Source organism: Homo sapiens, chromosome 8, assembly GCF_000001405.40.
Source record: "Homo sapiens chromosome 8, GRCh38.p14 Primary Assembly".
Taxonomy (NCBI): domain Eukaryota; kingdom Metazoa; phylum Chordata; class Mammalia; order Primates; family Hominidae; genus Homo; species Homo sapiens.
This window is the reverse complement of record NC_000008.11, coordinates 16,935,320-17,490,398: the sequence shown is the minus strand read 5'-3', so window position 1 is coordinate 17,490,398 and position 555,079 is coordinate 16,935,320. Positions and strand designations below refer to the sequence as shown.

The 555,079-nt window shown below is 38.5% G+C and overlaps 6 protein-coding genes, 2 long non-coding RNA genes and 2 pseudogenes across 88 annotated transcripts, besides 13 other annotated features; 4 read left to right on the top strand and 6 right to left on the bottom strand.

Annotated features, from left to right (window-relative positions):
• On the bottom strand, nucleotides 18,727–20,881 carry ADAM24P (ADAM metallopeptidase domain 24, pseudogene; annotated as a pseudogene).
• On the top strand, nucleotides 77,048–193,605 carry MTMR7 (myotubularin related protein 7). Of its 5 annotated transcripts, XM_047422407.1 has the most exons (15): nucleotides 77,048–77,130; nucleotides 83,346–83,454; nucleotides 117,159–117,281; nucleotides 119,200–119,362; nucleotides 129,125–129,282; nucleotides 141,318–141,446; nucleotides 148,902–149,036; nucleotides 159,117–159,249; nucleotides 176,998–177,107; nucleotides 178,763–178,888; nucleotides 181,073–181,122; nucleotides 184,442–184,642; nucleotides 185,880–186,020; nucleotides 188,119–188,245; nucleotides 190,175–193,605. In XM_047422407.1, exons 5-15 carry the CDS (start codon nucleotides 129,163–129,165, stop codon nucleotides 190,535–190,537), a joined length of 1,635 nt encoding a protein of 544 aa, XP_047278363.1. In that variant the 5' UTR covers nucleotides 77,048–77,130; nucleotides 83,346–83,454; nucleotides 117,159–117,281; nucleotides 119,200–119,362; nucleotides 129,125–129,162; the 3' UTR covers nucleotides 190,538–193,605. The 5 variants fall into 5 exon arrangements, with proteins under 5 accessions (XP_047278363.1, NP_004677.3, XP_047278364.1 ...); NM_004686.5 differs by lacking the exon at nucleotides 83,346–83,454; XM_047422408.1 differs by lacking the exons at nucleotides 83,346–83,454; nucleotides 185,880–186,020; nucleotides 188,119–188,245; nucleotides 190,175–193,605 and having other exon boundaries at nucleotides 184,442–184,651.
• On the bottom strand, nucleotides 108,240–145,354 carry LOC102724838 (uncharacterized). Its single transcript, XR_428318.4, has 4 exons — nucleotides 145,154–145,354; nucleotides 110,231–110,582; nucleotides 108,876–108,931; nucleotides 108,240–108,403 (listed from the first exon to the last, which is right to left on the bottom strand). It is a non-coding gene; the product is annotated as an uncharacterized LOC102724838 (long non-coding RNA).
• Nucleotides 140,505–140,799: a silencer, noted in NCBI's record as "tiled region #14094; HepG2 Repressive non-DNase unmatched - State 23:Low". NCBI's record gives its function as "represses a minimal TATA promoter and a strong SV40 promoter by Sharpr-MPRA in HepG2 cells {active_cell/tissue: HepG2}" and the evidence as "EXISTENCE:reporter gene assay evidence [ECO:0000049][PMID:27701403]".
• Nucleotides 153,357–154,556: an enhancer, noted in NCBI's record as "CDK7 strongly-dependent group 2 enhancer chr8:17193352-17194551 (GRCh37/hg19 assembly coordinates)". NCBI's record gives its function as "activates an origin of replication core promoter dependent on BRD2, BRD4, P300/CBP, MED14 and CDK7 cofactors, with strong dependence on CDK7, by STARR-seq in HCT116 cells {active_cell/tissue: HCT116}" and the evidence as "EXISTENCE:reporter gene assay evidence [ECO:0000049][PMID:35650434]".
• Nucleotides 155,625–155,919: a silencer, noted in NCBI's record as "tiled region #2048; HepG2 Repressive DNase matched - State 1:Tss". NCBI's record gives its function as "represses a minimal TATA promoter and a strong SV40 promoter by Sharpr-MPRA in HepG2 cells {active_cell/tissue: HepG2}" and the evidence as "EXISTENCE:reporter gene assay evidence [ECO:0000049][PMID:27701403]".
• VPS37A (VPS37A subunit of ESCRT-I) lies at nucleotides 156,944–243,441 on the bottom strand. Of its 18 annotated transcripts, none has more exons than XR_007060695.1 (15): nucleotides 243,030–243,441; nucleotides 224,418–224,492; nucleotides 222,027–222,141; nucleotides 221,443–221,543; nucleotides 215,441–215,666; nucleotides 213,932–214,002; nucleotides 210,244–210,371; nucleotides 210,102–210,160; nucleotides 209,956–210,024; nucleotides 205,783–205,926; nucleotides 203,972–204,052; nucleotides 193,987–195,412; nucleotides 192,241–192,332; nucleotides 187,976–188,236; nucleotides 156,944–160,129 (listed from the first exon to the last, which is right to left on the bottom strand). XR_007060695.1 is itself a non-coding variant. In NM_001363172.2 (13 exons), the coding sequence occupies exons 4-12, from the start codon at nucleotides 222,069–222,071 to the stop codon at nucleotides 203,972–203,974; spliced, it is 906 nt and encodes a 301-aa protein (NP_001350101.1). In that variant the 5' UTR covers nucleotides 222,072–222,141; nucleotides 224,418–224,492; nucleotides 224,584–224,628; nucleotides 243,030–243,441; the 3' UTR covers nucleotides 156,944–160,129. The 18 variants fall into 18 exon arrangements, 12 of the variants coding, with proteins under 12 accessions (NP_001350101.1, NP_001350102.1, XP_047277310.1 ...); XR_007060696.1 differs by having other exon boundaries at nucleotides 187,976–188,185; XR_007060697.1 differs by lacking the exon at nucleotides 187,976–188,236.
• Nucleotides 163,735–163,904: an enhancer, noted in NCBI's record as "experimental_102346 CRE fragment used in MPRA reporter constructs". NCBI's record gives its function as "activates a minimal promoter by MPRAs in K562 erythroleukemia cells, with activity observed for the introgressed 8:17184089 variant allele {active_cell/tissue: K562}" and the evidence as "EXISTENCE:reporter gene assay evidence [ECO:0000049][PMID:34662402]".
• Nucleotides 242,945–243,793: an enhancer, noted in NCBI's record as "H3K27ac hESC enhancer chr8:17104115-17104963 (GRCh37/hg19 assembly coordinates)". NCBI's record gives its function as "activates a minimal SCP1, AML or CMV promoter by ChIP-STARR-seq in naive and primed H9 embryonic stem cells {active_cell/tissue: H9 hESC(naive and primed)}" and the evidence as "EXISTENCE:reporter gene assay evidence [ECO:0000049][PMID:30033119]".
• On the top strand, nucleotides 243,542–265,433 carry CNOT7 (CCR4-NOT transcription complex subunit 7). 20 transcript variants are annotated; one of them, NM_001322093.2, is made up of 8 exons: nucleotides 243,542–243,724; nucleotides 245,152–245,363; nucleotides 247,214–247,407; nucleotides 250,608–250,673; nucleotides 253,026–253,187; nucleotides 255,539–255,683; nucleotides 257,862–257,972; nucleotides 259,551–265,433. In NM_001322093.2, the coding sequence occupies exons 2-8, from the start codon at nucleotides 245,247–245,249 to the stop codon at nucleotides 259,677–259,679; spliced, it is 924 nt and encodes a 307-aa protein (NP_001309022.1). In that variant the 5' UTR covers nucleotides 243,542–243,724; nucleotides 245,152–245,246; the 3' UTR covers nucleotides 259,680–265,433. The 20 variants fall into 20 exon arrangements, with proteins under 20 accessions (NP_001309022.1, NP_001309024.1, NP_001309025.1 ...); NM_001322095.2 differs by lacking the exon at nucleotides 250,608–250,673 and adding an exon at nucleotides 246,854–246,957; NM_001322096.2 differs by lacking the exon at nucleotides 250,608–250,673 and adding an exon at nucleotides 246,777–246,957.
• Nucleotides 256,764–257,266: an enhancer, noted in NCBI's record as "NANOG hESC enhancer chr8:17090642-17091144 (GRCh37/hg19 assembly coordinates)". NCBI's record gives its function as "activates a minimal SCP1, AML or CMV promoter by ChIP-STARR-seq in naive H9 embryonic stem cells {active_cell/tissue: H9 hESC(naive)}" and the evidence as "EXISTENCE:reporter gene assay evidence [ECO:0000049][PMID:30033119]".
• A 166-nt stretch (nucleotides 265,434–265,599) lies between the features above and the next one.
• On the bottom strand, nucleotides 265,600–333,917 carry ZDHHC2 (zDHHC palmitoyltransferase 2). 9 transcript variants are annotated; one of them, XM_011544544.4, is made up of 15 exons: nucleotides 333,546–333,917; nucleotides 305,584–305,610; nucleotides 305,354–305,440; nucleotides 303,974–304,068; nucleotides 300,485–300,519; nucleotides 294,775–294,895; nucleotides 292,748–292,817; nucleotides 291,986–292,018; nucleotides 284,624–284,744; nucleotides 282,307–282,439; nucleotides 280,341–280,467; nucleotides 279,919–280,011; nucleotides 275,050–275,162; nucleotides 273,153–273,227; nucleotides 265,600–270,143 (listed from the first exon to the last, which is right to left on the bottom strand). In XM_011544544.4, exons 1-14 carry the CDS (start codon nucleotides 333,686–333,688, stop codon nucleotides 273,187–273,189), a joined length of 1,239 nt encoding a protein of 412 aa, XP_011542846.1. In that variant the 5' UTR covers nucleotides 333,689–333,917; the 3' UTR covers nucleotides 265,600–270,143; nucleotides 273,153–273,186. The 9 variants fall into 9 exon arrangements, with proteins under 9 accessions (XP_011542846.1, XP_011542848.1, XP_011542847.1 ...); XM_011544546.4 differs by lacking the exon at nucleotides 333,546–333,917 and adding an exon at nucleotides 332,983–333,235; XM_011544545.4 differs by lacking the exon at nucleotides 305,354–305,440.
• Nucleotides 325,552–327,623, bottom strand: LOC107986918 (uncharacterized). The gene is made up of 2 exons (XR_001745818.3): nucleotides 327,534–327,623; nucleotides 325,552–327,335 (listed from the first exon to the last, which is right to left on the bottom strand). It is a non-coding gene; the product is annotated as an uncharacterized LOC107986918 (long non-coding RNA).
• Nucleotides 333,099–334,458: a silencer, noted in NCBI's record as "silent region_18960". NCBI's record gives its function as "represses an Ori minimal core promoter by ATAC-STARR-seq in GM12878 lymphoblastoid cells {active_cell/tissue: GM12878}" and the evidence as "EXISTENCE:reporter gene assay evidence [ECO:0000049][PMID:35858748]".
• Nucleotides 339,490–340,196, top strand: RPL9P20 (ribosomal protein L9 pseudogene 20; annotated as a pseudogene).
• On the bottom strand, nucleotides 351,759–463,161 carry MICU3 (mitochondrial calcium uptake family member 3). Of its 33 annotated transcripts, NR_182123.1 has the most exons (19): nucleotides 462,739–463,161; nucleotides 426,162–426,315; nucleotides 412,538–412,616; nucleotides 408,659–408,706; nucleotides 405,081–405,163; nucleotides 403,364–403,435; nucleotides 399,815–399,853; nucleotides 399,468–399,525; nucleotides 391,846–391,941; nucleotides 385,908–386,008; nucleotides 384,815–384,986; nucleotides 376,198–376,306; nucleotides 373,799–373,956; nucleotides 371,624–371,692; nucleotides 369,998–370,111; nucleotides 364,155–364,210; nucleotides 357,330–357,426; nucleotides 356,138–356,255; nucleotides 351,759–352,065 (listed from the first exon to the last, which is right to left on the bottom strand). NR_182123.1 is itself a non-coding variant. In NM_181723.3 (15 exons), the coding sequence occupies exons 1-14, from the start codon at nucleotides 463,117–463,119 to the stop codon at nucleotides 371,624–371,626; spliced, it is 1,593 nt and encodes a 530-aa protein (NP_859074.1). In that variant the 5' UTR covers nucleotides 463,120–463,161; the 3' UTR covers nucleotides 367,757–370,111. The 33 variants fall into 33 exon arrangements, 24 of the variants coding, with proteins under 24 accessions (NP_859074.1, NP_001336739.1, NP_001400147.1 ...); XR_007060729.1 differs by lacking the exons at nucleotides 364,155–364,210; nucleotides 399,468–399,525 and adding an exon at nucleotides 420,680–420,711; XR_001745514.2 differs by lacking the exons at nucleotides 351,759–352,065; nucleotides 356,138–356,255; nucleotides 399,468–399,525 and adding an exon at nucleotides 420,680–420,711.
• Nucleotides 428,952–429,453: an enhancer, noted in NCBI's record as "NANOG hESC enhancer chr8:16918455-16918956 (GRCh37/hg19 assembly coordinates)". NCBI's record gives its function as "activates a minimal SCP1, AML or CMV promoter by ChIP-STARR-seq in primed H9 embryonic stem cells {active_cell/tissue: H9 hESC(primed)}" and the evidence as "EXISTENCE:reporter gene assay evidence [ECO:0000049][PMID:30033119]".
• Nucleotides 462,534–462,623: an enhancer, noted in NCBI's record as "active region_27046". NCBI's record gives its function as "activates an Ori minimal core promoter by ATAC-STARR-seq in GM12878 lymphoblastoid cells {active_cell/tissue: GM12878}" and the evidence as "EXISTENCE:reporter gene assay evidence [ECO:0000049][PMID:35858748]".
• Nucleotides 462,774–463,183: a silencer, noted in NCBI's record as "silent region_18959". NCBI's record gives its function as "represses an Ori minimal core promoter by ATAC-STARR-seq in GM12878 lymphoblastoid cells {active_cell/tissue: GM12878}" and the evidence as "EXISTENCE:reporter gene assay evidence [ECO:0000049][PMID:35858748]".
• On the top strand, nucleotides 488,054–498,218 carry FGF20 (fibroblast growth factor 20). Its single transcript, NM_019851.3, has 3 exons — nucleotides 488,054–488,652; nucleotides 494,641–494,744; nucleotides 497,082–498,218. The coding sequence occupies exons 1-3, from the start codon at nucleotides 488,367–488,369 to the stop codon at nucleotides 497,325–497,327; spliced, it is 636 nt and encodes a 211-aa protein (NP_062825.1). The 5' UTR covers nucleotides 488,054–488,366; the 3' UTR covers nucleotides 497,328–498,218.
• Nucleotides 488,468–488,537: a silencer, noted in NCBI's record as "silent region_18958". NCBI's record gives its function as "represses an Ori minimal core promoter by ATAC-STARR-seq in GM12878 lymphoblastoid cells {active_cell/tissue: GM12878}" and the evidence as "EXISTENCE:reporter gene assay evidence [ECO:0000049][PMID:35858748]".
• Nucleotides 545,574–546,157: an enhancer, noted in NCBI's record as "NANOG-H3K27ac-H3K4me1 hESC enhancer chr8:16801751-16802334 (GRCh37/hg19 assembly coordinates)". NCBI's record gives its function as "activates a minimal SCP1, AML or CMV promoter by ChIP-STARR-seq in naive and primed H9 embryonic stem cells {active_cell/tissue: H9 hESC(naive and primed)}" and the evidence as "EXISTENCE:reporter gene assay evidence [ECO:0000049][PMID:30033119]".
• Nucleotides 546,158–546,743: an enhancer, noted in NCBI's record as "NANOG-H3K27ac-H3K4me1 hESC enhancer chr8:16801165-16801750 (GRCh37/hg19 assembly coordinates)". NCBI's record gives its function as "activates a minimal SCP1, AML or CMV promoter by ChIP-STARR-seq in primed H9 embryonic stem cells {active_cell/tissue: H9 hESC(primed)}" and the evidence as "EXISTENCE:reporter gene assay evidence [ECO:0000049][PMID:30033119]".

Sequence of the window (555,079 nt, the reverse complement as noted above, 5' to 3'; positions counted from 1 at the left end):
TCCTCACTTCCATATTTTTAAGTTTCTTTTTCCTGTGAACTGGGGCAATAATAGTTAATTTCTACAGAAGATTGTAAGGAGTTACACAAGGGAATGAAAACACTGTGAGGAAGTTAAATCACTAAATTTTTACTCTTATATCCGTTTATACCTTCATCAGTCTAAAATTTGGTTCCAAATACAATTTAAAGTTAAAAATCTAACTCTTCTCAGGTCATAGATGTAAATCATGTAATGAGGGATTATCTTTATCCATTACATTAAGACAAATAAACTAATGCTTTAAAAAACCTGACATTTTTAAACCAGATTGCTCTATCCAAGGAGTTGTTCAACACTAGTTCCATCTATGAGGCCACCTTTGTGTGTCAACAGCAGTGATTGCCAGAGCGTGACCTATGAGCGTTAACTGGCAGAAAGGTCGTCAGCATGCTGCTCTTGCTGTTTCCCCTCCTGCCCTGCTGACCTTGTGTCTACCTGCTTCCCGGCATACTTGGAGATCAGAGACTATTGGTACAAAAAAATAACAAGAAGAAGAAAAATAGGAGAGGGGAGAAACATCATGAAATTATAATGTTTTAATTTTAAATGCTCAATCATGTCACAGCCTATGTAGGTGTTAGAGGCATTTGAACCAGAGCAACCTCATCTTAAATAGGAGCTGGGTAAAATGAAACTGAGATCTACTGGGCTGCATTCCCAGATGGGTAAGGCATTCTAAGACACAGGATGACATAGGAGGTCAGCATAAGATACAGATCACAAAGACCTTGCTGATAAACAGGTTGCAGTAACGAAGCATGCCAAAACCTAGTAGGCAAAATGACGATAAGAGTGATCTCTGGTTGTCCTCACTGCTACACTCCCACCAGCACTATGACAGTTTACAAATACCATGGCAATGACAGGAAGTTACCCTATATCGTCTAAAAAGGGGAGGCATGAATAATCCACCCCTTGTTTAGCATATAATCAAGAAATAACCTTAAAAATGGGCAACCAGCAGCCCTCGGGGCTGCTCTTTGGAGTACTCTTTCTTTTATTCCTTTACTTTCTTGGTAAACTTGCTTTTGCTTTGCACTATGTGGACCTGCCCTGAATTCTTTCTTGTGAGAGATTCAGGAATCCTCTCTTGAGGTCTGGATCAGGACCCCTTTCCCCCAATTTAGGCATGTGATCATTATAAAAGTATATAAAAATATGTTCAAATATATTATTAAATGCATCTAAGTATGGGTCTTAGAAAAATCCACTGGATCCCTTGTTTTAATGCAGAGGTAAAAATCTCAGCCTCCCTGCGCGACCTGGCAGGTAACACCGAAGTTTGAATTTAGTTGAGTACCAGACAATAGCGAGGTACTGAGAGAGTGGCTACGGAACTGGGAAAGCATTTGAAATGCAAACCTTGAAAAAAACCAGGCAGACAGGTAATATGCAATGCAGGCTGAAAATGTTTAACATGTTCTCTAAAGTTTACTCATATCATCATGTGGTCAATGGAAATCACTTATGAAAATGATTTTTAAAACCTCAAAAGGTGACTTACTCATTTGCAAAAGGCTTCGTAGAGATTTAATTTTCTGTAATATTCCAGTAGTGTATTCCCTTTAAGGTACTGTTTTGTTGATTTTTAAAACAAATAGAAAGCTTAGTGTATATTTCTTTCAAAAAAAACTGCAAAAGCTTATTTCCCATGAGAAACTCTACTTGTTTGTGTGGGAAACTATACAAAGGAGTTTATTAGCAATAAGACTGTGCATGATCATCAGAATGGCAAAGTAATCTTTTTTAACTGAGTGCATATTCTAATCCTCCTGTATGATTTATGTGAATAAAATGTTTGAAGTATTGTTGAGGAGGTAATCTTGACTAAATTGAACTTGACAGTAGCCCTTTATCCAGTTCCAATGTGCTTAGACTTTGAGGCGCATATAGAATCGGAGAGAATACTGGTTTAAAATATGATTCAGTGAGTACATTCCAGCAGTAGATAAAGTGCCTCAGGGCAATGAAAACTGCGTTGAATAAAATTAGCTTCAATATCCACAGTCTAACATTTCTTTTCGGGCAGGGGAGCGCTTGAGTTCGATGGGCTGGCTCACTTCATTTTGTGTTGTATTGTGGTGGTAATATCTAAGGAGATAGATAACCATTCATTTTGCATTGTGGTGATAATATCTAAGGAGATAGATAACCATTTGCAAAGGCATGCTGTAAATCCAGTTGTGCCAGAATTCCAGAAGGTTCCAGAAGATGTGGGCTACAGGTTGCAAGTCACCCTTGAGTTATGCAGAATACAACTTAGACAGCCTTATAAGCAGCCTCATCGAGGATCTAAGACTTAGATGAGCTGTTCCACGTAGGGAAGTTTCTCAAAGAAAAGAAATTTGTCCTTCTAAGTATCCAAATTTAAAATGGCTGTGTGTGTGTGTGTGTATATATATATATATATGCAAATGTTTTTTGCATGCATTTTAAAATTTAGTGTATAATTTGAGCCCTCTCAAAGAACATTTTCTTGCATCTTTCATTCATGACTATGAGCATGTAAGCAATTAGATCATTGCTTTGTAGGATGTTATCCCAGCAATTATTGAAGCGTGTATGCTGGCTGGGCACTACAACAGTGTTTTTAAAATGGTAACATGCTTTTTAAAGAGAAAACAAAATTTCAAGGACCCTGCCTTATTTGGAGTACTCCTAGAGACACTGAAACAAGGATTAGAGTGCAAGAACTTTATTTGGAAGGCGTAAGGGAGTAGGGAATGAAGACAGAGAAGGGAGAGAAGCTCACTCACAAGTAGAAGAGTGTGTTTTCAAGAAAAGTACTGCAAGGACTACTGTAGCTTAACCCTTCTCAGGAACTTTGGAAAACAGTGTAGATCATGTGTCTTGGAGTTAAGTAAGGGTGAGAAAAATGAGATGTTTATACAACAAATTCCATCAGCTTTGGAACAGAGCTTCTCCTGGGAGGTGTTAACTTCTCCAGAACATGGACAAGCATGCTTTAGTAGCCAGAGAAACCCCTAGCAAAGGGTCACAGGACATAGTCTTCCCTGCCCTTATAATATCATAGCAACCATGTATCCTCATTAATGAGGGCTTCTTTATTGCATCTTGGTCAACTGGAATAAAAAGCTGAAAATGCCAAGGGAGAAGATATAACTTTAAATTTAGTGGAAACTTTATTCTAGCTCCTTGTAGAAGGATCCCTCTCCCTACCAGGAACCAGAACCTCTGGCCCGGCATGGCGAAAAGTTGTGGAAATGAGAAGCACAAGTTCTCCAGGTGGTTCCTTGACCCATGCCTTTACAACACGGACACTGTGGTGGGCTAACTTGTTAAATTAAATCAAGATGGGGTACGAAGGGGACCATAGCCCTTGCTTCTGACCATCCTGCCCAAGATGTGATATTACTTTTGTTATTGTGGAGGGCATTTTTAGGTGGCTTCCATTTGGCCTTTCAAACTATACAGACCAGGGACTAGTGTGATGGTTGACAGCTATAAATACAGCCATTTTGATTATGTATTTGGGCAACAGAGAAATTTCTACTTGGCAGTTCCAGAGATCTGCTGGATCTACTGTGAGATGAACTTGGGTCAGGACTTCAGACTTCATTTTTCCTCTAGCTGCTGTGTACCCCCTCTTTAAAAAGGGGCCCTGAGGTTGCCTTAGGTCCACTGCATAAGTGTCCTGCATCCAACAACTGGAGCTGCATTCTGCTGAGAAAATGTAGGCAACAGCGTAAATGTGTGCCTCAGAATTATTTCAGTCACGGGGAGGAAGAGCTGAGGTATTTATACTCCAATTCCCTTCAGTCATAGATTGAGGGCTGCTGCCAGGAGGGTTAATTCTTTTCAGCTTATCTGGCCTGCTATGTGCGTGGTGGCAAAGAAAAAAAGGCCTCAGTTGCAGGCATTGGTAGTTGGAAGTGAGTACTGCATGCACTACTAAAACTGTAAGAGCCAGGGAGATATACATGGAACAGTGTCATTACCTGCTATTTTTTAATCAATTTAAAAAAAATTGTATTTGAATTTTATTCATTGCATTTAAAAAATACCTTATAAACATAAAACTAATTATTAGCTCTTCTGTTTATATCTGTTAGAAAACTGTAAAACCTACCTACATCATAAATTAAGAGCAAATAAAATTGCAAACCAACAAATAGCCCAGCTATTTGGGAGGCTAAGGCAGGAGAATGGTGTGAACCTGAGAGGCAGAGCTTGCAGTGAGCCGAGATCACACCACTGCACTCCAGCCTGGGCAAGAGTGAGACTCTGCCTCAAAAAAAAAAAAAATTTAATTTAATATGAAATGATGGTGTGCTAAAACTAAAATGCCACATAAAATTATGGATATGATACTGACTACTAAGACTTTTCTTAGTTTGTGTGCTTTTATTATATATGAAGACTCAACTTTGTCTGCCATTTTTGTTTGCTTTTTTTCCTTAACAACTAAAGAACTCTCATTCTATATTGAACCATAAAATCATTTACTTTCACTTGGCTTGAATGCATTATTTATACATTAGGCCCTTCTCTGTTCTTTTCTTCTCCAACAATTAAGGTATTAGGATAACATAAATGTAAATGCAAACACTGGAAGAGAACTTTAATAAAAATATGGGCCAAGCGCAGTTGCTCACGCCTGTAATCCCAGCATTTTGGGAGGCTGAGGCGAGTGGGTCAAGAGGTCAGGAGATCGAGACTTTCTTGGCTAACACGGTGAAACCCCATTTCTACTAAAAATACAAAAAATTAGCCAGGTGCGGTGGTGGGTGCCTGTAGTCCCAGCTACTGGGGAGGCTGAGGCAGGAGAATGACGTGAACCCGGCAGGCGGAGCTTGCAGTGAGCCAAGATTGCGCCACTGCACTCCATCCTGGGTGACAGAGCAAGACTCTGTCTAAAAAAAAATAAAAATAAAAACAAAAATATGGAAGTTTTACATTTTCATAGATAACTTGTATACTGTAATATGAGAAACAGTGTTGACGTGAATTGTTAGTGAGTATTATATCCGTTCTAAGAAATCTAAGTTGGTCAATATGGAAATTATGGTTACAGAATAGAATATGAATGGTATACTTCTTGACTATATATATAACGTATATATTATATAATACATATACAAATTTATTTTAAAATATGTAAAGCTCAAAACCGTTTTTCATATTAAGAGTCTAAAGTTATCTTTAGGTATCTGCAAGTATCTAAATATTGATAAATTAATAATAAGTTATAAATATCTAGAGATTCCAAGAATATCATAATAATACCATAAAGTTGAATATTACTCAAACCTCTTAAAGATTTTATTGGTGGCCACGTGCAGTGGCTCATGCCTGTAATCCCAGCACTTTGGGAGGCCAAGGCAGGCAGATCACGGGATCCAGAGATCGAGACCATTCTGGCCAACATGGTGAAACCCCGTCTGTACTAAAAATACAAAAATTAGCTGAGCCTGGTGGCTCATGCCTGTAGTCCCAGCTACTCAGGAGGCTGAGGCAGGAGAATTGCTTGAACCCAGGAGGTGGAGGTTGCAGTGAGCCAAGATAGAGCTACTGCACTCCAGCCTGGCGACAGAACGAGACTCCATCTAAAAAAAGAAAAGAAAAGAAAAGAAAAAAGATTTTATTGTTTTTCTTAATTTTAGACTTATTTTTAAAGAGACATATTTTACAATAAAGAAATATTAATCTCAAATTTGTCAATCCCTTCTGTTTTACTTCAATATCTTTTTCTTTGGTGGAATTAAAATTAAATCGAATAATATTAAATTTGAAATAACAGGTACACCACGATCCCTGGTTTTTGAAACGCTTTTTGTCTTCCTTCCTTCCTTCCTTCCTTTACTCTTTCCTTTTGGCTGAAATTATATTTACTTTAGGCTATTACTGTTTTGTAATGATGAGAATTGGAGAAATTTTAAATTTTCTTCAGTTTTTATTATTAAAGGATATTTTTACAAAAATTGGAAAAAGTGTTAGAAAATACAGTGCAATTAAACTTAATTTTCATCATTTTAAAAAATACTTCACAGCCTCTGTATTAATCTAAAGATCTAGACATAGTTTTAAATGAATCCACATTATCACCCAATCTGATTTCTAGAAACCAGCTGTTCCAGACACAGGTGATATTGCAAAATACATGTCTATTTTATGTATTATGTATATATTTTACATATTTAAAAAGTATATATGTATATATATGTATTTTGCAAGGGTCAGGAAGGAGGTGTTTAATTAATTGAGAGTTTCTCTCTTCAACCTGAATAAATGGAGGAGGTTCTTTATTATTCTCTACCCATTTATGTTTAAAATCTATCACTCTTTTTGGTTAAACCCATGGTTTAGCTCCCTGAAATTTAGGGTTATTATTAGTGCATTTAGAATTAACAAACAAGAGCCAGTGTGACCACATGACAGGGTGGTTATATTAGAAGGCACAGGAAACTAAGAAGTTAATCCTCCGTGTAGTTCTTGAAGTGAAATGGGATGAAAATCAAAACCATAAGGAGAAAAAAGAAACTTTTAGAAAAAATATGACCTAAAACCTTAGATACTAATGATTTCTACCCCATGGGCAATTAACTGCCTTTGAAGTAAGGTTGATGTAAAAGTAATTGCGGTTTTGCATAATAGCAAAACCGCAATTACTTTTGCACCAACCTAATATAATGTCCTAATTCTTCGCTAATAAATAGGCAACAAGGATCAAGAAACTTCAACTCACCAATACCTAAAAAGTCCATATAACTGAAAGATCATTTTACTCAAAATCTAACGCCAACCTCAGCAACAACTGCAATTCCACCCCTTGGGTCAGCTGATTATGCTAGGTTATATTTAGCCACTGAAGTTCACATGTGAGAGCTTACTAAGTTTCAGGCCTATTAAAAACAGGCTAGACAGGATGGCTTCAGTCCAGGAGTTCAAGACCAGCCTTGGCAACACAGAGAGACACTATCTCAAAATGGAATCTTTTTTTTTTTTTTTTTCTGAGCAGTAGATCTCGACACTGGGCTTAAAATATTCAGTAAACCATACTGTAAGCAGATGAGTTTCACTTAGGCTTAAAATATTCAGTAAACCATACTGTAAGCAGATGAGTTTCACTTAGGCTTTATTATTCCACGAAGAGCACAGGCAGAGTAGATTTAAGCATAATTCTTAAGGGCCCTAGAATTTTTGAAAGAGTCAATGAGCACTGGCTTCAACTTAAAATCACCAGCCACTTTAGCCCCTAACAAGACAACCTGTCCTTTCAAGCTTTGAAGCTAGGCATTGATTTCTATCCTTGAAAGTTCTAGATGGCATCGTTTTCCAATAGAAGGCTGTTTCATCTACCTTAAAAATCTGTTGTTTAGTGTAGCCACCTTCATCAATGATCATAGCTAGATCTTCTGGATGACTTACTGTAGCTTCTATATCAGCACTTGCTCTTCACCTTGCACTTTCATGTTATGGCAATGACTTCTTTCCTTAAACCTCACGAACCAGCCTCTGCTAGCTTCCAACTTTTCTTGTGTAGCTTTCTCACCTCTCTCAGCCTTCATACAACTAAGGAGAGTTAGGGTGCTGCTGTGGCTTAAGAGAAAGTTGTAGCTGGTTTGATCTATCCAGACTGCTACAACTTTCTCCGTTTCAGCAATAAGGCTGTTTTGCTTTCTTATCCTTTGTGTGTTCACAGGAGTAGCACTTTTAATTTCGTTCAAGAACTTTTCCTTTACATTCCCAATTTGGCTAGCTGACACAAGAGGCCTACTTTTGGCCTATCTTGCCTTTCGACATGCTTTCCTCACTAAGTTTAATCATTTCTAGCTTTTGATTTAAAATGGAAGATGTGTGACTCTTCCTTTCACCTGAACACTTAGAGGCCGATGTAGGGTTATTAACTGGCCTAATTCCAGTATTGTTGTATATCAGGGAATAGGGAGGCCAAGGAGAGGGAGAAAGATGGGGGAATGGATGGTTGGCGGAGCAGTCAGAACATACATGTATTGATTATATTCTCCACTTTACATGGGTGGGGCTCATGGTTGCCCAAAACAACTACAAGAGTAACATCAAAGATCCCTGATTACAGACCACCATAACATGTATATTAATAATGAAAATGTTTGAAATATTGAGAGAATTACCAAAATGTGACACAGAGAGCAAATGTTGGAAAAATGGTGCAGATTGACTTGTTCAATGCAGAGTTGCCAAAACCCTTCAATTTGTAAAATGTAGTGCCTGTGAAGCACAATAAATCAAAGTGTAATAATACAAGATATGCCTGTACTGATACACACATCATCATGGACAAATCTCAGATATACGCTTTGTGAAAAAAGCCAGATCAAAAAAGTGCCTGCATGCTGTACATGGAAAGGAGGGTGTGGGTAGGGGTAGGAGTAAGGAACTACAAGGGGCAAGAGGAAATCTTTTTTCTTTAATTTTTGAGACAGAGCCTCACTCTGTGGTTCAGGCTGAAGTGCAGTGGTGTGATCATGGCTCACTGCAGCCTCAATCTCCTGGGCTCAAGTGTAGGTTGAGCCTCCCACCTCAGCCTCCAGAGTAGCTGGGTCTATAGGCACGTGCCACCATGCCTGGATTTTTTTTTTTTTAAATTTTTATAGAGGTGAGATCACACTATGTGGCCCAGGCTGGTCTCTAACTCCTGAGCTCAAGCAATCTTCTCCCCTCGGCCTCCCAAAGTTTTGGGATTACAGGCATGAGCCACCACACTCGACCTAAGAAAAAACTTTTGAGGGTGATGAATCTATGAAACTATCACCCCAATGAACGTAACGAACACCACTCTCTTCAATGTGGTCAGAATATCATGGATGTTTGCATGTGTCAAAGTGTATCAAACCACACACTTTAAACATAAGCAGTACATCATACGCCAGTAATACCTCAATAAGATGAACCAGACTGAGGCTATAAGGAATGAAATGAAACTGATCTAATAAGCAAAGTTATTGAAATGTTATGGGATTAAATTGAGAGAGAATTAGGAAAGTCCTTCTTTGGGCATTAATGTAGTGAATTAAGGAACACAGTAGGAAGAATCATTATTCCTTGTGCTCTAGTGAGTTGAGACTTCACAATGTATCCATTACAAAAGTAGCCGCTCACTTCCCGTCAACAAATGCTGTTGCCAACCCAAGAGTTTCATTATCCTTATATACTATCTTGATCAACAAGTGTGAGTTCCACTAGTGCATTTTAAAGTCTCTTGACCAAAGCATCATGTGCTGGGGCTTAAGAATTAATCTCATTTCTTTTCCCTCAGAATTCTGAGCCGATTGAGAAACAGACACAAACGTCGGGTTAAGTATTAGCTTTGATTTATTGTAACAGATTGGCAGACTTATAGTCCAACACCCTCTCTTATGATATAAATGTATCCTACCAACACCTGGATAACTGCAGTCCTTCCCACAGCTCTCCAACGCAGGGACAGTTGTAGCAAACTCACATTTTAAAAGCAGGTTCAGAGGGAGAGTGACAGATTCTGTCTGTTCAAGCAGCTAAAATGTCACTGAGAGAGCTACTTGAAAAAATGTTTGGAATTGTAGAAGGAGTTTACTATTGTTATATACAGTAAGCTAATGAAGAACTACAAATACTTAGAAAGCACCACTGTAGGAAGCGTACTCTAGTGAAAAGAGTTTTACCTTGATTGCTTTTCCTTCACACAGACTGAAAAGTCACACAGTGAGTGACCACTTCAATACTGAACCAAGATTAGGAGGCATAGTTTTGAATCACCAACTGTTCTCTGTAAATAAATCGGTGAATTAGTATTCAGGAGCAAGTTCTTTTTTTTTTTTTTTTCCTACACTGGGATCAACACTAATCTCAGTAGTTTTCTTCATGTGATACCTGTTCATAAAATAGTCTTTAACAAACTGAAATATATCTCCTCCTGTATTTGCAGGAGAAATAAAGATGACAAAACTAATTAAACACATATTACGTATTTCCTTTTTTTTTTTTTTTTTTTTGAGACAGAGTCTCACTCTGTCACCGGGGCTGGAGAGCAATGGCACGATCTTGGCTCACTGCAACCTGCACCTCCCAGGTTCAAGCAGTTCTCGTGCCTCAGCCTCCTGAGTAGCTGAGACTACAGGCATGCACCACCATGCGCAGCTGATTTTTGTATTTCTAAGACAGACGGGGTTTCACAAGGTTAACCAAGCTGGTGTTGAACTCCTGACCTCAAGTCATCCGCTCGCCTTGGCCTCCCAAAGCGCTGGCATTACAGACATGATCCACTGCTCCCAGTCCTCACAAACTATGTACTTCAATTTAAAAATGAGTGCTACATTTCTGTTTCATAATACAGTGGGATATTTTGCTTGTCTGCTTATTTTTCCTTAATAATACTATTCTGATGATAATCATACTCAATGCATCTAAAAAAGCAGGAAAAATAACAGGAAAAAATAAGGCTGGGCGTCGTTGCTCATGCCTGTAATCCCAGCATTCTGAGAGGCTGAGGTGGGTGGATCACCTGAGGCCAGGAGTTTGGGACCAGCCTGGCCAACATGGCAAAACCCCGTCTCTGCTAAAAACCCAAAAATTAGCTGGGTGTGGTGGCACTACAGCCTGGGCAACAGAGCAAGACTCTGCCTCAAAAACAAAAGCAACAAGAAAAAGAACAGACGAAAAATATTGAAAACATTAAACAAGACGGAAAGTTGTTTAAATGATCCAAATAAAAGGCAGAGATTATAAATTAGATTAAAATTAAGTCCCAACTATGTGCTGTCTACAAAAAAAAACTACTTTAAATGTGAAAATTCATATATGCTGAAAGTAAGAATATGAAAAATAATATAGTACATAAACACAAATGACCAAAATATCTAGAATGGCTATAGTAATATCAGATAGGATAGAGAGAACAAAAAATTTAGCAGCCATAAAAAGACACATTCCATAATGAAAGCGATGACAGGTTATAAAGAGAGCATAAAACTCTTATATGTCCATGAACATAAGAAAGAGTGTCAAAATACTCAAAGCATAAAACCAAGGAGCTGAAAAGTAAAGTAGGTTAGTCCACAGTTATAGCTGGATATTTCAGCCCTCATTATCTTAAACAGCAAATAGACAACAAAATCAATAAAGACATAAAAAATTTGAACGAAGCTATAACCTGACCTTAACAACTTTTATGGAATACTCTACCCACAAATTGCAAAGTACACATTCTTTTCCAAGGTACCCAGATATTTTCAAAGACGTGCCATACTGAAACCATACACATTACATTCTCCATTAGCAGTATAATTAAATTAGTAATAAAGATAAAACTCTAGAAAATTTTCAAATGTGAAAATTAAAGAGCACAATCATAACTGTAGGTTGAAGAAAAATGTCACACAAGAAATTAGAAAGTATTTTTGAATAGTATGAAAATGAAAATACTTGTTAAAAATCATGTGACACAGTTCAGAAAATGCTCAGAGATAAATTCATAGAATTAAATTCTTATATCAGAAAAGATCTCATACCAAAATTCTATACCTCTACAACAATAAACCAGAAAATGAAGAAATTAAATTCAAATAATAAAAAGGAGTATAATAAAGATAATAGAAGATACCAATAAAAGGAAATTTAGAAAAGAGCAAAAAAATAAGAAATAAAACCGAAACTGGTTCTTTGAAAACACACAAAAAAATCATTAGTTATAATTATTAGAGTAGAGAAGATGGAGAGGGAAAGCATTTGGAAGACAGAAACTGAATACACAAATTGCAAATATTTGAAATGAACAAGAGGTCATTTCCTACAAATTATAAATGTTAAAATGATAAGGGACTATTATGAGCAACCATATGCCAATAAATTTGTCAATTTAGCTGTAATAGAATATTTCATATGAAGATTCAAAGTACTGCACGTAAGCAAGATGGCAGACTAGGAGGTCCCAGCCCTTGTACCCTCCAACCCAAAAACAACTTTACAACCATCCACAGATAAAAATCAGTCTGTGAGAGCTCTGGAGTCCAGTTAAGAAGCTGCAGCAACAAGTGAAGCAGAAAAAATTGAGGATAACTGCAAAGAAAGGAGTAGAAAGAAGGGTCTAATTTTACTTGCATTACTCCATTCTTCAGACTAGCAAAGCTCAGCACTGAGAGGAACCCATCAGCTGCAAGTTCCCCAGTGGGAGAAAAGCAGAGCAAGAAAACCACTGAGGACCTCATCTGGCTTAACCAATGCCCCTGTGTCCGGAGTTGGTTCCTTCCAGTGAGTTCGCAGTCTTGTTGACTTCAAGAATGAAGCCACAGACCTTTGCGGTTGAGTGTTACAGCTGTTAAAGGTGGCACGGGCTCGAGGAGTGAGCAGCAGCAACATTTACTGTGAAAAGCAAAAGAACTAAACCCCCACAACACAGAAGGGGGCCCCAGCCGGTTGCCACTGCTAGCTTGGGTGGCCAGCTTTTATTCCCTTATTTGTCCCCACCCATGTCTTGCTGATTGGTCCATTTTACAAAGTGCTGATCGGTCCACTTCACAGAATGCTGATTGGTCTATTTTACAAACCTCTAGCTAGCCACAGAGCACTGATTTGTGTGTTTTTACAGAGTACTGATTGGCGCATTTTACAAACCTCTAGCTAGCCAGAGAGTACTGATTAGTGCGTTTTTACAGAGCACTGTTTGGTGCATGTTACAAACCTCTTTCTAGCTACAGAGCGCTGATTGGTGCATTTTACAATCCCCTTGCTAGACAGAAAAGTTCTCCAAGTCCCCACTCGACCCAGGAAGTCCAGCTGGCTTCTCCTCTCACCATGGTCCCGGATCCCTGCAGCCTTCACTGCTGAGGATGCAGTCTTTGCTGATGTGAGCTTCAGCTGCTGGAGCCACTCAAAACCCATGTTGCTGCACTTCCCTGACGCTGGGGCTCTTGACCTCTCCGTAATTTTGACAGCTGGCACCACTGTACAAACCCAGAACTATTGACCTTGTGCACCCACTGAACTAGCATTGCCATGCGTCTCTGAACCTGCCATCACCACGAAACTTATATAGCCAGTGCCCTCAAGTCTGTCACTGGTTAAGGTCTTTCTCTACTGAAGCTATCTGTAAAGTCTGAAAGAAATGCTTGCTTCTTCAAATGTGCAGACACCAACACAAGGCTATAGGTAACACTAAAAATCAGGGAAATATGAAACCACTGAAGGAACATAATACATTTTCAGTAACCAACCTCAAAGAAATGGAGATCTACGAATGGCCTGACAAATAATTCAAAACAATTGTTTTGAAGTTCACCAAGCTGCAATGGAACACAAATAGATGAATCAGCTATTTTAGGGAAACAATACATGAACAAAATGATAATTCCAACAAGAGATAAAAGTCATAAAAAAGTTCCAAACAGAATTTCTGGAACTAAAAAATACAATGACTGAAATGAAAAATGCAATGGAGCTTCTAAAGCAAACAAGCAGAATAAAGAAGTAGTAAACTCAAAGGCAGGTCATTTGAAATTATTCAGAGAAGAAACAAAAAAATAAAAAAGAGGGAAGAAAGCCCATGGGACTTACGTGACGTGATAAATAAAATCAGAATACGCATAATGGACTTCCCAAAGGAGAAGAGAGAGAAAGGAGCAGAAAGCTTACTGAAAGAAATAGTGACTGAGAACTTCTCAAATCTGGAGAAAGAAATAGACATTCAGATTCAAGAAGCCTGAAGGACCCCACACAGGGTTTTTGAATTTTGAAAGCAACAAGAGAAAAGCAACTCCTCATATAGAAAGGAACCTCCATAAGATTATCAGTGGATTTCTCCTGAGAAAGTGGGAGAGAGTCCAAGAGAGAGTGGGATGATATATTCAAAGTACTGAATGAAAAAAAAAAATGCCAATCAAAAATACTATACCTGGAAAAGCTATCCTTTTAAAATTAAAGAGAGATAAAATATTTCCCAGACAACAAAAACTGATGGAATTCATCACCACTAAACCTTCCTTACAAGCAAAGCTGAAGAGAGTTATTAAAATTGAAATAAAAACATGCTAAATATCATATACATAGGCATATGAAACCATACATCTCGCAGGTAAAGGTAAATATATAGACAAATATGTAGTAACATAACACTGTAATAATGGTGCATAAACTAATGTTAACTCTAATATAAAAGTTAAAAGACAAAAGTATTATGAATAACTATAACTATACGATTTGTTCATGGATATGCAATATAAAAGGAAGTGAACTCTAACTGCAATAACATAGACTGGGTGGGTGAAGCAGAAATGTAGAGTTTTTTAAATGTGATTGAAGTTGTTATAAATTTATGTAGGTGGTTATAACACAATTACAAGATATTTATGCAAACCTCATGATAGCCACAAAAAACTGTGACATATAAACAAATGATAATGAGAAAAAAGGAAAATCATTACATAAATCATCAAATACAAAAGGAAGACAACAAGAGAGGAGAGAAACAAAACAGCTGCAAAACAACTGAATGACACTAGTAAGTCCTTATATATTAATAATTAATTTAAATGTAAATACATTAAACTGCCCAGTCAAAAAGTAGAGAGTCTCTAAATGGATAAAATACAAGATCAAGAGATACACTTTCTATGAGACTCACTTTAGGTGTAGGCACAGATAAACTGACAGAGAAAAAATGGAAAAAAATATCCCACGCCATTGGTAACCAAAATAAAGCAGGAGTGGTTATATTTTTGTATCATAGAAAATAGACTTTTCTTCAAAAACTGTTACTAGGGTCAAAAAAATTGTATGGTGATAAAAGGGTCAAATCAGCAGGAAGATATAATAATGTATATACAGCGAATATCAGAACACCTAAAAATAAAAAGCAAATATTGATAGATCTGTCTATCTATCTATAGATAGACAGAAAAATGATAATATGAGACTACTTCAATACTCCACTTATAATAATGGATAGTCTATCTGGACTCAAAAAAATCAGAAATGAAAGAAAAGACATTACAATGGCTACCTCAGAAATTAAAAAGATCATAAGGAGCTATTACGAACTATACATCAACAATTTAGATAACCTAGAAAAAATGGATAAATTGCAAGAAATATGAAACATATCAAGACTGAATCAAGAGAATTGGAAAGTTGGAAGATACTGATAACAAATAAGGAGATTGAATGAGTATTCAAAAAGTTTTCATAACAAAGAAAAGCCTAGGACCAGGTGGCTTCACTGATAAATTCCATGAAACATTTAAAATATTAACAGCAATCCTTCTCAAACTCTTCCAAAACGTGAAAAAAGAAGGAACACTTCCAAACTCATTTTATGAGACCAGCATTACCCTTATATCAAAGACAAACAAAGCCACCACAAGAAAAGAATGCTACAGGCTAGTATCTCTGATGAACTTACATGCAAAAATCCTCAATAAAATACTACCAATTCTAATTCATCACCACTTAAAAATGATCATACACTCTGATCAAGTGTGATTCATTGCTAAGATGCAAGGATGGTTCAACGTATGCAAATCAATCAATGTGATGTATCAGATTAACAGAGTGAAAGATAAAAACCACCTGATCATCTTGATGGATACAGAAAAAGCTTTTGACAAAATTCAACACCCTTTCATGATAAAACCTCTCAACACATTATATATAGAAGGAATTTACCTTCTATAATAAAGGCCATATATGAAAAAACTGGAACTTAACATTACACTTAATGATGAAACATGGCAGCTTGTTTTCTAAAATTAGAAATGAGAAAAGGATGTTCGCACTATTCATTTTTATTCAACATAGTACTGGAAGTCCTTGCCAGTGCAATTAGATGAGAAAAAGAAATAAAAGCCTTCTGAATTGTAAAGGAAGAATTAAAATAATCTCTCTTTGCAGACAACATGATCATATATGTACAAAACTCAAAAATTAAATACACATACACACACAAGTTAGAACTAATGAATAAATTCCTCACTGACTCAAGACGTTCAAACACAGCTTCTTATCAAAGGTATGCTATACAAAAAGCCACCTTCAATATCAATGAAGAGACAGAAATTGTATGTATCAAAGAACTAAATGGAAATTCCTAAAATTAAAACTGTAATAACCAAAGTAAAAAGTTTCATAGAGGAGAATAGAAGATTTGAACAGACAGAACAAAGAACAAACAGACTAGAAGATAGGTTATTAGAGAGGACACAATCTGGAGAAAGGAAAGAAACAAGAAAAAGAAAAATTCAAAGAGCCTCTGAGAAATATGTGGCCCATTATCAAGCAGTGGAAGGCAATATTTTCTCCTTTTTGAAACAATTACCAACAAAGAGCTGTTTGAATATTATTTCTATTCAATTATCTCTTTTTGCTTTCTCTGGAACACCAATATTAGGGTTCTTAGAACTGTTCATGTATTCCATAAACTTCTTGCTTTCTTATTTCTATGCTTTTTTTCTGTGTGCTTTGGGGTGGGGATTTTTTCATTGGCCTGTCTTCCGCTTAATTCTGTAATCTGACTGGTACAATCTACTGTTCAATTCATCTACTGAGTTCTTATAATAAATTGTAATTTCTAGTTCCAAAATACCCATTTGATAATTTCCAATTCACTGAGGAAACTCTACATTCTCTCTTACATTTTGTACATTTTTCTCTTTTTTTGAAATGTATTTATCATAGTCATTTTTTCATGTACTTTTGCTCCCCTGTCTGGATTATCTTGATGCTATTAAAAATTTCTCCTTCTTCTTTTTTTCCTTTTTCTCTAATAACAGGTAATAATTATTTTACTGTTAGCGTAAATAGAAATGTTTTATTATATGCAGGAAGTTGTGTAGAAAAAAACTGCAGAAGCTCTAGGTGTCTTCACTAGAGATTTTCTCCTCTTTCTCCTGTTAGGAAGATAGCATGAGGAGATGATTACCTAAACCAGTCATGGACTGAACCAGGTCACCGGTAAATGAGTTTTTTATTAACGCTTGGACTAATTCTCTTTTTTTAATACTGCTCAGACGTGGGTCTGCTAGATCCTCAACTAGGAGTCTACCTGACTGTATTTCCTCAGCTTTGAAAGATGTTGGGGACGAATCACTATCACTCAAAGTTTCCACCCCAGCTGTCCAGCCTTTTGCTAAAGAAAGTTCAAAATCAGAGAAGCATCTTAAAGAGACAGTACATATGCTGGAGACAAACCTATGTCTTGTGTCCAAAATATAACATGATTTTAGCTAACTAGTCTTTTTGAGAAAATGCAAGCTAGCTCACCAGCATCCCACAACGCCCTCAAATTCAGCAAATGTGAGTTGGGGGGAAATGGTTACAAATTGAAGGTTCCAAAATGTCTAATGTTTGAATTTAATCCTGTGTAGCAATTAAGAGGATTGGTGGGTTTTTCTCTCGGCAGAGGTCCTCGGACTGGGCTAAGCCTAATCCTTACTTCATATCCCACATCAGCAAGCAAACCAGAGGAAGAAACAGCTGGCAATACTCAACTCGTTTCACAATTGCTTTCCATGCCTGAAATTTAGTTCCTCTAGTCCTCCTTGTTGCTACAGCTCTCTGATGGCTTTAAAATATGATTTTTAAAGTTTAATTGGGATTTCCCCATTTTTTTTAACCTAGGGGAAACATGATTTGCTAAAATTTATTACATCCTACATAGAATTGTAAGCATCTTCTTTATCGTATTTTATAATCAAAGTTCCAAAGGAGTTGAGTGGCAAGTGTTAATAAGCTCTTTTTAGATTTTGAAGAAATTGAAGGGGATAGTGAGAAAAATTCCAAGCTTTCTGAGATCTGACTCCTTCCTCTGTTCTCTGCTTTACCAAGGTAGGCACTGTATCACGTAGACTTCAGACAGAAAATGGGAAACCACACCACTGAGATAGCCACGAATTACTAACAAGATGTAGCTCTCATGACTAGAGTGGAGATCAAATGGAAAAGATTGGAGTTATTGGAACCTAAAGCTTTGGAAAAGGTCCCCTGGTTCTAGGACTCCAACCTTGGAGGAGTGGGTCCAGCCAACTTGGGGTTGTAACCTCTGAAATTTGGTGTAGGGCTCAAAGACCGGGGACTCAGAACTGTGAGTGTAAGCTGTTTGTAGCTGTGCTAGTATCTCTGGGGCTGGCAATACTGTTGGTTCTGGGAGTTCCTAAATATATACAAAAAATAATGCAGAGACTGAAAGCTACTGTTGCTGCCAAGGTGAAAGCTGTTACTGTGGCAGCACTGACATAAACAGGAATCAAACTGTTCGCTTAGGTTTCCAGTCTCTCTCGTTCCTCTATTGACAGAAATGAATACGGAGAGGACTGGCAAAGAATTGCGATTTGTGGGTTCCCATTTTCCATGGGCACAGTAGGGACAGGAAGAGGGCTTGGAATTGAGACCGAGCAAGCTCACACACACACACACCCCCACCCCATCCACAAGTCGTGTCTTTGCTCAGAAAAAAAAACAAAGAGAAAAGTTCCACGAAAATTGCTTAAAGTGATGAAAACTAGAAATACACTGGGAATTACCTTTCTTTAATGGTGATTGTTAATCCTGAAACATGATAGATCTCTGGGTTTTTCTGTCAGTGGTCTCTGACACCGGCAATAACATTTCTACTGCCAGGAACTAAAAATTAATACACAGGATATTTCATTAAGGATTGAGTTTCTTTTCTGAAATTGTAAAAATTTCCTATTCTGTCTCAGATGGAGTCTGAACGTTTTGCTTTTCTTTCTCAGGTGAAGTTTGAACATTTTGCTCTTCTTTCTGATGTGGTTTTTGGCTCTTACTAAGCAAAATTAACAAATGTAAACAGAGACACACAGGAATTAATAAAAGTAGTATCAACAAAATTTTCTTGTGCAATCATAGTTTTGTTTTTTTCCTAGGGGATGGGCCACTGTCAACACTTCCTCCTGTGCCTTTTAACAGGCAGTAGGGTGGGGCCCACTTATAATTGCAATGACGATGTCTATTGTTGCAGATGCCTCTCATATTACAGGTCTCAGGTGAGCAAGTACTTTCCTCAAATGGCAGAGGGACACACTTCCTATGTGTACACACATGTTTTGAACCACACTCTGTGCCATCTTTCATTTCACCAATATCAGGTATGGTCATTCCAAAATGGTAGTCAGTACTCCAGCAGTTGATGCCGTTGAAGTGAGCCCAATGCATCATAGAATGATCTCTCGGAATGGGAATTTCTGTCACATTCTCACACTGAACTCTCCCACACAGGATATCTGAAATATTACATCTTACATATTTAGTGTTATTGAAACCACAGTGGCCAAACAGTCACCGTCGGTGTTCACCCTGTAGCAACTCTGATTTGCACTCTTGGCTACCTTCTCAAAAATGTGTTTACACTGTCCATCATGGTTTCTACATGCCTTTTGACAGCGGTAGCCACTGTCCATGCAACCAAGGCCATCCTGCACATACACATCTTCTGGACAATTATGCAAAGTTCCATCGCACCTCTCTGAAAGATCACATTCATTGTGCTTTTCTCTACACCAGTGTCCTGATGGAAGAAACTGTCAGTCTTTGCAACAAAGTCCAAAAGCGCAAGCAGCCCCAGGTTTCAGAGTACAGTTTGCCAAACAACACAGATCTTGAGTACACAAGAATAAAGATCCACAGTCACACTCCTCTCCTTCCTCAAACACACCGTTCCCACAGTACTTGTGTGTGAAGATGTTCTCTGGATTTGGCGAACCACGCAAACAGGTCGTTTTCACAGTGGTTGCGAACAACATCTCGTAACAGCAGTTGCTGAACCTATATGTGATGTTTACTGTCGGACACATTATGCATATTTTCTCCGCACATGTACATGGGATTCTATCATGTGGCGTACCCAAAGTATGGCCAAGCTCATGTGCCATAATGAATGCAAATCTAAGCATTTGGTCATCCAGGAAACTAACAACTCCACAATTACCAGCAAGACTACATCCTGTTCCGAGGTAGGATAAGCCAGCAAATCTACCATATCCTTTCTTCACAATAAGATGTACAGCATCATGTTTTATGTGGGAATTTAAGCTGACCTTCTTCCATTTGCAAAATTCTGGCAGGACTGCATATAGGTCATTTATTGCTATGGGGTTTCCTTCGATCGAAATCTCAATTCCAAGTAAAACCACAACAACTTCTACTGAAGAATAAAAGGCATCTACTTCATTGATAATAAGGCTTACATCCTTCTGCACATTTGAAATATTCCTTTTCTGATAAAGGAATCGTGTGCGGTCTACCACCACTGCCAGTTCAAGAAGCCATCTGTGGGTCCGCTAGCCCTCATAGGTGCTTTGCATCAGAGTGGAGTTATCACTGTCTTGAAACTTCAATTGTCGTGCTATTTCTTCTTCTGTTAATCCACATCCTAAGGGTGGGAATTGCGTCTCCTTGCTATCTAGCTTATACACCAGATGTTCAAATGTGGCAGAAAGCCTTTGGGCTTGATTTCATAAACAACATCATTTACTCGTGGTATTCCTTAAAAGACCCCAAAACAGGTGCTGAGAGCAACCAGGGACTCTGGGTCCCCTTCCATATAACCATGGTAGTAGCAATCACTTTGGACAAAAGGTTGGTTCTCAAGGAGAGCACCCTGATCAGTGTAACTGAACACAGAAAGGTATCTGGATATCAGATTCTTCTTGGCCTTCATGTGGACAATGTGTCTCTGTTCCCCAAAGCACAGGCTATATGAGAGCCAGCCTGGAAGCTTTATGTTTCTACCAATGCCAGTTATCCTGACAGGTATCACCACTTCTGGGGGGCTGTGGTATTGACAGTGTGCAATCTGGGGCCATCCAGAAAGGAATAGAAACACTCCCAGACAGAGCAGCAAGAGAGTGATCCTCGCCTGCACCGGGGGATCGCCTACAGCCGTTATGGAGCCACCATGATGGAGCTATATGGATGAGACCAAAGGAGGGCAGGGCAGGAGGAACTGTTGGTATCTCCCTCTCTTTGAGTCATTTGTATGCCACACTGACCTTCACAGTCTGTCTTCTGGCAGACTCGACCCATCAGAGCAGCAGAACTAAATAGAAAAACAAGAAGGAAAGGGACAAGGGTGATGCTATGAACAGGCCATGGTGGAGGACAAAAGCAGGGTATGGGTGAAAATGAATTAATGTTTCGCTCAAGACATGACTCGATATACTGTCTTGGATTTGCGCTTATATTTGGGGAGGCAGAGTCAGACTTGGTGTACAAAACAATGACAATTGGCCACAGGTTGATAATTTCTGAACCTAGACGAAGGGTACATGGATTCATTAGGTTGTTCTCTAAATCTATAAGTCTGTGTGTATGTGTGTGTGTGTACATTTCCACAATAAATATTTAAAGTAAAAGGATCTTAATGAAAAGAGAAACATTCATATGGGTTTGAATCTTGATTTATGGATTTATATATATTGACTTGGAATACATAGCAATAGTTCTTCCTTTTGATAATAAATTATGTAGTTACATTATGCAGGAGAGATATATTAAAAAATACATCTTTTTTTTTCTCATGGTCCCTAATACATACTTCCATGCAACAAACCATTACTTGTTCCATCTTCATCTAATTTTGTCAAACTGCAAAGTTTCAAAGTATCAATCGTCCTGCAAAAATAGTAGCATGACCATGAGCAGTGGGTCATGCCTGGAATCCCAGCACTTTGGGAGGCTGAAGTGGATGGATCACTTGAAGCCAGGAGTTCGAGACCAGCACGTGGCCCTGCCCAACTACAGGTCCCAAACTCAGAGACCAGCACGTGGCCCTGCCCAACTACATGTGCCAAACTGCATTCTGGCCAGCCAGGAAAGACAACCTCCACCACTGCCCAGTCAGAGGCAATCACAGCCCAGTCGGCAGATCTGCCTTGCTGCTGAGGTCAGCCTGTGGTCTCACCAAAGCACAGAGCTAAGCTGAGCAGGTCTCACTGCACCACAGAGCAGTTCCACTGAACCCCAGAGCATAATTAACATCCCAGCCAAACTAGAGAACATAATAGTAAAGTCTACCGTCTGAAGTTGCCACCAACTGGCCCCATCACAGTCTCTGACTGGATTAAATAACGAAGGTCTTCCACCATCAGAGAACACCAGCAAAAGCTGGAAAGGTTGGCCATTTCCTCAAATGCACAGGCACCAATGCAAGACATAAAGACTATGAAAAATCAGAGTGAAATGACAACACCAAAAGAAACTAATAAAGTTCCAATAATAGACCCTGAAAAAGCGGAGATCTATGAAATGACAAAGAATTCACAACAATCCTCTTAAGTTCAGAGAACTACAAGAAAATAAAGATAGAAAATTAAATAAAATTTGGAAAATAACTTATTGACAAAATGTTTGATAAAGTGGAAACAAAAAAAAACAGAAATCCTAGCTATAAAAAATACAGTAAACTAAAATTTTCAATAAAAAGTTTCAACAGCAGGCTTAATCAAAGAAGAAAGAATCAGTGCACTTGAAGATAAGACATTTGAAATTTTCTAGTCAGAGGAGTGAAAAAAAATGGAGAAGGCCTATGGGATTATGGAACCCTATCAAGAGAACTAACTTATGCACGATAAGAATTCCTGAAGGAGAAGTGAGAGAGAAAGCCCTAGAAAGCATATTTAAGAGAATAATGGCTTGAAAGTTTCCAAATCTGGGGAAAGATGACAACATCGAGGTATAGGAAACTCAGAAGTCTCCCTTTAAATTCAACCTAAAGAGGAATTCACCGAGACATATGATAATCAAATTATCAAAAATCAAAGACAAGGAAAGAATACTGAAAACAGCAAGACATAAGAAACATAAGGCCGGGTACAGTGGCTCACGCCTGTAATCCCAGCACTTTGGGAGGCCGAGGCAGGCAGATCACGAGGTCGGGAGTTCGAGACCAGCCTGACCAACATGGTGAAACCCCGTCTCTTCTAAATACACAAATTAGCAGGGTGTGGTGGCGCGTGCCTGTAATCCCAGCTACTCAGGAGGCTGAGGCAGGAGAATTGCTTGAACCGGGTAGGCAGAGGTTGCAGTAAGCTGAGATCACGCCATTGCACTCCAGTCTGGATGACAGAGTGAGACTCTGTCTCAGAAAAAAAAAAAAAAAGAAATAAACATAATGTATGCAAGGGAGTTCCTTGACGACATCACTACTCTCGTAATGAAGACGGCAGATATCCTGTGAGTCAAGGCTGAAGCAGTTGGCAGGAGATTAGTACCTGCCTCAAATATGCTTCCCGCTAGATAAATACACTATTTCAGTACTTAGGACAACTTGTCCTTAACTTTGTGATTTCAGAGATGTTAGTGGAAATGTAGCTGGAAAGACAGCAAGACAATCCTTAGGCATTTGTCAAAACTATCTGTCAATGAAATGAAATGTGTTACAAGCCTGTAAAAATACAGAAGGGAAAATGCTTGGGATACTTATTTAAAAGGCAAATTTTCTTTTAGTTTGTAAAATAAAGTAAATATTTTAAAAGACAAATTTTCTAACTTTCCTTTATCTATTTCTAACATGCTGCCTAATTTTTTCTCCTAAGGGATTAAAAAAACTTCCTTATGCTTAGTTTAAAAGAGAATATAATACAAAGGGGGCAAAGATTCAAACAAAATTTAAGAAAAAATAAAGTAAATTTGAACTGTTCATCCCATCTGGCAGCCCTGTGATTAGTGATACTAAGGGGCGTGTGGAGGGGTGTGACTGGTGAATTGCAATCATTGCTTTCTATCTGGTGTTGACGCAGGTGTCAAAAACCAGTTGACAAGTCATGTGTGTTGGGCAATTCTTTTGATAACTTAGTTCAAGTTTCTCCTCTTAGCAAACACCTAAGTGAAAAACACTGTAAATATCCACTAGCTGGAATGCCTGAAGGCTAATCAGTTTTTGCTCCATGTCCTGTATACACTGCATCTCAGCAGATGGTTGAGATAAAGGGTGCAGAATGGGATATGCTCTCTTATTCAGAGACCCACCCGTGACAAATTCTCTGCTATACACAGTTAAGAGTAGTTTGATGCCATCCTGCAAATAAATGTCAGGCTAATAATAAATAATGTCTCTAGGAAAATCTATAAGACCTAAACCACTTTCCTTAAAATAAATCTTAATCGTGGTAACTTGATTTTATGAGAGTGAAAGAAACGCTATTGGATTCTGAAAGAAGCTGACATATGGCTGGCGCTTAAAAATTAAACTTTGTAATAAAGGAATAATGAATTATTGGGGTTTTGAGGTTTTCAAAAATAAATGTAGGCTTATAATGCTTAGAAAATTCTTTTAATGTAATTGCATGGGTCATTACCCAATCCGTAGAGAACGATGGGCTTTCTAAACACCATACTGATGGATAAAACTTACACAGTCTCTGCTCTCCAAAAGTTTGCAGTTGAAAATTGTGGTCAATTAAATCAACATGTAGGACAACATTTGGATATGAAACTCTACAGCAAACACAGGAAAAATACGGCAAGATCCACACGCTTGAATCCCCTTTCAAACACGGTAGTTGATTTTATATAAATAAAATGTTTTATTCCCACCCATCCGCTTACCCCTAAAGAAAGCAAGCATAGTCAACCTCATTTCCATTTAAATTAATAAATCTGAACACAGAATTTTTTAAGTCTCATGTATTCAATAGAAAATAGTAAGCAATGCAATGGTCACCCATAAAGTGTCCATTTTAAAGTAACGGGTAATCCTCAAACGAAACTTTAAAATAGGGAAAAGTAAAATTCAATGCTGTGCCAAGTTATTACTGGAATTCACGAGGAAAAAATGAAAGTAATTTCATTGGGTTTGATTGAGAGAAACACTGTACCAGGCTTTTCCCAGAATATGTTTTGACAATCCCTGTTGCATTTGATTTTTAAGCTCATATGTATTGCAAAGAAAATGAAATCCGTATGTTTCTAATTCACTTACAGTCAACTCATCAAATGTGTGCTGTAGGAGTACTTGAAGTTGGGCAGCTTCTAAACCATATTTCATCCTTGCTAAATAGAGCTCAAAGACAGAATTGGCTTATGTTTAACTCTATAATTAATTTTTATGCTATTGGAGGAATGTCACTGAACTCACATGTTTTAATATGTGTTTTAACCTCCTCTTGGAAATAGGCAAGCAGTATAAAATTTTTAGCTAAATAAATCCTCACTGTCCTTTCTGCCTATTGCCTTTTTATTTCCATTGTTTTTCAAGACAAACAAAAGGAATTAGACTTGCAAAGAAAAATCTGTTCTCTCCTCAAGGAACATAATGTATGTGATTACTTCTCTCCCTAAGTCTTCATGTAAATAATAATGCTAGTCAGCAATGGAGCAGAGTCATTCTCATTTCTAGTTCTTGGTCAGACTTTTATTCAGAGGATTTTGGCGAGAGTTTGATTACTGTCTATAATCGCTCAGCTGCAATGTTAGCAGCATGAAAATAGTGACTGTGTTGTTCAGTTTTGCATTCTCACATCTGGCTTGACACCTAGCTGGTCCTTTCAAGGTGACTGGCACCCTGCCCAGTGTTCTTTGTTCCTCAGTGGAGTGCGAATGGGCTTTACCATCCATTTGTTTTAAGCAGGCATGTTTGAGGATAAAATAAAGATGTAATGCTAAATCTGACACTCGGTTTTGCGGATTTAAAACATTTTAACTACTCCAGTCATTATAACATAAAAGTTCTTCAGTCTTTCAAAGCTGCTGTATTATAACCCCAATGGGATTCAGGAGAGTTACCGAATGAAAAATCCAGTGCACATCTTTACTGTGGCATCAGGAACGTTCCACACTGCCCCCTGAAATAAGTTTCTTTCTCAAAGACAGTGTTTCTAAGATCGGGGCTTTCTCTGTCCTTTCTTCAATCACTCAGTGGTGGCTGGAATTCAGCCCCAATACAGTCAGCTGTCTCCTAGTTTGTGAATCTTTGAGGTAAGGACTTTATAAAATATATATTTACCACATTAGGCTCTTTTCTCCATTATACTGATTCCACAGATGACCCCACAATTATTTTCCAGTCCATTGTAAAGGATACTTTATTATTAATTTTCTTCCAGTGGGGCTTAAATTGGCAGTAAGATATAGAAAAAAAAAATAAGTATTTAAGGTTAGACGCACCTGACTTACAAGATAAGCTATGCAGCCTTGGATAAATAGCTCAACGCCTCTGAACTTCGATTTAGTTACTTCAAAAGTGATCCAAATAGCTAGTTTAGCTGCCGTGCACGGTGGCTCATGCCTGTAATCTTAGCACTTTGGGAGCCTGAGGTGGGTGGATCACTTGCAGCAAGGAGTTCAAGACCAGCTTGGCCAACATGGCAAAACCCCTCTCTACTAAAAATACAAATGTTAGCCAGGCGTGGTGGCACATGCCTATAATCCCAGCTACACGGGAGGCTGAGGCACGAGAATTGCTTGAAATCTGGAGGCGAAAATTGCAGTGAGCCAAGATGATGCCACTGTACTCCAGCGTGGGCAACAAAGTGAGGCTCTGTCTCAAAAAAGAAAAGAAGAAGAAGAAGAAGAAGAAGAAGAAGAAGAAGAAGAAGAAGAAGAAGAAGAAGAAGAAGAAGAAGAAGAAGAAGAAGAAGAAGAGGAGGAAGAAGAAGAAGAAGAGGAAGAAGAAGAAGAAAAGCTAGTTTAAAGATTGTAACACAGGCTAGGGGCGTGGCTCACACCTGTAATCGCAGCACATTGGGAGGCCGAGGCAGGAGAATTTCCTGAGCCCAGGAGTTTGAGACCAGTCTGGGCAGCATACGGAGACCCTGTTTCTACAAAAAAATTTTTAAAAAAGCCAGGCATGGTGGTACACACCAGTGATCCAAGCTGCTTGGGAGGCTGAGGAGAGGGTAGCTTGGGCCCGAGAGGTCAAGGCTGCAGTGAGCTACGTTCACGCCATTGCACTCCTGCCGAGGTGACAAAGTAAGACTCTGTCTCAAAACAAACAAACACAAAAATTAAAAATAAATAAAGATTGTAGTACAAATTAAATGAGGAAAAAACCCACAGTGCCTAATACATAATTGATTCTCATAAATATTAATGTTTTCTCTCTACTCTGACAGCCTGAAGACTATCCCATCTACCTGTACTGTCATTTTTATTATTTCAGTGCATTTTTGTCAGGTATAAGCAGGGTAATATATTAGGCGACTCGAACGTTGCAGCGAAGAAAAGAGACGTGATCACCTTCTTTTGGGGCTTCAAACGGGGTGGAGGAGAGAGACATTAAACAACTGCACAATTAAATATACATGTACAAAGTATCACGTACTATAAAGGGAAAGTAGAGTACTATGAGCATTGTTACTCCCAGACACGTACCTCCTGCTTGGCCAGCTTTTTCCGGGGAAATATCAGGATTCATAACATCCAATAAATTTTCATCGTCCTGGCTACAGTCACATGGGATGCTTTGAAATCCAATTTGATTTTTATGAAGTGGGGAGGGATCAATACCCGTGTTTATCAAACATACATGCCACGTACAAAAGAGTGTGGGATCCACATTAAAAGGTCAGCATAAAGAGAGACTAACATTATCATTAGTATTTATTTATTAAGAAACTGATAAATTATTTAAAAGTTCACACCTAGAAGGCTGTATGATGCATCTGTTTTCACTAGGGATATCCTATGCGCAAGATTTTTGTTATCAATAGAAAGCAGACAGTAGCCTTCATATTTTGCTGCCAAGGAAAGATGGTGGTCTTGTCGATTTTGTTGACAATGATTTGGAATTCAGAAACAAGATCATGAGTGGTGATCAGAGACCCAGACCAGCACACACGGCACAGAGTTCCCTTCACATAGCTGAATCATGATTGTAAATAATGTGCTCAGCTGGGTTCTGGGCTATGTGAAGTAGAATGTAGAAGACAGAGAATACTCACCCTTTCTCCAATATAGGCGTGATCAAAAACAGGTAAGAATGATCTGTGTACTTTTCAGCTTGCCCTCTGTGTCTCTTCCCTAAGCCCCTGGAGCCAGGATATTATTTAAAGCTAAATACCTGAGTCTGCTCAAAGTGATAAATGTTCTCAAGCAAGTGAAGGAGGATTTTATTTTGTTATTTATAGTTCTAAAAATAAAATTGTATTTTAAAAATGTGGAACATACAAAAAAGAAAAAATCCCAGATTTTCATTATACCAACATACATGTCATTCTTACATATTTCCTTTTCCCTCTTCCCATATTACATAAAGGTAATACATACTATTTGGTCTCCTGATTTTCTACCATTTTACTAACCGAGGCATTTCTCCTCTTGCAATTTTGTATTTTTCAACATCACATTTAATGGCAGCTGGTATTTCCCTGGCTAGATGTGCATCTTGATGTCATTAATCCTTCCCCTTGTGCTGGAAAATTAAATTGCATCCAATATTTTTTGTTACTACAAATAACACCATAAAAATTCCTCTTGCATGTAGGTTGTTTTTCTTATTTAGGATAATATCCTTAGAGGTCCCAAAAGGGAGACTTCCAGGGGAAAAGTTTGGGCAAAAATATTATGCCACATTGTTTTCCAAAGATTGTGTCTCTTTCAACAGACTTCAGAAAGATTTGAGAGCATCAGCTGCACTTCTTTCTTTCTCATCTTGCTTATTACCTTGTTATTTTATTTTATTAACTTTCTACTTGGAAATAGTCACAGATTCGCAAGAAGTTGCAAAGAAATGGACAGGGAGATCCCATTCAACTTTCACCTAACCTCACCAGATGTTAACATCTTGTATAACTATAGCACAGTTTTGCTAGGAAATTGACATTGGTACAATCCACAGAGCTTTAGATTTCACCAAACATGTAACCCTTTGTGTGTGTGTGTGTGTGTGTGTGTGTGTGTGTGTTTGTGTGTACCCACATCTCTATGCAAATTTATCACGTGTGTAGCTTCACATATCCAATACCACAATCAAGATGCTTTACTGTCCCCAAAGGCTCCTTCCTATTACCCCTTAGTAGCCACATCCACACGTCTGTTCCCATCCCTAAACCTTGGCAACCATTAACCTGTTTTCCATCTCTATAATTATGTCATTTCAGAAATGTTGAGACTGGCAGGAAGCAGCCAAATGCCTAGGTAGATGGCGTAGGTCCCCAGTGAAACACCACATCCAAACTGGACAGTTTAAAGCCTGAAAGCCAAGCTACAGGCTAAATCCTCGGACCAGATTGAGAACTTGTCTTCCTGTTTGGTGCGCTTTCCTGATCAATCCCTACCCTTCACCTATTTTACATATACCTACCCTTTCCTAATTGGTTTTCTACTCTGTTGTGCCCACTTTTGAGTGGTGTCTTTGCTTCAACCTTTTTTCCATACTCACAAACCAATCAGCACACACTCCCCATTCAGAGTCCATAAAAGGCCCTAGACCCAGCCATACAGGGAAGTTTCCCACCGTCAGGTAGCGGAACCCCCCTCACTCCCTGTATCCTCTCTTTGCTGAGAGCTTTCCTTTCACTTAATAAATTCTGCTCCACTCATTCTCCTCCACTGTCTGCACATCTAATTCTTCCTGGTTGCGAGACAAGAGCTAGGACCTAGCTGAGCTAAGGAGCAGAAAGACCAAAACAATATTACATAATGGAATATAGCAATATATATCCTTTGAGTTGGCCTTTTCTTCACTCCACATAATTTCCTGGAAGTTCACCCAAATGGTTGCATGAATCAGTAGTTTGTACCTTTTATTGATGAATAGTGTTCTATGGCAGGTATGTACCACAGTTTTTTTAGCCATTCACCCTGTAAAGGACATTTGGTTAATTTCCAATTTCAGGCTATAATGAATAAAGCCTCTGTAAACATTTATTTACAAGTTCTTCCTGCAAATGAGTGTTCATTTCTGTGGGATGAATACTGAAGAGTGCAATTGCTGGGTCATAGGGTATATTGTGTGATTTGTTTTACAAAACACGGCCAAACTGGTGGTTGTGGCATTAAACATTTCTACCAGAAACCCATGAGTGATCCAGTTTTTCTGCATCCTTGCCAGCAGTTTGTGTTATCACTATTTTTTATTTTAGCCATTCTGATAGTTATATAGTGATATCTCATTATGATTTCAATTTGCAATTCTCTAATGACTACTGATGTTGAATGTACTTTCATGTGCTTATTTGGCATCTGTAGATGTTCTTTACGAAATATCTATTCATGCCTTTTCTCCATTTTCCAATGGATATTTTTAAATATTCAGTTTTGAGAGTTCTTTATATATTGTAATATAGGTCCTTTGTTGGACACGTGATATGCAAATATTTTCTCCTAGTTTTTATAATTTTTATTTTCATCTTTTTAACAGGGTCTTTCCCAGAAGAAAAGTTTTTAATTTTACTAGACTTCAATTTACATTTTTAAACTAATGAATTATGTTTTTATTGTCAAGCCTAAAAATCTTTGTGTAGTCCTAGTTCTCAGATTGTCTCCTATTTTTTCTAGAAGTTTTATAGTTGTTTTTTTTTTTTTTTTTCCTGAGACAGAGTGTTGTCCTGTCGCCCAGGCTGGAGCGCAATGGGGCATGATCTCAGCTCACTGCAACGTCTGCCTCCTGGGTTCAAGCAATTCTTCTACCTCAGCCTCCCGAGTAGCTGGGATTACAGGCACATGCCACCATGCCCAGCTAATTTTTGTATTCTTAGTAGAGACTTGGTTTCATCATGTCGGCCAGGGTGGTCTCGAACTCTTGACCTCATGATCCGCCCGCCTCGGCTTCCCAAAGTGGTGAGATTACAGGTGTGAGCCACTGCGCCCGGCCCCGTTTTATAGTTTTATATCTTACTTTTAACTCCATGACTTATACTGAGTTACATGTTGTATAAGGTGTGAAGTTTAGGTTATAGTTTTCTTTCTGTGAATGTCCAATTCTTCCAGTACCATTTATTTAAAATGCTATCTCTCTTCCATTGAATTGATTTTGATCCTTTGTCAAAAATAAATTTGATCCATATTTGTGTGGATCTGTTTCTGAATTTATATTCTGTTCCACCGATATGTGTTTATCCTTCTGCCAGAGTCACAGTCTTTGTCAGTTTAGCTATGTAGTAAGCTGTAGGTTCAGGAAAAGTGATTACTTTCAATTCATCCTTCTTTCTCAAAATTGTTTTGGCTATTCTAGGCCTTTCCCTTTTCTATATAAATTTTAGAATCATCTTGTCTTTGTGTACAAAAAGCCTTGCTAGATTTTGATAGGAGTTGTCTTAAACCTATGGATTCATTACTAGTTTGAGTTTCCTAATCCATAAACATAGTATGTCTCTCCAAGTATTGAGGTCTTCTTTGGTTTCTTTAATGAGCATTGGAATTGTATTATTTAGATCTAGTATATGTTTTGTTAAATTTCTACGCAAGTATTTTGTTTTCTTTGCAGTAATTGTAAGTGGTGTTGCATTTTTAATTTGGTTTGTATATAGAAATGTAATTGATTTTTATGGGTTGATGTTGTATTCTGTTACCCTACTTAACTATAAATTCTAAAATTTTTTGTAAATTCCCTGGTATCTCCTTTATAGACAATCCCCTCATCTGCAAATAGATACAGCTTAATTTCTTCCTTTTTAAGCTGCATGCCTTTTATTTCTCTTACCTTATTGTCACGGCTAGAACTTTTAGTAAAATGCTGAGTAAGAATGGTGAGAGCGTATATCCTTGCCTTGTTCCCAATCTTACAGAGAAAGCAATTAGTCTTTCACCAATAAGTATTATGTTAGCTGTAGATTTTTCAGAGATGCTATTTATAAGGTTGAGGACATTTTCCTATGTGACCATTGTATAGAAAGGTTTTTTTTTTTTTTTTGAGACGGAGTTTCACTCTGTCGCCCAGGCTGGAGTGCCACGGTGCGATCTTGGCTCACTGCAACCTCCACCTCCTAGGTTCAAGTGATTCTCCTGACTCAGCCTCCCAAGTAGCTGGGACTACAGGCGCCCACCACCACAACCAGCTAATTTTTGTATTTTTAGTACAGATGAGGTTTCTCCATGTTGTCCAGGCTTGTCTCAAACTCCTGACCTCAAGTGATCCACACTCCTGGGCCTCCCAAAGTGCTGGGATTACAGGTGTCAGCCATGGCACGTGGCCGAGAGGTTTTTTAAAATCATGAATTGTTGTTGAATTTTTCTTCAAATGCTTTTGTTGCATCAATTGATACAATCACGTAATTTTTCTTCTTTAGCCTGTTGATATGGTGGGTTACACTGACAGATTTTTGAATATTGAACCCACTTTGCATGTCTGATATAAATTCTATTTTGTCAAGGTGTTTTATTCTTTTTACATATTGTTGAATTGCTAAAATTTTGTTGAGCATTTTTGCATGTAAGTTCGTGAGAGTTATTGGTCTACAGTTTTCTTAGTCTGGTTTTGTTAGCAAGGTAATGATGGCCTTGTAAAAGGAATTAGGAAATATTCCTACCTCTTTCTGGAAGAGATTGTGCAAAATTGAAGTTAATTATTTAAACATCTGATAAAATTCTCCAGTGAAAGATTTTAAAATACAAATTCAATGTCTTTATAGTTATAGGACCATTTGTGTTATCTATTTCAGCTTTTTTGAGTATTGGTAGTTTTCGGAGTGTGGGAAAGCCGGGAAGGAAAAGCTTTTGGGTGAAGGTAATATTACTACAGTGGTAGGCATATTACACTTGAAAGTCAGCTCCAGGTTAAACACTCAGGACCAGATCCCACTTGTTACTTTTTTTCACCAATAGAGTTTCCAAACTCACTGATTTTCTGAAGGATCTGTTTTTTTTTGAGACGGAGTCTCGCTCTGTCGCCTAGGCTGGAGTTCAGTGGCACGATCTCGGCTCACTGCAAGCTCCGCCTCCTGGGTTCACGCCATCCTCCTACCTGGGTTCACACCATCCTCCTACCTCAGCCTCCCGAGTAGCTGGGACTACAGGCGCCAGCCATCACGCACAGCTATTTTTTTGTATTTTTAGTAGAGACAGGGTTTCACCATGTTAGCCAGGATGGTCTCAATCTCCTGACATTGTTACCCGCCTGACTCGGCCTCCCAAAGTGCTGGGATTACAGGCATGAGCCACCATGCCTGGCCCTGAAGGTTCTATTTTTATTCCTGTGTTTCTTTTTCAACAGTACACGTGACTACAGACAGCTGAGAGTGGGTAAGTGTGGCAGTAGCTATCAGTCTATATACGTAGTTTGGAAGTCAGTATCTGGTTTTATAATTTTAATGTGTGCTGATACAGGCGCCCCACCAATGGGAATCTGACACACTGCAAAACTCCCAGTTTTATTGCACGACCCCCTCCAAGGTGCACATAAACTGAGTCATGTACAGATACTGGACAGTGACAGAGTAGCCAAGCATCTGCCACACAATAGACTAAGGAGGAAAAATTCAACATCCCTTAAAACCCAATAAGCACTTCAAAAGACAACTCTAGGAAATTTGCTCTTCATTTTAATTTAAGAATACTGATTCCAGGCTGGATGCAATGTCTCACGCCTCTAATCCCTACACTTTGGGAAGCTGAGGCAGGAAGATCACTTGAGCCAGTTTGAGGCCAGCCTGGGAAACATGGTGAGAACCCGTATCTATAAAAAATAAACAAAATTAACTGGGTGTGATGGCATGTGCTTGTACTTCCAGCTACTCTGGAGGCTGAGGTGGGAGGATCGCTTGAGTCCAGGAAGTCAAGGCTGCAGTGAGCCATAATCACACTACTGAACTTCAGCCTGGGTGACAGAAGAAGACCTTGTTTCAAAAAAAAAAAAAAAAAATACTGATTACAAAAAGAAAAAAAAAAGGCTGAAATTTCTTTCTCAGGAACCTGATGTAAATGTTGAGAAAACTGTTGCTGGATTTTGGGAGGGGCAGGTCCCTGTTCCGTGTCCCTCTTTCAGCAGCATCAGAATGTTTTGGCCAAGAGTTTCTCAGTGCCACACCCTTGGAACCACGGTCACAGGCTTTTCCAATGTTTCCAGCCTCTGTGGCACCCGTATCCCAGACACAGATTTTAGTCACTCAAACCTTTGGCTTTTTAATCAGATCGTTGGCAAAGTTGCTATTTGCTGCTCACAAAGAATCCTGTCTTTGTGAAAAGCACACCTATAGATTTAGAAAGGTCTTTTCCCATTGTGGTTTCATGTGTAACGTGTCTTAGCAAATATTCACAGCATAGGTGCTACCCTCCAGAAGTAAATATGACCATCTACATTCATGAGGAATCAATTTTGTTAAGCCTGCTGGAAGAACACAGGACCCAAGGCTGTCAACCATGCTCAAGCCTGGTTGTGAGTAGTCATTAGACCATCAAGTGATCAAGGACCCTAGCTGGTCATAAATACCAGCCAGGAGTATCCAAAATCATCCTGTCTCATTTTACAATCACTTACACATTACTAAGTCAGTTCTTGGCCAGAATACTTTTAAAAATAGAATCCAGCTTTTATAGGTCACCATATTGGAGATTTTATTTTTAGTTTCAGAAGAATAAGACACTGGTGACTGTTGCAATTCCAAACATCACACATTGTAGGGGTTTGATCCTATAATGTTATAAACATTATAGAAATTTGATCACCATAATGCCACATAATTACCAGACTCTAGAGCTTGTATTTTATTCACCCTTTTGTTGTTGTGTTTAAGACATTTACAAAATAAGAATATTTGAATATTTAAATGAGGGATCCACTTCTAACTTTTTTTTTTTTTTTTTTTGAGACAGGGTCTCACTCTGTTGCCCAGGCTGGAGTGCAGTGGCTTGATCCTGGCTCACTGCAACCTTCACTTCCTGGGTTCAAGTGATCCTTCCACCTCAGCTTCCCCAGTAGCTGGGACTACAGGCATGCATCACCATTGTGGCTAATTTTTGTATTTTTTGGTAGATACAGTTTCACCATGTTGGCCAGGCTGGTGTCAAACTCCTGACATCATGCAATCCATCCACCTCAGCCTCCCAAAGTGCTGGGATTACAGGCATGAGCCACTGTGCCAGGCCCTCTAACATTTTTATTCAGACTTACTTTTGCTCTTTCCTGGTAGATCTTTTTGGTATTATTTTATAAAATGAAAGGCAAAACGGTGAGACACCTATTCTTTAATTAATAAGTTTATTAGCAGATAAGCTTACAGCAAAAATAATAGCAGATAAGCTGAAAGTGTTCAACATCCGTAGGTATGGTGACATGAAAAAGTTTGAATTTATTTCATCTATCACCTTGCACAGTGTGGCAAGTGGAAAGAGGCACTGTAGGTGCCAATCCAGCAATTACAGCTGGTTAAGCCTAAAACTACAAGAAAATATTCCCAATTTCTTCTTCCATGAACACATGTATCTTGTTTTGGATTATATTTTTCCACTGCATTTTGACCTTCATAAATATTTTTCAAGTCTGCTCTTTCTGTCCATATTATTATGTCTTTCTATTCCATTCTGGGAAGGAATGGGATCTGGAGTAGAAAGATGCCTCTGATTTCCCCAGGCAGAGAGAACACACCAAGGAGAAAGGTTGCGTTAGTGTTTTACCACCCTTTAAAATCGGTGCTTCCCAAGGGTCTGACCGAGACACTTATTAAAATTACTAATTCTCAATCTGGGCCTTTGAAGAGTCTTATTTGATAGGCTTAAAGTGGTACCCAGGGACTTCTCTCTCTCTCTCTCTTTTTTTTTTTTTTGAGATGGGGTCAAGCTCTGTCACCCAGGCGGGAGTGCAGTGGCACAATCATAACGCCCCGCAGCCTTGGCCTCACCGGCTCAAGCAATCCTCCGGCCTCAGCTTCCTGAGTAGCTGGGACTGCAGGTGTGAGCCACTGAATCGAGCTAATTTATTTTTTATTTTTTATTTTTATTTTTAGAGATGCAGTCTCGCTATATTGCCCAGGTTGGTCTTGAACTCCTGGTCTCAAGCAACCCTCTCACCTCGGCTCCCCGAAGTACTGAAATTGCATGCATAGGCCACTGCGCCCAGCCGGTCCTCTCATTCCTTAAGCTACTGGGACACTGTTGTCATCAGGGCAGTTTAGGATGAATTAAAGTAGGTTCAAAGAACACCTTTAAAGGATCAGGACCACCGAGGGAGGCTGTAGAGGTTGTAGTCTGCCCAGCCAAGTAGGGAGGAGTGGGACTGAAATTTTACCAGCCCTGATGGCCAAAAGGTTCTCATTGGCAAGACTGTGGGGAAACCTGAGAAATAAGGGCTCTTAAATTGGTCCACCCACCGGAGGCACCTTTTTCTCATTGGCACCACGCTGCGTGTGTGTCAGCTACTGGCCCGATCAGAATGGCCTACAGCTCTGATTATGTGCACAGATTCCTGGGTTCTTACCCCAGATCTGTTGAAACAGCATCTCTGGATTGGTTGTATTTTAAACTATCTCCTGCCACTCCCCACCACTGTGACTCTCATACACATAAAAGTTGGAGAACCACCAAGTGCTTAGATACAAAGCCTTTTTTTCTAATTTTTTTATTTTTTTTATTTTGTGAGAGTCTTGCTCCTTCACCCAGGCTGCAGTGCAGTGTCACAATCTCAGCTCGCTGCAACATCTGCCTCCCAAATTCAAGCAATTATCCTGCCTGAGCCTCCTGAGTAGCTGGGATTACAGGCACCCACCACCATACCCAGTTAATTTTTTTGTATTTTTGGTAGAGACAGGGTTTCACCATGTTGACCAGGCTGTTCTCGAACTCCTGACCTCAGGTGATATGCCCACCTCTGCTTCCTGAAGTCCTGGGATTACAGGCATGAGACACCGTGAGATCCAAAGCCCTTAAATAGCAAACTCTTTGACAGACATGACGTCATATTCTTTTCCTCCCTAATCTTTGTGGACTTTTCAACCCTCTTCAGAAGTTGCAAGCCTGAACCTGGAGGTGGAGGTTGCCATGAGTTGAGATCATGCCATCGCACTCCAGCTTGGGTGACAGATGAGGCTCTGTCTCAAAAAAAAAAAAAAGAAAAAAAGAAAAAGGAAAAAAAGAAGTTGCAGGTGGCACTGAACAGAAATTAGAAAGGACCCTAGTGCTCTAATAGTACGACCTGAAAAAGCAAAGTCCATAGGTCCTCAGTCCCTTGGGCCAAAAGGCATTCTACCAATTCCTAATACCTTTGGACCTGGAGTCTACTTATAATAAACATACAGACCCCAACTGTGACTGTCATTACTGGAGGTCAATAACCACTGCTCCTACCTGCACTGCTATGTCCATACAGAACCTATGTCTCCCTCAGTTTCCTCTTAGTTTCCACACTTTCCTGGATTCTGTTCCTTATGCTCCAGTCCTACTGCAACTCATTTCAAAGTTTGTCTCTATTCTCTGTAGATTTTGCAAGGTCCCTGAACCTCATCTTCTTTGATATTTCAACTTTTACCTGCTGCGTTGCTTTCCAACCATTGATTCTCTTTGTAGCTTTTCCTCCCCACCTCCCTGACTTCCCACCACCTGATTAACCTTTATCCACCCACAGTGTTCAGCTTTGTTCAACCTAAGTGCCAGGGACATGCCCTCAGGACATGCCCTCAGGACACACTGGCTTCCTTCCTGTGGGACAGAACAAACACCTCTGGATACCTACAGCCAGTGAGACTTCATGGGGGCTGCTCAGGTTCAGCTCTCCAGGAACAGATTTTGTTGAATTGTTTTCAATTTATTTATTTAGGTCTCTGACTTGGATGTTATTGTGTGTGAGTCCAGCACATTACACAAAGTGGTCACTGATTTAAAGCTTAGAGAAATGAGACACAAGACAAAGGTAAAAATTGAGACTCAAAGCAAAACTAAATGAACATCACTTCAGGTTTGCCTCTGGGTCTTCCGTTGTGATTTAAACTCCGCTGCCCCCTTTCTTAGAGCATTTTGATAGACTTTCCTTTTGAATCTACATCGCATGTTCCCCCTCAATCCCTGCCTTCTGAAACAGGGAATGCCTAGAAGTGCTTGTAGTTTTACCGACTTTGAGATGCCGGGAGAGATTTCTTTCCTATTTTCAGACTCCTTTTTTCATATTACTTCAGCTTGCTGCTGATTCTGCTAGGTAACCAGGTTTCTCCTACTCCAGAGTTTAGATGATTTTACTAGACATGTCTAGAAAGTAAGTTACTTCACTTATGGAATATATTGGTCTTTAATGAGTTTCTGCTTGGCTTCATCTAACAAGAGCCATAACGCAGTAGGAGATCAAAAATAATTCCTTAATGTTTTTAAATAGCTTTCCAGAGGTTAAAAAAACCCTAGATTTTGCGGAAATCATTGGTTGGGGGAAAAAAACACCACTGCAATCTACTGATTCTTCCTAGAAACAACTATCTTGTCACGAAGACTGGACAGAATGACTTGTTATTAGAAAAGGATAGTTAGAAAATGGCCATTTCTGAACATGAAAGACTACATATTATCTATTAAATGTTATTAATAAAGTGCACTATTTTCTTCTGTAATACAAGTTTTACTCTTATTAAGCAATTATTTTCCCCCTAACACTTCCCCCTAGAAAACTGGATAATGGGTGGGTAACTGTGCTGATTTTCCATATAACTGGACTCCAATAATCATTGCCAACTCTCCCTAACAGAGTTAAACGTCCTGTGACACAAATTTCCTGAAAAGCTTTGCTACGTGATGCTCTTTCAGTGGCCCTGCGTACGGAGATCAATGAGTGAAAACGAGCCCTTAGACTGAAAGTGAACCTCACAATGGAACAGAACCACCCGCCACCAGACAAGGTTCTACACGTGGTTAAGGGACCAACTGCAGTCACAGGGATGACATACCAGTGCAAGGAGTAACATTTCAAAGGAAGAGAAAGCTCAGGCCACATGCAGTCACCATGCATCACCAGCCTCAGAAGAAGGGTGGACTGGCTTATGCAAATTATCAAATTTGCTTCTGTTTCCCAGCATTGTTTTCCTTACCTGCGACTGTTTGCCTTTCATTATAGAACTAATACCACATGTTCTCACTTACAGGTGGGAGCTAAATGATGAGAATTCATGGACATATACAAGGGAACAACAGCCCCTGGGGCCTTCTTGAGGGTGGAGGGTGGGAGGAGGGAAAGGAGCAGGAAAAAATAACTCTTAGGGCCTATGCTTAGTACCAGGGTGCCGAAATAATCTGTATAGCAAACCCGCATGACATGAGTTATATATAAGAAAACTGCACGTGTACCCCTGAATCTAAAATAAAAGTTAAAAAAATGTACCCAGAGAATATGTCAAGGAAAGGGAGTTTCTCTTTGATTTGCAATACAGAAGAAAAGAAAAGCCCTTCTCTTACTCGGATAATGTGGAAAATATTTCACTGCTGTCCACGCTGTGATAGGTTGGGTTGAGAGAGCGGAGAGGCAGGAGGCTGGGAAGCCGGGAGGACTCCATGGAGCATGGCTCCTCCTCCTGGGGTGTCTTCCAGCCTCGTGTTCTGTCTTGGGGAGAAAGTACATCCATGCTCAAATATTAACGTGGGCTTCTGAGCAGAATAAGATTTGAAAACTAGAATTGATATTTCGAAAGCTTTGGAAAAGTGATCTCTTACCTTTCTTTGTTGGTTGAAGGAGAAAGCTAGGAAATCGATGGGAGTGTTTTGATTAAAAGTTTTGCCAGAGTAATGGGTGGGCTTAGGTTTTTCTTTTCTTCTTTCAGTCTCTGGTATAAAGACACAGCAAGTCAAATCTAGCGGGGAGTAAGGAGTGAAGCAACGGGGAGACAGTGCTTAGTGTCAGGGTCGTCGTTCAGATAACAATTCAAAGTTTCTAACAAGCCCATAAACATCTGGAATCCATGCAAATGGCCTGGCGGGGTTGCAAGAAAGGCTCTCCTGAGATTTGTCAGTTACTTCCTGCCCTAATCAGGACATGCATGTGTGAATATCTTTTCCCAGTATATCTCTACTTTCATTTCCAGGGGAAATGATATATGTAGGAATAATTGGAATGTGGAATGAGAAAACACATTTCGTACATTATTATTAGATGATTATTTCCATAAGCCTCCAGTAGCCAATAATGTTTGTCTGGTGATTTACTTAAAGTATAATTTTAATACAGCTCTATTTTTCATATGTTTGTACATATGTATGTGTATATATTGCACACAAATGTCATATATATGTACTACATATTATACGTGTGTTTAATATATGTGTATTATATATCATATATAATATTTATGTGTAATATATGCACTTATATTTAAAAAAAATAAGGAAGAGGCCAGGCTGGATGACTCACACCTGTAATCCCAGCACTTTGGGAGGCCGAGGTGGGCAGATTACCTGAGGTCAGGAGTTCGAGATCAGTTTGGCCAACATGGTGAAACTCCAACTCTACTAAAAATACAAAAATTACCTAGGCATGGTGGCATGCGCCTGTAATCCCAGTACTCGGGAGGCTGAGGGAGGAGAATCACTTGAACCCGGGAGGCAGAGATTGCAGTGAGCCGAGATTGCGCTACTGCGCTCCAGCCTGGGCAAACAGAGTGAGACTCTGTTTCAAAAAAAAAAAAAAAAAGGAAGACAGCAAAACACTCATGTGCACGGAAACACAGATATAGAAATGCTAGAATCTTTTTGTGTTTCAGGAAAAAGAATGGCAGCCCCATATATGAAGAGACATGATTTTAACTCAAGTCAAACTCTTTATAGGAAAGTATACGGTAAGATTTAAAGACTTTTTTCTGTATATCTAAAAATCAATTACAGCAACTGGCTTAATGAAGAAAAAAATAGATAAGAATAACACTTAGAATTTCTGTACTTTTCTCCAGGGAGCAACTGCTTATTACTATAAAGAATTGCAAATATTAATGTTTTCTGTTTACAGGGAAAGCTTGAAAGTCATACCAGAAGTTTCAAAGACTATCTTCTGAGCCTTGAGCCTTTGCCAATATACTACATTTATTTTTGTCTCCGTGCGTGCTTACAGTTTGCTTATACCCCAAGTTCTATGCAGGCTTTGATTTTTTTCCCAAAAGATCTGTCCAACACTCCTAACGAATTCCCCTCTCTGAAACGTTAGTGACCTTTCCGTAGGGGCTGAATGCACCAGTTTGGCTCATCTGAAACAAACATATAAAACCAGTGATGGCAATGGAGAGAACACCCAGAAACCCAGTGCTGGGGCCTCATGTCACAGCAGAAATGATTCGTCAGCAATATGGTCAGCATTCGCAGGGCAAATAACTTCCATTTCACCACTGGACTGGAAGACAAAGATAGAGATGATTTTTTTAAAATTTTGACGTCTTGTACTTGGTAGTGCCTTTGACAGGATGTATATATACACGTGTCTGTGTGTGTGTGTGTGTGTGTGTGTATACAATGTTAGCCTCTATCCTTCCTAGTCCCTAAAATATGTGATGAGAGATTTTATAAGTGAAGGAGTACTCCTCTGGGCCAAATATGTGGATAAGAGAATTACAAAAAGCAATACCCCAATTATGAAGCCTAATTATATCTACTTAATAAAGGACAAACAAACTTCTTACAAAAAGGCAAAAGTAATTAAACTCTAATTTTATTTTATTTTAAATGTGGTGAGTCCAGTGATTAAATTTTTCAAAGGTGAAGTCTGGATGGCCCTATATGCCTTGAATTTAGTGAATAGTAGGTTGCGGTGAATAATTTGTGCAACAAAGATATTAAAGAGGCTTGGAAATGAGAAAATAAGCTAATATTTAGTTTACTTTTCAAAAGGTGTGAGGCTGAGAATGATTATTCAGGTAATGATTTTAATTTAGAGAGGATCTGAGAACACGTAACCAATCTTTTGGAGGCCAGGAGAGCTACAGGCAAGTTCTGGCCGATCATTCAATTATCAGTTCTTAATGATCTATTTATGTGGCAAGTACTGTGCTAGGCAATGGATATATACAGATAAAGAACTGAAACACTCATGAGCTAGTGAGTAGACATGGAACACATTATTGTAAGGCACCATGCCAAGTGCCACAGTAGAGATGGCAACTAAGTACTCTAGGGGAACACAGAGTCAGAAGATACTGCTGGCCTCAGAGAACTGGGACAGCTTTCTTTAAGTGATGGGATCCTGCTCTGTTTCCCAGGCTGGAATGCAGTGGCACCATCACTGCAGTCTCAAACTCCTAGGCTCAAGTGTTCTTCCCACGTTCGCCTCCCCATAGCACTGGGATTACAGGCGCGAGCCACTGCACCTGACCAGATGAGATGATCTTTGAACTGGATCTTGAAGGAAGAGCAGGCATGTTCCCAATGACAGAAGAGCCAGTCCTTCCAGGCAAGAGGAGCTCTCAGTGCCAAGATATGGAGTCCTAAAATCACCCAATCTTTTAGAGAAGCTTAATGCTGCTGGAGTGTAGTTTGCTTGTAGGTAAGTACAGGGTAAGAGTTGAGCTCTGTGGATAGATTTTCCCACTGTTTTCCTGCAGTATCCTTGGCTGCTTACTTAGTTTATAAAGTTAGACAAAAGGATCTCTAAGCTTCAAAATTTTATGATCCTATGAAATTTTGGGTAAAAAAATCTGTTCCTAGTTGGACGAAAAGGACTCTTTGGGGTGAAGAAGGGTGTGGGATTGTTTCCATGAAAATGAAGGGTTGCAGCTGCCTCACACAGCTACATTAAACAAAACAAAGAACAAGACTTTTTTTTTTATTCTTAGCACATCTTCTTGACATGTGCTTCTAGCACTATTCAGAAGGCAAATAATTTTTCCTCCTATAATAGATAAGTTTCTTTTTTATTTCTTTAATTAGACTCCCTCAGCAAATGGAAAGTTTTTGTCCTGGTGTCATTAGATGAAAAACTGTGTGTTTTAAAAACAGCCAACCTACTTCTAAGAGCAAGATGAATACCTATTTATTGTCATTTAACTATACATATGTACAAATGCAGGAAACTGAGGGTCCGAGTCTGGGTGGAACGGTCTGATCACAAGTTCTTAGCAGACTTCAGAAACCACAGTGGACCTCAAGTTATTGGGATGAAAGGAATGACTTGTAAAATGGATACACTGCTAATTAACGAAAGAGAAATAAACAGAAAACATCTATTCGGCACAAAACGTATAATCTCAATTAAAAACATAAAAGTTGAAAAAAAATAAGGTAGGCTTATAAAAGACAGGCAGACATTTGGGATTTTTTTTTCAATACATAATATTGAAAATTATTATGACTTGATTATTTAAGTAATGTCACTTTAACTCATAAATACAGAGACTGTAGCTAAATTTTAAATTTTAACTCATAGACAAAACTCCAGGAAAAGATAATTGCTAGTTTTACAAAGTCATTTTTTAAAAATCAGAAAAAAGCAATTATCTGCTGTTAAAAACTTGAATTTTAATATCTTATTTTTGTTCTTTTTTTTTTTTTTTTTGACAGGGTCTCGCTCTGTTGCCCAAGCTGGAGTGCAGTAGCACGATCTTGGCTCACTGCAACCCCACCTCCTAGGTTCAAGTGTTTTTTTGTGCCTCCCCCTCCCAAGTGGCATGTGCCACCATCCCTGGCTAATTTTTTTTTTTTTTTTTAGTAGGGATGGGGTTTCGACATGTTGCCCAGGCTGGTCTCAATCTCATGAATGCAAGTGATCTGCCCGCCTCAGCCTCCCGAAGAGCTAGGATTACAGGAATGAGCCACTGCACCTGGCCATAATTTGTTTTATTTTCATCTCCAAGGTTTTAAAGAGTACTTGAGACATTTTGCTTCTCTGAGATCTGTGGTTAAAGACCACTGATTGCTCTGACATAAGCAACTTCACCCCAAACACCTTTTTACACTCTCTGAAATGGAAAAACGTGTGACATATAAGAAACCTTTGTGTTTCCCTCTTCTGATGCTCTGATAGCAACTGGCCCACCTGCCCAAAGCATACCCATGCTTTTTCATCAGATTCGCACTATCTCCCTCCTGTAAAACATCTGCTTGGTCATCTCTGCTTGAATAACTACTTTCTGCTCAGAAATTCTTCATTACCTATTCCCCATCACTTAACTGGTAATTAGCTCCATGCTGGCTTTTTAATAATTATCCTCAGCTCTTTCATTGGTGACTCTAAGTAGGTTCTGGTGTTAATGCCTCAATCTACTCAATAAGGTCATTGATGCTTGGGGACACAGACCTTTTCTTGTTGGCACTTCCACAGAGTTTAGCTCAGTAAATATTTGTTGATTTTGAATAACTGGTTAATTCAACAAACATTTACCAGGCAGCTACCGTGTGAAACTAGCATAGGCCCTGTATCTTTTTCCAGGTTTGTCATTAAAAGCTGCCAGCAAACTCAAAGTAATTTAAATGTAAAAATCTGTATCCCTTATAGATGAGTTATTTATAGAAGTTAATGATTTGAAATTTTTTATTTGGCAAAAAAGAGGAAGAAGGAGAAGGAGGAAGAAGAGAAGGAGGAGGAGGAGAAAGAGAAGGAAAAGAAATGGAAATGTTTATGGGGCTTTTACAAATCCAAATGTTTATTTTCTGTATGTTTATTTCACAGCATTACTATTTATGTCATAGGTTTATGGCTAATGGTGTGAAGACAAAAGGAATATGTGCTATCTCTCTGAACTCAGGAACCTCCCATGGCTGTCTTGAAAAAGATGTGAGCCTCCTTCCAAAAAGGGCTAATAACCTATGTGATGTCAATATGTCAGCATCCTCAGTGACATGATGACTATCTTTGTTCATTTAGTGTTGCTGTAACAGAATATCTGAGACTGGGTAGTTTATAAAGAAAAGAGGTTTATTTGGCCTACAGTTCTGGTGACTGGAAAATTCAAGATTAAGCATCTGCAACTGGCGAGGGTCTCGGGCTGTTTCAACTCACTGCAGAAAGTGGAAGAGGAGCCAGCCATGTGCAGAGATCACATGGTGAGAGAGGAAGCAAGAGAGAAGGGAGAGCCGTGGCAGGCTGTTTTACACAAGCAGCTCTGGAAGGAAGTAATAGACTGAGAATTCACTCCTTGACCTAAGGATGGTGTTAATTTATTCATGAAGGATCCACCCCCGCTAGGACCCAAACAGATTTCACTGGGCCCTAAGTCCAATATGGGGGATCAAATTTCAACATGAAGTTTGGAGGGAAAAAAACATCCAAACCATTACCAATAACCTAGTGGAAATGACAGGGCATGGGAATTTGAGTTCAATAACTCAATTTTTAATCTAGCTGTATTGCTTAGTTTAGCTGCTCAGCTTCACCTCTTGGAAAATCAGGGAAAATTTTTATCATGATAATTACAATAAAGTTGTCTTCATAGGGTTGATATAGAAAAAAAGAACATGAGTATGCATGAAAAGGTGTTTGAAAGCCTTTGAAAAATTGGTTAGGAAGACAAATTTCACATTGGCCCATCAGTCCTCCACAATCATTCAACAAATACTATCTTCCCATATTACGATCCAGCCACCATGGATTTTGAAACTTGCTTAATTGTGGCACTCAATAACAATATCACCACATAATCTTGTTTTGTTCCTTGTAGATGAACTTTTTTTCTTAGATGAACTTTTTTTATATGGAGGAGAGCTCTGGCTCTTTCATTTCCCTGTATTTTAGGTAAGTTCCAAGGACTTAATAATAGACATAGATTCCTTATAATTGATGTCAAATCACAGCATTAAATATATTGCAAAAATTATAAAACAGAAGGTAGTACATTAAAAAAAACAAGGAGTTTTAATGCATGTAAGCTATGCCGTAAGAGATAAAGGTGTTGGATCATGCAATTCAAATCTGCAAAACCCCAAAAAGGAATTTATTTATCTGGTAATGGAAGGCTATGAACAAAAAGAATTGCAACTAAATACTGTACCCAAGTTGGTAAATTTCTTTCTGACAGGGGGTGGAAATTAGCACTTCTGAAACTGCTCTGCATGTGGAGTGAACAAATGAGTACATATGAGGAACCAGATTTCTCACAGTCAGATATGAAGTTAAAAATACGGAAGACGTGAAGCTCAGAGTGAACCCTGTGGCTCTAGATTAGAGTCCGAGGCATCTATATAAACTCCTGTTTATGTTCATATATATGCAAATAGATAGAAAAGGAAATAATCTTAGAAGTGCGTATATATGAGTTAGTATGCATACATACGTTGACTCAGCAGCAGTAACACCCCAAAGGCAATAAGCACATTCAGTGTCCAGATTTTGGTTTCCACATATCATTCTCCAGTAAAAGGAAGCAGGGCTCCTTGGAGAAATGGCTGATTCTAGAGCTGGGGCAAGGAAAATACAAGACAGTCATGGAGCATTTTGTAGTGCCAGAAAGTAAGGAAGTACTAATAAGAAGGAGGAGGAGAAGGAGGAGTGGAGGGGCGGGAGGAAGAGGAGGAAGGGGGAAAACGAGGGATGGAAGGATCAGAAGGAGGAGGAGGAGGGGAAGAATCAGGAGGAAGAGGAGGAGAAGGAGGAGGAAGAAGGGTAAAGAGGGAAAGGAGGAGGAGTGAGGGGCAGGAACATGAGGGGAAGTATTAAGAGGAGGAGGACTAGAAGGACTAGAAGGAAGAAGAAGAGGAGGAAGAGGAAGAGGAGAAAGAGGAAAAGAAAGAGCCATATTAAAAGGACCAAAAAGCCAACCTGAAAGGGCTCCCTATTGACAAACCTGGAACAATTTGAGCAACCAAATAAATAATGATAGCATTGGATTATAACACAAAGAATAAAATAAGTACTGATGAGTCCATACTGGTATAAATGAATGAATGAATGAATGAATGAATGAATGAGAAGGGCCATCTCTTTCTTACAGAGGAAAGCCAAGCAATATATGTAGATACTTCCCGCTCCAGGAGGTAGAGTTTAATTTCCTTACTCTTGAGCGTGGGATGAACTTTGGGACTCAATGCCAAAACACAGAGAATGGAAAGGAAAAACACTAACTTTACAGAGAAGAAACTTAGAAGATACCATCTTAACCAAGTGGTAAGTCATGTGAATATCACCTACCCACTAATATGATGTGAAGAGAGCTGCGAACCTCATCTCTGAGGTATTCTTATGAAAAAGAAACCCTGGGAGCAATCTTTGTGTTTTTTTTTTTTTTTTTTTTTGAGACAGTCTCATTCTGTCTCCCAGGCTGGAGTACAGTGATGAAATCACGGCTCACTGCAACCTCCACCTCTCGGGTTCAAGCGATTCTCCTGCCTCAGCCTCCTGAGTAGCTGGGACTGCAGGCTCATACCACCATGCCCAACTAATTTTTGTATTTTTAGGAGAGACGGGGTTTCGCCATGTTCGCGAGGCTGGTCTCGAGCTCCTGACCTCAGGTGATCTGCCCGCCTCGGCCTCCCCAAGCACTGGGATTACAGGTGTGAGCCACCGCACCTGGCCCCCTGGGGGCAATAGTGAAGAAAAACATGCAACTAATGCAAATTGGGGGAAATTCTATAAAATACCTGGCCTATACCCTTCAAAATTTCTGGATCATGAAAAACAAGAAAAATAAGAAAATGTTATACACCAGAAGAGAAACTAAGGAGACATGACTACTAAATGCAGTATGGTTTCCTGGATTACATCCTGAAACAGAAAAAAATATATTTTATTTAAAAAAAACTGAAATCCAAATAATGTCTATAGTTTAGTTAAACGGTACTATTTCTTAGTTTTGTCAAATGTACCATGGTCATTTAAGATGTTAACCTTAGGAGAAACTGGGTGAAGAGTATGGGTATTATATTTGCAACCTGAAAGTATTACAAAATAAAAAGTTCATTTCAAAATTTTTTTGGTTTTGGCAGTAAAAAAATGAGGTACTGATACATGCTACAATTTGGATAAATCTTGAAAACATTATGTTAAGTGAAAAAAGCCAGTCAGAAATGACCCTATATTATAAGGTTCCATTCATATGAAATGGAATCATCCATTTGTCTGGAACAGGCAAATCTCTAGAGACAGAAAATAGATTAGTGGTTGCCTAGGGCTAGAGGGAGAAGAGGAAGGGGAGTCACCACTAATGGGTACAGGTGTTTCAGAGAGTGGTGAAAATGTCCTGAAACTGATGGTGGTTTTGGTTAAATATGAATATTCTAAAAACCATTGAACTGTAAAGTTTAAAGAGGTGAATGATATGATGTGCGAGTTATATCTCAATAAAGCTGTTTTTAGAACAAATTCTCCTGGGCAGATTTTTCCTGTCACTGGATGTTGAAGTTCAAACATCATCATTAGACTTAAACTTGATTTTTCTGCATTTCTTGGTTCTACCTTCCTTTATGTTGGTGACCCCTCAGCTCCACATGGCCCCTTCAGGCTCAAATTGTACTCACTATTCAACACTCTGGTAGCATGAGCATGTCTTCCTACCTACGGTCCCAACAAAAATCTCATTTCACTTTATTTTTTATTTTTTGAGGTGGGGGATCTTGTTATGTTGCTCAGGCTGGTCTCAAACTCCTGGACTCCAGCGATCCTCCCACCTCAGTCTCTGGAGGAGCTGGCCTACAGGTGCAAGTTCTGATGGGATGATTAGAAAGTTTCTAAACCAAACTCCTCCCAAGTGTGTGTAATAGGACAGGGGTGGGAGGGGTGGATAGATTTGTGTGGCATTGATAGTTACTCAGACAACAAACAAAACCCATCGTTCTGTTAACAGAAAAAATGTGAGTGAATGCTGAGTAGCAAAATAACATATCTACCCTTTCTCCGTCAGTATGTGGAACTCGAAGGAAATGAATCTTTTTTTTTTTTTTTTTTTGAGACAGAGTCTCGCTCTGTCGCCCAGGCTGGAGTGCAGTGGCACAATCTCGGCTCACTGCAAGCTCCGCCTCCCGGGTTCATGCCATTCTCCTGCCTCAGCCTCCCGAGTAGCTGGGACTACAGGCACCCACCACCGCACCTGGCTAATTTTTTGTATTTTTAGTAGAAACGGGGTTTCACCGTGTTAGGCAAGATGGTCTCGATTTCCTGACCTCGTGATCTGCCCGCCTCGGCCTCCCAAAGTGCTGGGATTACAGGCGTGAGCCACCACGCCCGGCCAGTGAATCTTCATGAAATGAATGAGTTTTCCTTAAAAAAAAAAAAAAAAAAAAAAGCGAATAAATATTTATGCTGTATTTCTAAATTTTTCTCTTTGTATTCAACAGAAAAAAAAAGAAAAACCAACAGGAATAGAAAAAAAATTGTACCAGTTTTGAGTATACAAAAGTATACAGTATACAAAAGTATTGGCGCTTTTTCTTTGTAGCAATTTAATTGGTTTCTAACTTTCACTCAGGCGGGGAAACATGATATACCACCAACTAAAATGCAGACTGTTTCATGACAGGATAAAACTGTTCACTATTGTAGCCATTGGCCACAGGTCACTATTCAAATACAAATTGAAATTAGTTACAGTTAAATGCAATTTAAAATTCAGTAACTTAGTTGTATTAGTCACGGTTTTGAGTGTTCAGTGGTCACATGTGACTAGTGGCTAATGTGTAACAAAGAATATTTCCATCATGGAAAAAAAATTCCACTATTGAACAACAATAGTTTAAACTATTTTATTTTTTATTTACTCATTCATTCATTCATTCATTCTTTTTTTAGAGATAAGGCTGGAGGGCAGTGGCACAATAATAGCTCTTGGCAGCTAATTTATTCTATTTTATTTTATTTTTTGTGGATACAGGGTCTCACTTTGTTGCCCAGGCTGGTCTCAAACTCTTGGCTTCAAGCAATCGACCCACCTCAGCCTTTCTCTGGGATTACAGGTGTGAACTACCATGCCAGACCCTGTTATATTTCTTTCTAGAGTTTTATCAGACATCAGATTCTTGAAAGCATCTCACATAAGACAATTTAATTAGGCAGACAAAAACAAAGAAAGACGCACACTTAGTTACCTTCATTTCCTGAATATTTGAATGAGTCCATTCTTATGAGGTTAGCTGGATGCCCTTCAGTGGTTACTGTTAACTGTCCATCCCAACGTGGCGTTGGAGTCCTTCGTGGCTAGACCCCAGAGTGTCTCTGTCTAGCAAGCAGTGAGTATTGTTAGTTTCCTTTCTTAACTCATAGTGTGTCCCTTGGTGACTTCATTTGCGAGGGCATTGCTCACTGTAGGCAGAGCCCCAGTGTGCTCCCTAACGTGGAGCCAAAGACATTTGCTCCTGGTCACAGCTGCTGTCACCACAGATACACAGTGGCCCTTTGCATGCCAACATTGCCAGTTCAACCATCACATTGAATCTGTTATTGAAATTGGCAGAAACACAAAAATCAATCCCACAACACACACTTGGATCACCTTGAACCCTTTTGCTCTTGTCAGCTTCTCAAGCAGACAGAGGACACCAGGGGTCTCTGAGTTGTGATCTTTGCATGCTCTAGCACAGGGCTTTGTGGTTGTCTTTTCACAAATTAGAAGAGCCAAGCAAACATGCCCTTGGTAAGACAGTGCCCCTCGCTCTGTGCAAGTGGGTGGGTGAGGACAGTCAACTCCAAGAAGACTTGTAACGAATACTGCCAAGGCACTATTTCCGCTCCAATATTCCAAGCTACCAGCACCATGTTCTCCTATCTGGGTTTTCCTTGAGATCCCATCCTCTCTGGAATGTGTAAATCTCCTGAGCCCCTAAAGACAAAGCCTTTGAACATTTCACCCATGGAACGCTACATAGCACCAGGTTTCACTGAATGATATCAGACCCTTGTTGACACAGATTTGCCATCTAAAGACTTTACTGTACAGTTTTACTTCTTCAGTCAGACCATTAAAATGTGTAAACAATCCTCATGCCTGTAATCCTAGCACTTTGGGAGGCCAAGGCGGGGGGATTGCCTGAGCTCAAGAGTTAGAGACCAGCCTGGGCAACATGGTGAAACCCGGTGTCTACTAAAATACAAAAGAAATTAGCTGAGCGTGGTGGCGTACGCCTGTAGTCCCAGCTACTCTGGAGGCTGAGGCACGAGAATTGCTTTAACCCAGGAGGTGGAACTTGCAGTGAGCCGAGATCACACCACTGCACTCCAGCCTGGGCGAGAGAGTGAGACTCCATCTCTACAAAATAATAATAATAATAAATAAATAAATAAATAAATAAATAAATAGTGTGTAAATGTTCTTTTAAAATTGCTGCTTAAAGAACTTCCAAAAGTAACTCAGTTTTGGATTTTAAAATACAGGATATAGAAATAGGCTGGGTGTGGTGGCTCACGCCTGTAATTGTAGCACTTTGGGAGAACTAGGCAGGTGGATCACCTGAGGTCAGGAGTTCAAGACCAGCCTGACCAACATGGTGAAACCCTGTCTCTACTAAAAATACAAAAAAAAAAAAAAAAAAAAATTAACTGGGCGTCGCGGCGGGCGCCTGTAATCCTAGCTACTCAGGAGGCTGAGGCACGAGAAACGCTTGAACCCAGGAGGCGGAAAGTGCAGTAAGCTGAGATGACGCAACTTCACTCCAGCCTACGCAAGAGAGTGAGACTCCATCTCAATAAATAAATAAATAAATAAAAATTAAAAAAAAAAGAAATAATCCAGATCTTTCTCAAGTGAATAAATTAAAATAACAAAAAGGTTTTTGCATAACAGCTTTACTGAAGTATAATTGACATACACTAACGCCGTGTTCAAAGTGTGAATTTGATAGGTTTTGACATACAGGAAATCTTTGCCACAGTCAAGATAATGAATCACCAGGCTGGAGTGCAATGGTACAATCACGGCTCGCTGCAGCCTCAAACTTCTGGGTTCAAGGGATCCTCCCACCTCAGCCTCCCATGTAGGTGGGATTACAGGCATGTGCCACCATGCCTGGCCATTTTTTTTTTTTTTTTCATTTTTAGTAGAGATGGGGTCTTGCTGTGTTCCTCAGGCTGGTCTTGAGCTCCTGGGCTATAGCGATCCTCCCACCTCAGCCTGTCAAAGTGCTGGGATAACAGGCATGAGACACTGCAAGCTAGCTTATACGAATTTTGGTGAAGTTTCTGTTCAGGTATTTTGCCCATCTTTAAAACTGGGGTTTGTTTTCCTATTATTGAGTTTTGAGAGTACTTTATATACAAGTTCTGGACATGAGTCTTTTAACAGATGTGTGATTTGTAAATATTTTCTTCCAGTCAGTGGCTTGTCTTTTTAATCTGTTAAGATGTTTTTGAAAGAGTAGAATTTCTTGACTTTGATGAAGCCCAATATATGATGTTTTAGTGCATTGTGCTTTTGGTGTTACAGACAAGAAAATTTCACTTAGTCCAAGGTCACATAGATTTTCTCCTATGTTTACTTCTGGAAGCTTTATAGTTTTAGGTTTCACATTTACATCTATAATCTGAGTTAATTTTTGATTGGTGTGAAGTACAGATCATGGTTGTTTGGTTTTTTTGCATTCAAAAATTAACTTTTCTAACACTGTAGTTGAAATGACTCTCCTGTTACCACTGAATTGTTCTTGTACTTTTGTTGAAAACCAATTGACCATACATGCGCAGGTCTGTTTCTAGCCTCCGTTTTATTTAGTTACTCTCATATAACTGGTCTGAAGTCAAAACTACGTTGTCTAGGTTACTGCAACTTTGTAAGTCTTGCAGTTTGGTAGTATATTGTGCAGTATATTAAAGTGAAATTTGATCATGAATATTTCCTGTCTGTCTCTCTTTGGACAGTATATTGGTTAGTATAAAGTGGTTCTTATTTTTCAAAATTATTTTGGGTATTCTAGGTTCTTTGCATTTCCATATTGTCAAATCAGTTTGTCAGTTCTACAAAAACAGCCTGCTAGAATTTTGACTAGGATTGCACTGTATGTCCTATATGTGGAGTACATCATAATAATATTGAATCCTTCAATCCATGAAGATAATACAACTCCATTTATTTTGGGTTTCTTTAATTTATCTCAGCAATGTTTATAGTTTGCTGTGTACAAGGGTTATACTTTTTTGTTAGATTTATCCTTATTTCATATTTTTAATGTTATTAATGGCATTTAAAAAATTTCCAATTTCCAGTTGTTATTTGCTAACATATAGAAACATAACTTATTTTTTTGTGTTGATCTTGTATCCTACATCCTTGCTAAGCTTACTTATTAGTTCTAATAGCTTTTGTAGAGTCCATCAGATTTTCTGTGTATGGAGCCATGTCTTTTGGAAGTAAAGATAGATTTACTCCTTCCTTTTCAGTTTGGATGTCTTCAAATTCTTATACTTGCTACGGCATTGGCTAGACCATCCAGTACAATGTCAAATAGTAGTAGTGGCATTGGACGTCCTTGACTTGTTTCTGATATTGGGAAAGCTTTCAGTCTTTCATCATTGTGTATGTTAACTGTAGTTTTCTTGTGGATTACTTTATCAGATAGAGGAAGTTCCCTTCTATTCATAATTAGCTGAGAGTTAGTTTATTTATTTATTTATTTTTATTTTTAAATCAGGAATGAATGCCGAATGTTGTCAAACAATTTTTCTATATCTATTGAGATGACAATATGGAGGTTTCATTAGTTGGACAATATGATGAATTAAATCGATTTGTTATTTTTAAACCAACCTGCATTTCTGGGATAAACAAAATGTTTTCAAAAACAGAGAAATTCATCAGGTTGGATTTAAGTTAAAGGAATGTGACTGCTTGGTTATTATTGCAGCACAATTTATCAAATCATGGAAGATAAGTTATTTTTCTAGTTATGACTGTTTTCAATAAATCTCAAAAAATTTCTTAACTTTTCAGTGAAACTATATTAAAGTATGTGAAATTTGTAGTGATCATTAGTTTATCAAGGTAAAATGCAATATATTCTTCTCTTCAGTCTATTTAGAAATTAGAAAATATCTGAAGTGTCTACTTTTCATGAGATCTTAGGCATTTCCAAACACATAATTTTTTAGTCTAGGGCAAAGTATTTTGTGTGGTTCTACCTGTCTACACAATCCTCTCTTTTCCCTCCATTTTATGAGACTATTAGTTGAGAACTAGTCTAAACTCCCTTTTTGAGGCATTTTCTCAAAGGAGGTTGCAGTATTACTGCCTTGGGTGATCCTGGTAGCCCATGGAGGGAGGTGAACATAAATGCTTAAACACTAATACCACCCGTTAGCTACTGCTCCTGAGAGAGACGGACAGGAAATATTCATGATCAAATTTCACTTTAAACTCAGGGCGGGAAGTGACTATCCTCATCAAAAGGTAATTAAAAGATTCCCTCGGGCCTCAGAAGACACGGAGGCTGTTTGTACTATTGAGAAAGTTGCCAAAGTGAGAAGGCAGATAATGAGCACTTCAGATGTGGGGACAGAGCCAAGCAGACATCAGCTCTTTCATTAACCAGTCAATCAGGTGAAGCAGATTGGAAGGAATTCAAGCCTTCAGAAGAAGTAAGATGATCAAGACTTAACCCTCAAGGTTGTTAAGCAAGTACATAAGCAAAGTCCAGGAATTTTTGCCATACGGTGGCTAGTGGTGCAGGATTTGGGGACAGGGAGACCAGGGTTGAGTGGGGACTGCACAATTTCTTACCTATCTCTTCTTTCATTTTCTTTCTGGGCCACCCCAGTTTTCTTATTTGTGGTGTTGTGAGATGAAGTAAGTAAAGCAACTAGCGCATTACTGGTACTTCATTGTAATAGAAGAAAGATGCCATTCATAACCCTGACTGGCTTCTAGAAAGGATTCTTTTCAGTGGAAGGCTCTTCATGCTGCTGGAGCCTTAACAGGTTTGTGTGAGAGCACGAGCTGGGAAGCGTTGACTTGCTCTGCACATTAAAGAAGCAGAACCCCGTCTCTAGTAAAAATACCAAAAATTAGCCGGGCGTGGTGGCAGGCGCCTGTAGTCCCAGCTACTTGGGAGGCTGAGGCAGGAGAATGGCGTGAACCCAGGAGGCGGAGCTTGCAGTGAGCTGAGATGGTGCCACTGCACTCCAGCCTGGGCAACAGAGCGCGACTCCGTGTCAAAAAATAATAATAATAATAAATAAATAAATAATAAGAAGCAGAATGTGGAGTTCCCAAGGCAGTCTTGGTGGGAAAGGAGCAGAGAAGTGAGTATCAGTAGAAAAAGCCAGTGAGGCTGGGCATGGTGGCTCACGCCTGTAATCCCAGCACTTTGGGAGGCTGAGGCAGGTGGATCACGAGGTCAGGAGTTTGAGACCAGCCTGGGCAACAAAGTGAAACCCCGTCTCTACTAAAATACAAAAAAATTAGCTGGTTGTGGTGGTGTGCACCTGTAATTCCAGCTACTCAGGAGGCTGAGGCAGGAGAATTGGGTGAACCTGGGAGGCAGAGGTTGCAGTGAGCCAACATCGCACCATTGCACTCCAGCCCAGACGACAGTGTGAGACTCCATCTCAAAAAAAAAAGAGAGAAAGGAAAGCCAGTGAGAGGGAAGGCCCAGTGAGGGCCAGTGAGAAACCCCCAAGGGTGAGTGCAAGAACACCTCCAACAGCTGAATGCCAGATGTTGGGGGTGAAAATGTCATAGATTTCCCCCTATGTTGCAGAGGTATGCAAAATGGAAACTCTTCGTTTCTCTGCAATTGAACTAGATTTCGAGTGACCCTTTCCGCTTGGTAGTGACAAAAGTAATCTGAGTAAAGGTCAGCTCAGACACTTAGGATTTAAAAGTCAGCGAATAATTGCTGTCTTCACAATCAAGTCCACTTCTTCCTCAGCTCTTTTCTCCCTCCTGCCCAGGAGGTGATGTAAGTACCAGAAGGAAAGGATTTTAACTGTCATCCATGTCAGGGAAGAGAATGGTTTATCCCCAGTCGTCTTTTATCTTTCTCTGGCTGCTACTGAGCTGAAACTTGTCCCCCCAGGCCTCTGGGTGCATGACCCACTGCTTATGCCAAAATGACCACTGTTCTCCCAAGGACTCTGATTACCTGTTCCATGCAAACCACCTGTGTCCTCCTCGCTGGGGCATAGAAATCAGACTCCTTCACATCTCTATTAGTCTGTTTTACATTGCTATAAAGGAATTCCTGAGGCTGGGTAATTTATAAAGAAAAGATGTTTATTTGGCTCATGGTTCTGCAAGCTGTACAGAAAGCATGGCACTGGCATTTGCTCAGCTTCTGGTGAGGCCTCAGGAAGCTTTTACTCAGGGCGCAAGGTGAAGGGGGAGCTGGCGTGTCATATAGCGAGAGAGGGAGCAATAGAGAGAGCAGGAGGTGACAGGCTCCTTTAAACAACCAGCTGTTGCGTGAGCTAAGAGAGCAAGAACTCATTCATGACCAGGGGGAGGCCATTCTTGAGGGATCCACCCTCATGGCCCACCTCTAACACTGGAAATCTCATTTCAACATGAGACTTGGAGGGAACACACATCCAAACCCTATCAATGTCCACTAGTCTAGGTGTCATCCCCATCCTCCTCTCAGGGTCCACAAGCAACATTCTGCCACTGTCCCCTTATCACCCTGGAGGTCCATGAGGCCAGCTGTCAGGGTGTCTCACTCAGAATTTGCTGGCCGGGATGGATGCTGAGTTTCTCCCTGAAACTCACAGTCTTCCCAGGTTTATCTACTGAGAAGGAAGGCCAAGTCCTTTTTTGTGTTGGCTTCCGTAAACCTGTATTAGATTTGCAGTTTTCTTCCCCACTTCAACATGGCCTGGGGGGAGGTGGAACCAGGGGTCACAGACACAGGCAAACTCACTCTTTTGTTCTCCTCTCCTCTTTCAAGTTCTTTCCCCAATTCAAGCAAAATATTTTATCTTCTTGTGTGGCTGGAAACGGGCTCTTCATCTTTCTCCTTCGCAGGGATTGTTTATGTGTAAACATTGTGTCTTCTGCCTTCAGGCATTGGCTCTTGATAATAAAAGCCATGTTTTTGGAATTCAGAAAATGTTTTCCTCTTCAGGTGCTGTGGCTCTCAGCTCAAGTCTCTGCTGTTCCAAGGCTTTTTGTCTGTAGCTTCTCTCTGACTACAGTGTAGATGAAAGATGTTACAGGTGCCGGACCAGTGAGAAGAAAGGGGACGATCAAAGGAAACATAAGGAAGGAAAACTTTAACTGGCATTTCAAACATTATTCACTACACTAATATGTGTTTTTAGGTTGGTATTACTGTGTGGGATGAAGTGACCCTTCTATGGAACCTAAACATCTTCAGTATAGTCTATATTTTTGCAAATATTTGGTTTGAATGGTCTTTTATTGGAAATCTAGAAAAAAGCTTGGGTGTAAGTCTGAGATGACATAGTACAGAAGAGCAGCAATGGAAACCTGGAGCCCACATTGACCTTGAGCATATAAGCTCCCCCACACACATCTAAAAATCTGCAGACATGTGGACTTACCTGTAGTATAGACTGTGCACTCAAGCTCATTCTGTCTCAGAGTGAAGATTTCCTTGGTGACATCTGGGTTAAATAAGAAATGGCCAAAAAATATTAGGTAATTATACTAGTCATAGCAGAAGTAGGAATTGTGGTGGTAGGAAAGTTCCTGAAGAATCCAGTGTGCCCTGGCTGGGGAAAGAACAACGTGAAACAGGACCAGGACAGGAGGCATCTCTTCAGCAATGCTGTCGTAGGGACCTAGACAAGAGAAATGGAAACTGATATCCTGACTCACCTAATACCACCTGTTACTCATTATCTACAATATAAATTAGTGCTCTCAAGGGCCTCAATTGGTAATCAATCAATGTCTGGTTTGCTGACCTTCCAGGCAAGTGGTATCACTGGACATCTGTGTAGATGCGTTGCTATGAATGAATACTTTGGCATTGTCTGAAAGAGGATAGGATAAGTGTATTAGACAGGGTTCTCCAGAGAAACAGAACCAATAGGATATATTAGTTTCATATATATCATATATATAAATGAAATTTATTTTAAGTAATTAGCACACGCGATTGTAGGGGCTGGCAAGTACAAAATCTATAAGGCAGGCTTGCTGCAATTCTGGCAAAAGTTGGTGTTGCGTTCTTTACTCCCAAGGCAGTTTTGAGGCTGAATTCTTTCCTTTTTGAGGGGTCCTCAGTCTTTTCTCTAAAGACTGTCAACTGATTGAAAGAGGCCCATCCATGTTATAGAGGGTAATCTGATTTTTTCACTGATTTAAATGTTAAATACGTTTATAAAAATACTTCACAGCAACAACTAGACTGGTGTTTGATCAACAACAGGGCACCACAGCCTACCCAAGTTGACACATAAAATTCACCACCACAATAAAGGTTTTTATTTTCTTTGGAGTAGAAACATGTGAGTAGGGCAGACTGGGAAGACGAGGACAGGGTTAACATGGCCTAGTGTTTGTCCCCCTCTGGTTACTCAGGTTTCAGCAGTAATGGAAACGTGGGTGAGCCCCAAACTAGGACAGCTTCCTGAGAAATTCTGTGGACTCTGGGCTCAAGCAGAGCTGCCCTGAGGCTGAGAGATTGCAGCGCTGCCCTGAGGCTGAGAGATTTAAGGTGTGACCCAGAGTTGGGAAGAGAGGCATCCTCCCCACTTCTGTAGAAAAGCCAGCATGGCGCTGGCCCTTCAAAATGGTCAGTCTGAAAGTTCCAGAAAACAACACTCTTGGCATGGATGTTAATCTTCTCACTGAAGGGCCCAGTGGCACTGGCAAGGATGCGGTCTCCCCAGCAGGAGTTTTCATATGGCAGAATCTGAAGTGGAGCGTGAGGTGAACAGGTGTTCCCGGCCCTATCTGAGCAAGCCTCTACGAACGCCTAGACATGCCTGCGAGGAGCTTTTCTGGAGACAGGAATTTGTGTGGTTTTTGGTTGTTTGTTTTTGTTTATTTTTTGTTTGTTGGTTTTTTTGAGACAGGGTTTCACTCTGTCACCTGGGCTGGAGTGCAGTGGTGCCATCTTGGCTCACTGCAATCTTCATCTCCTGAGCACAAGCCATCCTCCCACCTCAGCCTTGCTGAGTAGCTGGGACTACAGGCGCATGCTACTATGCCTGGCTAACTTTTTGTATTTTGGGTAGAAATGGGGTTTCACCATTTTGCCCAGGATTGTCTTGAACTCCTGAGCTCAAGCGATCTGCCCGCGCTGGCCTCGCAAAGTGCTGGGATTACAGGCTGAGCCACCTTGCCTGGCCAGAGACAGGAGTTTCTGAATGAGCAAGTGGAAACAACGGGCCTGTGGAAGCCATATCCACAGGTTAGAAAGACCTCTAAATTTTGGGTTATACTATCCTTTACAGACTGTGAATTCAACTGGTCTCAATAAAATTTTTGTGGATTTCATAAGAATTCTTACAAATCTTGTTATCTATATCCATCTAATATGCTTTGGTTCTGTGTCTGCACCCAAATCTCATCTCCAATTGTAATCCCCACGTGTCAAGGGAGGGAGGTGATTGGATCATCGGTGCCGTTTCCCCATGCTCTTCTTGTGATAGTGAGTTCTCATGAGATCTGAAGGTTTTGTTTGTTTGTTTGTTTGTTTGTTTTTGAGACGGAGTCTCTCGCTCTGTTGCCCAGGCTGGAATGCAGTGGCACCATCTCGGCTCACTGCAAGCTCCGCCTCCCGGGTTCACGCCATTCTCCTGCCTCAGCCTCCCAAGTAGCTGGTATTACAGGCGCCCGCCACCACGCCCGGCTAATTTTTTGTGTTTTTAGTAGAGACGGGGTTTCACCGTATTAGCAGGGATGGTCTCAGTCTCCTGCCGTCGTGATCTGCCCGCCTCGGCCTCCTGAAGTGTTGGGATTACAGGCGTGAGCCACCGTGCCCAGCCTGGATCTGACGGTTTTATAAGCTCCTGGCTCCCTTGCTCGCACTTTCTCCTGCTGCCATGTGAAGAAGATCCTTGCTTCCCCTTCACCCTCGGCCATGATTGTAAGAGGCCTCTCCAGCTATGTGGAACTGTGAGTCAATTAAACCTCTTTCCTTATAAATTACCCGGTCTCCGGTAGTATCTTTACAGCAGTGTAAAAACAGACTAATACACCATCTACAAATTGAACTCCACCTAATAACTAAAGTCAAGAGTCCAGGGTACAGGGTGAACAAAACCAGCTCTGTTCAGGTGTACTGCATAATTGTATCCATGAATGCATTAACTTTATACTTGCCCCAAATCTGTTCTTCGGTCAAACTGATGTAGCTGTGTTAGTTTAACTTAAAACAATAAGTGATTTAGTTTTTATGAGCAAGAGCATGTGACTTGGTGTAAGATAACCAGGAATTTGAATTCTTCTACCACCTTGACAACTTTGTGACTTGGATTAGTTAATTACTTTTTTCATCTCAGTTTCTTTCTCTACTTATGAGTCTATTAGGAGCCCTGGACTATAGTAAGGACTCAAAACATAGCAGTTGTTAATATTATTGCCTACTTCATCCACTACAATTTCCATTATTTTCCCTTAAACTTTAGTTGACATCAATGAAAGTGAGAGTTAAATATCTGCTGTGGTTCTTAACCTGGGTGGGCATTTGGAACCAAAGGACAGGGCAGGGGGTGGGGTGCTGTTTTTGGCTGTCAAAATGATTGGGGATTTCTGCTGGCAATAATATAATAATAATAATAGTGCCCAGAAATCAAGAATAAGAAACAGTCTGCAATTTGTCGGTCACCTTGCACAATGAATTAACTGTCTCACCCAAAATACCCCTAGGGTCCATTAATGAGAAATGCTGTGTTTTCATTTCTGCCTATTTTGAGCTAGAAAAGAGAAATGAAATGGAAGAGGAGCTGAGCCCAGCAAGAAGTGTTTGTGAGAGCTTACATGTGGGAGGTACTCTTCTATCTGCTTACAATTCATTACTCTTTGATTTCTCACAACTCAGTTATTAATTCCCATTTTACAAGTGAGAAAACTGAGGCACAGAAGTTAAGCACAGTGCAGGCCTGTACAGCTGAAATGGGGGAGCCAGTATTCAAGCCCAGGCAGTCTGGCTCCTGAGCCTCTGTGCTCTCAAGAGTTGCATTACAATGCTTCTCAAGTAGGTGAAATAAAGCATAACAAAAAGCAAAAATAATTAAATGACATAAAACACTCACTGTGGGTATTGGGTATAAATAGTTTTAGAGTTTCCAACGATAAATGAAAATTCTTTGTTTTTTTTTAAGCCTAAGAAGATTAAAATAAAATTATTTTCCTTGGTAATACCTCCCATTTCCGTTTGTGTGTGTGTGTGTGTGTGTGTGTGTGTGTGTGTGTGTGTGTATAAATTTAAGGTGCAATTTTATTACATGGATATTTTGTTTAGTGGTGAAGTCTGGGCTTTTATGGTGTCCATCTCCCGAATAATGTACATTGCATCCATTAATTTCTCATCATCCACTCGCCTCCCACCTCTCCTATGCTCCAGAGTCTCCAATGTTTATCATTTCACATACTATGGTATGTGCACACATTATTTAGCTCCTACTTATAAATGAGAACATGTGGTATTTGTTTTTCTGTTTCTGAGTTGTTTCATTTAAGATAATGGCCTCCAGTTCCATTCGTTTAGCTGCAAAAGACATTATTTCATTCTCTCTATGGCTGAATAGTATTCCACTGTGTATATACATCACATATTCTTTACCCATTCATCCATGAATGGACACTTAGGTTGATTCCATATTTTTCCTATTGTGAATAGTTTTGTGATAAACATACAGGTGCTTATTTTTAAAATAGTTTTGTGTTAAACATGCAGGTGTCTTTTTGTATAATAATTTCTTTTGCTTTGAACTATTATAGAGAAAGCAATTTGAGGAATTTATTAGTAATCTCAGTGGTAACATAGGCACTTTGTTACAATTTGCAAGAGGTGTCTCCTCCTCTCAGTGCAGTGAACACTCTGTGTGTGTGTGTGTGTGTGTGTGTGTGAACATGTATTTTTATATACTCTATTTATAAAAATAAATGTTTATTGAAGGAGTATTCATTCTCCATAGCATTCTAATGAAAACTTTGATATTAATTTTTTTAGAAAATAAAAATATACTTTATTGATTGAAGCAGAAAATAAAAGTACACTTTATTGATTGAAGGAGAAGACAAAAGAGTAAAGGTAATAATGGACTTAAAGCAATCTGCACTTTCATTACATTCTATGATGACCTCAATTTGCAGACTTTGAACTTTTACTTATCAACTAATGAACACACATTTAGAGTTGTTCCATGGTAATCTGGCTGGCCAACTGACATATTACTTTAAACTAAATTGCTTCCTTGGTTTGTCCAGAAGTGTTCATGCAATTACTTGAATATTGAATATATTCTTGCATTTTGCAAATATTTTTAATAATTGGTAACAGAAAAATGAGACTACTTTTATTAGTCTGTTTTCATGCTGCTAACAAAGACATATCTGAGACTGCACAATTTACAAAAGAAAGGGGTTTAAATGACTGATATGGTTTGGCTCTATGTCCCCACTCAGATCTCATCTTGTAGCTCCCATAATTTCCACGTGTTGTGGGAGGGACCTGGTGGGAGATAACTGAATCATGGGGGTGCCCCTTTCTCGTGCTGTTCTCATGATAGTGAATGGGTCTCACAAAATCTGATGGTTTTAAAAATGAGAGTTTCCCTGCACAAGCTCTCTCTGCCTGCTGCCATCCATGTAAGACATGACTGGCTCCTCCTTGCCTTCCACCATGATCGTGAGGCCTCCCCAGCCGTGTGGAACTGTAAGCCTCTGTCTTTCTTTTGTAAGAACGTCCTTCTTTTGGCTGGGCGCAGTGGCTCATGCGTGTAATCCCAGCACTTTGGGAGGCCGAGGCAGGTGGATCATAAGGTCAGGAGATTGAGACCATCCTGGCTAACATGGTGAAACCCCATCTCTAATAAAAATACCAAAAATTAGCTGGGCATGGTGGCAGGTGCCTGTAGTCCCAGCTACTCGGGAGGCTGAGGCAGGAGAATGCCATGAACCCGGGAGGTGGAGCTTTCAGTAAGCCAAGATTGCCCCACTGCCCTCCAGCCTGGGCGACAGGGCAAGGCTCCATCTCAAAAAAAAAAAAAAAAAGAACCTCCTTCTTTTGTAAACTGCCAGTCTCAGGTATGTCTTTATCAGCAATGCGAAAATGGACTAATACAATGACTTATAGTTCCATATGGCTGGAGAGGTCTCAGAATCATGGTGGAAGGCAAGGAGGAGCATGTCACATCCTACATGGATGGCAGCAGGCAGACAGAGAGAGAGATTAGGCAGGGAAACTCCCCCTTATGATATTGTCAGATCTCGTGAGACTTATTCGCTATCACAAGAAGAGCATGGGAAAGACCTGCCTCCATGATTCAGTTACCTTCCACCGGGTCCCTCCCACAACACATAGGTATTGAAGATGAGATTTGGGTGGGGACACAGCCAAACCATATCACTAGTGATACGACAATTGTGGCAGATATAAATAATTAAATTTAAGGCATTTAGTTTTAGTTTCAATCACAAACTTTTTGAATTTCCATTTTTCGACTGTGTATTAAATAGTGAGGAAAAAGAAAAAAATTAATAAAATGTGCACAATTCTAAAAATAGATTGTTGATGTTTATGAATCATAGTCAAAGTGTGCTGATGATGGAAATGGAAAAATATTTAAAATTAAGGATTGGGAACTAGCACCGAAGACACTCCAGAAATTGGATGCTGTAGGGATGCTCACAGACCCACTGCCAATAAGTTGGCTAGCAGAAGCTTCCTCTTTCAAAGCCCAAAGGAGTCAGGTGTTTGATGTCATTGATAAATACCTCAATACAGTCACCGAGCATTGTCACAGACTTCTGTTCAAACCTAGGTATTTTTTTCCCTAGCGAGCTACTCTTCCTAACATTAATGCAAATTTCTTTTGTTTCATGTCAGGGTCACTAGTAACCCAAGTGAATGAGAATCAGGGTAAGAAATTACTTTAGAAAACTATTTTTCTTTACGTATTTAACCTACTTTTTGGGATTTATAGGCATTATGTATCCTGCAAAGAGACAAATACTATTCATTATACCACTATTAAGGATATTGTAATTTAAAAACTTTTCTAGTAATGGAAGTTCTATTGCCCAGTTTATTATCCATTCCGTTATCCTACTTTGGTTTTCAGGGCTTCTGGACATACAAAGGTGAGTTACTAAATATAAGGTCATGGGGAAATCATTGTTGAGTGAGTCCCTTCTTGTTTCTCTTCTCCTTTATTCTTTAATTCAAAACTTTTAAAGTTTAAAACAATGATTTCAAAAGTGGACAAGAATACTGTCAGTTAAACTAGAGTAAGATCCATTTTTCTCAATATTCTAAAAAAGTTTATATAATTATCTCTATTTAATGTTTTGCTCTTGTAAATTTTCTTAAAAGCTTTTGTGTTCAACTTTTCCAAGACCAAAATGAATGAAAAAATGCTAACAAACATGACCATGAAATTCAGGAGCAGTAACCTAAGGAAATGGGTCCTTCATTGACACATTATTGTGTTGACATGATTATATCTATATATAACTATAAAACAGATATATGTATTTATATTTGATATATATATGGATATAGGATTACATGTGTGTGTGTATATATATGAATATGGATATACATATATGGATCTATATATGGATATAGGGTTACATACTTATGCATAAGAACTGGCTTGATCTTAAGTTTTAGAAACAGACCTTCTCCTTCTACCTTAGAAATAAGAGGAGCCACTTCTTATATATATATGTAACCCCATATCCTGGTAGGATATTGTTTCACAGTCTGCACAGACCATGTAATCTAAAGAGCTTTATGACTCTTTTAGCCTAACAATGTAAAGATAAAGAGTTGTTATTAGTCTTCAAGAGAAGCCACCTCTGATGGCACCCCTCCCACTTGAGAGCTGCCCAGTCCACCACCGCTCTGGAGTTTGTAGAAGTGCCTCCTCTTGTTTCTAAGGTAGAGGGGGGAGGTGTGTTCCTAAAATGCAAGGTCAAGCCAGTTCCTATGCATTTCGCTGTAGACATATTATAAATGGGAGTCAGATAAAGTGTAAGTAGTTGCAGGATTACTACCATTGTTTGCAGGAGGACCCAGGAACAGCCATTGTTTGTGAAGTTGGAGCAGTGAACAAGCTTTTTACAACTTGACTTTTGCAATATAATTCATTTATAAGTTGATTGTTTCTCCTTCTTACTGTTATAAGTCCATTTTGTGCTGCTATAATAGAATGCCTCAGACTGGGTAATTCATAAAGAACAGAAATTTATTCTCTCACAGTTCTGGAGGCTGGGAAGTCCAAGATCAAGGTGCCAGCAGGTTGGGACCTAGTCTCTCTGTTTCTGAGATATTGCCTTGAATGCTGTGTCCTCCGTAGGGGAGGAATGATGTGTCCTCACATGGCAGAAGACCAGGAGAGAGAGACAGCCCACTCCCAGAAGCCCTTTTCATAGCAGCATTGATCCATTCATGAGAGGGGAGCCCTCATGACCTAAGCACCATCATTAGGCCCCATCTGTCAACACTGTTGAATTGAGGATTATGTTTCTAACACCTGAATTTTGGGGATACATTCAAACCACAGTATCGATTATCCTTGCAAAATGGCTGAATGATTAGGAACGAAACACTGAAAATAAACGTGATCTACCCTACCAAAAAATAATGGGATTTGTGCCATGTTAAGTGCTTTAAGAATGTCTTTGCAGTGGCAACAGTCAGTAGCTACTGCCCAATCCAAATGCAAACATAGGTGGTTCTCAGCAAGTTAGATCCAGATCAAATGCTTATTTTATTTCACCATTTTGAACAAATCTTCTTCACTGCTTTTGTTTACAGAAATATTCTCTCTGCCAAAGAAGAGAAGAAAGAATAGTCTTGCAGAGCCAGCATTTGAAATTACTCATTATCTCCACAAGAAAACCCTAATATAACCCAAGAATAACTTTTAACATCTGTTTATTAAAAATCTGAGAGTGTCCTGCTGAAAAGATCCATATTCATATACATTTTCCCAATATTTAGAATCTATGTCAAAATTAAAAAGATGGTGGGATTAAGGTAAGGCTTTATTAATTATGTAAATTCTATTTTCTCAAATATCAAAGATATATTTGTTACCCAAATACCAAAGATGCATTTCAGATTTATTACGAAAAGTTAAATTGAGTAATTTTAATAGAATATTGTCTTTAAAGCACCATAAAACATTCCTTTAAATCCAATTGGACTCATAGAAAAATCTTTGGGGTTTTTGTTTTTTGGTGTTGTCATAAAAGCAGCCTTGCCAAGAACTTGACAACTCAGGAGGAAACACCCTCCTCTTTTCTTTTTCCAGCTATTGTTATACATTTGGGATATTTGCTTTTATTGTTTCCTCATGGCAAATATGCCTGATTTTGTTCTTGAAAAATAACTGCTCAGAAAGACTATTTTTGAGTTGAAATTTTAGGAGGGTCTTTCAACTAATCAGTGTCTAATTTGTGATTTGTTAAAAAAGGTATTCTCTACAAAAATTTTTCCTTTGACTCATGACACTATGATGCGATTACTGATTATGATTGGTTTTTATTTTGAAATGCCTTTTTAAATTTTTTTTTTGAGATGGAGTCTTGCCTCGCTCTGGCACCCAGGCTGGAGTGCAGTAGCAGTATCTTGGCTCACTGCAACCTCCGCCTCCCGGGTTCAAGCGATTCTCCTGCCTCAGCCTGCCTAGTGGCTGGGATTACAGGCACCTCACACCACCAGCTAATTTTTGTATTTTCAGTAGAGATGGGGTTTCACCATATTGCCTGAGCTGGTCTTGAACTCCTGAACTCAAACTATTCGCCCACCTCAGCCTTCCAAAATACTGGGATTACAGGCATGAGCCACTGTGCCCTGCTTGAAATGACTTTTTAAAAATACTTGTTCTTTATAATTATTAAAATATGTAACGTGAATATTTGTAAAATATTTTTTAAAACATAAAATTAAAATCAACCACAAACCCACCACTCAGATGTAAGTGTTGTATCTATTTATTCCTTTTTCTATTTTCTCTCTCTCTACACACACACACACACACACACACACAATTCTGAAACACAACTTAGGTCATACTATATATAACACTTTTGTACCCAGGTTTTTGGCTTAAAATTTTGCCATGAGCATTTTTCTAAGTCATTAAGTATTCTTTTTTTTTTTTTTTTTTTTTTTTTATGAGACAGAGTCTCGCTCTGTCGCCCAGGCTGGAGTGCAGTGGCGTGATCTTGGCTCACTGCAAGCCTCCCGGGTTCATGCCATTCTCCTGCCTCAGCCTCCTGAATAGCTGGGACTACAGGCGCCCACCACCACGCCCAGCTAATTTTTTGTACTTTTTGTAGAGACAGGGTTTCACCGTGTTAGCCAGGATGGTCTCGATCTCCTGACCTTGTGATCCGCCTGCCTCGGCCTCCCAAAGTGCTGGGATTACAGGCATGAGCCACCGCGCCCGGCCGGTCATTGAGTATTCTTTGAAACAATTTTAACGGCTATATCATATTGTATATATGGCCACACCATACTCTATGTAATAATTCAATTTATTTTTGCTATTGTTTGTAATTTTTCACTATTCAAAATGTGACAGGAAGTCCTAAATGGACTACAGCTGGGACTCAGGTGCTCCCATATTGTTAGGTTAGGAAAAATCCTGCCTCCCCCACCACCCCACCACGGGTCTATTGGAATACAATTATTTTCACAGGAGCTGAAGAACTTCCTGAATTTATAAAAACTTGAACCCTGAAGAGATATTTGCAATTATCTGAAGAACTAGACAGTCTGTAATGCAGGCTGCATATGATCTGCCCCACAAAGGTCCTGACTCCACCCAAAGAGTGAGATAAACCCATCACAACTGAAAATGGGAAAACCAAGAAAAGCAAATTCTAGCATCAGGTTTTCATGTCAGAGGGAGAGTGGTGGCTCTGGGTACAATGGGCTTACTGATCTTAGAATGCATCCCAGTGACGCACCTCGTGGGGAATGGCAATGTGCATGAATGGAAGGCGTATTGATTCTGACACTTTGGTGAGCCAGAAACTCTGCTGTGGGGCAAACCCTTACTTAAGAATGTCCTAACTTCTCAAGAATATCTGCAGTGGGCAGATCTCTGGCACTGGGGTACAGTGGCAGCTTTGCGATTTCACAGGCATTGAGGAGAGCATGTCTTCAGCACTGTTAGTGGCTATAACCACAGTGAAAGTAACAATATTGGCAATGGCAGTGACCAACCATAACGGAAGCTAAGTCCCAGTCAAGAATTTGCACAGAATGGAGCTGTCATGGTGGGCCCAGCTTGGATCACCATGATGGGAAAAGAAAAAACTCTTAAACTCTAGGAAGTGAACATCATTGGATGGGGAATTCTCCAAAATGAGTGTGAGTTTGATTCTTGAGTCATGAGCTGAGGCAGCCTTTTAGCTTCCCTGACATCACATGCTGCAAATTTCCTGCAGCTACAGTGGCAGTAGAGAGGAGTAGCATATTTTAGGTCTTTCTGTGCTTACTGCCATGGAATCCTGAGCCAGCTGACAAGACAGCAGGGACCCACCAGGATTGGCTTGTGTATACATGTTGGAAATATTTATTAGGGAATATTAGGAAGAACAGGACTTTATCATGAAGATGGAGGCTTCGGGCTGGTGAGATTTTAGATATTAATATTCATGTGACTGTCTTTATACTCATAAATTCATGAAATCTGAAGTATTTAGATTTCATAAAAGCTGTATTGCGATATGAATCTGTGTCAGGTCAGAATCAGTACAAGGAATAAAATCCACTCTAAGTACTTACATTAGTCAGCTAGGGCTGCCATAACAAAATGCCACAGACTGAGTGGCTTAAACGGCAACAGTTTACTTCTCACAGTTCTGGAGGCTGAGAAGTCCAAGATCAAGGTCCAGCAGGGTGCAGTTTCTGGCAAGGGCTCTCTTCCTGGCTTGCAGACAGCCACCTTCTTGCTGTCTGCTCACATGACTAAGAGACAGAGCGCTCTGTTGTCCCTTCCTCATCTTATAAGGGCACCAATTCTATGGGATTAGGACCTGACCCTTATGACATTATTTAACCTCTATCACCTCCAAGCAGGCCATATCTCCCAATACAGTCATATTGGAGGTTAAAGTTTCAACAGATGAATGTTATGGGAACACAAACGTTCCATCCATAACAGTATTTTAAACCGACAGAATTTAATGCAAGAGATTAGGTGCTTACAAAATTAATGAGAGGGCAAGAAGAAGAAGAAGAAAGCTTAATAATAAGAGGCGCCATAAAATGGATCATCCCGTCTGTATAGTTATTGAGAATGTCACTACATCACTGAAGCAATGCCCTATGGTGAGTATTTACATGGGACACAAGTATTTTCATACTCTGGGCTCTTTTGAAAGATCCATCCCTAAATATTTTCCTTGTTTCTCATTGCCAATCTCAAATTTTGTTCCTTCCAAGTCCCGGGCATTGAACAAATGCTGCTCACCCACCTTTAATTGGCATCAGTCTGTATATGTGGCCATCTATCCTTCAAGGCATTGAAGTTTCAAGAAAAACTGCACAGTTCTGCCCACCTGGAGAAGTTCCGTCCTCTCCATCCTTGGTGGCCACTCCTGAGCAGAGCTGTAGTGCTGCAGCATTCCACTTCCGGCCGCTTTGAGTTTATGGTGCAGAAACGTATATAAACCAGGCTGGAACTTTTTCTTCTTTTGTGAACTACGTGCATTAAATGCCCTATAACACTGTAAGTATGAATTGAGGGAGAGGTGGCATTGATCGACACTGGAAGAAGACATGGGAATCTGAACCACCTTCTCGTGAAACTCAGTTGGACCTTTAGCGTATGCTTCAGTGGGAGCTCTCTCTCTCTCTCTCTTTATTGTTTTTGAGACAGGGTCACCTCTGTCACCCAGGCTGAAGTGCAGTGGTGTGATCATGGCTCACTGCAGCCTCGACTTTCCAGGGAGATCTCTTATGTCCCACTTCCTTCTGATGTTTGAGTGCTTCTGGGCTATGCAGAGGATGCAGGCATCCTCTGCATCTTTTTAACATGAGCACAACAGACCACCTCATACCCATTAAGATGGCTGCTATAAAAAAAAAAAAAACTAAAACCAAAAATCCTCCAGAAAATAACATGTATTTGTGATGAAGCAGAGAAATTGGAACACTTCTGCACTGTTAGTGGGAAGGTAAAATGCTGCAACCACCATGAAAAACAGTGTAAGATTTCCTCAAAAAACTAAAAATGGAATTACCATATGACCCAGCAATTCCATGTCGGGGTGTATATTCAAAAGAATTGAAAGCAGGTGTCAGTGAGATTTCTGCACACCCATGTTCATAGCAGGATTATTCACAATAGCCAAAATGTACAAGCAACCCAACTGTCCACTGGAGAATGAATGGATAAACAAAATGTGCTCTATCCACACAATGGAATATTATTCAGCCTTCAAGAGGCAAACAATTCTGACATATGCTACAACATGGATGCATCTTAAGAAAATTGTGCCAAGTGAAATAAGCCATTCACAAAAGGACAAATACTATATGATCATACGGTATTTATGTGAGGTACCTAGAGTTGTCATATTCATAGTAATAGAAAGTAGAAGGATGATTGCCAGGGGCCAAGGGTAGGGAAAAATCAGGAGTTATCGTTGTGTGGGTACAGAGTTTCAGCTTCGCAAGATGAAAAGCGTTCTGGAGATGGATAGTGGTGATGATTGCACAACAATGTAAATACGGTTAACACCACTGAACAATACACTTAAAATGGTTAAAATGGTAAATTTTATGTATATTTTACCATATTTTGAAGTACCTTAAAAGTTAACACAAGGGCGCTGTATGGCTGTGGTGGGCCATGCAGTAACCAACCATGAGTCTTCAATTAGAGCTTGCAAGAGGCTCCATACCAACCTCTATCTGCTGCAGTCACCTTGAGTATATCTGGATCTGCTGAGGTCAAAAGGCCACTGTGGTAGATCCGTATCCACTACAACCCAAACCAGCTGGAGAGCCTTTTTGTGCTCTGGGCCCTGTGCAGAGCTGGTAGCCTTTCTGGATAGCTCAGGAATAGGTTACATCATATATTAGTAGGGGTGCAAAGTGAAGCAACTTGCCTTTCACTTTGGAGAGGCTATTTTAACATGCTCCAGACTACTGCAGATCTCTAGAAATTCACTGAGATGTCAGGACCCTGAACTTTCCCAGAGTGCATCTCCCACCCTCTGATATGCATGTGCCTTAGTTAGACATCTACCACTTTCAGTTCAACAGGTCCAATCAGCATGTTATTATCAATGTAGTGGACCGTGTAGTAGCCTTAGCATAATGTACTGATCAAGGTCCTCGTGGAAAAGTTGTGACAGATGAAAATAAACTGCTTATGATCATCTCTGCTCATTGAAATGAACAGACAAGAGTTACTTTGGAAGAACTGCATCTGGTGGGAATGTTCAAATGAATTTTGACATGAACCTCAAAGAATTTGATAGACGTGGAACAGCATGAGCGAAGACATAGAAATAATTTGCAAGTGCAGGATATAGAAAGGGATTGGTTGACTAATTGATACATTTAAAAGTATGTATCTAGGCTGCGTGCAGAGGCTCGCACCTGTAATCCCAGCACTTTGGGAGGCTGAGGGGGGAGGATCATGAGGTCAGGAGATCGAGACCATCCTGGCTAACACGGTGAAACCCTGTCTCTACTAAAAATACAAAAAAAAAAAAAAAAAAAAATTAGCCGGGCGTGGTGGCGGGCGCCTGTAGTCCGGCTACTGGGAAGGCTGAGGCAGGAGAATGGTGTGAACCCAGGAGGTGGAGCTTGCAGTGAGCTGAGATCGCACCACTGCACTCCAGCCTGGGCGACAGAGCGAGACTCCATCTCAAAAAAACAAAAAAACAAAAAAAACAGTATTGAGCACCTACTAAATGCCAGTGACTTACTTGGCTGAGTTTGTAAAAGACAGCAGTCTGAGCCTTAAAGGACAGAGTAAGGAAATAATTCACAAGGCAATTATAAACCACTTGAAGGTTTTTAAGCTGGAGAGTGATATGGTTAGGGTGGTTTTCATGAAGATTAATCTGGCAGCAGAGGCTAATATTCCAGCCAGGAAGAAGCAATATGTTATGACCTAGAGTCTGAACTAGAGCTGAACTAGAGGATCTGAACTAGAGTCATGACAGTGAAAAAGGAAGAGAAGGATGGGATGGAGAAATGCTGTAGAAGAGGAAAATGCATCTGCCCTGATATGGAGGCCAGTAGGAGAGATGAGCCAAAAACAACTCCAAGGCTTTGAGCTTGAGTAATTGAGATCAATGAAAGAAATAATGAAATCGAGAGGAGGAGTTGGTAGTAGGCAAGAGATAATAATAAGGCTGATATTATTACACTGAAACACCTTGAGGGCAGGGACTGTGATTGTTTTGATCATACTTTTGTCCGCAGTGCTTGGCATTAGATGAACACTCAATAAATATTTGTCATGTAAAATGTCTTATGCTCAATTTCAGTAAATTGACACGTCCACCCTTAACAAGGAAGTATAATGATCCCTCATTTTTGCTATTAATTCTATTTTCATTTTGACCTACCTAAGGCATGTATAAAAATATAGGAAATACTATGATGAATACCCATATATATGCCAACTACTCAACCTGAGGAACAGATTTTTTTTTTTTACAGATATTATCGCTACAGATATTATCTGTCTTAGTCCATTCAGGCTGCTGTAACAAAATACCATAAGCAGAATGGCTTATAAAGAATAGGAATTTATTTATCATGGTTCTGGAGGCTGGGAAGTCCAAAATCAAGGTGCTGGCCAATTCAGTGTCTGATGAGAGCCTGCTTCTGGATTCATAGACGGCTGTCTTTTCACTGTAGCTTCACATGGTGGAAGATGTAAGAGGTTTTTCTCAGGCCTCTTTTTAGAAGGGCACTCATCTCATTCATGAGGGCAGTTTAGTGAATCCCAAAGACCCCACCCCCCAAAGGTCTCATCTCTTAATATCATCATCTTGGCACTTAACATTTTAACATTTGCATTTTGGGGAAACACAAACACTCAGACCACGGCATTTTTATTGTCCGCATCCCTCCTGAAGGTTCCACTTCCCAAAGGTCCCATCTCCTGATACCATCCACTTGGTTGTTAGGATTTCAACATACGCATTTTGGGGAGACGCAAACATAGCATTATCATTATTCCATCTTATAGGCAAGAAGCTTAAAACTGAGAGTGGTTAAATAACTTGGTTCAGGTCACACAGCTAACACGTGCCAGAGTCGTGATTTGAATATAGGTCTTTCTGCCTTCAGAACCCATGTTTTTCACTTTATCTGGTTTGTGACATTAGGGTTATTGATGGGACATCCAAGTAGAGGTACTCAGCAGGTAGACAGAAATATAATATGGCTTGTAGGAAGAGAATCCAGGACTGGAAATACTGATACAGGAATTATCTGCATCCAAGTGATGGTTGAAAGGATAGAAGTGGGAAGGGAATAAGAAAATAAGTGTCCTGGGTGCATGTGGTGACTCACGCCTGCAATCCCAGCACTTTGAGAGGCCGAGGTGGGTGGATCACTTGAGGTCAGCAGTTCGAGACCAGCCTGGCCAACATGGTGTAAACCTGTCTCTACTAAAAAATACAAAGATTAGCTAGGCATGGTGGCAGATGCCTGTAATCCAGCTACTCGGGAAGCTGAGGCACAGAATTGCTTGAACCTGAGAGGCAGAGTTTGCAGTAAGATGACATTGTGCCCCTGCACTCTAGCCTGGGCAACAGTGAGATTCATCTCAAAAAAAAAAAAAAAAAAAAAAAAAAAAAAAAGGAAATGAAATAAGTGTTCTGAAGACACAGTCTTGAACTTGAGTTGTATGCCTTCCTGAAGGCAGAACAAAATACAGGAGACTACTTTGCTGTTTTAATTATTTTTAAATGTTAAAATATTTTATTATAAAAGGTTTTATTCTTATATGTAATCAACATATAATTGCACATATTTATGGGATACAGTGTGATATTTTGATACACATATACACTGTGTAATGAGCTAATCAGGGTAATTAGCATATCCATCACCTCAAACATTGATCATTTCTTTGTGGTGAGAACATTCAAAGTCCTCTTTTCTAGTTATTTTCAGATATACAATAAAATATTGTTAACTATAGTCACCATACTATGGAATAAAACACCAGAACTTATTCTTTCCATCTAACTGTAATTTTGTACTCACTGACCCATCTCTTCACATACCCACCTCTCCCCGATTTTCCCTAGCCTCTGGTAGCCAGTATTTTACTCTGGACGCCCATGAGATCAGCTTTTTAAGATTCCACAAATGAGTGGGATCACACGGTATGGGTCTTTCTGTGCCTTGCTTATTTCACTTATAATGTCCTCAAGGTTCATCCATATTGTCACAAATGACAGGGTTTCATTCTTTGTGGCTGGATAGTATTACACTATGTATCTCTACAAAATGTTCTTTATCTATTCATCCATTGATGGACAGTTAGGTTGATTTCATATTTGGCCATTGTGAATAGTGCTGCAATAAACATGGGAGTGCAGATATTTCTTCAACATAGTGATTTCATTTCCTTTGGATAAATACCCACTGGTGAGATTGCTGGATCGTACGGTAGCTCTATTTTTCATTTTTTGAGGAAGCTCTATACTGTTTTCTATAATGGCTGTACTAATTTACAGTCCTGCCAACAGTGCATAAGGGTTCCCATTTCTTTGCCTCCTTGCCAGCATTAGTTATTGTTAGTCTTTTTGATCATAGTCAGTCTAATTGGGGTGAGGTGATAGCTCACTGTGGTTTTGATTTGCATTTTCCTAATCATTAGTGATACTGAGTATTTTTTCATAGACCTGTTAGTCATTTGTAGGTCTCATATTGAGAAATCTCTGTTCAGTTTTTTTTGCCCATTTTTAAATCAGACTATTTGGTTTTTCTGCTGTTGAGTTGTTTGAATTCCTTTTATATTCTGGATATTAACCCCTTGGCAAATGCGTAGTTTGCAAATATTTTCTCCCCTTGTGTAGGCTGTCTCTTTACTCTGTCGTTTCCTTTATTGTATAGAAGCTTTTAAATTTAATGTAATCCCATTTGTCTCTTTCTGCCTTTGCTGCCTATGCTTTTGAGTTCTTATCCCAAAAATCCTCGCCAAGACCAATGTCTTGAAGAGTTTCCCCTATGTTTTATTCCAGCAGTTTCACAGTTTTGGGAGGAGGCTATTTTAAAGCCTTGACTGTTCACAGAGTAAACACTCTTTTCATGCTGCCCTAGAATTTCCCTTTTGGCTGCTAGAAAAAGGGCAGAGCTGACTGCAATCCACTGAGTGCTTTTCCTCCACATCTTTGTTATAGGGCAAGGCCAACAGAGACATTGATACATTGCATCATTGAGTTCATAAAAATCCTGAAGAGAGGCCGCTTTTACTTTTTGCCAGGCAGAACCCCAAATGCAGCTCTGACCCTATCATACTGAGTGACTCCAGATGAGGCTGAGTTTATTCAGAGATGTGTTCCCTCCTCCACTTATAATATGGTCCATTTGGGTTTAATTACGCTGAATAGGATCGTATTGAGTTTGTAATAATTAGCAATACCATCCCTAAGGAAACAGGGTTTGGTCTCACTGCCAAATCAGAAGTTTGCCTTGCCTCAAGAGAAATATAAGTATTCTGGAAAAAGTCTTGCAAGTGTTTTTGATAAGAATTCAAATCTCCTCAGGCCATTGAATATCACAGGATTTTGGGAAAATGCCCAGTTAAAATCAAGGTTGTATTTTAAAATTCTGTTAGCAAAAGTATTTGCAACTGAATTATCTATGTGATAAAAGTTGCATAAGAAGAATTCTCTAGAAGACGTTTGGTAACTTGCAATCAAGTAGTTTAGGTCTTGCTTATGGTTAGGTGTCCCTAGAGATCTTTAAAGGCATTACCAACTCCCTCTTTAAAAAAATCACAAACACAAAGGTAGAGACAGTGCATTATTTTGACTCTCAAATTCCCTTTCCACTTCAACATAGTATAGGCTAGGCTCAATTCAGCGTTAAAGTTCAGTGGCTTTATGTGACAACAACAACGAAAGTGTTCTTTTCACTTCCAAAAGAATCAGCTGTGGCTTTCCAGAGTAGTTCTTCTAATAATGTAAACTAATGGTAAACTTGTTCTAATTGCCTCCCAAAGCAGTAGGAGGATGAAATGGTAGAAGACCTGTGAAAGAGGGATCTGGAATTTTAAAAATAAATTCAACACCGTATTAATTATTTGCTGGAAGGCTGCAATGTGTCCAGGTATTAGATAAAAAAACGGTAAGCAGAGTCTCTACGGAAAAAAAAAAAAAATCACAATCCAGCCTGAAAGATGAGTAAGAGCGAGGAAAAAATTGAACAGAACTATGTAGAATTCTATAAAATTTCACTTATGGTGGAGCATTGTACTCTTAGGGCTGCAAGAAAAAAAAAATGGAGGGCGTTCTTCCTCTCTTTGGCTTTTCCCAAGAGGCCTAACGCTAACAATGGCACCAACTACTGTTAATACCATCAATAGGGAAATGGTACCGCATAATGGATGCTTTGTATCTCTATCTCTCAGTTCAGTTGGAGCTAAATAAAGAGGGCAAATGAGCACCCAACACTGTGCCAGGGGAAAAGTGTCGCCTGCAACAGTGAAGTCGCAGGTGGATGTGAGATGCCTGACTTAGGAGCGCGCTTACCAAGGCGCTAACACTGCTGCTATTATTTCCACCCGCACCCCGAGCGCTATGCCGGCCGCGCCTGGGATGAAACACACACATTGAGCCTACAAGACCGTCCTGGGTCTAGAGTGTCTGTGGCAGCCTTCTTTTCTGCCCCACCCTGAAATCCTAGCTATCCCAGGACGCCCTAGAAGGAAGCCCAGGGACGGTGTGGAGCAGCCTGTACTCCCCATCTCTCTTCCAGGAGGCCACACCCAAAACAAGGCCCTCTTTGTGTCTCGGAGAACAGTGGCCGTATAGTGCTCCGCCGGCTGCCCCTGTTAAGAGAGAGCGAGCAGCCCTCGCCCCGGCAACCCCAGGCAGAGGCGCGTCGCGGCGGCGGCGCAGGTGGGCGCAGGCGCGGAGGTGGGCTCTCTAGGGCCGCGCGGGAGCCCCGGGTCCGCACGCCGCGCGCGGAACACCTGGGGGCGGAGCCAAGACCGCGTCCCGCCCACTCCCGGGCGCGAAGCCCCCTCCCCGCGCCCCTCCCATCGCGCCGCAGAGGCGCGCAGGTGCGTGAGGCCGCGCCCGCCCGGGACCCTGCAGACGTGGGCCAGCCATGGAGCACATCCGTACGCCCAAGGTTGGTGACACCAGCGCGGGCGGAGGAGGGACGGGAGGAGATGGGGGAGGAGGAGGAGGGATGCTGAGCGCGCGGGAGGCCGACTGCTTTGAGGGGCACCGGCGGAGCCTGGACCGCGGGCGAGGGAGGAGCAGGCATTGCCTGAGCATCCCGGGGTGCCTGCGAGCCCGGTCGTTCTCTTGCTGCCTCCCAGGCCTAGCCTTAGCTGCTGCTGGGTCTGACCTCTTGGTTTTGGGGGAGCGCAGTGGACACAAGGGTGAACGGGAGGGAACCTCAGTTGTCTGCTAGTAACTGGGTGTAGATCAACCCTTCTTTCTCCTGGCACGAGGCTTTCTCTTTTAGCTGTTGGCCGCTCAGAGTAGTTGAAAGGGAAATAAGCCTTTCGGTGACAGGTGCAAGGAAAACGAGCTAAATGCAGAGGGACTCCTGCGCTTGGAAGCTTGTTAAATCTAGGGTGTCAGGCCCACCCGGCTCGGCCTTCCCAGTCAGCATCCTCATCCTGAGCGTAGCAGCTGCAAGGGGCCTTACACAGAACGGATAATCAATATTCATTGTAGGTTGAATGATGGTGTGTTCTTGCCTTTTCCAGTCCGTTTTGTTCGTTAGAGAAAAGGATGCAGCTTACGGATTCGTCACGCACTGTTGTGTTTTAACAACACCAGCTTTTGCTAATTAACAAAAGCAAATGGTCCCTGATCACTCCAGTAAATTAACATTGGAAACGTTGATCGCTGTACCAAATCTTCCTCCTCAGTTGTACTGATAATCTAATTTAGAATGAAAATGATGATCGACGTTACTGCATGATAAAAACCCTAAACGAGTGAAAGAATATGCTTAAAAACCCTATTGGCTGTCTGTTGTTACTACCACCACAGCTCCTTGCGTTTTTGCAGGATGAACTTCCATTCAAAATGTAGGCCCCTGACAGGTCAAAGCTAGGTCAGAGTGGCCATAGCTCAGGTGGTTCCAGGGATCCCACACATTTAAGAGGGGTGGGGGCAATTGCTTTATGGCCAGCAAGAATTGATTCCTAAATTTTGGAATAGTTCCTGAGTACCTTTTTGTAAAAGCAGATTAAAATGATCTCATGTCATTGGAAGAAGAAATCTTTTAGTTTGCTGGAGAATGTCAGTTCCGACAGTAAATTTAAATTGTATTGATTTTGCACTAGGGAATTAAGTTGTCGCTTCACAATCATGAAATTGTAAACTTAGAAGACAATGCTACAAACCACAGAATAGGTGGCTCAAAGCTTTCAGAGTTTAAGTGGTACTAAATAATTTATTCCAGAAGGGTGAATTTAACTCATGGACTCTGCCCTTGCCAAGGGCATTCTTCCTCCTTCCATGATGAAGGGAGCCGTTTGTAAAAGTGATAGCTGTTGTGGATATTGATAGCAAGAATGATACAGTGACATGGCAGTGGATGCCACTTTGTTAGAGAATATGAATTTGGGGGAGTCAAGGCCTTTTCTGTTCTATATACAAAGCCACCTGGTACAAAGTCACGTGTGAACCTGAGTTGCAAGCAGTGTTCTTACTCTTAAAATTGGTGTTTATGGATACCCTCTAAGCAGTGCAGTACTTGAAGTCAGAAATCCTTATTTATCTGGAAATGGAAACAAATTGGGGGAAAATGGAAAATTGTCTGAAGTGTTACTGAATTGGGTGAGTCATTAACATTTGGGATAAAGCTGGTGAAAAAAATAAGAAATTACAGAGGTTGGATGGATCGGATTCATTTATTCATTTATTTTATTCTACAAGCATTTAGAACCTTTCATGTGCCAGGCTCTGTGTTAAGTGCTGGAAGCGTCCAGGAACTCACAATCTCTAAGGGGAGGCAGTTGTAAATATGTCAGTGTATGATAGAGACATGTGCAAGGTGCAGTGGGTAGAGAGGGAGACTGAAGAGAGGATCAGCTCTGCCCTCAAGGTCAAGGGAAGCCTTCTTAGAAGAGCCGTCTTAACATGGAAGGACTTAAGGAGGACTAGGAGCATTTTCAACAGTGGTCATGTACTTGTATAAATATATATTGTAATAAATAATTACAACCCTAAAGAAACTGAAAACAATAACAATGGTCAAAGATAAATGATTCCTTGAGGTTAAATAACATCCTCCTTTTGTTTTACATTTTTAAGGGCAAAATTAATTTTCACAGTCTAAATGAAAAAGAGAACAACATTACTTACAGAGCTTGCAGAGTTAAATATATAATTGTTACTGGTCATATTCATCTTTATTATTTGCTTCCATTATACTTGGTGAAACTATAGGTAAATTTCCTTCGATTTCATGGTTTCATGTCTTGGGTTTGCAAGGAGTGTATACAAAGTTTGTTTTTCTGGCCCACTGTGGGTTTATAGCAATATTTACTGTGTGGGTAGTAGAGTTTTAAGAGGAAAAGAATTGTATGCATGTATAATGTACAGTTGCTTTTCTGTTACAATGGAAGTCATTCACTCGCTGTAGACTGTGTAATATCCATGACAGCCTCTGTGTTCTGCTTTAGTCTCTGGAGTGCAGTTTAAGGAGACAGATGCACGTGCATAATCTGGAATGCTTTGCACATATTTCTTTCTAGGGGTGCATGTATGTTTAACTGAAGCCTTTAACAGAGCATATGCTAAGCAGAGTGCTTCCCTTCCAGAATGGTTCCTCTAGAGGGGAAAAAAAAGTTCCAAGGACAGGCTGGTTTGCAGTTGGGTTAAAGGGGGGACACCAAGTATTACCTGTACTCATCCCAGTGAACTTCTAGGTTTCTACTTCACTGTCTGGGTTTCCTTACCACTCTGAAAACTTGCTGGAAGCTTAGGCATAATTTGGGTTCAAGTGCTGCTTAATTAAATGAAAAGACTTCAGGGCTCCTGGAAGTAGCTTGAAGTGTTTGTAGGATTTAGTTTGGTACTAGATTGAGGCAAATGTGTCCAGGATCCTGGTAAGTGATTTCTACTTTATATGCTTTGGTCTTTCTGGAAGGCATTTTTCCCACATGTGTAAATTTGAGTTATGAAATAGAATACGTGATAACCTCCAAAACAGACCTTGCAAATGTCTTCTCTTCCTTGGTACACCTACCCCCTAGTCTGACCCTGACTGGTCTCCTGATTTATTTTTTTTTGCTCTTTTCTAATCCCTTTCTCACAGAGGGGCCTGGATGATGCTTTTATGTCTCAAATTGATCATGCTACTTCCCTGCTAAGTTTCCTAGGTGGCTTCCCTTTGTACCCAGGATATAAAGTGAGAATCCTCAGAACTGCTCGTAAGGCCCTTTGTAGACTGAGCCCTTCCTACTTCTCCAGCCTCGTTTTGTGACAATCATCTTCTTATCCACAACCCTCTGATCACAACTTGTCTTCACAGAGTTCTCCAGTGGGACCAGTTCTTTTCTGCCTCGGGACTTTTGCACTGCTGTTCCATCTGGGGGACGTTAGTTCTCACTCTTCACCTGGCTAAATACCTCATCTTTCTAGTTTCAAATTGTGATTTCTCAGGCTGTTGTCCAACTCCCCCATCTAAATCAGATCTGCCTGTTGTATTTTATCATAACACCTTGTGTTTTCCCCTTAGGTTCCTCATTACAATTGTTAAATTTATTTGAGTTATGTTCATTTAATGTCAAGCTCCCCTGCTTGATGGAAGTCCTGTAATGGTAGGGATTATATTTTGTTCACCCTTTGTATCTATAGCACCTAACACAGTGCTTGGGACCAACTAAGCATGCAGTAAATAAATTCAGAATTGAATTAGTGAAGAATGCATAATTAATTCATTACTTTTTGTTTGTTTGTTTGTTTTTGAGGCCGAGTCTTGCTCTGTGGCCCAGGCTGGAGTGCACTGGTGTGATCTTGGCTCACTGAAACTTGACTCCATCTCCTGGGTTCAGGTGATTCTCCTGCCTCAGCCTCCCGAGTAGCTGGGGCTACAAGCACGTGCCGCTACACCTAGGTAATTTTTAGATTTTTAGTAGAGACAGGGGTTTCACTATGTTGGCCAGACTGGTCTTGAACTCCTGACCTCAGGTGATCCACTTGCCTTGGCCTCCCAAAGTGCTGGGATTGCAGGTTTGAGCCACTGTGCCCAGCCTCATTACTTTATTTTTAAGAATTTGCTTTATTAATCCAGGCCTCTTGTGCATTGTACAGTTGTATACAATACTACTTGACAGTGTTGTGGATCTTATAGTATTAGTGTGAAATATTTGTGGATGTCAGTGTATCTGACATAATATGTGAGATATATATGAAACATATTTTGCAATTATATATATTTAATGAGATAAAATTCAAATAATGTAAAATTCACCATTTTTATTAAAATGCACAATTCAGTGGTTTTAGTATATTTACATATTGTGCAGACATCACCACCATCTGGTTCTAGAACACTTTTGTCACCCCCAAAAGAAATCCATTAGTAGTTAGCCCATTAGTAGTTAAACTTGATGATGCCCATCAAGTTACCCATTAGTAGTTAGGCTTGATGATAATATCTTATACTTCTCTACGTTGAATATTATCTCATTGAATTTAGACTTTTGCTCATCTCTTACTCTTTTTTGGATGCTGATACACATCTGCTGTTCCTGTCAGTTTGGTACCATCCACTATTTAATCAGCTTGCTTTCTGTTACCTCATTCATTGTCTTATCCAAGAGCAGAAGTGACTTCTTAAGCCACTTGCCCCCATCTCTCAGGATCTTGATCCTAATAGCAGATTCAGTAGTTCTCTCAGTTTGATGTCATCTAGCAGTTGATAAGTTTGTCCTTCATCACGTCGCCAAAGAGCTCATCAAAGAAAGAAAGGAAGTCTTCTGAAATAATGACGGTGAATCCATGATGTTCTTTTTTTTTTTTTTTTTTTTTTTGAGACGGAGTCTCGCTCTGTCGCCCAGGCCGGACTGTGGACTGCAGTGGCGCAATCTCGGCTCACTGCAAGCTCCGCCTCCCGGGTTCACGCCATTCTCCTGCCTCAGCCTCCCAAGTAGGTGGGACTACAGGCGCCCGCCACTACGCCCGGCTAATTTTTGTATTTTTAGTAGAGACGGGGTTTCACCGTTTTAGCCGGGATGGTCTCGATCTCCTGACCTCGTGGTCCGCCCGCCTCGGCCTCCCAAAGTGCTGGGATTACAGGCGTGAGCCACCGCGCCCGGCCTCTCCATGATGTTCTTGCTGATTGATGGTTTCCACTTTTTAGGTTCATACAAAGGTCCATTAAATAACTCATTTTAGAACCCTGCCAGAATTAGTGTTGAACTCAACAACTTATAATTATACAATTCTGTTTTCACCGTGGGCAAATAGTGATCTCATTTTCAAGTTCTGTCTGTGATAGACGGACATCAGCAGATCCATGAGGTTTGCCTTCTCTTGATCATTCACTGTCAGTATACTGTCAGCTCCAAGGGTTATCTCTTCTTTTATCTTCCTTTAGCAAATAATAATTTTCTGGTTATAAAAGTAATATGGACTACATGTAGAAATTAGCCACTTTTAATATTTGGGTACATTTTCTTCTGGTGTTTTTTTTCTTTGCGTGCACTAAACATTGTTTGCTTAGAAATTTAGGATCACCCAGTTCAATTTTGTAGTTTGCTTCTTTAAACGTACCATATTTCAGTGTTCAAAACATACTTTTAGAAGGTTATGTGGGGCTTTTTTTTTTAATCCTATGGAAATGTCATTATATTTACCACTTCCCCATTTTAGGGCTATTATAATAATGTCCTGATGAACATCTCATTATTATCTGCATGTGATTTCTTCCCTAGAATAGAACCCTAGATGGAATTACTGTGTCAAAGAAGATGAATAGTTTTATAGTTGGTATATATTACCAAATGACTTTCCGAAAACGTTATGTCATTTAACACTTTCATTAATAGAATATAGACTATGTTTCTTACTATACCATTCCATTGCTTTCTTATTTAAGGTTATTTTTTGCTAATTTAAAGGGGAGAATAGCACTTCATTCTTTTAGTGTATTTTTTTTTACCAGCGAGGTTGAAGTTTTTCCAAAAATATGTTTACTGACCATTTTGTTACTTTTTGAATTATCTATTTATATTTTCCCCATTTTAATAATGGGTGATTTAGTGTGTGTGTATAGTGTGTGTATTTCAATAGCTTTATTGAAGTATAATTTACCTAGCATAAAATTTACCTTTCTAAAGTATGCAATTTTGTGATTTTTTGGTATATTCACAGAGTTGTACCACCATCATCATTATCTAATTTCAGAACATTTTCATTACTCCAAAGAGAAACACTATACCCATTGGCATTCAGTCTCCATTTCTCCCTCACCCCACCCAAGGTAACCACTAAATATACATTCTGTCTCTATATATGTTTGTTTTTCTGGACATTTTAAATTTAATCATACAATATGTGGCCTTTTGTGACCTCTTCTTTTCACTTAATGTTTTTAAGGTTTGTCTAAGTTGTAGCATGTATCAGTACTTCATTTCGTTTTATCTGTTCTGTGGCTAATCCTGCATTTTGTTTATACATTTATCAGTTGAGGGAGATTTTTTGGCAATTATGAATAATGCTGCTATAAACTTCGGTGATAAGTTTTTGTGTGGACGTATGTTTGTATTTCTCTTGGATAGAATTTCATTTCTCTGAGAACAGAATTTGGTGAATCGTATAGCAACTTTGTGGTTATCATTTTAAGGCACTGCCAAATTGTTTTCCAAAGTGGCTGCACTATTTCAGAACCCCGACAATAATGTGTAAGGGTTCCAGTTTTTCCATATCATCACTGACACTTGTCATTGTTTTTTATTTTAGCCATTCAGGTGGGTGTGAAGTGGTATCTCATCCTGGTTTTGATTTGTGTTTTTCTAATGACTAATGATATTGAGCATGTTTTCGTGTGCTTATCAACCATTTTCCTGTCTTTTTTGGAGAAATGCTTATTCAATTCCTTTGTTTCTTTCTTGAGTTATTTTTATTAAATTATTGGGTTGCAAAATTATGTAATCTGGATACAAATCCTTAGTCAGTTATATGACTTGTAAATGTTTCCTCCCGTTCTGTAGGTTTTCTTTTCACTGTTTTGATGTCTCTTGAAGCACAAGAAGTTTTGAATTTTGATGAAGTCCAACTTATTTTTTCTTTTGTCACTTGTGCTTTTTGTGTCATATCTATGTATATTTTCTAGAAAGCCTTTTTCTGATTATAAAAGTCATACATTACAGAAAATTTAGTTCAAAGGAGCAGAAAGAAAATAGTAATTTTGCATAATTTCAGATATTTGCATAAATCCAGAAATATTTGCATAAATCCAGAAAAAATGCTGTGTATATATTAACATTTTTCTTTACATATATAAAACAGTGTAATTTAAAAGAAAATCATGTCCATTTTCTCTGTGGTGTGTGTGTGTGTGTGTGTGTGTGTGTGTGTGTGTGTGTGTGTATAGTTTTGGGGAATGAGAACCTGTTTTTTAATATGTCAAAATATTTTTCTCATTTTATTAAACCTTCTGAAAAGTGATTTTTTTTTTAACCACATAGTCCACATTATGATGATGACCATACATTATTTAGTGTCTGGAGGCAATTCTCCATGGCCTTTTGCAGTTTTGCACTTTTGTTCTATACTATCTTTTCAAGGATGATTTTATAGTGAACAGCCTTGAAAGAGAGGAATAGCTTCTTCCTTAGTAGCAGAGGGCATATTTATTTGCTGTCCGGGGTAATAAAGATAATGTCATCCTCACAAAGGATTACTTGCATCCTGTTTATGTGATGGGCATTTCTTAAACTCTGAGTCTCTAAAGTTCCTCATCTAGGACTCAGAGCCCTGCTCTGTGCAGCATCCATATGGACTGCTCCATATTGCCCCTTAGACTTGGGAGGGGGAGCGTGGAGAGTCAATATGAAGATAAAGCTTCTCCCTCCTGGTGTACAGGAATACGAATGTCCTTTGTCTCTGACCCAGAAGTCTTGTGTCTTCTGCCAGCATATGAAACACTGGGAGGCTACTTGTTAGGTTGTAAGCAGGTTCAAATTTCAAACACTTCCTAGTTCTTGACAGTGAATCCCCTAGTATTTGATATTTAATTTATCTCTATATTGTCACTATAATAAATAACTGATAGGCTGGGCGCAGTGGCTCACGCCTGTAATCCCAACACTTTGGGAGGCCAAGGCGGACGGATCGTTTGAGGTCAGAAGTTCAGGGCCAGCCTGGCCAACATGGTGAAATCCTGTCTCTACTAATTTACAAACCTGTCTCTACTAATATAAAATACAAAAATTAGCCAGTCATAGCGGCCAGTGCTTGTAATCCTAGCTACTCTGGAGGCTGAGGCAGGAGAATCACTTAAACCTCGGAGGCAGAGGTTGCAGTGAGCTGAGATCGCGCCGCTGCACTCCAGCTTGGGCTACAGAGCAAGACTCCGTCTCAACAAAACAAAACAAAAACAAAACAACAACAAAACAAAACCAACCACCAACAAAAAAACCTGATAAACATCAATGTATTTAAATTGTTGGGTAAGTCTCTATTACCTGAGATTAAGTTTCTCAGGTATCTTTTCTGGTTTCATTTCTATATATATTTTAAAGATTTTTGATGCTGTTTGTATGTTTTCCTCTAGGATTGTGTCTGCTAGTATGGCAGAGGAATACCCTTTAAAAAATTCTTGAGAATTGTAGATGAAGTATGGTTTCTCATCAATTTATGTTTGTTTACTGTTGAGATTGAATTTATTTTTTGCAATTGTTTGTAACAAGAGCAATACAATAATAGTACTGATAGTACTGATAAGATCCATAATATCTATAAGATTCATAGTACCTGGATCTTATTAAGAAAATAATTTGTATATCTAATAGGTACCTCAATTTCACTATGTCCCAAACTGAACTAATTCCCTCTCGCTTCACACCCAATTTTCTCCTCTTGTACTCTTTCCAATCTCGGCGATCCACCGTTCCAGTGCTGGAGCCAATAACTTTGGAGTTATCCTTCAATCCTCTTTTTATCTCCTCCCATATCTATTCCAATAGTAAATCCTCACCTTATCCAGGTTATCCCACCTCCGTTCCTACCACCCTATTCTGAAATACTGTCAACTCTTGCCTGGTCCCCTTTCCATTTTTGCCACTCCCCCACCAGTTTATTTTTGCCAGAGATACTGTTAAATATAATTTGGAGCTTGGACTTCTTTCGTGGGTCTCCTCACACAGAAAGCATCTAAACTGGAAAGGAAACAGTCAAATTATCCTTGTTTGCAGATGATATGATCTTATATTTGGAAAAACCTAAAGACTCCACCAAAAAAAGATTGGAACTGACAAAGAATTCTGTCAAGTTGCAAGATACGAAATCAAAATACAAAAAGCAGTAGCGTTCATGTATGCCAACAGTGAACAATGTGAAAAAGAAATCAAGAGACCAATCCTATTTATAATAGCTACAAATAATATAAAATACCTAGGAAACAATTTAACCTAAGAAGTAAAAGATCTATAAAAGGCAAACTATAAAACGCTGATGAAAGAAATTGAAGAGGACACACAAAAACTGAAAAGATATTCCATGTTCATGGATTGGAAGAATAAATATTGTTAAAATGTCCATACAACCCAAAGCAATCTACAAATTTACAATCCTTATCAAAATGCCAATGCCATTCTTGACAGAAATAGAAAAAATCATAAAAGTTACATAGAGTAACAAAAGACCCAGAATAGCCAAATGTATTCTGTGCAAAAAGAACAAAACTGGAGGAATCACATACCTGACTTCAAATTATACTACAGAGCTACCGTAACCAAAACAGTATGGTATTGGCATAAAAACAGAGACATAGACCGCTGGAACAGAAAAAGAAACCCAGAAACAAATCCACACACCTACAGTGGACTTGTTTTCGAAAATAGTGCCAATGACATATATTGGGAAAAAGACAGTCTCTTCAATAAATGGTGCTTAGAAAACTGGATATCCATATGCAGAAGAATGAAACTAGACCCATATATCTTGCCCTACCAAGTTAAAAAGCTTCTTCACAGCAAAGGAAACAACCAACAAAGCAAAGAGACAACCCACAGAATGGGAGAAAATATTTGTAAACTATCCATCTGACAAGGGAGTAATAACCAGAATATATAAGGGGCTCAAACAACTCTATAGGAAAAAAAATCTAATAATCTGATTTAAAAATAGACAAAATTTCTAAATAGACATTTCTCAAAGGAAGACATACAAATGGCAGGCAGGTATATGAAAAGGTGCTCAACATCAGGAACCATCAGAGAAGTGAAAATCAAAAGTACAGTGAGATACTGTATCACCCCAGTTAAAATGGCTTTTATCCAGAAGACAGGCAATAACAAATGCTGGCAAGGATAAGAAGAAAAGGGAACTCTCATGCACTGTTGGTGGGAATGTAAATTAGTACAATCACTATGGAGAACTGTTTGGAGGTTCCTCAAAAAACTAAAAACAGAGCTAAAATACAATCCAGCAAGCCCACTACTGGTTATATATGAGTATGTCCAAGAGATACCTGTGCTCCCATGCTTATGGCAGCATTATTCACAGAAGTCGAGATTTGGAAGCAAACTAAGTGGCCATCAACAGACGAATGTATAAAGAAAACGTAGTACATATATACAATGGAGTACTATTCAGGCATAAAAAAGGAGGAGATCCCGTCATTTGCAGCAACATGGATGGGACTGAAGGTCATTGTGCTAAGTGAAAGAAGCCAGCTACAGAAAGACAAACTTCACATATTCTCGCTTATTTGTGGGAGCTAAAAATTAAAACAATTGAACACATGGAGACAGAGGGTAGAAGGATGGTTATCAGAGGCTGGGGAAGGTAGTGGGGTCTGGGGCAGGTGAGGGCGGATAGTGGCAATTGTTAACGGCTACAGAAAGTAGTTAGAAAGAATGAGTAAGACCTAGTATTTGATAGCACAACAGGGTGAATAATAATTTAATAAATAATAATAATTTAGCATTTTAAAGTAACTAAAAGAGTATAACTGGATTGTTTGTAACACAAAGAATAAACGTTTCAGGAGCTAGATACCCCATTTACCATGATGTGATTATTACACAACGCATGCCTGTATCAAAGTATCTCACATACTCCATAAATATATAGACCTACTATGTGCTCAGAAAAGTTAAAAAAATTTTTAAAAATAATTTTCCAGAATTTTATTGATAGACTGAATTTATTATGTCTTGTTTATATCAGACTACTTTCAAAAGAATTTGAGACCTTTGTAAAGTATACATGATTTAAAAAATAACCCTATAAAATATGTTTTGTATTGTCATTCCATAGTTCCTTAAGATAAGGTACTTATCCATAAGATCCATAATATGCATAAGATTCATAGTACCTGGATCTTATTAAAATAATTTGTATATCTAATAGGTACCTCAATTTCACTATGTCCCAAACTGAGCTGATTCCCTCTCGTCTCACACCCAATTTTCTCCTCTTGTGCTCTTTCCAATCTTGGCATTTCACCCTTCCAGTGCTGGAGCCAATAACTTTGGAGTTACCCTTCACTCCTCTTTTTCTCTCCTTCCATATCTATGCCAATAGTAAATCCTCAGCACTCTACTTTTAAAATATATCCAGGTTATCGCACCTCCATTCCTACCACCCTGTTCTGAAATACTATCAACTCTTTCCTGGTCCCCTTTTCATTTTTGCCGCTCCCCCACCAGTTTATTTTTGCCAGAGATACTGTTAAATATAATTTGGAGCTTGGACTTCTTTCGTGGGTCTCCTCACACCCAGAGGGAAATTCTATACCTTATCTGCCCCTTCTCCCTCTCAAATCTCATTTCCCACAACTACCCCACTCCCTGTTCTTGGACCTCACTGCTTGACCACTACTCCCTGGATACCCAGGCACACTCCTTTTTCAACACCTTTGCACGAGATGTTTCCTGTGCCTGGAACTTGCTTTCCTTAGATGTGCAGATGGTTTGCTCCCACACTTTTTTAGATCTTTGCTCAAATGTTATTTTATCAAGAAAGCCAATTTATCATCACATATAAAATAACAATCCTAACTCACCTCAACCAACATACTTTACCTCTTTATATTTTTCTCCATAGCATTTTTTCTGTAACATACATACACACCTACACACATACACATACCACACACATGCATACATTCCGTATCCCCCGAATTGCAAAGGTACCTGGCAGCTAGCTGCATTTATATACAACACTGAATGAATGAATATGGATTATTAGGTTCTATAACAGACCGTGTGTTCTGTACACCCAAGCCTCCATGCAAGACCACCAGACTTCAACTTTTGCTAGACCTGTTAAAAGTGAGGATTTCATGAAATGTGGGCGATTTTTGAGGAATGTTTAATCACAACTTCTGTGATTACTTGGCTTAGACAATCTATTCTTACTTGGAAAACTTAAAAAAGAAATACTGCCACATCTACACTTTTAAGTGGATTGCTTCATTCCAGCAAACTTATCTTATCAGCCTTGTCTTTTGAGTAAGAGCGTATTTGATTACAGTGACTACCTCCTCAACAGCTGTTAAATATTGTGCAATAAAAGTCTGACAATTAGATAAGAATCCATCTTTAAACCGGTCTAAATCAAAACAGTACTGAGGTTTGTTCTTTTGATAAAATCAAATTGCAACGACAAGAAAAACCAAGGGTAACGCTTGATAATGTAGAGGTAGCCCATTACTCTAGAGGCAGGGAAGCACACAGGACTCCAGAGGGCCTGGAGATAGCATTGTAAGGCCGCTGGGATCCTAAACTGCATTTTCTTTCCTGTTCTCAACATCAAAACGCAAAATGGTAGAGTTGTTAAGAACACACACTCTGGGGCCACAATGCCTGGTTTTGAATCCTCACTCTGCCTCTTACAGCTCACTAACTTATTTAACTTTAGTTTCCTCATCTGTGAAATGGGGATAACAACAGTACTCACCTCTTAGGGTGATTTTGAGGTCTAAGCGTCTTAATAAATGTGAATCTAGAATGGTGCCTAGCACAGTAGCTATAGTGTTATTTCAGAATTTTCTTTTATCAGTACTATCGGTACTATTGTTGTATTGCTCTTGTTATAAATAATTGCAAAAAATAAATTCAATCTCAACAGTAAACAAATAAACATAAATTGATGAGAAACCATACTTCATCTATAATTCTCAAGAATTTTTTAAAGGGTATTCCTCTGCCATAATAGCAGATACAATCCTAGAGAAAAGCATACAAACAGCATCAAAAATCTTTAAAATGTATATAGAAATGGAACCAGAAAAGATACCTGAGAAATTTAATCTCAGGTGATAGAGATTTACACAACAATTTAGATACATGGATGTTTATCAGTTTTTTGGTTTTTTTTTTTTTGAGACAGAGTCTTGCTCCATTGTATATATGTACTATGTTTTCTTTATACATTTGTCTGTTGATGGCCACTTAGTTTGCTTCCAAATCTCGACTACTGTGAATAATGCTGCCATAAGCATGGGAGTGCGGATATCTCTTGGCCATACTGATTTCCTTTCAGGTAATGTGATTCCTCCAGTTTTGTTCTTTTTGCACAGAATACATTTGGCTATTCTAGGTCTTTTGTTGTTCTATATAACTTTCAGGATTTTTTCTATTTCTGTCAAGAGTGGCATTGGCATTTTGATAGGGATTGTATTGAATTTGTAGATTACTTTGGGTTGTATGGGCATTTTAACAATATTTATTCTTCCAATCCTTGAACAGGGAATATCTTTCCATTTTTGTGTGTCCTCTTTAATTTCTTTCCTCAGCGTTTTATAGTTTGCCTTTTATAGATCTTTTACTTAAGTTAAATTGTTTCCTAGGTATTTTATATTATTTGTAGCTATTATAAATAGGATTGCTTTCTTGATTTCTTTTTCACATTGTTCACTGTTGGCATACATGAACGCTACTGTTTTTCGTATTTTGATTTCGTATCTTGCAACTTGACAGAATTCTTTGTCATTTTGAATCGTTTTTTGGTGGAGTCTTTAGGTTTTTCCAAATATAAGATCATATCATCTGCAAACAAGGATAATTTGACTTTTTCCTTTCCAGTTTGGATGCTCTTTATTTTTTTTTTCTCTTGTCTGATTGATCTAGCTTGGACTTCTAGTACTATGTTGAATAATTGTAGTGACAATGAGCATGCTTCCTGTGTTCCAGATCGTAGACAAAAGGCTTTCAGTTTTTCCCCATTCAGTATGATACTAGCTGTGAGTCTGTTGTATATGTCTTTTATTATGTTGAGGTATGTTCCTTCTATCCTCAACCCTCGGAAGTTACCAGAGGCTTGCAAATACTATCATCCATTATTTTAAATTGATGATGCCCTAGCTCTGATTGCTTGAGCAAACAGACGTGCAAAAGGAAAACTAATAAAAACTCTACACTTTCACTTCATATCCCCTTCTTTTTAACTTTTTTGTTGCATCTCTTGATGTCTTATTGTACTATGCCTTGAAAAGTTGTAGTTACCATTTTTTATTGGTTCATTTAATCTTTTATTGGTTATTTAATCTTTCTACTTAAGAGTAGTTCACACACCATAGTTCTTTAGGTTGGGACGTTCTTTGTGGTTATCGCTTTGAATACACTTTATATTCCCATTTCTTTCTCTACCTCCTCTTTAAGGCCAGTAACTCTTAGATTTGCCCGTTTGAGGCTTTCTGGATCTTGTAGGCATGCCTCATTGTTTTTTACTCCTTTGTGTTTTGTCCCCTCTGACTGTGTGTTTTCAAATAGCTTGTCTTCAAGCTCACTAATTTTTTTCTTCTACTTGGTCAATTCTGCTATTAAGAGATTCTGATGCATTCTTCAATATAGCAATTGCATTTTTCAACTCCAGAATTTCTGCTTGATGCTTTTTAATTATTTGAATCTATTTGTTAAATTCATCTGGTAGAATTTTGAGTTCCTTCCCTGTGTTAACTTGAATTTCTTTGAGTTTCCTCAACACTGCAATTTTGAATTGTCTGTCTGAAGGGTCACATACCTCTGTTTCTCCAGGATTGTTTCCTGGTGCCTTGGTTCATTTGGTAAAGTCATGTTTTCCTGGATGGTCTTGATGCTTGTGGATGTTTGTTGGTACCTGGGCATTGAAGAGTTAGGTATTTATTGTAGTCTTTGCAGTGTGGGCTTGTTTGTTGTCATATTTATTGGAACCTTCCAGGTATTCAAGAGCCCTCGGGCTTTAAGCGAACGTCGGTGGTGGCCTGCAGAAACCCCATGTTTTGCAGACTCACGGAGGTACTGCCTTGATGGTTTTATATAAGATCCTGAAGAATTATTTGGATTATCAGAGAGATAGTCTTTTTCTCTTCCTTTATTTTCTCCCAAACAAATGTATTCTCTCTTTGCTGAACTATCTGGAGCTGGGAGTGGGGTGACACAAGTACCCCTGTGGCCACCACCACTGGGACTACACTGGGTCAGACTTGAAGCCAGCACAGCACTGGGTCTTGCCCAGGATCCACTGTAACCACTACCTGGCTACTTCCAAAGTTCACTTAAGGCCCTAGGGCTCCACCATTAGCAGGTGGAGAAGCCAGTTAGGCATGTGTCCTTCCCTTCAGGGTGGCGAGTTCCCCCAGGCCCTGGGCAGGTCCAGAGATGTTGTCTGGGAGCCAAGGATTGGAGTCAACATCCTTAAAAACGTACCTCATGTTATATTCTACTGCAGGAAAGCTGGCCCTCAAAACACAAGACAAAGTCTGTCCTGCTCTTCCCTCTCCTTTCTGCAGGCAGAGGAGCCTCTTCCAGTAGCCACCACTACCACTGGTCCATGGGGTTTCTGCAGGCCACCACCGACGTTCGCTTAAAGCCCAAGGGCTCTTCAGTCAGCTTGTGGTGAATTCTGCGAGGCTTGGAGCCCACCCTTCAGGGCATTGAGCTCCCCTCTAGCCTAGGGCAGGTCCAGAAATGATGTCAAGAGCCTTGGCCTGGAATCAGGGACCCCAAGGGACCACGTGATACTCTATCCCGCTATGGCTGAGCTAGTACCTGAGGTGCAAGACAAAGTGCCCTTAACTTTTCCCTCTGTTTTTTTCAAGCACAAGGAGTCTCTCTCCATAGCCTCCACAGCTGCAAATGTGCTGGGCTCCCCTGAAGCCAGCACGCCTCAGTCTCACCCAAGGCCCACTGTGTACTACCTGGGTATCACTGCTCATTATTCAGGGCCCGAGCTCTTTTGTCAGCAGATGATGAATGCCGCTAGGACTGGGTTCTTCTCTTCCATTCGGCAGGTTTCCTTCTGTCCCAAGGTGTGTCTAGAAATGTCATCTGGGAGCTAAGGCCTGGAATGGGGGCCTCACAACTAACTCTGCCTGGTATCTGATCCTTTTGTAGCTGAGTTGTTAATGAAGGTGCAAGACAGTCCTTTTTACTCTTTGCTCTCCTCTCCTCAAGCAGAAGGAAGGAGTCACTTCCAGAGGCACTGCCTGGGGTTGTGAGAGGGGTGGCACAAGCATTCCCTTAGCCACCCCAGCTTGTGTCTCCCTAGGCCACACGCTACCCCAGTCCGCTGACTCTAAAGCCAGCCCAGCATTAGGACTTGACTAGGAGTTGCAGTCCTGTGTCCCGGATTGCCTTTCAGATTTACCGAGGACCTGGGAGCACTTTAGCCTGCAGTAGTGAGGCTTGCCAGAATTCAAGTTCTGACCACTGGGATAGGCAATTTCCCTCTAGCTAAGGCTGGTCCACATACTCCCTGAGCCCAACACATCTTTGCTTTGCTATGGTAGGGCAGCACTGAGTTGAATGCCAAGTCCTCAAGTAGCTATGCTCTCCTTCCCGCAAGTGCACAGATTCTTTTTCCACGTAGGAGAAAGAATCTGTGAACTTAGTCACTACCAGGGGATGGGGGACAGGTTGCCTCGGCAATTCAAGACTGTCTTTGTTACCCTTGTCAGTGCCTCTTTCAGCAATACAAAGTTAAAAGCAGGTACTTTAATAGCTCACCTGATTTTTGGTTCTTATGATGGTGCTTTTTTGTGTGTAGTTGTTAAAACTTGGTGTTCTTGCAGGCAGGATGATCTGTGGAGGCTTCTATTTGGTCATCTCTCTTTCCATCCCCATAGTTTGTCTGGAATTTTTTTTTTTTTATAAACCGTATGTTGGTATGATCAGCCATATCTCCTGATGGATATTATTATATTATTTAACATTGAATATTTTATTCTATATCATGTACATAAATATACTTATTTCCGGTAGTTTAATCTTTGTTCTTTGTCACCTTCCCCTATCATATCTGTTAAGATTGAGGTCATAGACTCTAAATACATTTCCCAGTATGAGAAGAATGTTGTATTTAAAAGTATACTGGATGGCTCCTTTGTAATGTGAAAGATTCTGCTTTGCTTTTTCTGGTTTCTATGCTTAGGTGTTTACATCTGTTTAAAAAAGCAAACAAATATACTTGTATACTTGGATACTTATGTGCAACACCACAGCCAACCCAGTTTAAACAGTGGGCAAAGGACTTGAATAGACATTTCTCCAAAGAAGATATACAAATGGCCAATAAGTACATCAAAAGATAGCCAACATCACCAGCCATTAGGGAAATACAGGTCAGAACCACAATAAGATACCACTTTATACCCATTAGGATGACTATTACTTAAAAAGAAAGAAAGAAAACAACAAGTGTTGGCAAAGGTTGTGGAGAAATTGGAACCCTTGTGCATTGTTGGTGATAATGTAAACTGGTACTGCTGCTGTGGAAAACCCTTTGGTAGTTTCTCAAAAAGTTAAATGTAGAATTATCATATGACTCAGCATTTCCACTCCTGGGTATATACCCCAAAGAATTAAAAACAGGGACACAAACAGATACTGGTATGCCCATGTTCATAGCTGCATTATTCACAATAGCCAAATGGTGGGAACAATCCAAGAGTCCATCAACAAATGAACAGATAAACAGAATATGATATGTACATGCAATGGAATATTATTCAGCCTTGAAAAGGAATGAAGTTCTGATACATGCTACAATATGGGTGAACCTTGAAGACATTGAAGACAAGTGAAATAAGCCAGACAAAAAAAGGACAGATAATGTATGATTCCACTTACATGAGGTATATAGAATTCTTAGAAATGAAAAGTAAAATAAAAGTTATGAGGAACTGAGGGTAGGGGAAAATAAGGGTTTTTGCTTAATAGTTAGAGAGTTTTTGTTTCAGGGGTTGAGAAAGTTTTGGAAATTGATAGTGGTGATGGTTACACAACAGTGAATGTACTTAACGCCACTGAATTATACGCTTAAAATGCTTTAAAGTATATCTTTTATGTGTATTTTGTGACATTTAAAAAAAATACATTTCCTGGCACATAACCACTGCTCAGTAAATACTTACTGACTGAATGAATTTGTCGAATGAACTAATACTTAATTTGGCAAATGTATATCAACTATTAGCATGACAGTGGGTGGCATTGTGGGTCTGATGTCAGACACTCAGTTAAAATTCTTACTCTGCCACGTATATATATTTTTGATTTTGGCATAATTAAAAAACTAACATATTTACATATTATAAAATTCATCATTTAAAAGTATACATTTAAGTAGTTTTTGATGTATTCACAACATTATGTAACCATCACTACTCTCTATGTAATTTCTGAACATTTTCACCACCCCAAAAAGAAACCTGGTATTTACTAGCAGTCATCCCTCCTTTCTCTCTCCCTACACCCTGGACAATCTCTAGAGATTTGCCTATCCAGGACATTTTATATAAATGGAATCATACAATTTATGGTCCGTTGTGACTGGCTTCTTTCAGTTAAGCGTAACTTAAGATTTTCAAGGTTCATCCGTGTTGTAGCATATATCAGTACTTCATTACTTTTTATTGCTGAATAATATTCCATTGCATGGATATACCCCACATTTGTTTATGCATTCATCAGTTGATGGATATTTGAGTTGTTTCTACTTTTTATTGGGAATAGTGCTGCTATGAACATTTATGTATAAATTTCTTTGTGTGTGAAAATATGTTATCAGTTCTCTTGGGTATATACTCAGGAGTGAAATTGTTACATCATATGTTAATGCATGCTTAATCTGTTGAGAGGCTAACAGTTTTCCAAAGAGGCTGCAGCATTTTATATTCCTAACAGTGATGTATGAGGGTTCCAGTATCTCCATATCCTCACCAACACTTGTTGTTATCTCTTGATTATAGCTATCCTAATGGGTGTGAAGCGGTATCTTGTGGTAGTTTGAGTTGCATGTACCTGGTAGCTAATTATGTTGAGCATCTTTTTATGTGCTTATTAGCTATTCATATGTCTTCTTTGGAGAAATATCTGTTAAGATTCTTTGTTCATTTTTTATTTTATTATCTTCAACGTTTGTGTTAAGTCCCAGGTTACATGTGCAAAATGTGCAGGTTTGTTACATTAATAAACGTGTCAGAGTGGTTTGTTGTACAGATCATCTCGTCATCTAGGTATGAAGTCCAGCATCCATTAGCTTTTATTTCTGATGTTCTCCCTCCCCTCGCAACCCCTCTGACAGGCCCCAGTGTGTGTTGTTCCCCATGATGTGTCCACGTGTTCTCATCGTTCAGCTTCCACTTACAAGTGAAAACATGCAATGTTTGGTTTTCTGTTCCTGCATTTGTTTGCTGAGGATGACAGCTTCTAGCTCCTGTTTGTTTTTTAAATTGGGTTATCTGTCTTTTTAATGTTGAGCTGTAAATGTTCTTTATGGATTTGGGGTACTAAATAATTCGATATGTGACTTGCAAATATTTTCTTTCATTCTGTAAGGTGTCTTTCTCATTGTTATCTTTGAAATACAGGTTTTTAATACTAATGAAGTACAATTTATCTATTTTCCTTTGGTTGCTCATACTTTAGGTGCCATATCTAAGAAATTACCTAATCCAAGGTCACAGAGATTTACACTGTTTAGGTCTTTGATCTATGTTGAGTTAATTTTTGTATATGGTGTGAGATAGAGGTCCAAATGCATTGTTTTGCATGTGGAAGTCCAGTTGTCGCAGCAGCATTTATTGAAAGTAATTTTCCTACTCCATTTAATTGTCTTCATACCCTTGTTGAAAATTGATTCTTTATAGATGCTTGGATTTATTTCTGGACTCTCAGTTCTATTCCTTTAATATCTTTGTCTATCCTTAGCCAATACCACACAATCTTGATTATTATAGCTAGGTATATGATCTTGAAAGCTTTGGTTTTCTCACGTATAGCTTGTTAGAGACTAAACAGAATACACTTAAAGCACTAAATAACATGGCACATAGTACATTTTAGCTGTTTTCAAGTTATTTTTATAATCATCCTCATTGCAAAAGGATGTGGCCACAAGTTTGTATGCTGAAAGAACTTCCATGAAATTTGAGAATAAAAAGAATTTTCTAAATCCAAACATTTCATTTGACCTACTCATTCACCTCCCTGCTGCACAATGAGTTTCAATATTTTTTCCTCTGGAGGAACTCTGCAAAGAATGCCTCCCTGTAACCCAACTCTAGTTCACACCCAGACTTTGGAGCATATTGTTCTTTAATAAAAACATTGATCTCGTCAAACACATGGATTTTAGGAAAGGTGTCAAGTTTCGCTCAGGAAGCCTCTGCAGTGGCCTATGAGGCAAAGCCTCAGTGACATCGCCCTAGATTCCTGAAAGAGAGTCTTTTTGGAATGAAAGTATGGAGAAGAAAGTGGGAAACACACTTTGGCTTTTTAGTGGAGGAAAGTAAGAGGGTTACATTTGTGCTGCCATGAAAGCTTTAAAAAGGGATGCAATTTTAAGGCACTGTACACCTTGAAACATTTATATGCTTGTGAGGAATGATAAAGACGTGAAACTGTAACCTCCTATGTAAGTCTACTTGAGCCATTATTTATTTATTTATTAGTAAATTTTGACATTTCCCTATTGAACTCACATTATTAACTGATTAGGTTTGGTTATCACTTCTGTCTTACATCTGGAGGAAAAACAGCATTTGGAATGCTTGTTTTCACAGATGTACATATATTTTCTCATCCTTATTTAAAGCTTATTTTTATTGCTTTTTTTCCCATTCTGAACAGGACAAGCTGTGAAGTACGCTTGAAATTAAACCTCTTGACCAGACACCCAAGATTCCGTGACTTTGTCCGTGTGATGGTTCAGTTTTATATTCTCATACTGCACTCAGAGGGAGTCCAAGAAGCTCATTTTGTACCATATTTCTTAGGCCAGGAAAAGTCTAAACTATTTTTCCTAGTGCCCTTTCCCCTGGTGGACAGCTAGTTGAAGCCTCTGGGAGTAAAAGTACTTCCCAGGACATAAACCCAACCCTTCCTCCCACAACCATTTAAAATGGTTTAAAAATAACCCCCACTTAATGTTTTGTGGCAGGCTATGACAACTTTATAAAAATTGTATGTTTACTTTTCTCCTCTTTTTCATTTATTAAAACACTGCTTATCATAGATTCCCGGAGAAATAAATTTATTGCCAAGCTGTGAAAGTAAATTTTACTCCTTAGGGCCTGTAGCAAAGCACACATTACTTAGAACAAGGTACAGTTGATCTGTGCAAGTTGCGGTGAACTGTTCACCCAGTTTGAGTAGTGGTAGTTTAAGGAAGGGATTCTGCCTTTTAAGCTAAACGGATACATTTAAAGACCCTATTGATGCATATATCCTTTCACTTGTACATTCTGGAAGTATTCCTTGAGTGCTTTCTCTATGCCAGTTTTAGGCCCTGGAGATCCAGTGGTAAATAAGACAGACAGTGGCCCTAGTTTCATGGAACTTACCGTGTAGTAAAGAATTTGTAAAAATTCTTTAGTAAAAAAATAATATTGCAGTTCTTTAAAACAATATATATGTCATCACTGTAAGCTAAGATTTTGGAAAATCTCCCATTTTTAAAAGATTTTTTCCCAGATCCTGCCACCCTCCCCCTGTAAACCTTCCAGTTGCTTCCTACCCTACTCAGAGTGAAAGTCAAAGTCATAACGTTGTCCCGGCAGGCCCTACAAGGTTTGTCCATCTACTGGGCACCTCATCTCCTACTTGTTTCCCCTCACAGATGCTGATCCAGAAGTCCTCACGTCCTCGTAGACCCTTGACCACATCTACCTGTTCCTGCCCAGGGTCTTGTCATTTGTTGTTCCCTCTGCCTGGAATGCTCTCCCCAGATACCCCCATGGCTGGCTTTCTCACTCATTCTGGTTCTCTACTGAAATATCTAATTATGTTATTAGAGAAGACTTCCCTGGGCACCTGATATGGTCTGGCTCTGTGCCCCCACCCAAATCCCATCTTGGATTGTAATCTGAATTGTAATCCCCACGTGTTGGGGGAGGGACCTCACGGGAGGTGACTGGATCACAGGGGTGGTTTCCCCTTACTACTCTGGTAAGCGGTAGTGAGTTCTCATGAGAGCTGATGATTTCATAAGGGGCTCTTCCCCTTTCATTCTGTACTTCTCTCTCCTGCTCCCTTGTGAAGAACGATGTGTTTGCTTCCTCGTCTGCCATGATTGTAAGTTTCCTGAGGCCTCCCCAGCCATGCAGAACTGTGAGTCAATTAAACCTCTTTCCTTTATAAATTACCCAGTCTTGGGTACTATCTTTATAGCAGTATGAGAAGGGACTAATACAGTATCCTGCTGGCCCTCCTCACTCAACTGCTTATCCTGCTTTAATTTCCTCTCTAGGAATCTTCTGGCACACATACGTGGTGATACAGTTCCACCATATCTTATGCCAAATTGTAATCCCCAATGTTAGCGGTTGGGCCTGGTGGGAGATGGTTGCATGATGGGGGTGGATTTCATATGAATGGTTTAGCACCATCGCCTTGGTGCTGCTCTTGTGATAGTGAGTTCTTTTGAGATCTGGTTGTCTAAAAGAGTGTGGCACCTCCTCCCTCACTCTTTCTTGTTCCTGCTCCCACCATGTGAGAAGCTTCACTCCCCCTTTGCCTTACACCATGATTGGAAGCTTCCTGAGGCCTCCCCAGAAGCAAAAGCCGCTCTGCTTCCTGTACAGCCTGCAGAACCACGAGCCGATTAAACCTCTTCTCTTTATAAATTACCCAGTGTCAGTTATTTCTTTATGGCAGTATAAGAACAGGCTAATACATGAGGGATTTCTTTTTTTTTTTTTTTAACATATTCCCTGTTTCCATGCTTTCCCACCTTCAAGCAGAAGGTACAAACTCCATGTGAGCAGTGACTTTATCTTCCCAATTCATGTGCCCCCAGCACTCAGAACACTCTATGTCTGGTACAGAGTAAAGGTGCACAATAAATATTTGTTGTATGAATGGATAAAGGAAACGGTTTAATGTGACTTGGTGTCGAAGCTTCAGTATCTTTCAATATCTTTCAACAAACATGTTTTTTTTTCTCCTCCAGTATTCTCCATTTTAGTTATATGGCCCTACTTTTCACATTTGCAGATGAAGTTTTGTTTTATTTTTTCCCCGTCTCTGCTCTGTTTCCTGTATGTGCAACATCTTCCACAGCTGAATCTTTCCTAACTTCCTGTCTGAAAAGTCAAATTCAATAATAAAGCATTCTGGGTTAATCATACTTAATTCTACCTATAAGCCATCACATAATTTATTTTTACCATAGTACTGTTAATTTTCATTCATTGAACAAATACTTAGCATCTGTGCTTGGCATCAGGCTACAAAGATAGGCAAAAACATTAGTGCCAATCTTCAAGGATCCTGCCACCGAGGGTTGCTGTGATGTTCTGAAGTGTGATCATTGTTGTTTCAGGAAGCCAGTAAGCCAAGGACCGTGTGTCTCTTTTCCTTTCTTCCCACAGTTCTAGTGTGAGTGTTTGCCTAGCATTGTTCATTGTGCTGCAGGGAATATTAGGAATAAAATAACTTGGGTTCCCATGAGAATATGATTGTGGTAATGGTTAGAGTGTACAGTAAAGATAGCGTGTAATGAAGTAGTGTAGGATAAGTAGAAACCAAGTAGTGATCAGAGAGGTCACAGCAATTCAGAGGACAGTGAATGATCCCAGTGGACTGGGGTAGTTGAGGAAAGGTGTTATTAAGGAGGTGGATCTTGGGTGTCAGGCTGGAGGTGAGTATGTTGCACTTGGTGAGTGGCAGTGTCCTTTTCTTACTGTTCTTGGTGACCTCAGAGTGCACTGTGGCAGGCAATCATGCAGCTTTGCTTATTGGGCCTCAGAAGAGGCCTCCACATCATTGGGTCTGCAAGGCATTCTGCTTTATACTCATTTCCCAGAGTGGGAATGATGGACACTTTAGGGCCGGACTGTAAGAGGAGAAAGAGAAAAATATGGTGCCAATTATGCAGTCTGTCCTTGGGGTCTTCGAAGCCGAGGAGTGAGGCATGGGAATGTGTAAATGAGCTGGAACCTGGCCTTGGCCTGGGTGGACAGAGTGTACCCCTTTGTCCTCTGGCACTGGTACTTGCCAGGGGTTGGTGGGAGGGAGAGCATGAGACTTGGGTCTCTCTGTGCCTGGGCTTTCTCCTCCCTTTGGTTAGTAAGTTCTATTTGGCACAACTTGCCCTTGGAAAAATATTTCCCCATAGTTCCCAAAGAGCTATATAAGTAGATGGTTTCGTCCTTTGCTGTTAGTGCCTTTGTCAAAAATAGGTCAAATTCAGAATCATTTTAGAATTTTAGAAATATCGTTAAAGGAAAATCATAATCAAATGAGCCTCTGACTTCCTGTATTGCTTCAAAGCAAGGTCTTGTTCTCCCTATACTAGTATATGTTTTTAAAATGACTTTATTGTTTTGAACCCAACTATCTTTAGTAGGTCATTCCATACATTTACTCTTTGGGATACAAAGCATCATGTATTCACTGAGTTACAAAGAACCAGCATCTGTCCTGAATTTATTTTTCTTTTAACCTCTTTTTTCTTCTTTTCCTCTTCTTTATGCTTGTTGAAAATGGTATTTTTGGTTGGGGTTATTTTAAGGTGGTGTTGAAATAAATCCTGGGACTTTGCTCTTGTTCAACAGTGCATGTTCTTTTAAGCCTACATATCCAGGGTCATCCTACCAAAATAAATTATATGGGCCCTTTGCAAAATTCTCAAGTGCCTGAATTTTTATTTATGAGCGTTGGCTGCTGGCATAATGTTTGTAATTTCTCCTGAGCAAAAATGGGCACTTTTTTCTTGTTCTGCCTTTTCTAAGAATTTCTATCACTCTTACTTCTTACGTAGCTTGGCTGTGTCACTATTTTAGCTTGTATATTCCCTTAGGAGAATTTTTAAAATTTCCTTAAACGTCAGTCAAATCTGCTGTTTTAACAAATGTATAGGTAGATGGAACTCAACAACCTGCCCATTTATAAACACTCAGGCTTATCCAAAATCATCAAGAATTTTTTTTACCTTGACCTAAACTAGATACAATAATCCTTATCTGAATAGGAAGTTTGGGTGATTTATTTTTCTCCTTTTAAATGGAAATTTCTCAAAGCATATTTTTCTCTGATCAGTATAATTTTACGTATAGGAATTAGAGATTTTAGGTGGCTCCAAAATCTGTAGAAATGTGTGTATCAAGTACCCCAAGTACCTCCCATGTGGAGGAAGGACTTAAATTTTCTGTCAAATTGGGAAATAGATACATTCTTCACTTGGGACACCGATATACTAACAATCCTTCTGACATGCTTAGAATTACAAGATCTTTATTCATTTTTAATGTCTTTCTCTGCAACCAACATAACAAAACAGTCTAGATATATTCATTTATCCTTTCCCCCTTACTTTACAAAGTTGTATCAAGATTACTGGGGTGAATTTTTCTACCAGTAGCTCCCCTGGGTCTGTCTAAACTTCTTGGATTGTGAGTCTATTTGAAACTGGGTCTTAGTCTTCAAATCTGTACCTCCGTACTTCACGTAACCTGGCTGAAACTGGCTCTGTCCAGAGTTTGAAGTATGATGATATGGGCTCTCCAGGCTAAATAGATATTGGTAGAGGAAGAAACAGATGCTGGTACATCAGAATACCTGGGATATCTGGGATATCGGAATACCTGGGATATCTTCACATGCATAGATGCTGGTACATCAGAATACCTGGGAAGAATGATCAGTGATATCTATCATATGAGACTGGTGACTGCTTTGGGAATGAAAGGAGGAACCTGTTTAGCCGGTAAGGTGGGGCTAGGTTGTGGAAGGCCCGGTTAGCAGCAGTGGGGAGATACTGTAGCTCTGAACAGAGAGTGACATGATCAGGGTGTATCTAGAGTGACTACTGTTTGAGTGCCATCCTGGGGACTAGACTGTGTGGCAGGATGTGCTGGGCTTTGGTCACCCATCATCCACTCTCCCAGGCTCCCTCTGAGGAGCCATGCCTGCTCTATGCTCAGTTTGTATGTTTTTTTGGTGTGTGGCGTACTGCCAATCCAGCTACCCAAATCATGTCATTTCATGACCACACTGAATGGTTTAGGGGTAAGCGTGTGACCAAGTGAGATGCAGTGATACTTGGCTTGGGCTCCAAGAAGGGCAGCTGGCGCTTTTCTTCATGGCCATGGATGTGGCAGGAGATGGGACAGGGGCAACTGGAGCCATCATGAGCAGAGCCTGCTGAGAGCCAGCAATGAGGGCCCAGCCAAGAGTTTGAGGGTGAGGAGCTGAGTGTTTTCAGCCCATCTCCCCTTCTGAAGCCAGCCCTATCACTGACCTTTGTAGACGTATGATCCAATAAAAGCCCTTTTGGCTCAAGCCATATGAGGTTGAGATTTCTGTCTCTTGCTCCTATAAGAGTCCTAGGAGATAGAGGTGGAATCAGATCATCTGTGGGCAGTATTACCAGTTAGGAACTTTTTGTTTTGTTTTTGAGACAAGGTCTCACTCTGCTGCCCAGCCTGCAATGCAGTGGCATGATCACGGCCCACTGCAGCCTTGACCTCCCTGGCTCAAGTGATCTGCCCTCTTTAGCCCTCTGATTAGCTGGGACTATAGGCATGTGCCACCATGCTTGGCTAATTTTTAAATTTTTTTGGTAGAGACAGGGTCTCACTGCATGATCTGGACTGGTCTCTAACTCCTGGGCTCAAGCAGTCCTCCTGCCTCAGGCTCCCAAAGTGCTGGGATTACAAGTGTGAGCCACTGCTCCTGGCCAGGAGAGTCTGATAAATAGTCTGGGTGCCTGGCACAGAGCAGGCACTCCACAATTTAGCAGATTTAATTAATTAAATTAAAAGGGCTTAAATTGATGGGCAGCAGCTGTCTAATTTTCACAAGGTTCTTTCACAAGTAGCTTGCTTTGTATTGTATTGACTATTAGGCCATTCTCACATTGGTATAAATAAATATCTGAGACCGGGTAATTTATGAAGAAAAGAGGTTTAATTGGCTCATGGTTCCAAAGTTTGTACTGGAGGCATGGTGGCATCTGCTGCCGGGAGGCCACAGGAAACACAATCATGGTGGAAGGTTAAGAGGGAGCAGATACTTCTTACATGGTAGGAGCAGGAGCAAGACAGAGACAGGGTAGGTGCTGTACCCTTTTAAACAACCACATCTCCTGAGAATGAACTCACCATCGTGAGGACAGTACTATATTAGTGTGTTCTCATGCTGCTAATTAAGACATACCCGCGATTGGGTAATTTATAAAGGGAAGAGGCTTAATGGACTCACAGTTCTACATGGCTGGGAAGGCCTCACAATCGTGGCGGAAGACGAAGGCAGAGCAAAGAGACTTCTTACGTGGTGGTGGGCAAGAGAGAAGGCTTATGCAGGGAAGCTCCCTTTATAAAACCATCAGATGTCATGAGGCGTATTCACTATCACGAGAACAGTCCAGGAATGACCCAGCCCCATGATTCAGTTACCTCCCACCAGGTCCCTCCCACGGCATGCGGGGATTGGGAGAGCTACAATTGAAGATGAGATTTGCGTGGGGACACAGCCAAACCATATCAAGTACCAAGAGGGATGGTGCCGAGCCATTCAGGAGAAACTGCCCCATGATCAAATCACCTCCCACCAGGCCCCACCTCCAACACTGGGGGTTACAATTTGACGTGAAATTTGGATGGGGACACAGATCCAAACGATATCAACTATATTAACTATGTTTTTGAAATAACTTAGTTTCACAGCAGAATGCAGTTTTTGAAGAATTAATTGTTTTAGGCAGCTTGAGAATAGGATTCTTTGCATGCCTCCCAGATATATCCCTGTGTGTGCATCCCACCAGCATTTTTTCTTCATTATACCAGAGGTATCTAAGGGATTTCGTGAAAGGTAGAGTCTCTGTTACTTCTGGTTATGTGTCATATATTTTCTTGGATTATGCTCAATTCTTCTCTAATCTCTGATGTTTGAATAAAATAGTCCTGGGAAAAGACTTTCAATGGTTTTTTAGCTGTAGAAAGATTAAATACTCCTTTTGGAAAAACAGTTGACGTTCTTTATTTCTCTGTCAAAAGGCTGAATTTAAAAACTCCTGAAGCTTCATGGTTGCCACCTTTTGTTTCAGTAACTTTATGTAAATAGGAAAAAAGTGCTTTCTTTTTAAATTGGAAAAACCAAATGCCCTTTTTCTGTAATTATAAGAGATCATGGCAATTCTACATTGTTTGGAGAATTTGCTATAGCTTCAGTTTTTCTTCTTGTATGTCAGAGTACTTTGCCAGCTATAATTGGGTAGTTTATATTTTTTGCATACTCTATTGTTTCTGTGAGTTTCACACAGGAGAAATGAAGTTGTGGACATGAGGTGGGAGCAAGAAGTAAAACTCTGAAGTCTGTGTTATGGATATGTTTGTTAATAATTATTTATTTATTTATTTTTTAGAGTTAGGGTCTCACTCTGTCATCCAGGCTGGAAGGCAGTGGCACGATCATGTCTGACTATAACCTCAAACTCCTGGGCTCAAACCATCTGCCCACTTCAGCCTCCTAAGTAGCTGGGCCTACAGGTGCCTGCCACTATGCCTAGATATTATTTTATTTTGTGTAGAGATGGGGATCTCATCTTGTTGCCCAGGCTGGTCTCGAACTGTCGGCCTCAAGTGATCTTCCTGCCTCAGCCTCCTAAAGTTCTGGGATTATGGGTATGAGCCACTATGCCCAGCCAATAACAATTATTTTTTAATAACTAGTGAGATGTATGCTTTTTTCCCCTCTCTCACACATGCAGTTAGTTACAGATGGGATCATTTGTCCAGGAACTCTGAACTCCAACTTGAAACATCTTTTTTTAGCAACCATTATACAGACAGTGACACCTGTCATAAATAAAAATGACTTGAGAATTTCTATATGGTAGATGTTTCTATAATTACTGCATTGCTGGTTAGAAGTGGGGCTTGGTTCCTGCATGGTTCCTCCAAAGCTGCAGGAGGCCTTTGAACCTTTCGATTTGAAACATGCTGGTGCACACTTCAGAGCTCCGCCCAGAGAATCCCTCGACCACCGGGAGAACCGAGTCTTTCGGGGATTTGCCCCTCCAGACAAGAGAAATGAGCAAGCAGGGAGGTCACATGGCCAGCCAAGCTGGTCTGTACCAGATACCAAATCTTTTAGCTGTAGCTAGAGCATTTAACTTGTTAAACATATTCCTCTCTAACTGAAATCTCAGGGACGATGGAGGAGAGACTGTTGAGCCAGGATGTTTTTCCTTCATTTGCAATATTAGACCCAGACTGAAGTGGTCAGGTATGGGAGAGATCCAGGGAAGTGGACACTTCTGGTTTGAAATCTGGCTCTGCCACTTTCTAGATGCGAGGCTTGGGCAGTTGATTGATTTTTCATGCTCTTCATGTCTTTGTCTCAGCTAAGGTTAGAAGTAGCATGTGGATAATACCTAGCACAGTATCTGATGCGCAGTAGTTGTGTGGTCAGTGGTAAAAGTATTTTCGTTGTTGTTATTACCCTTCCTCCTCTTGCTCCCTCTGCTTGAGGGAAGGGTTAAAAGGAACGCACCACAGTTACGCTGCCTCCTTTGCCATAAGCTTTTCTGAAAAATTCATCCTGGATTGCCTGGATTTGGCATCAGCACTTAGTTAAGTAGGGACTGAGAGGGTGGGCACTGTTTAAAGGTAAAACTGATGCCCAGAACCATCCTCCCAACCTTGGTATCTAAGAGCGGCTCCCTTCCCTGGGACCTTCCACACCCCCCAGGTGGTGGATGTGTCTTATCTGAGCTGCCAACAGGCCCTGGGATCCCGGCCCCCCCATATCTCGGAGGAACACCAGCCGCTCTCAAGACATTCTGTCCTGACAGTTTGGTGCCCTGTGAGTGCTTCTTACAGCCAATGCCCTGCACCCTCACTGCATTCTCCTAATCACTGTGCTAATTACTGCACAATGTAATAGAACTACATTAACTGTTGTGTATTTTAAAGTGCAATATTAATGTTCATTTTTGTGCTTGACACCTGCACATTTTGTGGCTCATATAACATTTCTACTCACAGTGGAAGAACATTGAGAAAAAAAGGACTCTGTCTGAATTTTTAGCTTCTCATTACTGTAGTGGTCTCAAATTTTGTTTCTGCACAAGGTCTCCTTATCACTCAGGCACTTTCTGACCAAGGGGTGGGTATTTCATTTGAGACACTAAGATTGTTCTGCATGCCGTGTAGCGTGAATATCAACATTAAAGATTGCAAAAAGAAAAGAAGATGGATGGACGGATGGATGTGCTAAATAGATTTTAAAATAAAGTCAAATGAAAGTCTTTATTTTTGAGTACAGCAAGACGCTTCATCAATTCAGTTTTAAATCCAAATGATACTTAATTATGAGAGACAGAAATAACTCAGGAAATGTTACCAAGTGCTCTAGGGTTTCTAGCCAGTGATTTCCTAACTCCCCAAGAGAAGCAAAAAAGAAGAAGAGCTCGAGATGGGGAAGGAATCTGGAAAATGAAAAAGAGCCACTGTGGCTGGGCAGCTTGTTCCTCCAGGCTGGTGGGCTTGGTGCCCTCGGCCTTGGGATGCTTATCACAGTCCTTTGGGACCAGAACACTGGATATCAGTGCAGCCTCTGGGCCAGCTTCAGAGGCTGTTAGAGCATCATTGCTGCTGTGGCTGATGCTTCCTTTCCTCAGTAAGTCACAAAAGTCGTGTTGGCCATCCAGGTTACCGAGTGACTTAATTTCCAGAAAATTTAATATTGAGTCATTATTGTATGCATTTTCACTGTTGCCATTTTGTATCCTCGTAGGTAGTCTATGAAGTACCACTGGGTCACAGCTGCAGTCTGCTAGAAAGGAGAGAGACATTAAAGACCCTTTAGATCCCTTATAGAAGTCAAAATGCAGGGATAATGTCTAAACTGCCTGCTCCCAGCAGTTCAATTTCAGAACCAGAACCAGAGCCCAGGCCTCTTGACTCACAAATACTTTTCTTTTCATGTTGGTAGAGTTAGAAAATGTCATGATACCAATTTTAGCACAACAAACTATTTATCTAGCTGCTTTTCTTAGATTAGAACATAAACTTGTCTTTGGTTTTGGCTGCTGCAGAGATTTTGATTTCTCTCTGTTAAACAGTCCCTGGATCTCTTCCCCCAGATGACTGACAGTGATCTGGAGCCTGATTTATATGGTTTTGAGGACTTGGTCTTTGGCCTGAGAAAAGCCGGTAGCCAGTGCCACTGCTTTCTGTCCTTTTCAATGACTGGCACCCCGGCCCTGCACTTTGGATTCCTCATCCTACGGAGCAACTTTACTTACCCAAATAGTCTGAGATGATTCTGGAACCCTGAATGTTCAGCACTTCAATATTTGACCTGCAGGATAGAAAGACCCACATTCTACTAAGATTGAAATTCGAAGGTGGCACAATAGAGGATCACTGAAGAAAGGCTCTGACTCTCGGTGATTTATGAGGTCTTCCTGACGCCCAGGCAGTGAAGGGAAGGCCAAGGAGGACCTATGTTGGGCCGCCAGTGTGGCCTCCTCAGACCTGGAAGTGCGGTGGTGGGGCCCAGGGTTTTGACTGAGCGTTTTCAGCCTTGGCCTAGAAAAGATGATGAAACCCTTTTTTCCCCTCAGTCTAACCCCAACAGAGGAAGAACAGGAATTCAAAAAAGCCATTAAACTGGGGCATAGTCTTTTCCATTGAATCTATAAGATTCTTGAAGATAGACAAAGATGCTACCTTGTTCACCCTTTTGCTTTTTTTTGCGGAACCTGACACAGTGCCACACATAGGCATCTTTTTGAATGGAATTAGATGTTTAGTGTTCTGTCTCTTTCATTAGTTCTGAGAATACCCGAAGTCTGCTAGTGTCAATCTTTGGGCTCTTGTATCCATTGCCAAGCTTTTTGTTTTTGGGTTTATCTAAAAGAATAATATTGTGATAGTGGTTTGTGAATATAGTTTTACAGTATAATTTTGTCTTAAAGCATTCTATTTTCAAGTACTAATTTCATGTATAAGATTTCTTACAATAATTATTAACTGTCTATGCTAAACATATTAATTTTGAATAACAATTCTACAATGACCTCAAAGGCATTTACAAGTGCTCACCACAGCCATGGTGAAGGATGAACGTGGCTTTGAAGTTAGACAGACCTTAGCTCTAGCACGGGTGTCCTGCCCTTTGAATTTGAGGATGTTTTTGCCTGTCTGTGGTGGTGGATATCATGAAAATTATGCATGGTCCTTTTTTTTTTTTTAAGCTCATCAGCTGTTGTTAGTGTATTTTACGTGTGTGGTATGGCCCAATACAGTTCGTCTTCTTCCAGTGTGGCTCAGGGAAGCCGAAAGGTTGGAGACCCATGCTGGCCGGGCCACGCCACCTGTTCCCTGCAGGATCTGGGAAAGTTTGTCAAGTCTCAAGTTCAACAGAACTATGAAATGGGGATTATGCAAGAACCTATAATTCAGGGGGTTACTGTGGGGATTAACTTGAGCTCAGGTATATAGAGTGATTGTGCAGTGCATGGATGTCGAATATCAAAAAATATTTGTTATTGTTTTTATTGTTATTTGGTGATTTTTCATAAACAAACTGACAACTGGGGTTGGCCTGATTCATGAGATATTGGTGGAGTTCTTTGAAATGCCCCAGTTCTCTTACCTTCAGAAGTCCAAAGCTTTCCACAGAATTTCTGCCAGTTCCCATGGAGGTTTGCATTTTCACAGTCCCTTCTGGCATAATCATTTGCTGCTGAATTAGTTCACGTTGCAGATCGACTCACCATCCGTTTATGTGTCATTGTCTTGTGGCACAGCTCTTCCTTAATTACCTAGCTCTTCCTTAATTACTCTCCCCTCCTCCAAACCCTCAGTGCGTTATGGTATATAGCCAACTGTTCTGAAGATTTTGGCAAAGGAAGGGTTGATACTGCAATGAAACGGTGCCTTCAGACAGTTTAGATTAGATTTGTTCACTCCATCCCTGGAGATTATTTCCTGTGGTGCTTCACTACCTAATTAAAAAAACAAAAACAAAAACAAACAATCAAAAAACCCCAAAAACACTTAACATGAGGTATAGGCATTTTTCCCAAAAGACTAACAGTGCTTGTGTTGGATTATGGTCCTAGGGGTGATTTTCTTCTCTTCCTGTTATATTTCCAAATCTTTAAACATTAAGTAAATAAGTACATGTTTCCTAGTTTTAAAAAGGCAAGTTCTAAAAGCTGGGGGCGAAAGTTTGTTAGGATTGGAGAAGCAATACAAGCAGGATAAACAAATCTTTGCTCAGCGATCCCCATCTCCTTCTAATCCTTTAAAATGTATTTCTCAATCCGGCCTAATGGAGTCATTTTATTTCCCGTGTGTATCACAAGTGCAGATGCCCCGGTTGGTAGCACTAACAGGCATCTTTCCTTCAAATGTCTTGACGTGCCAGTTGCTTCTGAAAAGCTAACGTGGCTCTTGCTGCTCCGGGGTGGAGTTCGCGTGGTCAGACTATCTGCTTCTGCCCGCTCAAACCCCACTTTGGCAAAGAGTGGTATCTACTTTCTCAGTGCCTGGGAGTTGACACCTCAAGCTGCTCTTTCATGGGTTATGATCCTCATGCTTCCAGGACCCCTCCTGCTAAGACCACCAGTGCCCCCATGTTCCTGAATGTAGTGGGCCACTTACAGTTCTTGCCTTACTCCATCTCAGCAGCATTTGACATAGACACTCCCTCTCTCTTAAAATATTATCTCTGCTATCCTCTTGATAGCAGAATCTCCTGATTGTCCTCCTGCCTGTCCATTTCTTTGTTTCTGTGCTTTTCTGATTCCTCTTCTTCATGTAGACCTTTAAACATTGGGCTTTCCTCAGATCTCTTCTCACTCTGCCTGCTCGCCCTGGGTAACCTTTTTTAGTCCCATGGCTTCAATTATTATCTTTTATGTGCTAAAGACTAAATTTATCACATTTCAACAAATCTAAGACATCAGTGATGCTAAGAGGCAGCAAGATTTTATGAACCACAAAAGAAGAAAGAAGCACTGCCAATGAAATGACACAATAGCTTTTTACACATCAGTCATCAGATGTGTCCCATTTTTAGAAATACCAGAATGTAAAAAATGTACATCCAAGAATTAATAATATAGTGTAATATCTTTTGCATAGATTTCCATAGCCTTTTTCAGAGTATGAATACCTCGTATGTCTTAAGCATAGTGCTCCTGGGAGCAGGCAAATGAGTTGCAACAATTTTGTTTTGAGAAGCTGGTTGTTTCCTTAGTCTTAGCTCTCCCTAAGTATAAAACTGGCCTTATTACTTTGTAGTATGTACAGCATATATGTATAGATGAGACAGAATTAAGTTAGCCCAACAGTAAGGCTGAATTACTGAGTCAGTGGGTCTTCAAGATGGTGCCCAAACTCTGAAATTTATTTCATTTTAGATCGTTTTCAACGTCTTAGTATAAACTGTGAGGTGGTCCCTGAACAGTGCTTTCTGACTTCATAACGTTTCTAAGACAACTGAATTTTAATTTTTATAATTCATTTTTAATTGTTAGTATCTCTGGGAAATCATACTGTTGGTGTTCCCCTCCTTATTTCTTTTTTCCCTCTCTGTATCTTCAAAATTACTTTTGACAGCTCTGGGACCTGTAGGAACTATTGCCAAATTTTGGAATGTGACTTTCCTGCAGCAGCATCCAAAGTTAACAAAAAGACATGGAAAAATCCCATCTCAATGGTAGTATTCTAATCTCTCAACATCTGCATACCTTATTCTGCTCCACTGAGCTTTTCTAAAAATAATTTAAGTGATACAGCTTCCTCTACTTCTGTAGGGAGAATAATCCATATCAAATATTTTTGCCTCAAAGTATTATCTTATGCTCAATATGATTATCTCAATAAAGTTTCTATCCCCTTATTTTTCTCCTCCCATACTTTCATAATATCTTTATCGTAGTTACTTTAAAATAGAATGTTTAATGACAAAAGTTTAAGTAAAATATCCCAACCATATGAGAATTTGGAAAATGCTTCCCTTAAAAACTTTCAGGTCAAAGAAGAAATAAAAAGTGCAATTATAGACCATCTAGAAAGAAGAATGAGGATACTATGAATAATATTCACAGGATAAAACCTGAGATATACTTGGAGGAAAATGATTGAATTTAAAAACTTTTGTTATTAAACAAAAAGAATGACAGTTAACAAACTGACTGTGAAATCTGAAAATTTAGAAACAGACAGACAAAAACCACATGGCATGCCCAAGCAAAGCAAGTTAAAACATTTATTAAGGAACCAGAAATTAACAAAGTAGAAAAGAAAAATAAAGTTGATATATCCAACACCTGTTACTTTAAAGAAAAACCTTTGCCTGTCTAATCACAAAGAGGTAAAAAGAAAACAATTCACAGTATTAGGAATGAGGGAAGGGATAAGAAGAGAGGGGTTTACCCACAGATAAGAATTAAAAGATTGTAAAAATTTGAAAATCTGCAGTAAGATAATTTGTAAAGGTATTATAATATTAAAATGGGATTTAGTAAAAATTGGAAACAGTGAACGGATCTGTAACCACATAAGAAGTTGAAACCATTACTAAAGATTTCTGTGTAAAGAAGTACTATACTTGTTTCAACTAATAAATACTTTGTATGTTGAAAGCTTCCTGATTAATTGATGTAATCATAACCATGGTTAATTCACTTGATAACAGCAGCATGAATAGGCTAGGGCATGGAGGTTCTCTCTTAAAAGTATAGATGCAAAAGAAAAAAAACAAATCAAAATAACAATTATGGCGGGAAAAATACAAGGAATTAAAATATCAATATATAATGACTGTGTATGAATTACGTAGTCGTGATTTCAAGTTGGCCATATAGCAGGAACACAAGACTCCTTTAAAGATTAGGAAATCTATTACTATTATTGATAATTTAGGGCTAGAGTTAAAAAAACAAATATTTATCCAAATACATATCAAAAAGGCATAACTTTCACTTCTGATTTTAAAAAATCAAAACTCTTAGTAAACTAGGATTAGGTCACTTTCACGATGCGATAATAAATATCAGCATGAAACTCAATGGTAAAAGATAATAAGTGTTCCATTAAAAATGGGTGCACATAAAGAGATGCTCAATATTGTTAGCTATCAGGGAAGTGCAAATCAAAACCACAATGAGATCGCATATTAGGATGACTATAATCAAAAAAAGAGATTATAATAAGTGTTATCAAGGATGTGGAGAAGTTGGAACCCTTGTATATTGGTGGTAGGAATATTAAATGGCACAGCTGCTTTGGAAAATAGTCCAGAAGCTCTTCAAAAGCCTTACTATATGACTTACCAAATGACCCAGCAATTCTGCTCCTAAGTATAGCCAAGATAAATGAAAGCATATGTCCATACAAAAACTTATGCTCAAAAGTACATAGCAGCATTATTCCTGGTAGTCAAAAGGTAGATGCAACTGAAATGTCTATCAACTGATGAATTGGTAAATGAAATATGATATGTCCCTATAATGGTATATCATGGGGCAACAAAAAGTAAAGCACTGGTACATTCTATGAATAGATGAACTTGGATTGAAACGTAGATTGAGAACATGATTGCTAAGTGAAAGAAACCACTATCAAAGTATGACATGTTGTATGATTCTGTTTATACAAAATGTTCAGAATAGGCAAATCTATAGAGACAGAGGGTAAATTGATTTTTTTAGGGCCGGAGTGGTTGGGGGAATAACTGGGATGTGACTGGTAGTGGGTGCAGGATTTCTTTTTGCGGTGATGAAAATGTTTTAAAATAGTGCGTTAATGTTTGCACAGTGGCAGTGTATACAGTGTTGTGAATGTGCTAAAAACCATTGAATAGTACATTTAAATGGGTGAACCGTATGGTATATGAGTTATATCTCAACAGAGCTGTCATTCAACAAAGGAAAAACAATGCAAGAGTGACTGTAGTCTCCATGCTATTTATAGTTACTCTGAAGTTTCTAATTAATGCTATTATACAAGGAAAAAAGATAAATATTGGAAAGGAAGCAACACATTATTACAGAAAATATTTGGCTACTCAGAACATTCAAGAGATTCATACTAGAATTAATTTTTAAAAGTTTGGTAAGGACGCAGTTATAAAAACTCATTGGGCCTTGGGCTACTAGCCTTACTGTATAAACAGGTCTTATAAATATGTAAGAAATGCTGATCACCCAGTAGCAAAGTAAACCAGTGATATGAAGACCATTCACAAAAAATACACCATGATGGATAACCATACAAAAGAATGTGCAGCATATCAGTAACAAAAGAATTCTTGTAAAAAAAAAAAAAAAACATAAGCTAGTAGGTGAAGGGCACTGTTGTCGAATGTATGCCTTTAACATACATAGACTTTCACAAGTCCTCAGGAATTTCACAATGCTCCAGAGTAAATTGTATAAGTACAGATATTTATAATACCTAATTCTTTATTGACCTCAGTAGATCTCTGAAAACTGGGAGGAAGTGAGATGGGACCCTCTAGAGCTACTCCTAGAGGGCTGGCTTGGCTCTAAGGGCTTAGAGGAGACTGAGGCAATGGGAGGTCTTGGGTCCTGTTTGCTCTTGGTGTTTTGAGGAATGTTCACGAGGTCTGCTACTCCCCTGGCTCTCCCTTGGAGTAGATGGGAAGTCTGAGACTCCCAAACTAGATCAGGACCACACCTCCTATTATTTATTCATTTTTGAGAAGGAGTTTTGCTCTTGTTGCCCAGACTGGGGTGCAGTGGTGCGATCTCGGCTCACTGCAACCTCTGCCTTCCAGTTGTAAGCAGTTATCCTGCCGCAGCCTTCCGAGTGGATGGGATTATAGGTGCCGGGCACCACGCCTGGCTAATTTTTGTATTTTTAGTAGAGACGGGGTTTCACCATGTTGGCCAGGCTGGTCTTGAACTCCCGACCTCATGATCAAAGTGCTGGGATTACAGGCGTGAGCCACCGTGCCTGGCCTATTTATTTTTTTTGAGATGGAGTCTCACTCTGTCACCCAGGCTGGAGTTCAGTGGCACGATCTTGGCTCACTGCAACCTCTGCCTCCAGGGTTCAAGTGATTTTCCTGCCTCAGCCTCCCGAGTAGCTGGGATTGCAGGCACCTGCTACCACCCCAGGCTAGTTTTTATGCTTTTATTTTATTTTATTTATTTATTTATTTATTTTGAGATGGAGTCTCACTCTGTCGCCAGGCTACGGTACGGTGGCGCAATCTCAGCGCACTGCAACCTCCGCCTCCTGGGTTCAAGCGATTCTCCTGCCTCATACTCCTGAGTAGCTGGGACTACAGGCACCCACCAACACACCCGGCTAATTTCTGTATTTTTAGTAGATACAGGGTTTCACCATGTTGGCCAGGATGGTCTCGATCTCTTTACCTCGTGATCCACCTGCCTCGGCCTCCCAAAGTGCTGGGATTACAGGCGTGAGCCACCGCTCCCGGCCAATTTTTGTATTTTTAGTAGAGACGTGGGATTTCACCACGTTGGCCAGGCTGGTCTTGAACTCCTCACCTCAGGTGATCCACTCGCCTCGGCTTCCCAAAGTGCTGGGATTACAGATGTGAGGCACTGCACCGGCCCACAGCTTCTATTTAAACTGAAGAATGGAGCGAATACAATGCGTTAGTTCCTAAGCTGCATGGAAGCAAATACCATTTTGGCTTGAGGGATGAGTCAGTGTTTCTCTGCAGGTGGTTGATCCTTGGCAGTGGTAGGATTGCTGTGCGCTGTGGTCATTACAGGAATGTTCCTCTGGTGGTTATGGTGGCTGTGTCTTACTAGAATTACCATTGCTTCAGTTTTCTCTCGCTCTGTAGAGATTGTCTTGTCATTTCCATTACATTTCATGTTAGGATGATCTCAGTGCACATGTCCTTAAAATTGGTCTGCATATGAGAGAGGTATGCTTTGTAAAAATTGTTTCCAGAAATCTCTTCTAGCAGTTTGGATTTTAGCTGAGTGGTGATAATGCCATTCATTAGGAAGATTTTGTTATAAATGAATGTAAGGATCTTGAGATGGTATGTTTTCCACATTTCTCTGATACTTTTTTCTCCCGTATGTATGTTTATACTTGCTACTAGTTTGTATGGAAGCAAAGAGCCTTAAGGCCATTTCTACAAGCTAGAAACACATAGGAAAATGTGCTTTTTTCTTTTTCATAGAATGTAATTGATACATAGTGTAAACTCAGAACATTAACACATACACTTTCTGCTTTAAATTAGAAATGTAATATAATTATAATGAAATGAAAGCGTTGACCATTGTAAAACCCAGAGAGGGTATTCTTAATAGGATCTACACATCTTTTGTGGTACCTTTAAACTCATATTTTCGTAACTGGTGAATGTTCATCTTTTAATATACACAATCCTACTCTGAGATCCGATTAACTTAAGGGGAAGTTTTTGGTTTTTATTATTGGGGGAATTCTCAAAAAATTGTATTTTGGAGTAAGTGTGAGTTTACCCTGTTATCATTTATTTCGTGAATTGCTCTTCTGCTTTACGGTAACTCTTTTCATCATGCCGATTTCTCTAGGTTGAAAATGTCCGCTTGGTAGATCGAGTGTCTCCTAAAAAAGCAGCTCTAGGTACTTTGTATTTGACGGCTACCCATGTCATATTCGTGGAAAATTCACCTGACCCAAGAAAAGAAACATGGGTATGCTTTCTTTATTTTTAGCTTTCCTTGTTTTGCGTTGTTTGAAGCAAAAAGTGTTTGCCCTCCATTCATTTTTCCTCAGGGTGAGATGGGTGGGCTTTTGTGCCTGGATGTTGGGGAACTGTTTCTGGAATGTGTGTTTGGACTTTTTCTGTGCAGTCGTATCTACTTGATCGACTATTCATTTTAAACATGAATTATTTGAACATCAGTGAAGAGAGACTTAGAACTAGCCAGAAGATACAAGTGCTTCCTGTCACAGCTGTCAAGGAGAGATTCAATAATGTCAGTAGGCCAGATTCAGCATTGTCATCCTCCAGTGCTCCATTTGCAATAGTCTCTATTTGCAGGGTCCTGTAATGCAGCCATTTGGTCATTTTATTACATTGCCTCTACTTTTCTGATAATTTTAAAAAGAAAGAAAATCTAGAGGAGCTTCATCATCAGGTATTTCTCCTACTTATTAATGAAACCATTAGATATTTGAACATCACTAAATAATAATAATTATTATTATTAATATTATTTTTGAGATGGAGTCTTACTCTGTTGCCCAGGCTGGAGTGCAGTGATGCGATCTCAGCTCACTGCAGCCTCTGCCTCCTGGGTTCAAGTGATTCTCCTGCCTCAGCCTCCTGAGTAGCTGGGACTACAGTCACGCGCCACCACGCCTGGCTGACTTTTTTGTGTTTTTAGTAGAGGCAGGGTTTCACTATGTTGTCCAGGCTGGCCTCAAACTCCTGACCTGACCTCAAGTGATCTGCCCACCTTGGCCTTCCAAAGTACTGGGATTACAGGCATGAGCCACCGTGTGTGGCCTTATTATTCTTTCAGCAACCCAATCATGACATCCCTGAATTGTAGATTTCCCTTTGCTGTATTTCGTGCACAGTGGTACATTTTTAGCAGAAGGTGGCAGGCACTTCTTAGTGGAGGGGAAACTTAAAGATTAAAATGCTGCTATTGAAGACTGAGCATAGACCCTCCTGTAACACCAGAGATGCACTTCAGTATGATTTCCTTTAAAGTTAATCTCCTCTTTAGAGAGTAGAATGATGGTTTTACCAGAGGCTGGGAGTGCAGAGGAGGGGGAGGGAATGAGGAGATATTGATTGAAGGGCACAAAGTTTCCAAAAGACAGGAGGAAAAGTCTGGAAATCTATTGCACAGCAAGGTGACCATACTCAATAGTAATGTATATTTCAAAATAATTATGAGAGTAAATTTCAAGGGTCTCACTGTAAAAAAAAAAAAAAAAAAAAAAAACTATAGGTAAGTGATGGCCATGCTCATTAGCTTGATTTAATCATTCCGTATGATGTACATATATCACAGCATCACACTGTAGCCCATAAATGTGTACAACTATGATTTGCAATAAAAATATTAATTTAAAAAATAAAAAGATAAAATAAATCCCTTCTTTTGCAGCCTGCCCGACCACCAACAGCTTAGAAAACAACAATCCCATGTTGATACAGAACTCGAACATTCCATGTGGAATTAAGGAGCATGGTGGCACCTCCCAGCGGAGCCATCTCTAACTTGTGTTGACTGCAGAAGTTTATTTTACTAACTTCTCATGACCTTATTTAATTTTAGCTATTAAGCGCATTCAATATTTGACTACCAAAATGTTTCCATACCTGGACTTGTGCAAATTTATATGCTGAATGGTTTACTTCAAAATAACTGTCCTGGATATCAGGAAGCTTGGTATTGAAAAATAAAATTATAAATTTAGGAAGTTGGTTCTTACCTGGAACATCTCAGTGCTTGTCATCTGAACGCAAGGGTTGAGCTAGCTGGAGGTTGGGGAGCGTTTCTTGTCTTTCTTTGAGCCACAAAGAAATGTTAGTCCTTGTCGTATTCATTAGTTATTTGTGCTTAGCTTATGCACATTAACATTTGGTTCTAGATTCTTCACAGTCAGATTTCCACCATTGAGAAACAGGCAACAACCGCTACCGGATGCCCTCTGCTGATTCGCTGCAAGAACTTTCAGATAATACAGCTCATCATACCTCAGGAAAGAGATTGCCACGACGTGTACATCTCCCTGATACGCCTTGCAAGGCCAGGTAGGGCAGAGGAACTCGGCATTTAATATGGAACCTCTCTTAAAAATTTGCAAATCAGATTCAAGAATTTGTATGGTGCTTAGGAATGATAGGGGTTCAGGGATTATGTGTCAGTCTCGTTCTCAGGAGAGGATAAGCCCGAATGATCATCTGATACAGAGTTTCTTGTTTTTTTAGAGTCTCCCCCGAGTTATTTATTATGTGAGTCTCTTTCATGAATCTTAGTATTAACTTAATCTTGGTGGGGTTATAGGATGCTTTCCTTTTGGGGTGAAATTGCCTTTAAGTTATGCACTTCTTATATTGTGGTAATCGAGCCACCTTGAATGGGGCCAGTGACAGAACTAATCAGTTGTTTTGTGTGGAAAATGTTATCAGACAGTTCTAGCGCAGTTTTCTCCCTCTTGATGCTTTTAAGGTTTGGTCTCCATTGCTTTTTTGTTTCTTGGGGTTTTGGTTTTTTTTTTTTTTTTTTTTTTTTTTGAGGCACTTTTTCTCCGTCGCCCAGGCTGGAAGTGCAGTGGTGCAATCTCAGCTCACTGCAACCTCTGCCTCCTGGTGCAATCTCAGCTCACTGCAACCTCTGCCTCCTGGGTTCAAGCGATTCTCATGCCTTAGCCTCCCAAGTAGCTGGACTACAGGTGCCCACCACCACACCCTGCTAATTTTTGTATTTTTAGTAGAGGTGGGGTTTTGCCATGTTGGCCAGGCTGGTCTTGAACTCGTGGCCTCAAGTAATCTACCTGCCTCGGCCTCAAGTGCTCGGATTACAGGAGTGAACTACCATGCCTGCACCTCCATTGCTTTTTGATAATAATTTATTTTTTCCAAGGTTGATACAACTAGACTAGCATCAGTGACTATTCAGGGTATGGATCTGCTGATTCTCCTGGAAAAAAAAAAAAAAACTTAATGTGGTAGGAAGAACATTTGGATTTGAAAAATATGTTCTTGCCATTGCTATCTTGTTCCAGCCGTCATCTTGGGCTCTTCGGATTTATAGCTTACTGTTCGCTTCTACAGAAGTGTTTCTTGCCTCTCTGTGTGGCTTGTGTGAGTTGTGGTGTTGTTTTCCTTAAAAGAAATATACTCGGCCTGACGCGGTGGCTCACATCTGTAATCCCAGCACTTTGGGAGGCCGAGGCAGGCGGATTGCAAAGTCAGGAGACTGAGACCATCCTGGCTAAGACGGCGAAACCCCGTCTCTACTAAAAATACAAAAAATTAGCTGGGCGTGGCAGTGTGCGCCTGTAGTCCCAGCTACTTGGGAGGCTGAGGCAGGAGGATGGCGTGAACCTGGGAGGTGAAGGTTGCAGAGAGCTGAGATCTTGCCACTGCACTCCAGCCTGGGTGACAGAACGAGACTCTGTTTCAAAAAAAAAAAAAAAAAAAAAAGAAAAAAAGAAATATACTCTACTATACTCTAAGTTTCTTGGAAGAATACAGTGAAAAGAGATCATTTATATAGAAGTTGTGCTACACAGAAGTAGTTAATAAAGGAAATAAGATATGTGCTGATAATTACTTTGCCAAATGCTTTTTGATTCAGGACAAGAAGTTCAATTATGAACTTTTCAAGGCATTTGGTTGGATCCTAAGTTTCTTATGATTTGTCCATATTCTTTGTAGGTAGCTAAGAGCTAAAGTTACTAAATGGAAATGACGCCAGGGAGCTGTCAAAATCTGGTAGTTTTTACTTTGCACTGTTACTCTTTAAAGGCAGTTGGTTGAGGCTTTTTCATCCAAGTGTGTTAAAAGAAAGGCAGAGTAAGGCAGAAAAGCAGTTGAACTTTTTGGAGGGTGCACTAAAATTGGAACAGAAGTTCTGGGAAGATGTACATTAGGTTGCACGCAGCAGATAATGTGAGGAGAATTCTGTGCTAACAGTTTCTGTGTCACTGATTAATGGAAGTACTAGGCGATAAATGTGCTCTGAGCGGATTAATGGGATTTAGGAATAGCCCAGCGAACTGGGAAAGGGCTGAGCAGCTGGTGATGAGTGAATCACAGGGACCAGGAGGGTCATGGCCCAGAGATAGCGAGTGCCAGGACTCTCGCCGTGAGGATCCCTGAGGGGGAAATTACTGTGTTCCCTCATTTTCGAAAAGAGATACTTTTTCCTTAAAAGATGAAGGGAGTTAGGTATTAGATGTAGACAGAGATCTGACTGGCTACCTTTTCTAAAAGAAATCATAGTCATTCACTGAATCAAAGCCATCACCTAAGAGGAGTTAAAAAGAATCACCAGCATTTTGAAACATGGGCATTAGAAATGCCAGTTTGCCTAAAATGTAGTGCTTTAATAAGTGTGGAAGGTGAAACAGATCACAAGCAGTTCACAGTGTAATGTTAAAGGCATTGCTAACATTAGGGCATATTATAGGCTGTAACTTTGGAAGCAGGACTTTGACTCTGGAGGGAGATGGGGAAATGTGGAAGGGGTTAGACATGAAACAGTTGCCTTCAACTGGGGGATGGGGTGGTCTTTCAGAACCATCTGAAGATATTTTATAAAAGACACCGTCCACTGCCTTTAAGGGCATGAGAATAAGGGTGTGTGTGTAGTTGGTGAGGGAGGTGTACTTTGAATTCTAGTAGTAAAATGTAGCTCTCTCGATATTCTGGTTAGTCACCAACAAAGTTCACATATTTTCAGTTTATTTATGGACACCCAGCTAACTGTAAGGTTCTGTAGAGCAGGGGTCCCCAACCCCTGGGCCGCAGACAGGTACCAGTCTATGGCGGGTTAGGAAGCGGGCGGCACAGCACAGCAGGAGGTGAGTGGCGGGCGTGCAAGCGTGAGCTCTACCTCCTGTGAGATCACTCGTGGCATTAATTCTCTTAGGAGCATGAACTCTATTGTGAACCGTACATGCGAGGGATCTAGGTTGTGTGCTCCTGATGATCTGAGGTGGAAGAGTTTCATCCTGAAACTATCCCCCAACCCCACACCCCCATCCACAGAAAAATTGTCTTCCACAAAGCTGGTCCCTGGTACCGAAAAGGTTGTGGACCGCTGCTACAGAGGACAAAACAGTTGTTTTTTACATAAGAAGAAATGTTTGGGAATTCATTTAAGTCAAGGTCTCTGAAGGAGATATTTTCAAAGCTGTCGTAATTTAATATTAAAATCAAAAGTACTTTAAAAATAGAAAAAAAAAAAAAAAACCCCAAACCTTAGCATCAGCAGAATGCGAAGGGTGGGGAAGGGAAGAGAAAAGTTTCCAGCTGTTAGCAGAGGGACACAGAGGTGTGAGGTGTTTTAGAACCGGTGTAACTATTGAAAGGGAAATTGCTTCAGACATTCTGCTGAATTCAGGCAACTTAAAATAAATGTCGAGATTATCTCTTTACTGAGTTAGGATTTCTGGTATAAGGTAAATCAAATTATTAAAAAATTAGAGACTTTATTGGTTTGCTTTTTGTGTGAATAAAGATTGATAACAATTTGGTCACAGACTGTAGAAGATCTCAGGCAAAACATAACATGCCCAAATGCAGGAAGCTGTTTCATTCTTGGTAAAGAACTAAGTTAGGTTAAAATAAGGGTTGTGGGTCAAATGAGATCAGTTAACCTTGTAGATCTAATGTATTAATAAGGATTGAACTTTTCTGATGAAAAGACCCGTTTCTCAGAGGCCTTCAGCTTTTCCCATGTCCTCTCTCCTCTCTTCCCTCCAATTTGCCTCCTGCTGTTTATTTTTGTATCAATTATCTTCCCCTCCTTAGTGTTTGTGGGTACTTCAACACTTAAATAATTTCTTTTGTTTGTTTTCCCCCTTTTCCTAAACTAGTTTCTTTTTAGTATTTTAGTCCCCAGTTCTTTTGGATATTTTTTATTTTAGAAAAAATCTCATGATTGAAGTAGTCTCATTTGCTTTATTGGTAACTTTTTATATTCCTTATATAAGTCATTGATGTTTAAGCAATCTTTGCAGTGGTAATTTCTTTTTTATCAGAGCGTAGCAGCCCTTTTCCACTGTGTTAGCTTTAACAGTCCTAATATTTAATTTCAACACTTGTTTGCTTAAAACAAGACAGATAAGGTGAGGCACCCTCATTTTTATTTTAAATATGCAAAATCCAGTAATAGCTGTATTATCTTCTCACCCCACTCTAAATGGTTTTTCAGCTACAGTTTTTTTTTTTTTGAGATGGAGTCTCGCTCTGTCATCCAGGCTGGAGTGCAGTGGCTCGATCTCGGCTCACTGCAAGCTCCACCTCTCAGGTTCATGCCATTCTTCTGCCTCAACCTCCCGAGTAGCTGGGACTACAGGCACCCGCCACCACGCCCGGTTAATTTTTTGTATTTTTAGTAGAGACAGGGTTTCACCGTGTTCACTAGGATGGTCTCGACCTCCTGACCTCATGATCCGCCCGCCTCGGCCTCCCAAAGTGCTGGGATTACAGGCGTGAGCCACCGCGCCCGGCCTCAACTACAGTTATTTTAAGTTGCCTGAATTCAGCATAATGTTTGATGCAATTTAGCTTTCAGTAGTTACTTTGGTTATTAAAAAAAATGCTCACATCTCTGTGTCCTGATGACTGTTGGTAAGTTTTCCCTTCCCTTTCCCACCCTTCCCATTCTGCTGATGCTGATTCATGTTTGTTTTTTCTTTTCATTTTTAAAATACTTTTGATTTTAATATTACATTATTTATTGCTTCTCCCAGTTAGTCTGTAATGAGAGGCAATTACTCCATATATTTATCCTAAATATTCTGTTTTTATAACCTTTAACTTGATACCTAGGGAACAAGCTAGGTTATTTTCCTTCCTTCCCTAATGTTTTGTTGTACCCTCATCTCTCCCTTATTTGGCAGAAGGAGCACCCTTTCCTTTATATGGGAGAGAAGGAGCAAAGGTTGTATACGGATGCAGCCCCATTTATTCACCTGGTGGTTCCAAGTTGAGAGTTTGTACCTGATGTCTTGCATTTTCTATGGGAAGTAGGAAGTGGGGTTATCTGAGAGTGAAGGAGCCGAGGAGAGCAATAGAGACTGAGCTGCACTGTAGTGCCCTAGGCTTCCCTAGGTTAAGGGGAGCACAATGAACACCGGTGCTAGAATAAGATCAGCCAAAACATGGATCTCTGTGTTTGGGTTGAGCTCATGCTTTCAACTGAAACACTGATTTGGTCTTCCTAGAAACAGCCAAACTGTTACTCATCCTTAATTTCGTGTAGTATTTTAGAAATTATCATTTTGCTTTCTGGGTAGAAAAACATTAAAGCTGGACTCCTGTTTCATTAGTTATATGATTTAATTAGATAATATATGATACTGTAAATACCAAGATTTCCACTTAACTTTTTCTGAATGTTTTTTAAAAATTAAAGGTGCACATTCAGTTTACTCCCACAGTCCAAAGGCATTTTGAGTATTTGCTTCTTATTGGAGGAGCTCTTGTGTAATGGGGCCCCTTAGGGTGAGGCCTTCGTTGCACTTCCTGCTGAAAGCTGCTGGTCACTAACAGCAAAAGATGTTTTAGTTGGATATGCTGGCTTAGACTGTGATGGGAAAAGCCAGAGGAGCTTTTAACATGCCTGTTTTAAGAGTGGGTAGAAAATCAGGTGAGGGATATGACCTTCCTAGAGTGGGCAAATATTTTCTCTCTGTTCAGATTCTGTAAATATTAAAGATTTGTCTAAAATATAAGAAGCTTCTGCATAACAAAGGAAATTGAAGAAAAGACTTGGAAGCCATATACCTGATAAAGGATTAATACCCAAAATATGTCAGGAACTCAAACAACTCTATAGGAAAAAAAACAAGTACTCTGATTAAGAAAAGGACAAGGGACCTCAAGAGACATTACTCAAAAGAAGACATAGATGGCTAACAGATACATGAACAAACGCTCAACCTCAATAATCATTAGGGAGATGCAAATTAAAACCACAGTGAGGTATCGCCTCACAACTGTTAGAATGACCTTTACCAAAAAGATGGAAGACAACAAAGCTTTGGCAAGGGTGGGGAGGAAAGAGAATGCTTATGCACTGTTGGTGGGAATGTAAATTAGTACAAGCCATTATGGAAAACAGATGGAGGTTCCACAACAAACAAAAAATAGAATTATCGTATGATTCCACAATCCCACTTTTGAGTGCTTACTGGAAAGATTGAAATCGGTAAGTTAAAGAAACGTCTGCTCTCACATTTTCGTTGCAGCACTATTCACAGTAGCCACGTTGTGGAATCAACTTAAGTATCCATCATTGGATGAAGAGATAAAGAAAACATGGTATATACAAATAATGGAATGCTATTCAGCCTTAAAAAGGAAGACATTGTGTTATTTGTGACAACATGGATGGAATTAGAGAGCATTATGCTGAGTGAAAAAAGCCAAACATAACAAATACCATATGTTCTCACTTACATGTGGGATCTATGACAGTTAAACTCATAGAAGCAGAGAGTAGAATGGTGGTTACCAGAGGCTGGGGGTGGGGGACGTGGGGAGATGATGGTCAAAGGCTGCAAAGCCTCAGGCAGGAGGAATAAGTCTCATTATTTTGAAATCTGTTGCACAGTGTGTTGAGTATAGGTAATAGTTCAGTAGTGTACATTTCGAAACGCTAAGAGTAAATTTCAGATGTTCTCGTTACAAAAAATGTTAAATACTTGAGGCAATGTATATGTTAATTAGCTTGAATTAATCATTCCACATTGTAGTCAAAAATCATAACATCACTTTTTGACCGGGCGCGGTGGCTCACGCCTGTGATCCCAGCACTTTGGGAAGCCGAGGCGGGCAGATCACAAGGTCAGGAGATCGAGACCATCTTGGCTAACACAGTGAAAACCCGTCTCTACTAAAAAAAAATGCAAAAAATTAGCCGGGCGTGGTGGCGGGCTCCTGTAGTCCCAGCTACTCCGGAGGCTGAGGCAGGAGAATGGCGTGAACCCGGGAGGCGGAGCTTGCAGTGAGCCGAGATCGCGCCACTGCACTCCAGCCTGGGCGACAGAGCGAGACTCCGTCTGAAAAAAAAAAAAAAAAAAAAAAAAAATAATAGCAACACTTTTTACCCCAGAAATATATGAAACTGTAATTCATCAATATATTATTAAAAAGTCTGTAAGCAAAAAAAAAAAAGGATTGTCAAGCCCTAGGTTTTTTTTTTTTAAGCTTGCCTCCCAGCTAATTGCTAAACATTCTGCTAAATATTTGGTAAAAGTAGAGAACGAAAAGAACAGAAAATTATGACATGGGAACAATTCAGTAAAACTTTCATCTGTGCTAGTGGCGCTTTTCGATTTCTTAGAGTAGGCAGAGTCTGCAGGCTGTATCTGGGCTTGCCTGTGGGTAAGAAGCTTGCCCATATTGACATGACTGTTGGCTGACAAAAATGGGCTTTTCCTGGCCCTCGTGTACAATTTTCCTTAAATTGGGCATAAGGATTGGTTGATCACCCTTTTCCTTAAAAAAGGGAAAATTTCATAATTTCAGTGTCAACCCATCCTAAGGTCTCCTAGTTCAACAGTGATCTGCTTAATGTCTGTTATAAATTATTCTTGCTGTAATTTATGGATAATTTCGTTGCCTCTTCCCAGTGGAAACAGGTATCAGCCCACACGCAGAAAACTGTCAGTAGTCATAGGATGTTTTTCTTCTTCTACCTTTAAAGCTATTTGTAAATATTTAACAAAGAGAACTTAACTGCCATTATTACCCCATATTCAGTAGCTCTTCTTTCACTCAGGGAACTGAGGCTTTCTCAAGAGATTCCTTTGGCATCCTAAACAACTTGCATTTGTGGTTAACATTATGGTAGCAGAAGCCTGAGTCATGAAAATGGTACTTAGAGATGGAAAAGATGTGTCAATGTTGAGCCAACTGTTCCCAGAACAGGATCTGAGGTTTCACATGCTGTCAGCAACATTAGCTAAGATGATAAGAAATTGATTTTACGGAACGCGTCTGCTCTGGTTTGTGTGTGAGCACGCCTGGATGTGCGTATTTTGTTATTTGTCCAAATAGTCCGTACTCTAAGTTTTGAAGTTTAGAAACATGACATGGAGAAAGACTGAAATAGAATATAATTTATCTCACTGACATACAGCAGTTGCTTCTTACTCTCAAGAAAAATGAAGAAATCTGGTGCTTAAAATATGACCCTTATCTTTCCTCTTCCATGCAGATGAGTCATCTCAAGTTTGAAACCTGAGTTTTCATGTCAGGCTGCCTGTGTGTTGCTGCAGCCTCTTGCTGGTGGCAAGATTCTATAAAGGGCTACACATACATGTATTTAGGAAACTTAAATTGTTCACACTGAATACTATCACTATGCTAAGGACATAGGAGGACCTAGGAAAGCTATGAGAAAGAAGTATATTGGAGAAAAACAGGAAGATTAGGGGCCTGGAACGAGGAAGGAAGAAGAAGAGAGAAGGATCTGCGTTTGGGGAGGGTGTGTTACAATTAGGAGCAGGCCTTCTGCAGCCAGATGTCTCATTTAAACCTGGACTCTCCGGTAACTGGCTGTGTGACTCTGAGGGAGGGAGTGTGCCTCCCGTTTGCGTCAGATTTCTCGTCGGTAAAATGAGGACCATCAATGTTGCCTACTAACTGGATTAATGCACTTAATTGCGACAGAATCTGGAACAAAACAAGGTCTGAGTATCAGTTATCCTTTATTATCATCAGAAATGCTTAGATCTGCACTGTCCAAGGTGGTAGCCACTGGCCACAGATAGCTGTTCAGCGCTACTGCAAACTGAGGTATGCGGTTAAGTGCCAAATACATGTGAAATTTCAAAGACAGCACAAAACAAAATGTATCAAATATTAGTAAGTTTTATATCATGCACATGTTGAAGTGATAATGATTTTGGATATATTGGGCTAAATAAAATAGATTGTTAAATTAATTTAACTTTTTTTTAATGTGGCTACAAGGACATTTAAAATGACATACATAGCTCACATTATATTTCTGTTGGATAGCGCTGGTCTCTACACTTCCCTTAAATGGCAAGAGCAGAGCAAGAAAATCAAATCCTAGATTTTAGTGGAGAGAGGGAAACAGTGGGGCTATTGGGCTTCACAAGCATCAAAGGCAGTATATAAAGACAGAGATAACACGACAGGATTGAAAGAAACCACATCATGATGCAGCCTTCAATTCGCATCCCACGAGCACAGCGCTGTGCAGTATGAATTGATTTTTTTTATGAATCTTATGCAAATGAGCAGCACAATTACGATATTTATGTAGTTGTTTAAAGTTCAGATGTTTCCAATGCAAACGTTTAGTATATTCCAGAGTTTTTTCAACTTTATTATTTTTTTCTTTTTTAACCCTGTGAGCATCAAAATGTGCAATTGGCCTGGGCCTTGTGTCTGCCTCTGAGAGGCCATCCCAAATCCAAGCTTGATAGGCATTAAAAAAATGGAATCTTCATGCCTAATGAATGCATATGTTCTTAATTTTTATGTTCCATATTTGATGTGGTCTGGAAAATATATTTGCTTTTAAAGCAACAACAAAAAAAGCACAAAATGGAGATGTCCCTGTGTTCTAAAAGGAAAGAAGGTACTGCCAAGTTGAGTTCAGGTACCCCAAGGTCATCTTGTCATTGGTGGGAGGAAGTGGGGGACCCTATCCACTGCACACAGGTTACTCCCAAGAGTGTGCTGGGGGTGGGGGTTGGGATGGCCTCTCTGGGCACTCCAGGTGGGACAGAATGTTTTCGGGGAGATTTGGCTCTGGTTTTGACTAAGCTTGATTTAACTTTATCCTACCTTTTCTTGCAGTGAAATATGAGGAGTTATACTGCTTTTCATTCAACCCCATGCTGGATAAAGAAGAAAGAGAGCAAGGCTGGGTGCTGATCGATCTTAGTGAAGAATACACGCGGATGGGCCTCCCTAATCATTACTGGCAGCTCAGCGATGTGAATAGAGACTACAGAGTGAGTGCGTGAAACCCAAACACTGAAGCCGCATGAAATTAGGGTTTCAGCCAGCTTAGCATCCCTTTATTTTTATCTCCTTCAGGTTTTATAGCTCTTTGTAGATATCCATATGTGGATTTCCAGGTCTCTCTTGGTTAGTGCCAGCTGTATTTACAACCTGGACCTAGAATCAAAACGTTTGAACCTGCTATACAGATCACCCCTTCCAGACCCTTCATCTCACGGTTGCAGAACTTGAAACCCAGAGAGGCCGGGTGGCAGGCCTTGTGGACAGGCAGTTGGTGGGAGAGCTGGCCTGGATCTCATTCTCCCATCAGGTCTTTTTATAGTGTAGTGAGTGATTAGTGGGCAAGTCAGGGAGACTCTGAAGGCAGTTTGGCACCGGCTCCTCTATGTACTCACTGAGTCCTTGCTTGGTACACAAGGTCACCAAGAGGCTTCCCTAGAGAAACATGTCTACACTCACAGGAAGGAATATGGAGAGGCAGGGAAGCTAGAGTGGCAGAATTAATCCCATCTTCTCCTTAATGACAGGCTTACAGATCAGGGGTGGTTTCACTATAATTTTAAAAATATTTGAGTAACAAAAGTAATGTGAGAACATCCTAGATAGTTTACAAAAGGAAAAAAAAAAACCCCAAACCCACCATCCCATTTTTAAAACATTCTTCTGTTTTAAAATTTTCCTTCAGTTGTTTTCTCATCTGTATAGTTTGATAACTTTTTTCATATGTAAGTAATGCATATTCATTATTGAAAATTGGAAAACATAGAGCAAAAGGGTATTAAATCACCTAAAACTGCCATCATTCAGAGATAGCCACTGTTATTATATCTGGCCAATAGTCTTCTGGGATTTTAATGTGTATATTAATTTTTTATGTTTGCACACACAAACCTATTTAAACATATATAACAAAAATGGAATCATTACATGTGCCTTATATTCTGCTTTTCTTCACATACATATTGTGACATTTTTCTGTCAATAATTATATTTGTAAAACACTGCATAGTATTACCTAAGTATGGCTGTATCAAATAATATCTACCTGCTCTCTAATTTTTAGACATTTAGATCGTCATTACTCATCACTATTTTAAATAATGGAGAACATCCTGGTAACTATACCTTTGCCCATATTTTAATTTTTTTAAAAGATAGCATTTTAATATAATTTTTATGTCAAAACACCTACACAAAGTTTTGTACATGTTGTCAAAAATAATTGTGGAAAGGTTGTACCAATGTCTATGAATTCTCAATTGTGAATGCTTGATTCCTTATACCCTCACCAGTAAAGAGTTAGTTTTTAAAAATCTTTTGATACCTTGATGGTATAATGAGTGATTTCTTATTTTAATTTAATCTTCATATCTTGATTTCTTGAGTTGTAGCTTTTTCTATATTGATTGACCATTTGTATTTTATCTCCTGATAAATGACCATTTCCAGTTGCATATTTTGAATTCTGGGTATTTTCTTGACCTTGTCACAGGGATTTTCTTTCAGGTTTTTTTTTTTTTTTAAGGAAACAGGGTTTCACTCTGTTACCCAGGCTAGAGTACAGTGCAGTATAGCTCACTGCAGTCTCAAACTCCAGATCCAAAGCAATCCACCTGAGTAGCTAAGATTACAGGCACATGCTACCATAATTGCTTAATTTTTCAAAGTTTTTGTAGGAATAAGTTCTCCCCATGTTGCTCAGGCTGGTCTCGAATTCCTGGGCTCAAGCAGTCCTCCTCCCTTGGCCTCCCAAATTGCTATAATTATGTGTGAGTCATCTCGCCCAGTTTCACGAGGATTTGCTACATTGCTATATGGTACTTAAACAATCAATGAAATGATTGTACAGTAGTCCGTCAAATGAATGTACTGTAAAGTACTAAAGTATTTCTTTATTAATACGCATTTAAGCCAGGCATGGTGGCTCATGCCTGTAATCCCAACAGTTCGTGAAGCCATGGCGAGGGGACTGCTTGAGCCCTGGAGTTTGAGACCAGCCTGGGCAACATAGGGAGAACCCCATTCCCACAAAAGCAATTTAAAAAATTAGCTGGACATGGAGGTGTGCACCTGTAGTCCCAGCTGCTTGGGAGGTCGAGGCTGGAGGATTGCTTGAGCCTGCGAGGTTGAGGCAGCAGTGAGCCATGATCGCGCCATGCACTCTAGCTTGGGCAACAAAATGAAACCTTGTCTCAAATTTTTTAAAAAGGGCTTTTAGATTATTTAGACTTTTTTTTGCCATATGAATAATTCTTGATATAGTATCCTTATGTGTATAATTTCCCCCAACTTAAAATTATTTTATAAGAAAAATCTTTCCTGAATCTACCAAAAGGCATAAAGGGCCTAATTGTTTTAAAAATTACAGACAGGTAGGATACTGATGTTTTTGTTTTTGATCAGTATTTGTTAGTTTCTAGTCCCTTATATTGCATTCAGTGCACATGGCCTATAGAATTCATATTTGGGGAATGTTTTGAAGACGTATGTCATCATAAAACACAGTATTCTATTTTTAATAAGTATTTTGAGTCTGGAAAAATGTGTATTCTCTATTATTTAGGTGTGAAATTTCGCATTTATCTAAATTGAATTTCTTATTATTTTGGTCTCTTTGCTCAATTGATTCTGACAGAGGTATGTGAAAATATTCCTGTTATGATTGTGATTGGACATTTTCTCCTTAAGTCCTAACATGTTTGCATTATATATTTTAAAGTTACTCTGCTTAGCACGTAATGATTAAGGACATCTGCTTGGTGTATTCTTTTTGTCAGTTTCACATATCCCTTTTCCTGTGAATTATTTAAACTTTGAATTCTATTTTATATGATTATATTTCCACTGTTTCTTTCTCTTTGTCAGAGTTTGCTTGGTGGAGCTCTGTTTAACCCCTTCTTTTTAACCTTCTTATGTAAATGTTTTGTCTTTTTAAGCTGAGTTTGGTTAGATTTTTTTACTCAATCTGAAAATCTTTTTTGCGGTAAAATACTATCTGTGATATTGTTCTAGATATCTTGTATTGTATGTTTTGTCAATTATGCTTTTTCCTTTTTCATGTCTATGACTGGATGGTTTTTCCCTGTATTTGCTTGTAATTATTTCAGAAGTATATACCCTATTGCTTTTCCTCCACTGAGTATCTTTCATTTAGAATAAAAGTTACTTAAATCATCCTACAAAGTAGAGAAGGAAAAAAAGAAAAAAAGTTATTTATTTCTTATGGCACACTTATGGCATACACAGGACTTTGAAGAATAACGGAATGAATGCCAGGGATCCATGTGCTGTATAAGAATGAACATCACCAGTGCTAGTTAATTTCCCAGATGTTCCTTCCAAATTGTCTCTTGCTCCAGCATCAATGTCTGCAGTTTGGCATTGCTATTCCTTTGCCTTTATTATAGCATGTCTACATTTCTAAATATAGGAAGGCCTCACTTAATGTCAGTAGGTTCTTGGAAACTGCGACTTTGAGTGAAACGATGTACAGGATATTCTCAAATAACATCATTTTGCTCGACATCATTTTGTGATAGCTATGAGGGAAAAAAAGGTGTTTTATGTTCTTTTGCTTAAAGTTGCAATTGCCTACAACCTGAGGGCATTGTTGAGCAAGGACTTACTGTAGTAGTATGTGGTATTGTTTTGCATGTTTTTATACTGTCTGTACTTGGTCTGCATATGCTGTATATAGTTTTCTGAAGTTTGACTTTTCACTCAACATGGTAACATTTGTATTTGTCATCCATTTCGTTTAAGAAACATGTATATAGTTACTACATGCCAGGTACTGTTCTAAAAACTTGATAAATGTTAGCAAATATTAGTTCTGTGTATAGTAGTATTATTATTTCTACTTTACAAATGGAGAAAGTATGACAGAGAGATTAAGTAATTGTCTAAGGCATAGAGAGATTAGTAACTGTTGATACTGATAGCTCTGATTCCTTCATTTTTCACTACTGTGTTGTATTCCATTTCACAAATATAACATAGTTTTAAAAATTACTCATCCTTCCCTCTTTCTTTCTTTTTTTCTTTTGTTGGTTGTGTTTTGTTGTCATGAATAAAGCTGTTAAGTGGGCTGTATATGTCTTGTAGTATATTGTGTTTCTACTTAGGAGTAGAGTTTATGAGCTAGAGAGTATATAGATTTGAGCTTTACTAAATTCTGGAAAATTCTTTTCTAAAGTGTTTGCGTGGACATATTGGCCTGCTTGCAAGATATGAGTTCTCATTACGGCACAGACTCCCCGACGGTTGGTATTGATGTGATATTCGCTGGTATTCTTCTTTGTTGATCCCACAGTGCCACTTCTGAGAATTTATTCTGTGGATTTAATAGCATACACACACACTGATACCCAAGGTTATTTTATTTTATTTTATTGAGACAGGGCCTCACTCTGTTGCCCAAGCTAGAGTACAGTGGGGCGATCTCAGCTCACTGTAACCTCTGCCTCCTGGGTTCAAGCAATTTTCCTGCCTCAGCCTCCCAAGTAGCTGGGATTACAGACACCCACCACCACAACCAGATAATGTTTGTATTATTATTATTAGTAGTAGTAGTAGAGATGGTATTTCACCATGTTGGCCAGGCTGGTCTTGAACTCCTGACCTCAAGTGATCTGCCCGCCTCTGCCTCCCAAAATGTTGGGATTACAGGCAAGCCACCATGCCTGGACCCCAAGGTTATTTTTTTGAAGCGTTTTTCATAATAGTAAATATTAGAAGAAACCCAAATATCTTTAATTAGTTTCTTGGAAACTGTGACTTTCCAAGAACCTAATTCTTGGAATGGGGGCCAGCTAAATAATTTTTGCTCTATCCGTATGATTAAGTTAGTTTGTAACCATTAAAGGAAATGTGGAAGGTTCCTATGTACTGATAAAAATTGCTAAAATATATTGTTAGGTTAGAAAAAGCAAGACACAATATGGTGAATATAGTATAATACCTTTTGGCTTAACAAAGGAGGGAGAATAATAACACGTTTGCCCAAAAGTGATAACCTAGAGTGGTGTTGGTAATGGGGTGGATAGGACACAAGGATGAAAGTGGGATTTCTTCTCCTGCTCCAGCACCACTGGATGCAGTTTAGCATTGTTGTTCCTTTGCTTTTATTTGTAGCATTTTATGCACCTTTTGGTATTGTTTCATTTATATAACCATGTGGATTTATTAACTGGTCTTAACTTTGAGCCAAACTGATTGGTATGAATTGGATCTCGATGTGGTTTTTGCATTGACCTGATTGACTAGTGAGGTTAAGCTTGTGTTTCTTGGCTGTTCATGTTGACTCTTCTGTGAATTATCTACTCACATTTTTGCTCTTTTTTCTATAAGATTATTTGTTGTTTTCTTGTTGTAGTTCTTTATATAATGTAGCCAATAATTTGTTATAATTTATAGCTCTTGCAGATATCTTGTCTCAGGAGATTCTGATACACTGTTCCAAGTTTCTTCAGAAGTTTTGAGTTGTCAATCTTTCTTACCATGTTTTGTCTTTTAGCATACTGTTTTTTTTTTTAATTTTTTAATCCTGGTCTGTTTGCTAAACTTTGTCCCAATTTGACGCTGTATAAATCCCACAATTATATTTTTACCAGTTATGATTATTATGGCTTTATAATCTTGATACTTAAAAGTCAGTTCTTTGACATAATTCATCAGGATATCTTGAATTTATGGATTATTTGGGCTAGAATGGACACTTCCATGACACTGAATCTTCCTCTTAATTACACTTAAATTTAACAACCATAAAGTTAATTATTATAAAGTATCTGACTCATGTAATCAGACTAATTTGTTCTCATACTAAAGCTAACTTTTGCAGTGAATTTTTAGCCTTGAAAGAAAGGAAAATCCAAGTTTAGTAAAGAAAATTGGATACTCTTTTTGTTAATATGACACATCCTTGGGCAAGGAAGAAAATGAGACTGAACCACATCTTGTGGAATAACGTCTCCTTGGAAATACAGGTTCTTCTGTTTTTGATGAGATTTCCTTCTAGAATTAGCGCATAAACATGACTCATATATAGTCACTTAAGTCCTACGTTGCACAGCCTGCAAAACATGAGTTACTCAGCATTTCTTTTCAGAAGCAACACACAGCAAAACAAAACTAACAGCAAAACAAAACTAACAAGGAACAAACTGTTTTGAAGCAGAAAAGGTAAAAACCTAGGGGATTTTCTGATTTTGCAAATATCACCGAAATGGGAGGAAGATGATGTATCCTGATTTGTCACTAACTTAGCAAGAGAACACAAGTTGTCTTATTTCAGAAAATTTTTGACTAATAATCCATGGAGAGAGAGATATCCAAATCCATTCCTTTTGCTTTTGACCCCATGGCTGAGAAAACGTTTACTTTTTCCTCTCTTGTTTGACAACTTATCTTATTTCTTCTCACAAATCCTTTGAGGTCGGTGGGTCAGGAAGTGTCATTTGATGGAAAAGAAACAATTGTCGATGGTGGAAATAACAGCAGACGTAGAATACAAAACTTAGATTCTAGAACCAATTCTGCTATTTTCTTTGGCCTTGGGCAGGCTAATTATTACTATTATCTGTATCATCTTACCACCATCGCTATTTATAAGACACTTGCTTATGGTAGTCTAAGTCTCTAAGCTCAGATTTCTTTTTTTACCTAACCCTTGAAATTGTCTTTATTTAAATAAAGTAATTTGTATTCATTGCTAGGTTAAAGTTTTAATCTAACTCTCTTGGAATAAAATATAAAATACAACCCAAACCAGTCAGTTTATTAAAGCTCATTTATTTCAGTTCTCCACAGCTATATTTTATGTATCATGCATTATTTTGTTTTATTCACATATATGTCATTTTATCCTGTTCATAACCTCCTCCTTCTCCCTGTTCATCATAAATTCCTTGAAATAAATTTTAGCACTGAAATGTTTAAGAAGATTGTCTGTATAGATATCTCTCAGTTTCTGACAACTCTTACCCTACAGTGCTCAGATGAATGATTGGTCCTTGGAGGGCTGAGTGACACTTTTGGATTGCATCTTAGATGGCTAGTAGCCTGCAGTGATAAATATATTTACTGGAAGATTCTAACTTGGTTAACAAAGATCAGCTGTCCTGGGAGTGTGAAATCTTCAAGGCCAAAAACTCTTACTCATTTCTGCTCTTGCAGCTGAGAGTAATGCCTGGCGTATAGTAAGTACTCAGTAAAAGCTTGTTGAATGAGTGAAAGAGTTACCAAAAGATTCCCCTTGCCAGGACAGCACCAAGGGATGTGGGCACTCCAGGAAGGTCAATTAATTTAGTGGAGCACAAAGAAAATCGGTTTCCTTATTCATTTTAAAAAATGGCAAAGTGATTAACTGACTAATCCACTTTCATTAACTAAGGCAGAGTGCATGTAAAGAAAATTCAGGAGAAAAACATTTTCCATTCCTCTGAACTTCTCATATTCTCTCTGAATTTTGTCAGGTGGTTTTCCAAACCAGACAAAATCCTGAGAGGCATACTGAGGTGTTTGAAAATTAGCGACATATGTTGCATCATTGTGCGCATTATGTATTGTCAGAGTTTTGACTACAACTCTGTGAGCTTGTTGCAAAAATGGCAGCAGTCAATGCTAAGATTGTTTTCCCTTTTCTTTTTTCATTGTGATTTAAAAAATGCATAACGTAAAGTTTGCCATCTTAGTCATTTTTAAGGTATAGTTTAGGAGTGTTAAGTAGATTGACATTCTTGTACTATAATAGATCTCTGGAACTTTTCAACTCCAGAACTGATACTCTATACCCATTAAACAACTCCCCATTCCCACCTACCACAGCCCCTGGCAACCATCATTCTACTTTTTGTTTCTATGAATTTGACTACTTTAGATACCTCATATAAGTGGAATCATACAGTATTTTCTTTTTGTGACAGGCTTATGTCATTTAATGTCCTCAAGGTTCATCTGTGTTATAGCATGTAACAGGATTTCCTTCCTTTTTAGGGCTGAATAATATTTCATTGTAATGATATACCACATTTTGCTTATCCATTCATCACTTGATGGACATCTGGGTTGCTTCCACCTCTTGGCTGTGAATAATGCTCTGCGGATATGGTTGTGCAAGTATCTCTTGGAGATTCTGCTTTCAAGTCCTTTGGGCATACATCCAGAAGTGAGATTGCTGGATCATGTAGGAATTCTATTTTTAAATTCCTGAAGAGCCTCCATGCTGTTGTCCATAGTGGTTACATAATTTTATATCCCCATCCACAGTGCACTAGGGTTTCAATTTATCTGAGTGCTCACCAGTACTAGTTTTATTATGTTTTCATTCTTTCATTTTGTAATAGTGGCCATCCTAACAATTGTGAGTTAGCATCTCATTGTGGTTTTGATTTTGATTTCCCTAAGATACGCAATTTACTAATAGCTTCTCACATTCTGTAGGTTGCTTTTTCACTTTTGATTGTGTCCTTTGATGTATAAAAGTTTTTAAGTTTGATATGGTTCCATTTGTCTAGTATTTTCTTTTGTTGTCTCTGCTTTTGCTGTCATACATAATAAATCAGTGCCAACTCCAATGTCATAAAGCTTGTCCCTTATGTTCTTTTCTAGGAGTTTAATACTTTTGGGTCTTATGTTTAGGTCTTTAGTCCATTTTGAGTTAATTTTTTTATATAGTACAAGATATGACCCATCGTTATTTTATTTTACTTTTGCATGTGGGTATCTAGTTTTCCCAGTACCATCTGTTGAAGAGACTAATCTTACCCCATTGAGTAGTCTTGGCACCCATGCTATGGATCATATGACCATATACATGAGGGTTTACTTCTGGGTTCTCTATTCCATTGGCCTATTTGTCTGTCTTTATTCCAGTACCACACTGTTTGATTGCTGCAAAATAGATATGGCTTTGTACTATATTTTGAAATTATGAAGTGTAAGTCCTCTTTGTTCTTTTTCAAAATCGTTTTTTGCTATTTGGGGTCCCTGGAGAATCCATGTAAATTTTAGGATGAATTTTTCTACTTCTGCACAAAATGCCCTTGAGATTTTGATAGGGATTGCCTTGTGGTTGCTTTGTGTAGGATGGACATCTTCACAATATTAAGTCTTCCAGTGCATGAACACAGGTATCTTACCATTTACTTGTGTCTTTAATTCCTTTCAGTGGTGTTTTATATTTTCAAGGTAGGATTGTTATTTTAATTTCCACTTGAGAGTGCTGTCTACTTTGATGAAAGCAGGACAAATATCCATGCTTCTAGCTTGGTAAGAGGTTGTATCTTCCCGTGTTAACTGACACCCTAAATCTGCTTTTCTCAAATGCATTCTAGCTTCTTAGAGTTCCCCGAGCAAGTACTCATCAGAATGCCTTATAACTTAAGCTGTGACCCATGGAGCTTTTTCCCCTAGACCCAGTGCTCTGGGGAAGGCAGAAATCCTCATAACTGGTATTGTGTTCATAGAGGGGAGGCCTCCACATCTGATGCAAGCCTGGCCATTGGTGACTGGGCGCAGGTTGTTGAGCTCTTTGTCCTGGCACATGCCAAGCCATCAAAATCTACATACCTCTACTCTGCAGAGTGAGAGCTCTGGTGCTCTTAGAGGGCAGGAGGTGGTCTTCTTGCTCCTTTGTGAATCAAGAGGGCCCTGAGTTGGGGCCAAGGAGAGTGGGCCTCTGGGTGTTGATTTTCTCTGTTTGGTCTCATTCCAGCTATGGTGCACACAGGGCCTTGATGCCAGTGAACCTAGGTGTTTATTTAGCCTTAGAAGACCATAAAAGGGCCTAGCAGGAGCTTATCTCTTGCTCTTCAAAGAGGCTGTCTGAAATAAGCATGTTGACAAATCTTGCATGTTACTGTTATTTAATCATGAAACTTTGCAGTTCCTTAGTGTTGTTACAAGGAAGAATGTAGGTAATTCCCAACTTGCTGAAAACCTACTCATTTCCTTTTAAAAACTGTTATTTTAGGAAAATGTTGTTGGTCTGGTGCAATGACTACATGTCTCTTGAACCTCAAACAAACAGGTGTGGTCCACGTCATAGTCTTCTAGCTGGCTGACTTCATGGAGGTTCAGACACCAGATTGGCAAGGGGGAGGGAGTGCCGTGTTTTATGGCAGTCTTCCCAGCTAAAGCTCTCTGAGTCCAAGTTGGTTGAGCCTTCTGTTCTTGGCAGATTTTCCTTTAGAGTGTCAGTGCCACAGGCCATGTTAAACTCTTTGGTAATCTTCTTTCCTAAAATGTCTGGTAGAACCCTGAAATTAGACTTTGGGCCTGTGAACATCTCTTCTGTGGCCCTTTTATTCCCTGCTCTATGTAGTTTTCTATTCTGCTAACAAAGACAGTGGAGGTCAGCAAGGGAGGCATCATCACAGAAGACTTTATAAGAGGCTTGGATTTCAGTTGTGGGTTTTCAACCCCTACAAACCCATCTTCCAGAGTGATAAAGGTGGGTGGAGATGGACACAGGGCCTGCAGATAAAGTATTTCCCCTTGATGTGGGTTTCTGTGTCCCCACCCAAATCTCATCTTAGATCGTAGCTCCCATAATCCCAACATGTCATGGGAGGGACCCGGTGGGAGGTAATTGGATCATGGGAGCTGGTCTTTCCCATGGTGTTCTCATGATAGTGAATAAGTCTCACAAGATCTAATGCTTTATAAAGGGCAGTTCCCCTACACACGCTGTCTTGCCTGCTACCACGTAAGACGTGCCTCTGCTCCTCCTTCACCTTTTGCCATGCTTATGAGGCCTCCCAGCCATGTGGAACTGTGAGTCCATTAAACCTTTTCCTTTATAAATTACCCAGTCTCAAGTGTTTCTTTATAACCGTATGAAAATGGACTAGTACACCCCTGTTGTTAGACGTACTTGAGGACTCCCTTGAGATGACGAGGAAGATGTTTGACATCCAGGAAGTAAAGAGGTGCCTGACATATCCCAGGACACTTCCATGTGGGTGATCTTCACATTGCGAAAAGACTGATGGACTGAAGTGAAAGCAAAATGTGTTGAGCAACAGTAGCCTCAACTGCTATCACTGTTGCTACCACTAACATTTGTTTTGGATTTAGTGGTTTATAAAGTGCTTTGCCATGGGTGTTGCCGGATTTGATCCATCTGTCAACCCCATGAGATATTGTTGCTGCAGTATCACTTCTAGAGATTAGCAAACCACAGTGCACCGTGTAGTTTGGCTTCCCCAGGGTCATGAAGTTGCTCAGTCAGAGCCAGGTCCTAAACTGCTGATTTCTGGTTCTTAATTGCAAGATCCTTCCAAGGCACCCTTCCACTGTGGTAGTCACTCTCAGGAATGCGTAGAAAGAGTACATCGATCCTTACCACTTATCAACTCAACACATAAGAAACAAAAATCAAGCTGTTACATTGCGCGGTAATCTGTGGCACATTAGGAAATCTGCATGGGCTGAAAGGTCAAGGAAGAAGCTTCCCGAAGGAGGTGGAACTTCGATTGGCCCTTGAAGAACGGATGGGATTTGGGAAGGTGGAGGGCAGGAGTGTCCGGGGAGGCATCAGCTTGTGTGATGTGTCAGGGTCAGGAATGCACACTGGGCGTGTCAGAGCCACAGAGTTAACCTGCTGGCTTAACCAGTGTGCTTATGTTTTAGGAAAACTGTCTCCTGGTGTCATTCTGTCTTTCAAGCAAATCCTGGCAGCTCAGATTTTCTCAGCCAGGGTGCAAAATGGCAGTTTGTCTCTTTTTGATGAAAGGAAGGCTTCATTGTCACTGGTCTTGCACAAAGAGCCCTTGGAGAGAGGGGACAGTGCACGGGGACAGAACACTAAGGGTAGCTTGCGTTCCTTCAGAATGATTACATAGAATCAGCGGCACTTCCTTCCTCTGAAGTGGCTTTGAGTTTCCTCGAAATAGCCTCCTCTGTAACATGGTTAAGGGAACTTAAGGATGTACCTGTAAGCGTGGTGAAGTGGAATTTCTGGGGGCAGTTCGCAGGGCATTACTAGATGGCCTAAAAATCTCTTTGTATTTTCTGGTGACAGGTCTGTGACTCTTATCCTACTGAACTGTACGTTCCCAAATCGGCCACGGCACACATCATAGTGGGGAGTTCCAAATTCCGGAGTAGACGGCGATTTCCTGTCCTTTCTTACTATTATAAAGATAACCACGTAAGTCTCGAGGCGTGTTTTTGTTTTACACTTTGCTTTTCTAGTTTATCATAAGCAGGCATTTTCTAGCTGCCTTCTGCTGTGCGTGTGTGTGTGTTTGAATTCTTCAGAAGGTATGTGGATATTCCTGTGCATGGTATGACATGATACAACTATGCTAAGTCCTTATCTCATGTAGACTTCCTATGTTTATTTGACAGTAATGTAATGATTCAGAAAATGACTCAATAGATTCAGAAAACCCCTAAAGCTAATCATGCAAGTGAATACTGTCCTAAGTGGGCACCTTGGGAATCTCTTTGCTTATTCAGTGCTGGAGATCTGTGGCATGCCTATTTTAGAAAAGCCCCCGAAGTCCATGGCCCATTCTTTTTCTCTATTACGTTTTTTTTTTTTTTTTTTTGAGACAGAGTCTCACTCTGTCACCTGGGCTAGAGTGCAGTGGTGCAATCTCGGCTCACTGCAACCTCTGCCTCCCAGGTTCAAGCAATTCTCCTGCCTCAGCCTCTTTTGTAGCTGGGATTACAGGCACCTGCCAACATGCCCAGCTAATTTTGGGTTTTTTTTTTGTATTTTTAGTAAAGAAGGGGTTTCACCATGTTGGCCAGGGTGGTCTTGAACTCCCGACCACAGGTGACCCACCTGCCTCGGCCTCACAAAGTGCTGGGATTACAGGCGTGAGCCACTGTGCCCGGCCTTATTACCTGTTTTTAAATTTCATGTTCTTTTGAGTATCTTCAGTATAAGAAATCTTTGGTTATAGAGAGCATGGGTTTTATTTTTAAAATATTATTTATAAAAGCCAGAATTGGGTTTGTCTGTAATAGAGACTCTAAGTAACAGTGGCTCTAAGAGGATACAATTTTTTTCTGTTGCGTAAAATTACCAGGGTGCGCAGTCCTAGCCTGGTAGCCTGGCCCCACCCCACTTAGCCTTCAGGTACTCAAGCTCCTTCTACCTTTCTGCTCTACCACCACCTGGATTTGGCCATGGCCTGCCTGGTGCAAGAGGTCACTTCAGTACAGTCACCACCCACACACTGCAGGTGGCAGGTGACGGAGGGCTAATGTTGTGTGCCCAGCTTTTTAAGGAAGGCTTCCAAAAACTGCCACGTGACACCTCCCTTTCATCAGAATTGCACAGGGCAGGTGTGGAAGTACAGTGTTATGGGTGGCCATTAAAATAGCTAAAACTTAGAGTTCCATTTCTGCGGAGGATAGGAAAACAAATTCGGATGAGCAAGAATGGTCTTTGGCACCCACTTTTAAAAGGTAGCAAAAAACCACCTTTAAAAAAGGTGGTTTAAAAAAACAAAATGTTCTTTGGTTCTAGCAAGGTGAGAGAGAAACTTTAGTTTTTAAGCTAGATAATATACTTCTGGATTCAAAGCCGAGTGAGGCTATAAACACAGGAGATTGTGTGAGTGTGTATCCACATGCCTGCACCTACAGCCGGGGGGTAGAGCAGGGTCTCAGTCAGATTCTAGAAGCTTCCAAAAATATCTGGAGCAATGCCAGCTTCATCAGAGTGAGCACATAGCCCTCTCTGTTGCTACTTTGAAGGAAAATATTAATTTGGTGGTGAAAGTTCTGTGAATTGGATAAAAATTATTTTTAGTTATACTCATTGCTCTTCTTCTTTTCCTAGCCTTGAATTAGGGTCTAAAGTATTTTATTAACTCTGAATGTATTTCAGCTTGCACAGAGCTGGAGCACTGGTTAGAGGCAAAGGAAGATGTGATTTTTTTTTTTTTTTTTCGGAAACAAGATCTCACTTGTCGCCCAGGCTGGAGTGCAGTGGCACAATCTTGGCTCACTGCAGCCTTGACCTCCCCAGACTCAAGTGATCTTCCCATCTCAGCCTCCCGAGTCACTGGGACCACGCGTGTGCCACCCGGCCCAGCTAATTGTTTTGCATTTTTTGTAGAGACGAGGAAAGCCATGTTGCCCAGGCTGGTCTTGAGCTCCTGTGCTCAAGTGATCTGCCTGCCTCGGCCTCCCAAAGTGCTGGGATTACAGGTGTGAGGCGCCGCCCCTTGCCTCTTTTTTTTTTTTTTTTTTTTTTTTTTATTAAGATAGGATAAATAGAGATAGGAAGTTTCATGATGTTGCACTTGAAATTAGGTTGCTGGTAACATGCACATTTTTTTTTTTGTAGCATCCATTGATTAAAGAAGAGAGAAGATGAATCCAGGAGAGGGAGAAACGATCTTTTATTGTTGTTTCAGAGGTGTTTTATTGTTGTCTGTAGAATATTTAAAAAGTGAGCACAGTGTGCCTAGCAACTCCCTTTTTATATTCTTGAGACAAGGGACATTTTACTTTTTGTCAATGTGAGTAGTATCAGGATTAAATATGTATTGTCTCAGAAAGAGAATTTTTAGCAGTTAGACCTCAGAGGCAGCTTCTTCCCCGGCTGACCTCAGACCCACATGGCTCCACGCCTGCTCCCCCAAGTGCTATTTTACTGAACCTCCAGGCCTGAAAATGAACTCACACAGCATAGTTAGAGCTTAAGAGTATTCATTGCCCATATTTAAGATTTTAAAGCAGAAACAACCTGAAGCTCTAGCTCTTCTTCCAAGGTACAGAACAGAGATGTGTCTCGAAGCAGCGCTGCGTGATCGGGTTACCCCAGGGAAGTCCCGAGTGAGCACACACCTGCCCGCCCACTCTCCCACCCCATGAACTGAAATCTATTTTGCAGGTGGAATAATGATCAAATTTGTGTTTTATAACAATGTTTACATTTTAATATCAAGGTTAATTATATAAATGCTTCTGATTTGACTAGGGCTTTTCCTAAAGGGAAGTATTATTACCAAAGGTGGATTTCTGTGCTTAATGGAAGACACTGAAATACCAGAGTAGTTATCTGTGCTGTCATTGCTCATCGATGGCCGTATAGAAAACAGGCAGTCTCCCACAAAAAGTAAACAGGTACACATTCCATAAATTTGCTGATCTGTCTTTCTTCTCTTTGGTTATTTGAGACATTTTAGGCTTAAAGAGTATGTATTCCTACCCCCAAAGAATTTATGCTTATGAATAAGGATACTACATTTTATAGTGAAAATACTGTTTCCCACGTATGCTACCAAAGGGACACTTTTGATTTTGGTGGTGAGATGACTTGGCTAATTTTGGGCACTGGGAACTGGTGATCAGATTAGGAGAAGCTTGAAGTGCACGAGATTTTATGAACCTGAAGTTCTGTTCAATATAAAGGCCCCTGTGGAGGGTCCATCTTTCCCTTTGTATCAGCTGTTACCACATGTAGTGTTAGGTTGGTGCAAAAGTAATTTCAGTTTTTGCCATTACTTTTAATGGATGTAATCACATTCTTTCACCCCTGTGGTGAGGGAGGGATTCCTGCTCTAGGTTACAGGGACAGCCAGACACACAGCACTTGACACTGGGCAGGTGAGATGAACAGTCACATATACTCACTGCCAAGGGGAGGAGGACACCACAGCCCATGAAGGGGCACATGAGGTTGCGCTGAGGAGCAGAGTGACAGCCAGGGGCTGTGAGAGGCAGGCTGTGTAGTATCAGGAGCGTGGGGTCACCCTTGGTTCCCACAGGAGGATGTGATTAGCTTGCGTGCATCATTCCATGACTGGCAGGGAACTAAAACCTGCTTCTGGGGGACGGGCAGGAACTGCACCTGGTCTGTTGGATAAGAATTGTTTCACTTGGGAACCTTACCTGCAGGAGCAGAGCGTGGCAGGGAACTTGCAGTGAGGCCATTTGAGGCCCTCTCGGTTTTACCAGATGTCGAAGCAACACATAATATTAATTTTAGGCCTTACGCACATGGGTTATGTAGAGCCACGTGGGCTCCCTTTGAATATCCAGCTATTAACAGCTTTATAGATCATGGTTAGAGATGCTTAGTCATGTGCGTTCGGAATTCTGTGCATCTTTCTTTGAGAGTTCTTAGAATTGCTATAGCCTTTGTTCTTTATTACGCTAGGATTTTTTTTTTAAAGTTTCACTTTAAGATGGTGCACAGCATGGTCTCCCAAATTTACAGTACACATTTCGAGGAAACAAAACTCTAGAAGATTTCCAGTGAGGCAACTTTCCTTAGGAAAAATACAGACCTTCATGGTCTCTTTTCATAATGAATACTTATTGAAACTTCCTATGTGTTAGGCACAGTGCCAGGAGTTTTACAGTGTTATGCCCCTTCTCACACTCTGTAGTTTTAATATTTTACCCATTTTATAGATGAGAAAACTGAGGATCAGAGAAGATACATAAATTACCCAACATCATACAGTGAGTGAGAGCACAACTGGTACTGGAAGCCAGGTCTTTCTGCTGCATCTTTATGTTTTGAGATGGAGTCTCGCTCTGTCACCCAGGCTGGAGTGCAGTGGCATGATCTCAGCTCACTGCAGCCTCTACCTCCCATGTTCAAGCGATTCTCCTGCCTCAGCCTCCCAAGCAGCTGGGATTACAGGCGTGCACCACCACTCCTGGCTAATTTTTGTATTTTTGGTAGAGACAGGTTTCACCATGTTGGCCAGGCTGGTCTCGAACTGCTGACCTCAGGTGATGCACCTGCCTTGGCCTCCCGAAGTGCTGGGATTACAGGCATGAGCCACTGTGCCTGGCTTTATGCTGTATCTTAATAAGGTATTGTGCTGCCTGACCTATTTCCTCCCATTGGGGCTTGAATTACTTTGTTAAGAATTCAGGATCAGGAAATACTCTGTCTGGATTCAAATCTTGGCTTCCCTATTTACTAACTGTGTGACTTTGAGTATGTTACTTAACCTCTCTGTGCTTTGGTCACTTCATGTATCAAGTGGAGCCAATAATAGGTCTTATTGTATATGATAATTAGGCTAATTAAATAAAAATATGCAAAGTTCTTATAATAGTGCCTATCATATAAACACTCAAAAACAGTAGTAAGCCATCAAAAATGTTGAATATTTTAATTATTAGTAGCATTGTAAATGAGCGCTATCCCTTCCGGTTTACAACTGAAGAGTTTTTAATCTGTGCTCTGACATCAGTAAGAAATGCTGCCAAGTAATAGTAATACTCTTTGGATAATCTGTCTAGGGCATGTATAGGTGCACAAAAGCACTGAGACTACTTACTGTTCTGCACACAATTGAAAACCACATGTTAGCAATTACTGATTCAATGAAAAATTCCATTTAGATCATATCTTTAGTTTATTAAGAAAATCTAACTACAAAATACCAAAAATGTAGTCTGTTTAATATGCGTGTTTTAATTTATCGACCACATTCCACAGTATATAACAGTTCCAGTATAGTTCCTCATTTAAAACTAGCTGTTCTAAACCAGAAGATAATTTGAAATAGTTGTTGTCCCTAAATTGCTTCATTTTGTAGTTGGTGTCTCACTGCTTTAGTGAGGTCTGGTGTGTGTGTTCTCAAATTCTCGTCATTTAAATGTGTTACCATCCCCATCTAACCCTTCTGATGGAATCTAAGATTGTCTGGTGGCAGCTGTCCTTAACTAATATTTCTTTTTTTTTTCGAGATGGAGTTTCACTGTCGCCCGGGCTGGAGTGCAGTGGTGTAATCTCAGTGCACTGCAAACTCTGCCTGTCGGGTTCAAGTGATTCTCCTGCCTCAGCCCCCTGGGTATCTGGGATTGCATGTGTGTACCACCATGCCCACCTAATGTTTGTTGTATTTTTAGTAGTGATGGGGTTTCACCATGTTGGACAGGCTGGTCTCGAACTCCTGACCTCAAGTTATCCCCCCGCCTCGGCCTCCCAAAGTGCTGGGATTACAGGCGTGAGCCACCACACTGGGCTAACTAATATTTCTTTAACCCGGATAAAGTATCATCTAAAGCCAACTCAGAATTATTCTCTTTCCAGGAAGAATTCCCTCTGAGCAGGTGGCAGACCCTGACCCCTTAAAGATTAAAGGAAACAGGACCCCTGTGAAAGCCATCTGTGTCATTTGATTTCTGGTCTTCGGACATAGCTTGCCTTCTGCTTGCCAAGTCCCTCTTGATCCCCATCTTCACTTCCCCTTGCTCCTGGCCTTGCCGTCGCTTGCCATTCTGTCTGCCGTGCCCATACCCTTTGATCTTTTTCTCCTCCCCACCAGTCAGGAATGAGCCACCCTGGAGTGACTCTGCTGCTGCCCCTTTGCTTTGCTTCCCACGCCCACACCTTGTCCCCCTGGATTCTCAATCTGGCTGTAGGCCTCAGGCTTCCTTTAACCCCCTCAGTGATTGTCCGTCTCTGCAGAATGGTGTTGGCGCCCTCAGACAATGGCCCCTGTAATATGTCCAGCCATTCTGTGGTTCTCCAACTTCAGAGCTAGTGAGAAATGTCCCCACCTTCTCCAACAAGGAGCACCCAAGCCCTTTGGAGAGATCCAAACCCATGTTCAGTTGTCCTGGGTTGGGATTCAAAGACAATTAAGCTATGGTTGGACTAAGAGTTGGGGTGCCCCTTCATGGATGGAACCCTGCAATACAAGCACGCTGAACAGGCTGTGACATGACAGGACTATTTGCAGTGAAACTTTCCCCTCCATATTATCCTGCATGGAGGGGTTCTGTCACTGCCTGCATTCTTTCACACTGTGGACTTACAGTCTCAATGTAGATGCTTTGAGTCATTCAGGCATTTTATTGGGTGTTTTGTGTTTAAGTGTTAAAACCTAAATCCATGAAAGTACTTTGCCACAAAAGCCGAAGTTTTATAGCTGCAAGGTAGGATCTGTACTACCTACTCATAACTCAGGGAAATGTTTCTGCTCTTCTAGATGTCATCTGACAGTGCAATCTACTCTGTCAGAATTGCAGGGTACGGGACTTGGGGCAGAGAATGCAGATTGATTCCAAAAAAAAATCCCCCTTGTTCTAAGTAGACTTGAGTCAGCACAGGTATGTGCCTGCTGTCCTTCGGTTTCAAACCTAGCAGCAACCTGGGCTCTTGTCACCGTGAAAGTTTCCCGTTTAGAATTAGAATTGGTTTTTGGTATTTGTGATGTTTCTAGATGGGCTAGTTTAAAAAAAAAAAAGGTTGGAAAGCATTAAAAAATAATTTCTATTTTATTAATGTCACCATTAATCGTATCCTATGCATTTGAGAACGGTTATTTATTTTGTATTTTTTCTTTCAGCAGGAAAATGAAGCAATATCAGTGAAAAGGAAAGTAGATTATTTAAATGGTTTTGAATATCATAACTTAGACCCTATCTAAACATCTCTACACATTCCTAATATTTTGCACAGACAGGTTCTTTGTATTGCTTGCCCATTAGTGGTTTGACTTGAATTTTAATAAACAAGGCTTGATTTCCAGAAAGCTGTATCACGTTTTCATAAGCCGAGGTGGACTATCAGTGAGCCAAGGGCTCTTTGTTCTGGAGACACACGTAGAGTGTCTCTCATGGGTACAGTTACCTGATGGTGCTGTGTTGCTGTGACCTCTCCCCCTAGGCCTCCATCTGCCGGAGCAGCCAGCCCCTGTCCGGCTTCAGTGCCCGGTGCCTAGAGGACGAGCAGATGCTCCAGGCCATTAGGAAAGCCAATCCAGGAAGTGACTTCGTTTATGTCGTTGACACCCGGCCTAAAGTAAGTGTCACCGTTGCGATGCATGTCTTTGCACCTGAGTTGTGAAACTGGAGACAGGCAAAGGCTAGCCGACTGCCATCTCTTGTGCAGGTTGCTTCATCTGCAAAGGGGCGGTTCCTCTTGGCATAGTCAGTGTCTGGGCACCCTGCTGGCTACTTCCTGGAGGTCTAGTGCACCTGAAGCCTCCAACTATACAAGTACATTTCATATTTCCCCTGCCCCTAGCATTGTGCTGGGCACACAGGGGCACCCAAATGAATGTGGCTTCATTTTGGAGATTGTGCTCCTAAGTATACCGTATTAGTACTTGGTTTCTTTCTAAAACAGCCCTTTCTGCTCTGACAATAAAATTCACTCTGGAGCTCCAGCAGTTCAATTGTTGCGAAGTACTCAGCTATTATTTTTCAAATTCAACTTGTAGTAATCTATACCTATGACTTGGAAAGAACTATAAAATATAAGGTAAATTAAAAAATATTTTTTTCATAAAAAGTTCTAGGTGTGTAAAAAGGTGTAGAAAAAGATCTGAAAGGTTAAACCCTGAACTCTAAAAATTCCATGGAGAAGGGAGTAGGATTTGCGGACGTAGAGGGCTTTCTACTTGTTGATTGTTAGAAAAGTATTAGTTTACAATTATGTATGTATTAATTTATTAGTTTTCTAATTTAAGAAAACGAATAGGAAATAATATATCTAGACATCAAGGAGTGAGCCACATTGATCTTACACTTACCTCCCACTCAGCCTTAACTTTTTTGTTTTTAAGGAGAATCAGTGTTAAGTCCAATAAAATTCCAGTTTTTCTCCTTAGACCCAAGTCTTCTAAAACTTCAACAAGTGAAGTCCCCAGAGGGATGGACACAAAGTCACCTACAAGTGCATTGACTACAGCAGACAGAATGAGATGACAGAATGAAACGTCCCTTAGTCAGCTTATTTGCAATTGCACTTTCCTAGCCACTAATGAAAATGTGCCTGGACCTGTGACTGAGGAGAAAGATGAACGTCCAGTTCTGTCTCCTTGTATGGTAAGCAGAGGAGTCCAGGATGTCCTGTTAGGCAACAAGAGTGGGATAGAGAAATTATGTTTAATCTTGTTAAAAGAATTGGGGCTGGGCGCAGTGGCTTGTGCCTGTAATCCCAGCACTTTGGGAGGCGAAGGCAGGTGGATCATCTGAGGTCGGGAGTTTGAGACAAGCCTGACCAACATGGTGAAACCTCATCTCTATTAAAAATAACAAAAATTAGCTGGGCATCATGGTGCATGCCTGTAATCCCAGTTACTGGGGAGGCTGAGGCGGGAGAATCGCTTGAACACGGGAGGCGGAGGTTGCGGTGAGCCGAGATCGTGCCATTGCACTCCAGCCTGGGCAACAAGAGCGAAACTCCATCTCAAAAACAAAAAACAAAAAATTGAGAGAATGTATACCACACTGTTTACAGTGGTTTTTCCTGTGGGGTGAGAAGTTCATTTTAGGAAACTTTTCACTTCGTAAGTTAGAGTTTGAAATTTTTTTTCACTATAGAAAAGGTAAAAGAGCATAAGGACTTTAAATTTAGTTAAAAATAGAGTTACCATATGAATCAGCTGTTCCTTCCTAGGTATATAACCAAGAGAAATGAAAACTTATGTCCACATAAAAACTTGTATGTGAATATTTGTTCATTATTAGTAATAGCCTAAAATGTAAATAACCAAATGTTCATAAATGGAGAATGGATTTACAAAATATGGTATGTCCATTCAGTGGAATATTATTCAGCTATAAAAAGGAATGGACTATGGATACATACTGCAACATGGAGGAACCTTGAAAGTGTCATACTAAGAGGAAGAAGTCTGTCACAAAGGAATCATGAAATGCTTTCAACAGGCAATTTCAGAGCTATTGAAAGTAAACTGATGGTTGCCGAGGGCTGGGGGAAGGGAGAGAAATGGTGAGTGACCGCTAATGGGTAGTGGATGTCTCTTTAGGGTGATGGAAATATTCTAAAATGAGATCATGGTGATGGTTGCACAACTCTGTGGGTATACCAAACACCATTGAGTCGTATGCTTTAAATGGGTGAATAGTATGACATGTGAATTACATGTCAGTGAAGGTATTAAAAAAAGAACATAGGAAATAAACATTACAACAGGAAGGGTAAAATAGAACCAGCAGCTCAAGTCATTTAAAAGTGTACACTGTGGGGAAGAGGTAATTATAGACACGGTCTACACTCATTGGTGATCCCAGAAATCACGAGAACTGCATCCTATCCTTTGTGTGGATACTCAGGCCTTGGTGATTTTCACGGATTCTCTGAACTTCATGTCACCAAGTATTATGATTTGTGTCCAGGATAATGGAATGTGATGTTTTCCTAGAGTGAGATCAGTGCCCTACTCGTCCCCTCATCTCAGAACCATCCAGTCTTCTTCGGAGCAAAGCACACAGCGGGAGAGAAGTGTGTGGAGTTACTACTCACGGATGCCAGATGAGCGAATCAGTCCTGGAGATCAGTGATGAAACCGATACCACAGCTAGATCACATTCACATTCTACTAGATTATAAGTAAAGGGTCCCTTCCTTTTAAATTCTCAGAGCACGACACACAGATAAAAGTTTCAAACTGAAAAAAAAAAAAATAGCTCCTTTGCTGGAAGATTTTCACTGAAACATACCAGAAAATCTCTGGCTTTTACTGTTCTCTGTCAATTTGTGCCCTTCTCTCTGGCTCATTGTGTTTAAACCCTTCCTTCTAATGTGACTGCCTTCCCACCTCTTCTTCGTACCCTTTGTTGAAGCAAGGTGGGGCTGTTTTGAATTTCCTAATAGTTACAGATGATTTAATGATTAGCTGCTTAGATATACTGAAGACAAGATAAGAAAAGGAAGAGAAAAGACGGGGGCTTTACTGAGGAGAGATTGGGAAGCCTGTTTCTTACCCTGTTTTTTTCAGATTTAAATAAAGCCAGACAGATTCACCTACTAATTTTAGGACCAGTGATCCAGATATGTACTGTGTTGTGTAAACCTTCTAGGAAACGTGGCAGCTGTAGAGCCAGGCATATTCCAGATTTAAAATAAGTTAATCCAAAGGATTTGATTTGAAGGGTATATTTAGTGCTAAGTGTGTTTACTCTCAGCGATGAGTTTGACACTGATCCATTAAAGAAAACTGGGGTTTCGTACAAGCCATGCCCTCTTCTCATATTTATCCATGCACGCACACTTCACGTGAGTTTTAAACTGTTTACTTAGAGCTTTCATTCTTTTAAAGACTGTGTATGTTGATTTTTGTTCCAGAGTGTGTTAGGCCTCCTTGGTAGCCAGGAGACTGAGTTTGCTCTAGAAGGTGTGGACCCTGGCAAGCAGGCACTTCTCAGGTTTGCTCACAGGTTTCATTAAAAAGAAAAAGGATTAGGAGCTGACCTGAATCGTTCCTGGCCTTTGAGCAAGGCTAGCCCCACATGAGAACTTCCAGAGCTGCCTGTTCAGATGAAAGCCTCAGAATTACTTGTTGACATTTTTTGGGAGACACCAGCCTGGGCAACGTAGTGAGACCCCCATCTCTACAAAAAACAGAAAAAAATGAGCTGGATGTGGTGGCATGGGCCTGTAGTCCCAGCTATTTGGGAGGCTGAGGTGGGAGGATTGCTTAAGCCCAGGAGTTTGAGGCTGCACTGACCTGTGATTGTGCCACTGCACTGCAGCTTGGGCAACAGAGTGAGACCCTGTCTCGAAAGAAAAAGAAAAAATTGGGAGACAAAGTCAATGAAGTCTTCAAGCATGTATTGAATGTCAATTCCAAAAAAAAATTATACTCTTCAGGGCACGTATTAGTGCTAGGGTGTGGCGCTTTAAGAACATATGAAGGTGTTGTCGCAGTCTTCGCTGAATTTTCAAATGAGGGCTAACTCACTGCAGCCTTGTTCATGACTTTGTCATTAATTTGTTCTGGGACTTTGCTGAGCTTGTAAAAATGGCAGGCACTTTTTTTTTTTTTTTTTTTGGGACGGAGTTTTACTCGCCCCCAGGCTGGAGCTCAGTGGCACGATCTCGGATCACTGCAACCTCCATCTCCCGGGTTCAAGTGATTCTCCTGCCTCAGCCTCCCGAGTAGCTGGGTTTACAGGTGCCCGCCACCACGCCCGGCTAATTTTTTTGTATTTTTAGTAGAGACGGGGTTTCACCAGGCTGGTCTCGAACTCCTGACCTCAGGTGATCCGCCCTTCTCGGCCTCCCAAAGTGCTAGGATTACAGGCGTGAGCCACGGTGCCCAGCCAAGGTACTTTCTCATTTAGTTCTTTTAAGAATCCTGGCAAGTTAGGAGGGTTTTGTTTTGTTTTGTTTCTTTTCATGGATAAGGGCTAGAACTTAAAGAGGTTAAGTAATTTGCCCAGGGTCTCACAGTTTACATTCCAGGATTCACATCCAGGCTTATCTAACCCCAGAGCCCACACTCGCTCCGTTTGACCATGGTGTTTTTTCTGTTTACAAAAATTCTCCAGCAGAGCCTCGTTTCCACGTGGAAGCTCTGTGGGGTTACCACCTCTGAGCACACGCCTGACGAGGCCAGAGAACCTCCCAGCAGCTCCTCTGACGCAGCCAGGGCCAGCGGAGGGGGTGCTGAGGCATGAAGAGAAGGGCCGAGGGCGAGGCAGCGCTTGCCTCCGTGACGCCTGGCCTTTTGTCCTTGCTCCTTCTCCAGAGACTTTGCTGTGGTTCTGCCCCGTGATTTCACCAGGTCAGCGAGGTTTTAGTTGTGTAACAGGATGTCACGTGGGATGTTTTTCTTTTTCTCTGGAATTAGTGAGTAGGTGGTTCCTACTCGCTGAGTCCTGGGAGGGGTCACCTAGGAAAGTCAGTGGTAGAGATGAGGGGTGCTTGAGAGAGGGGAATCGGGGGTCTCACACTTGCTGGTGGCCGTCATGGCAGCAACCAGAGTGAAGAGAACTGGGGCGAGGGCAGTGTCCAGTGGCCGTGGAGCAATCTGTGCTCCCTCCTTTTGGCAGGGCAAGGATGGAGAAATTTCCTGTGGGTCCAGTGGAGCCTGAGGAAGGAAGTTGAGCATGAGCCATCTTGCTTCAGCATTCCTAAAAGGGCTCAGCCGCCGGGTGTCTTCAGCTGTAGGTGACTGGGGTGGGTGTGCTGGTGAGGGAAGTTGAGCGTACTGGAATAGACTCAAGCCAAGGCGCATCTCCTTTTTCAGTGAGATGTGTACTCCCTACCTCCAAAAACCTGCATCTATACCTTGGGAGATTGAGCACTTGGACGCTATGCCAGAGAGGGAAGTGGTGACCAACTCATGTCAACCGATGAAGAGAGAATTGGAACCCTGCCGAGCTTTCCAAAGAGAAATTTACCTCTTCTCTTCTCCCTCCTCTGCACCCATCCTCCCAGTACACAGATAGGGCCTACAATAAAGAGGAGAGGGAGGGTGGGCCGGAGCAAACCCCTCAGCAGTCCACACAGCCTGTAAGGCGGCGGGGAAGAGCTAATTTTGCGTCACATACGGGACTGGAATTCTAAGTTAGGCCGGATGGAGATTTTCTATCTGAATGTAAGTAAACCTGATGCTATTAAATCTGCCCAAGAGGTCCTTAGCGGGTAGAAAGGAGGATTTTGACTAGCACAGTTGTAGAGAATAGTTGCAAGGAATAAAATCAACTCACATGTTTGTGTCTGCACCACAAGTGAAGTTTCTTCCTGTAACCAGTTATATAGGAGGGAGAGAGAAAGACCGTCATTTGACCACCTGTGTTAGGGCAAGACCAAGTCCCCCTCCTGCCAAGATCAGCTTGTACGGTCATTTCCCAACCATGTCAGCGTAGGCACTGTCATTCTTCAGGCATTAAATGTAGCTGTGGAAATGGTAGACTTGAGGACTAAGGCAGTGACCAGGCTGACCTTTAACCTGATACCAAGATGAACACAGACTGAGTTTTTCTACATTTGATTGATTCAGGGTTAGGGTGAGAATCTCATGCTGTTTCTTCACAGTCTTGGCCTGCTCTCCCCGGGCCTCATTCTGTTATCCAGTCATTTATGCAGTTGCTCAGCCGGTCAGTAAATCTTCCTTGAGTGCCTGTTCCATGCCGGTTTGAAGGATACGGATGTGGCCATCAATGAGACACTCAGGGCCCCTCGTGGAGCCTGCGTTCTCCGTCCCTCCTCTCTGTCAGCGCTGAGGTTTTCCGTGCCCATCCCTCTCTGCTCGCTCCTTATTCCTGTGCATCTTCTCTGTTGTGGACACTAAATCAGTCTCCAGTTTTTCAGTTAGACTTGCTCAAAATCCTGGAGTTGCTCTCCGCTGCCACAGGTGGAGCCTCAGTTCCTTGGCTGGGCCTGTTGTAGTGGACCCTCAGTGCTTTCTAGCCTTCCCTCTTGCTGTAGCTGCCACACAGGAACCTTCGTCTTCACCTGGAGTGGTTCGCTCATTGGTTATGTAGAATGCCCTCCCCTCTCTCTCCATCCTTACAGATTGTGTTAAAGTCCAGCTCTAGCTTTCTCTCTTAAACAAAACGTTACCCCTGATCCCCAGGCCGACAGAGTTTCCTTAGATTTCAACTCCTGTCATTGTCACTGTCTCTCCCGTTGCTCAGCTCTTGCCCAGTCCTGGTGGATGTCATCTGGGACCACTGGGTGCCATGTGCTTTCCTTTCCATTGTCAGTTCTAAGCTGAAGGCAACAGGAACAGCTTCTTTTGATTCCACTTAACGCCTGGCCATAGTAGGTGTCTATACAGTGTTGACTTTGCTTCATTTATTAACTTCTCTGCACCCAAAGACACTGATATTATCAAACAGCAAATGAACCTTGTGTTAGGAAACAGGGTATTTTTGCAGTCCTACTTTTCACCTATCTGTTGTGTGTTTCTTAAACATGAATTGGAACTGAAGTGACTACCTTTATTGCTTTATCTACTTGAGAACTTTTAGGACCTGAAATGCATAGCTTTTCTTTAGTTGTGAAATGGAGTTCTCAGTCAAAGGGACAGAGGACCGTATTTGATGTAGTAATAGCGATTTGTTTATGTAAGGGATGCCGTATCTTACTGCGCACACATACACGTAAAATGTCCAAGATAACATTGAATTTTTATTAATTGTAAAACCGTATCTCCTGCTTTGAGGGTTCAGCTTTTGCTACATTATCAGGATAGGTCCTGTAAAAAAGGTGGAGATCCTAAGAAATTACACTTCAGCTGGTAGATGAAATATTGCCACCTTCTGTTCATTCTGAGAAGTGCACATTGATGTTCAGGAGGTTATTTGTGTTGCTGCTTTGCTTTTAAGGGAGATTACCAATCAGTTCTCCCAGATCAAGGATAATCAGCTATTTCATAATGTGTACATGGAGTCTTAATTATAGGTTAAAATAATATTTTAATTTTTGTTTATGTTTAAAAAATCTATTCTACATTCTAACTTTTGTAGACTGTGTAGTCTGTCTCTCTTTTTTTTTGTATCTCTGCCTGGGATAACCCTCCTGTCCCTTGTGGGTGAAGGAGGAGAATGATCAGTAACATGGGGTCTTGCTCTGTCACCTAGGCTGGAGTACAGTGGCACGATCACAGCTCACTGCAGCGTTGACCTCCCAGGCTCAAGCAGTCCTCCCACCTCTGCCTCCCAAGTAGGTGGGACTAGTCACATGCCACCATGTCTGGCTAATTTTTGCATTTTTTTGTAGAAATGGGGATTTGCCATGTTGCGCAGGCTGATCTTGAACTCCTGAGCTCAAGAGATCTCCCCACCTCTGCCTCCCAGAATGCTGGAATTACAGGCATGAGCCACTGTGCCTGGCTGGTTTTTCTTTCTTATGCTTTTTAAAAGAGTATCTCTGTGGTATGTGGTGAATAGGCTTCACTTGAATTAGTCAAGATACAGCATAAACGTAAGGTTCATGTCACGTAAGGATACTTTCAAATCTCCTATTAATTTTATTTATGATGCTTGTTATAAAGGATAAACCAACATCTTTGAAAAATAATTATACAAAGCAGTGATATTTTATTAGTTTTGGAAGAACAATGTCTATAGGTAATTTTACAAAAGTTTTCCCTATAAAATATTTATACTTCTTAAAGTGTGAACATAAGTTGTCTTAAAATGCATTATTTTAATATTTTTTTCTTGATTAAGGCCAAACTCTTTATTCTCGTAGCATGCCTGGGAGAAAGATGACACCCTTTTGTGGATGGGAACAGTGTCCTGAGGGGCTGATGTGGCCCAGCTGATGTCACATAAGCCACGTCATGGAGCAGGGCTGCTATTGAAATGTGAGGTGTCTGCCAGCCTGGGCTCCTATGGCAATGGCTTATCCTCTGCTGTTTTTTTCACTTCTAATATACTTTATTTCTATTATTTCAATTACAAACTTCATATATGCTCTCGGTATCAATGAAAGATTACAGGGGCATCCAAAGTAGTACTGATGGCATTCTCCTGTCGCCTGCCATGCTGTCTTTCTGCTGTAATTGCTGCCAAATTGGTACCGTTTTCTATACATTTTTATTCTGCTTGATAAACACGCAAAAACTTAAATACATATCTATAAGTTGGTTTTATAAAAATGGATGATTGTATGAATATTATTCTGTAGCTTACTCTTTTCACTTGTCATGGGCCAATGCCAAGTCTATGCACAGAGGGTCTCTGACTTAATGGTTCGACCTATATGATTTTGTGGCTTTTTACAATGGTGCAAAAGCAATAGACATTCAGAAAGTGTACTTCTCTTGTGATGCTGGGCAGCAGCAGCGGCAGCAGCTCCCAGTTTGCCATGCACTTTTCACTTACGGCATTTTCAACTTCCAATGGGCTCATCATGATATAACCCCATCGTAAGCCTCAGAGCATCTGTCTGTCTGCTGTGTGATCTGTGCCCTCCTTCTTGGTCACTGCTCGCAGGTCAGGGCATGATAAACCATTGTGTATCCTGTCATTGTCCTATTGAGATAGTCATGGGTTTTCAGCTTTTTTCAATAAACATTCTTGGGCATCTATTTTTATGTGCTGGTACTTTTAATTTTGTCAGACTTTTAGGAGATCTGTGTCAAAGAACATATGTGTCTTTAACTTTAAACTTAGCTCTTTTAGCTTTTAAAAAGTACTATTGTGCACTGTGCTTTTAAAAGCAGATATTTTTTTCTGGTGGTGAGTTCTCAGTGTAGGTTCTCTGCCTGGGTTAGCCCTCCTGTCCTTGGTGGGTGGAGGAGGAGAATGGTCAGCGAATGCTGTTTTCTAGGATGTGATGACCTGCTTAATAAAATAGCAAGAATGTTTACACATTCTAGAAACCGATGCATTTCCCAGCTAAAGTAGGACTTGTCCCCTTCTTGATTTTAGCCACGCAGGCTAGGACAGTGTTTGGATTTAATAAACTTCTTCAGATACCACTGTGACTTAACCTAGTTTGCACTTGGAGACCCCAACTTCTCATATGCAAAATTATAATAATGAAAGTGATCAAAAAGCCCAATAGATCTCTAGATTTAAATAAGGCGGCTGGTGGAAATGTCTCTGGAGACTTGGTTGCATTCCCTCTCTTCATTTTATTCAGTAATTCCTGCTCAAGGTTTAACTGGGCATCTGAGGGATCTTGTGGGCAAATTAGAATGATGCAACCATTCCTATTTGATAACGTGTTTATTGGCAATCTAATACTAGAAGATATAATAATGTATAGAGCCTTATTTTGACAGCTGTTTCTGCTGATATTCTTCTGCCAACCTACCGGTTATGTGTGGTATTAAATTGGACTACTTGGTTCCATCACAGAATTCCACATTCAGTTTGGCATCTCTGACGGGGACTGCAAGTGACATCTCCAGAAGGGTTTATCAGTAGACTGCTTTCCAGCTAAGAAAATGTGACCCACACTGACAAATTCATGCTGTTGAATATAAGCTCAGCAGGAGTCCCTGAAGCTATGTAGTTCAGTACAAGGTTGCAGTGATTCAAATAAGCGTATTATGTTTCCGTACATCATTCTGAATGCTTTGATTGGGTATCCATGAAATGTTTTGGTTGTTTCATCATTGTTTCATCAATGTAATTGATGACTGTTCTGTTTTGCTGACCACTGCAGCTTAATGCAATGGCAAATCGTGCTGCAGGGAAAGGCTATGAGAATGAAGACAATTATTCCAATATCAAGTTTCAGTTTATCGGGATAGAGAACATCCATGTCATGAGGAACAGTCTGCAGAAAATGCTGGAAGGTAAACCATTTCCTTATGCACAGCATTAAAATGCAGTTAAGTATTTTGATGCCAAAAGGGAATAAGATAGTCTTGATTTTAAAATGTTTTTACATAGGTGTGATAATTTGGGAAGAATATCATGTTACAGTGGCTTTTTAAACACTTAAGAACGTTTCTCTTATTTGTAAGCATCACTGTGATGTGGTTTTGTCGCTTGGTGGTTAGCAGTCAGGGACTCTACAATGGTACTGAACATCTAAGGTCAAAGTGCACAGGGATGTTTTTGTTTCTTCCTCATAATGTTAGTTTGATCCCCATTCAAGGCCATTTAGGAATAAGGCAATCCTACATTTAAAGCAATAACCAACCATTCTTGTATGGAGATCAGGCTCAAAAACTGATCCTTGCTGAATGGCCATTCGAAGGGAGAATATCGGAGGAGCTGACCCTCATTTCTAAACAGCAGCCACCACAATACACATGCATGTAACCTCCCGCCACCTCCACACACACTTTGACATATATGGCGAACATGACAAGACACGTACCCACAGACTTATATACTCGTGTGGACAGGAAATTAAAGAGATGGATTATGTAATAGAGAAGAGTTATTCATGTGGCCAACCAGCCATATGCTGATGAGCAGAAATTCTGCATTTCAAGCAAAACCAGCTTAGTCCGCTGCTTCTGCTCCTTGTGATCACAGTGACCCCAAGAGGAATCTGTCGCTGTAGTCTACCACTTCCGGCTCTGCGAACTGGGAAAAGACAGAGGATGCAGAAACCATGGCCTTGTGCCTTGGCTGTCCATGCACTGTCTGCGCTTCTGGGGAAAGCCCTGGAGAGCTGGAGCTGGGAGCCCGGGAAGTGGGCTGTCTTGATGGGAAATGCAGGCTCTGGAATGAAGAGGGACAAATAAGGTGCTGAATTATTTTTTCCAGGAATCCACGTTTGCTCTCAGTTACTTAAGCCGTTCTTCGTTTAATCAGAACACCCTAACGTTGGGGTTGGAGAAATCTGAGTGTCACAAACAGGCCTAATTTCCATTCTGTTTCCTGGACTTTCTGGTTCATCTCAGTCATTATGAAACTTTGAACACATCAGTTAACTTGTTTGGGGCTGCATTACCTGCTGCAGAATGACAGGATTAGGCCAATACTTTCTATGGGTCTTCCAGCTGTGACAGTTTGATGCCCCTCTGTAGCAGAAATCCCTTCCTACATCTGAAAACATCTCAGCCCCAGAGCCATTTCCATCTTCTGTACATAATTGGCAGTCAGTCTCTCAGGTCACAGTGACAATACCTGACATTGTCTCAGGTCACAGTGATCATACCCTGGGCATGATTATTTGAGCAGCTTCAACTTTTGGAGATTATCATGCAGAGTTTGGCTGTTCCTGCTACAAACTATGTTTTTTATGTGTTGAAAAATTGGACTCCTTGGTACTGTTATTGGAAAGGCAGTCTGACTTTAGTCTGAAGACTGTTCATCATTTATCAGGACCCTTAAGTTATTTAAATTTTTTATTTAGTCATTTCATAAGATGACCTGGAGAACATAAATATTCTTCTTTGCAGAAAATTGCTCCTACCAGTGCTGATAGCATACACATTTGGCTTTTGTTTTTAAATGGGTAATCTTTGGTTTCTCGTCAGGAACCATTTCTCCTGCCCTTATGCCTGTGGTCTGACACTACTGTTTTCTAAAGAACATGCAAACTGACCAAGTTCTGGAGGGCAGCTGTCTGTTTCATAAGGGAACATGGTGCTTGCACGTAACTTTTCCAGCTACGTGCAGTGCAGTAGGCTAGGATATCTTTCTGGATGCCTGTACGTGGTCTTGACCAATGTTTGACTATCTGTTTTTACCGAGTAAATTATAAACCATTGCGGAGGCTGAGCTGATGATGAAGTGTTGCAATCAGACCCACCTTCTAAGGCTTTTCCTCCTTCAAACAGCTATCCTTGGCATCAAAGAGATATGAAGGCTCATACTACTGGTCACTTGGTAGGCAGAGGAATGAATGATGCGTTTCATTCATGATTATTATTTTCTGAATTATTTTTTACTACTGTTATGGATATAATCAGAATAGATTCTGAATAACAGAAAAGTAAAATTGTTTGCGTTCTGGTTTCAAACAGCTGTCTGTGAGCAAGAGCTGCAAGGTATTTCATCAGAAACTGAAATCTAGGACCAAGTTCACATCCTGTGTAGGTCCTCTATAGAGATGATCTAATTTTAACTTCCATTTGTAAGTCTCAACCAAACTATTTTTGTGGGATCTGTATTTCGTAAGGAGAGAAAATGATGCCTTTCAGTCACATAGCAAGCAATTTTGTTATTTAATGAAGTGATTTTCACGATAGTTTCCCTTTTGATAATATAGATACTGGCTTTTCCCTCAAGTAATAAGAGGATACCCTGTATTTTCTTTTTTTATTTAAAATTTTTAAGTTCTGGGGTATGTGCAGGATGTACATAAGTGAACGTGTGCCATGATGGTTTGCTGCACCTGTCAACCCATCATCTAACTGTTAAGCCTAGCAGGCATTAGCTATTTTTCCTTATGCTCTCCCTCCACTCCCCCACCCCCGCCAACAGGCCCCAATGTGTGTTATTCCCCTACGTGTGGCCATGTGTTCTCATTGTTCAGCTCCCACTTTTAAGTGAGAACATGTGGTGCTTGGTTTTCTATTCCTGAGTTAGTTTACTGAGGATAATGGCTTCCAGCTCCATCCATTAAAACAGTCCGTAGAAGAGCCTGGAATAGTCCCTTTCAAGGCCAGCCTATTATTATCAGCAGAGGTGGAGCTTTTACCTCTTAGGCATCCTGGGTGTTGGGGAGGAAGTGGTGAAGAGGAAGGTGGAAAGGTGTATGGAGTTACTTGCATCTCTCCACTTGTTGAGGGTGTGCCCCACTGGGACACCCTTCATATCTGCCCTGAAGGTCAGCAGGCACTGATAGGAAAGAAGCAACAGGGACATCTTCCTCCTCTGCCAATCAACTTGCCATCTTTTGGAGGTCACCTAGAAAATTTCACTTTCTCCCCACGAGTAGCTTTGTGCCTGCCTACCTTCCACGTGACTGTTAGATTAATACTGTTGGTCATTGTTTCACTGACCACTTATTCATCAATGTATTCATTAAACTAAAAATTGAGCAACTGCTCTTTGCCACACTTCATAAGTATTTTCATTTAAATGATTGTATGAGATTTTCACAACAATTGTGTGCAGTATGTGGTATTATCTGTACTGTATAGATGAAAAAGCATAATTTTTTAAAAGAGTAAACAGTAAGTTGAAATAAACATGTAGATAAACATGTAAATTTGCTCTGGTAATTAGAGAAATGTAAGTTAAAACCTCAAAGTACCATTTGCCACCCAATTTTTTACAAATTAAGATATTCAATACTCAAAAGAATGTGGTAAAACTAGTGCTCTAAATATTTATCGTATTATTTAAATTGGCTTAGACAGACATAATATATTTGGTTTAGAGATAGTTTTTTTTTTTACCAGGTTTCTTCCTCTTAGGGACTAATCCAAAATACGTTTTTAAAAAATAAAGATACAGGAAGGGCATGGAGGCTCATGCCTATAATCCCAGCACTTTGGGAGGCTGAGACATTGAGGATTACTTGAGCCACAGGAGTTTGAGACCAGCCTGGGCAACACAGTGAGACCCTGTCTCTACAGAAAATTTAAAAAATAAAAAAAATCAACCAGGCGTGGTGGTGTGTGCCTGTAGTCCCAGCTGCTCAGGAAGCTGATGTGGGAGGATCACTTGGGCCTGGGAGGTTGAGGCTGCAGTAAGCCATGATCGTGCCACTGGACTCCAGCCTGGGTGACAGAGAGTTAGGCTCTGTCTCAAAAATAAAATAAGATATAGACATGCCTATGTTGATAGTAGTGTTTTATTTATAATAGTAGAATATTGGAAGCCGAATGAATGTCTAACAGTAGTAGACTGATTAATTTTACTTCACCTTCTTGATAGAAAAGTTTGCATCCATGAAAAATACTAAATGTGAAGACTATATGTACTAACATGGGAGAATATGTATAATGTAAGCAAAAAATTCAGGTCGTAAAATTGCTTGCATATTCTTATTCACTATACAGTAAATCATATGTCTGAAGAAAGACTAGGAGAGCATGTGCAGAATGGTCACTGCATTACCAAGGAAAGATAAGACTGATGTTATTCCCTTTTTCCCTCTTTATTTACAAAATACTTGCTATGGTCGGTATATTCCTTTTTTAAAAAATGATATTTATTATCTCATGGTTTCTGTAGGGCAGGAGTCTGGATGTTTCTCAAGCATAAATTGGAACTCAGGGACCCTCTTAGCATCTTTCAAGGCTGCAGTCAAAGTGGCAGCTGGGCTGCGTTCTCATCAGGAAGTTTGAACAGGGAAGAACCTACTTCCAAGCACTTATGGTTGTTGGCAGAATTCAGCTGAGGGCCCCACATGTTGGCTGTTCACAGCATGGCAGCCTGTTTCTTCAAGGCCAGTGGGAGTGCCTCTCTCCAGTTACAGAGTCTGGTGTATTACACTTTTAAATTGTCTTTTAAAAACATCCTTTCCAGTATCACGTTACAAAGCAGTATTTTAACCTAGCACTTTTTATCATATTACAGTGATCGTTGTTGAGTAGTGATTCTGATGTAAGACAAGCTCACAGCTTGTGACCACAAGGATCATTATATGAACTGCAAGGATCATTATAACCACCTCACATCGTAATGAAGATACGTTTATGGAAGGCTTACTATGTATTGGACACGGTTCAGATTTTTTAAGCTGTATTTACTCAAGTAAACCTCATTGAAGTTGTTGTTGCCACTCTTATCTTCATTTTACGGATGAGGAAATTGAGGCACAGAGCCTGAGAAACCTGTTTCAGCTCAAAATAGTAAGTGGTAGAACCACCATTTTTACCTACTTACTGTGAGTGCAGATGCCTCACTCTTAACCACCAGGCTTTTCTGCCTCTCGAGGTAGTGGGTTGGAATGGAAGGTGCCCTGGCCTCAGTGTGTGAAGTCCTAGGTTTGGGTTCTTGATTGAGTCTCTGCGTAAACTTGAACAAATCTCATTTTCTGTATTTGTAAAGCAATGTAAGCAACATATCTTCCCCACTTTAATTCATGATCATTAAAAGGATTTCTTGCAAACTATAAAGTGCTTTCCAGTGTAAGGTGGGTATGCTTTCTCTTGGGAAGCAATAATGTATTTGAAAATAAGCACTCAATGAAATGGATACGTTGATGGGCTGTAGGTGAATTCAGTCAGCCAGGCAAGTATTTGGTAGGCCCCATGCCTTCCTATGGGTACATTTGCTGAATTTCTTTATTCAAAAGACATGAAGTAAGAGCACAGTTTCAGAAGTGTTTGTCTCGTGATAGGGTCTGTGTGCAATCAGCGCACGTTCATCAAAAATGATTTAATAAACAAGACATAGGCCTTTGGGTATTTTCTCAGCAAGTTGTTCTGTGGACTTGCAAATCTTAGCCTGACAGTGGAGCAGGGGAAGTGAGCCCAGAGCATGTGGGACGCAGGCCCCGCGTCAGCTCAGGCATGTGGGCGATCGTACGGTCAGGGACTGAATGAAAGGGGGCCAAGCAGATCCATTCTAAAAGACTGGAATCTTTTTAGCAGGCCTCAAAATAGAACCACTTAAAAAAATGTTCCCTGACATGATGGGCATTGACTGTGGAGAATGTTTTGTGGCAAAGTCAGGTGGCCCTAGAGATGATACCCGATCTGTTCTTCCACGCAAAGGTTTTGAGGCCTGATGGATTGAAATCTTCATTCGGTGTGGAAAGGATGGTTGGAGGCAGAGCACTTGGAGTTGTCGTGGGAGGCACCATCGTGGTGGGTATGACGGTCACATGTTGGATGCCTGCTCTAGTCTCCCTGCCAAGGTGCCTTGGAGGCAGTCTAAAGGGAAGAGCCCCGGACACACCCAGCTCCAGTGGTTTCTCTGAAATAGTTCTCTCTGCTTGGAGAGGAGAGGCTGTGGCTGTCGGTTCCGATGTCCCTTTTGCTCGACACATTCTTCCGTACCTCATGTCTTTATGGAGTGCTGGCTAATTCAACCTTGAGGAAATGGAAGATGGACTCAGCCCTTTGTAGATATTGCAAATTTAAGCTTTTCATTTAAAAGTATTTCTTTTATCACATTACCTGCAAATTTATGCTGTGAAATTCTACCAGATGTGAGCTAATGAAAAGCTGTAAAGGTTGGTCCTTCTCCAGCTTTCTGTAGTCTCAGTTTTTAACCATTATTAATTTCCTCAGATTACTTAGCTATTGGAGGAGATAACCAATAATAACCTGAAAATCTAGTCATTTCTTTCTCAAAATTTGGCACCTTGGCCTAGGTTTCCACATAGAAAACCCATTTTCCCATTAAAGTGGAAATAGGTCGCTCTACATGGAAATAGCAGTTTGTATGGCCTATTAACAAGTGTTCTGCTAGACCAGCAGCCTGTTAGGCTTCACTGGCTATCGACATGGTCATTTAGAAGAAGGAAATGGATCAAGTATGTGTGCTTTTGCCTCTCTGGTGTTGTATGAGGATTTCAAACACAGCTGCTCAGGTGCTGGATGGGATCTGCCCATCTGGACCGTCCAACACTAAGCGCAGAGGCAGAGGCTAGAGGAAGAGCATGGATGCATGTGCGGTGGAATGGATTCCAGCTCAGTTATTTACTGGCTATGTAACCATGGATGGCCTGGGAAACCTCTTGAAGCCACTGTTTCCAATCTGAAGATGGAGAGTGCATCTACCCTGTAGGGTAGATTATGCAGAGCCTCAGGCACAATACCTGCTTGTAGTAAGTACTTAACACACAGGAGCCGGGACATTTATCGCAGACGCTCATCTATTCATCAGACAGTTACTGAGAGTGTTCTATATGCCAGGCATTGGATAGACAAGTGCTTCCTTCATTTATTCTGAAAGAAGTAACCAATTTTGACCTAGAGCAGAAATCATGGCAGGAAGGAAAGATCTTGCTTGTTTATTAGTGATGTCACTGAGGGCCTTCCCTGGGTAAGTCACATTGAATGTTTTAACTGGATGTCAAAGCCAAAGCGTTTGACATTATCAAAGGGACAAAAGAAAAGAAGGTTATTTAATGAGAGAATAGTAGTTATATTTCTCTCAGCGATGTTTTATTTTGCAGTGCACTGAGACAGTTCAAAGATTAATTTTAAAATGTTCACCTTCAGAATTATTGTTCTGTTAACCAAGATGGCAGATTTTCAGAGAACTAGGAGAGCTTCAAAATGAGTGCTTGTAGAAGAAAGTGTAGCCCATCAAACTCAAGACAGTTGTGGCTAATGTTAGTGATAAAAGGAGCTTTCTCCATAAGGCTCTAGGTGGGGTTTGGCAGTTCGATATTTGCTTGCCAGTGACAATACAGTCTCAAAGTTCATAGGAGTGTTGGTCCTGGAAGCTTTCTCAGCTGGCATGAGGTGTGTGGAATGACCCCCCACCCCTGCGGCCTCTGCTGCAAGTGCTGCTCATTTTACCACTTGAGTTACTGGCAGCCACCATCTCAGTCTTCCGGGATTCCTGGCCTCCTCTCTAGTGCCTACCACTTTACATCCACGCCGGACTTTCCAGCCTCTCAACACCCCATCTTTTCCCAGTGTCGACTTCTCTTGTGCCATTTGCTTGGAGTTCCCTGTTAGATTTTAGCATCCCTTAAACCCTACCTTCAGTTTGGTTCCTGTTCATCCTGGCTCCGTTTGTATATTGACTTTTAATTATTCTCTATTTTTTAGTGAAAATAATATGGAAAGTGGAGTCAAGGGATGTAGATTTCGACCCCAGTGTATTTGCTGTGTTGCTAGCATCTGAGCCCATTACTCCTTAATAAATCAAGATAATTCTGTTGGCTGGGTGTGGTGGCTCATACCTGTAATCTCAGCACTGTGGGAGGCTGAGGCAGGTGGATAACCTGAGGTCAGGAGTTTGAGACCTGCTGTCCGACATGGTGAAACCCCATCTCTACTGAAAATACAAAAATTAGCTGGGCGTGGTGGTGTATGCCTGTAGTCCCAGCTACTCAGGAGGCTGAGGCAGGAGAATTGCTTGAATCCGGGAGGTGGAGGTTACAGTGAGCCGAGATCACACCACTGCACTCCAGCCTGGGCGACAGAGCAAGACTGTCTCAAAAAAAAAAAAAAAAAGATAATTCAATCCACTCTAGATGGGAGGTTGTGAAGGTTCATTAAGATGAAAGCACCAAGCCCCATTATTTACATATGGCAGATGTAACAGAAATGGGCACACACATACATATATTTTTAAAATAAGAGAGAGGGTCTCCCTGTGTTGTCCAGGCTGAAGTGCAGTGATGCAACTGTAGCTCACAGCAGCCTCTGACTCCTGGGCTCAAGTGATCCTCCTGCCTCACCCTCCTGAGTATCTGGGACTACAGGCGTGCACCTCCACACCCAGCTAATTTTTTATTTTTATTTTTTGTAGAGATGGGGTCTTGCTACATTACCCAGGTTGATCTTGAACTCCTGGGCTCAAGCAATCCTACTGCCTTGGCCTCCCAAAGTTCTGGGATTACAGGCATGACCCAATGTGCCCAGCCACATGTTTTTTATTTGTTGCAAAGTTTTACACACCTCTGCAGTTAATACTCACTTTTCCTTACCACGTGTTAAACCTAGGATAGTACAGGTTACCATGATACACTGTGAATTTGTCTTTAGACACAAAAATTCACATTCATATATACTAATAGCACATTATTCTATGAACTTGCTGCTTGATTTTCTTTAGGCCATTGGTAAATAGTATTCTGGAACACATGGTGATGAGCTTGTGTAGCCTAAACACTTCGCTCGTACAGGCCATAATAAAGTCCTCTTTGAATGGCTTCACCTGGTGGATGTTCAGTGGAGGGACATTATCATCATTTTGCCAGTTCTCTGAAGACTGTCTTATGGATCTTGGCTTCATGACTCCAAAATGGGAAGAGGACAGAGCCAACAGGCAGAACTCAGACAAGTGCTGGGCTGGTAATCAAGGGAGGGCTGTATATGTTTCAACTTCAGATCTCAGGGTACAAGAAAGACCAACCCCACAGGGTTCAAATGGAGACTTTTTCTGCACCCTCACTGACCCCACCAGCAATTGCATAGGAGAAAATAAGAGTGGTATAGGAAATACCTAAGGCAGATTATCTGAGGCTTATTTTCTTCTAAGTAAATTCCACATTTGCAGAGGTCCTAAAATTATATCTTTTGTCTTTGCTTTTTTATTTTTTTACTGTAGTTTATATATGTTTGTGACATGTAGTTGTCCTTTTATATAAAACAAATATCACTAGACCTGGGCATGAAACTCAGGATTAGTAAGCCCCATTCTCTGCAATTTGTGGCATATGTCTCTGATGTCAGCTGAAATGAACTTTGTTCAGCAAAATGGTTTGTAAATATTGGTTTGGGTTTGGCAACAAGAGTGAACAAATAAGTATTTCTGCCTTATCCTGAGTTTATCCAAACAAACCCAACAGTTTTATATTTAAAAATCCAGGCGCTAATCGCTTTGGTCTCAAGTGTATCCCCATCTGCCCATGTCTATTAATCATCTGCAGACCTCTTTGCTTTTCACACTGCCACTCAGCACACAGGGGAAGAAAACACCCTCTCAGTGGTTAACTTTGCTTGAGAAACTGGTGGGGTTATTTTACTTAGCACACGCAATGTTAATGCTCCTGAAAACAGAAATGTTGAACAAGAAGCCTTGTTAGTGCTGACATGGTGAGAGCCACAGCAGCCTGTCCCATTGCTGAGAGCTAACTGGACAGAGAAGCGTGGGGACATTCTCTCTGGCAGGACATTCTAGGGCCTGGTCCTGTGGCCATCCATTCCTCTCTTGCTTTTGGCACAGGCCATTTCCAGGTTAGCTGGCAAGCCCAGTGTCTTTATTTTTAAACTTGCAGTCATTTCCATGCCTTGTGGGAAGAGAAGGTGGTGAAAAGGATCTTTTGTTCCTGGGCTAAGCGTCAGAGCTTAGATGCCAAGGTATTCCTCAGGCCCCCTGAACTTATAATCAACGAGAATGCTAACTAGCCCTAAGCCCTATAATAACAACTGGAAAGTTTGGCCTGTTCAGTAAAAAAAAAGACTGCAAGAGAATGTTATCTATGGAAGGCTTGGAGGAATCAATTGCATCCTGAGACTTCACGCAGTGGAATGTGTGTATTTTAGGATTAAGTTGAACACTTTGGGGCATGGCCTGGGGTTGGACAGAAAGCCCAAACAGCAGGCGCCCAGGGAGTGGTGAGAGCTCATGGAGGGTGCTGGAATTTGCCATGCTTTCCACTGGGCCGTGTTTCAGGGCCGCGTGCATAGGCAGAAGTGAGCCTGATGCTTGGAGGGCCTGTCTGGTATTGCTGGGCACTGTCACAAGGCATCAGATCTCCAGAAGGGCCGAGCTTGCTCAGTTTTAACTCGGGGCTGGCACTTGGCCTTTGCATCAGATTGTGCTGTCTTCCAATTGGGTCCATGCACCCCTGAATTCACAGGAAGACTTTTTGAATTGCACCCTGGGTACATTACTTTATGGAAATTGGCTTCTAGATCATCAGCTTCTGTATGTCCTCCTTACTACGATTACATGACCTGCCTCTCAGAATGCTCCTGGGGCCAGCTTTAAGCCAGCTCTCCCTTCTCAGCTCCCTTCCCAATTGCCTTGTTGCCACCTTACAAAAAAAAACATACCCTTTACCACACCCTCCGTCTTGCTATCATGCATCATCTCAGGGTGTGTGAGGGAATATGTAGTTTCATATTTTATTTTAGAGGTACATGTGCAAAAATGTTTGAAGACTTTTGATCAGATTCAGCTTCCTTGAGCAGTCTAAGTCAATACTGTGCATAGAAGTAAAATGCAAGACACAAGTGCAGAAAACATTTGGAATTTTAAACTTTCTGGTGGCCACATTAAAAGTAAAAAGAAAATCTCATATGTTATGTAAATATATATATTTATATTATTAATTTTCATAATGTATTTTATTTAACCCCGTCTATCCCAAATGTTATTTCAACATTATCAGTATAAAAAGCTAGTAATGAAGTGTTTTTGCATTTTTTGTGTGTAGCATGCCTTTAAAATTTGATTCATATTTTACACTTACAGCATATCTATCTCAATCCTGATCAGACATATTTCAAGTGTTTCGTAGCCACATGTGACTAGTGAGTCCTGTATTAGGGCAGCACTGTTGTAAGTGATAGAAAGCACAACCTTTAAGCTGATGGTATTTGGGAACCAAGATTGGTTCCTGCTGAATTATGAAAAAAAACCAACCTGAGGTTGAGAGGCATTAATTAAGAGCCAGACTGGAGCCAGACTGGAGCCTCGTCTCACCACGTATCCATCAGCTGGGAGATGCTGGACAAGCACTTAGCCTCTGTTTGCATTGGTTTCCACAATCAAGAATGAGAATAATAAGTGCCTTCCTCAGAATGATTGTTTGAGGATTGAAAAGCTAAAGCTAATCTATATAAAGCATAGTGTCTGGTACCTGGTATGTAAGTGTCACTATTATTATTATTATTTCTGGTAAAACCCACCAAGGTAGCCATGATGTGGTGGCAAAAACTCGAGGTTTGTCTCTCAGAAGACTTGCATTTGAGATGTCTTTCTGCTGTTGATCACTTCGTGCCTTAACTTTTCGGAGCTTCAGCGTTGACATGTTTGAGTGAGTCTAACAGCTCCTTCCTCCCAGGACACCCCTGCTGGAGGCACAGATAATACAATGTGTATCATAGCTACCATTTTCGGGAATCTTCTTTATGCCAGTGTAATGCTTATTGGTATTATTTCATCTTCACAACTGTTTGAGGAAGGTGTTTTTATCCCCATTTTATATTTGAAGACAGCGAGGCTCAGTAACTAGCCCAGGTTACCATGTTGAGCATGGGCAGAGCTGGAGTTTGAGTGCAGCTGTGTCTGCCTCTGAAGCCCTTAAACATTGCTACGTGCTATTGCCCATGCGTATATCATGATTATTACTCAGACGTATGGTTCAGTTCACATAATACTAAAATCTAAGTTAAACAAGGAGGCCCTCCTATTTCCCCAAGATGGCAGAGTAAGCTAATGTGAAATCCCTGCTGTTAAAAACATTTGGAAGTGTCGGTGAGTTCGATCAGGGAAGCAGGACAATGAGCAGTGCTCTTGTTTTCAGGAGACGTTGGAGATGTGAGGGTGTAGGGCTGGGTGCCTGGAAGAGCAGAGGACAAGTCACTGGTGAAGGCCTGCAGCAGGGGCTGGAGAGGATGCCTGTGGAGGCTGCTTCTCCTGTGTCAGCTGTCCCTGGGGGGCACAGAACTGGCCATCAGAGGCAGGGGAGTGAGGACAGATTGGAGTGGGCAGGGACAGCTTCATCAGCTGCCACTTCACGTCACCTTCCAAACATGCACAATACCTGTAGCAGACCCTAACCTGGAACCATCCAGACAAGAGAATCTCAGGAAACCTGGCTGTGAATTAGCTGACATGATGCGGTAGGACCCCACTGCAGTGGCCAACAGCGATTCCTCCTGGAACCACAGGAAGAGCGAGTCCAGACCCATCGGGAACACTATCCGTTATGTTTGTGGGAGCCGTCCATCCTCCTGCTGCAGTTCCAGTAACCTAAAGCCTGTTCCAGATGACTGTTCTATCATATCGGGGTCTTGGGGTGCTCATCCTGTACCTTTTTTCCTCTGCCTGCTAGCCATTATCATGAACGCTGTTCACTGGTGTGCTGTAAACTTGTCTTCAGCCCAGCTTTTTCTGTGGACTCCACAGAACTGTGGAAGCGCTGCTCCTAAGCAGCATTTGGTGTACGTCTGCTGGGTGTCTGTGAGATTCCCAGCCCGAGCATGATAATTCCTTATCTTGGGGGCTTCCGTGCATAAGGAAGGTGTGTTCGGATCCCAAACATGTGTGAGACTAGGCCCAGGGTTTCAGCATCTCAGGAGAGATTTTTGTTTTCCTCATGCAGGGTCCAGGCAGAGACTGGCTTCCCATCATCATCCTGAGTGCATGAGTGGATTTTTTTTAACAGCTCAGTTTGATGTAGGGAGTCTCAGTTCCAGCTTCTGCCTTGCACAGACCCAAAGGAATTTCTTGTTTCTGTTCCAGTTAAACACAACATATAATAACTTACCCACCTCCTCCTGACTTCCCACTGAAATGAGAATGAAGTGGAAAAAAAGGCAAAAATACAGAAGGACGGGAGATTGAAAGAGGAGGTCATGGAAACAAAAATATAAAAGCTGCAAAATAAATGGATGAGTGATAAGTAATGCCACAGACTAGAAAAAAAAGCTGCAATTTATGGCGGAAGTATGAGAAACCCCAAAGTAAGCTAAATAGAAGTGCAGATCCTTAGACAATCTCTGGAATTCGAGCCATCAGGTATCTCTGAAACGAGTAGTAGCCGAATGTTTGCACGAGAAGCAGTTCATTGGGTCCCAGCCTCCTTCCTCCCCTGCACTGCCTAGTGAAGCCTCTTTCCACACTTCCACAAGAGAAGATGGTGATACACTTTCTGGAAAGTCAACCTTTCTGGAAACGTTGACCGCAGGGACTCTGGGATCAGGAGTACCAGGCAAAGCTGGAAGAGGGGATGGGGAATTCCAGGCCAAAAACAGGGGTTAAGTGAAAGTGTAAGTATGGAAGAATGAGACCCATGGTTACTGCCCCAGCTGTCCTCTTAGGACACTGGCATCCAACGTGATGCACTCAGGTGTTCAGAAGATTCCATGCCGGGGCCTACAAACATCGAAGACAAAGGACTCGCAGATGTTACATTGGCCAAATCCCCCATAGCAAAGCTTGGCAGCTAAGAAAGCCTGCCCATGCACACGGCACACGGCACTGCCAGCCAGCATCCTGTGTCTTGCTCTTACATGTGAATGGATAGGCAAAAATTAGCAGAAAACTGAGGAAAGCTCAACATGCAGGACAGAGACCACACCCCCACAACACACACACATATAAGCAAGCAAATTCTAAAAAGTCTGGAAAACAACATTCAGAGAAGAAAACAAAAACTGCCATTAATATTCTTAGAGAAATATTATAAGATTGGCAAAACTTAAAGCATCAGCATTACCAAGTATTAGTTGGGATATGGGAAAAGGAACTTTCCCAACCTACTGGTGAGAGCATAAACCACTGCAGCCCTTTTCAAGAGCAATTTGGCAGTAGAGTCATCCCTCAGTATCCAAGGAGAATTGTTTCCAGCACCCCCACCCCAGCCCCCATAGATTCTCAAATCCACACACGCAGAAGTCCCTTACATAATAACATGGTGTATTTGCATATAGCCTATGCACATCCTCCCATATATTTAAAATCATCTCTAGATTACTTGCAATACTTAATACAATGTAGGTGCTGTGTAAATAGTCGTTACACTGGATTGGTTTTCTATTACCATTATTTTTTGTTGTATTGTTATTTTTATTTTTTTCAAATATTTGTGCTCTGTGGTTGGTTGACTCCAAGGATGTGGAACCCGAGAATACAGAGGGCCAACTGTGCATGATAGAGCTGAAGACTTAGGAACTCTATGACCCAGCCCATTTCACTTATAGAAATCCAGGTACAGGGAGACTTTCCACAAGGAGACTGTAGAAAGGTTTTTTTTTTTTTTTACTGTACTGTTTGTAAATATTGAAAAGGAGGGAACAACTGTCAACAGTAGGGGGATGGATAAATAATTTAAGATATAGAGTGGAATATTATATAGCTGTTAAAATTAATGAAATTTATTTACATAATATGGATATCTAAAAAAAGTTGGATAAAAATTGCAGACTATAATATATATGTAAATTTTAGTACCTATAAAATATATATATTATTTGAGAATAATAGTAATAAGGGCTAACATAAATAATAACAGTTTGATACAGAGGCTATTATTACCATTTTACAGTTGAGGAAACTGAAGGACAGAGAGGCTAAGTAATCTGCCCAAGCCCACATAGCTAGTATGTAAGTAGTGAAAGGACAAAAAGTTCTTGGGAATATTAACAATCTTCATAGGAAAGAAGCAGGATGACACGAAAACACGAGACTTTATTTGTAACTTTATTTTTTAGAGATAGGATCTGGCTCTGTCATCACCCAGGATGGAGTGCAGTGGCAAGATCATAGCTCACTGCAGCCTCAAACTCCTGGGTTGAAGTGATCCTCTCAACTCAGCCTCCCAAGTAGCTGGGACAGTAGGCATGTGCCACTCAGTCTCGCTCATTTTTTCTCTTTTTTGTAGAGCCTGAGTCTCACTACTTTATATAGGCTGTTCTTGAACTCCTTGACTCAAATGATCCTTCTGACTTGGCCTCTCAAAGTGCTGGGATTACAGGTGTGAGGCACTGTGCCCAGCCTTTTTTCTGTTTTGTTTTTTTTTCTTAAGAGACATCTGGAGCAGTTGTGGCCAATCTGGATGTCTGTTACATTATCATGTTTTTAAAGACTTTTTCTTTTTAAGAGCAGTTTTAGATTCACAGCAAAATTGAGCAGAAGGTACGGAGAGTCCCAGCTAGCCCTGCCTGCACACATGCACAGCCACCTGCATTATTCACATCCCCGACGGAGTGGTACATTGTTGTGATCAGTGCACCTACATTGGCACATCGGTATCACTCAAAGTCCACTGTACGGTTCCCTCTTGCTGTTGGACATTCTGTGGGTTTTGACACGTTTAATAAATGTAACCACTGTCGTAGTTTTCTGCCCTAAACATTCTTGTGCCCCACCTATTTATTTCCCTCACAACCCTAACCCCTGGCAGCCGCTGATTTTTTTACTGTCTCCGTAGTTTTGCCTTTTCTAGGAGGTCATATAGTTGACATCATATAATATGTAGCCTTTTCAAGGAAAAGTTGGCTTCTTTCCCTTAGCACTGTGCATTTAACTTCCCTCTGTGTCTTTTCATAGCTCATCTCCTTTTATCACTGAACAGTATTTCATTGTCAGGACATACTACATTTTAAACTTCATATGTTTAAATATTGTATAACTTTTAATGATTAAAACTGTAAGCTTGGGAACTCTCAGCCCACGGCTGACTACCCAAGGGCCACAGGGCTAATATATAGCCATAGATTCTGTGAATCATTGTGTGTATTTTTCACTGGCCTTCCACTAAGCACCCTCTCATTTACCGTTCTGCATGTACTTTATCAGACACATAGTGTCTTCCTGCCTGTGATGCTGGGCCTGAGGTGTGCAAGGGGCAACACTGTGACCTTAGAAAGGTAGTGCTCTGAACCAGAGCGAATTCAAAGGGCTGTCCCTTCACCGACTGCATATCAGGTCTTCAGAGCTGTGCTTCTAGCTCAGGGCAGGCATTTGGAAGGAAGATTTTGGAATCTTGCCTGAACATATTCATAATATGTTTTTCTTAGGTTGGGTGTTTTGCTGGGAATTTTGGTGTTATTTCCTTCAACACTGTTGTCATCTATGACTCAGAATTTAACTACTTGTGCTTTTTTGTGTGTGGCTTTTATGCTGCAGGAAATCACAGTGAATCCTCTTATCTGCATTCTTGGAGGCAGGGCATCTGATAAATTAATATTTTTGTTAATGCTGCTATGTGACCCATATGCACAGTGCTTTCAAAGAGTTCACAAAGTTGAATCTGGGGGTTTACAGTTGGAAGGATATAATTTATACACCTTCCCCATTTTAAAAATGAAGAAATTGAGGCTCAGAGACTGGAATAACATGTGCAAGACTACACAGCTCATTGCCCATGGAGTTGGGGGTAGAAAAATGGGCTCCCTTTTCCCTATGTGTGTTTACTGCATCACAGAGAACAATAAAATAAAAAGAAATCTATGATTTCTTGATTGAATTTCATTGGTTGATTGATAAGACTCCTCAATAGGGCTTTATAGGTCTAAACCTCCACTTTGGATTGCCGTATTTGTGATATGTACTCAGAACACTAGCTCTGAAGCTTTTTAATGCTTTACGTTAAATAAAAGAAGCTCCTGAGGTGAAAGTTGGTGGTTTATAATATTATAGAGGTGTTTATACACCTGCCTTAGTTGTGTAAATATAGATACCACTGGGATCCTAGGTTTTCTTCATTTTCACTCAAAGGGAAAGCCTCTACCCTGATGCTCTAGAATTGGATCAGAGGCATATGTGTTATTTTTAAGCTTACAGGCCTTACTCCCATTGGGTGGGGGTTATTGGCAAGAGGAGTTTGATCATTTTCATTTAAGAAATTTAGGATCGCTCTGTCTTGTGTTTTTACAACAGTCCTAATCTGAAGTGGTTGGGTGACAGAAACTTCTAAGTGGGTAGGTGCTACACTTAGTTATATGATTTTTTTCCTCATAGCACTCCCAATTCATATTCCTTAGTGGCCCATTTTTAATTACTTTGCTGGAAAGGCAAATCGATATTTTCTGCCAGAACTCTTAATGATTTTCATTAATATTAGGATTTCAACCTTACATATATATAATACTTGTAAACAAGTGCAGCATTCCCTGTGACCAGAGAAGGTAGAAAAGCCTTACTTGAAATGGTTCCATAGAATCAAGTTTAGTAAACGTGGGTATTTATTTTGACTTAAGGCTTGCTTCCAGAAAATACCTAATACAACAAAGGAATCATTAACAAACTACCTATAAAACATGATCATATGTAAAATGAGAGAGTACCTTAATTTTGCTTTTATAACATGATTTATCTTGCAGTGTGTGAACTTAAATCTCCCTCCATGAGTGATTTCCTGTGGGGTCTGGAGAACTCTGGCTGGTTAAGGCACATTAAAGCCATAATGGATGCAGGAATCTTCATTGCAAAGGTATGCAATTGCAGAGAAAATAAATTAAGGGACAGATGAGCAAACCACTGACTTCAAAATGGGTATCCCTCTGCCATGGGCTTCCCTGTCTTAAGCTGCACTGCACTGACTGGATAGCCAGCTTTGTAGAGCTCCGTAGTCTGTGCGCTGAAGATATGATTTTGCGAAAGAATACAATGCTTAGCTGATAGTGTGTCAGCACTGTGATCAAATGGTAAAATATTTCCAGAGTATTCTCTTCCATTAGGCTTAATCCTGGATGGAGGAAAGAATTTTCTGTAGAATACAACCAAATGTGAGTTACTTCAGTGATGGGGCTTGGGGCTTACATCCAGTAGAGCCTTCTTTTTAGTCATGGCATAAGCAAAAGTCATGTTCCTGTAGCTGGAAGGTAGAGTCCATTCCGCCATAGGAAAATGTCGCTGCAGCTTTCACATAAGCTGTTTTAGAATGCAATGTCTTTTGTGTTGTTCAGTTTTTTTTAAAGAAATAAATACCTTGGATTTATACCTAAAGAGAACCATATCTTCCCTGATGCCATGGTATGTTCCCTGTTTTGAGGTAATCATTTATTCAAGAAATCTTTATTTAGTGCCAGGTACTATTCTAGATTTTACAGATGTGATGTGAATAAGGCAGATCAAGTCTCTTCCCTCACAGAGCTTATATTCTGCTGGGGGAGACAGAGAATTTTTTTTTTTTTTTTTTTTTTTTTTTGAGAGGGAGTCTCGCTCTGTCACCCAGGCTGGAGTGCAGTGGCACGATCTCAGCTTGCTGCAACCTCTGCCTCCCAGGTTCAAGCGATTCTTCTGTCTCAGCCTCCCAAGTAGCTGGAATTACTGGCACGCGCCACTATGCCTGGCTAATTTTTGTATTTTTAGTAGAGACGGGGTTTCACCATGTTGGTCAGGCTGGTCACGGACTCCTGACCTCAGGTGATCCACCCGCCACGGCCTCCCAAAGTGCTGGGATTACATGCGTGAGCCACTGCCTCCAGCTGAGACAGAGTATTAATAAACTAATAAAACTAGAATTTTAGGTAGTGATAAATGCTATGATGAAATCTCTCCCATGTTTCCCAGCGTATGTTAACTGCCAAGATATTTAGTAAAAAATGATGTGCATTTGCAATAGCAAATAGATATTCTTTTCTTACTGGAGATTTTCTGGTGTCATTTTTACTTTTGTTTTTTCCTTTCCTCAACCTTACATCCATTACTTGACGCTTACCTTTTATTTATAACTTCATAGGTCTGTAATTTATAACTTTTTTGCCTTTTCCTTTTTGGAAATGGCTGGGGCCAGTAGCAACTCCAGAATTTCAGTAAGGCTTAATGTGGAAACTCAGAGGGGAGGGAAGAGGGTTGAAGGTCCGTTTGCATAGGACGAATGCTTATGTTTAGTAAGTACATGCGCTTATTGGAGGTGACTTGAGTGGTGGCTTCTGGATAGAATGGGAAGGGAAAGCTTTAGCTGCCAGCACCAGGCCACTCTGGCTCTGCCCTAATTAGGGGGGGCCCTAAACAGACGAATGGACAGGTGTTTCGTTTTGGCTGTTTCTTTCTGTAAATATACAGTCAAACCTGGCTGTGATGAGAGGTTCTGCCTTTTTACAGCCATTCTTTGTGACTCTTTGCGGATCGTGTGTTTTCTAGGCAGTGTCAGAGGAAGGGGCAAGTGTGCTTGTTCACTGTTCTGATGGCTGGGACAGGACCGCTCAGGTGTGCTCGGTGGCAAGCCTGCTGCTGGACCCTCACTACCGGACTCTGAAGGGCTTCATGGTGAGTGTGGCCACTGGGCGATTCCCACAGGCGGTGCCTTGACCAGGAATGGACCCCTGTTTTTACAACTACTGGCAACTGCTGTTTTCTTGCCAGCATTATTTTTCTTTTAGTAGCTCAGCAAGATTAAAGGGGAAGAGATCAAGATTAATTTAATCAGCAAGATTAAAGGGGAAGGCTTGGAATAAAGAGATGAATTTCTGGGATATTGAAACCATTTCAAGTCAATGCTACTGAATGAGTTTTGGGGCAAATATAAAATATATTTGGTAGTTTGTAAGCCAATTTTATATATCATTTGCTCATAAGTATTTCAAGTTTGAGGTAACATGAATATGTAACAGAAGACTTTTTAGAAAAAATATTTTGGGAAGAAATTTTCTATATTGTGTATGCCAAAAGTCCTTGGTAGGAAAAACTGTTTTCACTTCCAGGGTATGTTTTTTAAGTAGTCCTTCACACCCCTGGATGAGAATGCTGAAAATTTCACAGCCTTTTGTTGTTGTTCTTTGCTGAAATGACGAGTATATCCTGTAGAGTTTGAGCTTTTTAGGTGGGCATCAAATGTAACGTTGCTTTCAACTACAGAGTATTGTATATAGTTGCCTGGGATGGTGAAGTTTTCACTAATCTGGTATAAGTTCCTTAAAATGAATTCACCTCTTAACCATGATTTGGTAGACAGTGCTTCAGTGAATCATGAATCCGTGCTACACAAGATGCTGACAAAGGAGTCCTAATGGAATATCTTTACTGCTGGGTCTCCATTATTGAGTAATATCAGCAACACCCTCGGACAAGAGCGAAGAGGCAGGCTCCCTCTCTGGGATGTTTTTCTTTTTTTGGAAGTGTCTGAGAACTTCCAATTACCTGTGATAGCATTGACACCTCAAAGTGATACCCTTGCTTCAGATCCCTGCTGGACTGAAGTCAGGAGGGCTGGATTGCTTCATTTGCATTTGGAGAGTAAAGAGGTTGCCAGTCACACACTGCCCTTAGGCTCTTCTCCTGCACACATGCGTTTCCATCATCAACTTGTTCTCATTGTGCCCCATTAAACTTACAACCCAAAGAAAATGTCTCGAGTTGTCAAGAACAGACTTCCACTAGTTCATATTTCTTTGTAAGGGGAAATCTCTGGCCACTTTAAAGCATTGGGGATATTGATGAGACTATCCATATTACTTGACTGAACACTTTTTAAAATCCAGGCTGGGTGTGGTAGCTCACACCTGTAATCCCAGCATTTTGGGAGGTTAAGGAGGGAGGCTTGCTGGAGCCCCAGAGTTTGAGACCAGCCTGGGCAACATGGCGAGACCTCGTCTCTATAAAAAATTAAAAAAAAATTAGCCAGGTGTGGTGGAGCCCACCTGTGGTCCCAGCTACTTGGGCTGAGGTGGGAGGATCGCTCGAGCTCAGGAGGTCAAGGGTGTAGTGAGCCATGATCTCATCACTGCACTCCAGCCTACGTGGCTGAGTGAGATCCTGTCTCAAAAATAAATTTTAAAATATAAAACAATATAAAATACAAAACCAAAATAAATACTTAAAAATAATAATCTGGACTGCCTCAGACTTAGAAATTCATGTTAACCCTAATTTCAAAGCAGGGCTGAAGCTTTGAATATACCCCAAACACCATCATTTTAGAATTCTTATAATGTGTAGAAAAGATCACTGAAAAACTTCCCAGTTGTTTTTGTAAAGAGGTTGGTAATTTACATTACACTGAGAGGCAGCATCACACATTGGTTGAGATAGGGTTTGAAGTGGAGAGACCTGGGCTGTGAAGTGGGGTCTCCTTCCTAGTAGCATGATCTTGGGCGAATATGAAACCTCTTTCCTTCGGTTTCCCCTTCTAAAAGAGTGAGAATACCTATCCTACAGTTAGAGATCATACGTAAAGCAATGTGAACAGTGCCTGGCACATAGGAAGCATTCAGCGGGTGGGGTTCCTGCATTTTTATACATCCATTTCCACTCACTGTTCCCATGGATGACCTTCAACTTTGCCTTTGCCATGTGCATCTCTATATGGGTGGATAATGCCTGTTCATGCATTTGCAGGTTACTCGAGGATGGGGACTTCTGCAAGTGCCTCTGAATTCCTCAACATTATTGGTTGTGTGGTCTCTTATTTTTCGTTTGCTTCTCTCCAAGATATTTGTATTCTTTCTTGTGTAGGTATTAATTGAAAAGGACTGGATTTCCTTTGGTCATAAGTTTAATCACCGGTAAGTAATATTTAAGACTGTTTTGAATGTTTAGAATAAAAGCACTGTTTCTGAAAATTTCAATTGAATATTTAGGGGAAAATCGTCTTGTTTTTTGAGTTTGTGTCTCTTATTCAGAAAGCTTAAATTTTGTTGTATATGTCATATCATAGATAAATGAAGTTATAACTGATTCCTTTTGGTAACAGTTGGGCAGAACTAACTAATGTTAACTTGTTCTAGAAGAGACAGAGAATGCTTGTTCATTGTCTTAGTGAGGATCAGCCTTCCCTTCCTCCTGCCATTTGCATGTGACTTACTAAATTATTCCATTTTAGAAGTCCAGAGATTCACTTTAGTCTGCAAGTTGTGAACTGCCCGTGGAACAGTTTCTCTTTGATCTTCTATAGTCCTAAGGCATTTGTATCGGAGTGCAGTTTGTCCCAGATGTCTCTGGAGTGGTGATGAAGGCTTCAGAACCAGACATATCCAACTCCAGATCCAGGCCATGATATTCACTGTCTGGCCTTGGACGTCTGGGCTGTCTGACCTTTGGTCTCTCATCTGTGGAATGGGGATGCCAAAGCTGTTGTTTTGGGAGTCACCAGCCTCCTTTTGTCAGTGTTGATGCCTGTATTGTGTTCTGGTGTTCTCTACTCTTTGAATCTTAAATGGTATAGCTGTACTTAGTTTAGTCTTTGGTGATAAAATTTAAATTTAGGCAGCAAGTTTCATTAGTTTGATATATATTTTCAGAAGTTTTACTGTGTTTTCTTAAAATTCTAAATGCATGCAACTGCTCAAGTATATTTTTGTAGTTTTTTGCTTTTAGCATTAATTGATCACTAATTCTGTGATTTTCAGGAATTCTATTTTTCTAATTTTTTCCAGGAAAGCATAGGAATTCCATTTACCAATGAGAAAATTAAAGCCCCCAATTAGATAAACTTCTTAACATGGCATTATTTTCAGTTTGGGGTTCTATTAATATTACACGCTAGGCAGTTAGGATCTCCAAGATAGGAGACAGATGACAGAAAGAATATGGAAATGACTGAAGATCAGCTAGATAATTGTTTGATAAGGAAAAAATACGTTAATATTAGGCAACCTTTTTTTTTTGATTTGCAGTAAAGTTTATTTTGAAATAATTCTGAAGCCATAAAAGACTAAAATTCCCTTTATGCAAATATAAATCAGTCTCCCATAATGCAATTATTTTTTTCTTCCTCATTTTATTTTTATTTTTTAATTTTATTATTATTATACTTTGTTTTAGGGTACATGTGCACAACGTGCAGGTTTGTTACATATATATACATGTGCCATGTTGGTGTGCTGCACCCATTAACTCGTCATTTAGCATTAGGTATATCTCCTAATGCTATCCCTCCCCCCTCCCGCCACCCCACAACAGTCCCCGGTGTGTGATGTTCCCCTTCCTGTGTCCTTGTGTTCTCATTGTTCAGTTCCCACCTATGAGTGAGAACATGTGGTGTTTGGTTTTTTTGTCCTTGCGATAGTTTGCTGAGAATGATGGTTTCCAGTTTCATCCATGTCCCTACAAAGGAAATGAACTCATCATTTTTTATGGCTGCATAATATTCCATGGTGTATATGTGCCACATTTTCTTAATCCAGGCTATTGTTGTTGGACATATAGGTTGGTTCCAAGTCTTTGCTATTGTGAATAGTGCCGCTATAAACATTCATGTGCATGTGTCTTTATAGCAGCATGATTTATAATCCTTTGGGTATATACCCAGTAATGGGATGGCTGGGTCAAATGGTATTTCTAGTTCTAGATCCCTGAGGAATCGCCACACTGACTTCCACAATGGTTGAACTAGTTTACAGTCCCACCAACAGTGTAAAAGTGTTCCTATTTCTTCACATCCTCTCCAGCACCTGTTGTTTCCTGACTTTTTAATGATCGCCATTCTAACTGGTGTGAGATGGTGTATCATTGTGGTTTTGATTTGCATTTCTCTGATGGCCAGTGATGATGAGCATTTTTTCATGTGTCTTTTGGCTGCATAAATGTCTTCTTTTGAGAAGTGTCTTTTCATATCCTTTGCCCACTTTTTGATGGGGTTGTTTTTTTCTTGTAAATTTGTTTGAGTTCATTTTAGATTCTGGATTTTAGCCCTTTGTCAGATGAGTAGGTTGCAAAAATTTTCTCCCATTTTGTAGGTTGCCTGTTCACTCTGATGGTAGTTTCTTCTGCTGTGCAGAAGCTCTTTAGTTTAATTAGATCCCATCTGTCAATTTTGTCTTTTGCTGCCATTGCTTTTGGTGTTTTAGACATGAAGTCCTTGCCCATGCCTATGTCCTGAATGGTATTGCCTAGGTTTTCTTCTAGGGTTTTTTATAGTTTTAGGTCTAACGTTTAAGTCTTTAATCCATCTTGAATTAATTTTTGTATAAGGTGCAAAGAAGGGATCCAGTTTCAGCTTTCTACATATGGCTAGCCTAGGTAACACTTTTTAAAGCTACCAAAGGTGAGAAACTGTAACATCTGAGAAGTTTCTAGACAATTTCCAATGTTCCCACTCTTGGGAAAACTCTAAAACTGATCATTGCTCATTCCTCTTCCTCAAGGTGATGATCTCTTACTAACACGGGGTTCTATATTGTTATTTTGTCTTTGATGACACCAAAACATCCTTTTGGATTCTCTGTAAAACTCACACAGTAGTGTAAAGGGCTAAGGAGTCTTCATTTTAAAATCAATACAAATTTGAGGAAGACGAGTCTGATGTGCTCTTGAAAAGCAAAGCAATGGGAGATAAAAGAAAAATACATGTGGAATCTGTCGTCACATGGAAATAAATCACGTGATAAGCTTTAACCGCTTTAGGAATGGGAATATTCTTGGCAACTTGGGAAACCACTATTTTTTTTTTTCAAGTTGTCTTTTTCCTCATCCCTTCCCAACAAAACAGCGCAAAAAATGAAGAGCCTTAAAGTTGTCTGGACATTTCTTCTCACCCGCTCATAAAGTGCAACATTTATTTTAAAAGTTCTAATGTACTTTTAAGGAATGAATTTAAAAATGCCCTTTTTCTGTGGAAAGTGTCTTTGAATTTTATTTCTTGCACTAACACTTTCTTTTGTAACTATAACGTGAACGCATCCCTTCTATCCAGACCGTCACTACAAAGTTGCTCTGGAAATTTGAATTTAAAATCTTAACTTTTCTACCTTTTTTGTCATTCCAAGTTTGTAAGATAAGATTTATTTAGGAACTAGGGTTGCTTTTATGGTTGTTTTTGCATTTATGGCTTTGTACTTTAAAAATAAATCTGCCTTAAAAAGTCTCTAATGCTTTGTTTTATAGATATGGCAATCTAGATGGTGACCCAAAAGAAATCTCTCCAGTTATTGACCAGTTCATTGAGTGTGTTTGGCAGTTAATGGAACAATTTCCCTGTGCCTTTGAGTTCAATGAGAGGTTTTTGATTCACATTCAACATCACATTTATTCCTGCCAGTTTGGAAACTTCCTATGTAACAGCCAAAAGGAGAGACGAGAACTCAAGTAAGTGTTTTGGTGTTTTTGGTGTTTAACTTTTATTTAAAGATTTTGATGACTGAGAATTTTAGGTGGCCTTTCATAATTTTGAAGACTTTTTTCATTTAGTCACATACCTATACTGACAGATTAGTTTTATTTTCTTTTTCCTGGTGTCATTTCATAAATGGTTTAAATGTCATCAACTGACAGATAAATAGTTTCATTTTTTCCTTCAGTTTCTGCCTGATAGACAGCTTGACAGACTTGATGCATGAATATCGAAAGGGAATTTTCTGGAGTCAAAAAAGTGGTTTTTGCATTTAAAAGGAAAAGGTTAGATATATTTGGTGGCTATGCTACCATAATAAAAATTGCAAATTTAATTGGGAAAGCAAATATAAAAGCCAGAATTTATTCAGATTAAAACTGTATTGATTTATCCAAGGGTAAAAGTAGATAAATTGTGGACTTTAAAATAAGTGACAGTAAAAAACTTACAACAAAGTGATTTAGGCAGTATACATGAGAGAACATTTTTTAAATTTTCATAAAATGAAATGGTTTTAACTATGGTGTATACAACATTATCAGATTTAATTTGGGGAATGATCAGTTCAAATGAAATGGACTCATAAAGAAAATTAATTTTTGTAGTGGATACTAGTTTGTTTTCTCTAAGGAAGCTCAAGTGTGATTCCATGGAGATGGAGATGATTTAGAAGGAGCAGAGTGTATCCTTTAGGGTCACCTGTTTTCTTGTACCTGACTAGCCAATTCTAACAGTATCTGCTTGGGTCTGAATATGGCTTTTCCACTTACTAGCTATAGGACTTTGGGAAACCACTTATTCTCTCTATTCCTCAGTTTCTTCATCTGTAAATTAGACAGAGCTCACAGCAACTCAGTGAGGATTAAATGAGAGAAAACGTGGAACATTTAGAATAGTGTGTGACAAATTATAAATGTCCAATGACTATTTGGGGGAAAAAACTCCCCCCAAAAGAACAGCTTAACACACACACACACACACACACGAATCGAACACCTTGTCAAGGCCAGTACAGATGGTGGTGAAGTTGAGATTATTACAGTGTTCTCCCTCTATACCATGAAGTCACCAAGATGATACATTTACCTGCTATCGAACAGACACGTGGTTTTCAGGTAACAATTATTAGTTCCTTTCCAGCATTAATATAACATATCTACTGTGTGTAAGCACCAAAATAGGTCATTTATAGACTTATTTTCTTTATAACAGGATTCAAGAAAGAACATACTCATTATGGGCTCACCTGTGGAAGAATCGGGCCGACTACCTGAATCCTCTGTTTAGAGCTGATCACAGCCAGACTCAGGGAACCCTTCATCTCCCTACAACACCATGTAACTTCATGTACAAGTATGTAAATCCTTGGTAACTTTGTAGCCATGGTATGAACTTGGATTCTGGTACCGTTTAACATTCAGAGGTCAAAGTGTATGACACTGATCTTTGAGGCTTTTATTGGACACAAAAGACACCAGAGGGAGATGCTTGAATATCTGATCTGGTATTTTTGCCAGTGACTCCTCTGCCTCTTTATTCCTCCTAAATGTGGAATTTTCTTCAGGAGGTGATGTTTTATAATAATGATATCATAAAAAGGTTAAGTTCCAATTTATTTTTTTAAAAGCAAATGAAAGAGAATAATGCAAATGCCTTAAGTCAAATGTGGAATCACAAGTTTCAACAGTGATCATGACGTGTTAAGGTTGGAGCAAAAATAATTGTGGTTTTTGCCGTTATACAACAAAAAGGCAAAAACCGCAATTACTTTTGCACCAACGTAATAGGTTGCCTTTTTGTCTCCACTGAATTAAGTCCTACTGGAAGTACTTCCCTTGTGGAAATTACATTAAGATTGTATGTATTAGCCGAGGCGGGTGGATCACCCTAGGTCAGGAGTTCAAGACAAGCCTGGCCAACATGGGGAGACCCAGTCTCTACTGAAAATACAAAAATTAGCTGGGCATGGTGGTGAGCGCCTGTAATCCTAGCTACTCGGGAGGCTGAGACAGGAGAATCACTTGAACCAGGGAGGAGGAGGTTGCGGTGAGCCGAGATCGTGCCATTGCACTCCAGCCTGGGCAACAAGAGCAAAACTCCATCTCAAAAAAAAAAAAAAAAGATTGTATGTATGGGGAGAATGGGGAGAGCAGGGTGGCATCCTACAAGTTCTACTAGGTATGTGCTAGATACGTATGTTTTTTCCTTTGGCTTCCTTGTTAGGCTTGTATAATATGAAAAAACTCAAAGGTCAGCAACATCAAAAGACTCATGCAGAATAAACAGAAACCCCATCTCTTTCTTCCTACTCACTCCCGACACAGACTTGATGGCTTTTCTCCCTGTATAGATTTCGTTTCTCAAGGTTTTTTTTCTTAATTATTTCAATCTAATTATCTTCTCAGAATTTATAGCAGAATATTCTATCATACTAAACAAAAGCCTCCATAGTGCATGTAAGACAAGTTTTAAGAGCTGTTGAGATATGACCAGTTGGATTGCAACTAATTTATTATTAACAGCTAGTCAACACATATTTTATTGAGGATCAAACACTGTTCTGGGCACTGCAGATAAAACAATGACACCAAGTCCTTGCCCTCAAAGTACTTACTTATCTACATAAATAAAATAGTGGTTCTAAGGGTAACTCTGTGATAACACCATTTTTCTCATTTGCACTCCAGTTGCTTTTTTGTGTAGGATAAAAAGGGATTTATTGGTCAGGCGTGGTGGCTCCCGCCTATAATCCCAGCACTTTGGGAGGCTGAGGTGGGTGGATCACCTGAGGTCAGGAGTTCATGACCAACCTGACCAACATGGTGAAACCCTGTCTCTACTAAAAAAAATATAAAATTAGGCATGGTGGTGCATGCCTGTAATCCCAGGTACTTGGGAGGCTGAGGCAGGAGAATCGCTTGAACCCGGGAGGTGGAGGTTGCAAGGAGCCGATATCACACCACTGCACTTCGGTTTGGGTGACAAGAGCGAAACTCTGCCATTAAAAAAAAAAGCGGGGGGGGGGGGGTTATTGCCAATGCAAATGTCAACTTTTAGTGGTCGTGATACAAAAGATAAAAGCTGCAAGTTTAAGATTCCCTTTGTAGCTGAAAGATTCTAAATATACAATTTCAAAGTTCAAAACTAAGAGCCATTTTCTTAAAAGGTAATGGTTACATGTACTATTTTAATTTTAGAAAAATGTATTCTGTGCTAATTCATATATACAGGCAGACTTTTCATAAACTTATTCTCCCCAAAAGGCATTTACTGACCCAAGAAAAAAAACATCAACATGAAATTATTACCTTAAGTAGTGGCTTTTTTGAGGCTGAAATTTGCATTTGGTTATTATTAAGACTGTGGTATCATAGATACCTTAGAAGACTTGAGGATGTGAATTTTCAGACTGTGATAAGGTGGTATCACGACGCTTTGCCATCCTTTCCAGGTTTTGGAGTGGAATGTATAACCGCTTTGAAAAGGGGATGCAGCCCCGACAGTCAGTTACAGATTACCTAATGGCAGTGAAGGAAGAAACTCAGCAGCTAGAGGAAGAACTAGAGGCCCTGGAAGAAGTAAGACATACTTGCTTTGTTAATCTATTTTCTGTGCTTATTTCTTGAAGAGCAAGGCTTCATGAAAGCCTCTTAAGATTCAGTGCAATACAAATATTTCACATTTTTAGTCAGTAGAACACCTGAAACACAACCCCATCCAGGTCAGGACTCAGATAACCGAAGCCCAAACCTAGGCATTTAATGCATTTCACACATCTGGTTTGTGGCTCAGTTCCACAAATTTTTGGTTGTTCCTTATTTTAGGTCAACTTGTTTGGTTACTGTTATTTGAGAGTAGTAAAATTAATTTTTTTCTGGAAAGTGTGAAAAAGTAACAGAATAAAATCAAATATATGTACTTGTAAAACTCTTTCCCCACTTTTAGAAATTATGTTAACTATGATATTAATCTATAATTGGTAAAGGGGAGACTGACTGTAAAGTCTTATCTTTTGGCTTCTATGAACTTCCCTGTACTTGGACAGGGAGGTTATAATAAAATGCTTTTCCTAATTGGATAACTTTGTTTCCAATGGTACTAATGTAGTTTATGAACATCTTAGGATTCTATTAGTCTATTCTAGCAGTCTGGCTCTTTAAAACTGGCTCTTCCTTATTACAAAGTCAAAATTCCTTAGGCTGGCATTTGAGATTTTCTCTTTTCAGCTTTATTTTCCATGCTAATATTTAATGGTTTTTGCTGCTTGTATACAATTTAGACCTTCCTACCTTTGTGTTTGTCCTCTCACTGTCCCTACTCCTGTCAGGAATGCTTACTAGCTATCACCAGAATGTCCAAGTTTAAATCTTTCACAGTCCTGTTAAAATGTTCCTTCCTCCCTGAAACTTACTCTGTTCTTTTCCTTCTAACCTTACCACTTCATCCCTCTTCAAGAACTTTTGCCTTTTTGAAATTCTTACATTGCATGAACTCTGCCTCTCTCTGCTCCACTACTCCATGTTCCTTAAGGCTGGGTCTGTATTTATCTATCTCTTTTCCTCACACTGCCCAGCACAGTGCTTTTGCACATAACCTAAGTGAATGGTTTTGAATGAATACATAATACTTGATCTTATAACACCTCCTGTGTTAACATCAAAACATGAAATCTGGCGAAATGTATTCTGAACAACCCAGGTGTCCATAACATGATGAATGGGGAAACAAAATCTGGTATATCCATGTAATGGAATACTGTTCAGCCAGAAAAAGGAATGAAGTACTTGATACATGCTGTACCATGAATGAATTCTGAGAACATAAGCTAAGTGAAGGAAGCCAGATACAAAAATCCACATGTTGTATGATTCCATTCAATTTATATAAAACATCTAGACTAGGCAAATCCATAGAGATAGAAGTTGATCAGTAGTAGCCAGGGGCTGTGGGGAGATAGGAATGGGAAATGACTGCTAATGAGTATGGGGTTTTCTTTCGGCAGGGGAGGTGATGACAGTGTTTTATAATTAGTAGTGATCGTTGCACAACCTTGTGAATATAACTAAAAACCACTGAATTGTATACTTTAAAAGGGTGAGTTTCACGGTAAGTGAATTGTATCTCAGTATAAAAGTTAGATGATAAACACTTCATTCATGATTTCTAAAAAATGTTTTTTGAGTTCATGGGATGAGACTCATCATTTGAAACCATGTAGGTATAGAAAAGAGGGAGACTAGGGTTCACTGGGTGCTTCAACTGTGCTATATTGTTTATTATTATAGAAAACCTATGTCAAGGCAGGTATTATCCTTACATTAGAGATAAAGCAGGCCTCACAGATTTTGTCCAAGGTCGTGAAGTCCAGGTTTGAACTCACATCCCTCTGAGTCACATGTTCTTAACATTATACCCACGTGGGAGGTAACAAATGCTAAAGACATGCATATATAGAAAAAGATAAGTTATTTATGATTTTTCCCCTGAAATTGTTATTTCTTTCTTAGAGGCTGGAAAAAATTCAAAAGGTCCAGTTAAATTGCACTAAGGTGAAGAGTAAGCAAAGTGAGCCCAGCAAGCACTCAGGGTTTTCTACCTCAGACAACAGCATAGCCAACACTCCCCAGGATTACAGTGGGAATATGAAATCATTTCCATCCCGGAGCCCTTCACAAGGCGATGAAGATTCTGCTCTGATTCTAACCCAAGACAATCTGAAAAGTTCAGATCCAGATCTGTCAGCCAACAGTGACCAAGAGTCCGGGGTGGAGGATTTGAGCTGTCGGTCTCCAAGTGGTGGTGAGCATGCACCGAGTGAAGATAGTGGCAAGGACCGGGATTCTGATGAAGCCGTGTTTCTCACTGCCTGAAGTTTCCCTTTGGAGTTCCAAAGTAAAGGACACATAAGCAACACTTCCAAAAACAAGGGAACAAGGTGGTTTATTGTAAAAACAGGAAATGGTGCATGTCATTGAGAACTACTTTAATGCAGCTATGAAAAGGGAAAAAAGTGCCCAGTTCTTGATTTCTTAGATACTGAAGAGGACGTAGTCATTTCATTTATCAAATATAAGGAAAATTATTCACCATTTTGAAGCTCACCCTAGACTATGAAAATTATATTCACTGCAGAGCAATTACTTCTGTCATTACCTGAAGTGATCAGTATCTATCTTCCTTGTCATAGCATGCATCTCTCAAAAAGCCTCCACTCCTTTCCCTCACATCTGTGATCATCATGATTCTTTTAGTTCACTTCTAGATGCATATTTTGTGTTTTCTAAAGCATCTGACATTATCCTCCTTTCCGACCCTCTTATACATATTTCTAAAAACAGGCACATTGGTGAGATGCACCCTTTTTAGTTAATAGATGCATTCCTAAGGAGCTTTTAATTGCTTATCTTTCAGGCATAATCATCACTTTAACTTTTCCTTGGAGCATATATTTTGAATTGTGAGAATAATTTTGTTGCTTTTCTCTGAGATCTATAGTCTGTTTCTCCTCATTATTTAAAAATGCTAAACCTTGTATCTCACTTTTTCTCTAACACTGATTTAATAGCTAACGAGGTAGAAGCAACATTCATTCTCCTGGTCTTACATATGAATTTAAGTATCAGCTTTCTTGTAATAACCTTTTATTACTGTTCTAGAGACTACACTACCGACAGTGTGGGCCAGCCACCAGCCTGATCTCAAAGTATCACATTATAAAGTTAGTAGATAAAACATCTGTGAGTGAAAATCCAGTTTCAAGAACCAGAGAATTGGGTTGTCATGTCTGTTTAATGAAGGGAATAGGTTTTGTAATCTATCATTTTAGAAATTATGTAACTGGCTAATATGGTTTAATTAACCTTAGTAACATCTCATGACCACTGACTGCTGAAAGTTCTGAAAAGAATTTTTGTTTTGTTACACTGCACATTTAAGGGAGAGTCCCTCCCCTATCTTATGAGTTAAAAAAGACTTCACTAGGTGACCTAAATTAAACTTAGTGGGGAAAAGTGGCCATGTTTGGACATAAATAAATGGTATTCACACTGTATGGTTTTAATATATTAGTACATTCTAGAATGTAAAAGGATTAAACTTTACAATTTAGATCAATATTTTGAATATGTGAAAGGATTAATTTAAACTTTACAATTTACATCAATATTTTGAATATCTGATTTTTTTTAATGGGAGAATTATTACATTTCGCTGAAATGAGGACGAGGGCAAGAAAGCAACATTGCTGATCTCTCTAGTATGAAAGATTTGGAGGGAGTGTTGCAATATATATAAATGAAAACATTTAATTGTGTTCATCATATTTAAAAATATAGAATATATTAGAGAACTGTGATTTAAAAGTACTGTTAATGTAAAAAATAAAGCAAGTGTAATTAATTCTTTCAGAATATAAAATTTGGGCATTCTCTGCTGAGCAGTTCCCAAATTAAGTACAAGGAATGTTTATTCATTTTCTGCAATATACTATATGTAATAGGGAATACCTTGCTAAAATAAAACTTAGGATATAGTGGTAATGGCTTTCACATTTTTATAACATAACATAACTCACTTCACAACCTTCTTGGAGCTGTCCACTCTTAGAAACTCTGTTGCCTAATATTGAGGATGTGGCTTTAATTTCTTCCGTTTGACAGTGTATGTCTATAAAAACAATAAACATTTTTTAAAAAATGACAAAGTATCTATGCCAAACAGCACTATGCTTTTATTTGAAAAGCAAATAGTATAAATATTTGATGTTTTAAAATGTAGTTTTTTAATATGACAACTTCCATATCAGAGTCATAAACTTTTAGTCCCCTCAACTTTTTTACAAGACAGACATTATAATTTATGTAACATGTTCGTCTGCTTATTAGAAGTTAACCTAGCACTGAGATTTATATAAAAGGTTACATTTATTGCTTATTAAAACTTTACTGTACTTTCACAGATTCTTCAGAGCATGGCTAACCCAACAAGACTAAAATATCCCCAACAAGACTAAAATATCTAATAATCAAACATTAATCAGGAAGTGTTTTATTGAGAGCAGTGGTTTAAAGCATAGGGAATAATCCAGTATAAAACTGATTTGAGGCATATTACTTCCCAATTAGTAATATATAGAATGCAAGTAATTTATTTTTTAAAGTTGATATGAAATAAATAGGTAAGAATTTTGACCATGACCCAGCAAATCAGTAACTGAGCTTTTTATAGAATGGAAGGTGATGATCAGAGACAGAAACCATAGAATAAATTTTTATTCTTTAAGAGCACATTAGTTTACTTTCTTCTCCTAAAAATGAATCTGAGCTGTCCTTCAATTTAAGCATATATATGTGTCAAGCACCCTCTATTCTGATATAAATTTCCTAGTCTCAATTTATGCCTAGAAATTTCTTTCAACTTTGAAGTGGGTCTGTTTAGTTTATATCTCACTGATTGATTGATTTAGAATTTTCTTCTATTTTAAGATATTAACCTTTAAATCTCTACCTATGACAAATTCGTACACTGATTAGCCTAGTAACTCCTAAGTATTCCTCTTTAATTCTGATTTCTATCTCATCTTGTAAAATCAGAATACAAACTTTCACATGCATTTCATTTTTCCTGTGGCACTGCTTCTCCGATGTGACCAATTTTTATGAAGAAAATATATAGCCATAAAATTAGAAAAAATGGTCACTTAATCTCTGTTGCAAAAACAGAACCCACATTCATACGGGCATATTCAAATGCAGATTCTTTTCATCGTGGGTGACATACATAACCTTTATGTAAACTGATTTGTCTATTTGTTAAATGCAGATAACTGATCACACTGCTCTGTTTCATGACTGGGTTGTAACAAGGTTATCCAATGAATGGTATAGAATGAAACTGGGATAGTTCAACTTTAAAGAATAAAAAACACTGAGATGAACTACTCATGTGATTATGTAGAACATTTTTACTCTGTAAGAAAATGTTTCTTTTTTTTCTGTTTTTCTGGTGAAAAGGAAAGTAGATAAGCATCTAAACAATGTTTATCTTTGTATAGTATTTCCACAATGCCTTATTCCTAGTAGGTACTTAATAACATAGATAGATCAAATGAATTAATCAAATGAGGGGCTGTGGTATGCTCCTCCCTTGTTATGGGATACACCTACCTGGTTTCTAGGAACCTGATGGTTGGCAAAAGATTGAGACTGTTCTATCTCCCATTGCTGTAACTGCTGGGAAAATTAAGCTCTGGTGGCCAGTGCAGTATAAGGAAAGGTTTCTGAATACCCAAAAGACTATCATAAATTTGAAACACTCTTACCTCAGTTATCTACAAATCAGGAGTAATAATTAATTATTCCTTCCTCATCTGGTCACTTTGAAGCTTTAACAGCATGTCCTTAGCACAGTGTCAGGAAGACAATGAAAGTTATTTTCTGTATCCAACATTGTATCTCAGTCCACGTGAATACCTGCCCTCCACAAACAGACTAAATATTAAGCATGTTTTAATTCTAACAAAATAATTTTGTTCTTCCTATAACTTTATTGCCAAAAACATGTACAGGAAGAACTAAAAAATATAAAAAAGACAGACAATCTATACTATATGCTGGTGTTGGGAAGACAATCATACTGGGATGAAATTTAAGCAAAATTATGCATTAGTTTGTTTTGTAATTTAGATGGCACCTTACCAAGCCTGAGCTACATAGTTCACGGCATTTTCCTTTATGAGCTTTTAGGGCTTCTCAAGAAATACATGAATTTTGTGACACGGTATAGAAGCAAACTGCTCAATGTAGTATACAAGAACACTCAATTAAATTCATTAAAAATCAGGATTGCCTAAAAATTAAATTTTACTTATTACTATAGCTTTCCTCTTAGGAAAAGGTAACTCACAGTAAAGGTCAGAAAAGTTCACTGACTTTTTTTGTGTATAGATTTAGTGTATATTAACATAAAGATTGTTTTTAACATTAGGAATTTAGAAAACCTATCCAACCACAAACCTACCAGATATATATATGTTTTAAATTAGCATAAGAATTTCTGTTGGAATGGTTTAAATGAAAGGCAACTTTTTTTTTTCCTATTAGGTAAAATATTTACTTGTATTGCTTCTTAAATGCATCTTTAGTTTTAAAAATGAAACAATATATAAGAACAGCTGGTTTATTCTTTTGATTTATTGTAGGTATTAAAAGTTTCTTTTGTGAGATGGCACATAGGCAGGTTTGGTGTTTCCTAACACTATGAATATCTTAAATTGCTTTTGAAAGTTTTATCCACAAAGAAAGAAAAATAAGGGTTTCCTCACAGTTGAAAATAGTTTTTGAAAAAAGGTTAAGAGGAAAAAAATCTAAATACCATCCTTGATAAAGAAATGGAACTTCAAGTTAAAAATACAAATTTAAATGAAGTTTTATAAAATATTAAAAACTAGCTAAAAGTACATGCATAGGCATTTAATCAAGGTAAGAGGAACAGCAGTGGAACTTAAATATGATACAATTTATCAACAATAAATAAACATTTCAGTGCAAATAGTGCAGAAAAATTTCTCAAAGATCATAGCAATCATTCTAATCGGTACAAAATCAGTCTCAGTTCTGTATACAATCTATATAGGATATCTGTGAATTTAGCCACTGATGAAATGCCAGTTTGCAAACCATAAATATAAAACAGTGTTTGGTTTTGTGTCCCATTCCTCTCTTGGCAGTTCATGTTTCCAGGAAAATCTAGAAAGAAAACAATAAAAAATACCTCTAATATTTAAGAAGATGAATATGTATCTCTTTACATTATCTTCCAATTAAGATTTGCCCACAGTGGCTCCCAGGCAAGATGGCTGAATAGGAACAGCTCCAGTCTGCAGCTCCCAGGGAGACCAACAGAGAAGGCAGGTGATTTCTGCATTTCCAGCTGAGATACCTGGTTCATCTCACTGGGACTGGTTAGACAGTGGGTGTAGCCCACGGAGGGTGAGCAGAAGCAGGGTGGGGTGTTGCCTCACCCGGTAAGTGCAAGGGGTTAGGGAACTACCTCCCCTAGCCAAGGGAAGCCTTGAGGGACTGTGCTACCCAGCCCAGAAACTACGCTTTTTCCACGGTCTTCGCAACCCACAGACCAGGAGATTCCCTCAGGTGCCTACACCACCAGGGGCCCGGGTTTCAACCACAAAACTAGGTGGCCGTTTGGCCAGACATCGAGCTAGCTGCAGGAATTTTTTTTCGTACTGCCTGGAATGCCAGCGAGACAGAACCCTTCACTCTCCTGGAAAGGGGGCTGATGCCAGGGAGCCAAATGGTCTTGCTCAGCGGATCCCACCCCTATGGAGTCTAGCAAGCTAAGATCCACTGGCTTGAAATTTTCACCGCCAGCATAGCAGTCTGAGGTCGACCTGGGATGCTGGAGCTTGGTGGGGGGAGGGGCGTCCACCATTAATGAGGTTTGAGTAGTCTGTTTTCCCCTCACAGTGTAAACAAAGCCTCCGGGAAGTTTGGACTGGGCAAAGCCCACCTCAGCTCCACAAAGCCACTGTAGCCAGACTGCCTCTCTAGATTCCTCCTCTCTGGGCAGGGCATCTCTGAAAGAAAGGCAGAGGCCCCAGTCAGGGGCTTATAGATAAAACTCCCATCTCCCTGCAACAGAGCACCTGGGGGAAGGGGTGGCTGTGGGCGCAGCTTGCACACACTTAAACGTTCCTGCCTGCCGGCTCTGAAGAGAGCAGCGGATCACCCAGCACCATGCTCTAGCTCTGCTAAGAGACAGACTGCCTCCTCAAGTGGTTCTCTGACCACCGTGCCTCCTGACAGGCAGACACCTCCCAGCAGGGGTTGACAGACAGCTCATACAGGAGAGCTCTGGCTGGCACTTTGCAGGTGCCCCTCTGGGACAAAGCTTCCAGAGGAAGGAGCAGGCAGCAATCTTTGCTGTTCTGCAGCCTCCGCTGGTGATACCCAGGCAAACAGGATGTGGAGTAGACCCCCAGCAAACTCCAGCAGACCTGCAGAAGAGGGGCTTGTTAGAAAGACAACTAACAGAAAGCAATAGCATCAACATCAACAAAAATGACGACCATGCAAAAATTCCATCCGAAGGTCACCAACAACAAAGAACAAAGGTAGATAAATCCATGAAGATGAGGAAAAACCAGTGCAAAAAGGCTGAAAATTCAAAAAACCAGAAAGCCTCTTCTCCTCCAAAGGATCACAACTCCTCGCCAGCAAGGGAACAAAACTGGACTGAGAATGAGTTTGATGAATTGACAGAAGTAGGCTTCAGAAGGTGGGTAATAAACTCCTTAGAGCTAAAGGAGCATGTTCTAACTCAATGCAAGGAAGCTAAGAACCTTGATAAAAGGTTAGAAGAATTGCTAACTAGAATAATCAGTTTAGAGAAGAACATAAATAAATGACCTACCTGATGGAACTGAAAAACACAGCACGAGAACTTCATGAAGCATACATAGTATCAACAGCCCAATCGATCAAGCAGAAGAAAGGATATCAGAGACTGAAGATCAATTTTATGAAAAAAAGCGTGAAGACAAGATTAGAGAAAAAAGAATAAAAAGGAACAAACAAAGCCTCCAAGAAACATGGGACTATGTGAAAAGACAAAACCTATGTTTGATTGGTGTACCTGAAAGTGACAGAGAGACTGGAACCAAGTTGGAAAACACACTTCAGGATATCCAGGAGAACTTCCCCAACCTAGCAAGACAGCCCAACATTCAAATTCAGAAAATACAGAGAATACCACAAAGACACTCCTTGAGAAGAGCAAACCCAAGACGTAATTGTCAGATTTACCAAGGTTGAAATGAAGGAAAAAATGTTAAGGGCAGCCAGAGAAAAAGGTTGGGTTACCCACAAAGGGAAGCCCATCAGACTAACAGTGGATCTCTCTGCAGAAACCCTATAAGCCAGAAGAGAATGGGGGCCAATATTCAACATTCTTAAAGAATTTTCAACCAATAATTTCATATCCAGCCAAACTAAGCTTCATAAGTGGAGGAGAAATAAAACCCTTTACAGACAAGCAAATGCTGAGGGATTCTGTCACCACGAGGACTGCCTTACAAGAGCTCCTGAAGGAAGCACTAAACATGGAAAGGAATAACTGGTACCAGCCACTGCAAAATCAAACCAAAATGTAAAGACCATTGATACTATGAAGAAACTGCATCAACTAATGGGCAAAATAACCAGCTAGCATCATAATGACAGGATCAAATTCACACATAACAATATTAACCTTAAACGGGCTAAATGCCCCAATTAAAAGGCACAGACTGGCAAATGATACAGAGTCAAGATCCATCAGTATGCTGTATTCAGGAAACCCATTTCATGTGCAAAGACACACACAGGCTTAAAATAAAGGGATGGAGGAAGATTTACCAAGCCAATGGAAAGTAAAAAAAAGCAGGGGTTGCAATCCTGGTCTCTGATAAAACAGAGTTTAAACCAAGAAAAACCAAAAAAGACAAAGAAGGGCATTACATAATGGTAAAGGGATCAATGTAGGAAGAAGAGCTAACTATCCTAAATATATATGCACCCAATACAGGAGCACCCAGATTCATAAAGCAAGTTCTTAGAGACCTCAAAGAGACTTAGACTCCCACACAATAATAGTGGGAGACTTTAACACCCCACTGTCAATATTAGATCAACGAGACAGAAAATTAACAAGGATATTCAGGACTTGAACTGAGTTCTGGACCAAACGGAACTAATAGACATCTACAGAACTATCCACCCATAATCAACAGAATATACCTTCTTCTCAGCACCACATAGCAATTATTCTAAAATTGGCCACATAATTGGAAGTAAAACACTCCTCAGCAAATGCAAAAGAATGGAAATCATAACAGTCTCCCAGACCACACTGCAATCAAATTAGAATTCCGGATTAAGAAACTCACTCAAAACCACACAACTACATGGAAACTGAACAACCTGCTCCTCGATGACTACTTGGTAAATAATGAAATGAAGACAGAAATAAATAAGTTCTTTGAAACCAATGAGAACAAAGACACAATGTACCAGAATCTCTGGGACAGAGCAAAACTGTGTTTAGAGGGAAATTTATAGCACTAAATGCCCACAGGAGAAAGCGGTAAAAATCTAAAAAATCAACACCCTAACATCACAATTAAAAGAATTAGAGAAGCAAGAGCAAACAAATTCAAAAGCTAGCAGAAGACAAGAAATAACCAAGATCAGAGCAGAACTTAAAGAGACAGAGACACGAAAAACCCTTCAAAAAAAAAAAAAAAAATCAATGAATCCAGCAGCTGTTTTGAAAAGATTAACAAAATAGACCACTAGCCAGACTAAAAAAGAAGAAAAGAGAGAAGAATCAAATAGACAAAATAAAAAATGATAAAGGGGAGATCGTATGGGCATGGTGGCTCACACCTGTAATCCCAGCACTTTGGGAGGCTGAGGTGGGTGGATCACCTGAGGTCAGGAGTTCAAGACTAGCCTGGCCAACATGGTGAAACCCCATCTCTACTAAAAATACAAAAATTAGCCAGGTGTGATGGCACATGCCTATAATCCCAGCTACTTGGGAGGCTGAGGCAGAGAACTGCTTAAACCTGGGAGGCGGAGGCTGCAGTGAGCCAAGATCATACCAATGCACTCCAGCCTGGGCAACAGAATGAGAGTCCATCACAAAACAACAACAACAAAAAAAAGATCACCACCGATCCCACAGAAATACAACCTACCATCAGAGAATACTATAAACACCTTTACACAAACTAGAAAATCTAGAAGAAATGGATAAATTCCTGGACACATACATCCTCCCAACCAGGAAGAAGTCAAATCCCTGAATAGACCAATAACAAGTTCTGAAACCGAGGCAGTAATAGCTCACCAACCAAAAAAAGCCCAGTACCAGACTGATTCATAGCCAAATTCTACCAGAGGTACAAAGAGAAGCTGGTACCATTCCTTCTAAAACTATTCCAAACAACAGAAAAAGAGGGACTCCTCCCTAACTGATTGTATGAGGCCAGCATCATCCTGATACCAAAACCTGGCTAAGACACAACAACAAAAGAAAATTTCAGGCCAATATCCCTGATGAACATCAATGCGAAAATCCTCATTAATGTACTGGCAAACTGAATCCAGCAGCGCATTAAAAAGCTTATCCACCACGATCAAGTTGGCTTCATCCCTGGGATGCAAGGCTGGTTCAACATACGCAAATCAATAAACGTAATCCACGACATAAACAGAGGCAATGACAAAAACCACAATTATCTCATAGATGCAGAAAAGGCCTTCGATAAAATTCAACACCCCTTCATGCTAAAAACACTCAGTAAACTAGGTAATGATGGAATGTATCTGAAAATAATAAGAGCTATTTATGACAAACCCACAGCCAATGTCATACTGAATGGGCAAAAGCTGGAAGCATTGCCTTTGAAAACTGGCACAAGACAACTCCTATTCAACACAGTACTGGAAGTTCTGGCCAGTGCAATGAGGCAAGAAAAAGAAATAAAGGTATTCAAATAGGAAAAGAGGAAGTCAATTTTTCTCTGTTTGCAGATGACCCGATTGTATATTTAGGAAACCCCACTGTCTCAGCCCAAAAGCTCCTTAAGCTGATAAGCAACTTCAGCAAGGTCTCAGGATACAAAATCAATGTGCAAAAATCACAAGCATTCCTATACACCAATAATAGACAAACAGCCAAATCATGAGTGAACTCCCATTCACAATTGCTTCAAAGAGAATAAAATACCTAGGAATCCAACTTACAAGGGATATGAAGGACCTCTTCAAGGAGAACTACAAACCACTGCTCAAGGAAATAAGAGAGGACACAAACAAATGGAAAAACATTCCATGCTCATGGATAGAAAGAATCAATATCGTGATAACGGCCATACTGACCAAAGTAATTTATAGATTCTATGCTGTTCCCATCGAGCTACCATTGAATTTCTTCACAGAATTAGAAAAAATACTTTAAATTTTATATGGAACCAAGAAAGAGCCCATATATCCAAGACAATCCTCAGCGAAAAGAACAAAGCTGGCGGCAGGCATCATGCTACCTGACTTCAAACTATACTACAAGACTACAGTAACCAAAACAGCACGGTACTGGTACCAAAACAGACATACAGACCAATGGAACAGAACAGAGGCCTCAGAAATAACACCACACATCTACAACCATCTGATCTTTGACAAACCTGACAAAAGCAATGGGGGAAGGATTCCCTATTTAATAAATGGTGTTGGGAAAACTGGCTAGCCATACACAGAAAACTAAAAATGGACCCCTTCCTAACCTTATACAAAAATTAACTCAAGATGGATTAAAGATTTAAACGTTAAGACCTAAAACCATAAAAACCCTAGAAGAAAACCTAGGCAATACCATTCAGGACATGGGCATGGGCAAAGACTTCATGTCTAAAACACAAAAAAACAATGGCAACAAAAGCCAAAATGGACAAATGAGATCTAATAAAACTAAAGACCTTATGCACAGCAAAGAAACTACCATCAGAATCAACAGGCCACCTACAGAATGGGGAAAATTTCTGGAATCTATCCATCTGACAAAGGGCTAATATCCAGAATCTACAAGGAACTTAAATTTACAAGAAAAATACAACCCTATCAAAAAGTGGGCTAAGGATATGAACAGTTTCATAAGAAGACATTTATGCAGCCAACCAACATGAAAAAAAGCTCATCATCACTGGTCACTAGAGACATGCAAATCAAAACCACAATGAGATACCATGTCACACCAGTTAGAATGGCAATTATTAAAAAGTTAGGAAACAACAGATGCTGGAGAGGATGTGGAGAAATAGGAACACCTTTACACTGTTGGTGGGAGTGTAAATTAGTTCAACCATTATGGAAGACCAGTGTGGTGATTCCTCAAGGATCTAGAACTAGAAATACCATTTGACCCAGATCCCACTACTGGGTATATACCCAAAGTATTATAAACCACTCTCCTATAAAGGCGCATGCACACGTATGTTTATTGCAGCACTATTCACAATAGCAAAGACTTGGAACCAACCCAAATGCTCATCAATGATAGAATGGATAAAGAAAATGTGGCACATATACACCATGGAATACTATGCAGCCATAAAAAAGAATGAGTTCATGTCCTTTGCAGGGACACAGACGAAGCTGGAAACCATCATTCTCAGGAAACTAACACGGGAACAGAAAACCAACTAATGCATGTTCTCACTCATAAGTGGGAATTGAACAATGAGAACATATGGGCACAAGGAGGGAACATCACACACTGGAGCCTGTTGGGGAGTTGGGGGCAAGGAGAGGAATAGCATTAGAAGAAACACCTAATGTCAATGACAGGTTGATGGGTGCAGCAAACCATCATGGCACATGTATACCTATGTAAAAAACCTGTACGTTCTGCACATGTATCCCAGAACTTAAAGCATAATAATAATAAAAAAGATTTTCCTATAAAATAACTTGACTATGAGGGAATAGAGGTAAGGAACGGATTTGAGTATGTTCATATAAATGAGCAACTACTCTGTGTCTACTTCTTCTTAAGCTGGCAGATATGCAAAGTTGGTATCAAAAATCAGCCCCTACCCTTAAGGAATTTATAGTATGATTTGGAAAGTAACACATAAAACAATTCATTGTGAGCACTAATGTTACAAGGAGCAGAAATAGTTTACTGGACATGAGAAACGCCTGTCATTTCTTTTCCTGTACCCTAGTCCCTGTTTTAGGGAACCTCTCATGCTCTCTTCTCATAATCCACTCCCTCAGCCCAGTCGACTGGGCAGAGGACCACAGGATACCAATTTCCAGGCCAAACTGACTACAGTAGGATGGATAGCTTGCCCATACTGGGTCAGTTACTCTTCCAGGGAATGTTCTAGAACTCCAGGGACTCTTGTTTATCTCCATCGGCTGTCTGAACTGTCAGATGATATAATCAGGAATACGTGAAGGGCTAGTAAGAAAAAAGAATTTTTTTTTTTTTGAGACAGAGTCTTGCTCTGTCACCCAGGTTGGAGTGCAGTGGCGTGATCTCGGCTCACTGCAAGGTCTGCCTCCCAGGTTCATGCCATTCTCCTGCCTCAGCCTCCCGAGTAGCTGAGACTACAGGTGCCTGCCACCATGCCCGGCTAATATTTTTTTTGTATTTTTAGTAGAGACGGGGTTTCACTGTGTTAGCCAGAATGGTCTCGATCTCTTGACCATGTGATCCACACGCCTCGGCCTCCCAAAGTGCTGGGATTACAGGCATGAGCCACTGCGCTCGGCCAGAAAAAATTTTAAAAAAGAATAGAGATGCAGAAATAAGAAACAACCAAACAAGCAGCCTCAAAAAAGGTGTGAGAAGAGCTGTTTTGGTCACTGAGTGGCTGTTTTCAGTCTCAGGTGACTGTACTTTCCTTCATTTTTACTCTATAATAAATCCCTGTCCTATCAAATAACATAAGCTTTTACTTAAGTTTGTTGGGGTGGGAACTATTCTTGCAAACAAATCATTCCTAAAACAAAACAGATGCAGAGGAAAAGGAAAGGCATCTTAACATCAGGTACAAGCACGGCCAAAGATACCGTGGTAGAAGAAAGAATGTGCCATGTAAGACAACGCAATGTAAGGGGAAAATGCAAAGTTAAAATGGATGATCTGAAATATATGCAAGATTATGGAAATCTTAAAAGCAGAGGAATTTGGCATGGATACTGTCATTACTAGCGATTAATTACAGGTTCTGGAGTAGAGCAAATTTTATCATAAAAGTGGTATTTTAGGAAGATCATTCTATCAGTGCTGCATAGGAAGAGAACCCTCAAGTCGTGGGGACAGGTGAATTATTAGAGTAATCGTGGTGTGGGATAGAGAAAGAGACTGGCTGGAAGTTCACTTTAAAGGAAGAAATGACAAAGGAGCCTTCTGAGAAATGTTAGCCACATGACAAGGTATACTCTACACACCAGGTGAGAGAAAGGAACTGACTATAACTTACAATTCTACATTAGCAGCTAATGTTAAAAAAATCTCATTCATGCCAAGATCACAGAAAATATCCAAAAGATTTCTACTAGTTATATGTTTATATTATGCTTATTATATAATACAAAGCATTCTATGTTACATAGCACAGTAACTATAATGACAGAATTATGCTTAAGGCTGATGAACAGGCACCGTTAACAACATGTCTATTTAAAGAACACTGATGCAATCACCTTGAGACTCAAACTTGAAATACAATTTACCTATAGTGGAGCATGAAATTGGCTGTGCATTGCTATCGCCTGCTGAAGTTTCTCTTCCTTGGCTCTTCTACAGTGGCAAATCTAGAAAATAAATTTTTGAAAATACCAGTCACTTTTACAAAGATATGCCTACTACTTTACTTCCAACAGTATGACAGGAAGCTTTTAACTTGTTGGCATTATTTTATGTTTTGAATGTTGAAGATAGCTAATAATCTAATAGCTAAAATTATCAAATTATGAGCAAATTCATTTCATTAGCACTAATGGTACAAGGAGCAGATAATACTTTGAATGGGACATGAGACATGCCTGTCATCTTCTTTCCTGCACCCCAGTCCCTGTTTTAGGGAACCTCTCATGCTCCCTTCTCATAATCCACTCCCTCAGCCCAGTCGACTGGGCAGAGGATCACATGACACCAATTCATTTTGAATTAGGTAGTAATCTAATAATTGAATGTTGAAGATAGCTAATGTTGACGACAGCTAAGAATTTAACAACCAAAAAAACAAAAAAACGCTCTTGCTTGGAAGACAGCCTTCGCCTACAAGCTTCTAGAATGTAAAAAACACTGATCCTTTATATCAATTATCTAACTTTAAATATCTATGTTTAAAAAAATGGACGTAAATTCTGCTACTGTTAAGCAGGAAGATTAACAGATACAAGCTTCAAGGCACAGTTACACAGCATTGAAGAATAATGGAGCAGAAATCAATGCCTTACTAACACTATAACCATAAGTAAGTCACTAACATCTCTGAACTTCAATTTCCTCTCATGAAAAATGGGAATGATAAAATCCACCTCATCTGCCTTAACAGGAGTGTGTGTATGTGTGTGTGTATGTCTCACAGATGTTTCATAAAGTTTACTAACAAAATACTATTTTTAAAATGTGATTATTTCAGACAAATTAGGTAAATATTTTGGACTGTATTAAAAGGCAAGAAACTATTAAGCAGACTTTTTTGGATTTTTCTTTAAATACAACAGAAATATCAGAACAGAACAGAAACTGTTTCTCAATTTTTAAAAATGTATTCTATAATCCCTGTACGTTATTCTTTCTTTCAACAAGTGGTAAAACAAGTCATTGAGGAGTCTATTTCAACTATTAGGACTAGATTTATCAGCTGTATTACAGAATGATACAGATACTACCATTTCTGAAACAACTATTTGATTTACCTGCTTGTATACTCAGAAAAAGCAAGTCTAAAGTGATAGGAAGATGCTGCTATTATTCTCAAGAGGCTTTTCAGGTTCCTCTCACAGCACTCAAAACTCCAGTTCAGTAATGTGCTAATGTTTTTCACTCATGAGTATGCTAAAGTAATTTGATACTATGCTGTCAAAAAAAAAATTTTTTTTTTTCCAGATCAGCACAAAGTTTATTAGCAATTTCTGCTCAGAAGAGCCCCCTTCTGACCAGGACTGTTCCTCTGACATACCAGACAGGAAATAGCCACACGTACAGGCCCTCACTCTCATTTATATCTCAAGTCACATCAAAAGGACATCTTAGAGCAATGGCAGTTGCCCCCCTGGGGTCCCCTGGGAATAGCTAAGGTGTGTGGCTGTCCAGAGTCCTATGACAGACCTTCAAAGTTTTAAGTTCCAGGAACCTGGTTTTTGCCCAAGTCCACACCCAAGGAATAGAAACCTTCCTTTCAGGTAAATATATTGTACAAAAAAAGGGGGATGATATCATAATAGAGAAATAGCTAACACCCAGTGCTTCTCCTCCTCTATAAAAATACCAAACTTTATCCAATACTTGTCCTCAACTGACGAGTATTACATACTGTTCTCTTTTCCATGAAGCTACTGAGAAAATCATCTATTTCCATCTTTCCCTCCAAGAAGTCTTCTGCAATATTATCAGATTCTTCCTCAGCTTCATGTGCAGCTACTTTCAATCTTGCCTGAAGGGCACTTGCACTACAGCTCTGAAAAAGAAAATCAGGCACTACTTTAATTTATGATACTCACAAGAACTCCTCACAGGGAAAGGAAGTAAGGTAGTGGTATGGAGAGGCAATTTATTATATGCCCTATATAGCCTCTTTTTGAGAAAATCTGCTGTCTTATAATGCCCCACCCAGGTCCTTAGCTTTTGGATAGGGGTAGACACCTAACTCAAGAGAAACTAATCTATTGGCTGCAAACTATTAAATGAGAGAAACTGGGAAAATCATTGTTCTCTCCTAAGGATTTACGAATTAAATCACTGTGGTAGATATATGCTAAGGAGACGCTCCACTAATGACCTCACCTCCTGGTATTCCTGCCCTTGCATAATCCCACCATTGAGTGTGGGCTGAACCTGACGACTCATTTCAATAGAATAAGGCAAAAATGATGGGATTAAATTTCACTAAAGCAGTGAAAGACTGATAAACAGAAAACTGTAGACACTGCTATAAGAAATTGAAGACATAAATTACTGGAAGACATCCCATGTTTATGGGTTGAAAGATTTAATATTCTTAAGAAGACATTACTAATCAAAGCAACCTATAGACTCAATGCAATCCCTATCAAAATCTCAAGGGCATTTTTTGCAAAAATAGAAAAACCTATCCTAAAATTCATACGGAATCTCAAGAGACCCCAAATAGCCAAAACAATCTTAAAGATGATTAATATTTCCTCATGTCAAGTTACTAACAAAGTTACAGTAATCAAAACTGTGGTACTGGCATAAAAACATAAAGAACAATGGAACAGAATAGACAGCCCAGAAATAAACCCTCACACATATGGCCAAATGATTTTCAACCAGGGAGCCCAGTCCAGTTAATGGGGAAAGGAATCTTTTCAACAAATGGTGCTGGAAAAAACTGGATTATCGACAGGCAAAGGAAAAAAGTTGGACCCTTACCTTACTTAAATACAAAATTGATTCCAAATGGATCAAAGACCTAAATCTAGGCACTAAAATGATTTTTTAATAATAGCTATCCTGCTTGACGTGGTGGCTCATGCCTGTAATCCCAGCACTGTGGGAGCCTGAGGCAAGCAGATGGCTTGAGCCTGGGAGTTCATGACCAGGCTGGGCAACATAGCGAGACCCCGTCTCTACAAAAAATACAAAAATTAGCCAGGTGTGGTGGCATGCACCTGTAGCCTTGGCTACTTGGGAGGATGAATTGGGAGGATCGCTTGAGCCTGGGAGGTCAAGGCTGCAGTGAGCTGTAACTGCAGCACTGCACTCCAGCCTGGGTGACAGAGTAAGAAAAAAAAAATAATGGCCATGCTAATGCATGTGGGGTAGTATCTCTTTGTGACTCATAAATAAAAATGAACTGTAATGCACCATTTTCTCATTGCCCTTGCCAAAACTGGTTATCTATCTTCACAAATATGGCTCACATGGATGTTTTATTTGGCTTTTTAAAAAATTACAGTAAAGTTGAACATATTTTCCAAAGTTTCCAGTTATTTATTCATTAAATATTTATTGAGTACCTATTATGTGCCAACCACTGAACCAGATATTAGGTGTACAGTAGAAATGAAACAGAACAGATTCCTCCATCACGGAACCAATGGTCTAATGAAGTGGTTTCCATATGTAAGAGCGCAGAAGATTCATCATCCCCAGAAAATTTTGACTGAGAACATCTAGAAAGAAGCCTAGGAATCATTGTTTTGTGTGTGTGTGTGTGTGTGTCTTTTTTTTAAGTGTTTGAAGAGTCACTTCCAGCAATTCTTATATGAATGTTTAAGGATCAGAATAACTGTTAAAGCAGAATCTTTATTGGACATTTATATTTCTCCTTTTGTCAGTTTCCTGTTGTTTCCTTTTCCAATAGACCACTGGCATTAGTATTTGTTGTATAGGCTAAAAATATCTGTACCCTTTTTTTAACTTCAATTTTGATTTCATGATTTTTTAATATATCTGAGTTTTCAATCTGTAGAGGTAAATATGTCGAGTTTTTCCTTTATGCTCATATCTGTTTTATTATGCTAAGAAAGGCTTTTCCCACCATAATCTTAAAGAAAAAATCCTAGAAGCTAGTTGACGTTTTATGGTTTCCGCTGAAGCAGTTTATCTGTAATAAACTTTCTGTGTATTGTATGATACAATGATCTAACCTTTTTCTAAATGGATACTAAATAACCAATTTTATAATTTATTGAATCCTCAATTTTTTCCAACTGATTATTCACATACACAAGTCTATTTTTGAACTACATAGTCTGTTCCATAGAAATAATTTTCTCTTCCTATAAAACTACTATACTGTTTTAAATAATGAGGATTTACAGTGTATTCTGATACTGGGAAAGGGAGTTTTTTTCATTTTTTCTTTTTGTTCAAGCTCTTCCTGACTACCCATCTGAAAAATAAAGTTTCAGATGAACTTTAGAATAAACTGTTAAGATAAAAAAAATATTCTTGGCATTTTGATAAGAACTGTATTCAATTTCTAAGTTATTTTGGGGAGAATGAAATCTTTTTAATAATGGATCTTTCATTCAATGAATATTCTATGCTGCTCTAAATAGTCTTAGAAAATACAAAACTCAGCTCTTCTTTTATGGCATTCAATAAAGTTTCCTAACTTACTTCATTGGGTTTACTTCTAAGTACTTTACAATTTTGTTCCTATGGTAAATGAGTTGTTTTCTGTACTTCATTTTGCAGTAGTAATTGCTGGAGCAAACAGGAAAAAATTTCTCAGTTCTCTAGAATTTTTGATTGTTTATTTTTGGTAAACAACTGTTTCATTTCTTCTTTTTATGTTATACCACTTTTTTTTGGTCTTGCAGTACTCAAAACCTCCCAAACAACGTTAAACAGCAGTGATCATGAGGCATTACTCTCTTATTCCTAACATTAATGGGATCCTAGAAATGTGTAGTAATTGTGAGGTTTACTGCTGGTTTCTAGTATTCTTTTTCAAATAAGAAATTTCTATTTTTAGTTTACTAAGAGTTTGTATAAAGAATGATGTTGAGTACTATGAAAGCTTCTTCAACATTTACTAAGGTCCAGTATATATCTAACAGTACTTCAGTTGAGTCTCACAGATTTTCTGTGAAGGAGGACTGCTTAGGTTACACTCCTAACTAATGTTTCTACTTGTATGACCTCAAGAAATTTATTTAATCTCCCTGTGCCTCAGTTTCCCTATCTGTAAAATGTAAAATGGGAAAAAGTAACAATACCTATTTCATAGGATTTGGTGTAATAATGGCCCAATATACGTAAATAGCTTCATGCGGTGCAAGACATATTAATTGCTCAATGTTAGCTATTATTTCTTTATTCTGACAAATGACCGTATTATCTGAAATTCATTATAAATTTATATTCTCCTTTACCATCTTTTTTGCTGTTGTTGGTTTATGTCTATTTTATGTTTTATTTCATTGACTTTACCCAAAGTTCCTAATTTTACAGGAAACAGAATATTAACTATGAGGTTGTTATTGGTATGATACAAAGATTATGTCCTCTGGTTCCTTTTCAAAGATTCCTTTTTTTTCAGAAATATAGGTTGAATTTTATAAAATTCTTTTGATTTTCACATAACTGGATTTCTAGCATAAAACTTATTTGTAGCAGATAATACTATATATTTTTCATATATTATTCTTTTTAATTTGCGAACTTTTCATTTAAGGTATTTGTAGATAAGCTTACAAGTGAGTCGAAAGTTTTTGTTGTTATTGCTAGGTTTCACTACAAGTGTTACAATGGTTTCATAACTTACCCAGAAAAGTTATGTGTCAGGGCCTGTCATAATTTTCTGTTTTAGAAACAAATACGCTCTTATATGAGCACAAATAATGTATGATGCCTCATCACTGAGAGCTGTTCATCCACGTTTAAAGGTATCATGTCTTATAAGGTCAGATACCTCATAAATGGTTTCTGATGATAATGAAAGTGAGATCAGGACTCATGCACATAAGATTAAAAAAAAAATCTATGGCAAAGGGAAAAAAATAAACAGTCTTACCTCACTAAGTTCATGCTGCCTTTGCATCTTCTTTTCGAAAGTGGACTTCATCTGTGTAAGTAATTCATACTAAAAGAGAAAATGAAAAGGTTGTTTTATTCTATTTTTAAATTATGTAAATTTCTTCAAAATTATCACTAACTCACCTTATCTAAAACAGTTTGTCTTTTGGCTTCCAAGCTGGGCTCCAAAAGGAGATTTTTTCCTGTAAGATAAATCTCTAGTTTACTTCTAGGTAAAGATGAGATTTTTTTCAGGAAATGTGCGCTCAGGAGAGGGAAAACATACTTGCTAGTTCCTCAATACTTTTTACTAAGTCATCTTTGTCGGTAATAATTTGTTTTAGTTGAGGCAAAGTCAGAAACTGTTCTAGTAATACCTCCTCTTGTTCATTCATATCTGTGAGTTGTGACACACTAGAAACACAAAAGAAAAAATGTCAATAAATATCAGACATCGAGTTTTTCTCCATGACAACTATTTACAATTTTTCAGCTTTAGTTAACTGATAGGGTTCTAAATAATTTTTACATATACACCTAAGGCTGCCAGTTTTAACCTTAAAATCAAATAAAACATCAACCACAATGGAACATAGAGCAGTCTGTAATATATTCTTGACAGAATCTGTAAAAGTAAATTTTGGTCCAATGGATATATCGATATATCTACTTTCTTTAAAAATCACAACCGTGGGGAAGTGTTCACAGTTATACAGTGACCTGAAATTAAAAATAAAGTCAACTTAACTCAGGTAAAGAACAATGTATGAAACTAAGGAGCTTATTCAGCTTAGGTTTCTTAAAATAGGACAGCAGTAATATAGTTAAGTATTTTTTTCTTGTTCTTAATTCTGTTTAACTTAATTGCTTGAGAATATCACTTATTTCTTAAATTTCCCTGATAGGAACCAGACTTACTGATATGTAAAATTTAAGCTATTTATTTCTTCCAAGCATAATGTTGAACACACTAGTACTATAGTAAATTCAGACAAGTACAAGTTCACAGACAAGGTAGCATGAGAAGAATTTCTTCCTAGTCATTTCATTGTATGTATTGATAAGAGGGAAACAGAGCTGAAAAGAGGCCAGAGTAGTTACTGTAACATTTTGGCTTTTTCCTCTAGTCAGCTTTAGACCAGGTCAGTGCATGATTCCAAGGATGTGTTGGCCAAAATGTAGCCAGTAAAATCTCCCAAGACTCTACAAGATAAACAGTCTCTGCTAGTGTATAATGTCAGTTACTGTAGGACCAGTAAGACACGGCACATAAGCAGTCACAACAACTCCGTTTTAACCTCTGTGACTATTTAGCTTACAGATGTGTGGCTGTCACAGTAAGAGTTATAGATATGTTTATGTGTGTTTATGTATATGTGTGTACAGATATTCATAAAATATTTAAAGAAAAGAAATAATGGAGGGCTAAACCAAAAACAAAAATGGGTATCTGTAGGGTGAAAGAACTAGGTGGAGCAGATATGGATGGAAGCAAAACTTTTCTGAACGTATCTTAGTTTTGACTATGGAGCCATATAAAAACGTTGGATAATTTAAAAATAAAGAAGAAAAGAAAAAGCAGTCTTTAAAATTCAGGGAAAATGGACTGCTTTGAAAATAAATAAACCTGTATATTCTAAGTTATATCAACACCCAGAGAAAAATTATTTGGAGAGATTAAAAAAACAACAGTATATTCTGGCATGTCATATCCTAAAGACAACAGAACTGTAAAAAACAAAAACAAAAATTTAACCTGCATTCAATAATCTTAGTAACAGTACTGGTATTGTTATTTTGGAAAAGAACAAGCACCCTTCAGAGAAATGGCTGACTCTAGGTCTGGGAGAAGAAATGTTCATGATGAGCCCACAGCATCTTCACTTTGCCAAAAACGATACAGAAGGCAACTTGAGTTTCTCACCCATCAGAGCAACTTTTGGAGACAGATAGTGCAGCAACTCATTATTGTGACAGGTGATAATATAAGGGGAAAAATTTAAGCATTTTTCTTGGTCCTGTATGAAGTATACTTCAGTATAACTAAATATGTAGTTGATTAAGTCAAGTTCTTCATAGAGTAATTCTGGTTAATAAATTCTGGTGGTAATGATAAAATCATTAAATCATATTTATGACCCTTGCTATATTAATGATGGTCAATGATTTCAGGTGCTTTAACCTGATATAATCTTAATGTCACTAAAAAAAGGGCAACCAGACCTCACTGCTGCCTCATAGGATGTAAAAAGAAGCATGCAGTAATTATGACATAAGTATTGGCAAAAGAATTGAACCTTGTCTACTTCTAGCCACCAGCAGCATAAACTATGGGAAACAGAGAAACATCTTCAATGGTACCACAAGGAGGCACTAAGGAAAAAACAGGATATGGAAAATTTTATAGGACAAATAACCAATTTAATAAACACACACTATGTCTAATATACACGCATGGATGTATGTACATGGACATGTATTTATTCCCATATTTGTGTACATGTATACGAACATATGTAAATACACATATGTATATGTCTGTGTGTGTGTGTGTGTGTGTGTGTGTGTGTGTGTGTGTGTATAAAAGAGAAAAGTTGGGGAGAAATGGTTCATTATTAAAAGGAACTTAAGAGATCCACTATCCAAATGCAATAGGTGGAACTCGTTTTGAATCCTGATTCAAACAAACTGCCCACAAAAATATTAATTATTAAGACACTGGAGAAATAAGGTAATATTAAAGAATTACCATTAATTGTGTTAGGTATGATGATGATGGTGACTGGGGTTATGGTTAAAAGGAAAGAAAATCCTTACCTGGTAGAAAAATTTACTGAAGAATTGATGGGTTAAAAAGGATGTATTATCTGGGATTTGCTTTAGAATAATGGTGACTCATACCTACAGCCCTCCAAGAAAGCTGGATAGAAGAGGCATGAAGCATGGTGAGCAAAAGGGTTTATAGCTGTTGTTGCCACATGATGGATACGTGGTGGCTCATTATACTAGTTTCTTCACCTTTTTTGCATTTTTGATGTTTTCATAACAATTATTTAAAAAAAATTTAAAGCAAAAAAGATAATCTTATTAAATGAGAACTCCTACCTTATGGGGTTATTGTGAGCATTACAATGCATATTAACCTTTAATGTATGCAGTATATTGTAAATATTCATTTTATTACAGAAGACAATAAATCACTATTTCCTTAAAATGACTATAAAACACTGGTGCAAATAAATTTAAACTCTTTTTAAACTACAGAATTTCTCATGGGTACTTGGCTGTACATCTTTGATGAGATATATCCTAAAGACAAAAAGGACTGCAAAAAAATAAAGAAAAAGTCTAACTGCATTCAGTAGTCTTATTAGTAATAAGAGCCTTATGAGTATCATGAACTCTCAATGGGGGTATAAAGGGTGCAGTGCTTCCCAAAACTGAATGGCAAAAAACCATTTTCTTCATGAAACATTTTAGAGAAGCAAAGTTCCATGAAAAATGGCACCTTAAATTTGATTATAAACTTTTCTGCTATAAATTTGAAAAAAAGTTTGGATCTGTAAAAACACCTAATACTTTATAACTTTATTTCTCTATATGTAAAGTTTATCTACTAAGGGAACAATGGAAGATCTAAAATAGGCCAAGATATATTTTGAAATTGTCAGGAATAATGTATTCAAAAATATTTTTCAAAGAATGCAGGCCACATGACAGAAAGGATTTTGTTATCTTGGTAACTATTATATCATTATAAAAATCCTATAAAAATCCCTGAGTATGTACCAGTCACTCAATAAATGTAACCTATAGGACCTAAAACTGATTTTTAAATCCCACTAAGGCAACAACAATATTGTTTAGGATTAGTGAAAATTTTAAACTTTAATTTATATGGATATGAAATAATAATCTGGTTTATGCTTACAAATAAAATAGACAATGTGACCAACTTTACTTTCCAGGTTTACCTTAGTTCTGAGAGTTCTGGAAATGCATCAGGGACATCTGGCATCTTGTACCCAAAACCATTTTGGCTTGTCTAAAGAAAAGTTTTAAATGATATTAAATTTCAGCCATTATTTTTGACTGCTCTCAATTACTAATAAACGTAATCTTTAATGTACTATATCCCATAACTGTTTGCATTATCATATTTTCATCTTCACATCTCACACTGCCTTAGTCTCCCCTTCTTCCTTCAGTCTGTCTTCTTTTCAGCGTCGTATACATAGGATTACTTTTTTTTTTGGTGATGGCCATGTGAGGACCTGTGTTAGGTAGAGAACTGGTAGTTCTCTTTCTTGTCTAAGTACATGGCTGTAGATTTCATTGGTATATATGAATATGTTTCTCTCAAGTGAAAGGCATTAAATATACAAAAGCAATAATTTATCAACAGTCTGAATAGTTACATGCCTCAGTCACATGAGACGGTAGGGTAGATGAGCAACCGAGTAGCCACTGTTTGAATATATATGACTTTTTATCCTTGAGGACCCTTGAAAAGTCCTCTTGTAATTTTGTTCACACTACTAACTGTAATTTGTTCACAACACTCATTAACACAATAAATGAAAGGTTTTGGAAAAACCAAGTCCACTTAGGTCTGTATCTTCTAAATGATTATAAACTCTGAAATTAGTAATGTTGGATATACTATGGTTTCATACTTGAGTAATGCTATGGGTGATATTCACTGAGGGTTTTAATTGAAAGGTTTTATACCCCTTTAAATGTTTCATGCCCTAAGTATTAGTCTCTCCTTCAGGAACATTCCACATAGCAACAGTTACCAGCTTAAGAATATACAAGCTTTTAAACCAACGGAACACTTGAAGCCCTCAGCGTATGTTAGCAGACCCATCATAATGTGACACCTGCTGCTCCCACATGATCATTCTTCTGCCTTTGCCCACACCCTATATGGCAGCCAGAGAGATCTACTATAGGCAGCTTCACAAAAATGCCATCCAGTTTCTACCTCAATGTCTTTGACAATGTTACTGCCTCTCAAAGAATGCCTTATGTATCCCCTTGTTATTCTGGCAAATTAATAATGATCTTTCAAAATCTGGCCTCAAGCATAAATGCATGCATTTGTTTAGCTGCCTCATTTTTAAAGAGTACCCACTATATTCATCAGTATATTTGAGGCACTAAGAAAGTGGTGAAAAAAACCAGAATCACATTTTTTGTAAAGGCGATCTACTAGTTCTACCTTGGTCCCTAGGAGCACTGACCATTCCCCTAACTGTGTCTCTACCAAAACTCTGTCCCTTCTACTACACTAGAATTAGAAGCTCCATATTTAAAATTATTATTTGTTGGTTACCTGTTACTTGAATTGAAAAATGTGAGTTCATCTTTTCATATTTTGTGTCTAACTTATTATCTGGCACACAGAGGCATGTAATAAAGGTGTGTGGATTGAATGAATGTTTCAGTGGCACAAAATATAGATAACTGACGATACCAACCGGTATTGAAGCATCCACTGTGGGAATGGGTAATGGCAGATTTGAAAGGACACCAAATGAAGGAGCGGCAGGCTTGGCTGTGGTATGACTTGTTGTTGAAGAAGAAACAGTGTCAGCAACAGATAAAGAAGTGATACTCCTGTTTGCTTCTTGTGGAGGATATGGAGGAAGAAATGGAAAACCCTGAGAAGCATAAGGAGACATCCCACTTGGGTTACTGTATAGACTGAAAAGAAAAAGAGAAGATCATTACATTAGATTTTATGGATAAAACATGTCAAATTGTTTCTAAATTGTTCTAAATAACAAAGGTCAAGTACTATATAGATGAAATGTTATAATGGCAGGTGATATTTATTAAATTATATAATGGAATTAAATATTATATAAAGTGGTAAAATATGACCCCACCCCCCCGAAAAAAAAGAATTGTAGAATTGTGGTTTCTACAAAGAAGATGATGGGTGCTTTAGAAAGCATGCAATTCAACTGGACGGAGTAGAAGTGGATAGACAGGCCATTTTTGAGTTTTCAGCACTCCACTGCTATCAATCAGTATCTCCATAGAGGGAATGCAGAGCAATATTTAATCCAGGACATTTATTCAAGTAGAGGCTAACAGCTTTCTCTGTATTTGTCAAAATCTGACTGAAAGTCAAGACTGCTTTTCTAGAAAATTTCGAAGTAAAATTAAGTATGCAGATGAGCTTCTAAAATGTTGAAATATTAAAAACAGATGCATATATAAACACGCATGTATATTAGAGTCACACAGCATTATGTACTTTGGATTCAATCACAGAACAATATAGTCAGTATTTATTTTTGCAAGATAACAAATATTTTACATTTAACATTTTTTCCCCTTAGCAAATTTTAGAGAGAACCAGATCATTATATTACTCTAAAAAGCATTAGAGTAATTCAGACCTAGATGCAGACTGAGAATCATCTAAATACAATATATGAATAATACAGTGAGTTTATATGGATCAGGCACTCTAGTGTAAAGGATAAGGGACTTACAGTTATGTTTTAAATATTAATGTAATGCTACTAAAATGCTTCCCTTTACATTGAAAAATGTTTCAAAATGTATTAATTTTTTATGAGAGTACTATTATTTCATTTAATGACATAACCTGAGTTGGAAATTTTGTGGGAAGAAAACATTTTTTTTAAATGTATACGAATGACACTAAAATGTATATGGAAAAATAAGCCACAGTAGAAAGAAAAAAAGCCTGAAAAAGGAAGGTACAGAAATATTAGTCCTTTGATAAAGCAAAACAAATTATAAAACCCTAATACACGCCTGTAATCCTAGCACTTTGGGAGGCTGAGGCAGGTGGATCATGAGGTCAGGGGATCGAGACCATCCTGGCTAACACGGTGAAACCCCGTCTCTACTAAAAATACAAAAAATTAGCTGGGCGTAGTGGTGGGCGCCTGTAGTCCCAGCTACTCGGGAGGCTGAGGCAGGAGGATGGCATGAACCCGGGAGGCCGAGCTTGCAGTGAGCCGAGATTGCGCCACTGCACTCCAGCCTGGGGAAAATAGGGATTGTATAGGAACAGAAACTGGTACAACTACTCTGGAGGGCAATTTTGCAGCATTTGTCAAAACTACAAATGTGCATTACACTTCTAGAATTTATCCAACAAATAAGCTCACATTTGGGTAAAATATTATTTTAAAGATTATTTACTGGAGCAGCACTGACGGCAATGAAGTAGGATGGGCTTTTGAGGGAGGGTTAGAAAACATGAAAATATCTGTCAGGCTTGCTAAAGACATTATAATACACCCATAAAACAAATACTTTGTGGCTATAAGGAATAATGAGGAAGTGCCTTAGTACTAACATGAAAAACTTTCCAAAACCATATCATTTAGTGACCCCCTCCACCAAAAAAAAAAAAAAAAAAAAAAAAAGGAAGGGCAAAATATGCTACCATTCATATAAAAAAGGGGGAAAATACAATACTATATATATTTTCTTGTAGATGAATAAAACAGCTCAGGAATTATATATACACAAACCCAAACAAATAACTTTAGATGCTAATGAGGAAAAAAAATTAAGCTGCAAGGGAAAAAAGTGACACGGAGATTTTCACTCTATACTCCTTTATACTTTTTGAATTTTGAGCCAGGTGAATATATGACCCCTAGAAAAAATTAAGTTTTCTAATCAGCTTGTTCATTTCAAACGATGGCTCATCTTTATCTTAAAATTTATCTGAAGGAATTAGTGATATGTATGTGAATATAACAAGCTATTTAGAAACAATAAAACCAACATGAGAGAGTATTTGTAATATCTTTGAATTTAAATCAATAATTCTGACCCAATCTGCTTTATTTTGAACTCAGTAGCAGGTACAACCCACAAAATAATCTAAGAAATGCATCAAACTTGATTTTTAATAATGGTACTATATCCCCGAACTTATCTGAAATGAAAACAAGTAAACTTGTCGGTTTGTATTTTCAAATAAGGTAAATGAGTTTATATCCAGCCCTATTACTACAGAAGATAGAGGTATGGGTTTTGAATACATTTTTTATCTGAAAATAAGGACTCAGGACTCTAGAACATAGAAAACAGGAAGAAAAAGATGAGGGGGAGAGGGCTGAAGTACCTGGAAGTGGAATGCTGCTATGACAACAACAACAACAAAAATCTAAAGTGTGGGAGTAGCTTTGGGACCAAGCAGAGCTATAGGCTGGAAGTCCCCTCAGAAGATTATGAAGGTCTAATGGGCCTCAAAGAGGCTGTTAGGAGGAGCCTGGTGGGCCTTTGAGCAGATGGTCACCGGAAGGAGAACTTTTTATTAGTGGAAAGTTTACCAATACTGCTGCATGCAATAATATGGAAAACAGAAAATGTACCTAGTGAATTGGATGATCTAGCTAAGGAGATTTCCAGGCAGTGCGGATGGTGCCACCTGATTTCTAGCTGGCTGTAGTAAAATGTGAGAAGAGAGAGAAATTAAAGAACTGCTAAATATGAAAGATGAGATTTCCTGGATTTGAAAATAAATTTATCTCTCATTCCTAGCTTCCCTAAGATTCTCAAATTAAGAAACACCTCTAAAAGCAAAGTTCAAACCCAGCATGGGCTAGAAGATCCTTTGTTAACACCTCTGGAAGAGCCAAGGCAGAGCCTCAGAGTGCTGTCGAGTAAGAAAAACAGCCACTTAGGGCTTCAAAGAATCTTAAAGACATTGTCTCTCAGCAGCCTCACTGGAAGCCCAACAGCTTATTTGGAGGAGCTTAGTGGGTGTTGCTTTTGTTTAATGAAATGAATGAAAAAGGATTCATAAGAAATCATAAGCATTTTTTTTTTTGAGACGGAGTCTTGCTCTGTCACCCAGGCTGGAATGCAGTGGCGTGATCTCGGCTCACTGCAAGCTCTTCCTCCCGGGTTCACGCCATTCTCCTGCCTCAGCCTTCCGAGTAGCTGGGACTACAGGTGCCCACCACCATGCCCAGCTAACTTTTTTGTATTTTTAGTAGAGACGAGGTTTCACCGTGTTAGCCAGGATGGTCTCGATCTCCTGACCTCGTGATCCGCCTGCCTCGGCCTCCCAAAGTGCTGGGATTACAGGCGTGAGCCACCGCGCCCAGCCAATCATAAGCATGTTAAAGGAATTGTGTCATCTTGGGTCTACAAGGGACAGAGAAAGTACCAAATGAAAAAGAGGCTAACAGACCCTTAATTTCTACAGGCAGGAAGCAGGCTGAAAAAACTATGCACTTGGAAACAAGGGCTACATTTTACAGAAAGGAATTATGACACAGAAGGCAGAACCAAGAAACGAAAATTACTCTATGAAGAATCATTTCCATTAACTAAGTCTTAATAAAAAAAACAATGTGCCCAGTTGGATTTCAGTACTGTTATGAACCAGTGGCTCCTGTGTGCTTCCTACTTCCTCTCTTTTGGAATCTATAGTGGTTACCCGAGGCTTGTTCTACCATTGTACAGTGGGTGTGTGAGGGGCAGCTACCTTGTCTCTTTAATTCCGTTGTCTTCAGATCAAGAGGAATTGTTCTTCAGGAACACAAGTGAGAAACCTCATCTGTACTTGAATCTGATTTAGATGAAAGAACACAAGCCTGATTCTACAATATGATGAACTCTGCAAGTTCTTGGGGAAAGGGGAGTGTGCCTATTCACCTATAGGAAAGAGGTGAATTCTTACGGCTAGGAGGAAGAATGTGACCGACTTTATATTCCAAAATGGCCACAACCAGATTTCCAGTCCCATATGAACTTCTTGAACTTTGCTACCCCATCGAGAAATGAAGTCTACTTTCCCTCCCCTTTCAATCTGGGTGGATCTAGGTGACTAACTTTAGAAAATGCAGCAGAAATGATGCTGAATAACATTCAGGACTAAACCAAAAAAGATAATACAGCTTCCACTTGGTTGGAATGCTCTCTCTCTTGGGATCCTGACCCTCAGATCTCACCCCTGCCACGCAGTGAGGAAGCGCAGGTCACATGGAGATGCCACATATAGATGTATCAGCACTGAAGTCTAACCATTAAGCCAACATTAACTGCCAGACGACACCAGGTAATGCAAAAAGTGGAGCAAAAATGAGTTATCGCCACTGGTCCCTAACCAAATGGTAGATTCTTATAAAAACATAAATGTCATTATTTCAACCAAAAGTTTTTAGGGTAATCTGTTATTCATCTGATATAGTTTGGATGTTTTCCCCTTTAAATCTCATACTGAATTGCAATCCCCAATGTTGGAGGTGGGGCCTGCTGGGAGGTGACTGGATCATGGGGGTGTATTTCTCATGAATACTTTAATGCCATCCTCTTGGTGCTGTCCTTGCCATAGTGAGTTCTCATGAGATCTGACTGTTTAAAAGGGTGTGGTACCTCCCCCACTCCTCACTCTTGCTCTCATCATGTAATGTGCCTGCACCCGCTTTACCTTCTACCGGGAGTAAAAGCTCCTCAGATGCCAAGCAGATGACAATGTCATGCTTCTTGTATAGCCAGCAGAACCCTGAGCCAATTAAACCTCTTTTCTTTATATATTACCCAGTCTCAGGTATTCCTTTATAGCAATGCAAGAACAAGACTAAAACAGTATCTTTAGTACGAGAACATGACTTTATTCAGGAAGCTACTGGAAGGCAGTAAACCAAGAAACTAGGAAATGGCCTGAGAAAGGGAAAAATGAAATCTAAGAAATGGAGAATCCAATACAAGAAAGTGGCAAAGGGAAAATCCCAGGATGACAACAAAGGAAATTCCTGGTGAGAGTTACTCAAATGTTATAGAGAGTAACTCAGAATGGAGGGAAGAAGTGGAGCACTGAATGTGAAGGAAACAATGAAACCCAGGTATTATCTTACTGGTTTGATATGAAAAAAATGGTTTAAAGGATATTTTTCATAGTTGCTAAAAGCTCTGTGGAAATTTAGTAAGATCTTAAAATTTAAGATGATGTGGAAAATGAAGATGATCTAAAACAAAACCAAACCAAATACAAAATGTAGGTAATTATTAATTCCAGAAAAAAGGCAAAAAATTGCACCATAAGGGAAATGTAAACATGGTAACATACTTGGCTCAGCAATGGACAATATTGAGAGTCACAGTAATAAATACACCAAATATGGAATAATATTAAAAATCATGATATAATTTCACTGAGACAGTGAGGAGAAAGGAAGTTTAGTGAAAAACAGCTGAAATCTTCATCTATTACAATAGGAGGCCAACAGATAATATCTAAAATGAAAGAATCGAGTGATAGAAGTACGCATACATTATTCAGAAAGATGTAGGTAAACATTAGAAGAAACAGGTAAAAGAGTAAAACAGTTGCCTCTGAAAGTATGGATGTATTTGTGGGGATGTAGAAATCAGAGGACTGATTTTTAACATCATTTGAATTTTTAAACTATATTTTGATTAATACATTAAAATACAGGCAGACTTTTTTATTTACTAGAAATATACTTACTAAGGAAATGCTGTTGAAGTAGGAGCTAAAACTGGAGGATTCTTCCAAAACTCATCCAACAGACTCTGAATAATTTTTCCAAGATCTGAGTGCATTGTAAACTGAAAGTAACAATACATGACGCTTAAAATCACTTCCAGAAAAAGATTATAAAGTCTCATTAGGATAATGTCACTCTAAATATTAACTTACTTTTGCAGGTCAAGAATTAAATGAAAAAGGATATTAGCAATTAACAAGTTATAGCATTTTCTTATAGAATCGATACCATAAATATCTGGTGATTAGTAAACAGGTTAAAAGTCCATTGAATAAAAAATGGAGCCAAAATATTTCCTTACTTGACTATTTACAATAATTTGAGGGTTCAAAGGTAAATACTAGAGTATATGGAAGTTATAATCTTTCACAATCAACCATATCATATTGTAAGAACTTTAAGGCGTAGTCTTAAATATTCAATTTTTAAAAAAAGTACTCATGACAAAATGAAACTTTAAATGCATTTCAGATTTCTAAAATATTTAGTAGAAAAGTAATACACCTATTATATTACCCTGAAATAAATTATCCCATATACATACATTGTTTACTAATGGAGAGGTAACATACACTCCTTGTTTATCCATTAAGTGATGTCGTATTGGTGGATAAACACTGATCACTGGTTTTTCCTGAGGAAACTGTGGAGGAAGCAATCTGGTAGAGGTAGAACAGATGAAAAACAAAAACAAAGATAACAAAGGTACATTATATGGTCAAAATCTTAAAACAAAGCTATTTAAAAGTAAATTAAATTTTCACACTTTGATATGGGTCATTTAGTAATAAGTGCTCTATTATGGTGTTGTCTGAAAATATGTTTAAGACTAAAATTTGGTAACAAGACTAGTCATTCAACGCAGTAAAATCTTAATGTGAAATATGGACATGAATTATAGAATATTCTTCACATCATGCCAATTAGTTGCTTTCAAACACAATATACCAAGCTATACAAAATCTTAGGTAGAAATTAGATCAGGCATTTTTATCAGGTGAACCATACTAGTCCAGTCTGGCTATTTATTGGACCACAGGTTCTAGCCATATAATTTTCTGTGGTTTTTCTACTTTGAGAATGCTGTCACGGCTGGGCATGGTGGTGCATGCCTGTAGTCCCAGTTACTTGGGAGGCTAAGGCAGGAGAGCCACTTGAGCCCAGGAGTTCAAGTCCAGCCTGGGCAACACAGTGAGACCTCATCTTTGAAAAACTAAAGTAAGATAAAAATAAATAACATGCTGTGAAACATTATTTCACTATTTACTGTATTTCTAAAGAGGATAAAATGTAAAGTAGGAGGATTGAAACAATGTAGCTGTCATCAAGACTTGGTTCTACACGGCTCCCTTCTAAATGCCCCAAATGACACATCTCTCCCAAGTTAGAGGTCAATCACATGGTTTCACGTAAAGAACAGTATATTTTCAACACACACACACACACACAAGCAGAAATTTTAACCTTTTTTGAACTACTACAAAACCAAGATTAGTGAGTGAAATCTTAAAAATGAGAGTTTACTGGATATGAAACCCTGTTTCCAAATCTCTAAAACTCAAGAATATTTTACTTTGAATTGTCTCTTTGTTCCCCTGATGGTTCAGACAACTATTTGTTGGTCATACTGTTGAAAAGAAAACTGGGTCCTTGTTGGCCTCTCCTGCTTAGCTTTACCTGGTCATTTGATGAGAGATAAAACTACTTCATTTACAAAGCTGAAGATTTTAAAACTAGTTTGGTAAAAAAGGCACTAAATGGCCTTTGGAGCCCAGTTTGTATCTTGACTATGCTACTTACTAACCGTGTTTCTGTAATTTGCCCTAATTTGCAAGGCTGCTGTGAGGATTCAAAAAGCTCACATACGCCTGTAATTCCAGCACTTTGGGAGGCCGAGGCGGGTGTATCACGAGGTCAGGAGTTCGAGACCAGCCTGACCAACATGGTGAAACCTCGTCTCTACTGAAAATTCAAAAATTAGCCGGGCATGGTGGGGCGTGCCTGTAATCCCAGCTACTCAAGAAGCTGAGGCAGGAGAATCGCTTGAACCCGGGAGGCGGAGGTTGCAGTGGCCAAGATTGTGCCACTGCACTCCAGTCTGGGCGACAGAGGGAGGCTCCGTCTCAAAAATAAGTAAATAAATAAAAAAGCTCATATATATCGTTAACACAGCACTTATATATTCATGCTTTAATTCACTCATTAGTATTTAATAAGGTCTCCTATGTACAGGCAGTATGCTGGCAAGGAGAACGTGAAGGTGAATATGATAAGGTTCCTGTCTTCAAGTTAGGTGCCTTCTTATCTGGCTCAAACACTTGCTCTAGCAGCAGCCACTTAATGTAACCTCAGGTAATCACAGCCTTTTCACACTACAGCCTCATAGCTGCATTTAAGGCTAAATTGCTACTTCAGCAATCACTTTGTCCAACTTTTTGTAACTTAAGTAAAACCCTCATAATTATACTTTTAACTTTTTTGTTTTTCTTAAAAATGATCAGCAAATCAAATCTAATCTTGAACTTTCTGGTTGATGTAGTATATCTGTTGCTGAAATTTGGAATATTTTAACTTGTTTCTGATTTAAAGGTGAATCTATCTCTAACGGCTTTATATATATAACCCCTTTGTTTTTTATTATCATTTTTCAGCATACCTCCTGCTAAGATTTTAGTGCTTATCAATAAAAACAATTACAGTACTCAGAATTAGTATTACACATTTTTATTGCATTTCCTCTTTTCTAGTTTCTTTCTTATAACACTATAACAGTGATAGCTTTCGAATATTTTTATTTCACTGAATTGTGCACTATTTTATAAATTATAGTTACTTGAAATAAGTTCACCTTAAAAGTTTATTTCTAATAACTAAGAAACAATAAAAAAACTGTTAAGTCCTTTTACATGAAAAAGTAGGATACAATTCTACTCACATATTAATGTTAATTGTCAGGTTGTTTATGGTGAATGGCAATCTGTATTCCACATCTTTCTGTATTTCGGCTATACTGCAGGAGAAAATTTTAAAAAATTTACCCAAAGTCATGAAACCATTATTGTTAAAAACCAATGTTAAGTGCTAGAATCTACTAAAACTACCTTTATTTTTAATCACAGAATCTGGATAGCCAGCATAACTTGTATCTTGAGGGGAAGGAAAATGATCATAGTTAGAAAGGCTCATCATCTAAGCACACAGTAACATTCTAAACTATCCAGGGGAAGGGGGATGATGATGTAAAGAGGCAAGAAAAAACTCTTCATTAATGCTACACTGTTTTACTATCACTCTATCCAATTTACCATTAGCAGAAGCAATTGTGTGCTCTCCGGTTAATACAGATGAGCAATCCATCTGGGTTTTAACTGCCACTATTAAGCAATATCGGCAGCTGGGGAAGTCTGGGTCTTAACAGCTTGAACTTAAAAGTCTAGATGAGACGCATCCTACAATCTTATGACAGAGGATGCTGGCTGCTTTCCAAAAACAAATATCCCCTTTTTTCTAAGTAGAGAAGCCTGATTTTATTCTGGGTAGCAATGTTCTAGTTAGTTCTTATAGCTAGTTGTTGCTATAGACTTAAATCCCATCCAGTAGAATGTACAGGAAAGTTGTAGGGAGAAATTGTAGGAAAATATCTTAAAGGGAACAAAATAATAGACAACTGATATGAGCCCATTTTGCCCTTCCTGCCTTCCTTCTACTTCCTCCTTGGATCTAGGAACTAGACTTCTAATAGCCATTTTCCACCATGAGTGACTCTGAGAATTGAAGCCATGCACTAAGGAAAGCTAGGCAGAAAGAAAGAAGTAGCTTGGGTCCTTGATGACTATGCAACTGTCAAACTCTGAATTTGCTTTATGTGTGAGAAAAATAAACTTTTATCTTGTTTTAGCCACCATTCTTGGGTCTTTGGTATTGGCAGGTAATATAATTCTTGGCTTCTAAGTCCCTGATACTTTAACATTCTACATTCATAAGTTTGTTTTATTGTTATTTGCAGGCATATATTATTACAACTATAATACACTAAGCAAGTCTTTTGGGGGCTCACTTGAAATTCTAACCAATATTCATGATATTTCCAAGGGGGAAAATGCTAAGTAGTATTAATGAGGTGAGGTTGCAGAGGAAGCTTAATATTGAAATGAACATGAAACTTCTTCAAGCATGAATACCCTTCAAAGATCTAGCTTATGACTAATGATTTGCTTTTTGTTCTTTTGGATGCTTCTTCTAACAGCTTTATAAAACCTCTTATTTCCCTGTTTTTGGTCCTTTGATAAAAACCCAGACTCTAGGATATGTAAATCTTAAGATAGCTTAAAAGATTCAAAAGTGTTGGGATGGAGTTACAGAAAAACTGTAGATGTAGATAAGCTTTCCTCTCTGATATCCTAAGGAATGGAGTTATCACTTAGAAAAAACGATTAAGAAAAGACTCAAGTGGACACTCAATATTAGGACTTGAACAGTTTTTCTGGAAGTTTTTCTTTGGGAATTAGGTTTGGACTGAAAAACCTCCTCCCTTGTATGAACACCACATAATCAACAGAATGGCCTAAATTTTTTATTCCTCTACATTATTTTAGAACCTGAAGAGGTCATTGTTCAAGGAAATAAATACTGGTCACAAAAGCATCCACCAATTCAAAGTCAACTAGAGCATCTTAGTGATTAACAGCACTGCCTCTCAAGTCAGGCTTCCTGGGTTCAAATCCTGTCTTTACCATTTATTTACTGTCATGGGTAAGTTAAGCCTTTTCTCTCAAATGGGAAAGGGAGATGTTAAAAAAAATCTACCCACCTAAAAGATTTGTTAGATTACGCAAAATAATGCATGTAAATCCCCCAACACAGTACCAGGCAAATAAGTGTTCAATAAATGTTAGCTATTATTAAATAGGCATGTAGAACATGGAGGTTGGTCCCTCTCTAGATTTATAGTATTAAAGTTTTTTGTTTGTCTTTTTGACACGGAGTTTCGCTCTGTTGCCCAGGCTGGAGTGTGGTGACACGATCTTGGCTCACTAGAATTTCTGCCTCCTGGGTTCAAGCAATTCTCTTGCCTCAGCCTCATGAGTAGCTGGGACTACAGGTGTGTGCCACCACACCCGGTTATATATATATTTTGTAGATAAGGGGTTTCACCATGCTGGCTAGGCTGGTCTCGAATTCCTGACCTCAAGCGATCCACCTGCCTTGGCCTTCCAATGAAGTTTTAACTCCTCAGTTTTTCAGACATTGTTCAGATTTTTATAGAAAATTTTCATTGAAAACATATTAAAATAAATTTGATTTAAATAATTTTTATCTAAATAATTGGTTAGAAATGTCCAATTCATTTTCTCCAGTTATACTGATGACAGTTCCTAAAATTTTTTTTATGAGTTTTCTTCACAAACTAAGTATCACAAATAACAGAAGGTGATACTTATAATATTAATGAGAGCTGAACCATCAACAAATTCCAAAACAAGTTAATCATGGCAATCTAGAAATGCATTTTGATTAGCTGCATTAAACAACAGATAAGTACTTGTTTTACTTAATTAAAACAGGAATAATTCCCTGAATATTCATCACAAATGTGATTTTGAATGTTGCTATTTTAATACTTTTAAAAAACTTATTCCAAAACATTCATTCTCATTAAAAAAAAGTTGCCAAAAAACCACTGTAAACATATTGCTCTATAATCTTCTAAACTTCTTTGCACATTCATAGCCTCATTTAAAATAAAAATATAATTACACTGTACATCAATTTTGTAAGTTACTCTTTTCTCACTCAATTGTGATTATCTTTCCAAATTAGTAAATGTTATTTTACAATATCTTTTTTTTTTTTTTTTGAGATGGGGTTTCACTCAGTCATCAGGCTGGAGTGCAATGGCGAGATCTCGGCTCACTGCAACCTCTGCCTCCCGGGTTCAACCGATTCTCCTGCCTCAGTCTCCTGAGTAGCTGGGACTACAGGTGCACACCACCACACCCAGCTAATTTTTGTATTTTTAGTAGAGACGGGGTTTCACCATGTTGGCCAGGATGATCTCAATCTCTTGACCTCGTGATCTGCCCGCCTCGGCCTCCCAAAGTGCTAGGATTACAGGCGTGAGTCACCGTGTCCGGCCTACAATATAATTTTTAATGGCTGCATAATGTTGTAGTATATGGTCATACTATTATTTAAGCTATTTTCTACTATTAGATATTTAGATTGTTTGCAGCTTTTATTCTTACAAACCACACTTTGATAAACATTCTTATAACCATATCTTTATACTGACAGTGGTACTATTTTCAACATAAATACACACACACACACACACACACACACATACTTTAAAGTAATATTTTAATCACACCACAAGAGAAAATTTAAATGACCTGCAAATTAATAATTTCATTTTCTAGTTTCTCTGGGAGAAGAGAATTACTATGGTTTTACCTCAGTGGCTCTGAATTTGTTGGGGCTAAATAAAGCTGTAATAATATATCACTTTGTTATTAAGAATATAGATTAACTGGCATCCTCATTTCTTTGATAGTCCCCCAAATGGAAACAAATAGACCTTAATATGCTTTAGAGAATTCAAGTTCCAAAATGGTGTCACAGAAGCAAGCTGGCTTCACTTAATGTCACAGAAAACAACAAATATGTAACACTAAGATTAACACCAACGACATCCCAGAACTCAAATATGAGGATCAGTCACTTCTCAGGGCCACAGAGAAGTGAAAAAACTCTGAGCAGATGGTAAGAGAATCGGACTTCCATACCTGTGATGCCTCTCCCCACAATCTTCCCAGCATCAAGCATACAAAAAATTTCCCCTCGACTCACGATTTCTACACTGGAAAAAGTAAGATCGAGGTGAACAATCGGCTTTCCCACCATTTTTGGTTCCCTGGCAGGAGACTCATCCCTGCCTCAACTCACCAGAAGCATCATGAGGACTGAAGGGAGAAATATTCCTGAGGACAGCCAGAGACAAAGGGGAGAGGCAAGACTACCATCCTCAACCCTGGAAACTGCCCTGTCTGCAGCCAAAGAAAACACCAAATCAGAGTGCCTATTCAGCAGCTCCATGTTGTAGGAGATATATTCCACAGAAACCATGGGCAGGAACCGTTTGCCAGCCTTCCCACACTGTTGGGATATCCCCTTTGGGAGCTCCCCCATTAGAGATGGGCACTGCTCCAGGTACTTATTAGAGCCAAGGCAAACCTGGGTTTAAAGTGCCACTGAGAACCAAAAAGGAGGCAGAAACCTTACAGTAAAGAGTCTTTAAGCAAATACATTCAATAAAACCAAAACAAGCCAGAGAGAGAAGACCAGAATAAATAACTAATTCGTCAAAGTAAAGACATAGACGCACATCCGCAGGAAACAAGAGCAAACAGGGAGCCTGACTTCCCTAAGCGGATGAAACAAAGAACAAATGACTGACCCTAATGAGATAATAATATGTAAGCTCTCTGAACAAGAATTTAAATAGTAGATTTAAGGAAACTCAGTGATCTCCAAGATAAAACAAAAAATTCAGAAATTTATCAGAGAAATTTAACAAAGAGATTTAAGTAATAATAAACAATTAAACAGAAATGTTGGAACTGAGAAATATGTTTGCTGAACTGAAATACATTAGAGGCTCTCCATGGCAGAATGGATCAGGCAGAAGAAACAATCAGTAAACCTGAAGACAGGTTATTAGAAAATACACAGTAAGAGAAAGAAGAAAAAAGACTGAAAAGAAATGAAGACCACCTACGAAATACAGAATATTGCCTCAGAAGACCACATCTAAGAATTACTGGTGTTCAAAAAGAAGTTGAGCCAGAGGAATGGGTAGAAAGCTTATTCCAAGAAATAGTCACAGAAAAACTTCCAAAGCTTGAGAAAGTCATAAATATCCAGGTACTGGAAGGTCAGATACACTGAACAAATCTGACACAAATAAGGCTACTCCTAGGCATATAATCATCAAACTCTCAAAGGTGAAGCACAAAGAGAGGATCCTAAAATCAGCAAGAGGAAAGAAACAACATAAAAAGGAGCTCTAATTGGTCTGGCAACAGACTTCTCAATGAGAACCATATAGGCCAGAAGGGAGTGGAACAACATTTTCCAAATGCTGAAAGGAAAAAACGAACAAACAAACAAACAACTTGCCATCCAAAAATACTGTAACCAGCAAAGTTATCTTTCAAATATGAAGGAGAATCAAAGTCTTTCCCACATAAATAAAAGCATGGAGAATTCACCCCAAGACCCATCTTATAAGAAATGCTAAAGGGAGTTCATCAGTCTGAAAGAAAAAAAATTAATGTGCAAAGAGAAAACATCTGGAGGCATGAAATCCACTGGTAAAATTAAATACACAGAGAAACCCAGAATCCTCTAATACTGTAATTATGGTGTGCAATCCACTTATAATTCCAGTATGAGGCCCAAAATAAAAATCTATCAAAAACAACAATAGCTACAACCACCTGTTAAGAGATAGGTAATATAAAAATCTGTAAATTGAGACAATTAAAAGTCAAAATGTTGGGGAGAAGGAATTAAGGCATAAATATTTTTGTTTCTGTTCTTTTCTTTGTGATCTAAGTTATTGTCTCTTTGAAATAACTTATTACATATATGTTTTTTGTAAACCTCATGAAAACCACAGTGCAAAAACCTATAGTAGATTCACTAAACATAAAAAAGCAACAAATTAAAACATACTACCAAAGAAAGTCACTTACCTACAAAGGAAGATAGTAAGAAAGGAAGAGAGGAGATTAAGAACAACCAGAAAACAATCAACAAAATGGAAGAAGTCCTTACTTATCAATAATTAATGTAATGGACTAAATTCTCCAATTAAAAGGCATTAAGTGGCTGAATGGATAAAGCAACAAGACCCAAGAATATGTTGCCTACAAGAAACCCACTTCATATAAAAAGACACACGTAGACTGAAAGTGAAGGAGTAGAAAAAGATATTTCATGCAACTGGAAACCAAAAGGAGCAGGAGCAGCTATACTTACAGCAAATAAAACAGACTACAAATCAAAGACTATAAAAAGAATCAAAGGTCACTATATAAAATGATAAAGGGGTCAATTCAGCAAGCAGATATAACAATTAGAAATATCTATGCACCCAAAACCAGAGCTCCAAAGTACATACAGCAAACATTAATGAACCTAAAGAGAAAGACAGATTGCAATACGTTAACTATAGGGGACTTTCACTCTACTATCAGTAATGCAAAGATCATCCAGACAGAAAATCAATAAAGAAACACCAAAGTTAAACTTCACTTTGGACCTAATAGGCCTAATTGACATTTACAGAACACTGCACTCAATTGCTGCAGAATATGTTCTTTTCATCAGCACATGGAACATTCTCCAGAACAGAACATATCTTAGGCCAGAAAACAAGTCTGAACAAACTCAAAGAAATCAGAAATTACATCAAGTATGTTTTCTGACCACAATGCAATAAAACTAGAAAACAATAACAAGAGGAACTTCAGAAACTACACAACCACGTGGAAATTAAACATGCTACTGAACAGCCAATGGGGTGACAAAGAAATTAAAAAGTAAATTTTAAAAAGTCTTCAAACAGATGAAAATGGAAATAGAACACACCAAAATCTATGGGATAAAGCAAAAGTGATACAAAGAAGAAAGTTTATAGCAATAAATGACTGTATCAAAAAAGTAAAAAGACTTCAAATAAACAACCCAATTATGCACTTTGATGAACTAGAGAAGAACCAAACCTAAAAGGAGAAAAAATATAAATATCAGAGCAGAAATCAATGAAGTTGAGACCAAAAATACAAAAGATCAAGAAAATGAAAAGTTGGTTATTTGAAAAGATAAAATCATCAAGCCTTTAGCTAGATGAACTAGGAGAGAAGACCCAAATAAATGAAGTCACAATGAAAAAGAAGATGTGACAACTGAGACCACAGAACTATAAAGAATCATTAGGCACCACTATGAATTATATGCTAAAAAACTGGAAAGCCTAAAAGAAAGGAACAAATTGCCGGACATATACAACCTACTAAGATTAAACCATGATAAAATAGAAAACTTCAATAAGCCAATAATAATGAGATTAAAGCCATAATAAAAAGTCTCACATCAAAGAAAAGCTGAGGACCTGATAGCTTCGCTGGTGAATTCTACCAAACACTTAAAGAACTAATAACAATTCTACTCATGCTTCAAAAAAATTGAAGAAGGACTACTTCCAAACTCATTCTACAAGATCAGCATCACCCATAGAAACAAGAAAAAAGAAAACTACAGGCCAATATTACAGATTAACATACATACAAAACTCCTGAACAAAATACTAGCAAACCAAATTCGACAAAACATTAAAAAAGATCATTCACCATTATCAGGTGGTATTACCCCAGGAATGCAAGGACAGTGCAATATATATGCAAATCAATAAATGTGATATATCCATTAAGAGAACCAAGAACAAAAAACAAATGATTGTTTCAACAGATGCTGAAAAAGCACTCAATAAAATCCTTTGTGATTACAACCCTCATCGAACTGGGTATAGAAGGAATATACATCAAAATAATAAAGGCCATATATAACAAACCACAGTTGACATTATAGTGAATGTGGAAAAACTGAAGGCCTTTCCTCTAAGATCTAGAATAAGACAAGCATGCCCACTTTCAAACTTTTATCCAATATAATAGTGGAAGTCTTGGCCAGAGCAATTAGGCAAGAGATAGAAATAAACAGCATCTAAAATGGAAAAGAGAAGTTAAATTAGCCTTGTTCGCGGATGACACAATGTTACGACTGGAAAAACCTAAAGACCCCACCAAAAAAACAGACAAACAAAAAACCTGTTAGAAATGATAAACCAATTCAGTAAAGTTGCAGGATACAAAATTAACATACAAAAATTAGTGGCATTTACATATGCTAACAATAAACAATCTAAAGAAAAAAGTAATCCTAGTTACAATAGTTACAAAGAATATAAAATACCTAGCAAACAATTTTACCTAAGAAGTGAAACATCTAAACAAGGAAAACTATAGAACACTGATGAAAGAAATTGAAGAGGACATGTACAAAAAAAATGGAAACATATTCCATGCTTGTGGCTGGAGGAATAAATACTATTAAAATGACAATACTACCCAAAGCAAATTACAGATTTGGAGCAATCCCTAGCAAAATACCAATGACATTCTTCACAGAAATAGAAACAATCACAATTTTTTTACAAATTATACTTTAGGTTCTGGAGTACATGTGCAGAATGTGCAGTTTTGTTACATAGGTATACACGTGCCATGGTGGTTTGCTGCACCCATCAACCCGTCACCTACATTAGGTATTTCTCCTAATGCTATCCCTCCCCTAACGCCCCCTGACAGGCCCCGGTGTGTGATGTTCCCCTCCCTGTATCCATGTGTTTTCACTGTTCATAATCCTAATATTTATATGGACTCACAAGACCCTGAATAGCTGAAGCAACTCTGAGCAAAAAGAACAAGGTTGGAGGCATCACACTATCTATCCAGCTTCAAAATTTACTGCAAAGTTATAGTAACCAAATCACATGCTACTGGCCTAAAAACAAACACACAGACCAATGGAGCAAAACAAGGAACCCAAATATAATTTACAGCCAACTCATCTTAACAAAAGCACCAAGAACATACAACGGAGAAAGGATGATGTTTTCAATAAACGGTGCTGGGAAAATTGGGTAACTATATGCTGAAGAATGAAACTAGACCCTATCTCTTACCATACACAAAAATCAAATAAGAATGGATTAATGACTTAAATCTAAGACCTGAAACTATGGAACTACTAGAAGAAAACATTGAGGAAATGCTTCAGTACATTGTTCTAGGCAAACAATTTTGTGTAAGACCTCAAAAGCACAGGCATCTAAAGCAGAAACAGATAAATGGGATTACATCAAGCTAAAAACCTACACAGTGAGGCCAAGGCAGGCCGATCATCTGAGGTCAGGAGTTTGAGACCAGCCTGACCAACATGGAGAAACCCTGTCTCTACTAAAGATACAAAATTAGCCGGGTGTGGTGGTGAGTGCCTGTAATCCCAGCTACTTGGAAGGCTGAGGCAGGAAAATTGCTTGAATCCGGGAGGCGGAGGTTGTGGTGAGCCGAGACAGTGCCATTGCACTCCAGCCTGAGCAACAAAAGTGAAACTCCATTTCCAATAAATAAATAAATAAATAAATAAATAAATAAATAAAACCTACACAGCGAAGGAACAATCAACAAAGTAAAGAGACAACCCAAAAAACGGGAGAAAACTTTTGTAAACTATCCATCTGACAAAGGATTAACTACCGAATACATGAGGAGTTCAAACAACTCAAAAGCAGAAAAACAAATAATGTGATTTAAACATTGGCAAAAGATCTCAACAAACATTTCTCAAAAGCAGCATACAGGGTGTGGTGGTGTGCGCCTGTAAACCCAGTTACGTGCAAGACTGAAGTGGGACTCCTTGAGCCCAGGAGTTCCAGATTAGTCTGGGCAACAAACAGTGGGACCCTATCTCCAAAAAAAAAAAAAAAAAAAAAAAAAAAATCATTTTACCCCAGCTAAAAAGACTTTTATCAAAAAGCCAGGCAATAACGAATGCTGGCAAGGATTTGGAGACAGGGGAACCCTGATATACTGCTGGTGGGAATGTAAATTAGTACAACTAATTTGGAGTCTGCTATGGAGAACAGTATGGAGGTTCCTCAAAAGACTAACAATATCTCTGCACCTTTAGAACCTTGAAAAAAAAAATGAAACTGCCATATGATTCAGCAATTCTGCTACTGGGTATATTGCCAAAATAAAGAAAAAAAATCAAAGAGATAGCTGCACTCCCACGTTTATTGCAGCACTATTCACAACAGCCAAAATATGTAATAAATTTAAGTACACATCAACAAATGAATGGATAAAGAAAATGTGGCATAATACACAACAGAATATTATCCCACCATAAAAAAGGATGAAATCCTGTCATTTACAGCAACATGAGTGGAACTGGAAGTCATTACGTTAAGTGACATAAACCAAACACAAAAAGACAAACATTGCATATGTGAAAGCTAAAAAAGTAGATCCACAAAGAAAGAAAGTAGCGTGATGGTTCCAGACACTAGGAAGGGTAAACAGGAGGGGAAATGAAATTAATTAGTGAGTTTAAATATACAGTTGATAAAAGAAATAAGACCTAGTGTTTGTACAGCTATCATGTATCAATTTTAAAAGATTTAAAAATGCAACAGAGGCACTATTTCTGAAGCTTCCTTTTACAGAATAAACAATAATTTATCACTTAGTTTATATATATACACACATATATACACATACACACACACACACACATATATATATTTAAGACGAAGTCTCACTCTCGTTGCCCAGGCTGGAGTGCAATGTCACTATCTCAGCTCACTGCAACCTCTGCCTCCCAGGTTCACGTGATTGTCCTGCCTCAGCCTCCCGAGTAGCTGGGATTACAGGCGCCTGCTACCATGCCCGGCTAATATTTATATTTTTAGTAGAGACAGGGTTTCACCATGTTGGCCAGGCTGGTCTCGAACTCCTGACCTCAGGCGATCCACCCGCTTCAGCCTCCCAAAGTGCTGGGATTACAGGCGCTCAGTGAGCCACTGCAGCCAGCCCACTTAGTTTATATTTTGTATTTATGTTTATATTTAGTTTGATTTCATAAGACTCAGTTTAACTGAACACCAACCATATATCCAGCATCCTGCAAGGAAATGGAAATACAGAGATGAATATGGGGTGTTTTGTGCTCTGAATGAGCATACAGTGTGATGAGAAACTCAAGTTACTAAAAAGATCAATTCAAGATAATGATGTCATGCATTTTCCTCAGTGTTGGGTAACTCAAGTAACGTTTATAGGTGAATCTTGCAAATAAAAGATTCAAGTGCTTAGAATAGATGGAGAACAGACAGACAAACATCCTATCTAAATCTCTATGATTTAGATAAAAAAATCAAAACAGATTTTTTATTTTTAATTATTATGGATACATAATAGTTATACATATTTATGGGGTACTTGTGATGTTTTGATAGAAGTACAAAACAGATTTTTAAAAAGCAAATCCATAACAGTGCTGAAAAGCAAAAACTACCATATACAGATAAATTTTGAGCAAACTGACAAACAGAAAGGATTACATGTAAGAAAGGAGTGAACATTTAAAAAAAAAAGAAGAAAAAGAAAGTAAACAAGGAAAAAAATCACAATCCAAAACATAAGTCCAATATAAAGTTTGGAGCAGTTTGAAGGTCCTCTAAGCCCTTGAACCAGGTCAATGCAAACTAAGAGTTTGGGGGGAAGAAGGCAGGTCAGGAGCATTTCTCAGAGTAATTAATCAACAGGGTGACATTCGTGGAGCAGCAGGTAGGCTAGGGAATTAGCCTCTTTTCCTAGCTTGTTTCCAGCTTGTTGCTGGTAAATAGCAGTAATATTTGCATTCAGATTAACACAGAGACAGCCTCTAAGCTAGCGGAGACTCCTCAGGAAGTTACTAACCCCATGACAGCTACTGACTCCCCAGGAAGCCTCCTTTTCCAGAAGATAACTATCAACTTGCCCTACCTAAGGACTCGTCATTCTTATTCTTCATCACCAGAAGCAGACTATGGCAAACAGTAAGTATTCACAAACAAGTCAACAGGGAAGCTCAAATACAGAAACGAGAACGTCATAAAGGTTTGAATAAAAAAAAATCACGCAAACTGTGCACCAAATTCAACAAATTGAAACATAAAAAACTCAAGAGCAAAGACAAGATGACTATAAATTTATGTAATATCAGAACAACAAAAGACAACAGCACTTGCACACACACACATACTTACACAACTGATATAAGAATGAAAAAGCAAGAAACTGGAAATTTAAAACAAATAGCTCCAAAAATGGTTCAGTGTTGTTTGGAAAATCCTTCATACTATAGCTGTCTCTTGGAGAATGCTGATCCACTTTAGCACATTAAAGATTTTGAGAAATTCCAAAGTAAATTGTGTTTGTTTTCGAAATCTGTGTTAACATGGAGCACTTATTTCACATTTTTTTAATAGAACACATGATAATGACTGAGATGTACAAAGAGCTATGAAAACACAGAAGAAAGCACCTAACCTAGCGGCAGTGGGGTCTTCTGGAAAAAATAATATCTGAGTTACATTTAAAAGAGTTAATACTCAGAAAAGTAAATCAGGGAAATACAGTGTACATTTTAAATGGAGAAGCCCTATCAGAAAAGCTTCAGATACAAAATAACACAAGTTCTCCAAAAGTCTCCATAGCCTTTGCCATATATGAAACGTTACATTCTGTTTGTTGATATCTTTCCACCAGTCACATCACCATCTTCTGTGACAACCAGGAATCAAGTTAAGGTGGCTGGCCTTTTTTGACAAGAGTTAGGAAACTACTGAAAGGAGTGACATGGTCAAATTTGAATTTTAGAAAGATTACTCTGGCAGCAATGTGGAAGAAAAGGCAGAGGGAAAAAGGCTGGAGGCAGAGAGAACTGTTAGAACCTTGTGGTAGTAGACATGGAAGACTGAATGGAAATGGAAGACGGCACAGGTTTTCGGCTTAGGTGAGCAAACAGCAGAAATGGTTTGGAAGGAGTTCAGGTTGGGGGGAGGGGCAGATGTAGCTGATTTAACTAGCAATGGAGAAATGACTGCCTTATCATAACTTTTTTTTAAAGCAGTAACGGACTAATATTTCTAATGAGAAAATTAACTGAGCACTTGAGCTGTATGATATTTCTTAAATGGTACCATGCTTTATTGCGTCATACGCTCTGCAATTATACGTCTTAATCACTGGTTACAAATAGACAATATAATTTAATGTGTCAAAGTTTTAACTTAATTACAGGATTGATACGCATAATTTTAAAGTTTACTATATAGAGCTCAAAGTGCATTTACACAGTCAAAATGTTGATATTTTGGAGATTTCTGTAGCTTCAATGGGCTAAGGCATAACAGATGCTTGTAGAATTTTTTATTACAAGTTAATGTTATTTCCTTCCATAAAGAAGTTTTCCTATCAAATAACTACACCAGCGAGGTAACACACATGAATGAAGGCAGCTCCTTGTAGTCCAACAGGGAGTGAATTGCAAACTAGTGAAATGGGTAGTGGGTAGCCCAGCAAAGCAGACAGCTACTCTTCAGCTTGAAGCAAATGTTGCTATGTGGAAACCAATCTTTCCAGATTTTCCATTTTAAAAGAAGAGTTAGAGACGACAGGGGACATAGGGGAAATCTTCTGCCTTTTAATTTTGCTGTGAACATAAAACTACACTAAAAATAAAGTCTATTAAATAAAGAAAAATTGGGCTGGGTGTGGCAGCTCATGCCTGTCATCCTAGCACTTTGGGAGGCCAAGCCAGGCAGAGTGCTTGGGCCCAGGAGTTTGAGAGACAAGCCTGGGCAACATAGCAAAACCCCATCTCTACCAAAACAACAACAACAACAACAAAAGTAATTAAACTTATGAGCCAGGCATGATGGCATGTGCCTGTAGTTCCAGCTACTTGGGAAGCTGAGGTGGGAGGATTGCTGCGGTAAGCTGTGATCGTGCCACTGCACTCTAGCCTGGGTAACAGAGTGAGACCCTGTCTCAAAAAATAAATAAATAAAAAGGAAACCTGGAAATTTTAATACAAAAATTGCAAATTTTGACTGTTGATAATAAATGCTTTTCATAAAAATATATAACATGCGACGGGTTGAAACACAGACATACACATCCCTTCATTACAATATCTCTTGTGTTACCAAGTTTGTGTGTGAGTCCTCATGAGCTGAGAATGAATTCTATAGAAACAAGAGCATGGAATTTAAGCTTACTCAGAATCCCATGAGATAGGGGGACAAAGTCTTATAGCTGTGATCAAAACGTTAAGCTTAGCAGCTGTGGGGGAGAACTATACAAGAGCTGACTCTACAAGAAGTTTTAAGGCTAAACATTTAGGCAATCAGAACAACGGAATCCGCAGACTGGCAGCAAAAGAAAATATTAAAACAAATTTTAAAGACTAGGGAGAATGGCACTACTATTTTAAAGATAGGGACAAGAACAAAATACAGTAACAATTGCTGTTTACATCTCCTGTGTGCAAGATAATAATTTAGGTTATTTACCTGCATCATGCCTAATTTTATGAAGAAACTAACTGTCTGGAATGGACTTGCTTTCTAAATGGAAAGTCAGAAGTAGTTCTGCCAGAGACAGATAAGTTGTAGGTAAGCTTATGAGAGATCTACAAACAATAAGCTGGCTAGAAGCTTATAGGCTAAGAGGCAAAGATTCAAGCACACTGATTCTATGCAGTAGAAAGAAGGAATGTAATTCGTCCTATGCCTACTATGTGCTAGATACTCTTCCAAATGTCTTACATATATTTTTTAGTTATCAAAAATCCTGCATGACAGGAATCACAATTGCTGATTTTACAGATAGGAATTGGAGGATCAGGGTTGTCTCACATAAAAATATCCAAAACATGAGACATTTCTTCCTCCCAGTCATTTGTTACTATTGCTGAGAAAACATTTTGAGCAGCTCCCCAGCAGACTTCCCCTCCAACTCCCACTAACCAAGAGTCCTGCTTCCACAGTAACTTGGGGGGAAGGGTGATGAGACCATCATCACTGGCATAAACAATCCTTATTCACCTCTAGTGGAGGCTGGGTTGAAAGATTCCAGCCTCCACAAAGTATGGGCCTTGCAGAGGGAAAAACCAACAGTGTCCATAAAGTCAGCTTCCTCAGGAAGTATAAGAAACAGAATTAGTTCTACTCCTGTCCATAAAGTCAGGAGTTTTGGTGATAAACTGAATACTGTGGTAAGTGATACTTAGAAGAGAGAACATATTACTTGAGCCCAGGAGGCATAATTTCTAGTTTCCATTTTCACAGCTGACTTAAACACTTTGGTTAAACACTTTTCTGTGAGTGTCATCTATGACAGTTATCTCATTTGCCGTGCATATTGTTGAGACTCAGATGAAAAAATTTACATAAAATTCACCTATTTTTTTTGTAGAAGACTGAGGTAGCTGAGGAGATAAGAATTTAAGGCAACTAAAAAGTTCACAATCATTAGAGAAAGGGACAAAAAGAGACTGCTGAAGTGGAATTTTCGGAATTATAAGGGGTTAAAAATTGTAAGAGTTGGAAGGGAGATGACAGAATGGGGTAGAGAAAGGTTACTCAGTAGAGCAGAAGAAAAGATACTTTCATGGCCAAAAAAAGATATTCACCTATTGAGCTTACATTTGGAGAAGAGACATAAAACGAAACATGAGGGAGATGGACAGCATGTAACAAGATATTGATATTCCTCATGTAACAAGTTTTTGTACTGTTCATAGGAAAAAACACACTGGAAATTCTTTCAACTTTTACACACCACACCTTTAGAATAACCAATCTGTCTGTTCGCACAAAAATCTTTTAAGTGTAAGTCGTACCACTAATTTAGGTAATCAGGCAACATATTGCCAGTATTGGGGCTCAGAAAACAATACCCCAAAATATTGCACTTTGGTAGGCTGATTACTTTGAATTAAAGGAGTCTGGAGGGCCTCAGAAGTAAAGCTCTCTCTGACCACCTCCTGCCCCTCTTTCTCCATTGAAGAAGTCATAGAAACCAGAATTCCTCCTCCCCTGGGCGGTATATTACAAACTACAACCCTTCTTCCCTACAAAAAATCTAGAAAGGTCACTTTCCCTTCCGCCCTGAAGACCCTCACTCCATATGAGCCCGGGCCGGTCCACTAGAGGAGTAGAAAGTTATACAGAGAAGCCAAGAAAAATCTGAACAAACAGGCCTTGGTGGGTTTCCCCTACCTCTGTCTATTACCATTACCATACTCTTTTTGTCCAATCACATTTCTACATGGCTGTCCATTCTTCATTGAACCTAATCATAAATACAGACAGTTTTCCTTCGGTCTCTGGGGCTTCATTTCTGAAGGCTCCCATGCAGTGTAAAACTTTGATTAAATAAATCTGTTATGCTTTTCGCTTGTTAACCTGTCTTTTGTTACAGGAGGGTCAGCTGTGCCCCTTATGACTGATGAGAAAAAATATCACACCTTTTCCATCTTTACATCAGATACCATACAGACAGATTATTTTTTACCTCCCAGCTTACAAATATATGTCATTATTTAAAAGGGTGGACTAACAAGAATAGGTGAGTGGCATTTTCCAGGATTGTGCCATTCTTTGAAAACTGGAAGCATATGACCTACTTAAGTGTCTCCGGAATTATTCGAGTATAATTTGTAAATGCGAAACATCTCAATAAAACTTCAAGTGTTTTTATAAAAGAACTTAAAACAATAAAATACTTAGTTATTTGTTCATAACACTACAAAATAAATTACATTATCTAATGTAATCATGTCCAATCATACGTTCATAATTTCTGGTTCAAAAAATAATACATAAAATGAATCCTTTCTGTATCCAACTCCGCGTATTTACTGATCCTCTTAAGCCAATTCCAGAACTCTTTACATTAACAATTGCTGCTATAGAATCTCACTTTATTTGGGAGGCCAAAATTATAAATTTCACATCAATTACTTCCCTTACTTACCAGCCTTAGCAGCAAGAGACTTTGTAGTATTTAAAAAATTAAACTCCAACCTCGAAGAAAAAAATTAGTCAGCATTGAAAATATTTAACATAATACTACATACTAAGGTTTAAAAGCAATTAATTCCAAAAGTGTGGTTCTAAAAAAGTGTTTCTGCAATAGCAGGACTGGTTTGGTATATAGTCTACCAAGGTAACAACTTCTAAGGGAACAAACATGTTAAAAACGAGTCCCCTTATTTTATAAGCATACCTTGTGAGAGTAGCTCTTAAAGGTCAGTACAGAACATGATTTGGAGTAAGAGTGACTTGTAAGAACTTTGCGAACTTAATTTTCCAGAATGAAAGCCACCAATAACAGCCTGCCATTCTTTTCTGTTAAACAGCATAAAATTTCACCTTTTGAAAGTTCTGAACAAACAGAACAATTGAGACAACGAACCAAGAAACACCTAAAGTTCAGTCAGCATCAGGCCTTATTTTAGCCAAACTGATTTTGCAGTAAATTTTTCTATTAACTAGACTATTTAATTAAAAATTATTCCATTTTAAATAAGAATTATTCGATATTATCTGAGGATACATATTTTTTAACTGTATGAAAATAATATTTTTAAAAGGGCTAGGAGCCCGGCGAGGTGGCTTATTCCTGTAATCCCAGCACTTTGGGAGGCCGAAGCGGGTGGATAATCTAAGGTCAGGAGTTCGAGACCAGCCTGACCAATGTGGTGAAACCCCGTCTCTACTAAAAATACAAAATATTAGCCGCGCATGGTGGCGCGCACCTGTAATCCCAGCTACTCGGAGGGGTGTGGGGAGCTGAGGGAGGATGATTGCTTGAATCCGGGAGACGGAGGTTGCAGTGAACCGAGATCGCGCCACTGCGCTCCAGCCTGGGCAACAGGAGAGCCGTACCCCCGGCAAAAAAAAAAAAAAAAAAAGGGGTTAGGGACTTAACAATGTTGTCATCTTTATTTAAAATAGTGTGAAACTGTTAAGTAAATATACTTGCAAAATGCATAAAATATAAAGAAGCAGTTCTAATTTTTGAAAACCATTAGAGACCATAGACATTTGCAATGTAAAAGGCTGCAGCAAACCAATTTACAGTAAAAGTTGAAATAATATGAATTGTAAAAATATTTCTAAACTGACCATGATAAAATGAAAAACTCACAGGAAGACAACAGAACAATCAAGATGAACATAAAGTAATTCTTGAGCGTGGGGACAAGACTATGAAAGAAGTGAGAAATGTACATGCACTGGTCGCTGTGAGATGGGGAGAGACTGCTCCAACAGGGTAAATCTTAGAGACTCAAGAAGACTGACTACGTGATAAGTGACTCTCAGACGAGAAGCATTCACTGATGAAAACTCTGGCTTCCCTTTCCTTTGATGTTGCAACAGTTCTATTTTCCATTCTTTGTGAAACCTGGAGATTACTCTTCACAATTGTATTTTAACAATTCTGCTGACGCGGCAATCAGGTGGGCAAAGGGAAAGATCAGTGGCGAAGCCTGGGCAGCAAGGGATACTGGAAATAGACTATGAGAGAGATTGAGAGATTACAGTCAGCAGCTATGTGTCAGGAGGGATGAGGAAATCCGAGTTAGAAGCGCTGAGCAGTGGTGCGGCAGGAGGCAGGGAGGGTCCGGAGGAAAACAGTAAAAGGGGGCAGGAGTGGCAGAGCAAGCGTGTGACCCACAACCAAGGGAGGTAAACCACATGAGGAGCTGGTGGGGAGCAGACTGAGGCGCTGTGAGGGTGGTTAGGACAAGCCCGCCCTCCCACCCTACTTTTTCCTCCGGTGGAGAGGCAGCGACCAGTCACCTGGAGTGTGAGTTCCGGAGGGACTCGATCAGGCGCTGCTTCTGCTGCTGGAGGCTGGTGAGGCCACCGGGGGACCCAGCCGCGGAGGAGGAGGCGCTCTTGGTCAGGGGAAAAAGCCAGCTCATCCTCCTCGGGTCCACGGGCCGGAGGCCCTGGAAGGCTCTGGCCTGCTTCTCCCAGTGGCTCGGCCCGGCGGTTCTCCAGCGACAGAGGAGCGGGGTGGGACGTCCGTGGCCCAAGCGCTGGGGACCGCGTCTTCTCTAAGCCTGTCCTGCCTGCGCTCCCCGAGTTCTGGGGGACATGCTACGAACGGCGGGCGGCTGGAGAGGGAAACTTGCGGCCCGGAACAGGAGGTCCCACCTTCACGGCCCAGACGCCCAAACCGGCCAGCCAGGGAGCCTGGCCGCCCAGCGCTCCACCACCCGCGCCGCCGTCACTTGCGTGCCCCGCCCCCGGGGGCGCTCTCCGCCCCCTCTGCGTGTCGCGTCATCATCTAGCGCCCCCGTCAGGACGTGCGAAAAGCGACGGCGCAGCACGGTGCGGCGCAGCTCCTGCTCGCCTTTCCCTTCGCTGGGCGAGAGGTGTCTATGGGGCACCCGCTGCCGCCGCCGCTACCGCCACCGCCACCGCCACCGCCGCCGAGTGCTGTCTCTATGGCGAGGAGGAGGAGGAGGAGCGCGAGCTCAGCGACACAAGTAGATCTTGCATCCGCTGCAGCCTTACGGGGGGAGGGGCGGGTTAGGGAAGTAGAAAGGGGGCGGGGACGATGAACCTGAGAGGGTGCGCGATGGCGCCAGCTGGAGTGCGGCTGGCGGAGGAAGGAGCCTGGCGGCGGGTTGGGGGCTGGGTAACTGGGGCTGGGGGTTTGTCAAGGGGTTGGCGCGTAGTGATGACGCAAAGGCTTTGTACCTGGGGCTTCGCAGTGGGACGGAAATTGGGAGTGGAGGGCGGTGGCCTAGATCCTCACCTCTTCGTATTGTTTCACGCGGCAGTGCTTGGGAGTCAGTGTAGCTCCAGTCAGTGTTATCAGCACCTTCGCACTGGCGCTTTGCCAGGGAAGAGAGTTATCTATGGCTTGAATACCTCGGTGCCGTCCTCTCGTTTCTCTGGGAAACTGCAGTACGGAGATGCTTTCTCCAGTAATGAGAAGGCCTTTGGTGTCTCTTCGGGGCTTCTGGGACTGCAGTAGAGAGAGAGGTGGAGGAAAACAATGTTAGACTACAGGGTCTTTCCAAGTCTTTGTGTTTTTGTGCTTATGTGTGTGTGTGTGCCTATCGGGGTGGGAGAGTTATAAAGGAGGGGTGTCCTGGATCTCCTTTAGTTTCTCTACTTGGAGAATTGGAAGTTACATTTGTGACTCTTCAGAGTTTAGAAGACAGTCATAAGACCCTCTTTTTACTCTTGTTTTTTTTTTTTCCAATTTGTATGAAAAATGCAGAAGGATTTGAAATTTCCCTGCCCAAGAATCAACAGGAACTCTGTTTATAGACCAGAAATGTGACATCTATCTTTGGTAACCATGCAATATGCTCTAAGTTTTAGACGTTCTATTGTGTTCTTTTTCCGTTCTGCAACTGCGAACATTCAGATAATTTTCATGGCCGTTACTTTTTTCTCAGAGCATTTACAAACATTTTTGACCCCTCTAGTCTAGTTAGAATAAACGCCGGTAAAGTAGATCTTGTTATCAAGTCGGATTTTGGTTGTTTTATTAATGAGGAATAAAAATAAACACCATCTTTGCCATGGTAACATCTGATCTTGTCACATGTAAATAAGTAATTTTTCATTTTTTGTCTGGAAATGGATGGCTTTATAAAGTTTTATGCAGAGTAGTTGAACTCAGATAAATAATTAGTGGAAAGTTATAAAATATGATTAGTATGTATGTGTAAAAAAGCTATTTTAAAATAACTGAAATTAGGACCAGGAAATCTGTACTGTAGTCCTTTTTTTCCTATAGACTAGCTGTGTGACCTTAAGTTACTTTCTAAACTTTGATTTTTTTTTTTTATGAGTCAAGAACTTTGAATAAATAACTTCTTAGGTTCCTGCTGGATCAATTATTCTGTGATTCAGATTTGATATATCTGGTCTTCATATTGTTTTTTTATTTTGACAGGTACATAAATAAAGGATAAAATATTTTATGAAACAAATCTTCAATCAAGTATAACATTTTGATGCTTGGCATCTAGACTCCCTTGTGCCCTCACTATGCCAGCGGCAACTGTAGATCATAGCCAAAGAATTTGTGAAGTTTGGGCTTGCAACTTGGATGAAGAGATGAAGAAAATTCGTCAAGTTATCCGAAAATATAATTACGTTGCTATGGTATGCCCACAAGCAGATCTTTAAAACGCTTCATATAAAGGAGGAAAAGGAAATTTTAAAGTCTTGAATTCAACCCTTTTGGTTGATATTTTTAGGGATTAATTTCACCATGAAAAGTAAAATTTGTCACTGCCCTCCAGCCAAAATCCATCAGGAATACACCTGTGATTTGACAGGTTGGGTTTATCCCTCATTGCAGTGAGGGAAAACGCACTGGAATTCATGGGAACCATGGGCCGTTTGAATAAGAGTTAGGAAGGATTTGGGCTCGTGTCAGGTGGTCTTAGGGGAAGGTAAGGGAAGCAGAGCTTTACTGTGGATTGGATGTGTTCGGGAAGCTGGGGTAATTCTGTGATTGGGTATCTTACTAAGTCTTAAATGAGAGACTAGAATGAGGTTAAAGCTGCAGAGAAGGAACAGTCATTCATTTAGCCAGGATGGAGATACTTGGTCATTTTGTGGTTTGACATTTTTATTTTTTTGTCCTTGTTCAGACATGATTACAGAGTGGCCTTATTTGAGGTTGAACTTTTGTGAAATTGTGTTCAACAGGAGAACATTAGGGCGTGGCTATGAGTGCCAGGTCTGCTCCTAGCAACACCAAAGCCTAGCTGGTAGTACCACATGAGCTCCCAGAAGCTAGGGTGCTCTTTCTCAAACAAAAAAATCAGATGTGCCAGTGAAACGTTGTTGGTCTGCAATTTGTTTTCATAATTAACACTGGAGTTCTGTGAATATACTGTGTTACTAAGCAACTCTGCTTTTGCACGTGCTGTTTGGTCTGCCTAGATTGTCTATCCAGTTAATGATTTTTCTTCTTTACCATTATACTGTCTATATCTGTTAGCTACCCTACTGTTTTCTACATCCACTGGATTATTATTAGCTCCATAAACCAAGTGTTTTAATCCTTTCTCTCCCAACACCTAGCATAACACATATAGTATTCAATAAAGTGGCTGTTGAATTGCACTGAATTTAGAGAAATATTGATTTCTTTACTATTTCATAGTGACTTGATAGGTAGTTTTTATTCTTAGCTAGCCCTAGTTTGAATTCTAATACTAAACCGATGTATCTTTGTCTCAGTATTTTTAATAAAAATAAACAAATGCATTACTTTGGGGAGGAGCAAGTTGATTGGTTAAAATATGACTGTTTCTTTGTAGATGACATACTATTTGATAAAGGTGTACTTACCCATGATTAGAACTAAAATTGTTTTCTTAACCAATGGAAATTCATAGTGATCATTGATTTCTCAGATGATAAAGAGTGGCAACATAGAGAAGTGATAACATCCTACAAGAGTGAGTAGGTGGCATGCAATTCTTGACAGCATGCTTTCTGTGGACTATAGAGAGAATATTGTTTAAGCCAGAGAAATTAGGAAGCTAATGATGTTTTTCTTAGGGTTTTGGTGTTGAGAAAAACCTTGTGTCAGAGAAGCAATTGGAAAGTACAGGGCGTTTTCCCCTCTTTTGAACCAGTTCTTCAAGAAACTTGGTTTTAGCATTGGAATACTGTGAGCATCATTTCATGTATCCTTTGGGAGACAGGAATTTATGATTTTCCCCCCTTTCTTGGTTATAGAGTAAGTATTTGGTTAAATTTATCACATGTATCTCGTATAGTAACTTTTTGGATATATTTAAGGAAAGGTTATTAAGTTTATAGAGTTTTATGGTTCTAAAAAGTGATGTTCTTTCTAGTTAAAATATACTTTGTAATTGAATATAAATGTGTAGAATATCATCTGTAGGATTCTTTGATTTGCATCAAAAATTAAAAATGTGTGGATTGTAGTTTTGACTGTTTAGTACATAATGAATCTTAAAACTATTTTACAGGACACCGAGTTTCCAGGTGTGGTTGCAAGACCCATTGGAGAATTCAGGAGCAATGCTGACTATCAATACCAACTATTGCGGTGTAATGTAGACTTGTTAAAGATAATTCAGCTAGGACTGACATTTATGAATGAGCAAGGAGAATACCCTCCAGGAACTTCAACTTGGCAGTTTAATTTTAAATTTAATTTGACGTAAGTGGGAAATAACTGTATAACCCAGACTTTTTTTTTTTTTTCTTTAATCTTAGGAATTGATTTTCCTCAAGTATGGTGACATGCTAGGTGAATTTGGTGTAGTTATCCTGGAAATATATAAAACGTAACATTTCAAAAGCGTGGTTTTCTTTTTTACTATGGGACCAAAAAAAATACTTTGATGTTAAAGATGTTATATTTAAAATATGACTGCAGCTTTTTTTGTATTTGGAAGACTGGGTATTGAAAGTACTTCTGATAGAAAAAATAATCCTACATTAGTTTTACTTTCAAAAATTTTGTGTGCAATTTGAAATATAGCCTTTTATAATATTTATCCTTCTTGTGAAGATTTTTGTTGCATTCATATTCCAGTTTATGAGTAGATTACATGTCAAATGCAGTAAGACGTTTTCTGGAACCTTGGGTACGTTTTCCTTTCAAGTCAGTATTATCATTAGGTTGCCACTTCAGCCCACAAAAGCTCTCTTAATTTACATATAGGAGAAGTAGTAGTATCCTTGAACCTGGTGTTTATCATATGTCAGAATCTTCATTCTAACTCAAGCCCTGGGTCTTCACCCAGTTTCCTTAGTTATAATATTTCTGTATTATTAATAGAAGTAGTCTTGATAGCTAAGGGAAGTTTTAGATGTTTTTAGAGAGGGGCAGATTATTTGCAAACTAAGTTGGGTAAATAAAATAATACATTCTTATTACAGCAGGACCTCAAATGACATTTTCTTCAACATTGTTTCATGGTAACCTTCATAAAAAATAAAATTGATTCCTGACCCGGGCCACTACCTGAGTGGAGTGTGCACGTTCTCGTGTATATGTGGATTTTCTCCCGGGTCCTCTGATTTCCTCCCACATCCCAAGGCTGTGCACGTTAGGTGAAATGGTGTGGCTAAGTTGTCCCAGTGTGAGTGAGTAGGTGTATCTGTGTGAGTGCACTGTGCCACGGAACGACATGCTGACCAGGGTTGGTTCCCACATTGTGCCCTGAGCTGCCAGAATAGGCTCTGGCTTTCTTCACCCCTCAACTGAATAATGGAGCAAATAATTATCTTGTTTTTATTAATTGTTCTTAAATTTACATATAGCTCACATTTATTTCATTGTTTAATATTAGAAGTATTTTGGTCTTTATCTAGAAGTTTGATGATTTTTTTGTGACCAGAAATATGCCGTAGGAACTTAACTCTTGTTTTTATCAATTAGCCTGTGGTAAAAATTGGTTTCGTTATCCATCTTTTGGCTTAAAGTTGCAATTTCCAAGAACTTATTGATAACGTTGAGTGAGTACTTAACTGTATGTTGCAATATTGCATTGTTCTTCTGTTTGACATCCTACATTTGTGTCATACATCCTAATATCTGGTAGGTAAAATAGTGAAAGAAACTGTAGGCAATTAATGGTAGTGCCAATGTATGAATTCTTTCTTCCTGTTCTTTGTCAGATAAACAAAGATATTTAGTATACACAATTTTACGAAAGTAGGGCTTAGGAAAAGCAGAGTAATGATGCCTGTGGTATAGTAGTGTGGCTTGTAATTACACTGTGTTTAGCCTGACTCTCCATTTCACTCTTTTGGGTTTAATAATATACTCTCCATTTGGAGACCAAGGCAGGAGGATTGCTTGAGGCCAGGAGTTCTAGACCAGCCTGGTCAACATAGACTCTGTCTCTACAAAAAAAAAAAAAAAAAATGAAACTAAGCCAGGCATGGTGGCTGTGTACCTGTAGTCCTAGCACTACAGGTACAGGTACAGGTAGCTAGCACTACAGGTACAGGGAGGCTGAACCAAGTGGATTGCTTTAACTGAGGTGTTCAAGGCTATAGTGATCTAGATTGCACCACTGCACTCCAGCCTGGGCAACAGAGTGATACTTTGTCTCTAAAAATACCTGTATCTATACACACACGCACAGTCTACAGAACCTTGTAAAGTAAACTTGTCCAACCCTTGGCCCAGGATGGCTTTGAATGCAGCCCAACAGAAATTCGTAAACTTTCTTAAAACATTATGAGATTTTTTTGTTGTTGTTTAAGTTAGTTTATTTAATGTGTGGCCCAAGACAGTTCTTTGAGTATGGCCCAAGGAAGCCAAAAGATTGAACACCTCATTTATAAAGGGTGCAAAGTACTCCACTCAAACTGAAAACCTTTTATAAGAACTACATCTGTGAAACACTGAAAATTGCCTCCTATCCTTTTTCTCAAATGATAAACCTTTATTAAAATTAGTGCTTTACCATTTCATTTGTTCCATGTTAACTTTTTGTTCAAGTGAATTAGAACATTGTTTTTAAATTAGATACTATTGTGATCTCAGTACGTGAGAAGGAGGTAACCCATCAGCTTCTCAGTTTGGATAAAATTGACAGTTTCCTTTTCTAGAAACACCTTTGTTCGAGTAACAACTGCTTTCTTAGTACAGCCTGTAAGTGACATTTTTTCTTTCTTACTCAAAAATGACTGCTAAAGTTTACTACCAAGTTTTGCTACCATTTACACTAGGGGTGTCTAATCTTTTGGTTTCCCTGGGCCACACTAGAGGAAGAATTGTCTTGGGCCACACATAAAATACACTAATGCTAACAATAGCTGTTGAGCTAAAAAAAAAAAAAATCTCAAAATGTTTTAAGAAAGTTGACAAATTTGTATTGGGCTACATTCACAGCCATGCCGGGCCACATGTGGCCCACTGGCTGCAGGTTGGACAAGCTTGATTTACACTGATGTTAGGAGATGTTTAAGGAGAAGGATACAGTGAAAAACATTAGGTAGAAGAAGTCATTTGGAAGATAAACGAGTAATGCCTAATATAGAGAGAGCACCGTGAAGAGAATCTTGGAAATTTGGAAGAAAGATCAAAATTGACTTTTTAATGGGGTGGCTAGAATGAGTGTCAGTTACAGTGCTAGACACTAGGGATTTAGTACTGAGGAAAGTTGGTCGTGGTCTTTATAACTCAGTGTTTTGTAACTCTTCTGTTTTCTCTCTATTGCCTAAGTCTAAGAATTACAATTGTAACGTATGGGAATTCTCTCCAAACTGAATTTGGAGTTGATACATCCATGAAAATTGAAGTGGAGTACTGATGAGCTGTGAAGAAGAGAAGCATTCTGTGGAAATAATGTCACTGATAAAGAGGATTAAAACAAATTTTTAACAAATTCTCACTTTTAGGCTGGGCGTGGTGGCTCACGCCTGTAATCCCAGCACTTTGGGAGGCCGAGGCGGGCGGATCACAAGGTCAGGAGATCGAGAACATCCTGGCTAACACGGTGAAACCCTGTATCTACTAAAAATACAAAAAAAATTAGCTGGGTGTGGTGGTGAGCACCTGTAGTCCCAGCTACTCGGGAGGCTGAGGCGGGAGAATGGCGTGAACCCAGGAGGTGGAGCTTGCAGTGAGCCGAGATGCCACTGACTCCAGTCTGGGCGACAGAGTGAGACTCCGTCTCAAAAAAGAAAAATCACTTTTGGTGATTGCAGTAATTCAATAGGATAGTAGAAATTACAGGGCACCTTGGGTTTGGTGGTAACAGAAAGGATGCTGATGCTTCATTTAAGGAAAGTGGCAGTGTAAAGAAGGAGATAGAGAGTGCCATAAGAAGGAAGGCTGGATGCAGTAGCCCATTCCTGTAATCCCAGCACTTCGGGAGGCCAGTTGGAAGCCAGGGTGGGCAGATTGTTTGAGCTCAGTTTAAGACCAGTTCGGGCAACATGGCAAAACCCTGTCTACAAAAATAGAAAAATTAGCCAGGCATGGTGGCTCATATCTGTAGTCCCAGCTACTTGGGAGGCTACAAAAGGAGGATTGCTTGAGTCCGGGAGGTCAAGGCTACAGTGAGCCGTGTTCAAGCCACTGCTTCCTGGATGACAGCCAGACCCTGTCTCAAGAAGGGAAAGCAGAATCAACAGAATAGTGGTTTTTATTTTGTTTTACAGATAATACACAGACATATTTGTGTGTTCATGAGTTAGTTAAGGAGTTGTATGTTAGGATAAAGATAGGCACTTGACAAGTCCTTTGAGGAATGGCATGGAATAGCGTCTAAGGCATTGGTAGCAATTAGCTTTGGCGATGAGGCAAGCTGTCTTTGTAGTCTAAGTAAGAAAGATCTTCACATACGTAGATGTAAAGAAAGACAGGAATATTAATCTGATGTTTCTTTGTAAAGCAGGTATGGGGTGAAGCCATATGCTGCAAGTAGACAGGTGAAGGGTGTTATTGGAAACTTAAGAGAAAAAGGTCTAAACTACTTGTATACCTATACCTTGGCAAATGGCCAAGAATGATGTGCACCTGGAGAAGAATCTGTTTTTTATCCCTTTCATTGCTTATAGTTGCTAAGGCATGCCTCAGTGTGAGCACTGGGACCTGATGAATGAGATTCTAATTTTTTGAGGTACATATTTTTAGCATAGGAAAGCTGTGGTTTCACTGGAAAAAAAAAAAAAAAAAGAAACTACTTCATTGGGTTTATTCTGTTACCCTTCCTAAAGGATTTTCCAGGGGAGACTGACTTTTACGTGATTGTTGTGGTTTCCTTCTCTTTTAAAATATTTCCATTGTTTTGTAATTTTTCAGACATTTAGAAATAAATTGATTTCTAAAGGACTAACCATAACGATACTTTTTGGCCCAAGTGAAGTGAACCCCATGGTTTAGATTTGTCAAGTGTTTAATAGGAATTCCTTTTGCCAAGAGGTAGAAACCAGTATTCTTACAATTTAAAAAGTAAATAAAAAAACACTTTTTCACGTATTCTCAAAAATGTATCTGTATTTTGGTAACTTTTTTGTTTTAATATTTCAGATACAGATATATTTTGGAAACTTTTAATATTTCAGATACACATATTTGTGGTTGGAAATATATTTGAGGTTGGAGATGGCTTTCTTTTTGGCTTAAGTGAAATCTTGAAGAATTGGTTTATATTTAGATTTCCTGGCTTGATTTTATAAGGCAGTCTTTTAGGAATAGGATTGTTGGCAGAAGAAATTATTGCTATTACAGTACAGTCCTTTATACAGTGTTGCTTATTGGAGGCATTTGCAAGGCTCATTTGTGAAAGGAGGCATCTCCTTCTTTAAGATGAAGTGTAGTTTAACTCATCCGCATGAGACATTTTCCACTGGGTCTCCTTACTGGTGCTGCTGAGAGCACGGGAGATGGGCATATGCCCCACAGCTATGGCTGCAGCTCCATCTGGGAGCATTACAGTGGCTGCTGAGACTGAGAGTCTCTGAAAAAACTTGTCTGTCACTTTGCGACGGTAGCCCCTGGTGAATAGGAGACCCTTTTCCAAACCCAGTTAAATGTATTTAAGTATGAAAGGCTAATAGAGTTAATAGAAAAAAGATTAAAATTGCACCTTTGGACTCTCTGAATGATTTTTTATTCGAAACACTTTTCTGAAATAATGACCTTTGTATTTAAATTGCATTTTTCTTGCATATATATAAAGCATTGAAACAGGTGGACTCAAGCCATTCCTCTGTCTCTTTTCTGGCACTGTAGTTATAGATGTAAGCAGAAGAACAGCTTGTTTGAAGTAATGGCATGTTTGAATGTTGTCTTTCTCTTTCTTCTGCCAGGGAGGACATGTATGCCCAGGACTCTATAGAGCTACTAACAACATCTGGTATCCAGTTTAAAAAACATGAGGAGGAAGGAATTGAAACCCAGTACTTTGCAGAACTTCTTATGACTTCTGGAGTGGTCCTCTGTGAAGGGGTCAAATGGTTGTCATTTCATAGGTAAAACGACTACATTGAAAATGGCATTTGTTTTTCCATCTCATACTTGCTCCACACTTACTTGGGTCACTATGTTAGCAATTTCAGGTTTAATTCTGGAAAGAGTTGACTGCCATATAGAGTTGTCTCCTAACTCTTAGGAGGCTAATGTTGGTCTGCTTAAAGGTTAATTTAAAATATGGGATCCATTTTTGCCTGTGAGAAGCATGTTGCATAGTGGAAACAGTACAGGTTCTCTAAAAAGTGAAAGACCCTGGTTTAAATCCAGCGGCGCCATTTGGAATTGGTGTTACCCAGGGTTTTCTTTTACTATTTCTACACCTTAGTTTTTAATGTTCTACGGGGGAAACCATTCACTTACATTTACACAACGTTATTGAGTATTTACCATATGGCAGGCACTGAGATGAGATTCTAGGAACTAAGGTGTGAATAAAACAGATGAAAATTATTTTCCTCATGGAGTTTATATTCTCATGGGGGTGGGCAGACAGTTTTTAAAAATGGAGTTCACGTTGTGATTTGTTAGATAGTGATAAGTACTATCTCAAAACAGCAAAGAAAATGCTAGGGATGGGTGTGGAGATGGATTTTAATTTTTTTTTAAAGTGATAAGGCATCCCTTAGAAGAAATAGCTTGAAGACTTGTTTTAATGGTCACCAAAATACTTTATAAACAGTAAATTCTCAATAAGTGGTGGTTCTAAATTCTTTATTGTTATGAAACTAGATTATTTAAGAGTGTTTCTGGTAAGGAAACTATTCCGATTTTGTGAAATAGACTTCCAGGTATGAAAAAGAGTTTTCCCATCTAAGTAAACTAAACTGACGTTCCAGGGACTAAAAGTAACCTTCAGAATGATATTGGCTTTTGTTAGGTTTTGAAAAAGCATTGTGTTACATAGATGTTAATACTCTCATACTTGGTCCACTTCACACATGTATCTTAAATCTGAGTCTCCTGCATGTTTAGTTTCTGTCTCTGATCTGTGGGATGTTTATAGTGAAGGACTGTTCATGTGGGCAACTTTGATGTGTACTAACCAGAAATGGTTGAGTTGTAGGTACTGAACACACTCATTCTTACCTATCATCTTTTTTGTCTCTTCTGCACTTGAACTTGTACCTTAGGAAACATAACTTAAGACTCTTGATACAAATACCTTTTTTTTAGTCATTTTTCTTCCCTAGATATGAAGGTGCAAAAGAACTGGAAAGTATTGCCCTTCCCTTTTACTGTATATGACATACCCTTTCATTTAAAAAATACTCTGACAAAATACAGTGCACTAGGCACTGGGTATTAAGATGAACAAAAACAAACAGGGTTCATTCATGTCTTCTTGGAGTTTAGAATCTAAGTTAGACTGATATATTTGAATATTTATCAAGATAGAAGATTTTATTCCATTAAATATCATTAGTTGTTTTCCTCATATTCTAATTTCAAGTAATGAAGAATAGTTTAAGAAGTTTATAAATCCTAAGCGCTAATATAATCTTTTAATGTTAGTGAGCAAATGTCATATAGGCTTCCTGTTAGAGGTCCTTGGAAGGAAAGGTAGACAAGGGACGGACGTGTCTAAGTGGCCTGGGAGTGTAGGGAGACAGAAAGCTGTGCGAAAGGCCGGACAAAGGGAGAAGAGTTCTGGATTTGAGAGTGTAGGAGTTTGCATTTTATGATCAAGAGAGTAGTTATTTTTTTACTACCCTTCACTTCTTCCATGTGCAGCATTTCCATTAATAATGACTCTTAGGGAGCCACACTGAAAGGAAGAGAATTGTGAAGGAAGAAAAGGGAGAGACTACTTAACACAGTCATTTAAGAGAAGTGAAAATACCTTGTTACAGTCTTATTCTTTGGATAAAGTATATGACCACCTTATGTAAAAGTGGGATGACTTGCATTACTTTTGTCTACCGAATGCCAGTTCTCTTGCTACCTTTGCTAACTCTTCTGGCCAAGTTTCCATTCATCTTTATTTCTCCATTTCCATAGTTACTTTAAAAAATATTTTGAGACATCTGTGGGCAGCTTGATACTCTTCTTGGTGTTCTCTATTCAGATATCAACAAAATAGTATTTTATTGACCATAGGCTGGTTTGGTAGTGTAGGTCTGTGTTGATATCTCTGAATAATAAAGTGATAAAGTTCTTAATACTGTAAGATGACGACATTTTCTCATAGTTCTCAATATGTTTGTTTTCTCTGTTCTTGTGTGCACTTCTCTTTAATGTTTTTGGGAGGGCTCTAGTGTGACTTGCTTAAATTTGAATCAGAAAAACTTTTTTTTTTAATCTTTATAGTATTTATATGTCCCTCTTCTCTATTCTTTTAACCCTTTTATAGCGGTTACGACTTTGGCTACTTAATCAAAATCCTAACCAACTCTAACTTGCCTGAAGAAGAACTTGACTTCTTTGAGATCCTTCGATTGTTTTTTCCTGTCATTTATGATGTGAAGTACCTCATGAAGAGCTGCAAAAATCTCAAAGTAAGGCTTCGGATGGCATTATCTACAGCAGCACACTGTTCAGACCAAGTGACTGTCATGCGAGCCTAGGCTGGGATGTTGTTTTAAACCATATTTTAAAGTATTACAGTGAATGCAATTATATTATCTGGTCATGTGATTTTTTTTCTTGCATACATAATTTGTAGGGAATCCTTTTTTCAGAGCTTCAGTATGTCTTGGCAGAAGGCAGAATTTTCAACACATTTCAGGCTTAGGTCCGGTTCTTGTCACTGCTTGCCAGATTGAAAATCACAAACCAAAACACAAATCTGAGGACATTGAGGCTCTCATATGCACGCCATTGTGAGTTGTTACTTTCTCCCAAGACGCATAGAATCTGTTCTTACAAGGTGGAATCTAAGGTGGCCAGCGATATGCAGATGTATTTAGTAGTGTGGCAAAAGTTTTTCTTTCCTTTTGGCTTATCTTGGCTAGAAATTATTTTGTCAGTTCTAGTGATAGGATAATGCTCCTAGGATTAAACTATATAGCTAAAAGATTTTTCTGTGGCCAAAAGATGTCAGCTTGTTACAGTTAAGTACTATGGGAAATGTGTAGGTCCTGCCTAGATAGTAGTAACATTTTGACGCTGCATAACATGTATTTTTAAATTCTAAACATTAATTCTTTTTTTGTTTTTGAGACGGAGCCTTGCTCTTGTCGCCCAGGCTGGAGTGCAGTGGCGTGGTCTCGGCTCACTGCAACCTCCGCCTCCCGGGTTCAAGTGATTCTCCTGCCTCAGCCTCCTGTGTAGCTGGAATTAACAGGTGTCCATCACCACACCCAGCTAAATTTCGTATTTTTAGTAGAGTCGGGGTTTTACCGTGTTGGTCACGCTGGTCTTAACAGATAACTGAAGATGAGAAGCTTTCTTTTGGCCAGTGTTTACCTTTAATACATGATATGGTCAGCATATGACTAGAGAAATTTTCAAGAAAGATTATTTTATGTTTGTAGCAGTAGACTTCTGTGTAATTTGAGGGGACTTCCAGGAAGTGAACTTGCAGTAGGGTATCCCTTGCTTGAGAAATTCAGCCCACCCTGTGAAAGCACTGCATGCTGAGGCCTACATGTTTTCATCTGACTTTTTTTTTAATTGACATGTCTGTATAATGATAGTTTTCAGGAACAGGGAACCAAATTATTGCTCATCATGTGGTTGTTACTGGGAAGTTTCTAAGTACAGATATTCTGAATGTGTCCTGAGTAAGCTGCTGTGTTAAAATTCAGGTTAACGACAAAGGTGCTTTTTGACCTATAGTCAGCCATGCTGTTCTATTCAGTTCTAGTTCTGTTCTCCTAAGCAGCTGCTAACGATACCTAATCCTCGTGCTATTTTTAGCGCAGAAGCAACTGCTGTGCAAAGCCTTGTTTCAAGCTGTGATGCACAGAAGGGCCATTTTGCCGGTGGAGGCCTTAACAAGTTAGAGAAGAATTTTTGTTTTGTTGTTGGTGTTTCTTTCCTTCACGCTCTACTTATTCTCCCCTCCCTTTACTCTCCTTGCCTGTCCTCCCACTTTCTTTCCTTCTGTTACTGTCTTTCTCTTTCTTTCTTTCCACTCTTTCCACTCTCATCTTTCTTTTTTAATCTTAGGAGTATTAACATAGGTGGATTATAGCAGACCACTCTAAGGAGTTGTGTGCATATACTCGTCTTAACTAAGAAAACCATAGTGAAGCATTTAGCATACTCTTAATGATTATTCATAATGGCTTTGTTTTGTAAAAATTAAGTGAAAACTACAAATGGATGGTGGGAAGTTTAAGAAAATATGAAAAAAATGGTGTTATACTAGCTTTTCAGTTTTATAATTATTACTGGATTGATAGACTATGAGTGTACTTGATAAATATTACCCTATATGTGGTCTGCTTCCTTCCCATATCTAGGAGAGTATTTACCTGTCATATGCCCTAAAACATGATGAAAATACATTTTCCCAATTAGGATCTTGTTTTCTATTAAATGATACTTTTTCCGCATTCAACAAATACATTAGTAATTCACATTCTCTGTTTCTTCCCCCCAATCTTTATAAGATTCACCTTTACATACTAAAGTTTATTTTTATTTTGGTCAGCGTCTAAGTTTATAATTTGTGAATTTAGGCCTTGTAAGATTTTTCTTCTTGACAAGCAATTTTTTATTTTTTCTAGGGTGGATTACAGGAGGTGGCAGAACAGTTAGAGCTGGAACGGATAGGACCACAACATCAGGCAGGATCTGATTCATTGCTCACAGGAATGGCCTTTTTCAAAATGAGAGAAGTATGAAGACATCACTGCCTTTTTCTCAGTTGGTTGTTAGGTTGAGAACATTAAAAATCTTGTGGCCAAAGATTTTGGGCAACAAGTACCTACTAAGTAAAGATATAATTAGAGATACCATATGAGTCACATCCACCACACTTAAAAGTATTCAAAAATAAGTCATCTTGAAATGTAGTTCAGAAGGAACTGGGAGAACATGTTCATCATAGAACCAACAATTTTAAAACATAAACTACCTGAGAAGTCATGTAGGTCCAACCATATTATTTCTCAGGTGAGAAAACAGGCTAATAACTTCCATGATTAAACACATTACTAGTGGGAGAACTCCAGAGTTCTTTTCTGACTCCCATTGGTGCTCCTCCTACAAGGCAAGGAATCTTTATATTAGGTTTATTCTAGCATGACCCCTTTTAAGGTTTAAACTGGTGATAAATATATTATTTGCTCATGTCATTCTTCAGTGCTTTGAAGATTTTATAGAGAAGAACTCAGGCTCTTTTACTGCATTGAGTCTTAAAAGGGGGGTTGAATTCCGAAGGGATCAAATAAATCCAACGTAGTAGTTGCATCAGAAACCATATTAGGAAAACCCTCCTTAAACGGCAAAAGGCAGAGATCAGTTCCTTGAGTATAAAGTGTTAGGGATGGAAGAATGAAACTAAATGAACCCATTATCTACTCCTAAGTAATTAAGTGATGTGCACAGATACACCTAGCTATAGGTAAACAGGAAAATTGGTTGTGCAAAAAACAAGTGAGGTTTTTCTTGACTATAAGTTTTCCCTTTTGGAAAAATTCGCTGTGGATTTGAGTATATTTTCTCTTAGACATTAAATTGAGACTGAGAATTTAAAACTTTTTGTAGCAATGTATTGATAATAGAAAGCATTAAAGCTGTTTTGCTAAGTAGTGTTGTTGATTCAGAAGTGATTTGGACTATCCATTCATGACACGTAAATATTTTGTTTTGGACTCCTTCCAATTGTTTCATTAGATAATTGAAACAACCTTTTGGATTTTTTAGCTTTGCATTTTAAAAATGTCTTAATGGTTTATTTAACTAAAGGTGGATTTCTGGCACTAATTTATCTTTATTTTTCTTGGCTTCTTCAAGGACAGTAATAGAGTGTGAATGTTTGGATTTTACTGTCCATGACTTTATGGTTTGATCATTTATAGCCAGCTCAGCCTTGCATACAGATTTAAGACAGTTTATGAACCTAAACTTTTTTTCCCCCACCATCATTGGCTTTCTTCATTCTTGAGTATTGTTAAATTAATGGAATAGTTATTTTTCCATGATGAAAAATTCTTATAAAAATGGTCTAAATGGAAAAGACATGCATTTATACACTTTTTTTGTAGTCTCTTTCTTTGGTTTCTGAGCTCTGTACTTTTGAGGACATTAGTCTTACTCATTGAACTGAAATGCGTAGCCTCAAAGGAACACCATAGAAAAGAGCCATCATTATTGTCAGTGAACAGTCAGTACTTACATTGCTGAAATATAAATTACAAGTGGTTCCTTTTGGTTAAAATTATCTTTTTTTTTTCTTCAAAATTCCTTTTTAGATGTTCTTTGAAGATCATATTGATGATGCCAAATATTGTGGTCATTTGTATGGCCTTGGTTCTGGTTCATCCTATGTACAGAATGGCACAGGGAATGCATATGAAGAGGAAGCCAACAAGCAGTCATGACATGAAATAGTCCTTTTATTTTTATTTCGAGCTACACACATGCTTGTATATAGGTTTTATCTCTGGTTGAATCCCTCGAACAATAGACAGTACCTTTCCCCCCCCTTTCATGGCCCATTTTATTGTCTGCCTTTCAGTACTAAGTATGACCGTTCCTATCTCAGATCTTAATAAAAAGAAAAAAAAAAACGCATTCAGGTTAAATTTGGCCTTAATTTAATATACTTGTTAGCAAGCGTGTGTGACAGAGAGTGGGGAAAGCTACATCATTGAATATTTTGATAAACTTTACCGACTTGAGTTTGGTTTATTTTTCCCTTTTCCTAAATTAACTAGCACTGACTGTAATTTATTTCCCTGTTTCACGTCTCTCCCTTCCATTCTGCAGGAGTTTTAGCTATTTGAGATCGTGGACCATCAGTTTTGCACTTTAGAGAGTGTTTCTGACTCTAAACCTGTTTTATCAGAAAATTTGTTTTTTCTTGATCTTAGCTGGAAAAATCTGCCAACTTTACACAGTATTTACTTGGTTTTGACCCACAGAATATAGCACGTTGTGCAAACTGTCGATTCAGCGAAACTTAAAAAAGACAAGAAACTACTGAGGAGCTTAGTAACTGCTGTTTCTGTACGTAGTGTTTAATCTTCCAAGCACATCTAGTGTCTGTCAGTTTCTAATTGGCATGTGTAGGCTGCTCTGTGACTGAAGAATTTTCAAACCAGCTTTACACCCTTCAGGAAAAATCCCTTGTGATTGGATGTTTACTATCTGCCAGGAAACTGGTACTCAAGATGTTGAAGCTACAGTTATTTTATGATAGCACACTTCCCTTGATCTGCTTATTTTTATTCCATCACCATTTACCCTTTTTTTTTTTTTAAATTTTGTAGCCATTCTTATGATGCTCTTGATTTGTTGGTTACACAAATCAATTTTATTAAAAATCCAAAGATAAGTCTTTAGGTATATTTTGTACCAAATTAAATTAGAAGACAAAAATTGTGCTTTCATAGTTGCTACAAAGGTAAATAATGGAGAGATTTGGTACAAAACAACAAAATATATATATATTCTCATATATATATATATAGCTGATAAAATTACCTGAGGAGTGTAATGCTTATTTTTTTGTGTATATCTTTGCAATCTATTTTATATATATTGACAAAAGAGACTGTGAAATACTTAGCCATGCAGAATATGTGACCAGACCAGAGCATGTGTAGGAAGACTTTACGGTAATCATTAACTCTACCCCGAAATGATGGACTACAAGTTATAATGTGTGTTACCTACACTTCAATCAGTAATATTAGCAAATCTCCAAATGTTAGTCACATTGGTTTGTCTCCCTTGTACATTCTTTATTCATGATATTACAGTGCTGTAACTGGGTGGTCCTTTTTAAACAAAACATTATTTGCAAAACAGAGGGTATTATTTGTTTTTAAAGCTTTTGTAAATAAAGGCTTCAAAATGTTTTCTTATAAATGTTGATGACTGGTGATTTTCTTTTGGAAATACTTATTTGGGGGATATTGTTCATTTTTATTTGGGCAACTCAACAGAATTCAGTAACTTCCTTCATTAACCCTAGATGATTATTAGTCCATTAATTGAAAAATCAGTCTGAGTTTTCTGCATTTCAAGTGTTGGCTTATTCTTGTTCTTTATGAGTACCTCAACTAGCTAATTAAGGACTGACTTCTGTTTCTCCTTTCCAGGAATGCATTTATTCCGAAGGATATACTTCACAAAGTAAATACATTTGGTATAACTGTGGCTTTTTAAAAAATCTAACACAATGTAGTAAGTTTCTAACTGGCTTCTTTTGTCTTCGTTAAAAAGGAAGTGAAGCTTCTTTTCGCTTGTGATTTGTTAGCTGAGAAAACTAATATTTAAATTCTGTTCAACTATTTGAGAAATCAATGCTGGATTTCAAATAGGAATGATAAAGATTGCCTTTTTATTAGCCACATAGTTGCTCAATCTCATAACTTGTATCATTTCTGGCTTCTGTCCCTAAAAAGTATAGATAATCCCTAACTTACTTTCGACTTAATGATTTTTCAACTTTACAGTGGGTGTATTGAGAGGTAACCCCATCAAAAGTTTAGGAGCGCCTTAGGACCAAAGATGGGGTTATAGTTTCTACTGAATGTGTATTGCTTTTGCACCATTGCAAAGTCAAAATTTATAACTTGAACCATCGTAAATTGGGGGACTGTATGCTGTTGCCTGCATTAAATGCATCTTAGTATTTTTTCAGATGTAACCTCATTGTAGGTTGAGCAACCGTATAGTGTAACTTTTGTAGAGGAACATTTTGACTTTTACTGGGTCTAAGTTTTACTTTTTTATTTTGTTCCAGACAGTCTCAATGTTTGTAAAGTCTAGGTTCCAGATGTAAGATATTTGGCTGATATTTTAGTGTTACTGAGCCATTAATTAATTACAGGCTCATATATTCTGTTAAATCTACTAGAGCAAGGGTTGTCAAACTATGGCCCGTAGCCAGAATCAGCTTGCTGCCTGTTTTTGTGTGGCCCATGAACTGAAAATGGCTTTTAAATGGTTGGGAAAAATAATCAAAAGATTATTTCCTGACATCTGAAAATTACATGAAATTCAAATTTTAGTGTCTATAAGTTTTTATTGGAATGCAGCCACACTAATTTACATATTATCTATGGATACTTTTTTGCTATAATGGGAAAGTTGAGTAGCTGCTACAGAACCTGTGTATGTGTGTCTTGTTTCACATTGCCGCTTGGCAAGCTACAGAATCATGGTGATGCAGATATTACCTGAAAGCATTTGGAATGCCCTGTGTATTGCTAGATTTATTACTTTTTCTGCTACCAGTTCATGCCCTGTATCTCAGAACAAGAAAAGTACCTTTGAATGTTACACTTTCAAGGCACATTGGAATATGGACTATTTTATTATATGCTGGTACATTGTGTTTATAATGCAGTGTCACCATAACTGGTAAAAGAATAGACTGACAGTATCAGACTAACATCACAATATTCCCAACTGGTGGGAAAGCAACAGTCAGAAGAATTAGAAAATTTAAATGAAACATCACAGCAAAATTTCACAAAAGTAATAAAAATGAGGCTGCAACCAAAATGTTTACAAGTAGCCTATTTGTTAGCCAAGCAAAGAAAACCATTTACTAATGCTGAATTACATCGTGCTTGAAGATAGTAACCAACCCAAAGACATGTGTCCAGAGAAAATTAAGACATCAGCCCTTTGATGAGAACAGTAGTTTGAAGAATGAGGATTTTGGACACAACATCAAATGACACTGTTAATTCTTTGCCTCTTACTAGTCAGTACTGCCTAGCTTTATTTTTTGAGAAACCATTGCTGGATTTGAAGTGATCGAAGAATTTGTATGGAACTACAAGTGGGAATATTTTCAAAAAAGTTGATAAACAGTACAACCTGAAGTGGAATCTACTAAGATGTGATGCAACCGATGCTGGGAAAAATGCATGAAGCAGAAAAAAAGTTTATTTGGTCAAATTTTAAGGCTTGTGAAAACGTAAGTTGTTTAAAGCCTGTAGTTACTCACTTGATTATTCATCAGCAGGTACTTCACAGGAAATATTGGTGTTACTGAACTGGTCAACAGTTAACTTCATTTGCTCTTGTGGACTTAACCATCTTCAGTTCCATGATTTTTTTTTTTTTGTGAGAAACAGAAGCTGAATATCCTGATTTGATTTGCCACACAGGCGTTCAATGGCTTAGCAGTGCTAAAGATTTATTTTTATTTTTTTGGGCTCTGGGCTGACATTGAAATTTTTCTGAATGAGAAAAACCATCCTCAACCACTGTTTTTTAACACTGAGTAACTTTGGAAATTAACTTTTGCCACAGACTTGAAAATGTTTCTTAATGAATTTGACCTGAAATTACAAGGTACAACAACATAATATGGTAAATTCATTTCAATAAAAACTAAAACTTAAGATTGTCAAGCTGCTTTATATACTTTCTGTGCTATGAGAAGTCAAAACAGCGCTGTATTGCCAAATCCATTTTTAGTGGATATATTTTCCTGTAGCAGTTTTTTGGACCTTGATGCAGTGCAAAGAAAATTTTTAAATTTTAAAAGCATTTAACTGCAATTAAATGCTTTTAAAGTTTCCTCTTAATCTTCTGTTGGAAATGAATCATCTTGAATGAATGACATGCTAAAGGGCAAATACCAAAAAGATGAATCCTACAAATGCCTTACAAGTGATGAATATGCTTAACTAAAATCACATGCTCATGGGTGGATGTGTCAGTATTTAGCAGTACCTTGACCTGTTTGTGTGAAAAGACATTTTCAAAGATGAAATACGTGAAATCCCATTACACATCAGCATTAACAGATTAACATTTTCTATTTATTCCAATGAGGGGATACCAACTTTCAGCCCAAATTGAGCAAAATGTTACCTCCCGTCCCCTGCCAAAAAATCCCATTATTCCCATTAGTAGAACTCTATTACTAAAAAAAGAAAAAAAAATTGTACTCAATATTTTGAGTTTTCAATTTTTAGAATAAAAATTTGGTGAAAAGTTTCCTTGAGTACCTAAATAATGTCCTTCATTTTGTCTTAGCTTGCAAAGCCTCTAATATTTGCTACCTGCCCTTTTCAAAAAAAAAAAAAAAAAAAAAAAAAAGGCTTGTCCACCTCTCTACTAGAAGAAACTCAAGGGTCTATGTCTGTCCTGTTTGCTATTTCATCTGCATTGCCAAATGCAGTGGCTCCTCTGGGTAGGCAACCTGAGGTGGAATCAAATTATGAATGCATATGTTATCTCATGTCTATAAAATAAATGTGTTAGAATTTATAAATAAAGGGATAGGAAAAATGCTGATTATTCTGTGTGTCGGTGCTTTGTAGTGAAGGCCAGTTCACACATGCCATTTGCTATGTTGGTGTAATTTATATGAGAGTTTCTTTTATAACAACGTTACCTGTCATTTATTTTTCTATTAAGACATTATAGAAACGTAGGACTGTACACATCCAAATCCTGCAGAATTTTCATTTCAGGTTTTGAAAGTTAAAAAAATGTCACCATAGAATGAAAATTCCAAGAAAACAAGATTCATGTACATTATCACTAGACAATTTCCATTTGTTTTAAACAGTTTTCTACAGCATTAGTTACATTTAACGTTTAGTATAAAAGCAATTGAGCAATTTCTCTTTAGAAGTCCATTTCATTGCTTTGTAGCCATAGTCTGTAGGTGAATGAACAAGCTACATTTCTCCAGAATTACTCATTTTCTTTTTAAAGATAAACTGGTCAATACTCTCCTTCCTGGTATGGAGGAATTTTTTGTATATGAGAAGCATTCATGAATATAATCTGCCCTCTTGCTTTATTGTCATAGGAGGGGAAATTCACTGCTTTCACACCCTTCTGTTTTGGCTCTTTCTCCCAAAAGATAAGAATCTTTATTTAGTATCATACCAAGAAATTGGAGTTCCTTTAGCTTCAGACTATCATCATGGCTTCCAAATTGTTAGGAAATACAAGTTTGCAAGACCCCAAGGGGACTTAATATTTTACATCTTACTAGCCATGTCATAGGTTTTAAGTGCTTTTAATGGGGAACTGTTTCACTCATGCCATATACCTGTTTTGTTTTTCTAAAAAATTAATACTGTAAGTTGTGAGCAGGTGTCTTGTATCACTGCGAAACCCATGCATAATAAAAACTTGTTCTTGAGCTATATGTGTGTATACAGACTTTCCTTCCATTCATTGTAGCCATTCTGGGGCTGTCCTCTACTTCTTGCCTAAGTATATGTTTTTTAAATAACTTTAGCACATTTGCATGCTACTCCAAGATGAGTTTATAATTAAGGTTGCTTTTTAAAGTATTCAGCTTTCACACAATAAGTGTTTGATTAGTTCATTTAAGATGTTTTCAATTAGGGAGCCATACATACTGACAGAAAAAGACACAAAATCTAAACTGACAAAATAGCCTTGCTCTCATAACTGAGAAAAATACAACAGGAGAACTGACGCATTCTGTAGTATCTTTTTAAATTCAGAATCAACGGAATTTTACCTTGAAGCATTATGCGTTTTTTTTTCAATTGATTAAGCACCTTTATCAATCAAACAGAAGCAATATATTAAGCATTAATAATTTCAGGTAGGATTCAGCTCCTTGTACTGTTAAACCTTCCCCGGAAGATGCAACATAAATCATAGGTTTTCATAAACCATAAAGTAGTACTATTTTTCCTGAGCAAAAGGGAACTAGCCATAAACCAGGGCTTAAAATAACTTATTAAAAGTTTCCCTTTGGTTTAATTGCTACTCAAATCACTCAGATGATTAGCCTTAACAGACATTTTCCCCCAATTGTAAACAATACAGAAATACTGAATACTGGCTATGAACATCAAAAAGATCTATTTTTGAACATTTTTCACCAGTTTGTTTTTGCCCTCACTTTCCTGCAACAAGAAAGGTCTGCAAATGATTAAAAGTGTCTTCTGTTGGCATTGCCCAGGTTATTGTATTTGAACTTTTTGCTGGTATAAGAACAATTCTCAGCGGTGTTGGTGATTGAGCTATTAGATACCTGGACTGCATCATCATAGTTCTTTGCTCACATTTCAAGGAGACTATTTTGAGGAAGGAAAAAAAAAATGGGTGCCCTGTTTCAGAGTCTCCTGAAACACTCAACATTGTTCTGGGAGATACTTCATATTCATAGTTGATTCACAGGAGTCTCTTTGAAACAAGCCTACTTGATTTCATCCTTTCAGTGATGTCCACTGTTTACAAGCCAGGGCACTACTACAATAAAAAAATCTTATGGAAAAGAGAAAAGGAAAATGCATGGTTTGCAACATTATAAGGTTTAACAATTTCCTGTGTTCTGTAACAAAATAAGATCCTTTGGTAATAAATTCTAAAGGAAATCTGGTGGGGAACAGATTGCTCAGTTGTAAAATCTAGGTTAATGTTGGCTTCTACTTAATGCTTTTCATGGCGTTACAAGATCATATTGCTAACACTTGCAATAAAAAGTAGAATCTAGGAATTTTTACCAAGACAGTGAGAAAATTCTAATGGTATCTTTGTAAAAGAGTAATACTTCAGGTATGTAACATAGTCTCCTTCCACATATAAGAGGAAATCGGTGCTGAACTGGCTAAGTATGTGGAAAAGAAGTGTAAAACATTTGGGATTAAGCCACGTGGTTTTCTGCTTTAGAAGAACACGTTTCTGCAGAAAGATATTAAACACGTGTTATTTGTGAAAAATCCACTTGTTTAAATGTCACTTTGGTGAAAATATTCACAGATCAGAATCTGTAGTCTAGGTGTGTGGGTGGGATGGTTGTGCTGGAGGACACCATCATGATTTACAACGTAAACTGCTTTGCATTTACCATTTTCTGAGGTTTGTATCTATGTTTGATCAAAGGTATCAGAACCATCACTTTTACAAACAAGTATTTGACCATATAAGTAAATACCAAATGATACAGTACAATTTCAGAATCAGCCGAGCCCGTTTACATGCATTTCAAAATAGGGAAAATCTGCTAGTTTATAACATAATGGAGTAACACTTTTTTCATATATTTTCTTGAAGCATGAATCACATGATTGCGTGCCTAATTTTTTATAAACATGATTTATATCTTTGATTTCCCTAGTTAAGTGTTTGTCAACATATGCCATATTTCCAATAGTTGTCTATTGATTACAGTGTAGTTGAGTTTTATAGTCTGTTTCTAATTGTCCTCAGAATCACTTAACTACTACAAAGTAAATACCTTATTTTCTCACCACCCCTCCCAAGACCTATGTTATGGCCACATTGAAGACATGAATTTTGCCATTAGTAGCTCTAATAAACTATTAGGAAAATTTATGCTTAAAATAATTTACATTGTCAGTGCAAAGGCAGTTTCTTATAGACAGATAATGTAGGTGATCAACCACTTTATTAGGGTATATTAGGAGTGAATTCATGGATATGAACTTCATTGAATGCATCATGATTATATTCAGATGCAACTGTTCTTTAATATATCTTTGAAATAACAATCCTCTTCCCTACATAATAGCAAATAACTAACGTATATGAAGCATTGGTACACTATTTTTAATGCAAAATTTCTTAAATCTTGATTCCTATATAGTAAAATCTATAAAAGCAAGAAAAATCAAAATTATCAGTTTAATGGACAATAAGGACAGTTGAAGTATGTGTCTTCAAGTTCGAGTTAAGCCATTAAATTTTTTAAAGTAAATACTTAAAGGTAAATTTTATATAAATATGTACAAAATGTAGATCTATTTATTTAGCACTTTGTTCACTCAGATAAATTTATATTGCATATCTAATGAGATATGCAATCATCTCCAAAGATTATAACTCCTATAATTCAAAACAAAACAAAACAACCCTTTAAAGGTTATTCACTATATGAAAACAGAAAGGGAACAATTACAACAATGAAATTGTTTTAACTTTTTCAAATCTGATTCTAATGTGTATTGACATATATTTAATTATATAAAAGACTGTGGGAAAGGGGCATTAACAGTACTCTAGAAGAGTAAAGGATAAAAATCCCTCTTTTTCCCCTAGCTTCCAGTTTGACAAGAGGGAATACTTAATCGAATCCTGTCCACAAAAACAGCTAACAGTACTGTGCTTTGAAAAAAAAAAAAAAAAAAAAACAAACCTGACTTCATATAATTCTTAATACATCCTGTGCTGCTGTTGGTTTTTTTAAGACTTCTAGCAGTAGCTATAGGTTCCGGTCTGGCACTTTAGGTATTTTTAAAAATGACCAAAACGTGCTCTAAAATGAAAGTTAAAATGTTATCATATTTTCTGAGATTTCTTGAAGCAGATTGTCAGATGAAACTCTTCAGCATAATACAAATCTGTGAAAGACTGCAGATATTTCTATTGTTCAAAGAATTGCACTCAAACTATAAAATGGACTTGGCTGACATTGTTTCTTCCATAAGCACAATTAATATAAAACTATATTTTTAGGAAGGATAAGTAATTGCAATGATCTTTTATTCCATTATCCTCTGGCCTTCTAGTTTATTTTGTGTTGAATGTTTGGTTTAACAAAGATTTTGAAAAGTTTATTACCATTTTCTCTTTGATTAAATACCAATTACTTAGTTGGTCCAGTTTTAAAAGGTAATCTGCTTTAAATTCTCAAAATCAGTATCAAAAAAGCATACAGAGTATTATTCTAATTGTTAACATTTACATGAATTATACTGGACTCAAATAAAAAAAACTTTTTTTAAATAGTGCATACAAGGCACAAGAGCTTATTATATTTACTGAAGCTGAACATTCTGGCATCAACACACTTTAGTTTATCTCAAACTAAATTTCCAAATAGCATGCCATTTTAGTTCATGTTGAACTAACTTTCCAAAAGTTGTATGATTTTTATTTAATGATTTGCATAATTTAACTGTAATAGGTGTTTAAGGAAAAATATAGTTTACCTGTCATCATTTTGATGAGACGAGAAAGAAATAATATAGATATCACTGGAGGGTAAATCTATTGACCTATTAGGAATTCTTAAGAGAAATTCAATAGTTTTACTATGTTCAACAGGAGAAATAATCTAAAAAGAGATTTTTAGAAAGCCAAACTGACAAAAGAATGTCATAAAACAATCTTCATAATTGCTATCATAAATTTCCTCCCAATTTAACAAGAAGAGATGAAAATATATTTCTGATGTAATAGAAATGTACCGTATTCTGACAAAAGTATTCCAGCCAACTGCTTTGAGAGCTCAAGCTTCAATGTCCACACTTATTTTCCAGCAGAAAACAAAAGGCTGGAATTAAGTGAGGCAAAAATGGTTGATGATCTTCAACTGCAGGCCACCTGGACTCTGTAATGAATTCATAATTATTACAGTTCACTCAGTCTGAGGCTGGATTCACATCAGAGGAAAAAAAAGAAGTATGGTTTGCCACTTCCACCTTCTTAAAGGTAACAAGTTTTATGAATAATGCTTATCATTATAATGTGACTTGAAATCTCTGAAATCCTAATATCTTAATAGTCTCAATTTTCAGATTCGGAAAATCAGATGATTAATGGAGTTTCTATGTGATAAACTGTGCTACCCATATATTTGGGTAAAAACTGGTCCTTGGATTTATTCCAAGTTTTTTGGAGAAGATGTTTTCCCCGTTGATTAATAAACCAGAACTACTTTTAATATTTAATAGGAATTTGTGTTAGTTGTAACAATGTGTGTATTGGATCCAAAACATGTTATATTTTAAGCAATGGCTTGGAGAGAACTAATCAATTCATATTCTGCATTTCCAGCCAAAGGGACATAGGCACAACTGACTGGTGGCACCTTCCTGTGGGAAGCCTCTTCCATCCATCTACAGCATTGATACCTTGAAATGAAACAGAAAACATGAAACTACTATGTTAACCATAAACACGCAAAACAAACCAACTCATTTCATAATCTGTTTCAATAATATCCCTCATTCAAAACTGTTTACTATGCTAGCAGGCTCAGTAGACGTGCTCTTGAATATGGAACTCTACATCAATACTGCTCAAACTTTAATATGCATATACGAAAGGATCCTATTAAAATGCAAAAAAAAAAATTGCAGACTCTGATTCAGTAGGTCTAGGATAAGGCCTAAGATTCTGCATTTCTATTAATCTTCCAGGTCATGACAATGTTGCTGGTTTGGGGCTTCAATGTGAGTGGCAGGGTTCTATGTTGTTAGTTCTGCATTCATCTGAGGCTGAATGGAGTTTAGGAGTGGCAACTGAGTCAGGAAGGACATTTAGGGAAATGATTTTGAAACTTCATGTGCATAGAAGCACAGCTTTGTTTTGTTTTGTTTTGTTTTTTGAGACAGGGCCTCACTCTGTCACCCAGGCTGGAGTGCAGTGATGCGATCTCCATCTCAGCTTACTGGAAATTCCGCCTCCCTGGCTCAAGTCATCCTCTCATCCTCCCACCTCAGCCTCTGGAGTGGCTGGGACCACAGGCACATGCCACCACACCCAGCTAATTTTTTTTCTTTTTGTATTTTTGGTAGAGACGGGGTTTCACCATGTTGCTCAGGCTGGTCTTCAACTCCTTAGCTCAAGCAATCTGCTTGCCTTGGCCTCCGCAAGTGCTGAAATTACAAGTGTGAGCCACCACGCCTGGCCAGCATTTTTTATTTATACCATATGATAGGAAAGGTTGGTAAGCTAAATTTAATTTACTTTTTAGTACTAACTATGGGTTTAGGCACATTATAACCATCTGGAAACTGCTGAACAAACAAATATTTTATAAAAAGGTGACATCATTTACTATTGTAGTTCAAAAATAGGAGAAAAAATATGAAGTGTTTTTTTTCTGTTTTTTTTTTTTTTTTTTTTTTTTTTAGAGTCTTGCTCTGTCACCCAAGCTCCCAGGCTGGAGTGCAATGGCACGATTTTGGCTCACTGCAACCTCTGCCTTCTGGGTTCAAGCAATTCTCCTGCCTCAGCCTCCTGAGTAGGTGGGATTACAGGTGCGCCACACCACATCCGTCTAATTTTTGTATTTTTAGTAGAGATGGGGTTTCACCTTGTTGGTTAGGCTGGTCTTGAGCTCCTGACATTGTGATCCACCCATCTCAGCCTCCCAAAGTGCTGGGATTACCAGGCGTGAGCCACCGCGCCCGGCCAATATGAAGATATTTAATATAAATTAGGCACATCAGTATCAAACTATTATTTGATATAAATACAACTGGAATGAATTGCAAATCTGAGATGTAAAGCAGGAAAAAATTATTTTTAAAAGTCTAGTTTCTATTAGCTACTTTAGGGAAAGTTTAAGAAAACAAAACATGTTACTGCAACTGGTTGTATCGATAGAATAGAAAACATGACATCAGAAAATCGGGTATTTTTAGATCTATAGCGCTGATTCATGCTGCCATTTTGTGATTATGCCTAATCATGCCATATTTGAATTAATAAAATCAAGTTTCTGTCAGATTTTTAATTTCAATGTTTTAATTTTGTCACTTATCCATCAAATGTTGAGAAACTACTATGTGTCTGGCATTGTGCAAGGTGTTGGAGATAAATAACCACAATACTGGTATTGTCAAAATACTGGGAAGTCTCGATGGCTTTTATATAATATTACCATGTAAATATGTAAAACACTTAACACACAGAAAAATTCCTAATAGCACTGACCTTAAAAACAATGGTTATTGCAACTGATGATTTCAAAATATTGAAAAAAATCCTGTGAAATTCTATGTCTTACAGAACTATGTTCTGTATATTTTATTTGTGGTATTGGCTGGTAGTGACTCATATTTGCTATAGCTATACTCTAAAATTACATTCATAGTTACATTCTAAAATTATTTTCAGAAATTTAATAATGTCTTTGCTATTTAATCAAATTCAGATGAAATTTTCACTATTTTAACCAGTTATAGTCAGTCTGACCTACTGTAGCAACAGGTATTCAGAGCTGATCCTGCTCTTCCCAAAATCAGATACTAGTCAGCTGGCAAATTGCCAGGTCAGCATTTTGCTGACAATACATGGCTAACTTACCAAAACCAGAACAGACAAATAAAAACAGATATCCATGAACTTTGATGCAAATCATTTTGTTTTACAAGTGAATCTCTTGCTTTTCATAGACTTTAGGATTCTAGATTGCCGTTATGTAAAGAGAGAGTTATCTTGCTATCTTTAATATTCAGCTCGGTAAACTGTTTATTATATAGTTGTTTGTTCCAAAGGGGTTCCTTATTGTAGCTTTTTATTGACTGCAGGCTTACAAACAGATCATATTTTAAAGAAACTGATTTGGAACTGCAGGTTTAAAAAAAAATAAGGCTTAAAGAAAATGATTTGGAACACCTATTATTTTAAGGTTAACACATGCTATAAGGCCCTACTATGACCCAAAAATGGGAATGACAGTGTGCTAATGAGTACATTAATGAGATATAATTATATTGCACTTCGACTTAGAGTTTCCTAATGGATGGTCAAGGATATGACCACTGTATATTCTGAAAGATGAAGAAAAATTAAAAATAATTATTCTAACTTCCTATAAAATGACAAGATAATTTTTACATATAGTTCAGTATTTTAGGATTGATCCCTACCACTTAATGCATTAATATAAAATGACTCTTGTTCATCAACTTATTTATATAATTAATCAAGTTAACACAAATACCAGCTAATACTGAAGCTAGGTCTGCACTCAGAAGCCCCAGCATGGCTAATGCAATCTCACAAGTCAGGTAAAAGATCTTCTATATGAATCACTCACAAATTATTAAAAATGTTTATGGAAACTATTTGCCCTAATAAAATTAGAAGACTGTTAAAAATATAAAACAATAAAGGGAAAATTATCGTACTTTTATAAAGTATGAATTTATCTTGCTTGAAGAGTTAAGTCTCATTTTCCATGGTTAATGCAGGATTGCTCATACCTTAATGAAAGCACATAAGTTAGCATTTTTGGTTGCTTTTGAACAAATAGGCAGAAACTTCTTATTCATCTATGAATAAGGAATCCCTTGGTAGACTTCCAAAGGTGCCTTGTACATAATAAGGGTATATATAAGATGGTGATATAGAAACACACACACACCCGTTATACAGTGTCAGTTACAACCACTATCTCTCTCCCACACACACAAAACACTAAAAACAGAAATAGACATCTGAGGAAGTAGAGAAACATAATAATGAAAGATATATTGACCCACACTGCTCACATCAGCTTACATCAACGTTTCCAAATTCTTCCTCTACCAACCTCATTCTAGTCAAACCAATCTTTGAGCACTTTCTCACCTCATTTTTCTTGCTTCTTTTCCTTCCTATACATCATCCTTTACACTTTAAGTAGTTCTTCATTTCATCCAACTAACAAAAAAATTAATCGAACATGCCGAAGAATTATAATAGCATGTGAAAATCAAGAAACCACTGCTATTTTAACATAAATTATGTAAGATGAAATGTGAATCCCTTCTGGATGAAGAGGAATTCTTTGTTTTTCCACGTCTCAACAATTGACCCCCAACTATTTATCACTTCTCTGCCTCTAACGAAAATGATGGATTCAAAGAACAAATCAGTGTCATCAACTTTTGTTTAGGCAATGCCTAGTCCTTGCCATAGATTAGAAAGTGAAATGGCATGTGTGAAGGTCAAGAGAGTGACCAAATTATGAATAGTCAAATAATGGGACCCTCTGGGAGGCAAATATATTTCTTAAAGATAAGGCTAAAGAAAGCTTCTATTTTAGGAGAAGATGACTGATAATATATTAAATAATGACTAGAATATTTACTCAGGATCATCCATTTGTTTTTCGCTACCACTAAATCCCAGAGGTTTCTTCAAACTCTCGTACTACCTGACTTTGGTTCATTACACTTTAAAACGTTGACTGGTTTATTTGAAAAGACTAGAAACGAAGGAGAAAAGGTTAGTAGTCAATCTGAAGATTTTCTGGCTAATAACGCCTTAATCACAGATGTATGGCTTTAACTCCTTTATGTGGACAACACACATATATACACACACATGCATGTATGATCACCCTATTTTGTCTACTCCTTATCAATATTGAGAAATAGGTAGTCTTTTGAAAAGAACAAAGCTAAGTCTAAAAGATGTTAGGTAACGTGACACATATCACACCCTACTAGGAGCCCAAATTAGGGTTTTTAAATCAGGTCTGACTTCGGAGCCTTGCTTGTTCCTTGCTAACAAACTACACTGACTGAAGAAAACAAAAGATTGAAATCAACAACAGTAACAAGAGGAATGTGAGTGGGATATGAAGAAATCGCAGGCAGCTGAACTTATGGTACACAGTAACTTTACTCAGACATTTTGAAATTGGACAGAAATCTTGGAGTAAAAGATAGAACTGAATAATTTAAGGTCCTTTTCAGTAGATATTTATCTTCTATCTGATTTGATTGTAGTTTTTTCATTTTTATACTTTATATTTTGAATTTACTTCTATCATTTTATTTGAGGAATGGTGATAAAGATTTGGTTCTTTAAACAGAAAAAAGGCAATGCAGATCCATCTTTCACAAAATGATTTTCTGCTGCTAACAGGTTATTAACGAACCTCATAAATAGTTCTTTGAAAATAATTCTGAATTTAGAATAGAAGTCTGACTCCAAACTAAGAAAACATCTGTAGGTAGTATAATGGATTTTTTTTAACCACGTTTACCTTCTAAAAATAAAATATGTCAAAAAACAGCCAAACAAGCACACCCTTACCAGCTTTGCATTTTCCTGGGTTTATGCTGCTCTCCGTCCAAGACTGAGAATCAGTAAGAAGGTGGCTCTGGGACTCTCTCAATGGCTTTGCAGGAAACTGATGGTTTTCGAGACTGAATAATAATTGAATAATCATCAAAATCATCATAAGCTAATTTTTGATAGTAAAGTTGATTGTTTCTCAATGTATGGAACCAAAACCACTTGCAATGCAAGATGATGCAGGAGGTACCCAAAATAACGTGGGGAATACAAGAATAAGACATTAAATAGCACTGACTCGCGGTGAGAAAAGTGTTCTATCTTCAGTCTCTTTTCCTTCTTCTGCTTACCATAAGATGATAATCTCTAACACTGGAAAATCTCCAGAGAATAGTCTTCAGCCCCAGGCTTTAGCAGGTACTTAGAACTTAATAACAGTATTTTATTATCAATTTTATGTATGTATTTATTTTTGAGGAAGAATCTCACTCTATTGCCCAGGCTGGAGTGCAGAGGTGCAGTCATGGCCTCAACCTCCTTCGCTCAAATCAATCCTCCTCCTTCAGCCTCCCGAGTAGCTGGGACCACACCACCACCCTCAGCTAATTATTTTGTTTTATTTTTTGTAGAGTGGACTCTCTATGTTGCCCAGCCTGATCACAAATGCCTGGTCTCAAGTGATCCTCCTGCCTTAGCCTCCCAAAGTGCTAGGATTACATGCATAGGCCACCACACCGGGCCTATTTTTAAAGTTATATTCTATTTATAGAAAGTTACGCGAGTTTCTCATTTATGAGAGTGGTATAAACTTTGGTTTAAAAAAAGCATAAGTGCCAATTTAAATACAGAAAAATATTAATTTTGTAAGTGATATGTGGATATGGAAGAAAATATGAATGTGATGGTAGGAAGACAAAGTTGAGGAAAAAATGGCCTACAGCTTCTAAAGTGGCCTAACTGGTCTTGAACACAATTTTCTCTATCTTCTTCTGTAAAACTGAAACAACAACTTTGAGCAAACTATTTTGCAGGAATATAAAAAACATCTGAAATTATCAGGTCTTACAAACCCAATGTTCAGTCTGGGGAATGAGCAGTCTTCTAAGAAGAATTTTCTTTAAAATTTAGGTGGAAATGCCATACATCAACATATTGGATGGCATGAAAAAGTATACATAAAAATATTTCACTTAGGAAACATTATTGGCATAGAAACTATTAGTGATGTTTTATAATGTTCTGAAATAGTAATTGTAACAGTATTCAAAAGAAAAAAACGACTTAAAACTCTTTCAAGAATAATTTCACATATTTGAGTTCAATTATATATAGTAACTATTATGTTTTTAAAGGATATATGCGTATGCTTTTTCTTCTTAATTACCTCATATCTAAAATTTTAGAATATTTCAATTTTGTGCAGCTTTAACAACTACCTACTAAAATTTTGGAGGTAAATCTTAAAAAACAGAAAACAGCATATCTCCACACAGGTTTAAATATATTATATAAAAAATCTTACTTTAATTCTTATTCTTCTTCAAGAAAGGGACCATATAACGGGTACAGAAGACTAACCAGATCCTGGGATCCTGGTTTAGGGACTCTGAAGATTCATTACTGCTAACAGGACTCTAGCAAAGGGCAAGAATCCATTCACTGAACAATGTTTATTGAGCACCTGTCACTTTAATAAACAAAGTCTTTGTTCTTATGGAAATTTCACTGTTATGGAGGAAGAGAAATAAACAATATATACATATATGAATGAAATAAGTCAGGTGATAATAAGAGCTATAACAATCAAAAAAATCAGGCTGGGCATAGTGGCTCATGCCTGTAATCCCAGCACTTTGGGAAGCTGAGGCAGGTGGATCACTTGAGGTCAGGAAGTTCGAGACCAGCCTGGCCAATATGGTGATACCCCATCTCTCCTAAAAATACAAAAATTAGCCGGGCATTGTGGTGTACATGTAATTCCAGCTACTGGGGAGGCTGAGGCAATAGAATTGCTTTAACCTGGGAGACAGAGGTTGCAGTGAGCCGAGACTGCGTCACTGCACTCCAGACGGGGTGATAGAATGAGACTGTCTCAAAAAAGAAAAAAAAAGAAAAAAAAAATCAGTGTAACAGGAAGAGGCGGAGAAAGTTACTATTTTACAAAGGGTTATCAAAGATTCCCTCTATTCTGAAGTTACGCCCGAACAGAATATAAATAAAGAGAAGACACAGCTCACTGAGATCTGGAGGAAGAATGGTAAGGAAAGGGAATTAGCAAGGACAAGGCACTACATAAGGAACATGCTTGGTCCATGTGAGGAACAGCAAGATCTGTGTCTGAGGATTGTAAGTGAAAGGAAAGTAAAAAAGAATGACATCCAGAAGGCCAAGGTGAGAGGACTGCTTGAGCCCAGGAGTGTGAGGCTGCAGTGAGCTATGATCACAAAACTGCACTCCGGCCTGGGCAACGGGCTGTTAATGGAGACATTTTATTATAACAGAGACATTACTAACTTGCTTTAATAGAGACAGGAAGACCCTGTCTCCATTAAAAAAAGAAAAAAAAAAGAATGACTGTCTGGGGTCAGATCAGTCTTGTTAAGTGATGGAACAGACATTCATTAGCTTTTATTCCGAGTAAGATGGGAAACTAATAGAGCTTTCAGCAGAAGAGTGACACAATCTGACTTATATTTTGAAGGGAAAATAGATTGGAGTGGGGCAAAAATGTTACATCAGTTAGAAAACTACTGAAGTAATCCATGGGAGCAGGGATGAGGGCTAGGACCAGGAAAGCTGCCTTGGAGGTGGTTAGAAAGTATTCAGATTATAGATATACTTTAAAGAGACATCTGATAGGATTTGCAAATGGAGTAAATACAAAGTAATTGAAAGAGAGGAATCCAGGATGACCCCACAGTTTCTAGCATGAACACGTGGGAGAATGGAGGTCACTAATACTGATAATGGAAGCATGGAGGAGATTCTGGTTTAGGGTGGTGATGAGGGTACACATGGCTGGGAATCAAATTCAAAGTTCTGCTCTGAACCTGTTTAGTTGGAGATGATTTTTAGGTGTCCAAGTGGGTGTGTCAAGTAGACAGCAAGATATTCAACTCTGGAGTAAAGAAGAGAACAGAACTTGCCACGAAAATTTTATCTGGGCTCAACATGGGAGATAGTAGAATTCCGCAGAAGAAAGAGACTTTAGCTGTCTAAATCTGACCTCAACATTCAAAGGAAAGGAAACAGAGGCCTCAAAAGATTATTTAACTTCTTCAAGATCACCCAGTTGGGTAACAGTGTCAGAACTAAGATTTCTCCCAAATCTCATGGTGCCCTTAGTGGAAGGAGAAATATTATCTCTAAAACCAAAATGATTTCTTAAATTATTAAAAAAAACACAAAGGGCAAAAAAGTATTATAAACTACTACTGAATTTTGTAAAAGCTTGAAACGTATTCTGAATAATTTATTAAAACTAGATTTTTCTGCATTGAGGTATATGAAAAACCATAAACATTTAGCTCTGTGGGATTTTCAAGCCCAAATGCACAAGGCATGATCTAGTAAAAAACTCTGATGCCCATGAATGTCCCTGTGAAATATATACACTGGGCCCATTCACTAACTGGTAGGGTCTGGCCTGTACATAGCTCACTCTAGGGATGGGGTGACAAATACCTTTCATCTCTTTTGACAATTTAAAAGGATTTTAAATATAAATTCCTTTTACATTTAATTCCCAATTTAAAAGGGCAGAGGCAGGAGGATCGCTTGATCCTGGGCGGTCATGGCTGCAGTGAGCCATGATCACTCCACTGCACTCCAGCCTGGGTGACAAGAGAGACCCTGTCTCAAAACTAAAATGGAAACAAACAAACAAACAAACAACAACAACAAAAAGAACTTTAGAATGGCTACCAGGAACACTGCCTTGAGGTTTATGGGGTCACTCCAGGCTCCCTAGGAAAAAGTCCTGTGATCAGTAAGAAATGTTCAATATGGAGTGTTGGTGTGGATACTGTGTATGTGGCACTGCAGCAACTAAGAAAAGCTCTAACGTTTAATGAAGAATGATATTATGGTTATGCTTTTGCTACTGGCTTTCATTGAAAAATCAGAGGAATGGTTATACTCAAATCTGTCACAAAGGTATAAAAACTGGTGTTTCAAACCACTGAAAATTCATACATAGCATTTTAAAAGTTTAAGTAACTTTTCCTTTTGCCAGTTGGTAGCACGTTCAGAATGAAATGTCAGGTCTTTCTCTGGCCAGCCTCAAATTCTTGATAGTCTGGAATCAAAACAAACTTAAAGCTGGAGCAAAAGTCTCCAGACAATGAATTTCTAAGACTCTGGCTTCTCTCTCCACAGAAATGGCTCAGATAATCCTTAGAGGTCTTCCAAGGGCACTAAGTCCATAATATACATTAAAATGGAGTTGTCAAGAAGGTGTCTGGGGGTCCATTTGATCTCCAAAAGCCTCAAGTTTCTTTACTCTAACAGTTATCACAGAAAGGAAAGATATGGTGGGTCAGGGGCGATTTTACCCTGTCTGCCTACCTGAGCAGTGGGTAGCTAATTTTGACTTACATTTTTTTTTCTTTTAAGCACTACATTTAAAAAATATTTCAGTCAACCAAAATGTATAGACAATTAACACCTTTTTACTCACACTTAGATTAATAACACCATTTTACAAGTATAATTGAAGCTTCCAATGTATCCTCAATCATACTTTCTTTTTTCCCTCATTTCAAGTGGAAACCATTGCAGTAAATTTTCTTATGGTCTTCATTTTTTTTCAAAGGAACATATAACCAAAAGACACAATATGGTAAAATATCTTATTTGAAAGTAAAATGAAAAAAAATATGAGATTACTTTTTAGCTGTGGAATTCAGCCCTGCAGGAGTAGATGCTTGTTCAGGATCCTGGTTAACAAGGCAAGTTGGAAAGGAGCAGCCATCACCTAGACTAGAATTAAAATAAAAATTTAGAACTGAACCATACAAAAGACAACGGAGTGAAACCCTGCCAAAATGCTGATGTCCGAGAGCAGAACATGCTATACTCTAGGCAAAAAAAATGTGTATTAGACATTGAGCTCAACATAGTGTTCAGGAAGATGATGAATTAACTGACTTCCACACTGATATTATGGTGAATCATAGAATAATATTTTTTAAAAATAAGAGTTCCTACACAGAATTACAAGCCTATGGAACTAGAGGCTTTTCCTGAAACTATCTTTTGCTGTATTATTTTCATTAGTTTAAAGCCTGAAAATTTTAACAAAGAAGTACCTTGAAAAAATGGGTAGCAACCAGTACTTCTTCTCATCACCAAAAACTTGTCGCATGTTTTTACTGAAACCCAAGCTGAATCCATTCTTATCTGTTCCATGTCGAAATACTGGACTTCTGAATGCCTCTAAAAAAAGATGGTAAAGGAATCACATGAGTAAAGAACATATTTACTAGCAATCCTGAATATTTATCAATAATTGAAGTAAATGAAGAAACTCTGAAAATCAATGGCTAGCTGACTGTGAGGGCTTATGTGCCTGTCAACAGCCCTGAAATATAGGGTGTCCATTCTGTTTTAAAATATCATAAGATATACCTATTTTAATTTTAAAATATGCCTTTTTATTATAATAGTACATGTGCATTGTAGAAAATCAGAAAATACAAACTAGCAAATAAACTAAAACTGCATCTTCTGGATCTTTTGATCAATAGATAGATAAATGGATGGATCCATAAACATAGATCTACAAATCTACACGTGTATTTTTTAAGAAAACCACAATCAGACTATCTTTTACATACATTCTACAACCTTTGTTTTTAAGTAAATCCATTTGTTTATTTTTGAGTCAGGGTTTCACTCTGTTGCCCAGAGTGGAGTACAGTGGTATGATCATAGCTCACTGTAGCCTCGAATTCCCAGGCTCAAGCAATTCTTCTGCCTCACCCTCCTGGAGCAACAGGTGTCATGCCACCATGCCTGGCTAAGTATTTTCCAATTTCGTTGAAATTGGTTCTCATCTAATAAAATTTTTCCAGCTGACTATAAAATCTACTTTTAAACTAGTTTGTCCAAACCGGGATCCAGTCCAGAACCATGTATTGCATCTGGTGATGCTCATTCTGCCTATCGAAGCTGGTTCAGAGAGGCTCTGGGACTTGCCTAAGGTCACACAACAAACACACGACAGACTGAGACTTGAATAAGGTCATCAACATTCCTTCAAAAATACTACATTTTCTTCTTGAATCATGCTGAAATACAAAATGTAAAATGTTGTTTTTGGAATATGAACATGGAGGTATAATGATTTTTCTCCATTAAAAAGAAAAATCTAACCAGCAGAGTTAGGCACTATGAAAAAATGTGGTCATTTGCAAGATCCTTAGCATTCTTCATCCTAGGATACATAGCTTTTTCTAAAACATTTCAAAGGATCATATTATCCAGGGGAAGTCCTTTCAGTGCTACAAGTTAAATCTAGAGGTTTCCAGAAGTTAAAAACCTCTAGAAACAATAAATTTGCTTTTGATGAATTACAATTTAACTGCCTAACACATAATTTGAAATAAAATTCCTGGGCTTAGAAATTACTTTATCAGTATTTTCACCCTAATAGTATTTGGTGTAATGATTTCATTTGAGAATTCCATAATGTTTCATTTCAAAATACTGAAAATGAACACTAATTGACTACCCACTGTAATTAATCCTCATTGCATATTATAATAACTGAAGCTCACAGCTTGGAGTGTCCTTTATGATCATCAGCATGTGTGGTCCTGGTTGCATTCCCAAACTCCTATCCTTGAGCTAGAAACTCTACATAGCTTAGTCCTTGCTTACCTCTCCAACCTCATTAATGTATTTCTCAATCTTTAGCTTTCTATGCTTCAGCCACATGGAGTGTTTCTAAAATATTCCTAGTGCCCCTCATTAGACTGTTTTGCCCCTGCTCACCACTATATCTATATATCTATATGCCACTATATCTATATATCTATATATAGATATATATATAGTCTCATATATATATACATATATATGAGACAATCAATAAATATATGGAATGAGCAAACCTGTATGTGTCTAAGCGACATATCAAAAAAACAATGAGGAAAATAAGAATGACTTTTCCCACCACTTCAGGGCAAGTTGGCATTTAATCACATAGCAACTGTCAATGAATGTTGGTATACGTATTTAAAGTTCTGTCAACTACAATAATTGGATACTCACCTAATGTAGATTTATTTTTGCTGACTAGCCAACAATGATAGCCAAACAGAGAAGACAAGCTGACAGAAAACATAGCTGCAGCAAAGAATAAAAACATAATATGGAACTTGGCTTGAGTATCAGGTAGGCCATTCTATAAAGAAAGGAAGAAAATAACATGTTTTGTCAAAGGGATATGTATTCCCCTACTTTTATAAGTAAATTAGTAAGATTTTTTTTTTTGCTTAAAATTTTTCTTAAATTTAATATAAAAAAATGTGGCTTTATGTTAAAACTTTAGGAAAAATATGCATATATTTCATCAGGTTAAAAGTTTACGAGAATATGAATATATATGAAAATGATATTAAAATTTGGAATATAAACTGTGTTTTTCATAACCAAATCATAGAAAATTTATGGTAGTATATGTATAAACTGTAATACGAAGCAAGATAAATGGAACTATAAAATGTAGTTTTAAATTTATTAACGGAGTATGTTTTGTTAACATACTACAGAATCACAAACGTTTAAATAGTTTCATTATAATGCCAGAAAATGAAGGCTAACTGGCACAATTTGGCTACTATCCTTATTGATGTTTTATGTTACTACAAACAACAGCATCAACTAAATGAATACATATAACAACACATTCACAATAATGCTTCAAGCTATCTTAAATAATAGCACCACAGAAAAGATCAACACCAGTGCATAACACCTGTCTAAAATAAATGTTAATATCCATGGGCTGAAACAGTCCATCTCAAAGAAAACCAGTTAGACTCTCATTCTCTCATTGTTTATAAATCCAAAGAGACCTGGAATGGCTCTAGAATGGAGGGCTTGGGGCTATGGACACCTATCGAAGCACCATGGCTGCCACGAGGTGTCTCTTCTGATAAATGGTCCTGAGATTCCAATACCCTGTCGTCCCTGACCAAATGACACCGGTCACAAGACCTCACTGACAGTTTTCAACAGCAGCAGGTTTTTTTGACAGCGAAAATTCTGGTCATTCCTTTTCATATATGTTTGTGGTTTGAAACTAAAATCATCCACAGGAAGGAGGAGCAGTGAGGTAATGCTCTCCCAGACATTCATTACGGTTCATTTTTCAAGCTGGACACTGAAAGAATCCTTGAATGTTAGCAGCAGGTCTCTTCACTCATGTCTTTCTATGCTTAGCAATAGAATTGGCACACAGTAGGCATTCAATAACTCTTTGGTATTAAATTTGGTTCAAATCTCACATAAGTGATCTAGCAATTTAGAAATTCTTACCATAATAAAGATAATTTAATGAAAATAATACATCAATCCTGGCAGCAGATAAATTGCTTTTTTACTGTCATTTGGTGTTCACAAGGAGGACCTGTGGATATCTTAAATCCTCAATTTTAATTTCTTTTTGCCTACATTTAAAATATATAGTGTATAAAGCATAATCAAGAAATACCGAATAAAAATTCAGGATATTATAGGCATAAGGACATTATAGGCATGATAGTTTAAAAAATAATCTTCTTACACATAAAGAAAATACTTCTATTTTTAAATCCTGAAAAAAATCTTATATAGTCATCAATTCTCGTTATTTGCAGTACTTATTTTTTATAAACTTTCCACAAACACTGAACTTGTGAACACTGAAAAACTGCTCCTAGGGAAGATACAGGGTTAGGTTTCTATGAACCTCTGGTCACAACATCTTTGACAACTGATCAGTGTGTAACCTTGTTTTATGTGTGTTTCTACTTAAACGCACCTTATTTAATATACATTATTGATTTATTAATATAGAACTCATAGCTAACAGTACTATAACTCATGCCTGAATCAAGCTTATCTAATACACCTATTTTCTCCATAACACACATCGGTTCTCTTTTGTTTAGAAACATTAGACCACACTTCAGCACTACACTTTAAGATTTTTTGACAGCAAAATCACCAACAAAAAGCACAAAAATGGAAAAAAGCATGGCACTAAATAGACTGTGGAAAGCACACTTGTTTATAGTATGAGAGCTGAAGCAAGAAGGCAAAAGCATCGTCTTGTTCAACCTCAACTGGGAATGGGCATGGGGGCAACTCAATGTTTTTGCCACTCTGCACATGTCTGCAGATGACGAAAGCTGTCAGTATCGATGTGGGGGTTACAATTACATCTTACTGAATTAACAAATAAAGAATCTGCGAATAATGAGGACTGACTGCATGTCAATGAGCTCTGGTCTATAAAGTCAGTGTCGGAAATAATTCTGTTCTGAAAAGCCTATATTATCTATTATTGTATACCAAAAAAAGAGTTACCAAGTTAATGACTTACTGTCCAAAATTTGATAAAATACTGTAAATCTGTTGCCGCAATAAAAAGGCAGTAGAGCAGAGAATAAGCCAAGAAAAGGAGAAAGAACTTATAATTTGAAAATCCAACACAATTGTTCACCCTGTTAACAAAACAAAAACATTTCCAGTGAGTTTTACATCTTCAACCTACATGTGCATATGCTCAAGCAAGTGTTTAGCTTCCTCTCACTTCTAATTTATTGGCATTTCTTTAAATATAACTCATAAGATTTCTTTATGCATACAATCATGTAAAAATCCATTTCACTAAAAAATCTGCTTCTATTTTTAAAACATGATATTTAATATTGCTTTAGTCAATCACAAACAATGTAACTGCATGTCATCTCAAATTACGCAAGTATGCACATCCCTCAAAGCACAGAGCCTGCGAGAAACCGTATCAGGCCAGGCAGCTTAGGTGAATTTACTAAACCCTTCCTCTACGCCATCTTTGGGTTTGATATCCAACTATGATTAATTAAGTTACAATTTTTCAAGTATTCCCAAATTAGATGGAATATCTTCACAAATTACTCTTTGCATGCCTTCATTGAAGCAAGCGGACTGTCAAAGCATATTAAATGGGAGCTTTAAGAAAAGAAGTAGGCCTGGCAGTTAGACAGCTGGGTCAGAAGGCCCATTTGACACTAAGTAATGATGTGGCCCTGAGGAAGTGAAATCATCGATTAGAATTTCATTTTCTTTATCTGTAAGTAAAACACTCTGAGGTCATTTCCAAAAGTCGGCTCTAAATATGCTATAATTCCAAATATGGAAATTTATAAATCTCAGTTCTCACTCCAAAGTCGTTATCTGAGGGGGGACAAATCAAACTATTGTATCAATAAACCTAAGTACAAATACAATTCATTTTTATAGGCTCACTTTCTTTTTGTTAAGATTTTTCTTTTTTAAAAAATTATTTATTTATATTTTATTTTACTTTAATTTTTGGGATACAAGTGCAGGTTTGTTAGACAGGTAAACGTGAGTTGTGGGGGTCTGTTGTATAGATTATTTCATCACCCAGGTATTAAGCCTAGTATCCATTAGTTGTTTTGCTTAGCCTTCTTCCTCCTCCCACCCTCCTCCCTCCAAAAGGCCCCAGTGTGTGTTGTTCCCTCCTCTGTGTCCATGTGTTCTCATCATTTAGCTCCCACTCATAGGCTTATAGGCTCACTCTCTTTCTATCAAAGTTTTTGATTTCCTTTTCATAAAGACAAGGGCACTACTGGATGACCTTGTGTCAATGTGATACATCACCCATGTGGAATTGGCTAATACCTTCATGGGTTGAGTAACTTCTTGGTTAACCGGTATAACGAACCTATTAAATAGAACATACAGGTTTCCTTTTCTAGTATTCAGCCTATTGCACAGAACATACACATATTGTTTCCTTTTCTCAAACGTTCTTGTTCCCCTTCTAACGTAGGTAAAAATCATCTCACTCTCCATTGACTTAGCTACTAAGATGAAACACTTTTCTTTCTAGATTTGTAAAAATGAAACCATGTTCATGTGAAAAAAATGTTTACATCATCTCCCTCAAAAAATATAAGGTAAAGGGAATAGCATTAGATTTAGTAATTTGTAAACTTAAAGGTCTTACATATGGGCAAATAATTTATAAAGAAGCCACAAGTTGGCTGGGCGTGGTGGCTCACACCTGTAATCCCAGCACTTTGGGTGGCCGAGGCAGGCAGACCACAAGGTCAAGAGATCAAGGCCATCCTGGCCAACATGGTGAAACCCTGTCTCTACTAAAAATACAAAAATTAGCTGGGCGTGGTAGTACACGCCTGTAGTCCCAGATACTCGGGAGGCCGAGGCAGGACAATCGCTTGAATCCGGGAGGTGGAGGGTGCAGTGAGCTGAGATTGCGCCACTGCACTCCAGCCTGGCAACAAAGGGAGACTTCCTCTCAAAAAAAAAAAAAAAAAGAAAAAAAAGAAGCCACAAATTGTGCGTGCACATTGTATGGAAACAGTTACATCTGCATCTCTAGAGGTTCCAGTGGGGGGATGCAAGCCTGTTGCTGAGGTTGCCTTTTATGGTGTTTGAATGGAATCATGGCAGGAAATAATACTGGAAACAGCCTAATCTAACTGTATTCTGTCTCAAAAGGATACAGGGTATTCCCTTTGCTTACTTATGTTGGTTTCAAGGGGAAAGAATGGGTAGGCAAAAGCTGGGTGCTTTAAAACTTTGGACAATATGGGTGGGCGTGGTGGCTGACGCCTGTAATCCCAGCACTTTAGGGGGCCGAGGCAGGCAGATCGCCTGAGGTCAGCAGTTCAAGACCAGCCTGGCATGGTCTTGGTGAAAACCCGTCTCTACTAAAAATACAAAAAATTAGCCGGGCATGGTGGCACATGGCTGTAGTTCCAGCTACTCGGGAGGCAGAGGCAGGAGAAGCACTTGAACCCAGGAGGCTGAGATTGCACCACTGCACTCCAGCCTGGGCGACAAGAGCAAAACTCCATCTCAAAAGTTAATTAATAAAGTAAAATAAAAATACAAAAATTATCTTGGCATGGTGGTGCACGTCTGTAATCCCAGCTACTCGGGAGGCTGTGGTAGAAGAACTGCTTGAACCCGGGAGGCAGAGGCTGCAGTGAGCCAAGATTTCACCACTGCACTCCAGCCTGGGTGACAGTGAAATTCCATCTCAAAAAAAAAAAAAAAAGACTTTGGACAACATGGGTGTAAATAATGACTTGTGGACTAGGAAGAAATTGGAAGGGATAGAAAAGATTGTTTCTCTTCCTGAAGGAATATAAGCAGCAGCTCTTGAATTAAATAATAAAGAGTATTTTTATAAAATGATTTTGATCACAGATTTTGTAACAACTAATTTAGCTTTGCTTGAGGGGATGGTAAAATTTGCCATGCTAGAGCTAGGGACAAAGGAGGTCAGTAAATGAAGACCATATATTTTAGAGTTTAATATGTATATACATAGAGTATGTGTGTGTGTATGTATGTGCATGTATATGTGTGTGTGTGTGTGTGTGTATATATATATATAACTAGAAGAAATATAGTGACATTTATTTTGAATAATACCTTACTGTCTTCACAATAGACAGCTTTTGGCTAGACATTTTAACTGCCTATTGCTTTATAGACTCAATATAAAAGGAAGAAGACTTATTCTGAATCTATTTCTCCATCTAGAAAAGGAATGATTTCATATGGAGAAACAAAACACGTTCTAGGAAAATATTCTTCTTATGTTGTTTAAGTTCAGTGTAAAACACAGCTGTTGGCCCTGTTTCTGGGCAATTGCTTTCTGACTTTAAATTTGAAAAAGAACATAATACATTGGAAGGAGTGTGGCCTTTGAAGTAAAAAAAAATTTCCTATGTGACTTTGAGCCCTCTCTTTCTCTTTTCTGAGACTCATTTTTTTCCCCTGTAAAATGAGACAAATACCCAGGAGGTGGAGGTTGTAGTGAGCCAAGATCGTGCCACTGCACTCCAGCCTAGGCAACTCCGTCTCAAAAAAATAAGATAAAATAAAATGAGACAAACAATTTCTACTTCTGTCGCTGTTAAAAGTATTACAGATTATGTGTATGGCCTCTAGAACATAACCGGCACTCAATAAACTGAAGCTCAAATAATTTGTTTTTATTTGTGTTACTTAACCTTTGGCAAGCATGTGAAAGTATTATTAATATGAAGTAATTAACTAAAATCTTATACTAAAGGAAAAAAATACTTTGATAGAAAATCCCATAAAGCAAATACTACGGAATCTGTTTTAGTTAAAACACAAGTATGAGATTGATCCCCAGAATTCTGGTGGGTAATCTTAAGTGGCCAGAGCAGAGATTGAGAAATCACTGACAAATAGAGAGGTATTGTTGATCCAATGTTTCAAATATTCAAAGTTGACAGATATGAAGGTTCAAAATACCTGTTTAAAATACCTGTATAAAAAAGCTGCCCTGGCCGGGCGCGTTGGCTCATGCCTGTAATCCTACCACTTTGGGAGGCTGAGGCGGGTGGATCACAAGGTCAGGAGATCGAGACCATCCTGGCTAACACCGTGAAACCCAAAAATACAAAAAAAAAAAAAACCAAAAACCGTGAGGCGTAGTGGTGGGCGCCTATAGTCCCAGCTACTTGGGAGGCTGAGGCAGGAGAATGGCATGAACCCAGGAGGCGGAGCTTGCAGTGAGCCAAGATCGCACCACCACACTCTAGCCCAGGTTACAGAGCTAGACTCCATCTAAAAAAAAAAAAAAAAAAAAAAAAAAAAAAGAGAGAGAGAGAGAAAAGGCTGCCCCTGGGTCTGAAAACATCCTAAAAGTCCTATAAGTGACTGCCATTAGATGAATACATTCACACAAAGCCTGTAGAAAAAGATTTTTTATATATTCATACGGAAACATTTCCAGGATACATTAAGTGAAGAAAACAAAAAGAAACAGATTCAATCAATAGTGTAGTCACTTGTACTAAAAATAAATAAATAAATAACAAGGGGGTTTATAGGCTATGCACACATACATTGAGATCTGAAAAGTGCCATGACGTTAACAATCCTGGTTCTCTGTGCATAGTGGAAGAAGGTGGGGAGAGGGACTGGGAAGAACATGGCTACCTGTTTTATTTTTGAATTTGGAACCAAAAGCATGTTATTACCTATAGACTTTTTTATTTAAAACTTTAATTTGAAATTAAAAAATTAAATACAATGGCTGCTCCATTCAGCTGGCACCAAGTGAGTAACAGACCCTTGGCATCAAATCCTTCACAAGTCAACATGGCTGCTGCTTTCTGCAAGGGAGTACTCAGAGCTAGGACAGTGGTGGAGACAGTGGATGCCGCAAGGGAAGTGATGGGGAAGTGAACAACGACACAGGTTAAAAGGTACCGCAGTCAGTTCATTCACCTTCCCACACTGCCACCTAAGGGTGGAGTAACAGCAGGTGGTGTGTAGGCATGCCATGGAACCTATTTTTAAAAATTCTAGGGTCTCATTTCTGTTGTTCTCCTTCACTTATTTAACAGAATCTGTGAAAACTGTAAAGGCTATCAGACTGTAAGTATCTCATGAGGCCAAATTAACTGTTGATTTAGCAAAATTACTATAATGATAAATTATTATTTTCTCTTTTTGTAATTTTGTGAGTACAGCAAGGGCATGGGAAGCTTTATAGGTATGTACTGACCTGATTTTTTTCCACCTCTCCATTCCTTGTCATCACAATCCCTTATTAAGGTCAGACAAATCAAAATCAACACTATGCCTATGATGACTACCACTCTGCTGAATATATCTGGAGTATACAGTTATCCAGAAAGGAGGGTGCTTAACATGGGTTTACCCCAAAGCAGACTCTGAGACAAGAACTTGGATGCAGTTCATTTGAGACAGGAAGGATAAAGCATTTTTTACCGGCCAGGCTGTCACTGGTTGAGGGTTGCCCCTGGAGGTATGAATGCCTTGGCACTTCTGGACTGCCTGGCTTGTGAGCTGAACGAAACTACCCAGGTAGAAGAGACCCCCTCAGGCAGAGAAGAAAAGAAACACAGGTGCCTGAATGGGGAGCTGCCAGCAGGTACGGGAGATGTTCACCAGATGCCATGAATTCAGCAGGTGGGTCATGGGGATACAGGTGGGGCACTGACAGCAGCTGCAGGGGAAGTCAACAAATGAATGTAAGGAGAATTAAGAAGACGTTGGCCAGGCATGGTGGCTCGCGCCTGTAATCCCAGCACTTTGGGAGGCCAAGGCGGGCGGATCACAAGGTCAAGAGTTCGAGACCAGCCTGGCCAATATGGTGAAACCGACTCTACTAAAAGTACAAAAATTAGCCAGGTGAGGTTACAGGCGCCTGTAGTCTGGCTACTCAGGAGGCTGAGGCAGGAGAATCGCTTGAACCCGGGAGGCAGAGGTTGCAGTGAGCTGAGATCACGCTACCGCACTCCAGCCTGGGCGACAGAGCGAGACTCTGTCTCAAAAAAAAAAAAAAAGAAGAAGAAAGAAGAAGGACGAAGAAGGAAAAAGAAGAAAGAAGGAAGAAGAAAGAAGGAAGAAGGAGAAAGAAGAAAAGAAGAAGAAGAAGGAGGGAGGAGGGAGGAGGGAGGAGGAGGAGGAGAAGAAGAAGAAAGGAAGAAGAAGAAGAAGAAAGAATAAAGAAGAAGAAAGAAGAAGAAGAAGACAAAGACGAAGAAGACGAAGACGAAGACAGAAGACGAAGACAGAAGACGAAGACGAAGACGAAGAAGAAGAAGAAGAAGAAGAAGAAGAAGAAGAAGAAGAAGAAGAAGTCTTATTAAAGACACTGGGGGAGAGGGAACACTTGTTGTAAAAAAAACCAGAAAAGAAAACTGGGGGCAGGGGGGCAAAAGAATGAGTGCAAGTATCAATTAGTACGAAGGGGGCGTTATTTATTGAGACCTTTAAGAAGAGTGCCATTCTTGTATGGGTTGACTAGCCTGAACGCTTTAAAGGAGAAAATCGAGGTGGAGAAAAGAAAGAGGTATACTGGTGAAAGATACAGGATACCATAATCCTACATTCCCCTGGGAATCTTTCCTGCTGCTAAGAAAACCATTCCCTACATATATTTCACCCTATACCTACTGTGGACCTGTGGGCATGTCTACCTTTCTGTAGAGCCATCCCTGAAAGAAAGCTTGAAGAATAAGCATTACTCACGCCCAAATCCAACCTGGCCAGCAACCTGGGCATGACTGTCAGAGATATGCCTACACTGAGATGAAAAATTATAGGAAAAGGAAGGAAAATTAACCTTACTAATCAGATCTTTCAAATAATCCTCTGTTAAATTACCTGATTTCGTGACTGAGAAATATTAGCAAATATTAATGAATTCTATGTGGAAAATCTTGTTTAAATTTATGTGTGCATTTGTATATCTGTGTAGTTGTATTCTACTCCTTAATGTCAAATTCTGTGTAAAATAAATTGTTAAAAAGCTTTTGATGACTTAATTCTTTATAAAAACCTTCCAGTGAGGTACTATGTATAATTTACTTGTACATCTTTGTGTGTATTTCTGTGAAGTATTCTGGAATCTCTGTTCATGCACATGCATACAAACAAAATCCTTTGTTCTGAGCTAACATGCGATATTAACTTTTAGGTTGTTAACCTACTGGTTTTAAAAGTATTTCATGGAAACTCCCCTAAATAAAGGCTCTTTTAAGTTAAACAAATATTAGAAACTAAATCCAAAAGTTCCTGCTATGTCAACTCAAGTAATATTTCATGTGTGAAAAGATTTACATGGATAAGTGATTTAATTTATTAACATTTACAAGGGACACAAACTTGTTTAAATATACAGCCAACTCACCATGGACAATGATGATCCATCTTCAAAATACATCTAAAAAACAAAGCAGAACACAAAACCTAATACCCCATGAAATTTTAATCATATTAAATTATAAAAATATAAATTATGGTTAGTTCAAACAGCTGCGGCAAGTAAAATATTGCAAAATTATTTACTTATCTAAAAATTGGATAATAGCAGAAGTTCTCATCTAAAATAAACCCTATAGCCAATTCTTATAATAATATAACTTGAATTCAAAATATACATGCTTAAGATGCAAAGCAACTCATTTCCTAAAAACAATATAATGTATTAATATACAACTATCTTAGGCTAAAGAAAGAACAAAACTGCAACGGATTTACGGAAAGTCTGGATAAAACTTCCCCTTCAATATCAATCCTTATGCCAAGTCATACTGTCCTTGGAGTATATTAAATATATAACAACGTCTGACTGTCCTGAAGTCAACTGAGTTCTCTTTATAAAAATGGAAAACACTCATAGAAGTATTTCCTAAATTGAACCAGCCAAGTCAGAACTGCTAAAAATCACATACTTCAGGGCACCGTGAATCTGGGGGCAAATTGACACTTGACTGTGGCCTTAGGCCTCACTGGTATGAATGCCAGCGGGTTATACCAACTCCATTTCCTAAATCAAGGGCTGAGAAGCGAGAATATGGAGAAGATAATCAGGAAAACAGTGAGAAAAGAAACATAATGAAGAAAAAGACCACCAGCATGTAGATATTTTAGAAGTTAAAGGTTCTCTTACTTATCACAGACGGAGCAGTGATGGCAGCGATCTGGTTTTATAAGTTGGCATCTGTCACAGTATCGGATGGCTAGGGACAAAAAGCTCCACTTAGTCTTAGAGTTAACACTGAATTGAAAATACAATTAAATGGCTTTTATCATCTCTCCAAATTTAAATTTTAAAAAGCATATGAAATTTAAATATGGTAAAAAAATAAGATATTTGATGCTGTTTAAATACAAAAATGGAATGACTTGCCTACAGCCACAGTTCTCTGGAGGTTTAACCAGAAGAGAGAACCTCCTAAGGAAATTTTTCTGATGCTTTTTCAATTGTCAGTAGTTATAATAAGGCTCACAAAGGGTACAAATATGTCCATGTTAATCAAAATAAATAGAATGTCTCCCTCAATTAAACCAATTTATTTCTTGTACCCTGTTATTTATCAAAAAAAGTTTTAAACTGAACTAGGAATAAGGACACCAGGTTTTTGCACCTTTTACTGTCACTAACTAGCTTTGGAAACTCAGCAATGATTTATTTCTAGGGGGCTTAAATTTCTGCAGTGTTTGTTTAGCCTTACAGGGTAAATATACCTAAACATATATAAGCACATCTCTGTCTTTGTAGGGTAAAACTAAGGTCACAATATTAACCAGGAAAACATTATGTGTGAGACTTATAGTTAAGATTCAATTATGATTCTAAAGTGAGTCAGAAACAAATATAAGTAATATAAAAACCTCTTTTTTTTTTTTTCTGAGACGAAATCTCACTGTCACCTAGGCTGGAGTGCACTGGTGTCATCTCAGCTCACTGTAGCCTCTGCCTCCTGAGTTCAAGCAATTCTCCCACCTCAGCCTCCTGAGCTGAGTAGCTGGGACTACAGGCATGCGCCACCACGCCCAGGCTAATTTTTTTGTATTTTTAGTAGAGATGGGGTTTCACCATGTTGGCCACACCGGTCTCAAACTCCTGACCTCAGGTGATCCACCTGCCTCGGCCTCCCAAAGTGCTGAGATTACACGTGTATGAAACACCACACAGAGTCGCAAATCTTAATGAGTTTTTCCTGTTTTTTTTTTTTTAAACATTTTTTATTTATTTTATTTTTTAGAGACAGGGTCTCACTCTGTCACCCAGGCGGCAGTGCAGTGGTGCAACCACAGCTCACTGCAACTTCTAACTCCTGGGCTCAAGCAATCCTCCACCTCAGGCTCCCGAGTTGCTGGGATTATAGGCACAAGCCACTGTGTCTGTTCATTAATGAGATATTTTATATATATTTTTCATACTAAGTCTTTGAAACCAGTGTGTATTTAATACTTAGAGCACATGTCAGTTTGAACTGGCCATACTTCAAGCGCTCAACAGCCACATGGGGCTAGCGGCTACCATAATGGACAGCACAGGTCTGAAGTCACAGAAGCTCTGGGCAAGTCTTGGTGGGTAAGCATCACTAGTCCATATACATCAGTTTTAAGACAACTGTTTAAGTGGATAGTTGTCAAATTACCTTAAAATATGTCCCAAGTAAGAGATTTGTTAATTTATTGCATTTGTAAGAAAATTTTAAAGATAGATAAAAAATTATACCAATACCTAAATGAAATTTTACATCACCTATATGACTGTTCTAAGTTTACGAAAAAATACATGTAAAAGTATTCATTTTATATTCATTACAGATACTGCTGCCTTAAATTAAATATAAATAGGAAAGTCTACAATTAAAACCTTAAACATGAGTACTACCATAAATCAAGATTTCAGCAGTTCCCACATCTTCACTGAGTCATAACTAAGTAGGCAGAACAGGATTAAAGTCAGTTCTGATTTCCTTGCGATCTCTGTGCCACAGTGCTATTCGTGTTTCCATTCTGTTTTATGGAATCACACAGGAAAGATTTAACAGCAATCCAAGAAATAACACAGCATTCTGAAATGAGTGTTTTACCATTTCAAGTACATAAACACACTTTCTTACAGTCACCTTAATGATGTTATTTGCATACCATTGCAAAGCACTCATTATCAACATTTACCTCCAGACATGGTCCTGGTATAGATGGGAAGATCCTTGGCTGCTCGCCTAAGAACTTCCTGATGGGCTTCTCCTCTTGGCTCTCTCTCCAACAAATCTTTCTCTGCATAAGAGAGATGGAACTGTGGAATACATTTAAATCTTAATCAGTATTTTCAAAGAAATTATAACATATTGGTCTTCTCTACCATACCCGGAAAAGGGTATTTATAAAATATTAATGGTATATTGTACATTCAAAGAGACAATAGAGTTTGAAACGTGGGCAAGTCTGTTCACCTCACAGGTCATTCATTTATGCATCTAGAAAAAGGGTATAATAATCATCATCATAATACAACTGTACCTACTTCCTCTGGTTTTTGTGTAACTCAAAAGGAACAGAGTACATAAAAATGCTTATAAACCGTAGAGTTCCAACAAAATATGAGTTACATTGATAGATAAGATGGCCCAATGAATAAACATAACTCAATGAATAAATTTTTCATTTAGATCATTAAGAACAAATGTAGAAAATCCATTAAGCATATCTTCTTACCTAAGTGAGTTTTAACTTAGGGATAATCCTTACATAAAATCTCCCCCAGCACTTCTAAAGGGTCTAATTATTTATTTTACTTCTTATACTGACAATTTTGCCCAGCTAATTTTAAAATATTTGAGAAAAAGAAAATTTGGGCTTCTGTTTAATAATATGTATATAAATACATATCTTCCACACAGACACACATACACCTGTATAAATTTCTATAAATGTGCGCCAGGAGACATGTACAAGAAAAATCTCAGTATCATTGTTTGAAATACAAAAAAAAGAACACAACTCAAATGTACATCAAAAGGATGATGGATAAATTGGAGTATGATATATCCAAATAATGGAATAGTACCGGCATTTAACAATTAATAAACTATAGCTGTGTATAGCAAAGGAAAGAACCTCAGTATACTGAACAACATAAAACAATCTTATAGAACATATATACAATGATTCATTCATATAATTTTAAAACCAGCAAGCTAAACAACATATACACTGTTGTTGAGAGATACATGCACATGTGATAAAATTATAAAGAAGAAAGAATAACAGAAACGCAGGATAGTTGTTAAGTTTTGAGGAATAAAGGGAAACAGCTGGGAGATGCACAGCAGAGATGGAAAATATGAACAATGTTTGACATACTGGCTCGGTGGCTGCTTAGGTGTTTTCACTTAATTATTCTTTAAGTAGTGCATTATATATACGTTCTTATATATTTTGTATATATATATATTTATATATTTATATATTTTGTATATATACAAAAATATGTATAAAATATTTTACAATTTAAAAAACTTTAAAAGTGATATGTCAGTGAAAGAATCTACTATAAAGACAGAGGCACACATATGTTTATTGCGGCACTGTTCACAATAGCGAAGGCTTGGAACCAACCCAAATGCCCATCAATGATAGACTGGATAAAGAACATGTGGCACATACATACCACGGAATACTATGAAGCCATAAAAAAGGATGAGTTCATGTCCTTTGCAGGGACGTGGATGAAGCTGGAAACCATCATTCTCAGCAAACTAATACAAGAACAGAAAACCAAACACTGCACGTTCTCACTCATAAGTGGGAGTGGAACAGTGAGAACACATGGACACAGGAAGGAACATCACACACCAGGGCCTGTCGTGGGGTGGGGATCTAGGGGAGGGACAGCACTAGGATAAATACCTAATGTAGATGATGGGGTTGATGGGTGCAGCAAATCACCATGGCACGTGTATACCTATGTAACAAACCTCCACGTTCTGGACATGTACCCCAGAACTTAAAGTATAATAAAAAAAATGCTAATAAGCCACTGATGGACTATTACATTTAAAAAATGGGAACAGGTACACTCTGAATACCAAAAAACACTAAAAGGTTTTTGACTGCAGTCTTTGGATCTGTGATGGCATCTCTGAACCCGGCCAGGGCCGGAGCAAACTCTCTACCCTGAAGGGAAGGACCCAAGCCTGGCTGACTTTGCTACCTACTGACTGCAGAGCCCTTCAGCCTTGAGCAAACGCAGATGGGGGAGGCAGGCAGTGGACATAATGGGCCTTGGGCGAGACCCAATGCTATCCTGACTTCGGGTCTGACTGAGCACAGTCCCAGTGGTGTTGGCCACAGAGGTGCCATGTCACCCCTCCACCAGCTCCCGGCAGCTCAGCAGAGAGAGAGAGAGGCTCTGTTTGTTTAGAAGAATATAAGGCAGAAGAACAAGAGTCGCTGCCTGGTAATCCAGAGAATTCTTCCAAATCTTATCCAAGACCACCAAGGCAGTACACATCTACCAGTCTGTAAGAACCACAGTATTACTGGGATTGGGGTATCTCCTAATGCAGATGCAGCTTAGATCACAACACCTAACCTGGAAAGCCTTCCCAAGGAGGACAAATACTAAAATGTATATGGAATCACAAAAGACCCAGAATAGCCAAAACTATCCTGAGTAAAAAGAACAAAACTGGAAGACTCACATTACCTGACTTCAAATTATACTACAGAGTTTAGTGTAGGGGAGTAACCTAAATAGCACGGTACTGGCGTAAGACTAGCATTCGTACACAGTAACCAAAATAGCATGGTACTGGCATACATAGACCAATGGAAAAGAACAGAGAGCCCAGAAACAAATCCTTACATCTACAGTAAACTCATTTTCAACACAGATGCCAAGAACATACACTGGGGAAAGGGCAGTCTCTTCAGTAAGTGCTGCTGGGGAAACTAGATATCCATATGCAGAAGAATGAAATGAGACACATATCTCTTGCCATACGCAAAAATCAAAATGGATTAAAGACTTAAATCTAAGACCTCAAATTATGAAACCAGTAAAAGAAAACGTTGGGGAAACTCTCCAAAGCATTGGTGTAGGCAAGGATTTCTTGAATCATACCTCACAAGCACAGGCAACCAAAGCAAAAGTGGACAAATGGGATCACATCAAGTTAAAAGGCTTTTGCACAGCAAAGGAAACAATCAACCAAGAGAAGACACAACCCACAGAATGGGAGAAAGTATTTGGCAACTCCCCATTTGATAAAGGATTAATATCCAGAATGTATAAGGAGCTCGAACAACTCTATAGGAAAAAAATCTAATAATCCAATTTAAAAATGAGCAAAAGATCTGAATAGACATTTCTCAAAAGACGACACACAAAGGGCAAACAGGTATATGAAGATGTGCTCAACATCCATGGTCATCAGAGAAATGCAAATCAAAACTACAATGAGTTATCATCGTACCCCAGTTCAAATAGCTTTTATCCTAAAGATAGGCAAAGGGCAGGTGCAGTGGCTCATGCTTATAATCCCAGCACTTTGGGAGGCCAAAGCGGGAGGACCATTCGAGCCCAGGAGTCTGAGGCCAGCCTAGGCAACATAGTGAAATCTCATCTCTACAAAAAATTAAAAAAAATTAGATAGGCGTGGTGATGCATGCCTGTAGTCACAGCTACTTAGGGGGCTGAGGTGGGACTATTGCTCGAACCCAGGAAGTCAAAGCTGCAGTGAGCTGTGATTGCAGCACTGCACACCAGCCTGGCCAACAGAGCAAGACCTTACCTCAAAAAATACCAATAAAGTAAAATAAAGGCAATAACAAATGCTGGTGAGATGGTGGAGAAAAGGGAACCCTTGTATACTGTTGGTGAGAATGTAAATTAGTACTACTACGATGGGTTTCTCAAAAAACTAAAAATAGAGCTACCATATGACCCAGCAATTCTACTGTGAGTATATACCCAAAAGAAAGGAAACAAGTATGTTAAAGAGATAATCTGCACTCCCATGTTTATTGCAGCACTACTCACAATAGCCAAGATTTGAAAGGAAACTCAGTGTCCATCAATGGATGAATGGATAATGAAAATGTGGTGTTTACTTACACAATGGAATATATTCAGCCACAAAACAAAGAATGAGATCCCATCATTTGCAACAACATGAATGGAACTCGAGGTCATTATGTTAAGTAAAATAAGCAAGGCAGAGAAAGACAAACTTTGCATGCTCTCACTTACTTGTGGGAGCTAAAAATTAAAACAACTAAACTCATAGAGATAGAGAATAAAAGGATGGCAACCAGAGGCTGGGAAGGGTAGTAGGAAACTTGGACATAAGTGGGGAAAGTTAACGGTAACAAAACCAAAAAAGTTAGAAAGAATGAATAAGGCTGGGCGCAGTGGCTTATGCCTGTAATCCCAGCACTTTGGGAGGCCAAGGCGAGTGGATCACTTGAGGTCAGGAGTTTGATACCAGCCTGGCCAACATGGCGAAACCCCATCTCTATTAAAAATACAAAAATTTGGGCCAGGTGCCATGGCTCATGCCTGTAATCCCAGCAGTTTGGGAGGCTGAGGTGGGCGGATCACGAGGTCAGGAGTTTGAGACCAGCCTGGCCAACATGGTGAAACTTCATCTCTACTAAAACCACAAAAAATAGCCGGGCGTGGTGGCAGGCACTTGTAATCCCAGCTACTTGGGAGGCTGAGGCAGGAGAATCCCTTGAAACCAGAAGGCAGAGGTTGCAGTGAGCCAAGATTATGCCATTGCACTCCAGCCTGGGTGACAGAGCGAAACTCCATCTCAAAAAAAAAAAAAAAAAAAAAAAAAAAAGAATGAATAAGACCTAGTATTTGACAGCACAATAGGGCGGCTACAATCAATAATAATTTAATTGTACATTTTAAAATAACTAAGAGTATAATAGGATTTTTTGTAACACAAAATACAAATGCTTGTGGTAACTGATACCCAATTTACGCTGATGTGATTATTACACATTGCATGCCTGTATCAAAATACCTCAGGTACCCCATAAATATATATATCTATTAGGTACTCACAAGTTTTTTTTAACTACAAAGAAATTCAGAATGTAAAGTGCTTGAATTGGTGTAACGGATTTTTCTCTTTTTTCTTTTTGCCTAGTCTTCATTTTCAAAATATAATTTAGTGCGGTTGTATTACTTTTATATTGAGAAAATCTTACCAATGAAAAACTATTATCACTTTAACAATCTTGCTATGAAAAGGGCAAATTTTAATTCACATGTTTTCAGTTCAGGATCCTCATTTTACAAGCGAGAGGTCTCTAACAGCTGATCAATTAAAAGAATAGCCCAAGACCTTGCGTTTTATAAAGGGAATATTCTAAGGTTCTTAACCACCAGACAAGGGCTCTTTCTTCCTAACAGTGGTCTCCAAACTCTTTTGATCATGTTCCCCTAACCGTAAAAAATTACGTGAGATCACACTGCTAACAGATGAGTATTTATTGGTATATATTCTTTTCTTTTCTTTTTTTTTTTTGAGACGGAGTGTCGATCTGTCGCCCAGGCTGGAGTGCAGTGGTGCGATCTCGGCTCACTGCAACCTCCGCCTCCCAGGTTCAAGTGTATTGGTATATATTTTATCAGCTAATAGCTTATGTACCTCATATACAAAACTTTAAAAAATAAAAATATTAAATGAATAATACGTAAAAAAATTTTTGCTATTTTTCCCCCATGCTTCAATTGAAGTCCTGGGCACTCCCACCCATTGTGCTTGCTCTCCATACTAGAGCATGGTGTAGTGAAAAGAAAGTGTCCTTAAGGGTTGAAAGGACTTTTGGTTGAACCTTAGCTCTCCCACACAGTAGCACTAGATACCTTAATTGTTTCATGTTCAAAGCCAGTGGCTCCATCTGTAAAATAGTAAAAAATAGTATCTATCTCAAACAGTTGTATGACTAAGGTACGTCTTTTGTAGAAAAATCACACAATGAAGCCTGATACCGTTATAATGTCACTGTCATCGATTTGACTGCTCCTTCAATGCTGTGTTCTTTCTTCCGTGTGTTTCATATCCTTTTGCCACTCTGTCCAATCCACTATTTCAAACCTTCTCTACTCTCCCAACCCTTAATTAACCCACTTAGGTCTTCACTGTTAGCCAATGATGTCATATATAATTTTAGAGAGAAGTTAGAAGTCACTTCAACTTCCTGCCAAGGCCATAAAAATAAACCTGCATGTGTATGAATAACTTCTTCCCTACTTTTAGTCACTTAAAAAGTATCTCTTGAGTACCTTCTATAGGTCAGACACTGCTTTAGGCACTGGTGATGAAGCAGTGAACAAAGATACATTTCACGCCCTTATGGAACCTACATTCTAACGATGGTGTATTTTCAAAAGTATTCAACAAATAAATATGCAGTGTGTTGCCATGATGGTAAATGTTATGGAGAAAAATCCAGGAAGGTAAGGTGCAGGGAAAGCCGAGGGTAGTGGGGTTGCTATTCTATGTTGAGTCATCACAGACAGCCTCAATGATAAGGTACCATTTGTATAAAGACATCAAAAAGGTGAGAGATTTGCCTTGTCTTTTGAAAGGATCACTTTGGCTACTGTGTTGAAAATACACAAGAGGAGGCCAAAAAAAAAAAAAAAAAAACATAACAAAACACCAAAAAAAAAAACCCAACAAAAAGAAACCTGTTAAGAGGCTACTGCAAATCTATAAATGAGAGAGGATGGTGGCTTGGACCGGGGTGGGAGCAGGGAGCAGTGCGGCACATGAGTTCACATTGTGGCCATACTCTGAGGGTGAGGGTATAGAATTTTCTGATTGACTAGATGTGGCGTCCGAGAGAAAAAGAGTAGCCAAGGATGACACCAATGTTTCTGGCCTGAACAGAAGAGTGAAACTGTCATTACTGACATAAGAAAACTTTAGGACTAGAAGAACTGGGGAATTAAATGAGAAATCAGAAGTTTGTTTTCAGTTGTGTTGAACCTGAAATTTCTATTAGATGTCAAATAGGGAGCTGGAAATGTGTCAGGCGTTTATTAGCAAGCACCAGGCTAATATATTAATCTGAGAGCTGCGGCACTGGGGTGACACATAAAGTCACAGAACTCAATGAAATCCACGAGGGAATAAATGCAGGTATATAAGAAGAGAAGTCCAGGGATTAAGCTCTGGAACATTCCAATGCTTTGGCAGTCTAGGAGCTGAAGAGGAACCAGCAAAGGAGGCCAAGAAGGAGCTGCCAGTATGAATGGAAAATAAATATATTATTTCCATGAGAAAGGGGTAAGAATATTTTGGAAAGGAAATAATGCCATGTTGTATACAGGAAACTATGTGTAGTTAAGAACTACTAGAGTATAAAGTATAAAGTCAGAAATTGAGACAAGAGCTGCTATTGCTAGGCAGAAGAGACTGAGCTTTCCCCTGTGGGATATATGGAATCACAATAGATACAAGCAGTAGAGGGAAGGCGTTACATTGGTTTTTAGGAGGACCACTCCAGCTTCAGGGTATTGGATGAAGTTTTGTGGGGTTCTGGGAAGGAAAGGTAGGCCAGGCTGTAAACAGAAAACCTTAAGATGGTTTTCCAGTATGACCAGACAAACATTGCAAAAAGTAGATGATAGGCCATTAGGCACACAACTAAAATGAGAGAAACATAATTATCATTATAATATGCAAGTACAGACTAAAATTATGGTATTCACAAATGATCTGCTTGTTTTAAAATAACCAAATTACCAGGAGAAGAATACAATATCTCAGACAAGGGAGATGATGAAGACCCAGAATTAGAGCAGTGATAAACTGCCCATTAACTGACATAAGAAACAGATGACTCACAGTCTGGGGAAGGAGAAGGTGATGACGTCTGTTTTTGATGTTTTGTATTTGAGATGTTGGTGGAATTATCAAGAAGCTATGCTTGGCAGGGGGATACATAAGTTTGAAATTTAAGGGGGAGTTTAGAACTCAAAACAGATTTGGGAGTTATCAAAACAGAGGTTGTATGTAAACTACCAGAGTGGATGAGACTACCTATGATAGAAGTCAGTATTTTTCTTCAAACCTACTACTAGGGACAGGATGAGGGTAAGAGAGATGATGGAAAAGAAGCAAATATGGTAGGAGGAAGGAAAAAAAAAGACTGGGATAGAAAAAGAAGTGGAGAATAGAAGAAAAACAGGCAATAGATAGGCATTCTAAGCCAGGCATACCATTAATTCTGCGCAAACATCTGTGGTTTTTACCATCCTCTCCCAAGCCAAATAGCATATTTATTGGCTTTTTTGACCAAAGTTGCATTTCAAACTGATTACTTCAGTAAACAGTCTACAGTGATGCTTTTTTTTTTTAAACTTGGCTTACTAAAACTACACTGTTATTAGAGTTAGCAAAGTATATTTTTATTCAACAATGTACTGGGCTATACGCCAAGGATACAAAAATGAGTGAGACACAATTCTTTGCTCCAAGAACGTTTAACCAGGATGCATGATCCAGAAACAAACAGAATGATCTTTTCAACATGCAAATTTGATCCATCACTCTACTTAAAGCCCTCTGAAGCAGAGATTGCTAGTTGTCTCTCAGTAACCATATTTCTCTTCTTCTCTCATGTTTAACATGGTCATCGAGAAGAAAGGCTACACTCCCCCCTTCCTTGTGGGTAGATGTGGCCATATAACCAACTTCTAAATGTAAGTGGAAATGACGTCAGCAATGTCTAGAAAGTGTTCTTGAAGAGGAGGACATTTACTTCTCTTTCCTACTTTCTTTGGTCTGCTGGCTACAATGTAGATGTGATGGTTGGAACCGCAGAGTCCCCCTTAGACCAAGAGGGGACCTTGGAAATGGAGGCTACACGTGGCAGAGAAACAAGATAGAAGGAGTGTGGGCACCTGGAAGCTGTGGACTAGCTACAGACTTTTTGAATGCAGAGAAGATTAGCTAAGCCATTATTTTGTTGTTGTTGTTTCTGGTGGCTGATAACCAACTAATACACCTTTAATGTGATAATTATCATAGAATTATGTCTACCTTCTAGCTCTATTTTATTATCTATCTTTGTCTACCTATCCATCCATCCTGATGTCTGACTCTAAAGTGGAAATGGAATTCATAACAGATTCAATACAGAAAATGCAGTGCTTATCTGGTGAAAACACTAATATTTCCAGGTGAAAATTCAAGTATTTATTAACAGAAATACTAATTTTTTTAATCTAAAAAGTCACTAAACTCAATAAGTTTGCAACATTAAAATAAAATTCGTTCTTCAATAATACATCAGTATTATTGATTTCTATTATTAGAATAATTTCGTTAATATTTTAACTTACTTCTTTTGAAGGATTCATTGGTAATGTAAAGATAGTTTTCCAGTATGACCAGACAAACATTGCAAAAAGTAGATGATAGGCCATCAGGCACACAACTAAAATGAGAAAAACATAATTATCATTATAATATGCAAATACATACTAAAATTATGACAGTCACAACCGATCTGCTTGTTTTAAAATAACCAAATTACCAATTATAATACATTATGAAAGTTCCTTTACTTTATACTAGAATAAACACAACTCAACGAATTTATTTCCAAAGCCAAGAGTTTTTTACAAAAATTCCTAAATGCATAATGAGATCTATGCCCATGAATAAAAGCCTCCCATCTGTAGACAGACCATCTATTGGCAAAATCACTAACAAGGACCTTTTCTAAATTGTAAAAATGAGGCAGTTACGCCTCCAAATTTAAACAGCAAACACAGCATTAAAAACAAGTGTTAAAACACTCAGGCTTTAAGAACTTTGCTTTACTGACACAGATAACAAAGGCAGTTCCTATTTGAGAAGCTGTTTGCTTATTTGCTTGGCTCTAGTCAAAGCTGGTGTAATGATAACACATTTAAATGGAGAACATCTGGACAAAGAGATTTCCTTCAGTGGGAGTTCAAGTGTCTTATTTATTACATGGGACAATTGTTTTAAAAAAGTGTTCTGAATACTTTTTTCAGTAATGCATATAAACACACTCTGGGTGGTGTTATAAAGTCTTGAAATACTATCCAAAATTTTCTTTTCTTTTCTTTCCTTTTTTTTGAGACAGGGTCTCACTCTGTCGCCCAGGCTGGAGTGCAGTGGCTCACTGCCACCTCCGCCCCCTGGGGCTCAAGCAATCCTCCTACCTCAGCCTCCTGAGTGGCTGGGATTACAGGCATGCCCCACCTCACCTGGCTAATGTTAGTATTTTTCTTTTTTTTTTTAAGTAGAGACAGGGTTTCACCATGCTGGCCAGGCTGGTCTTGAACTTCTGACCTCAAATGATCTGCCCGCTTTGGCCTCCCAAGGTGCTGAGATTACAGGCATGAGCCACTGTGCCCGGCCCAAATTTTAAATATTAATTTTCTATATGGTGATAATGCTTCCTTCTGGGTAATACATTAATACACAATTTAATTCTGTAAGATATCATTGAATAAAATATGCTAATTTAAATATAGCATATTTGGCATTTTAAAACTTTAATAGCAATTTTAAATTTTTCTAAAGAATGAGGATACTCATAGAATCATTAAAAATTTGAATTATTCAATAAGGCACTTAAATCGGTGTGAGATGACTAAAGCCAACAATATTTTTCATAAATTATGTAGGTGACTCAGTTATAAGTTCATAATCTGAATTAGGAAAGGAAATTGTTGATATCCCTATACCTCAAAGCCTTAAGAATCTCTGGCACAATGACAGCCATTTCAGGATAGAATTCTTTGCCAAGGGTCTGACAGAATTCAATCTGCAAACTTAAGAGAAATGAGACATCTTTAACCCTAGCTTGTCTCCACATTCTCAAACAACAATTTATTAATCCCAACCAAATCTAAGTGAATACAATTTTTTTTCAAACTATTTAAAAAATCTATAACATTAATATAATCTAGCTTACCTTGTTCGCCAGTGTTTTCCATGGACACTGTAAAGAGAAAAAAAGGTAATAGGTTACATGAAGCTTATGGCAAACGGGGCTTGACACAGACATAAGGCATTTAAGTAGCTTAATAATGTGGCTTCCCTTCAAACCAACATTCTCTAAATATTTATTCAACTTTATTTGGAGGAGAGGTGAGCACAGTGTGGAGAGGGTGCAGGAAACGGCTGGAGGCTGCAGTCAGCCATGCCTCCATTGCGCACTTCAGCCCTGGCTCCTGTCCTGCGGAACAAAACTTGTCAAGTGTGCCCCTTGCGGGTCTTATTTCTGTATCATTTGGTTGACTGGTTTTCCTTCCAACTATAGAGTTCAGATAAAAGCAATGCTCTCCAGGTCATTACATTTCCGCAGGCATTTATTGCTCTTGATAAACTGGCAACCACCTGGTGAGCTTTCCACAAAGAATAAAATGTGTCCACAGCACACACTTTTTTTCCCCCTAATTTCTAAAAGTACAAATGCTTATGCACAGTGACTTTACTTGCTCCCTGTTGCACAACGAAAGGCCAGGCAGTGCTGGGAAACTGCCACTCCTCAGCGGCTGTTGTAAATATTCCAAGCTAGCAGGTATTATAGATGAGGACAGGGGCCACAAGCACTAAAGCAAGCTGCGGCAAGAAGTTGTATTTAGTAATCAAGACATATGTACGCCTTTTGTATTGTCTATTTGTTTTCCCATTTGGTCTCTCTCTTTGTACTAGAGTCTTTGGAAGTTTTGCCCTATCTCAGCTGTAGCAAGTCTGACTTTGTATATTTTTGTCCTTATTCAGCTTTTCAAAAGGGCACGGGACCTCAGGCCTTGGTGCTGGAATGAAATGCGCTGCCTTCTGAAGCCTGGAACCAGAGGGTAGTGTGAGAAATTTTTAAGATTGCTCAGTCCAACCAATCTCCTGCCCAAGAGAGCTACCAAATATAAGTTCAGGCATTTCTAGAGCTAGCAGAAGCCCGTAGTTTCTTGGAGGGCAGCCCGTTCCACTGTTGGATTGCCCTAAGAATAAGAAAATTCATCCTTCCAGGGTGTTGAAATTGGCTGCTTTGTGACTTTTACCTGTGATACTGAGGCTTCCAAACCATAGCAACAAACAGAAGATCTAAATGACAGATCTTCACATATTTGATGTTATAGTGTCCCCCTTAAATGTTCTAGTTTACACCAACTAATATATGGTTTCCAGATCTCTTACTAACGTAGATGTGGCATCTGTAAATGCTTCCTAGGTTCTCCACTCCTTTTAACATTTCTGATCTCCAGAATGAGACAGGCAGGCCTGGATGACCTTCGATTTACAAATGGCCTGTTCTCCAAGTCCGCTTGTAAGTCAGAGGCTAGTCAGAGTTTGCTTTCTCATAGAATCCCTGAAGCAGCTCATCTGAGGGCACAGGAGAGGCTTGAGGCAAGCCTGTTTTTTAATATCTGAACCTACCGCCACAGGTATGCATTTCTTTCTAGACACTGACTACACCCTGTCTTCAAAAGTGCTCCAAAATTGACAACTCTTTTCTGGATCAAAATTTCCAATCCTTCAGTGGAGCCAATCTAAGGAAAGGAAAAGCAATTTGACTCCATTTGTGCATTTATATATGAATGACCCTTACTGACCATTCCAGAGGTGCTGGTGCTTGCATACAAATGTGTTTGCTACTCCACTGACTCGAGTGGAGAGAACTGAAAACTAAGACAAAGTGACATTTTTGAAAAAGGTATAGTTAGGGGCTGGGCACGGTGGCTCACACCTGTAATCCCAACATTTTGGGAGGCCAAGGTGGGTGGATCACCTGAGGTCAAGAGTTCAAGACCAGCCTGGCCAACATGGCAAAACCCCGTCTCTACTAAAAATACAGAAAATTAATCAGGTGTGGTGACACGCGCCTGTAATCCCAGCTACTTGGAGGCTGAGGCAGGAGAATCGCTTGAACCCGGGAGGCAGAGGTTGCAGTGAGCCAACATCACGCCACTGCGCTCCAGCCTGGGCAACAGAGTGAGACTCTGTCTCAAAAACAACAACAAAAAAAAAGGTGTAGTTGGTACGAGTTGCTAATCTTTTTGACCTGGACCACTACTCTATAAGCCTGATATGCATTCAAAGACTTTGTTTTTAAAGCTATTATTATTATTATTATTATTGCCATTCACAGTTTGCTTTTCCCTAAATGTAATTCAAAATCCACAGATGTTCTATTTTTTTAAAAGTACACAACTTACACATAAATTCATCTTTATAGTAAATAATTGTGTAACATTTGTAGAATGAAAGGGATCAGTTCAAAAGGCTGTATCCAATTACACTTTCGCCAAGATTATGAGCCGGTTCAATTTCCTGTAAACGTAACTCTGTTTAATTTTTGTCGACATCATAGGCCTAAATAAAAATCATTATTTTAGCATTCATTTCCCTTATTATTAGTGCAGTTTGGCATTATTTTTAAAACACTATGATTGGGATTTCCTTTCTCTTCTATGTGAATGATTATTTTCCTATTGGCCTACTTAGTTACTGAGAGCCTTTTATATATTCTGGACAGAAATCTCATATCTGTTATATATATATTGCAAATAAAACTGCATATAGCTATTTTAAATGATTTAATAAGTACTAGCAACATTTTTATCACTTGCCACTGATTAAGTAACATTATCAAAGTTTGCAAATTAACTTATTTCATTAACAGATATATGGACTATGCAAGGTTTTGCTTTGTGATACTCAGGAAATGAATGTTCTTTCAACCATGGTTACTTAATTAGTAAATCAGTGATTTACCTTGTAATTTTCAGTTTAATGGCAGAGTTGTCAAGTTCAAAGTTTCCTTTCTCACAGAGTAAAAACACATAAAATACAAAGTTATTGTCAAATGCAAATATTTTTGTTCAAAAGTAACTGTTCAAGAAAAGATTGCTCAAATTTAGCCTCAAACACTTTTCTAATATTTATGTATATAAAGATAACATATGAAAAATAGAGACTCATTTTTGAAACAATATAGATGGTAATCAAATATAATTTGATTATTTATAACAATACAAAAACTAAATAGCAATACTGAACATAATTGGGACAGGTCTTCTAAAAATAACTATTGGTTTTAATGTGGATTTTGAGTTTTAATCCAGGATTATTTAATTTTCTTACTTCACAGACAGAATTTCAATTTGTTTGATTTAACAATGATGCTGATACCTATTCTTCAATTTTTACCATAGAGAAATTTCAAGTGTTGTATAGCCTTCTTTATCTCATTTCCTTTAAACCAGTTATTGAGATAAATTAATAGTTATTTCAATTTTTGTCAACAGAAAACTGAGGTTTACTCAGTTTTTACTAAAGCAAATGAGCTTTATTCTCAAAGTCACGACGAATAGCACATTAATTCTACCTTAGAAATTCTTTTATTTTCAATTTAAACATTTCCTGCCTGTAACAAAAACGTTACAACTTCCAGCTCTGCTGGATCATATTAAAATTAATTCCTCATTAAAGCACAAGAACTGGCATAGAGCATCTGCCCCATTAATGTTTACTGAGTAAGAGACTGACTTAGACAAACAGACCATGACAACTAATTTGAATCACATAAAACTGGTATATCAAAGCGGACATATGAGAAGTATTCATTTTTCTTTTGTGGGCATGAAAAACTCAAGAGAAAAGTTATTTCTATTACCATGTTAGCTTAGCACACCATAGCACTCAACTGATAGTTGAAAAAAGCGAAAGTAATCTCTTCTGTGAGGTGAAGAAAACACTTCTCTAAAGAGAGGAGAGAGGGAGAAGACAAAATGGTTCCTGTTCCTTTAAAAAGGAAAAAGCTGAGGGAGATACTGGCTTCAACTGGGCTTCAAGCAACTTTGAAGACAGACAGGGTCTATAAGTTCACAGGGTTCCCTCCACCCCCAGCTTGGTTTTGGTTCTTCCTTAGTATTGTACTTTTTTATAGTTGAATTTGTCAAAATGGAAAAGAGATTATTACTAAGCATAATAGCACCAAAGAGCAATGGCTGGGGATAAAGAAGGCAAGGTCCAATCCTGCCTCTGCCACTTGCTGGCTTACATAAGCTATCCCACTTATTCCACTACAAAATGAGGGTGATTGCTGCAGCAGTAGCATTAGGGCTGTAGCGAGAATTCAAAGGGACAATAAAACAATGTACTTAACACAGTGCCTTGTGTAGAGTAAGCCCCATGAATGTACAATTATAATATATCATCTTTCATCTTGATAATATTAACTGTAATGTATAACGTATAGGAAAGGGGGCTAAACAAGGAAGACAAATTACAAAGAGAAAAGTAATATTTGTACAGGCTCCTGAAAGAAATAAATGCAAAATGTTGAACAAAAATAGACTTGGCGAGTGAAAATAAAAGGTGAAAAATAATGTAAATCTGAATTATCTTATAAGTCAATTGCCTTTTTAAACGGATGTGTCATTTCAGAAACTTGTTTAAACCAAAAAAGTGGTCTTCATTCTTAACACAGAGTAATGATGAGATGTTAAAACTTCGATCTTGATGTGCCAGTTAGTCCTTTTGAGAACTTAAATGTGAAAGAATCTATTTTGGATAGGCACTGTTTAACTTAATGAATAAAAACAATTACTTTAAAAAAAAATAAAGACCTAAATCTTATAATCACCCCAAAGAAGTTAGGTGCAGTTTATTCCTGGGAATTAAAAGCATTGCTATTATTACACTAAAATATTTACCAATCCTACATCTGGTGGATGGCACCATTCATACCATCTAAATACACACAATAGGAACACTGTGAATCACAATTTTAATTTTAATTTCAAACACTTATTTGCCTCATTTTATCTTGGATTAGCCTAATTTCTTTTTGGTCCATGCCCTACAATGATAATATTTTGCTTTAGCAATTTCTAATCTTCCAATATACCTCCAGAACTTCAAGTTCCTCTGTGATTAATTGTGGGAACTGCAGCACTTTCTTGGCCCTGACGGTATATAGGAAGAGAGAAAGTGAAAAAGGTAAATTACTACTATAGTTACCAAGAATGTTCCTGTTTGCCAAAAGTAAAATTATGGCCTTCAGGAATCACATTTTGGGCTGGGCGGCCCACGCATGAAATGCCAGCACTTCGGGAGGCCAAAGTGGGAGGATCACTTAAGGCCAAGAGTTGGAGATCAGCCTGGACAACACATTGAGACTGTGTCTCTACAAATAAACTTTTTTTTTTAGCTGGGTGTGGTGGCACTGCCTGTGGTCCCAGCTACTTGGGAGACTGGGGGCAGGAGAACTGATTGAGCCCAGTAGTTCAAGGCTGCACTAAGCTATGATCACATCACTGTACTCCAGCCTGTGCGATAGAGTGAGACCCTGTTTCTTAAAACAAAAAGAAGAAGAAATAAAGAAAACAAAAAAAGAACTTCATCTTAAAATCTAGAACCATCATCGATGCTACAAAGCTTGTAGATTGGGTCACCAGTTGTATTATCTGGCTGCGCTTTACGCTCACCCCCTCCACCGCCACTGATCATTCCCGTAAGAAAGACAGGACAACCAGGCACAGTGGCTCAAACCTCTAATCCCAGCACTTTGGGAGGCCAAGGTGAGAGCATAGTTTTGAGGCCAGGAGTTTGAGATTGGCCCGGGCAACACAGTGAAACATCATCTCTACAAAAAAATTTAAAAATTAGCCAGGCATAGTGGTGCCCACCCATGGTTCCAGCTACTCGGGAGGCTGAGGTGGGAAGATCACTTGAGCACAGGAGGTCGAGGCTGCAGTGAGCTGTGATCCTGCTACTGCATTCAAGCCTGGGCAACAGAGCGTGACCCTGTCTCAAAAAAAAGAGAGAAAGAAACAGAGTAGGACAACATATAAAAAGGCTGAACTAATCAGTCCTCAGTTTAGAATTGGTAAGACTGATAAGAGTGACAGTTTTTTGTTATAACATTAATTGTTTTTTAAGAAATCCTTGTGTAAAAATAAAACAGGTAAAATTGAAGTTAAAGAGTGAGACTGTCAAAGTAATAACCCATAATATAGAAAAGGATGACAAACTGCTCCTTAATCCAACCTGGCTTGAATGAAACATCCTTTCAAATGTATACCTCCCTTATCTCTTTTGACTGAACTACCAAGCAATCATTTAATCCTAGAACCCTTGGTCCAAACACAGCTAGATGCCTGTTTCTATAAATAAAGTTTTATTGAAACATGTATGCATCCATTCACTTACATGGCTACTTATGTGCTACAATGACAGAGTTAGGTAGCTGAGACAGGGAAAGTATGGACTGCAAAGCCTAAAATATTTACTGTTTAGCCTTTTATGAAGAAAGTATTCCAGCCCTATGTATTAGTCAGGGTTCTCCACAGAAAAAGATTTAATAGGATGTGTGTGTATGTGTATATATAGATACTATATATTAATATAGTCTAGAATGATTTATATATATTAATTTAGTCTAGAATGATTTAAATTCAACCTTGATTAAAAGCAGGAGATCATCTCAACGGTTATTCCACTCGTACATTTTTTACCAATTGATTATTTAAAAATTGGCTTTGGTGATTATTATTAAAGTGTTACTGTCCTAAATGGTATCTAATGAGATACAGCAGCCTAGTAAACTGATGGTAACTTAAATCTAGTTGAACTTTTAGTCATAAATATATCCAAAATTCAAGCTTTCAGATACTTACATGGCTACTTGTGTGCTACTACACCTTCATAATAGACAAAAAATGAACTCCCCCTTTTGACTTAGCAAAGAACAGTAAAGTGTTTCTAAAACAATGTGATTTTGGGGTATTTTATTGCAAATGTATATTGCTGTGATTTTAACATTTATTTTCTTAATCTGAATTTTCTTTTTCTTGTCTTCAAATTCAATCTCTCTCCTTTGGAGGAATAATTTACCTTTATTGCTCATACACACTAACTTTTCAATATAAAACCACTATGCAATTTCCAGCCTAGCCTCAGACATCTGATAATGAAGAATACCGCCCCCCACCCCCACACACACAAACACACACACACACACACACACAAACACCCCAAAACAGAGACTTGGTCCTAATGGATGAATCTGAAGGATAACTTTATAGCCAAGCTCTACATTTTTTCTGTTTATCTTTAACTCATTTATTGAGAAACATTAATTGACTATACTGTGCTTACACTGTTGAGAACAAAATGGTAAATAAGACTCTACCTCTGTGCTGAAGCTTAGCATTTATGATATCATTTTAGTTAGAAGTAAAAACTAACTGAAAAAACAAGGATGTAGTTATGAAAACATTTTCAGTTAATTCACAGAAGTAGCTCACATTCAAAAGATTATGACAAAAATACTTTATGCTTTAATATCTTTACAATATGCTTTAACATCTCCTGTCCCAACAAAGTCTGTCCCCTGACTTCATGTCTCTAGCTGCCATCCCACTTTCTGGCCTTTTCACAGGAAAATTTAACAATCATCCAAAATCACTCTCTCTACCCCCAACCTCCTTTTACCTCCTCATCCAACTCCAATTGGTCTAATTCCCCAGCATTCCACTGCAATCACCCGTGTCAAGGTCACCAACACCCTCCCTAAGCTAATTTTCTGTACTCAAATTACTCTAACAGAATTAATTATGCTCTTCTTTTGGAAAAAGTCTGTCAAATTCATAGAGAATTCTTTGACAAAATTGGCCAGGGGAACCCCTTGAAGCCAAATCCTTTGTCCTTTTAGCTACTTTCCAAAAATCTCTGGTTCATTTTTAGTGTATTAGAGGTCAAAAGTGACACCCCTTCCAGACCTTATTTAATGACATGCAAGAAAAATATGTTATTCACGTTAACATTTTCAGTTTAATTGCAATGGTACCCTTTTCTTCCTAATACATTTTTGAATTTATTTTCTTTATAACCTATCTACTTATATATTTTTACATATTATATTTTTTATTATACTTTAAGTCAAACTGTTTCTTTTTTTTTCTTTGTTGTCCTTATATGTCATTGTGATTTTATTGATAACTCAAAACGCCTGCCTTTCTCTCCAAACTCACCTCACACGTCTTTCCTCTTGTGCATGATGCTTCTGTCACTCTGGGCTTTCTTGTGTCTTAACCAAGCTAACATTGTACCCTCCCTTGATCCTCTGCACTGGCAGTGAACTGGGTGGTAGGAGACCTGGACTCCAGCCCAATCCTCCCAATATGTGTGATCTTGATCACGGCACTCAGCTGAGCGGCGCTTTAATTTTACTGTTTAAACTAAAATTTGCACTTTATCTTGAAGGTTTCTCTGGCTATAAAATTATCTTAAATCCTACCGTGATGTATTCTCGGTGAAAAAATCTTGACTTTTGAAGACCTAAGGCAAAAGTCATTCTAACAACAAACTGATCAGTAAATAAGCAGGAACTGCTTTGTCAAGGACAGATAAGTAGCTTCAAAATAGAAGCAAAGGTTAGCAATAAGTCTTCGATGGTGCAAAACTTGAATTCCAAACACAGGGTTTTCAGTTTGTACTTTCTCAGTTAACATACAAGCCAGTCCTGATATTCCTAACAGTCTACTAACCACAAACACGGGGCAAGGCAATCGACTACCTCAATGGATCCCCACACAATTCCCTGAAAATTCATTTTGCAATAAGAAAACCATGATCTCATTTAAAATGCAATTCAGTGATATCATCTCACTAAGAACCCTCCCAAGGCTCTGCACTCAATTTACAGTAAAATAAAGTCCAATCTCCTCACTTCAGCCTCAGTGGTCAAGCATGATCTGGCTCTTCCTCTCTGTCCTCCAAGACCACTTCTGGTCACTAGTCCCTTTGCTCACTAAGCTGCAGCCACACTGAGCTCCTGTTTCAAAAACACACCAAACCTTAGCGTCTTTGCCCAGTCTGAAAAGCTCCACACCTGACTCCACGCTTGGCTCCTTCTTTCTCTTCCTTCAGGGTGCAGTTTAAATACCAGCTTTTCCTGTCTAGTCAGACACTATGGCAATACATTATTCGTCTCTTAGCATCTCACACAACCTGTATTTTCATTTACTTGTGTCTTTTCCATGACCCTCACTGAGGTTTGAATCCTGTGTGATGTTTTACGTTGAACAAGTTATTTAGATTCTCTGAACATTATCTCAATGTTTATCTCACCGAGCTCTTTTGAGAATTAAACTAGAAGGTAAAAGCACCTAGAATAGAATTTGGCGCATTATTAAGGTCTGTTCATCAAATATGGAGGATAAATTCATCACCAAACTGTGACATGTTAGGAGTAGGAGTTTCCTAAAGTTTAGTGCTAGCAGTTTATTAACAATCTAGGGGAAGAAGTGCATAGTGAATAATTAGCATGTAGTAACGCTAAAATTTTCTGCAGCGTGAAATGCCAAGTTGTTAGGAATAAACTGCTGGAAAGCCTTTTAAGCGTGAATAAGCAGAAAAATGCAAATAAATTACAATGTGGGTGAATTAGTAGAATGAGAAAAAAACTAAACCAGTAAATTTTTAAACTTTTGCCCTACGTCTCCCAGAGCTCCTTTCCTGTCAACCCCACCCACACCTGCAACCCACAACGCCCTGTCCAGATTCTAACAGGGCTTGGCATGCATTGGTCCTATGCCAACGCCCTATGGAGTCTGATGATTTCCCCAGCCTCTACCTCAGAACACATCTCTAAACAGCTATACTGAGCTAAACTATGCTAGAAATTATCAAAGAACGATGGAAAATGGCCCAGAAATTACTGGCAACCTTTTCCTGAAGAATAGCACAATGTGACTGGGTGCGGTGGCTCACATCTGTAATCCCAGCACTTTGGGAAGCTAAGGCAGCTGGATCGCTTGAGCCCAGGAGTTTGAGACCAGCCTTGGCAACATGGTAAAACTCTGTCTCTACTAAAACAAACAAACAAAAAAAACCCCACAATTAGCTGGGTGTGGTGGCGCACACCTGTGATGCCAGCTAGTCAGGAGGCTGAGGTGGGAGGATCCCTTGAGCCCAGGAGGCGGAGGCTGCAGTGAGCTGAGATAGTGCCACTGCACTCCAGCCTGGGCAACAAAGCCAGACTATGTCTCAAAAAAAAAAAAAAAAAAAAAAAGAATAACACAATATCAAACACAAAAATGAACAATACTAAGTTAAAGCATATAAACCAAGATATGGGAAGTCTCTTAAGGGTAGGTTATGACCCAAAAGATTTGCTTTCTGTGCTTTGGCCTCTAGATCAGCCATCAAAAGCTTCTGCATAACACTATTAACAATATAACAAAAACTAGTGACTGTGTGTTAAGGGAAGCCTACTGAGTGCAACATCCAAACATATCTCCCTTCCAGCACAGTAGACTCGAGGCTGCCCTGATTTTCCTCCCTTACCTGCTGGGCTATGAGATCAGGTGTTCATCGCATTCCAAGTCTTCGTGATAATACCTGTATTTGCTACAGCTGTCATAACAAAGTATCACAGACTATGGGCCTTAAATAGAAATCTATGTTCTCACATTTCTGGACTCTAGAAGATGGAGATAAAAAATTTTTTTTAAATTATAAATTAGCAGGGCATCGTGGCATGCACCTGTGGTCCCAGCTACTCAGCAGGCTGAGTCAGAAAGATTGATTAAATCTGGGTGGTCGAGGCAGCACGAGCTGTGATTACGCCACTGTATTCCAGATTGGGAGACAGAGCAAGACCTTGTTAAAAAAAAAAAAAGAAGAAGAAGAAGAAAAAGAATAGAGCACAAATTGAGGTGCCGGCAGGGTTGGTCTCTTCCTAGGTCTCTCTCCTTTGCTTGCAGCGACCACCTACTCTCTGTACGTTCACATCATTTTCCCTCGATGCCTCTCTGTATCCAAATTTCTTCTTTTAAGGACAGCAAGTCACGTTGGATAAGGGATTACTCTGGTGACTTCGTTTTAACTTAATTATTTCTTTAAAGACCCTTTCTCCAAATAAATTCTGAAGTCCTGGAGTTCAGGACTTTCACCTAAGAATTTTGGAGGCACAGAATATAGCTTGCAGCATCCTCCAAAATCAGACTGCAGCTTTACAGGAGCATTTGTTGAATGCTCTCTATGCCAGGGATTTGTGCTCAATTCTTTTTCTTTCTTTCTTTCTTTTTTTTTTTAAGACAGGGTCTTTTTCCGTCTCTCAAGCTGGAATGCAGTGGTGCAATCACGGCTCATGCTGCCTCGACCACCCAGATTTAATCAATCTTTCCGCCTCAGCCTCCTGAGTAGCTGGGACCACAGATGCGTGCCACCATGCCCTCCTAATTTATAATTTTATTTTTTTTTGTAGCGATAGCATCTCCCTTTGTTGTCCAGGCTGTTCTTGAACTCCTGGGCTCAAATGATTCTCCCACCTCAGCCTCCCAAAGTGCTGGGATGACAGGCATGAGCCACCGCACCCGGCCTTGTGCTCAATTCTTTGAATGTTGATCTCATTTAAACCTTACAACAATCTGTGAGGTTGGTATTATTATCATTTCAAATGCTGAGAAGACAGTCTCACAGAGGTATAACTTCTAACGTCATCCAAGTCATGATGGGATCTACATATAGGCCTGTTTGGCCCCAAAACTCATACAAGGATTCTGTGTGGCCTGCCAGGATCTGTGACATCGGATGCCTCGCAGCCACTGGGCTGCTTTGTCCTGGGCAGCCGTTCTCTTCCTTGCTTTCTCTCAGTTCTTGGTCTGTGCTTGATACTCTTGCCACTCCCTGTTACTTCTGATCTGGGTCACTCTAGAAAGTAGGGTTTAAAATGTCCTCTTCTGGTCACCCTTGCTCCACCAACCAACTTAAAACCTCTGCAAACATAATTTTACAAACTTTGGATACAAAAAATTCAAATATTTGGCCATATTTCAGGGCACTACCTGAATATGGACTTTCCTAACCATCCCACTTCAAGAATTTGGGGAGGAACCGGGCTCTGGGTTCCTAGAGCAACAGTAAAATGGTGATACTAGAAAGAGTAAGAGATGGGATAGGCTTCCTGACCTCCATCCAAAGCAGAAGAAAGGAGGAACGATAATTACTCCAATTTGTACTACACAGGCACACTCCTAAAACACATTTCTCACATGCAGACACTGACATTAAGAGAGACAGAATATGGATCTCTCCTGGTTGGTAGCTCTTAATCCTTACGTTTATAAAAGTCTCCAGGTTATAAGTGTTACTCAGCATTTCTTTATTATTATAATTTACTGCATTAAGAAGACTTGAGATCTACTCTCTGAAATAACTGTAAGTGCATAATACCGTATGGTTGAGTATAGGCACGTGGATGTAGAGCCGATCTCTAGAACTCATTCATCTAACGTACCTGAAACTTTGTACCCACTAAACTGCAGCCCACTCCCCATCTCCTTCTCCCTTCAGCCCCTGGCAACCACCAAACGGTCTCTCTTTCCTTTAGCTGACTATTGTAGATACCTCTGTTGTGCTTGAGCGAGTTAGAGAAAACGCCACACTTTGAGACGAATTAAAAGTCCGTATATTTAGCCGGCGGCCAAGAGAGAGCTAACGCTCAGTTCTCTCGGCCCTGAAAAAGGGGCTAGATTTTCTTTTATACTTTGGTTTAGAAAGGGGAGGCAGGGTCTAGTTAAAACAATTTTACAGAAGTAAAGTAGGCAAAAAAGTTAAAAGGATAAATGGATACAGGAAAGTAAACAGTTCCAGGTGCAGGGGCTTTAAGACTATTAACAAGGTGATAGACGCGGGGCTTTGGGCTTTATCAATCGGACGAATTCCTGGGAACTGCGGATATAGTTCGCCACAGTAGCTGATCAGTTAATTGCATTCTTGGATGTGCTGGGAGTCAGCTTGCACAAGTTAAGTCCTTGAGGAAGGGGCTGCCAGTGAAAGAACCAAGATGGAGTCTGTCTGGCTCTCTTAGCCAAAGGAGAGTCAACTCAGGTGCAAACAAGGCTAGGTGATTAAAGGAAAGGGAGAGTCTAAAAACAGGGTTAGTAAAAACAAGGTTGGGCATTACACCTCATACAAGCAGAAGAAGGCAGTATCTGTCCTTCTGTGACTGGCTTTTTCTCATGTAGCCCAATGTCTTCCAGGTTCATCCATGTTGTCACACGTGGCGGAATTCAACATCATTTCTGTAGCAATTTGATGACCAAATCATTGCTCTAAATAGCTAAGCAGCTCTACTCGACAGAAACAGATGGTGTAAAATCTAACTTATCTAATTGAAGGCTGGGTAAACATTCACGGAATGTTTGTATTTAAATCATTAGGAATGTGTCGGTCTTTCAATCTATCAGTTCTGAAAAAGGAATAAAGACGTCACCTCATAATGATGGCCATGAAAAACTCACTGCCACTTTCATCTTGGCAAAGGGAAGGACCATTTCTGAATCACTGACTGCACTAAGCAATGTAGATAAATAAGGAAATCTGATCTCAGGGCTGGCCCCCTGATCTTAGTGTCCTCATTTCAAAGCTTACTCAATGGAATCCTATAATCCCTGTCTCAAATTAAAATAGAAGAGGCTCCTAGTGCCAGCAAGTTGTGCAGATTTGAGGGCAGCTGTAAGTTTACTTCTCCTGTTTAGATAGAGTTGTATGGGTGTTTCCTTTTCTACACATGGCTACAACTCAACTCCAAGTTCCTACAACCACTGAATTGTTTCAGCCCCACCCCCCTCCTTTCCAATTCCAGATTCCCTTCTTGAGGAAAGACCACAGAGGCCATGACTGACTCAGTAGAACCATGTAAGTCTATGGTGGATACTACACCCTCAACAACGATCTGCCTGCTTTCCACATAATGGCTATTTACCACCCAGGGGAATGTCAACTAGGGATTTATGTCCTGAAATACTCCCCTTATTAGTCAGAACCAAAATTTTAGAATTGGAAGTGCCTCAATGATTATTTTGCCCAATGTAACACTCAACTTTCTTATATATGTGTGGATGTATTTATTTATTGGTAGCATGCAAAACGTCCCACATGTATATTGGTTATTTCATCATTTAAAAAATATATACAATCAAGTTGAAACAATTTTTGTAGAGTATTTTTTAATGTCCTTACATCAGTTTCTTATTATCTGGTATACTCAGAATTATCATAAAGGACAATGCTGAGAGTTCCTTATTTTTCATGACCAAACGTTATTAGCTGTTTGATTTATTAAGGAGAAAAACCAATGCATCTTTTCTGCATCTCCAAGGAAACAGGCAACGTTCTAAAACCATCTAGCAGGGTTAGCAGCTATATGTTGAGTACTATATGACCAGAGTACAGGCACACGTAACACATTTAAAAATTAATCCAATTATTTCTAGGTTCATAAAATTATTTGACACTTATGAGTACTTTACAACTCTCCAGAGAAAGAAACTATATAAGGATGTAATTCCTACATTTGTGTTTATGAGCTCATTGGAATAAAATTTACAGTGGCACACCGGAAGAGATGAAATCAAATATTTAAACCAACACTAGCACCAGCAGTAATTGCTGCACGATAGCACTGGGTCACAATATCTATTAAAACATTCGAGAGTATCCAGCTATTCACTAGCTCACCCTTCAGTATTGGGTCACTGAGAAGCACTATTTTCTTCTGTAACTTCACTGTCATATATTCATAAAGTAAACATACACAATCTTTCTTGATCCCAGCTGGAATTATACAATGCCTTTCTCTTCTTACTTGCAGCAAATCATACTCTCGCCCAACACTGCATTCACCTACAGCACTAGCCCAATCTCTCTGACAGCAATTGCTGAAACAGTATGTGTATTCAGTCACAACCAAAATAAATCTGACATTGTCATTATCTGGCCACCCACAGTTGAAAGATTTCCATGACTACTGCCTAAAGACACAACATATTGTAATAGTGTAATATTATACAAGTACCACCTGTTTATATACTAGATGTATTCATTAATGTAAGTGAGAAGTTCTAAAAAAAAATTATGCAAGGAATTGAAGAATCCAGTCATCAATATTTGGAATGAGTCTCTTCCTCTGCTCCATGTGTAAACTGCATCTCAGGTTTCCCGCCTGTATCTCTCCCCTCATTTTATGTATGGATTTATGCTTTCTCTTACTAAAATCATTTCACTTACTCTGGATCTTTGGGCAAAACAGAAACCTTGCTCTTCATTTATAAATCATGTTCAGTCCCTGTGCTGCGGATCAGAATCGAGTTCATGATTGACACCATGCACTCACATGTATTCACGATGCATTCACGGCATACTTCCCCTCCTTCCCACCCACTCCTCTTTATCAGTTTGCGTACCATTTCCATCTGCTAATATGTTCTTTCAAGATTTAATTTCCATCTGTCATTTCTGTGCTCTGGACTCTGGCTACTCAAAAACTGTTGTTGAATTCCTGCCTATATGCAGTAAGCTAGAGGCCCTCGAGTTTTCTGCCCTGGGCATGCCCGATGACCAGCACTCTCATAAGGAACACACTACCCAGTAATGAAGGCCACCATATGGGCAACATGGGATTCTTCACAATCCCCTGCCCATCAGCTTTTCTGCTGAACCATGAAATGGCAAGATGGTAAAAAAAAAAAAAAAAAAAATTGCTGCAGTGACACTGATACATCTCATGGATACCTCTAGAGACCTTCAAATTTGGACATGTTTACAAGGGCATATACAGGCTTCTCTGGGTGACACCTGCATCAAAAATCACCTGCTCCAGAAAAACCGTATGGTGTCCTCAAAAAATTAAACACAGAATTACCATATGACTGACCAATTCCACTCTTAGGTATCTACCAAAAGAATTTAAAGCAGGGACTCAAACAGGTATTTCTGTATACTGTTCACAGCAGCATTATTCAGAATAGCCAAAAAGGTAGAAACAACTCAAACCCCCATTAATGGATAAACAATATCTGATATATACATGCCACGAAATATTATTCAGCCTTTGAAAAAATGAAATTCTGACACATACTACAACACAGGTGAACTTTGAAAAAATGAAATTCTGACACATGCTACAACACAGGTGAACTCTGAAGATATTACATAAGTGAAATAAACTAGATTCAAAAGGACAAATATTGTATGATTCCACTCATAGGAGCTACCTGGACAGTTGGACTCACGGAGGCAGAAAGTAGAATGGTGGCTGCCAGAGGGTGGGGGAGGGAAGAATGAGGGTTAGTGTTAAACTGCACAGCGAAGCAGTTTGGGAAGATGACAAAGTTGGAAAATGGACAGTAGTGATGATCGCACAGCATTTTGAATGTACTTAATGACACTAATCTGTATACTTAAAAATGGTTAAAATGGAAAATTTTTATGTTATCAATATTTTACCACAATAAAAAATAAAAAAAAATCTGCTCTAGGGCTTATTCTCAAACCACAAATTAAGTTAAAAATCAACATTAGCTAAAGTTTTCTCACCTCTGGTCACTTCCATGGTTAAAAGTTTTCACTGTTGTTTAACATCTCATAAAAGTAACCCCAGAAGTGATAAGCAGAGAAAAACAAAGCTTTGTTGAGCTGTGTATGCCTAGCTAGGCATTTCCGCATGCTAAGCGGCTCATTCACAAGTTTCCCCAGATTCTCAGTGCTTGAGATTCAAAAGAATGCCGAGCCAAAATTCCGGTCTTCCTTGACCTTTTTCAGTCAATAGGAAATAGATGAAAGAGAATGTAAAATCCTCAAACTCCAAGGGTCTTGGAGAGTAGCTTGATACATGTATCTATCTCGGATTTACTGCCTTAAATCAGAGCTAAATTATATTCAGTATACTCTAAGAAGGCTGGGACAAGGAAAAAGAAGATTGAAACACATGTTAGAAGGTCTTTTTAAATCTAAAAAGGGTAACAATTTTAGCACATTAAGGGCGGGTGGGGGTTAATTATCTGAAACCTACTAAAACGGACTACAGTTATCTCTAGGCAATGCTGTTGGAGTGTTTCCTGCAAATGCATTTCACTCATTTTTTTGTGATTATTTTATAAGTATACTGGGGCAAAAATTTTACATTCTAAATTGTTCTTATTTATTATTTTTATTATAGATATATGAGGATATTACTTACTCTATTACACATATAATTTATCTTTTAAATTTTCAAGTGAGTTCTACAATTAACTTTATCATCTAAATTCTCATTACAGATAGCATTTTAATGTCCAGAAAGAAAAAAAGGTTTTTTATTGTTATATGTGAAACCATAAAAATATTACCAGCTTGTGGCCGGGCGTGGTGGCTCACGCCTATAATCCCAGCACTTTGGGAGGCCGAATCACCTGAGGTCAGGAGTTCAAGACCAGCCTGGCCAACATGCGGAAACCCCGTCTCTACAAAAATGGAAAAATTAGCCCGGCATGATGGCAGGTGCCTGTAATCCCAGCTACTCGAGAGGCTGAGGCGGGAGAATTACTTGAACTCGGGAGGCAGAGGTTGCAGTGAGCCAATATTGCACCATCGCACTTCAGCCTGGCTGACAGAGCGAGACTGTCTCAAAAAAAAAAAAAAAAAAAAAGTTAAAAAAAAAAGTATTACCAGCTTGTTTATAAACATCTGGATGATCAAACTGTAAAAAGCCAAAATAGATGATCCCCTCATGTAGGATTCAACATTCTTTGTTGCTTGAGATGTCCACCCTGCTCAGAGGGCTCAAACTGAACAAGTTTAGCTGGCACTCATCTTTTGATTCATCCAAGAAACATATGTCCCAAATGTTAGTACGTGTTAACCTCTGTGTTAGATACCAGGGCTATAAGAGTGCATAAACCAGACATGGTTACCGCTCACGAAATTTTCTGTAGATTATTTTCAGATAATAAGAAAAGTTAAGCTTGCCTAACAGGGTAAAGCCTTTTTAACTTGGATTGAATTAATTCAGATATCCCAGCAACTCGTACACTGGTATACGAGATTCTTTTTGGTAACCTTGTAAATTACATTGAAAGTCATCAGAGTCAGTAATAAGTTCAAAACAAGGGTTCAATGTGCACATTGTTAAATTCTCAGTCCTCCCAGACTTGATGGGCCAGTACATGTGGCAATGTTGATTCCTCCCTCCTCCTTGACACCCTTTCCTCCCCAGGTTTCAGGACACCACACTCTCTCAGTTTTCCTCCCCTTCATTGGGCGCTCCTTCTCAGTCTTCTTTGCTGGTTCCTACTCATCTCCTGAACTCTCAATGTTGGTCATCTTTGGTCCATTTCTCTGCTCATTTACATTCTCACATGTGGTAGAACAAATGTATCCAGTGCCAAGTCTTTAAATCCACTTATATGCTGAAGACTCCCGAATTTATTCCCACATTCTACACCTCTCTCCCAAATGCCAACTTCATGTGTGCAACTGCTTACTCAGCATCTCTATTTCATGACAGCACACCCATTCCAGATCTAATGCAACCCTCCACGCCACCTAACTGATGCCTTCTGCATCTCAACTGATCATCCTTTCGGTTGTATGAGTCAAAAACAATGGAATCATTTTTGACTCCTTTCTTTCTTACACAACTCAAATCTGTCTGTGAGTTCTGCTGTCGCTACTGTAAAAATACGTCCAGAATCTGACCACCTCTCACCATTTCCAGTGCCCACGCCACGGTTTCACACACCATCATCGCTCACCTGGATTGATGCAGTAGCCTAGGTCCACAGCGGCCAGAAAGATCTTTTCAAATCTAAGTCGCAGTGCATCACCTCTGGACTCAACACCCTGCAGTGGATTCTCATGTCACCCCAAGTAAAACCGAAGTCCTCACAGTGGCCTCTGGCCTGAGGCCCTCCATGATCTCTGCTTTCTCCCCACATCTCTGACCTGTCACCTACTTCCCTTTCCCTTGCTCACTACACTTCAGCCAAAATGACCTCCTTGCTCTTCCTCACACATGCTGGGCTGACCCCTGCCTCTGTGCTTGTAAATCAAACTCCCCTGGCCGGAGATATATTTCTCCACAATACCCGCATGGTTAAATGTTTCAGCTCCTTCAGTTCTCTGCTTAAATTTCATGAGTTCTTCTCCTTCTCTGGCTACTGTATTTAAAATCGAAACCTTCCTCTGGCATTCTCAGTCCTTCTTGCCCTACTTTTTGCTTTGTGTCATGCCACTGATGATCCTCTAACAAACTGTCTAATGTACTTATGTTTTTTATTTCATTTTCCTTCCCCCAATTAGAAATGTAAGCTCCAACATCTGTCAATAGATATTTTTTGAACGAATAAATTAAAAGGGTGTCCAATGAATTATGGACGGTTAAAATGCATTCAGTTCTTGGATTTGTAAAAGGGCAAGTTTATGGGAGGCTATGGTGAATCACTACCCTTCCCCCTCCTTTGAATGACATACAGTTCTTTGTTTGGTATATCTTAATTTTCAGCAGGTATTAGTCCTGGAGTAAGTTGCATTTCATTAAAATATGCTACAATTAAGACCTTGATTAAGTCAAACTGGTCCCTGCCCTTTATCTTTTCCCATTCACTGACCTCTCTGAAGATGCCCTGGCTAATCACTAGTCATAGTTAAGTACATAAATCCCTGACTGCCTTTATTCCTAAAACAGGTCACATGGAGTTGCCCACTTAGTAGTAAACTTGATCACAAGTTAGCCCCTGGAATTTGGAGCAAGCTTATGACTTTCAGTGTGAGACTCATAATTGAAATCTTTTTCATGCTCGCAGTTGGCCTCAGGTGTCTCTCATTACAGCTCCAGCTCAGCTGTTCTGGAGTGGACTGTCTTTCCTACCAAAATACTTCCAACGTGCTATGTACATTACAAACACAATTCCAAATCACACCATTCCTCACATCCCTACAAATCTGGTGAAAACCCATACCTTGATTCAGCTCTTTGAGAGGACTCATGGGATCCAAAGGGATGAGGGACACAGTTCAGTCTGAATTTTAAGTCACCTTACTCCATGTACTCACCCTTACTCCATGTCACATACCCTTCAAATATGATGAAAATCCATTCACATAATGCAGTAAACACAGAGACAGAATTTAATTTTATCTGTACATAAGAAAATAGGTAATCATGACAAAGCCATTCTGGTTTCCCAAATTTCACTGAATTATAATCACATACAATTTTTGAAACAATATGAACTTATTTTTATAAGGATTATATCTTTTATAACATGATCATGAAGATAGACAACTACCTAGAAACTATTTTATTATTTGGATGTTTTGTTTCAAAAGAATTAGAGAAAAAGGTTTTTTTTTTTTATTGTTTAGTGTATATTTTGCTGATGAACTCCTCTGCACCACTCTGTTCCTCTGGGGTGGCAATGCTAGTGAATAAAAGGTCTAATTAATTTAAGTATGACAGGAATGCTTAATTGTATACTTCACATGAGGAGAAACTTCAGGATACCAGGAAGAAATACTGGCAAAGAAATAAAACCCAGCCATCCATAAACGCACTTACTCATTTGCATTTTAAAAATGTAATCCAATCAATAACATACCTAAAATGAACTACCATTAAGTATGCACTTCAGAGTGAAGTGCTAAGACGAGAAATGCAGCATATAATTTTGCTTGTGAGTATCTCTCAAATAAAAATGGATTTTATAACACTTCAGGCAATTAATATTTATAACTGAATTTAAAAGTCATGGCCAGATAAAAAGTCAAATTAGGAAAAATGCTACATAAATGATATAAAGTGTGATATTATCATTTTGAAAGGAAAATTCTCAAGCAATCATGTCTGGTTTCTTTACAGCTATCCTATTCTTCTTAAGAAATCAGAGCATCCTACCCAGCGCCTCCTCCTCCTACCCCCTGCCTTGATAATTTCGCCCTTTTCACTACTGCCATTTGATTGAAACAACAATCAAGACAATTATAATAAAATTCCCTTAAAGGAATTAGGAAAAAATTTTCAACAATTTTCTAATGGACTATTAAAAACCTCATTCAATTATTTTATGCTTTCATTATAAATTCTCTGTAGTATTTCTAAATGGTAATATGTAATAACAGAATTCCACATAATATTAAAACTGTCTTTCTAATCATCTTTAGAATATTGTTTTCCCAACAGACAGCATTAAGAATCTATGCCATATTCTAATCTGTCATTCTGCAAGACAGACAAGACAGAATTTCTACACTCATCATAAGCAGTGCTGGAATCTCAGGGGACCCATGAATACACCACTTCCTGGAGAAGAGAAGGCTGGGTGATATGATACAACTGTCAAAACGCAGTGGCATAAATCAGCAGTATAAATTATGAAATGTAAGTATAGCTCTATTTTTCTGAGAAGGAAAATCACAAATTCTCCATCAAGATAAAACATAAAAACAAATGAAACAAAAAAATCAATGAGGACCATTTCATGGAGAACCCCTCGCCCCCATATATACTCATCTATGGGATACATTTGTCTTTTTTCCCCGCTAGCACACTTCTCACCATGGTAACGAAAAAAGATCAAACACCTGAGCTCGCTGGACCATGCAGCCTGAGATGTGGGCGCAACCACCTCAGCCCTGCCAGCTGGACACTGCCCAGGCTGGAACACTGGACCCGCTGTTACCAGGCTGGGGGAGCAGTGGTGGTTCCAGTGTTCTGTGGTGACCGGCTGCCAGGCAGCAGCTCTTTCCAAAGGCTGTTCCTCAGGTGCAACGTCAGCTCCGCTTCACTCGCCTGCCCTTCGTTTCTGTCCATTTCTAAGCTAAGCTCTCCAGGCTCGCCGTGGATTCAGAGAGTTGCATTCATGCCCAGTTTCACCCACAAGGTCACAGGCCCTGGACAGAGTAAAAGTGGCCCGAGCATCGGGTAAGAAGTGAGGGAGCTAAAACAACCTCTTACTTCATAGCAGAGGCAAACACTGCTGCTTAAAATCTTACTCTGAGACTATGTCAACCACTAAATATATGTGGTAAGATCTGTAACGTGACTTAAAACTCATTTCTACTTACGTGCTCCCCAAAAGCTCTTTTTACCTGCCTCATTGTTTATCCTTTTCCATTGGCCAGGAAGCCAACTCACATGTCTAGGAGTGAGACGTTTTGCTTTCCATTTCTGCTTTCCTACCACTCTGCTGTGGAAATGGCATCCGGAAAGGTGGCAACTCCTTTCCTCATGCTCAAGCCAGCTAGAAAGCTTTGGTTTTGGGTTTTTTCCCAGAGGCTGTTTTTTTTCTTGGCTACTAGGAAAAGATCTCTATGAAGTTATCTTGTAAATCATTTCTGTGGCGGGAAATGCCTGGCAAGTAAATGCTTTTGAACGAACCCTACTCAAGCCCTCAAGAAGCTGCCTTCTTTCTAACCTCATGGAAACACACCTTCTCTAGAGACAATTAATTATCTTGAATAAAGAAACCATCCCGTCAGCTTCTGTTTAATTACTGGAAACATTCCTGCAAGTACCAATTTAATGGCATGGATGACATTCTCAGTAAGCAATTGCAAGCGAACTTTTCCATAATAAGCCTCAGTTTAAACTGAGGTTTGACCCCAGATCCTGTCCTCTCACTTATTTGCATTATACAATTGAATAAGACTAAGTAGAAACTATGAGATTAATTCATTCAACATTTATTGCGCATTTGTACATGCTAAGACTGTGCTAATTGCCTTAAATGTTTTTCTCTAATAGGGTTTAATAGCAAATAGTAATGCTGCATTGTCCAGTACATCAAAAGAAAAGGAAGTCTCTGACACACTAAATGGAACCAAAAAAGCATTAAGCAGAGTCCTTTCTCTTACTCCCCTTTCCGACTTGACCATTTATATTAAAGTAAAATGGGAGCACGGATCAAGAGTTTGGAACATATCATGTTTTATACATTTGAATTTTTGATTTGAAGAAATGTTGAGTTTTTATTACCCTATTCACATAAATTCAAATCTTTAAAATATTCAACAATATCAAGAAAAGTCACAGAATATATTTTGAATCATATTGCCAACAACTAATAATTTCTTTTTTTTATTTTTTATTTTTTTGAGACAGGGTCTCGCTCTGTCACCCCAGGCTGAAGTGCAGTGGTGTGATCTCGGCTCACTGCAGCCTCTGCCTCCCCGGTTCAGGCAATTTCTTCTGCCTTAGCCTCCCGAGCAGCTGTGACTACAGGCACGCACCACCACACCTGGCTAATATTTGTATTTTTTGGTAGAGACAGGGTTCCACTATGTTGGCCAGGCTGGTCTCAAACTCCTGACCTCAAGTGATCCTCCCACCTTGGCCTCCCAAAGTGCTGGGATTACAAGGGTGAGCCACCGTGCTGGCCAATAAGTAATCATTTCTAAGGTGACGTAGGCGTTAAATGTTTTGCATACATCAGTTTTCTATGGATGTGCCTTACATTCCACTTAAAACTATTTTAATATTTAAAACAGTTGGCAAAACCAACTAATGGCAAAAACTGCAATTACTTTTGCATCAACTTAATAGAACATCTGTATTCCCAAGATCTACTGCCTGTTCTTTTTTTGTGAAAAATGCTTTATTGTCCTACACAGTTTTTAAAGTAATAGTTTAAGTATCAGGAATATCAAGATATTAATAATATAAAGCAACAGTTTAAAATCAATAACAAGAAAACATTTCTTCTTCTGTGTAGCTCAAATTCATTTCATGGTGGAAAACAACTGACAGCCCCAGCAGTCTCTATCCTTGAGCCTGCAGTGGCCTTCAATGAATGGTAGGTCATAACTTCACAGAATCCAAGTAGGAGGCTTTGTGTATTTTGTTCTTAGGGATGTTTGTTTTCTTGTTTGTTTAAAAGAATGAAAACATGGCAGCGTATCTCTCAAACTGATCCCTAAGTATTATAATCACTGTGGAATATAACAGGCTGCAATCACTGCTGAAGGATGTTTAGTAATAAAGACAGCAAAACTGCGAGTAAAACCTCAAGATTCTAGTGGTCTAGCTTCCCACATACTCCAAAGCTCAGCAAACTTTTGCCCAAGGGCCAAGATTGGCCAAATATTTTTGTTGAATAAAAGCCACGCCCATTTGTTAAAGTATCTTCTATGGCCGCTCTCTAAGATAGCAGAGTTGAGTGGTTGGAACAGAGATCACACGGCTTGCAAAGCCAAAAATATGTACTATATAGCCCCAAACTACAAAGCCCTTTAAATCTCTAAAATTGTGTAAAGACTGTTGGCTTATTTTCAGAGCTCTGTCAACTCTCTGTAAACGATAATAAAGTTAAAAAGAGTTGCTGCATAACTTCAATGGGCTAAGATATTTGGAGAGGGGTTTGCTGGGAAAAGGAGACATCTGGACATCTGCATTACAGCAGCTAAGGTCATAGCTGACACCTCCGCTAGGTAACTCGGAGGAAGGACATTGAACTTGTGGCAACTCTGGAATTTAGTTTAACTCTTTCGTTTAAAAATACAGAAGGGGTTAGCCTGGATGACCTTTAAGCTTTTGAAAATTCATGATCGTTTAAAATGACGTAACTAAAACCGTAAGCAAATTCAGAACTACATGACTGCGCAACATCATCATAAACGTCCCATAGCACCTGCCTAAGGAGCAGGAAAGTAATATATTTAAGAAAAATGGGAACTGAACTGGTTACACAAGTGTATGTGGAAGTTTCTTGTACTATTGAAACTTTTCAGTAAATCTGAAATAAAGAAAACGGTATGAAATAGTTAAAACAATTTAAATGTTAGCACTTAAAAGGGGAAACTTCAGTGAACCTTCTTCAACAAGCGAAGTTAACACAGCAGCAGCCATAAGGGATCTGTAAAACATAAACCACGTCGTGTGCTCGCTGAATGGAGCATGCCTGAGGCTGCAGACCTCCCTCATTCCCTCTCATAGTGCATCCTAAAGTTCCCCGTACAAATGTTACCTTTGAGTTTATCTTACTTGACGGAAACCAACCTAATATCTAAAGAGAGCAAAGAGAGTTAAAACACAAAAGAAGCCAGGAGTGGAGAGAGGGACAGGAGGGACAGGGGAGAGGGAAAAGGAGTGGTAAGAGAAGGAAAGGATGGAGGGGGAGGAATACAAATAGAAGAGCCTCGTTAATCAACAAACGAGATAAACGTGGTCCAAATGATTAGAAGTATAACTGTCTTTTGTGATCTTTTCTTTGGCAGAATAGGAAGCTGACTTAACCAAAAATACTTGACTCTCACACAATATATGTACATCCCATATATTTTACATATACACATATTCCAAAAAGAGAGGTTATTTTTATAAAATACAAACACTAAGCAAAAATTATGCTAACTGAAAAAGTGCCTAGAGAGCCACATACATCCACGTTGTTAAATATAGAAACTAACTGTAATGAGAATCATTATCTCCAGTTTCCAAGGATACCAGGATAAGCACTACTCCTAAATTGCAGTTCATTCAGCAAAGGGCACAGAATAATTTATATTCAGGGTCATCCCTAGCTGAGAGCAGATGTGGAAGGAGGACCAGGGTAAATCACCTTGTTTCTTCTATTCCATTTGCTACCTGATCCAGTTCCCAGCCCTCGACCCCCACACTCTGGTCCCAACCTTGGCCAATGTTTTATGGAAGAAATTTGGAAAATCTGCTTGTAAATGGCAACTTCCAAGAGAAAAAGAATCTTCAAAGGGCAGGGCAGTCTGAGATGTGATTAATACTGGGGGTAGGGTGGGGGCTGGTATTTCCATTTGCTTTGTCTGTGAAAAGGAAAGGAGTCTGGGAGTCTGGTTTTGTGTGTCAGTCACACTAGTCGCCATCTTTCCCAGTGCCTATAAGGAAATTTCAACTTCCCACTCGACCAAGGCTATGCAAAGCTTGCCACTCATAAACTGCCATGGTCTCTAGAATCAAATTCAGCTTCAACTTGTTCTTCCTTCTTAGACTCTAGAATCTAGATCTTTCATAACAATTACTTTTTGTTTCTACAGCAATAAAAATATAAAAGCTACTTTCTGAAAACCTAGGAGATAGTGCCTCTGAATCATTTATTTGTTTATTCAAGACCACTTACTGTTGTTTTCAATGTGGCAGGCATTGCGCCAGGCCAGGCAGACAGGCATTACGCCAGGCAGACAGGCATTGCGCCAGGCAGGCAGGGACAAGAAGTGATAGATAAGGTATCAATAACAGGCCACGCCACTTAGGCAGTTTAAAAAGAGGCATTCTTCCTCTTAGTCAAATCGTCACTTACTAAAATACTGATGCGGATTTTATGGATACTCTAGATTTGTCTTAAACTTACAGAAAGTACATATAAACATACGATTCAGATATAATACCAATTTTCCATTTAGTTCCTTCCCCATCACCTGTCTACCCAATACAATAATAAGATCTGCCATATAGCACCTCAGCTAGGAGCAGACATCCTTCTAACGGGCAGAAGAGCTCTCTCTGCCTTCAAATGCTTCCTCTTAATGGACAGGAGACACTGTACCAAGATAAGCGTCTTAGCTTAATGTGATAATACAGGAGAATAGGCTATTTTGATAATGAAGGCCTTCTAGGATGTCCCTTCTTTGCAGGTTATATTAATCGATACTGGTCACTGTTTTTAAGAGGACGAAGGAATGAAACACAACAAAGGTTCCCAACAGTTACGTAACATATACAGTCTATCTCAATAAGGCAAGCTATTTTAAGATTAACAGTTAATACAAAATTTACTACACGTCCTTTCCTATATATTTTAGATGACTTGACGACTGCATACCTAAATGCATCCTCATGATAATGCCTGTACAGCCTCATCTTTTCCCAACAACAGACTCAAGGTTTTTTTTTTGGACTATTAAGCTTGTTTCTAAATCCCTTCAAGTAATAACAGCAAATTTTAAAACTATATGAAATAAAAGTCTCGGTTCTCTTACAACTTACATCAGTGATTATTTTGATGTATTATTATGACACTTTCTCACAAGGCGCAACATTTTGAGGTAAGATGGCTTCAGACAAGATTTTATGTCTGAATCTTGAGGCTTTGAAAATGCTGAGCTTGTGAAGGCTCAATATAATAGGCCACTATTTCATCTTTTCCCTCGTCCCACCCAAAGCTAGCACTTGGTAGGGCAAAAACAGACACTTTGTTAGGTGGAGCACCAAACACAGAAAGCATTCACAAGTCACTGGCAGAAAGGTCATTTTCTGTTTTAACATCTTTTTCTGATAACCCAGATCAGTTTTCATAAAACCCCTGAAGGTAGAAACCAGCTTACATTAAGCGACATCATTGTACTCCCTACTTGTGCATAATAATCAACTTTTTAAAAAATTTTAATCTTCAGCATTAAAAGTATCCTACCCACCAATTCAGGAACCTCGAACTCGGACTGGAGCCACTTCGCTCTCTGGATGTAAAAACCTCAGACGATCACCTCTTTTTTTCTCTCCCTACTGTTCAAACACCTAAATTATGGTTTAGTGTGTTGCACATGTCCTCAAAAATACTTTCTAGTAGCTCACCTCCTCCACATCCTTTTAAACTAGAAAAGTGTCCAACTGGCAATCCTCAAATCATAAAGGCAGCAAAAACGCCCCTGAGCGCTGTCACAAATTTTTAACAAGTGCATTGACGCCAACCAGCAAGGGATCCAGCTCCGCCGCCAAGGCCAGCACCCCCGCGCGGGTCTGGCGCAGCTCGGGGCCGGGCCCAGCTCAGCCCTTCAGCCCCCGGCGCGCCTCGCCGGCCTCGGCCTCCCCTCTCCACAGCGGTCCCGGGGACCTTCCGCCCCTCTAGGGGGTGTGGCCGAGGCGGCGGCGGTGAGCGGAAGGCGGCGGGAGGCTCGGCGGCGAGTGCGGGGCGGAGGCGCCACCTTAACCCGAGAGTTGGGAGGGGAGGGCGAGGGGCGTGCGCGTGGAAGAAGCTGCCCCGAGGCTGCTTTTAGCGGCGGAGCCGGCGGGACGCGGCAGGTTGGCAGCGCCCGGGGCGCATCCGGGGGGCGAGAGCGGAGGAGCGGCTGAGCGTCCCGGGACAGTCGGGGTGGGCTGCGCTGCGCTGGGGGCGCCGCGGCGGGGGGCGCACTCACCTATGCACAGCTGGATGGCGTAGGCGTAGTAGGACCAGCCGAGCAGGAGGGTGATGAACACCACCGGGATCCAGTACAGCACCCGCCGGCACCGCCGCCTGGCGCTGCTGCCCGGGCCCGAGGGCGCCATCTTCCAGCCGCATCCACCTGCCCAGCTCCGCCGCCGCCCGCGGGCCTGGCTCCGGGGCGGGCTGGGCGGGCCCGGCACCCCTGGCTGGACGGGCTCCTGGGCGGCGGCGGGGTGCGCTGCGGCCACTGCCGCCGCCGTGGCGCTAACTCCCCATCCCGCAGCCCCGAGCCGGCGCGGCGGACTCCCGGCTCCTCAGCCCGGCGGAGGCGGAGGCGGCGGCTGCGAGCGGAGGCCGAGGAGGCGGAGGGGGGCGGTGAGGCGGCGGCGTCGGGAGGCTGCGCTCCGCCCCCGCCGTTCCCCGCCGCCCGGCCGCCTCCCCTGGCGTGGCAGGCTGCGCCCTCGGGCGGGCTCTGCGGGGATGCGGGGCCCTCGCTCGGGCCACCTCGCGGGCTCCCACCGTGGCCCCGCCGCCTCCGGCTCGGCCTCTGGATTCCGGGGAGGCGGGGGCTGCTGGGCGCAGGCCCCCGGGGCGGAGCGGGCGGTGGCGGCCCCTCCCTAGGCGCCCGGCACCCGGGGCAGTTAGGTCGCGAGCGCTTCCGCGCTTGGCGCAGGGCGGGGGTCGGAGGCGAGGCCGGCGGAGCAGCTGCTGCGCTCGGGACTCCGCGCCTGCCGCGACCCAGGCGCCCTGAGAAAGTCTGCAGCACCGAGGCCCGCGTCCCCGCAGCCCGCGTGGAACCCTCGCGCTTCAACTTGCGGGTCCCTGGGAGCCCGCGGGGGCCGCAAGGAGCCTCCCTTTACTACTCGGGCTTTCGGGGGAAGCAGAAATGCACAGCGAAGAGGGGGTGCCGAGCCGGCGTCTGGCATGGGAGGGGCTGTGGAGAGCGAGGAAGAAGCATTTTTGGCTGTGAATCCAGGCACCTCTGGAGTTAGAAACACAAGTTCTTTGCTCTGAGAATGTTGATGCTTTGGATAAATGATTGTGACAGGGGCCGTTCCCACTGTCCCCTCCCTCAAGTACGGTGGTTCCTTCCACCAACTATTTATTCTTTTCCTCAACCCGCTCCTCACTACGGTGTTTACTTTCGTGGTGGCAATTCCAAACTTAGCAGATAGCTGACTCCAAAGCGGTTCCCAAAAAACACCGTAAGGGAACCTAAAGGTAGTCAGCCCAAACCTCTGATTTTATGATTCACGAAATGGAAAATAAACAAATGCCTCCTTTGCTTTTCCTTCATCTGATTATGAACGCACCTGATCCACAGGGAAACATTTCAATCAATGAGTGTGTGTAAATTATGTGCATCACTACTATACATAATAGGCACAATTTTTCTTAACATTAGTGAATATGTGTATTTACACCACACAGCAACCACAGTGAATGAAATTACTTCTTATTCATGTGTAGAAGTAAAAAAAAAATACTGATTTACATGAATTCAGTCAAAGAAATTTAGCTCTGGTGTCTGCGATTATCTTTCTGTGACTGGATTACACAACAAGCTAATCTCTCCCGAAATAGCTACTATGTTACAGCCCCCCACCCCACATCTCTTTCCATTTCTCTTCAAAAATGCATAGAAAATGTCAGTCAAGTTTCTGTGGGACTTTAAATAATTGAAAAGAGAGACATATTATGTCCCAGTGAATCACTTGATTTTGCTGTAGCCTTTTATATTCTCTGTGGATATTCTGTATATTAATGTAAAAATAAAACTTCTCTGGATTCCTTAATGTTTTCCATGAATATTAATCCTGTGTTCCCCCCCAATCAGAAGAGAGTAAAAAACAGGAATTAAAACTTCCTCCTGGGACTGAAATACCCTCACAAAGAGAAGCAAATCAGTGACTGAAGGTCAATAGAGACCATCAAGGTATGAAAAGGAAGGAATCGGATTTTCCATACTGGAAACGGTGGAGAAAGTGCAAATAGTGCCTCTGTAGATCCTGGATGCGACGATGCCCTGTGCTCTTCCTCCTCTCACAGTCCTACAGGGTCTTGAAATCGGAAATGGAATAGCATTCTGCCCAGTTTTCACATCATCTACCCTTTTGGAAAAGTATGCAGGTGTCATATCTTTGAAGGAGCTACATTTTTATTACTCATCTAAGATGTTGTTTAATTGTTCCTATTTATAATAAATATTTGTGAAATATTTTCAACTTTTTTTTGTTATTGCCATTTTAAGGATACTACTATTACTGGGTTTTTCAAGTTCTCTTATCTTAAATACAGAAAAAGTCTGGATTAGGAAGAAGCATCTCCACAGCCACAAGATAACAGGATTGATCTCTGCGTAGTCTCTAATTAGGCATAAGCAGCACGCACAAATGTAAGCTCTTTGGTGAGTAGCCAATCTCTAGATACTAGTCTTTGATGAGAGTGGAAGGAGAGCTTTTATTTTGAGGTATAGAGAGCCTTTGATTTATTTTCTTTTTCTTTAGGACTACATAAACAGAAAAAATAATTTGAAGGTCATAGACAAGAAGAAACTTCACTAGAGACTTACTGTTTAGAAATACAGAAGATTCAACTCACGAATTTTAATTTAAATGTTCAATAAGCATAAGAAATTGTAGGTTTCATGTATAACTGTGATTAAACTGATATGACCACTTATGAAAAAGAAAGCCAGCCACAGCAAAGGAGGAAGAAGGCGACGCTAAGGAAGAGAAGAGACGAGCGGACAGCCAGGCAAGGAGGGGGGTGAGGGGAGTGACTGAGAACGGGAGAAAAGCCCCCTTGCTGGGTTCATCCAGTCCCTAATGACCATGACTCCATCCTCGCTAGGCCTCTGCCTGTATGCTCCTTGCACTCAGCGGTCTAGCAACATCATTCACCTCTCAAATTTTCACAACTCTTATTTTCAGTTCCTGCCCCATGAAGGAATCTCTCTTTTTTTGGGGGGGGGGGGCGGACAGAATTTCGCACTGTTGCCTGGGCTGGAGTGCAATGCCGCCATCTCGGCTCACTGCAACCTCCGCCTCCCGGGTTCAAGCGATTCTCCTGCCTCAGCTTCCCGAGTAGCTGGGATTACAGGTGCCCGCCACCGTGCCCGGCCAATTTTTTGTATTTGTAGTAGAGACAGGGTTTCAGTATGTTGGCCGAACTGGTCTCAAACTCCTGACCTGGTGATCCGCCCGCCTCGGTCTCCGGAAGTGTTGGAATTACAGGTGTGAGCCACCGTGCCCAGCCCAGGAACCTTAAACGTTCCTCCTCTCCCTCCAGCCCAGTCCCCCAAATTCTTGAGTTCCCAAACCTCAAGTCTGCCGTACTTTCATGATTAATACTGCTAATCTTCCTTCTGCCTGCAGATCCAGATTACCATTTTAACATAGTCCCTTGCATAGTATGAATCAAACATAGCATGCTAGCCAAACCCAGGAAGGCGTGGACGCACCTGCTGCTAGAGAACACAGATCCCCCTTAATGTTGCCTATGCCAACCTCATCTCAAGCTTTTCAGCCAAAACACCTACCAGAAACTATTAGGACACTTGCTTGATATTTACTCCTTCCTTTTGGAAGGGTTCTTAGAGGGCAACATTGCAACAAGATATGAGGTCAGTCGTATTAGTCTCATGTATATGAGACGTTGATTGTCTTGAGTTTGCTAAGAGGGTATGATACTTCACAAATACAAGGAGTTCTAAATCTTACAAGGATTGGAAGCAATGAAGCTGAGGTCTGGATCTATATCTTATTTACTAATGGCTCTCCCATCCTTACTAGAGTGGTCTGCATGAATACTGATAGATTCTCTTTCATTATTTTCTCAAACTTAATCTTATCACTCTTTTGGGGGAGAAGAGCTCTTTAGAAGGCAGCAGTCCATGACATCAGTGACTCCAGTGTCAATGTGCATGTTTATAATAGCGGTCAAAACATTCTCTGTGGGAGAAGAATAGCATGCCTAAACCACTTTTTGTTTCTGGAGATACATAAAATAAAAGAAAAGGAATCGCGCTTAGGGAATGTAGGAATGAAGTAATGCTTAGATATGTTTTGGCTGTCAGAGATTTATGTTTGCAATTCAGCTGTAATTATATTGAATAAAATGGGAGATAATTTCAAAAGCCTAAGGATGTCTCTGTATACAGTTGATTGGGTCGAAACACTGGGACAATGTAAAGTGGAGCAAACTGTCCCTGGCAAACCTGCCTTTCAGGCACACTAGGGCTTTCACGGTAGCATTAATGTGTCCTGCCACTAGATGGCAGGCACACACCAAGCAGTGCAGCAGTCTTCACCTTTTCTCCATAGATTTCAATAGTTATCAACTGTTAGCTTAAGCAAGGCAATTATAAATATGAATTATAACTTCATGAACAATTATATATCATTGTAACTAATTATAATTATGTTATAATTGGCCAGGCGCGGTGGCTTACGCCTGTAATCCCAGCACTTTGGGAGGCCAAGGCGGGCAGATCACCTGAGGTCAGGAGTTTGAGAGCTGCCTGGCCAACATGGCGAAACCCCATCTCTACTAAAAATACAAAAAATTAGCTGGGCGTGGTGGCGGGTGCCTGTAATCTCAGCTACTTGGAAGGCTGAGGCAGGAGAACTGCTTGAACCTGGGAGGTGGAGGCTGCAGTGAGCCAAGATCACGCCAATGCACTCCAGCCTGGGCAACAAGAGCAAAACTCCTTCTCAAAACAAAAAGTTATGTTATAATTATACAGTTTTTATATTATAATTTAATGGCTAACGATTAATAAAAACGACAACCCTATTCAAAAAATTTAAAAGACTTAAAGCATTTTTCTATATAGTAAATCGTTCTGATTCTGCGTGCACTTCTTTAGAATTCGCACTAAGGTCAATCTCTTTGGAAATAAAATAGGAAATTTTCATTGAAATAATATTTTTGCTTACACTGTTTCCCTTCTTTGCCCCTAAATGGGGAGGGGCACTGTCTATGAACCCAAAAGGTGAGCAGACATGTCCTTCCAGTGGACTGACACAGCTATACTATGGATCTCTAAGGGGTGATACAATGTCCGAAGTTCAACTGGAGATTATTAGAAGTGGCCGTTGTGGAGTTGAGAGCTGAACAGCCAGCAGAGAGTGACCAAGGGCAGCAGAATTCTGCAGTGTAGTGGCAAGTGTCCAGGGATATTAAGAGCAGCAATGGCATCCTAGGTTGACTGTTCTTGGTGGCAAGATCTTGGCCATGCACCAGCTTCCTTTGTTCCAGCTCAAGCTTGATTCTCCAGGCTTCCTTTTGATTTTGGAGGAGTGCCTATATAACTGCATAACATTTTTTATGTAAGTCAACTAGAGTTGACTTGTGTTTACAACCAAGAACTCTGAATGGCACGTAGTTTTAATTTCATTCTGCATCTCATTGCTTAAAGAGTTAGTTTCAGCTCATGGAGACCAAGGCACCTTGAGAAATAGGGATACAGGAATTTGGGGGTGAAGAAGCTTACTTGGTGCCATTCAAATCACACTCTCTTGACCTGCATTGTTCAATAAGTACCCACTAGTAACATTTGTTGCCACTATTCAAATTTGTTAAAATTAACATGAAATGAAATTGGAAATTCTTAGTTGCAATAGTCACATTTCAAATGCTCAATAGCCACATGTGGCTAGTGGCTACTGCATTGGATGCTGCAGATCTAGAACATTCCATCATTGAAGAAAGTTCTGTTGGACAGAACTGTTTAGACATTTTGTCTTGTCTGAATATTCAAAAGGCTTTATTCTTGTAAATGTAAGAAACAAAAAAGTCCCCTATGTAATAATCCCTTCACTGTTTTATAGAAACAAAAATTAGAGGTAACAGGAAGTTGAAAACAATTTTACGTTTTGGTACTAGGAAATTTCTTCCTTTGAAGAGGAATCCAAAGAGTAAAGAACCACCTTTTCGCTGTGTCTACTGTGAGAATGAAAACCATTCTCTGCAACCAGACTGTCCATATTCCAGAAAATGTAGATATCACTTTGAAGGGATACCCAGTAATTGCGAAAGGCCCTAGAGGAACCCTGTGGATGGACTTCAATCACATCAATGTAGACCTCAGTCTCCTTGGAAAGAAAAAAAATGAGGCTCCGGCACTGACAAAAAATGGTGGGGAAACAGAAAGGAACTGGCTGCCGTTTGCACTATTTGTAGTCATGCACAGGACATGGTCAAGGATGTTGTGCTGGGCTTCCGCTGCAAGATGAGCTCTGTGTGTACTCACTTCTCCATCAATGTCGTTATCCGGAAGAATAGGTCTCTGGTTGAGTTCTGAAATTTCCTCGGTGAAAAATAAATCCACAGGGTTTGGCAGTGGCCAGGTGTTGCTTGTTCAGTATCTCAAGCCCAGAAAGATGAATTAACCCTTGTAGGAAATGACATTGATCTTGTTGCAAATTCAGCTGCTTTGATTCAGCCAGCCACGACAATTAAATAAAAACAAGGATATCAGAAAATGTGTGGATGGTATTTACGTCTCTGAAAAAGGAACAGTTAAGCAGGCTGCTGAATAAGACCTAAGAGTAGTCCAGGTACAGAAACAAGATGCCGGATGATTCCTAAGACCTATTTGTGATATTTAAATGATGCAATAAAAGACCTATTGATTTGGGGGAGAAAAGAAGAGTAAGGTGCCAGTTGGATCATAGAACAGTATACATCGATTTCTTCAACCTAAGGCTTACATGTGTAAATGTAAAAAACAAAAAAGTCCCCTATGTAATAATCCCTTCACTGTTTTATAGAAACAAAAATGAGAAGTAACAGGAAGCTGAAAACAATTTTACGTTTTTGGTACTAGGAGATTTCTTCCTTTGAAGATGAATCTAAAGAGTAAAAAACCATCTTTTCGCTGTGTCTACTGTGAGAATGAAGACCATTGTCTGCAACCAGACTGTCCATGTTCCAGAAAATGTAGATATCTACATGATTACTTTAAAGGGTATGCACGGAGAAACTTAGATTGCTATGTCCGAATTCCTTTACATAAAGCTAAATATTAGATTTAGATTTTAAACCAACAGTGCTTGAAGATATAGCTTTATTCCTGGATAACTCCAGCCTTGAAACACAGAATGGTGTCTTTATCCCGTGGTCGTTAAGACCTTTTCTGTTCTGTTGGAAGAGCAGGTAATCACTGGGGGCACCTGAGGAATAACTGCTTATATTCAATTCTGTCTCTGTCAAATTGTAGGCTAGATTAATCATGTTGGGTTTTCTGTACAGCAGATATGAGTGGAGGTAAAGTCAACGTGTCTTGCCCCGTGGTCTGTGGAAACCCACATTGGCTCTGGTTCAAGACATGCTCCCCTGGAGGAAAAAAAAGAAAGAAAGACAGAAAGAAAGAAAAGAAAATACATCAAATAAGTTTTAATATTTAATTTTAATAAGTACGGACAAGTATTGTCAAAGACTTTACATGTAAGTTGGACATCAAGTTTACACCGCAATTTATAACTGTACAAGGAAAAAAGTCTAACCAGAGTTTTCTCTGGCCTTCAAAAAGAGCAGGCAAAATAAAGAATAAATATTTAATGATGACATTTAACAAAAAAGGCATGTTGGCTTCGGATTTGTAGGAGAAAAATTTTTATCATCAGGGATTCTTCCGTCAACTAGAATTTATCCAGTGTAATTACGTCCTATAGCTCAAAGACTTTGAATTATTATTTTCAAGTGATACTCAGGCACTGTGTATTCTGAATTTCTTGGGATTATTTCCATGGTTGATAAAACCTTTCTCTATTTGCTCAAATTTCAATCTTTTTGGTAATGGGTCATGTTATATGAAATGCTAGGTTGGTAGTGGAATATCGATAGCCTTTATATCTGGAGTACGAGACAGGATGTGTTTTTGTTTTTCAGACATTCAGTATAGATGTTGAGGGTTCTGAATCCAAATGATTAGAGATTTTGGATTTTATGTTTTAAGCCAAATAAGAGGTTTGGGTAATACATTTTTATTCTTTTAAGCTTTCTCTTGAATTCAATAAAATGTTAAAGATGACATTTTTTAACTTTCAGGAATCACAAAAGATTTGACAACGTGGCATAATCACTTTGTGAATTGTTGAAAGAATATGTTGATTTAATTATGATGTAGAAATTACACAGTTCTAAAATATTTTTTTATGAGGAGAAAAGGTAAATTGGACTATATATATGATGTGATACATATATATGTGTGTGTGTGTTTCCAGTAATAACAATAGTGACCTATTCCTAATTATAGACATTTATAATTACTCTTTAATGAGCAGCATTTTGGAATATGAATACACAAACCTGAATGCAAATTCCAAGGACTGAAACTAAAGTTAAAACATCAGTATTCCACTGTTTGGTGAAATATAGTAAGCACTGCAATGAATTATATACTGCAACCAACACTGGAATAAAATACCTAGCTCAGCTACAGTTATTAATTCATTTTCTTTATAAAGAGGTCAGTTATAACTGTTTTCATTATAAAATAGCTAAAGTATCTGATGTGTTTGCAAAATTTAAGAATCATAACCCTATTGAGGCTGCTTAAATATGACTAGAAATTTTTCAAAATTTTGTAGTGTATTATTTAACAAATATTTACTAATTACCTGCCATGTGCCCAGATATTGGTGATATTCAAATTTAAAAATTTAGGCCAGGTATGGTGGCTCACACTTGTAATCCCAGCACTTTGGGAGGCCGAGGCAGGTGGATCACGAGGTCAGGAGTTAGAGACCAACCTAACCAGCACAGTGAAATCCTGTCTCTACTAAAAATACAAAAAGTTAGCTGGGCCTGGTGGCGGACGCCTGTAATTCCAGCTACTTGGGAGACTGAGGCAAGAGACTCACTTGAACCCAGGAGGTGGAGGTTGCAGTGAGCCAAGATCGCGCCATTGCACTCCAGCCTGGGCGACAAGAGTGAAACTCTGTCTCTCTCTCTCACACACACACACACACACACACGCACAAACACACACACACAATAAATAAATAAATAAAAATTTAGTCTTTAGCTTCAAGGAGCTTCTGGGCTAGTGAGGAGATCAATGTGCAAACATTTTCTATAATAAGATAAATAACAAGTACATTGGCAGCAAAGGAGAAGTGACTCAATGTGCCTGGAATAGTCAGGAAAGCCTTGAGAGAAAAGTAGAATTTGTGCTAAAGCTTAAAAAACATGTAGGAGTTTGCATCATGGAGAAAGGAAGGGATGATTCCCTTGTGCAGGGAATGCCTTCTCTTCTGGAGAGGCCAATTTTGAGAACTAGAAGAAAATATCACACGAGGGATTTCAATGGGAGGAATTTAAAACAGGAAATGAAATTCAAAGATGTTGGAACAGTAGAATGAACAATTAGGATGAGGGGAAACAAACACAAAGATTACCAATTGTAGAAAGTCACTACCACCTCTAGGGCTGGAAGGACAAAGGGAAGGTGGTCTTACTGCAGCCCAAGATGAATGATGGGTCACCTGGTAGTTGTTGGGGACCGTGGAGGGGATTTAGCCACTACTAGAGACATAGCCTGAGACAGACACACAGAGAGAGAGAGAGAGAGAGAGAGACAGAGAGAAGAAACAAGAGAGAAAGAGGAGAGAGAGAGAGAGAACGCAAATTTACTTGAAAGCCAGATGGTATGAGAGCATGGGAAATGTAGTTTGCAGGGGTCAGTGCCCTGTATATAAAGTAAAGCAAAAGAAAAACAATCTAAGACCAAACAGGCAACCGACTAGAACAAGCAAGCTTAGAAACCCCCGCCTGGAACACCAGCACTTTGGCTTTGGGAGGCCGAGGCAGGCAGATCACTTGAGGTCAGGAATTCGAGACCAGCCTGGCCAACATGGTGAAACCCCGTCTCCACTAAAAATACAAAAATTAGCCAGGCGTGGTGGCGGGCACTGTTAGTCCCAGCTACTCAGGAGGCTGAGGGATGAGAATTGCTTAAACCTGGGAGGTGGAGGTTGCAGTGAGCCACTCCAATATGAGCACTCCACTCTGAGACAGAGGGAGACTCTGTCTCGATAAGAAAAAAAAAAAAAAAAAGAATAGAAAAAAATGAAATCTTGGACTGGGACAATGGCAAGAGGAATGGAGAGGAAGAAACAGATTCTAGGAAAGGCCCAGAGACCAGTTAGCTAACAGATGTGAAAGACAGGAAGAAGCAGGTGTTCTAGATTTTGGAAAGGAAAAATCTGCAGAAAGGAAATCCAGAGGAAAGGCTTTCAAGGTAAATGGGCCCATCACACTCCATGGGGCTCACCGTCAACTAAGGAGGAAAAAAGTCTTTGGCCACCACATCTACTATTAACTACAACCTTCACGAGACTGTGACCTCCAACTGAGACGCAGAAAAGAGACACAGAGTTGGGAAGTAGGAATGGTTATTTCTGCTTCAGCGGAGGCTACATATGCCCATCCCATTTGGGTGTTAACTGAGGTAACATCTCAAGTTTTCTTTGGGGATTTTATCCTTCCATCATTCCTTCAAGCGTTTAACAATAACTCTTTCGTTTGGCTCCGGTTTGCTTAGCTCTGCAGCTACTCAGAGAATGTTAGGGCTGCACCTTTGAAAAATTATTTCATTGTGTGCACCCTTTCTCATGCTACAGATGAGAAAACAGGAGCACGAAGAAATTAGACGCGTTGCCCAAGGTGACACTGCTATGTGGACAAGCCAGGAACCCGGGTCTCCTGACGCCCAGCCTGCTGTTCCTCTCACATCACCGCGAGCACAAGAGGATCAGCTTGTTTTCTCTTAGACTCCAAGCGTGGCAAGCTTAATCAAAGAAGCTAAGCCCGGGAATTTAAAATTCACAGGGGGAACCAAGTAAAATGTCATGGTTAGGTTTTCTTAAAAGAATATTAAGTATACCCAGGATAGTTGATATTCTTGGGTAAAAGATCTAACCTAGAAAAAGCAGAAGAATCACTGAGGGGCTACAATGCTATGGCATTGGGGGCATGACAGTTATTCAGTGTGTGGGGCTGTCCTAGCACTGCAGGCCATTCAGCACGTCTGGTTCCTTTGCACAACTAAATACAGGGCCACCCCCTTTCCTAGGCAGTATGACAAACAAAACCATCCTCCTACTGGGTGGGGATTGGGGGTGGGAAAGGGTTTGGAAAGAGTACCGGCTTCGAGACAACCGCTGATAGACTAAAAAAATGGTACAGAAGTTCCATCTTAAATAGGCATTGGTGGGTGGGGTTATTTTTACCATCATGTTCCCTCACACAGAAAAAGAATACTTTCATGTCAACTATATAATGAAACAGTCTCATTCGGAAGAACATTAAATTTGTTTCCAGAGACAGTGAAGAGAAGATAAAGTTTTATCATGTTTGCACTGCAGAGGGATAGTCATATTTCAGGCTAGATATTTGGAAGTATAACTGAAATACCAGTGTAAGAGTCTGATTTTCCTCGGAGGGTTGCAACGGAAACATCTGTGTTTGAATTATACTTCTGTCACCTGCTAGCTGCTTGATCTTAAGCAAGTTACTTAAATTTTCCAACGTTTCCTGAGACATTTCTTATTTCCTAAAGAAGAACACAGGGAAAGTAACATGTGACGGTCCTTTAACAGGTCCATCCATTCATCCATTCAACACATTTGGATGACTTCCTGTGTTCTAGGTATTGCGCTAGGCGATGGTTACATGACGTGCAAAAAAATAAGCCCAACCAAACCAAAAACAAGGAGCTTGCCTTCGTGAAGTTCATAGTACAGATAAAGAAAATGTCTGCTCCTACAGCTCTTATTTGAATGGGGATAATTTTATCAGGAGGTCCACTGGTGTGAGTGTCATTGAAAATGTCCTGCTGGTTTGTACACTGTCTCTGCTTAAATAACACTTGCTATGAAATGTGTATTAAGTTGGTGCAAAAGTAATTGCGGTTTTTGCCATTACTTTTAAAGTGGTGGCGCATGCCTGTAATCCCGGTACTTTTATTTTTTATTTTTGTTTTATTATTATTTTTTTTTCTGAGATGGAGTCTTGCTCTGTCGCCCAGGCTAGAGTGCAGTGGCGAGATCTCGGCTCACTGCAACCTCCACTTCCTGGGTTCAAGCGATTCTCCTGCCTCAGCCTCCCGAGTAGCTGGGATTACAGGCACATGCCACCACGACTGGATAATTTTTGTATTTTTCATAGAGACAGGGTTTCACCATCTTGGCCAGGCTGGTCTGGAACTGTTGACCTCATGATCCACCCGCCTTGGCCTCCCAAAGTGCGGGGATTACAGGCGTGAGCCACCACGCCCGGCCCATCCCAGTACTTTTAATGGCAAAAACCGTGATTACTTTTGCACCAACCTAATATATCCAGATACAAGAGTCAGTTTGAAATGCCATGACCTAAACTGCAGGCAGTCTGTGTCTAAAAGCTCAATTATCCATAATTAGTGGGTTACCTGGACATGTTTCTGTGAATGCTTTGATGCCAAAATATATATTCCTCAAATATTGCTGATGTAAATTTTTAGTATAAAGATACAGATTGTAAGTAAGAGTTTTGGAATCTTCTCATCAAAGCAGCACATGCTGCAGCTCCGTAACACAGTCCCTTTATTGGATATTTGCATTTGCGCCTCTAGACGCCTTCTCCACCCTTCTTTGTGTTATGGAAGGCTCACCCTTTAAGATCTAGGGCTCCTTTGTGTCTGGATTTTGGTTGGTTCAACCAGTGGGAGGTAGGCAGTGGCTCAAAGGCCAGACAAGAATATGAGGATGTTCGTTCCACCTCCCTCAGCCTGACACTGAAGATCACAGCTTCTGTGGGATACAGTACCTGTCTCTCCTTGTCCCTCAGGCCTGGGATGGGGGTGAGCACCCAACTCCCAAGGGTGCTCAACCACACTCTGTCGGTTTCCTTTAATTAAATTCTTCTCAGTTACCAAGTTTGAGTGCATCATCTCTTCCCTTACTAATATAACACCCCCGCAGCCTGTCTGTCAATCTCAGTACAGTCTATTTTTGCTGAATAGAAAAAAAATAACATAAAAAATAACATAAGGAAAAAAAACATAAAAGTTGGCCAGGCGTGGTGGCTCACGACTGTAATCCTACCACTTTGGGAGGCTGAGGCAGGCAGATCACTTGAGGTCAGCAGTTCCAGACCAGCCTGGCCAACAAGGTGAAACCCAGTCTCTACTAAAAATATAAAAATTAGCCGGGTGTGGTGGGAGGCACCTGTAGTCCCAGCTACTCAGGAGGCTGAGGCAGGAGAATCACTTGAACCCAGGAGGCGGAGGCTGCAGTGAGCCGAGATCACACTACTGTACTCCAGCCTGGAGTCAGAGCGAGACTCTGTCTCAAAAAAAAAAAAAAAAAAAAAAAGCCTACTGAATTCCTTATTTAGAAAGTCAATATTATCTTTAATTATCTCTTTTAAAATAAAAAATAACAAAATTATATATAGCAGAACAATACATCACAGTTATAGAGCAGAAACTCTGAAAACAGAGAAAGATAAAAACTTCCCATGATTTTACCAATTAGCACAACCATTGTTATTTTAGCTTGTTTCCATCTGGTCTTTTTGTGTGTTTTCTTTTTAGAGTTGAAATGATAGCCTACATACAATTTTGTGTTCTCATAAATATTTCATTACAAACATTTTTTTCATGCTGCTATACAGGCTTCAGAATTATTTTATTAAATTAAAAAAAAAGTTTTTTGAGACAGGATCTTGCTCTGTTATTCAGGCTGCAGTGCAGTGGCATGATCATAGCTCACTGCAGCCTCCAACTCCTGGGCTCAAGTGATCCTCCTGCCTCAGCCTCCCAAAGTGCTGGGATTACTACCATGCCCAGTCTAGAATAATTTTAAATATTTGCACAGTATTCTATTCTGTAGAAGTACTATAATTCATTAAACCATTCCTTTATTGTTAATTATGTAGGTGTTTTCTAATTTTTCACTGGCATAACATACCATAAATAACTTGGCTCATCTAACATTCCCCTTCTATTTAGTTGTTTTCTTTGGACAGGGCCCCAGAAGTAAAATTAAATCAAAGAGTCAGTTTGAAAAACTATGTAGCTGTGATGATTTTAAATATGTGCACAAATTCTTTGATACTTCGCCTTTCAAGAAGTGAAGGCTCATCCCCTACCCTTGAGTGCTGAGTGGACTTAGTGTCTTAGTCCATTCTGGCTGCTATAATAAAGTATCATAAACTAGGTAGCTTCTAAACAACAGAAATTTCTTTCTCACAGTTCTGGAGGCTGGGAAGTCTAGGATGAAGCCACTGGCAGATTTGATGTCTGGTGAAGGCCAGCTTTCTGGTTCCCTCAAAGATGATTTTTCTCTGTACTCTTACATAGTAGAAGTGGCCAACGCGCTTGCTGGGGCCTCTTTTATAAGGGTGCTAATTTCTTTCATGAGGGCTTCATCCTCAGGACCTAATCACTTCCCAAGGCTCTGATATGGTTCAGCTGTGTCCCCACCCAAATCTCATCTTGAATTATAGCTCCCATAATTCCCACGTGTTGTGGGAGGGGCCCAGTGGGAGATAATTGAATCATGGGGACGGTTTCCCCATACTGTTCTTGTGGTCATGAATAAGTCCCACGAGATCTGATGACTTTATAAGGGGAAACCCCTTTCACTTGGCTCTCACTCTCTCTTTGCCTGCTATCATGTAAGATGTGCCTTTTGCCTTCTGCTATGATTGTGAGGCCTCTCCAGCCACGTGGAACTGTGAGTCCATTAAATCTCTTTTTCTCTATAAATTATCCATCTTATGTATGTCTTTATCAGCAGCGTGAAAATGGACTAACACAGGCTCCACCCCTAAACGCTGCCATCACCTAGGGGTTAGGGTTCCCACATATGAATTTTGGCAGAACACAAACATTCAGACCATAGCACTTAGTGACTCACTTCTAATGAATAAAATAAAGCAGAATTAATAGTGGGAAATTTCAAAGACTGGTTCAAAAAAAGACACCACGGCTTCCTCCTCAGCCTCACATCACTTGAGCCGTGAGAAGTTAGCTGCCCTGTTGTCATGAGCAGCCCCATCGAGAGGGCCATGTAGCAGAGGATGGGGGTCGCCATGTGAGTGAGTGTTCTGGAAGTCAGTCCTCCAGCTGCAGTCATTCCTTCTGATGCCTGTAGTGCGAGCCAACAGCTTGACTGCACCCTCAGGAGAGACCTTGAGTTAGACTCACCCAGCAAAGCTGCTCCTGACTGACTCAGAAACTGTGGGAAATAATGTTTGTTTTCTTAGGCAGCTGCAATTTGGGGTAATTTGCAATGCCGCAATAGATAAATAATACAGCAACAACGGAACTATTGTTTTGGAACATTTGTTTAACTCGGTTCGAACATGAGGCACTTAATGAGCATCCCAACTCCAGTTAAACGCAACAAATTACTGCCATTTAAGGTACATGTAAAGAGCCAGTGAGGGACATAGGGAGGACGAAGAGGGAGAGAAAAGGGAGAAGAGAATAAGAGAGGAAGAAAGGAAAAAATAAGTTAGCAAGAGAGGGACATGGGAAAGATGACTACATGTCCTAGTTTAGCTTGGATAGTCCCAGTTTGGAGCACTGTCTTGATGTAATTCTGAATAGAGTCCCTTTTCACTTTCAAAAGTGTCCCGGTTTGGATGATAAATTATATGACCCTAGATATAGGCCAATAATACGCCTTCCCCCAATCCAGTTCTTCGCTTTAATATTCCGTCTTTTCCCGATACCTCGTGCCCATTCTGCTCCAGCTCCACAGCACTGCTCAAGAGTCCTAAATTTCCCACCAAACCATAGTCTCACTGGCACCTCTTCCATGGCTTAGAAGTCACCTCTGTTTACTTCCCAGTACTCTTGCATCACAGTAAGGAATTCATCATGGTGGTTAAGAGCTTGGCTCAGGAATTAGACAACCTGGGTCTGAGTCTTGGTTTTATCCTTATTGCTATATAACCCTAGGGAAATTACTTAACTTCTTTATGCCTCAGATATGAGCTGGGGCATATATTATCTACTCTCTCATAGGAATGTTGAGGATATTAATAACAGTATGTGCATAAAATGCTCAGCATAGTATCTGGCATTATATATGTATATATATGCTAAGCATTTTATATGCATAATATATGTGATGACTGTATGTTAGCTACTATCAGCATTTAGTACCCGAGAAAAAAATCCATCTCATGGAGATGCTTTTTTTATTGTTGTTTTTGAGACAGAGTCCTGTTCTGTCGCCCAGGCTGGAGTGCAGTGGCGTGATCTCGGCCCACTGCAACCTACACTTCGTGGGTTCAAGCGATTCTCCTGCCTCAGCCTCCTGAGTAGCTGGGACTACAGGCGCGTGCCACCACACCCGGCTAATTTTTTGTATTTTTAATGGAGACAGGGTTTCACCGTGTTAGCCAGGATGGTCTTGATCTCCTGACCTTGTGATCCACCCGCCTTGGCCTCCCAAAGTGCTGGGATTACAGGCGTGAGCCACTGAACCCGGCTGGAGTTGCTTTTTAGTTGCTGGGACATGCATCTTACTAGAAAACTCTCAAGTATGTCATTGTATTTTTGTTTTAATGTTAGGAGGTAGAAAAAGTTAGGAAATGTGTCAAGCAGTAAAGGAAAAGTCAAGCAGACTATATCTACCTTTCAGGCTTGATATGCCTTACTTTGCTTATTCATTCATTCATTCACTTATTTTTCAACAAATATATATTTGTTATCTATCAAATACCAGGCACTATGCTAAGCACAGGATTAAACAGCACTTTTCAAAAAATAAATACCTAGAGCTTTATTCCCATTTCTTAAAGGAAAATCTTACATTAAAAAAAGCTATTGTGTGGCACTACTAAATAAGTAGGGGTTTGAAGCCAAATTTAGAAATTATATATAGACACATATATGTTTTTCTGATGATCAAATCTTTCAAATTGGCTTTGAACAAACAGGAGCAATTTTCTGCTATAAAAAGGAATGTATTTTAGCTTTTGACCTAATGATTTAAAAAAAAAACTAAGAGTGGGAAAATGCAAATTACGTGAATATATAATTTGGCATCGGTGACATATCAGCAGAAGGAGCTGCTGACAGGAAGACAGTTTTTTTTTTCTTTTTAGCCGTAGGCATTCCTCATTTCTGTTTTTAGGAACAAGGAAAACTAGTAGACAGAAATATCCCTGGGTACATGGACTACATATTTCACATGCACAGCATAAAATATTTAATAAAACGAAGGAGGTGCCTGAAAAATCAAGACTTCAATAGATGAAGGTGGTCACAACAATTAAAATACATCCTTTCTTCCCCCTCATGGCACAGGATAATGAGGTATGGAAAAAACATGTAGGGTTGCTTTAAACTATTTGGCAATATTTGCCAGATGAAATTTTGAAAAAACATTTTCTTTTCAGCGTTTTCATTCCACTTGAATAATGAGTACCACATTATAGGTTTCGATAGCCCATGAATTTTTATCTTTATTTTAATCGTTAAGGTCAAGTTAGCATTGATTACTAATAAGTGATTCTAAATGAATAGTATTATTTTAGGAATAATAGGAACTAACGTTTATTAAATGTTTACTGTGTGCTCAGTTCAGTGCTTTAAAGGCGATTTCCCATTTAATTCTCACCACCACCCAAGGACACAGCTGCTATCATGATCTCATCTCACACATGAAAAAGCTGAGAGGTGGAAAGTGTTACGACCTTGTTTAATTACAAAGGAAGTTAGCAAAAGAGCCAAGATTGGAACTCAGAGAAGTCTGACTCCAGAGCCCATGCTTACCCGCCATGCTATTCTGAATGGAAGGGCTCATGTAGTTCACCTGTTTATTCATATTTTCTAATTTGTTCTTTTTGAAATAGTGATTCCTGTTCAGATTCCACTTTTAATCCTTGCCCATTTTCTCAATTCTATGAAAGGCTCATTTAACTTAATAGTTATGCAAGTCCACACCTGTCTGAATGATACACTGGCTCATTCATTTAGTTGAAAGGTAGACACCAAATTGATTTTTAAAAAGACATACGAACCTAATTGAAAAAAAATTCATGAATCACCTTAATGAGGAATTGGTACCAGGAAATGCAGTACAGAGAACCTCAGACAATTTGCTTTTGGAAAAGCGCTAATCAACCACATATTCATCTGGAATGAAAATGCCTCTCTAGCAAGACATTGTGTGATAATGAAGTACAGGAGGTGAGAGCCGTCTCAGTGACTTTTAATTATTTCTCATTCTTCTGTGTCTGAAGACGATGGTGCGTATATTACCGAAAAGTGAGGTGACCAGTATTCTTTCCAGCATTGGGTAAATTAAAGACAAAGTGGACATCATTTGCAAATTCTTGCATTTTTTTCTTTGCAGCTGTTGTTCATCATTTCCTTCCCTAATTTGTTCCAAGATTAGCTGACTTGTCACAGTCATTTCCTCGTGGTCCACCACCCTGCCATGACGGTTGAAGGTATGTTCTGTGTTCTTTAAACCTCTATTTCTTTTTTTCCGAAACAGCTTCTGCCTCATTCAAAATAAAAACATTATAACATCTTGCTATTATCTATTTTACATACATTTACATTCTGCTGGAGTTACACCCTTTTTAATGCAAACCTCTTTGGAATTTGGTTGTTGAGTCCCTCATTCTTATTGATGAAACTCAAGAAATCAGATCAGACATCATAACTCTTTAAACATCAAATTCTCTTAAGAGTTTATCACTATGTGGGTGACATCTTTGGTATCATGAGCATTTTTACCATCTTAATATTCCTTCCTCCATTATAATTCTGAGAAAATCAAAATCCACTTCCATGTAATAGAAAATATTACTCTTGGCTGGGCATGGTGGTTCATGCCTGTAATCCCAGCACTTTGGAAGGCTGAGGCAGGCGGATCACAAAGTCAAGAGATCAAGACCATCCCGGCCAATATGGTGAAACCCTGTCTCTACGAAAAATACAAAATTTAGCTGGGCGTGGTGGTGCGCACCTGTAGTCCCAGCTACTCAGGAGGCTGAGGCAGGAGAACTGCTTGAATCTGGGAATCGGAGGTTGCAGTGAGCCGAGATTGTGCCACTGCATTCCAGCCTGGCGACAGAGTGAGACTCTGTCTCAAAAAAAAAAAAAAAAAAAAAAAAAAAAAAGGAAAAGAAAATATTACTCTTTCCCTTGTCTGTTTCTTACCATCCTGTATTTATCCAAACTTAGACATACTTACACACTTGGATACTGGCCCAAATTTCCATATCCCAAGAAAAGATGGGCTACATAGTTTTTGAAGCCCAGTGTGAAATGAAAATACAGGGCCCCCTTTTTTTTTTTTTTTTTAAAAAAAAGCAGGAAATAGTGTGGTTTAAGGTATTAAATATAAAACTTTTTTCTTCCTTCCGTGGTCTGTCTCTCTCAACTTGTCGTAGTGTTTTTATGTGCTATTTAATATCATTCTAAGTAAATAAAATTTAAAAAAATTATTAATATGATGTTCTCACAGCCACTGGGAGAAAAAAAATTAGTATGATGTTTACTGCTTATATTGGGCAATGCCAGTTTTAAATGCAAATAGAACATTTAACTCCTATGTAGAATCACTGAAATTACATAATTCATACCTCATGGCACTGATAAGCCAAACTTAGATAGGGGTACATAGGCAACCCCAAGGATATTGCAACCTTTGGGCTAGAAGCCTTTACGTACTTGGATTGAAGATAAGTGAAAGAAAGGTTTGGACGGGAGTGGTGGCTCACGCCTGTAATCCCAGCACTTTGGGAGGCCGATCATGAGGTCAAGAGATGAAGACCATCCTGGCCAACATGGTGAAACCCCGTTTCTACTAAAAATACAAAAATTAGCTGGGCGTGGTGGCGTGCACCTGTAGTTCCAGCTACTTGGGAGGCTGAGGCAGGAGAATCACTTGAACCCAGGAGGTGGAGGTTGCAGTGAGCTGAGATCACGCCATTGCACTCCAGCCTGGCAACAGAGAGAGACTCCGTCTCAAAAAAAAAAAAAAAAGGTTTATCTCCCCTGAGTTGTGGTCCCCAGTTGGCTACAGCCTCTGCACCACGGCACTGCCAGCCTAGGGTAGAATGGCTTCCACCATGCTCTGCCTGAAGACTTTCTGGGTCACGTATGCCCTGCCCAACTCCTATCTATACCTGCACCCAGGCCGCTGTTGGGGGATGAAGACTGGCAGCAGTAGCTGGACAGGGTGGGGAGGGTGAGGCCCTTGGCAAGACAGAGGGTAGCCAAGAATCCTAGGAAGGTGGGGATGGAATGGGAAGCAGAGCCATGAGTGAGCAGAGGCTCTAATCCCCTCCACAAGCTCCATTTTCCCAGTGACTTAAAAATTGTTAAGAATTTCAAAAGGGTGACAGCGGAGGATTAAAACCCATATGTGGAGCCCTTCTGACATGGGTCTTTGTGCAACTGCGGTGGTCACAAGGCCATGAACCCAACCCAACTGTGCAAGGGACTTCGTATTTAACCCAAGGAGATAGGTATAAGCAAACAACATCGCTTTACAATAAAATAATGAAAAATAACTTTTTTATTGTTGCTGTCCGTGATTCATACATAGAAATCTAAAAATACCTACTTTATTTCCTTTAAAAATATATGAGAAATGTCCCTCTCATGAATATAAGAAAACTCTTAGGGAAATATAATTTTCCCTGCTGTAACCATATTCCAGCCTACTGGTTAATAACCATGATGATGATACTAGCTGAACATACCCTAGGAGTTGTGTTGGAGATTGTGCTAGGTATTTTCCATGAATTTACTTTATGTGAATTATCTCAACTATGTCCTATAACATGGAGTAAGTACAATTTTTAGCTCTACTTTATAGATGAAGAAGCTAACATAGAGAAGTCAACTTGTCCAAGATCAGAAAATGAAAAGAATGATCTATTTGAGTTTATTACACTAATGTAGAATAATTTAATATAGGAAGCCTATAAAAAGATATATTACATCTGGAGGTCAAGTTGGAAAAATGATATAACCGATTTATCAGTGACTACTGAAAGGCATTTGAGATGATTCAACACTCAATCCTTTTTCTTCCAAATTCAGGAAATAAAGGATACTTTCTTCTGATCAACAGCAAAATGTTAATTTGAACAATTACAGAGATCATCCTATTAAAATGGGAATTCGAAAGATTTCTGCTGCCTCTATTAGTATTTTACACTCTTCTGGAGGCTATGATCAATGCAATAATACAGAAGATAGAAATAGAAGCAATAATGTAGATAGGGCAAAGACACATTTGCCTTAGTTTGCATGTAATATGACTGCCCACCAGAAAACCTAAGAGAATCAATTGAAAAACTTTCAGTACTACCAAGAGTTCAGTTAAGTGCTGAACAAATAAAATCAGTTGCTTCTCTGTATACCAACAAAAATCAGATAGAAAATCTAACGGAAAAATGTCCATTTTTTTTTTTTTTGAGACAGTCTTGCTCTGCTGCCCAGGCTGGAGTGCAGTGGCGCAATCTCAGCTCACTACAAGTTCCACCTCCCAGGTTCAAGCAATTCTCCTGCCTCAGCCTCCCGAGTAGCGGGACTACTCCTGCCCACCATCACACCTGGCTAATTTTGGTATTTCTAGTAGGGATGGGGTTTCACCATCTTGGCCAGGCTGGTCTCAAACTCCTGACCTTGTGGTCCACCTGCCCTGGCCTTTCAAAGTGCTGGGATTACAGGCATGAGCCACTGCGCCTGGCCAAATGTCCATTCTTAAAAGCAACAATAGGTATGCATATTATAGGAAAGACCATAATTGTAAGAAGCAGGCATGACCTGGATAATGAAACCCATAAATCTTGACTTGTAAGTAGAATATACAACTGAACTCAAATAATTATCACTGAATGAAATGGTATAGTATAAAGGTGTTGTGATGGTTAACGTCATGTGTCAACCTGACTGGGCCATTTGGTGCCCAGATACTTGACAAATGTTATTCTGGGTGTGTCTGTGAGGGTGTTTTTGGAGGAGTTTAACATTTAAATCAGTAGACTAAAGCAGATTGCTATCCCTGATGTGGGCAGGCCACATCCAATCATTTGAAAGTCTGAAGAGAACAAAAAGGCTGACTTTCGGCCAGTGTGGTGGCTCACGCCTATGATCCCAGCAATTTGGGAGGCCAAGGCGGGCGGATCACGAGGTCAGGAGATTGAGACCATCCTGGCTAACATGGTGAAACCCCGTCTCTACTAAAAAATAAAAAAATTAGCCAGGTGTGGTGGTGGGCACCTGTAGTCCCACCTACTCGGGAGGCTGAGGCAGGAGAATGGTATGAACCTGGGAGGTGGAGCTTGCAGGGAGCAGAGATCATGCCACCGCACTCCAGCCTGAGTGACAGAGTGAGGCTCTGTCTCAAACAAACAAACAAACAAACAAACAAACAAAAGGCTGACTTTCTTCTGAGTAAGACAATTCCTTCTGCCCATCTGCTTTCAAGTTGAAACATGAGCTCTTCCTAGATCTTAAGCCTGCCAGCCTTTGGACTAGAATTACACCATTGGCTCTCCTGGTTCTCAGGCTTTAGGATTGAAATAAGAAATACAACGTCTGCTCACCTGAGTCTCCAGCTTGCCACCTCCCCCTGCAGATCTTGGGATTTGTCAGCCTCCATAATCACATGTGCCGATTTCTTACAATAAATCTCTTTATGTACATCCCATTGGTTCTGTTTCTCTGGAGAACCATAATACAATTGTCAATCAGTCCAAATTAATTTATAATTTTAAAGTGAGTAAATAAAAATCTCACTTGGAGAAGATAAAACAATTCTAATATTCATCTGAAAGGATAAGCCAGTATGAATAGTTTTTAAAAATTAAAAAGAGGAATTTACATGTGGCTATTGAAGATGGAGGCACGTTAGTCTTACAAAATAGTCTAACATATTATAAAGTAAGTAAAACAATGTAGTTACAAGAACAGCCAGATAGTCCAAATGAAGAGAATAGTTTATTTATTTACATCCCCACACAAGGAGTATGCTGAAATAGATTTAGGTATGTAAAAATCTTTTTAAATATTTAAAATATAATTTGCATTATATTAGGTGGCAAAAAGGAAGAATTATTCCATAAATAGTGCTGGATAAGTTGGTTAGATATTTGTGGGTCAAACAAACTAGGTCCTCATTTTTTACCAGGTAACAAAATTAGTCCCAGGTGGATTTTTTTAGTTATATGCAAAGAAAATAGAAACAATAAAATATATGACAGTTTATTAAATTGGAAGAGGTATTTCTAAGCTTAAAAGCAGTAAGGAAATGGCAACTAAAAAGATCACATCCAAATACATAAAAATGAAAATCTTTGAGATATATATATAAATAAAACTGAAATAATACACTGGAAGAATACGTGCAACTTATAGGACAGCCAAATGATCTATATATTTGATATACAAAGAAAGTGAATGAACAGATTTAAAAAAATATATGTGGCAAAAGACAGAAATAGATAACCCATAAATAACAAAAATCTTAATGGTTAGCAAAAAATGTCAATAACAAAGGGGTTTATTTCTAGCTTCTGTTAATAGTGGAGCAGTTTGATTGGACTAATCCTCCAATTAAAAACAAACAAACAACTAGATAGTGCACTTTCCCCATCATAACCAGAATACATGGGTTCAGGAATCAAAAGTAGGATGAAAGAATGGCTCCTCTATTATATTTGTCTTAGTCTGTTTCAGCTGCTATAACAAAATAGCTTATACTGGGTAATTCATAAACAACAGAAACTTATTTCTTACAGTTCTAGATGCTGGGAAGTCCCAGATCAAGCAGATTCAGTGCCTGGCGAGGGCTTGCTTTCTGCTTCCAATATGGCATCTTCTTGTGGCTCTTCACCTGGAGGAAGGGGTGAACAGTTCCCTTGCACCTCTTTTACCAAGGCACTAATCTCATTTATGAGGGTTCCACTCTCATGACTTAATCACTTCCTAAAGGCCCCATTTCTTAATACTATTACGTTTGTGATTAGATTTCAACATATAAATTTTGGGAGGTCACCAACATTCAGACCGTAGCAACACCTAATAACACACTTGCAGAATATTTGCTGCTGCTTCTGGCATCTTTGAGCTCTGCCATTTCAGAGATCTGAGTTCTTAAAGGGAACATGGTTTCCACCATGAGACACAATGGTTCCACTGAATTGGAGAAAGATTTCCATTTGGCTATTCTGGACTCCTCATGCTACTGAATCAACAGGCAGAAAGGTGGATTGCTCTACTAGGTGGAGTGACTGATCCCTATTGCCAAGAGGAAACTGGGTTGCCTTTATACATTAGGGGCAAGGAAGACTATGTCTGTAACCCAGGAGACAGTTTGGGGTGTATATTAGTACTCCATATGCAATAGAAAAGTGTAGTAGAAAAGTACAGAAACCAAAATAAAAGGCAGGATAATTGAGGACTTGGAACTTTCAGGAATGAGAGTTTGAATTACTCTACCAGGTTCTGGCTGGAGGTGGGCGAAATCAATGAACAGTAGAAGAAGGAAGCCATAAGTAAAAATTAGGGCCTTGTGACCAACTGCAGAAAAAAGGGCTGTAGTCATTTTGAATATTTCCTTTTTTGCTTTTCATGTGTATGTACTTATGTATATATGCTCACATTTTCCTCTTCTTGCTCCCTTCTATTAACAAAAATTTTATATGCAAGTTGCTAGAGGTTAAATTCACAATTAGTCTTTGGGCAACAGACTATCCAGTGGAACTGTGATGATTCTAAAGGGCAATTAATATAGCCACAGCACTGTATGCAATGATTGTTGCATCTCCTCATTTTGGAGATGATGAGTATCCTGTTAGGTGAAATGTAGAGTTATTATTGTATGGCATTCAAGTGTGCGTAGAAGGTATATATGGACAGTGAGTACTCAAAGGGGCAGACTATGCTGTTTATTGATGTATTTCCTCTTAGCTCCAAATTCACCATATTTTGGCCTACTTTGTAATAAATGAAGATGGATTTTGGAAATATTTCTCCTTTGCTAGCTAGCCGAGTGTTAAACCTTGTCAGTAGAGGGTTCTGGAGGACGCTGGAGGAGGAAGGGATTTTCCTTTCCTGGTTCTGGTATGATTCACTCTCTAGGCTGTTGTAGGGCACACTCCACCCTCCCCTGCATGCTTATTCCCTGTGTGGTTTCTCCCATGCTGCAGGCTGCAATTTTCTCAAGTGTTCAGCTGGAGATTATCCGGGATTTCCCAGATGGTATGGGCCTGCACACCAAACCAAGTCACTGCTCCCCACATCTTTTCAGTCCTAGAATCCCAGGGCCGTCCTGCAGGCATGCTGGGCTCCTAGAGGGCTGCTTCTCCAGATTTCGGTTCCAGCAGTGCCCAGCCACCACCAGCTCCCTCTGACACTCAGGGAGTTCACTCTGATGATTTAAGACTCCACTTTTCTGTGGATGGCCCCCCTGGCACCCCAGAAACTTCTAGCAACTCCCACTTATGCTCCCACTTACGAGGCACCTTAGTGACTTCTCCACTATCCAGTGAATCAAAGGTGTGCCCTTTCCAAAGACATCTGGATTTCAGCCCTAGTAGGGGGAAAGCTCTATATTGGGAGCTCTATCTCAGTCTTAGCCATAACGGTTGCTCCTGATACCTGCTAGTCTTTTATTTGTTAAAATTATCTTAACTTTCACTAGTCAATTTGCCATTATTCTAATCATTTCTTACATTAAAATTTCCTTGTTTAAATGGTGGTTTTTGTCTCCTAACTGGACCCCAACTACTACATCTGGTAATACTCCTTGTCTTGGCATCATTTTGTCTGATGTTAATACAGCCACTCCAGTTTCTTATTACTGTTTACATAGGATCTTTTTTCTCTATCATTTTACATGTACTCTATCCATGTCTTTATATATAAAATACATATTTTCAAGGCAGCAGATAATCTTCATTAAAAACTGATTAACATCTGAGTTTTAGTTGGAATGTTTAGTGAACTTACATTTAACATTAATTACTAATTTGGTTGAATTTATGTAATCACTTTGCTATTTTATTCTATTTGTTGTACCCATTTTTTTGTTTCCTCCTTTCCTGCGTTATGGGTTAGCCATTTAAAAAAAATTACTGCATTTTAACTCACTTACGGTTCTATGGGTCGCAATCTATATTAACTGAATTAATACTATGCCATTGCACCTACAATACAATCTTACAACAGTATACTTCTATTTACCCCTTTCTGTCCTTTGCGATATTACCAAATAATTTAATGATAAACGCAGCAATGCATTATTTTCATTTTAAAGAGTCAATTGCCTTTTTCTTTTTCTCTTTTTTTTTTTGAGACAGAGTCTTGCTCCCAGGCTGCAGTGCAATGGTGCGATCTCGGCTCACTGCAACCTCCACCTCAGTCAAGTGATTCTTCTGCCTTGGCCTCCTGAGTAGCTGGGATTACAGGCATGCGCCACCACGCCCGGCTAATTTTTGTATTTTTGTAGAGATGGGGTTTTACCATGTTGCCCAGGATGGTTTTGAATTCCTACCCTCAGGCGACCCACCGCCTCAGTCCCCCAAAGTGCTGGGATTACAGGTGTGAGCCACCGCGCCTAGTCTCAATTGCCTTTTTATACACTTAAGGGAAAACATTGTATATTTTACTAAACATTTATCATTTACGTGGTGAACTTTATTTTGTATGTATCAAAATTTTTGGCTAGTTTCATTCCCCAATTGCCTAAAGAAGTTCTTTTAACTCTTCCAGTGTGCAGGTCTGCTGGTTACATTCTCTCCGACAGTATTTATCGGAAGGTGTCTTTATATAACCATTATTTTAAAAGACTATTTTACTGAATATACTATTCCAGTTTAACACTTTTTTCTTTCCACCATTTAAAGATGTTATACAATTATCTTCTGTTCTCCATTATTACTGATAAGTCAGCACTGATTCTTATCATTACCCTTGTATATATCTTTTGTCTCTGAAAAAAAATTTTTGTTTTTGCTTTCTAGCCATTTAATTAGGATATGAACAGATGTGGGTTTGTTTGGGGTTAAACTTCTTGAAACTCTTACACATTTCTTCAAATTTGGGAAGAATTTTGGTTAGTACTTTTTCAATTTTTCTTTTACTCTCCCACCCTCTTCCCCTCTTCTTGATCTCCAATTACACTTACAGTAGTCTGTTTTGTGTGGTTCCATAGTTCACTGAGGTGCTATTCTTTTCTTTTCCTCAATAGTTTTTTCTTTTGTGCATCAGTTTGGATAGCTTGTATTTCCCTGCCTTTAAGTTTACTGATCATTTCTTCTGTCTCCAATCTTCTATTAGGTTCACAGAATGAATTTTTATTTCAAGTATTGTATTTTTCAATTCTAAAATTTTCATTTGGTTTTTATAGTTTTCATTGTTCTGTCTGTAATTACCATCTCTTTACCTATTATGCTATTATTTTTACTTAAACCCTTGAACATGTTTATAATAGTTCTTAAAGTTTTTATCTGCTAATTCAAATATGTGGGTCACCTCTGGGCCTTTTTCTATGAATGACTTTCTCCCCTTTTTAAGGGTCACATTTTCCTGCTTAGCCTAATATTGGCTTACTTTATAGTGGATGTTATGGATACTACACTGTTGACAGTAGGAATTTGCTGTCTTCCTGTGCAGGTATTGAGTTTTGTTCTGGCAGGTAGCTGCGGTACTGATAGGATAGCTTGGTCCTGTCAAGGTTTAATTTTAGGATAGGTCAAGAGTTGTCTTTACTTTAGAGGTACAGTAGCCTTACCCCTAACCTGTGACCTTTACTTAATGCTTGGGTTGTTCAGTGAGACCTTCACACACTGGCTGATTTGAACACTGATGGCTCCCAGCACTATGGGACCTCCAGTGACTGTTTTCTGCCGTGCCCCATGAAGTCTTGCCTTGCTTACGTACAGCTTAGTATTCAGTCAGACTTAACAGTACCCCTATGCAGATTTTTGGTGCTTCTTTTCTGCACAGCTCCCCTTCCCTGGTACTCTGTCCCATAAATTTCAGCCAGCTACTTGAGCTATTCTTAACTCTGGTCCCATTTCTGCCATCCCATGCAACTCTTTTTTGTCTGGGCTCCACTTACTTCTGCTGTAGTTTGGAAAGCCCTTCCAGGAAGAAAGCCACTGAATGCAGAGTTCCACCACATAGTTTTCCCTTCTTTCAAGGATCAAGGCCCTGAATTATTTGTTGTGCAATGTCGTAGTTGTTTATGGTAGAAGGATAAGTCTAATAGTCATGGCTCTCCAATGGAGGTTTTGATTTCAGCAAATGCTTATTTCTAGAAATTCTATCTCATAAGTGTATCTGTTTAATCCCTACAGTTTTCTCATTTTGTGTAACAATTTTTGAAATTTCAAAGTTAATTTCACATATAGCCTGTATTCTGTATTTTGTATTCAGTTCCAACATATGCATTTTCTGCAGTCTAAATGTATTGTTGCCTTTGATTTTCACTCATAGTGGCTACCTTTATCTGGATTTGGTTGAATTCTTTTAAAGTTTATGCTTGATTATCATGTAAGACTCTTTTGGGATAGTTTCTTCTGCTTCATTCTGGTGTGTGTGTGTGTGTGTGTGTGTGTGTGTGTGTGTGTGTACACTGATCTCAGGAACTTTTGGGATTCCCTTAAAAGTTTTAACTCAGAAGAGGAGGGCCCATTCAGGTCCTCTCCCTCACTGCTGTTTCAAAGCTGATTATGCTCACACACTGTCAGTAGAGAACTCTGGCTTCAGGGCAATCTCTCCTCTCCATAAAGCCCGCAGGCTCCCAACCATTCCAGTTCCAACCATCTGTGAACTCTGTTGCTCTAGCTGAGGAGCCTCCCCTTATGTGGTCTGGTTCCTGGTGATTTCTAGCAAGTCCAATTCAGGCTCTAAACTGATAGTTTCCACTCCTGGCTACTTGGGGCTCAGCACTTAGATTTTTTAAAAAATTATTTTTACCCCTTTTTTGTTTTTTGTTTTTGAAGGGAAGAAATCACAGGACACTAGAAATGGTTCAGTGTACATTGTATTTGGGGTTTAGCTATTGTGGAGCAGAAATTAACCTAAGCTTTTAAAACCTCACATATCTGGGAGCAAAAACACATATGTTAATTTGCTAATCAGTCAAATAACAAAAATAAAAGGCAATAAATATCTCTATCTGAATTACTAACATACATCTTTATGTGGCAATTTATCACTATGAGAAACTGAATTAGTAGCATAATCTATTTAGTATTTCCTTTTGCTTAATTTACTTCTCAGTCCAAATAGTAAAGGATACTTTCCATAGACTGAATCTTTATAAATTTTAGAAAAAACATATTTAAGTTGACAAATGAAGGCTGACATTTGGCTGTGCTTTAATAGGCTGAACAACAAGCAAATCCTATTGCTTTATTTGTTCATTTTGCAATACGTCTTGACATCACTTTCTCCTCTTTCTTAAATTTGCCTACTTAGCAGGGCACAATGTAGTTTTGATGTGCAATCTGATTTCAAAAGATTCTTTGTGACAGCTAATCTTCTGTACACTCACTGTAATTAAATATTACAGCACAAATGGTACATAAGATACTCACTTACTTGAGAAACTCTTAGCACCAAAGAGCAATGGCATAAAAAAGTATAGATTTTCAGGGTGCTTTTCATAGATTTTTCAGCTTAAATATTTAACTCTTATAGCACCTAGAGCTTGCAAAAGCATGATATAGCATACACTCAAAATATCTTTACTGTCTTTTATTCTGTCCTAAACTCTTATTTTACCTCAGTTTAAAATCTGCTAGCAGACTAATGTGCTTACCTTTAAGCTACTTGCTTCATTCCTAAATAATACACATATAGGAAATGCCATACTGAATTAGATTAATAATCAAGTTCATTTGTCTCTGATGGTAAATGTGACCAGAATATACTGTGTCAGAGAGTGTAGCTGCCATCTTTACCTTTTTGAACCGAGTAACTGATTCCCCCTGATGTTCCTTTCTCAATTCTTTCCTTCTGCAGTCCTACCATCCAAACCTAAACTGTGTGGTAGTTCCACAAATTTACAATCACCGTAATACTTTTATTTTTTCTTCAAACCATCTCTTCCCACTTCAAGAAGTAGTCTAACTCTAGATTTGGTGAATAAATTCACCGAATACATAGCCTTCATGATTTATTCCCACTTTTACCAGACTGAGATCCTAAGTGTTAAAAATGTGCTTTTCTTAAAAAGTAAACATACCCATGCTAACAATACTCTAATAGTTCAATAACAGCTCATTAAATATAACCACGCCCCCATCTTCAAAGATAACCATCCTTAAGTTCCTTGTGGGTACTTCCAGATATATTAGAACTATGTGTAACTATGGAGTTAAATATGTTGTTTTGGATGCCGATTTTTCCTCACTCCCTCTTGAAACTATACCATAATGACAGGAAAGGAATTTTTTTTTCAGTATAGGTTTCTTTCTCAAGGACAGGAAAACTGGAAGAGAGTACAGAGACAAAATTTTTAAATCTCAGAAACATATGGTAATAAACTCATAGACCATAGAGAACTTAAATGCCTGCAATACGGAGACACCTTGAAAGTGGCAGACTCACCCCACAGAGTTCCTCAAAGGCTTAAGTGAAGGATTCAGGTACCTCTCAAGGTTGTACTATAAGAAGGAATGATTGAAACTGTTTAGGAAGAATTTACATTACAGGCTCCTCCCTGCCTGAAACTCATCCCCCTGGATCTCCCCTTCCAAACACATCAGCAGAAAACCCTTCAGTGGTCAAATCAGAGAGAGGTTTTTTTTTTTTTTTTTTCCTTTTGAGATGGAGTCTTGCTCTGTTACCCAGGCTAAGTGCAGTGGCAAAATCTCAGCTTACTGCAACCTCCACCTCCCAGGTTCAAGTGATTCTCCTGCCTCAGCCTCCCGAGTAGCTGGGACTACAGGCGTGCACCACCATACCTGGCTAATTTTTGTATTTTCAGTAGAGATGGGGTTTCACCATCTCGGTCAGGCTGGTCTTGAACTCCTGACTCGTGATCCACCCGCCTCAGCATCCCAAAGTACTGGGATTACAGGTGTGAGCGATCGTGCCTGGCCACCAGAGAGGTGTTATATGCACAAGGAGAAGAGAGGATTGAAGTTTGGGGTAACATACTGAAGAAAGGGGCTTCAAGATTTCTTTCTCACACTCAACTTTGAACAAAATAGCAGCCAACCTTTAAACTGCCAGGCAGGCGAAATCTGGCCAGCCAAAGAGAAAAGACCTATACATACTGATAGTCAAGATTCCTCGTATGAAATGCCCCAGCTACAACAGCAAATAATAAAATCCATCAGTCAAAAGCTCATCTCAGCCACACAGAGATTCAAATTTCTTTGTAAATATGAACGTATACCAAAGGATTGCCAGATATTTGAGAAATACCTCTAATATGAGAAACCCAAAATACAAATGGGAAAAAAAGAAATAAGGCAATGAAGGGAGCACAAGAAAACTTTAAAGAAACTGAAATAATCAGAGAGAATAAAAGATAATAGATGAAACAAGAATGGGAGAAAATAAAAAAGGAAAACTCAAGAAAAAAGAATATGATGAAATTAAAAAAACCCCTCAAGAATGCAGATAGAAGACTAATTGGAAATCTTTAAAAGGTACAATAAAAAGACAAAGACATGAACAGTGGAAAAGAAAGATTACAGGCTATATTACAGGCTATACTCATAGGAGATTCATTATCTGAATAATAGAAATACCAGGAAAACTGAGCAGAGAAAACAAGAGGGCAAGAAGTTCTCAAATAAATAATTACATTTTTTTTCCAGAAATGAATGCCATGAGTTTTTAGGTTGAAAAGACTGTTGAGTGCTCAGCACAAACATCAAGCAAAAGACTTTTATCAAGGTACATTAATTTGAAATTTTGGAATAGTAGGGGCAAAGGGAAGATTCTACTAAGTCCTAGAAAGAAGAGAAAAAGGTAATGGATCAGAATATAGCATCTGATTTCTTGGGAACAAACTGGAAGCTGGAAGACAGTGGGGCAATGCTTTCAGAATTCTGAGGGAAAAGGTATACCATACTCTATTTCTATCCCTGGACGAGCCGTTACCAAAGTAGGAGGGTACAATAAAGGTGTTTTCAGCACACGAGATCTCAAAATTTACTTACTGTGCAACTTTCTCAGGAAATATGGAGGTTTATGCTCTATTCCAAAAAATAAAAGATAAGAAACAGGATGACCTGGGAGATAGAGAGGGTTAAATACAATCTTGAACAGAGAGAGAGGGGAGATCCTAGAATAACACCTCTGGGCCAGGCCTAGAGGACAACCATTCTAGATGGGACAGTAGGATGGAAAGCTCCAGCAGGCATTTCTAACATAACAAAACCTTACCTATTACCTTACATATTTAAATATATTAACCATGCATGTATAGTTCTGGTCACCAGTCTGGGAGAAGTTAATTATAACTAAATATATAGTTCTGGTCACCAGTCTGGGAGAAGTTAATTATAACTAAATAAAAGGTAGACAAACAAGCAAACTGCAAAGGAGAAAATTAACAACTCTAGGGAAAGATGTATAAGGAAGCAAATATAATAACTGAAGATGACATAATAATTAACTCAGGTTATACTGTATACTGAAAGGATAGTGGAGGGGAAACATGTCTGTGTGTCTTGGAGGGGGACTTGAGTAAGGGAGACAAATCCTTCTTTTCCATTGTAGGAAGTCAATAAATACTTAACAAGCTAAAAATAAGACCAATCAAAAATGTTGATATAAACATATTATCTTGAAATATGAAGGTAGATACCAAAAGAAACTGCCAAAAGATTTGAAAGTGATTGCCTCTGAGAAGCACAACAGAGGGATGGTGGTTTTTTTTTTTTTTTTTAAAGACTTTAGAGTTGTCTTTTTAAAATATATGCATATAACTTTAATAAAACTAAAACATAGTTCTATGCAATCAAAGTATATTCTAAACACAAACTAGTACAGTACACATTCTTTCATACCTTACTATGCTCCCATTAAAATATTTTACAGATCATGTCATATAAACATAAGTGGACCTCCTACTTTTTTCAGTTATTATTTTAATAGTTATATAGTATTTCATTGAATAAATCTATTTATTGACATATAAATTTACTAACCCATGTATTGGGATATGATAGTCCCACAAGTAAAACTGTGAGATATTTCTCTATTGCCCTCCAAAGATGCTGCCCCCAAACTTACAGCTCACCAGCAACATTCGAGAGTTCTGAATTGCCCCCCATGCTCAATACTATACATTATATAACTATCCTTTCAATGTGCAAGGTGAAAAGATATGTTGTCATTTTAACTTGCACTTCTTTACATTTATTTTTCCAAAAACTGTCTACTCAGTCCATTAAAAAAAAATCTATCCTCATTCAGATCCCTCTCCATTCTCTTATCTTTTCTATTCTATTTTTCGTAAGTACACCTCTCTCTCTTCACAGTGTTGGACAAAATTTATCTTTCCCAGAAAACTTTCTCTGTGCGTATAGTCACAATTATAGGTATATTCCTCCATTTTTAAGATGTGTGCCAAAAATACTGATTATGCTATATAGAGAACTACAAATAAAGTATTTCACAGAATCTAAGATGCAACATTGCAAGGTGTACCATTATTTTATGAACTACTAAGAAATTAAAAATGCTACCAATTTTTTACAAACCACAGTGATTTCTTATCACTTACAATTTTTATTACAGTTTCTGAATATTATGGAATTCATATTTTTATATCTTTTGGAAGTAAAAGCATTATATTTTAAAAAGTGTTAATTTACTATATGGCTATAAGTAGTAGGATAATAACTAGTGTATTTTGAAACATTTCTAGGTGTTACCTTAGTAAGATGATACCTACAAAATTAATACTCCATTAAGTCACATATAAACTTTCTGAAAAGTTTTCCAGTACCAATGACCATAATTCTATAATTTAGGAATTCCTACAATTTACTTTGAGAAGCCTTATAGCTCTGTGAGTTACCTACCCACAAAGGTGTTGATGAGATAAATGTCATTAGCATGTGTTGCCACAGAAGAGGGAATAAAATCAAAAGAGGTTTAGTAACCCATAAAGATTTCCAAAGTTTGAAGGTTACATTTTCAGAAAGTCATTATTAGTCCACAGATACATATAAAAGCCAAGTACAATGTTTCTTGATTCAAGGGCAGAAATATTTATTTTAAGATAATGTAAGAATGTAAGACAGGTTGCTTTGCAATTTATAATAAGAACAGTAAGTTGGAACTTAAGCTAAATAAATTGCTTATTATGAAATGATTCTGAGAAGTACCATAAACTGTTTATCATGTATGCTTTCTGTAAAAAGTTTAATATGAATTTTATGTATAACTTAATTTTTCCAAAGAACAGTTTATAGAAGGAAACACTGACAATAACAGCATACATGTAGTCAGTACATTATTATTTTCAAACCACTAGCAAATTTTAAATTGATATAAGTAACAATTCAGTGAGATATTTTTATCTCTCATTTTATAGATGATAAAATTCAAGAGTGATAATATGATGGAAATCACTGTAATTTACTTTCTTTTCTATTTTATCAGAACATTTATTTATTCACATTTTAATATTATGTTGCAGCCTTACAAATGTTTTCATCCACTCACTCTGATAAGCAATAAAGAATAAAATAAAGATTGCATATGTACAATGCTATTCTTCCTTGGGAAAATGACAGAATTATAAAGGATTTCAATGGGCTAATTTAATTTTTAATCTATATTTGCAGGATTTGCCATGTACGCAACATAGTATAACTTATAGTCAAGGATTAAAGGAAACTGCATTTTTTTCAATTACTTTAGGTACCAAATCATATTAAGAACATTCAGTGTAAGGTAAAATAGACCTGAGGTATGTTATATGAGTGGGTAGGCATTTTCATTTAGTCAGTCAATTAAATCAACTTTCAAAGCAAGTGAAATTATATTCTTATACTATATGGGATCCTTGAACTTATGAATAATATATTTTAAAATTACTGTCATAAATAATATTAGATAAACAATGTAAAAAGTCTAACATACAAAATCAATGCTAAGAGTAACATTTTCTTGGAAATAACATTACTTTTATAAATAAGCTGATGCAGATCAATTTCACATTTAATAACTTATAAAAACAAAGTCAGTGTTTTCTAGTTTCATATGCAAAAGCAAAGTAATAGTTGGAGTGTATGTAACCTACATTAAATATGTCTTAGAAAGGAAGATAAATGAACTTATCTTCCATATGCAATATGTAAATACGTTAATTCAGACTAATTGTTCTATTTTTGTGTAGTATCTTTGTATAAACTAAGCATTTTTAATTGAACAGATTTCTATTAAGTATTATCAAATTGTTTCTCTATGTACAAATCTAATTTTGTTGTGATTCAACAGAAAGTTTTTATTTTCCCTTTTAAGACATATTCTTTTGAAATAATAAATTATATTTAAATTATTATTACTGGCTGTTTAGCATCACTTTTCAAGTGGTCCTTTTGCAAGAAACAAAAATATTAGCTTCTACTTAATATATACATCAGTCTTATAAACCATTTTATATTAGTCTTTTACAATACTCATTTGATGCTAGACATACATTAACAATATGCAGTAAGTTACAGAGTGTAAGACGTTATTTTTACTAGTGTTATTAACGTGTACCACCTATGATCAGGAGCAGCTTCATGTTTAAGAAGATAATGACAATGACAATGATTACTGTTACAACAACTACCACTGCTTCTACTATCAACACATGACTTTTTGGGGGAGGAAAATTCTACACTTTAAATTTCTTTACCGTATACATAAAACAATAACAGACATTCTGTTGACTTTGGCAAATAAACAACAATTTTTAAAAACTTTATACAAGTCAAACAACATATGTTAATTAAGTACTTTTAAAAGTTAAAAGTACACGTAAACAATTGTTTTATATAGTAGCTTAATTTCTATTTCTTTTCAAAATTATCTCAGTGTAATTAAAAACTGGGCAAATAACAGGAATTTAATTCTAAGGGTATTATAAATCTCAAGCAATATTCATCTCTGAAAATAAGTTCACAGTCCAAAATCAAAGAAAATGCGATGTTCATTTTTAGGCGATCAACATTCCATGAGTCATAAATTATTTTGAAATGAGGAAAATTTCTAATGAATAAATAAAAAAATAATATTGAAAGTACATTCATATGTAGTCACCGGAAGTATCTATATACTTCTGAAGGGAATGAAAAAGTGCAGAGAGTTCAGCAAATCAAGGCAAAGCTCAACTTGATTTTATATATATAACATTTGTAGTAACAAGATGCATTTTATCTGTTTTATGTTTAAGAATTCAGTTCCAGAAAAAATATCAATTTCATAGCATTCACCTTTTCCTTCATTCTCTACTTCTTCTGACCTCAGACCTGCTTCCATTCTCAAAATGTTGCTTCTTGTTATTTGTCACACAGATAGTAATCCTTTAAACTTTGTTTTAGGAGTATCTAATTAAAAAAAATAATAACACAAAAGCAATATTTATTTAGGATATAATTCTGAGGTGATAGTGTTAAATATTCTTATAATAATATGAAACGTAAGGAATTCAATAAAAACACCCCACATAAAATATAAGACACAAAGACTTAAAAGCTGAGTGTTTTGTTTAGTAATCTGTGCAATCCTCAATCTTAGGCTTAGAGAAAGGTAGCCACTTCCAGGTATGGCTCTACGCACTATTACTTAGAATCAGTGGTGCCAGTGTGATACTACAAGTCGGTCGGGAACACTACCTGTGTGGACATACCAGACAATGGTCCTCCTTTTTTTTCAATGTTTAGTTTAAGAATTTATAAGGCAGTTTAAAATTCCTTAAAATGGAGATTAGGAAGACCTGACTTCTTTTGTTAACTCAGCTACAACGGTTACCACCTTAGACAAATAAGTAAGCCTGCTTGCCTCTAAACATTTTAGATGAGTATTTCCCAAAATGGGTTCCATAAAACACTAGATCTCAAACCTAATTTGTAAAATGCTGAATACTGCCATTTCCTTTTGGCAAGACAAAATGCATAGTAGCATATTACAATCTAATAAACTCTATGGGGAAGAAACTTATTTAACCAGTTTTATTATGATATTTCTTAAACTTGACTAAGCAACTTTTTTTTTTAAGTATGCATTGATGTGCTGAGGAACCACTTTGGGAAACACCTCTATCTATCTATCTATCTATCTATCTATCTATCTATCTATCTATGCTTCAAGCTTGAGAAAAACAGCAAGAAACATATACATGAATATACTTGCAAGCATTTTTAAACCAACAATAAAATCTCCATTGCAGAAATCTAACTAATAAAAACCCACAACTGACCAAAATTTTATCGCTACAGTTGACTTTTGAAAGAAAAAAGAAAAAAACAAACTCCTCGCTTGGAGATTAGAAACAAGTTTGACACATTTTTTGGGTTATAAATAATAAAAATGTGATAAGGAATAATAAGTTATAATAAATAGGAAGTAATAAATGAATAAGATAGAATGAAGCTTAAATTCTGGTTTTCCACTGACTAGCAAGTTATCCTATGCAAGTTACTTGTTAAACATTGATTTTTCTCTGTTGTTAAATGGGATATCTGTGAGAATTAAATGAGATACTACCTGTGGAAGAACACTTAATATAGTGCCAGACAACTAAAATAACTAAACAAATAAGCTGTTATTTTCTGTGGATGCTCAGAATCATGATCCTAAAAAACAGTAACAAATATTCTTTGGGTGCTAATTATCCTATATTATAAAAGTCCAATTTTGATTTATTACATTGTCTGCTCACATACAAAACTTCAGGTTTAACGTAAAATTTTTCAATCAAGATACTCTAATGACTTAAAAATTAAAAATAAATTAGATAATTCTATTTCTTTCAGCTATTTTCTAAATGTTATAACAGAAAAATAAATTATGATCCCTATTGTTACTGAACAAATTTAGACAAATAGAAGCTAACATACTTATCTGCTGTGAAGTTCTTTCTTCAGGCAGGATTTGAAAGTGGGGTACTTCTGGACTGTTTTATAACCCTGTAAAACAGAAGAGCAAAGTGTGCAAATGTACAGAAAGACAAATACAGCGTGATTTCACTTACATGTGGAATCTAAAAAGTCAAACTCATAGAAGTGGAGAGTAGAATGTTAATTACCAGAGGCTGGAAGGCTGGGGGACTGGGGAGGAAAGGGGGAAGGTGACCAAAGGATACAAAGTTCCAATTAGACAGGAAGAATATGATTTTGAGATCTATTGTGCAGTAAGTTGACCATAGTTAGTAATCATGTATTTCATATTTCAAAAATGCTTTTAAAAAGTACATTTAAAATGTTCTCACAATAAAATGTGAGCTGATAGATTTGTTAATAAGTTTGATATAATCATTCCACTATATATATATACCAAAATATCACATTTACCCCATAAATACATATTTGTATGCTATTATCTGTTGATTAAAAATAAAAATTAAAAAAAGGGCAAATGTAAATAAAATGCTAAAGGCCACAGGTATGTAATAAATAAAAATAAAAACATAACACTTAAGAGAGCAGTACAGTGGCAAACGTTTCTAGCGTACTTTATATTTAATTTGATCTTGCTCCTCTAAAATTTTTGAGGCAAAATAAACGATTTTCAATGTAACTTGTTTCAAGTACTTCTGGCATCACCTAAAATGTTAACAACTAACCACCAGGTGGCAGTTAAGTACACAGCATCTTTACTCAAGTAGCTTGGACTTTAAAGTCATTAAAAATCTTTAAAAATACTGTCTCAGATGAATCTTGAGGTTTTGGATATATAACTTTTTCTCTTTTAAAATGTATAATACTGGCCGGGTACGGTGGCTCATGCCTGTAATCCCAGCACTTGGGAGGCCAAGGCAAGAGGATTACTTGAGGTCAGGAGCTTGAGACCATCTTGGCCAACATGGCAAAACCCTGTCTCTACTAAAAATACAAAAAATTACCCGGGCACGGTTGTGCACACCTGTAATCCCAGCCACTCAGGAGGCTGAGGCAAGGGAATCTCTTGAACCCGGGAGGCGGAGGTTGCAGTGGGCTGAGATTGCGCCACTGCACTCCAGCCTGGGCAACAGAGCAAGACTCCCATCTCAAAAAAAAAAAAAAAAAAGGATAAAACTTAGGGATATTCTTGCAAGAGGGAAGATTGAATATTCTAGCTCTTAATTTTAACAGAACATTTTTTCTCTTTTTCTATTTGTGGCACATCCATAATATGTTAGATATGTACACATTTATTGATTCATACTATATTTCCAGCTTTAAAACATGTTTCTTGGGGGAAAAAAATCACTGAATTTCTGGTAATTATTTTTTACTGTAAGATTTCGATAAAAAAATTTTTAACTTATTTTTCATATTAAAAAGTAATGATTATGCAGTAACATAAGAGCATCAAGTTACCTAGAGGAAATCTGTGTCATCTAAAATGAGAAATAGTGGCCAGGTGTGGTGGTTCATTCCTGTAATCTTAGCACTTTGGGAGGTCAAGGCAGGAGGACTGCTTGAGCCCAGGAGTTCAACGTCAGCCTGGGCAACAGAGTGACCTCGTTGCTAGTAAAAAAAATTATAAATTAGCCAGGCATGGTGGCATGCACCTATAGTCCCAGCTACTTGGGAGGCTGAGGCAGGAAGCTCACTTGAGCCCAGGAGTTCAAGGCTGCAGTGAGCTGTGATCATGCCACTGCACTCTAGCTTGGGTGGCAGAGTGAGACCCTGTCTCTAAAAGAATAAATAAAATTAAATTAAAATAAAATAAAGTGACAAATAGTGATATTTATTTGTATAGTAACAAGTCCGAAAAGCTAATATGCAGACTAAATTTTTTGAAAATATTTGGCAACATTTTTCTTCCACAAACTAGGATGAAGACATTAGACTGACTATGAAAATAAATTATTATAAGGTCAAACTGATTTCACATTTTTTAAAAAGCATTCTCTTTTATCACCTCAAATTGTTTTTTAAGGGAAGTAAGGCCTATGTTTTTTCTTTTCAAATAAAGCATTCATGTTTATATCCTTAAGAAATTAAGATAAATTATTTCTCAACTTAGATGGATTGATTTCCCTCAGACTTTAAAAAGGATATCAATAGGTTTAAAATGTGTAGGTTTACCCGGAATCCTCTATGGAGTCTGTCTTTCATAATTCCAATAAATTCTTTATAACTTAATTGATCATCTTTGTCAACATCAAAAATCTTGAAGACAGTGTTCACTAAATGTGGTGAAAATTTGAGTCCAGTAGCTACATAGACGGCACGTTTAAATTCATCTAGATAAATGTTACATAGAAAAAGAATAGACTGTTATTATTTTTATAATATGTGTTAATTACTAGAAAGGTTGTAAAAGAAGTTGTTTTCTAAATGTGAATCATGATCTTATGCAACATGGCCTTCCATTAATCCTGCTGTCTTTTAGGTAATGAACATTTTTGTGGTTTAAATGAAAAGAGCCAAGCAACAGCTGTATCTTAGGTTAATAATGCATTCACATTCGATGAATGTTTAATGAGCACCTACTATCAGTGACAGATACTTTAGAAGTTAGTAAGATGAATAGGTTTTCAAGAAACTTACGGTTCAGATGGGAAATGAGACCCCTGCCCAAATAATCATTACAGGGGCCACACAAAAACTACCAATAAAGTGCTATGAGAATCTGGAGATGAGTGATCACTTCTGTGTTTAGTGTGGAGCAGGGAGAAGGGAGAGAAAGGCAGTGGTTAGGAAAAGGATGTGATTTTGTCTTTGAGCTGAACACAAAAGGACAATTTCAGCCTATAGAGATGACAGAAATGGCAGATGAGATGACATGAATGAACCAAGGCAGGCGGGGAGGTGGGAGGGCATAAAGCACATTCAGAAAACAGGGAGTCTGGTTTGGGTGGAGCAGGGGACATCTAGGATCTCAAGAAACTCTGCACAGGGACTTTGAGGCAGGGAACCAGAACATTCTTCAATAGGCAATTGGAAAACTTAAGAGTTTTCCATTGCAGATGTGTCATAGAAAAGTTAATTTTTTAAGAAAGATTATTCTGTCAGGTGTGTAGGAAACATCAAAGAGGAAAGCAGCTAGTAGCAGGATTGTCACTTTGGTGGCTACTACAATATTCCTTTTAAGAGGTAATAACCTGAATAAAGATACTTGTGATGGCAAAAAGAGATGGACGTATTTCTAGCGCCTGCAAGACAGGTGACACCATCAATTTTTTTCATTTTCCAGTTCTAAAAAACAAACAACTTTTCTATTCTGAACCCAGTAACCAGATATTGATTTGTTTCTTTGCACGTTGATGAGATTTATCACAGCAGTAATGGCTAGTCTGTAGAGGCAGAGTTGCCAAAGGTTTTGGCTTTAAAACACTAAAATGGGTTGAGAATATGCCATATTTGAACATCTAGACTACAGAAAGGGTAAAATATAAAATTTTGCAGGTTTCTCTTATTCAATGAATAAATGAATAAGGCCACATGATGAAATCAGTATCTATGTTTTTGGGAAAGAGAAATTATCATCAGCACTTAGGGACTGCAGTTTGGCTTCTCTCTAGAACATAATAATAGCCTGTCCTCTGGGGTTTTTTTTTTTTTTTTGAGACGGAGTCTCGCTCTGTCGCCCAGGCTGGAGTGCAGTGGCGGGATCTCGGCTCACTGCAAGCTCCGCCTCCCGGGTTCACGCCATTCTCCTGCCTCAGCCTCCCAAGTAGCTGGGACTACAGGCGCCCGCCACTACGCCCGGCTAATTTTTTGTATTTTTAGTAGAGACGGGGTTTCACCGTTTTAGCCGGGATGGTCTCGATCTCCTGACCTCGTGATCCGCCCGCCTCAGCCTCCCAAAGTGCTGGGATTACAGGCGTGAGCCACCGCGCCCGGCCTCCTCTGGGGTTTAAGCTTGTGCATTAACACAGATTATGGCAGAGACAGGTAAAATCACCTTAAGACAAACAAAGTCCCCATAGGGCAAGAAGTTTTAAAAAGGACATGGCCATGAGGAGAGGGAAGGTGATCACAGCCACAGGATCCTAGGAAAAGGGCTTGGCTTCTTAGTCCACCTATAGCCAAAGACAGCTGGCTCTGAGGACACCAGCACTTGGGATTCTATGACCACTGTATTTATTTGAAAATTATGCAAAACTGATACTCAATTTTACAGGTTAGTTGGTTAATGTAAATCCATGGCTAAGAGGTGGCTCTGCTGAGAAAATTCCAGTTTCTGAGTCAGCAGGCATTAAATTAGTAAAATAAAATACCACCCTGTAAGAACAGGGCACGACCAGCTGCTTCCTCCATAGGTACACACAAGTCCCTCAATGTCACCCAGTGGCCATGAGGTTTCTTCCCTCATGGCTGTTTTCTGACAAGTACCAGAACTGACTTGTCACTGAAAGTATACACCGGACTTTCACACAAGTTGATGGGTGATATGTCATATTTAATTAATTGGTTGCCAAAATCTATAGAAACAATGTAGTATTACTTCTTGCTTTTAATTTTTGTAGATGATTACTTACCTTGCCCTATAGAACGACTTGCAAAGTTATACATATTCAGGGCTATTGCAAAGTCTTCTAGGTTGTTTAAAAACTGGAAAAATGACCTGAATTCATCAAATGTGATGCCCTATATTGGGAAAGGAAATGAAAATACATTTAGTATTGCCAAATTTATTAAAATCAGGATCTACACATAAGAGAAAAAAACAGATTAAGCATTTGCAATGTATCTTGTAAGTAAACATTTCCAGGGCACATTTTGACGTTGTTCTCCAACTGGAATGTAAAATTCACTCAGACTTACTTTCACTGGGTAGTGCTGCCTGCTATTAGAATAATAGGTAAAAGTATTTTGTAAACACTGTCGTGTCAGCACTAAATTCCAAAAAAAAAGCTCCAATAAAAAAGAATTAAAAAGTTTCAATTTTGAAAATCCTCTCTTTTATGCCTGATTTTTTTTAACCTTGTAAGGTAAATATGATAATAAAGAAAAAAAACAGAAAAAAAAGCCATAAAAAAGTTTCCCCTGCACATGTATTCCTCAAATGGAATTCAGCATCATTAGATCATGAATGTCTTTATAATGACAATGCAAAATCAAAGTGCTGACTCCATGTCAACGCAGTGTATTCACACTTGTTCCTGTCACTATAGCACTGCCAGGGCAGTGGCAGGAAGTGCAATGACCTCAGAGGTACAGTTCTGGGTGCCTCCACACTGGGCTGGTGTGGGATAATGTAAAGGACTGGTGGTCAGGGTGGCCTCTTCTGGAATGTCATGTGTATAAACTGCAATTATTGCCACTGCTGTTACTTCAGTTGAATAGGGAAAGTCTTTGAAATAAGTACAATGTATCTTAGAGAATACACATTTGGACAAGAGGAGCTGCATTTAGTTAATGGGTTCTCCTCAGCAAATTAACATAATTAAGAAAGAGAACAGAGAGAAGAGCAGAAGGCCGAGTTGAGGCCTAACAAATTCTTACTTAATACAAGGGTGAGAGGAAGGGACACTAACAAGGCCGTGTTGGAAGGCCAGGGAAAGCCCCACAGGGATCTAGTTTCATATAAGCCAGCTACTGATTAGATCAAATGATTTATTACCCAAACACTCAGCTTTTGGTATATGTTACTTCAATTACAACTCATCTTTTACTTGCAATGGGAGAATCCTTACTGTCTTTTCTCCTCACATTGTTTACTTTCCTTTCCTTACATTGATCATTTATGACCATTCCAATCTTGGATCCTGCTTTGTGACCCTATCCCACCCATCATGTTTTCTGTAGAAGGCTGTTTGAATCAGTTAGGAGGACTGCACCAGAAAGGGTTTGTCGTGATGTGGAGAGCTTGTTGCCAAAAAAACTAGTCACTGCTGTGGTTCTGCACCAGTTTATGCTGCGACCTGCTGCCATAACAGCAGTGTCTGAGTGACAGGCTACTGTTAGTAGGAGTAAAACACACGAGGATGGAATATTTTTAAATAAAGGGAAAACAAAAATATCAATATATTGGGGGGCAGACATGAGATTAAGAAATAAATTTAAAAATGACAGACTATAATGTTCAACATCTGAACTTTCAGATTTTTCAACACATGGTTCTCATTTTTGGAAAGAGGTCAAATTCAGAACATACAATCATTCTTTTGTGTAGATTAAACACTTTGTGTTTAGAAATATAAAATTATAAAATAACAAATGGGCCATGTATTTTGATGGAGATAATTAAAGCAATGTTTCTTAATGGCCAAGAGGGACAGACAGTCAGAGAGGGGCAGACAAAAGGGGTGTGGCCATTTCTTCACTCTACCATCCTCACACTCAGAATCACTACTGGAATAAACCATCAGGACTTGAATGGAACTTGTCTTAACTGTTAGAAATAAGGTGAAAAGAAGTAGCTTATCTGCTAACAAAAATAAAACAATGATAACTGAAAAGCTGAAAACATCAAAAAATACATGCACTGAGAGTACCGGAATAAACTCAAATATTTATGGTCAACTGACTTTCAATAAGAATGTTGATATGGTTTGGCTCTGTGTCCCCACCCAAATCTCATCTCAAATTGCAATCCCCACGTGTCCAGGGAGGGAGGGACCTATAATCCCCCCATGTTGAGGGAGGGAAGTGACTGGATTATGGAGGCAGTTCACCCCATGCTGTTCTCGTGATAGTGAGTGAATTCTCATGAGATCTGATGGTCTTATAAATGGCAGTTTTTCCTGTGTGTTCTCTCTTTCTCTCCTGCTGCCTTGTGATGAAGGTACTTGCTTCTTCTTTGCCTTCCGCCATGATTGTAAGTTTTCTCAGGCCTCCCCAGCCATGTAGAACTGGGTCAATTAAACCTCTTTCCTTTATAAATTACCCAGTCTCAAGCATCTCTTTATAGCAGTGTGAAAGTGAACTAATATAGATGTCAATATCATTTATTGGGGAAGGAATTGTTTCTTCAATAAATGGTGCTATGACAACTGGATATCCACATGCAAAAGAAAGAAGCTAGACCCTAACTTCATACCATTTATAAAAACTAATTCAAAACAGATCAAAGTTCTAAATTTAATAGTTAAAGCTAGTAGACTTACAAAATAACCAGACAAAACTTCATGACCTTGAATTGCCAACAACTGCTTAAATATGACACCAAACACATAAGGAACAAAATAAAAATAGATAAATTAGACTTCATCAAACTAAAAACATGTACATTAAAGAACACTATCAAAATTAGCTGGGTGTGGTAGCATGGGACTGTACTCCTAGCTACTTGAGAAGCTGAGGCAGGAGGATCACTTGAGCCCAGGAGTTTGAGGTCGCAGTGAGTATGATCATGCCACTGCACTCCTGCCTGGGTAACAGAGTGAGACCCTGTCTGTAGAAAAAAATTAAAGATAAATAATAAATAAAAATAAAGTGAAAAGACAATCCACAAAATGGGAGAAAATAGTTGCAAATAATATATCTGATAAGGCTCTAGAATCCAGTTTATATAAAGAACATGTACAAAGCAGTAACAAAATGATAAACAACCTAATTTAAAAATGGGCAAAGGACTTGAAAAATCATTTCTCCAAAGAAATGGCCAATAAGCATATAAAAAGATGCTGAATATAATTACTCCCCGGGGAAATACAAATCAAAACTACATGTACACATATATTCACAGCAGCACTACTCACAACAGCCAAAGATAGAAATCGCCCAAATGTCTATGGAAGGATGAATGGATAAACAAATTGTGGTATTTACATAAAATGGACTATTATTATTATTCAGCCATAGCAAAGAATGAAATACTGATACATACTACAATGTGGATGAACCTAAAAAACACTATGAGACCAGGTATGGTGACTCACCCCTGTGATCCCACTACTTTGGGAGGTTGAGGTGGGAGGATCACTTGAAGTCAGGAGTTTGAGACAAGTCTAGGCAAAAAAACAAACAAAAAAAAACCCTGTCTCTACCCCCCCCTCCCCAAAAAAATTGCCAGGTACAGTGGGACATGCCTATAGTCCCAGCTCCCTGGGAGGCTAAGGTGGGAGAATCACTTGAGCCAAGGAGTTCGGGGCTACAGTGACCTATGGTTGCACCACTGCACTCCAGCCTGGGTGGCAGAGAAAGACCCCATTTCTTAAAAGAAATAAATTTAAGTGAATAATAAAAATACTATGAAAGAACCCAAACAAAAAGGTTACATGCTATATGATTCCACTGAAATTAAATATTAGAATAAGTAAATCCACAGAGACAGAAAGCAGAGTGATGGTTGCCAGGGACTGAGGAGAGAAGGAAACGGGAAGGGACTGCATCATAGGTACGGGGCTTACTTTTGGTATGAGGAAAATGGTTTAGAAGTAGAAAGAGGTGGCAGTTGCACAATATTGTGAATTCACTAAATCTCACTGAATTATTCAGTTTAAAACGGTTAATTTTTTGTTATACAAATTTTACCTCAATAAAATAAACAACAAAAGGCTAGGAAGAGGAAAAGACTAACTCAAAAAATCCAAACAAATCATTACAATAAAGTATTGACTAAATACAAACAGACGTTCAGAAAACATGGTCTTATGAGGCTTTCAAGTGTATATAAGCCATGTTTGTTTTCAGCACAAAATTCATGCTGATCCCATAAATTATGCCACAATATATACTGTTCAAAGTTTATTGGTAACTGATGTAAATGGCAAGTATATAATAACTTTTAGAAATATAAGTGAGTTTAAAAGGTTAGGAGAAATAAATCCAAACTCCAAAATTTACTGGCTGAATGACCTAAGGTAAGCCACTTAAATCTTTCTGAATATCCATTTCCTTAAAGCTTAATAACAATAATTATACTACTTTCTTGTTAACATTTGCATTACATGGTTAGTATGAGAAGTCATCTTTCCATCCCTTCTGGTCACTATCTACATTATCTCCTAGATAAGTTTACCTAGTCCCATGGCATTTTAAAAATTTTTAAATTATTTATTTAATATATTCACTTGTTCAAAATTCAAAAGGCCCAAAGATTGTATAGCACAAAATGTCCCTTCCACCCTTAGCCATGTAGTTTCCTTCCTTAGAGGAACCAATTTCTAGTCCTGTGAATCCTTCCAGAGTTAGCATAAGCTTTTTATAGTCTACAAACGGCTCTAAATCATGCCCTTTTCACACTTAGTATATCTTGGAGATAGTTCTGCACTAGTAAAGAATTTTTTTTCATCTCTCTTCAGCTGCACCTTATTCTATTCTATAGATATATCATGATATATTTGATCAGTGACTTACTGAAAGACATTTAGGCCATTTCCAGCCTGTTGCTATTACAAACAACATTATAATTAGTAACCTTGTACATGTGCCATTTCATCATGAGTGAATAAATCTGTAGGTAAAATTCATAAAACAAAAAAGCTTCAAGTTCTACATTTTAAAATACCATCTATCCATCAATTAACAAGAGTTCAACATAATATATATATTTGCATACATATACATAAAACATATTTGTTAGGAAATAAGCAAATTATACAGTATGTTAGAATATGATTATGCTATGGAAATAAAAACAGATTAAGGTAGGAAGGAATAAGGACAGCCAGGAGAGGGAGTATCATTTATATAATAGGTTATATATTATTCATATAATAGGCTATTATTTATATATTAGATTAGAAAGGGTAGGCATCATTGAGAAATAGCATAACGAGCCATGTGGCTATTAAGGGAAGAACATTCTCATCAGAGGGGACAACATATACAAAGCCCTAAGACAGAAGATTTGAGAAACAGTAAAGAGTTTCTGTGGTTGGTGCAGAGTGAGCTAGGAGGATCAGAATATAGGAAGTGAGGTCAAAGGTAATGAGGGAGCAGTGTGTGTAGGAGCCACTGTAAGGATTCTGGCTTTTACTTTGAGAAGAATGGCAATCTTACTGTGGTATGATCGAAATCACAGTCAAAAACATTTCCGTGAATTCTAAATGCAGAATAGATTGCAGGGAGGCAAAGCTGGAAGCAGAAGGATGATCTGGGGGGAAATTCCAACACTCCAGGCAAGACAGAATGGTTTCTTGGATGGTAGCAGTGGAGGTGGCTAGGAGTGGTTAAATTCTTATACAGGTAGTATCAATAGGATTTCTTGATAGACTGATTGTACGTAGAATGTGAAAAGAGGGAGTCCAAAATTTTGGCCACAAGAACTAAGAAGAACCGAAGTCCTATGAACTGAAACAGGGAAGATGGTTTGCAGAACAAGTGTTATGGAATGACCAGGAGTTCAGGTTTGCAACCATTAAGTCTAAGACATCTACTGGATCTTCAAGTGGAGATGCTGAGTAGGCAGTACATTGCAAAAGCCTGAAATTCAGGGGAGAAGTTTAAGCTGCAGACAATGTGGATATACACTAATGACTACTAATCAGTAGTCCTGACTGCACCCTTGACCGCTAGATTCACATATCCAACTTGCCTGCTTAATTTTTCATTGAGATAACTATTAGGAATCTAAAATATGACTGGTTCCTAATAAAACTCTTGATTCCCTCCTAACCCTAAATTCATGGTTTTGCTTAGCTCAGCAAATGGCATTGTTTCAGCCTGTGGTTCAAGCCAAAGCCCTAGGAGTTCCTGATTCCTTTTTCTCTTATAATGAAATATCCACGAACAGGTACTATCAGCTCTACTTTTTAAATGATCCAATCAATATCTGACCCCTTTTCCCTACTCTTACCCTGGTCCAAGCCATGCTTATCTATTGCCTGGGCACCTATAACAGTATCTTAACCTGTCTCTTCCTTTCAAAGCCAGGCCACCTAAAATCTATTCTGTTATGTAGCAGCCAAGATATCTCTTGAAACATGAATCAGATATCTGGCACATGAATTAGACCACATCTGAGTGTCACAGTTGATTGTCAATACTTGTTGAATATTTGCTGAATGAGCATCATGCCTATGCTAAAGCAAGGTTCACAAACTTTTTCTGTAAAGGGCCAGAGAGTCAATATTTTCATTTTTACTGGCTACATGGTCTCTGTTGCCTCAACTTTACCATTATAGTGTAAAAACAGCTGCAGACAGTATATTAAATGAATGAGAATGGCTGTGTTCCAATACAATTTTACTTACAAAAATAGGTGCAGTAGTTTGCTGACTCCTGCTTTAAAGTTTAAATACTATAGTGGCTTCCCATCACTCTTACAGTCACTCTTTGAATAACTAAACTTCTTACCTTAGCCTACAGAGTCTTAAAAGATTTGACCCATATCTACCTCTCCTTACTCATCGCCTACAATTTTCCTGTCCACTTACTTTACCTTTTGGCATTTTCTCAAATAAACTAAGCTTCTCTGTCCTCAGGCCCTTGGCATTTGCTGTTACCTCTGTCTAGAAGACTTTACCCAGAACTTCGCATAGCTCATTCTTCACAGTCTCTCCCCAGAAGTTACCTCTTCACTCTTCAGCAAAGCTCTTCCTAACAGTCTACCTTCTTTTCCAGTCCCCATGACTCTTGCTCCCTTTCATAACATTTATCAGTATCTGAAAGTATGTCTTTTTTTACTTGTTTGTCTCTCCACTAACATACATTTCCATGAGAGAAGGATTTTGCTTATGTTGCCACTTTAACCCCAGTGGTTGGAATAAAGCCAAGTAAATAGTAGATGCTCAATAAATATCTGCTAGGTAAACAAATGAAAATGAAAGCAATTTAGAAATGTAAAGGGCTATTCAAATATTAGTAGCTGTTATTCTTCTGGAGAGAAGGAGATGAGAGATGGAAGGAAGGGGAAGAGTTAAGTAGGCGGAAGGAGGGGAAAGACATAAGTAGAGTGTGGTAAGAATATCATTGTCTTAGAAAGCCTTGGATTTGAATCCTTGGACAACGGTCTAAGTATCTGAAAGCCTCAGCTTCCACTATTCTAAAATATGCTGAAGAAAGTCAAGCCTGGAAGGTTGCTCTGAGGATTGATGAGGTAATGTAGAAAAAAAAAATCAATGAGAATCAATTAATTTTGATTCACGTGCAAATTTTTCCATTTCTACAAGTAATCATTTGTGGTGCTTAAGATACTTCTAGAAATTGGAATTTTTCAGAAACTGAATTTAACTTTAAAAAACTTAACCTTTTAAGTTACAGATTTTAATATTTCCATTTAATAAAAGCAAAAAAAAAAAAAAAAGCAGATTCAAGTCCCTAAGTAATACCTCAGTAGCTGGAAAAATTGCACTACTAGGGTAGTACAATTTTCAATATTTATTTTTAGGGAAGTACCTATGAATTGGAAAAATTCCGTTTAACATGTACAACAGACAAAAAGTACTCTAATTTGGAGATATCGTAAACTAATTGCCAAATGCATGAAGTCTTTTTTTTTTTTTCATTCCTTAGGGGAAATGGAAAATTGTTAACATTGTCACAGTGTATCCATTCTAAACAAAGTCAAACTATTTGCAAGTTTTTCTTGGATGACTAACCTGATCCTTGTCTAAACACAAATAGAAGGCAATATATCTAAAACATCCCACTCTTGAAGAGGTGCTTGTAACACTAGTTCTATTTGGTGGCAATGATGCATTCAAATACCACTAGATAATGCAACTGTTCAGAAGCACTGACAACACATTTGTTACTAAACAAATAGGCAATCAGTTGTCCCAGGTTCTTAACCATTCATGACATCCAAACTCTTTGAAAAACTTCACTTCAGCTGATGATAAGATCACTCACTCATCAATGGTGGTCTTCAAATGACCTTTTATTAAGGGTGTTACGGAAAGGAATAGAGTGTGACAGAAATGATGTCAACATAAACTGTTTTTTATGAGGTGGTATTTAGGTAGTAGTCAAAGCATAGAGCTAAGTGGAATTCTCCTGAAAAATGATATTGTTAATTTGAATAAAACAATTGGTAGTAGCCTAAAGGAGTTTTGAAATACCTAAGAAAAATGTGGATATCTAACCAGAATATACAATTAATTTATTTTTAAAAGTGTAGCCAGAGCATTTAGGACACAGAATGAAACACATCCAAGATATCTTTTAATCCACAGAGAAGCCAAAGAACTAACAAAAGGGCAATGTGTTTTAGAGGCACGTATTGCAAAACAGTAACATAACCAACTAAATATGAGGATTAGATACCTTTTCTTCAGGTATACTGTAACGCACATTTTCTAAAAATACTGATGTATTTTCCACATTTGTATATCGTAAAAGAATATGAGCAAAATCTTCTTCACTGATGGTATTCATTCCATTTGAGTAGGAAAGGAATTCTATTTCTAGAACTTCTGTTTGGAGATTATCCATGAATCTATGACAAAAATGTAATAAAGAAGGAAAAAGATAAAGAAAGAGTAATCGTAACAGGAGATGAGCAAATACTCACTGTCCTAGAAAAGGTTATATGGAAATAATTGTATGATGATGCAAAGATTAATAAAGTTCCTCCCTGTAAATGAGAATGAAAAGAACACACGATCGCTTTACTACTTAATGACTGTAGCACCCAGGGCAAATAACCTAGCCTTTCAGGGGTTTAGTTTCCTCATCTATAACATGGGGATAACAAAAGTACCTTGCAGAATAGCAATGATACTTAAACTACTTGTTACTATCACTGCAGCTTATTGAGACAAGGAATTGGCAACATACTTTCTTCTGAATATACAAGAGATAACAATCAATCCAGATATCTGGAATTTTTTTTTTTTTTTTTTTTTTTTTTTTTTGAGACGGAGTCTCGCTCTGTCGCCCAGGCTGGAGTGCAGTGGCGCCATCTCGGCTCACTGCAAGCTCCGCCTCCCGGGTTCACGCCATTCTCCTGCCTCAGCCTCCCGAGTAGCTGGGACTACAGGCGCCCGCTACCACGCCCGGCTAATTTTTTGTATTTTTAGTAGAGACGGGGTTTCACCGTGTTAGCCAGGATGGTCTCGATCTCCTGACCTCGTGATCCGCCCGCCTCGGCCTCCCAAAGTGCTGGGATTACAGGCGTGAGCCACCGCGCCCGGCCGATATCTGGAATTTTTAAAAAAATTCAGTAACTTCCTGTTATAATTATCAATATAACCACTGGTATGTAGGTACTGATAAATGTGGGTATTTATTATACAGAGGATCTTATTTAAAATTAAAGTAACAAAGAGGTGAGTATTGCTGTACTAGACAATTTCTAAAGATCCTTCTGATTTCAGTAGGCTAATAATTTTTAATAAAAATATAAAAATAAGCTCACCTATAAAAATCTTCAAAGTTGAGCTCAGCTTTTCCTTTCTTTCCAAAAAAGTGTACAAGAAGTGTAGTATCTGTTACTAAACTTGTGATGTCATCAGCACGCTTAAAAAAAAATCACAATTTAAAAGTTAGCTTCAATAAAAGAAACAGAATAGGGATACCCAATATTTCTCAAAGAATTCTGTTATCAACATACAAACATCAAGAATGTAAATATATTAATATTAGAATGAAAAACACAGGCATATTAATACATGCAATTATAGTTAAAATAAAGCTCACATTTTAAAAATAGAACTTTGAATGGAACTGATCATTGTACTCAAAAATTTTTGAAGATGTGATTTAAGAAATGTTTAATCACAAATTATGCATATAGGATTCTATCTTTTAAATTATCTAAAATAATTGAAATCCTTTAATAATCATCTAAATATTCTATTTTTATTCAAGTAATTAGTTTGGATTTTCCTAATCAATCTGAAAAATCTGTTTTTTTAAATGATGTTCCAAAGAGGTAACCTCTTCAGATATACTGAATAAATGGAGCTGACAAAAGAAAGGTCCCAAGCTTCACAAAACAGCTTCCTTTAACCACTGTATTCCACAGTTATGATACTTTAAATGGATACTGTATTTGGAAAGAGAAAAACTAAAGTAATAATATGACCTTGAAAATTTATATGATCTATAATTTTTTCAAAGTCTTACGTAACACGTCAAATGGATAAAAAATTAATTCCAGAGGATTTTTGCTTTCCCACTCAATAAACTAAGTTCTAAGTATTTTCTTAAAACTGCTTGGTTATAGTCCTTATAAAGTATAATGGCCTATGAAAATCATCCACCTTCCTTTAATATAGCTTTATAGATCTTCCTTTTCTCTCCTTCCCTTCCTTCCTTCCTTCCTTCCTTCTCCAGTTGGCCATTAACTCATTTCATAAACTCAGGTACAAAAAGCATAAAATTCAAAGGACTATAACTCTCCTACACATCATCCTAGGAAATGTGAAAAAAGAGTTTAAATAATCCTATTTTTTATTCAAGAAAAATAGCTGTAGATAGGCACATCGTTTTTAGCTTTTTGTCCAGAACTCTTATAGTACTCCATAGAAAACATAAGACAGAAAACAAATACTTCTCTACAAAGGATCAGTCTTCTGTGGTTGCTGACCAAAAGTCTCATTCACCCATATACTAAATTTTCATATTCCTTTAATTCCTCATAGCCCTCTTCCTAATCTTTCATAAAGATGGCAATTTTGTCCTTCATAACATTTGTTAAATCTTTATTTCCTTTCTCCATGGACCACATCTTCTTCTCTTTTAATGATTAAAATGGAGTAACAAAGACCACACCTGATTTCCCCTGCACATGTCCCCTTTTAATGCATTAAAATCTGTTTCTAAAGTGACTAATTATTCACATGTCTTAAAAACTCCAGCATGTAGGGTCATCTGTACTTTAAATTATCTAAAATTGTTGACATTCTTTAGTAATCGACTAAATATTCTATTCACATTTAAGTAATATAGTTTAGATTTTCCTAATCATTTCCAGCATATAACCTCCTTGTCATTGTTTGGTAGATCTCTACTACTACTTCTCAGTTTACTTTGTTGAGAAATCCCAAGAATTCTCCATAGCTGGAATACCTGAGAAGTTGTCTACAATAAAACCAACTTCTTTGAGGATTTGATAGTAGTTTGATCTGTTTGCCGGGAGGAAAAAAAATACAGCCAGGTAGCCAAGTGTCACATACTATGTTTTAAATGCATCTTCTTGAATAAGCTTCTTATGAAACTTGAGGGATATTAGTGGTGCCAGTCTTGTGGGGCTCCATAAGTGAGGGGAGACTAGTATAATTGGAGTAGCTCTCAAAGGCATTACTGTCCCCAGAACTTTAAGTTGAAGAGGCAGCCTGCTCTAATAGAACAAAATTTAAAATTAGAAGACATGGGTCACTGACTTTTTTTAACCTTCAGCTTTCTTATCTATAAAATGGGAATAATCCTAACCATAACAACAATTTTGAGGATAAAGTTAAAATATAAGCAAACAAATGTTCTTATTAGTAGTCATAAGATGCAAATAACTTTTGGGAAAAAAGAAATCTGGTATTAATTATAGGCACTCTTTGTGTGATTTAATAGAGTCTAGCTTAATAAGTTTATTATCTTACTTATTATCCGCTTAAATTAGTAGTAGGAGGAAATATTTCAGAGGTTACTCCATGCTCGAGTGGAGCATAAGAGTAGAGGCGCCTCTGTCTGGAAGCTAGAGGAATGGGGTGGGAGGAAAGGAGACAAGAGTAGATCAGAAGGGGGAAATGTTGTTTTTGAAAAAGTTGCTTGCTTCACAAATAGCCAGTACTGTGGTGAGCAAATAAGATGAGTTTAAAAGTCAGACTGCTGGCTTTGAATCCAGGCACTTCTCATTATTTAAGTGACCTTAGAGAAGTTAATCTCTCGAGGATATTACTATCTTAAGGAATAATAATAGTATCTATCCCAAAGGGTTGTGGTAAGGATAACACATTTAAATCATTTAGCCCTCTGACTAGTGTACTGTAAATGCTCAGTAAGTGTTAGCTGTTATTATGTATTTTTGTCAAATATATTTCAGGACACTGAAAAGGGACTAGACACAGAAAAGAATGTTGAATCTTAATGAAAAAAAGATTTTTACATCATACACTCTTACTTCTTTTTTGCTGTTGAAATTACATATTATATACATCTGGAAAAAAAGCCTTAAAATGAGTGGTTACAGGAACACCAAAAGTTAGTGAATTCAGATAACATAATTAAGGAATGTTTTCTTACAGTGTGGGATGTCCTTTTCAAGACACAGTATACTAAAATAAGATGGCTTTGTCTTATACAGGTTTTAAATAATGACCTCATTCGGCCAGTTTTTCTCCTGCCCACTGATCAGAGCAGATCTTCACTTAACAGTCTTTCAGCATCAAAATCTTATGAGATGTAGGTTGCACTTATCCAGATAATCCAGATCCAATGAGGCATAAGTAACAGTGACATCAGAGAAATGAAAATGAAAATGGGGAAAACTTTTCCCCCATTCAGTGAAACAGAGTACTGCTCAGCCACTGAAAACTATACCAGTGTCCTTGGGATCTTAACAGTGTTATGTAACTTACATCACCCAAGGACTGAGAGAAAAATAGAGACTTTATCCCTGTGATTCTTGTGCTCATTGTTAAAATAAAATGAACTCGGGTGTTTTCATAACAAAGGGAGAAAAAGCCACCAAAGAACCCCATGGGCCATTTATTCAAAGGACATTATCTTACTTTGTTTTGATTAAAAACTATTTAAAATGATTTCATCAAAAATAAACTTGCATGAAATATAAATATATCAAACTATTAAAGGGTTTAAAAATATTCTTTTAACATATTTTTATTGATTATAATGTGATAATAACCCTACGAGGTATCGAAGGGCTAGAGGAAATCTTCAAACTTTTGATTTTGTTAATGAAGTTTTTGAATAATCCATTGAAATTTACCAAGAATATGTAATTTAAAGCAAATTTAAAGCAAAATTTTACATTTCATCTGTAGAACTCAAAACAGTGTTTATAATTTTGACACTGACAGACTGTATTCAACAGTTGCACAATATACTCATCATACTGCACTAAGAATTTATTATATATGATTTTGGTTAGAAAGTAGTCTTAGCTCTGATATTCAAATTTTCATTATATGGTTTCACAGTAATTGGAGACACGGAGTTTTACTGTAATTTTAAAAATCTATGGTTAGAAACAGCTCCAGACTAGAATATGAGGGGCTAATAACCCAATTTCCCTATAATAAACAGATTTTATCTCAATAATTACATATTAAATATATAATAAAGAAATACATATAACAAATAGATTTCCAAGCCTTCTTTCTGAACCAATTTGAATCCTGAAATACTAATACTATAAACAATTCTGTGTTCCGCTGGTATTCACAGTAACCTATAAGGATTTATATAATTAGTTGTAACTGAACTGTAGTTAATTCTCAATTATTATTCTAATGTGGGAGGGTAGTAACAGATAAACCCCAAGTAATTATTTTACTCTGGAACACGATATAAGTTTTCTTTTCTTTTCCTCTTTTTCCTTTCTTGATTGTCTCCATCAGATTTACTTTCATGAAATTTGATTCAATTCATTCATTAATTTAGCAGCTTTGGATCAGAGTGTGGATTAATTACAGCCAATAGTGTGCTGGCAAACTGAGTTGTCCGGGAAAAAAAAAAAAGGCTGATTTGTAATGTTGGCCAGTTTCTGTGGTATTCATACTCCTATCACGGCCACTTTCAAGTAACAAAGGGGGTGTCACAGAATGTTGAGTTGGGAAGAGGTGTGCAGAATTAATTAGCTCTGGGAAGCTGTAAAAGCCCACAGCTCCTCCAGTCTATCTACAACAGAACCATATACCTTTTCCAAAGATCTTACAGAAATCATATAATTCTCTGAGTACACAGGAACTGACTGGTTTTCTGATATTAAACTTCCCAAGATTTAAATTAAATTCAACATCTGATTAGCAGATTTTGTCTAACTGAGAATGTCTACCAGAGTTAAATGGGATGAAGATAGTTGGAGGCTGGAAGGTGGATACTCTAGTATGGGGAGAGACAACAATGATATGACTGTTGATTTGAAGCATGGAAACTAGGACACAGTTGACTTGTATGCACTCTAAGAGTCCCAGTTGCTCTTATTTTTAAGCACTGACTACTACAATGTGCCTACATAATGATTACAAAATAAAGTGCTTCTAAAATATCTGTAAAGGGAACATCTGCCACTTCATACCTAATCATGGCTCATATTGAAAAGGTAATTTTAAAAGGTAATTGTTGGTCATAATTACATCACATTTATATATCACAGACATATTAAACATAGGACAAAATACTTTAATTGCTTTGGGACTTTAAAACTGAGCAAGGGCGACAAAATTAACATTTTCAAGTGTTTGCCCTAGTCTAGATATGTCAATAGAGTAACATTGTATATATGGATAACAGAAGTCACAACTGATTCCAGTTTACTTCTCCAGATATTTTCAGGTGTAACTTCTAAAAGTTAAATTTAAAGTTTAGAAAAAGAAATGAGAAGCCCACTGTAAAGAGAAAGAGATAATGAAAAACAAATCTCAGTATTTATTGAAAAGTCTTTTCTGGTAAGACCGCTAGCTGCCTCTAATAAAGTTCTTAGGAAAAATTCTTAATAAGAAACACAAAACAGTTTTTCTAAGATATGGCCCATCTTGAGAAACTAGAAATCTCTATTGACAGTGGTGTAAGAATGGGATAATGGAAGCAGCCCACTCCGATGCAGCAGTACGATGCAGATCTGTAACAAATTCATAAACAGTAATAGAACTGAAATAAGGTCGGTCTGCTTTTTATTTTCACTATGCACTGGCAATCTTAATGTCAAGGTAAAATATTCCTCCCTTCCTTGACTGGCTGTTCCTACCATACCTTCTCAAACTCCCATACCCCAGGCCCTTGGTAAGCCACTCACTATCAATACTAGGAAATTTGTTTAAATCTAACATAACTCTGAAGAGTCAGGTATCTTTTACTGGGGGAAACATTTCAGCATTTCATGTAACATGGTAAATTGTAAGCTTAAAAGATTCAGTGAAACTTTAAAATATATATATTCTAATTTCTAGAAAGTGATCCTTAAGTTAAAAAAAATGCCATTTCCTTTTAATTAAGTTCAACTGTCAAAGCTGATGTATTCAAATACACAGTTTATATATAGTAATTTTTGCTGTACTAAAACAATGGAAAATGTAACATACATGTTGGGTTTCATCACTGTGACTAAAATGAAATGACGACTAGATTAACAAGATGGCAAATAGTACAAGGACCTTGTTGAGGTTTAATTATACCTCTGCGAGGTCTGAAAACAGTGCTTGGCTTGTGTTACGTCTCAGTGTATCCCAATAGCTTCTGGAGACAAGTTCCTCAGCATCTGTTTTAAGTACCTGTAGAAGTTTTAAGAAGCACAACTGAAATCTAAAGAATAGTTACAAAGAATGATAATTTATACACTTTAAATCTAACCAACCTTGAAAAGGAAACACATTAGCTTACCTTTTTTTGTTTGTTTGTTTTGTTTTCTGCTGTGCACCACAGTATTGTATTACACTGCTGGTAACTCACATACTTTCAAAGGTGTAATGGTATATAACCACTATTTGTAAGTACAATGTAGCTTTGTCGAAAAGAATCAAATTCTCCGATCTCTCCTTCTGCCCCTCTACTGAAACGTGTGTAACTTCTAAGAAAGGGTGAAAAAAAATTCTATTCACACCTTGTGTGAAGTAAATTTGTTTGGGAAAAATTTTGGTAACTTTGTAGCAACCTATTAAAAGATACATTATTGCTGGCTATCATTTATCTTGCTAGTGTATCAAAGACTCAAAATAACTTTATCTATACTTTACAGAAACAAAGTTTAAATTCATCCCAAACTTGTCAAAAAGAAATAGACCTGTTTTAAGTCAAAGCACTCAAAACTACTTGAGATTTGGCAGGTGTTTCTATTGTGAATGGTTACGGTACTACTTATTATTTATTACAAGGACAGGATACTAAATTCTGAGAACAGGGTAGTCTGAAGGAGATATCAGGAAGTGTAGATTAAAAAGTGTAGTCTAATCACTCTAGGAAGATGTCAAACTGCAAGCCTAACTTGGATCCCCATAAACAAAAATAATTAAACCCAGTTTCTGTCAGGATTTATCAGGGAAGATTTCACAGGTTCTCAGGTGGTCTTTTGGTTAATGTGAGATGAAATGCTGCATGGTGTACTCAAGAGTGGCTGGATGAAAACAGAACTTTTCTTTCTTTCATTTTGCCTTAATCTTTAAAAGTCCAGTGCTCCTAATAAAATTATATGCATCTAGGAATTATTTCAAAGGTCCTCTAAGTTTCAATTCACTATTACTAACTAGAAACACTGCCCACTGCCTATATTTTAATAAAATCTTAATAAAATGTAAATAAAGTATTATTTAGCAGGAACCATTTACATAACACAGACATAAATATTACCATAACTATAAATGTAGCAAATTGACAGAGAATCTGCATCACTCCCTTTATAATAATATAAGCTTTAACTAAGCAGTTATAAACTAAACAGGGAAGACTAGCTAAATATAGAACTAATACAGTTCATTTTATTTTATATAGATATGGAATAACCTCAATAAATACTAGCTAGATCAAATGATTGATCTGAAAATATTATTCACATATTTTGAATGTGGATGCGTTTTAAAAGTTCAACTCAGAAGGTTAATATGTGATAAAGAAAGGGATTGTTAAACCCACCAAACTAGAAAATAAGGCTTACTGTGCACTACTGTTAGAAGAGTAGCAGGAATGATTCACTTTGTGAAGCCATGCCTCATCCTTACTTCCAAACACTGTCCACAATCACACACACACACACACACACACACACACACACACACACACAAATATATTTAGAACGTATTAAGAACTAAAATTAGTTTAACCAACCATGTATTTTGTGGACAAGAAAAAGAAGTAAATATATTAATTATTTCCAAATGTTGGGGTTAGGATATTTTAAATTTTCTTCTTGCTTTGCCATATTTGAAAATATTTTGAAAATGTGTATTTATCTATTAGGATAATATACAACTTTTCAAATTTAAAAAATCTTATTTAGAACGTAACAGTTTTACAAGTGTCCTGCTGCAGAAAGCTTTCTGGTTCATCATTTAGCCTCAGGGATTAAACAATGCTAGGATATACTACTGAATTGCTGTAACTGGATATATTTGTTTTTGTTTTATCTTACATCATCTTTTAAATAATTATAAAGTTTCTGAGGGCAGAAACAACATCCTTACAGCAACTACTGCTGCAGGAAAAAACAGCTAATAAATCAGTGATATGCCTGGCACACTCACTGATTCCTATATATGTAACTGTTCTGGAGACAGTTTTAAATGTTTTAAACAATTTGAACGATGAAGTTAAGAGCACATTCTCAGAATATGCAAACTAGTAGGAAGTTTTATCACCACGAAAATATAATACAGTAAGGATATTTTACATAAGCTTAAAGTAGCAATGAAAGTCAGACTAGATTTTAATAGCAAGAAATGCAAAGCAAATATAAAACCAGAACATATCTATGCATACAGGCTAAGTAAGGAAAGGCTGACAGAGAAAAATGCCCAGGTGTAACTGGACACTTTGATGGCTGTGAAACAGACAACTATGATGCTTTGATATGTAAATAGTAGACCAATACGCAAAGACTTCCTGAAGTTTTCTCGGTTATCTTTGTTTGCTATCTGAGCTACTGGCCCCTTTACCAGATGTCATGTAAAATGTGTAGACCTTCATTAAAAGAGGTAAAAGAATATACAGTTAGGTAGCCCAGAACTTCACAAGTGAAAGGCACAGCCAAAATGATGTCCTGCATGTAGTGTGCCCTGTAAGTGTGACACATTTTTTGCTTAAGTTCAGAGTCTGTTATTGATAGAACTTTCTTACACTTTGTAATTTTGGTCAAAAGCGCCCAGGGCATTTTTGGCTGAGCCAAAGCAGGATCCCATTCAAGGCATTCCATGCCATATATGACTGAAAGGGAGGAAGGCAGCAAGAAAGGAAGGAGACAAAAAAGGAAGGGAGGAAGGAAAGAAGGAAATAAAGAGGGAAGGAGGAAAGGAGGGAAAAAGGCAGTTAGGAGGAAAGAAGATTGATTTAGAGATGGTTAATATATCACTGTGCTAAGCAGAATAATGGCTCCCTAACGTTGCCCATGTTCAGAGAGCCAAATACCCTGTCTGAATAAAGGGTCTAAGAAGGTTCTATTCAGAGATTAAACAAACTAGGGGAAAAATAAAGTAACAGCCCATAGGAACAGATAGTAAACTGTTTTTGCTATTAGTGATATTTAAACACAGACAAACACACACACATATTAAAACTATATCTTTATAATTCGTGTCACTATGACAACCATGGCCCTAAAAACTGTAATCTGAGACTTGTTATTTAAAGTTACATGGCACTGCACCCTAGGTATATCATAGGAAAAAAAGAAAAAGAAAACTGAATACAATCCTCCCAGGAAGAATATATCCTTAATCTAGTCCTTAAAGAATCTGAACAGAGACTTTCCAACAATTGTATGCCCACAACACAAAACTGCTAAAGACAAAAGAACATAAGCCACCCTAAGTGAGAGCCAGCAGAAACAAACAACAGAACCAGATGTGCAGACTTCCAATAATGAAATGCTTAGATATGGAATACAAAGTAACTTTGACAACTTTGAAAAATATGAAGCTAGATTTGAAAGAATTATTCAGGAAAAACAGACTATCAAAAATTGTTTTACTCTTAAAATAATAGTCAAATAAAACTCTTAGAAATTTAACCGCTGAAATTTAGTATCAGATTATATATCTCTAGTAGAATTAATGAACCGGAAGATAAACATGAAGAATTATGCACAATGCAGCATGAAAAGATAAAAATACGGCAAACTGTTAAGGAGAAATTAAGAGGCATAGAAGAATGAGTATCTTTTTAATATTTGGTGTGATGAAACAGGAAGCGTGCATACAGCACTACTGCTGCATGCTGAAGTACCATGGTTGTCTTAAGAAAGAACACCTGTGTGATGGTTTGTGTTGCAAGCTGAACTAGCCACTTTTTTCATGAGCCACCACTTTTACTTGAAAGAACAACTAATAGACAAACCATGGTTATTCAGATTTCAGTACCTGGTAGACATTTTTTTTTTAAAATGAACCAAGCGAGAGCCTGTCACTTGAAAGTAAACAACTGACAGTATTTATTGCCAAAATAACATATTGCAACAGATCGAATGCAAAACAGCTACGAGAAACCAGCTGTCTTCTAGTAAGCTAGACATTAAAGAGATCTGCAAAATATGTAAAACAATATCACTCTTCTCACTATATTTTTGAAGTTGTTTTTCCTACATTAAAATGTTTATGTTAACATATGAGTTTTTAAATTATTGTTTTAAAACAGACTAATATCTTTAAATTCTCAGTTTTAACTTCTAATATGGTAAATACATAACATATGTAAACAAAATATCTTTTGGATCCTCAATAACTTTCGACAATGTAATGGGATCACAGACCACAATGCTTGAAAGCCACTGTTAACAGCAAAAAAAGTGAATTAACTAGGACTACATACAACATAGATGAAACTGGCAATCATGACGTTGGGTCCAAGAAACGAGACAGAAACATTCATATAACATGATGCCAGTTACATAAAGTACAAAAAGGGGTAAACTACACTGTTTAGGATGCATAAGTAGGTGGTAAAACCACAGAACAAAGCAAGTAAGTGATTTACATAAAAGTCATGATTGTGTTTATCTTTTGAAGGACATTGAGGGATTATGAGTGGGGACACACATGAAGGGGATTCGTGGTATATGGCAATATTTTACTTCTTGATCTATACTATGGTGGTTATAATTTTATCATTATTTATTTTATTGTATATTTACGTTTTAATTATAGAAAATTTCTGAACTAAAATATATTTTAAAAATCAGGGAAAGCTTCATCATCACTACAGGAAAAAACAGTAAGTAGTACAAAACATTAAAATAGAGGTAGGTAGTATATTCATTCTGATAACTAAAAGAGATTTTACGGCAAAAAACATTTCTAGAGATCTAGGGATAGCATATAATAGAGGATTCAATTCACTAAGATGATATAAATAATCTATAATCTTATACAGGTAACAACAATTCAAAATACATAAAACAAAAATTAAGAAAACAGTAAGTAGAAGTTAACAAATCTATTGTAATGTGTAATTTAACATACTAATTGACAAATCAAGCAGACAAAAACATTAGTAATGACAGAGAAGATTTAAAACACATAACTAACATGCTTGGTAATATACATCTGTATATATTACACAACCCTGTACCCCAAACTGGAAAATACACATTCTTTTCAAATACAGATGATTTAAGAATATTGATATTGTTTTAGTCCATAAAAAAGTCTCAATATACACCAAAGAATTGGTATAAAAACTGGTATGTTTTCTGTCAGCAATGAAACTAGGAGAATTTAGAATAATCTTCTAAAAAAATCCTCTAATACATGCCAAAGTCAAATGTACTTGGCTTTTGGCATTATTTATCCTTTTGAATTTCTGTACTTCTTTTCATCACTGTGCAATGATGAAATTAAGAGTTGACCACATGAGAAATAGGAAAAGAATCACGGTTATTTGGAACAGAAAAGGTTATAAGGTAACAGCTCTCTTCATGAATACAAAGGTGTATGCTCAGTTTTACACTGTAGCAGGAAATAACGTGATGGAAAATAGGCAGCATCTACTGTAAAAGTGATTAAATTTTGGAACAGTTCACTACAGAGACCACAGAGTCTCTATCTCCATAGTAAAAAGCCAAGCGGGTCACTGCTTTCCCTGAGGAAACTTCTTCCTAAAGGTAGAAACTGGCTCTTATAAATCTCTTAGTTTATATCCAGCTCCATGATCTATACTCAGATTAGACACTTGAGTTAATTTACAACTCTGGAAACTAGCAGATAATTGCTAGTTAATTCACAACACCATACTAATAGATTTGTATAATACTTGTATCAATGATATTTCATATACATTTTCAGGATGTTGGAATTTTTTTCTAATTGTAAATGAATGTCCCTTGTTTGCTTGTAGTTTATGAAAATAATAACTCCTTAATGAGCAAATATTTTTCTATTATAGGAAATTTAGTTTATCTAACCAAGTAAACTCATAGAGGAGTTGAAAAATCCTGTAATATTTTAGACTATGTAAAAATGACATCAAGTTACATCACTTTAATGTGTGCATTTTACATGAGAAAAAGCTGATTTCTATAAAATGAAATAAAGAAAAAATATTACAATAAAATGTAAAAATCATAATTTTTTATTTAACAGGCATAATATAAATAAAATTTGCGATTTAAGTCTGCTTCTCAATATTGTCTTAATGTCTCAGTGACTGCAATTTGCATATGTAGTTTAAACTAGAGCAATATTAGGATCTATTTTCTTTTAGCAACGTTATTCTGAGACGTATTTTTCTAAAAAAAAATGCATAATGACCCTATATGAAAACTGCTTATGAGATTAAGGGAAAAATAAAAATTGTCAAAGTTAGAAAAATGGTTCATACAGTGATGACATATTACATTAGAAAAATAAATCATAGGTCAGGCACAGTAGCTCACGCGTGTAATCCCAGCACTTTGGGAGGCCGAGGTGGGTGGATCATGAGGTCAGGAGATCAAGACCATCCTGGCTGAAATGGTGAAACCCAATCTCTACTAAAAATACAAAAATTAGCTGGGCATGGTGGCATGTGCCTGTAATCTCAGCTACTTGGGAGGCTGAGGCAGAAGAATCACTTGAACCAGGGAGTTGGAGGTTGCAGTGAGCTGAGATCATGCCACTACACTCCAGCTGGGCGACAGAGCAAAACTCCATCTTAAAAAACACCAAACAAACAAAAAAAACCCCCATAAAGTCCTAAGTAGTATATGGCATATGGCATTATAATCTGTGAGATTTTCATCTTACACATTCCAGAAATTGTTGAAATCATTAACAGAGTAATCCTTTAAAAATGTAAAGGAAATGACAGGCTTTACTTAATGGAAAAGAGTAGTGATTTCTGTAGAAAAAATTTAAAGTATCTTGTAAGTAAACAAAACAATTACTTATATGGATCCTATGGACTTGGCTTGTTTCTCTACCCATTCCAGGTCCATTTTGTATAATGAGGAAAAATATCTTAGGTTTAGTTTACAGGGATCAGCCTCCAGTAGCTGTTTAAATCTGTAACAGAATTAGTTTTTATAGTTTGGAATTTTGATTAACTATCCAATACAGGAGACAATACACCTACTTTTAGAATTGTACACTACAACTAGAATACTTTTAGCAGGATAATATTAAATCAGTAACCCTGAATTCAAGGGCTCCTATGGTGGAATTTGCAAAAATTGAGGGATCCTTGCAGGAGGCTTAAGGATCCTTGGGGAAATTAAGTGAACTGCACATGTTTACATTCAAAAAGGGCCATGGCCTGTTCTCCTTTAGCAGCTGGGCTAACCAAAAGTGCTGACTTTCTCAGGAGAAAAGAAAGAAGAAAGCTCAGCATAAGAAGAAGGGTACAACTGGAAGTTCATCTACAGAAATTCTCAATTTTTTTAAGACAAGAAAAGTCTGAAAGTCATTATCCTCTTTAGAAATAATATGATAAACTGATATAACATATCAAGTAGCAGCTTACACCAGATTTTTGTGTAGAGCAGAGGAAATGGCAGGAAACAAAGGCTTTGAAAAAAAATTGTGAGCAAAAGTGAAAATGAAAAAAAGTCTATCCATTAAGACACTTATTAGAATTGAACAAAGACTGTACATAAGGTGGATAGATCTGGTTCATAAAATACCTGTGTTCTGCAGGAACATAGCCTGAGAATCTGCTCTCTCTACATAACTCTTCAAATACTGCTAAAAGATATAAAATTTCAATTATTATGTTTTAATTGTTGTACACTTACCTTTTCCTTATTTTAATCTAAAGTTAAAGATATATAATTATTCTGCATATTTTAGTCTTCACATAAATCTAGGAATGAAATGTAACATTATGGCTTCATTGCACCTATTGTGTTCAATAAATTCCAAAACATTCTATTAGTAAACAGCAGATATAGCTTTATATAAAGAAATAACATTATCAAGTATAACAGGTGAGGGCTATATACATAAAGAACATTTAAAGTATTGTACATACACTATTAGTAGGAGAATGGTATCCATAAAGTTGAAGACGCTGACATAGAGCACAAAGGGCCAAATGAAGTGTCATATTTCAGAATGAACCCAAGTACAGCAAAAGAAAAAAGGAAAAAGACGACAAAATAATCAATTAGGAAGGGCAAATCATTATGCTACATTTTATATAGAGCACACGAACAATACAAGTGGGATAAATGTTAAAGATGAGTAGCAAAGTTTTAAAAATCTCAGATAATTAAACATTAAATGAATTTTTGCTCATTTCAACCATTTCATTATAACCTTCTAATAGAACTACTGCTTTGAGTAAAACACGTTGTCCTGAAGTATGCGGTTTGATTTGGACATGCTTCCGCAATGCTACATGGCATAGGGGGAAATCCAGATGCAGCAGCAAGGCAGTGGAAATGGTATGAGAGACCTGTGCTGGAATCCTGCTCTGCTGTGATCAGTGCTGTGACATTAGGCACATGAATCTCTCTAAGACTGTTTTCTCATCTCCAAGCAGGTATAATACTTACCTGGTAGAACGGTCATGAGGACTAAAGGGGAGTAACATTAACAATGAGTATAGCATGGAGCTTAGCACATAAGTGTCCCAAGAAATGTTATGTTCACTTCCCTTTTCCCTTCTGAATCACAGTTTTATTTTGGCATATAAATATTTTTAACTTTAGTTTTGATTTAATTTTTATTTAGGTATGTTAAGATTCAGTTTAAAGTAGCTACATGGTTCTACTAACTAAAGAATAAGTTTCACTACTAGCTAACCTTTTTGAGTGTTTATTACATTTCACATGGTTAAGTAGCTATGTGCTTTAACCTCCATACCAATCACATGTGGTCATTACTCCTAATGCCCCCATCGTACAAATGAAAAAAAACTGAGGAACAGAGAGGTTAAGGACATTGTCCAAGGTCATCCAGGTAATGAGTGGCAGGGCTAATACTCAAACCCCAAAAATCTGGCTCCTGAGCCTGTGCTATGCTCTCTCTCTTATGTAATTCATATATTTTCACAATAAGTTAAATTTTAATTGCCTCAGAACTCAGCCAAACTATTCTAAGAATATGTGGAATCATATTGTCATTTCTATCACCTTGATAACATCACCTTACATTTTACATAATGTTTTCTAAGTAAAGTAGTATAACTAAAAAAAACTTTAAAACTAAAATCTTTGATAACTAAAGTAATATAAAATAAAACCTCCCTGGTTCAGATTTGCATTATTTAAAATGTGATTAACAATGTTAACACTAATTATCATTATTGCTAAACACAGTAATGACTATTTGGAGAGCTATAGTGTAAAGTGCTGTTAGTTCCAAAGTTGTACTAAAGATTATTTCTGAATTGTTTTAAGGAAGAGCTCTGATAGCTACATTATAAAAGTAAGATTTTAGAAGCGCTATTTAAGTTACATAAAACGAATACTTCCGAGGTACCTGTGGATATCAAAGACTTTAGTAAGCATTCGTTTATAAATAAACAAATTATATATTATATTACTTAAAAGTTATTTTAATCTGTTCTTTAAAACAAATCTCCTTCTCCATATATTTGAAAGGGAATGGTTCATTAACCCATATAAAATAAAATAATACAACTTAGGGTATGCTGGTATAATTTAGATTATATAATTCAGATGGATTTTCCCTAATTAATCTAAGTTAATGATGTTTTACTCTATCACTATTATAAAATATTTGCATTAAATCAATATTAAATTTCTTATACCTTGGCTGCAGTGACGCTCAGAGCCAAATTTTGTGCTAACACTGTAGGTTTTCTCAGTGTGCATTGTCTGCTAATATTTTTCTCTTTTTTATCTCCCTTTATTACTTGATGGATGTATTAATAAATGTTAATGACCAGAATAATACTGTATTTTTACTGGAAGATGTGTAAGTCCTCTCTGGAAGTAGTATAAATAAACAAATAAATAAAACAATTATATTTATATCCACTGAAATACTATCTACTTTATCATTAAAGTATATCAATAGATTCATTAACATTATTCAGCCTCCTTAAATAGTATTTTATTAACAACTTGCCTATTCAGTCAATTATAGTTAGAGGTAATATATCAAAATTAAAATAACTGTTTACTCATTTAGTATATTATTTACAAGAAATAAAATTTAAGAAAGTATTCAATTCTCTAGTCTTCTTTGCTAATACTCTAAACAGTTGCAATTATGGGGCTATTCATGTAGGATTTATTAATTACAATTTGAAAATCATGAGACCTGAATTAAGTAGAGAACTACTACTGCCCCTTTTGATACTTGACTAACATTACAATGAACTCTTTGATTTTTTAAGACTGTCTTCCATAAGCTTTGTCAATAGTATACTGAGGGATGTTCAATGACTACTAAGAATTATAGCATGGTCAAATATCCTGTAAAGCAGTATGTGCTATATAATCCTGATAATCTGCTTTCATTCAACTAAATATAAACGTACACTTCATAAATATATTGGGATTGAATATGGCACCCATCTGCTATAGATAATAATCTATGTTAAGAAAAACCTAATACATATTCTTATAAAAATGAGAATAATAAAAATAAAGTTTTAGCTCTCTGAAGTTAGTTATCTGAATTCTATGTAGGACAATTAAACTACTGCACAGGGCCATCAATTTGCAAATGAAACAAATGTCATTTACATGCCAACAAAATTCACTGTATTTCTGGTTATCTAAGTATCAGACAAAGAAATATGTCACAATGGATAAAAGTGAGGTTTTGGAGTTGGCCAGACACAGGTTCAAATCTTTGGCTTTGCCATTTAATAACTATGTAACTTTGGACAAGATACTTAACCTTCCCAATTATCAGTTTCCTCATCTATAATTATGGATACTAAGAGAATTGTTGGGTAGCTTAAATCAGAAATGTATGGAAAGCACCTAGTATAGTGTCCGTTTGTAAGGTCTTAGTACCTGTTTGTTATTTTTATTATGTGAACCTGGCCTATGGTCAGGCTGAAATACTTCAGATAAAAAGAAAACTGGTTAGGAAGATGGAGGGTAATGTTGCTTAACTCTAACTTCAGAAAAAGATGAAAATATTATATATCCCAGAAGAAGAATCTCTAATATATACATCTAAGAATGCAAGAAAACATATCATCTCCTTCTATTCGTTTCGACAGTCACCTTGTTATATTACCACTAAATTCTCTCACATTATAATTAAATCTTTGCAATTCACCTTTAAATTTTTACATGCATAATGATCTGTATTAATCTATTGTATGATATACCCTTCAAATCTCACAGATAACAATATGGATGAAAATGATTTAATGAATGATTATGGATACAAATGTTTAATATCAATATTTGAAGTAAATATTGATATCAATGCATATAAATACTGAAGCAATTTTTCTACATAAAAACTTTACAAAGTTTTCAAGAAAGGGACAGCTTCAAAGTTACAAACTTTAATTATTGTTTCTTAACATGAATAAAATAATTGTTGCCTACAAAAGCCACCTAAAGCTACTATAAAGTATTCTTACCAGCATTGCACGCTTTTCTTCATCTCCTTTAATTTCTCTCTTTTCATTTTTTTTCCTGAATATCTCTTGAAGCTGACAAAGAAATCAATCAAGAATCAAATATCCAACAAGAGTTTCTGGGCACCTATCTACTATTCTGGACTAGGTATATTCCAAAAACAAAGAAAACAGCTTCATCCACCAAGAACATTTAAACTGCTATAGATCTATTTTCTGATTTCAGTTTTTTCCCCCAAGAAGATATATCCTTTGGTATTGGTAACCCATAATTAAGTTAAATGTACTTAATGTCACAGTTTTACTTTTTCTCTAAAATGCAGACATCCACACAGGCAACTTCCAAAGGAGTGAGTTCCAAAAGTTAATCTTTTACTTTAAGTCAGGGGGATGGAACTTGGCAGTATGGACATAGAACGTTCTGCAGAAAAACAGGCCCATTCTGAAAGTTCCTAAAATACAGTTGTGTACCATCATAAGAAAGCAACACTAACCTTGGCCATTTTCGGATGGCAGAAACACATCTATATCTATTGTAATCAAATTGAAAACCGCCATCTCCCCATCATTCTGCAAAGCACTGGAATGAAGGCTCCAGCTCCAGTGGCTTGGCTCAGGGACTACACGTGGGCAAGGGCTGCGTGGGTGAGAGTTTAAGCCTACTGATAAATCCCAGTAATCAGTCTGCTTGTTTCCCTTTGAATGGCTACTAGTTAGCTTCTGATGAGGATTTTTATATTTTCTCTTTCCTACTAAGAAAAAGAATGATGTCATAGACTTCCTCTGAGTTTCAGCTTCTGAAGTAAATATGAAGCTCTTTCAGAGGTTTTCTGAGGAATTTTTACAGCTATGTTACAAAGGAAAAGTAGAAAATAAAATGGCTGTTCAGGAGGTAGGGCCATAATTTAAAAAGAAAACAAAAGAAGAAAAGAAAATGGCTGTTGATTTCCCTTTCTTTTTACTCGGAGAGTGTAGGTAAAGACAGAGTGTAATATATATGCTAAAAGCAGAGCATGTTACTCTAAGGAATACATTAATAGTATTTTCTATTTCAGAGAAAAAAAATATACTAGGCATTTTGTCACAAAAAGAGATGCAAAATATATGGGTAAAACAAACAGAAAAATTCTGGAAGCAGGGTATGTGAAGTTGAGTGAGCAACTGAACTCACTGTCAGACCAGTGCCAGAGCTGGACCCATCAAAGAAACATCAAAAGGTAAATATCTAAGAACTATCAGCCTATGGTCAAAGATAACAGAAAGGAACAGGGAAGTGGGGACAAGACTGGAATGCAAGGCAGGAGTAAGTGGAAGAGAAAAGAGAAAGAAAAAACATGAATCCCATATTGAGAAGGAAGAGAAGTTCCTATGGAAGGAGTTGTGTGCCTAGGTGGATGACATAATGGGGACTGAATATTAATTGGGCATGTATAACCTGAGGACTGCCTGTTATCCACCCAACAGAAAACACCTGATACATTTCACACTTTTATGTAAGGTAAAAAACAACGATAATCATCATCATACACTGAATGTAATTTATATTTGTAAAATGTAAATATTGTTCAAAGTACCTGAGTATTATACTTTATTAAGTAAAGGCAAAAGCGTAAGTTTTTCACTCTTTTCTCTACAGTAGTACTCCCAATAAGGCAAAAACATAAAAATATAAGTAAGCAATATTTAATTATTGATAAAGTGCAGCATCTAGTATACATACCACCAAAAACTCTTTTTTATCCACCATCTCATTGCCATCAGTGTCAAACATGTTGAAAGCTATTCTGAACCCTGCATGTGGCTCTGCCAGAAAAAACAGAGAAGGTATTCACAAAATGGAAAAATGTATTTTAAAGTACAAAATCCATATTAGTTGTAAAGTTACTCATATTCTGTATTGGTTAAAGATAGTAGAAAGCGTATAAAAGTATATATATTTCTGCTTTATAATTAGTACACTTAATAAAAATTGATAATATACTTTAAAAGTACTTCTGTGATACTTGTTGCATAGCACTGAGAGAAAAATTTGAATACTTTCCTAAAGCACTTCTCTTTTTTAATCCAAAGTCTGTTAGTTTGTTTTAAAGGAAAATATCAACTCGTCACATTTTAAATATATTCAATATGTTCAGCTACTTAGATTGGCAGAAAAAAAACATGACACAATGAACTAGTTCCGATTCTTGGGAAAATTATAACTAAAATGACCTATGAAAATAAATGTCAAGCATAAGACATTATAGTTTAAACTTCTAGAGGCTTCAAAAACAGAAATATAAAACAAAAGAAGACTGAATATGTAATTATCAATTCCCCCAAAATACAAGGAACAATTGCTTTTCTGAAAAAGACTTTCACATACTATGAAGTGCTTCAATTTCATGAACCTTATAATAATGAGGTTCAATCTCTTTCTCCTTTTCACTTCTAGAGCATAAAGGAGAAAACTTGGACAGAAGAAAACTTGAAAGTGTCCTTCAAAGAGCAGCTCAGTGGACGTGCCCTTCTCAAAACACTGGATCTTTTCTTTTGAGATGACCGGGGGGAGGGGTACAAAGTTGAAAAAGGGACCCCCCACAGATACATTTGCTACCACCTGTTGTGAAATGTTGAACCTGCAAAAGAGGCACAGATAGTGTCCTACTTTCTTAACTAGTAACAGCTGTTTCTGAAAATAACAGAAACAGAAGCCAATCCTTTATGCAAGCTCACTTGTTGCATGTATTTCAGAAATCTAATACAAATTTACAACATCTCTAATAACCGAGTTTTACACTTTAAAAAGATCTTGAAAATACATACAGAAAAGAAGTCCTCCTTACAAGCATTGTTTGGAGGGAAAAATACAGTACAAAGTAAAGAGGGAGACACTTATAGATAGGTAACCAAGATTATGTAGCCCACTTCTTGCCAGCCCTCTTTTCACAGTTTTCTTAGTTCTAATGTAAACAATATCCCATAATTATTCAATTCAACCTCCTTAGAAGCTTCTGTTGGTGAGTCCTGAACTCCAAAGGAAGCTTCACAGCACCCAAAGATCCTAACCTTTCTGTGCCAAAACGCACTATGTATGTTTTTTCTGACCCTCCTAAACTATACCCTGTCCCATCTCAACAATTGGCTACCCTAGCCAACACTTCTTATCCTTGCCTATCACTCTGCTGGTTTAGGTACTTAGCTTAACTTCTAATATCGGATCCATCATTGTTTTGTCAAACAAGGTAACTTTTCAACACATCTTTGAGACACTCCTTTGCACCCTCTCTCATTCTCAGGATAGCATCATTGACTGGACTTGCTTCATTACTATGGCTTTGCAGAATGGATCAACCTCAGGTAGCCCTATTACAAAAGGTACAATACTAGTTCTTCAGCACTAACATTTTAATTTCATTTAAAGTCTGAAACTGCCATTGCAAAATTATAATGGAGACAGTGAAAGAGATCTGACTAACCAACTCCATCTTGCTTTAATCTCCAAGCTGTGTTTGTTCATTCAGTTGCTTCTTGTTTAGTTAGGCCAAACTAACTTTGGGAGGAACTTAGTTTATAGTTTAAAAGAAAGATGATAAGCGCTCTTTCCCGTAACAAACCTCCTTCTTGCCTGGGGACTAGATTGCCTTTGTAGGACTAACAAATTAGCCACAAGATTAGAAATTATGGTTTAGGAGTCATGCAGCTGGAGCTACAAGATTCTGACCCTCCCTAAATTGCTCCTGGGGATAACATCACTATTGTAAAACCTAAGACCTATGCTTGAGATGTTTTGCAGACCCCACACTTGATGGATCAGCTGTCACTACACAGAGCGATAAACTGGCTCATCTGGTCTTGTGGTCCTCACGCAGGAACTGACTCAGCTCAAGAGAAAAGCTTCAACTCCCTATGATTTCATCTTTGACCCGACCAACCAGAGCTCCTGACTCACCCACCCACTACCCACCAAATTATCCTTAAGAACTCTGATCCCTGAATGCTCGGGAAATTCATTTGAGTAAAAATAAAACTCCAGTCTCCTGTACAGCCAGCTCTGTGTAAATTACTCTTTCTCTGTTGTAATTCCCGTCTTGATAAATTGGCTCAGTCTAGTCAGTGAGCAAGGTGACAAGTCCAAGAGAAAAAAATATTTTTTGAAATACACATATGTGAGTGCATGTACACATTCCTTGTTCTCAAAACTTACTGTAACAGAACTCAATGTTAACGTCATTCCTCGCTAAGTTACAAAGTTAAGAATAACACAGTGGTGTGAATTTTTTAATCAAAGAAGTACAAGGTATTTTTAGATTGTTTCTAATGACAGAGTTTTACTGATGTTCTTGTTTCCATGCATCTCCACATATCTCCACAACTGGAAATTCCACTAGCAGTATTCTTTCATGTATTCCTTTCTTCATTCATTCACTAACTACTTTTTGGAAGGGTACCATGTGCGAGACACTGTTCTTGATACAGAGATGAACAAAAAAGAAAAAATCTTTGCCATAATGGACCTTGCATTCAAGTGTGGGGAGACAAGAACATGTAAACCAATAATACTTTCAAATAGTCTGATATGAAGAATATGCAACGCAGTAAAGAGATACAAAGAGAGAGGGAGCTATGTTAGAGAGGCTGGCCAAGTAAGGATTTGCTAAATTTTCACATTTGAAAGGAAACCTAAATGATGTTTATTATCACGGGGATCTTGAGGATAAGTACTGATGGCACAGGAAGCAGAAGGTACAAATCCCTGAGGCGGCAATTCAAGGAATAGAAAGGCCAGGTGGCTGGAACACAGTAAACTATAACAGATTGTCTCCATTAAATGCAAAGAAATTTAACTGAAAACATAGTAAACCCTTCATATATTTCCTAAGAAATGCTGCACCTGACAGGGAGAAAATAGAAGTTTTAGATGTGAATGATGGGTATTCTGATAGACTCAATAGTTAAGAGACACTCTCTCTCACATCAGTCTGGCAGAAAATATGATTCAAATGAGTACAGTAGGGAATTTATAAATTATTACATGTCATGACCTTTGGAGTCTGAGGTAGATTAAAACCACAAGAATTGACACGTAATATTAAATTTATAATTTATGAGCATTTATTACTATACCATAAGCTGTAGCATTTATGTTTTTGACTCTTTACAGTGCTATGCTTAGCATTTTTCTGTAGCATTAAACATGAATTTTGCAGAACAGCATGGATATTGATTTTCAAGAGTAAGAGAACCTAAGATCTGCTTTCCAAGATTCGTTTAAAAAATAAAGCTGCATCCAGAAATAAAAGCAATAAGTATACTTACTTGTTAAAATACATAAAAGAAAAAGATATTCTGTGTAAGAAATCACACCTACAAGAAAAATAGTATCAGTTATATATATAAAATATTGTTCTAGAAGCAATAAATGCTATAAATAATGAGCTTGTAGTTTAAAATAGATGCTAGATATTATTTTAAATGACAATCATTATTATAAAATCATAACAAAAGAAGCAACAAATTTAATTTTACTTTAATTGTTCCACATGCCTTTGTAGATATCCATATAAAATCATTATGCTCTCAAATATATTGGCAAAAAAAGCAAAATTATAATGCATACGTATAGCAGTAACTTTTAAACTTGTTGCTAGTTTCTAATGTACGACTCTTAACACAAAATAAAAAAGTTGTCAAGTCCAACAGAGCTTAAAGGAAAAAACAAGTAAAAATAAAAAGGTTGGAAATAGTTAATTAACACTGTAAAGTGCTTAATTACTTTTTAGTAACACTTGGATAAAACACTTAGACCCTGTTACTTAGAAATGTGATGTTTCGCATTTTAAGAGTAAAGCTCTATAGTTACCACTTTTCTGCTTTCAAATTATCTTCAATGCTTCTATTAAATGTACCCTGAGGAGTTTTTATTGTAATTAAATGGCTTATACTTTCTGTACATCGCATCCTGAGTTCTCAGTAACTCCATACTTGCAAATTTCAAAAGGAGTGCTTTTGAAGTAAATAAAAAAGTGCATTCTGTTACTTGAATTCTTGCTTTTGGAATACAAAACCCAAAACTAGATTTAGTGCTTCAACTGACCTTCCAAGTAGATACTGAGAAGATTGACATCAGTAATCTGTATCTACAATACTTATTTAGATATCAGATAGTTCTGACGCTTGGTAAAAGGGTATAAAAATCCTTAAAATAACCAGATTGTGAACTTTAAAACTCCATTTTATCTGATGTTCTTTGAGGCTGTCTTCTTTGTTACAGAACAAAGAGAAGAGGAGTCACTGTCAGGCAGTTTGTCAGAGACATGAAGGGCACTAGCCAGGAGGCCCTGAAAGCATTCATTCCCTTCTTTTGTTTATACTAGAATATTGTGACCTATAGACAGATAGTTCTGGTTGATTGCCATGAATGTTATGGGAGAAAGATTCTGGAATGGTCAATGTATATAAAGATACAATACTTAAGAGTCTGTAGGGATCCCTCAAAAAATGAAAGAAGAGCATAAAAGAAGGGGCGAGAAAAGGAAATGGGATGGGAAATGGGCATGCTGTCTCCATAATCCCATCTCACTAACTGTTGTTCTAGTTGACCTGGTAGAATACACAAGAGATGTTGGTTGGTATAAAGAACTTTAATAACTGTTATGCATCTTTTATTTGATAGTTAACTCAAGATTTCCCTCAAGGAAAGGACTACTTAATAGTGAGTGTCCAGACCATGAATATCATGGTAGGCGTTTGTCTGTAGGATCACATGGTGATTGAAGTGGCTTAAACCACAGGGAAGAAAAATGAAGTGAAACCCATGATATATTATAATTTAATAAAAATGGTCAAGGAAAAGAGAAAATACTACTGAAGATGAACGGTATATTTTTAATGCTTTCCAATTATACAAACAGAATACTATAAAACTAACTCTTCAATTTATTTATGGCGTGCAGGATCAAAAAATACAAAAAAAAAAGCTAGGCATATAGTAATGGTGTGATCTTTAGAAACAGAGGATAAGAAAGATGCCAACTAGGTTTCTTTCGAAAATTCAATCAAAACAAATTTTAAGGGAAGTTCCTTAAAAGCATTACATGGTTTAATTCCTATACACAATACATTGCAGTTGGCTGTTATAATTAAGTCTCTACAATACATGTTTTCATGAATGCATATCAATTTTTTTATTATTTAAATGCATAACATTTTCTCTCGAGGTAATATTTTAAGTAGATAAACTTACAATTTTAAAATTAGTCTTTAGCCAGGCATGGTGGCTCACACCTATAATCTCAGCACTTTTGGGAGGCCGAGGCAAGAGGACCGTTTGAGTCCAGAAGTTCAAAACCAGCCTGGGCAACAAAGTGAGACTTTGTCTCTACAAAAACTCAAAAAATGAGGGGGAAGAATCGCTTAAGCCCAGGAGGTCAAGGCTGCAATGAGCCATGATGGCACCACTGCACTCCCGCCTGGGTGACAAAATGAGACCCTGACTCAATAAATAAATAAAATAAAACAAAAATAAAAATAAAATTAGTCTTCAATAGCTCTAAAGATTTAGTCTTAAAATTTCTCTGCCACTTAATCGCTATTTAAAAAAAGCAAGGCTCTTCTAACTTCTCTATTTTACCTAACCTAATGATTCTAAAACTTTCTGGGATCATGCATCACCCTGATGATCTAATTAATATGATACAGATACGCATTGTACTACAGGGTGTAGCTATTTAAATTTAAAATACTTAAAATCAAATACAACTAAAAATAAGTTCCTCAGTTACGCTAGACACATTTCAAGTGCTCAACAGCCATATGCGGCTAGTAGCTACCATAAGAGACAGCATAGAAACAGAGTATTTCCGTCATAGTGGTGCAGCATAGATTCTATCCCCTGGGGAAAAAAATGCAAACATGTGTATAACATGAGAAGGATTAGGATATGCCTAAACCTAGGACTTCCAGATTAAACCCTCCCCTTAACTTAAAAAAGGTTCTTTCTTCTATGCATTATTTTTCTCAGATTATATTTGATCCAATTTGTATTTTCCCATGAGGTATATTAAGAAAAATGTTTGAAATTCACCATACTTACTTGATCCTTATGAGCTTTGAATTTTCCTCATCCTATTATCTCACCCTAAGATCTGAATGGCAATCTTTAAGACAACATCTAGGAAAAAAATTTCTAAGATTTTTTTTAAGACACTTTGGCCTAGGTTTCTTGAAGATTTAAAAATCTTACTTATGAAACACCTACAATAAAAGATATGGTGTCTCTTCCTTTCAGATTCTATGTAAACCACGTGGAAGCAATATGAACTTTCTAATTCTACTTAAATAAAATATATGAATTATAACTACTCCTTCAAAGTATTTGTCTTCAGGCTGAAGTACATTATTTTCAAGCCAATATTGGTTAAAATTGATGAAAAGGGAAAATATAACTGCTTATGTAATTTCTTTAACATTTTTATTTTGCATATTCCTGTATTTGAGGATACAAAAAATACATTTCCAAGAAATATTACTTTTTAAGATTAAAAAGATTAATAAATTTTTTCTACAAATGTGTAAAAAGGTACCCTGTAAAAGAAAATTACAATAAAAGCCATATAATTTGATTGCCAGGAAATGTTTAAATTAATGAATTAAGCTAATATTGATATTGATAATAGAGTAAGTTGAAACAGGTATATTTGCAGTAAGTGTTGGCCTTTAAAGGAAACATGTCCAAATTAGGCTGTCAAAGGACACATCCACTAAATTTTTCCTGTTAATTAGTTTAGGAGCATCTATAATTCACTCAGAGCAAAATGGAAGGAAGAAAAATAGACCTTTGAAGATCTAGTATTTTTGTGAAATGTTTTCTTTGGGTAAATATAAAATATACTTTTTGATATGGTTGAAGAACAATTTTTTAAACTATGTAAGTCCAATCTGATATAAAAAAATTTGGAAGATACAAATAATATATAAACAATAACATGAAAACCACCCTTAATGAAGGGTGGAATTACCCAAGAGCAACATTAATACCCAGAAATGTTAATATTTTGCTGTTTTCTTCTTCAGTTTTTTCTCTATGCATACACATAGATGTAATTTAAAAATTATTTTAGGTATGGGAAAATATGCATATATAAATAGTATACATAATATAGTTTAAAAAAAGAACAAGTACTAAGGTTAACTCACCTTTTTCTTTAAGATTTCGAAATAGCTTCGATGAGCCTTTCCAAACTGGTGGTGTTTCTGCGAGCATTTGATTTAATTCCTATGACAGAAGTTATACTACTGATGAATTGGTAAACAACTTACTAATAAAATAGATCAAAAACATGTTTAAATGTCCATGCCAAATTCTCCACTTAAAAGACCTGAAACATGGCATTATTTATCCTATGTTATGCCTGTGGTTCATTCAAGCACACAACCCAGTATTTGCCCACAGTTCAAACATAAAATAAATGATGAAGAGGCTACATTAAATTTAATTAGAGCTAACTAAAATTTCAGATAAGTTGAATAACGGGAGGTTATACATAAGACAACCAAATCAAGATAAAACAGTGAGTTTAAGTCCTGGAGCCAGTTATAAAGGAATCGTTTTAGGAAAATCATGGAAAAACATGGATTTCCATATCAAGGTCGGAGATGGTCACATCACCCGGCTTCACGTAATGTCTCTTCTTTGTAACACATTTGGAATTAGAGAACTTTGTGTAGAGGAAGTAAATGAACAAAGAATTATGTTAGAAAGGAATGAAGAGTATTTTAACGGTTAGTGACTTAGAGAATGATAACAATGGATGAAGCAGAAAGACAAGGGTACTGAGTTATTGTGGTCACTGTTTCAATTTGTTTCTAATTTTAACTTAAATATTAAAGAACACAGACTTCAACTGCTGCTTAGCTTTTTCTTTTTTAAAAAACTCAAACTATCACTGCTGCTCGGAAACTACTGGAGAATTTAGACATTTGAATCATTACTCATATGCTAAATCAATTTTGAATTTATTGTGTATAGTCTGTTAAAAACGACTAAGTGAAAACTATAATTTGATTAATTGTGAAGAAAAATGATTAAAAGACGGTGAGATAACTTGAAATAATTTGAAACAACAAAGTTAGTCTGCTTAGAAACACATTAGACAAACACAGAACCCACTTCTATTTTCAGATCTGACACCCACTCCTCAGAGCATGTGGCTCCCCAATAGTTTAAGCATCACCTGAGAGCTTGTGCGAAATGCAGAATCTCAGTGCCCATCCCAGACCTACTGAACCACAACCTGCATTTTTAACAACATCTTCTAATTTTTACACACATTGAAGTTTGGAAGGCATTTCAGACAAACCATTTCTGACGCAGCTGTACCTAAAAATGCTTTCTGACATTTATAAATCATTTTTGTTTAACTGCAAAGCTGAGCTAGCAGGAAGAAAAATTCTTGGTATGTCAAAGGCAGGAACAGCATTTTTAGGGGATTTATGGACACCTTGAAGCCCATATGTGGATTCTTGTGTTTGTGTTTTTCATGTTTCTGTATCTGCACTGCAGGTAAAAGATGCCAGCAGATAATCAGTGCATCTGATTATAGAATAGGAATGGCACAGAATAATTCAGGTCCGAATTGTAATGAGAAACTGGGATGTTTATTGTTTAGACAACAGTAAACTCAAATATTTTTGTTAGATTGAGAGATTAAATAAAACATTCTGGGTGGGACTCAGTGGCTCAGGCCTATAATCTCAGCACTTTGGGAGGCTGAGGTGGGTAGATCCCTTGAATCCAAGAGTTTTAGACCAGCCTGGGCAACATGGCAAAACCCCATTTCACAAACAAACAAACAGACAAACAATTAGCTGGGCATGGTGGCGTTCATCTATAGTCCCAGCTTACTCAGGAGGCTGAGGTGGAAAAATCACTTGAGCCCAGGAAGTCGAGGCTATAGTGAGCCATGATCACACCACTGCACTCCAGCCTAGGCAAACAGAGTGAGACCTGTCTCAAAAAAATATAAAAAAACTTAAAAAACAACATTCTGAATAAATTTTACATAGCTTAATTTATACCATCTCTATTGTAACTGTATAAATATTAACTAATCTTTCTCCATTTTAACTGTTTCCATGTCTTCCAACCTCATCTGTTCTAACTTAAACTCAGCTACAGTGTAAGACTGAAAAATCAAAGCTAGCTTTTATTGGGTGCCCTCTATGGGTTTGACAATAGGCTCATATAATAACTTCATTCTAAAAACAATCCTCATTATGCATATTTTACTGAGACTTAAAGTGGATAAGTAACACCCAAGGTCACAGAACTAATAAATGACAGAGCCCAGATCCTTACTGACACCAAGTAGCTTATTTTAGTAATAATCTAGTTTCTCCCGGTCTAAATCATCCAATCAACACATTCATCTTGACTTCTCTGTTAACTTTAAGGACCTCTAAAATTTATTAAATTTTTTATATTTCCACCCATGTCAGGAATCTCTCTCCCTCCTCCAAACTCCTAGCTTGGTTTCGTATGTAGCAGTGCCATATTATAAAGAATTTGGCCTTTGTCCCTGGGTCCTAGGAAGCAGACTCTAAATCCTTGGTTCATACCCGAGTTTATGCTAAGGAGATGACTCAGGAGGGGAACTGCTTACCAGAAAGAATAACTGTGATTACAGAGTTGGGGCTTTAGTGAGCTTGACCTCTGGGGAGAAGAGAGAGGCTACAGATTAAGTTCAATCACACAGCCAATAATTCAATCATGCCTATGTAATGAAACCCTAATAAAAATTCTAAGCACTAAGCTCAGAGGAGCTTTCTGGTTGTTGAACACGCTGCTGTGCTAGGACGGTGACACACCCCAACTCCATGTTCTCAAAGAAGGCATAGAAGCTCTGTGTTCAGGACCTTCCCAGACCTTGCCCTCTCTCTTCATCTGGCTGGTCTTACTCTGTATTCTATCTAATAAAACCATAACCATAGGTACTGCATTTTCTGAGTTCTATGATTCATTATAGCAAATCATTAAACCTGAGGGGAGCTGTGGCAACCTCCTAGACTTGTAGACAGTAAGGTCAGAGTGTGGGTGGCCTGGAGCCCCGAAACTTGCAACAAGCATCTGAAATGAGGGCAGTCTTGTTAGGCACCATGCTTAAACTCGGAGTGGTTAGCGTCAGAATTAAATTGTAGGTAGAAAATAAATATTTGCTGAATTAAAGTCAGTCTCCTAGAATTATAGTTGCCTTTTAAAAGAGTTACGTAATTTTCTTAAATAAGTACTATTAAAAAAATTATAGTTAATAGATATATATTATAGAAAAATTAGTAAGTACAGAAAATAAAAACTAATTGTAATCCAGGGATGACAAACTTAAGTTTTAGACTAAAGTTAATTGTCTCTAGGGGTGGCAAGTTAAACACACACACACACACACACACACACACACACACACACACACACGTTTTAACATCATTTTAGTCTGATTCTCCAGCTAGGCATATTTCTATAGTATTTTTGTTGTTGCTGCAAATATTAAATCATTCTCTACATACTGTTTTATAATTTACCCTTTACATTTAATATATTATAGTGAGCATATTTTCCTGTCAAATATTCTTCATTTTTATTTTAATGGCTACACAGCAGTTGTCTATAGTAGCAGTTCTGAAAGGAAACTCTTCACATTCTTAAAAATATTATGGACCCAAAAGAGATATTGTCTATATGGGTTATATCTATCAATATTTAATTTATTTGAAAATAAAAACAAATTTTTAAAACACAATAAAACACAAACACACATTCCATTAGTTGGTAGAGCAATGGCATCATTACCAAACAGCCTCTAGAAAATTCCACTATACAGGCTGGGCACGGCAGCTCACACCTGTAATCCCAGCACTTTGGGAGGCCGAGGCGGGCGGATCACGAGGTCAGGAGATGGAGACCACGGTGAAACCCCCTCTCTACTAAAAATAAAAAATAAAAAAAAAAACCAAAAAGAAAAAGAAAACTCCACCATACACTCATGAGAGAATGACAGTGAATAAAACAAGTATCTTCTCAATATTATGATGAAAATAGTTTTGACTTCATGGACCTTTGAAAAGGTATTTGCACTTTAAATGACTGTCAGTTAATATTATTTTGCAACTTGCCCTTTTACTCAACCTTGTTTTCTAGTTCTACTCATGTTAATACACATAGCTATAATGTATTTATTCATTTTCACTCTGTAATTCTACATTTATCCTGGGTTTCTCTATTTCACAAATTTTTCATTCACCTGCCTGATGATTGACATATTGTTCCCAAATTTTTGCTATTACAATTGATGTTCAGGAAACACATATAGCAGCAGTCCCCAACCTTTTTGGCACCAGGGACTGGTTTCTTGGAAGACAATTTTTCCACAGACCAGGAGGGAGGAAGAGGAAATGTTCTGGGGATGATTCAAGTGCATTACATTTATTGTGCACTCTATTTCTATTATTATTACAATGTAACATATAATGAAATAATTATACATCTCATCATAATGTACAATCAGTGGGAGTCCTGAGCTTGTTTTCTTGCAACTAGATGGTCCTATCTGGGGGTGATGGGAGACAGTGACATATCATCAGGCATTAGATTCTCATAAGAAGCACACAACTTAGATCCCTCACATGCCAGTTCACAATAGGGTTTGGGCTCCTATGAGAATCTAATGCTGCCACTGATCTAACAGGAGGCAGAGCTCAGGCAGTAATGTGAGCAATGAGTGATGGAGAGTGGCTGTAAATACAGACGAAGCTTCACGGGAAGGGGGCGATCTGATATATAGGATTTCTGTGGCAAATCTGAAAACATTTCTCTAGTATGCATTTCTACAAGAGGGATTTCTCATATGCATTTTCAACATTATTAGGTATTGCCAAATTTCACTCAAAAGTAAATATACCCCAGCCTGGGTGACAGAGCAAAACCCTGTCTCTACTAAAAATGCAAAAATTAGCTGGGCATGGTGGTGTGTGCCTGTGGTCCCAGCTACTCAGGAGGCTGAGGTAGGGGGATCACTTGAGCCCAGGAGGCAGAAGATGGAGTGAGCCAAGATCGTGCCACTCACTGCACTCCAGCCTGGGTGACAGGGAGAGACTCTATCTCAAAAAAAATTAAAAAGTAAATACACCAGTTTATATTCTGACCTGGTTCCTTCTTGTTCTCCTTGCTAATTATGGGTATTGTCAGATTTCTGGAAGCTCACCATCTGGCGGGTGTCAAATAGTATCGTATCATTGGTTTAATTTGCACACCCTAAGTTACTAGTAAGGTTCACCTCCTTTACATATATTCAGTGGCCATTGTAGGCATATTTGTCTATTTTTTTCTTATTAAGCCATAATCTTTTTTACAAAGATAAAAAAAGGGGTTCTACGTGACTGCAAGACACTTACCCTCTTCTGTTGATATGTTGCATGCATATCCTCCCATCCATCATACATCTTTTAACATTGTTTACACTGTGTTTTGATGCTAAGCTTTCAAATATTTAGTTTAGTAAACATTGCCAATAATTTTGAGTTTTGCTTTGTGTCTTATCTAAAAAAAAAAAAACCTCTCATGCCTCTCATTTTTGCTTTTAATCTTAGAGAATTTTTGTCACAAATAAGAACTTAATCCATCTGAAATTAGTTTTTGTATATGGTAGTAAATCTGAGGCCTAATTTGCCCCCTCCATGGAAAAGTTATTATTCAAACATCTATGATTGAGAGGTCAATCTTTCTGCCACTGATTTACAGATCTACCTATATATACCTGGATCTGTTTCTGGATTCTATATTCTATTACCTTGATCTAGTTTTTAAAAATATCCTTGCAATGATGTAATACTACTTTATTTATTATAGCTCTATTTCTAATCTTGATATGTGATCAACCCCATTATTCTCATCTCAATGGTTTTTTTTCCCTCTTTCCTTTTCAGAATTGTTCTAAATATTTTGGGGCCCTTACTCATCCAGATTAATTTTAAAAGTTAATTTCGGATCAATTTGGTTGGGATTTTAATTGGAGTTACATTGAATTTATAGATAGATTTGGAGGATCATTATCATAAGGAAATGGCTTATTACCAGTATGAACATGATACAGTTCTCCATTTACTTGTATTTTTAAAAACATAATTTAATAATGTTTTGTACATCTTCTGTTAGGCATTGCTTTTAAGTACCTAATAGTTCTTGTTTCTATTATGAAATGCATTTTATTCAATACTAGTTTCTAATTGCTCTCGCTGGTGTGGAGCATCTTCTTAACTTTGGTTTATTGCTGTTATATCCAGTAGCAATCTTGCTAAACTTTTATTAAATTTAAACAAATCTAAAATTTATGTATTTTTACATTTTTCTTCCAATCACATTCTATTCTGTGCCTCTATTCTAATCCTTAGAGCCTCTTCTTTTTTTCATACTACATATTATGGTCTCAATTGTGCCCCTCTCCCCGATTCATATGTTGAAGTCCTAAGCCCCAGTACCTCAGAATCTGACTGTTTTGCAGAGAGGACCTTTCTTTAAAGAGGTAATTAGGTTATTATATAAGGTCATCAGGATGAGCCCTAATCCAATATGACTGACGTCCTTATAAGAAGAGATTAGGACACAGACATGCCCAGAGGAAAGACCATGTGAAGACAGAGGAAGAAGATTGCTACCTAAAAGCTAAGGGGAGAGGCCTCAGAAGAAACTAACCTGCTGACACCTGGATCTCAGACTTCAAGCCCCCAGAACCGTGAGAAAATAAATGTCTGGTGTTAAACCCACTCAATCTGTGATATTTTGTCATAGCAGCCCTAGTATACTATACTAGCCCAGACTTCCAGTAAAATGCTATGGAACAGTTGTGACAGCAGGCATATTTGCACTGTACAGTAGTTCCCCCTTATTTGAGGCTTAGCTTTCTACAGTTTCTGTGACCCTCAGTCAACTGCAGTCCAAAAACATTAAATAGAAAGTTCCAAAAATAAACAATTCCTAAGTTTTAAGTTGCGCACTGTTCTGTGTAGCATGATGAAATCTCACACTGTCCAACTCTGTCCTATCCAGGATGTGAATCATCCCTTTACCCAGTATATCCACGCTGTATATGCTACCCACCTGTTAGGCACTTAGTAGTTCTCTCGTCTACCAAACTGAAAAAACATAGTACATATAGGGTTCAGTACTTTCCAAATTTTCAGCATTCATTACCAGGGGTCTTAGAGCATATTACCCACTGATAAACGGGGACTAATATACCTAACTTTAAAGACAATGTCTCTCAAGTTTCACAAATGACCATGACATTTGCTGTAGGCTTTTGGAGGATTCCCTTTAACTAGTTAAGGACGTTCCCTAGATTTCTAATATTCTTTTTTTTAAAAAAAAAAAACATATCTATAAAAATATAAAAGGAATATATATGCAATTTAAAGTTAAGAAATAGTTAACTTAAAAAATAGAAAATTAGCAGTACTTTAAAGCCTCTTTGAGCCCATCACTGATGATATTCCCTGCTATCATCCTGAAGATGAATACTTTCTTGAATTTAATGTTAATTATTCCTTTGTTTTCCCACGTATGAATGTATCCTAAATAATATGATTTCACTTTCTCAGTTTTGGACTTTATACAAATAGAATTATACTTTGTATTTTTGAACTGCTTATTTTCTTTACCATCATGTTTCTGAGACTTATTTAGTTAAAGCACTGTTAAAATTCATTTGTTTTCACTATTGTGTAGTATACTATATGAATATATCAACATTTATTTATGGTATAGTATTGATATATTAAAGTTTTGGGGCCATCATATATAATCTATAAACATTCTTGTGAACCTCTCCTGCATATAAGCAAGAATTTCCCTAGGTATATACACTGGTATATGCTAGATACCAGTGTATTTAGTAGAAATTACTAGATCACAGAGTCTATTCAAGTTCAACTTTACAAGGTACATGCGCATGCACTACTGCAGAATTTAAATGCAGGCATGTATTTACTAGGTATAGGGTAGGCATATCGCCAATTTTAGTAGATAATGCCAAATTGTTTTCCAAAGTGAGTATACCAACACATGAGATTTACCAGTAATCTACATTTTCACCAGCCCTTAGAAACGTCCACCTTTTTATTTTCTGACAATCTGGAGGATAAAAAAAGGAACTCTGATGTGATTTGATTTGCCAAAAAATCATAAAATATATAAAAATACATAATATATTTTATGAAATATATTTTAATTATATATGTATATATGCATGCACATATAAAATTTGTGTATATCTACCAAGAGCTTTAACTCACCTGTTTGGAAAGTGACTTCCAAGTTTTGGCAACTAAAATAAACAAATGTAAGATAATTAGATAATAAATACTTCATGGAATATATATCCATATTTGCTAACCATCTACAACCATAACTCATAACCAAACTTTTATGTCCAAAAGGCAAAGTTTTCTTTTAACCTCAAAATTTGGATCTGTGATATGATCTTATATATGTTATCTATTTGCTTCATATATACTATGCACTGTTCATAGTAAGTATCAGTGATACAGGAAACATTTCTCCACAGCCGTATCATCTTAATTTGGGCTTTCTGGACTAATAAAGTAAGCTAACTTTCTCCATGTTAAACATCTTGTGGGCTTAAAAGCACAAATAATGATACTTATAAAATATTCAAACTAGAATATAAAATAACATTAACATAGATAAACTATAATTTTAAGGTATTACTTGTGATCTTTGCTATACTAGTGTTCCATGACGTAATTCACAGGTCAGGTCTCTCTAGGATGAAGAAGGATTGGGGAAAGAAAAAAAGAAAGGAAAGGGAGGCTAGGCAAAGTGATGGGGAAACTTGTCCTGTTTCATTACTCTTCCCTACAACTATTCAAGAAGCATCACTGGAGTAAGAGTGTTACAGCTGAATAAAATGTCAGGGATCACTTTCTTTTTGTGATTCCTCCTCACACCCCCAAAGATCTCAAACACTGTAAAACTTAAAATGTTGGGACAAATGTATAGTCAGTATTGCTATTTCCTTTGCTCACATTTGAACACTGTAAATATTTAATGCCTGCCTAAGAATTAGCACCAGGTTTACATTTGATTAAGCCCTGTAATACAGCTGTATTAGGAAACTGGTTAATATTAATTATTTCAGCTACATTACAATAATGCCAACCAACATCTTCTTCTACCTGGCAATGGGGCTATTTCTGTATAATTAACAATATATCAAATTCAAAATTACAAAAAAAGCAATTTTTGCTGTGTAGTTTTTTCTTTATTAGGCAACAAAACAACTCAATTTAAAATCAAAAGAGAAGAAATATGTTTCTAAGGATAGATTTCTTCTTTATGTAGCAACAACATCCTTCATCTATCCAAGATAGTTGATACAAATGTGTAATCAAGTGATTCAAATCACAGGTCTACAAATTAGAATTTAGCATGTAAACTTAACTATGACACTGGTGCAAAGACACTTCCCTTTTAACAATGAACAGAACAATACAAATAGTATTTATTATTCTGTTGCTCTTAAAATATAGCAGTAAGGAAAGAAGAAAAATAAATGGTAGAAAAGTACATGCACGTGCTCTTATGCAATGCTCAGAAGGTATTTATCGGAAGAGGAAGTTAGAGGTACTCTTGAGTTTTGCAGGGTTTATGAGATTTCCATGGTAAATTATTCACAAAAGACATATTCATTCTGTCGGAAATGTCACCATGTTCAATACTATTATCTTTTTAAATAAAGACTAAAGAGCCATTAAGATTGCTCTTCAAAGGATTTTCTGAATTCCTTATTTCATATGAAGTTACTGCACATATAAATATAACTTAGGTGAAGAAGGACTTCAATTCTAGTGGAAATATTATTTCTTAAGCTGTAGGTTGATGTTCATTATATTTTTAATACGTTTTTGTATGTCTGAAAAATTTAATATATTTTTAAAAATCTAAATTAAAATAATTCTTGATGCTATGTTGGAAAATAATTACTGATTTTAGTTCTAGAAAAGAAAGTCACCATTTAGGTTCTATTTAAGTATGCAAAATAAGATTATAATGCAAAATCATAATCAACAGATATCTCAACATTTATTTGATCTATAATTTTTAAGCAAATATTTACACAGCATACCATTTTTTCCCTGTTGAATGTCATCATAAAATGATATCAAAAACTTTCAAAAATAATGGCTATGATTTTAAACAGCGAAAAAAATGGTGTGCCGTGTAAATATTTGCTTAAAAATTATCACAGCTATGGGCTGGGCATGGTGGCTTACGCCTGTAATTGCACCCCTTTGGAGGCCGAGGCAGGAGGATCACCTGAGGTCAGGAGTTTGAGACCAGCCTGGCCAATATGGTTAAACCATGGTGAAACTCCAGCTCTGCAAAAATACAAAAATTAGCTGGGCATGACAGCAGCTGCCCGTAATCCCAGCTATTCAGGAGGCTGAGGCAGGAGAATCACTTGAACCCAGGAAGCGGAGGTTGCAGTGAGCTGAGATCACCCCATTGCGGTCCAGCCTAGTTGACAGAGCGAGTCTCCTCTTGGGGAAAAAAAAAAAAAATCATGGCTATGAATTCTGATGACGATGATGATGACATACCAATATTAAATGTTTACTGTGTGCCAGGTACTATACTAACCATAATTCATTCGATCTTCAAGAAAAACTTCATGAGGCTGTTATTTTTATAAATGAGGAAACAGAAGATTAAATAACCAAGTTTTCAAAGCCAGTAAATGCCAAGGTTTAAACACAAGTCAAATTTCATTACGCTACAGTTTTAACATATCTGATTTAATACTCAGTACATGAAACATTGTTCTATTCTTTTCCTTTTCTAAAACCCCAACTTTCAAAACAGGATTTATGAATATCTTGATCTTTTGTGATTGTTCCTAATTATGTTTGAAAAGTGCTGGTTAGAAATTAACTGAAGTTGTGGTTGTAAAATATCCTGTATAACTTTTCTATAATAGAAACCAGTTTTTTACTCTTAAGTTATGGTTTTAAAATATCTATGAGAAGAATCACCACAAAAGTTATTTCCAAAAAGCAAAATCGAACAGTGTGCTTCCAGTGAATGTATTCTGAAGAAAAAAATTCTAGAAAATAATGAAGTAAAATTTTTCAAAATATGAAACTGTGGCCAGGCACAGTAGCTCACGCCTGTAATCCCAGCACTTTGGGAGGCTGAGGCAGGTGGACTGCTCGAGCCCAGGAGTTCAAGCCAAGCCTGGGAAACATAGCAAAACCCTCTCTCTACAAAAAAATTTAAAAAATTAGCTGGTGGCATGGTGGCATGTGCCTGTAGTCCCAGCTACTTGGGAGGCTGAGGTGGGAGGATCACTTGAGCCTCGGAGGTTGAGGTTGTAGTGAGTAGTGATCACGTCACTGAACTCCAGCCCGGGGGACAGGGCAAGACCCTGCCTCAAAAAAAAAAAAAAAAATCTATATATATATATATATATATATAGATTATTAACAATCACTTAAAGAATAGCTTTCAAATATGTTTGAAAAAATTATAGAATTTGATATAAAATACCATTTAGCATCTAACAAATTCCTTCCTTCAAGAAATATTTATTGTGTACCTATCATGTGCCAGGTAACCATATTCTACCTTGGAGATGGTTCTGTATCTTACGTCGTCTTATAATATCGTAAGTTTCCTGAGTGCACAGACTTTGTATCCCCCTTAGCACACAGAAAAGAACCTTAATACAGAAGCAGACATATAAATATTCCATACATTTTTATTTAATTGATTTGGTACAACATGGTCTCTATATTTATTAGCAAATTAGTATTAAATCTATACTAACTCACTAATAAAGAATCTACATTGTACCAAATGGATTAAATAAAAAGGATATAACACTTATCACAGCCTTAAAATTCGTAAATAAAAAAAAAAAGAACTCTACTTAATTTTTCACCTTTCCCATCACTATATGGCCCTACATATTCCCAAAGTGGCTACTATGACTATACCATATACTGTCTTGATTTCATGTTTTTGCTTATGTAGTTTACATTTCTTTAAACGTTACTCTCATAGTTTCTTGTTAAAATCTTTTTTTTAATTTAAAATCTTGCATAATCAAAAGTGTCTACTTCAAATTCCATTACAGCTACCTTTCAGTTCCTTTCTCTTTTGCAATCAAATATTGTAAGAGAGTCCTTTACACTCATCGTCTTCATTTCTTCATCTGCTACTCACTCCTGCAATTGCCCTAATGACTCCACTGAAACATCATTTTAAAAAACCATCAATAACCTTCATGTTTTTAAATCTAGTGGACATTTTCCTGTTCTTATCTAACTTGAATTCTCAGTAACACTGCACTCAATTGGCAATTCTGGCTATTTTACTCGGCTTCCATGACTACATACCCTTATGATTTTCTTCCTATGTCTCTGGCCACTCCTATGTCCCCTTTTCTCATCCTTTCAAAGCCTTTTGTCCATTCATCTTTTAAAGAGCAGAAATTCCTCAAGGCCTAGTCTTTGGTTATCTATATTCTCATCCTATACAGCTTCCCTAGGCAATTTCATTCATACACATTCTATGAATTAGCAATAATGCAAAGATGAATCCTAAATATATACCTGAATCTCTTCCTTGATATCCAGTGGAAATAATCCAAAGAATCAAAAATTCATTAAAAGTTACTATGTCAAGTAGCCAATTTGTCAAATTATTGAGGATTTATTTTAAGGTTCATTTTTGCCATATTGCTGTCTCTGGAGGAAAAAATGGCTATAATTGTTCTAGTCTAAGTTAAAGTATTTGTGTGACAGTTTAAAGTAGATATGGGTCGAACAAATGATTATTTGTTATACTGATTTTTAGTGAGTGATCTTTCAGTGAAGTGAAATGAATTATTTTTTAAAAAAATACACTGTATCCTTTTATATATCCAAGGTATCTCAAATAGACATGACCAAAATTGAAATTGTGATTTTTCTCCTCAAACCTGGTCCCTAGTGCCATCCATCCAGGTAAGCCAGCCAGAAATCCTCGGTTCTCATTACTCTTTTACCACCATCTATAGAGACTTTTGAAGCTGCAACTACCACCAGCCAATTGTGATACAGTATCAAAGGAGAGTACCTATAATAATCTAAAAAGGCAATTAAAATACTCCTTTTTTTACTGTCCATGTCTGTGAGGTAGATTTTCTTCATATATTTCATGGAAAACAACATATTATAACAGATCAAATAAAAAAGCACACATGAGAATACAGCTGTCTTCTGTTAAGTTAGATATTAAGAGATTTGCAAGAATGTACATACTTCCAAAAATTTTGAGAACCATTATTCTAACATATGAAAAGGTGAGAGACAATGAAACTATTAATATATTTACACTGCAGGAGCTATGACAAACGCAGAAGAGATACAGGTAGAATTCTTGCCCAGGGCTAACCTCAAAGCCAGTCCTCTGAACTACTCTGTTCAGGTTTGATATAAGAATGAAGAGGCAGAATATGAGTCTTTTATAAAGAGTATCAAAAGTAAGATGGTGTTAAGCTGAGAAAGATGGAGCAATTGAAAGTTTCTGAAAAGAGAAGAGATGTGAGTAAGAGTTTGTAAGAAATATCAGTCTGTAACACTGAATAGCACAATATCATGTGAAATACCACATTACTCAGTTCTTCTAAAAAACTTATACTGCTCCATCCATTCACAAGCTAGAGATAAAAAAATTATACAATTATTAAGATAATTTCAAAAGTGTACTTACCTTTGGGCTCATCTGTTGTAACAGCCAAAATAAAATCATACGGAGTCATGAATAACTGCCCTTCACATTCTATAGAAGCAAATAAACGAAATCGCCTCTCCCGAGATGTGGCATAAAGGTCTAAGTCTTCAATGTCTGTTCTGCCAATAGCAACCTAAAGTTAAGAAAGCAAATACATTTGGATGATGTGAAGTAATACCTCCCTCTAGAAGATACTTTTAATTATGTTGAAAGTGAATAAACAGAGTAAATGAGGAAGTGTGAAAATATCGTCTTCTGAAAAACGTTAATCACTTTATAAATAAATTATTCACATAAATAAAATAAATTAATATTCGAAAGATTCTACAAAAAATATCATTAAGAGCTTAAGGATTTTAAACTGGCACTTTGGAGAAGTGATTTGTGATTTTTTTTTGGTTTATTTCTTAAGCTTCAGTCTTAAAGAACATTAAATTATGGAGCCAGTGGTACTTTTAGAAGGAACACCAGCGCTTGCTGAATGCCTACTATGTACTCTTATAGGCTAATGTATTTAATTACAAGTCTATTCACTAACATCCACTAATTTTCTAAAAGAATAAAGTAAAATCCCAATAGGCTACTTATAACTACCACTAAGGAAACCATTAGTGGTAATATTTAGATTAGAAGTGAAATTGCTAGTTCCAGATCACTACAGTATAGTGGCCATCATTGGTCTGAATTTTAGGGGTCTCTTTTCCTTCAAGACCTTTCCTTGTAGATAATATTCCATTGTTATTTTCTCTCTGAAGTAACTAGAGCAATTTTTTTTAATAAAAGGATTTATTTTCCTGATTACAAGAGAAATGCAAAGCTCTTACATGTAATTTAGAAGACAGAATTGTAAAAAATTTGTTAAGTATAATTTTGTTTTCTTTTTGGCAAAAAAGTGGGATTTTACCATACATGCTTCAATAACCTGATCTTTTTCACTTATCAATTATCAGGGCCATTTTTCTATGTCACTAAATATTCTAGTAGTTACCGTATAAAATTAGAAGACAGAATCTAAAAATTTATAGATAGAATTGTTTTTGCTTTCTTTTGGCAAAGAAAATGGGATTATACCATATATATCATTCAGTAATCTGACCTTTTTACTTACTAAAACTTCGGGGCCATTTTCCTGTGTCACTATTCCTGTAGAAGACCATTTTTGTTAACTGTATAATATTCCATAGAAAATGTTTATAGTATAACATAAACAATTCTACTTGGTTATTCATGTTGACTTCTAATCTTTTGCTATTACAAAACAATGGTATAATGACCAACCTTGAAAATATTCAGAAATATCCATAACAGTTCTTCAGGATAAGTTCTTTTTTTTTTTTTTAGACAGAGTCTCACTCTGTCACCCAGGCTGGAGTACAGTGGCATGATCTCAGCTCACTGCAACCTCCACCTCCCAGGTTCAAGCGACTCTCCTGCCTAGCCTCCCTTAATCCTTAGGAGTGAAACTGATTAGTCAAAGAAGACTTTTTAGTCAAACTGTCTTCATGGAGTTTATAGCAATTTACATGATTATCAGTAACACACAAATTATACTTTCACGTATTTTATAAAATGATTTCATATAAGAAAAAACTGTTTAAATATTTAGTACCTTGAGAAGCCATAACAAAAACAACCCAAAGAAACTTTTGGCAAGAATACTACTTTATTTCTAAGTTACATCTTATTAAACGAAAAGCCAGGCAAATGATTAATCTTTTCCATCATTCTGAAGACTAAGACTTCTCAAAACATTACAGGAGTAGTCAAATAAAAACTGAAAAAAAGTTTCGCTCCCCACTTCTAACGGCATAAGAAATGGAAGTTGTGGTGTCTGTCTTTAAGGAATGAATATCAATCTATATGGAAAGAGAGAATGCTGGCTGGAGAGACAAAAGGCACAAACAGAGAAACGGAATGGGTTAAATGCAAGCAAATAGAAGAAAGGTGCCATAGGCTGGGCTTAAAAAGAAGGCTTCAGGAAAAATGATAAATTTTAATGTCAAGAAAAGATATGAACATGTGGAGTTTCTACAGCATATTTGAAAGATGGCCATAATCTTCCTGGGCAGAGGATTCATATTCATGGAGAAGTGTAGTAAAAGGATGGTGAGCTAATGATTTCTGAATGCCAGACTAAAGCCCCGGAGTTTAATTTAACAGTAAACAAATGGTCTTAGGAGATTCTTAAGTGGAGCAATGACTCAAAGAAAATGGTGCTTTAGAAACATAAAGCAACCTGGTACCAAAGACAAGTTGGCTCAGCAGTATATTGATAACAGTTGCTCAGGTGTCCACAGGTATTGGAAAATTGTTTTGGCCCTGCCGTGGGTGAGACATGAGATACTGAACAGCTCACTGGTAAAAACGAGCAATCATCTCCCTGAATGGTCCTCGGGGATCAGACTACCATCTTAGTCCCCTTGTATATACATATCTCAGGGTTTCTTCTTCCTCTCAAGGTGGGAAACCAATCTCATCTGTGACTAGAGTTTACTTTTCTACTTTTTTCTTGCTAGGCCATTTCCCTGGGCCTAGGTGACATCAATCAACCATGATTTATCACCAGTGAATTTCATGGAGGACCACTCAGCCTGGAGCTCCCACTGTTTCTGCAGCATGATCTGAATGAAGCATGCCTCGATCTACCATTCTGCACCCCAAGTTTCTGCCTATAACATCTATATTTGATCTGTGGCTTCTGTCTCTACCTGGTGCTACTACTGCTCCTGACATGCCTGTTTTCTCACCAAACTTTCTTTCCTTAAGCATAGTCTAACAATCCCCCAGCTTACCAAACCCTGTTACCTCCTGAGATGCCTGTTTTCTCATCTCTTGCCACTACCGCTCCTGAGATGCCTGTTTTTTCATCAAACTTTCTTTCCTTAAGCATAGTCTATCAATCCCCCAGCTTACCAAACCCACCTGACCACTGCAGCTGGGAATGTGATCCACCTTCTTTGAGCTAATGCTGACAATCCCTCCTCCTTTACCTCTACCAACAATCAACTAACAAAGCCTGCAGTCCTCTCTCTAATTTCACACATCAAAACCACTGCCACCACCTTTGTTCAGGGACTCATTACTACTTTCCTACAGTTTTATAGTAATGCCCTGTGATTGTTACCTCTAATCCATCCCATGTTGAAGTGAGAGAAAACATGCAGAACTACAGAAAAGTTTGCATTCTTTAACCACCTAAGTAAGGGTATGAAAAGAAATCTTACCAAGCAGAGTTGAAGGTTTTCATTAAAACTCCACTTTACGAATCCACTCCTGTTGGCTTAGCAATAATATTAAGTGGGGCTTTTGACAATGGTATTAGGTGCGGGCCCACATTTCTATTTAGCACCACTTTAAAAGAAGGTCAGTAAGGAGTTTGGAAAGGGTTTGTGCCCCAGGCAAAAAAAAAAAAAAATTATATCCTAAAAAAAAGAATATGTATAAAAGAGATAACCAGAGGCCTGGTGCTTAAAAGGGCTTCCCAGTACCACCAACTGGTTGCTTCCTCCATTGTCTCTGCTCAATTTAGTATAATAAAGCACACAGTCTACTAAAACACACCAATACCACTCAGATGAAAAATGGACTGGTTAAATGTAAGTAATGGCCAGGCGTAGTGGCTCATGCCCGTAATCCCAGCACTATGGGAGGCCGAGGCAGGCGGATCACTTGAGGTCAGGAGTTCGAGACCAGCCTGGCCAACATGGTGAAACCCTGTCTCTACTAAAAATACAAAAATTGGCCGGGTGTGGTGGTGCACGCATGCCTGTAATCCCAGCTACTTGGGAGGCTGAGGCAGGAGAATCACTTGAAATCACTCGTAACCCGGGAGGCAGAGGCTGCAGTACACCAAAATCACACCACTGCACTCCAGCCTAATCGACAGCACGAGACTCTGTCTCAAAGAAAAAAAAAAAAAAGTAAACAGTTTCCCCATGATAACCCAGTAAATTGGTCTGATCCCAGAATAGTCTACTTATTATCAACTAGGAGAACTCAGCTCATCTGGATGGAGAATGAGACAGGATGGAGAGTGAAACAGAAACTCAATACTTGGGTTGGTTTTTAAGTTCTCTGTTCTCTTCTACAAACTTATTTGTCTCTTTCTACTCAAATACCATACTGTTTTAATGACTATATCTTTTGAATATGTTTTGACATTAAAACAACACTGTACCTGTCAATCTGTTTAAAAATATATGTGATGACAGGTAATTTTCTATTCAAGGTAAACTTTGAAATCAGTGTATCAAATTCTGTTGTAAAAATCCTACTAGTATTTTGTTTGAGATGACATTAAATTTTGGGAGAATTGATCGTCTCACAATATTGATTTTTCCAACCTAGGAACATAGATGTCTATTTAATCAAGTCTTCAACTATGTCTTTTAATAAAGTTTTGTAGTTTTCTTCATATAAATTTTAAATTTTTTTTGGTAGATTCATTCCTAAGCATTTCATAATTTCTGTGTAATTTGAATTGAGAATGGGATCTTTTATTCTATTACACTTTCAGTTGGTTACTTTTTGTTTGGGAAGGCTATTAACTTTAGTGTATTTGCTTCATATCCAACTATCTTATTAAATTCCTTCACTAAACTTTTTTCTCAGATTTGCTAAGTAGGTAATCACAAATTCTTTCAAAATGGTGACAGTTGTAGCTTCTCCTTTTCAGCATTTATATCTCATTTTCGTTGCCTTATTGCTAGAGTGGTAGGTCTATAAAAATGATGTTGAATATTATCAGTAATATTAAGCACTCTTGACTTTTTCTACGTTTTGAAGAGAATGCTTCTAATGAATTGCCAATAAAAGCAATGGCTGCTGTTAGTTTTGATAATTATCTTCTACCTTTTATCAGGAATTGGTATTCACCTGGTCTACTTTGTTCTCTGAAAATGAGTTTAGAGTTAGAATGGTCCTTAGAGATCATTTGGTCCTCTTGTTTCTTCACGTTTTCATCAGAATAGAAACGTAAATACTAGTCCCCAAACAAATATTTAAAATGTGTTGGGTGAGTAGCAGCATAAATAGGAATCCCCAAACAAAAACTCAAACTATATTGGATGAAACTCTATTATTTGCATTCTTTTAAGCTTATATAGTTTCCAAGATGAATATTTAATGTCAACAAATGACAAATGTAAATTCACTGACTCATTCAACAGGTACTTGCTGTGTGCCTATTACATACAAATGAAATATTATAAAATAATTAGTCAATTGGAAGATTACCAACATTAACTAAAACTGTTTTAGGACAAAACAAATAAACTTGGTTTAATCATGTTCTGCCTACATACACCTAACTACTTTCAAACACTTCAAGAATCCATATGCTTATTTCTCTGGAGTTTATCAACAGACAGTTTACTTAGAGAATGATCTAATGGCATAAGATGAATAATTTGTCGTTTGTTACTATGATACAGTTCTGACCAAGCTACACCTCAGAGTGCACAGGAGATTGGCTTGGAGCAGTCCATGAAGTTCTGCTGAGTATACTCGATCTACTGGAAACTCTGAGAAAGAGGCGGCAGCTGGCCAGCAGACCATCAAAGTGTCAAAAGGAACTCAGACCTTTCAGAGATTGAGCTTTGCTTCTGAACTTTCCAAAGTTTAAAAAAACCCCAAAGTCTCTGAAGTTTTAACATCACAATTATAAACATTCAAGAAAAAAAAAACATCAATAATAAAGGCGGAACATGACATTAAACCAGTTTACTAAACCTCTTGTGAGTCTTGCTTGTTTACAAATGACAATGATCTTGTATCACGTTCATGTTCTGGACCTTTTAAAAAACAAATATGGCCATTTCACTGGAGCACAATGAATCTGTGGTTCTGTGATTAGGTGTATATCCTTATATTACTAGGAATAGGTTTCACTGGCTGAGCTACTTCATTTTAAATACCTTTTTTGCTTACCTAGATCCAATATATCTTTTAAAGGTTAATTTCCAATTTAAAAATCCTACTAAAATCAACCAAAACATCTTTCATTACTATGTATTATTTCAGTAAATGGTACTTTTGGCATCACAAATTGCCAATGCAGTAAAAACTTGTCGCTAAGTGTAATATGTCAAAAGTCAATAGGGTACTTTTGGAGGCCGAGGCGGGTGGATCACCTGCGGTCAGGAGTTCGAGACCAGCCTGGCCAACATGGTGAAACCCCATCTCTGCTAAAAATACAGAAAAATTAGCCAGGTGTGGTGGCGAGTGCCTGTAATCTCAGCTACTTGGGGAGCTGAGGCAGGAGAATCACTTGAACCTGAGACGTAGAGGCTGCAGTGATCTGAGAACACACCATTGCACTCCAGCCTGGGCAACAAAAGTGAAACTCCGTCTCAACAACAACAACAACAACAACAACAACAAGAACAACAACAAAAAACGAAAAAAAGGTCAACAGGGAAAGCTAACCTTAAAGCCAAGAAAACCTGAATTATATTCATTCATGTGTGAAACCATAAATTGCTAAACTGAAAATCATTATCATCAATTCAGTGTTACATACTTTAAAATATGCCTTTCAAAAGTGGTAATGTAGGAGGAGATCATTTGCAAATTGGTAGGGAAGAGACTGAGAGGAGTTATAGAATAAAGCAATTATATAAGAAAAATTCTTAATTTCTACAGATTATAACTTATATTAATTGTAACAATAATTATAAATTATAGCTATTATCAATGTTAAAAATTTGCTCTAATTAAAAATTCTTAGAGATTAAATATAATTAATACTGTTTGAACCTTGAATTATTGTTTTCATATAAGTTTTGGAACCAATCCTGTTCCAGGTTGGAGGTAACCACATACTCTCAGGCCAGAGATCAGGGTGTCGCCTGTTATGTTCTGGGAACAAGAACTGAGCTCCTGATTTGCTCCCTATCCTTAGAACCAACCCATCCCTGATTTCCCAATGTCTGTACCTGGGTTCCTGTCAACCTGTGCCTGAGACATCTTCCTCCTGCTCCACAGGTTCCCTCTGGAACTGCAGTGCATGCTTACCTACCCACCCCAGTGCTTGGTGTTAGGCTGCTACTTACCAGATCTCCTTAATGCTTCTTTCTAAACTCTGTCTGTTTAAAGCTCTGCTAGTTATCAACACATTCAATGGTTATTTACTGACAGAACTTCATAAAATCAACTAAGCTAATACTAACCAAACTCTTAGCTTAACCTGTTGACAGAAACAAGAATGAGTCTAATTTCCATCTGAGCTTAGGATAAACTCTGGAAACCGTAATGGTCTCTGCCATGGCCAGCTCCGGGAATATTTTAGATCTACTTCAGTTCCCTGCTTAACTTCGCAATTTCTCTGGCGATGACTCCAATACTTTTCCAGCTATTGCCAAGGAGATGAATCCACGATGTTCCATATCAAATGGAATATGTGATTCTCACGAAGGCCACCTTCCAGAAAACTTCTGCTGCCACACCCTCTCTACTGTATAAGCTACTGACTGCTCCACATCGATTCCTAATTAATCACATCCCTTGTGATAGCATACCTTAGACTCTGACCACACAGCTTCCCTGTGAGCCAACACAGTATCTGGATAAATCCTAGTGATTTCCTTTATATATCCCTATTACATCACTTGTACTCCTTTCCTCCAGTCACACCAGGTTGCAATTATCTGTTTACGTATTTGTCTCTTCCATTCAATCATGAATTCCTTGAGCCATAAGTTCTTGCAAGAAAAAGAAAAACATAAATATCACTTGGAAGAGGTTCAAATGAGTAAGACTGCAGGAGAGCACTACACGGAGGACTGCAGGAGCAGGCAGCAAATGGAGGGAACAAGAAGCCAGACAGGAAAGGTATGGGAGATGCAGCATATGATTCATTTGGCACAATCCTTAACCAACTTCAAGACCCAGACTATGAACCTCAGCCAGGAATAGAGGAGATTACAAAGAGGTTCAAGCAGCAGGCAAATTGACTGAAGCCCACTATTCAAAGAAGAGTAAGTAGATAAGAGGAGCCTCCATTCAGGAAGAAGAAATGTAGTCCCTGGGGAATTGACATAAGGTCACTGGGATCCTTTAAGTGACCTTCTAAGATAGGAATCTGAAACAGGGGATTCGGATAGAAGACTGGGGCTAAATCACAGGGATCAATCAGTTACATTAATAATGTCAAGCAGCCAATTAGCTATTAATCTAAAGCTCCTTATATTCTGTGGGTCTTAGTGTGTGTGGTGAGGTTGAACGTACAGGCAGGCAGTTAGGTGAACTTTCATACTGGGAGGACTTAAGAGACATGTCTAGCTGACAGTTAATTCACCTTTATCCAAAAACGATCATCTCCCTTCTCAATGATCAAGACCTTCACCAATTAATCCCTTCTCTACTGTATTAGACAGGGTAGGCTAACTTCCTCAAATGTAATGGCTCCAACACAACACAAGTGTGTGTCTTTCTTTCTCACATAAGAGCCCCAAGAGAACGTACTAGGACAGGGGCTGGGAGTGGGATCAAGGAGCTCTGCTTTATATAGTCATTCAGAGACCCAGGCAGATGATGACTCTGTCATTATCAACGAAGGGAGAGGGAAATAAAGTATGGGAGAAGTTCATGTGAGAAGCTTTTATAGGCCAGGCCTAGAAGTGGTGCAAATCACTTCTGCTCACCTTCAACTGAAGAGAACTTAAGTCACACAACCACACTTAAGTGCAAGTAAGGATGGAAAATGAAGAAGAGCTGGACATCTATACCCTAACTATTATGGAAAAGGAGAAGAAATTGTGCTCAACAGTTTGCAGTCTCTCTGTCATACCAACTTTGGGTGACAACATCAGGGACTCATGGAATATTAAGGACTAAAAAGAAAAACATTAGAGTAAGTTTAAGAAAGATGGAGAGACTCACTTCCAAAACAAACCACATTTGTAAAATTAAAAGCCTCATGGGAGGTAACACTTCTAAATCACCTTCATCATTGTTTCAGGAAACACTAAACTGCTGTGATTCACTTAGGTTGACAGTTCCATACATTTCATCTCCTGCAGACTGTAATCTCTTTCCAAATTCTTAGACATAGCCATGGGCTTGATATTTAGTGTTATTTGCAGTTGTACTCTGCCTGGCCTTGTTTTCCAAATTTGGCAAAATGCTTCCGTAACTCTGACCTTTTCTCAAAACACTGCAACAGATTAAGAAAACGTTTGGGGCTGGGCACGGTGGCTCATGCTTGTAATCCCAGCACTTTAGGAGGCTGAGGCAGGCGGATCACGGGGTCAGGAGATCGAGACCATCCTGGCCAACATAGTGAAACCCCATCTCTACTAAAAATACAAAAATTAGCCGGGCATGGTGGCGGGCGCCTGTAATCCCAGCTACTTGGGAGGCTGAGGCAGGAGAATCGCTTGAACCCGGGAGGCAGAGGTTGCAGTGAGCTGACATCGTGCCACTGCACTCCAGCCTGGCGACAGAGCAAGACTCTGTCTCAAAAAAAAAAAAAAAAAAAGAAAGAAAGAAAAAGAAAAAGAAAACATTTGGGTCTGGTCCTCAGTCCTTGAATGTTGAGAGATGTTGAAGGTAAACAAATGGTTTTTGCTCTGCCTCCACAAACCTACCCACATTACCTAAGGGAGACTGAACAGTAAGTATTATTAGTATCCTACAGTTTAGTTTACAAAAACTGACTGAACTACCTACAGGTCTTCACATTTTGCTCTATAATTATGCAACTGAATTATTCCTAAACTTGGTGGCAGATTGCTATACTCAAAGTATGTAACAAAAATAACCAAAAATTCTAAATCTAAAATCTAAGTAACAGAAACAAAATATAAAACTCCCTGCAAATACATATATGTATATAAACTTAAGTTTTAAATCCTAACAACTTCATTTCTTTCATTCATATAGTAAAATCCATTCTGAAAATAAAATATCATCAAACTTCAAAATAATGAAATCATGGCATGTATGATTTTGTCAAATATTACCTAGTAAATGTAATAATATTACAATTTCTTGGCTTCATATGGGAATATTCTAACTAGATATGTGAAACTTTTTATAGTGCTATTTTTCACCGAATAGGAAAATATAGACATTGTGAAGTTCAAGGTAAGGTATCATTGCAGTATTTTTAGATGTGGCAAATTTTGCTGAAACGGAATTTTTTTTCTATCAAAAAGACCTTGCAAAGCTCCTGCAGAAAACTGCCCAAGCACAGATCACAGATCTGGCACATGACTTACCTTATTTATAAGTGTGAGGCCACACAGTAGAAACATGAAATCACAGAAATCGAGAGCTAAAAGATAACTGAAATTTGCCATTTCATGTTACTCCTTCTAGGAAATTACACCTTACACCTTCTAGGAAATTATTTTATGGGAATTGCCTGACACCCTTTTCACATTTGCTAAAAACGTTTAGGGAATCTTCTTCTTTCTACCTCTAGAAAGCTCTATTTCTTCTGTTTTATTGAGAAATTGTGAGCTATTTATGAGAATTTACGTTGAAATGATAAAAATATACATGATTTCTTCATAAAAATTAAGTAATAATTCTTTTTAGGTAACTTGGTGGATGCTTTAAGTCATGTTGACAGAACTAAGATGAGAAGCTTAAAAAATGACAAAAGTTTCATTTTTAAATTACCTCATCTTTCCCAGAAAAATAAAAATATTGTGTCAATACAATTATCTTCTCTGGAATTTCCAAACTCAGACCTTTGCAACCTTACTTAGATGTTACTTGTTAAGGTAGTGAGGCTAGGGCCTTCAGGCAACAGAGTACATCATTATCCTTCCTATAAAAACAGAAAACAAAGGTTCATTGCCAAGGCACAGGCTCACGTTACTTCAGGTCAGCAATTCAAAAATTTACTCTGTGTTAAGGTCTAGTTTTCCCAGGGAGGCAAGATTAAATGCCAGATAAAGGATTCACTACTTGACAATTAGAGAAACTTACGCCTACCAGCTGATAATACCCTAAAAGAGGCAATTTAAAACAATTATATCAATTATCTAAACTGCATAATACCTTACTCTGCATAATACCTTACCTTTTAGCAACCGTGAAACAGAGAAATGAGAATGAACAATGAAAGAAGAATTAAAATCATTTGTATTCACCAATATTATTTAGATTACTCATCCTTATTAGTTTCTTTAAGACACATTTGTTTTATTCAAAATTTTAAAGAGTGATTTTAAAATGTATTAATTTCATGTAGGGAATTGAGCACTGGTATTAGGATTTACCCTATGTTGGCAACTGTACCAACATTTTTATAAAACATAAAAAATAATCTTGCAAATTTATATTTCTACACTATATTATCTGGGCAAGAATCTTATGGACTTGCATGGGATTCTATTCAAGTAGCTAAAAAAGATGTTCATGGAAGTATTACATTTGGTTTTCCCAAATGGCTTCAGGCTTATTTAAAGGCATCTTGAAGATAAAAGAGGTAGCATTTTCTTTGCTTGCTGGGTGGTCGAAAGGTTAAACCTCAAATTCCCAGTGTGGGAAAATCCCAAGTACTCTAAGTGAAATGTTTTGATGCTTAGTAAATGCGTCTGTGTGGAAATACACACAGCTGAAGACAAGCTAATAGTACTTCCCTGGCTGAGATCAAAGTTTTTAAAAGTTGCTAGATAAAGCAACTGACCATTTATAATTTTTAAGGCCTCTAATTGTACAACGATAGTTACCAGACTATGGGAAGGGTGAGTGGGGGTTGGGGAAATGAAGACAGATTGGTTAATGAGTACAAACACAGTAAGATAGAAGAAATTAAATTCTAGAGTTCAATAGCACAGTAGGGTGACTGTAATTAATAATAAAATTCAAATATTTCAAAATAGCTAGAAGAGAAGATTTGAAATGTTCTTGACACAAAGAAATGATAAATGTTCAAGGGGATGGATAACCTAAATACCTTGATTTGATCATTACATACTGTATGCATGTATCAAAATATCATACACACCCCATAAATACATACAAATATTATGTATCATGATAAAAAACAAAAAAAAATTTAAGTCTCTACTTGTATTATTATAGTAGCTTACATTATAGGGTTCTTTACAAGTTTATAAAGTACTTTCACATACATCATCTCATTATTTGATTGAAAGATGACATAAATGAAAGTCTTTTTCTCTAGAGGCAGTATAGCATAGTGGTTCAGCATGTAGACCTCCTCTTTTCCTGCCTATTCAGACTTTGGTTCAGCAATACTGCCCTGGCCCTGCCAACCTATTTTTTCCTCTTCCACTGTATACTTCTCCTTCAGCATAACGCACGGTGCTATTCCTCCCACCTTAGAAAGTGCCCTGTCCCTCCTCTCTATTTAGCTACCTTTGCTCTCCTCCCTGCCATTTTTCTCCTTCCCTTTACAGCAAGGCTACTGGAGAGTGTTGTTTACATTTCCTCTCATTCTCTTTTGATCTTACTCCAGCAAGGCTCTCTTCTCTACCATGCCACCAAAACTGCTTGTCAAGGTCATCAATGACCTCCTTGTTGCTAAATCCAAAGGTCACTTCTCAGTTTTCCTCTTATAGCATTTGACACAGTTGGTGGCTCATTTCCCCTTGAAATCATTTATTTTCTGTTTGTAAGATTTCACTGTCTTGCTTTTCCTCCTATCCCTCTGGGTATTCCTGTTTGGTATTTTTGCTGGTACTTCCCAACTACACTGCCCTAGGGCCAATCCTTGGACCTCCTTTCCTCTTTTAAATCTACAATTACCCACTTGATGATCTCATCTAGCCTTCAAATATTATAAATATGCTGAGAAATACAAAATTTGTCTCCTGCATTCCACAATATAAATTCCATGAACGCAGGAATTGTTTACTTGGTACACTTTAGTTTCCCCAGTGCCTAGAAGAGTTTTTGGCTTCTAGCAGGCTCTCAACTATTTGCTGAATAAATGAATAAGTGAATGTGGGTGTAAAGCTTACTATAATTGTTAAATGGTGATTGCTTTAAAAATTAAAATATAAAAAAATTAAAACATAATATTAAAAAACCAATACCTATGTGGTACTAATACTGTAGCTGACTTCAGAAAAATATAAGGTGGGGAGGGCCATGTAATAAAACATGTTCAATGAACTTTTTTGGAATAAAAAATTTTCTGATACTGATTTTTCCTCAAGTTTCAGATGTATATAAAAAACCATTTAAATGTTATGTGTAACCAATTGAAGACCAGAAACAGGATGCATGACTTTCAAACTACTCGAGGGAGAGAAATAATAAGAAACTGGACCAATCTAATGCCAGGTGATAAAGTGGTAACACATGCTCATAATAACACAGCAAAAATAAATGCAAACATGTTCTCAATCACAATAAATAGGATAGGTTTAAACCCCCCCATTGAAAAAGAGCAACTCTTATACTGCGTTTTTTAAAAAGCCATAAAAATGTCCCCTACAAGAGTCACTGTTAAACATTACCCAGAATGTTAAAAAATACATGGAATTAAGAGTCAAAAGCATTAAATGGGACAAAGAAAAACTCACCAAAAAGATATTACACACATGAACTAAACAGCTTAAAATTACATAATGGAAAAACTGTTAGAGAATAGCAATGAAAATTTATCAGTTCACAATCATGGCTGAGACTTGAATAGATCTCAACTAGAAATGGACAGATCAAATAGAGAAGCCAAATAAGAAAAAGGATCTGAGTAACAGAATAAGGTGCTTGTTAATTTTGCTTTTAATAAACAGGGACTATATAAACTGACCATTTATCAATCTTCACAAAAATATCAATAAAAATGGAAATTATATCAGTTTAATGAAATATTAATAAAGTGGTATATTTTACAGTAGTGAAAGTAAATTAACTAGAAGTACATGTGTCAATATGTATAAATTTCCTAAATATAATATTAAATAAAATATATACATTATAGAAGGACATATTATTTTTAAAATTCACAAAAATATATGTATATTGTTCAGGGATACAGCACTTGTAAGAAAACTGCTCATTACTTACTACATGTAGAAGTAAATCTTAGCGTACCATTCTGAAAGATAATTTTAAGTTTCTATTAAAATTTAATAGCTATAGATCCGACAATTCAATATTTGCATGTACTTAAGATCCCTGGATAGTCACTGCAGCATGTTTCCAATAGTGAAAAAATAGAAACAATCAAAATTTCCAGCAGCAGGACAATGGTTAAATAAATTATGGCACACCCATGGAATAGTTTGTGACTATGGAAAGGGGTATGGTAGATCTAGAGGTGCTACCATAGAAACAGTCACAAGATACACACTAGGGTGAAAAAAACAGGTTGTAGAAAAATGAGTAAAAAAACAAAAGTTCATGTCTTATAGGAATATATGTATGTAAAGATGTAGATAAATTTTGGAATGGAGTATTATTTTTTAAAAGGCAAGCAGACATATATTATTAGTGCAACTGTACAAAAGAGTTAACTTAATCTATAGGGGCCTTCAACAGGGTCACACAGGCAGCAAATGGGTCTGGGACCAGAACTTCAGTATTACAACACACAACCCAGTGTTTTTTCACATTACACAACTTGTTATATTGGAATGAAAGTATATGGGTTTTGCAATCCTTCCGGCCTACGTTCAAATGCCAGCTTCATCCCTTCCTAGTTAGGTTACCTTGGGAAAAATAACTTAACTTTCTGCAAACTTTAGCATTTTCAACTATAAAATGGACAAATAAATACTAAGCCCACAAACTGTAAAGATTAAATGAAAACTACATGCAAATACTGCCTTTTCCCTTGGCCCACAGAATCAAGAGACTCTACCTCTTGATGTACTATTAACTAGCTAGGTCCAGAAATAGTGTTTGGCTACTCAACTCCAGGCACAAAGTTTATAAATATCTAGAACCTCTGTGGCACTATAAGTTAGATATTCTCCAAATATGTCCAAGGAGATAAAACTATTCCTACTGTCTGGCTTTTTCTTGTGGGTTTCACTGCCTCATGCTCTACCACCCTTCCCTCGGTCTTCCTGGCTCAGTGTCCCAGGATACAATGGAACACTAGGCATAAATGGGTTAAAATTTTTACTTGAAGAGTATTGTTTAGAAATTTAGTCTCATCATCGAAGAGAAAAGTCTGAAATGTTCCCAGTCTGAAATATTCAGTTACTTATGAAAGAAGAGAAAACGGCTGACGTTCAAAGAAATGGAGTAAGTTATCCATCCCCGAAATACAGAACTGTGTACTGTTTATTTGCATGGATCCATAATAAGCTCATAAATTCCCAGCATATTACAGAGTATATGCACCCAGGCCAGGTTCAAAGACAGGTTGGGTGCCTTGCTCACGTCGAAAATCTCAGCACTCTGGGAGGCTGGGGTGGGAGGACCACTTGAGCCCAGCAGTTTGAGACCAGCCTGGGCAACACAGTGGCAACCTGTCTCTACAATTTTTTTAAAAATGTATCAGCTGGGTGTGGTGATGTATGAGGTAGTCCCAACTACTCAGGAAGCGGAGGCAAGAGGATATCTTGAGCCCAGGAGGTTGGGGCTGCAGTGAGGGGTGATCACACCACCATACTCCAGCCTGGGTGACAGAGTGAATCCCTGTCTCAATAAAATAAAATGAAATAAAGAAGTGGTAGTTGTGAAGAAGATTCAATTCAAAATCTCATCTTGAATTGTAGCTCCCATAATTCCCATGTGTCATGAGAGGGACCCAAGGGGAGGTAACTGAATCATGGGGGTGGGTCTTTCCCACACTGTTCTTGTGATAGTGAATAAGTCACACCAGATCTGATGGTTTTATATAAAGGGGCGTTCCCCCGCACATGCTCTCTTTCCTGCCTCCATGTAAGATGTGATTTTGCTACTCCTTTGCCTTCTTTAAGGCCAGTGAATTTCTATTTCATTTTTCTATCGTGTTTTCTTTTTCTTATTAATTTGTAGATCTACACATTTAGGATATGTAGTCCTTGTGAGGGCTATGTACTATAAATATCTTTTTCCATTCCAGGACTTCTTTTTATTTTATTAAATATTTTAAATGAAGTGAAATGTAGTAATATTTTCCATTCTAGGTTTTGCTTTTTATCTTGTTTCGAACATCGAAACATATATATTCCTCTAAATATCTCAAAGTTTTACTTATCACATGTAGGATTCTAATCCACCTGGATAATTATGACATGAAGAAGGGATCTTGGTTTCCCCCATGAAACACTTTAACTCGTCATGGCCCACTATCTTGCGTATCAGTTGTTCACTATTTGAAATCCACTTCATTGTAACTTCTTTTAAAATAATAATAATTGTTGTTGTATACAATCAATGGTTAAGAACTGCTCTCATTTTTACTAATTTCTTTGTTCTCCATTGCTTCTTGAATTTCACCCCTTTTTATGTTAATTCATTTCATTTCTTCCTGATATGCACTCTTCAGTGGTTCTTTCAATGATGATCTGATACTGGTAAACTCTCAGTCTCTTATGAAAATAAATTTATTTTGTTCTCATTCCTAAATAACTTACCGAGGTATAGAAATCTAAGTGGCAGTTATTTTCTCTCACTTTTGAAGATATAGCCCACTGTCCTCTGGCTTCTGTCTGTTGCGATGGATTCGTCTATAATCAGGTCAACTGCAGTCCCTTTGTAGGAAGTCTGTCCTGTCTCTCTTTATCTTTGATTTTACAGTTTCACTTCAATGTGACTAAATATTTTTATTGATCTTGCTCAGGACATATGAATCTGAAGATTAATGTCTTTGTTCCTTCCTGGGAACTTTTCAACCATTATCTCTTGGGATACTGCCTTTCTCATTCTCTCTCCTCCTCATCTGTAACCCCTAATAGATGAATTTTGGACTGTCTCAGTCTATTTTCCACATGTTAAAAATATTTCATAATATTTGACATATCTTCATTTCTGTGTTACATTCTGTGCAGTTTCTTCAAAATTATCTTTCAGATTATTAACTGCTGCTACAGTTCTTATATGCTGTCTAGCCAACCTGGCCTCCAATGGCTATATTTACATTTCTAGAAATTCTATTTGATTCTTTATAGTGATCTGCTTTTTCATGCTAATTTTTCATTGTATCTTCAATGATTTTGAATATACTTAAGTAACAGACTCAACCAAATTATCCTATTATCCAGCTGTTAGGAATCCAATCATTCAGTTTACTGACTCTTGATCACAGAACTTCATATATTTTGTGCTTTGGATTACGAGCTCATTCTCATCTAGATTTTATCCATAGGAATCACATATGGCCAGTGTTAAGGGCTTTTCCTTCCAAAGAAGTTTTGCTTTTCTTTCTGCCAGCTATGTCTGCTCCTTCTCTGCTTGGGTAATGTAACTTCTAACCCTGAGCCCACATGAGGTGGTATGGAGCCATGTGTATACATTCTCAGAAGAGTCTTCTTTTCTACTCTGAGCCCAGGAGGAAATTTGCAGGTTTCATGTCATCAGCTTATACCAGACATAAGATTTTTTTCCTTGTCCATCCTTTTGACGAGAATTCTGGCGTTAGGTAGGTGGCATCTCACTTCCAGCTTCCCAAGGTCTAGTTTTCTGTCCCCACATGAGCACTAAAGTCCAAGTGCCTAGAATTCCATGAATCATGACACCTCTCCTCCCCCAAGTAACTCACAGTTCACACACCATTGCAGTTATTAGTTTCTTCTTTATTTCTGTCCCTGGCAATTTCTCTCAATTTCTTATAAGTACAGTGTGGTATTTAGTTACATTTAAAAGATTTTTATGACTGATTCTATATTACCAAAACCAAAATGATAAAACTTTATCAAGGAGGTATTTGTTTGTAAACGCTTAAACCATGTTTTTCCTCTGCTCTCAGACCAACACAACAATCATCACAGAAGACTTCTGTGACCAAATGTGAGGTATGAGGAGGTTCTCCCCATCATCAAGCAATCAATCAGTTCTGCAGCAGCCACCAACTGGGTGTCCTCCAATCAATTCTGACACTGTGTACCTGGAGATAGTGCTAGATCCCACAGGTTAAGGGCTCAGTTCCCAAGACTGCCCTCTTCAGTGAAATTTACAAGTCCAGGCCTCCAGAACTTCTGACTGACTAGCTTCAAGCTGGGGTTCACATGATCCCTCTTTGGATTCAAATAATTTGCTACAGCAGCTCATAGAACTCAGGGAAACACTTACTTACATTTATCGGCTTATTATAAAGGACACTGCAAAGCATACAGATGAAGAGATGCTATGGGTTGGCTGTGTCCCCACCCAAATCTCATCTTGAATTGTAGCTACCATAATTCCCACATGTCACGGGAGGGACCCAATGGGAGGTAACTGAATCATGGGGGCGGGTCTTTCCCATGCTGTTCTCATGACAGTGACTAAGTCTCATGAGATCTGACAGTTTTATAAAGGGGAGTTCCCCTGTACATGCCCTCTTGTCTGCCTCCATGTAAGATGTGACTTTGCTTCTCCTTTGCCTTCTGCCATGATTGTGGAAGTGTGAGTCCATCAAACCTCTTTCCTTTATAAATTACCCAATCTCAGGTATGTCTTCATTAGCAGCATGAGAACAGACTAATATAGATGTGTAGGATAGAGTATGGGGAAAGGGGCATGCAGCTTCCCTGCCAGCCCGGGTATGCCACCCTCCAGGAACCTCAACATGTTCAGCTATCTGGAAACTCCCAAACTCTGCCCTCTTGGGTCTTTTTATCGGGACTTCATTGGGGACTTTTTATGAGGCCTTTTTATGGGGACTTCATAAGCATGACTAAAACATGGAAAACCATGTTGAAATGTGACTGGATAAAAAAGATATGATCTAAACCCAGCAGGCCTGTCTGTTCAGATTCTTCTTGACCTCTCTGTGCAGCATTCCTTCCTCCAGGGTATGGGGCAGGATGCTCCCTGGAATGAAAGTCTTATGATCTTCAATCAGATTAGAGTCCTGCTGTGGGCAGGTGAAAGGCAGGCAGGAGAAAGAGAGAGAGAGTCTGTTTATCAAGGACTATGGTAGTTACGAGCCAGGAACTGTGGACAAAAACATATGTTATCTATCTACCTCATAACATCAAAGTATTCCATAATTTATTTTTGAGCATTTTCGTTTAAAAGCCTCTTTCTCAACACTATAGGCTTCATCTAACAAAGACTAGCAGATACCTCCGATTATTCATTCTCCAATTTTCCTTTAAAAAAAAAAAAGAGCCCTGGTTTTTAGCCAGACATATGAAATAAAGGTTACCTTTTTCAGGCTTTGTTGCAGTTAGACAGGGCCACTTGACCAAGTTTTGGCCAGTGAAGTACAGATAAAATTGTTTTTTGAGAATTTCTGGAAGGCCAATTAAAACGTGTTCCCTTAGCTCCAGGAGCATAGGTAAGGAATGGCAGCATCATGATTTTCATTCAGGTCTCCTGACCCACCCCAAGCCAACTGCTCCTTATTACACCTGCTTTCACTTATTTCAGCCTATGTTATTTCCTTAATCACTATAATCTCTGAGCCTGAAGCTGCTGTAGAGGCCAACTGTAAGGAGAAACAGGCAAGGAGGTCACTGTAAAGTGAGGACATGTGGAAAGGGAAAAGGAGGAAGATCTATATTTTCCCAAGCACAAGCTAAACAACTACATGAAGATCCACATTGCTTTTGGACTAGGATGTAGTACTGTGAATCAGTCAATCAATATACCACAATGTTTTCACCAATTTTTCTAGGTTACATTCCTCTGATCCCTCTGTCTTCAGTGCTTTGTTTTTCCAAAAAAAAAATTTTTAATTCCTAGGGAGCTACTCTGCTCTCCTACAATTAAGAAAACACTGCTGAAGAAGATACTAGAATTACACAGTACCATCTAAGAATGCTACTTTCTCTGTAGATCCTAACAGACTGCTTCCTGAGTAAAACCTATCACCAAAATATATGAGACATGTTTTTATGACTTCTGTATTAGCCTGGAACCAAACAACAGCCTCCTACTACCTGGGTAACTTCTGCTCTTATATATCTGACATTCAGATAATGAACTTTCAGGTTCATATCCTTCCCATTTTGACCACTCTACTGAACATCAATGTTCAACCCAATCTACGGCTTTAACCATGTTCCAAATTCTGCTATGTGAAAGGTGTGGGTATAGGAACAAAGACACAAATTGTTGCTCTCCTATCATTTGCTAGCAAAAGGCAAGAACCTTAAGTATGCATTCTTGCCTAAGGTTTTAGAATATTTATAAACGACTGCTATAATTCAGAATAACTTCAGGATTTTAATTATTTGGTGACATATATGTGGGATATTTTTCATAGTTCACTATTTAATACACATTAGAACCCAATATTTGTACTTATAACTCACAAAATTTACAATATTGAATCAAAGTATGAAGGATATATTTTACCTTTCTCTCCAAATAGGACGTCTTGACTTTGATTTGTTAAGTTCATATTATAAAAGACTTGAATCAAAACTCTTACTTGACTTTTATGTTCATCAACAAAGCAGGCAGACAGAGAGAATCAGACAGACATATTTGATAGCACATCTTCACAGTACTGGACCAAAAGGTTACTAAGTGTATTCTTTACTATAAGAACATAAAATCCTAATGTGACCCATTTATTTGGATAGAAAGCAGTCTGGAGGAGGTCATGTGACAGCAAAGATTGAGTCCAGAAAGGAAGTAATGTTTAAGTCACACTGATCTCCATTCACCACAAGCCCTAGTCCAAAACCTGCCTATCACTGTCCTTATGACTATATTTTTAAGCTTGATGATAGTAATATCTCAAAACCTTTCTCAATATCCTGGGGACAATGTATGTATATGGACAATTACAAGTAACCTCTTATTGTCAGATTAGTAAGAATAATTTTAAAGCAGTTGGAAGAGGTTTAGATGATATTATTTTAAAATAACTAACTTTAATAGGTTGGAGCTAGCTTAAACTGTGCCTAAATTATAAGGACCTTTCTGATCTGATGTGAAACCAGTTAAAAAAATCACTTTGAGGCCGGGCGCGGTGGCTCACGCCTGTAATCCCAGCCATTTGGGAGGCCGAGGCGGGCGGATCACGAGGTCAGGAGATCGAGACCATCCTGGCTAACACGGTGAAACCCCGTCTCTACTAAAAATACAAAAAATTAGCCGGGCGTGGTGGTGGGCGCCTGTAGTCCCAGCTACTCGGGAGGCTGAGGCAGGAGAATGGCATGAACCCAAGAGGCGGAGCTTGCAGTGAGCCGGGATAGCGCCACTGCAGTCCAGCTTGGGCGAAAGAGTGAGACTCCGTCTCAAAAAAAAAAAAAAAAAAAAAAAAAATCACTTTGAATTGCTACAAGCAGTTTAAACCATCTATTATAACCCTTTGAGGAAAAGGGACAATGCAAATATCTCACCTAGTCAATACTTACAGTGTCAACTGGATAGATATCATCCTTATCAGACAGGAAAAAAGGATTGTTTCGAAATTCTTTTGTATACACTTCCTGTACTCTAAATTCTAGAAATGGAGTTTTAGAAGGGTTAGAAGACAATTAATTAGAAAATAGGAAAAAAAGCAGAAAACATAGATTCTACTTTTCTAATTTAGAAAAATAACTCTTTAATGAGCAAAAACACTACTATGCTATGGTAGCACTACTATGGTAACCAATAAAACAATTCAGCACTGAAGTTCCATATTTTACTTAGCTTACATAATATATCAATACATCAGAGAATAAAGGGGTAAGGACTTACTTAAAGAGGAAAGGGAAGAAAATAATAAATCTAGAAAATCCTGTTTAATACACAAATGACTAGGCATTTTCTTTAATGCTAGATAGACAATGCCATAAATCGAGCTTGCTTGATTTTTTAAACACATTTTTTCTTTATCACAGGAGTGTTTACATAAAATGAAGTTACATTCTCAGCGTTTGGCACAATTACAGGAGAGCAGTGAGATCTAATATTATCCAGTTAAAACTTGTCTATCAAGTTTAAACAAAAATAACAAAATCTGCATTGTATTATAAGTTTGGTGCATTTGCTGTGTAAGTTAAATATTGCATCATGGGTAAAAAAAGTACTAATTAGATCAGATTACTAAGGTTTATACAAATCAAAAAAGAGATAACATCAACAACTTATAAATTAGAATAGTAAAAGTTGTGACCATGAAAAAACTGCATTTCATGAGCAAGTTAAAAATTACTTTCATTGTTAAAAAGCTCATATTGAGCCTTGCAATTACAAAACATGAACAAATGTAAAGATTTCATGGTTTTCTAGTTTTTTACAGTGGCTAGGTCAATCCTCCACTTTCCCCCAAACCTCTATCATAGTTACTCCGCATATTTCTGTATCTTGCTCCGAGAAGATGACATCACCTCTTATTTCACAGAGAATATAGAAGCCATCAGGCAAGAAGAACACCTTCAACTACTTGCCACTAAGCATACATATAGTGTCCTTGCATTCCATCCTCCTGTCATAATGGAAACAGCATCCCTCCTATTATCTAAGATTAAACTCTTTCCTTGGGCTTTAATTTTTATCTCCTACTCCCACCTGGGTCCTTATCACATCAATTATTCTCTTTCCTTTAAATTTAATCTTCTTTTTTCCATCAGCATTTAAACACGATCGAGGGTCTTCCATCTTAAAAAAAAAAAATCAATTCCATGTCCCTCAGGCTACTATCCTCTCTCTTCTTCAGAGACAAATTCTTGATATGGCTGTCAACACTTACCTCACTTAGTCCACTTTACCTTTTCTTCACATTTACTCAGCTTATCCAACTGTAATCTGATTATCACCTCCAATGTCTTCACAAAATCACCCATGACTTCCTTGTTGCTAAATCCAATGCACACTTTGTATTTCTATCTCAGTTGACCTCCTTGGATAGCTTTCAGTATAACTGACTGCTTCCTTTCCGAAAATATAGTATTACCTTTTTTTGACTTCCATGGCCCCCTGACTTTTTTTTTTTTTTAACCTGTCTTGACCCAACTTTTCAGCTTTTGCAGACTTTCTTTTCTCTGCCGGTCCTTTAAGTAATGGATGCTCACCAGAGTTCTCTCCTTAGATGCTTTTCTCTTCTCATTCTACATATTCTGAACAATGTCATCCATTCTTATGATTTTTAATACGTGATGATTCCCAAATCTATTTCTATAGTAAGGATTTCTCTCCTGAGCTTCTGACTTATGCATCCAAATGGAAATTTACCTTCAGCTGTCCAAAAGACACCTTGATCTATTGTACAAGTTACAGATTCATCATCCATGCCCATTATTCCCAACCTGTTTTTTCTCCTGAAGGCCTAGTCTCAGTGAATTGCAGCAAATCCACCCAATTGCCCAAGACAAAACACTTGAATAACACCCTTGATTCTTCCATTTTCCTGACCCCTAAAACCCTAGAATTTTCCATTTATTATTTTCAGACAGAGGTTGGTCACTGGTAACTGAAATCATGGAAAGTTAACCAGCAGATACAGTGGGACTACCATATATAATTTTACATGTGCCACTATATAAAAATAAGAAAAACATTAAAGCATTTGACCAGCCACTAATACTGAAGTCTAAGGATGCCTCTAAAGAAAATGAATTTTTTTTCATATGTTTATGGGGGAGAAAATAAAAATATATAATCTCTGCATTTGCTATTTCATGAAACTGTAAGTTACTAAATTCACCATTACTGCTAAAGCTACTACGACTCAGTATCCAATCATTAATGCTTACAGGTAATACAAGGTAACAGACATCTATTATTTTCCCCTTCTGTTAGGGTGTTTATGTGATCTTCTGATCTCCATAAAGTCCAATGTAAATTTGCATGAATGAAATGATTCTGTATAAGCAAGATTTTGGAAGAACTATAATAATTAGAAAAATTGTAATTTATTTCTGGATTTTTAATTAATTTGGTCATTAAATAAGGATTTATTAAAATCTTTTGAGATACAAGACTTGTATGTTATAGCGTGGGTAATGAATAAATCTTCCTCAAAGAAGCTTTAAAAATTTAAGGTTAAAAATATGATAATGGGGCCAGGCACAGTGGCTCATGCCTATAATCCCAACACTTCGGGAGGCCGAGGTGGGCGGATCACCTGAGATCGGGAGTTCGAGACCAGCCTGACCAACATGGAGAAACCCCGTCTCTACTAAAAATACAAAAATTAGCCAGGCGTGCTGGCGCATGCTTGTAATCCCAGCTACTCAGGAGGCTAAGGCAAGAGAATCACTTGAACATGGGAGGTGGAGGTTGCAGTGAGCTGAGATCGTGCCATTCTACTTCAGCCTGGGCAACAAGAGCGAAACTCCATCTCAAAAAAAAAAAAAAAAAAAAAAAAAAAAAGAATGCAAGATGATGGATACCTTCATGAGCTTGATTTAATCACTCAACAATATATACACATATCAAAATATTACACTGAGCCATAAATATATAAAATTATTTTATAGGGTTAATATCATTGTTTAATGATCCCAAATGTTTCCTTTAATCTTTGGGTAGAAAATAGCATTCATTTCTCAAAAATTACTAGAGATAAATTACATATTCAATCTGTAAGAGGACAGCTACATATTACTTAGCACTTATAAAATAGTCCAGCCCCAAATTATGTATGTATAATCCTATATATAGCATTATATGTGAGAATCAATTAAGAAGTCACATTAAACCCAAATATTTACTAAAACTGAAAAGTAATCTCTACTCAAATCATTGTATGTGACTCTATTAGATGGTCAGGCCATTATAAGGCATCCAGACTCTCGTGCACTTGAAGAAACTAAGAGAGGGGATCAGCTATTTAGCTTCTCATACAACAATGCTATTCCACATAGAATTAGCTTATCTTCAATTTCATGTCTATGTAACTTCCCTCACTATAAAAAACTGGGACTTTTCTCCATTTACAGGCATACTTCGGATACACTGAAGGTTCAGTTCCACACCACCACAATAAAACAAATATTGCAATAAAGCGAGCCACATAAATATTCTGGTTTCCCAGTGCATATAAAAGTTATGTTTATGCTACAATTAGCCTATTAAGTGTGCAACAGCATTATGTCTACAACAGTACATAACTTAATTTAAAAATACTTTATTGCTAAAAAAGTGCTAATGATCATCTGAGCCTTCAGCAAATCAAAATTTTTTGATGCTGAAGGGTCTTGCCTTGATGTTGATGGCTACTAACTGATCAGAGTGGTGGTTGCTGAAATTTGAGGTGGCTGTGTCAATTTCTTATTTTTATTTATTTATTATTTATTTATTTTTTTTTTTTTTTGAGACAGAGTCTCGCTCTGTCGCCCAGGCTGGAGTGCAGTGGCACAATCTCAGCTCACTGCAAGCTCCACCTCCCAGGTTCAAGCCATTCTCCTGCCTCAGCCTCCCGAGCAGCTGGGACTACAGGCGACTGCCACCACGCCTGGCTAATTTTTTGTACTTTCAGTAGAGACGGGGTTTCACCGTGTTAGCCAGGATGGTATCAATCTCCTGACCTCATGATCTGCCTGCCTTGGCCTCCCAAAGTACTGGGATTACAAATAAGTCAACAATGAAGTCTGCCACATCGACGGACTCTTCCTTTTGTGAAAAAAAAATTTCTCTGTAGCAGGTGATGCTGTTTGATAGCATTTTACTCACAGTAGAACTTCTCCAAAACTGGAGTCCATCCTCTCAAACCTTGTGTATTAGTCTGTTCTCATGCTGCTAATAAATACATACCCGAGACTGGGTAATTTATAAAGGAAAGTGGTTTAATTGACTAACAGTTGCACAAGGCTGGGGAGGTCTCACAGTCATGTCAGAAGGCAAATGAGGAGCAAAGTCATGTCTTAACATGGCAGCAGTCAAGAGAGCATGTGCAGAGGAACTCTCCTTTATAAAACCATCAGATCTTGTGAGACTTATTCAACATCATGACAACAGCATGGGAAAAACCCACCCCCACGATTCAATTATCTCCCACCGGGTCCCTCCCATGACACGTGGGGATTATTACAATTCAAGGCAAGATGTGGGTGGGACACACAGCCAAACCATATTATTCCACCTCTGGGCCCTCCCAAATCACATTACAAAATTGATCGTGCCTTCCAACAGTCCCCCAAAGTCTTAACTCATTTCAGTATTAAGTCAAAAGTCCACAGTCCAAAATCTAATCTGAGACAAGGCAAGTCCTTTCTGCCTATGAGCCTATAAAATCAAAAGCAAGTTACTTACTTCCTAGATACAAAGGGGGTAGAGACATTGGGTAAACACACCCATTCCAAATGGGAGAAACTGTACAAAACAAAGGGGCTACAGTCCCATGCCAGTCCAAAATCCAACAGGACAGGCAAATCTTAAAGCTCCAAAATGATCTCCTTTGACTCCATGTCTCACATCCAGGTCACACTGATCCAAGAGGTAGGCTCCCACGGCCTTGGGCAGTTCTTCCCCTGTGGCTTTGCAGGGTACAGCCCCACTCCCGGCTGCTTTCATGGGCTGATGTTGAGTGTCTGTGGCTTTTCCAGGTGCATGGTGCAAGCTATTGGTGGATTTACCATTCTGGGGTCTGGAGGATGGTGGCCCTCTTGTCACAGTTCCACTAGGCAGTGCCCAGTGGGAACTCTGTGTGTGGGCTCTGACCCCACATATCCCTTCTGCACTGCCCTAGCAGAGGTTCTCCATGAGGGCTCTGTCCTTGCAGCAGACTTCTACCTGGACATCCAGGCGTTTCCATACACCACATGGAAACCTCCAAGGCTTAGGGCTTGCACCTTCTGAAGCAATGGCCTGAGCTCTACATTGGCCCATTTTGGCCATGGCTGGGACACAGGGTACCAAGTCTCAAGAATGTACAAAGCAGCAAGGTGAGAGGTGACAGCGTGCTGGCAGTCTTCACAGTCCTCGCTCGCTCTCGGCACCTCCTCTGCCTGGGCTCCCACTTTGGCAGCACTTGAGGAGCTCTTCGGCCCGCCGCTGCACTGTGGGAGCCCCTTTCTGGGCTGGCCAAGGCTGGAGCCCATTCCCTCAGCTTGCAGGGAGGTATGGAGGGAGAGGCGCGAGCAGGAACTGGGGCTGCGTGTGGCGCTTGTGGGCCAGCTGGAGTTCCAGGTGGGCGTGGGCTTGGCAGGCCCCGCAGTCGGAGCAGCCGGCCAGCCCTGCTGGCCCCGGGCAGTGAGGGACTTAGCACCCGGGCCAGTGGCTGCGGAAGGTGTACTGGGTCCCCCAGCAGTGCCAGCCCACGGGCGCTGCGCTCGATTTCTCGCCGAGCCTTAGCTGCCTTCCCGCGGGGCAGGACTCGGGACCTGCAGCCCGCCATGCCTGAGCCTCCCACCCACTCCGTGGGCTCCTGTGCGGCCCAAGCCTCCCCAACGAGCACCACCCCCTGCGCCACGGTGCCCAGTGCCATCGACCACCCAAGGGCTGAGGAGTGCGAGCGCACGGCGCGGGACTGGCAGGTAGCTCCACCTGCAGCCCTGGTGCGGGATCCACTGGGTGAGGCCAGCTGGGCTCCTGAGTCTGGTGGGGACGTGGAGAGTCTTTATATCTAGCTCAGGGATTGTAAACACACCAATCAGCACCCTGTGTCTAGCTCAAGGTTTGTGACTGCACCAATCGACAATCTGTATCTAGCTGCTCTGGTGGGGCCTTGGAGAACCTGTGTGTCGAAACTCTGTATCTAACTAATCTGATGGGGATGTGGAGAACCTTTGTATCTAGCTCAGGGATTGTAAACGCACCAATCAGCACCCTGACAAAACAGGCCACTCGGCTCTACCAATCAGCAGGATGTGGATGGGGCCAGATAAGAGAATAAAAGCAGGCTGCCCGAGCCAGCATTGGCAACCCGCTCGGGTCCCCTTCCACACTGTGGAAGCTTTGTTCTTTCGCTCTTTGCAATAAATCTTGCTACTGCTCACTCTTTGGGTCCACGCTGCTTTTATGAGCTGTAACACTCACAGCGAAGATCTGCAGCTTCACTCCTGAGCCCAGCAAGACCACGAGCCCACCGGCAGGAATGAACAACTCCAGACACGCTACCCTAAGAGCTGTAACACTCACCGCAAAGGTCTGCAGCTTCACTCTTGAGCCAGCGAGACCACGAACCCACCAGAAGGAAGAAACTCCGAACACATCTGAACATCAGAAGGGACAGACTCCAGACGTGCCACCTTAAGAGCTGTAACACTCACCGCGAGGGTCCGCGGCTTCATTCTTGAAGTCAGTGAGACCAAGAACCCATCAATTCCGGACACAAAGGTACTAGTCCCGGCCCATAAAACCATTTTTTCCTCCTAGGCTTCCAGGTCTGTGGTGGGTGGGGCTGCTGTGAAGACCTTTGACCTTGCCTAGAGACATTCTTCCCACTGTCTTGGTGACTAACATTTGGCTCCTTACTTTTGCAAATTTCTGCAGCTGGCTTGAATTTCTCCTGAGAAAATGGGGTTTTCTTTTCTATCACATCATCAGGTTGCAAACTTTCTGAACTTTTATGCTCTGCTCCCCTTTTAAACATAACTTCCAATTCCAAACCATATCTTTGTGAATACATAAAACTGAATGCCTTTAACATCACCCAAGTCACATCTTGAACACTTTGCTGCTTAAAGATTTCTTCCAACAGATAGCCAAAATTATCTCTCTCAAGTTCAAAATTCCACAAATCTCTAGGGCAGGGACAACATGCCACTAGTCTCTTTGCTAAAACATACCAAGAGTCACCTTTGCTCCAGTTCCCAACAAGTTCCTCGTCTCCATTAGAGATCAACTCAGCCTGGACTTTACTGTCCACATCACTATCAGCATTTTGGTCAAAGCCATTCAACAAGTCTGTAGGAAGTTCCAAACTTTCCCATATTTTTGTGTTTTCTTCTAAGCCCTCCAAACTGTTCCAACCTCTGCCTATTACCCAGTTCCAAAGTCACTTCCACATTTTTGGTTATCTTTACAACAGCACCCCCCTCTACCAGTATCCATTTACTCTGTTAGTCTGTTCTCACACTGCTAATAAAAACATACCCAAGACTGGGTAATGTATAAAGGAAAGATGTTTAATTGACTCACAGTTCCACAAGGCTGGGAAGGCCTCACAATCATGGCGAAAGGTGAAAGAGGAGCAGAGTCACCTCTTACATGGCGGCAGGAAAGACAGTATGTGCAGGGGTACTCCCCTTTATAAAACATCAGATCTTGTGAGACTTATTCACTATCATGATGACAGCGTGGGAAAAACCAGCCCCCATGATTCAATCACCTCCCACTGGGTCCCTCTCATGACATATGTGTGTTATTACACTTCAAGGTATGACTTGGGTGGGACACTGAGCCAAACTATATCACCTTGCCACTGCTCTATCAAATAAGCTCATGGAATATTCCAAATCTTTGTTGTCATTTCAACAATGTTCACAGCATCTTCACCAGGATTAGACTACATCTCAAGAAACCATTTTCTTTGCTCATTCATAGAGGCAAGTCCTCGTCTGTTAAAGTTTTATCATGAAATTGCAGCAATTCAGTCATATCTTTAGGCTCCATTTCTAATTGTAGTTCTCTTGCTATTTCACCACCTCTGCAGCTACTTCCTTCACTGAAATCTTGAATCCCTTGAGGTCATCCATGAAAGTTGGAATTAACTTTTCCAAACTCCTACTAATGTTGATACTTTTACCTCTACCAGTGAATCACAGATATTCTTAATGGCATCTAGAATGGTAAATCCTTTCCAGAAAGTTTTCAATTCACTTTGCCCAGATCCATCAGAGGAATCACTATCTATGGCAGCTATAGCCTTACAAAATGTGTTTCTTAAATAATAAGATGTGAAAGTCAAAATTACTCCTTGATCCATGGACTGCAGAATGGATACTGTGTTAGCAGACATAAAAACACTGATCTCCTTGTAAATCTCCATCAGACCTCTTGGGTGACTACGTACATTGTCAATGAGCAGTAATATTTTCAACTGAATCTTTTTTTCTAAGCAGCAGGTCTCAATAGTGAGCTTAAAACAATCAGTAAACCATGCTGTAAACAGATGTGTTGTCATCCAAGCTTTGCAGTCCCCCTAACATAACACAGGTAGCATAGATTTAGCATAATTCTTAAGGGCCCTAGGATTTTCAGAATGGTAAATGAGCACTGCCTTCAACTTCAAGTCACCAGCTGCATTAGCCCCTAACAAAAGGGCCAGCCTATCCTTTGAAGTTTTGAAGCCAGGTATTGACCTCTCTCTAGCTATCAAAGTCCTAGACGGCAGCCTTTTGCACTAACAGGCTGTTTCATCTCTATTGAAAATCTGTTGTTCAGTGTAACCACCTTCATCAGTTATCCTAGCTAGATCTTCTGGATCACCTGCTACCCCCTGCACATCATCATTTCCACTTCACCTTGCACTTTTATGTTATGGAGAAGGCTTCTTTCCTTAAATCTCATGAACCATTCTCTGCTAACTTCCAACTTTTCTTCTGCAGCTTCCTTACTTTTCACAACTTTAAAATAATTGATGATAGTTGGCCAGGCACGGTGGCTCACACTGTAATCCCAGCAATTTGGGAGGCCAAGTCGGGCAAATCACGAAGTCAGGACATCAAGACCATCCTGGCAAACACAGTGAAATCCCGTCTCTACTAAAAATACAAAAAAATTAGCTGGGTGTGGTGGTGGGAGCCTGCAGTCCCAGCTACTCGGGAGGCTGAGGCAGAAGAATGGTATGAACCCGGCGAGGCGGAGCTTGCAGTGAGTGGAGATCACGCCACTGCACTCCAGCCTGGGCGACAGAGCAAGACTCGGTCTCAAAAAAAAAAATTGATGATAATTAAGGCCTTAATCTGGATTAAGCTCTGTCTTAAGGGAATGTTGTGGTTTGGTCTTCTACATAGACCACTAAAACTTGCTCCATCTCAGCAGTAAGGCTGTTTTGTCTCCTTATAATCTGTGTGTTCACAAAGAGCACTTTTAATTTCCTTCAAAAACTTTTCCGCTGCATTCACAACTTCGCTAACTCTTTCCACAAGAGACCTATCTTTTGGCTTATGTAGTATTTCAACATGCCTTCCTCATTAAGCTTAATCATTTCTAGCTTTTGATTTAAAGTGAGAGATGTGCAACTCTTCCTTCCACGTGAACACTTAGAGGCCATTCTAGGATTAGTAACTGACCTAATTTCAGTATTTTTGTGACTGAGGGAACAGGGAGGCCCGAGAAGAGGGAAAGAGACTAGGGAAAAGCTGGTTCATGGAGGAAACTACACATAACATTTATTCTTTGCTGTCTTATATGGGTGCGGTTCATGGTGCATGGTACAATTACAATAGTAAGGTCAAAGATAAATGATCACAGATTACCATAACAGATAAAATAATAACGAAAAAGTCTGAAATACTGCAAGAATTATCAAAACATGACACAGAAACATTAAGTACGCGTATAATGTTGGAAAAATGGTGCCAACTGATTTGCTCAATTCACTGTTGCCACAAATCTTGAACTTGTAAAAAATGCAGTATCTGTGAAGCACAAGAAAATGAAGCACGGCAAAACGTATGCCTGTAAGCATCTGGCAAATTCTTCGATATTCTGGGAAAAAGCATTATATCCTCACATCTCAAGATATGCTGCCTTGACAAAAGAGGCTGGAAAACATATGGTAAAGGAAACTTAATAATGTATGACTATTTGCAATTATTACAGATATGAAAGAGATAAAAAATTTGTCTAACTAGTTTTCCACTCCACAGTAATACTCAAATATGTTGCTTGAAGCTTTTTAAGGCGAACAAATCATAAAACAAGATCATGTCTTCTGTACAATTAAGTAAAACACTGAAGTATGTTAAGCAATCTAATCGTTTTTTTATTCTGGGCATGAAAAAAAAAGGCAGTTCTAGAACAAAATTTTTTCCCACTAATAAAAATAGTGCTTTAAGGCTAAAACTTTGAGGTTCTAATCAGAATCATCTCTTTATAATATAAATAAAGGCCAAAGCCATAGTTTGCTAAAAAATTTTGGCAACCCAAACTTGCACAATTAAAATAAATACAGTGCCACGTGATCTGATCTCCCAAAGCCTGGAATTTTGACCTTTACTGAAGTCGTCCCAATTCAAATGCTAAAAATAACTGCTTTAGCTGAACAAAATATTAAACTCATTTCTCAGTGTATGTTCCATACAAATATTTAGCATGAGCTTATTTATTCAACAAATACATATTGTGCCTATCAGGCTAGGACCCTTAACAGGCAATGAAGACATAAATGTGACAAAGACGAACACAGTGCCTCTCCTTAAGGGGCTAAGACAAGTAAAGAAGACAAACAATGATCAAATAATTACAAAAAAAGACATTATCTGAAAGTAGAGAGAGATATTTCAACAAATCTATAGAGTCAGGGAAGGCATTCCGAGTTGAGAGCCAATGTCTTTGACATAAAAATCTTCAAGGCTATCATATAAGAGAACTGTATTTCTGTAAGTTACTGCTGTTCACTTACATCAGTTAAATTATTCTTATAACACATACAGGTTAATTTACACGCCAGGCTTATGCTCAGCAGCATATTATACTTAAAAGACACTTTATAAATCAGAAGTTCTTAGCTATAGTTTTAAACATCAAAATGAATCATTTATATCACTTCAGAAAAATCAAAAATAATAAATGGGCTGGGTGCAGCGGCTCACGACTGTATTCCCAGCACTTTGCAAGCTGAGGCAGGCGGAACTTGAGGTCAGGAGTTTGAGACCAGCATAGCCAACATAGTGAAACCCTGTCTCTACTAAAAATACAAAAAAAATTAGCTGGTCATGGTGGCCGGCGCCTGTAATCCTAGCTACTTGGGAGGCTGAGGTGGAAGAATCACTTGAACCTGGGAGGTGAAGTTCCAGTGACTGAGATCACACCCCTGCAGTCCAGCCTGAGCGATAGAGCGATGCTATGTCTCAAAATAATAATAATAATAATAATAATAATAATAATAATAATAAATGAAGTGGCAGCATAGGTTTAAAATAAAATTTCTTTTTCTTTCTTGAGCCAAGTCATGCTCTGTCCCCTAGGCTGGAATGGAGTGGTGCAATAATAGCCCACGGCAGGCTTGAATTCCTGGTCTCACATGATCCTCCTATCTCAGCCCCCTGAGTAGCTGGGACTACAAGCACATGCCACTAAAATAGTATTTCTGAAAAATGGCAGATTGACTCCATGATTCTATTTCAACATCTTCTTCCCCTAACCACATTAAATTCACAGTAAAGGAGTATAAAAAGGTAAAAATACAAAAGAGCTAAGATAGAGAAAAGAATGGGAAACTAAAACATTCAAGAGAATTTATAAAATTTTTATAAAATTGAAGAGATGGAGGAGTGATAATTGACTTAAGAGAACAGAGGCACTACCTGAGTTCTGCAGAGACCAAATAGAAGTAAGGTATTAATATTTGCTATACAGAATCCCAAAACGGACAAGGCCTTGGGAACTATGGAGCTATGGAATCAGAGTAAGTAGTTGGGCTAAAAGCAGAGGATTAGATAACAATACCTAAGTATATCATTAGATACTCACCAACATAAGTGCTGTTACATATATGTGCACCTGTGCCTGCTTCCAGAAGACTACTACACCTCCCATCTCTATTTTTTGTAGACGCTCAACAGCATCAGAGAAAAAGAGGTATAAAATACTGACATTTGGATGTTACACTAATAAGAAGCCCATAATACTCACCAACATAAGTGGTGTTACATATATGTGCACATGTGCCTGCTGCCAGAAGACTACTGCACCTCTCATCTCTCCTATTTTTTGTAGACGCTCAACAGCATCAGAGAAAAAGAGCTGTAAAATACTGACATTTGGATGTTACACTAATAAGAAGCCCTTTCGTGCAGATGAAAGGACATGTTATGCACAGACACCCTCTGAGAGGTTCTCAAGTAAGAGACAGGTAACAACCACAGATATGTGAGGAAAACCTCCAAAATGAAAGCAAGAGCTTATAAAATCAAACAGAAATAAAAAAGAACCTGGAAGAAACAAAGCAATGCACAGAGAAGGCCAAAGTTATAATTTATATCCTTAGAAGGCAAAACAAAGTTATAATTTATATCCTTACAGCAAAAAGAGAAAATATAGCAGCCATATAGAAAGCAAAATAGAATGCTATAACTCATCAACAACAGAGAACACAAAGTCGCTCTTTGAATTAAAAAAGTAGAATAGCAGAAATAAAAAAATTCAGTAGGAAGGTTGGAAGATAAAGCCCAGGATATCTGCTATAAAAACAAATAAACAGATGAAAATATTTTTTAAAACCGAAATATAAGAATGATTAGAATTAGATTAGGATCTGTCAGGAAATTTAACTTCAAAGAAACAGCATTTCCAGAAAAAGAGAATAGAAAGAGGGAGAAGAGAAAAATCATCAAAGAAACAATAGAAGAAAATTACACAGAATTTTTTAGACACGGATTTCCATATTGAAAGGCCTCTTAAGAACCTAGCACAATCAGTGAAAAAATACACATCCCGAAGCTCATTACTGTGAAAATTTCAAGCACCAGGGATAAACAGATCATAAAAGTTTTCAGAGAGGGAAATACAAAAGGCATGACAATCAGAAAGTAGGACTAGAGGCTAGGGAAGCATAAGACACAGGACTTTAACATTATTTGACTTCTAAAACAATGAACAGAAATTTTTATAAACACTAAGCAATAATAACTGCACAAAAGTACAAAATAAATAAACGAATAAAAAATAATTTTTTTTTTTGAGATGGAGTTTCGCTCTTGTCACCCAGGCTGGGGTGCAGAGGTGTGATTTCGGCTCACTGCAACCTCTGTCTCCCAGGTTCAAGTGATTCTCCTACCTCAGCCTTGCCAGTAGCTGGGATTACAAGCGCCCAACACCACACCCGGCTGATTTTTGTATTTTTAGTAGAGACGAGGTTTCGCCATGTTGGCCAGGCTTGTCTCGAACTCCTGACCTCAGGTGATCTGCTTGCCTCGACCTCCCAAAGTGCTGGGATTACAGGCGTGAGCCACCACGCTCAGCCAAAAAATAAATTTATTTAATGTTCTTTAGTAGTACCATTGTTTTAAATATACTGTGTTAACTCATTTAACTCTCATAACACCCCAGGAGACTATTAGCCTCATTTCACAGGTGAGGAAACAGGCATTGACAGGTCAAGTAATTTCTCCATAATGACACAAGTAGCAAGTCGTGGAGCCAAAGTTCTAGCTTTCTGAACGTGGTCTTTTTAAAAACTGCAAGATAACATCTCTCAACTGTAAAAGTAAAATTAATTTTAAGAAAGAAAAGAAAATACTACTTGAATTCCCTACCTTGCTGATCTGTTCCTAGACCAACTATGGTTAATTAAAAGTTCTGCCATCATGAAAAACGCTATGCTCCTTGCCAAGCCACAAAAGTGGATGTGTATTTGTGAAGGGGGAGGGGGTGGAGATTTGAGGGTATTTCCTAGTATTTTGAATATTCATGTGTAAAAGGACTTTATGTTATGTGCTTGTGATCTGCTGCTAGATAGTCCATAAAGCAGATTCCGTAACCTAATTGCATTGACAACCTCCACCAAAGGAAATGATGCACTTACATCAGATCACCACTGCGTATTAAGAACAAAGCCTATAAAAATTGCATTAGAAACAGCATAGCTCTCTGTTTTCTAAATTATTTTCATCTACGCCGTTCACATTCTTCGAGCCTTGCAAGGAAAATCTCCTTAATTTTCCTAGTCATTTACATGACTATTAAATATACTGATGCGACAAAAAAAATCACGCTCCTTTACTCACTGTTGCCTTTCACACATCTTTACCTTGTATTATTAACTACATAATGACAGTTGAACATTTTCACGTGACTTTCTTCTGTAGGAGTTTGTGTCATTCACAGCCTCCTACATTTGCTATCCTATCCATTTTGTGTTTTATCGTTACCTACTAACGGGATTCTGGCTTTAGTGGGGGAAGGAAAAAGAGAGAAATACTTATGTCTCTTTTTGAACAATTTTTTATTTCTTTTCAGACCTGGTAACATCAACATTCCCTGGGTATGATAAGGGCGTTAGCATGCAGGTTTAGCATTTCCTTTCTTGGGACTAATAAATTCTCATATGCTAAAGTAGTGGCTTTTGAGATCTCAGACCGCTGCTTCGAAACTCATTCTAATGCAACAGACCTCCTGGGTCATTAGCTGTCGCCCCGCGCAATCTAGGAGTTCCTTTTTCCCACACCTACAGCGGTCCACTTTCTGCCTGTCATGGCCTTCATTTCTGAATCTTTTTTTGTAAGAGGGGGAGGGGTGTTGGTTTTGGGTTTGGATTGATACTTGGTAGCTGCAGCCACCTTTAAGGTCCTGATGCATCAGGGACAGCATCACTGGTCTTCCCAATACGTGGGTGACCGGATCCTAGGCTGTCCGGCCTAGGTGTCAGCCTCGCTCACGGGAAGTTCCTCACCCGCGGCCACAGCGCTTGCACCGTCCCCACAGCCTCCAGGGTCCTGCGTACCCGGCACGAAGGTCACATCCCCCGCGCAGGTGTGACGCGCGCTCGCGCACTCACCGTCTCCTTGGCAGCCGCCACTGGGATGGGCAGCATCCCCCGGCCGCGGGGCGGGTCCTCGGGCTCCGTGGCCGCGCTCTTTGAGGGTCGCCCGGTCGCCGGCGAGCCGGCCCTGGGGTCCCCGTACAGCTGGTAGCATACCAGGCCGACCAGCCCCCCGCCGGCCGCCGCCGCCACGCTCAGCTCCCCCCAGCGCCGCCGCCGCCTCCATGCCGCCTCCGCCACAGCCCTCTCCTCATCCTCTCGGGAGGAGAAGGGCCGGCCAGGAAGGCCCAGGGTGGTCACCGCAGGCCGCCCCCACGGCCCAAGGAGGGGCTGGTGAGCGCAGAGTGGAGGAGACACCCGGGGTGGCGGCCACAAGAGCCTTCGCAGCGCAGCCATAGCGGAGGCCGCCCACACCAGAGCTGGGAGGGGGCAGAGAACGGAGGGGCGGGGGCGGGGGGGGGGGTCGCCGAAATCTCGCGAGAAGTCGGTGCCGCGAGCTTCGCGGCCGGCCGAGAGCGACCCCTACACTCGCGCGGCCCCGGGGACCCGCGACGCCACCTTCAGCGTAGCGGTCCCGTGGTTCGGCCCGGGAAGATCATGGAAGAGGCGGCGGATCCCGGCTGCTCCCCGGCCCCGAACCCCCAGCCCAACCACGCAGTCATAAATAACCGCGCCAGCCCGGCGACACCTGGCTACGCGACAGCGCGACACTGCGGGCACAGCCGAGTCAGCGTAACTGAGGCGCGGCCGAGTGCGGGGCTCTCTGGGGCCCGCGCCGCTGCTACGGGCGGGGTGGGTCTCCGAGCTGGGCTCAGCGCCCGTCTGGGACACTCACATTCCCTAACGGTCTCCTGACCTCAGGAAACTCAAGGTCTTGACTCAAGGTCGTGAACGATTTGCAATTGTATCTTCACATATACGACACAAATGAGGTATAAGCATTTGGCTCAAGTCATAACGATTGCAAATTAAGGCAAACACTTTGACGACTGAAGGGCAGCTTCCGGACTTTTGATGGGAGAAGGCTAATGCTGTTTTTTAGAAGCATTAGCACACCCGCGGTCACTTAATTCAACAAATCAGAACTGTCTTGTGCATATAAAAGTTAAAAATTTTAAAACTTCTGTGAATAAAGATAAAATCTTGAACGATACCCTGATTTTTCAGGGAAGCGCTGTTTGTATAAATATAAAATAAATGAGAAGCGTATTGTGTCATCTTTTTGTTTTTACTGTACTTTTTGTTTGCTATGTTATCAGTATCAGTTTTTATGAGAAAGTGTAGATGAAGTTCCTATCAGTTTCTCTCCCCAGACCCCAGTTTTGGTAACTTGAATTATGTTAGCTTTTTCTTCCTACTATGGAATGGTGCCAGGAGTCCCTAAAATATTGTGGATCTAAGGGGACAGACAACTAAATACAGTGGTCTCAATTGGGCTGCAGTGACAAGAGAATACACCATCAGTTGATTCTGGCAATTCTTGTAAAGACTAAAGGCTTTCAGAGACGACCAAATGAGTTTTTTCTGGCTCAGGTCCTACAATTTCTTCCCTTTTTTTTTTCTTTTTTTGAGACGGAGTCTTGCTCTGTTGCCCAGGCTAGAGTGCAGTGGCACATTCTCGGCTCACTGCAACGTCCGTCTCCCTGGTTCAAGCGATTCTCCTGCCTCAGCCTCCCGAGTAGCTGGGATTACAGGCACCCGCCACCGTGCCTGGCTAATTTTTGTGTTTTTAGTAGAGATGGGGGTCTCACCATCTTGGCCTGGCTGGCCTCGAACTCCTGGAGGTCCTGCAATTTCTATTCCTAACACCTTGCATGTAAATAGCACATCAGGTACACCCTGTTACCTCTTATTTTAATAGAGGTTAATGGCATTTTGCTTTCTTAAAGCTGCTAAAAGCGGTAAGAAGAAAAATCTTCTGTAGCAGATGAACAAATTTTGTGTATTTTAAAACCTGTCTCTGAGTTTTCTTCAGTTTCAGCCTGTGGGTTTTATGGAGTCAATGCCTAAGGAAGACTCTGATAGCGTCTTGCTTTATCACCAAATTTTCCTCAATTTATGCTTTCTCTATATTCTGTGAAATGGTAGTTTCCCCAAATAAATTATCTTCTGGGTAATAATTATATATATTATATATAATATAATAATCATATTGGCCGGGCGTGGTGGCTCACACTTGTAATCCCAGCACTTTGGGAGGCCGAGGCGGGTGGATCATGAGGTCAGGAGATAGAGCCCATCCTGGCTAACACGGTGAAACCCCATCTCTACTAAAAATACAAAAAACTTAAAAAAAAAAAAGCCAGGTGTGGTGGCATGCGCCTGTAGTCCCAACTACTCAGGAGCCTGGGACAGGAGAACTGTTTGAACCCGGGAGGTGGAGGTTTCAGTGAGCCGAGACTGTGCCGCTGCACTCCAGCGTGGGTGACAGAGCGAAACTCTGTCTCAAAAAAAAAAAATTATAATAATAGTTCTGACACTGTTTACTTTGAACTGAACATGATTTCCTGATTTTCTCATAAATTCTTATTATAGTCTAATGCCAGAATTCTTGGACAAACTGATCAATTTTTACTAGTTGCATGTTAAAAGCTAAGTAGTTCTAAAGAAGATTAGGGAGGTAATACAATAACATCACATTACAGATGAGGAAAATGACATCCTTCATCTAAGATGACAAATACAGACACATACGTATAGATTTCTATGTAGTTTCTCTATAGTTTTCTAAATTTGATAGAGCTCCTGCAAACAATTTATCTGGTTAGAAGCTAAGTACTGCTGTGAGAAGGGCTAAGTTTATGTTTGTAGATCAGTCAGAGAACTTTGGATAAAATACCTCTCACGTGCAAAAACAGCTTTACTAATAATTTTCAACAGTACTTTCCCTCTAAAGGTGAAATTTCCTTAAGAATAGTTACTGTTTTCTTCCCACGTTTGATGCTCTGTAACTATAGCTACACAAAAATAACCAAATTCCCTTGTTATGTGGATATTTTTCTGAGTTTAATTCCCAGAGGAAAAATTTTAAGAAAATATGATATTAGGAATTTGGAACCTTTTTTTTTTGAAATTTCAGGTAATATTGTTGGATCAATATAGAGTCAACCCAGTATCCCTTATCTTTTATGTCAATTCTACTGAGCATTAAGAATAACCCCCAAAATGCCCCTACTCCACAGTGAGAGCCCACACCTTGAAAGAAATATCCACTTATCGTTCACTATGGTCTAAATAAAAAGAAATGTTCTGAAACAATAAAAATGTTTCAAACAATGGGGATTAAGCCAAAAAGGGTTTTCCAGGAAAGCATATACCTCAGTGAATAAGTAATAAATTAGAAGTGAAGAAATCTGGACTCCAGTCTTGGATTTGCTGCATCTTAATTATAATGCTTTGGAAGCCACAGTCTCTAAAATAGTGGAGTTGAAATAGATGATCACCCCTGAACCCATCTTTCTAATGAACTAAAATGCTCCAAGTGTATCAGTAAACCATAGAAAGATACTTCATGGTATTTTTCATGTATCATTTCTCTTCTGAAAATCTACAATTGGCCTAAGATTGTTTTATTCTTTCAACTTAAAATTCCATCCCCGGACCACGCAGGCTAACGTCTGTAATCCCAGCACTTTGGGAGGCCAAGGTGAGTTGATCACTCAGGAGTTCGAGACCAACCTGGGCAATATGGCAAAACTTCGTCTCTACAAAAAATACAAAAATTAGCCAGGCATAGTGGTGCGTGCTTATGGTCCCAGCTACTCGGGAGGCTGAAATAGGAGGATGGCTTGAACCGGGGAAAAGGAGGTTGCAGTAAGCCATCACTGAGCCACTGCACTCTAGCCTGGGTGAGAGAGCAAGACTATGTTTAAAAAAAAAAAAATCCATTCCTTTATCTAATTATTTTAACCTTCTACTGCATTTAAAATTGCAAATACGTTAGTGATTTTGAAAAGTTTGAAAAAGTGGAATATAAGTGCAATAGGCAGGAATGTCTTGTTTAACAAAACTTCTATTAAAATATACTGCATTCCTTATTTTGGTCATTCTGAGCTCCAGATTCTTGACTAGTTAAAAGAGCAGCAGTTACATCTGAGATCTGTATCAGGGCACATGAACCACCCCATCCCCAGGTCCACTCAAGTCTACCAGCAGAGAGCAAGGTTGCAACCATCTTCTTCTCTCTTGGGAAAGTTGTCATCATTTTCTCAAATTGCCTTCCACCTTCCATGCTGTCTTCCTTAGGGCAAAACTGACATAGGAGACAGTGTTGGGGAAGGTATGTTCTTGCTCTGTTTTCTTCAAAGTGCTACCCACCAGCAATCTAGAACTCAATTCCTCAGCATCCAGGGCTATGGAAACCAAGTTACACAAGACACTGAGGGTCTGTTTTCTGTTTTGATGAGCTCTCATTCCCAAAGACTGTGATCTGTATCTCACCCTTTTTCCATTAGGCAAAGCCAAGCTGACTCTAAGCAACATGAGGCCAGGGTATGCATCTTCTAGCCCAGTTCCTGGCACACATTAGGACCTCAATTATATTTACTAAATGAAAAGCAATGTCTTGAAAAGGGGGGAAGGTGGAGGTCAACATAGGAAGGCAAGTTAGGTGACAAGGAAATACAATGGCCCATCAGACACTAAACAAGCTGACAAACCAAGCAGCACATCAATGAGGAAATGCAATCAACACAGATGGGAGGCCAAAGGGAAAAAGCAAGGGACTGGCAAAGAAGGATCACAGATAGAGTGTGGGCTAGGTGAAGTGGCTCACACCTGTAATCCCAGCACTTTGGGAGGCCAAGGCAGGAGGATCATTTGAAGCCAGAAGTTCAAGGCCGGCCAGAGAAACATAGTGAGAACCTGTCTCTACAAAAATTAAAATTAAAATTAGCCAGGAGTGGTGGTGCATGCCTGCAGTCCCAGCAGCTCAGGAGGCTGAGGTGGGATGATTGCTTGCCCCAGGAGTTCGAGGCTGCAGTGAGCTATGATCATGCCACTGCACTCCAGCCCCTGGGTGACAAAGCAAGACCCTCTAAAAAAAGGGGAGGGGGGTGGACAACAAAGTATGATCATGCAGAAAGCTTGATTCAAGAACAGATTTTGTGATTTTCAGATTCTAGCACTGAAGTTATCCTGTTACTATGATTTGGCCGTATCCTCCTGGACTAGAGCCTTAAAGCCATAGGTTTTCCCCAAGGCTCTCTCCATTTTTTTTTTTTTCTAGGCGGAGTCTTGCTTTGTCACCAGACTGGAGCGCAGTGGCGCGATCTCGGCTCACTGCAACCTCCGCCTCCCAGGTTCAAGCAATTCTCCTGCCTCAGCCTCCCGAGTAGCTGGGACTACAGGCGAGCGCCACCATGCCCAGCTAATTTTTGTATTTTTAGTAGAGACGGGATTTCACCATGTTGGCTAGGATGGTTTCGATCTCCTGACCTCATGATCTGCCCGCCTCGGCCTCCCAAAGTGCTGGGATTACAGGCGTGGGCCACAGTGCCCAGCCGGCTCTGTCCATTCTTTTGGTCCTCCGAGGAAAATGCAGCATCATCCATGGCCAAACATCAGTGATTGACTGGCCACACCTCCCCTTTTGTTCTTAGATCTTTCACTGGGGACAATAACCAAGCTGGCAATTGTACACTTTTAACTACCTTTCCAGAGCAGTAACACCCTCGGTTTGACTACTACGTCTATCCAGTCTGTTTTACATAATTTCCAGGGTCTTTGTTGATGGTGTCTCACTGTTCAATTTCTGCTGTTTAAGTCCCACAATCCCCTGTGTCTTTGTTCTCCATTTGGTGGTAGTGACTTCTTATGTACTTGGGACACAGGCAATAGCAGGACGGACTTACTACCAGCAAAGCCTCCCACCGGAAAACAAGGAAGCTCTTTCTCAATTGTCTTTTCCTATTTTCATGTCTGATAGTGATTAAAGCTTCTATGTCCATTAAAAAGTGTCTTCTGGTGCAGAATAACCTCATAGTAACATAATGATCACCCATTACACAAGAGTGACACTTTGGTAGCAAAATGTTATGGGATCTTTGGGGTGTTGTTTTCCTGTCCAGAAACCTCTGTGGCCAGTGGTTCCTTTGCCTGAGTTTTGATTGGGCCCGCTGGGCTTAGCAGTGTCTACTGAAGCTGGACATATGCATATCCTATGACCCATTAATTTCACTTTTTAGGTGAAAGACTCATGAAAAGAAATGAGTACTTATGTCCATCAAAAGACATATACAGGAGGCTGGGCACAGTGGGTGGCTCATGCCTGTAATCCCAGCACTTTGAGAGGCCAAGGCGGGCAGATCACGAGGTCAGGAGATCGAGACCATCCTGGCTAACACGGTGAAACCCCATCTCTACTAAAATTACAAAAAAATTAGCTGGCTGTGGTGGTGGGCACCTGTAGTCCCAGCTAATCGGGAGGCTGAGGCAGGAGAATGGCATGAACCCGGGAAGCGGAGCTAGCAGTGAGCCGAGATCGCGCCACTGCACTCCAGCCTGGGTGACAGAGTGAGACTCCATCTCAAAAAAAAAAAAAAAAAAAAAGACATATAGAGGAATATTCATAGTAGCATCATTTCTAATTGGCAACAAACCAGAAACTATTCATATGTTCATCAACAGTGGCTTGGATTATTTAAAAATGTGGCATATTCACATAATGAAATGATATAAAGCAATGAAAATTACTGAATTGCAACTACATGCAATCACTGGGATAAATTTTAAAGCAAAAGTGAGGTAAAGAAGGCAGACACAAAAGAACCAACTTTATTACTCTATTTTAAAAGCTCAACAACAACAACAACAACAAATAGATATAAATAACATTAGACATTAGGATGGTGGTCTCCCTGGGTGCAGGGAAGTGATTAGAAGGCAGAAAAAGGAGCTTTGGGAGTTCTGTGTCTTGATATGGGTGCCAATGACACGTGTATTTACTCTATAAATATTCGTAGAGCTGTCCAGTTATAATTTCTATAACATTTTTATATACGTAACACTTCAATAAAAAGTTTATATAGAAGAAAACATAGATTTTCTTCCTAATGCTCTTATACTAATGTGTTATTTACTAGAGGACTTTGCTCAGTTATGAACTATACAACTTTAAAGGAATGTGTAGAGCTTGAAAAGAGTTCAACTAAGAACAATAAAATTGATTGAAGAATTGGAAACTAAAGGAAAAGTTTAGCTTATATAAGCTTGATATAGCCTGAGAAGATTTAACCAAGGAGTATTTTAATAAACATCTTTTACTACTTGAAGACTACTAAGAAGATACTATTAGTGATTTTTCGTATTTATTAAGGAAAAGACCAAAAGGAACTTTGTATTTTAAGCAAACAATGTAGTGTTTTAACTTCTTTAACTTGCAGCATTTTCTCCTCTGAAGCGTCCATATGGACAGAGCCAGTGGGTATGTGATCGTAAGGCCTAGTGCAACCAGTACATACCCTTGGTTCTGGCTCTAACCCCCGACTGTCAGGTGTTGGATGGGGAAATTGCTTCAGGAGCAGATAAACAAATAGAAGGGCAGTCTTCAGAACAGATGGAAAGCTCAGAATAAAGAGGGAGCCATTAGAGACATCAAGAATAGCATAAGGTTAGTCAGTGTACATACCTGCAGAAGTTTAGTGGGATGGCAACCAGTTTCATCCCCTGCCAACTTCAGTTGATTGATATTGGTTGTCCAGAACACTGTGCTAAGTAAAATTATCAGGCCAGGCCCAGAAATCACAGGAAAAAGTAGGTCAGTATCTCTGCTAAGACTGGGCTATCAGATTGGGACTGAGTTGAGTTAGTTGTAAGTCCACCGTGGTTCTTTGGAAACGCTCTACTAGGAGAAGATAATGCAAACAACAGTAGGAACAGAACAGCTGAAAAAAAAGTTCAAATGTTTTTGTAATATGCATGGCAACATTTAATATTTACCCTATAAAGTTATAGAAGACCAAAAATAATTTAGAGATAGCTCAGTCTGGGAATTTTCTAATCTTTCTAAGTTTTTGTTGGGGGGTGGTGGGCGTGGGGTGGGGAGGGGAGTGCTTAGTGAAAACTGTTTGCCAAAAGAAGTCTTGTTTCTTAAGCCCCAAAACACAAAGTAGATAACAGCAGAGTGTCTGTAGTGGAAAAGGAGGGAAATCCGGACCTTGTCCATTTAAAGATTCCTTTTCAGCTCTCACAGTGGAGCCTGAAGTAACTTTGTAGACTACTGGGGCTTAAATACCACTGAAATATACACTCGTTCCATTTTTACTGACTGACGAGGAAACTGAGAGGCTGCCAGGTTAAAGGATTTTCTTTGAGTTATACTACCAGAAATTGAGCCTAGATATTCTGCCCTACATCTAGATAGTTCCTGCATTACAATCATCAGAAACTGACGGAATTTAAAACCGTTTTTCTTAAGGCATATTAATTTCCAAGGAATCAAATAGCAATTGCATTAGCTCAAGTAAAAGACACATTTTAAGGATAAAATTATAGAGAATCCAGAGAAAAGTGGTACTATGAGGTGTCAGGAAGTGTGGTAACCGGGTCAGCTCTAGGGACCTACATCATAAGAGCTCAAGGACATTCATTCTAGCACACTGCTGTGAGCATGACTTGGCTACTAATTCTACCAATCTCTATGAATCTTAATGCAAATCCTAAAGAGAAAGCATTAGGTTGGTCTGGCCTATAGACGTTTTCTTCCTTTGTTAGTTTTTCACTCCTAGGCCAGCCAGCTGTGTCTGGGAGGAAAGGTGTGGAGTCATATGGAGATGCAGTTTCTGGGAAAGGGAGAACAACTTCCCTTAGAAGGCCCTGTGGGCAGGTATCAGTGATGTGCTGGTAAGGTGTTAACAATGGGTTCTGGGGTAGAAGAGGTGGGGAGTTCTGACTTGTAGTGTTTTCAGATTTCCATGGCGTAAATACTCCCACCGTGGTGATTTCAGGCTACCAATACGACATTACTGATTGCAGATTGGGAAGAGATGCATGGTAGCACATTACGTGGAATTTCCACTATCTACATCATATAAAAGATATAATGGTAAAGTAAAAGTGATGTTTTTAGTGCTTATTACATTTTATATTTACCTAATAAATATAAATTATATTACGTTTAATATAATTATCTAATTGTAAGTTTACATAATTTAATTTTTAATAAAGTCTCTAATAACTGGCTCAAAAATTCCTGAAAATTTAACTATCAGCTCTAGTGAGTTAGTGCAAGCTGGCTCCAGCCCACCAATATGGTATTTAAACATCACCATCTCCACTTGAGTTTGGAGGCTCTTGAAGACCGCTTTTGACATAAGAAAAGGACAGGGTGAGTGGGACATATGACTAAGCCAAAAAAGATTAGGATTAAGAATTTGCATTTATGGAAGCATCACTTGCACCCAGGAGTTCAAGGTTCCAGTGAGCTATGTTCACATCACTGCACTCCAGCCTGAGTGGCAGAGTGACACTCTGTCTCCAAAAAAGAGTAAAAATAAAAATAACAATATGCCGGGCAAAGTGGCTCACACCTGTAATCCCAGCACTTTGGGAGGCCGAGGCAGGGAGATCGCTTGGGCCCAGGAGTTCGAGACCAGCCTGGGAAACATAGCGAAACCTGGTCTCTACAAAAAAAAAAAGAAATTAGTAGGGCCTGGTAGTGTGTCCCTGTAGTCCTAGCTACTCCAGAGGATAAGGCCAAAGGATCTCTTGAACCTTGGAGGCAGAGCCTGCAGTGAGCCAATATTGCGTCAATGCACTCCAGTGTGGGCAACAGAGCCAGACCCTGTCTCAAAAACTAAAAAATAAATAAAAATAAAAATAATCAAGAATTTGCCTTTAGCCACAAAGGGCAAAATGAATTTAGCCCTCCTTTAATGAAGAGGAGGGAAACAATGTTTCTCACCCTCCCATGATTGTTAATTGGTTTCAATCAGTGTATATGCAGTTACCACTATGGAATTATTTCTACTCTCTCAAATTAATTGTATTTGTTGTTCCAAAGACTTGGAATTAAGGAATCATCTCAGGTCTGTAGATACTGGACAGGTACAACTAACTACTCAGATGAGGTAGGCATTATTCTTGAGCTGAGTTTGTAGGTATTCAGTTAAAAAGATGGGCTTTTAACAGCTGATATCCAGTAGGGACCAGCTCTCATTTGATATTGCCAGGTAATGAAGTCTTGCTTTAGGTTAAGGTCAATTTTTAGGCTTGATCAAAATATATGATTTCAAATTCACAAGCATATAATACATCTAATCAATTCTTGTATTTATTATACTTAAATTTCATATTTTGTCCACATGAAGGTATTCATTCTTAAGCCAAAGTAATTATTGAGTGTTTAGGTCAGTATGCAATATATTTTTCTTTTAAAATAAATTAGTTTGCCTCAAACACTAGAGACTGATCTAAAAGCGAGTCTGAAAATAGGAGAGTTCATAAATTCCTTGGCAACTGAAGCATATCAAAACTCTTGCACTTCAAAAATGATTGCAGATATTTTTCAGGATGATCTCAAATCTTATGTTCGGGAACCTGCAAACCTCGGACCACCACATCAAGGGAAATGAAGTGAACCTTTCACTTGATGACAAGACTTTGTAGAAAACCACTAAATTAGCTACTCTAACATCATCATGCAGGTGCATGGGTCTCCTTGAACAAATTATTCCAGAGTAAGATGGCCTATTCCTCCATCATTCCAGTGTTATACCAGGAAACCAGGTTTGATTAGGATTTCATTGTGTGTAGCATAGTATTTGTTTCAGGGCATATGCTTTGATCAAAATCTATGTAATGAAGACGTATACTCCATGATATCTAGAATTAATCATTGAACTATGTCTATGGCTAAACACAAATGTTACACTCATTTACTTATTAAACACCTATTTGCCTGTGAAGAGTTTGTCTCTAAAAGTGAATTTTAAATATAGAAGAACACCAAACAATAATAAAACCAGTATATAAAACTCGAGGTTATTGTCCAAATCAGGTGCTTTTTTAAACTGAAAAGTAAACAAATGAAGAAGGAAGAGCTGAAAGATGCACTAATAGAACACTTCATTATTTTAAGTCCTACGAAAGTAGAAACACATGAGAAATGAATTTCAGCATATGGTGTGAATGCTCCTTTGTTATTACTTCCAGTCTGTATATTAAAATTCAGTTTTCTTCTAATCTTTCTTCAATAATTATGAAGGATTGAGATGACTGTCAACCAGAAAAGGCAACCAGGCAGTTGAAGATGTGAAACTATAGCCTTGGGAGAGAGGTCTTAAATGTGGTAACTGACTACTGCATGGAGTCCTGTATTGGAATTTAAATGAGTTTCAAACGTGAGATTAGTAAAAAGGAAAAACTTTGCTTTGAAAGTTCACATATGCAGTAAATAGATTATGTTAGAGTCAAAAAAGTATAAATTACATAGTGTTTATATCATAATGATTAGGAACTTGCAGATGTATCTACAGAAATACATGTTAGGATTAAGAGAACTTTGGAAATTGAAAAGTCATGTATCTATAAAAGTATTCTATCTGGATATCTGTTTTGATAAAATCAGCCAAATATCAAATCAATATAGAAGTCCCATAATTTGAACCCTCCTTATCTTCTTTAAAGCTCTGATTTTAAGGGTAGGAGAATTTAAGTAATTTGAAGAGACAGGCTTGTGAAAATTAGTCTACAAAGAAAAGTTATTGAATTCTCTTTTCCTATTAAATTTTCTCTTCAAATTTGGAGAGACAATCACAGTGTGTTAGACTGAATGGAACCACAGAGATAATCTAATCTAAGGACTGTGTTTTAGGGAGGAGGAAACAAGAATGAATCGTGTCTTGCCATGGGAAATGTCCTGATCTGTTTCCTGTCTGTTTCCCACCCTTTTTCTGGCACTCCCTAACAGAACTCAGCTAAGGTATAACTTTTCCCAAAATGCCTCACCTTTCCCAAGGCTGGGTTAGCACATGTTGCTGCCTATGTTTTATTTATTTATTTAACTTATTTTAAGTTCAGGGGCACATGTGCAGGTTTGTTACATAGGTAAATTTGTGTCATGGAGGTTTGTTGTGCAGATTATTTCATCACCCAGGTATTAAGCCTAGTACCTGTTAGTTATTTTTTCTGATCCTCTCCCTCCTCCCACCCTCCACCCTTTGACAGGCCCCAGTGTGTGTTGTTCCTCTCAATGAGTCCATGTGTTCTCATCGTTTAGCTCCTACTTATAAGTGAGAACGTGTGGTATTTGATTTTGTGTTCCTGCGTTAGTTTGCTAAGGATAATGGCCTCCACCCTCATCAGTTTCCCTCTGCAAAGGACATGATCTCATTCTTTTTATGGCTGCATAGTATTCCATGGTGTATATGTACCACATTTTCTTCATCCAGTCTATCATTGATGGGGGAAAAATTTTGCAAACTGTGTATCCAACAAAGGTCTAATATACAGCATCTATAAGGAACTTGAGCAAATTTACAAGAAAAAAACAACCCCATTAAAAAGAAGACATGGGCCGGGCACAGTGGTTCACACCTGTAATCCTAGCACTTTGGGAGACCGAGGCAGGTGGATCACCTGAGGTCGGGAGTTTGAGATTACCCTGGTCAACATGGTGAAACTCCGTCTCTACTAAAAATACCAAAATTACCTGCGCCTGGTGGTGCGTGCCTATAATCCCAGCTACTCCGGAGGGTAAGGCAGGAGAATTGCTTGAACCAGGGAGACAGGTTGCAGTGAGCCGAGATAGCGCCATTGCACTCCAGCCTTGCTGACAAGAGCAAAACTCCGTCTCAAAAAAATAATAATAAAATTAAATTAAAATTATAAATAAATAAATAAATAAATAAATAAGAAGACATATGGCCAAGTGCGGTGGCTCATGCCTGTAATCCGAGCACTTTTGGAGTCCAAGCCTTGCGGATCATCTGAGGTCAGGAGTACAAGAGCAGCCTGGCCAACATGGCGAAACCCCGTCTCTACTGAAAATAGAAAAGTGAGCTGGGCCTGATGGTGGGCTCCTGTAATCCCAGCTACTCGGGAGGCTGACGCAGGAGAATTGCTTGAACCCAGTAGGCGGAGGTTGCAGTGAGCTGAGACCACGCCATTGCATTCCAGCCTGGGCAACAAAAGTGAAACTCCACTTAAAAAAAAAAAAGAAGAAAGAAAGAAAGAAAGAAAAAGACATACATGCAACCAACAATCATATGAAAAAAAGTTCAACATCACTGATCTTTAGAGAAAGGCAAATCAAAACCACAATGAGATACCATCTCACACCAGTCAGACTGGCTATTATCAAAAAGTCGAACTAGATGCTGGTGAGGTTGCGGAGAAAAAGGAACACTTATGCACTGTCGGTTTGAGTGTGAATTAGTTTTTGGAAGACAGTGTGGCAATTCCTCAAAGACTTTAAAACAGAAATACCATTAGACCCAGCAAGCTCATTACTGGGTATATACCCAAAGGAATAGAAACTGTTTTATTATAAAGACATGTGTATGAACACTGTAGCATTATTCACAATAGCTGCTACCTACTTTTAATAAAGCACCTTGAACTCCCCCAATCATAGCACTACAACTCGAATGTAATGTGTTCCTTTACTTGCTTGTCTCCACCAGATGGACTACAAGCTTCAGGAGGACAGAAATCATATTTGCCTTTTAATGAACACAGACATTTCCTTTGGTGTAGTACAAACTTACATATTTTTTGGATGAATGACAAATACAGCACTTGTTTTTGTAAAATTACTGAGAATCCATGCAAATTTAACCTGAATAGAAGTTCTTTCTTCAGGATAATGGAGCTATGGATTGAACTGTTGTTCAAAATTCAGAAACTCAAGTCAATCATCTACTAGATCAAAAAAAGATTGCCCTGCAAAATACATTTCTATTGTAATCGCTCATTAGAAATACTTACCATGTATTAGGTAACTTTGAGGAAATAATAGCAGATCTGAGTTTACTGAAGTCAGTCATAAAAGGCTGCTGTCTGAACCTTTCATCTGTTATTTTAAAAAATTCAGAGGTTATTTGCTGATGTGATTGTGTGTTTTTGTTGTTGATTCTGATAAAATGCAGTTTTATAGGTGACGCAGTTCTCATAGAAGAGCTTCTCTTTTTACTTGTTTTGTATAACAGCAAGCTACTCAAAATCCAGTTCCTTGCCATTTCATTTACTTGACTCAGCTCCTTGTCCTTAAACTCGTTTCACAATTTCATTGCCAGCTAGAAACTTATAAGCCTTGTTCGCAGGAAGAGCTTGAGTCAAATATTTTCAGCGTCAACACTTCCGCGGTATCCTGACAGCTGCACAGTATCTGTTGAGCCGCTCTCTACTCCTCCTCAAGACTTTGACATTTTCACAATTTTTCTGTGATTTTTATCTTCACTAACGACCTGCTCATGATAATTGTGCTGTCTTTCTTTTTTTCATTTTTGGAAGTGATAGTTGCATGAGGAATTTACCAATAGTGTGACTAGAAGCTGGAGAAGTGAAACTTAGAAGCATTCATTCCTGCGTATCAAGGTTCCTCTTGGCCTTATCAAGGGTTTGGCAGCGTATGTGACCACATCGTCCTCTAGTGGCTGACCCCATAAGAGGCCGGTGGCCGCTCCCCCTCTGCGGCAGAGAATGTTCTTTCAGTGCATGGCTTTATGACTAGAGGTTGTTATTTTTAAGGTAAAGGATATTTTTCTTAGTAAGCGCCTGTTTTCTAACAATCAAGTTACATTTTATGTCTTCAAACAAACATCCTATGACTTAGAACTATCCTTAGTTGGAGTAAATATAAACATTAATTCAAGAAATCAAAGCAAATATTTCAGATATCTGAAACAGTCTTAAGGAGCATATCGATCAATCAACAGATACTTATCAGGTAGGTAAAATATGCCAGGCACTGTTGTAGGTGCTTGATGTACATTAAAAACCAAAATTGATGAAGATCCCTGCCTGCATGGAGCTTCATTCTAGTATGAGGACTTCACGAATGAATGTGTGTTTCTCCCAGGCTATCCTCAAACCAGACTCCTTGTAAATGTGACATATTTCAATAGTCATATTCTGTGTTCTGTAAACTGTATTCTGAATATTCAGTAAGTCATGTAATTGTTTTTGTCTTATCTGCTCCAGACCCCCTTCAGGGCAAGTAGGAGGTGACTGGCAACACATCACATATTAAGCTGGTGGCAACACATTGCATATTAATCACGTATTAATAATCACATATGAATCACATATCAATCATGCCTTGTCATTCAGAAGTGTTATACAGCTCCCATGCACTAGTGTTTCCTACTGCAGAGTGATCATTATACAAAGCTATTTATGTCTTCTAAAATGGTGTGCCAAAATTTAAGAAATGCCCTTTTTAGTCCTTTCTCTATTTCTCTTCTCCCAGTTCACCTCCCTATGGGGATGGAGGTTTATTTTTACTCCTCCAGCTGTCATTTGGGTAAACTCTGGAGGGGCAGATCTTGCCTAAGGCTAGATTTCAGTTCAACATAAACAGGACTAATTACCTCAGGCCTCTAGTTAGGACACAGAAATGGGTAAATAAGGCTTTAGTTACCACCATCACTTTGCTTGAGAGAATGAAATTTCAAGGTAGTTTAATAAATCATGATGCCATTTTCTGACTTTTAAAGAGAATGTAATTTGTCTATATTTTTTATCTTACCATAGATTAAACATTTGTATCTCCATTCCTGTAATGGTATTTTTTTATTTCTAGCGAATTCTAAGGAGAGACAATGAACAAATACATTAATTGCATAAATCTACTGACTTCTTAAATTTTATATTAGATTTTTTTTCTTTTTTTTTTTTTTTTACACAGGGTCTTACTCTGTGGCCCAGGCTGGAGTGCAGTGGCACTGCGATCTCGGCTCACTGCAGGCTCAACCTTCCAGGCTCAAGCCATCCTCCCACCTCTACCACCATGTAGCTGGGACTACAAGCGTGAGCCACCATGCCTAGGTAATTTTTGTATTTTTTGTAGAGATGGGGTTTCATCTTGTTGCTCAGGCTTGTCTTGAATTCCTGGGCTACAGAGATCCTCCCACCTCGGCCTCCCAAAATGTTGGGGTTACAGGTGTGAGCAACCATACCTCACCATGAATAGATTCTTTATAAGAGTACAATTTTAAAAAATCAGAGTTTTGATGGCAATTATATGCCCTTAGAAAGGGCACTTTAGCTGATTTTTTAAAAATTTTAACCTCCACAGCACTGCCAGAGCTGAATATTGATTATTTAATTTTTAAATTCTTATTAAAAAAACACTCCTCTCATGTTTACACTGCCATTATCTTTTAGAAGAATACAGCACATTTAATTTAAAATACTGTTTATTTGAAAATGGAAAAATTAAGAACAAAGAGGCTTAATAACATTATGGATACATTCTGGGATTCTGGGAACAACCAAGTATAGTAATGCATATGAACAGTGATGTCAATTTGAACCACATTTTTTTAGGTATACTTCATTTGCTCTAGAGAATCAATGTTTATTACTATTTGGATATTTGCAGCATAATTTGGTGAGAATACCATTGGAATTAGATGTGAAATATTTTAATTTCAATTATGATTTTCCCATTAACTAGGTGAGATTAATCCAAAAGCCATCTTCCTCATCTGTAAAATGAAGGTGTTTGGTTAAGGTGATCTGGCAAGTTTCTTTTATACAATGAAAAAAATATAAAATACTTACACCATGTAATTTTATGATATATTTAAATGATAATAACAGAAGATCATATGTAACACTAATGAATGAATATATAGGAATATGTAACACTAATGAATATATTTAGCCAGGTGCTGTAAAATAGGCTACTTCCAAAATAGCTTGTTTATTTTAGAAGTATATTTACTTCCTTCATATCCATCTCAAAATACTACTTTAACGTTTAACGTTTCACTGTAGGAAGCATAAAAATTATTTTTTCTGTACTCCAAATAAAGAGCATTGCTAATTTTGATGATGCTATAATTCCTCAAATCATTTTTACCTTTTTGCTTCCTGGAGCAGAACAATGAAATTTTAAGTGAGCTAAAACCCAGGGAAAATTGATAATGATTATCACCATTAAAATCATCACTTAAATGTTGTAGCACCAATGGATTTTCATACCCATTTATCAGTGTAATTTCTATATCACGTTTGCAAGTTGGATAGACCACATGTTGTTATCCTAATTTTGGAGGAAAAACCTGAGTTCCAAGAAGGTGGTGCAATTTTCCCAAGGTCTCATAACTAGTGAGTATCAATATTCTGCTTATACCTAGCAAGGTGAGAAGGGAAAAAAATGCAAGGTAACAACATCAAATTATGTGTTATGAGTCTTTCTTGTTCTTTGTGGGGGATAAAATGCAGAGTGGGGCTGGATTAGAGTCGCTGCCATTCCTGAAATAAGCAAATAATAACCAAGATGTTCAATTTCTGCCAAATTTTCATCCTGCCTGAATGTGATCCCCCAAATTGTGTGACCTCATGGTCAATTAATATTCCTCTTTTCATGTGTACTCAATACTTCCCATGGAAAATACCCAACCTGTTCTGGTTAAGATGTGGGCTTTTGTGCAGATTGCAACTCTTCTATGCGAGTCGTTCAAATTCAGGAACTCTGACATCACAATTATCTTAAAGAATAGCTGTTGAATTTAGATTTTCTCTCCTATATTAAAGTGCATCTAATATCGGTTATGACCTTAAAAATGGACATAAAACTTTTGATATAATTCCATATTTACAAAAAAGTTACAAGTATAGTGCAAAGAACTCCACATACCCTATACTCAAATTCTTCAATTATTAACATTTTCTTTTCTTTTCTCTTCTCTTCTCTTCTCTTCTCTTTTCTTTTCTTTCTTCTTTTCTTTTCTTTTGTTTTCGTTTTTAAAGTTAGGATCTTGCTATGTCACCCCGGTGAGAGTGCAGTGGCACAATCATAGGTCACTGCAGGCTTGCACCCCTGGGCTCAAGTGATTCTTCCACCTCAGCCTCCAAGTCCTGGCTAACATTTTTTTTTTTAATTTGTTTTTGTAGAGACAAGGCCTCATTGTGTCACTCAGGTTGGTTTCAAATTCCTGGCCTCAAGTGATCCTCACACCTTGGCCTCCCAAATTGCTGGAATTACAGGCGTGAGCCACCGTGCCCCGCCAGTTGTTAACATTTCACTCCATCAGCTTGATCATTTGCTCTCTCTCTCTCTCTCTCTCTCTCTCTGTCTGTCTCTTGTTCTGTAAGTTTATATATATATATATATATATATATATATATATATATATATAGTTTCTGAATGATTCAAGAATAATTTTGCAGACATCATGCCTCTTTATCCATAAAGTCTTATTTTGTATTTCTTAAGACTTTCCCTTACGTAACCACAGTTCAATTATCAAAATTTGGAATTTTAACAATGATATAATACTATTACCTTTTTTTTGACTTTTATTTTAGGTTCAAGGGCACAAGGGCAAGTTTGTTATATAGGTAAATGGCATGTCATGGCGGTTTGGTGTGCAGATTATTTCATCACCCAGGTAATAAGCATAGTACGTGATAGGTAGATTTTTGATCCTCTCCTTCCTCCCCATCTCCACCCTCAAGTAGGTGCCTGTGTCTGCTCTTCCCTTCTTTATGTCCGTGTGTACTCAGTAAAAAGCTGAGTATTTGCTTTCAGTATTTGGTTTACTGTTCCTGAATTAGTATTTGGTTCCTGCATTCAATATTTGGTTTACCGTTCCTGCATTAGTTTAGGATTATGGCCTTCTGCTCCATCAATGTTGCTGCAGAGGACATGATCTGATTCTGTTTTATGGCTGCATAGTATTCCATTGTGTATATATACCATATTTTCTTTATTCAGTCTATCATTGACGGGCATTTAGGTTGATTCCATTACTTTGCTATTGTGAATAGTGCTACAGTGAACATACATATGAATGTGTCTTTATTTTAGAAATATTTATATTCCTTTGGCTATATGACCAATAATGGGATTGCTGGGTCTAATGGCAGTTCTGTTTTAAGGTTTTTGAGAAATTGCCACACTGCTTTCCACAATGGCTGAACTAATTTACATTCTCACCAGCAATGTATAAGTGTTCCCTTTCCTCCACAACCTTGCCAGCATCTGTTATTTTTTTACCTTTTAATAACAGCCATTGTGACTGGTATGATGTGGTATCTCATTGTGGTTTTGATTTGCATTTCTCTAATGATTACTGATGCTGCATATTTTTTCATATGTTTATTGACCACATGAATGTCTTCTTTTGAAAAGTGTTCATATCTTTTGCTCAATTTTTTTTTTTTTTGAGATGGAGCCTCTCTCTCTCACCCAGGCTGGAGTGCGGTAGTGCGATCTTGACTCACTGTAACTTCCACCTCCTGGGTTCAAGTGATTCTCCTGCCTCAGCCTCCTGAGTAGCTGGGATTACAGGTGCACGCCACCATGCCCAGCTAATTTTTCTATTTTTAGTAGAGACGAGGTTTCACCATCTTGGGCAGGATGGTCTCGATCTCTTGACCTCGTGATCTGCCCACCTCGGCCTCCCAAAGTGCTGGCATTACAGGCATAAGCCACCGTGCCCATCATTTTTCTCACTTTTTCATGGGGTTTTTGTTTTTTGCTTGTTAATTTAAGTTCCTTATAGAGTCTGCATATTAGACCTTTGTGGATGGATAGTTTGCAAGTGTTTATCTTGTTCTACAGGTTGTCTGTTCACTCTGTTGTTAGTTTCTTTTGCTCTGCAGAAGCTCCTTAATTAGGTCCCATTTGTCAGTTTTTGTTTCTGTTGCAATTGCTTTTGGCATCTTCATCATGGAATCTTTGTCAGGTCCTATGTCTAGAATGGTATCTCCTACGTTATCTCCAGGGTTTTTATAGTTTCAGGTTTTACATTTAAGTTTTTGATCCATCTTGAATTGATTTTTGTATACGGTGTAAGGAAGGAGTCCAGCTTTAACCTTCTGCATATGGTTAGCCAATTATTGTAGCGCCATTTATTAGTACTATTTTCAAACTCACACTCCATATTCAAATGTTGCCAGTTGTTTCAATAATATTCTCTATCATTAGTATTGTTATTTTTTGGTTCAGGCTCCATACCAACATCATCTATCACATTTAGTTTTCATGTCACTTTACTTGCTTTTTTATTTTCTATTATTTGAAACAGAGTCTCGCTCTGTCACCCAGGCTGGAGAACAGCAGCTGGATCTTGGCTCACTGAAACCTTGGCTTCCCAGATTCAAGCGATTCTCCTGCCTCAGCCTCCTGAGTAGCTAAGATTACAGGCATGCACCATCATGTCTGCCTAATTTTTGTATTTTTAGTAGAGACAGGGTTTCACCATGTTGGCCAGGCTGGTCTCGAACTCCTGGGCTCAAGTGATCTGCCCGCCTCAGTCTCCGAAAGTGTTGGGATTACAGCCATGAGCCACCGTCCCTGGCCTTTAGTCATTTTTAAACTGGAACAGTTCTTCAACCTTCGTCTTTTTTGATTTTGACATTTTGGAAGAGCACAGCCAGTTGTAGAATGTCCCTCAATTGGGGTTTATCTGATGTTTCTTCATGATTAGATTCAGATTATGCATTTTTGGTAGGAACAACACGTAAGTGACATTGTATTCTTTGTAGAGTACGAAGAGGCATATGGGGTTGGCTTGTCCCATTACTGTTATTCACTTTTATTATGTGGTTAAGATAGTACTGTACTCACTAGATTAATTCACTATTAAGTTACTCTTTTCCCTTTGTAATAAAGATTCTTCTTCATCAAACTTTTATCCACAAGTTTTAGGATGCATTTATGTTTTTGTCTGGACCAGCAATGACCCTAGGATGGATGTAAAGTGGTCATTTTTCTAATTCCATCATTCTTTCAATATTTATTAGTTGGTATTCTGCCATGAGAAAAAGTTTTCCCTTCTCCCTTATTAACTTGTTTGATTGGTAGTTTGTGTACTTCAACAGTTGCACTCACATGTTCTTATTTATTTCATAAATAACTTGTTCCTATCATTATTTATTTTGATGCTCAAATTGTCCCAGATTTGGCTTATGTCCCCTGGACATGTCCTTATTCTTTTTTTTTTTTTTTTTTTTTTTAGTACTTCCTTGCCTTCTGGCACACAAAATAATGCCCCAGTCCTGGAACCAGACATTTCTCCAAGGTTCCATTGATCATTTTAGTAGGAGTTTGAATTGAGAAACCAAGGCTTAGATGCTAGATATGCTCATTGACTTGGGATATGTTTGCTTCTAGGCCCTTTTAGTGCACAGGGCTAAGATATGCACATACACATGAACATACACACACACACAGGCACCAAGTGTTAATACTGATAGCGGCAATTCCAATTTCACACTACAAGGTTCATTCCAGTCTTCCTTCTTTTCATATTAGAACTCTATTCTTTAATAATGAAACCCCTAGCTCTCATTAGCTTCAATATATTTATTCATTTGTTCAATTCTACAATACACTACTCTAACCCCTGCTACTGAGGAAAACAATCTTTCTCATTGAAGTTCAAGATTTGTTTATGTGGTTTTTCTTTAGATCTTGGTTATATCATCAAAAGACAGAATTTGATAGTTATTTGAGTTTCTTTCTTTCTTTTTTTTAATATGTTATTCATCCCTCATGTGTGGTTATATTACTCACTTTAATACAGTTAGGTTCATTTGTTCCTGCTTTTATTCCATCCCCACTTCTCTCTCATTTATTTTATTTTATTTTACTTTAAAAAAATGTAAAACATTAACATTTCTCCAAAAGTCAAAACTCTATAAAAAGTTCTCAGATGAATGTCACTCCTCCAACCCTTCCACTCCATTCATATCCATCCCCTGCTAACCAACTAACCAGGTAACCAAGTTCATTAATTTTTGGTTTATCCATTCTGTGTTTATTTTTAGAATAAATAAGCATATACATGTAGACGTTTCTCATTTTTTTCTTTCTTACAGAAAAGGCAGACACTATATATATTCTTTGCTGTTTTCACTTAACGGTGTATCCTGCAAATATTCCATGTTCGTTCACAGACATCTTTGTCAGCTGTATAATGCTCCATTGTGTGAATGTACCATAATTTATTCAGTTTCCTGTGTATAGAAATTTATGTTGTTGCTAATATTTTGTAATTATAAATAATGAATAATGTGCAAATATACTCTTACTTTATTGGAGATGTATATCATGACCATTAAATCAGCTCTATTTCTTTTTCTCATATTGAACACATGTAGCAGCCTCAAAAGGTATGAACTCCTCATGTGTAAAAACAAAGGTTCCTGACAATATATCATCTGAAAACCTATATAGGGATTATATAGTCTGGAAAACTCAAACTACATTTTGTGGAAGTAGAAGTTGTACCACGTATTTGTATAACAGCAAGGCAAGTGTGGTCTCTAGGAAGCATAGGTAAAGTTGATTAGATTGCAATGTATACTTAAAAGTTGAATAATGCACTCTTGTAAAACACTCTTCAAAATTATTTAACTTCCCATGATATCATCACAGCATGTGCAAAAAAAAAAAATCTTTAGTGTTATCTTTTCCTGTCACATGACTAGTGCAAACAAAAGAAATTCTTATCTTTTTGTTTCTAGTCTGGTCCTTTATAAAACAGCATTAAGCACCATTCAAACTTACACATTAAAGGTTTGGTTTGGGAAAAAAAGATTTATTTTGTATTTCAGACCAATTATATTTGTTAAGTTAGAAAGCAAAAATTTTCACAACAACTAGAGTTTTCTAGCATATTCTATGCATAGAAAACTATAGTTTTAAAACCATTTTCCAATATATTTTTACATTTAAGTCTCATGGCAACTCTAGGCATAGTAGTTAGGCTGGAGTTATATTATCCTTATTTTACAAAAGAGAAAATAAAAGCATTTAGAGAATTTAAGGAAATTGGCCTGGGATGTTGGACTCTGGGCAAAACGGGGATTTAGGACCATATTTTTTCGCTATAAAGCAGGATGTGCCTATGTCTTATGGTCATTGTGGTGATCAAATAAGGTAATACACATGTAAATACCAAGGTGTACAAAGAGAAGGCGATTCTATTATGAAAGTATTTAAACTTTCATGACTATGAATAAGAAATTCCCCATTTTTTGTATATATATAAGCAATACAACAGATTTGAACAGTCTAACAGCTATAGCTCATACAGCAGGACTAAAGTGTTCATGTGGGAAAATAGTTTGTAGACTGAACTAGTACTTTTAGAAGCAGGTGATGATAATATATTTCCATTGTGGAATAATTAACAGCATTATATGTTGCACAGAACTTGGACCTTGAAACAAACCTCATTAAAAGGCACTTGATCTAAGTTTAAAACCCTTAAGTATCTCCTCTTTAAAAGTGATCAGTGGATGTACTGGCTACTTCAGTTATCCTGCTACGAGATTCACACAACTTTGATCTAAGTTTCTTTGATTTAACACTGCAATTAAGAAGATTTGGTTCAAAGTAAAAGCTCATTGGTTGATGTTTTACACTGATGTGATAATGTTTACACAGATGTGTTTGAAACCTTGATTATGGTGGATTTGGGGTCCTACCACAAGACAGACTGCTGTTATTTGAAAGGTGAAATAATACAACATTTACCTGGTGCAACCTTTAAAACAGACTTAGCAATATACGTTTCTAAAGTGATTTATCTGTTTATTGTTTTTAGCCAGCGTTTTTGTTTTATTTCATATCTATCAACAGTAAATCACTTGCTTTAAGAACTCTTTTATAACTTGGTTACACAAGGGTCAGTAGTTAGGCCTGTAGTGATGAAAATGTGTAACTATACCCACTTTAGAGCACCTGCCAATTAATTAGAAAAAATCCTTCAGAGCAAATAAAATAAACCAGTCAAATCCAACTGAGCTGCCAGGCTTATGCTTTTTTTAAACAGATCATGAAACAAGACTGAGAAAGTAATCTTCATCAGTTCCCTAAAACTTTTTGCTCAGAGGAAGCATAAATCTGCCCAATGATTCTCAATTCTTCTACCACTGAAAAATTTTAACAGAAAGATCTTGAATTTAACTAGTGGTGCAAAACCAGTTTCAACGTTTAAATGAACATGTATCTAATTCCTTGGCTTCCATGGTTTTTGATTTTACAAATATGCTCAAGCACTCTTCAATTTTACCAGTAACTTTTGAAGTCTCAAAACACATCAAGCCTCAAGACTATTTCCATTTAGTTATTTTTAGATTTTATAATTAAAATGTAAACAAAAACATCTAGCTTTTAGAAAAACGCAACTAAGAAAAACAGGAAAGTGCTCTTAGATTGTATAAGGGCCCAAGAAGCCACTCATCATTTATGACAATATTCCAGATATTCATTTTCTATTCACGGCAAAATATAGAGATGCAAATCATTTCTTTCCAGCCTATTTGGATTTACTGTAAATCCTTTGATTCGTGATTATATTTTGCTTTATTTTACACTAATTAGAAGTTCATGACCTTAGCACACAATTAAAAATACATATGTGTATTATGTATATATATATATGGCAATTTTGGTTATATTATGTGCTGAGTAAAGGTAAACATTAAAGAGAAATTGTAAAGAGGGGGAGGGAGGGTGTTCCTTACCTAACCTTGATTATGTAAAGAAAATCCCCCATCTAAATGATAAAAGAAAGGAGCAATGCTTGTACATTTTATTAGTGTTTTAAAATTAGTGAGTTAAACTGTCAAAGCTTTGATTTTTCTTTCATGTGTGTCTGGGCAGGTCTGTAAGCCCCAGGTAACGCCCTTTTTCCTTCTCCCTTGCTTACCTTTCTTTGCACCTGTCCACTGCAGGCTCCCAAGGAGTCCAATTCTCCTTTTCTCTTTCCTCCTCCTACCAATGCCCTCCTTCTCTTTCTCTCCCTCCCCGCCTTCCCTCCCTCCTCCCTTCCTCTTCTTCTATATCCCTGCCAAGTTGGGCTCCTTTTAGAGGCGATTTATCACTGCAAAGCTCACATCAAAGACGGTTGCACGGCCGCAGCTGAACAGCATCACCGCTGTCCCAAGGACAACCCCAAAGAGGGGCCTCGACTGCACCTCCTCGAAGTTGCTGGCTGGCTTTGGCCAAGTGCAGGAATGGTTTTTGTGAGGGCATGGATGGAGAAGTGCCAAGGGCCCCTTTTGGTCACTTCCGAAGAGCAAAAACGTGTTGAGAGGAGACCGGTTTAAGATTTCAAACAGAACCTCCCCAGCGCGCATGAAAGGACTTGATTAGCATATGTCAAGAGGACCCGCTTATATACTCGGTGTGTATGTACACAGGACTCTGATCTGATCAGTTTGCGGAATTGGAGCCCCAGCCAACAGCCCTAGTCCTAGTATTGGCAGCGGCAGCTATAGATATTTCTGCAGAGCCAGCAGCCGGCTCCCACCTACCCAAGGAGAGAAGATCGCTCCAAGACAGTGAGAGCTTCCCTGCCATTTCAGTGCAAAGTCCCTCCGGAGCGACCTCAGAGGAGTAACCGGGCCTTAACTTTTTGCGCTCGTTTTGCTATAATTTTTCTCTATCCACCTCCATCCCACCCCCACAACACTCTTTACTGGGGGGGTCTTTTGTGTTCCGGATCTCCCCCTCCATGGCTCCCTTAGCCGAAGTCGGGGGCTTTCTGGGCGGCCTGGAGGGCTTGGGCCAGCAGGTGGGTTCGCATTTCCTGTTGCCTCCTGCCGGGGAGCGGCCGCCGCTGCTGGGCGAGCGCAGGAGCGCGGCGGAGCGGAGCGCGCGCGGCGGGCCGGGGGCTGCGCAGCTGGCGCACCTGCACGGCATCCTGCGCCGCCGGCAGCTCTATTGCCGCACCGGCTTCCACCTGCAGATCCTGCCCGACGGCAGCGTGCAGGGCACCCGGCAGGACCACAGCCTCTTCGGTACGTACTAGCATCCCGACCCCACCCCCATCTGCGCCCCAGCTCGGCTCCTCGTTCCCTCCCCTTGCACCTCCCTCTTTGCCTGCCAAGGGCGTCATCGCCGCGCGGAGCCCGGAGCTCCCCTGGACCCATCCGGTGCAAGACGCAGGCTGGGGCTGAAGGGCTGGCCAGAGCAGCCGCGGGGAGAAATTTTCCTGCTGGTTTGTCGCCGCAGCCTCTAGCAGGGCAGCAGCTCCAGATGCTGGGGGCGGGAGGAGAAAGGGTGGGCGCTTCGCAAGCTCCTTCCTGCCTTCCCCTTGCCCTTCCCACTGCCGGGGACACCAAGACCTGGTGCACTCGGCATCACGGTTCTCGCACTGCTTACCTCGCAGTCAGTTTTAAAAAAAATCCCTGTATGTTTCTCTCCGATTTCCTTTCTCATTTTCCCCCATGCCGTCCACTTTACAAAAATTAATAACAGGAAGCGCCGGGCTTCTTTAAACATGCCCCACAGTTATGCAGCTGATTATGCACCCGGGGCTGCTCTGGGCATGGATTGCGAGCATTTACGTGTCTACCTAGAGACTTGCAAATGTTCACCTGAAGAGGTAGCAGATTAACTTTCCGTGGGCACATTCGCTACCTGTAGGGCTCACCTGTCTGAGGTTCCCTCAGCTCCTAAGTTCTATGTGGGTGAGAAAAGAAAAGGAAAGGGGGGGAGGGGTGGGGGAGGAGGAAGACCACCCGGCTACTGAGCATGCCTAGTTCTTCAGCCAAGCTCCTCTTTGGAAATTGTGCAACCTGAAAGCAAGTATCTTGGTATCGACTTTAGGAAAGAGGAAATGGGAAAGCGAAAGAAGATATGGGTGGGAACACAGACGGACGTGTTTCAGAATACCTCCGGCAGTGCCTGGGAAGAGAAGGGGTTAAAAGAAACAAGAGAATGATTGTTAAGGCAGTGTCTGTTAAGATACTAGATCGGGAGGGTCTCTCCTGTTAATGACTTCCTCACTAGCTGTGTAACTAGAAAGTGCCTTCATCAGTCTGAGGCTTAGTTTTCTGTACAAAGATGGGGTGCTCTCCGGTTCTAATATCCCAGGATCTTTCCCCATAGCTGAAGTTTCCATTCTATTAGTTAACCTGCTAGCAATGTCAAAGGATTTTGATTATCAAACTTTTGACATCATTGGAAAAATTCATTTTATTTTTAAAAAAGATACCATTAATTTGTCACCCACAATCCGTAGCGCTACGGAGTTCTTTGAGAATGCACCCCATCTCTGAATGGCCCTCTCTTATCGTGTCCTTACCCCCTTGTTCTTATAATTATTCCCTTTTTGACTTGTAGGACTCATTAAAACTTTGGAGAAGTGTAAATCTCAGTTTAAGGGGGCATTTGTAACTCTAGATGTAGAAATAAGCATGTGGTGGTCATTTGGTAGCACTTAAAGGCTTAGAAAATTAACTTTTTAAAACCCACATGTTTGCAGCTTCCACTGATCTCTTCCAAATTCCCATTGACTATCAGTCAAGACTGTCATGACCTAGTGGCCAACCTGGGGTCACTTTTAGAAAGTGGTTTTTAAATTGAGGAGGCTTGAGATTTTCTAACTTCTGGCCTCCGGCAATCTTTCCGCCTTGGCCTCCCAAAGTACTGGGATTACAGGCATGAGCCACTGTGCATGGCCCTGAGACTTCGATTCTGAAGAACTTTGCTGACACCAGGTGGCTCAGTTCTCTTGCCTTTAAGGATGACTTCACTGCGCTCATTACAGAAAAATATTCCAACTACCAGAAAGATTTAGAAATAAACACAAATGTGATAATACTTATAGGGAGAGCAGGCAGAAGTTAAGCTTAGGTAATAGTCAGAATTTCACCCTGCCATACACAGTGTAGCCTTGGAAATTCTACTTTTAAGAAACTTGGGGCTGGGCGCAGTGGCTCACGCCTGTAATCCCAGCGCTTTGGGAGGCCGAGGCGGGTGGATCATGAGGTCAGGAGTTCAAGACCAGCCTGGCCAAGATAGTGAAACCCCTCTCTACTAAAAATACAAAAAATACAAAAAAAAAAAAAAAATTAGCTGGGCGTGTTGGTGGGCACCTGTAATCCCAGCTATTTGGGAGGCTGAGGCAGAGAATTGCTTGAACCCGGGAGGCGCAGGTTGCAGTGAGCCAAGATCACACCACTGCACTCCAGCCTTGGCGACAGACCAAGACTCTGTCTCAAAAAAAAAAAAAAAAAAAAAAGGAAACTTGTAATTAAACTGTAATCTCTCCAGTGACAGAAAAAAAAAGGCCTCTTTTACTTTGTGTATGTTTATAAGACTGACCCTATGGGGAGAGATTAGTAAATATTTGTAGACTTGATAACATTCATTAATGGCATTTAACGGCATTTCTTTAGGAATGGAAGTTGAATATCAGAATTATCATCTTGCTCGCACATTTTGTTTTTGCGAAATTTGTGTTAATTATTTAGTAGCTGCAAAAAAATTGACAGATTGAATTTGTGCCAATGTAAGTCACTCTATGGTGGGAGACTATGTATAGGAACAAAATACTGTTAAACAAAAGGAAGATAACCCAGATTAGTCTGGGAGTGAATGGCCGCCTTGTGATGTATTGTAGTACATCCTAGCGGCCTTCAATATCATAGACATCATAACTTACTTTAAGAGAGTGCGGGTAAGAAGAAAGTTTATGTTCAAGCTATATAACATTATGTGCTTCTGTATGTTTGGCTTCTTTTGCTAGTACTTCAGTTACTAATTATTAAATTATTATGTTTTTTAAACTCCTATCTTTGCTATCAGAGTGACAGTTTTGAAAACTTAAGGATGGCTATTTGAGATGTTAAAGGAAATAACTTTTTTTTTTTTGCCAGTTTTATACTAATTTGGCCATGAGTTATCTCTGTATTTATGATGGAGTTTTCCTACACAGTAGTACACAGCAGGAACAGCTTACCTAATATGTAAACATGGAATCATTTCTGAAAAAAAAAAAGTTTAGCCTGAGATCAAACATATTTCTTTAAAGGCTTTTCCTTTATTCTCCCCTATTCTCCATAGATTTGTCTGATGTGGTTGCATTGTGGGTTGACTCACCTGTTTATTATGATTATTAAAAAGACTGGCTTTGAAGGTGATACCAGAAAGGCAAAGTACCTCCAAGTCTTTTTATGGGACACTGGGCATTAGAAAATCTATCTAAAATCTGTGATTACCTCTTAAGGAAAGTTTTTCATGTCTACTCTTTGTAAAGGAATTAGCTTAGTTGCTACCTCATATTATAAATAAGAAAGACTTGTCAAATCTCATTTAAGAATCAAATGATTACAAATTACTACGTGGTATACTATTTCCTCAAGGAGAAAAAGGATCAGAATTTAAAAGTGTGACTAAAATCTTTAAGAGGAACACACACACAAAACACATATCAGTCCCATGAGCCATTGCAAAATTATTTATACCTGGTTATGTATAAGGTTTTGGGTGTTGTTTACTAAAGTTAAAACTATTGCATATAATTATTCTAAGAACATAAATAACCTTTTGTCTTTCTACAGCTACATATTTTTTCGGCAAGCTGACAGCATTAAGATAAGAATTAAAGTGTAGGTGGTTTACCTCTGAGTTTTCCAAGAAAAATAAACACTTTATGAGATTTGTTATATAATTAGCTTATATGGACATTAAAGCCATATTTTATTGTAATTGAAAACTTGCTCTATTCTACATTCTAATCACTTAATCAGTTCCTGTTCTTTGAAAGACAAGAGAATCTTAATGTAAATCAGATACTTAAAGGGAATTAAGTTGCATTTCAACCACAGAACACTTTTTAATTTGAATGTAACATTCAATACAAAGTAATTATACATTTGTAATTATAGCCTGAATGAAGTTACATTAATATATATATTTTCTACCAATTATGTTTTGGGCCTATGTTTTTGTTTCCGGCAGGACTCTTTTGCTAATGAACTTGGCAGTGAGTTTGATTTTCCTTCACTCCCCACCTCTGTATTTGTCATTATGATGGCTGTCCTAAGCCTTCTTGCTGTATCTTATCTTCTCTCTGCCTTAGGCTTTCAATGAGGGATCCTGGCTCTTTCAAGCCACTTATAGACTATTTAGCAGTGTATTGTTGCTGTAAGATCCTTGATAGCTCTAGTGTTCTACATGATCTCCTAATAGTTTGAAAGAGCTCATTTGTCTTGCTAAGAATCTCTGTTTCTGACAAAGAGTGAATTAGGCTTTGGATAGAATAGAGCCCAGCATATCAGCAAATAGTCAGATTCTGTACTTTCCCTTGGCCTTGGGAGTATCACGTGTCCAAACAGGAACTTGTACAATAAATCAAGAAATGACTTAAGAGCAAGAGTCAGGCTAAAGGGTACACATTTATACTGTTTGTAGAGCTCAGGATGGGGTGAAGGGGTGAAGGTAGAATGCTATTGAGGAAGGCAGTGCCAAGCATAGAAAATACAGCTATGCTTTTTCAGCAGAGTTGAAGAGGGAAGAATGAGACAAAGGCATTAGTCCAAAGTTTAGTGTGTGCAGAAAAAAAAGGGTGATCCAGAGGGAGGTGTTAAGTTTTTCTTTTTTAAACTGTGGTTTATCAGTGTATTTAGGGAAGAGTTTTTGATCCCAGTTTACTGATAAATGGAAATAATTCTAGAAAGTTATTGATAGTAAATCTACTTGCATGCTAATTCATTATATTTGGCTATCATATTTAATGAATTATAAAGTCCTTTTTCTTCTCTGAACTATACAATTTAATTTTAAAAATTACACAGCAGGAAACATAGCATGTTATATAATCCAAAAAGTCTTGAAACTACTGTATTGTCCTCAAGAAACAGTGTCCTGAAGTAGAAACAGTGGATTAGGGCTAAGAATGTAAGTTTAAATGTCAGTTCTACCATTTATAAATATCATGTCCCTTAGGCAAGTCAATAAGCCTTTCTGAGCCTCCATTTCTTTATATGTAAAATGGGGATAATAATATCTTCCCTATTTATTTTAAGGGCTTGTTTTTTAGGGCCAGATAAGAAAATACAAACAAATGCCCTTTATTGACTATAAAACACTGTTATACCCAATAAGGGATGCTGCTGCTCCTAGAAACAGATTGACTTGATTTATCGTAGATAAAAACAAAACAATGAATAGAAAATGGTTATAATTAACTGATGAGATCATGGAAAACTGAGAATACCTCTGTTATATACTAATTTATGATAATAATAGCTTCCGTTTGTTGAATGCCTAAATGTGTTAGTCCTCACCCATCTCCTTTAGGGAGGCATTTCATCCATTTTGCATATGAGGAGGTTAAAGTTCAAAGAAGACAAATGACTTGCCTGCTCAACCTGGTTAGTAAGTTCCTGAACTGGAATTCAGACCCAGCTCAGTCTGGTGTAAGGTTTCACACCTTTCACATTATACCATTGTCGTAGTACTTTCTCCTTAGTTCAGTTAAAAGCAGAGGTCCTTGTCACATGACCAGGAAAGACTAGGCTCATGGACACATAGAAGGGTGAGAAAAATGGAATTTATTGGCCAAAAAGGAAAAAAAAACAACTAAGCAAAGCAAGAGAGGTTCGAGGTTCCTGTTAACAGGCCCCCATCTCACAGATTGAATCCCAGGCTACCACCCCATTACAGGAGAGGCCAGGCTCCTCCCCGCTGCAAAGGGTGTCAACTTCCCAAGGCTCCATCCTGTTGTCCCAGCACGCAGGCCGGTCAGAGGTTCTCTGGGAACCCCTTTATACTTGATTGTCTCACCATGGTGAACAATTTTTTCCTTTTTTGTCCTTTTTTCATCTGTCATAAAACAATTGCATAGCTGTTTCCAGTGTACAAAGGACTTTTACACGTACATCATTATATTTGGCAATAATGGCCGACTACCGCTACTATTTGGAAGATTTTTGTTAGTCATATGCTCATGCATAAATACAAAACATGGTGTTTTTATGAATTGTTTACATATGCAGGTATCTTGGAATTCATCAGTGTGGCAGTGGGACTGGTCAGTATTAGAGGTGTGGACAGTGGTCTCTATCTTGGAATGAATGACAAAGGAGAACTCTATGGATCAGTACGTATTATTTTTATTTTTTATTATTATTGTAATTCTTAAAATATTGACTATCTATTATGTAATTAAAATGTCTACCAAGAATGTCTGGTAGAAGTATATAAAACATACTTACGTAGAAATTGAAATCTATCCTGCTAAATTTCCATGTGTCTGGGCAATAGTATAGTAACTCAATTATATTTTTAAAACCCCCAACCATTATTACCTTCAGCTCATTAGTTCTTCCTATACATTACCTTGAGTCTTTCTAGTTTTCTCTGTATTTTAATCATTCCATCCAGAGACAGAGATAAAAGGGAGAATATTTTTTTCTTGCCATGTTAGACTCTCTCACCTTTATGTTTATTTAAGGTAAACTTTCTCTACCTGTTATCATCTTCCACAGCTAAATATACGTCACTTACTTGCTGACCTTTGTATTTAAGAAATAAGTGAGTAAAGTTGTGGGATACTGCAAGTAACAGGAGAAGATGGCAAACACACTGTTCTTCTATGCCTGTAGTCTTGAAAATTTCAGTAGCCATGGGCTCATTCAAAGTTGTATCGGGCAATTTTTAAGTTGCTCCTGGGGATAAGTGCACGTCTGTGGGTCTACTATAAATGTTTAAATATGCCACTTAAGTTATACTTTTCAGGTCAATATTTCATCAGTTTAAGTTTTTTTTTGTTTTTAGAACAAATCTGCAATAGCAACACAAGAATTAGAATAGCAGGACAATATCACACTCTACCTTACAGCACAACATGGATTTTTCTCTTTCATTGTTAACATTTTTTCATTTGTTCACAGTTGCCTAAATGCTTTTATAAGAATTGGTAAGATAAAAATGTATGCCAGTATCCCACTCCTCTTCTTATGTGAACTCTTTTCTTGAGGTTGAAGTCTCTGTAATTATTTCCATCAAGAATTGACTTTGTATGATTAAGCAGATGGCACTCTCTGGTAACTTTTTTTTCTTAAACTCTCAACTGGAACCACAATATTCAGCTAGAGTCTTAATATACACTGAGAAGAATTGGTGATGATATTGAAGTAGATGAATATTTGTCCTTTGTAAGGGTAAAACTTGTTATTTCTAGGCTTCGTGTCAGCTCAGAACAAAGAAAGACAATGCAATGTATAATAATCATAAGTATGGAATTACAATAAGATTAATAGAATTACAATAGAAAAAACATGCACACAATCTTCATGTGTATTTTGGATTTAAAAAAAGCAACTGTGGTTTATCACTTAGGACAATATACAGTCCATTTTGAAAAGACAATAAATCTTAATCGTAAAAGATCCAGATAAAAAATCGTGGAGAATGTATCATCAAACAGTTAGTAAATTCATAAAGAGAAGATATATGATTTGGAGTGATGATCATGAATTTGGAATTTGGTTCTTAGCAAGATCTTGAAATGCTCCAAGGTGAGAGTAGAGACTTGATAGGTAGAACTCTGGCCTCTAACGATGGAAAAAGATAAACTACAGGTCTGCTTGGTAGTGATGGCGGGAGTAGGGTGATGATATGGGACATGAGAAAATTCAGGATATTTTTTAGGTATTTGAAAATAAAATTGGGAACTGACATTTGACTGAAAGTTCTTTAAAGCAGGGGTCCCCAACCCCTGGGCCATAGACTGGTATTGGTCTGTGGCCTGTTAAAAACTGGGCTGCACAGCAGGAGGTGAGCAGCAGGCAAGTGAGCGAAACTTCATCTGAATTTACATGCTGCTCTCCATTGCTCACATTCCCACCTAAGCTCCGCCTCCTGTGAGATCAGCGGCAGCATTAAATTCTCATAGGAGCATGAACCCTATTGTGAACTGTGCATGCGAGGGATCTGGGTTGCATGCTTCTTATGAGAATCTAATGCCTGATGATGTGTCACTGCATCCGTTCACCCCCAGATGGGACAGTCTAGTTGCAAGAAAACAAGCTCAGGGCTCCCACTGATTCTATATTATGATGAGTTGTGTAATTATTTCATTATATATTACAATGTAATAATAATGGGAATGAAGTACACAATAAATGTAATGCACTTGGATCACCCTGAAACCATCCCGTGTCCCCATCCTGGTCCGTGGAAAAATTGTCTTCCATGAAACTGGTCAGTGGTGCCAAAGAGGTGGGGACTGCAACTTTAAAGTACACTGCCAGATGAAGTCACCTGCACTAAGAATCAGAGATGACATATGAACTAAAACAAAATAAAGCAAAACCAATTTAACCTTTTTCTTTCTTTGACAAGGCAAAGAAATGAAAATATAGAGTTGAAACTTGTAAGGAAATTATCTCAAAGGTATTTTTTTAAAAAATAATAGTTATCTTCTCTCTTTCAGGAGAAACTTACTTCCGAATGCATCTTTAGGGAGCAGTTTGAAGAGAACTGGTATAACACCTATTCATCTAACATATATAAACATGGAGACACTGGCCGCAGGTATTTTGTGGCACTTAACAAAGACGGAACTCCAAGAGATGGCGCCAGGTCCAAGAGGCATCAGAAATTTACACATTTCTTACCTAGACCAGTGGATCCAGAAAGAGTTCCAGAATTGTACAAGGACCTACTGATGTACACTTGAAGTGCGATAGTGACATTATGGAAGAGTCAAACCACAACCATTCTTTCTTGTCATAGTTCCCATCATAAAATAATGACCCAAGGAGACGTTCAAAATATTAAAGTCTATTTTCTACTGAGAGACTGGATTTGGAAAGAATATTGAGAAAAAAAACCAAAAAAAATTTTGACTAGAAATAGATCATGATCACTCTTTATATGTGGATTAAGTTCCCTTAGATACATTGGATTAGTCCTTACCAGTAGACTGAAGCCAAAAATCTGTTAAACTGTGGATAATGGGAACCCTCACATGGTTGCTGCTGGTGCCTCACCTCTCTGGATTATGTTTACTTTAAAATTTATGTTAAAAATAGAGACTTCATGTTGAAGAAATGGATTGACTTAGCCAAGAGCATTGCTACATAAATTCTGAGGACCTTGTAGAATTCACAGGTTATGGCATTATATGTTTTAAGAAAAAAAAAAACTAAACAACACCTGGGTGAAACATGAACTATGAAACATGCCACACCAAGACAGAACACTTTTTAAAAGAATGGACCTATTTATACACTTTCAATTTGAAAATATTTATTATATATATTTATTTATTAAAGAGTTTATTTTTTACTGGGATATGAAGATAATACAAAGAGTAAAAAACAACAAAACTTCCGTTATTGTGCCATTACTTTATTGTGGTGTCTTGCTCTGTAAAGAGGACATTATTATACCACCTTAACCATAGAATCAGATTTTGAATTTCTTTTTAAAATATAGTATAGATTATATTTTTTATGCAGTCAATTGCCTTCTAAATGTAACGTTGGTTTCTTTTGGCCTAGAAAAATGCCTCATTGATTTGTATTAAATTCAACACACATTCAAAAGGGAATTAAACATTTTCATGCAGTGTTTTGGCTTCATTGCTTTTCGGGTGACAGTTCTTTTATTTATATAACATTTAAAAATGACAAAATTCTAAATGCCCTAGAGAAAGACTTTAGTATTTAAAGAACTTCTAATGTTGAAAAGTATTGAACATTACAGCCAACTTATGTTTACTTATTTTCTTAATTCAGTGTGGCAAAGACCATTTCTTTCACCCAATATGATTGTAGGAAGAATAAGTCTTTGTACCACCTCCATTAACAATGGTAAGTCCCCATCTACCTGAGTCGGGTATTCTTTTCATTATATCTCTTATTTAGCCATTTATTCAGCAAACATTTTTTTTTAATTTTCTTTTTTAATTAAATTTTTATTGTGGAGATGGAGTCTTGCTATGTTGCCCAGGCTTGTCTCAAACTCCTGGCCTCAAATGATGTTCCCACCTCAGCCTCCCAAAGTATTGGGATTACAGGCATAAGCCACCATGCCTGGCACAGCACAGGTTCATTAAAGGCTACTATACAGTAGTATAGTATAGTGTCAGGCACTAGGGGAAAATGGGGTGGTCCAGATAGAGGTGGGCCCTACATCATGGAGCTTAATGGCTGGTGGGAAAGACAGATAGTAAACAAGTAAATTAACAAATACCATAATTATGAGTGGTGAGTTATTCTATGAGGAAAACAAGGTTCAGACAGAAAAAAAAAGAAAGAATAAATGTAGGATGGCTCAGAGAAAGCTTTTCTAGGGAGATTAGATTTCTGATGGGCCCTAAAGGTTAAGAAGGGGCTACCCAGGTAAAGAGAAGGATGAGAACCTTCTAGGGGGAGGAAACAATGAGTCTGGGGTTCCTAAGGCAGGAAATAGCTTTGTGGCTGGAGCTTAGTGAGCTATGGGGAGAGTGGCACAGATGAGTTTAGAAAGCTAAGCAGATACAAATTCTGATAGATTTGTAAAAGTTCTTCTAAGGTTTTATTTCCTAGTGCCCAACAGTTGTCAATGCTGCTGCCCTCATGGTTGGGCATGTAGTAATGATAGTGGACCAGATGCCACTCTTTACCAACCTGGAGAGCTGGGTAAGACAAGGATTGCTGGCCTCTACCCCCAGAGTTTCTGATGTGTAGTTCTGGGGTGGGGTCTAAAAATGTGCATCTAGTTTCACCTAGTTTCCTAGGTAATGTTGACCACACTTTGAGAGCCACTAGTCTGGAACAGTGTTTCTAACATTTAATGTACATATGAATCACATGGGGATTCTTATTAGAGGATGATCTGGGATTTTGCCTTTCTACAACATCCCAGTGATGCTTGATGTTCCTAGATCTTGAAGCACACTTTGAATGACAAGACTATTGCTTTAATGCTATCTTATTTCTATATTCGTTCACCATCTTCTTACTTACATAAATTAATGCTGATGTGTATGGTGAGAGGAGAGAGTTCAACATATGACTTTAATAAAGCGACACTTGAATGTTCGTGTATGTGAAGAGTTGGGTGTGCACTCGGGTGTGTATATGGGAGAGATAGAGAAGGAAATGTTTTAGCTCAAAACCTCTTGGTTTTATGAATATAAAAAATAGTAAAAATAGTTTAGCAGTAGTACTTAAATAATCTTCAAAATAACCCCATTTTTACTTTTATTTATAAACTAAAAAGTAAAAAACTACTTTTGGTTCAATGTTTGACATCCATATTTGAAGTACATGCCCTAAAGCAAGCATTAAGGAAATATTTTAAGTCTTTTGCAAAGTGGTTCTGGTGTCTAAAACTTGTAACTATGAGGGAAATTGTACACATTTAAAAAGACAGTACACTGATCAAAGATGTCCCCAAATAAACGTTGTTTTGCAATCAAAATTTTTTTGAGATATAACAGGAATATATTTCTAACATTTTTATTGTGACAGACATTTGTAGTAATTTGAGGAATGAAATGTGATTAAAACAATGGTTTTATAAACTTGTAGAAAATTAGAAAGTCACTGTATCTTTTAATCTTATTATGTTTATATACTGGCATCCATTCCTATGTCAGAAAAATAATTTGCCTTTGCTGGACTGACACTATTTGAAGAAATGATTATTGGGTATCCAGAGGGATTTTACTTGATACTGCTAAATGGAAGTTATATGTCAACATAGTAATTAACTCATACATGGAGAGATAAGAATAATTTGGTTTATTATCAAATCGATATTTTGAAACCAATTTATTATATTCTCAGGATGCTAGTGAGAAACTTCATCTGTTATCCTTTTCGTCTCCTTATTTTCTTCATTTAAAAATGTTCTATTAGTAATTATAAATTAACTTTCAGTTTTTATTCTTTTATATTGGAATATTAACTACCAATTGCCAAACTCCTCCACATTTTCTGCAATGATAAGAGAAATCTAAGCATATGGGGGTGGAGAAAACTCTTGGTCTGTCGATTCCAAAGGGTTTGGTTTTTAGACAAATGCAATGTCAAAACAAGGAATTTATTTTATTTATTTATTTTTTATTTTACTTTAAGTTCTAGGATACGTGTGCAAAACATGTAGGTTTGTTATGTAGGTATACATGTGCCGTGGTTTGCTGCACCTACCAACTTGTTTTCTAGGTTTTAAGCCCCACATGCATTAGGTATTTGTCTTAATGCTCTTCCTCCCCTGCCCCCCATCCCCCAACAGGCCCCAGTGTGTGATGTTCCCCTCCCTGTGTCCATGTGTTCTCATTGTTCAACTTCCACTTATGAGTGAGAACATGCAGTGTTTGGTTTTCTGTTCCTGTGTTACAAAACAAGGAATTTATGCCACTAACCCTTTGTGAGATTATAGATCTATCATAAACTTAATGTATAAAAGTAAGAAAGCCATTCAGGCTGTCACTTATGTTCATAATGCAGTTATGGCAATTTCCAGCTTTGTGAATTAGCTAATCATCAGAAATATCTCATATATAATAAAAGCCTGGCTTCAATAGAAAAGTTGTTAAGCCTACAGATACAATGAGTCCTCACTTAATGTTACTGATATATTCTTGGAAACAGTGATACTAAGCAAAAGGACATATAATGAAACCAGTTTTACTGTGGGATAATTGATATAACAAAAGGTACATTCCTATGGCATGTGTCTGATCACAAAAATATCACCAACCCTCTGACTAATGTAGAAATCAAAATAAACTTTTAGAGATGCATCTCTAAGCTTAACGTTTTTGTTGGGGAAGCAAGAATAGCAATGTGAGTCTTTCGCATGTCCAAAGAACAAAGAGAAGGTTAGAAATTTTACAAAAAGGAGAAATGTTCTGTATCATTTTGAAAGAAAGTTCAATTGACACTAGTAAAATGTGGGGAGCTGGCAAGTTCTGATTGGTGAGTGACTGCAGTGGATAGAACTAGTCTTAGGGTCCTAACAGGTTGTTTCTGTAGATATTAGATGAAACTGGTCTCCAGTTATAGCAGGCAGTTTCAGCAGCCAGGCTTGCAGAGAATTACATTCTTGGGGCAATGCTATATGCCCTGAGTGCTCTCTTCCCTCTGGCTTCTTGACTCTGTTTTAGTTGGTTATGACATGAATGACTCAGTTTATATGCTTAACTTTCACACTAATGACCCAAAACACTTTTAATGTTGAACATTGAAATAAATGTCAGTCACATGTACATTTAAGAAAGATTAATAAAAACATAATGTGATGATAATTATTTACTCAATATTTGGTGAATCAGTAAATGACTGTGATTATGGTGGTAGTAGGTTAAATCAAGGAATCAATGTTTGAAAAGCAAAAATTTTTAGGATCACCTCTTACCACCGTGCAATTTACAAACAAATAATGAATGTGGCGGACTTGCTGAGCACTTTCCTATCTCATCTCTTGTCCTGCATTGGTATGATTATTGTACACTTGACAAATTTTTATTTTCCAATAATTTGTATCCATTCATTCGTTTTCCAACTCTCTTATTCAAGTTCAGGGTTTCTAGGTGGCTGGAATCTATTCCGGCAGCTCCAGGGACAAGGTAGAAACCAGCCTGGATAGGATGTCATGCCACCACAGGGCACATTTATGCACACATACACTCTCACAAACAGACAGGGACCATTTACACATACTAATTAGCCTAATGTACACATTTTAGGAAAGTGGGAGAAAACCAGAGTACCTGGCTAAAACCCATGCAAACATGGAGATAACATGCCAACTCCACGCAGGCAGTGGCTGTGCTGTGGAGCCATTTGTTTTCTCATCAACTTTATAATAAAATGACATTGAATGAAATGATTTTAGGTGAGGACCTGCTGCACATGCTTTCTAATTTCTAATAATAAAGTTTTAAAAAGCCATTACATATTCTTGGTAAGTGAGAAATCAGTCCCTTAAGTAACCTTTATATGTTCAGTGCATACTGCTTCTACTAGCAAAAATAACTGGAGGCAGCCAGGGATGTTTAGTCCAAATTAATCCAGATTTCAAGATTCTGACAGTCAACACTTAGACTAATAAAAAAAGGTATGGCCTCAAAGAGGATTGTGCTCTGTTGTTCCTAAGAGATACTCCTGGATCCTTTGGCATATATTTGCATTCTAAATCATATTTTAAAATTTTAAGGAAGAGTTTTTAGATTATCAATTACCCTAAAATATTGTTGACACTTTATTGTGTGTGTTTTTTTTTTCTCATTTTTTTTTTGACAGAGTCTTGCTCTGTCGCCAGGCTGGAATGCAGTGGCACTATCTCGGCCCACTGCAACCTCTGCCTCCCGGGATCAAGCAGTTCTCTGCCTCAGCCTCCTCAGTAGCTGGGATTACAAATGCCCACCACCATGCCCGGCTAATTTCTTTGTGTGTTTTTAGTAGAGACAGGGTTTCACCATCTTGGCCAGGCTGGTCTTGAACTCCTGAGCTCGTGATCCACCCGCCTCGGCCTCCCAAAGTGCTGGGACTACAAGTGTGAGCCACCGCGCTCGGCCTATTGTGTTTTTTTAAAGAGAGGGTTCTGAGTGAGATCTAATCTTTTCTAGTATAAGCACCAGTTTGAAAGACTCACACTTACAGGAGTAGGTACATAGGATTGTGTTAGCTTTCCATTGCTATGTAACAAATTACAGCAAACGCAGACACTTAACACCCAAGTATTATCTCACAGCTCTGTTAGTCAGAGGCCAAGAAAGCTTGTCTGGGTTGTCTGCTCAGGTTCTCTGAAATCAAATTTTGTACATTTTCAATACTTCCCATTAATGTCTTCAAAGATATTAATGACCAGGCAATGTTTTTGCATCCATGAATATTTAAAGTTCATTTTAAGATATTTAATGTTCACACTGCCTGGGTTGCCGGAGTTTTGTTTCCTTCAACTATATTCTTTGTACTGAATGCCCCTCCTCCGGTGGGGATGCTAGTTGGTCTTTGCTTTTTTTGTTGGGCTGGGGAACCAGGTGGAATTACATTTACTCATTGCAGATGTGTAAAGACAGAATGAGAGAACTAATTATCTAGGAGGCAGTGAAGGAGTTGGCATGGAGAAGCTGAAGTAGAAGTTAGAGCATCAGTTGCATGTAAATGGAATTTTGGTTGCTTGGAGCCAAATCTGAAAATCTCTCCATTGTAATGAAGGGCCATAACGTTTGCTGTGTAATATCACTAAACATTTTAGTGGCCAGATGGTGGATTTTAAAATTTGTCCAGTTCTAGTGAGACAGTTATTTTAACCCTAAGTTAAAACTAACTCTAGTTAGTTTTAACCTAAGTTCTAGAGATAAATACATGGCCCAGGTTGACCAGTCTTACATGTGATCTTGGCCACAGTATTTATTTTATTTTATTTATTTACTTATGAGACAAAGTCTTGCTCTGTCGCCCAGGCTGGAGTGCAGTGGCACGAGCTCGGCTCACCTGCAACTTTGCCTTCTGGGTTCAAGAAAATCTACTGCCTCAGACTCCTGAGTTGCTGGGATTACAGGCGCCCACCACAACGCCTTGCTAACTTTTGTATTTTTAGTAGAGACGGGGTTTCACCATGTTGGCCAGGCTGGTCTTTAACTCCTGACTTGAAGTGATCCACCCACCTTGGCCTCCCAAAATATTGAGATTACAGGAGTGAGCCTCTGTGCTTGAGCATCCATAGTATTTAAATTAAGGATTGGCATGTGATCCAAGCATTCCAGGCAAAGTCCTGCCTGGTATTCCGGCTGAAACTCTAAAGAAAGTCAGGTTCTCTCCTTTGAGGGCAGGGATTTAGAACCTTAAAGGTTTAGAACTTTAGGTCCGTCTGTGCTGCCTTGAAGGGAAATCCTACCCAAAGTTAAAGCCAAAACTAAGGAAAGTAGGACAGATAGATAGGGAGGGACATGGAAGATTACTCCCAGGTCTTGAAACCTCATCAAGGAACTCCCAACATTGTTCTGAACAGATCTGAGAATTGCCATAAACAAGTAACTCCTTTGTACCTTCCATTTCTTTCTTTTTGAATACAAATATTGATAGCTTTTATTTTATGCCTATTCTACCATTGGGTGTGTTGGGTGTGTTGGGGGAATAAAACTTGTCTTTTTGGTCTCATGTAGTCTCATGGTGCCACAGATTGAGAAGAGTATGCTTGAATTTGTACTTAACTAATTACGCCCCAGGAATCTCCTCCAAATCTACATCTATTTTTTATTTTAAAATTTGTTTATTTTTTGTTATTATGGATTTAGGTGGTACAAGTGCAGTTTTGTTACATGGATGTATTGTGTAGTAGTGAAGTCTGGGTTTTTAGTGTAGCCATTACTACAGTAGTGTACATCATACCCATTTTCATCCCTCATCCCATCCCACTCTCCCACCTTCTAAGTCTCCACCGTCTATTATTCCACTCTCCCTGTCTATGCTACACCTCATTAAAATAATGAAATTTTGGACTTTCAGATGTTGCAATGGGTTGATACTTTGGAGAAACTTGGGAGACAGTGAATGTACTTTTCATGCAAAAGGGACACGAATCATTGCAGCTAGGAGTCGACTGTAGTGGACAGATTCCAAAGTGCTCCTCCCTACAATCCCTGCCTTCTGGTGCTCATGCTTTTGTGTAATTTCCTGTGAGGCACTTGTGACTTACTTCTACAAATAGAATATAGCAAAGGGGAGGGCTGTCATGCCTATGATCATGCTGAATAAGAGTCTACTTTGCTAGTAGATTTGCTCTAGAGACTCATTGCTCAGTTGATGAAGTCAGCCGCCGTGCTGGGAAAACCAGGAGTGGTGACGAACTGCAGGCGGCCTCTAAGGTGTGAGCAGCCTTCAGTCAATAGTCAGCCACAAGCTGGGGACCTCAGTCCTACAACAGCAAGAAATTAAATTCTGCCAACAATCTGAGTGAGCATGGGGGTGGATTCGTCACCAGTCAAGCCTCAAGATAAAAATGTAGTCTGCTGGTTACAGGTTTGAGAACCCCTGAGCTGAGGGCCCCACTAAACCCTGCTTGAACTCCTGACACACAGAAACAGTGAGATAATCAATGCATGTTATTTTAAGCCACTAAGTGTATAGTAATGTATTTTACAAAAATAGGCAACACATACATTTATTAACTCAAGGGAAGAGTTACTGTATTTTTTTTTTTTTTTTTTTTTTTTTTGAGACAGAGTCTTTCTCTGTCTCCATGCTGGAGTGCAGTGGCATGATCTCATCTCACTGTAACCTCCACCTCCCAGGTTCAAGCAATTCTCCTGTCTCAGCCTCCCGGGTAGCTGGGATTACAGGCATGCACCACCACCCTCGGCTAATTTTTGTATTTTTAGTAGTAATGGGATTTCACCATGTTGGCCAGGCTGGTCTCGAACTCCTGACCTCAGGTGATCTGCTTGCCTTGGCCTCCCAAAGCATGGAACATTTATTGTTAATCATATATGACCCCAGCATTCTGAGTTATTTGCTGGTGTCTGTTTTTCTCTTTTTTTATGCCTTCATCTCTGACCCTAGCCTTGGAACTGTTACTCAAACCAAATGCATTCTTGGACATGCCCCATAATTGTGGCGTGGTTACTTCTCTGCCTGAATGAAGTAACTTAACTTCTTCCTTTACTACTGAGATGACAGATGGTGCTGATAATGACGACATTAAATCAAATTTATTTTTTCTCATCTGGCACACTCAGATATAAGCTTCCTCTGCTTTTTAACATAAATATTACAAAGGAGAAGGCATGAGTGATCTTTCATGACATAGAGAGATCTCACATGTTTGTTTCCAACTCTTTTATATGTCATTCAAATTATCTTTTGGTGATTAAATGGTCCAGGCCTTGTTGGTACCATTCTCATGGAACATTGGTCCATATTTTCCGAGATGAAGGCAGTTTTGTCACCTTTCAAATGGTCGAGTCCCTCCAGCCTGCAAATGAAGGATTTGTCCTACCACGTTCCACCCTCGACTTTTCTGTTGATTGGGAAAGAATGGATGCAATATTCTTTGAGGCATCATTTTATTTTATGTTTGGTCATTATCCAAAGTAAAATGGGTGAAGGGAATTTGTGTCTGTCTAATTTAACAATGGCCTAAAATAGGCAAAATAATGACACCTGGCCCATCAATAACAAGGGCACAAACTTTCAAGATGGACACTTCTACTGAAGCAGCTAGAAGACCATTCTTTACAAGTACTAAACTGGTTATTTATTGGGGCATTATATTCTTCTTGTTTTCAAGTTTATTTAATTTTATTTCTAACGGCCTTTTCATCTAGTATTCAGTTTTTATAAGGTGGTTCAATTTCAGTTCATTTCCATCAAAGATCTACAACCAGAAGTTGTGCCCAATTAACTTCAGACTTTTGGTTTCAGAGATTAGCAGAGATGATATCTTGGCCCTCTAGTTATATTTCACTTTCCTCTGTTGAAAATACCCCCTAAATTATGATATTTTTGTGAATATTGTAGTGTTTATTAGTGTAATTTATTTAATGCATGTAATTCCTTGTCCCAGTGTTAGATTGCACAGCCTTTTCCTACTGACAGAGAAGGGATCCCGTATGACACTTCTAGTTCTTTAGAATAAGTTGAGATTCAAAAAAATTGTTTTGAGACAAGGTCTTGCTCTGTCACCCAGGCTGCAGTGCAGTGGTACGATCACAGCCCACTGAAGCCTTAATCTCCTGGGCTCAAGCTATCTTTTCTGCCTCAGCCTTATGAGTAGCCAGGACTATAGGTATGTGCCGCCATGCCCAGCTAATTTTTAAAACTTTTAGTAGAGATGAGGTCTAGTTATGTAGCCCAAGCTGGTCTCAAACTCCTGAGCTCAAATGATCCTCCTGCTTCAGCTTCTCAAAGTGCTGGGATTACAGGCATGAACCAGTGCACCTGGCCAATCCAGATATTTTTATGGAACTTATAACTAATACTATTCTAAGATTTCCAAGCTGAGCCTATTTACCAAACCTACTGTGTATGAGTAACGTGTACAGGGTTAAGGCTGAAGAAGCTGAAGTAGAGCAAGGTAGATAAATATTTAATTAAATTGGCTCAATGGTTTCACTTCTTATTGAACAGAATACTTCTGCACACCACACGTGGATGTTGTAAGTTCCTTAACAGTTTTTTTTTCTTTTAAATGGCCGAAATATATAAATAATACCATAATGCGGTACTAAATGAAGGAGCAGTTTTGATCGATAATGTTTACACCTAGTGAGCCACGATATTTCCCTGACACCTTTGTGGGACTTGTTAAGGGGTTGCTCTGTTTACTCAGCCCACAGCTCTCAATTCCTCGTGGGAGGAAGCACGCAAGTGAACGAGGTGGGAACTGCAGTACACAAGCATTGGAAACAGCTGGCTACTCCAAGCACCTGGTGCCAGCAGGAGCAAACGCCACTCACTTAGACCTGCTGCATTCCACCCCTAGCAGGAGGAGTCATGCAGGTGAGCAGGCGCAGGAGCCAGGGCAAGTGCTTTTCAGCATCTGTAGGAGCCAACTCTGTGCTGGCCCCATGGCAGTGTATCAGGGTGGGGGGTGTCCGCAACCCCTCAAGCCCCAGAGGGAGTGTTACAGTACTCTTTTAGCTCTACCATCCATGGATGGCTTCAGTGTCAAGAGCTCAGAGGGCCCTCTGCCTTCTCACATGAAGAGGCTGCCTTCTGCCAGCGAGGGCAAAGGGCAAGTGTGACAGCCTTTTGCATCTGCATTCGTGGATCTCAAGCTCTTCTCCAGTGCCCAGGAGAAATGAGGGCGCATGAGTGAGTTGAAGGATGGTAAATGCAGGGGATTTTATTGCCGATGGAGGTGGATCTCGGTGGGAAGGGGAGCTGAAGAGGGGATGGAGTGGGAAGGTAATCTGCCCCTGAAGTCCGGCCATCTCTGGCAAGATTCTTCTCTGAAGTTACACCATCAGGCCATCCCTCTGAAGTCAAGCTGCTTCTCTCCAAAGTCCAGATGCTTCTCCCTCTGCCAGCTGAGCCTGGGGTTTTTATGGGTGCAGATGGGGGATGGGGTGGACCATGGGTTGTTTTGGAAAAGGCAACATTCAAGTTGGGAAACAGGAATACAAGTTCTCACTTTGGGTTGCAGTTTCAGGATTGAGGGTGGGGTTTTGTTGGTAACCCACCCTTTTCTGCCTAGAATTTCTCTGCCTCCTCTCCCTATCACTAGTACCAATTCATCTCCTAGCGTGTACTTACAAAGTGTGCAATATGATTTGTTTTGATACATTGTTTTTTACTTTTTCTAAAGCATGTTAGAGTAAGTTGCATTGCTCTTGTGGTTATTTTCTTCCCAACATAACTCTAGTTTAAGGGCACAAATAAATTTTGCAGTCTGACTCATAAAAGCGGCCAAATGTTGACTGGCTACTTTTGCTTAACTGCAGTTCTGTAAGAGAATTAAGCTCTATAGAAAATGATGACAGTGGCTGTTTTCTTAATTCTCCCAGGGAACATATCTGGTATATTTTAGACGTATAGAAGCTGATGTATTACACATAATGGGTTTTTTTTTTTTTTTTTTTAGGACTGAATTCTCTCAGGAATCCTGTTGAGGGCTTATTGTAAGTCTGGCTGTAGTATTGTTAGAATAGCCTCATATCTCTGGAAGAATTGACTATTTCTCATAGAAGTTAGGTGTGTTAGTATAATTCTATTTGTAGCTTAACTAAAGTTTCATATGCAACAAGATTTTTAATGTTTGGGTAGCATCATTGTAATCTGGGTATGACTCCAAAGCCAATTAGATCTAATGAGACTCTAAAGGGTCTGTTCTATTTAATATCTTTTGCATTACTGCCCTAGATGCCCCATCAGATTGCAATGTAATGTTTCAGTTACATGGAGCACCTGCATTGCCTGGGAAACGTGGCAAGACATGCTTACTGAACATTCTACCCAGTAAATAGAAGTATTCAATTTACATTATAGTACTGCTGAAAATATTCTAGTATTCTTTTTGATCATGTTGATACACTAATTTCCCAGAGACTATCTAGAATGTCTTCAACTCAATTTTCATTAGCATTGATTAGCTTCTGTAGTTGCTGTAATAGAACAGATTGATCTCTTTCCTGGTTGAGTGTGTTCCCTATGTCCCAGTCATTGCCTATAGATGCTGTTCAATATATGATTGGATATAATTAATACATTGAGACCATGGCTCTTCTCCATATAGAACCTATGGCATGGGAGGGAGGCTGAAACCTATCAAACCGTCCATGATGGCTGGACTATTAACAGTTTCCATATATGCTGAAAGTAGCCTTCGTTTATCAGAGTAAGAAACCTTACATTCAGGTCCCCAAAGTGCAGTAGATTGGGACAAGTTGGGCATAGTGAAGTTGTATCTTCATCTTGTATAGTAACATTCATCAATGGAGTAGAAGTATTAGCGAACTATGCAAGAAAAAAAAATAGCCAAAGGCTTCCTAGTTTTAGAAGATTTCTGGGTTTTAAAGTAAAGTTCCTTTGGATTCCTAGGCAAGATGGCTGAATAGGAACAGCTCTGGTCTGCAGCATCCAGTGGGACCAATGCAGAAGGTGGGTGATTTCTGCATTTCCAACCGAGGTACCTGGTTCATCTCACTGGGACTGGTTAGACAGTGGATGCAGCCCACAGAGGGAACGCAGAAGCAGAGTGAGGCGTTGCCTCACGCAGGAAGTGCAAGCGTTCAGGGAACTCCCTCCCCTAGCCAAGGGAAGCCATGAGACTCTGCCGTGAGGGACAGTGCTATTTGGCCCAGATACTATGCTTTTCCCATGGTCTTTGCAACCCGCAGACCAGGAGATTCCCTTGGGTGTCTACACCACCAGGGCCCTGGGTTTCAAGCACAAAACTGGGCAGCCATTTGGGCAGACACTGAGCTAGCTGCAGTTTTTTTTTCGTACCCCAGTGGTGCCTGGAATGCTAGCAAGACAGAACCATTCACTTCCCTGGAACGGGGGCTGAGGCCAGGGAGCTGAGTGGTCTTGCTCAGCGGATCTCACCCCCACAGAGCCCAACAAGCTAAGATCTACGGGCTTGAAATTTTCACTGCCAACACAGCTGTCTGAAGTTGATTTGGGATGCTCGAGCTTGGTGGGGGGAGGGGCGTCTGCCATTACTGAGGCTTGAGTAGGTGGTTTTCCCCTTACAGTGTAAACAAAGCCTCTGGGAAGTTCAGACTGGGCCGAGCCCTCCGCAGCTTCGAAAAGCCACTGTAGCCAGACTGCTTCTCTATATTCTTCCTCTCTGGGCAGGGCATCTCTGAAAGAAAGGCAGCAGCCCCGGTCAGGGGCTTATCGATAAAACTCCCATCTCCCTGGGACAGAGCACCTGGGGGAAGGGGTGTCTGTGGGTGCGGCTTCAGCAGACTTAAATGTTCCTGCCTGTCAGCTCTGGAGAGAGCGGCAGATCTCCCAGTACGGCACTCGAGCTCTGCTAAGGAACAGACTGCCTCCTTAAGTGGGTCCCTAACCCCTTTGCCTCCTGATGGGGAGACACCTCCCAGCAGGGACCAACAGACACCTCATACAGGAGAGCTCTGGCTGGCATCTGGCCGGTGCCCCTCTGGGACGAAGATTCCAGAGGAAGGAGCAGGTAGCAATCTTTGCTGTTCTGCAGCCTCCCCTGGTGATACCCAGGCAAACAGCGTCTGGAATGGATCTCCAGCAAACTCCAGCAGACCTGCAGCAGAGGGGCCTGACTGTTAGAAGGAAAATTAACAAACAGAAAGCAATAGCATCAACATCAACAAAAAGGATGACTATGCAAAAACCCCATCTGAAGGTCACCAACATCAAAGACCAAAGGTAGATAAATCCATGAAGATGAGTGCAAAAAGGCTGAAAATACCAAAAACCAGAATGCCTCTTCTCCTCCAAAGGATCACAACTCCTCGCCAGCAAGAGAATAAGTTTGATGAATTGACGGAAGTAGGCTTCAGAAGGTGGGTAATAACAAACTCCTCCGAGCTAAGGGAGCTTGTTCTAACCGAATGCAAGGAAGCTAGGAACCTTGATATAAGGTTACAGGAACTGTTAACTAGAATAACCAGTTTAGAGAATAACATAAATGACCTGATGGAGCTGAGAAACACAGCACGAGAACTTTGTGAAGCATACATAAGTATCAATAGCTGAATCAATCAAGCAGAAGAAAGAATATCAGAGAATGAAGATCAACTTAATGAAATAAAGTGAAAAGACAATATTAAAGAAAAAATAATGAAAAGGAACAAACAAAGCTTCCAAGAAATATGGGACTATGTGAAAAGACGAAACCTATGTTTGATTGGTGTACCTGAAAGTGACAGGGAGAATGGAACCAAGTTGGAAAACACACTACAGGATATTATCCAGGGGAACTTCCCCACCTAGCAAGACAGGCCAACATTCAAATTCAGGAAATACAGGGAACACCACAAAGATACTCCTTGAGAAGAGCAACCACAAGACACATAATCATTAGATTCACTAAGGTTGAAATGAAGGAAAAAATGTTAAGGGCAGCCAGAGAGAAAGGTCGGGTTACCCACAAAGGGAAGCCCATCAGACTAACAGCGAATCTCTCTGCAGAAACTATACAAGCCAGAAGAGAGTGGGGGCCAATATTCAACATTCTTAAAGAAAAGAATTTTCAACCCAGAATTTCGTATCCAGCCAAACTAAGCTTCATAAGTGAAGGAGTAATAAAATCCTGTACAGACAAGCAAATGCTGAGGGATTTTTTTCACCACCAGGCCTGCCTTGCAAGAGCTCCTGAAGCAAGCACTAAATATGGAAAGGAAAAATCGGTACCAGTCACTGAAAAAACACCAAAATGTAAAGACCATTTACACTATGAAGAAACTGCATCAAAGAATGGGCAAAATAACCAGGTAGCATCATAATGACAGAATCAAATTCACACGTAACAATATTAAACTTAAATGTAAATGGACTAAATGCCCCAATTAAAAGACACAGACTGGTAAATTGGATAAGGAGTCAAGACCCATTGGTGTGTTGTATTCAGGAGACCCATCTCACATGCAAAGACACACATAGGTTCAAAATAAAAGGATGGAGGAAGATTTACCAAGCAAATGGAAAACAACAAACAAACAAACACAGGGGTTGCAATCCTAGGCTCTGATAAAACAGACTTTAAACCAACAAAGATCAAAAAAGACAAAGAAGGGCATTATGTAATGGTAAAGGGATCAATGCAACAAGAAGAGCTAACTATCCTAAATATATATGCACCCAATACAGGAGCACCCAGATTTATAAAGCAAGTTCTTAGAGACCTACAAAGACACTTATACTCCCACACAGTAATAGTGGGAGACTTTAACACCCCACTGTCAATATTAGATGAATGAGACAGAAAATTAATAAGGATATTCAGGAATTGAACCCAGCTCTGGACCAAGCAGATTTAATAGACATCTACAGAACTCTTCACCCCAAATCAACAGAATATACATTCTTCTCAGCACCACATACCACTTATTTTAAAATTGACCACATAATTGGAAATAAAACACTCCTCAGCAAATGCAAAAGAACGGAAATCATAGCAAACAATCTCTCAGACCACAGTGCAATCAAATTAGAACTCAGGTTTAAGAAACTCACTCGAAACTGCACAACTACATGGAAACTGAACAACCTGCTCCTGAATGACTGCTGGGTAAATAATGAAATTAAGGCAGAGATAAATAAGTTCTTTGAAAGCAATGAGAACAAAGACACAATGTACCAGAATCTCTGGGACACAGCTAAAGCAGTGTTTAGAGGGAAATTTATAGTACTAAATGCCCACAGAAGAATGTAGGAAATCAACACCCTAACATCACAATGAAAAGAACTAGAGAAGCAAGAGCAAACAAATTCAAAAGCTAGCAGAAGACAAGAAATAACTAGGATCAGAGCAGAACTGAAGGAGATAGAGACATGAAAAACCCTTCAAAAAATCAATGAATCCAGGAGCTGGTTTTTTGAAAAGATTAACAAAATTGATAGACTGCTAGCCAGAATAATAAAGAAGAAAAGAGAGAAGAATCAAATAGATACAATAAAAAATGATAAAGGGGATAGCACCACTGATCCCACAGAAATACAAACCACCATCAGAGAATACTATAAACACCTCTACGCAAATAAAGTAGGAAATCTAGAAGAAATGGATAAATTCCTGGACACGTACACCCTCCCAAGACTAAACCAGGAAGAAGTTGAATCCCTGAATAGACCAATAACAAGACTTCAAATTGAGGCAGTAATTAATAGCCTATCAACCAAAAAAAGCCCAGGAGCAGACAAATTCACAGCTGAATTCTACCAGAGGTACAAAGAGAAGCTGTTACCATTCCTTCTAGAACCATTCCAAACAATAGGAAAAGAGTGAAACCTCCCTAACTCATTTTATGAGGCCAGCCTCATCCTGATACCAAAACGTGGCAGAGACACAACAAAAAAAGAAAATTTCAGGCCAACATCCCAGATGAACATCAATGTGAAAATCCTCAATAAAATACCAGCAAACCAAATCCAGCAGCACACTGAAAAGCTTATCCAACACAATCAAGTTGGCTTCATTCCTGGGATGCAAGGCTCATTCAAAATATGCAAATCAATAAATGTAATCCATGACATAAACAGAGCCAATGACAGAAACCACATGATTATCTCAATAGATGCAGAAAAGGCCTTTGATAAAATTCAACACCTTCATGTTAAAACACTCAATGAGCTAGGCATTGATGGAACATATCTCAAAATAATAAGAGCTACTTATGACAAACCCACAGCCAATATCATACTGAATGAGCAAAAGCTGGAAGCATTCCCTTTGAAAACTGGCACAAGACAAGGATGCGCTCCTTCACCACTCCTATTTGACGTAGTATTGGAAGTTCTGGCCAGGGCAATCAGGCAAGAGAAAGAAATAAAGGGTATTCAAATAGGAAAAGAGGAAGTAAATTTATCTCTGTTTGCAGATAACATGATTGTATATTTAGAAAACCCCATCGTCTTAACCCAAAACCTCCTTAAGCTGATAAGCAACGTCAGCAAAGTCTCAGGATACAAAATCAATGTGCAAAAGTCACACGCATTCCTATACATCAATAATAAACAGAAAGCCAAATCATGAGTAAACTGCCATTCACAATTGCTACAAAGAGAATAAGATACCTAGGAATCCAACTTACAAGGGATGTGAAGGACCTCTTCAAGGAGAACTACAAACCACTGCTCAAGGAAATGAGAGGACACAAATGGAAAAACATTCCATGCTCATGGATAGGAAGAATCAATATCATGAAAACGGCCACACTGTCCAAAGTAATTTATAGATTCAATGCTATCCCCATCAAACTACCATTGACTTTCTTCACAGAATTAGAAAAAACTACTTTAAATTTCATATGGAACAAAAAAAGAGCATGTATAGCCAAGACAATCCTATGCAAAAAGAAAAAGCTGGAGGCATCACGCTACCTGACTTCAAACTATGCTACAAGACTACAGTTACCAAAACAGCACGATACTGGTACCAAAACAGATATATAGATAAGTGGAACAGAACAGAGGCCTCAGAAATAACACCACACATCTATAACCATCTGATTCTTGACAAACCTGATAAAAACAAGCAATGGGGAAAGGATTCCCTATTTAATAAATGGTGTTGGGAAAACTGGCTAGCCATATGCAGAAAACTGAAACTGGACCCCTTCCTCACACCTTATACAAAAATTAACTCAGGATGGATTAAAGATTTAAACATAAGACCTAAAACCATAAAAACCCTAGAAGAAAACCTAGGCAATACCATTCAGGACGTAGGCATGGGCAAAGACTTAATTACTAAAACACCAAAAGCAATTGCAACAAAAGCCAAAGTTGACAAATGGGATATAATTAAATTAAAGAGCTTCTGCATAGCAAAAGAAACTATCAACAGAGTGAAGAGACAACCTACTGAATGGGAGGAAATTTTTGCAACCTATCCGTCTGACAAAGGTCTAATATCCAGACTCTACGAAGAAGTTAAACAAATTTACAAGAAAAACAAACAAACAACCCCATCAAAAAGTGGGCGAAAGATATGAACACATACTTTTCAAAAGAAGACATTTATGCGGCCTACAAACTTATGAAAAAAAGCTCATCATCACTGGCCATTAGAGAAATGCAAATCAAAACCATAGTGAGATACCATCTCATGCCAGTTAGAATGGCGATCATGAAAAAGTCAGGAAACAACCGAAGCTGGAGAGGATGTGGAGAAATAGGAATGCTTTTACACTGTGGGTGGGAGTGTAAATTAGTTCAGCCTTTGTGGAAAACAGTGTGGTGGTGATTCCTCAAGGATCTAGAACTAGAAATACCATTTGACTCAGCAGTCCCATACTGGGTATATACCCAAAGGATTATAAATCATTTTACTATAAAGACACATGCACAAGTATGTTTATTGCAGCACTATTCACAATAGCAAAGACTTGGAACTAACCCAAATGCCCATCAATGATAGAATGTATAAAGAAAATGAGGCACATATACACCAGGGAATATCATGCAGCCATAAGAAAGAATGAGTTCATGTTCTTTGCAGGGACGTGGATGAAGCTGGAAACCATCATTTTCAGCAAACTAACACAGGAACAGAAAACCAAACGTTGCATGTTCTCACTCATAAGTGGGAGTTGAACAATGAGAACATATGGGCACAGGGAGGGGGATGTCACATACTGGGGTCTGTTGGGGGGTAGAGGGCAGGGGAAGGATAGCATTAGGAGAAATACCTAATGTAGATGACGGGTTGATGGGTGCAGCAAACCACGATGGAACGTGCATACGTATGTAACAAACCTGCACATTCTGCACATGTATCCCAGAACTTAAAGTATAATTAAAAAAAAATTAAAGTTCCTTTGTCTCTTTTTGGCAAAATATTTAGTGTTTCCAGGTTCCTCAGCTTATAAAGTTCCTTTTACATTTTGGCTTCTAGGTGGTTAACCTGTACCTTCTCAACCATTTTGTGAAAGGTATTTTAATATTTATTTTAACATATCTGGCAGTCAGAAACAATATCTATCCTTCTTTTATCAATAAAATTTTTCCCAACATGGTTAAAATATAAAAAAACCCTTAGAACCATATGTTTCCTTTTACTTTTTTAACCAACTAATCTTTCCCCCACTGAACCATTACTCTCTGTCCCAATTCAGAAAAGAAGTCAGCTCTACTACTTTCTCTCCAGTGTTTTAATGAAGAAGAACTCAGGACTAATCATTCTCTATTACATCAGATCTCTTCATGGTGGTGAATATGGCCAACTATGTCTGAGGCTTACAGTTACCTCATCTTGTTTGCCATGGGGCCTGAGTTATGACATGTGGTACTCTGAAAGGAGCAATTACTGAGAAGGTAAATAGTTTTTTTGAGTAAGACTCTACTTGCAATCATTTTGTTTGCCCTGAAACTGGGATTTGGATAGATATAACTTATTCTGTTTGAAATAATGGTATTGGGCCGGGCGCGGTGGCTCACGCCTGTAATCCCAGCACTTTGGGAGGCCGAGGCACGCAGATCACCAGGTCAGGTGATCAAGACCATCCTGGTTAACACGGTGAAACCCCGCCTCTACTAAAAATACAAAAAATTAGCCAGGCGTGGTGGCGGCTGTAGTCCCAGCTACTCAGGAGGCTGAGGCAGGAGAATGGCATGAACCCAGGAGGGGGAGCTTGCAGTGAGCCTAGATCATGCCACTGCACTCCAGCCTGGGCGACAGAGCGAGACTCCGTCTCAAAAAAAAAAAAAAAAAAAAAAAAAAAAAAAAAAAAAAGAAATAACGGTCTTGGAGACGTATTAGAGCAAAAAGTGCAGAGGTCAAGGACAGTATTTCTTAGAAGCAATGTACCTTTGGAATCAGTATGGGTGCCCTTGTCAAGGGCTGGTCTCCAGCAGGGCAGCACAATCTGTGATGGCTTCATATCTCTTTGGAGATCAATATGACTCTCTATTGACTGTACTGTTTCCATTTAAGAATGGAAATCTCATTTGCTCATTCCTCCTTGAGAGTAATGAGGTTTCAGGTATAAGGCAATTAATGGGGGTAGCAAAAGAATTTGATGTTCTGTTTATGAACTGCTGTTTTAACTATGGCACAGTAAGTGGCTGGCAATTGTCTTTCAAAATGAGAACACTATTTGGCAGACTTGACAGCTTTGTCATTTGATTTGGGACATGCCGATGGCTCCACATCAAGGGCAGAGAGGTCAGAAAGTTGCTTGTGCAAGCTTTAAGGCATTTTGTTGTTCAGGATGCTGTGCAATTGAATGATGAGACTACAGCATAACACCCAGATGTGTCACTATCCACACATGACACTTGTTTCTTTGCCTCCTGTTTGGTGATGTGGCTCTCAAGGATAAAATTTTTGTCTCATTCAGTGCATAGTTTGTTTGCTCCAAATAATGCTACTCTCACAAATGTTGTTTGGTGAAGGGCCCTTGAATTTTTTTCTTGTTAATTGTTCTAGCATTTTTAGTCATCAAACTAACGAGGAAAGACAGAGTTCAGTTATGATTATTTCTGACTGCTGATCAATATGACATCTATGAAAAGGATGAAATTTCTCCTTGAATTATGGCAAGGCTCCTGTTTAAACTTTACCTTGTTAGATTATAATGCAGTGTTGGAGAGTTTATTCCTGTAGTAGTACAATAAAGGTATAATTCTTCAACATCCATCCCTATTATATAGTTTGGTGAACTTCTAATGGAACTTGGTACCTTTTTTTTTATTATTATACTTTAAGTTTTAGGGTACATGTGCACATTGTGCAGGTTAGTTACATACGTATATATGTGCCATGCTGGTGTGCTGCACCCACTAACTCGTCATCTAGCATTAGGTATATCTCCCAATGCTATCCCTCCCCCCTCCCCCCACCCCACAACAGTCCCCAGAGTGTGACGTTCCCCTTCCTGTGTCCATGTGATCTCATTGTTCAATTCCCACCTATGAGTGAGAATATGCGGTGTTTGGTTTTTTGTTCTTGCTATAGTTTACTGAGAATGATGGTTTCCAATTTCATCCATGTCCCTACAAAGGACATGAACTCATCCTTTTTTATGGCTGCATAGTATTCCATGGTGTATATGTGCCATATTTTCTTAATCCAGTCTATCATTGTTGGACATTTGGGTTGGTTCCAAGTCTTTGCTATTGTGAATAATGCCGCAAGAAACATACGTGTGCATGTGTCTTTATAGCAGCATGATTTATAGTCCTTTGGGTATATACCCAGTAATGGGATGGCTGGGTCAAATGGTATTTCTAGTTCTAGATCCCTGAGGAATCGCCACACTGACTTCACAATGGTTGAACTAGTTTACAGTCCCACCAACAGTGTAAAAGTGTTCCTATTTCTCCACATCCTCTCCAGAACCTGTTGTTTCCTGACTTTTTAATGATTGCCATTCTAACTGGTGTGAGATGGTATCTCACTGTGGTTTTGATTTGCATTTCTCTGATGGCCAGTGATGATGAGCATTTTTTCATGTGTTTTTTGGCTGCATAAATGTCTTCTTTTGAGCAGTGTCTGTTCATGTCCTTCGCCCACTTTTTGATGGGGTTGTTTGTTTTTTTTCTTGTAAATTTGTTTGAGTTCATTGTAGATTCTGGATATTAGCCCTTTGTCAGATGAGTAGGTTGTGAAAATTTTCTCCCATTTTGTAGGTTGCCTGTAACAATTGGCCTTCCAAAAGGGAATCTCTAGAGCAGCCTAGTATCACCACAGTTGTAAATATGAAATAGTACCTACAACCTACAAAAAGCTACTATTTCATATTTACAACTGTGGTGATACTGGGCTGCTCTAGAGATTCCCTTTTGGAAGGCCAATTGTTAGGCTCCTACTCTTTAACTTTTTGAGAAGAAGGTTCTTACCTTTCCTAAAATTGCAATGAATTCCTTGCAATTACACATTCATGGAAAGGAGATACCACCCCAGGAAAAATTCTCTACCCAGCAATTATAACCCAGCAACTTCAGCCACTTTTTCTCCACATCCTTCAATAGTCAAAAGAATTTCTGTCCTTGTATTCAAGCTTCCTAGAATTAATGTTATCTTTGATCCTGTATCTGAAATTTCCTATATTCTTGAATATTGTCCTTCATTCAAAGCAGTCATAAGGTTTAGGGTCTCTCCAGGCAGATCAGAGGTTTAATAGACCTGCATGTTAAGGACTTTGGGACAATTTGTCCTTCCCTATGGGAGGCTGGGCTTGATCTCTCAGACTTTAAGGCCAGGTTTCTTAAATTTAGAGAGATCAGGAAAAAAATCAAAGAAAATGCTTTAGGTGCTGTCTGTTTTTCTTGTGTGGGGAGGAGTTTATCCTTAAGATTTACAAAGTCCTTGTCTCAGTGTTCCCTCTCTTGGCTCCACTCCCAGTGATTTTGAAGTGGCTAGTTACTATCTGTGTGGAGGATTTGCTAGGGATGTTGCCATGGCTGCTATGCCTGCAAGTTTAGCTGATTCTTGTGTCCTATTGATCTCCTCTGAATCTCAGCAACTTGCCAGTGTTCCTCTTATGAATTGGGGGTCATGTTAGTCCAAATCTGATTACCCTTTTGTCTTAGGCCACAGGGAAATTATTGTGCAGACAGTGGACCAAATCCAAATCCAAATGTTTCCATTTAGCTAATTTTGCAGCAATTTCTCATGAAATTCATGCTTTCATTAAAAGCTTTGGGGAGTGGAAACACAACCCTCTGGGAGCGGACTTAAGATGTGAATTTCTAAAGCTGATAATCAGGTCATTCGGTTCACCTATCCTGTTGATCAGGACAGTAGCTTTTTGAAGTTCCTTCTTTCAAATCTCCTTGGTCCTTTGTTTACATGTTTTGTGTTTTCATGGCCAGGATTGCTCCAGTATTCCTTGCAAATCAACTTATGTTGGTCTCCATGCTTTCCTCACCCATGAAACAAAGCATTCATTTAATTGGGACGTCCACTTTCCCCCTCCTCACATATTGTATTCACTACCCTTCCTTTTTTATTGTGGTAAAATACACATAGCATAAAATTTATCATTTCAAGAATTTTTAAGTGTACAGTTGTATTAGTCCATTTTGACACTGCAGATAAAGATATACCCAAGACTGGGCAATTTACAAAAGAAATAGCTTTAATAGACTCACAGTTCTATGTGGCTGGGGAGGCCTCACAATCATGGTGGAAGGTGAAAAGCACATCTCACATGGCGGCAGACAAGAGAAGCGAACTTGTGCAGGGAAACTCCCCTTTATAAAACCATCATATCTCATGAGACTTACTGTCATGAGAATAGCGTGGGAAAGACCCACTCCCATGATTCAATAACCTTCCACCAGATCTCTCCCACAACACGGAATTGTGGGAGCTACAATTCAAGATAAGATTTGGGTGGGGACATGGCCAAACCATATCAACAGTTCTATGGCATTAAGTACACTCACATTGTTGTGCAAGCATCACCACCATCCATCTCTAGAATGTTTTCATATTCCTCAGCTGAAACTCTGTGCCCATTAGTTACTAACACTCCATTTCCCTCTCTCCCTAGCCCCTGGTAAATACCATTCTATGAATTTGGCTATTCTAGGAAACTCATATAAATAGAACCATACAATATTTGTCCTTCTGTGACTGGCTTATTTTACTTAGCATAATGTTTTCAAGGGTCATCGACGTTGTTGCAAGTGTCAGAATTTCATCCCTTGTTAAGGCTGAACAATATTTCATTGTATTTATGCACCACATTGTTTATCCATTCATCTGTTGAGGGACATGTGGGTTGTTTCCACTGTTTGGCTATTGTGCAAAGTTGCCATGGACATGGATATACAAATATCTGTTCAAGTTTCTGTTTGCATTTTGTTTGCCACCCCTTCTTTAAAAAAATTAAACATTCTTTTTAAAAAAAACTTTATTGAGTTATGATCTACATAGAATAACTCAAAGATTTTAAGGGTAGGGTTTTATGACTTTTGAAAAATATATACACCTGTGTAACCACTCCACAATGACCATAGAGGATATTTTCAGCAAGCCAGAATGTTTCCCCTTGTCTAAATGTAGGTCATCATCCATTCTGCCCACCCCTAACTTTGACCCACAGCTAAAGGAAACCACTGACCTACTTACTGTCACTGGAGATTAGCTTTTATTTTCTAAAGTTTAGTATAGATGGAATCAGGCACTGTGAGCTCTTAACGTTTCTGAGATTCATCCTTACAGTGGCATGTATCAGATGTACCATCCTCTTTATTGTTGAGTTCTGTTCTGTTGTAAGGATATACCACAATTTGTTTATCCATTCAACCATTGATGGACATTTGATTGTTTCCAGTTTAGGTCTATTATGAATAAAACTGTTATGATCATATGTTTTACATTCTCTTGGATAAATATCTAGGAATAAAATTGCTGAGTTGTATTAATAATGAACTTCCAGCTGGTTTTCCACAGCAACTATACTATTTTACATTGAAAAGAACATTGTGCAAGAGTTCTAGCCGCATCCTCCTCAGTGCTTTACATGAACAGTCTTTTTAGTTTTAGAAATTCTAGTATCTCGTGTAGTTTTAATTTGCATATGATTTTCATTTAAAGTGCATTCTAATTTAATCAATTAAATTCCTTGGTGACTAATGGTGTTGAACATATTTTCATGAGCTTGTATTTGCCATCTGTACGTCTTCTTTGGTAAAACAACAGTTCAGATGCTTAGCCTGTATTTATTGGGCTATTTATTTTATCACTGAATTGTCAGAATTCTTTACATATTCAAATACTTTTTGAATATAGATTTTGAAAGTATTTTCTCCCAGTCTATGGCTTATTTTTTAAAAATTAACTGTGCCTTTTACTGAACAAAAGTTAAATTTAGATGAAGTCTAATTTATTGATTTTTTTCATGCTGTTTGTTTTATATTTAAGAAATCTTTGTCAAACCCAAAGTCACTAAGAACTTCTTCTGTGCTTTCTTCTTGAAGCTTTTCTAGTTTTAACTCATACATTTAGATCAATGATCCATTTTGAGATAATTTTTACCTGTGAAATTTTTAGAATTTTAAAATATATAATGTACATTTTCTATACATATCAGCTAAAGATATTTGATAATTTATACACATGCCACCTCAATTATCATAGTGCTAAAAGTACAAACCTAAGAGTAATTTTAAAACATACACTGATCCATTTTGAGATAATTTTTACCTGTGAAATTTTTAGAATTTTAAAATATATAATGTACATTTTCTATACATATCAGCTAAAGATATTTGATAATTTATACACATGCCACCTCAATTATCATAGTGCTAAAAGTACAAACCTAAGAGTAATTTTAAAACATACACTAGAAATACTTGTACAGATGTAAATGTTGTGAAAATGTCCTGAGCTATACTCTGTGGTCTCCCATGACTCATTCTCTGTGCTGAGTCTCATTCAGAAAAAATAATCCAAGTTGGGTTCTTTTACACTCTTTTTATTGTTATTATTACTTCTTGAGATGGAGTCTCACTCTGTCACCCAGATTGGAGTGCAGTGGCGCAATCTCAGCTCCCGGCAACCTCCACCTCATGGGTTCAACCAATTATCCTGTCACAGTCTCCCAAGTAGTGGGGTCTACAAGCACCTGGCACCATGCCAAGCTAATTTTTGTATTTGTAGTAGAGACAAGGTTTCACCAAGTTGGCCAGGCTGGTCTTGAATTCCTGACCTAAGGTGATTCACCCGTCTTGGCCTCCCAAAGTGCTGGGATTACAGGCGTGAGCCACCACGCCTGGCCGGGTTCTTTTACACTCTGAGATAATAAAAAGTAGGCAATGTTTATTAAGCAATGCCCTTGGGATCCACTGTGGAAGCAAAGGCAAAAACATAAGACGAGACGGGAGACATTGATTTGTGATGTGGACATGACATCAATCTCGATAATCTTGACAACGAGCTCTTGAACTAAAATGGCTCTAACTCTCTGGGCTGAACTGGCTAAAATCTTTTACCCATGCTTACATCCATTGCTGGATGTGGGTCACCCCAGAAAGTGGAGGCAGTTCCTTAAGGGGCTGGCAGCACTTGGACAGTTGGGGCAATAAACCCTTTCTTGCAAAGGAAGGTAGGTAGCACAACTCCATGTCCATTACCGTCTACCCCTTGTTGCTCAGATCCACATTCTCATAAATATTTGGAAAACACTCTTCCAGGATTCCATTAGGCTTCTTTTCCTGGGGGAAACTTGGAAGAGAAGGAGTGGTGGGACAAATGTTAGTCCTTGTTGGTAAAGCTGGTCTCAGAGCCATAACTGGTACTCATTGCCTCCCCGTAGCATTACCCAATCTAGACCAGCCCTTTCTGAGCCCTCTGCTGCTCTGGGTGACTTTAGGTGGTGAGAATCAGACCCTAACGTTAAGGACTTGGAGCTCCTTGTCACCATGCCCTTCTGAGGCTAGGGCTGTTTAATTTGTCTATTTGCTTTCATAATTTTCAGGGAATCTTTAAGGATGCCCACACCTGGGTTCTGTGTGTATTTCTCCACATTCCAGTGATATAACAGCAGCCTATTCCTCCCTGATGATCAAGATTTATTGCCTCTGTCAAGATGACTATTTTCTCTTCTTACTTTCTGGTTCCTGGACACAAGGAAAATGAAGTGCCAAGAGCAGCCATAGTTATAGCTTAATGAGACTTCTGCTATGTCCACTGGAAGAAGTATTCCCCTTTGGGTACCAGGACCTTCAATGCTGCAGGACTGAAGGGGCGGGAGGTACGAATTCCACAAGTGATATTTAGAGTGATGGCAAACAGGGATATGTCTCCCTACATTTCTCAGTTCCTTCTTACTGGGGACACTGCACGACATAGAAATCTTTGAACTGTGGTATATGCTGCATTCTGGAGAATGTTCCATCATTTTCGTAAAGTATCACCTCTGAGCTGGTGTTTCCATGATCCTGTCACCAGGTTATTGCAATATTGTATCAGAATAGCAGCTTCTAGATGGGTTAGAGCTTGTTGTTACTGATGCATTTCTCTGTTATGGGCCTGCTCCCATATCTACTCTGCTGTATGTGGGACCCTGTGTGGGTGGAACAGGCACTCTGTGGGCAAGAAAGGGAAATCCATACCCAAAAGTTCTATTTCTTCTGTGATTGATCAGAATCAGTCACAGATCTTTTTAGGATAGAAGGGGAGCAGTGTAGACAACTTGCGGTCAAGTGGCTAGACAGTATCCTTGAGGAATGATCTCACATCATGGACTTGGCATTGGATTTTGTTCCTAGCAGACTGGACATTCAGAGGCAGCAGAAGTGAGATTCATCAGGAAAAGTGGCAGCCCATGCTGCTGTGCTGATGTCTAACCTCTGTCTCTATCACCATGACCACTTTTTAATGTGTCCGTTTTTCCAGCACTGGAATGGCCAAAGCCAGGCTGGCTAGTGTCAACTGGCTGAGGCATTTAATCTACTTCTTTGTTAAGTGCCTCTTCCATGGTGGGAGCTCTTGGATTGGTGTTAACTTTTAATATGAAGATTTTCCCACTTTATGCCCATTCCTATTTATCCATATATATAGTAAGGCTTGGTATCCATGGGAGATTTGTTCCAGGACCCCCATAGATACCAAAATCTGTGGATGCTCAAGTCTCTTTTATAAAATGGCATAATATTTGCATATAACCTACGCACATTTTTTCCTGTATACTATAAAACATATCTAGATTATTTACAATACCTAACACAATGCCTATACCTTACTTCATTCGAGTGAATTCAACCTAGTACTCACTGCATGACAAAATTCAAATTTTAATTTTTGGAAAGTTGTGGCATTTTTTTCCCCCTCAACATTTTTGATCCAAGGTTGTTTGAATCCACAGATGTAGAACCCTCAGATACAGAGGGCCGACTGTATTCCTTTCTGCCAGACCATTTTGTCTTCGATCTTCCAATCTTTCTTTTTTTCTAGGATTTTACCAGCTAGCCATTCCATTTGCCACTGCCCAGGAGTCCTTATATGTTCTAATCTCAGACTACTTCTTTTATTACCCAAAGGGGATGGCAAATGTACTGCCCCAAACTTTGTCAATTGAAATAATTGTCTGTGAGTTAGACTGTAGTGCCTTATATCCACATACTGAGCTGACCTGTCTGTAAACCAGTCTTGGGCACTTTGATCATCTGTCAGCTAGTCCTCAGGGATTCCCCTGCTGGGCCATAGGAGTGAGATGAGGAAGAGGTGTTGGCGCAACAGTGGTGCATGACATGCAGGCTGAGCCTAGCTGAGCTGGTGGATATGATAGCATTAAGGTCAACATGGAAAATTCTAGCCACATGGTCACATGGTGTCCCATAGTCTGGCTCTCAATTTGTGTGATGGCTCAGTAACACGCCATGAGTTGCATTTCAAAAGGTGTACATTCTCCATTGCAAGCTATGTGACCTTGCTCTAGTATCCCAGGAGCCTGTGATGTGATTTTCCCACTGGGACTTCCCATAAATTCCACATGATATCTTTCCCAACCACTGATATCTCTAATATAAGAGGATCTCATGGCTCAAGCGGTAGGGCACAGCTTGATCCTTACAAACAGTCCTGAAATGTCTTTGGCTTGATTTTATTTTAACTCTGTTACTCTTTTAGCACCATTTCCAAGAGCTGTGAATAAGGATCTGAGCAAAGTGACTTCACAGGACAGAAGCTTTAGCTGAGCTGTCAGGTGAGACACCTGATATGGATTCTGGGGAGGGCTGTGTTTACTCTGTAGTTTCTGGAGGATACTATCTGCTGTCCTTAATAGACGAGTTGCTTATGTCCATAATGGGAATCCTGGTGGTGGTGGTAGGGCTGGTGTTAGAGTATGTGTATATATGTTTACTAAAATTGGAGTTGAGAGGGAAATACAGAAGAATAGCATAGAGGGATAGTAAAAGTCCTTCAAACTGGCTTCCTTTTTAAGCTAAGAAGGGGTAATGAGTTACCCTTTTGTATTTCCACTCCTCAGAGAGGCAAAAATGACCCCAGGTCTCCTACTACACCAAAATGGTAAAACATGGGAATAACATATACTGTTACTTTTCCTTGTTAGAAAAGAAAAATATGAAGTATTTATTCTAAAATCACAAATATTAGAATTTTTCGAGCTTGAGGACATCTTAGCTATCATCTCGTTCAATCTCTTCATTTTACAAATGAGGAAAATCTTTTATGGACTGTTCAATAAAACCATGAAACAGTTTTTTGTTTATAAGTTAGTAAGTGTATCCATATGCTTTTATACGGTTCTTTTATGATTTTGGCTAGCAATGATGAAATTAGCATGTTTTGATCTCTGTGCAACTTGTTCAGAAAGAACTTAAAAGAAGTATTTAGGAAAATCCAAGTGCTGAAACATTTAAGATATGCTTTGTGGTCTCAATTTTGTGTGATTGTCAGCCAGGAAGTTTTCTGATTGAGATGGCTTGCCAATTCCCTGCCAAATACATTATTTATTACACTAGTGGGGATTTCCTATTTGGGATGTTAAAGATAAAAATCTTACTGATAATATTTCCCATAAAATAATTGATGTAGGTCAATTGATACATTCTAATAAATTAAAATCAAGAACAAGACAGAGGTCCATAAAGACCTATAGGTATTTTATTGGCATATACTTATTCAAATATACCAGATTTAGTCATATTAAAGATTTCTGATTCACCGTTGACAGTGAAACTTGAAACTGAATGTAACTGAATTTATATTTCTTTTCTTAGATCTATTTCTTTGTAAGAATGAAATAACTTTTAGCAAGGACTGAATGTTGTTGGATTAAAGTGGCAGTTATGATACCATGGTGATGTATACGAAATTTTATAATTTCACGAGTTCGCTAAATTATAGGGAGACTTCTGCATCCTCGTGTGTTTCTGTGTATGTGTACATGTGTTTGTGTATGTGTACATGTGTATGTGTATGTATATGTGTATGTGTGCTTACAGTGATAACACCAAAGGGAGATGGGTTTCAAGCATCTAGTAAAGAATAAATACATGTAGGTAATTAAATTAACATATACTCTAAATTACACCTGGTTTTAACCAGGTAGCAAAAACATATATATTTTTTTTAAGAGGTAGTCTCATGCTTTCACTCAAGCTGGAGAGCAATGGCAAGATCATGGCTTACTGCAGGCTTGATCTCCTGGACTCAAGCAATCCTTCCACCTCAGCCTCCTGAGTAGGTAATAGCTGGTACTACAGGTACACACCACCAAGCTAAATTTTAAAAGTGATTTGTTGAAATGGGGTCTCTGTTTTGTTGCCTAGGCTGGTCTTGAAGTCCTGGCTTTAAGCCAGGGTGTCCAATCTTTTGGCTTCCCTGGGCCACATTGGAAGAAGAATTGTCTTGGGCCACACATAGAACAAACGAATGATAGCTGGTGAGCTAAAAAAAGAAAATCGCAAAAAAATCTCATAATGTTTTAAGAAAGTTTATGAATTTGTGTTGGGCCGCATTCAAAGCTGTCCTGGGCTTTATTCAAAGCCGTCCCGGGATGCATGCAGCCCGTGGGTTGTGGGTTGCTTTAAGTGATCCTCTTGCCTTGGCTTCCCGAAGTTCTGGGATTACATACATGGGCCACCAGCACTGGCCTGGAAAAGATTTTAATAATTACACATTTGTAATTTATTTGTAAAATTAAAATAAATTTTAAAATTGCAGTTTGTGGTCAGTGCTATGAAGGAAAAGAACAAGACTGTAAGAAAGATCAGCTGAGCGAGGTGGCTCACACCTCTAATAGAAGAACTTTGGGAGGCCGAGGAGGGCAGATCACCTGAGGTCAGGAGTTCGAGACCAGCCTAACCAACATGGAGAAACCCCATCTCTATTAAAATACAAAAAATTAGCCAGGTGTGGTGGCGCATGCCTGTAATCCCAGCTACTGTGGAGACTGAGGTAGGAGAATCACTTGAACCTGGGAGGCAGATGTTGCAGCGAGCCAAGATTGTGCCATTGCACTCCACCCTGGGCAACAAGAGCAAAACTCCATCTCAAAAAAAAAAAAAAAAAAAAAAAAGAAAAGAAAGATCACAGAGGCGTCTCCTTTAGTTGAGACAATCAGAAAAGGAAAGAAAAGATCTTTCTGAAGAATGAATAGGAGTTGAAAACAGAGTTTGTGCAGTTTGGATGTGGGAGGCAGGGTGTGTATAGACAGCGATCTAGACGATAGGATGATAAAGATCTTGCAGTTGGAAAACAGTGTGACATGTTCCAAAAACTAAAAGAAGGCCAGATGGCTAAATAGGTAGTGGGGCCAGCATAGCATGAGATGAAATTGAAGAGATTGACATGGACGGGCCATATCATGACAACCCCTATGGGCCACAGTGAGTTATTTGAGTCTCTTTTTAGTGCAATGGAAAGTCATAGAAGGATTTTAAGCAGGAGAGTGACACCATTTCATCTATACATTTAAAAGACCACATTGGTGCAGGATCTGTGGCTCATCCCTGTAAACCCAGCACTTTGGGAGGCTGAGGTAGGAGGATCGCTTGAGCCCAGGAGTTCAAAACCAGCCTGGGCAACATGGTGAAACTCCATCCCTATAAAAAAAAATACAAAAGTTAGCTGGGCATGGTGGTGCATGCCTGTAGTCTCAGCTACTTGGGAGGCTGAGGCAGGAGAACTCATTGAACTCAGAAGTTCTGGGTTGCAGTGAGCGGAGATCACGCCACTGTATTTCAGCCTGGGCAAAAGAGCCAGACTGTATCTCAAACAACAAAAACAAAAACAATAACAACAACAAAACCCCAAAAAACACATTGGCTGCAAAATAAACATTGGGTTAGACTGAGGTAAAAGTGGAAGAAAATAGAAATTGTTTGGAGAAAATTGCGTTAGCCTAGGTGAAAGAGTTGCAACAGTTTGGACTGGCATGTTGGCTATGAGAAGGGAGAGTAATGGGTGGACTTGGGGTATTTTGACGGTAAAATTAGTGGATCTTAGTGATACATTAAAGGTAGGGATAAGAGAGAGCTGTATCAAGCTATGCCCAGATTTTTGGCTCGAGTAAATAGATGTGTGTGTGTGTGTGTGTGTGTGTGTGTTTGTGTGTGTGTGTGAGACAGAGAGAGACAGAGAGAGAGAGAGGGAGTCTCATTTATTAAAATAATATGAGACTGGAGGATAAAAATTGTGTAGAAAATAACAAGTTCAGTTTTGAAATGTTCATTTTTTGATATGAGTGAGATGATCAAGTGACTAGGTCAAGTAAGGAATTGGATATATATGGGTCTGGAAATGTAGGCTAGAGATATAATTTTGGAATTATTGGCATATAGATGCTAGGGAGAAAAAAATGAAAGTTCTGAGTTACATGAGGTCAGATGGAAGAGAAAGATAATTTAAAGAGAGGGAAGGAGATGCTAGATAAGAAGAAAATCAGGAAAGTTTTGCATCACACAGATCAAAAGAGTATTTCTAGGAGTGAGTAATCAACTGTGTTGTATGCTACTGGAAGGTCAAAGAAGATGAGAGCTAAAAAACTATTAATCGCATTTGGCTACGTGGGAGTCAATGGCGGACTTCAAGAACAAGAGGGACAGATGTTATTTTGAAGTGAGTGGAAGAGTGAAAGCAAGATGAGCAGCAGGAGAAAAGATGTAAGACAAGTGGGGTGAATACTATTTTTTTTTACCCGTGGCTATTTCCCCAATACTAATGGAACCCCTGTTCTTTCAGTGGTATCGGAGTGCTCAGATTCCTTAAAGAAGCTTGTGCACCTTCCAAATTGTAGGGAGCGAATTGCTATTGTCCACATCAATCATAGTAGTGTCATTCATCTTGCCATATGATTGGTATATCCATGAGCATTTTACACAATCTTGCCAATATCTTCCTCCCAGTCTTAACATACGATAATACCCATATTCCAATAAAATATTATTGCATTTAACAAAACAGCTTTAATTTGGGGGTATAATTTCAAAACTTCAGTACTGCTTATAAGCAATTACTCTACCCTGAAAAATCTTTCACTATCTAACATGAAAAGAATTATAATTATTATAATTTATTGCTTTCTTGCTATATGCCAGACATGGTATAATGTGCTCTATGTATACAATATTTCAGCCAAACCCCCAACAACTTTGTGAAGCAACATTACTCTTATTTTTCAAACGAGGTATTTAAGACTTAGAGAAATTAAATACCCAAGGTGATAATCAGGTAAATGGGAGAAGCCATTGGTGACTTACTCAACCCATCAGAATCACTCATTCCCTACAAAATAAAATATACTTACTATTACATCTATTAAAGGGATGTTTTGCCCCTGTGCTCATCTATTCTTGCCTGTTTTCTTCCTTGCTCAGACTTGCCCTTTTGATTCTATTGGCTTTCAGCCAACTATTACACATGAAGATTAAATATGTTGATTTTACCAGGCAGAGCCTTCTGTAATGATAAGCTTTCTCTGAAGACATTGGAGAAGGGGTTGGGTTACTTAAGGACTGATCATAATAAGAAGCATAAATTAACAATTTTGTTACCATGCAAATTTATATTAGATTAAAGGACAAAAGTGAATATTATAAAGGGAAATCAAAGAAATATTACACAGAATTATACAACACTGACAAAGTTGGATTTTGGTGGAATATTTAAATTTTCTTTTGGAAAGCATGCAAATACATAGTGTTTTGAAAATGGAGAGTAGCTAATTAAGGCAAAGTGTACTCTGCTAGGAATCAGATAATCACACTTTTATTTAAGGCTGTAGTGTTCTGAGACCAAAGTAGGGCTCATACCTATTTTGAATCTGTTTCCTCATCTGTAAAATGGACATAAAGTTGTCTTATTTTCAAGACTGAAGTTCAAATGAAACAATGAAAAACAAAATATCCTAGTCATAGTAATAGCATTCACACAACAGGCACTTATTTCATGTCTACTTTGTTTTAGGTACTGTAGTAACCTATAGTTTACTACAAATAGCAGAACAAATATAACAAATACATAAACATTATGTAAATAGACGATAAACGTTGTAGTGAAAATGTGTAAAGTTATACAGAATACAGGATTGTAGATGTGGTGAGAATGAGGCTGGAATAGTAAACTGGGCAGATAATATAAAAGGCATGAATGATTTGGGCTGTTATTCACAGCAATGTTCTTATTGAAAGTTTCTTAGTATAGAAATAATATATATGAATGTAATAAAGATGGTGACTTTTTGATAAATTCGAAGGGGAAGTGTGAGAGTTACAGAAATCAGTTACCTTGCTATTTCCAAAACCCAGAAGAGACTTGGTGAGTCTCAGGTAGGCTTGACAACATAGATAGGAAGGGATGGTGTCTCTGTTAACTTTTGTTGCTTAGCGAACCACACCAAACTGAGTGGCTGCAGCAAAGAATGATTTATTATTTCTCATCAATCTATGGGTTGGCTAGATGATTCTACCATTGATCTTTCTTGGGCTCATTCCTATGGTTGCAATCACATTATGGCTTGAAAGCCTGCATGGTTCAAGATGGATTTACTCATGTGTCTGGTTGTTCTTGCTAACTGTGGGGTAAGTCATCTCTCCTCTCCTCCATGTGGCCTTTTCTCCTGGAAGCTAGACTAACTTCCTTTCACCATTGTGGTCTCACAGCAGAGTTTCAAGAGGACAAGCCCCAAGGTCTATGTGCTTATCAGAACTCTATTTGTGTCACATCTCCTGATGTCCCACTGGCCAAACCAAGTCACATGGCCAAATCCAGTCAAAGCAGGAGGAAGGTTAGATTACACCTCAGGATGGGAGGAGTGGCAAATAATTTGCATCTATTTTTAATCTATCAAAGATGTTTTGGGGAATTTTAGAGGCAAAATTGATGGCATTGGGAGAAAAATGAGATGTGGGAAATAGGAAGAGGGAAGATTAAAGACGACTTGGGTAAGGAGAAGTTTAATTAGGTCCCAGCTATTTATCTTTGTTTTTATTGCATTTCCTTTTGGGTTCTTGGTCATGAAATCCTTGCCTAAGCCAATGTCTAGAAGGGTTTTTCCAATGTTATCGCCTGAAGATATTTTTTAATTCAAGAAAAAAGTCAAGTGATAAACAATTTTTTGATATAAATTCATAACTGAGTATTTCATACTGAAATAGAAACCTTAAAGCCATTGAGACAACAGGAAAGGTCATTTGAAAATTAACACTAATCTGCCTGAGAATATACAGGACATGAATCACAATAACTCTCTGAACTGCATATAGCCATAGCATAAAACTGTTCATGAATCTGACTGAACAGTGTTAATAGAAAATTCAAAGGAACAGTTAATGTCACTGAATAGCTATTGAGTGAGGAGTGGAAAGCTACTTAAATTAAAACAAAATTCTAAATGCTTATTATTTAAATCTTTATTTAAAAAAATTTTCCCTGCAGAAATATATGAATGGTAATGATAAGAATGAGATGATGCAACCCACCACATGATATCAAAGGACTAACCCACATACACTATGGATTTAAACATGGGCACTACCTTGGCATGAAACTCAGAGTCTGATTGAGACCTGGATTCAGACGATTAATTTCCTGAGTCATTTTATGTTGGCTACATGAGGGAGGGATTGCGGAGTCTGGAAGGTTGATTTTAGTTTCCAGTTAATATTGTAGAATTGTCTGTTTCTCATATCTATTCTGTGAGTTTTTGCTTCATGTATTTTGAGGCTCTGTTGTTAGGCACATGTAGGTTTATAATTATTATGTCTTCGGGATGGATTGATTCTTTTATTATTATAAAATGTCCTTTATGTCTCTAATAACAATTGTTGTCTCAAAATCTATTTTATCTGACATTAGTGTAGCCACTGCAGCTCTCTTTCAGTTACTGTTTGCAGGATGTGTCTTTTTTCTATGCTTTTGTTCTTTTATTTTCAACTCATTTGTGTTTATAAGTGTAACTGTATCTCTTGTAGACACATGCATGTTGTTGGGTCCTTTAAAAAATCAGTTCTGCTAATATATGCCTTTTGGTTGGAGTGTTTTATTCATTTAAATTTAATGCAATTATTGATAAGGTAATATATGTGTCTGACATTTTGCTATTTTCTATATACCTTGTATCTTCTTTGTTCCTCTTTAATCTCAGTTATTGCTTTCTTTTATTCTAAATAGATATCTCCTAGGTTTACTATGTTTTCTGGGTTGTTTAACATATTTTAAACTAACATTTAGAATCACCTAGGTTGAGAATCACCTTCATGACAATCACCTAAATTGCTTATTATAAATCAAAATTTCCTAGCCTTATGTTAGATTTACCACATCAAAAGTTTTGGGTTTTTTTTCCCCTGAAATTTGTCTTGTTCACAAACTCCATGTGATTCTTATGCTCCTTAATTTGAGAAAAAATACATAGAGAAAACGCTTTTTCTTTTCTGGTCTCAAATATTAGGAGAGAAAGAGGAAACCAAGGTTAATTAAAGTTTCAATACCCCAGCGTCTGTTCTAGACATTTAAAATACATTACTTATTTACTCATCACAAAACCTCTATGGTATCCATATTATCCTCATCTCTTGTTAATTAACTTTCCTAGCACATATAGATAATAAGTAGCAAAGTCAAAATTTAAATTCAAGGTTCTCTAGTGAACAAAGAGGAAAAGATAATTCCAGACAATGTAGGACTAATTACAGAAAATAAAACACCCAGTAGAATATGAAAGGAGAGAGAATATGTGCGCTTTGTTTTCTCTTCCTGGTAAGAGATTTCTAAGGATTGTTTAATGCAAAAGAACGTAGACATCCAGTTTGAATTGTGGTACTAATCTACGTGAGAAATATCAGAGAAGTCTAAGATTTAAAAATTATCTATGCCCCATGAGTCTTAAAATAGCTGCAGTTCAATTGAAACTCAAAACAACTTTTAGAACCTAGACCTCCTACTGTCTTCCCAAAGTCTCAGAAGCAAGTATCAATGTGATTAAAACTCCCATGAGTTTTAGATGTTTATTTTTTTAAAGTTAGTTATGCACATGTAAAAAACTTTCTATTCCAAAAAAGATCAGGCCATAGATGAAGAGTCCTGTAATCTGTGGGCATCTATAGATATAAGAGAAAGGGTATAGACTTGGAGTGAGAAAATATGAGTCTGAGTTCTGATTTTGCCACTTATTAGCTGCATGATCTTAGGCAGATAAATAATTTTAGCATTAATTCTCTCATTATGGAAAAGGGTATAGTAATAATCTTGCTTGTTTCATGCAGTCAATGTGAAGATCAAGTGTGATAGTATACATATATGAAATTATTTTGCATTTGAAAATGGGGAGCCATCTATCACTTTATGGGTATTTGAGCTTTATGTTTTAGAATCATCTTTGGAATAAGCATTAATAATAATAATAATTCTTCCTGTGTAGTAGAAAGAGGGTCTAGAATTAATGAAACTCAAATCTGCATACCTTTACAAGTCTGCAAATAATAATTTCCATCTTGTTTTAACAAAATTAATTTTTAATAGTGGTGAAAATTATCTCAAAATTTTACAAATGCTATTCCATGCTTTAGTTCATTAATTTAAAAAATGAGAATAAATCTGATTTTTTCCATTTATTGTGAGGATTGTTAGATGAGGCATGCAAATGTGTTCTATAAGATGGGAAGAGCTACACAAATGCTATCAAAAACTATCTGTGGTTTTCGAAACATGCATTTTACTAAGCAATTAAATAAACAGTCTTTTAACCTTTTGTATCATCTTTTAAAAATTAATAAACTTAATTTTTAGAGAAGTTTTAGGGTCACAGAAAAATTGTGCAGAAAGTAGAGAGAGTTCTCATATACCCGGTGTCCCCAAGCACACACAATCTCTCCTGCTATGGACACCATTCATTCTAGTGGGTACATTTGTTGACATGCAATTGAGACATTGACATACATACGTTGATATACGCCTGTTAGCCCAAATATATAGTTAACATTATAACTCACTATTGGTGTTGTGCATACTTTAGGTTTTGAAAAACATGTGCTATGTATCCATCTTATAGTATCACACAGAGTATTTTCACTGCCCTAAAAACTCTGTGTTCTGCTTATTCACCTTTCTTCCCCAACCCCATCTCCTGGCAACCACTGATGTTTTTACTGTCTCCATAGTTTTGTCTCTTCCAGAATGTCATATTGTTGGAATCATACAGTAGGCAGTATTTTCAGATTGGCTTCTTTCACTTTGTAATATGCATTTAAGTTTCTTTGTGTCTTTTCATGTTTGATAGCCATTTCTTTTTATTTTTCTTTAAAAAAAATTATGTATAGAGAGGCTGAAAGTGTAGATTTCTTACATGCACATATTGCCTGGTAGTGAAGTCTGGGTTTTTCGTGTACCTGTTACATGAATAGTGAACATTGTACCCAGTAAGTAATTTATTCAACCTCAACCCCCTCCCACCCTCCCACATTTTGTAGTCTCTTTTGTTTTTAGTCATTCTAATACTCTATTGTTCTGGCTATATCACAGTTTACTTACACATTCACCTACCGAGCGGTATCTTGGTTGCTTCCAAGGTTTGTCAAGTGTGGATACAGCTGCTATAAACATCTGTGTGCAGGTTTTGGTTTGGACATAGTTTTCAACTCACTTGGGTAAATAACAATATGCTTACTTGCTGGATTGTGTGGTAAGAGTATGTTTACTTTTATAAGAAACTGACAAACCATCTTTGAAGGTGCCTGTTCCATTTTACATTTCTACTAGCAATGAATGAGTGTTCCTGTTGCTCCACATCTTTGCCAGCATTTGGTGTTAGTGTTTTGAATTTTGGCCATTCTGATAGGTATGTATTGGCACCTCATTGTTGTTTTATTATTATTATTTTGAAAATCTGTTTACTTTAATTTTGTGGGTAAATAATAGGTATGTATATTTAAGGGTTACATGAGGTATTTCAGTACAGGCATGCAATTTGTAATAATAACATCCTGAAGAATGGAGTATCCATCTTCTCAAGCATTTATCCTTTGTGTTACAAACAATCCAATTATATTCTTTTAGTTATTTTAAAACTGTACAATTAGATTATTATTGACTATAGTCCCCTGTTTTGCTATCAAATACTAGGTCTTATTTATTCTTTCTATTTTTTGTAACCATTAACCATCCCCACCTCCTTTCATCCCCACACTACCTTTCCCAGCCAGCCTCTGATAACCATCCTTCTATTCTCAATCTCCATGAGTTCAATTATGTTGATGCTTAGATCCGTATAGAGTTGTTTCAGCTCCTTATATATTCTAGTTATTAATTCCTTGTCAGATGAGTAGTTTGCAAATATTTTCTCTCATTCTGTGGGTTGTCTCTTCACTTTGTGGATTGTTTCCTTTGCTGTGAAGAAGCTTTCTAACTTGATGTAATCCCATTTGTCCATTTTTGTCTTGGTTGCTTGTGCTTGTGGGGTACTACTCAAGAAATTTTTGCCCAGACTAATGTCCTGGATAGTTTCCCCAATGTTTTCTTGTAGTAGTTTCACAGTTTGAGATCTTAGATTTAAGTCATCAATCCATTTTGATTTGATTTTTGTGTAGGGCAAAATATATGGGTCTCATTTCATTCTTCTGCATATGGATATCCAGTTTTCAAAGCACCATTTATTGAAGAGACTACTGTTTCCCCAGTGTATGTTGTTGGCATCTTTGTCAAAAATGAGTTCACTTTAGGTATGTGGATTTGTTTCTGGCTTATGTACTCTGTGTCATTGGTCTATGGGTCTGTTTTTATGCCAGTACCATGCTGTTTTGGTACTATTGCTTTTAGCATAATTCGAAGTCAGGTAATGTGATTTCTCCAGTTTTGTTCTTTTTACTCAGGAGAACATTGGCTATTCTGGGTCTTTTGTGATTCCATATAAATTTTAGTATTTTTTTTCTATTTTTGTGAAGAATGTCATCGGTATTTTGATAGGGATTACATTAAATCTGTGGTTTGCTTTAGGCAGTATGGATATTTTAACAGTATTGATTCTTCCAACTCATGAACATGGAATTTTTTTTTGTATGTGGGTGTGTCCTCTTCAATTTCTTTCATCAGTATTTTATAGTTTTCATTGTAGAGATCTTTCACTTCTTTGGTTAATTCCTAGGTATTTAGTTTTATTTGTGGCTATTGTAAATGGGATTACTTTCTTCATTTCTTTTTCAGATTGTTGACTCTGGCATATAGATATGCTATTGCTTTCCGTATATTGATTTTGTATCCTGCAATTTTACTGAATGTGTTTGTCAGTTCTCATCGTTTTTGGTGGAGTCTTTGGTTTTTTTCCAAATATAAAATCAAATCATCTGCAAACAAAGGTAATTTGACTTCTTCCTTTCAAATTTGGATGCACTTTGGTAAAGTTAATTTCGAGGTATTTAGTTTAATTTGTGGCTATTGTAAATGGGATTACTTTCTTCATTTCTTTTTCAGATTGTTGATTCTGGCATACAGATATGCTATTGATTATTCTATACTGATTTCTCTAGCTAGGACTCTCAATACTATGTTGAATAACAGTGAAAGTGGATATCCTTGTGGTGTTCCAGATCTTACAGGAGAGACTTTCAATTTTTTTCCCATTCAGTATGACACTAGCTGTGTGTCTGTGATTTATGGCTTTTATTATGTTGAGGTATGTTCTATCTATACCCAGTTTTTAGGGGGTTTTGATGCTAAAGGGATGTTGTACTTTATCAAATAGTTTTTCAGCATCAGTTGAAAGGATCATGTGGTTCTTGTCTTTCATTCTGTTGACACGATATATTACATTAATTGATTTCCATATGTTGAACCATACTTGCATACCTGGGATAAATCCCACTTGGTCATGATGCGTGATTTTTCTAATGTCCTGTTGAATTCAGTTTGCTAGTATTTTGATGAGGATTTTTGCATCAATGTTCATCAGAGATATTGGCCTGTAGTTTAATTTTTTATGTGTCTTTGGTTTTGATATCAGGGTAATACTTGCCTTCTAGAATGAGTTTGAAAGTACTCCCTCCTGTTTTTTTTCGGAAAAGTTTGAGTAGGATTGATATTACTTCTTCTTTAAATGTTTGGCAGAATTTAGCAGTGAAGCCATGAGGTCCTGGGCTTTTCTTTAATGGGAGACTTTTTATTGTGGCTTTTATCTCATTACTTGTTATTGGTCTGTTCGTGTTTTGAATTTCTTCATGATTTAATCTTGGTAGATTGTATGTGTCTAGAAATTTATTCATTTCTTCTAGATTTTCCAATTTTTCGGCTGATAATTGCTCATAGTAGCCACTAATGGTCCTTTGAATTTCTGTCATATCAGTTGTAATGTTTATTTTTTTACCTTTGATTTTATTTATTTGGGTCTGCTCTTTCTTTCTTAGTCTGGCTAAGGGTTTTTCAGTTTTGTTTATCTTCTCAAAAAACCCAGCTTTGTTTCATTAATCTCTTACATTGTTCTTTTCATTTCAAAATAATTTATTTCTGCTCTTTATTATTTCTTTTATTCTACTAATTTTGGATTTGGTTGCTCTTGCTTTATAGTTCTTTAGTATGCATCATTAGGTTATTTATTTGAATTTTTTTTTCTTTTTCATGTAGGCATTTATGGCTATAAGTTTCTCTCTTAGCACTGCTTTCACTGTATCCCATAGATTTCGGCATGTTGGGTTTCCATTATCATTTATTTCAAGGAAATTTTCAATTTCCTCTTTAATTTCTTCACTGACACACTGGCCATTCAGGAGCATACTGTTTGATTTCCATGTGTTTATATAATTTCAAAAATTCCTCCCATTATTGATTTCTAGTTTTATTCCACTGTGTTCAGAGAAAATGCTTGATATTATTTCAATTTTTTTAATGGTTGAAGACTTGTTTTGTGATTTAACATGTTATCTAACATTGAGAATGACCCATGTGCTGAGGAGGAGTATGTGTATTCTGCAGCCTTTGGATATGTTCTGTAAATATCTATTAGGTCCATTTTTTCTATAGTGCAGATTAAATTCGGGGGTTCTTTGTCGAATTTCTGTCTGGGAGATATGTCCGTTGCTGAAGGTGGGGTGTTAAAGTCTCTAGCTATTATTGTACTGAGGTCTCTCTCTCTTTAGCTCTGATAATATTTACTTTATATATCTGGGTGCTCCAGTGTTGATTGCATATATATTTATACTTGTATCTTCTTGCTGAATCAGCCCCTTTATCATTATGTAATAACTTCTTTGCCTCTTCTTATAGCTTGTGTCTTAAAATATATTTTGTCTGATATGAACATAGCTATTCTTGCTCTTTTTTGGTTTCCATTGGCATGGACTATCTTTTCCTGTCCCTTTATATTTAGTCCATGTGTATCTTTATAGGTGGAATGTGTTTCTTGTAGGCCACAGATCACTGGGTCTTGTTTTTTCATCCATTCAGCTACACTATTTCTTTTGATTGGATAATTTAGCCCGTTTACATTCAGTGTTATTGATAAGTATGAACTTATGTATTTTGCTATTTGTTTTCTGGTGTTTTTTTGTCTTCACTTCCTTCTTTCCTTTCTTCCTGTCTTCCTTTTAGTGAAGATGATTTTCCCTGATGGTGTGCTCTAATTTATTGCTTTTTATTTTTTGTGTACTTATTGTATGTTTTTTAATTTGAGGGTACCATGAGGCTTGCAAATAAAATACTCTCTTATAACCCATTATTTTATTTTTTTAATTTTTTTGTTTGTTTTCTTTTTTTTAAATATTTTTTTAATTATACTTTAAGTTTTAGGGTACATGAGCACATTGTGCAGGTTAGTTACCTATGTATACATGTGACATGCTGGTGCGCTGCACCCACTAACTCGTCATCTAGCATTAGGTATATCCCCCAATGCTATCCCTCCCCCCTCCCCCCACCCCACAACAGTCCCCAGAGTGTGATATTCCCCTTCCTGTGTCCATGTGATCTCATTGTTCAGTTCCCACCTATGAGTGAGAATATGTGGTGTTTGGTCTTTTGTTCTTGTGATAGTTTACTGAGAATGATGATTTCCAATTTCATCCATGTCCCTACAAAGGACATGAACTCATCATTTTTTATGGCTGCATAGTATTCCATGGTGTATATATGCCACATTTTCTTAATCCAGTCTATCATTGTTGGACATTTGGGTTGGTTCCAAGTCTTTGCTATTGTGAATAATGCCGCAAGAAACATATGTGTGCATGTGTCTTTATAGCAGCATGATTTATATTCCTTTGGGTATATACCCAGTAATGGGATGGCTGGGTCAAATGGTATTTCTAGTTCTAGATCCCTGAGGAATCGCCACACTGACTTCCACAATGGTTGAACTAGTTTACAGTCCCACCAACAGTGTAAAAGTGTTCCTATTTCTCCACATCCTCTCCAGCACCTGTTGTTTCCTGACTTTTTAAAGATTGCCATTCTAACTGGTGTGAGATGGTATCTCATTGTGGTTTTGATTTGCATTTCTCTGACGGCCAGTGATGATGAGCATTTTTTCATGTGTTTTTTTGGCTGCATAAATGTCTTCTTTTGAGCAGTGTCTGTTCATGTCCTTCGCCCACTTTTTGATGGGGTTGTTTGTTTTTTTCTTGTACATTTGTTTGAGTTCATTGTAGATTCTGGATATTAGCCCTTTGTCAGATGAGTAGGTTGTGAAAATTTTCTCCCATTTTTTAGGTTGCCTGTTCACTCTGATGGTAGTTTCTTTTGCTGTGCAGAAGCTCTTTAGTTTAATTAGATCCCATTTGTCAATTTTGTCTTTTGTTGCCATTGCTTTTCGGGTTTTGGACATTAAGTCCTTGCCCATGCCTATGTCCTGAATGGTGATGCCTAGGTTTTCTTCTAGGGTTTTTATGGTTTTAGGTCTAACGTTTAAGTCTTTAATCCATCTTGAATTGATTTTTTGTATAAGGTGTAAGGAAGGGATCCAGTTTCAGCTTTCTACATATGGCTAGCCAGTTTTCCCAGCACCATTTATTAAATAGGGAATCCTTTCCCCATTGCTTGTTTTTCTCAGGTTTGTCAAAGATCAGATAGTTGTAGATATGCGGTGTTATTTCTGAGGGCTCTGTTCTGTTCCATTGATCTATATCTCTGTTTTGGTACCAGTACCATGCTGTTTTGGTTACTGTAGCCTTGTAGTATAGTTTGAAGTCAGGTAGTGTGATGCCTCCAGCTTTGTTCTTTTGGCTTAGGATTGCCTTGGTGATGCGGGCTCTTTTTTGGTTCCATATGAACTTTAAAGTAGTTTTTTCCAATTCTGTGAAGAAAGTCATTGGTAGCTTGATGGGGATGGCATTGAATCTGTAAATTACCTTGGGCAGTATGGCCATTTTCATGATATTGATTCTTCCTACCCATGAGCATGGAATGTTTTTCCATTTGTTTGTATCCTCTTTTATTTCCTTGAGCAGTGGTTTGTAGTTCTCCTTGAAGAGGTCCTTCACATCCCTTGTAAGTTGGATTCCTAGGTATTTTATTCTCTTTGAAGCAATTGTGAATGGGAGTTCACTCATGATTTGGCTCTCTGTTTGTCTGTTGTTGGTGTATAGGAATGCTTGTGATTTTTGCACATTGATTTTGTATCCTGAGACTTTGCTGAAGTTGCTTATCAGCTTAAGGAGATTTTGGGCTGAGACAATGGGGTTTTCTAGATATACAATCATGTTGTCTGCAAACAGGGACAATTTGACTTCCTCTTTTCCTAATTGAATACCCTTTATTTCCTTCCTCTGCCTAATTGCCCTGGCCAGAACTTCCAACACTATGTTGAATAGGAGTGGTGAGAGAGGGCATCCCTGTCTTGTGCCAGTTTTCAAAGGGAATGCTTCCAGTTTTTGCCCATTCAGTATGATATTGGCTGTGGGTTTGTCATAGATAGCTCTTATTATTTTGAAATACGTCCCATCAATACCTAATTTATTGAGAGTTTTTAGCATGAAGGGTTGTTGAATTTTGTCAAAGGCTTTTTCTGCATCTATTGAGATAATCATGTGGTTTTTGTCTTTGGCTCTGTTTATATGCTGGATTACATTTATTGATTTGCATATATTGAACCAGCCTTGCATCCCAGGGATGAAGCCCACTTGATCATGGTGGATAAGCTTGTTGATGTGCTGCTGGATTCGTTTTGCCAGTATTTTATTGAGGATTTTTGCATCAGTGTTCATCAAGGATATTGGTCTAAAATTCTCTTTTTTGGTTGTGTCTCTGCCAGGCTTTGGTATCAGAATGATGCTGGCCTCATAAAATGAGTTAGGGAGGAGTCCCTCTTTTTCTATTGATTGGAATAGTTTCAGAAGGAATGGTACCAGTTCCTCCTTGTACCTCTGATAGAATTCGGCTGTGAATCCATCTGGTCCTGGACTCTTTTTGGTTGGTAAACTATTGATTATTGCCACAATTTCAGCTCCTGTTATTGGTCTATTCAGAGATTCAACTTCTTCCTGGTTTAGTCTTGGGAGAGTGTATGTGTCGAGGAATTTATCCATTTCTTCTAGATTTTCTAGTTTGTTTGCGTAGAGGTGTTTGTAGTATTCTCTGATGGTAGTTCATATTTCTGTGGGATCGGTGGTGATATCCCCTTTATCATTTTTTATTGTGTCTATTTGATTCTTCTCTCTTTTTTTCTTTATTAGTCTTGCTAGCGGTCTATCAATTTTGTTGATCCTTTCAAAAAACCAGCTCCTGGATTCATTAATTTTTTGAAGGGTTTTTTGTGTCTCTATTTCCTTCAGTTCTGCTCTGATTTTAGTTATTTCTTGCCTTCTGCTAGCTTTTGACTGTGTTTGCTGTTGCTTTTCTAGTTCTTTTAATTGTGATGTTAGGGTGTCAATTTTGGATCTTTCCTGCTTTCTCTTGTGGGCATTTAGTGCTATAAATATCCCTCTACACACCGCTTTGAATGCGTCCCAGAGATTCTGGTATGTTGTGTCTTTGTTCTCATTGGTTTCAAAGAACATCTTTATTTCTGCCTTCATTTCGTTATGTACCCAGTAGTCATTCAGGAGCAGGTTGTTCAGTTTCCATGTAGTTGAGCGGTTTTGAGTGAGATTCTTAATCCTGAGTTCTAGTTTGATTGCACTGTGGTCTGAGAGATAGTTTGTTATAATTTCTGTTCTTTTACATTTGCTGAGGAGAGCTTTACTTCCAAGTATGTGGTCAATTTTGGAATAGGTGTGGTGTGGTGCTGAAAAAAATGTATATTCTGTTGATTTGGGGTGGAGAGTTCTGTAGATGTCTATTAGGTCCGCTTGGTGCAGAGCTGAGTTCAATTCCTGGGTATCCTTGGTGACTTTCTGTCTCGTTGATCTGTCTAATGTTGACAGTGGGGTGTTAAAGTCTCCCACTATTAATGTGTGGGAGTCTAAGTCTCTTTGTAGGTCACTCAGGACTTGCTTTATGAATCTGGGTGGTCCTGTATTGGGGGCATATATATTTAGGATAGTTAGCTCTTCTTGTTGAATTGATCACTTTACCATTATGTAATGGCCTTCTTTGTCTCTTTTGATCTTTGTTGGTTTAAAGTCTGTTTTATCAGAGACTAGGATTGCAACCCCTGCCTTTTTTTGTTTTCCATTGGCTTGGTAGATCTTCCTCCATCCTTTTATTTTGAGCCTATGTGTGTCTCTGCACGTGAGATGGGTTTCCTGAATACAGCACACTGATGGGTCTTGACTCTTTATCCAATTTGCCAGTCTGTGTCTTTTAATTGGAGCATTTTGTCCATTTACATTTAAAGTTAATACTGTTATGTGTGAATTTGATCCTGTCATTATGATGTTAGCTGGTGATTTTGCTGGTTAGTTGATGCAGTTTCTTCCTAGTCTCGATGGTCTTTACATTTTGGCATGATTTTGCAGCGGCTGGTACCGGTTGTTCCTTTCCATGTTTAGCGCTTCCTTCAGGAGCTCTTTTAGGGCAGGCCTGCTGGTGACAAAATCTCTCAGCATTTGCTTGTCTGTAAAGTATTTTATTTCTCCTTCACTTATGAAGCTTAGTTTGGCTGGATATGAAATTCTGGGTTGAAAATTCTTTTCTTTAAGAATGTTGAATATTGGCCTCCACTCTCTTCTGGCTTGTAGGGTTTCTGCTGAGAGATCCGCTGTTAGTCTGATGGGCTTCCCTTTGAGGGTAACCCAACCTTTCTCTCTGGCTGCCCTTAACATTTTTTCCTTCATTTCAACTTCGGTGAATCTGACAATTATGTGTCTTGGAGTTGCTCTTCTCGAGGAGTATCTTTGTGGCGTTCTCTGTATTTCCTGCATCTGAACGTTGGCCTGCCTTGCTAGATTGGGGAAGTTCTCCTGGATAATATCCTGCAGAGTGTTTTCCAACTTGGTTCCATTCTCCCCATCACTTTCAGGTACACCAGTCAGACGTAGATTTGGTCTTTTCACATAGTCCCATATTTCTTGGAGGCTTTGCTCATTTCTTTTTATTCTTTTTTCTCTAAACTTCCCTTCTCGCTTCATTTCATTCATTTCATCTTCCATCGCTGATACCCTCTCTTCCAGTTGATCGCATCGGCTCCTGAGGCTTCTGCGTTCTTCACGTAGTTCTCGAGCCTTGGTTTTCAGCTCCAGCAGCAACTTTAAGCACTTCTCTGTATTGGTTATTCTAGTTATACATTCTTCTAAATTTTTTTCAAAGTTTTCAACTTCTTTGCCTTTGGTTTGAATGTCCTCCCGTAGCTCAGAGTAATTTGATCATCTGAAGCCTTCTTCTCTCAGCTCGTCAAAGTCATTCTCCATCCAGCTTTGTTCCGTTGCTGGTGAGGAACTGCGTTCCTTTGGAGGAGGAGAGGCACTCAGCATTTTAGAGTTTCCAGTTTTTCTGTTCTGTTTTTTCCCCATCTTTGTGGTTTTATGTACTTTTGGTCTTTGATGATGGTGATGTACAGATGGGTTTTTGGTGTGGATGTCCTTTCTGTTTGTTAGTTTTCCTTCTAACAGACAGGACCCTCAGCTGCAGGTCTGTTGGAATACCCTGCAGTGTGAGGTGTCAGTGTGCCCCTGCTGGGGGGTACCTCCCAGTTAGGCTGCTCGGGGGTCAGGGGTCAGCAACCCACTTGAGGAGGCAGTCTGCCCGTTCTCAGATCTCCAGCTGCGTGCTGGGAGAACCACTGCTCTCTTCAAAGCTGTCAGACAGGGACATTTAAGTCTGCAGAGGTTACTGCTGTCTTTTTGTTTGTCTGTGCCCTGCCCCCAGAGATGGAGCCTACAGAGGCAGGCAGGCCTCCTTGAGCTGTGGTGGGCTCCACCCAGTTGGAGCTTCCCGGCTGCTTTGTTTACCTAATCAAGCCTGGGCAATGGCGGGCGCCCCTCCCCCAGCCTCGCTGCCGCCTTGCAGTTTGATCTCAGACTGCAGTGCTAGCAATGAGCGAGACTCCGTGGGCGTAGGACCCTCCGAGCCAGGTGCGGGATATACTCTCGTGGTGCGCCGTTTTTAAGCCCATCGGAAAAGCGCAGTATTCGGGTGGGAGTGACCCGATTTTCCAGGTGCCGTCCGTCACCCCTTTCTTTGACTCAGAAAGGGAACTCCCTGACCCCTTGCGCTTCCCAAGTGAGGCAATGCCTTGCCCTGCTTCGGCTCGCGCACGGTGCGCGCACCCACTGACCTGCGCCCACTGTCTGGCACTCCCTAGTGAGATGAACCCGGTACCTCAGATGGAAATGCAGAAATCACCGTCTTCTGCGTTGCTCAGGCTGGGAGCTGTAGACAGGAGCTGTTCCTATTTGGCCATCTTGGCTCCTCCCCTCATAACCCATTATTTTAAACTGATAACAACTTAACACTGATTGCATAAACAAACATATATGCAAAAAGTAAACTCATAAAAACTCCACACTTTAACTTTGTCCACCTGCTTTTTAACTTTTTATTGTTTCTCTTTATGTTTTATTTTCTATCAATGTCCTGAAAAGTTGTAGTTATCATTTTTGTTTGGCTCATCACTTAGTCTTTCTACTTAAGACAAGAGTAGTTTACACACCACAATTACAGTGTTACACCATTCTGCGTTTTTCTGTGTGCTTATTATTACCAGTGAGTTTTGTACCTTCAGATCATTTCTTCCTGCTCATTAACATCCTTTACTTTCAGATTGAAGAACTCCCTTTAGCATTTCTTGTAGAACAGGTCTGGCATAGATGAAGTCTCTGTTTATTGGGGAAAATATTTATTTATTCTTCACAATTGAAGGATATTTTCACTGGATATACTATGTTAGGGTAAAAGTTTTCTTCCTTTAGCACTTTAAATATGTCACGTCACTCTTGCCTGTCCTGTAAGGTTTCTACTGAAAAGTATGCTGCCAGATGTATTGGAGTTCCATTGCATATTATTTGTTCTTCTCTTGTGCCACTTTTAGAATCCTTTCTTTATGCTTGACTTTGGGAGTTTGATTATTAAATGCCCAGAGGAAGTCTTTTTGGGGTTAAATCTGCTTGGTGTTCCATAACCTTCTTGTACTTCAATGTGGATATCTTTCTCTTGGTTTCGGAAGTTCTCTGATACTATCCCTTTGAATAAACTTTGTACTCTTGTTCTTTTCTCTACCTCCTCCTTTTGGCCCATAACTCTTAGACTTGCTCTTTTGAAGCTATTTTCTAGATCTTATAGATGTCTTGTCTTTTGTCTCCTCTGTGTATTTTCTAATAGCCTGTCTTCAAGCTCACTAATACTTTCTTCTGCTTGATCGATTCCGCTATTAATAGGCTCTGAAGCATTCTTCAGCATGTCAATTGTATTTTTCAACTCTAGAATTTCTTCTTGATCCTTTTTAATTATTTCAACCATTTTGTTAAATTTATCTGATAGAATTCTGAATTCCTTCTGTGTTGTGTTATCTTGGATTTCTTTGAGTCCTTAAAACAGCTACTTTTGAATTATCTTTCTGAAAACTCATATATCTCTCTTCCTCCAGGATTGGCTCCTGGTACCTTATTTAGTTCATTTAGTGAGGTCGTGTTTTCCTGGATGGTGTTGATGCTTGTAGATATTTGTCGGTGTTTGAGCATTGAAGAGTTAGATATTTATTGTAGTCTTCACAGTCTAGGCTTGTTTGTGCCTGTCCTTCTTGGGGAGGCTTTCCAGGTATTTGAAGGAACATGAGCCCCAAGCCCAATATTGCTGTGGTTTTTGCAGACTCATAAGGTACCACCTTGGTAGTCTTGGATAAGATCCGGGATAATTCTCTAGATTACCAGGCACAGGCTCTTGCTCTTTTCTCTTACTTTCTCCCAAATGAACAGTGTTCCTCTTTGTGTTGAGTAACCTGGAACTGGGGATGTGGTGATGCAAGCACCCCTGTGGTCACCACTACTGGGGCTGCACTTGGTCAGACCTGAAGACAGCACAGCACTGGGTTTTTCCCAAGGCCCTTCCCTTCAGGGCAGCGAACTCCCCCAAGCCCGGGAATGTCTGTAAATGTTTTCTGGGAGCCAGAGATTAGACTAACTAAATCTTAGCTATTTATCTTATGTTCTGTTCTACTGCGGCTAAGCTGACACTCAACCCACAATACAAAGTCCTTCTTGCTCTTTCCTCTGCTTTCCACAGGCAGAGGAGCTCTCACTGTGGCCACCACCACCACTGGTCCATGGGCAGTTCTACCCAGGCCACTGCTAATATTCACTCAAAACCCAAGGCTCTTCTATCAGCTTTTCGTTAATGTTCCCAGGCCTAGGACTCACCCTTCAGGGCAGTGGACTCCCGTCTGGGCCAGGACGTGTTCAGAAATGCTGTCCAAGTGCCTGGGCCTGGACTTGGGGACCCCAAGAGCCAGACTGTTGTTCTACCCCTCTGTGGCCAAGCTGGTAGCCAAGGTGCAAGACAAAGTGCTTTTTACTTTTCCTTCTGCTTTTCTCAAACTGAAGGAGTCTTTCATCCTAGCTACCACAGCAGAGTCATTCCTGAAGCCTGCACTTCTCAGAGTCCAAGGCCCACAGTGTACTCCCTGGGTATCACTGCTGCTTATTCAGGCCCAAGTCAGCAGGAGATAAATCCTACCAGGACTGGGTCCTTCTCTTCAAGGCAGTAGGTTTCCTTTTGTCCAATGGTGTGTCTAGAAATGTTGTCTGGGACCTGGGGTCTGGAATTGGGGCTTCATGACTCTACTCTGATATCCAAGATGTAAGACAAAGTCCTCTTTACTCTTTGCTCTCCTCTTATTAAGCAGAAGGGAGGGGTCACTTTCATTGCTGTGAGATGCACTGTCTGGAGTTGGGGAAGTCATGGCACAAGCGTTCCCTTAGCTGCACCAGCTGGTGTCTTCCTAGGTCACATGCCACCTTGGTCCACTGGCTCTAAGCCGAGCCTAGCACTAGGAGTTGCCTAAGAATTGCAGTCCTTGTGTCCTAGATTGCCTTTCAAGTTTACCCAGGACCCCAAAGCAGTTCAGCCCACAGTGACAAGGCTTGCTGAGAAACTCAAGTTCTGATCATTGGAATGGGCAATTCTCCTTTGGCTAGGGCTAGTCAATAGCTGTCTTCATGCACAGGTGCTGGCTGAGCCTAGCATGGCTTTATTCTCCTCTGTGACAGGGTGTCACTGCATTCAATGTAAAGTCTCCCTAGTCACTGTGCTCTCCCTCTCCAAAGTGCACATAGTCTTTCTTTGAGCCACATGGCTGCTGGTGGGAGATCGGAGAGGGTCGGTCTCTCTTGCCCTTCTCAATGCCTCTTTCAGTGATATCAAGTTAAAACTAGGTACTGTGATCCTGCATCTGATTTTTGGTTCTTGTGATGCCGTGGTACATTTCTATGTGCAGATACTTGTTAAAATTTGGTGTTTTGGGTGGTGAAGTGGGGTGAATTATGTAGCCTTCTATTCCACCATCTTGCTGTGTTCCCTCTCGTTGTTTTAATTTGCAATTCCCTAGTGATATGTGATTTTAAGCGTCTTACTATGTGCTTACCTGTTATCTTTATATCTTCTTTGGTGAAATCATATCTTTTGCCAGTTTTTAAAATCAAGCTTTCTGTTTCTTCAGTCTTGATTTTTGAGAGATCTTTGTTTATTTTGAATAATGGTCTTTTATCAGATGTGTCTTTTGCAAATATTTCTTCTAGTCTGTTGCATGTCTTCTCACGTCATGACATTGTCTTTCACAGAGCAGAAGTTTTAAATTTTATTAAAGTCCAGACTGCCAATTATTTCTTTTCTCGATCATGTATTTGGTGTTGTATCTAAAAAGTCATCACTATACCCAAGGTCTTCTAGGTCGTCTCATATGTTATCTTTAATAGTTTTAGAGTTTTGTATTTCACATTTAGGTCTATGATCTATTTTGAGCTAATTTTTATGAAGCATTTAAAGCCTGCTTCTAGATCCTTTTTTTTTCCATGTGAGCGTCCCATTGCTCCAGAACCATTTGTGGGAAAGGCTGTATTTGCTTCACTGTATTTATTGTCTTTGCTCATTTGCCAAGGATCGGTAGCTGTACTAATGTATATCTATCTGTGGGCTTTCTATTCTGTATCATTGATGTACTTGTCTGTTCTTTCACCAATACTACATTAATTATTGTAGCTTTGTAGTAAGTCTTGAAGTTGGTTAGTGTGAGTTTCTAACTTTGTTCTCATCCTTCAATATTGAATTGGCTATTCTGGGATTTTTCCTCTCCATATAAACTTTGGAAAGAGTTTGTTGATATTCACAAAATAACCTGAGGGTATTTTTTATTGAGATTGCACTGAATCTGTAGATCAACTTGGAAAAAACTAAAATCTTGATAATACTGAATCTTCCTTTCCATGAACATGCAACACTTTTCCATTTATCTAGTTCTTTGATTTCTTTCAAGAGTTTCATAGGTTTTTTTTCATATAGATCTTGTACATATTTTATTAGATTTATACCTAAATATTTCATATTTTTGAGTGATAATGTAAGAGGCATTGAAAGTAATTGCCTTTTGTATATTAACTTTCTGTAATCACATGTTAGTTCCAGGAGTTTTTTTTGATTTGGGGAGATTTTCTACATGGATGATCATGATATCTGAAAATAAAGGCAACTTTATTTCTTTCTTCTTAGTCTGTATGCTTTTTTTTTCTTATTTTGTATTAGCAAGAATTTTTAATATGATGTTAAAAAACCAGTAGTGAGAGGAGACATTCTTTTTTTTTTTTTTTTTTGAGATGGAGTCTTGCTCTGTCACCCAGGCTGGAGTGCAGTGGCGCAATCTCAGCTGACTGCAACCTCTGCCTTCTGGGTTCAAGTGATTCTCCTGCCTCAGCCTCCCGAGTAGCTGGGACTACAGGCGCGCACCACCACACTTGGGTAATTTTTTGTATTTTTAGTAGAGACAGGGTTTCACCATGTTGGACAGGATTGTCTCGATCTCCTGACCTTGTGATCTGCCTGCCTCGGGCTCCCAAAGTGCTGGGAATACAGGCTTGAGTCACTGCACCCGGCCGAGAGGAGCCATTCTTGCCTTATTCTTGATGTTAGGAAAGCTTTGAGTTTCCCATTATTAAGTATGGTTTTAACTACACCTTTTTGTAGATGTTCTTAATTTAGTTAAAGAACTTCCCTCTATTCTGTTGAGCGCTTTTTATGATGAATGAGTATTGGAAATAGTTAAATGTTTTCTCTGCATCTGTTGATAAGAGCATGCGATTTTTCTTCTTAAGCTTGTTGATATGGTGGATTGTATTAATTGATTTTTGAATGTTAAACCAGCCTTGCATAACTGGCATAAATATGACTTTGTCATGGTATATAATTTTTTTTTTTTTTTTGAGAGACAGAGTTCTACTCTGTCACCCAGGCTGGAGTCCAGAGGTATGATCTGGGCTCCCTGCAACCTCTGTCTCCTGGGTTCAAGCAATTCTCCTGCCTCAGCCTCCTGAGTAGCTAGGACTACAGGCACATGCCACCACACCTGGCTAATTTTTGTATTTTTAGTAGAGACGGGGTTTCATCATGTTGGGCAGACTGGTCTGGAACTCTTGACCTCAAGTGATCCACCCACCTTGGCCTCCCAAAGTGCTGAGATTACAGGTGTGAGCCACCATGCCCAGCTTCTTTTTATACATTGTTGAATTTAATTTGCGAATATTCTGTTGAGGGTTTCTACATCTATGTTTATGAGATATATTGGTCTATAGTTTTCTTTTCTTTTAATGCCTTCACCTGTTTTGCTATCGGGGTAATTCTCTCCTTATGGAATGAGTTTGGAAGTATTCTCTTTGTTTCTATCTTCTGAAAGAAATTGTAGATCACTGGCCTAATTCCTTTTTTAGGTGTTTGGTAGAATTCACCAACAAACCCATCTCGGCCTGGTCCTTTTTGTTTTGGGAGGTTATTCATTATTGATTAAATTTTTAAATAGATATAGTCCAATTTAAATTGTTCTTTTTTATGTAAATTTAGATAGATTGTGTCTGTAAGTAATTGTAACCTATTTCATCTATGTTGCCACATTTGTTGGCATAGAGTTTTGTATAATGTTTCCTTGTTATCCTTTTAAAGTTGATCAGATCTGGAGTGATATCCCTTCTTTCATTTCCAATATTAATAATTTGTGTCCTCCTTTTTTTCTTAGTCTTAGTAGATGCTTATTAATTTTGTTGATGTTTTCAAAAACAAGCTTTTAGTTTTGTTGATTTTCTCTGTTGATTTCCTCTTTTCAATTTCATTGATTTCTGGTCCAGTTTTTGTTCTTTTTCCTGTTTAATTTGGATGTATTTGTTCTTGTTTTTCTTGTTTCCTCAGGTGGAAGCTTAGATGAATGATTTTAGGTTTTCCCTTTTGTATACATGCATTCAGTGCTATAAATTGGTTTCTAATAACTGCTTTTACTGCATCCCAAAATTTTTCACAAGTTGTATTTTTATTTTCATTTAGTTCAAAATATTATAAAATTTCTTTTGAAGGTTCATATTTGACTTTTGTGTTATTTGGAGTATATTGTTTAATCTCCAAGCATTTTGGGAGTTTCTCAAAATATTTTTGTTATTGATTTCTAGTATAATTCCTTTTGTGGGTAGAGAGCAGACATTGTATGAGTTCTATTTTTTGAATTTTAAGTTGTGTCTTAAGGTCCAGAATATGGTCATTTTGAATGTTCCGTGTGATGTTGAGAAGAATGTGTAATCTAATCTTATCAGATGAGGTTATCTATAGATGTTAATTATATCCAGGTGATTAATGATGCTGTTGGGTTTGACTATATTCTTACAGCTTTTCTGCCTGCTGGATCTGTGCATTTATGATAAAAAAGTTTTTAAAGTGTTCAACTACAATAGTGGATACATCTGTTCATCCTTGCAGTTATATGAGCTTTTGCTTACAGATTTTGATGCTGTGATGTTGTCTTCATACACATTAAGGATGGCTATCTCCTCTTGGAGTACTGACCTCTTTATCACTATGTAATTCTTCTCTTTATCTCTGATAATCTTCCTTGATCTGAAGTTTGCTCTATCTGAAATTAAGACAGCTACTTCTGCTTTGCTTTAGTATTCTATAAACAACATATAATTGGGTCTTATATTTTTAATCGACCCTGACAATCTCTGTCTTTAATGTTTTTTTATATCCTTCTTTTAGTGATAGCCTCACTATGTTGCCTAGGCTGGACTAAAACCCTGAGCTCAGGGATCCTTCCTCCTTGGCCTCCTGAGTATCTTGGACTACAGGTATGCACCACCATACCTGAATTCTGTCTTTTAGTTGGTGTATTTACACTGTATACTTTTAAAGTGATTACTAATATAGTTGGAATAATATCAACCACATTTGTTACTGTTTTCTCTTTGTTACTCTTGTTCTTTTTTACTATTTTTGTCTTCCTCTCTTTTTCTGCCTTTTGTAGTTTTAATTTAGCATTTTATATGATTCCATTTTCTCTCCTTTCTTAGCATATCTGTTGTACTTCTTTTTTCATGCTTTTTTGTAGCAGTTGTCCTAGAGTTTGCTATATATATTTACAACTAATCCAAGTTTCAAATAACGCTATCCCATTTCATGGGTCATGCAAGTATTGAATAATAACAAAGTAATTCCAATCTCTTCCTCCCTTCCTTGTGTCGTTGCTGTCATTCATTTCACTATACACTATTTCTATGCAAACATACATAAGCATATATATTATACATATAACAAATCATTCATTTCACTATATACTACTTCTATGCAAACATACATAAACATATACATATGCATATATAATATATCGTATAGTATATAGCATATATAATGTCTTATGTCATCAAATACATTGTTGCTATTATTTTGAACAATCTGTTATCTGTTAGAACACTAAAAATGAGAAACACAATTTTTTTTTATTTTTACCTTCACTTAATCCTTTTGTCCGATGCTTTCTTTATTTCGTCCTGAGTTTTTGACCTATGTCATTTTTATTCTCTCTAAAGCAGGAGTCTCCAACTCTCAGGCCATGGACTGGAATCAATCTGTGGCTTGTTAGGAACTGGGCTGCATAGCAGGAGGTGAGTGGTGGATGAGCGAATATTACCGCCTGAACTCCACCTCCTGTCAGTTCAGTGACAGCATCGGATTCTCACAGAAGCACAAACCCTATTGTGAAGTGTGCATGTAAGGATCTAGGTTGTGCAATCCTTGTGAAAACTGAATGCCTGATGATCTGAGGTCGAACAGTTTCATCACCTCATCATTCCTGGTCAGTGAAAAAATTGTCTTCCATGAAACCAGTCCCTGGTGCCAGAAAGGTTGGCGACTGCTGTCCTAAAGTAACTCTTTTAACATTTCTTGTGAGGCGTGTGTACAGTCAACAAATTCTCTCAATTTTTGTTCATCTGAGAAAGTCTGTGTCTTTTGAAGGATAATTTTTTGGGGTACAGAATTCTAGGTTGGTGGGTTTCTTTCTCTTAATACTTTAAATATTTCACTCTGCTCTCTTTTTGCTTGCATGGTTTCTAAGGAGAGGTCAGGTGGGTGTAATTTTTATTTTTGCTCCTCTTTATATAAAGTGTTTTTTTCCCTCCTGGCTTCTTTCAAAACTTTTTGTTTGTCTTTGATTTTCTGAATATTGAATATGATATGTCCAGGTGGAGTGTGTGTGTGTGTATGTGTGTGTGTTTGTGTGTGTGTGTTCTCTGAGCATCTTGTATTTTTGATTTGGTATCTGACATTGATTTGGGGAAATTCTCAGTCATTTTTGCTCCAAATATTGCTTCTGTTTCTTTCTGTCTTCTTCATTGTTATTTTCATTACATGGATGTTTCCATTTTTGTAGTTGTCCCACAGTTCTTGGATATTCTGTTCTTTTTTTTTTCCTTTGCAGTTTTGCAAGTTTCTATTATTATCTCCTGGAGCTCTAGATTTTTTTCTCAGCTGTGTCTAGTCTAGAATGAGCCTATTGAAGGGATTCTTCGTCTCTGTTACAGTGTTTTGGTCCTTAGTGATACTTTTTAA

Bases quoted from the DNA above. Each gene is read 5' to 3' on its own strand.
- MICU3 (NM_181723.3), bottom strand. From the start codon at position 463,119: ATGGCTGCGCTGCGAAGGCTCTTGTGGCCGCCACCCCGGGTGTCTCCT. The intron at 412,617-420,679 runs GTGAGTTAAAGC...CTTCTGTCATAG, and splicing joins GGAAGTCACTTTCCAAACAG to GAATTAAATCAAATGCTCGC. The intron at 405,164-408,658 runs GTAAGTATACTT...TTTTTCTGGCAG, and splicing joins TCTTTTATGTATTTTAACAA to AGCCACATGCAGGGTTCAGA.
- FGF20 (NM_019851.3), top strand. From the start codon at position 488,367: ATGGCTCCCTTAGCCGAAGTCGGGGGCTTTCTGGGCGGCCTGGAGGGC. The intron at 488,653-494,640 runs GTACGTACTAGC...TTACATATGCAG, and splicing joins GCAGGACCACAGCCTCTTCG to GTATCTTGGAATTCATCAGT. The intron at 494,745-497,081 runs GTACGTATTATT...TCTCTCTTTCAG, and splicing joins AAGGAGAACTCTATGGATCA to GAGAAACTTACTTCCGAATG.
- MTMR7 (NM_004686.5), top strand. From the start codon at position 77,107: ATGGAGCACATCCGTACGCCCAAG. The intron at 129,283-141,317 runs GTGAGTGCGTGA...TTCTGGTGACAG, and splicing joins ATGTGAATAGAGACTACAGA to GTCTGTGACTCTTATCCTAC. The intron at 141,447-148,901 runs GTAAGTCTCGAG...CTCTCCCCCTAG, and splicing joins ACTATTATAAAGATAACCAC to GCCTCCATCTGCCGGAGCAG.
- ZDHHC2 (XM_011544544.4), bottom strand. From the start codon at position 333,688: ATGCGGCTGGAAGATGGCGCCCTCGGGCCCGGGCAGCAGCGCCAGGCG. The intron at 300,520-303,973 runs GTAAGTTAAAAT...ACTATTTTACAG, and splicing joins CAATGAATCCTTCAAAAGAA to ATGGAGCCACTGGCTTTGAA. The intron at 292,019-292,747 runs GTAAGAGAACCT...TTTGTTTTTTAG, and splicing joins CACTGCTCCGTCTGTGATAA to ATGTATTTTGAAGATGGATC.
- VPS37A (NM_001363173.2), bottom strand. From the start codon at position 243,154: ATGAGCTGGCTTTTTCCCCTGACCAAGAGCGCCTCCTCCTCCGCGGCT. The intron at 210,161-210,243 runs GTATGTTTTCCC...TTTATCTTACAG, and splicing joins AAGTATTGAGGAACTAGCAA to GAAAAAATCTCCTTTTGGAG. The intron at 210,025-210,101 runs GTGAGTTAGTGA...TTTCTCTTTTAG, and splicing joins GACAAACTGTTTTAGATAAG to TATGAATTACTTACACAGAT.
- CNOT7 (NM_001322093.2), top strand. From the start codon at position 245,247: ATGCCAGCGGCAACTGTAGATCATAGCCAAAGAATTTGTGAAGTTTGG. The intron at 247,408-250,607 runs GTAAGTGGGAAA...TCTCACTTTTAG, and splicing joins AATTTTAAATTTAATTTGAC to GCTGGGCGTGGTGGCTCACG. The intron at 255,684-257,861 runs GTAAGGCTTCGG...TATTTTTTCTAG, and splicing joins AGAGCTGCAAAAATCTCAAA to GGTGGATTACAGGAGGTGGC.